The sequence below is a fragment of the Triturus cristatus genome, chromosome 4_2, assembly GCF_964204655.1.
Source record: "Triturus cristatus chromosome 4_2, aTriCri1.1, whole genome shotgun sequence".
Lineage (NCBI taxonomy): Eukaryota > Metazoa > Chordata > Amphibia > Caudata > Salamandridae > Triturus > Triturus cristatus.
This window is the reverse complement of record NC_140586.1, coordinates 957,946,496-958,523,211: the sequence shown is the minus strand read 5'-3', so window position 1 is coordinate 958,523,211 and position 576,716 is coordinate 957,946,496. Positions and strand designations below refer to the sequence as shown.

The 576,716-nt window shown below is 47.0% G+C and overlaps 2 protein-coding genes, 1 non-coding gene and 1 pseudogene across 5 annotated transcripts; 3 read left to right on the top strand and 1 right to left on the bottom strand.

Annotated features, from left to right (window-relative positions):
* Positions 1-8,506: 8,506 nt before the first annotated feature.
* LOC146839115 (uncharacterized) lies at positions 8,507-125,622 on the top strand (annotated as a pseudogene). Its single transcript, XR_014960778.1, has 2 exons — positions 8,507-8,607; positions 121,358-125,622. The product of XR_014960778.1 is annotated as an uncharacterized LOC146839115 (transcript).
* On the top strand, positions 62,257-62,381 carry LOC146839116 (U6atac minor spliceosomal RNA). Its single transcript, XR_014960869.1, has one exon. It is a non-coding gene; the product is annotated as a U6atac minor spliceosomal RNA (small nuclear RNA).
* Positions 125,623-308,028: 182,406 nt separating the features above from the next.
* On the bottom strand, positions 308,029-339,941 carry LOC146839114 (uncharacterized). Its single transcript, XM_085603103.1, has 2 exons — positions 339,796-339,941; positions 308,029-313,130 (listed from the first exon to the last, which is right to left on the bottom strand). Exon 2 carries the CDS (start codon positions 312,456-312,458, stop codon positions 310,590-310,592), a length of 1,869 nt encoding a protein of 622 aa, XP_085459229.1. The 5' UTR covers positions 312,459-313,130; positions 339,796-339,941; the 3' UTR covers positions 308,029-310,589.
* Positions 339,942-340,529: 588 nt separating this feature from the next.
* On the top strand, positions 340,530-557,900 carry LOC146839113 (uncharacterized). 2 transcript variants are annotated; one of them, XM_085603105.1, is made up of 8 exons: positions 340,530-340,701; positions 356,600-356,726; positions 370,826-370,936; positions 392,723-392,830; positions 404,669-404,740; positions 479,254-479,349; positions 530,636-530,740; positions 551,008-557,900. In XM_085603105.1, the coding sequence occupies exons 1-8, from the start codon at positions 340,696-340,698 to the stop codon at positions 551,952-551,954; spliced, it is 1,572 nt and encodes a 523-aa protein (XP_085459231.1). In that variant the 5' UTR covers positions 340,530-340,695; the 3' UTR covers positions 551,955-557,900. The 2 variants fall into 2 exon arrangements, with proteins under 2 accessions (XP_085459231.1, XP_085459230.1); XM_085603104.1 differs by lacking the exon at positions 551,008-557,900 and having other exon boundaries at positions 530,636-537,721.
* The last annotated feature ends 18,816 nt before the right edge of the window (positions 557,901-576,716 follow it).

The following is a 576,716-nucleotide window of genomic DNA, read 5'->3' as shown; positions in this document are numbered from 1 at the left end:
CGCAATTGAGTTAATTTCTCTCCAGTTCCCTGGGAAAGGCTTGGGGGGGCAGGGTGATCTATGACGAGTCTGTACTCATTACGGTTTATGGTATGCATTTTGAGAAACATATGGTATAGTTTAGTTTAGCTTTTGGCCAATGGTAGTTTTCGTCAGCCAGATTTGGAATAGCTGGTATTGCAGGACACTAGAGGCGGTTGTGTGTATGTCCAAGTTGGGGAATGGCATGCTTTGCCGAGTAATTGATTAAATGAATAAAGTCGCATGTTCTAGCTCGAACAGAGCTACTGTTACTAATCGCAATGACATGGGTTGCAACAGGAAAAGGGAAGGTATATATGTAGATATATGTTCCCTGGCAGCAGATGTACAAATATGTCAAGGTTCAGCCTAAACCCAGTCTCAACCATGATGCAATGGTCAGCTTGTGGAAAGGTGTAACACAGAAATTGAGCGACCAATGTTATTATTGTAAGTTCAACGCTTGAGTCAAGAGATGCTGCTGTCTCTCATCTTTGCCTTGCTATTAGAAAACAGCTGGGGTAAGGTTTCTCTCAAACTAGTCATAGTGGCAGCTTAGTGTATATAGAAAAGTCAGCAGCCTGTGCTGTGTTGAGGCAAGTTGTAGGCCGGGGTTTGTGTGTCATACATAACATCTTGAAGGTATTTTGTGAGTTCCACGGTTAGGTCAAGAGATGCGGCTGCCTTTCATCTTTAGCCTTGCTATTTGGAAACAGCTGGTGTGATATTTCTGCAACTCAGTCATAGTGGCAGCTTAGTCTATACAGGAAAGGCAGCAGCATGAGCTGTTTTGAGACGGGCGGAAGGCCTGGGTTTGTCTATCATACTTAACATCTTTGCGGTTATTCTCCCTGTCCCACAGGGAGGCCAGGGACAGCACAGAGTGACATGGTTTACAGAGACTTAGCCTGGCTTGCCGCTTCTGCGACCTGTGAGGTTTGTTTATGTATTGTATGAAGGTGACAGAGGCTGTCACTGTTGTTTGATAGGCACCAGGGCCAGATGACATTTGAGTGCATTGTGTGCTGGAAACTAAGGAGCGCGTCCATTTAGTAAGCACAAGGAGCACGGGGGGCGTTCCTATCTCTAAAAGGAAAGTTGAGACAACCAAGTTAAGTTCCTGTGCAAGGCTACGTTTGGTGGGGCAATTCCAGGCGTAAAGCATTAAGCCAGACAGCCCTGGGAATTAGGCAGGCATACGATTAGCTAAGATTTTGTTCAAAATGAGGGAGAGCATATCGACCACAAACAAATGTGGAACCAGAAAAAGCTTTACAAAGCAATGCTGTAGGTTTCCGGTAGAATGCTGTATGGATAGGCTTCAGGGATAAGGCCAGGACCTTTCTGGAAGGGGCATTCTTCTTCGACCTGTGTCGAACTGGGAAAGGAAGTAAGGCGGGCTGGATAACTCTTTATTCTACCTGCGTTGGCACATCTTGCCAGGAGTGATTGTCAAAGGTTTTGCCTTCAGCCAGCCTAGGTTAACGCCCATTTATTTATTATTTATTTATGAAGCTTGTAGAGCGCACAGCTACCTCCGGCGGAGGTGTCCCGGCGCTAAGATTACAGAATTGTCCCCAAGATGAGTAACCAGAGTCATATCCCACAGAGGGACTAGGAAAATGCAATAATCTGACAATGCCAAGCCCTAACGCTTAGAGAACAGCCATGTCTTAAGTTTGCGTCGGAAAGCAAGCTCAGATTCGCAAAACCTGAGATCAAGGGGAAGGCTGTTCCAGAGCTTTGCGGCAGTGACGGTGAAGGATCTGCCACCACTCCGAGTAAGCTTGAATCTAGGTACCATCAGAAGACGAAGGTTGTTGGATCTTAGATGCCTAACTGAAACAGAGATTTTGAGACGCTTTCTGAAATAAAGCGGGCCAATTCCATGAATAGCCCGAAAAGTCAGGGTCAGGATTTTGTAATCGATGCGACGTGAAATGGGAAGCCAGTGAAGGTCTTCTCGGTAGGCTCTGACTGAAGTACGGGCTGGGATATTACCAATGAGCCGGGCTGCCGCGTTTTGAACTATTTGCAGGCGGTCAATAAGGTATAGAGGGGCACCTGCATAAAGACTATTAGCATAGTCCAAATGGGTGGTGATAAGGGCCTGGACCACAGTTTTGCGTGAGGATTGAGGAAGGAAGGGGAAGATTTTCCTGATCATGCGTAATTTGGAGAAACAGGCCCCTACCACTTTGTTGACTTGTACACTTCCAGACAAAGAGTTGTCAAAAGTGAACCCAAGGTTACGAGCTGCCTGAACGGGAGTAGGAGGAGGATTCAAGATGGTAGGCCACCAAAGGAAAGCAGGGGGGGGGGATTTCTTGCTGAAAAAAAGAACCTCCGTTTTGTCGGTGTTGAGGGCAAGATGATTAGCTGACATCCAGGTGCAAATGTTGTCAAGGCAGTTTCTGAAGTTGGAAAAGAGGGAGTCAGAATGGTCTCGAAAGGAGAAAATAAGCTGAGTATCGTCAGCATAGGAGACCACCCTGACACCCCAGGACTCAACTACCTTGGCCAGGGGAGCCACGTAAGCATTGAAGAGTAGAGGGCTCAAAGCGGAGCCCTGGGGCACTCCGCACAAGAGAGGTTTGTCCTCGGATTCAAAAGGATGCATCAAAACCCTTTGAGAACGAGTAGACAAAAAAGAAGTGATCCAGGCCAGCACTGTCCCACCCAACCCTAGCTGTTGTAAGCGGGTGGTGAGTATTTTATGGGAAACAGTATCGAAAGCAGCGGATAGGTCGAGGAGGACCAGCATGGCACCCTCGCCCCTATCCACTGATTCCCTGATGATTTCTGAGACTTCAAGCAGCGCTGTCTCAGTGCTATAGCCGGTTCTAAAGCCGGACTGAGAGTCGTGTAGTAGCTGGTTTGTCTCCAGGTACAGTGCCAACTGCTTCTGTACCACCTTCTCCAGAATCTTGGTAGGTTTAGGCAGAAGCGAAATGGGTCGATAGTTGCTAAAAAGAGAAGGATCGGCACCGGGTTTTTTCAGTATGGGGACGATCCTGGCCTGTTTCCAAACTAAGGGAAATTGGCCACGCGACAGAGAGGCATTCCAGATGGAAAGAAACGGGTTCACTAGGATGGGGGCGAGAGTGCTCATAACTTTGGGCGGGACTGGGTCTAGGGGAGAACCAGACTTGACGTTGTGTAGCAAGGTTAACGCAAAATCTGGAGTTAGCTCGCAAAAAGAATTGAAGGAACAAAAAAGGGGGCAAGAGCGATCTTCAGAGTGGTCAGAAGTTGTCGCTGCAAAGGAGGAGGAAAGTTTGACTATCTTCTCTTGAAAGAAATCAGACAATCCATTGCAGAGATCTTGAGTAGGGGTACAGAGGGATTTTGAAGCAGGGGGGTTTACGAAATCTTTCACAATGGAGAAGAGGGTTTTAGAAGAATTCTGTGCCTGTTGAATAAGATTGGAAAAGTAAGCTCTCATAGAAGAGCGTTTAAGTTTGTGGAAATGATTGAGGGCAGATTTGTAAGCCAATTTGGCTAAAGGATCATAATTTACTCTCCATTTGCGTTCCAGCTGCTTACACTTACTCTTTTCCACACGCAGCAGAGGGGAGAACCAAGGGGCGGAAGGGCGAGATCTGAAGGAAGTGAGAGGAGCAAGAGGGGAAACAGAGTCAAGCGCACCGGAGAGAGACGAATTAAATCTCAGAGTTTCAGAATCGAGGTCTTTTAAATGGTTAAAGCGAAAATGGAGATGAGCATCCACAGAGTCACAAGTAACTTTGGCCCATTTACGTCCTTTAACTCGATTAAGGGGGATAGGGGGAGGAGGGGTGGGCGCCAAGAACGAAAAAGGAATGAGAAAGTGGTCGGTCCAAATCAAAGGAGTGGGGGGGAGGGTGGAGAGGGAAGGATGATTGGAAAAAATGAGGTCAAGTGTGTGGCCAGCTATATGAGTCGGGACTGTCACAAATTGGGACAAGGTGAGTCCTTGTAGAGTTTCTAACAAAGAGGAGGCTAGAGTACAGAAAGGATTATCAATATGTAAATTAAAATCTCCTAAAACAGTGAAATGGGAGTGTTTAAGAGAAAAATCAGCGATAGAATGCATCAAGGTAGTAAGAGAGGATGAGGTAACGGCAGGGGGGTTATAGACCAAAATGCCAGCACAGATGGTCCTGGCCGTGTCCAAGATTGTAAAGTAAGCGGCTTCAATGAGACCTAAATTGGGGATTTTTGTGAGGTTTAATTTGAAATGGGATTTAGCAATAATCGCAAGACCCCCTCCGGTCTTAGAATTGTCTCGATTAATGCCAGTAAAACAATAACCAGGGGGAGTAGCTAGAGTGATATCCGGTTTAGAAGAGTCTTTTATCCAAGTTTCAGTAAGAAACAATAGATCCCATTTATGGGTATCAAGAGATAACCAGATATCATGGGCGTGGGCTGGGAGAGATCTGCAATTAACTAATGCAGCTTTGATGGTGGTGGAAGGCTGGACATTAACAATTGGGGAGAGTAGCGGCGCTTTAGATACCATAGGAAGAGAGAAGTTGCAGTGAGTGCAGGAATATGCAGAAGATTCCAGGCTGCAAGTATTACAGCCGTGAGCGGGGGCGCAAGTGGCCGGACGGAGGTGGAGCAGTTGCTCTGAGGACCAGCGGATTTTAGAGGCGAGTGGAACAGGGGTACTGGCGCTAGGCGCGGGTCCGGCGCGGACGGGCGCAGACGGGCTTGCCTTAGGCGCGCCTTCGGCGCGCCATCGGCGCGCCCGCTGCGCCCGCCCGCTGCGCGGACGAGAAAGCCCTTTCCTTTTATCCATACCTTACTGAGGGGTGGGAGGAGGGTGGGAGGCGTCCAGGAGCTGTAGCGCTACCCTGCCTCCCCCCAAGATGGCGGTTCCGTTTTACCCAGCCGGCGAGAGCGCTGTGCTCGGCTGCACCGGAAGAGGAAAGAAGATCGGGACCCCTGTGACGACTAGATCGCGTCAAAGCATGCAGGCGGTCAGTGACTGATATTTAAAATACAGCAATTAAAATATATACAGTTGATAAGAATGCCGGTAAGCGTAACTTTCCGAGGTCGTCAATCACCACACAAAGTCACTCCAAGCTAATTGTTCATGGTAGTATTGGGCCGCATTTACACAGCCCAGTATTTGGCCCCTGGGGTTGTCAGTGTCGTGAATTACTAAATTTCACTGAACTGGAGGTGTGGCCCGGTTTTACACTAGCAGAAGTTTGGGAGTGCAAGCCTCCACCTATGGGGTGGCGGGCTGAATCTGATGAACTACTTCAAACGGTTCACAGCACTGCACGTGGGAGAGTGTCAATGACCTGTGCATACTTCAACCGGACACCCCAGAATGAGTGTAAATTACCTGTGCATACTTCAACCAGACACCCGTGTATGGCATGCCCTCATCTACATGGTAATAATTGAGAGAGCAGAGAGCGACCATACCTCTTGAATTTTGCACTTAAACTTTCTAGTAAGGGAAAGGGCTTAACACCTTCTGAAATGAGCATGACCAGAGATGTGCTGCTCTCCACAGACATTTGACAGGTTAATGGGCAAGGCTAGCGTAAAGCCAGATGTAATGTCGTCATTTAAGGCGAACGTGACCCAGGTATTGGCAAGATAGAGACACTGTCAACTATGAAGATATGAACGAAATCATAACTGGGGCTCACAACTAATCATTTGATAAAATAAGACGTTTCATTTTCAAGCCACTATGGCGGTGCAACGAATTACCTATAGCACAGCAACACCGGTATAACAAGGACTGTAGCGAAACCTATTGACCTTTCCAGCAGCAATAAAGTCCGAAAGCTAGCTTTTATTCAACAAGCGAGGCAATTGGATACGCTGTCCCAGTGGAGAGCAGGAAAAGATTGGGATGGACAGCGGGACTAGTATAAGACTCTATCGTCCAATTTAATGTAGCTTAATTTGCAAGTAGAGAGGCAAAAACGAGGAGATGTTGCTAAGATATGGGTCAGTTTGCAGTAAACAATAGGATAATACACTGTGACAGGAAGCAAATTTATATACCCGTGATGTCAGCTTGTGTTTATATACGTAGGTAAAGTGGCTGACTCACACGCTACCTTCACCCTGCTTGTTGTGCTGTAGCTGTTGGGAACACAATTACAAGCCAGGAAGGCACTTAATTTTGCCAATTGAAAAATCTTAATAAGATTGCAGGTCCATAAGTGCCTAATTCACCGATGCCTTGTTACCAATGCCATATTTCCCAGCGTGAGAAACAGATTTAGGTGTTGCTCTCTCGCTCAGCCTTTCTTGGAGCCAGGGAGTTGGGAAACATTCACAAATTTGGGTCCCCGAGCTGAGAGATGTACTCTTCGGCAGCTCAGTCAGTCATATTGGGAGTCATGATAAAGGCGTCCGATTAGCAGTTGCATTAAAAAGGTTTTGCCCAGCCGAGAAATCATGCAATCCTCGCAGTAGCCGCAACAACTCAGGAACCATGACGCTATCTATACATCACATTTGTAGATAGAGTGGAAATTAAAACCTTCGTGCTAGGATATGAAGGGAATGGATGGATTGAAGAATTCAGCTATGGTTCATTTCTGGCTCCATATGCAGGTGCTAGATCTTCCCAAATTACGTTAGGATGATCTGCTGTGGCATCGTTTAGAAGGTTAGGAACACCAGTCACGTCTAAGCTTACGGCAGTGGGGCCAACAGACATCCTTTGTTCGTCTGCCCTGGGCTTCTGAGGAATGTTGCAAATTAATGCCGTCTTTTACGGGTTAAAGAACAGGACCCCTAATTTAGCCCATGATAAGCTGGCTCGCAGGGGCAGGGCACATATAACAGCAAAGGGAGGAAGGGGGGGCTCTGGCAGCGACGGTAGCCTCCCCAGAGCTGTGGCGGAGTTACAGGGCGATCTGGAGGCAGACGGGTACAGTAAGGGTACCTCTGCGACAGGCGGTACAGTAAGGGTACCCCTGTCCGGCACAGTAAGGGTGCCCGAGCCAAGGTCCACGAGCCGAAGGGGGTTCTGGGAAGACCGCGACGGCGCCCCGTTAGTCCTTCGGGCGGTTGGGGGGCCTGACCAACCGGGGGTGTGCCACAACACGCTCCGCCCCTGTCAGAAGGGGCGGGAGTAGGAAACAGATCACGTGACCCAGTGGATGATCTGAAAATAAATATGTGCCGCACTGCCGGGCATCGACCCACCGTGCGTGCCGGCTCACCAGGCGGGCGGAGCAGCGAGGGGCTGCTTGCCCTGGATCGCCTGTAAGATAACCCATTTATCGTCATACTTATGTTGTATGAAATAAACCTGCAGCAGTTCTTCACCCACAATGAAATTGTCAGTGTAATTCTTGGGTGACGTCTGTGCATGCGTGTTGTATGAAGCGGATGACGGTGTGGTCACTATGTGCTCCACACATTTTCTTATACAAGTACGTGTTAAACGTTGCCCTCAAGGTGTCACACGTGAGAGTGCAATGACACTCGTAGGCACACCCTAACAGAGGAAAGTCACACACATGCATGCTTGAAACCTGGCAGCTATGGGATCACTGCACATAACAGACAGGGGACCTTCCTTTTCTGCCTTAGGCTATACACAGAGGGAGAAGCCGGAAGTGATGTGGCGGGTGCTGTCTCTGACCCGGAAAAGGAAACTCCGCACACAAGATTAAATTGGTATATAGGTTCCTATTGTTAGGGATCCAAGATGACTTGGACAAGGTCGAAGCCGCTTGGGTATTGAAATTGGGAAATCCAGAAGTTGATGTGGACAAAGCACTCCAGTTAGCTATGACGCTGTTTCGCTCAACGAACCTGAGAGCCCAACAGTATAAAACCCTTTTTAATCTATATTTTACGCCAGCCAAATTGTTTGACTGGGGTAAAAGGGAGGACAATAGATGCCCTAGGTGTCTGGAAGGGCCCGCTAATCTATTACATATGTTCCAGCAATGTGTGAAATTAAATATAATCCGAGGGGAAATCGAGCAGTTTTTGGAGACGCTGCTAGGTGTTAAGATCAACCTATATTATTAGTTTAGTAATAATGATAGAGAGCGGAGGATGGGTGTGATTATACAATGCCTGTTGAAATAAGCTGCTTTGGTAAAGCGATTTAAGTGTATTATTATCCCGGGGTAATGTAATATTAATTCTTCTAAGGTGAAGTTCTATCCCTATGTATATTTTGTATCACTGTATCTGTACATTTGATGTGTTTTCTAACAATAATGCAATGCAATGCAGAGTTTATATAGTGATGCCTGTACCCGGTTAATAAAAATAAAAAAAAAAAAGGAAACTCCGCACACAAGGAGCGGTCGGCCGAAGTGACAGTGACAAATAACCTCCCCCCGCACATGCGCAAACTGCATATGTCACCAGCAGTGGTTAGACACCGCTCCCCTGCACATGTGCAGACTAGCCCTGTGACCAGAAGTGGTCGGACAGAGCTTCCCCCGCACATGCGCAGACTTCCTCTATCGCCATAAGTGTCAGATACCGATCCCCCGCACATGCGCAGACTGCCCGGTCACAGGAGGACGAGAAGGAGCAGAGTCTTTGGTTGAACTTCACATAAACGAGGCCGAAACTCGCAGGAATTTAAAGGTAACAAGACTTTCTCAACAGGAGTGCTGTTATTTCACCAGAGACCCCCACCCTGCACTTCGTGTGAGAGACAAACACAAGTCATCGCTCCCCTCCCCCCCCCTTAAAACCCTCCCTGCTTCAGGCCCAGACTGCCAGAAGTGAGGGTGCCTCCGGGGGGTGATGCAACCAGTGCCCCCAAAAGAGAAGAGACGGAAAACTAAAGAAAGATACAGACACAGAGCGAAAAGCATGAATATAACATCGATTAATTATACAAAGTACAGAATCTGGAGGACAGACTTCGGGCCCAAAACCAAGGAGCCGGAACATCCCCAGAGGAAATCAGTGCCTTTCACCCTGAACTGACACTGACTCACTCCCTTCCTGCACTGCAACTCTCTTCCTGCACTGCCACTGACTTACTCCCTGCACTGCCCCTCACTCAGTCCCTACACTGCCATTCATGCCCTCCTTGCAAGATTACTCACTCTTTTCCTGCACTGTGACTCACTCCCTTCCTCCACTGCCACATTCCCTGCACTGCCACTGACTTATTCCCTTCACTGCCACTCACTCCCTTCCTGCAGGTTACTGACTCCCTTCTTGCATTGCCACTGACTTACTGCCTCTGACTCCCTGCACTGCCCCTGACTCACTCAGTGTATTGTTGCTCACTCCATGCACTGCCTCTTATCCACTCCCTACACTACTATTGACCCTTCCTGTACTGCCTCTCAGTCACTCACTAACTGCTACTCACTCCTTCCTGCATTGCCACTAGCATACTCCCTGCAGTGCCATTGACTCTCTTTACTGTCACTCAATCCCTTCCTAGACTCTGACTCCCTTCCTGTACTGCCTCCCACTTCTTCCTGCACTGTCATTCACCCCTACCTCTTAACCCCTTCCTGCACTGTCACTCACTCCCTTGCTGCGCTGTTACTCACTCCCTGCCACTTGACTCCTTCCTGCTCTGCCACTCACTCCCTTCATGCACGCTCACTGACTCCATTCCTGCACTCTCACTGACTCCCTTCCTGAACTGATACTCCCTTTCTGCACTGCCACTCACTGACTCCCTCCCTGCCCTCTCACTGACTCCCTCCTACACTCTCACTAACTCCCTTCCTGCGCTCTCACTGTCTCCCTTCCTGCAACCAATCAATCAATCAATCAATCAGTCATTTGTTAAGCACACTACATACCCGCGAGGGTCTCAAGACGCTGGGGGGGGAGGTGGGGCCACTACTGACCGAACAGCCAGGTCTTCAGTATCCTCCTGAAGGTCAGCAGGTCTTGGGTCTGCCATAGGCTCAGTGGGAGGGTGTTCCATGTCTTGGCAGCGAGGTGGGAGAAGGATCTCCCGCCGGTGGATGTTTTTTGGACGCGCGGGACGGTGGCGAGTGAGAGGTCGGCAGAGCGTAGCTGGCGGTTGGTGGTGTAGAAGGAGAGCCGTCTGTTGAGGTAGGCTGGGCCGGTCTTGTGGAGTGCCTTGTGTGCGTGGATGAGGATCTTGAAGGATATCCTCTTGTTGACGGGGAGCCAGTGCAGGTTTCCCAGGTGGGGGTGATGTGGCTGTGTCGTAGTACATCGAGGATCAGTCGTGCCGAGGCGTTCTGGATGCGTTGTAGTCGATTGATGAGCTTGGTCGGGGCTACCGCGTAGAGGGCGTTTCTGTAGTCGAGTCTGCTGCTGACGAGGGCCTGGGTGACTCTCTTTCTTGTATCTGTCGGGATCCATCGGTAGATCTTGCGGCGCATGCGGAGGGTGTTGAAGCAGGAGGAGGAGACGGCATTGACTTGCTTGGTCATTGAGAGCGTTGAGTCGAGGAAGATTCCCAGGTTGCGTTCGTGGTCGGTGGGGGTCGTGGCTGCCCCCAGTGCCGTTGGCCACCAGGAGTCGTCCCAGGCTGACGGGTTGGAGCCGAGGATGAGGACCTCCGTCTTGTCCGAGTTCAGCTTCAGTCGGCTGATCCTCATCCAGTCGGCGACTGCGTTCATTACTTCGTGGAGGTTGGCTTTGGCGGTGATGGGGTCCTTGGTGAGGGAGAAGATCAATTGTGTGTCGTCGGCATAGGAGATTATGTTGAGGTCGTGCTGTCGGGCGACGTGTGCGAGCGGGGCCATGTTAATGTTGAACCGTGTTAGGCTGTGGGAGGATCCCTGGGGTACGCCGCAGATGATCTCGGAGGCTTTGGAACGGAACGGAGGGAGGCGGACGCTCTGGGTCCTGCCGGAGAGGAAGGAGGTGGTCCATTCCAGAGCCTTGTCTCGGATCCCTGCGGTGTGGAGGCGTGCGCGTAGTGTGCGGTGGCTGACGGTGTCGAAGGCGGAGGAGAGGTCTAGGAGGATGAGTGCTGCGGTCGCTGTCTAGCAGGCTCCTGATGTCGTTGGTGGCGGTGATGAGGGCGGTCTCGGTGCTGTAGTTGCTGCGTAACCCAGACTGGGAAGGTTCCAGGATTCTGTTCTCTTCGAGGTATCGGGTTAGCTGTCTGTTGACGATTTTCTCGATGACCTTGGCCAGGAAGGGGAGCAGAGAGATGGGCCGGAAGTTCTTGAGGTCTCTTGGGTCTGCCTTGGGTTTTTTGAGTAGGGCGTTGATCTCGGCGTGTTTCTAGCTCTCTGGGAAGGTCGCGGTCTCGAGGGAGAGATTGAAGACGTTGCGCAGGTGGGGTGCGATGGAGCTGCTTGCTTTGTTGAAGATGTGGTGCGGGAATGGTCTGACGGAGATCCGGAGTGGATTGTGCTCATGGTCTTGATGGTGTCATCAACGCTCACGCTGGTCCAGGCTAGCAAGGGGACGTGGTCGATGGTGTGTGGAGAGTCTATTGTGTTGCTGTCTGTTGGGGCTGTCTGGGTGTTGAAGCTGTCGTGGATGTCTGCTATCTTGCGGTGGAAGAAGGTGGCGAGGGAGTCGCATAGGGCTTGCGACAGCGGGATGTCGTTGGTGTTGGAGCTGGGGTTGGAGAGTTCTTTCACAATGTTGAAGAGCTCCTTGCTGTCGTGTGCGTTGTTGTCGAGGCAGTCTTTGAAGGAGGTCTTCTCGGCAGCCCTGATGAGGTGGTGGTGGTGGTTGCGGACGGCATCCTTGTGTGCTGTGTGGCTGTCCGGAGTTTGTTCACTGTGCCATTTCTTCTCTAGTTTCCGGCAGGCTTGCTTGGAGGCTAGGAGTTCTGGGGTGAACCAGCTGGCCCTCTTGCTGGTGTCTCTGTGGGGGGGGGTTTTCTTCAGCGGAGCGAGGGTGTTGGCGCAGTTCTCGATCCAGCGTCTGAGGTTGTGGGCAGTGTCGTCGGTGTTGGAGGGTTCGGTGGGTGGGCAGAGAGCGAGATTTGTATGTAGTGGGTCTTCGGTGATTTTGCTCCAGCGGCGGTGGGGGATCTGTTGGGTGCGGTGGTGTGTGGTGGGTTTCTGGAAGGTGAAGTGGATGCAGCGGTGGTCGGTCCAGAGTAGTTCGGTGGTGTGGCTGACGGAGACGTGCGGGCTTGAGGAGAAGACTGGGTTGAGCCTGTAGCCGGTGGAGTGGGTGGGCGTTGTGATGAGTTGTCTCAGTCCGAGATTGGCGAGGTTATCGATCAGGGTTGTGGAGTTGTTGTTGTTCTCAAGATGAAAGTTCAGGTCTCCGAGGAGGATGTAGTCGATGGAGGTCAGGGCGTGCGTGCTGATGAAGACGGCGATGGAGTCGCTGAACTGGGGGCGGGATCCGGGGGGTCGGTAGATGAGGGTGCCTCTGAGGGTGGAGTTGGGGTCTGTGTGGATCTGGAAATGCATGTGTTCGGCGGTGCTGAGCGCGTCGTCGGTGCTGGTCGAGACCCTGATGCTGTTCTTGTGGACGATGGCGATTCCTCCTCCGACTGCGTTGGTGCGGTCTCTGTGGGTGATCTTGTAGCCGCCTGGGATGGCTATGGCGATGGGTGCGGAGGAGTTGTTCAACCAGGTCTCTGTCAGGAAGGCGACATCTGGGGAGGTTGTGTTGAGCTGGTCCCAGAGCTCGACGGCGTGTTTGCGTGCGGAGCGGGTGTTCAGTAGTATGCATCGGAGGTGGTTGAGGTCTTTGTTGGCGGGTGGTTCGTCTGCTCTGTGGCTGGTGTAGCTGCAGTTCCGGCAGGTGAAGGGACTGTGTGTGCGTTTCGGGGCGGCCTTGAAGCAGGCGTGGGTCTGTCCGAGGTTGAGAGCGTGCAGAGTGCTGGCGTCGTAGTAGCCGGTTCGGGGGCCAGGGGTTCTGGCACTGGTCGCGGTCCAGGCGCGGATGGACGCAGACGGCCTTCCTCCCACTGAGCGCGTCCGCTGCGCGGCCGGCATATATGGGGAGGTGGGAGGGAGGAGCAGCTGGGAGGCGGGGGCAGTGAATGGGCAGTCAGGGGAGCTGGGCCCCGGGGGACACAGCTTCAGGGGCGGTGAGGGGCGATGAAGGAAACAGAAGGCAAAAGGGCACAACAATTGAGGGGGAAACGAGTGGCACAGAAGGCAAAAAGGTCACAAGAAAGGGCAAAAAGGTCACAAAAATCGGGGGGAAACGAGTGGCACAGAAGGCAAAAAGGTCACAAGAAAGGGCAAAAAGGTCACAAAAATCAGGGGGAAACGAGTGGCACAGAAGGCAAAAAAGTCACAAAAATCGGGGGAAACGAGTGGCGCAGAAGGCAAAAAGGTCACAAAAATCGGGGGGGAAACGAGTGGCACAGAAGGCAAAAAAGTCACAGAAATGCAGGGGCAGCTAAGCAACAGAAGGCAAAAACGGGCAGAGAGACACGGGGGCAGCGAGGGGAACAGAGGGAGAGAACAGGCACAGACCACGTACAGGCAGCGGGGGAGACAGACAACAGCAGTCACAGACACAACAATGAAAATGCAGGCACTACGAGAGCAATGAAAAAATACAGGCAGTACATCGAGAGCAATGAGAAATGCAGGCAATACAATGGAAGATGAGCAAACCTACGGCCTACCGCTGGCCACCAGGGATGAGGCGCAGGTGGTAGCCTGCGGGTGGAGGAGGGCCTCGAACTTCCTCAGCAGCAGCAGCTGGGGCAGGGACACACAGGTGGTGCTGTGCGGAGGGGGAGTAACCTACCTGGAAGGCTGCACTCTCACTGTCTCCCTTCCTGCACTCTCAATGACTCCCTTCCTGCACTGCCACTCACCCACACCCTTCCTGCTTTCTCACTGACTCCCTTCCTGAACTGATACTCCCTTTCTGCACTGCCACTCACTGACTCCCTCCCTGCCCTTTCACTGACTCCCCTCCTACACTCTCACTAACTCTCTTCCTGCACTCTCACTGACTCCCTTCCTGCACTGCCACTCACTCCCTTCCTCCACTCTCACTTTCTCACTCCATGCACTGCCTCTCATCCACTCCCTACACTACTACTGACTCCCTTCCTGTACTGCCTCCCTGTCGATCCCTGCGCTGCCACTCACTAACTGCCACCCACTCCCTTCTTGCATTGCCACTGGTTTACTCCCTGCAGTGCCACGTATTCCCTGTACTGCCACTCAATCCCTTCCTGCACTCTGACTCCCTTCCTGTACTGCCTCCCACTTCCTTCCTGCACTGTCATTCACCCCTGCCTCGTAACCCCTCCCTGCACTATCACTCACTCCCCGCCTCTTGACCCCTTCCTGCTCTGCCACTCACTCCTTCCTGCAATCTCACTGTCCCCCACCCGCACTCTCACTGTCTCTCTTCCCGCACTCTCATGGACTCCCTTCCTGTACTCTCACTGACTCCCTTCCTGCACTCTCACTGACTCCCTTCCTGCACTCTCACTGACTCCCTTCCTACATTGTCACTGACTCCCTTCCTGCACTCTTACTGTCTCCCTTCCTGCACTCTTACTGTCTCCCTTCCTGCACTCTCACTGTCTCCCTTCCTGCACTCTCACTGTCTCCCTTCCTGCACTCTCACTGACTTCCTTCCTGCACTCTCACGGACTTCTTTCCTGCACTCTCACTGACTTCCTTCCTGCACTCTCACTGACTCCCTTCCTGCACTCTCACAGACTCGCTTTATCCACTGATACTCCCTTCCTGCACTGCCACTCACTCCCTTCCTGCAGGTCACTGACTCCATTCCTGCAGGTCACACACTCCCTTCCTGCACTCTCTCTCCCTTCCTGCACTCTCACTCACTCTATTCCTGCAACTCCCTTCCTGTACTGCCTCCCACTTCCTTCCTGTACTGCCTCCCACTTCCTTCCTACACTGCCTGTACTGCCTTCCACTCCCTGCACTGTCACACCCTGCACTGTCCCTCCCTCTAATTTTCACACCTGCTTGTTGGTGCCATCGCTCACCATTACAAAGCTTCACGATCCCAACCACCTCTCAGTGCTTTATTCTCTTTCTCAGTCTGTGGCACCTCCTTTGTGCACCTCAATGCTTCCCACAGATATCCATTCATCACCTTTTGACCTTGTTCTTCTTTGGACATATCTGCGTTATTTCCTTCACGACCTTCTCTTCCTTAACTAGGCAGCTATGGACTCCCACCTTACCCAACACAGGCACTTCAAAGACATAAAGAGAGGGTTCCTCTGACCCAAACCCAACGACCCAACTTCTATCACCTCTTACCCTAGGCTCGGCTCCTGCTATGACTTGTGGGTTATCAGTATGAGTCCACTGGGCGCCCCCCCTCCCCCCCACACACTCCTACCAGGGCAGGCTGGAAGTCGATGATCACGTCCAAGGCATGACCTATCCAGCTTTTTCAGTGGAATTTCTTTTAACAGTAACAGAGGGCAGCAGATCGTTTTGTGTTTTGTAAAACTACTGTAGGTGTTCTCCCACCTTGTTAATTTTTATTATCGAGCTGCAATAATACTGTGCACAGATTATCAAATGTCAGCAGATAGTCAAAGTATACAAAAATTAGTATAGATTAACTTCTTAACTCTACATTTATGCACATTGGCAATACATATAACAAAATATGATTTGTTTTGTGCCAAGGCAGTGAAAATAAATGTGGCCCAATAACACGTTATCTAGAGCGTGCATACTAATGAAAGCATGTGCATAAATGTATTACTACAGGACAAAGGGCATATGTAGGCTTATTAGCACAGCATAGCAAAATGAACAGGAGAAAACATTTTCCACTGCCTCACAGATTGCTTGGATCAATACTTTACACAGGAAGACAATTCTACTATTCATGTTTTCTCTTTAATGTGGTTTTACCTGGCTGCACTTACATGCTTGTTTTGATTAAATGCCCTTTGTTAAAACCAACAAGAGTGTAATATATCTATTTCTCTTAATTCATGTTGAGTATATATTTATTTATGCATATATATTTATATGTTTTCTATACGTGTACATGCATGGAAGGCAACATATACTGGAAGACAACATATATACTGAAAAAAAAACAAAGGTTAAAAGGTTGTTACAGTGTGGTGAAAATGTCAGTGAATACATACTCTTTTAAATTGACAAAAGCACAGAAATTCACAAGCTATAGTTATATCAGGTAACTAAACTCATGCTCTAAAGTAACTATAACTCGCGTCTCCCCTCAGGCACAGCGTTATTATCTTGTATGGGGATGTTATCAATGCCGTCACTGAACATGTTGTAAGTGATGTAATACGCAAGAGTAAATCACGACTGACAGCAAATAGCGGCAGAAGTGGGCAACCCTGGCAGGTGCCTCTGGCTACTTTATACTTTGCAGATATAATACGTCCCATTCTAACTCTCATATTTGGCCTAGCATATAGGAGCATATCCCCTTCAATGAGCCATCGCCCTATGCCGAATATTTCTCAATCACTGACTGCGTATTTCAAATTGAACATATCAAAGAACTGTTCAAGGTTGAGTGCAAGACAGCCGGATCGAGGCCAGTATTGTACGGCCCAGTATTTGGTAAAATCTACCTGTGTTTAGGGAGGTGCTTTGCTGGCTGATAAACCCATTTTGATCCTCATGTATCAGTTTAATTGTACTTGCCATCAGTCTCTGCTAGTATTTTAACCAGTATTTTATAGTTTTTACTCAATATTGACACTTAACAGTAAGAATACATTTTATTTATTGAGTGTTATATTGCGCGGACTAGACCCGAGGGCATCAGAGCGCCTCACAGAGATTCATACAAGCAGCAAATACCTGAGTAGATACATATACAAAGTGACAGAAAGTGACGCAGCATACATACATTGCATAAGAAGAAATACATGCGTAAGGGATAATTTTTGGGCGTCAGTAGTGAGACTGTTAGTGCCTCACTCATCGATAGGGGAAGACAACCCAGATTCCTGGAAGATTCGTATAATTTATTTAATTGTGGGATCAACTGTGCTTCATAATCTGCACAAAATTAATTTGGCATGCCATCTGTCCATGGCATTTTACCGCTTGTTAAAGTGCAAATAGCACATCTTACCTCCTGATCCATGATAGGTTTTTTTATTTTTTCAATGTGCGCCTAGGGCGTCTGTGAGAAGTCCACACCATTTTGGAATTCATCCATAGCCACATCATTAGAACCAGTTGAAGCGGGATATAATGTTTCATTATATTCTTTGAATGCTGCATTCCTCTCGCCCTGTGTTCACACTCATTTGCCAGACCTATTTCTGAAAAACAGGAGTGGGGTGCCCAATCTAGTAGGTTTTATTTGCCACAGCAGTAATTTCGCTGCCCTATCACATGTGGCATGGGTTCAAGTCAAATAGGATGTCATGGTATGCATCGTAATTGCTAAAGTAATTCAGCAATGTTTATTTCTAGCGTCCTTGAGTTCCCATCTGCAGCCTGCAGTTATAACCATCCCTCTCTCTAATTCTTGCAAGAAGTCTTAAACTTGTTTGAGTTCACACTTAATCGTTTCACATACACCTATCTTAGTCCTTATACATATGCCTCTAACCACAACTTTAAACACCTCCCACTCCAGCAGGGGAGATCAGGCAGTATTCTCATTTTCATTAAAGTAATTAGTGAGTGTGTCTCTTAAATGTAGCCAGGAGTGTTGTAGCTCCTTGGTGGATTTGGGAGTGGGCATTCTTCCCAGGGGTATGTGTAATTCAATAGGGTTCTGGTCTGATAGCATCTTGCCTCAGTAGGGCACATCATGTACATACAGGAATAAGATAGTGGGACAAACAAAGAGGACGTAGAGATCATGGGAAACCAAATAAGAATTCTTCCTCAACCCCTACTTCTTATTCTTCCATACATCCGTTTATGCTCATTCCCTCAGCCATACACCTAGGGCCCTTGCCTCATGGCTTACAGCAGAGGTGGGTAGGAGGGGGTGTGAGCGGTCGAGAACTGTACTGGAAGGGGTTCTGTAAGCTCTGTTCTTATTTAGAGGTATTTTTACGTCACACCTCACGTGTGAAGTCTCGTCACATGGAATGTCTCCCTGCTTAGGTTTCTAAGTGTGGTATGCACTTCTTGGCTCAAGTTCTACCCATGTGGTCCACTATCTTAAGGGTATTGATTCCCTTAAGACAGCATCTGAGGAAGGGATCCCAAGCGGTGTAACTCTCCTGGTGTCCTAGAAGCAAAGTCATCAACAGCCTGCCAAGCACCATGAGGCGCTCTTGCAAGACCTTTCGCTCCCTGAAGTCAGCACGAGCGGCTGTCTGAGAAGGTTAAGCGGAGCGACAAGGGAGAGACACTGGACCTCACCATAGCAAAAACGAGCATCATCTCATTAGAATCCATCACTCCTTGCGACTGGACTGACCATCACAGCATCTTCTTCTCCATCAATATTGAGGTAATTCCAAAAAGGAGTCAACCATCAAAAACAAAACAATGGAAAAGGAACTTACAGAATATCAACCCCATCACCCTGGTAAACCGATGCAACTCTGCCCTGACCCCCACAACTGACATGCAGGATGTCCATGACCTCACAACCTTTTACAATTCCACGATGCTTGAAACCTTGGACTCTACAGCACAACTCCAAGCAAAAAAATGTTTCCTCCAAAATTTCCAAACCTTGGTTCAATGACTCCCTGAACTCGGAGCGACCAAGCTAAGAGCTGCTGAACGATTATGGAAATCAGCACCCACCGATGCTCACCTACATCACCTTAGAACGTTAAGGAACTCATACAACAGGAAGATTCTAAAGGCCAAGGCAGACTTATTCAGAACGCAGATGAACCAAGCAATCAACCATCCCAAAAGACTTTTCGAAATCGTCAAGCAACAAGCTCGCAACACGGCTAACTCTACGGATCTAAACGACCTGGCTACACCTTCCTGCGATGAGCTTGCCAACTTCTTCCGTGAAAAGACTAAGACCATCGAGCTCGACATCCAATCCAAGAAGGCCCTCCCACAACCTGTGGCCCAGGATGCTAAATGTTACTCACAACTCAAGGTCCTTTTCAGTTCTCCAGGGGAGGTCACAAAAAACAATGCCTCCTGGAACACCTTCGTGCCAATCTCTGAACAAAAAATCTATAACCCTCTTCTAGCAATCAATACCTCCAATCACTTCTCTGACCCCCTTCCTCCTGCCCTGTTCAAAATGATAAAAACATCCATCCTACCATTATGGGCAAAAATTGTAAACGCCTTTTTTGAGACAAGGCTCCATACCAGACTGTCTTAAAATAGGGCAGGTTACACCTATACTAAAGAAATCCGACACCATCCCACCAGATCTCAACAATTACCGCCCTATATCCAACATCCCCACTTTGGCGAAACTGCTGGAGAAATGTGTACAAATACAATTGTGCAATCATATTGAGAATTACAACCTCCTAGACAATCACCAATCTGGTTTCCGTCAAGGTCACAGCACAGAATCTGCACTCACCCACATATTGGATGACATACTAAAAATGCTTGACCGCAATAAATCATGCCTAATGATACTTCTTGACATATCCTCCACCTTCGACACGGTTAAACATGACAACCTACTGTCCCTATTGGAAGGAAGGATGGGCCTCTCGGGCACAGTGTTACAATGGTTCTCCTCCTTCCTTAATAACAGAACGTAAATAATCAAGATGAAGAATTCTCTCAGCCCTCTGTGGTCAACATAGGCGTTCCCCAGGGCTCCCCCTATCACCTATTCTTTTCATCCTACTAATGGAACCCCTGGCGAACCCATTGAAATCAGTAAATATCCTATATCACTTGTATGCGGACGACACACAACTGTATTTGAAAATCTCCACTCCAGAAGACTTCATATCCCTCAACGCTATTCTACAGAACACGCAAAGTTGTCCCACTAACAACCCCCTCATGCTTAATACAAAATAACCAGAATTCATTCTCATCTCCCCACCCAATCACACACCAAAGATAGAGCAATGGTTGAAACACATAACCTCCATTAACTGTGCTCCCCGCATCATTGACTCTGCAAAATCCCTGGGAGTCACTATAGACAAACACCTGAATATGCAGTCACACATCACTAATGCCACGAAGGGAGCCAATCACCAGATGAGTTTACTAAGGAAACTTAAACCCTCACACCGACTTAAAAATGGCAGTGCAAGCCTTAGTGCTACCAAGATTAGACTATGGAAGCAGCACTCTATGCAGTCTCCCCAAATACAAGCTGGCTCCGCTGAGGGCTTCACTTAACGCTGCGGCAAGATTGGTATCAGGATCTAAAAGAAATAGCCACATTTCTCCGACCTTGAAAGCGATGAACTGGCTGCCCTATGAGGCAAGAATACAACCACAGGTTGCCTGCATGACGCATAAAGTAAAACCAAAGGGGATGATGGACAGAGTGTTGAACATTGCATGCACTCACCCCCAGTCAACTGATCTGGGTTTAATCCATCATCATTCTTTAGCTCACTCCTCCACCCCAGTTCAGACATGGCCATATGCAAATCAGCATGACGCATAAAGCACTACATAACAACACACCCAGTTACCTAGCTCTAAAGCTAGAACGATCCGGAGGATACAGACAACTACGAAGCGCGAGTTCTTTACTTCTGAAACAACAATCCTTTCATAAAAAGAGAACTGGTTGCAGAGCTTTTTCAGGGATCGCTCCAAAGATTTGGAACTCCTTACCTCCAGTGGTATGGGGAATCTCTTCCTTTACCGCCTTCAAAAAAAGAGTTAAAAATATCCCTAATGAACAAATTCACATCCTAAGACTTGATTCTATGCTGACATCGAGTCACCGATATGATCCTCATATCACTGGCTACCTCTTGTGGATGGAAAGTGAACATTATATGTTTGTTTATTACCACAATACTGACCTAAGGCTCAATAACTGTATATAATGTAATGTTCTGTTGCCCTCTGGGATCATCATGTGTTGTCCACTGGTCACCTATGTTATCTTATACTATTTACCCTTTTTTGTAAGTAATGACGAATATCAAATGTGTGTATACTACCTCATTTCTTATGTCTTTATACCTATATACGTAAAGCGCTCTGATACCCTCGTGGGTCACGTTCGCGCTATATAAAACCTTATTAATAAATAAGTAAATAAACCCTCCTGCAGCAGAAACCTTTATGTAAAGATCTGTTTGATATTCGAGGAGGGAGATCTTAGCCACTGGTCTCCAGGCAATGACCCATCCAGATCAGAATACTCATCACGGATCAGGGTTCTAGAGAGGTGCAAGTACCAATCTCGTCAGTACTTGCTTAGTGTATCTTCTAGTTGCCACATCAAAATGGGCAGGAGCAAAGTAGGGCGAGGCTCTTCTGCTTAAATTCTAGGCTCTCCGTTGTGGTATCTATACAAGGGAGGGGGGTCTTAAGTGTACCAAGACGTGTTAACTTGAGAGCTGTAAACCTCATTTGAAAAGATCATCTCTGTTTCTCAAGTCACTCCTCGTATAGTTATGCATGTCACCAGGAAGAGGCACTAGTCCCTTTGCACAGTCCCCCATATGGGGCAGTTATTTCTCTGCCCACATCTATACGTTAAGTGCTGTCTCATAGGGGGATTATTTGGAGGGGTGCCTCTACATGCAGTTCTCAGTAATGGCCGCCCCCTCACTGAATCTTTCCTCACCTGGAGTCCCGATGCAGATCTTCTTATTTGGTGTGACCTAATGGGAGGGAGGGAGCTCTCTGTGAAGAGCTCTGCACAAGGCGGTGGCTGTGTTTACTAGAGACTTGACCAGTTCATGGGACTTGGGTGTCTGGAGAGAGGGAGCACTCTCTGAAGAGCTTTGCGCGAGGCGGTGGCTATGCTTGCTAGGGGTTTGACCAGCTCATGGGACTTGGGTGTCTGGAGGGAGGGAGCTCTCTGAGTAGAGCTTTGCACAAGATAGTGGCTGTGTTTACTAGGGGCTTGACCAGCTCATGGGACTTGGGTGTCTGGAGGGAGGGAGCTCTCTGTGAAGAGCTTTGCACGAGGCGGTGGCTATGCTTGCTAGGGGTTTTACCAGCTCATGGGACATGGGTGTCTGGAGGAAGGGAGCTCTCTCTGAAGAGCTTTGCACAAGGCGGTGGCTGTGTTTACTAGGGACTTGACCAGCTCATGGGATTTGGGTGTCTGGATGGAGGGAGCACTCTGTGAAGATCTTTGCAAAAGGCAGAGCCTGTGTTTACTAGGGGCTTGACCAGCTCATGGGACTTGGGTGTCTCAAGGGAGGGAGCTCCCTGTAAAGAGCTTTGCACAAGGCAATGGCTAAGCTTACTAGGGGCTTGACCAGCTCATGGGACTTGGATGTCTGGAGGGAGGGAGCTCTCTGTGAAGAGCTTCGCACAAGGCAATGGCTGTGTTTGCTAGGGGCTTGACCAGCTCATGGGACTTGGGTGTCTTGAGGGAGGGAGCTCTCTGTGAAGAGCTTTGAAGAAGGCGGTGGCTATGCTTGCTAGGGGTTTGACCAGCTCATGGGACTTGGGTGTGTGGAGGGAGGGAGCTACCTGTGAAGAGCTTTGCACAAGGCGTTGGCTGTGTTTACTAGGGGCTTGACTACCTCATGGGACTTGGGTGTCTGGAGGGAGGGAGCTCTCTGTGAAGAGCTTTGCAAGAGGCAATGACGGAGTTTACTAGGGGCTTGACCATTCATGGGACCTGGGTGTCTGGAGGGAGGGAACTCTCTTTGAAGAGCTTTGCACGAGGCAATGGCTGTGTTTACTAGGGGCTTGGCCAGCTCACGGGACTTGGCTGTCTCCAGGGAGGGAGCTCTCTGTGATGAGCTTTGCACTAGGCAATGGCTATGTTTAGTAGGGGCTTCACCAGCTCATGGGACTTGGGTGTCTGGAGGGAGGCAGCTCTCCGTAAAGAGCTTTGTACAAGGCAGTTGCTATACTTACTTGGGTTTTCACCAGGTCATGGGACTTGGGTGTCTGGAGTTAGTGGATTTTCTGTGAAAATGTGTGCACATTGAGAAGGATTTGCGTATCGGATTTGGCCACCTAATGGGTCTTGTGTGTCCAGAGGCAGTCTAATTTATGTTTATATAATTTATGCTTGACATGATTCTGTGCCATTTAGTACTTATTTACATATTTTTAAACGGCTGTACTGGTTTGAAGAGTAAATTGAACAGCAGTATGGTGGATGGCGTCATTAATGATGTCATTTGAGATGTCTTCAGTGATATCATCAGTGTTGTCATTGAACATGTCATGGGTAATGTAATATGTGAGGTCATAATGAGTGCATGACAAGGGCACACATTATAATTAGCTCGGTAAACTAACTGGAGAATTTCAGTGTTTTTTTTGTTTTGTTTAAAATTGTATGTTTTAACAGACATTTTCACCTAACTATAATCTCACTTTATCCTTTGGATTTTTCAATGAATTTCAAATGTTTTTTTTAAACCTAAAGTAAGATGTTATTACCAGACTTAATTATAATACTCCTAACTATAACAGACAGAAATCATTCAGCCACCATTCCAGAACACAGGACTCCATCCCTATGTCATGAAGCTCAGAAAACCACATAAGGGGCGGGATAGGGATTTCTGAAAGGGACCCACAGGGGCCCTTAGGGAACCATGGGGATACGCCTGGTCTCAGCACTGCAAAAGGTACCACTGTTCCCCCCAAAAACTTGAAAAACCATAAATGAATGCAACAAATGTGGGTGGGGTCTGCAGGGGCCGCCCACAGTGGGTTTGCAGCCCTGCGGCCATCCCCACATCATGCATGGCCTGAAGTTGTGCATGGTGGGAAGTTGTGTGCCCTCAAGGGACTGGGTGCAGGGCCCTGCTACAGTCCAGACCTGCTGCCAACCCCTCGCAGTGCACAGCTGAACATGACGGGGGTTGTCTATCTGTGGGGTTGGGTGCTGGGCCTCGCTGCAGTCCAAAGCATGGCAGAGGGTTATACGCCCCTGGGGGTTTGGGGTCAGGTCCTGGTTAGAGATCATGCACCATAGCCAACCAACTGCGGTGCACAACCAAAAGCTGCGCCTGGCGGGGGTTTGAGTGAATATGATAAAAAAGTCCCAGAAATTCATTGTAAAAAAACAAAGACTAGAGTTCCCTTATATTTAGGTATGTTAACAAAAATGTAGCTTACGTTAAATCCACCCTAGAAATTCACTGAAATCAAAAGAGATTAAAGCTATTCACTTTAAGTGACGTTTTACTTAGGTTTAGAAATAATACATAAACTAATGTTTAATAAAAACCCAAAAAAATAAACACTGAAATTCACCCTTTATAGTTTACAGAGGCAACTATAACTTGTGCCCGTTGTGTACTCCTTATTACCTCATATTACATTACTCATGACATGGTAAATTATAACATTAATAACATCACTGTCCACATCACTGATGACAGCATCCACTGAATAAAAGAGTTTGCCATATTGGGAGGTACTCCGCAACGTACAGGTGTTGTGCATAACCACACCCTACGGACAACTCTCTGTAGTATGTAAAAGTACACTACACATATTCCTGAAATGAGCAGAATGGCGTACGCTGTTTTAACAATGCTTACATTCCTACTGTGACGTAAACCATCTGTGAGATGCCCATAGACTATACATCCGGTAACAATGTATAATACCTCAGAATTTATGTAAATATATCCCTGCACTTGATAAATCTCCTGTTTATATGGGCATTGGTGATAGGCTACCTGAGGACTCTTTCACATTACTATGTGCACATAAATTCAGAGGTGAATAATAATAGAATACAGCAGTAACAAAGCGGATGCTTTTCCTACAACCCATGACAGAGGAGGTGCTAATTGCAGATTAGGATCCCCTGATGACCCTTTTCCACCTCATATCCTGAATGCTATTGCAGACTGTATGCCCCCACTTACCAGGAGCTATTCTCTGTTTCACTCCATTCAGGTATTATACTAGACTCCTGGAAGAGGGCAAACATTATCACCATTCTCAAAAAGTGAAATATGGACCCTGACGCTTGCAAACTTCAGACCAGTCTCACTACTACCAGTGGCCGCCAAGATTCTGGAAAAAATGGTGAAAACGCCAGCTCGCCACTTTTGTGGCAGAAAATAAGCTATTGCACCCATCCCAAACCGGCATCAGAGCATGACACAGCAAGGAGAACCCTCTCCCAGGATGATCAGAAGCCTATCCTCTCTGCCCCTTGCCCCCCTCACTCCCACCCACCCTCCCCCGGTGTTGATTCATAACTCTGCTAGTACCCAGGTTTTGACAGTAGTAAAACCATGCATTTGGATTCTGCAAATGCTCAGGAAATTCTTGAACTTTCTTCCTCATGACTCTCAGGTCAAAGTGGTCAGGGCGCTGATCTAATCTATGCTGGACTACGTCAATGTTCTGTACCTAGGTCTACCAGATTACTTAGTTCAGTGTCTGCAAGTGGTACAGAACATCACGGCCTGCCTGCTCTACAAGTTACCCAAACAGTCTTTAGTATCTCACTTCTGGGAGAATCTACATTGTCTTCCAGTAATATTTAAAACCCTGACACTGATCCAAGTCCTCCATAACAAGGGTCCCTCCTGCTTGAATGAGAGTATCAAGGAGTACAGACCAGGGAGGTCGCTGTGCTCTAGTAATGCTGACCTGTTAACAATCCCCCATTTTAAAAAACAACGGAGAGGGGGATCCTCCTTCACGGTCAGGGCAGCAAGCATGTGGAGTCAGATGCCTGACCATCTGAGATCAATTACTGATGAAGCAACTTTAAAAAACGCACTGAAGATTGACTTGTTCAAACTTTAGGGTGTAGTGTAGTTCCTTTCTCCCTGATCGGCTCTGCACATTGGAATAATATACACTATAGTTTTGACATAGGACTGAGGTCAGTATGTCTCTATCGGGTACATTAAACTTAATTACTTGTGTGTGCCAGCTAGCTCAGAGGTCACTAGAAACTTCTCGAATATATAGGATGGGATTAGTTTCTGACAACCGCATAAACATGACAACTTTGTTTCCCTTAGAGTCGGAACATCCTCAGAACCGTGGAAACAATAGATAACAGTTTCACTCAGTCAATCGTGCATGCTTCGTTTCTACAGAGTTGCACAGAAATAGAGAGACAGGCGTATCAATAAAAAGGGTTTATTGAACAGTCTTATTTCTCATGCAAGAGATATGAACTGCTACAATCGTGAGACAGGATGCGAAGTACAATACGTACAGGGTTAGCAGTAAGATAAAATAATACTGCAATAGCATGGTTTGTAGCTATGACATATATTCATAAAATACATACATAAATAACACAGGCTAAAATGTGAATACTCATCTGATGCTTCTAAATAGTTCTACCCCAGTGTACCTAACCTAAGTGTAGTACAAGGTAAGAAGTAGGTGCTGTTTTCTAAAGTATAGCTAGCTATAGTTTTAGTTTTGCCAAGAGTTGCCAAAAGTTTCTCTAAGTTCTAGTCTGTTCCATACCTTAGAATGTGTGATGTTGGAATCTCTTTCCGGGACTCGATATCTAACACCCCGCAAGGGGAGTCAGAAACACTGGAGCTGGATTCTCTGCGAGCAGGATGATAGCGTCTGGTCAGTGCATCAGGCGGGAACTCGATCTCCTTCCGAACTTGCCGTGGCGAACCGCAAGTAGGCAGTCAAACTGGACCGTACCGGAACCGTGGTTTGCCATGGCAAGTGCAGGTATATTTATACCTTGAAGGTGTTTAGGAATGCCTGTATTGACGTAAAAGTCGGGCATCGGAACATCAAGAATGAACCCCTAAGGAATAGATGTTCATGCATAATAAATGAGTTCTTGGAAAAATCAATATCCAATCAAGGAAAATTCCTGAAGGCTTAAGAGTCTGGTTTTCCAAGAACTTGTTGTGACGTGGATTGACGGATGTAGGAGACCATGCATGTATTTGGTTAGCATGGACAATGCCTAAATAAGGGCTGGATTTTCTATGCCTTAATAATGGCAATATGAATTGTACCTATATAAGGGCATAAATCGGGAAACCTATATACGGAATCTAAATCAACACACAGCAAGGGATTGGGGCTACCTGACAAAGGCTGCCACCTTTTCACCTGTCCTTGATGCCTCCTGCCGGGAAACTCATCGAGTAGCTGAGGAGTATATAAAAGCCATTCATTTATTCAATAAAATGTTGTAAGGAAAAGATTAAGCTTTTCACCATGTTTTGGCAACTGTCCTTTGAATTAGCCCATGGCCTATTTGAAACTAACATCTTCAACTCACACTAGTTGCACTCAGTCTCTACCTTGTATAAGTGAAGTACTGCTTGCACTTAGGACTTTACTGGTATCTAAAGTGTGCACCATTTAACTTATACCATACTTGATCAAATTTGTTTCCAGTACAACACTGTTTCTATTTAATACATCTACTTAAGTACATAAAGTCCATCTATGTTGCATACTTTTATGAGGGCGTTTTTCTACCTACTTTTTAAAAATTAAATTATCAAGTGGTTTATGAACCTAAATTTACAGCAGGGGCATATTCATGTAGACCGCCAACAAATGCTCCCTCAGTACGTGCCTTTCCGTGGCCATGGAAATGCAGTATCAACATTTCATACACAGAAAGAATTGCGAGGAGCAAAAAGAAAAAAAAGATCTTAATAAATGTATTGCCCAAGCACAGATTGGCCACCACGTGTTTATGATAAAAATCGCTACATCAGAGCCTGTGTAACAGTTCCAATAGTCCAGTAAATCACTAAAAAACACATTGGAAAAAATGTATCACTAATCAAACATTTGCAAAATAAATACATTGATGGATAGTTCTAAAAAGTAAAAGAGATTAAAAACAGGTTTCACTTCCTCAACAATATATAACTATTACTTCAAAGTACCCATCTAAAACTTAAACTGTGCAACACATAGAGAGACAGCACAAGAGAGCTGATCAATTCAACAAGCTGCTAAAAAGACTAAACACAAAGGGCTAGATTCCGATGTCGTTCGGAAGAGCTCCGAATTAGATTTGGGTTTGGCAAATCTGATGCGGAGCCCTTGTTGTCGACCAACTCATTCCCAGTTCCCAACGGCCAAGTACGATGCCTGGAAACTGCTGACCGAATCAGTTCCAGAAGGCATTAGGACAGGATGATCCTTCAGGATCCGATTCGTGCAGCTCTATGGACTTGGTTTTCTGAACAAGCAAGTACGATGAACGATTCGGACAGCCTTTCCTTTTCAGTTTGACTGGAACAAATCGGCTGCCGGAATCGGTCTTTGGGGGCCCTTAGCAGGTCCCCCTTCACCCGTGGCCCTCCGAATTGTGCTCATGGAGGTACCCATGGGTCCTGTCTCTCCACCCATGCACAGTGTGCCATGCACCATAGGGTGCCCGCCACAGGGTGCATGCTATTCCCCAACCACCACTTTTTTCAATGGGAGCCTGTGTTCGCGTTCAGAACCCAGGATCCCATTGAAGTCAATGGGAGCCCGACCGAATTGTATCCGGATGCATCATACTTGCTCATTCGGGCTCCTCCGATCCGAGTCATGATCCGGAAAGCATTCCGGAACCGATTCGGTCGCAATGCTTTCCGAACAAGATTGGAATCGGGCCAATAGTTAGAAAACAAACAGGCCTCTCCTATCCAAACACATATATGTTGGATGTTCCTTCCATTAATTACATTTACTTCCATCTGGTACATAGTACAAAATGTCAATTTTTCATATTTTGAATACATTTCATTCATATCTATAAAATATCACAGTATAAGTCAAAGTCCAATATAAAGTAACAAAAAGCGCATCAGCATATACCTATTACACCAGTATACTCCCTCTAAAGAGATGTGTGGATACACACATGCCATGAATAAGAATCATATTACAGCAAATGTAACATTCTGCCTTTCATCAAATATCCCTCAAACACACCGCAATGTAAGATAGAATAATCACTTCAATTTGCATTTTCAAAGAAGGTTTTCTTGATAGCAGTGATGTACTCAAGTTTCAAATGAAGGGCAGTTCTTGGATATAAGAAAAATGAAACATAAAAGAAATAGTAAGCATACCAAGTCTTAGTGCTGACTGGAAGGAATTTACATACCTGAAACTACACCTTTCCTCAATGAGCCTGCTGCACTTTTTTTTAATGTTGAGGGCTGCAGGGAGAGCCCCAAGGTCCCCGGGACGTTTCTGGCTTCCCAGTCACCACCGTGGTGGGAGGTGGCATTTGTTTCTCCAAAAGTGGGTGCCTGGGTACCCACCTGGGATGCCCACATGTTCTTTTTCGTTGGGAGGGTGCAGGGAGAACCCCAGAGTCTCCACAGACCCAGGCGGCTCCCCTGCCACTACTATGGCAGTGTGGCAGGCGACACTTATTACATTATTGGTGGGTGCCACGGTGCCCACTTGGGTCACCTACGTTTCCAGTTCATTGGAGGCTGCAAGTAGAGTCCCAAAGCCCCTCTGGCTGCAGGGACTCTACTTGCTGGATACTACTAGCACCTATACTGGTGCTAGTAGGATCCGGCTCAGTAAATTTGCTCCCGCCCAAGAGAGAGCAGCATTTTTCTCTGCTCTTGCCTGTATTTGAGCAAAGTTGAGTTTTCTTCCTGGAAGAGTGTGGTCAGGGTATGCCTGCATTCTCCTGGGCAAAAAAACAGCAGGTTCCCAGGGATGGAGTCCCCAGGCACTACTTAGATCAGGCGCTGGGGGATGGGGTCCCCAAGGCCGATCTAGTCTCTGTGAGTGGGGCCTTGTACCCCTCCCTAATAATATTAACACCTTAGGGCATGGGTACTCACAAACATTTTCCCAGGGGCCGCAAAGTTTGGTCTATGATGCAACCGAGGGCTGCACTGATGCAGAGCATGTATCTAGTGGCTTTCTTTAAAAACAAAGGTGTTCCTGAAGTTAAGATCCTAGTTACTTCCTTTCCCTAACTGCACTTAACCTTTAAATAAGTGCTTTCTGTATATGTAACTTTTTTTAATGTTAGTGCTGAGTCAAGTAAACAGCTGCCCAGTGCTGCTGCTGCCCTGGGGGCCGCATTTAAAGGTCAGGAGGGCCACAAGCGGCCTCTGGGCCGTACTTTGAGTATCACTGCCTTAGGGATATGGTCCCTGGGGCCTCATAGAGGCATGGGAATGGGGCTACATGCCCCCTCCCATTATTATCCAAACAGCCTGAAGGTGGGTCCTCCAGGCCTCAGAGAGGCTTGGGGAAAAGGGCCATGGGGCTGCACCCCTTATTATCAAGAGGCCCTGGGGATAGAGTATCAGAGAGGGTGGCCACACGCCTCCTCCTCCCCACAATGAGACTATGTGATGACGCTGGCCCACTTGGGTATAAAAAACAAAAAGAGTGCTTTTTTATGTTGTAGTACCTCAGATTTGTGAATACTCAATGAATGCGTTGTCTGGAAGAGATATGTTGTGTTATATCTGTGGGCTGCAGCCCACCCACAGGTTTCCCATTTAATCACTCATTCATCTGTCTCATATTCTTTGTCACTATTTGTCCCTGGCATGCACGGTCATGCCTCTTCTTGTGTTTAGCGCTCCCCACAGAGCATGGACCAGGTACTTGTAAACATTTGCTGTTTCAATTTTTTCCACCATTTTAGGACCTACTTTTTTCTTTCTTTTTCAACACTCTGCTTTTACCAGCTCTGTCTCCTCCCACCCGCCCTCGTTCCCCTTCCACAGATCACCCCTCCCTCGTCACTGCTTTTCCTATTGTTGCTGCTTTTTGTTTCCCCCACCTCCTCCCGTCTGTTGCTGTTTGCTCCCTCACACCTCCCGGGGCTTGCCCCGTCCACAAATCACCCCCACCCCATCACTGCTTTACCCTTTGTTGCAGCTTTCTGTTTCCCCAACCTCATCCCTTATGTCTCTGCTTGCTCCCTTGCACCTTCTGGTGCTTGGCCTGTCCACAAATCAGCCCCCCCAACCCCGTCACTGCTTTAAACCCCGATTCTATACGGTTTCATTTTAGTGAGTGATGGTGTTCTGCCTTTTGATGTCCTGTTACTGTATAGCTGACATGCTGATTGGAGCATGTGTGAATGGCTGCTATTACTTGGCACACATGTAGTCTCTTTTTATTTTCTGTGCGAGAGGGTACGGAGGTGTGTGCTTGTTTACACTATACCTGGAAAATCAGACATCCAGTAAATCCGATATGCATAATCACAGGCCATTTCAGAGAGTACTCGTGTCTTCATCTGTAATTGCTTAGCCAAGTTTCTATTGTGCGAAATGATTGAACTTTTTGTGACTCACCTTGTTGCTTCTCAATTCAATTCAATTAATGTTTATTCGTTCGGGTGTACGGCCATAAAAGCTCATAAGATAAAACATTTAATATACAACAGTGTAAAAATAAAAAGACATAAAAAATATGATTTAAATATCCGATAAGATACCAACCATGCAGCATAACATCGGCAATTTCAATTCATGTTGCTTACCTTTCTCTCAGACTCAAGGCCTAAAAAGCAAAATTTAAGACCGCAGAACAAATCACTGGAGATTCAAGGCGCTGCATGAAAATCAGGCCCTCATAGTGCAAAATAAAAAATCTTCCTCTAAGAATTGTCTGTAAAACTCAGGATCTGTAGACTGCATACAGTGGGCAAGATAATATAAAGTGCTTAGTAGTTTGGCTGGAGGTCCCGTCAAAGGGGCGAACCACGATCCTGTAACCGGGAAAGCCCCTAAATAATGGATCATATTAGCGCAGAACCGTGAAAGGTAAAATTTATGTTGAGAAGTTTTCATCCACAAAAGATAGGGCACCATTGAAACAGCTATGTAATGTTGGACTGATATCTTAACAATGGCTTTTTCCAATATTCATTTTTCTTTACGTTCTAAACTTCAACTTAATCTGCTCCTTGGAAAATTGCTAATTTTATCTGTATTTGCCCACAGGTCTACCAACCCCAGATCTTGCAAGGAAGATTTACCCGCGGAATAGCCGGCGCATTGCTTTGTTTCAGACAATATTCAACAATATTGCACGTAAATTTCAAATCCTGAGACAGCCACATTTTAACCCATAGCATAATAGGAGCTATCCCCGGGAAACCTAGCCCCGTTTCACTATGACTAAACACGCTCGTAGTGGATCTCGGAAACCCTAAGAGTCTAGACAAAAATGTGTTCTCTTCTGTCTGTAAAGATGTCACCGGGGTGTAGCTGCACACTCCCCCTCCTTATGTTGCCACTGACAGACACTTACTTTTACATAGCATCACTATTTCTTTCGGGGGTTTGTGGCCCAATTATATCACAGATCTATAGAGCGCTTCACATGCTGCCTCAGTGAGTTGTGACCTCTGGTTAACCAGTCTATTCCAGGTCAAAGTCACCGGAAATAAAATCGCCAAATAACTAAAAGTCACTATTTTTATTATTGGTATGTGGGCTTCCTAGAACAGGTATTTTTGGGACCGCTAGTCGGAACAATTTCATGTGGTTAAGCCCGAGCTTCAAATCGCCTTTAAAGAATAAAACTCTTCCAACAAAATTTGCAAACCGTTTGCTGCAAGAAGCTGGCTTAGTATATGGTGCGCACGTATGTAAGTGTAGCACCCTGCACTAATCCAGACAACCCTTATGATGATTTTAGTGGTCTTAGAAAACCTTCAAAATCTCTAAGTGGTAGCTGTGGAGATCAGCCTTCAGGCTTAGTCCAGAAGGAGTGTAAAGGTAAAATGTTTTACCAGAACATAGTCTTATTGGTATAGATTGAGTAAAACAAAAACACAGTGTATTTATAAAAATATGTATTTATTATAAGATACTCACTAACACATACGTTAATCGTAATAAAACTTTATTTCGATCAATTTGATCATAAAAGCATTTGGACAACATCTGATATTTCATTTTAGATAAAACAGGGTAAAGAAAATAAATGTACAATCATCTTATGGTATTATACAATAAATACTTAATACACTCTTGTAGAATCTATATTGCACTCAGTCTTATATCTACAATCTGCATTTCGGTATGTATGGAATGCATTGGTAAATTTTTTATATTAATGCGGTTTTTCCTGGTTTATGTTATGTCTCTCAGATCAGCCAATCAGCAAAGATGTCTACTTGTATAAAGTGCTTGCGCCAATCAGAATAAGAAGTATTAGCGATGTCATAGTCTTCAATAAAGTGCTTGTGCAGTATATAACAAACATTTTACATGTCTTATTTCAAAGATATAAGGTCTATATGCTACAAATTAGCTTTAATCATAGGGAAGGCTAAAAACATTAATGTCAGCCCTTATACGGTATTTCTACTTCTTAGAGGTCCTGCCCACTACAATAGTGTATAACAATATACAAATACATTATTAAAAACACATACAAGTTTTTAAATAAATGTATGGAAGTTTAATCACCTTTGGGGGGTATTTTTTAGGAAAGCTCTATGAGTACACCACATAGAAAATAGGAAGCCTGCCACCGAAAAAGCTATGGGGAGACTAGCATCATATTTCAATAGCCTGAAAGCCTCTGAGCATTGCCTAGTTCCCAGATTTTTGCATAACCGCACAGCCATCGTTTTCTTGCTTTCTTGTAGCCAGTGCAGAAAAAAAACACGTGATATTCAGATTCTTCTGCGTTATGACAGGCCGGGCAACCCAATATTTGTGCGCCCGCCCATTTATTAGTAAAGGCGTGAAGAGGCAATAACCCATGTCTAAATTGTAAATAAAGTTTCCTTGCAGCTGCCGATTTGATGTCATTAAGTACCGGCTCCAGTACATACTGCTCTTTGGTTTCCAGGAAGGCTTCAAAGCGCTGTCCTATTGAAATACTCCCCTGTAGTTGAGCCAGTTTGAATTCCATATAGCAAGATTTTAGCTCATTCTTTGAGACTGTGGGACATGTCACTTCTGGGTTTTCCCACAAGTTACCCCGTCCCATGAGTGTAAAGGTGTTCCTAACATGAGTGAGCCATGGTACTCTCCCTGCCCCAGGTATTCTCAATACCTCTCTTAGTTCTTCTCTATATTCAAGCAGTTCAGAAGTAGCTTATAAGCGTCTCCAGAATAAAAGGGGTCTCAAGGAAACTTCTTCCTCGATTGGCCTGACCCCAAGATCAAGTTGTTGCGGTATGAGGGGTGTACTATGGGGGAGACCAAACAATTGTCTGACAATTGCATGTTCTACTCGTGTTAGGCCATCGAAGCCCTTGTGGCCCCACATTTCAGCTCCATATAGGGCAGCGCCTCTAGCTTGGACCTTGTATATTTCTAAAGCTGGGCCCACCGCCTTATGGATAGAGTTTCAAAATACCTTGGTCAGGCCCCCTGTTGTTTGAACTAGCTTCAGGCTGGTTTTATATTTTTATGCCCTCCAGTCCATTTTTTCTGTGATTGTAATGCCAAGATAATCAAAGACAGATACCCTCTCTAGAGGTCTTGCATCTAAACATGGGTTTGGTCGGGTACTTTTGGCTGAGTTAAACACCATAAATGTTGTTTTGTGCAGGTTAATTTCAAGCCCCCTTTCCTTGCAGAAGGACTCAAATTTGTTTGGGGCCCTTTGTATACCCATCCGAGATTTTGATAAAAGCAAAGTATCATCGGCAAACATCATGGCCGGGATAGGACGTGCTGCCAGCTTAGGTGCATCTAAGTCCTTCTGTATGTTTAAAAAATCTACTAACCCATTTATAAAAAGGCTAAAAAGAGTCGGGGCAAGGACGCGACCCTGGCGTACACCTCTAAATACAGGGATAGGTGTAGTGAGTTCCCCTTGTTTGCCAAATATTATTTGCGCGTAATTTCCCTCATGTAACCTCCTCATGGTTTGACACAGATATAACGGGACCCCCATCTCCAGCAGGACTGCCCACAATTTATCTCTAGGGACCAGATCGAATGCAGATTTCAGGTCTACAAGAATTAGATAGAGGCTGCCACCCTCTATACACATGATCTTCCATGTAATAGTTGTACCCTGAAGATCTGGTCCAGTGTGGACATTTTTTCTCTAAACCCTTCTTGAAGCGGGCGGAGAGCTTTATCCAGCTCTGTAGGAGGTATAACAACACGTGTGCAAAGATTTTTTGGCTAATGTCAACAAGGCTTATGGGCCTATAATTTGTAGGTGACATCGGGGATCCCTTTTTGTAGACTGGGGTTATTTCAGGCCCAGCCCAACTAGCGGGAATTGCCATGCCTTGCGTGACAGCATTAAGCAAAACCCCAAAATATGGAGCCCAAATGGTCGGTTCACTATGAAACAGGTCCCCGGGGATCTTATCTAATTCTGGTGCCTTACCGGGCGCAATTTGAATTAAAGCACCGGTAACCTCTGTAAGTGTTATCATCAGGATATTACCCTCCACTCTAGGGGTGTTCATAGAAGCATTGGAGCAAACAACCTGTGGAGAATGACAAACATTGTCCACAGTATTGACATCTGGTGCTATATTCGAGTAGAGGGACTCAAAATGCTCCTTCCACACATTGGTTCCGAGATTCGGTTCTGTTGCCAGCTTTCCTTCATTGCTACCCGTGTTTACCACATTCCAGAATGTCTTCATGTCATGGGTGCCCAGGGAGCTTCTAAGGGTTTCCCATTTGTCACTTTCCCACCCTTTTTTTGCCTCCTCAATACTAATACGATAGGCCGCTCTATTGGATGTAATCAAAGACCTATCGCTGACCTTAATGGCAGAAATCAGAGCTCTTTTGGCCTTTCTACAATTCTTGTTGTCCCAAGGATGGCGGGTACCCTGTTGCTTCTAGCCTTTTTGATTGGAAAGAAATGATCAATCAAAATGGACGTTAACCTAGTGCGGTTTAGGGTAACCTTAGATATTTCAATTTGGGTCAGACGAGGCAGATTGGATAGAATCCGTAAGAATTGGAATGACCCAACGGACTCTCTTTCTACAGTTGGTGAGAGTCAATATACCGTCAGCTGGTGCTGCCAAATCTGTGGTATTCCCAGGGCTTTGAGAGTACAACTCTAAAACGAGGGCATTGTGATCGCTGTCATGACACAGCGGTACAAAAGGGGGTGGTGATGGACGGAGCATCAGAACCAATCAAACACTCACACCCAGTCAACAGATCTGGATTTGATCCATCACCGTTCTTTAGCCCACTCTGCCACCCCAGTTCAGACATGGCCATATGCAAATCAGTCTCACCCTGTGCCTCATGGGACCAGTCCAGCCGAACTGCCAAGCCATGCCTTCCCTGGACCGGAAACAAGCCTCCTAGGACCGGTTTCTGGCTTTTCAGCCGTCTTCAGCCAGGCTTGCTTGAATCCAGTGGCAAAGTGAGCAAGGGACTCACGTCTGAGCATACCCTACCAACTTATGGCGAACAAAGCGGTACAAAAGGGGGGGTGATGGACGGAGCATCAGAACCAATCAAACACTCACACCCAGTCATGACACAGCATGATCTTAAAGTCTACAGCCCTTTGCCATGATGTTATATCAACCAAAATACAGTCGATTAAAGAGCCTTGGCCAATTCTATTAACAGTATATTTACCAGGGGTATCAGACTTCGTCCTGCCATTAAATGCCCTCAATGAATGCTTTAACACAAGAGAATTCATCTGAATTACCAGAGGAGTCCAGACTCTTGCTGGTGGACAGGTGGTTTCTGGTACGCCCCAGTGTAAATCTTCATCACAAAGGTTATCATTGGTCATACCATCTAAGGGCTCATACTGGCAATTGAGTCCCTTCCTACAATCAGCTGGTAGTTATCCAGGATAGTGGCAAGTAATGTCATTAACTCATCAAGTGTTTTTGATTCTTGACTACAGATAACTGGTCTAGAATAGACATTTATTAAAGCAACTGCGGCTCTAGGGGGAAAATTAAGGAGGACACACATTTTTTCGTTTGAAGATGTATCTAGTTGCTTAGCCATGCAACCCAAATGTATCCCTATCCTAGTGCAAAGTCCCCCTGACGGCCTCCCCTTTCCCCTCATTGTCACAGCTATACTGTACATGGCGTAGCCTGATTTGGGTGTAACTCCCCTTGACCATGTTTCTTGGAGCATACAGATTTCATATTGCTCAATAAAACTCCCCCAATCAGGGTTATCCATCTTAGTGGCAAGGCCGGCTATGTTCCAGGATAAAACTCGTAGCCGTAAATCTTGCAGACTATCTGCGCCAGTAGATATTGGGGGCGGGGGGGTGCAAAGTCCCACCGATGCACAGGTCTAGATTCGGGGAGCACTTGCTAGACTGCATATTGGCTGTAGTTCATAACCTTTTTGGGTTCTTCCATATTGTCCCTTAGTACCCCTCTCGTCCTCCCAGTGGTCTTACCCTCTTCCGATGTCATATATTGCTCTCGGGATTCCCCTCTTAGGTGATTGTACTCCCTCATCCCATTCCCCTTAGATTCAAGTCAATCCGCCCCTTCTAGGGCATCAAATCTGTTCGTTGTGGGAATACTAAAGAGTGGTTGCCTAGGCCATGGGTAATCTAAATTGTCGTTTTGGTGGTTTTGATTTAGAAACCTCCCATCCCATCCGTTTGCCTTCTACTCGGTTGGGGTCGCCCTGGAGGGTAGAAATAGCTTAGCGGAAGGGCTCTTATAGTCCCCTCCTGTCTCCAGTCATCCCTGCTTAGGATTGCTCAGGCAACTAATGGGTTTCTGAAATTTATCACTACACAATCACCTTGTGTTACCTTGGTTCTCCAACCAACCCAGCCAACTCGGCGAGTTGTTAGGATTTCTCCTGCATCCTCATAAGGAAATTGCTTGTTGTTGGCTAACCAGAACGTACATTTGTTTTTTTAATCCTGGTGTGATTCCTTTTGCCCCCTCCCAAGCTCGGGAATACTTGATAATACAACAACATGAGGGGTTGAGGCTGGTGGTAAGTTAATACATGGCGGGGGTGGTTATCTTTATTGTTTTTGATAATTATATTAAGTCCTAACCCTTCTAGCTGCTGGCTTTCTTGGCGTTTTCTGCTGCTATGTGGATGAGCAGATGTTAAATTTGCCCTGTTAGTACTTGCTGGGCACTTTCTTGCTTGATCTATAATGGTAGTGGGTTGGGAGCTACTATAATCTACAGGAGGGGCAACCTTGTTGGTACTAGGTGCAGCCTGGGCTTCTTGGCCACTGCCAATCCCATCTCTTCTATTTGTTAACCCTACCCTGGTCTCGAGTAACATAGACAGCTTATCCATTCTATCAACTAGCAGTTTAAGTTTGTCCTTTACAATAGCCGTAACTTGAAATTGTAAGTCCACTACTAGATTTGTGACCCATGCAGGTTGATCCTTTACCCTATCGGTACTACTGGATGGACATTCTTCCCCGGTCTCAATAGCGTCCATGGTTTCTTCAGTTACCTTCTTCTTTTTCACCCCTGTTCTCACTGGTGCTTTAGGTTTTCCTTTCTTCACTTGGCGTAAAGGTACTGCCTCCGTATGGAGTTCAGTATAGGGTACTTCTTCACTGGTTATCTTGGTCCTGGAGATGTCACTAGTCAAAGGACCCGAAACTTGTGATGTAGCCAAGTCTATCAAGGGATGGTCCAGGTTTGGGGTGAGTGATAAACGTCTCTCAGTCCGTTCTATTTCAGTTGCCACCACATCGATGGCTCTCTCTAACATCCTATCAATTGATGTGTTTTGAGCTTTAGGTTGTGGTTTAGGAAGAGCCGTCAGCTTCTTATTGGCACAAACTTGTTTGCCCATTTTGCCTTCTTCCTTTCAACTTTACTCTTGTTGGTATCGATGTTTGGGATGTTTAAGATCTCTACTTGTGTTTAGAGAACCAATGAGGCACCTGCTCTTGTCAGGGCCGTATTCCAATTGGGCCCAGAGAGGAACCAAGTTCAACCCGGGATAGCCAGAGTGCCCACCGGAGCAATGAAATGGATAAAAAGTTATTGAGGCACTGACCTTAGGCAAGTAGTGTCCGTGGACCAAGTCCGCTTGCTTCCTGAGGAGAAGAAAACCAAAGGAGGTGGCCCAGCCCAGCCTCGATAGGCCGCGGACGGGCGCAGACAGGCCCGCCGTTGGCCCGGGGGCGGCCAAGGCACGCCCGCATGCGACCCGCGCTGCAGGAGCCCTGGGGTCAATTTGAGCGCCTCCTGGAGCGCTTGCAGAGTGTGGGCGGCGAACGCGCCGCTAGAGCCACTGGAATATGCAGTCCGCAACTCCCGCTCGACTCAGCCTCCCCACAGGATGGAACTACGGGTCTGCTGAAGGCAAGGGCGGCCAGTCTGTGGCAGTGTAGGGTGAGTTGTTTCTCCTTCCCCACATATACATACACATACAAATATCTCCTGCCCGTAGATATACACAATGCACACAATACTTTGTCAAAATATCAGGTAAGTAGCATGGATACACAGTGGTCACTAGGGGGAGACTAAACCATTTACTAAAATAGTGGTATGCGAACCACGACTCAAGTCAAGACTATACCCAGAAGACATAGAAGTGCCAGGGACCGAAGGAAACGCCCAATGTAAGTAACCAGGAACCCCACGGCGACCATGTGCAGAGTGGGAACACGACTGCGGGCTCAATACAAGTCAATGGGTAAGTCGCGGTTGCAGTTTTAAAGAAGAAGGACCCTTCCCAGTGGACCCTAAAGGAACCCCGTGAAAGACAGAAGGTTGGAGAGACACCCCACCCTTGGATACCCGAGGAACCAGGAAAGCCGGGTGCATAGGTGCGAAGTGGCATCGGAAACCGCCATCAAATTCACTGAGGACTTCAGGAAGATGCAGCTGGCGAAGAAGTGGAAAGTGTCCGGTGGAATCAAAAGATGGATTCAAGTTGAGAGGTACCCGACCAGGGGGCACCCAAGTCGAATGCCCACCAATGTGAGGTGTTGCAGGAGAGTTGACGGTGACCTTGGAGCTGCAGCTGTGTGGATCAGGCGACACTGTGGAAGGCCAGGAGCCGTTCACGAGCTGTCCCACGTTGGATGTCGAGAGTTGAGGGGTCGGTGTCCTGTCGGGAGCACCAACAAGCCTTGGCAACTGTAAACAACGTGGAAAGCAAAGAAGGTGCAGTGTTGGGACCAGCAAGGTCCAGGTGACTCACCACACGCAGGGGATTCAGAGCAGGCCCGAGCAATCAGGGGGACACACTGAAATTAAAGAAGACCCTCGAGAGGACCCATAGGCCGGAGGCACCAGAGTCACAAAAGGCCCTCAAGCAGCTCACCAAAGATGTAAGCCCACGGTGCAAGCAATGCGGTGAGGATGAAGATCATGGCCACAGGAGATGCTTGAGGTTGGGGCTACTTGGAACCTGAAGATCTTGGAGGAAGGAACCCAACAAGCCTTTGCAACGGCAAGTCGAAACAGTGCACAGGGGTTTGATTCCTGCGGCTCCGACGAGGGATACTGGCCTCAAACTTGGTGAGAGGACAGGGCAGAACTCAAGGGATGTGAAGAAACACTACCTGTGTTGTTGAACCTTTTGGAGTCCGTGGGAGCCTAGGATCAGCAGACCAGTCAGCTTTGTTGCGGTACCTGCAGATGCAGGGAAGTGACTCCTTCACTTTCAATGGAGATTCCTTCAGGTGTCTTGGATGCCCACAGGCCTTAGAAAGTTCCTGTATGGAGCACAGGTATGGACGCTGCAGCAGACGAGCAGGGAGACGAGACCAGGAGCAGCAGGAGTCTTCCCAGTTGCAGTCTCGATACCCAGAGTGAAGTCCAGCGAAGTCCAGAGTGCCCAGACAGTCGAAGAACAAGTGGTGTCTCTATATGAATCTTGTCCCACGATGAATCCAGGGACCCACCTGCAGGTAAGCCCTTAAGTACCCTAAGGAAAGGGTTGAGATGATTCAGGGTTCCCTCCCAGGGAAGGGGTCAGACAGGGCGGAGGATACTTCCATGTCCTATGTCCAGTTTTGCGCCAGAGCGGGAGCCAGCGGCTCCCTCAGCTGGTTTGAACTGGACTATGCAAGGAGGGCTTCAAATGTGCCCCTCAAGCAGACTGAGTGGCGCTGGCAAGCGCTCCCACCCAGCCCAAATACACTAAACCCTGTCTGGGTGGTGGTCACACCTCCCTGTGATAGAATACCTATTGTTCTGCCTTCCCTTGCTCGAGCTTGGCCCAGCAGCGGGAGGGCAGAATCGTGTCTGTGGTTGGCAGCGGCCATGTTGTGCTGTCCGGGTCTAGAAGACTGGTACCGGGAGCACTTAGGTCCTCCCAGAGCAGCTTTACAGTGCATGGAATCATACCCCCAAACCGTTTACGGTATGGGGATATGATTCCAACATGTTTGATACCAAACATGGCAGGGTTCGTTAATGCCATTTTAGAGATGGTCATCGCTTATTGACGCGTGGCCACTCTATGAATCTTGAAGGCTGATGCACTTATAACCCAGGAGAATGGACTCCGAAGGTTGTACGGGTGTCCCGCTCATGCAGGGGCACCTTCACTCTTAGAACCGAGCACCCTGCCTTCAGGATTGCAAAGGCCTGCTATAGGGGTGACTTACAAGGTTTTAAGTGCAGTGACCCTAGGTATAGGAAACCTATATATTTAGTTAGTGGTGCTAGCACCAGCTTACACAGGCTACAATAGCAGGCCCGTAGTCACAATTTGAGTGGTCTCTCATGGGTGGCATAATACATGCACAGTCCATGGGAGACCCCTGGTGTACCTATGCCCTGGGTTCCTCAGTACCATATACTAGGGATGTATAATGGTACCAATTTGGGATGTACCAAAGTACTCACCACAGTCATTTTAAGGGAGAAAGCACAGAGAATGGGGTCCTGGTTAGCAAGATCCCAGTCAGACTAGTCAGAAACAGCACAGTACCAGGCAAGAAGTGGGTGTGCAATAATAGCACCGCGTCATCCATGTAAAGAACTATAGGGACCAAACTGTTACCAACTTTGGCAATGTCGATGGTTAACGACCTTGAAGAAGCATCTAATGCATGAATAAAATAGAAATAAAGGGGGGGCTAAAATACAGCCTTTTCTGACCCCGAGTAACTTGTATGGGTGACGTAAAATCCCCTTCCTGTGTAAAATGGACCCTCATGGTAAAATCTTGGTGTAGCCTTCTCAAAACCATTAACCTCAGCTCGGCCCAGAATATCCCAGAGTTTATCTCTGTCCGCTAGATCGAAGGTCAAGGAGAGGTCTATAAAGGCCATATGCATGGCACTTCTTCTGGCCTTGACATATTTACCTAAAATAAGGGACATATTGAGTACTTGTTCTGAGAGCAGGTCCCCGGGAAAGCCCCCCCCCGCTTTTGCAGTATGAGCTCCCACTCAAGCCTGTCCGCCGCGTTTATTTTTGTTATTGCTTGTCAAACGTGGCCGCATGCCTTTATTTTAATATTTATTGTTTTTTTTTAATTGGCGGCAACCGCGATTTAGCTTTAAACTTCTTAAGCGAAAGCGTGGGTGTCGTGATTGCTTCAAAAGTAAAGAAAGAGAAAAAAGTATTTTCTATTTCTTTACTTTTGAAGCTATGGCAGCACTTGAGTTTTAGCTTACGATGTTGAAAGCTAAAGCTTTGTGCCACAAAGGTCTCACATCTGCGAGAGTTTGAGCTATTGGCATTGTAAATGGCAATGCCTTGTATATACATCTTTACAAAACCTGCAAGCAGTGTTTACGCACCACTTGCAGGTTTTTTAAACACATAATTAAAAGGCATTATCATTTACAATGCCAAAAACTCAAACTCTCGCAAATGCGAGACCTATTGCATTGCAAATGCTTGTTTACATTTCTGCCAGCAACCATGCCTGATGCACTAAGGTGATTGCCGGTAGCAATTTTGCATATGATAATATAATATTATCTGATGTGGACACTGGTACAATACTAATAATATTAGTAGCTTTCGATGAGTCACAACTCCTTCAGATTCAGTATTTTATTTCAATAACCTTATCAAAAACCCAGGTTTCTAGGCAACAAATGACATCAAAGGGATCTATAAAAGACAACCAATCAGAATTACATGTCTTAGAACGTAGCCACGCCATATTCCAGGAAGTAAAGGCTAGAGCGTCATTACTTTTTGCGCCAGCAAAGATTCATCTTATCAACACGTCACTTTGGGTCGTACCAAGTGACTCAATTCTTGGAGGGTCGACACCAGGATTCCAAGCCAAAGGATTAAAGACGACGTCATTCTGTCCAGAACCATCACTGTGAGCCTCATTACAAGCCAACTGGCCCTCGACATATGTAGAGTGCTTTCAAGCACCCCAAGATCGTAACTAGGGGGCAGAGGGGAGGAGAGTAATGATAGGCTGATCCTTTACGCCAGGGCCTGTGGCGCCCGAGACCCGAGCTAAATCATCTGGTACTGAAAAGACAGTTGTGTCTTTGGGGGAGGTTGGGGAGGTTGGGGGGGGGGGTAGAGATTGAAATAGTTGCAGTTGGAGCTGCCAGAATATCTCCCTGAGCCTGAGCCGGGCGCTGATGATCTGGGCAGTATCCAAGACAATCATTTGCATCCAAATCAGAAGGTGGCTGACATCTGTTGGTAGTTGGAATTGTACACAGACCCCCTCCTGCAACCCGAGGCGGGAGGGAGGGCCCATGCCTTGTCGCCCTGGTGTTACTGGCTCTAGGACAGTGAGAGAATCCCAATGGTACAATAGAAAGGGTCGCAGGCAAATTGTTTGGACCTTGCCTGCAGTCAGAGTCTATGAATCAGCATGCCAGTTCCAGATTTCTGCAAGCGGGCGCTATGCAATGCCCCTCTTGCGTCTTTCTCGATGGGCCCACTCAGCCTGTCCTCCTCAACATAAGGATTTCTTCATATTCCTTGATGGAAAATGCTGAGTTTTTGTCAGCCATTAGCAAGCGTTTAAAAAAAAAAATCTATAAAATTCTCTTCCCTATCCTCTGGAAAAGGTGGTACCCCAACTATTACTGCCACATACGGGCAGCTACTGGCGGAAGATTTTGAACCTGCTGGGAATGTCATACTCCATTCGCAACTGGGACACTCAATGGACTTGCAGAATTCGAAGGGGTCTATCTTTGATTCCTCTGTATTTGCATCTGAGATCTTTCAAATGGGGCGGGAATGTTTGAATCCATCACTGAGGAAGAGGGAAGGGGATACCGGTTGTCCTGTTAGAGCTCTGATATAAAATGCCCTAGCCTTTGGCATTACTCCGGGCTGTACCTTGTGAAGAAGGATGAGAGCGCGACATTGGGATCAATGGATTCATCGCTAGCTGAGATTTTAACACATTTCCTATAGCCAGTATTGTATTTTTCTAGGGCACCAATTCTATCCAAAATGGGCGTTATGGCAGTAGTAAACATTATTTTTATCTGGCCCAAGACACATTCACTGGGGGATTTAAGTCCTTGTGAGTCATAGCAGTACTAACGAGGTGAGCCACACGCTGTGAGTTCTCGGTCCCCACTGAAGATAAGGTCAGTTTGTTGTGTGTAATTTTGTAATTGATTGAATTGGGGCCTGGTTTCCCCTTTTTTTTCATCACAGGATCGCTGCTAATAATATTATATGAAAGATCAGAGACCACTGTGATCAGACCAGGACTGGCCCCCTCCTCCTCTTGAATCTGAGCAAAAGGGACGGTCACCTGTGAAATAGATTCACTCGCCCCTAACGCCGAGGAGGCACCAATAGTGTCACAATATAAGGTATTAAGTTGCCAGGTGACAAAACTCAAATTTTTCCCAAAATCCAATGATAGCTGTCTCTCAACCAGCTCTGTCTCCTTTGAGCCCACGCCAACAGCTCGATTAAGAAAAGCAACCAGAGTAGCGCCTGCTTGCGGCTGGCCGGAGCCAGGCTCTTCATCCTTCCCTCACCGTATATAGCTTTTTATCCTTTTACCAGGCTGAAAATAACTAAGTTATAAAATATGACTCGCCACATGAGTTAAAGTGTCTCGGAGGCAAACCAAAGGGGGGGTGGGCCCAGCCTCTTCCAGCTGATGACAGGCGAAGACGAGCCCACCCTTGGCCCGGGCTTTGCCCTGGCGTGGTCCGCACGCTTCCGCGTTGACCAATGCGCTCTATAGCTCCAAGTCCTGGTCAGGAGTGGGAGTTTGCCCAGACCGCTTCCTGGGTCCCTGGTGCTTCTAAATCTTGTAGTCCCACAAGTACAGCTGCCACGCATCCCACACAGTGGAGCACACCGACGCGCTTTATAGCGCCAAGTCCTGGTCAGGTGTGGAAGTTTGCCGGGACCGCCTCCTGGGACTACAGGTGCTCCTGGATGTTGTAATCCCACAAGTACAGCTGCTTCTCATTTCATAGGATGGGACTCTATTTTTTTCAAATTTCTGCCGTTTGGACAATTACTTTTCCCACATTCACTGGTGAAGTGTTTCCGTGCCCCATTGTTGCTTAACTTGAATTCTCTCCAAAGGCTGTGTCATCAAGGTCTGCCTCCCCCTCGGCATCCATGGTAAAAGTAATGCCGATGCAATGCATTTCCTCATGTTCACTTCTGTAAGCCACCCTATCTGTCACTGTGATTCTTTCTGGGTGTTTTGTGCAGTTGTATTTAGTGTCAACACCACCCAAAGGTAGTGGAGCGCGTTACTTCAGCATCAGTTACTTTTTTGTGAAGTTTTATAGAGCATCATGCTTGAGTTACTGTCTGATTTAGACATAGTTTCTAATTTGAATATTGTTAGTTGTTTAAAACCCAAATCCACGTTTGTGCCCACATGATCTATGTGTACTTGAGGACGAATCCCACAGAAAACGAAAAGTTCCCAGGATAATTTAACTAAAGATGATAAACTCTCCAAAATACCTGACGTTGCTATCAAGGAGGCTGACAAGGGGGTAATATAGTGTTGATGTGTGACAAAGACTGCACTAGTTAAATTGACAGGCAATTCGTTGATGAACAGGCATACACTAAGCTATCGGACACTCCATTACTTGAGATTACTAGACTCATTGGAAAGAGGCTGATCTAGTGGCGTGAGAAAACACTCATAACAGATGTAGAGTATAAATACATGTTTAACCCGTCACCAAAGAACCCTGTATTTACACAGTACCCAAGATTCACAAGAGTAGAGACCCTCCCCCAAGCAGACCCATCATCTTGGGTATAGGTTCCCCCACAGAACACATCTCTGATTATATCAATGTGTTCTTACAACCCATAGTTCCTTGCCTTCCTACATACGAGATACGAAAGATCTGCTTAACAAACTAGAAGACCCAGAGTGGGCAGATGTTTTTAAGCTTGTTACTTTGGCTGTCAGCTCGCTGTATACTTGCATTCCTCTTGACAAGGGAATGCATGCTCTCGCATCTTCCCTCTCCAATAGAGACACCACCCTGTATGAACATACGCAAATGATTTTGGACTTGACATGTCTTTTACTTAAAATCTATTTTTTTTTTACAAAATGGCAATCGGTTTCTACAAGCATTGGGAGTTGCCATGGGTTCCAAATGTTCCCCCTCGTATGCTAATACGTACAGGGGCGATTTTGTAAAACATGTCTGGACTGCCTGCCCTCCTGATATTACACAACACATTGTATTCTGGGGACGATACATAGACTAAATGTTTGCGATTTGGACCAGAATGCTACACAGCTGGATCAATTTCCCCCTCACTTGAATGAGAATATATACAGCATATGGTTCACACACCACATGAGTGACAAGAAGATTGAATTCCTAGACCTAGTCATCTGTACTGATGGCAAACAAATCGCTTCATGGCTGTATCGGAAACCAACAGCATGTAACTCTATCTTACATGCTACCAGCGCACACCCGAGTACCCAGATAAATGCTATCCCCTTGGGCGAAATGATGCACCTAAGACGTCACTGGATTGATGACAAAATGTTCTTACAAGAGCTAAACTCGCTTGAGGCTCGTTTTGTAATAAGAGGGTACTCCGATAAGACTTTAGCCCAGGTTAGGAACAAGATTAGTACTAAACAACGTCAGTCCCTCTTGGTGGACATAAGGAAGAGGAAACGCACCGATCATAAACTGCCACTTATTACCAGATATAACACTCAAAGTCAAGATCTGTACAACATTTTGAGCAAACATTAGCACATTCTGACTCTAGACCAGCCATTGGCTAAATACATTGCGCATAAACCCAGAATCACATATAGCAGGGGCACCACTTTGAGGAACAATTTGTGTTCTAGCTACACTTCACCTAAGTTACAACATCAGGGGAGAATATGGTAACCAGACAAACCCAAAGGTTTCTTTTTTTAAATGTACGCAATGCAACATATGACTGAGTGCTGCCAATAAAACCACAAGCTTTTGATACAATACACCGTACGAATATTCAATAACGCAGTTTATTAACTGCTACACCAAATTTGTGATCTACTGTATTGTGTGCCACTGTGGTCTTATATACATAGGCAGCACCATCAAACCACTAAAGGAACACATCCAAGAGCTTATAAGAGTCATTAAGAACAGAAATCCCAATTATCCACTTGCCTTGCACTTTCATTCCGTCCATTCTACTTCAGAAGTGATTCACATTAAGTTCCACGGCATAGCCCAGGCTGAATGCAACCCTCGAGGAGGAGATAGGACACTGGTACTTAGAAGGATGGAAACCAAATGGATAACTACATTTCAGGCAGTAGCCATGGGTGTGAACATAGATAGGGAATTACATGAATTTATCACTAATTGAAAATGTCGCTCAATATTTTATTGCTTGCTAGGCGATACCCTTGCTTTATTTGCATCTTTATTTGCATTTACCTGCTGCAATAGTTCAATCCACTCTTGGTATTAAGATATGACGGTCTAGGAATTATCCACTGTTTGTATTTTTGTCTCTTCTAAGAGCTCTCATTATTATTTGCATTGTAATTTGATGTAACCCGATGTCTGGTGAATGTTAATATGCTAACGTGTTGTAAAGTGTTTTATTTACTATAACTAAAAGCTTGTGAACCTTTAATGATATACACAGCTATCCCAACGTACATTGTTTCTTACCTATAATAGCACCTCTTTTCTTTCTACTGAGCTGTATGTGACACTCTCTATTTCAGCATGACCCTGGTCTTGAGAGTGACCTCTGACACATACCACACTTGTGATCCATATTGATACATTTCTTAGAATTCTTCCTATATGTAATCATGAATATTCAGACCTTATTATAGGTTGCTAACATCTTTGGAGTTACTCCATCATGGCCGCGATGGTCTAGAGGCTGTTGTTGGGACTGTCAGTCTCTTTAGTCCTTTTTAGTTTTTAGTTTCCTTAGGACTAACATTTGTGATCTATGTATATTTGTCCTTTGTGTTGCAGGATGCGTATGCAGCATACTTAAGTGTTGCATTTATAACAGCTCCCCCTGAACCCTGGCTTTAGATACTTCATTTATTTCTGATATCTTATACATAGGTCAGTGGGACTTATTCCATTATGGCCACTATATCACAGGCAAATCTAGTTGGGCCGACAATCCAGTTTTCCTTCTTCAGCTCCTACTTCCTTCGCGTCCCAGCCCATTTAGGACACTCGTGCCTGTACCGACCTTTCTCTCAGACATCGATGAGGACTAATCAGGTAAGCACGGAGACTCTGTGCTATCCGCTTTACTGGCATTGATATCTAGTGGTTTCATGTTTTTACGGTATATATAAGTGCACTATCTATGCAATTCAACTGCGCTATTTCTATACTGTGTGGCACTGTCTGGAAGATGTTTACGTTTCAGTATTGGATTATACTATTGGCTTCACTCGCAGTTTGATAACGGGGTCATATATATCTTTTCTTTGATTATAAATTTCATCTCGTGGGGCTGCACTGTTTTGGTATACTTGGTACGTCATTACCATACTAGTAGACTTTTTATTGAGCTAAATGTCCGTTTTCTAAGTGCATATTTTCTATCATAGATATGTGTACTTTATTCCTTACTTTAGGCTAGAGCTTATTATGGTCTCCTTGGCTAATTAGAATACTTTGTTTCTTTACACCAGACCTTTCTTCTTTTCGGTAAGACATTGTACCTCGTGCTTTGTGAGTCTTGGTGATCTGTGTCTATTGATATATAGCACCAACACCACCCGAAAGTATTGGAGCGCTTTACATTAGTACCAGTTCCTTTACACAAGGACATATTCATTTTCATAGGCATGGGGAGATTAAGTGATTCGTCCACAATCGAGGATGTAAAGCCGATGCCAAAACTCGAACCTGGGTTCCAAGCTCCATAGTTGACAGCTGTGGTCCTCATACCACATTCTCTGCCAAGTAGACGCCACATCGTCTACTTAGCCTTGGCCTATGTTCTACTTTTTGTGATTATGGCCAAATCACCTCGTGGCAGCCCACATTTGCTGTTGCCCGTCCACATCTCGCCTGTCGCTACTAGCGCCCGCTGAACTCTGTTACACAGATCCCCTCCTCCACTGACTCGGCTTTTCAATTTGTTTTTGTTCAACACCACTCAAAGTTATTGGAGCACTTTACATAAGCACCAGTTAAATTTTTATGTGCCGTTTTATATAGGGCCAACACCACCTGAAGGTATTCAAGCGCTTTACATTAGCACCAGTTACTTTTTTTGTGTGCAGTGTTTTATAGCTATCCTCATTGGAACCCCTAAAGCCCACCTAGCCCCCCTTAGAGCTGTGCTCAACTTGATGGCCAGGCTCATTACTGACTGTAAACGATTCAATCGCATCACGCCTGCCCTCAAATCCCTAAACTGGCTGCCCATCAAAGGGAGATGCTTTTATAAGACTGCCTGCATCACGCAGAAAGCGCTCCACCAACAATCCCCTTCATACCTAACAAACAAACTCAAAAAAGCAGGCTGCTCCAGACGGATGAGAAGCTCCACTGCGCTCCTCCTCGTCCCCCCGTTACTAAAAAAGAATTCCACCCAATCTCGGTTCTTTTCTGGGAATGCTCCGAACATCTGGAATGCCCTCCCAAGGGACATGCACTGCAACCCCTCCTACCTTAGCGTTAAAAAAGACCTAAAGTATCACCTTCTCAACAAACATTGTAGTCTTGAATTGCCCGGCTGTCCTGGCTTCGCGTTTCCCCCGCATTGGTTATCTTTCCACCTCCCTGGCTCTCTTTGCCCTCTCCTGTTCACTCTTCTTTTTATGTATCCTGACCTTAGCCCGCCCTGGTTCGCAGCTCTCATACCAGCTCCATTCATCTACTCTGTTTAGCAGTTTGTGGGCACTCTCCCCTGTCTCCACCCTCCTACCTTACCCCTGCCCCCTACCTCTTTATTTTGTTCTTCCCAGTTGATACTCTTTTTTGTGCTCTGAGTTGTTTTCCTCCATTTCATTTTTCAGATGTTTTTAACCTACGAATCACCCAGAACGCTGCCGCCCTTGACCTATGGATTGTTGTGCTTCCCTTGATTATTATTTTTTGCTTTGAACTACTGCTTTTTTGGTTTTGCTCCTGCACATGTAAAGTGCTCTGATGCCTCTGGGTCTAGCCAGCGCTATATAAAACCTTACAAGTAAATAAATAAATATAGCGCCAACACCACCCGAAGGTATTGGAGCACTTTACATTAGCACCAGTTACTTTACACAAGGACAAATTCATTATTTTTGGCATCGCGAGAGTACGTGATTTGCTCAAAATCAAGGATGTTAAGCCAACGCCGAAACTCGAACCCGGTTTACCAGCTCCATAGTCGGCAGCTCTGGCCTTTCTGGCACATACTGTCCCGAAAGGTAGGTCGCCATATCATCTCCCTAGCCTTGCCCTCAGGTCCACATTTTGTGATTACGGCAAAATCACCTAATCACCGTGTTTCTAAATAGAACAAGCATTGGAAATCTATTGTTTTTAGGTCTCGGCTAGACAGCGAATACACTGCTCGGCTAGAGAGAGCATACGCTGTCTCGAAGAGATGTGTTGTGTTCTATCTGTGGGCTTACTGGACGCCCATCTCCTACCATTGGTAAACTTCAGTGTCGCTCTCATTGTCTACAATGCCATTTGTCACGGCATGCAAGCGTCATGCCCTCTTCTTGTGCTTGGCTTTTCCATAGTGCATGGAGCAAGTACATGGTTTCTTACACTGCTTCCAGTTGTGCAGCTATTTTTTCTTTGTTTTCAAGCACTCCATAGGCATACTTGTGATTTCAGGCCGTCTCCCTTGTACACATATACACATACCACTGAAATGCATGCATGTGTACATAAACAAATACACTTCTTAAAAACTTATTACAACAGGAACATCACTAGTTTTTTGCATGATTCAATGCTATTGGAGCACTCGCTCCGTCTTGCCATAGCACATTTCACAATGACAGATGCATTTTTTTAGCTGATCCTGCTTCAATTAACATTTGTTTTACACCCTCATTGCTTCTTACCACCCTCTCCCATTGTTGCTTGCTCATCTCCTCAACCCCTCCTGCCTCCCTGTTTGACCCATCCCCCACTACCTCCCTCGTCGCTTCTGCTTTTATTTTTTAGTTTCTGCACGATCTGATGGTATTGAAGGACTCGTTCCTTCTTGCCATAATCTCCCTTGTTCACATCCACACATACCACTAAAATGCATGTGCATAAACTAATGCATTTCTTAAAATGTCGTTAAAACATGAAGAGCACTTGTTAATTTGTTTGCACGATCCAATGGTATTGAAGCACTTGCTCTGTCCTCCGTCTTGCTATAGCGAGCCCATGGTACTGGAGCGCTTTAAGGGCTCACCAGTTCCATCCTTTGTTATTCGTACAATTCATTGCTAAACTCAATAATGTTCTTAGTAAGACACCATTGAATCATCTTTAACAGCGTACATGTATGTTGATAAAACGTTATCAGTGTAGCCCTGTGAACATGTTTCACTGCTCTGAGGCCATCTTCATGATATATATTGGTTTATAAGGATGGCACAATTGAGGGTAAATCCCTAGGCATCACAGGTCACAGACAATCAACGACCCATATCAAAAACTGTCATGATAAATTGAACTCAGTGTAGACTAAAAATTGGTCATTTAAAAAATATCATTTCTTTAATCCAAAATAGGTAAAAGATATTTCTGAACAATAATATCTGTAACTGATTCAGAACCTGTTTAACATAAAGTTTGTACACGATGATCGATCTGTTCAGAGTCAACACATATATCAATAAACAAAGTGAACCAATCAGGTTAATGTGGATAACAGAATTAAACAGTCACAAAATAATACAATGCTTAATACAGTAAAGACAAAGACATAATCAAAAAATGTAGTGGCTGTGTGATGGATCTTCTACGCGTGTTTCGACGCAACTCTGTGCCTTCATCAGGGAAGCCAAAAGATATTCTGTATTTTCTGCAGGAGATGATGTATTGACAGGCAATGCTATAAGTCAGCTACCAAATTGTAGGAAAGATGTATCCAAATCCTAATAGAGGAAATATGAGTGCGTATGCCTCTAACATTGAACACTGTCAATAGATGATCTGTGTGCGTGTAATGCACCGATCTATAATGCATATGATGGATGTATATCACTTCAAGAAATTCAATCCAATGAAATGAGAACGATCACAGTTCTGAGTCACATGAGTACCCCTGCTCTGGTACTGATAATGTGTTTCATACAGCTGAATCACGGTAAGACCGTGTTAGCGTATCATGACTTCACGGTTGTGAGATGCGTCCATTAGCCTGCTGTATGTTCGATGGTCACAGAACATATCAATCACACTCAGGAGCCAGAAGGTGTATATAAGGATGACACACCCCAGGTCATCAAGAGCATGTCACTCTCCCAGCTGATGTAAAAAAACAGCAACTCAGAGGTGTCCTTTATGCAGACGGCTCGCTACCAATGGGCTAAGAAAGCTATTTACATATTTAAATGTGCTCTCAAATAGGCCTTCCTCTGCCACTATCATGGGTCTCCTTGGGGGCAACCTGCTGTCCTTGTGAACATTGGGGATAATTTGTCTTCAGGAATCTGAATTCCTCATAGCTAATCTGTCCTTGAACTCTCTATTCCACTAAACGATAAGTCTAGTCTTCTTTTTCCCTCAGATAATATGCCATCTCAACTCTTTTATAACACTCAGTATCTGAAAGTTGACTATATTCTTCCTGCATATACAGCTCAATCGGCCGTAGCACTGCATTGCCTCCTTTATTGGTACTCCTTATGACGCAATTTTTGTTCTCTCTCAATTTAGTGATGGTCTGTCTATAAATATTCACTACACTGTTGACGCATGGCTAGTCTCTTCTGCCTCGTTTTGATTTGCAAATTGTGAAGTTCTGTAATTACTGTTTCTGGAAACACATCTGTGCTATGATGTGAAATAATGCGTACAAATCATGATGAGGGTCTACATGTGATACTCCCTTTTTCTTTAACATATATATTCTCACTCTGAAGAATTATTTCCTCACTAATACTTCCAGCATCACCTGCACTTTTGTTCTCCAATTCCCCAAATTATTTTAGTAAGTCTAAGGGCCCGATTGCGAAGCCATATGAAACGGCTCCGACCCTCGGTCAGAGCCATTCCTACGGCATCGTAATCAGCTGTTCGGAAACCTTTTCGACCAACCCATTTTGATGAGGTCGGTGGGAAAGGAATCCGAACCGGATTTCCGCATGGCCTCCGACAGGCTCGGAGAGCCCGTCTGCCATTCAGAAAGCCTCCAGTAATCCCTTGGGCGGCTCTTTCCGCCCAAGGGATTACGATAGAAGATTCCCACAGCCATTCTGTGCCAGCCTTTCCGACACAGAATGGCTGTGGGAATCTGACTTTGGTGCAACCCTTTTGATCCCTGCACCCGGTGGAAGGCACCTTGTGGGGGGTGCAGGGATGAACTGTACCTCAGCTCTTTACAATGAGAGCAGGCATTCCAGTCGGAATGCCTGCTCCCATTGTAAGGAATAGGATTGCGACCGAACGCATCCTACTTGCTGGGTTGGGACCGACAATAGCGGTCGTTCAGTCCCAGTTCCCAAACGATGTCGGACAAACTGAGGTCCGTCCGACATTGTTTTTTGGTCTCGCCTAGCGTTGTTGTGCACATGTGCAGCTCGCTCGGCGAGATTTATTGTTGATGATTCGTTTTAAAAGAGATCTTTAAGCCCCACCCCTTATTTCCATTGGCTGGCATCACCGTTTATGCTAAACTATGGCCTGCCATTGGAAATTAGGGTTTTTGGTGGACACCCTTTGGCCTCCGAGCTGGACCCGGTGACCTGCTTTGCGTCTGTCGCAAAGCAGTTTCTTATCTTTATGGGGCCATGTGTTAGAAACACATGGCCCCATAAAGACAAGAGATCCCTGTGCTCCGGCTGCAGCACGGTCCTCGCTTGTTATTCTTTACAGCTGGTCTTCGCCCCCTCTCAGGCTGCCTCCTCCTCCCTCCTGCTTCTCGGGCTCTTTCTCCCCTGCAGCCTGCATGGCGTTCCTCTCCCCTGGTTTAGAAGCAAACAATTACAGCTTCTACTCCCCTTCATCAACATTCCTACACAGACCAGCAACTGGCACCTGCTGCCCCAGGCCTTCAAACTGCACATCCATCTTACCTCTGGTCTAAAAATGAAAATGAATGTGTTTTTTTCTTTTCACATTGTTGTTATTCCATGGTTTTGTTGAATTGTTTTTATTTTTATCCGTGTCTCAGAGGATAGATAATTCGACCACAAAAAGACATGCTGCTCTCGGATACTACGACAACACATTTTACCTCAAAAATTCTTTCCACAGACCCCCACCGTCACTGATGCTTTGTGTCCTAAAATGTAGCGTGAGGTAAACAAGCCCTTGCACAACTTCCACAGAGGAGGTCGGTCGAGAGGCTGCTACGGGGTTTGGCATGCTTCATGCACGAAATGCCATGTATAGGGTCGGTTTGAAGGGGAAAACACTGCCTTATAGCCACTAACGAGCTGTAAGAGCAGCATATCGCATGCTCAGATTCTTGGCTTTTTCAGTGTTAAGCTCAGGTACGTATTAGTGCAGCCATTATAGACAGTCTATGTCAACAGCCAATGGTAAAGTGGTGATAATTCACCTCACTGGACTCTGAGGCGGATGTTTGCAGACGTCAGCTGATTATCCAGAACTACAGCCCCCATGCACTCGAGAATGCTGAGGGTTTGGCCTGTTGAGGCTTGATCACCTGTAGTTTAACATCACACCCAATACGATCGAAGGTGCGGACTATCATTGTGTCACTTCCTGGCTCCATGTCCAATCAAACTCAACAACCACACAGTACTTTCCCTTGACAAGGGGGGCAGGTGTGGCACCAACTATTGAGAGGGCCCCCTGCCCTTCAGTGGGCCCATGCCGGCCAATGCATATATGCGTTGAACCGGGAGACGCGAGGGACCCTCGTCACATTCTGCTGGTACCCCATCATTAAGCTTTACGTCACTGGCCTGGACTTCCTGTTGTTTAAAAAGGTATATGTCACCTTTTCTACCTCTCTTTGCACTCCTGTCACGGTGGGACGACATTCAGTGGACCCTGATAAGTCAGTCCTAACATCCTTCAACTTCCTCCTTAAACGTCATGAATTAAGAAAAACTGTGCAAACATGTATCCTCCAAGTTATCTTCGCACCCCCATGCTTGTGCACTGAGCTATTCTGCATGTTCAGTGCACCCTCAAAATCTCATGCACGCCAATGCATCAATCAATCAAATAATTTGTAAAGCGCACTACTTACCCGCAAGGGTTTCAAGGCGCTGAGGGTGGGGACTAGGGGGGGGCTGTTGCTACTGGTCGAACAGCCAGGTCTTGAGTCGTCTCCTGAAGGTTAGAAGGTCTTCGGTTTGTATTAGGTTGAGGGGGAGGGTGTTCCAGGTCTTGGCGGCGCGGTGGGAGAAGGATCTGCCTCCGGCTGTGGTTCTACGGATGCGTGGGACGGTAGCCAGCGAGAGGTCTGCGGAGCGGAGTTTCCTGTTGGGTACGTAGAAGGAGAGTCGACTGTTGAGATAGGCTGGGCCGGTCTTGTGGAGTGCCTTGTGTGCGTGGATCAGGAGCCTGAAGGAGATTATTTTGTCGACGGGAAGCCAGTGCAGGTTGGGGGTGATGTGGTCACGGCGCGGGACGTCGAGGATCAGGCGTGCAGAGGCATTCTGGATTCTTTGCAGTCTGTTGATGAGCTTGGTCGGGGCTCCGGCGTAGAGGGCGTTTCCGTAGTCGAGTCTGCTGCTGACTAGGGCCTGGGTGACTGTTTTCCTTGTGTCTGTCGGGATCCATCTGTAGATCTTGCGGAGCATACGGAGAGTGTTAAAGCAGGTGGAGGAGACAGCGTTGACTTGTTTGGTCATGATGAGTTTCGTGTCGAGGATGACTCCCAGGTTGCGTGTGTGGTTGGTGGGTGCGGGGGGGTGTCCCTAGCGATGCGGGCCACCAGGAGTCGTCCCATGCTGAGGGGTTGGGCCCGAGGATGAGGCTCTCCGTCTTGTCTGTGTTCAGCTTAAGGCGGCTATCCTCCATCCAGTCGGCGACGGCCTTCATTCCCTGGTTGAGGTTGGATTTGGCGATGAGGAGGTCCTTGGTGAGGGAGAGGATCAGTTGCGTGTCGTGATTATGTTGAGGTCGTGATGTTGGGCGATGTGTGCGAGAGGCGCCATGTAGACGTTGAACAGCGTCGGGCTGAGGGAGGATCCCTGCGGGACGCCGCAGATGATCTCTGAGGCATCGGATCGGAACGGGGGGAGGCGGACTCTCTCGGTTCTGCCGGAGAGGAAGGAGGAGGTCCAGTCCAGGGCCTTGTCTCGGATCCCTGCGTCGTGGAGTCGTGTGCGTAGTGTGCGGTGGCAGACGGTGTCGAAGGCGGCGGAGAGGTCCAGAAGGATGAGGGCCGCCATCTCGCCGTTGTCCAGTAGGATCCTGATGTCGTCTGTGGCGGCGATGAGGGCGGTCTCGTGCTGTGGTTGCTGCGGAATCCTGACTGGGAGGGGTCGAGGATGCTGTTGTCTTCGAGGTAGCGGGTGAGCTGGATGTTGACTATCTTCTCGATGACCTTAGCTGCGAACGGAAGCAGGGAGATGGGCCAGAGGTTTTTGAGTTCGCTCTGGTCCGCCTTGGGTTTCTTCAGTAGGGCGTTGATCTCGGCGTGTTTCCAGCTCTCAGGGAAAGTCGCGGTCTCGAAGGAAGGTTGATGATGTTGCGCAGGTGGGTGCGATTGAATTGCCGGCTTTGTTGAAGATGTGGTGAGGAAAAGGGTCAGACGGCGAGCCAGAGTGGATTGTGCCCATGGTCTTGATTGTGTCTTCGATGCTCACGTTGGCCCAGGTTGTCAGGGGGTCGTGGTCGGTGGGTCCGGCGTGTTGTTACCTGTTAGGGTCGTCCGGGCGTTGAAGCTGTCGCGGATGTCGGCGATCTTGCGGTGGAAGAAGGTGGCAAGGGAGTCGCACAGGGCTTGCGACGGCGGGATGTCATTGGCGTTGGAGCTGGGGTTGGAGAGTTCCTTCACGACGTTGAAGAGCTCCTTGCTGTTGTGTGTGTTGTTGCTTATCGTGCTGGTCCCCAGGACGCTGACATACGGACACTGATCTGAATCTTTTCCAATGCGGCTAATACCGACATCTAATAGAATCACCAGCATATATACTTACCGACCTTTGCTCCACTTTGAGCGACATCATTGTGCATTAGATTTTGTTTTCAGCTGTCATCTGACTAACACGTCAGAAGATACGCTGTGCATTTACATTGTTCTTGCCCTGAAGAAGCCCATGTCTGGGCGAAATGCGTTGGCTGGCTGTCTTTAAATGAAATACAACAGAAAATAAAAAGAAAGAAAGAAATACACTAATATGTGAAATATTTTTTGTTGACATATTACTATATAACTAGATTACACTTGCTTTTATATTGCCTCTCATTCAAACCATTAGTTCCTTCACGATGTTGAAGAGCTATTTGCTATTGTGTGCGTTGTTGTCGAGGCGGTCTTTGAAGGAGGTCCTCTTGGCGGTCCTGATGAGGTGGTGGTGGTTGCGGATGGCGTATTTGTGGGCTGCGTGGCTGCCTGGCGACTTCTCGCTGTGCCATATGTTCTCCAACTTCCGCCAGGTGTGCTTTGACGCTAGAAGTTCCGGGGTGAACAAGTTGGCTCTCTTGCTGGTGTCTTTGAGGGTTTGGTTTTTCAGCGGGGCTAAGGTGTTGGCGCAGTCATCCATCCATCGTCTGAGGGTGCGCGCACCATCGTCGGGGTTGGTCGGTGGGTTGAGTGCGAGGTTTGTCTGTAGTTGTACTTCAGTGATTTTGCCCCAGCAGCGACAGGGGATCTGTAGGGTGCGGTGATGTGTGACGGGTTTCCGGAAGGTGAAATGGATGCAGTGGTGGTCGGTCCAGGTGGGTTCGGAGACGTGGCTGAAGGAGACGTGGGGGCTTGAGGAGAAGATGGCATCGAGCGTGTGTCCGGCGATGTGGGTCGGCGTCGTGACGAGCTGTTCCAGTCCGAGGTTGGCAAGGTTGTCTATCGATGCAGGAGAAGCTGCAGTTCTGGCAGGCGAAGGGACCGTGGGTGCGCTTCGGACGGCCCTGCAGCAGGTGAGGGTCCGTCCTGAGTTGAGAGCATTGAGGGTGCTGGCGTCGTATCGGAGGCGGTCTTCATGGCTGGTGCGAGGGCCAGGGGTTCTGGCGCTGGGCGCGGTCCAGGCGCGGATGGGCGCAGACGGGCTTGCCTCAGGCGGGCCTTCGGCGCGCCAGTGGCACGGCCGCACAGCGGCCGCCATTTAAGGGGAGGTGGGAGGGAGGAGCAGCTGGGAGTCGGGTGGCAGGGGGCAGCGAATGGGCACGGAGGGGTGCAGGACCACAGGGGATGCAGCGGCGGGAACGGGAGCAGCGAGGGGGGCGAGCAGGCACTACAGGGGGCACGGGGTACAGAAGGCAAACACATGCAGCGGGGCACAGAAGGAGCAAAAGGGCACACAAGGGCACGGGGAACAGAAGGCAAAAATGGGCAGCGGGGCACAGAAGAAGCAAAAGGGCACACGAGCACGGGGAACAGAAGGCAAAAATGGGCAGCGGGGCACAGAGGAGCAAAAGGGCACACAAGGGCACGGGGAACAGAAGGCAAAAATGGGCAGCGGGGCACAGAAGGAGCAAAAGGGCACACAGGGGCACGGGGAACAGAAGGCAAAAATGGCCAGCGGGGCACAGAAGGAGCAAAAGGGCACACAAGAGCACGAGGAACAGAAGGCAAAATGGGCAGCGGGGCACAGAAGGAACAAAAGGGCACACAGAGCAGAAGAAACTGCAATGGGGCAACAAGGGCACTCAGAGAAACATACAAACCTAAGGCCACCACTGGCCACCAGGTATGAGGTGCAGGTGGTAGCCTGCGGGTGGAGAAGGGCCTCGACTTCGGCGGTGACAGCAGGAACGCAGGTGGAGCTGCAGCCGGGGGGGGGGGGAGGGGAGCGACCTACCTGGCAAGGTCAATGCATGACAGCCCCCAGGCCAAGTACACAGCAAATCAAACCTGAGCGAGCCATCCCGGGCTACCTCTAATCAGAGAAAATCCCAGCGCTGCAAAGTCACGGTAGTGGTAAAAGCGCTCTAAAGGCGACAGCAAAAACATGGACACAAATTAATATTTACCGCCAGTACGGGTGGCATGAATACACACACGACAATGTGAACACTTAAGAAAATGTGCCCACATGGTCAGCAATCCGACACAAAACAGTCAAGTTTTGAGGAATAACATGCAATGTTGGTGCTGCTGGCTTTGTCCGCAGCCTTTGACACGGTTTCCCATAGGATCCTCTTGAATAGATTACACCATTTAGGAGTAACAGGGACTGTCTTGCGATGGTTTCACTCATTTCTTGAAGGACGGTCGCAACAAGTATTTCTGCACCCCTATGTCTCTAGCTCTGGCCCTATGCCTTATGGGGTTCCTCAGGGTTCTGCTTTAAGCCCTACACTTTTTAATGTCTATTTGACTCCCCTTGCGACAATTGTAGGAAAATGGGGGGTGAAGGTTGTCTCATACGCAGATGACACTCAACTTGTGTTCTCTTTTAAAGAACAATGCGAGACAGCCTTCGCCAATTTTAGACAGTGTCTCTTAAATATTTCATCATGGATGACGGACAGCTGCATAAAGTTGAACACTGATAAGACGGAGGTCTTATTTTTCAATCGACCAATTCTTCCATGCACTGAGCTATGGTCCCCCGCTGAGTTAAACCCGCCCCCGCTGCCTGTGTTCTCGGCGAGGAACTTGGGTTTCAGGTTTGATTCCCAACTCACAGGCAAGGCACAAATAACACATGTCTACTCCCTGTGCGTTTGAAAACTCAAGGCTCTGTGTAGATTTCTTCACTTCCTGCCAATGGATTGCAGGAGGTCAGTGGTGTATGCCCATATCACCTCCCAACTCGACTATGCTAATAGCCTATATATTAGTCTCCCAGAGTATCTGATGAGGAGACGACAGCGTATTCAAAGTGCAGCAGCCAGGGTGATCAGAAACGTGCCACTGCGACATCATATCACCCCCCGTCTACGCAGCCTACACTGTCTTCCAGTGAGGAGAAGAGTTCAGTTTAAAGCTCTTGTATTGGCACATAGAGCAATCAGAGGGACGGGTCCTCATTATCTGAAGCGGAGACTTCAGAAATACCACCAAGTGAGGGCACTCAGATCCAACAGTTGTAACCTCTTGGTCACTCCTCGCTTTAAGAAGGCAATGACGGGCGGCCGTGCGTTCTCGGTCAAAACTGCTACATTATGGAATACTATGCCCAACGATCTCAGAAATATAGAGGCGGAAATGCCTTTTAGGAAAGCTCTTAAGACTTGGCTTTTTGGTTTGCCCTAGATACAGTGACCCTCCCAGGTCTTTCCTCCTTTAGATAGGATGCCAGCACTGGGACACTTCCGTTGGAAGTGTAAGGCTGCCCGGGGTGGGGGTTGCGCAGCGGCCCGCCCCCTTGAGGGCGGCCGCCTTAGTGCCACAGGAAGGCACAGGGGTGGGAGGTCTTGTCCCTGGGCTTGACCTAGGGAGACCCCAGTCAGGTAGCTGCTTCCGGCGGGGAGGAGCCTTGAGGGGGGGTACATATTCGGTCCCCGCCCCCTCCTCGCCCTCTTGTCCGTTCGTTTTGCCTTAGCTGCTGGTTCCGCGTCGGTCGTGTTCTCTGGGAGAGATAGAGTCACACTTCGATCGATCGCTCGCCTGGTACGATCGTCTGCGGCCCAGAACGTCCGCTTGTCGCGGTGAGTCTGCTTGAGGTGGGCGATATAAAAAATGTGTACGTTGAAAGCCGGCAGTTAGACGTGTCCCGGTCGGCGGCTTCCCTTAGCCTTGGTTATTTGCCCTGGAAGGGGCTCTCATTGGGCCTGAAGGCCCTGGGGACGGGATGTGGTCCGGCGGCAAGACTGCAGACCTTGGGTTCGAGCCTCGTGGTCGCGTCCACAGCCTGTGATCTGGGCAAATCACTTAATCACTTAATGGCCGAGTTCGCGCTATATAATTATGCAACACCGGGGTGGTAGCGTTACTGGGTTAGCCCGGATCAGGTCTCAGTTATCCCGGTAAGTGTTGGTGATTGATTGGAAGCGAGAGTCTCGGTGGAGCGGCGGGTGATCTTGGTGCCATAGCGTGGCCGGGAGGGCCCGGATCGGTGCTTTTATTAAGGCATTCGTGGCTGCGGGGCTGTAGCTCAAGGTTAGAGCGCATGCGGTGCATGCCTGTGGCCCCAGGTTCGATTCTCCGGTATCTCCGCTTCTGTCACAGTGCTGCCGACCTCGGAGCAGGGGACCAGGGTGCGAGAGTCGGAATTGTCTTTTTGAGAGCACGGGTGTCATTATGCCAGGGGGTGTAGCCCAGTGGTAGAGCGCAGGGATTGCGTGGAGGAGGCCCCGGAAGGGCTGGATTTAGGACGGTGCGACCGTGGTGCCATCTTCTTGTGGGCGCCGGGTTTGGATGTTTATTAGGCTTTTGAAGCACCGGATGCTGCGTTTCTTTCAGATCTCACGTGTGGGTCAAGTTACTCGTGTGATTAATTTCCTCCTGGAGAGATCAGCATTTTGTAGAGTTGAGGCTTAGACTAACGGGAAGTTAGTGCAGAGGGTAGGTGTTCCTGCTGCTAAGAACGTGTGCCAAGTAGATTACAGAGGGCGTTTGATGTAAATAGGTCAGCAGGTTACTGTTTTCAAAGGAGGCACACCTTTTTACTCACAAGTTACAACTTAAGGTACGTTATTCAATAACTGCATGCACACCGCCAAGCATACATTAAGAGAACATTGTTTACTTTGCAAAAAGGGCTAATTTTGGGAGGCGGGAGCTAGCATGGCGCGCGTTTGACCAGAATCGGGCAGCATAGCGCTTTCTTGCACCAGTTGCCTCACATGCTGGCATGTACGGATAGCGTTGGATGAAAGGAGAGAAGGTTAGCACTTCCCTTGACAAGGATGGAAGGGGTGTCCTAGTGGCCTTTACAACACATGCACGGTTAAGGCACCGTTACTTACTTACTGGCGTCTAAACCATGTCAGGCATGATGCGCGTTTTAGTAATACAGTGCAGCAACGCATGATTAAGAAGGGAAGTTAGCGCAATTGGTTTGTCGAGGAGAGGATGTGGACCGTCGGCTACGCTGCGGCGAGGTCGCGTACACGTGAGAAGTCCCTGGGTGTGGAATGCGGGTGGCTTTGATCTGGGGAGTCCAGGTTCGGGCCTCAGCGTGGGCATTGTAGGGAGAGGCGGTGTGGCCTCAGGCACGCGCGCGCTGTCGCAGGCGGGTCTTTGTTTTCCCCGCGCGTGAATGTGGATGTAAGGCGGTGCCATGTGGGGCCCCCCCTTTACCGTGGGGCCAAGTTCTCGCTATATATATATATAATGTGCACACCGGAGCAGAGTATCAGCCATGGGAGGTGAGGGGCATTTATCTGATAGTGCTATGTGGGCACGGTGTCATGTATGGCAGAGTATGCACTATGTAGGCTTGCGTCATTTTGGTGTGTCCCCTTGCGGCGGAGCGGGTGCTATGTGTAGCGCGCGGATGCCGATTGGACTTGGGCGGGCTAGCGCGATGTCATAATAACCTCAAGGGAAGAAGGCCAAGAGTGTGGGTGCTCTTTGCCTGGTTAGTTATAGCTCAAGTTCGTGCTGTATAGGCCCCGGATTGGGATATTGCAGTTTTGGGTGTTTCTGGGATCGCTTGATTGGACCCCGGCAGAGCCTCCTTGTTGGGTTTTAGTATGTAGTTACGGGCCCGTGTTCAGCGCTCCAGTGCCTTCGGGTCGAGCCTCGCTTTTGTCTGTATCTCCCGTGCCTGAATGTGCAATGGAAACACGGTGCTCGTGTAAGCGCTCCTTTTCCGGCAGGTAGAGTCGCACTATAATTTTTATCTCCTCAGTAGTGGCGACACGGAGAGGTATGCATGCGCACGGGGGGCACGTGGGCTATGCTCTGGCATCTGCAGGTTACGGGCTTGAATCCATTGTGCGGCCCCCAGCTTTCCATCCGGCAGCCGTGGCTAAAAAGAACAGTACTGCTCAGTGGGCGCATGTTTCGCATGTATGAGGCCCCAGGCTGGCAATGGCACCAGGTTTTTGAGCCTCGGGGTCGCGTACGCACAATTGGATTGCGTGCATGTCGCTTACACTCCCGTCCCTGAAGGTGGAGACGCGCTATATTGTGTTTAAGTAGTTTTACACAATGAGAGGTGGTGATTGCTCGGAGATATGCTTTTGTGACATATCACATTCCTTGGGTGACATATATGATTTTGGGAGTTGCAGGCTGGGCCTGGCCTGACTACGTGTTGGTGTTTTTCTGCTGCATTACATCCTGTGGAGAAGTCAATCCCGGTAGGCATGCATCCTCACTCCCTAGTCATTGCCTCAGCTAGTTAGGGAGCCCTGCAGACCAGTTGTTTTTACTTTTATTCCATACTTGAAGCTGGCGCAGGGCGCACCTGGCTCTGTTGGTGTCTTTCATGGAGAATTGGCGTTTTACTGGTGTGGAGGGACAGCCCAGCTGTCGTATTCGCAGGCAGGCTGACATGAGGGTAGAATAGCTCTCGGTGGGCCTTGCAATTGAGCTAGGAGGGGTACTTATTTCACTATATGCAATCATAAGCACTGAGCAGCCAATAGATGGGCTTGGTGTTAGTAGTGCTCCCCGCTTTGTATATATAGAGATGCGAGGATATGTGCGCAGTATGTCAGGTTCCGGGAAATCAGGTTTATCGTGTCATCGCCTTTGCGCTCACATACACAGACATTTGTATGTTTTAAATGTATTTTGTCGTAGTGTTTGGTGACCCTGCCTCACCATGCCTGAACCGAGGCATTTTCCAAATGATATGCCTGCTTGCCGCAATTATGACTCATTGATCTTATGCAACACAGAGGCATGGCCAAGCCAGTACTATTAGCTTTGGTATGTTCAGCGTCACAGGAGTACAGATCGGGCCGCCAAGATGGAGAGCTGGGGAGATGAGTTACCCTGTCGGCTAGGGCGCTGGGCCTTGGACATGGGGAACTGGGTGGGCGTCTCGGCAATGACGCTTTAACATCCTGTGATTCTGGGCAAATCGCTTAATCTCCCTTGTGTGTGGGCACAGCTGGGATCTGCGTAGGTCAACCATAGTGGGGTATGTCGCAGGTCCTCTCCTGCCCAGGTCTCATAGAAGGGCAAGTTACTTGGGCATGCTCCTTGCTGTAGTTCAGCACACGAATCTATGCATGTGTAGGTAAGGGCAGGTTTTATCCAAAGGAGGGCAAATTACATACATCCTCCAGTATTCTTAGATATAGGCAGGCCCAGTTCCACCTCTTCCTGTGGGAGGCTAGCAGCTCCGGGGGATACTAAGCATACCGGGGCATAGTTTGTTCAGCACCAAGGGCCACTGTAGGTCAGCAGGTAAGGTACTTGGGATAGGACTCAGCAAGTAAGTAGGATGGGCGGGGTAGGGGTCAACCCACTGGGGGTACAGTGACTGCAATTTTGGCCACATCACGATCCTTCCATCAATACTTCTTGCCTCAGGCATGAGTTTTTCATATCAGCCTGGAATCACAGCAGTTATTTTGCAGGCAAACTCTGAGGCGGTAGCACGCATTATGGTCATGTTAGGTAGCCGGTCTACGGGGATTTATTTACAGGTCTCAGGTATGAAACTGGCTCATTTCTTAGGTGCACTTGCACTTGGCAGGGAGATCGCGGTGTAATCCTCAGCTCAAGGATCCTTTCCAAACAAGATAGCCCAACAGGGGATGTGCCTGCTGTTAACCCCATGTATAATGGGCAGTGCATCAGTAGCTAGCTCTGCCTCTCACTCCTGGAGTGTGATAAAAGTAGTAACAGTTACACATTGCAATTCACAGCTTTATTAAATAGCAAGTAATTTTACGATTGTCTGAGGGTGCGATGCACAGTTATCAGTGTAAGGTTTCCACTACCCCGGCACAACGTCACATAGATTGGGCATCTAGGACACATGCTAGATGCTCTGCCGCCACCCTAATGGGAGGTTAACCCACATTGCCAGCTGGTTGACAAGGGTTGCAATGGGTAGTGCCGCCATGCGGCAATGAGTTGAAGGGTAGATAGTACTGGCAGGTCCGGCTCGCCACTTTCAACAGGGAGCTCATAGGAGGGGCCAAGCTAAAGAATCTGGAACGCTCACCGGCTGGCAAATTAGGCCGAGTGGACTTGGAACGCCTAGTGTTGAGTGAGTGTTATTGTTTCCTGGTCGTTCTTGGTCTCCTGAGGGTAGGAAGACCTAGCGGCAAGGAACAGCTAGGGTTGTTTTCGTGTGCTTCAGTCATAAAAAAAAAAAAAAAAAAAAAAAAAAAAAAAGAGGGGGCCCTGGCTCACACGGCAGTGGGCAAAGATCACTCACGCCACAGGTGCTGAGGCCTGGCGTTGGGCTCCCAGGTTACTTCGGAGGGGCTAGGCCTTCAGATGCTGAAAGGATGTCCGTTGTTATTTACTCGATTGATTGATCGGTGGGTTATTTCCTGGGTCTTCCAGGGGTGTAGAGCATTAGGCGCTTGTCTTTTCATCGGGTCGGTTTGATGCGGGATAGTGGTTTTGGGGCAGGTCACAGGCTGCCTCCTCTCGCTGTGTTTGTATTTCTAGGTGTGGTCAGGTCAAGTGACGGAGGAGAGCAATCATCGCGTGGTACAGCTGGGCATGAAGGAAGGCCAGGCAAGATGGTAGCGTAGGCAGATAGTGGTACTGATCGGGGACTGGTGTGGGTCTCAATGGCAGGCCGCCATGCAAGGGGACCATGTACCTAGGGCACGTACATCAGGCAGTGACATGTGAACTGGGACCATGTGTACTAGAATATGCAGGAGTGGTTCCCACCACGGTCGGTCAGATGGGAAGTTGTCATCTTGATTCTCACTGGATACCCTCACTCCACCACGCCTATGGTAAGCTGAGGACGCCTGTTGACGCTGTTAGACCTGCTTTAGTTAGTACCGCATTGCTGTGCCTTGGCCCGGTTTGTCTCGCATCAGGGCCAGTTTGGGGGTACCGGCGAGTTGTTTGCTCCTCGGCTGAAGCGGGCGCTGCTAGAACAGGGCATGATTGATGAGGCCATGCAGCATGACAAAGGTCTTTTCGGCACTGGCAGAATGGTGCAGGCGGCGAAGTAGTGCCATTACAGAACATGGATTTGTCAACATTCAGCCAGGAAATGATTAGCAGCAGGAAGGTATTAAACCAGGGTGAGCAATTGGTTTTGGTTTCGTGCTCAACAGGAGCAAGGGCATTGCATTCTGTCCCATCGGGGTACGGGGACCGTCTATAGCACCAGATACTGTAATGCTGCCATCTTCGCCCTGGGCTGGGGGGTCAATGTCTTCCAACTTTACAGCCAGACTCTGAGCAGGCAAAGGCATACTTGCGATGGTGCAATGGGCACTCAGCAGTAGAGTTAGATGGGTCATCATACCCCGGTATGACGCAGTGATGAAACATAGGTTATGGCCTCACACGACCAGGCACTCGAGGGCAGCTGTGGCGGGGGTGTGCCAGTGCCAAGAGGGTGCGGGTTGCCTGTTAGGGCTGCTGGCTTGGAGGGAGCACTACTCTGATCGCCACAAGGGCACGTTTGTTTCATAGAAGGCTGAACTGTTACTTTTATGGCATGGTGCCAGTTGCTGTAGTTATGCGCATGTTTCTTGGCAGTGTCAGAAACATTCAGAACGCAATGCTGGTGGTTAGCCTGTTGTCAGGCTGTTCAGAGGTATTTTAGCTCAGGCATGGCCAAGCATGGGTTATAGGCCGGTGGTCTGCCCTGGGATTCGTGTTAACAGGCAGGTGAAGCAGCAGAACTTGGAGGGGCTTGGGTTTGACCTCTGGGTACTAGGGCAGAGTCTGGTTGCTCACTGAGTAGCACGCCCGTGAGTTTGGCGAAACAGGTACCTTTGCGAGCATCAGTACCGGGTAACTTCGCCCGCCCTACAGCACTGGCTGGCAGCTATGCAGGTTGTGGAAGTGGCCTTCCAACAGGGGCCTACGGTCCATATGATTAAGGGAAGCACCGGGGGAACACTTTAAGCTATAAATCTGTTGGAGACCAACTGGCTTTTCCAGTATTCAAATAGAGAAGCATTTTACACGTTGTTCTCCTCTGGGGTCACTCTGACCTGTCTCTCCCTGGTATACTAGCAGAATTTTGGGAGGGCAAGGCTTTACATTTGGTGGTGACTGATGGAATACGATGGGCATACTCCAACGGAGTGAAAGAGGAAGGAAGGCAGGCTGGGCACTGCCAGGCAGGAGTGTCTTGGCAAAGGGATTGTTATTTAGCCATGCAAAGGCAACTTTGGACCATCGCCTATTTAGGTTTAAGGTCATTTCAGTCTAATCCACGGAGGAGTTTAGAAAGGTTGGGGGAACCTGTCCATATGGTGCACGCTGGCCGCCGGCCCGGTTGGGCGTAGACTTGTTTTGACTGGACCTGGGAGAAGCCCGGTATCAGTATGCTGTAGGTATGATGGCCTACCAGGAGCCATGCGCAGTTGCGCAGAGCAAAGAGGTCTTGGCTTCATCAGGCATGGTCTTATACACGCCAAGTCCACAGGGTGCCGGGAGGGAGATGGGGTGCACCTCCCTAGTTTAGGCACGGTTCTTTTCCACTGGACCTAGGGGAAGCTTTGGCTGCAGCAGGCTGTTAGTAATAGGCTACCTTGGCAAGGAGCCCGCTCAGGAGAAGCCATTGAGGTGTCAAGGAGAAAAGTTAATAGCGCCATGTGCAAGTTCACTGAGCTAAGAGGCTTTGGCTTCGTCAGGCATGGCCTTTTACACGCCAAATCAACAGGGTGTCTGGAGGGTGATGGGGTGCACCTCTCCACCCTAGGCATGAATTTAATTTTACTTGACCTTGGTGAAGACTTGGCAGCTGCGGGTTGCGAATAGACTGGACCTACTGGGCCTAGGGGAAGCTTTGGCTGCAGCAGTTTGTAAGGAAATAGGTCTACCTTGGTGGGGGGCCCTGGTAGTGACGGTGGCCACTCCCAAGGCTGTGGAGGAGTTACAGGGCGATCCAGGGTCTGCACATACCAAGGGGTATAGCATGCAGCAGCACCGTGTGGTGCTAAGCCAGGATACCCAGGGATCTTTTAGCGTGTCCACTGGAAGACCTACGGCGCCCCGCTACCGACAGGCGGTTGTGGGTCTGAGCAACCGGGGGCTGCCATGTATGCTCCGCCCACCCATCACGGGGGGGCGTGGTGAAGCATGTGGACTGGAGGTTCACGGATGGGAGGGGTGGACCCTCCCAACATTTGGTGGTCACCAATTGGCGCTGCCATGGTGACCCTAGGCTTATCAGACGGGCAGGCGCCATGGGGCTGGCCTGCCCTGGGATCGCCCGTAAGATAACCCACCGTGTTTGCATATTTATTATGCTAATAAACCTGCAGCAATATTTCTCCACTTACATTCAGTGTCGTGTGTTTTATTATGATTATGTACTGATGTATTATATGATAACGGTTGCCGATATTGGCACTATGTAAGGCTGCCCGGGGTGGGGGTTGCGCAGCGGCCCGCCCCCTTGAGGGCGGCCGCCTTAGTGCCACAGGAAGGCACAGGGGTGGGAGGTCTTGTCCCTGGGCTTGACCTAGGGAGACCCCAGTCAGGTAGCTGCTTCCGGCGGGGAGGAGCCTTGAGGGGGGGTACATATTCGGTCCCCGCCCCCTCCTCGCCCTCTTGTCCGTTCGTTTTGCCTTACCCGCCCATCCGCTTACCCGGCATCAGGAGGGACAAGAAGGGGGGGGAAGGTTTTTCTAACAACTTTCACTTTTGTGTTGCAGGAGGAGTTACAGGGCGATCCAGGGTCTGCACATACCAAGGGGTATAGCATGCAGCAGCACCGTGTGGTGCTAAGCCAGGATACCCAGGGATCTTTTAGCGTGTCCACTGGAAGACCTACGGCGCCCCGCTACCGACAGGCGGTTGTGGGTCTGAGCAACCGGGGGCTGCCATGTATGCTCCGCCCACCCATCACGGGGGGGCGTGGTGAAGCATGTGGACTGGAGGTTCACGGATGGGAGGGGTGGACCCTCCCAACATTTGGTGGTCACCAATTGGCGCTGCCATGGTGACCCTAGGCTTATCAGACGGGCAGGCGCCATGGGGCTGGCCTGCCCTGGGATCGCCCGTAAGATAACCCACCGTGTTTGCATATTTATTATGCTAATAAACCTGCAGCAATATTTCTCCACTTACATTCAGTGTCGTGTGTTTTATTATGATTATGTACTGATGTATTATATGATAACGGTTGCCGATATTGGCACTATAGCCGTGCGCTCTATAAGTGTTATAAATAATAACACACACTGCATGGTAAACCCAAAGGATGTGTGCAAACTTATGAGGAGTAAACCGAGAACTTCTTAGCTCAGCCTAAAGTAAGGGCACATTTTTTTTCTATATACAGAACTTCTTTTCTGGTGGAGTAAGCAGGGTCATTTCTTTCCACTTGAGTGCAAATGCCGTAAATCTTTTGAAGGGAATGCGCTCTGGAGCTGATCTCAAGAGGGGGAGAGAGGCCCGGGAGCTCGCGTTACAGACGGAGGAATGCAGCGCCCCGCGAGAACTGGGGAGACTAAGGGCCACCGGCCCGGAGCTCATTACCTGCTCCAGGCTTCCTACGGAATGCAAACACTGACAGCGTTTCAAGTGTCGAAAACAGGACAAATGACCCCACTGCCCAGCGTTGCTCTCCACTCACACTAAGTTATGTTTGGTATGCTCGTCTGTGTGTGACAAATGTGCACCGCCCATCCCCCGTCCCCACAGGCCCGCCTTCCTTAGATTTCACTCAACGCTCGATGAGAATTGAACAATCATTCATTGCATAGCAACATACAAGGCCTAGGAGTTAGGAAGAGTAGAACATACACGTCACAAAAATCGACACTAACTTTTTAGGGATTATATTTAACCCAGAATAAATGCGCATGAAACAGGCTAATATTTGCAAAGAATCGACAGGCAAGCTTGGAATGCTGCCAAGTAGCGGTAGTGCCACCTTTAGCTCGACTTTGTAAAACTAAGCATTCATCAAAGATACTGAGCAAGTATTGCCTGTCATTCCTCAACCTTAAGCAATGTACTGACCTCTGCGGGGTCGCGAGGTGGTTTCGAGTGCCGCACTCGGCGCAGCCATCCTTATGCCTAGGTGTGGCAGGGAGGATGTTAGAGACAAAGATTTTGCTTGTTGGGCCCAAGGCGATGGTGCTGAAGGTGTGTAAGTCTGCAGTGTGCTTCAATCAAGGCAAGTGGTGGTCAGGGATCGTGATTGCAACGTGTATATGTATATGGGATTCTATAGTCCAACCTAGACCATTGGCAGGTGACCATTAGTTCCTACAGGGAAAGGAATACCAAAATGTGTTCACTAGTCGAATAAACGCTTGAATGTTCTAAGTCTCCTCAATGCCTTTTATATTATATGTGTGTCCTATGTGAGTGAGCTGCCCAATGCCCCCTCCCCCACCGGGCAGCACTTTCTTGGAGGCGAGCCCAAGGTGCATTTTCTTTTTTATAATTTTGTCCCTCGTCGTCGTCGTCGTCTGTCGCCCCCGCTCCTACCTGCCCTGGCTGTCACTGGCCGGGAAACTCAGGGACCGCCCCCGGCAGCAAAAGCTCTAGCTAGACCACTGGCGGCTCCGGTTTTTGTGTCTAGATGTGGCATGGGGTGTAAAGTGAGGCATGTTGTGTCTTGTCTTAATGGCGTTTCAAGTGATCAGCGCCTGGAGGCTCGGCTCTATGTGTAAGGTAATGGCGCAGGCGCGAGACTGCGGGCATTCTGTTTGAGGATGGTTGTTGACAGGCTGGGGGATGCTTGGAGGTCCCAGAACTGTGGGTCGAAATAAGGATATTCTTGGACAATATAAATTGTCTGAAGACTTGCTTAGCGGTCATGACTCTGAGGGCCTGCTTTGGTTCGTGTGGCACATTAGTGCGAGGTCATCTAATTCAGCCTGGGCTCTGTAAAGGCCTTATCTAGAGCTCTGTAAATGGATCCTTTTGGTAACATACGATAAAATGTATTTCCATTAGGATGATACCATTTCTTTAAATACTGGCAACACTTTATTTCACACTTTGTAACTATGCTTCCTACTACTAGCAGCACTTAAGGTCATGTTCCCTGCTAGAACTCATCAGATTGTATCCCATGAAGTCGCCCTCAGTAATCTATGCGGCGTGCTTACGTCAGCTGCATATTTCATACGTTTTATTTTCTGCAAGAGTGGCGCGCGAGAGCGGGCGCCATGTGCGCACCGGAAGCCTGACATGCGGCTCATTAGACGCCCAGGGAGCCGGACGGAATTACAGATCTCTCGGTCATTTAACCCCTTCGCTGCCAGGCCTTTTCCCCTCCTGTGCCACGTCCTTTTTTGGCTATTTGGGGTAGTGCGCGCTTAGACCCCTGTAACTTTTTGACCACATAAGGTAACCAGGGCAAATTTGCGTCCTTTTCTTCCAACATCATGGGGATTCTAAAGGTACTCAGGGTTTGTGGATTCTCCTAGAGGGGTCACAGAAATGAGCCAAAATACAGCAACATTTTGGGGGTTTTCGGAAAAATTGGAAAAACGGGCTGTAAATGAAAGCATCTGGGTTTTTCCCTGCAAATGTTATCAAAAAAGGGTTTGTGGGGTTGAAATCACCATTTTCCCAGCTTTTCGGGGAAACCAGACTTTTGTCAGAAACCCAACATTTTTTACACAGTTTTGGCATTTTTCTGGGACATAGCCTAATTTTGCTATTTTTTGTGCTTTTGACCTCCTTCCAGTTAACGGCAGAAATGGTTACAAAAGCAATAATGGATCCTGGAAAGCTATACATTTTCGAGAAGAAGACAAAATTCTGAATTCAGCAAGGGGTCATTTGTGTAGATCCATCAAGGTGTTTTTTATAGAAACTAACAGTTAAATATAGCATAAATTGAAAATTAGTTGAAAAAAAAAAAAGCCTTTTGTGTCAACGTTTTCACCTGTAACTTCTTCTAATTATGACAGCTCTTTGAAAGCAATATACCATTACATCCGCTGGACATTACTGGTTGTGGGGATATATAGGACTTGTAGGTTCACCAAGAACCCGACGAACCCAGAGCCAAAAACTGAGCAGCAACTTGCAATGGTTTTTTATTATGTACCGGGTATATAGTAATTATTCTGTAAAAATGTGTACATGGAAAAATCGGTATGAAAGACACCTATGTATTTCTGAAATGGGAACAAAATATAGAGTTTAGAAACAGTAGATATTTGCACATTTCTGAAATTGGGAATACTCATACTAGCATGAGAATTCTTTTTTACACAATATCTTTCATTTGGAAGGCAGAAATGCATCGAAAGTCAATAGATAATAACAGTTCCTTTACAAAACTGAATTACCCTAAGTCTCCCGATAAAAATGGTACCTCACTTGTGTGGGTAGGCATAGTGCCCGTGACAGGAAACGGCGCAAAACGCAACATGGTCACAACTCAATATCGCAGTGAAAATTTACCCTTTTTTGGCAAAGTGCCTAGCTCTAGTTTTTGAACACTAGCTCTGCGGGCACCTTGGGAAACCTAGCAAACATATACATTTTTGAAAACTGGACACCCAGGGGAATCCAGGATGGGGAGACTTGACTGCCTCCCACCAGGGTCTGTTACCCAGAATCCCTTGCAAACCAAAAAAATTGTCAAAAAAACCACATTTTCCCCACATTTCTGTGGTGGAAAGTTCCGGAATCTGCGTGGATCCACAAATTTCCACCCACCTTGCGTTCCCCAAAGTCTTACGAGAAAAACGGTACCTCACTTGTGTGGGTAGGCATAGTGCCCGCGACAGGAAACGGCGCAAAACGCAACGTGGTCACAACTCAATATCGCAGTGAAAATTTACCCTTTTTTGGCAAAGTGCCTAGCTCTAGTTTTTTAACCCTAGCTCTGCGGGCACCTTGGGAAACCTAGCAAACCTATACATTTTTTTAAACTAGACACCCAGGGGAATCCAGGATGGGGTGACTTGACTGCCTCCCACCAGGGTCTGTTACCCAGAATCCCTTGCAAACCTAAAAAATTGACAAAAAAAGCACATTTTCCCCACATTTCTGTGGTGGAAAGTTCCGGAATCTGCGTGGATCCACAAATTTCCACCCACCCCGCGTTCCCCAAAGTCTTACGAGAAAAACGGTACCTCACTTGTGTGGGTCGGCCTAGTGCCCGCGACAGGAAACGGCGCAAAACGCAACATGGTCACACCTCAATTTCGCAGTGAAAAATGACCCTTTTTTGGCAAAATGTCTAGCTGTAGTTTTTGAACCCTAGCTCTGCGGGCACCTTGGGAAACCTAGCAAACCTATACATTTTTGAAAACTAGACAGCCGTGTGCTTCCAGGGAGGCATGGCTTGCGTGGATCCCCCAACGTTTCCTTACCCAGAATCCCCTGCAGACGTCAATTTTAGCTGAAAAAATCACATTTTTCACATATTTTTGTGTGGGAAAGTTGAGGCATCACCGGGCTGACACAAATTTCCTACCACTCAGCGTTCCCCCGGGTCTCCCGATAAAAATGGCGCCTCACTGGTGTGGGAGGCCCAAGTACCCGTGACAGGCAAGGCCCCAAAACGTATTGAGGCGACATGAAAATTGCCTACCTCAAAACGACCTGGTTTTGCAAGGGGGGTCACCTGGGTTTTTGGCCCGGTGCTCAGTGGCCACCTAGGGGAACCTACCAAACCCACACATTTCTGAAAACTAAACACCCGGGGGATTCCAGGGAGGTATGGCTTGCGTGGATCCCCCAACGTTTCCTTACCCAGAATGCCCTGCAAACCTCAAATTTAGCTGAAAAAATCACCTTTTTCACACATTTTTGTGTGGGAAAGTTGAGGCATCACCGGGCTGACACAAATTTTCTACCACCCAGCGTTCCCCCGGGTCTCCCGATAAAAACGGTGCCTCACTCGTGTGGGAGGCCCAAGTACCCGCGACAGGCAAGGCCCCAAAACGTATTGAGGCGACATGAAAATTGCCTACCTCAAAACGACCTGGTTTTGCAAGGGGGGGTCACCTGGGTTTTTGGCCCGGTGCTCAGCGGCCACCTAGGGGAACCTACCAAACCCACACATTTCTGAAAACTAGACACCCGGGGGATTCCAGGGAGGTATGGCTTGCGTGGATCCCCCAACGTTTCCTTACCCTGAATGCCCTGCAAACCTCAAATTTAGCTGAAAACATCACCTTTTTCACACATTTTTGTGTGGGAAAGTTGAGGCATCACCGGGCTGACACAAATTTCCTACCACCCAGTGTTCCCCCGGGTCTCCCGATAAAAACGGTGCCTCACTCGTGTGGGAGGCCCAAAATCGGGCAGCCCCCACCCCCCCGCATTAAAAGAGCCTGCATATTTGCTGGCGCCTACTGGGCTTTCTGCCCCCCCCCAGGGGGCAGATCAGGGGCCACTGCCACCATCTGCCCTCCCGGGGGGTCAGAAAGACTGGAATTTCTCTGGGGGTGGGATGGGGTATTGTCATGCCCATTTTGGGGAGCCCCTACCCCTACACTGATAAAACAAAAAAATCCATGGTTTCTAGTGGACATTCTGAGCCCCCAGGGGGGGCCAGATTGGGGGCTACAGCTCCCATCTGCCTCCTGGGGGGCAGAAAGACTGACATTTTTGGGGGAGGGGAGTGGGGGCATTGACGTGCCCGTTTCGGACATCCCACACCCTAACAACAATTGCGCAAAAAAAATCCCTGGTGTTTAGTGGGCTTTCTGCCCCCCCCCCGAAGGGGCAGATTAGGGGCCACTGCCCCATCTGCCCCCCGAGGGGGGGCAGAAAGACTGTAATAATTGGGGGTGGGGTGGGGGTATGGGCCCCCAATCTGCCCCCCCCGGGGGGGCCCATTGGGGGCTGATGCCCCATCTGCCCCCCGGGGGGGGCAGAAAGGCTGTAATGGTGGCGGGTGGGTGGGGGCATTGGCGTGCCCGTTGCGGGCAGCCCCCACCCTAAAAATAAAACTAAAAACTAATCCCTGGTGTTTAGTGGGCTTTCTGCCCCCCCCGAAGGGGCAGATTAGGGGCCAATGCCCCATCTGCCCCCCGGGGGGGCAGAAAGACTGTAGTAATTGGGTAGGGGGTGGGGGCATGGGCCTGCCCGTTTTGGGCAGCCCCCACCCCTATTTTTATTTTTTTTTTACAATTCCCTGGTGTCTAGTGGGCTTTTTGCCCCCCCGGGGGGGGCAGATTGGGGGCCGATGCCCCATCTGCCCCCCAGGGGGGGGCAGAAAGGCTGTAAGGGTGGTGGGTGGGGGCATTGGCGTGCCCGTTGCGGGCAGCCCCCACCCTAAAAATAAAACTAGAAACTAATCCCTGGTTTTTAGTTGGCTTTCTGCCCCCCCGGAGGGGCAGATTAGGTGCCAATGCAGAAAGACTGTAGTAATTTGGGGGGGGGGGCATGGGCCTGCCCGTTTTGGGCTGCCCCACCCCTATTTTATTTTTCACAAAACTTCCCTGGTGTCTAGTGGGCTTTTTGGGGGCCAAAAAGACTAAAATTGCCAAAAATACACAGGGGGGAGCAAAGGCCCTTGCCCAAGGGGCCGCTCCCCCCTCCCTGGTGTCTAGTGGGTGGATCCCTGCTTGGGGATCGCCCTCCTGTGGCGATCCCCAAGCAGGGATCCACTGGGGGTACCATTGGAAAGGGGAGATTCTCCCCTTTCCAACGATACCTCTCCCGTCTTTCTACGTGCTCAGGGGGCTGAGATAGCCCCCTGAGCACGTACAAAGTGAAACCTGAAATGAGCCTCTTGGCTCATTTCAGTTTCACTTTCGCTGTAATGACGTCGGCGCGACGTGCGCGCCGATCGTCATTACAGTGAAAGGGGGGGGGGGGGGCCTCGGGTGCTGGGGAAGCTCTTCCCCAGCTCCCGAGGCTATTTTTGCAGAAAGGGAATCCCTCTGGTGCCCGCACCAGAGGGATTCCCTAGGGTATGCCTCATGACGAGCTGGACTCGTCATGGGCACAGCGCGACGGTGCTCCATGACGAGTCCAGCTCGTCATGAGCATACAAGGGGTTAATCTGCCACCGACTGCTCGGCTGGGTAACTGGTCAACAATGCACGGCGGCACTGAGGCAGCCCCGGGGCCAGGTGCGAACACCCTACAGGCAGGCAGGGCCAGGCCAGCCACAGGCAGCCATTGCGGGCACAGCAAACATGCTGGCAGGCAAGGCCAGCGCGGGAGACACACTAGCAGGCGCACAGACAGTTCACTATCATCTTCAGTATAGCGCATGGCTGCCACTGGTGCGTCTTTGTAGCGCTGTTGTATTGTACGAATTATTGCAGGCAGGCAGGGCCGGGGACAGCCACAGCAGGCACTCCGGGCACAGCAAACAGACCCGGCAAGCAACGCCAGTGCGGGGGACACACCAGTAGAGGCGGCTTCGGAGCGCTGTTGTCTTGTACGTATGATTGCAGGCAGGCGGGGCTGGGGCTAGCCACAGGCAGACACTGAAGGCACACCACCAGGCTGGCAGGCAAGGCCAGTGCAGGGGAACACACCAGAAGGAACAGCGCAATGTTCAGTACAGCCATGATTGCACTGGCGCGACTTTCTAGCGCTGTTGTCTTGTTCGAATGATTGCAGACACATGACCAGGTCTGAGAGACCAGAGTGAACCGAGGCACTACAGAATCATCCTCCTCGTATAGTCGTATAGCGCATGCCTGCACTGGTGCAGTTTCGTAGCACTGTTACCTTGTGCAGTAAGCACTCGTGCTTACAGCCGATCCTCGTCCCGTCCAACCCCTCTCTCCTGATGATAGGCTTCCCTGCAAATACATGTGCTAAGATACACTTACTTCAGAGCCGAGGACACTACCATCTGTCTGCTCCCTGGAACTGAGGGTGGAACATCAGCTCTATCCAGCCACAGCTTCCCTATCGTAGCAACATGTGTAAATGCAATGGGGACAACTGCAACCAGATGTAAAACGCCAGGGTAAGTGACCCTCCCCATACGAGAGCTGTGTTTTTTACAAACCGCTTCACTTAAAATAATGCTTCATTCACAAGGCATGTTTATTAACTTTCTGCAAAGTTTCTGCAGTCCCTAATTCAGCCCTGCCATTGCTGCTTCGTCGCTTGTGTTGGTTCCCTTCCTCCGCCACCCCGGCCTCCCAGCTGTTTCTAATTGCTTTCCCACCCCCTACCACACAACTCCGCCCACTGTCCTGCTTTAATTTCCTCAACAGATCTCCCTCGTGTTGGTTGTTTACTTTTTTTCTCTAGGACGGTAGAAAATCAGTGCCTGTTCGGCCTCACACATAAAGGGAGTTTATAAATTAAAAATCAGCGTTCTTCTCTTTCTCTTTACCTTCTTTTTATGCCCAATTAAAACAATAAGTGACAATCACACTCGTAGCCCAGTTTAAGAAAGCGAATGTCAGTAATCCAGTGTTGCTGCCCATCACCAGCCCCCACTTTAACACCTCCATGCTCGGCTCCCGGTGTCTTCAGAGAGCCACTTTCTCTGCCTTTAGCTGTTTATGTGTTTTCTACATGTTCTGTGCATCTGGAATGCTATCATAAAAATAATTTTCGTCATAAAAGTTTACACTTATCCACTCCACACCTCACAATTCCACCAGTAACAATACCAATTCAACCCACAAAATTCTACTCCACTCCTAGCTAAAACACATAGGTAAAATACATTGTCATTTACAACGCAAATAGCTCTTACTCTTACAAATGCGAGACCTATTGCTTTGCAAATGCTTGTTATGAACAGTCATTAGCTTGAGTTCCTAAAATATCTATACAGATCATTTTGAGTCTGAATATAATCAAATTCGGACTTTTCTCAAAATGATAGTCCCAGAGTTAGTACTTTTATTTCAGACTCTCTTAAGTTCACCTTCGATTAAATTAATTCCTCTTTGAAATCACTGGATATTTCTTGTTCCTCATAGTTATCCCAGTTTGCCTGCTCTTTCCTTCTTCTGCCTTGGACCCCTCTTCTTTGTTTCTTTTTCCCTCTTGCGGTTTGGAGCGAGGTAACTAAGATGAGGAAAAAAACAAGACTTCTTGGCAAGGTAAAAGTAGGTTTACTTTCGCGGCAGGGAGAGCAGTTACCTACACAAGTAAATAGCCGGTCTCGATTTGCTGCACACAGGCAGCCTCTTCAATAGCAACATGAACAATGCTTCTTGCAAAAGGTCAAATAGTAGGTTACTTTGCAGACACATATTTATTACAGAAAACATCACGTCCCCTATTTCCTACACATTATTTTTTGCAGTACTAACATTACTTAACAACTTTTGAATGCATGTGTACTTGCGTGTGTGTATTATCATTCTGCTTCCAAGACTTCTTATCCGATTCTGTGTATTCTTGGTTAATTCAGTCTCCTGCTCGTATTCCTCAAGCCACTTTCTTAATTTACCAGGACAACAGAAGATGTGCTTTTGTGCTGTGGCCATAAAATCCCTCAGGCTTACAAACATGGGTTTTCCTTTAACTCAGGCCTTGCTGATCATGCACTCTGTTGCATAGGCAACTCTTCATCTGTCTTGCATCGGCACTTTAGGCTTGAACTGCTCTTTTACCACATATAATTCTATATTGCTCTCTGCTGATGTCTGCTGCAATGTAACTTCTTCAAATCTCATTTCTAATCCAACAGGTTTGTGCGCCTGCCGAGTCACAAAAAAATTTAATTCGTCCAGTTTTGTGGCATGGCCGTGGACTTTTTCCTTGTGACATCATTCTGGTCAGTGTCTTTGCTCAAATCCGTACTGGTCTCACTCGCAGTGGCATCCTGTTTGGCTCCATTTTGTTCCTCTACTCTTTCTCTTCATGTAATATGAAATCATTTGTCAATGTAAGGTGGATTTGTTGAGCACTGCTTGTCACCTCTGAGGGTATTCAGGTGACTGTAGGCTGAGTACAGGCAGACTCAATGGTCCTGCTAGAAGACTAATTGAAAAGCCAGATCTTCAGCTTCTTGTGGAATTTAAGAAGTGAGAAAGAGGCCTTGATGTGTTAGGGGAAGTCGTTCCAGGATTTGGCAGCTTGCTAGAAGAATGATGGTCCTCCTGTTCTGCTTCTGTCGATGCGGGGTGTGTGCTAGTGAGTGATGGTGAGCGATGTTGTCTGGTGGGTTTGTGGAAGTGAAGCCGGTGATTGAGGTACTCAGGTCCCACGTTGTTTAGTGACTTGAATGCGTGTGTTAGAAGTTTGAATAGGCAGCGCTTCTGGATTGGGTGCCATTGGAGCTCTTTGAGAAATTATGTGGGTTCTGCATGGGAGGTTGAGGACGACTGTGGCTGCGACATTTCTTATGATTTTAAGCCTGCGAAGATGGGTTAGTATGCTGGCGTAGAGTTCCTTGCCATAATTCAATCTGTTTGTGATTAGGGCCTGCGTGATGGAATGTCTGTTGTCCAATAGGAGCCACTTGAAGATTTTACGTAACTTGCGGAGAATGCAACAACTTTGACCGGGGACTTCATGGTGAGATTGGTGTCCAGGATGAGACCTAGTTTCCTAGCTTAGTCGGTTGGGGTCTCTGTGGGTCCAAGTTCGGTGGGCTACCATGTGGAGTCCCAAGGTGAGCTTTTATTTCTGAAGGTCAGCACTTCAGTGTTGTCACTGTTACACTTGAGGCAGTTTCGTTTCATTCAGTTGCTCATATTGATCATGCATTGTTTGAAGTTTGTCTTGGTGGTAATGGTGTCATCTGAGAGGGAAAGAATTACCTGGGTGTTGTCAGCGTATGAGATGATGTTGATTCCATGGGATCTGATGATGTTAGTCAGAGGAGTCATGTAATGTTGAAAAGTGTGGGGCTGAGTGATGATCCCTGTGAGACTCTGCAGATGAGGTCCTTGGATGCTGATGTGAATGGCGTGAGCCTGGCTCATTGAGTTCTTGCGGAGAAGAAGGAGGCTTTCTATTTGAGGGTTGGTCCTTGTATTCCCACTGTGTGTAGTCTGGCAATGAGTGTGTGGTGGGAGAAGGTATCGAAGATGGTGGAGGGGTCGAGGAGGATGAGGACTGCGGTCTGTCTACGGTCGAGGATGGTGCGTATGTTGTCTGTGGCAGTGATGAGGACTGTCTCAGTGCTGTGGTTGTTTCATAATCCTGATTGAGAGTTTGTGGCGTTCTAGCTGGTCAGAGAGTTGTCTGTTGATGGTCTTCTCGATGAATGGCTGGGAAAGGGAACAGCGAGATGGGTTGGTAGTTGCTTAGTACTTTGAGGCCGGATGAGGGTTTTTTGAGGAGAGCAGTGACGTTGGTGTGTTTCCAGCTATCTGGGAAGGTGGCTGTCTTGAGGGAGGTGTTGATGATAGAAGTGAGTGCAGCACTGATCGTGGTTCTTTCCAGGTAGTAGATATAGTCGGGGCAGGGTTTTTAGCAGGCTGGAAACGTCGATGGGGGTCGGCTGGGGTTCAAAGTTGCTGTAGATCTTGGTGATTGTTCGTGGAAGAAGTTGGAGAGGTTTTTGCAGAGTTCTTGTGTAAGGGAAATATTATTGGGTTGCTGCTGTTGGGTTGGTGAATTTCTTGATGATGGCGAAAATTCCTTGCAATTTTTGGAGCTAGATTAGATTATCGCGGTCAGGGCCATTTCTTGGTCTCTTTCACTTGATGGTAATAGTGTCTAAGTATGGCCTTGTAGGTGTTTCATGTGGTGGTTCCTCAGATCGTTCTCCATTTCCCTTTGAGTTGTTTGCAAGCTCTTTTGGATTCTCTGAGGTCAGCATTGTACCGGCTGGCTTCTTTGTAGGATCTTTTGAGTTTGCGTTTTTCTGGGGCACCAGAGTATAGGTGCAGGGGGTGATCCAGTGGTTGAAGTTGTTTGTGCTGTTGGTGGGGTCTGGGTAGGTAACTTGGAGAGTGTCGAGCCATTCTGTTTCATTAAATTTCTTCCAGCAGCGGCTTGGGGTATTGCTAGACTCTTTAGTGGGGGTTGATGGCCTGTTATGTGGACAGTGGAGTGGTCCGTCCATGTGAGTGGAGTGATATGGCTAACTTTAACCTTGTCACTGGAGGAGAAGATGGGCTCTAGGGTATATCAGATGATGTGGGTAGGACCTTGTACGAGCCAGGTCATGTTATGTTATGTTATGTTAGGGGCATTTGTATTGCGCACAGCTGCCCCAGCTAAGGGGCGTCCTGGCGCATGACAAGGTAAACATAGCCGCACCTAACAACAACAGAAAGAAAAAACAGGGAGCACTAAAGGGGAGAAATTAGAATAATACGGTTTTTAAAGCTTTACGAAATGCCAGAAGGTCGTCCATCAGGCGAATCTCCAACGGGAGAGAATTCCACAGCACTGCTGCTTTCACCCGAAAGGACCGACCTCCCATACGACTAAGCTTAAACCTCGGGACCACCACAAGTGCTTGGCCCACTGATCTCAGAGAGCGAGTTGGTACATAAAAAGACAAAAGATTCTGAAGAATCCGTGGGGCTAAGCCCTTCAGGATCTTAAAGGCCAGGCATAGAACTTTAAAATTAATTCTAGTTTTCACCGGCAGCCAATGCAAGGATCGGAGAGTCCTGGAAACAGAGCAAGACCTGGGCAAGCCAACTATGGCTCTGGCTGCTGCGTTTTGGACGCGTTGGAGGCGGCTAATTTCCGCCTGATTTGCCCCTACCAGGAGGGAGCTGGCATAGTCCAAGCGAGAGATTACAGTCGCCTGAACCACCAGCTGCCTCGTTGGAGGGTCGAAAAACTTCAAGACGGATCTCAGGCCACGAAGAACCCCAAAACAGCAGGCCGCGGTTTTCTTAGAATGCCCCACAAAATTGAGAGCGGGCTCCAGCCATACTCCCAAGTTTCTCAACTCCATGACCGGAGTTGGAACCGGCCCAAGCTCCGGTGGCCACCATCTATCTCCCCAAAGCTCCCGCCCCTTCCCGACGACCATAACCTCAGTCTTTTTAGCGTTGAGCTGGAGACAGTTTACATTCATCCAACTCGCCACCGCCCTCAGTCCACTCTGGAACCTGAGGGCATCATGCTCAGCTTCCCCGCTGATAGTGACCGCTAGCTGAGTGTCGCCGGCATAAGAGACCATCGTCATGCCCCACTGCTTGACGTCATCAGCCAGCGGTCTCACATAAAGATTGAAAAGCGTAGGACTCAGCGAGGAACCTTGCGGCACCCCCAAGCCCAGAGGATGGAATTTGGACTGGTAAGGTGGTATAGCAACGCAAAAGGAACGGTCGTCAAGAAAGGAACGGAACCACTGTAAGGCGGACCCACCAATGCCTATCTCCTCCAGGCGACGTAGAAGGATGTGGTGTGAGACAGTGTCGAAGGCGGCGCTCAGATCTAATAATACTAGCGCCGCCGTCTGTCCCCCATCCAACACCCTACGCAGATGTTCCACCATGGCGAGAAGGGCTGTCTCCGTACTATGCCCAGCACGAAACCCATGCTGAGTATCATCCAGGATATTGGCTCGAATGAGATGGTCAGAAAGAGCCTGGTTAACATGGGCCTCCATAACTTTTGCCGGCCAGGGGAGTAAAGAAATTGGCCGGTAATTCTCCGGTTTCGAAGGGTCCAATGAAGGTGAAGGCTTCTTCAAAATAGGAGAGACCACTGCCCGCTTCCATTTAGCTGGGACCATGCCCGTCGCCAGCGAGCTGTTAATAAGAGAACGCACTATAGGGCGTCCCACAAAGGACTGATCTCTGAAGGAGACCGGTCTTAATGGATCCAGAGGTGATCCAGACTTGATTTTTTGGGTTACTCCATCAAATTCCTCCGGTGGAAGCAGAGGAAGAGACTCCAAGGTGGGGAGACCCGGGATAGCCACCAGAGTCCCCAATGGTGGCCCCGTAAGAGAAAACGCCCGGTAAATAGTTTGCACTTTCTCCAAAAAGAAGGATGCCAAAGCCTCGCAATGAGAGGTAGAAGCCAATACCGGAGAAGAAGTTCTTTTAGCCAAAAGATCTTTGAGGGCCTTGAATATTGATTTAGATGGATTAGAGCTGTTGCGGAATTCTTCCGAGTAGAACGCCGCGCGGGCTCTACATATGGCACGATGGTAAACCTTGACGGAGGTCAGATACACCGCTTTCTTAGCCGCGTCATAGTGCCTCCGCCACTCTCTCTCAGCCCGCCTACAAGTACCCTTTAAAGCACGTAGGGTGCTGTCGTACCAGGGGCTCGAATCTCTAGTGCGAGATTTACTAGCCATAATGGGAATCAATAAGTCAAGCGCCCTAGTGATCTACTGACAGAACTGGTCATAACCCAGTTCAACATTCTCCAGGGGTCCCAGCGGATCTGCTGCCAAGACCTCGTGTAAATCCTCTAATCTAAGTTTATTCCAATGCCTTCTAAGGACTAATCTGGGAGGAAGGATAGAAGGAGTCTCAGGCAAAGGAGCTCGAATGGCCACTAGAAAATGGTCTGTCCACCCCAAGGGTGTTATGGAGGAGATTGAAGCTTCCGAAAGATTAGTAAAGAAGGGATCTAGCATGTGCCCTCCTACATGGGTGGGTTGAGCTACCTTTTGATCCAATTGGAGGGCCTCAAGGTCAGCTAAGATATTATTGACTGCCGGTATGCTCTTATTGTCAAAGTGGAGGTTAAGGTCTCCCAAAATAGAAAAATTGGCACAGCCAATTGCCAAAGAGCTAACGGCATCAGGGAAGGCTTCTCTAAATGCAACATCACTGCCTGGGGGTCGATAAACCACCATCCCCGAGATCGTAAACTGGGGGCTGATCGAGATCTTGAAAAAGGCACTTTCACATCCATCAATATTTAAGACCTTCCAACTACAGGAGAAACTAGATTTAACAGCCAAGGCGATACCCCCGCCTCTAGTTGACCGATTTAGTGTAAAGATGGAATACTCCGGGGGGAAAGCCAAGTTAATAATGGCTGCATCGTGTTCCTGCAACCACGTTTCCGTGATCGCAAATATATCAGGAGACTCCTCCTGTATGAGGTCATAAAAGGCTATATGATGTTGAACCAGAGACCTAACATTTAAACTAAATATTCGAAGTGTAGGCGTTACGCCCTTACCTCGAGGAGCGGTAGAGGAGATCCACTTACGGATGCAAACAGGAGAGCCAAGTGCCCATCTTTTGCAGGCGAACCGATAGGAGCCACTTAGCGGATGAATCTGAAGCTGATCACACTTCGGAATAGAGTGACCAATAGATCGCAAAGTGAGATTTGAATAGGTAATCATCCTGACACTTAACACGCATGAGCCTCAGAAAAACCCGTTGCGCCCAGTGCGTCCTCAGCGCGGACGGGCGCAGACGGGCAGGACTCTGGCACGACACCGGCTAAGCGACGGCGTCCCACTGCGCGACCCCGCTGCGCGGGGGGGGACGTCTTTAAATAGGTGTCCCACGAGGCTGTCCAGGTGCAGTAGCGCTCCAAATGGTGCCCGCCGGGGGAAAGAGAAACCAGCCCAACCAAAGATGGCGCCCAAACAGGACTATGGACCCACCCGTGACCCGGACCCACCAAACGGCGGTGCTTGTACAGATTAAATGCGGTAAGAGGGAGGGGAGCCCCTACCTGATCCCAGAGTAAAACCAAGGGTAATAAAATAAATGAAATTAAATACAAAAAACAGGAGAGTTAAAAATGCACAACGATCACCGCAGCGCGAAGCGCAACTATACCATTACCTTGTCTGGGTTACCGGTGAAAAGAGGACCGCCTTAAATAGGTGTCCCACGAGGCTGTCCAGGTGCAGTAGCGCTCCAAATGGCGCCCGCCGGGGGAAAGAGAAACCAGCCCAACCAAAGATGGCGCCCAACTATACCATTACCTTGTCTGGCGAGGCTGATTCTGTAGGCTTTCGAGCAAGTCCATGTAGTTGGAGTCCGTGGGGTCATAGAGATGAAAGTTGAGATCACTTAGGAGTATGAAATTATTGGTGCCCATGGCGAGGGGTGCGGTGAGGCCAGTGAGGAGGTTGCTGAAGGGGACTCGAGGTCCTTGGGGTGACAGGCAAGGGTGCCTTTGAGGTTGAGGAGCATGCATGCGAGTGAGTGTTTTTGTGCGGAGTAGCTGTGTGGTGCTGTGTGAGTGTCGGTCTTGCGTTCTGACTTTGTGAGGGGTGCAGTGTGCATGGGGGAGCGGGTTTGCTGCGGTACATGAAGTGGCAGTGCGAGCAGGCAAAGGGGCCAACTGTGGGCTAAGGTGCGGCTCGGCTGCAACACTTGTGGCGGCATCCAAGGTCGAGCAGGTGGGGTTAATCAGCAGTGTAGCTGCAGGAGGCATTTGGATCAGTGTTCGTGGTACTGGGCGTGGTCCAGGTGTGAACGAGCACAGACAGTTTTGCCTTTTGGAGCGCCTTTGAGCAGTTGTCACTGTTTTAGTTATAGTTTCCACAAGATTCGCTAATAACTTTGGAGCAATCTGGAGAATCGTCTCATATTTTTTTTTAAAACAACGCCCCGCAGCCCAACTCCTTCCTGGGATGTTTCAGTGAGGGCCAAGATAAAAAAGGTGGCCCAAAAGCCCAAAACACTGATTTCCCATGTTAAACGTAAGCAGAAATGCCTTAAAAGTGGCTTCTGGGTCAGTGTAGGAGGTCCACTTGATGGTGTCACTGTGGATCATGGTGAGTCCTCTTTCTGGTTTAGGAGGTCGGTCCTGGTGCAGAATTTTATAACCAGTAGGGATGGATGTGGCAATGTCCGGTGCTAAGGTTGAGCCAGGTTGCGGTGACGAAGAGGACTGGTGCGTTGGAGTGGATAAAGTCCAAATCTTGATGGTGTGCTTGCCGAGTGAGTGTGTGTTGAGGAGCATGCATGAGAGTGAGTGTTGTTGTGTGGAGTAGCCGTGTGGTGCTGTGTGGGTGCGAGACTTGAATTCTGACTTGTTTAGGGGTGCAGTGTGCATGGGTAAGCGGGTGTGTGGAGGCTTGTGAATCGGCAGTGCAAGCCAGCAAAGGGCCCCACTGCGGACTGAGGTACGGCTCAGGTGAAGTTATCAGTGGTGTAGGTGCAGCAGGCATTTGGATCAGTGTTCTTGGCGCTGGGCGCAGTGCAGGCACAAACAGGCACAGATAGGATTGCCTTTGGGGCGCCTTTGAGCAGTTGCCCTGTTTAGTTTTATTTTTGTTATGTTATGTTAAATGATTTTATAGAGCACTCAACTCACCCTGGGGCATCTCCGCGCTAACTAGGAAGATGTGCCGAGGATAAAAAGATCCGAGAAAGCAAACGAGGATGTCAAATTAAAACAAGAAGGCTTTCAGCTGTTTCCTAAAAATGCTTAGCGTTGGAATTTTACGCAAAGCTGGAGGGAGCTTATTCCAATATCTTGGCGCCAGGTATGAGAAGGCTCTACCTCCAGTGCGGATGAGGCGAATTCTGGGTACCTGAAGGAGGTCCAGAGTACTGGATCTAAGTTTCCTACAGGGGGAATATTTTAATAGTTTTTTACGCAAATAGAGAGGGCCTCTTTCGTTCAATGCATTATGTGTAAGACAGCAGATCTTAAAGAAGGATCTCTTCTTTATTGTTAGCCAGTGCAATTCCCTCAGCAAAGGGGCCGAAGCCGATCCTGCCGGGCGATTCAAGATCAGTCGCGCTGCGGTGTTCTGAATTACTTGGAGTTTGGCCAATTGGGTCTGTCCCACTTCTGCCAGCAGGGTATTGCCGTAGTCCAGACGACTGATGACCATTGCCTCGACTAAAGTTCTGCGGTGGAAAGTAGGCAGATAGGGAAAAATGTTCCTAAGAAGCCTTAAACCATAGTAAAATGAACTTGCTGTTGCCACGATATGGTCCTTCATGGTCAAGGCCTGGTCCAATTTTAGACCTAGGTTTTTTACTGACTGTTTGGGGGAGGGGGCAGGGCCCAATTCGACAGGCCACCAATCATCTGACCATCTGTCAGTGGCTTTACCCATCAACATAACCTCCGTCTTTTCCGGCTTAAGCTGGAGACAATTTCTTGTCATCCAGTCGAAAATGGCAAGCATTCCGGAAGCAAAACGGATTTTATCGAGCTCTGGGTTTGGTCCGATGGTAAACATAAGCTGAGTATCCTCAGCATATGAAATGATCTCAAAACCCAGCTGCTCGACAATCCGTGCCAGCGGAGCCATGTATATATTAAAGAGGGTGGGACTTAAACAAGAGCCCTGAGGAACTCCCCTGTCAAGAAGCATTTTACCTGAGGAGTAGGGTCCCAGCATGACAGTTTGGGTTCTTTCGGACAGAAAATGTTCAAGCCATTTCAGAGTTGTCCCATTTATACCACAAGCCAGGAATCTCTCCGTCAGCTTAGAGTGTGAAATAGTATCAAAAGCTGCGGAGAGATCTAGGAGGATCAGAATTACTGATCCTCCCGCATCGACAGTTAGTCTAAGGGAGTCGGTTACCGCCAAAACGGCGGTTTCCGTACTGAAACCTGGCCGGAAACCAGATTGCGAGGGATCCAAAATATGATTATCTACCAGATAGGAACTTAAGTGTCCATTAATAATACTTTCCAGTGTTTTTCCCAGCTATGGTAGCAGAGAAATGGGGCGGTAGTTACCAAGAATTAAGGGGTCCGCCGTAGTTTTTTTTAGTATAGGGCGAACTGTCGCCTCCTTCCAGGTAGCTGGAATGGTACCAGTAAGGATAGAGTGATTAAATATGTCTCGGATTACCGGGGCACAGCTAGAGGCTAAAAACGCCATGATTTTAGGTGGGCATATATCTAATGGTGACCCAGATTTAGCCCCAACAAGGCCTGTTATGACCTCCTCCATTGTGGCTTGTTCAAAGCTGTTTAGGGAGCTAGCTACTATCTTATTCTGCTCCTCAGGTTTGAACGAAGATGCCAATTCAAGAGTGGTAGGCGAAGGGAAATTCGCGTACATTTTTAATATCTTCTCACGAAAATAAGTTGCCAAGGAATTACACAACTCCTGCGATTCCAATGGCATCTGTCTACAGACTTTAGGGGAAACAAAATCCCGTACTATGCCAAACAGTATTTTCGGGGAATTACTTGCATTATCAATATGATTAATGATAAACCGCCGTCTGTCAGCTTTTAAATTCAAATGATATTTAGACAGGGACTGCCTATAGAGCACTCTGTTTTTATCAGTCTTACTAGTGCGCCACCTTCTTTCCAGTCGCCTACAACTGGCCTTTTCCGTTTTCAGTTCCAACGAATACCAGGGAGGGGAAGATCGTCGTTGTAGGGAGATCAGTTGTTTTTTTGGTATGACCGTATTGAAGGCCGATTCTAAGGCAGTGTTGAAGGTCTCCAGTTGTTTGGACACTTCCATAGTATTAGTTGTCTGATCAGGGGAGAAGACCTCATTAAATGCCACTAAAGAGAGGTTACGCCAGATCCTCCGCTGTTCAGGATTTTGTCTAATAGGTCGTCTATTTTGGCATGTCTGCTGGTCTGTCCAGAGAAGGGGATCTGGAGGATCACATCGTATCTGGTCTGTGTTGGAAAAGACCAGATCTAATAGATGGCCTGCACTATGGGTGGCGCCTTCGACTCTTTGGGTAAGTCCCATGAGTTCAAGGGAGGAAAATAGTTTGTTTACATCAGGATCAGCAACATTTTCCCAATGAAAATTGTAGTCTCCGAGCAACAGAAATGTATTTGCAGCAAGTACATGTAATGCGAGATGTTCTACCAAGAGATCTGCAAATTTCGCTCTAGGTCATGGAGGCTGATATACTAGAGCACCGTACCAAGTGTCGGAAGGGGACAAAAAAACTTTAAAAATACCTAATTCTAGGCAATCATTACTAACCGTAAAGACCCATTTCACATCCAAATTGTTTTTAAAAGCAATGGCAATACCTCCTCCTATTTTATTTTCCCTATCCAAATGAATACGTTTATAATTCTCTGGTATGGCCTGAGTGATCATGGCGTGGTTTGTAGGGGGTAGCCATGTTTCAGTAAAAAAGCACAAAGCAGGATCATGTGAGACCATCATGTCCCATATTTCAAATGGATGTTTAGCAAGGGATCTAACATTACAGAAGATATTTTTGTGAGACATGGCGACTGGCTCTACCATTCTGCCCCGGGATGAAGATGCTCCTGCAGATATTGCCATTTGAAATTGACAATGATTGCAGGTAGCCAGCCCTTCCAAGATGAGCGGGAGTTTCTGAGTGCAATTCAAATAAGAGCAATTATTTACTTGAGCACACATTTTAATTTGAGTCAGAGAATCAGCAGAATAGTGTATGGAGGGTAAATGATGCATATTTACCTTGGTGGTGGCAGCGTTTCTGGGCTCGTTTGGGCGCGGACGGGCGCAGACGGACTTGCCTTTGGCGCACCTTCGGCGCGCCGCCGGCGCGTACGCGTTTGCATCCTCTCTGTTAGGGCCAGAGGAGCAAAACACTAGCGCGCTGATGTGAATGTTCCCCCAAGATGTCCGCCTGCTTCATGGAGCAAGTGTGTGCCTTCCCTCCCGAAACCCAGCACCTGATCGGCTCAGTGACAGGCAGTGAACCAAGGGTCCGAGGTCAGAGTTTCCACAGGATTTGCAAATAAATTTGGTGCTATCTGGTGAATCATCACAAACAATTTGAAAAATAACGTTCCGCTACCCAAGCTCCTTCCTGGGAAGTTTCAGGGTGATTTATTAATTGGGGGCCAAGATAAAAAATGATGGCGCAAAACACTGATTTCCTATGTAAAACGTTAATGAAAATTCTGTTGCAGCTACAGAAAAGTGGCTTAAATAAATTACATCAGATTTTTCAGAAAGGTAGAACTTTACTCAGGAAGTGTGCTTTTTGTTATTTGGGGTAAATCCATTCAGCTGTTTATGAGAAATCTGCAGGTCTTTGGGGTGCTCATTAAAGGGCTAAAAATAGGTATATCCGGACAGATGGTCCCACGTGTGTTCTGTGGTACCAAAAATGTCAAAGAATAGGGCTTTCTGATTGGCTGTGAGAGCTCTTTCTTCCGTCCGGGGAAATCTGACTGACTGACCGTAATGAGAAAAATGCGCAGTTGAAATTGCGCAGATGTGAGGCACGATGGATCATGCGTATGAAGGCTGTAGAATTTGGTCTTAATTATGATCAGGAATTACAGTATTTTTTAGGGGATTGATAATTGTATCATCCCCTGTTTAATCAGATACTTTGGCCATCTGTATACACCACACATGGGTATAATTTTCCTATAATACGAATTTGGTTTAATATTGGATTTGCATATGGAGTTTCATGATCCTTAAACTACTGTTTAAGTTTGATCGCAATGTATTCTTAATGATTGGTAAGTTCGGCTTTGACATTTCTGTATCTATCATTATACTTACTAACTCACACACGGGCAAGTTATCCATCTTTCTATATTTAACAATTTTAAATAGATCACAATAAATGTGACACGGATATTTAGTTTGAACTATTTGGATATAGATCGATAAGCCAGGCGCCTAGCGAGCCGACTAATACGAGACTATTGTTGCGCGAGTTAATCTATTCAGATTTACGCTGCTAAACTACTAGTTCTTCTTACTCGATGGGACTAGGAATATTTAACGGAGGGATAATGATACTCTATTGACCAAACCAACTAACATGTAGCTATACTTATACTTTTGCTAATACTGCGTGGGCCTTAGTGCCGATCTGATGGTCATGAGACCACTTAACTATGGCGCCCAAAGTTTTTTACTTGGATTTCACTATCTGTTTCAATATGGCACCTAGTTTTCGAATCGGTTGCTAGTCACCTTTTCTATTACTACCTTTCCTTTATTATTACGGAAGTAGTCGGCAGCAGCGCCTGGTTCCTGTACTCGGGATCACAGAAGCCGCTTTTTTCAGGTGAGCAGACTGGACGTTTGGCGCGAGTATCTAATTTAGTATTTATACAGCAATAGATTAGATTGGTGTTAATTTATGATTTCTTATCTTTAGGTCACTTATTGATTTGACGACTTTTATAAAGGACTTGTTGGCAATCGGATACTTTGTAACAAATATTGTGGATGTAAATTAGGGTAAGTCCGAGGTACTTTTTTGTAGCTTTTGATTAGGTGCGTTTGCTTTATTTTAGTGTTACAAAATTGTATATATTGTTGTTTCAGGTGCTCTTTACTTAGGCCTTTGACGCTTGGATGGCCATTCTATGATTTTGCTGCATTCGTTTGTGATATTGGGACTTGTGATTATTATCAAGTCTTAACAGGTATTTACTCGACCTTATGAGTACCTTGATTTATTGTGCCTCATGTGTGACGCAATGATTAATATTGGGTTATTCGTACCATTATAGGTTTGCAGTTCTTCGAGAAATTAAGGTACAGATATTTCTTTTCAAATTATATACAGCATGAGACTCACATGGGTTGGTGAGTAGAGTTTTTAGAGGTATATTTTTGCAGACACCACCGCTGAATTGTGTTCCTCATAATTATTATTATGTTTTAGGATTTATATCTTATATTGACGTTTCAACATTATTTAATCATTGATATTTTCACATTTGCCTGTCACTGAACCGTTTATCCTTTTGTTCTGAGTTTTAAGAAACTGTGGGATGTATTTTTTGTTTGTTATTTTTTGCCGCCATTACTCTATACATTTGTTATTTGTGTTACTTCCAGCCCTGAGGAAGTCGTATGGGTTAATCCCCTCCAAACGACGAAACGCGTTGGGGAGTGGAAGAATCTTGCCAATAAACAAAGAAGAACTGAAGCTTTTGCTGGATTTGATTTACTGAAATATTTACTTATTTTATGGCGTGTGCATCAATTTTATCTCTTACTATGCACAGCTTTCACCCTGTACCGAACATTTTGCAAACAGCCAACCTCTTGTGGGCAATCAAGCACACATGAGTGGGCAACTATCTGTTGCGCACAATCTTCACCCCATGCAGAACGTCTCATGCAGAGCCCATTCCCTCCAGACACTAAAGGCTTCTTAGAAGAGTAAGCACCCAACACATACAACTTTCCCCCTGTATTAAAGCTTTTACAGATAGCTGAGCTGTTGTGGGCAATCAATGAGACGGGAGTCGGCAAGTTTTTGTCCGCGCTGTTTTGCCTGTGCACAACCATTCAGGGAGAGCTTACTTCCTTCATACACCCAAAACCCATTAGGAGGGTTAGCTTGTTGCAGAAGCTTACACCCATTAGCTGTTAAGAGCCTACAGAAAATTAGGTATAGATGTATCTTGCTGAGTACCTTCCAGTATGTTAAACATCTACTAAACGGTCACAATCTGTGGATGATGTCACCAGTGATGTCATCAATGATGTAATCTGAGATGCAATCAGTGATGTCATCAATGGTGTTATAAAAAATGACATGACTGAAATAATATGTGATGTGCATGGCATGGGCGCAAGTTGTAGTTAGGTTAGTCAAATATTACTGGTGAATTTGTGGGATTTAAAACATGATGCTACGACTGACATTATAACCTAGCTAGAACGTCACTTTAAATTAGTTTATTTTCGATTAATTTCTAGGGTTGTCTTTCAACGTTAAAGGTGATATTATCTTATCTACCTATAATTTCCTTTTTAACTTGATATAAAGAAATTGAGGAAGAGAGAGTGTTTGAAATGGGGTTAAGAGAAGTAGAACATACTACTGTAAATAGCAGATGGGTGACCTCACTTCAATAGATCTATATTTATTTATGTAGAGTAATTTTCATAAATTCAATATAAAGTGTGTCTTGTGTACCAAAGAGACCGGCCACCAGGCGCAGAAGAGCTCAGGACAAAGCACACATGCTGTTGTGGGGGCAGCCGAGGCCTGTTGATGCACTGGTGCCCCTCTGCGAATGGGGAGAACCCTTTGATTTTAGAAAAGTTGAGGTTTCAGATTGTATAATGTGTAGTTGCTCTTGTGATGGTAAGTGGACTGATAAAGTGGAACATGCTGGGTTTTGTAATTTTTTCTATCTGAAAGAGGCTATTAGTTATAGATTTCTTACCTTACCTTAGAACAGAGGTCTTCAAACTTTTGGATGCCGAGACCCCCCTGTCAACATTTTGAGGCGTAAGGACCCCCTCCTGACAAAAATGTCTAAACCTGTTGACTAAATTGCGTGGGATGAAAATGTAAATGAGGTTATGTGATGCCGCGTATTTTGGGATAGCATTGCTTCATTATTTTGATATTTGTTACACACAGTAACGCTGAGGAAAGATTTCACCCAATCAGTACCCATTTATAACCAAAATACAGCAATTATCATCAGAAAGATTTCAAGTCATCCTTTGTGAGAGGCCTTCCACTCTGCAGCAATACGTGCTGCCACATTAGAAGCTCACCTGGCCCTGACCGGAAGAAGCAGGGGTCCCTTAAAACCCTGGCGGTTTTGTGTAGAGTTAAGCCGTTTACCCATGCAGCTTTCCTCTCACCCCCTCCCTTCCATCCCTCTCTCCTCTTCTAACCCCGGATCCCTCTCTCACTTTGCAGGTCATTTTCTTTCACCCCTTTTTACAACTTCTGAACTCTCCCCATTCAACCTCTCACTTCACCTTTAATCACCTCTTGCCATTCTGTCCTTTCACTGCCCTCATCTCTAACAGTCTCTCACATTTATCTCATGGCCTCTCTGGCCCTGTCACCTCCCGTGCCCCTCAGCACTTCTCATTCACCTCGTCTCTTCATTCAAATTTTTGTCTATTTGTATCTTACACCTCTCCAGTCCCCCCATTCCTCTTTCACATCTCCCCTTTGTTCTAACAGGAGCCCTCACCTTTGGATCACACTCACTTCTTGCGTGTCCACACTTCTCTTCGGCAATTCACATTTCTCCTCATCCCTGATCTCACTCCCTTGCTGTCCTCTCTCATTTTGGGTGCGGATGCAAGTTCAGAATGGGATGAATGAATGTATGATTACTGATGGGCTTGTTTGAGTGAGTTGCATATTGAGTAGTGAGGGGGACAGGTGAGTGAAGTGTCACATGAGTGCAGGATGAGTAGTGTACTCGTGTGACTGCAGGTTGAGGTATAGTGTGAGCAGGACAAGTGCATTTTGAGTGCAGAGTGATCACTGTGAGTGCAAGGTGAGCGGGTGAATGGTGCAAGTGCATGGTGATCAGTGTGAGTGCATTGTGATCACTGTGAGTGCAAGGTGAGCGTGACAATAAAGGGCGAGAATGAGGAATGAGTTGTCTGAATGCAGGGTGCATTCCCAGACCCATGAAGTAACTCAGCATGTTATTGCCGGGGCGTAGACTTTAAGATCTAAGTTAAACTATTGCGGCATTAATCGGGGATCGAGGGTTAAGGAAATGAATAATGTGCTGATCCTGCAACAAACTTCCAGTCCTATGGTTAGGGTAACCAGCAGATTATTTTGATGGCCCAGTCGGTACAAAAAAAAGCAGTCACCTAAAGCGTATTTTCAGCGCTTATCTGTGCATACTTCCCAGGGCCGGCTTTAGTGCTGGTGGTGCCCTGTGCGACAATGTTTGTTGGTGCCCCCCCAATGACCACCCCCACCACGGATTCTCTCACTAGCACCCTTTAACAGTGACCAAGTCTCCATAACCCCACACTCTCAGATGCATTGAATTAGTTATATAGTGCCACTCATACCAGTGTGGGGTGTCCGAGCACTTTGCATCACACACACATTACACAGAGACAATCAATCATAAGTGTGTAAATCAGTGTATAGGAAATGTTACATAAGCCAAAGGACTAAAAGTGTAGGAGTCACATGTCATCCATACTGGTAGGCAGTATAGTTCAAGAGTGCTTGGTGTGGAGAGGCACAAACTCAGAGTCGAAAAAGAAACAGCATAGTTGGGAGTTTCCTTTAATAATAAGAATTGATTTCTAGCCAAATTAAACCTTTTTGCAACATTAATCAATGGTCTAATAAGGTATTCTTTGTAGTGTGCATGCAGTTCTAGGATGAAAGTTAATAGCTCACTATTCTATAATAGTACTTTAAGTTATAAATTGCAAGTAACAAAAGGATGTCTCTTTTGAAAGCAGTAACCTGCTGATCTCTTCACATCATACGCACTCTGTAATCAACTTGGTACACGTTCTTTGCAGCAGGAATATTAACCCTCTGCACTAACTTCACCGAAGTCAAAACCTCAACTATACAAAATGCTGATCTCTCTCCAGGAAGATAATTAATCACACGAGTTATCTTGACATTTATGTGAGGCCTGGCAATTGCCGGGGAAAGAAACGCTGCAGCAGGTGCTTCAAAAGCACAATAAACTTTCACACGCGCCCCCAGGAAGCCAACTTTGTATTCCTTTCCATGAAATGCATTCTCACACTACGGCAGTGAATGTAAAATCCAAATGTAAGGAATAGGCACAGTGGGGACCCAGGGGGTACTGGAACCAGCAAAAAAACCTAAGCCTCTGTAACCAGTTTACAAAGGCATGTTAAAATGCAAATGGTCTTTAAAGACCTGTGAAAACACACGGGGGTGCCAGAGATAGGAATCCAGACACTGCCCAGCTGAGCCCCCAGCAGCTCAAGTTTCACTGCAGCAGCCCGGGCTGAGACACAGGACCGGGGAAGTGTGGGGGGGGGGGGGGGGGCTGAAGCCCTTGGGCCTGGGCAGAAGTGTGACTGGGAAGGCGCGACCCCCTTTGCATCACTCCACGGCCCCCCTGGGGGTCGCGCCCCACAGTTTGAAGACCCCTGCCTTAGAATAACCCCCAGGTGTCAGACTGGATCTGGAGAAATCTTTACGCGTCGATACGTGGTGGCGGTCAACTCATCGTTCGTCGTTGTGGTAGCCGGGATGACGTCGCGGTATCTAGTTAGATGCTGCCCTCGAGCGCTGACATCAGTTCTTTTTTTTCCGTGCCAGCAAGCGCAGATCCGGCGAGAGCGATACATCCAGTCAATTTTTGACTGCTATTTTTCGACTTTTGTCGACTTCTTTTTTGAGTCGTGTTGACTCCTGGTGCACAAAGGGATGCCATGTCAGACCGGCTTCAAGGCTTGTGACTCCTGTCACAAACTGATGTTACGGACCCGCAGCTCATGTGCCTCCGGTGTCTGGAGCGTGACCACGACCCGAAGTCATGCTCTGACTGTCGGGCCATGAACCCGAAATCTTTGTGGGAGCGGTCACGAAAGCTTCTTGAGGCCCGTCAGTCTGCTCCATGCCGCTCGAGGTCAAGAGGGAGGTCGCGGGACCATTCGCGGAGCCACCACCACCACCACTCTTCGTCGAAGTCTTCGTCTTCGGGTAAGTCGAAGCACAAGAAGAAGGTGAAGAAGCATCGTCGCTCTTCGCATTCTCCCTGTCCGTCAGCCGAAGCGACACAGGATGCGGATGGTGCTCGTCCTGCAACTCTGCCTGTGGAGCCTGCTGGGTCGGCTCCAAGTTTCCCTCCCTTCCCAGGAGCCGGAGCGACCCCTGCCTAACCTCGTAGTTTTTACGAAGCCCTTCACTCCATCTTTGGGCAGCCCGACTCCGCTGGCGTGCCTTCGGGCCCCACAGACTTGGTTAGGGGCTCTAGGCCTTTGATCCAGCTGGCTCTGGCCCCGGTGCCGAGGGGCCAGCAAGGATCCAGGCCTGGATCCGGATCGGCACCGGTCAACCTTACGATACCTCCTCCAGCACCGAATCCGATTTCGACACCTCCTCCACCACCGACGCCGGTTGTGTCCCCAGCCGGTGTCGACAGCAGCCTCCACCTCGACATTGACACGGAGCCGGACCGATGCCGGTTCTGGTGCCGACCGGTCCTTTTGTACCCTTGTTCTATCCTGGTGTTCCTTATTGCCCTGAGTGGCAACCAGATGAGGGTGAGGAGGACTGGGAGGGGTCTGTGGACCCTCTTGCAGACCAGTTGAATGAACCGGACTGGAGAGAGGAGATGGGTGATGCCAGTTGTCTGGACACCTCACCAGACCTCGGTATGCTTTCTCCCCCTACCGTGGCTACGGAGGAGGTTACGTCATACTCAGTGGTGTTGATTAGGGGGCTGAGGCCTTGAACCTCGAGCTTCCTACAGTGGCAGTCAGGACAAACCTCCTGACCGAGGTGCTTCAACCTGCAGCGGCCTCTTCAGAGCCACAACTGCCGTTCAATGAGTCCCTCACTGACATCCTTTGGGCACCTGGTGCAAGCCCAGCACAGGGGCTTCTGTGGATAGGATGATTGCCCGACGCCACTGCCCGGCCCCGGGCGACCCCGTTTTCTTCTCCCAACACCCTACCCCTGAGTGCTTGGTGGCCCAAGCCTCTACATCTAAGGGATCATTCCCTACTGCTCCCCAGATAGGGAATCCAAAAAGCTGGATCATCTTGGGAAGATGTATTCTTCTGCCAGCTTGGGACTGCGGTCGGTGAACACCGCATGTCTGTTGGGTCATTACACCCACTCCGTGTGGGACATAGTTGCACAGGTGCTGCTACAGTGCCCGGAGGAGGCCCGGGCCACTCTCTCCCGTGCCGTTGTTGAGGGTAGAGATGCAGCCAAGTTCCCCATTCGGTGTGGGCTGGACTCCGCCGCCTCGCTAGGCAGGACGATTTCAACGTCAGTAGCCCTGAGACGCTACGCCTGGCTGAGGTCCACTGGCTTTTTGGGCGATGTCCAAAAAACCCTTTTGGACATGCCCTTCGGCCGTCGCTTGTTTGGCGACAAAGCGGACAGCGAGCTCAAGCGATTTAAGGATTCTAGGGCTACGGCTAGATCCTTAGGCCTCGCTACTGCCTCTCGCCCTGCGCAGTCTGCTTTTCGCCCCTTTCTTGGCTACGGAAGGGATGCCCCGCCACATTCCTCCCAGGGCCACAGGTCTGCGCAAACTGTTCAGCCTCTGCGCGGCCGGGACGTGGGACCCAGCATTGTGGATCAGGGTGCCAGCGGGCAGGCCAGTCCACCAGTGCCCCCTCGGCAGCAGCCTCCAAACCTTCCAAGTCCGACCCCCCCAGGGCCACCAGTTTCCAGTGGGCACCAGGATTCACCATCACCTCCCCCACTGGCAGAACATCACTTTGGACCGGTGGGTTTTGCAGAAAGTCCAAAAGGGCTACTCCCTCCCCTTCGAGACTACCCCTCCATCCATGCCACCAACACTCCATCGCATGTCGGAGGATCACTTGGCCCTTCTCCGCCAGGAAGTTGCGGCTCTCTTGGCCAAGGGAGCCATCAAACGTGTCCCTGTGCTAGAAGTAGGTTGTGGTTGCTACTCCCACTACTTTCTGGTACCCAGGAAGGACAAAGGCCTGCGTCCTATCTTAGACCTCAGGGACGTCAACCGCTTCCTCCGGAAGGAGAAGTTCAAGATGTTGACATTGGCTCAGGTTCTGTCTGCCCTCGACCCTGGAGACTGGATGGTAGCGTTGGATTTGCAGGACGCCTATTTCCACATCCCTGTCCTGCCGGCCCATAGGCGTTTCCTACGGTTCACGGTAGGCCACAAGCATTTTCAGTTTACCGTGCTACCCTTTGGGGCCTTACCAGCGCCCCTTGGGTGTTCATGAAAGTGATGGCGGTGGTTGCAGCTCATCTGCGCAGATTAGGGGTTCCAGTCTTCCCCTATCTCGACGACTGGCTGTTGAAGGCGGGCTCGCCCCAGGCTGTCGTCTCCCACCTCCAGACTACTGCGGACCTCCTGCAATCGCTGGGGTTCACTATCAACGTGCCAAAAGTCACACCTGATTCGCTCTCAGAAGCTCCTCTTCTTCAGAGCAGTTCTGGACACTACGCAATTTCGGCCTTATCCTCCCGAGCAGCGAGTCCGGGATATTCGGGCTATGATTCCGATCTTTCAGTCTCTAGCCCGGGTTTTGGTCAGAATAACCCTGCGGCTGCTGGTGAATCATGGCAGGTGGCATATGCGGGCTCTGCAGTGGGACCTGAAGTTCCAGTGGGCACAGCATCAGGGGAATCTTTCTTATTGCGTCCAGATCTCGGAGGACACTGCATGCCTATTGCAGTGGTGGCTAACGAACCAGGATTGGGTCAACGGCAGATCCCTCTACCTTCCCCAACCAGACGTCACAGTGGTGACAGATGCATCACTTCTGGGGTGGGCGGCCACATGGGAGTGGCTGAGAGGCCTCTGGTCCCCGCAGGAGTCCGGCTCCACATCAACCTTCTGTAGCTCCGGGAGATTCATCTTGCATTCCTTCCCATTGTCCGGAGAAGAGTAGTGCAGGTGTTCACGGACAACACCACCGCCATGTGGTACTGCAACAGGGCGGGTAGTGTTGTGGACCCTATGTCAAGAGGCTCTTCGGCTCTGGACATGGCTGGACCATCAGGGCATATCCCTGGTGGTTCAACACCTGGCAGGTTCACTGCACGCGAGGGCGGACAAACTCAGCCTCAGGTGCATGATGGATCACGAATGGCATCTTCTTCAGGTGGTGCAAGGTCTCTTTCAGCGGTGGGGGGAGCCTTGGTTAGATCTATTCGCCACCGAAGAGAACGTGCAATGTAAGCAGTTCTGCGCGTTGGAATTTCCAAGGCGGCACTCGCTCGGCAACGCTTTTCATCAAGAGTGGAGTTGCGGTCTTCTATACACCTTTCCGCCTCTACCACTTCTGTCCAGAGTGCTGAAGAAGATCGAGCGCAACCGGGTCCAAGTCATTCTTATGGCTCCGGATTGGACACGAAGAGTCTGGTATCCCGAGCTATTACACATGGCCATCGATCCTCCGATCTGACTGCCTCTTCGGGAGGATCTTCTGTCGCAGCAGCAGGGGATGGTGTCAGGTGGCGAGAACCGGTAGTACACCGCTCGCATCCCCGCGACGCGGGGGAACTACGTTTCCCAGGACGCCCGGCAGAACACGCCCCACGTGTTCGGCGCCGAGCGCGACAGCGGTTAAAACCGCCAACAGACACCAAGCGGTGCCGATGATTCCAGCCAGTCCTGTTCGCACTCTTGTTTCGGAAACAACGTTCCAGCCTTGCGTCCTCGGCCTTACCCTCGTCCTTGTATCCAGACTCTCCGTCTCCAGCAGTGTTACCTCGCCGCCTTCCCTGAAGCAAGGAAGACCGCGGGGAGCTCCCAAGCTTCAACGTTCCAGACTCCAGGGAAACCCCATCAGCGCTCCTCTGCCCAAGGACTACCGGGTCCAGAGTGGTAGCGCCATAGTGAAAACCTCGCCGGTGAGCCCCGACGCGGGTACGCGTCGGAACAACTTTCCACGTTCCTGTTTTCGTCCCTCATCCATTCCACGCGCTCCTCTGCCCACGGAGTTCCGGGTACAGAGTAGTAGAGCGGACTGGTGCGCTCCTCTGCCCACAGAGAACCGGGTCCAGAGTAGAAGCGCGAACTAGGGCGCTCCTCAGCCCATGGAGTTCCGGGTTTAGAGTAGCAGCGCCCGTTCCTTTTTTCAGCACTGCACAACTGTGAGTACTGTTCTTTCCTTTAGCCTTCTGGGAGGCGATTTCCTCGTTCTTTTGGAAGTGACCCTGATCCAGGACGCGCTCTGGGGGGCATCAAGCACTGCCGTTCAAGTGCTGGCTTTTGCTCCCAGGGGGCAGCGTCCCTCTGCCCGTCCGGTACGATCCCAAGGGTTCGCCCGGGCTCTGCGGTGATACGTCAGTGCTAACCTCAACTGAGCGTCACGCAGGCCAGGCCAGAGAACCCTCAAAACCCCGGGTTGGAAGGTGACAGGTGAGGAACCACTGCAAAGTGGGAGAGGGGAGGCAACAAGTGGGTCACTACTGACGGGTGTCTGACGGTGTGCTTGTTTCGTTCCAGATCCCTTTCCCAGCTGCTCCTTCCCTTCCTTCCCTCGCCCACCTGTCTCCATAGTCCGTGTGTGTTACACGTTCTCCGGACTGGGGACGGATGGGAGGTGGACCCCATTAACTTCAGCGTCATCCTGAGGAGAGAATTCCCCGGCCATCGTGACAGATGGTCCTCCACCCGAACCTGTCCAGCCTCCACCTCCTTGCGTGGAGATTGAGCGGCGACAGTTGACAGCCTTTGACCTTCCTCCCGAAGTCTGTAATGTTATCTTGGCAGCCAGGCGTCTCTCCACTAAGACGGTATACGCCTGTAGACGGAACAAATTTGTGGCATGGTGCACAGCAAAGGCTGGGGATCCCCTTTCTGCCCCTCTTTCTGAGTTCTTTTGTTCCTCCTTTCTTTGGCCCAGCAGGGCTCTGCTCAGGGCACCCTTAAGGGCTATCTCTCAGCCATTTCAGCCTTTCTTCGGCTGCCTGATCAGCATTCTCTTTTCAAGTCCCCTATTGTAAATATATTTCTTAAGGGCATTAATCATCTTTTACTCATATTCCTTTTGTAATGCCTCAGTGGGACTTGAACTTGGTCTTAACATACCTTATGTGCACTCCTTTCGAGCTGCTACATAACTGTCCCTTCAGACGTTTAATCATAAAAACTGCCTTTCTAGTTGCAACCACCTCTGCTCGCAGGGTGAGTGAGCTTCAGGCTCTGTCTTCCAAGCCTTCCTTTTCAAGCTGTTCATCCGGGCAAGGTTGTCCTAAAAACCAGACCTTCTTTTCTTCGCAAAGTGGTTACTTCTTTCCACACTGGACAGACCATCACTTTGCCCACCTTCTTTCCGCCTCCACATCCTTCGACAGAGGAAGAGAGGCTCCACCGTCTGGATCCAAAATGTGCATTATCTTTCTATCTGGATCACACAAGACAATTCCGGGTGGATGACCAACTCTTTGTTGGCTATATGGGTCGTTCTTTGCATCAAAATTTGCTACTATTTGGCAAAGAAGGAACCTCCAGTAGGGCTACGTGCCCATTCCACATGGGCGACGGTGCCCACTGCTGCTTTGGGACATGGAGTTTCCCTGCATGATATCTGCCAGGCAGCTATGTGAGCATCACAGGAACACGTTCACCAAACACTTTTGCCTGGATTCTCAAGTCTGGAGAGACTGCTTTTTGGCCGTTCAGTTCTCTAAGACTTTCTGGTGTGAACTTAGTTTGCGGACCCACTTCCAGGGTTGGTATTGCTGGGGTATCTATTCTAAGGTAAGGAATCTATAACTAATAGTCTCTTTCAGATGAACGAATTACTTACCTTCGGTAATGATATATATCTGTAAGAGACATATATTAGTTATAGATTCTTACCGCCCCACCCATCCTCCTCGTTCTGCGAAACTGACTTCTAGGGTTAAGGATTCCCTTTCAGGGCCCTAGTTTTGTGCACCAGTGGTCAGTGTCTTGCATGGCTCTGCGCCTCTGGCGTGGAATGTCGTGTAAGGAACTGACGTCAGCGCGCGAGGGCCGCGTCTTAGTAGATACCGCAACATCATCCTGGCGACCATGACCCCGACGCCGAACGCAGAGTGACCGACACCACCTATCGACACGCAGGGGTACTGCTATGAAACGATTTCTCAGGATCCAGTCTGACGCCTGGGGGTAAATCTAAGGTAAGGAATCTATAACCAATATATTTCTCTTACAGATATATCATTACCAAAGGTAAGTAAATTGTTCTTTAAGTTACTGTGCTTAACCCTTTCGGTGCTCATGATGGCCTGGAGCCGCCATGATGCGCAGTGGGCGTGTGCTCATGACGGCTACAGGCCGTCATGGCACCCACCAACGGGGGAAGCGCTGGCGCTCCCCCCACGGGTGTCCGATTTCGCCCCCACAAAGGGGGATGGCAGCGGAAGAGTTTCCGCTGCCACCTTGACCCCCCCGACGTCATCAGGAAGTCCCAGACGCTCTGGAAGCCATTTGCTTCCAGGCGTCGGAGAGAACAAGGTAGGTTTCCTTGTTCCTGGGGGGGTTTGCGCAATGCATCGAGGCATCTGGGGAGAGGAAAGAGATTTTCTTCTCCCCTGATGTCTCTTTGCAGGGCATTTCCGCTTCACGATCGGGTACGGCGTCGCGATCATGCAGCGGAAATGCCCCCACTAGCACCTGGGATTTATTTTATTTCAATGGAAGCGACCCCTTGGGCAAAGGTCGCTTCCAAAGCGGAGCATTTTTTTGGTGATGTTTTTCTGCCCACTGTTAGAAGGGCCAGCCTCAGGGAAGGACAGAATATGTACCTGACCGCCCTGCGACCCACCTTTCCCGGGAGATGTAGCGAGCACTGGCGGGAGAACCCCTCAGGGCTGGGTCTCGTATCTAGGATCGTACACGCTGATTTAGCACCACGCAACACAGAGACACCACACCGTAGATTCTGAAGCACGGATTCTTTATCTAGAAATATCAGGACCTTTATGATCCGCAGAGTCGTCTGTACAAGTAGAGCAAGGGCTCACAGAGTCTCGGTTGGGGTAGGGGTAGCGGGACAGTCTTAGGATCAGGGTCAATGCAGGTGCGTATTCGGCGCACGGCTCTCAATCCTCGAGCCGGGGGATATGATACGATCTTTGGGGTCCAGCCGGACCAGAATGGCTCTTGAGTTGTGACCAAGTCTGCAGGGCTCGAGTAAGGATGTTGGAGGCCGGACAATCTTCAAGTAGCCGCGAGTCGATCAGCAGGGCTCAGAGTTCTCAAGGTTGCGAGGGGAGCCGCGACCGCGTCAGCAGGGCTCGGATGATTTAGGCAGAAGTCCGTCTCTGCCAGGTGGAGCCGCGACGCTGTCTGCAGGGCTCACCGAGGTTCCAAGAGTTCCGTCGGACCTTGGGAGGATGTTCTTTCAGCCGCGACCACGTCAGCAGGGCTCTCTTCGTTCCAGGATTCAATCTGCTGATGGTCCCAGAGCGCCCCTTGTTATAGGTCGACTCCTTTTTGATGTCCGGAGTCCTCACGGGCAGGGGTCTTAGCGCCTGGGGGTCGTTTGTTGGGGGTTCCTGCCACGCGGCCCTTTGATCCTTTCAAGGCGGGGTCGGGAGGGAACCCAGACACGCAACAGGCGTGGAGCCAGCCCTCACGGTGGCCGGAGGGGCGATCGAAACTATCTCTTGAGAGGAGGCCAGAGGTGTGAGTGAAACTACTCCTCCCTCTCCTGCTCACCGGGAGCTCTCTCCCCCCTCAGCCGGCATGGCGCGACTAGGCCTGGGTTGCGCTTGGGTCGAGGGCGGCCATCCGGGGTGCGGGGCCTGGTCACTGGAGGCCGCGAGGCCGATGGAGTTGGGAGGGTGTCTGGTGTCGGGAAGATGGAGGGAAGGACGGGGGTAGCCCCGGGTTCTGTGGGGGATCAGGTGTGGACTGGGTCGGGTAGGCTGCGTTAATCAGGGCCGGGTGGGGTGTAGGGGTCAGTATGGTGTCTCTACGGGTCGGGATGGGCCACGCCACGAGGCCGGGTCCAACATGCGTCCCCCCCAGCTGAAGGCCGAAGAGAACTACCCATCCTCTTGGGGGTTCTCTTCGCTGAGGTGGAAGAATCTGGAGAGGCCGTCAGCGTTGGCGTGGTCGGTGCCAGGGCGATGCTCTACTGTGAAGTCCATCCCCTGAAGGGAGATTGACCATCCTAGCAGTTTGGGGTTCTCTCCCCTCATCTGCATGAGCCACCGTAAAGGTCGATGATCTGTCTGGACTCGGAAGTGGGTTCCGAAGAGGTAGGGCCGCAGTTTCTTTAGAGCCCAGACTACGGCGAACGCCTCGCGTTCAATGGTGCTCCATCGTTGCTCTCGGGGCAGTAACCTTTGGCTAATGAAGGCCACGGGCTGATCCAGACCCTTCTCATTGAGCTGGGATAGGACGGCTCCAATGCCATGCTCGGAAGCATCCGTTTGCACCACAAACTCTTTGTAGTAATCGGGGGCTTGGAGCACAGGGGCTGTACACATGGCGAGTTTCAGTGCATCAAACGCCTCCTGGCAGGCAGGGGTCCACTGCACCTTCTTAGGCTGTCTTTTGGACGTGAGCTCAGTGAGGGGTCCTACGAGGCTGCCGTAACTTTGGATGAACCTCCGGTAGTAACCAGTGAGGCCCAGAAAGGCGCGGACCTCGGTTTGGGTGGTTGGTGGTTCCCAGGCCAGGATGGCGTCAATCTTAGGTTGGAGGGGGCGACCTGCCCGCTTCCGACCTGGTGCCCCAGGTAGACCACCGATCCTTGCCCAATCAGGCATTTGCTGGCTTTCACTGTGACGCCGGCTTGGCGCAGGGCCCTCAAGACCCTCTGGAGGTGCCGGAGGTGCTCACCCCATTCAGAACTGAATACCGCAATATCGTCCAGATAGGCGGCGCTGAACTCTTCCAGCCCGGCCAGGACTCTATTCACCAGTCTCTGAAAGGTGGCCGGGGCATTTTTCATCCCGAAGGGCATCACTCTGAAGCGATAGTGCCCAGAGTGATGAGAGTGGAGAAGGCGGACCGCTCTTTGGCTCCTTCTGTGAGCGCAATTTGCCAGTATCCGCAGGTCAAATCGAAGGTGCTGAGAAAATGAGCAGACCCAAGGCGGTCAATGAGCTCATTTGCGCGGGGTATAGGGTGAGCGTCGGCTCGGGTGACCACATTGAGCCCCCGGTAGTCCACGCAGAACCGTAGTTCGGGGGCAACACCGCGGGCAGCTGCTTTCGGGACTAGTACCACCGGGCTGGCCCAGGGACTGTCTGTGGGCTCGATCACCCCTAGAGAGAACATATTCGAGACCTCAGCCTGGATGCAGGCCCGGACTCGGTCGGGGACGCGGTAGGCTCGGTGCCGTACCGGTGGGCTGTCTCCGGTGTCCACGTCGTGGACACACCAGTCGGTGACCTTGGGGACGAGAGAGAACAGGTCGGAAAACTGCCCCAAGAGCTGGCGGCAGTCCTTGTGTTGTTGGGGTGTGAGGGAGGGGGAGAGGATCGCCCCCTCCACGGAGCCATCCTTGTCTTTGGTCCGCAGGAGGTCAGGGAGAGGCTCCGTTTCCTCTTCCGCCCCGTCGTCTGTGGCCAGGAGTAAACTCAACTCCGTCCGCACGAAGTGAGGCTTGAGGCGGTTCACGTGGAGGACCCGAAGGGGGTTCCGAGGGGACTGGACGTCCCCCACGTATGTAACCTGACTTTTTCGTTCTACTACTTTGAAGGGCCCGGTCCATTTGTCTTGGAGGGTGCACGGCTTCACTGGGGCCATCACCCAGACCTGCTGGCCTGGCTGGAACTCGACCAGAGTGGCATTCTGGTCGTACCAGCGCTTCATTTCTTCCTGGCTCGCCTCGAGGTTGGCCTCGGCCAGCTCTCGGAACTTCCGAGTCTGGTTTCGGAGAGTCAACAGGTACCGGAACACATCCTGAGGTGGGTCCCGGGGTGCCGTCTCCCATCCCTCTTTGACCAAGCTCAGGGGACCTCTGACTGGGTGCCCATACAGTAATTCGAACAGGAGGCAGGGGAGAAGGACGTCCCACTTAAGCCGCAGGGGCTCCTCGAGACCCATGATTATCCCCTTCAGAGTCCAGTTAAACCGTTCCACTAGGCCATTGCCTTGGGGATGGTAAGGGGTAGTGAATTTATATGATACTCCACATTGTTGCCACAGGGATCTCATATATTTTGAGATAAAATTGGTGCCTCGGTCGCTCACGACCTCTCAGGGGAACCCTACCCGGGAGAAGATCCCCATTAATGCCCGGCCCACCACGGGGGCCGTGACGGTGCGGAGGGGGATGGCCTCCGGGTATCGTGTGGCATGGTCCACTAGGACGAGGATAAAGCGGTGACCCTGGGCGGTCTTGGGGTCCAGGGGCCCCACGATGTCAATTCCAACCCGCTCGAAGGGAGTACTGACGACTGGGAAGGGTTGGAGGGGAGCCTTGCGCTTCCCTCCACTTTTACCACTGGCCTGGCACGTGGGGCAGGACTTGCAGTGGGCCTCTACGTGGGCTCACATTTTTGGCTCATAAAAGTGCATTACTAAGTGGTGGTAGGTCTTGTCCTGGCCCAAGTGGCCGGCCAGGGGTACATCATGGGCCAAGCCCAGGAGGAAGTCCCGAAAGCGTAGGGGTACCACCAGCACCCGGGCTGACCCTAGCTCGGCAGACCGCTGTTCGCTGTACAGGAGGTCATTCTCCTAATATAGTAAGTGGGTTCCCGATTGGCCGCACGCGGCTTGGGCTTCGGCCTGCTGCTGGGGTCCGACCAGAGAAGGACAGGTCACTTGTTCTTGGCAGAACTCCTCTCGGGAGGGGCCCCCTTCGTGGCGCCACTGGGCCAACTCGGGCAGATCACCTAACTCCGCGATCTGCGCGGGGTCGGGATGGACGGGTCCGTCGTCGGCGAGGGGCTCTCCTCCTGGGGATAGGTCGTGGGGTTTAACGGGGTCGTCTCTGGCTTTGTCAACGGAGGTGGTGCTGGGGGCTTCGTCCTCGACTCCCCCGCGGAGGGGTAGTCGGGCCGCCATGGATCGGGTGGTTGCGCACACCCATTCTGGTAGACCCATCATCCCGAGGTGGGTCTTGCGCTCGACCTGTCTCCAGGGGGAACTTTCCAGGTTGTTTCCCAGGAGGCAGTCTACAGGTTGTGCGGTTCAGACAGCCACCCGCAATGTTCCGGTTACTCCCCCCCATTCAAATGGTACCAAGGCCACCGTACACAAACTCTCAGTGTTGTCGGAAGCTATCACAGGGCAAAAGACATTGGGGATGATCTGGTCCGCCTGGACTAAGTGGATGAGGACACCCGTGATGCTCGCCCCGGTGTCACGAAGGGCCTCCACCGGGTGGCCGTTAACAGTTACGAGCTGGCGGTACTTCTTGGTGTTTGCGGGTAGGGGTGCTCCGGGAATCATATCTTGATCTCCTAGAGAGACTAGGGCCATGGCTGCAGGTTCCCATCCCTCGGGGTCCTCAAACTCCTCCCCTAGGTTTACGGTGGCCATGTGTCGGGCTGGGGGAGCTGTCGTGGGGGGTTTCTGGGCCATGGGGCACTGAGAGTCACTGGCATAATGCCGGAGCCGTTGACAGCGGAAACATGTGATATTCACCCGGGGCCCTTGTCTACCTGGGGGGCCGGTACTGCCTGGCGGAGGAGCTGTGAAGCCCGGGGGTGGGTTTCTCGGGGGGCTACGCGGGGTCCCGGATGGGAACTCCCTCTGTTTCCCTTGATTCCACCCCCCTCTCTGACGGGGAGGTCCTTGATGGCTGCGGGGGTAGTCTCCTACGGGGCTCCGGGGGACCCGGGTGTTAACCCAGCGATCTGCTTCGACGGCCAGCTTCCTCGGGTCTGCGAGCTTGCTGTCGAGCAGGTGCTGGCGCAGTTCTACAAAACAGTTTGTGGAGAAGTGTTCTCAGGCAATGAGGTCGGTCAGTTCTTCGAAGGTGGTTACCTTGCTGTCCTTGATCCACCCTTCCAGCGCTCGGCTGTAAAAGTTTACGTATTCCACCCAGGTGGTGCCTGGGATCTTTCTGCAGTCCCGGAACCGCTGCCGATACATTTCGGGGGTGAGGCCGTATTTCGTGAGGAGGGCCTCCTTCATGTGGCTGTAGGAGGTTTGCACATAGGCCGGTAGGTCGAGGAGGGTGTCCCGTCCTTCGCTCAGGAATCGACCCCACATCCCGGCCCCCCAGTCCTTCTGTGGGACGCGGTGGGAGGTCATGGCTACCTTGTAGGCTTTGAACCACTGCTGGTTGTCATAATTTCGATAGTACTCTTTGACCACATCCTTGGGGATGTGGACTTTCGGCTCTCCCAGGGGGGCTGGTTCTTGGCCCCCCGGGGGTCGAGCTCCTTCGCTCCTTGCTCGGAGTTCTATTTCTGACAAGCTGCGCTCGTGCTCCAGCTGAAGTTTTTTTTCCTCGTGCTCCCGTTGCAGCTTCTTTTCTTCTAGCTCTCCTTGTACTCGGAGTTGTTCCACCGCTAGCTTCTTTTCGGCTAGCCTTATCTCGCCTTCTATTTTCAGTTTGGCCATTTCTAGTTCATGACTTCGGTCCCTTTCCCTGTCTGTGACGTCTTCCGGGGACCGGCCCCCATCCGCTGCGTTGCTTTGTGCCTGGGGGTTATTGCTTGTTCTCGGGAAGTTCCTGAGCTCGTCTGGCTGCTCTGTCTCTTCACCGACTTCGTCCAGTCGGTGAAGGAAGGCTCCGGACTCCACCCAGGCTTCCAGGGCTTGTTGCATGTCTTCCTTGGTGTTCAGACCAGTGGTAGCGATCTTCCGTTGTCTGCAAAACTGTTTCAGCTCCTTCTGTGTGTATTCTCCTAACCGCTTTACACAAAACGTAGCACTCGCATCGGTTTCAGTGGTGCTCATGGTGGTTTCTTCTGCCGTCTTTGTTCGGTAGTGCGTCAGCCGTTCACTGTACGATCTCTAGATTGCGGGCTCGGATCGCGTCGCCTGCCACCAATGTTAGAAGGGCCAGCCTCAGGGAAGGACAAAATATGTACCTGACCGCCCTGCGACCCACCTTTCCCGGGAGATGTAGCCGAGCACTGGCGGGAGACCCCCTGTTCTGCTTGGGTTTTCGGATCAGATAGAACCCGCTCAACAGAGCCTCTCTAACCCAGCCAGAACGTTACCCCCTCCCTAGGGCCTATTCACACCTAAGAAACCACATATATACATACCACCTAAGGACAGGGAATTCCTACTCATATATATATATATATATATATATATATATATATATATATATATATATATATATATATATATATCAAGACCTCTTATAATACAAGTGGCGGCCTCGCGGTCCCAAATGGACCCAGGACTTCCTACCCAGACGGCAGCCTCAGCCTCGCGGTCCCAAACGGACCCAGAACTTCCTGCCCAGACGGCAGCCTTAGCCTCGCGGTCCCAAACGGACCCAGGACTTCCTACCCAGACGGCAGCCTTAGCCTCGCGGTCCCAAACGGACCCAGGACTTCCTACCCAGACGGCAGCCTCAGCCTCGCGGTCCCAAACGGACCCAGGACTTCCTGCCCAGACGGCAGCCTTAGCCTCGCGGTCCCAAACGGCAGCCTTAGCCTCGCGGTCCCAAACGGACCCAGGACTTCCTGCCCAGACGGCAGCCTCAGCCTCGCGGTCCCAAACGGACCCAGGACTTCCTACCCAGACGGCAGCCTTAGCCTCGCGGTCCCAAACGGACCCAGGACTTCCTACCCAGACGGCAGCCTTAGCCTCGCGGTCCCAAACGGACCCAGGACTTCCTGCCCAGACGGCAGCCTCAGCCTCGCGGTCCCAAACGGACCCAGGACTTCCTACCCAGACGGCAGCCTTAGCACAAGTTCATCCTATAATTACCACGACATACAACAAGGGAACCAGTGTTACTATGTATCAGATCACACAAAGACTACTAGTTGAGCACAACCTGTTCCCCAGTTCGAGGGGCTCCTTTCTCCCTTATTCAGCTACCACTTACCTGATCAGGATTAACATCTGTTCATATCAAGTCACAGCTGACTAGAAGAATAGGCTACCCTCTTATACAAGAACACGCAGCACATGTTGATTCACTACAAACTGGATACTTTATTTAGTCACTACATACACGCTCACAGAACATAATACATATCACATATGACCTGCAAAGAAAAGTGATAGATTAAGTTGTACACTCTAATAATAAAGGGGTTGACATCACCTTGGTCGTATGTAGCCTGCACTCAATGGTCATCTAGGTTCCCTTCTCGTCTGTGCCTCGGCTTCGCCTGGAAGTCACACCTCCGCAGTCACGGATCTACTCCCTTCTCCTTCTCCGAGTCACTGGGACCTCTTCCTCATCGGCTACTCTCTTTTCTTTGGCTATTCTGTTAGAAGAATATCTATCTCTCGGTTTTTCTCCACCTTCAGGTTTGTCATCTGTCTTCCCTGGAATAAGTAGTAGCTTTACTGCTTAACGGCCAGGTGCCGCCTACGGACTAAAAAGCAAGTGCAAGTATCTGCCTCAGACTTTCACTAATATAGAGGTGCATTTTCTCATGGAAAATTCCAGCCCGTAACCTGCCGCCCACCAAATTCTTGTACCTCCCCGTACCAAGGACACGTTCCCAGCCGTCCGGCCTGATGTAGTGTCTTCGGCATGAAGAAAAATACAATCCTTCGATAAGGGCCGGCCTGAACCGGTTCTCTCCAAGCGAATAACACCTCGTAACTAAAACATCACCCTCGACCTAGAAACTTTCCAAGCTGCCGGAGAGGAAAGAAAGATGGAGTCTCTCCCGTTTAAGGCCTACCAGGCCTGGATTCAGCACGACTCCATGAAATACCCTCACTGTAGAACAGATTACCCCTAATACTAACGGATCTATCCTCTAGGATATATGTGCAAACCCTAATCTATGGGGAAGAACACAGGATCATGTCGAAGTGCCTAATAAATAGGCTCTATACACTACTCTAACCCTTAGACTTGGATGGAAAGAGACTGAAGTCACATTAGTCCCCTTAATCACAAGAGAGCCGGGAAAATCGAGCAGTACACCCCCTCAGGGCTGGGTCTTGTATCTAGGATCGTACACGCTGATTTAGCACCACGCAACACAGAGACACCACACCGTAGATTCTGAAGCACGTATTCTTTATCTGGAAATATCAGGACCTTTATGATCCGCAGAGTCGTCTGTACAAGTAGAGCAAGAGCTCACAGAGTCTCGGTTGGGGTAGGGGTAGCGGGACAGTCTTAGGATCAACGTCAATGCAGGTGCGTATCCGGCGCACGGCTCTCAATCCTCGAGCCGGGGGATATGATACGATCTTTGGGGTCCAGCCGGACCAGAATGGCTCTTGAGTTGTGACCAAGTCTGCAGGGCTCGAGTAAGGATGTTGGAGGCCGGACAATCTTCAAGGAGCCGCGAGTCGGTCAGCAGGGCTCAGAGTTCTCAAGGTTGCGAGGGGAGCCGCGACCGCGTCAGCAGGGCTCGGATGATTTAGGCAGAAGTCCGTCTCTGCCAGGTGGAGCCGCGACGCTGTCTGCAGGGCTCACCAAGGTTCCAAGAGTTCCGTCGGACCTTGGGAGGATGTTCTTTCAGCCGCGACCACGTCAGCAGGGCTCTCTTTGTTCCAGGATTCAATCTGCTGATGGTCCCAGAGCGCCCCTTGTTATAGGTCGACTGCTCTTTGATGTCCGGAGTCCTCACGGGCAGGGGTCTTTGCGCCTGGGGGTCGTTTGTTGGGGGTTCCTGCCACGCGGCCCTTTGATCCTTTCAAGGCGGGGTCGGGAGGGATCCCAGACACGCAGCAGGCATGGAGCCAGCCCTCAGGGTGGCCGGAGGGGCGATCAAAACTATCTCTTGAGAGGAGGCCAGAGGTGTGAGTGAAACTACTCCTCCCTCTCCTGCTCACCGGGAGCTCTTCCCCCCCCCCCCCAGCCGGCATGGCGCGACTAGGCCTGTTTTGCGCTTGGGTCGAGGGCGGCCATCTGGGGTGCGGGGCCTGGTCACTGGAGGCCGCGAGGCCGATGGAGTTGGGAGGGTGCCTGGTGTCAGGAAGATGGAGGGAAAGACGGGGGTAGCCCCGGGTTCTGTGGGGGATCAGGTGTGGACTGGGTCGGGTAGGCTGCATTAATCAGGGCCGGGTGGGGTGTAGGGGTCAGTATGGTGTCGCTACGGGTCGGGATGGGCCACGCCACGAGGCCGGGTCCATCACCCACCCTAGGGGCAAATCGGCCTGTTTTTTCGTCCGTTTGCCCCCGGGGGGGCAGAAAACCCCACTAGCCACCAGGGTTGTGGTTTGGGGGCATTTAAATTTAGATGGAAGCGACCCCTTGGGGGAGGGTCACTTCCAAAGGGGAGCATTTTTGTCTTGATGTTCTACTGCCCCCCGGAGGCAAATCAGCCTGTTTTTTCGGCTGTTTTACCCGCAGGGGGGGCAGAAAACACCACTAGCCACCAGGGTTTGTTTTTGGGGGCATTAAATTTAGATGGAAGCGACCCCTTGGCCAAGGTTCGCTTCCAAAGGTGGTTATAATTTGTGGATGTTTTTTTCTGCCCGCCCCCCCGGTGGCAGTCGGTCCTTTTTTTGGCCTTACTGCCCCTGGGTATGGGCGGGGAGCAGAAAACCCCAGTCGACACCAGGAATTTTCTTTTATAGGTAATGGAAGCGACCCCTTGGCCAAGGGTCGCTCCCAAGGGGGTTAAAATATGTTTGTGTATTTTCTGCCCTCGACAGATCTGCCCTTTTTTTTGGTCTTTCTGCCCTAGGTGGGAGGGGAAGTCAGAAAACCCTACTAGGCACCAGGGATCTATTTTTTTTTCCAGGGGCGGCAAATATCTGTCTGTTTTCTGCCCCACCTGGGAGACAGAGTGGCTTGGTAAAAAACCCCACCTAATCCCCATTTTTCTCAGCCCTGTTTGAAGGCCAATCTGGCAAATTGACCATTTGGGTAGTGACATTGTGTATTATAATTTTAATTGTATTATTGTTTGTGAAATGTAATAGTATTTTTTTTATTTCTCTGTTTCATTCTAGTTCAAGGCTTTTGCTCTTTAGACTGTTCCAGTTTGCGGTTTTGTTACTGCTGTTTCTGCAGCTTGTGTAGTGCATGTGCTTGGTAAGAGAATTTTTTTGTACTATTTACTCTAAATTAGTTTAATTTCCCTACATGAATGTGTTTTTGCAAATTGTGTAATAGTAGCAGTATGTTTGGCTTCTGTGTTTTGAGTGTCAAAATCTTTTTGCATTAGTGCTCGATGTGTATTTTGTTGTCTTATGAGTAATTGGTTTTGTTTTTTCTTTCTAGTGGGATATCGTTGCTTTTTGCTGTGTCTCTGCAGAGTAGGCGCTGGTGAGTGTAGTTATCTTTGGCAAGAGAGTTATATATGGTTTTTGAGTATATAGATCTTTGTGCTAAAGTCACACTTTGTTTTTTACTTATTTTGCACAGTGTTGGTTGTTGTTGACTTGTTTGTGCAGGCTCCTTTCTTAGTAAGGATAATGGCTAGCCGCAGGATTACTGCTCAGCAGGTTGTTGGTATGCTTTTTGAGTCTTCCTCTGACCTTGGTTCAGAGACTGACTCTGATTCTGAGGCAGAGGTGGGAAGGGAAGATTCAGGCAGTGAGTTTTCTCTCCAAATGGAATCATCAGATGATGAAGCTACTCTCAGTGCGGATGAAGCTACTCTTAGTGCGGATGAAGCTACTCTTAGTGCGGATGAAGTGCCTGTGTTAGAGGAGGACATTGATGTGCCTATAGTGCGGCAAGAGGCATCTGGGCTGCAGCCTGGGGCTGCAAGGCTTCCCGTTGGTGTAGTGCGGCAAGAGGCTTCTGGGCTGCAGCCTGCGGCTGCAAGGCTTCCCGTTGGTGTATTTCGGCAAGAGGCATCTGGGCTGCAGCCTGGTGCTGCAAGGCTTCCCGTTGAAAGTGCTGACCTCTGAGTTGCCCCAGGCATGGTGCAGCCGGCATTGCCAGACTTTACTGGCGTTCCAGGGTGTAGAGTGAAAACTGAAAAATGTTGACCAATACATTTTTTTCAGTTGTTTATGGACGATGTATTTTTGGCAGAGATTGTTGAGCTGACTCATTTGTATGCCGAACAGTTTTTGAGGGACAACAGTGCCAGCCTTAAGCCCCACTCTAGAGCTACCCGGTGGACTCCAACAAATCTGGAAGAGATGAAGAAGTTCTTGGGTTTAACTTTTTTGATGGGCTTGCTAAGGAAGCCATCAATGTCTTCATATTGGTCTACTAGTCCCTTGATGCCAACTGCTATATTTCCGGCAGTCATAAGTCGTGATAGGTATTTGCTTCTGCTTCGGATGCTGCATTTTGTTGATAATGGTTTAGCGGGGGCACGAGATCACCCTGATTGTGACCGTCTTTTTAAGATTCGGCCTGTGCTTGATCACTTTGTTGTTCGATTTTCTGAGATCTATGCTCCAGGAAAAGAAATAGCAGTGGATGAGTCTTTGGTGTTGTTCAAGGGACGCTTGGTTTTTAAGCAATACATTCCTAGTGAGAGGGCACGCTATGGAATTAAGCTGTATATGCTGTGTGACAGGAAGACTGGATATGTCTCTAATTTCAGGGTGTACACCGGTAAGGAATCCAGGATTAACCCCCCAGGTAGTCCGTCCACTTTTGGAGTGACTGAGAAAATTGTGTGGGAACTTGGTAGAGGACTTTTTAACAAAGGCCACCATTTATATGTAGATAACTTCTACACTGGTGTGCGGTTGTTCAGGGAATTGGCCAAAGTGGACACTGTTGCTTGTGGCATAATCTGCTCTAACCGTAAAGGTTTCCCAAAATAACTTGTTTGTCAAAAGCTTGTGCAGGGACAGTGCAGTGCGTTGCGTTGCGAGGAACTACTAGCTGTGAAGTTTTCAGACAGGAGAGATGTCTACATGCTGACTACCATCCATGATGAAAGCACTTCACCTGTGACTGTTTGGAGTCAGGTTGCTGAAGCTCGCAAACCTGTGTACATTTTAGACTATAATAGGCACATGGGTGGTGTTGACAGAGTAGATCAGAGGTTGGAACCTTACGATGCTCTTCGTAAGGCTTACATTTGGTATAAGAAGTTGGCTATCCATCTTTTCCACTTGACAACCTTTAATGCTTTTGTTGTGTTGAAGGATTCTTGTCCCGAGTCAAAGATGACTTTTGCTAAGTTTCAGGAGTCTGTAATAGGCAGCCTTGTTCTAGTGGAACAGGCAAGTGTTCCTAGAGTTGGAGTGGTGGAGGATGTGGATAGATTGAAAGATCGCCACTTTCCTGATCACATTCCTCCCACACCCTCAAAAGACTTTGCCACTAGGAGATGTAGAGTCTGTTGGCGAAGAGGTATGCGGAAGGAGACCCGTATGTACTACCCCGAGTGTCCTTCTAACCCTGGGCTGTGTGTGCCTGCTTGTTTTAGAACGTACCACACGCATCAGAATTTTTGGGAGCATCCATGAGTGGTAAAGTGAACTGCCTGGTCTGTATTGTTTAAAAAATGTTGTTCTGCTTTAAGGTTGGCATTACTGCAATGTATTTAGTTTCAGATTTTGTGTTAGTAGATTTGTATCTATTTGCAACTTGTTTGTGTTTTCTTTTTTGTATAAAGAAATCCTAAATGTGATGGCGGTGTGTGTAGGCTGGCGCTGGGCTTTTGGTGTGCATGGCCTGGTGCATGGCTGGCGGCGTGCGTGGACTGGTGCTTGGCTGGCGGTGTGTGTGGACTGGTGCTTGGCTGGCGGTGTGCGTGGACTGGCGCTTGGCTGGCGGTGTGCGTGGACTGGTGCTTGGCTGGCGGTGTGCGTGGACTGGCACTTGGCTGGCGGTGTGCGTGGACTGGCACTTGGATGGCGGTGTGCGTGGACTGGCGGTGTGTGAGTAGTGACTTGCTGCTGGTCACTACACACACTGCTAGCCGAACGCCACTCCACGCAATCCATCAGCTTGTGTGGTTGCTGTGTCAGGAATGTGGGCGTGTGAAAGTGATGGGCCCTTAAATGGTGCTGTCTGCTGGTGTGAGTGTTGTAATGTGATGGGCCCGCGGCTGGCTGTGTGAATGGTTTTGTATGTGTCACACGTATGAAAGGTGTATGAATGGCCTGTAAAGAGGTTGGTGCCTTGTTGTGGCTTTACAGCTCACGAGCTGTGAGTCAATGGTTCAGATTCTCGTCCTTTCAATTATTAACAGTGCATTTCATTTTTGTGAAATCACTTGTTAATAACATTTTATACACTGAACCATCACTCGCCCTCGTGCCAAATCCAACCAGTGTGTGTGTGTGCTTGAGGATTAGATGGCTGTGCAGTAATATTTGTCTTTTTTGTCTTTCTCAAGCAGGGTGTACCTTGTCCCTTTTTGTGAATGTTTTAATGTGTTGGTTTCGTGCCTGGTGGTGTGAATGGTCTTGTGTGTATCACGTATGAAAGGTGTGTAAATGGCCTGTAAAGCGGTTGGGGCCTTGACGTGGCTTTACACCTCACGAGCTGCGAGTCACTGGTTCAGTTTTTTTGTCCTTTCAATTATTGACAGTGCATTTCATTTTTGTGGAATCTCTTGTTAATACAATTTTATATACTGAACCATCACTCGCCCTCGTGCCAAATATGTGAAAAAGTGATTTTTTCAGCTAAATTTGAGGTTTGCAGGGGATTCTGGGTAAGAAACCGTTGGGGTATCCACGCAAGCCACACCTCCCTGTAATCCCCAATGTGTGGGTTTCCCTTTCTGGCCGCCGAGCACGGGGCCAAAAACCAAGGTGACACCTCCCCCCCCCCCCCCCCTCCTTTCAAAACCAGGTTTTTTGGTGATAGGCAATTTTTATGTTGCCTCAATACGTTTTGGGCCATTGCCTGTCACGGGTACATAGGCCTCCCACACGAGTGAGGCACCATTTTTATCGGGAGACCCGGGGAACGCTGGGTGGTAGGAAATTTGTGTCAGCCCGGTGATGCCACAAGTTTCCCACACAAAAATGTGTGGTAAAAGTGATTTTTTACAGCTAAAAATGAGGTTTGCAGGGGATTCTGGGTAAGGAAACGTTGTGGGATCCACGCAAGCCATACCTCCCTGGAATCCCCCGGGTGTCTAGTTTTCAGAAATGTGCGGGTTTGCTAGGTTTCCCTAGGTGCCGGCAGAGCTAGGGTTCAAAAACTACAGCTAGGCACTTTTCCAAAAAAGGGTCATTTTTCACTGCGAAATTGAGGTGTGTCCATGTTGCGTTTTGCGCCGTTTCCTGTTGCGGGCATTAGGCCGACCCACACAAGTGAGGTACCATTTTTCTCGGAAGTCTTTGGGGAACGCGGGGTGGGTGGAAATTTGTGGATCCACGCAGATTCCAGAACTTTCCACCACAGAGATATGTGGAAAATGTGGGTTTTTTTGGGTCAAGTTTTTAGGTTTGCAAGGGATTCTGGGTTACAGAACCTGGTGAGAGGCAGTCAAGTCACCCCATCCTGGATTCCCATGGGTGTCTAGTTTTAAAAAATGTATAGGTTTGCTAGGCTTCCCTAGGTGCCGGCAGAGGTAGGGTTCAAAAACTACAGCTAGGCACTTTGCCAAAAAAGGGTCATTTTTCACAGTGAAATTGAGGTGTGTCCACGTTGCGTTTTGTGCTGTTTCCTGTCGCGGGCACTAGGCCTACCCACACAAGTGAGGTACCATTTTTCTCAGAAGACTTTGGGGAATGCGGGGTGTGTTGAAATTTGTGGGTCCACGCAAATTCCAGAACTTTCCACCACAGAAATGGGAGGAAAATGTGGGTTTTTTGACAATTTTTAGGTTTGCAAGAAATTCTGGGTAACAGAACCTGGTGAGAGCCAGTCAAGTCACCCCATCCTGGATTCCCGTGGGTGTCTAGTTTTCAAATATCCATAGGTTTGCTAGGTTTCCCTAGGTGCCAGCAGAGCTAGTGTTCAAAAACTACAGCTAGGCACTTTGCCAAAAAAGGGTCATTTTTCACTGTGAAATTGGGGTGTGTCCACATTGCGTTTTGCTCCGTTTCCTGTTGCGGGCACTAGGCCGACCCACACAAGTGAGGTACCATTTTTCTCGGAAGACTTTGGGGAACACGGGGTGGGTTGAAATTTGTGGGTCCACGCAAATTCCAGAACTTTCCACCACAGAAATGGGAGGAAAATGTGGGTTTTTTGACAATGTTTTAGGTTTGCAAGGGATTCTGGGTAACAGAACCTGGTGAGAGCCAGTCAAGTCACCCCATTCTGGATTTCCCTGGATGTCTAGTTTTTAAGAATGTATAGGTTTGCTAGGTTTCCCTAGGTGCCGGCAGAGGTAGGGTTAAAAAACTACAGCTAGGCACTTTGCATAAAAAAGGGTAATTTTTCAATGTGAAAATGTGGTGTGTTCACGTTGCGTTTTGAGACGTTTCCTGTCGTGGGCACTATGCCTACCCACACAAGTGAGGTACCATTTTTATCAGGAGACTTAGGGTAATTCAGATATGCAAAGCAACTGTTATTAACTATTGACTTTCAATGCATTTCCGCCTTCCAAATGAAAGACAAATGTGTAAAAAAGAAGTCATTTTGAAAAATGACCGATAATTCTCATGCTAGTATGAGTGTTCCCAATTTCGGAAATGTGCAAATATCTACTGTTTCTAAACTCTATATTTTGTTCCCATTTCAGAAATACATAGGTGTCTTTCATACCATTTTTTCCATGTATACATTTTCCCAGAATAATTGCTATATACCCGTAACATAATAATAAAACCATTGCAAGTCGCTGCTCAGTTTTTGGCTCTGGGTTCGTCGGTCTCTTAGTGAACCTACAAGTCCTATATATCCCCACAACCAGTAAGGTCCCACGGATGTAACGGTATATTGCTTTCAAAGAGCTGTCATAATTAGAAGAAGTTACAGGTGAAAACGGTGACACAAAAGGCTGTTTTTTTCAACTAATTTTCAATTTTTCCTATATTTAACTGTTAGTTTCTATTAAGGAACCTTGAAGGATCTACACAAATGACCCCTTGCTGTATTCTGAATTTTGTCTACTTTTCAAAAATGTATAGCTTTCCAGGATCCATTAATGCTTTCATAACCATTTCTACCATTAACTGGAAGGAGGTTGAAAGCACACAAAAATAGCAAAAATCGGCTATGTCCAAGAAAAATGCCAAAACTGTGTAAAACATTTTGGTTTTCTGACCAAAGTCTGTAATTCCCTAAAAGCTGGGAAAATGGTGATTTCAGCCCCACAAACCCTTTTTTGATACCATTTGCAGGGAAAACCCCAGACGCTTTCATTTGCAGCACTTTTTTCCCATTTTTGCCCCAAAAAACTAAATTTTGCTGTATTTTGGCTAATTTCTTGGACCCCTCCAGGGCGAATCCACAAACCCTGGATACCTTTAGAATCCCCATGATGTTGGAAGAAAAGGACGCAAATTTGGCGTGGATACCTTATGTGGTCAAAAGGTTACAGGGGCCTAAGCGGAAACTACCCCAAATAGCCAAAAAAACGCTTAGCACAGGGGGGGGGGAAAGGCCTAGCAGCGAAGGGGTTAAAATGCTTCATTCATACAACGGTTTACTTGAATGAGGCTATTTTCGAGACTTGTGGTTAACTTTTCAACTAATTTGTGCAGTTTTTTCCAGCCACTTTTAGTTTTTATCAGTATTTATAACTTATTTTGGATTTGTAACACCATCTAGTCTATTTTGTTATGGCCATCCGTGGTCCCCAGTATGTGTAAACATTGTTTCTTTCTAGGTCAGTCTAGTAGTAAGCACCCGTTTGGAATCATGATTGAGTTTTTCATTATTTCATCTTTACCTCCAGTGCGTGACTGCTCATTGTTGAACTCCTTCCCTCACATTGTACATACATCTCTTTCTTAATGTAACTGTTTTGCAATTCTCTACTCACCAGCTGTAGACCAACAAAACCTAGAATGTTCTTCTGTTTTACAAATGTGTCTTCAAATGGTGATAATTAATCTTATGCACATACATGCCTGATATCACCATTATTAGTTACTACCAAACGAGCTTTCCAGAGGATTAGTGACTGCATGCCTCAGTCCTCTTTGTCTTTCCCAAAAGAATACTGCAAAACAATCCAGCAGTAGCTGCAAAGTCCTTTTGCCACTTTATGCTTATTGTTCACTTTAAGGATGTTCAGCAAGCTCTCTGCCTAAACCTTGTTCATTCAAACGTTTTTCAACAAGCACTCTGGCTACAATTTACAAAAACCTCATGCATCAGGCAAGTGGTTTGAGAGGAGTTTCACACCACTGATATCAGCCAGAGGAGGTACGACTTCAGCACCAACTTCAATAGAGGTTTGCTGTGTGGCGCGTGGCCTTCACAGGTGGCTCATTGACTGTGTGATTATCCACCGAGATAGTAGGGTTGCTTTGCAGAGAGAACAATAAGGACTTATTGTTTGTCTGATTTGGGTTGGCATATTGACTGGATCTTTAGTGCCAGGGTGTCAGAAAACCAAATCATGCGACCCCAGGAAGCCATAGATAACGTATCAAAGTGCCACAGCAAACAACAACAAAAAAAGGACGTGATGGAAGTTTTTTTCCTCATTCAGCCTTTTTTTTTATAAATAAAATCTTTTTATTGCTAGTATCATAAGGATTTTCTTTAGTACTGTGGTGGACGTCAACACTTTGTCCACCACAGTAAAAAAGCTAAACCATAAAAGAAATACAAATTCTACTTGGAATGCCTGACTTCTCAAAACATGATACTGTTTAACATTAGAGAGGCTCTTAAATGGTGTTTTATTGTACCAGTTTACATTTAGTAATATCACTGTTTTTAATCTTACAGGTGAATGAACCCTTGGCAAACAAGAAAACCAGTTATTTAACAATACGTATCGCAATAAAAACGTTTTTTGAAGAAGTTACAATGCCCCAGAGCTCCAAGAATGAAATGCTGCCTAGATCTTAGAAGTTTTTGAGCTAGAACAGCGTTTACCATGCAAAGGATATACACATGCCGATTGAAGCCCAAAGTACATACTAATTGAAAGAATATTTCAAGTTATAGTTTACATCTTATGATTTACACACCAATGCAAATTGCAGATAAGCAGCACCCAGAGCAGCATAAAATCCGACATATGAGAATCACCAAACCTCTATTATAAATTCAGTTTTGTGGTAAATATGGAATGCCACAGAGACGTAATGCTGAGAAAAACAATTGCAGTGCATAAACTGTGAAATCTTTTTCACAAAGACGATCTACTTCAACATGAGAAAACACGTTTTATTCGTATGTCTCATCTGAGCCACGATCAGCGAACACACACAATACAAAGGAAAGTGATGGTTAAAGATCTTTCTTTGATCTTAGGAAAGCAAAGATACTGAAGCATCATATGCAGTGTGAAACGATCCTCACCACCATCTCTATCCTTGAAAATTATCCAGGTTATTGTAACTGGGCAGAACCTTCAGATTCAATGATATCCCTGCTGTGTGCAGTGTGCAAATGGGAAAATAAAAGTAACCCGTCCTCTGCTACTAACGGTGCATAATATTATCCTAACATGGACTACCTTCCTGCCAGTCCATGCATGTAAAAATATATCTGACTTGTAATCACTCACTCCCAGGCAAAGAACATATCAGTGCTGTATAAAGTCATATATAATAAAAGCTTCAATCACAAAACCAAATCTCATAGGTAAAAGGAACATTCCAAGAAGGTTTATAGGATGACTTAGCAAGGCAGCCTGCAGACGTGACAACTTGTGAACTCCAGACAGAAGCGATCATGGTTCAATACAAGTTTTTAGAAGAATACTTGTGGTGCCTTATAGAGGTTAATGATGAACATTATGTAAACATGTCCTAACTGTGGAATTCAGTTCAGCCATACCATGGGAAGTATCCAGGATAAACCCCAGTTTGGAGACATTAAATCCAGAAATACATGTTTTAAGTGCACTCAATGTGAAGAAAATGTTAGTTATCAGTCGTATCTCATGCAACATGAGAGAACACACTCTAGGGAATCATTCTATCAGTGCTCTGAGTGCCCGAAAAGCTTCAGTCATAAATGCAATCTTACTCAACATGAAAGAACACACACTGGGGAAAAACCTTATCAGTGCCCTGAATGTGAGAAAAGCTTCAGTCATAAATCCAATCTTTCTCTACATAAGAGAACCCACACTCAGCAAAAGCCCTATCAATGTTACGTATGCCAGAAAAGCTTCAGTTGCAAAAATACTCTCCTTAAACATGATAGGACACACACTGGGGAAAAACCATATAAGTGCTCTGAATGCCAGAAAAGCTTCAGTCAGAATTCAAGTCTCACTCAACATGAGAGAACACACACCGGGCAGAAACCTTATCAGTGTTCGGAATGTCAAAAGAGCTTCAGTCAGAAAAGCAGTCTCACTCAACATGAGAGAACACACACCGGGCAGAAACCTTATCAGTGCTCTGAATGCCAGAAAAGCTTTAGTCAGAAAGGCAGTCTTAAACTACATGAAAGAGCCCATACTGGGCAAAAACCTTATCAGTGTTCTGAATGCCAGAAAACATTCTGTAGTAAATCTATTCTCACTTTACACGAGCGAACCCACACTGGGGAAAAACCTTATCAATGCTCTGAATGTCAGAAAATATTCAGTCAGAAAACTGGTCTCATTCATCATGAGAGAACCCACACTGGTGAAAAACCTTATCAGTGCTCTGAATGCCATAAAGGCTTCTCTCTTAAATTCACACTCACTCAACATGAAAGATCACACACTGGGCATAAACCTTATCAGTGCTCGAAATGCCAGAAAAGCTTCAGTCAAAAAAGCAATCTCAAATTGCATGAAAGAGCCCACACTGGGCAAAAACCTTATCAATGCTCAGAATGCCAGAAAAGCTTCAGTCGGAAAGACAATCTCAAACTACATGAAAGAGCCCACACTGGGCAAAAACCTTATCAGTGCTCTGAATGCCAGAAAACATTCTGTCATAAGTTCAACCTCAATTTACATGCAAGAACCCACACTGGAGAAAAACCTTATCAGTGCTCTGAATGCCACAAAACCTTTCGGCACAAAAACAATTTTATTCAACATCACAAAATACACACTGGACAGAAACCTTATTCATGCTCGGAATGTAAGAAAAGCTTCAGATGCAACAGTAATCTTACTCAACATAAACGAACCCACACTGGAGAAAAACCTTATCCATGTCCTGTATGCCAGAAAAGCTTCAGTTGCAAAAGTAATCTCACTATACATGAGAGAACCCACACTGGACAAAAGCCTTATCAATGCTCTGAGTGTCATAAAAGCTTCCGTTGCAAAAGTAATCTGACTGTACATGAAAGAACTCACACTGGACAAAAACCTTATCACTGCTCTGAATGCCAAAAAAGCTTTAGTCAGAAAGGCAGTCTTAAACTACACGAGAGAGCTCACACTGGTCAAAAACCTTATCAGTGCTCCGAATGCCAAAAAACATTCCGCAATAAATCCAGTCTCACTTTACATGAGAGAACCCACACTGGGGAAAAACCGTATCAGTGCTCTGAATGTCAGAAAATCTTTAGTCAGAAAATTGGTCTCATTCATCATGAGAGAACCCACACTGGTGAAAAACCTCATCAGTGCTCTCAATGCCATAAAGGGTTCACTCATAAAATCAAGCTCACCCAACATGAAAGAACACACACTGGGCTTAAACCATATCAGTGCTCGGAATGCCAGAAAAGCTTTAGTGAGAAAGGAAATCTCAAATTACATGAGAGAGCCCACACTGGACAAAAACCTTATCAATGCTCGGAATGCCAGAAAAGCTTTAGTCAAAAACGCTATCTCAAACTACATGAAAGAGCCCACACTGGGCAAAAACCTTATCAGTGCCCTGAATGCCAGAAAACATTCTGTCATAAGTCCAATCTCAATTTACACATGAGGACCCACACTGGAGAAAAACCTTATGAGTGCTTTGAATGCCACAAAACCTTCCGGCACAAAAATAGTTTTATTCAACATCATAAAATACACACTGGTCAAAAACCTTATTCGTGCTCAGAATGTAACAAAAGCTTCAGATGCAAAAGTAATCTTATTCAACATGAACGAACCCACACTGGAGAAAAACCTTATCCATGTCTTGAATGCCAAAAAAGCTTCAGTTGCAAAAGTCATCTCACTGTGCATGAGAGAACCCACACTGGACAAAAACCTTATCAATGCTCTGAGTGTCAGAAAAGCTTCAGTTGCAAAAGTCATCTCACTGCTCATGAAAGAACTCACACTAGTCAAATGCCTTATCAGCGCTCAGTGTCCGAAAAGCTTCCGTTGCAAAAGTCATCTCACTGCACATGAGAGAACTCACACTAGTCAACTGCCTTATCAGTGCCCTGAGTGTCAGAAAAGCTTCCGTTGCAAAAGTCATCTCACTGCACATGAAAGAACCCACACTGGGGAAAAACCTTATGGATGCTCGGATTGTCAGAAAAGCTTTAGCCTGAAATTCTTTCTCAGACTTCATGAGAGAATCCACACTTGGAAAAAAACCTTATCAGTGCTCTGAATGCCGAAGAACTTCAATTAGAAAGTCAATCTCAAAAGACATTGGGCTAAAACGTTGTTAATGCTTTGAATGCCACAAATCCTTCCAGCACAAAAATTGTCTTAATTAACATCACAAAATACACTCTTGACAAAAACCTTATTCATGCTTTGAATGTGAGAACAGCTCCAGATGCAACAGTAATCGTACTCAACATGAGAGAACCCACAATGGAGAAAAAAACATATCCATGTCCTGAATGCCAGATAAGCTTCAGTTGCAAAAGTACTCTCACTGTACATGAAAGAACCCAGACTGGGGATAAAGCCTTTATCTGTGCTCAAAATGTCAGACATGTTTCAGTCATAAATCCAGTATCACTGCACATGAGATAACTCATCCAAAGGAAAATATTATCATTGTTTTGAATGGCAGACGAACATCAGGTTTAAAATTAATCTCAATCAACATGGGAGGATTAAAGTTATGCTCTGAACATGCCAAATAAATGTTTCAAAATGTGTCAATAAAATTACAGTGATGATCGTGGAATTCATGTTTCGATTTTCCTGCCTGAAGGGTTTTGATTTTCAATTGTGTCAACCTCTGCCGGAGCCTCTTTCTGAAATTGTCACAGCTTGAAAGAAAGAATGAGGCTACTATCATGTATGATGTTGGATAATATAAAGTATGTTATGTTCCAAGATTCCGTTAGTAATGCATACATCTCACCATCTATCTCGCCATCTGTTTGTAGCTTCTTGCTAGGAAAAAAGGCATGCAGCTTCCACTGCCTTCCTACACTTAGAACTCAGTGTCCTTTCCTCTTTGTACTCCCTGTTCCTCGCTTGGTGTGCTCAGTAGTCATGTTTTTCCCAATGTTTCACTTTGGCTTCAAAACTCGGTTCTTAGTGCTTTGCCCACTGATAATTACCTCTGTGGAACCATGCAGATGTGGACTCGAACTCTGTTTTAAAGGGTTTTTACTTCTATCTCTCACTTTCATTCTCCTCCTCCATTCTGCTCCACTCCTCTGACTCTCACCTCCTTTCTCTTTCCTGCTGCAATCCTTCTCATCTCCTCTTTACTCTTCTGCTCTGCTGTTTCTAACCTTTTCTACTCACTGTCACTTGTTCTCCACTTTGCTCTATACTGCCACCCTCCTTCTCCTCCCTGTTCTAGTTTTTTCTTCCACACTCCTCCTCTTCCCCTCAGTGTTGTCTTCCTCTGTGACTGTCTGAATCTCAGCTACTTCCATCACCCCTGGAGAATGAAGACCAACGTGATTAATTAGTGGACATGAGATCAGAAGTGCCAGAATGTGTGAGAAAAGCAACAGAAATAGTCAGAATTATTGTAGCTGGAAAGGCACTGCACAATGACCTCTTATAAGGCAACCTTGAGCTGCCTATAATAGCTGCCTATAGTAGTGATACCTCTACAGCCCACAGAGAAACTTACTCTGGCACAACGTAAATAACAAGGCAAGCATTTGTGACTGTGACATGTTTATGAGAGATTCTCATTCCCTAAATGTTCTCTGACTTGTTTTCTCTCTAGCTATAACAGGTATGCAAAACAAATCCCAGTGTATTACAAATATCTACCCACATGGGACATAAATAAAGAGTCAATAAAGGAGACCCTCACGGTCATTCAAAGAGTACAAATAGAACTGGATCCCTAACCAAGAACCAGCCCGGACCTACAGCGTGAGGTCAGGGAACAAGACCTTACAGACAGGAGAGCAAAAGGAGGTATGAACATGGGACAGCAGTTGGAAGGCAGAGTCGGAATGGCCTTTAGTCAATCTGAAAAATATATCAAAATAATGGAAGGAATGTGTGACCACATCTAAACTACTGACAATTACTCTGGCTGCATCCCAGTTAGTATTTGTTTTGCCCACCGTGTCACATCAGACAGGACACAGCCCCATGTAGTTCAGCCTTGGTCCTGCCTGAACTGTCAGGCCTGGTCCCCTAAAACAGAATATAAGCAACCCCAAAACAGTTTCAACCACTTCGGTGTCTTCGGAGAAGTAAGGTTTGGTTCCAGTGGCACGTGACATTGGGCCCCACGTCTGGGCATATCCGTTGTGCTTTGGTGGTTTAACTGAGGAATGCAAAAAACGTTTGGGCTGGGACTGTTCCTCTTTATGTAGGGCGAAATAAAACATTGATCTTTGTACGTTTACTGATTATGTCGCTTTGCTTCTTTAAGAAAAACTCCACTATATAAAGCTGTCTCTTGATGCTGTCATTGATAAACTGTTCAATACTGATATCACTTGTTATTCGCACAGGACTTCTTTAGGCTTGTTGAAGACCATGGGGTTTGGCTCAGACAGATTGATTTATAAACAATCTATAAATGCGTATGCTTTTAGATTGGTATCTCATATTATCCCATGTTACATATCAATAGGTTGGCAAGATATTTTGAACCATGAAAATATGATTTGCCTCTTAAAGGTGCTAACCTCAATGTATGAAGTTAAATTCAAGGATATTGAAACATTAGAATTTTGCTGTTTCTCTGATAACAGAAAATCTACTCGAGTTACATTGGCAGATTAAATGCCATTATTCTCAAAGAACTGTAGACCATTCTGCAAAGGTGGATTGATATTGAATTTCTGACTAGCACTGATTTTCCTACCATTTTCCTCAAATCTGATCATTTTTTAATTTTCATGTCAGATTGAAATGGAAACCTTCTCTCTGGTAAGAAATGTTAAGAGCACTAGCTCCATTACTGTTGAGCAATTAGATGCCTTAAAAATATGCTGTACAACAGATCCAAAGACAACTCGCTCAATATTTGAGAATTAAAAGTCTGAAGGTTTTTTAGTTGAATCTAATCTTAAAAACTGGAACAGGGTTCCCATTGCATTAGCAAGGTATACTGAGCAAAGGGTCTAGCCTCTTCCCCCTTAATGTCGCCTTAGGTCATTCCTTATGAAGATTTCACTGCCCTCTTGAAATATTGCTTGTTTTAAAAACATATTTGATGTGAAAGATGTTAAGTTGGTTCAAATTCATTGAATTGTTTGTATTCAGGATACATGGGGTATATCTGGTACAGCTTATTACATTGTTATATTTGAATGAAAGGCTTCATCAAGTCACTGTAGCAGGGCAAGGGGAAACATTGCAACTAGTGAGTACTAGTGTAACAGCATCCACTGTAGAGGTAAAAAGTGTGCAAACGTGATAGTTCCTGTTCTTATCTAGGGTCTCTTTGAATGCGCTATAGAACTAACCATTTACTAATTTAAATCATTTACTTATCTTCTGTGTCCATTTAAAGTAGGGAAATCTCTATTGAGTTTATGATTGAGCTTAAATTATGGTTATATAGGTAGTATCACAAAATAATACCGGTGACTTAAGGCTAAAGCTATTTCATGATAATTTCTCTTTAAGCTATAATAAAGAACAATTTTCTTTGTGGCATATCAGAATGAAGGTTTAAGCTAAAAATAACACTTCATAAAAGATGCTGCCTACATCAGCTCTTATATACCTGTCAATTGTATGTAGTTTTTTTTTGTTTATTTCAGTCCAACACAGAAAGAAGACATCATGTTACAGATATGCATACGATCTGTTACATTACATGTCCGGTTAATCATGATTTCACGCAATTATGCAGTTATCCATAATATCCAAAATATTACAGGTTCACTTTATACATAGAATGAGAGGGTCAACATAAGATAACAGGTACCAAGTATGCAAAAGAATCTTCCACGTGCCTTGTTTAGCAAATAGTCAACTTCTCCCCCCCTCGTCCCACCATCTTACTGAGGTACAAACAAGATACAGTACACTGCAATAACACTCCTTTGTCAGGTCCAGCATCAATCATCGGTCTGCGTAGCATCTAAAAATTGTACTAGTGGTTCCCAAAAATCCCTCGGCCGAGAAGCCTGTGGTAACTCTTCTGCATATGTTTCCAGCTGTGTCTTGCAGTATATCATATCTACTATCCAATCTTTGTATTTCGGTGCAGCCTTGCTGCCCCATTTCATTGCTATACGTATCTTTGCTAGCAACAATGATATTGCTAGGAAATTGCGTCTACGGGCTAACTTGATCTTCTACATGCCTAGTAGACATATCTGGGGCGTATTGGGTATCAGTTCTGCCAATATGGTAGTAAGTGTGTTGGTTACCTCTGCCCAGTAGGAACGGAATTGCGGGCATGACCAGGCCACATGCAAAAAATCCGCTGTGGGAGCCCCGCATCTGCGGCATTTGTCATCATCTCTCAAACCATATTTATGTAGCTGTGCGGGTGTGTAATACACTTGATGTAGAAACTTGAAGTGTATTATTTTCAAGTTGCAATTGGAAGTCTGTATCTGCAGTTACATGCAGCTGTAATCCCAGTAGTCAGTGGTGATGTTTTCACCTAGTGTGTCTTCCCATCTTGTTTTAGGTCTATTTTGATCGTGGAATTGTTCCCGTTGGGCAGTATTATATAATTTCCTAACTAGGCCCTGTCGCGTCGGGGACACCAGCAGGGTCTGCAGCGTATTGTGTGTCAGCGGTTCGTTTGGGAATGTGGGGTATAAAGCTTTGAGTGCTGGGCGCAGTCTCATATATGTAAAGATTTTCAATGGAGAATGATGTATGCACAGGGTAACATCGTTGTGCGATTTAAATGTCCCATGTGGAAAAACATCTCTCATTTTACGAAACCCCATCTCATTTAGTAAGTGTAGCATTGTGGGTTCTTGCGTCACTGTGAGTTGTGGATAGTGTGTCAGCGGGAGCGCTGGTGCATACGTTAGGAGTTAATGCGCTCTTTTTGCCTATGGATGCCATGCTTTAGAACTGCAAGTCGCTGGGTATATCCCCATAGATGGAGTATTTCGTTGGGGAGATGAGACACGTGCAATTAGTGAGGTGGGAAGCATATTTTCATGTTCTACAGCTAAATGTGGTATATGTCCATGTGGATGTAGCCAGTAGGGGGCATATTGTGCCGGTGCACAATAATAGTAGAGTTGAAGGTCTGGGGCCCCAAAACCTCCTTGCGTGTATGGTCTAGTAAGTTCCTTCTAGCCTACTCGTGCATGCTTTCTCGCCCATGTCAGTCTAAGTAGAGCTGTACAGAGTCTAGCAAATACCACTTGTGGAATCCATATAGGTATATTCATGAATAAATAAAGAAACCGTGACAGCACCACCATTTTTTGTACGACTATTCTATCGGCGAGTGATAGGGGAAGGTGGATCCATCTGTCAACCTGTTCTTCCAGTCTAGTTATCGCTTTCCCATAATTCTCTCTCGGAACCAAGTCTGGATCTCGGTGTATCCATACCCCCAAGTATTTAATTGGTTCTGTTTGCCATTGTAGCGGATAGTCAATTGTTGGTTTAGTTGTCACCGGGGTAAGCGGGATCACCACTGATTTGTCCCAGTTTATAATAAGGCCAGAGAAGTATTTGAAACCGATATATTCTCGGATTAGTTTATTTAAATTTCTGTCCGGGTGTCTCGTCTAGAGGACCTTGTCATCTGCATACAGTGATATTGTTATGGGTCGCAGGTGAAATCGCAGGGCTGTATCGGCATGTTTTTGACAAATCTTACACGCGAGGAGCTCTAGCGCCAGTGTGAATAAAAGTGGGGATAATGGGCAGCCCTGACGCATGCCACAAAATATATTAAAAGGATCAGACGTGCTACCATTTATACCTATTCGAGCACTGGGTTGTGTATACAGTAGGGTTATCCATTTCAGAAATGGTCTGGGAATCCCATTTGTCTCAAAACCTGAAACATAAAAGGCCATTCCACAGAATCAAATGCCTTAGCGGCATCAAATAGGGTCGCAGAAGCCGGTAGTTCCGGGTGTAGGTGATGGAACATGGCAAATATAGTCCGTATATTTTGTGTAGTTGATCGCGTTGGAATAAATCCAGCTTGATCTGGAAGGACTAGCTTTTGCATCAACGGCTGGAGCCTAAGGGCAATGATTTTGGCCAGTATTTTAGCATCCATGTTAATTAATGATAGCGGGTGGTAGGAGTCGCATCTAGCCGGATCTTTGTCAGGTTTGAGGAGTGTGATTAGGAGTGACTCATGTAGCGAGGGGGGCAATATGCCCTCTTCATAAGCTTCCTCATACATTGCTGCTAAGTGAGGGAGTAATATATCTTTATATTCTTCGTAGAACTCTCCAGGTAGGCCATCTATACCCGGTGCCTTGTTAGTTGGCAGTGAATTTATAGCTTCCCTCATCTCATCCTCCGTTATGTGGTGACTAAAGTATTCCCGATGAGCATCAGAAAGCCACGCCAGAGCAATATCGTCTAGGTATTTGTTTATCTCAGTTCGAGTGGCTTTCATCCTGGCAGTGTACAGGTGAGTGTAGTGGTCCGCGAAACAATGTGTGATAGAGGGGGTGTCATACTTAAGTGTTTCTTGGCTATCTATAATTTGAGTTATGTACGACGCAGTGTGTGCGGGCCGTAACTTACTGGAGAGTGTTCTACCTGGCCTACCACCTTCTCCATAGGCGCTGCCCGTGTACTTGCGCGAAAGGTATTTAATTTCGTCATCTGCAAACTTGTGATACCTATCTATTTGTTTTAGAATTTCAGCCAATAACTTAGGATCTAATGTGGTCATATATGTAGTTTCTAGGTTCGTAATTTCTTCTTCAATTTTGGACAATTGTCTCTGGATGTCTTTGAGTATATCAGCATGTTTACCGATACAGAATCCCCTAATTGTTACCTTAAAAGCCTCCCAGAGAACTTTAGCACTATCCACTGAATCTACGTTATGTATAAAATATTCAGTAATAGACTGCCGCAATTCTACTCTAAATACTTGGTTTTGTAGTGCACTGGGATTTAGGCGCCATGTATATTGATGCGGTGTGTGGGTGGGTATGGTTAGTTCTAATCTAACTGGCGCGTGATCTGAAAGCGTTTTGGGCATATGCAGGATTGCAGTCGTCCAAGCGTTTATATCTGCTGTGGCTAACCAGAAGTCGATTTGCGACCAGATATTATGTGTAGTGATATGCAAGTGCCCTCTCTACGAGTAGGGTGGCGCATCCTCCATATATCTAACATAGCATAGTTTTCCATACCTTCTTTGAGTACCTTGGTGGATTGTTTACCATATCGATCATTACAGGTAGACCTATCCATAGTTGGGTCAATGCACGTATTAAAATCTCCGCCCCAAACTATTGCAGATGGCGGGAGTGTGTGTATTTTGGCCCATATGCCCATGAAGAAAGAGTGGTCATCCACATTCGGCCCATATACATTGACTATTGTCATGACGGTTCCTCCAAAATTACCTTGTACAATAACATATCTCCCCCGATCATCTTGAATTGATTGGAGCAGAGTAAAGGGAACATTTCTTTTAATGAGTAGTAAGACTCCTCTAACATAAGTAGAGTAGGATGATGCAAACCTGTATGCGGCCTATCTAGCCCCCACTCTGCACTCCGTTGTGTTAGTAAGGTGCGTCTCTTGCAAACAGGCGACATCCACCTTGTGACGATCTAAATATGCAAAGACCTTTCGTGTTTTCTGTGGATTGTTTAGGCCTCTCACATTCCACGTCATAAATGTTAGTGTTCTTGTGGTTATCAACCTGCTATTCATTTCTGTCTACGGTGATTACATGAACAGGATATCCTCGTCTAGCTCTGCATATCATAAGATAAGAAGTAACAGTTGTCCCTGTGTTGACCATTTTTTTGGTTTACCCGCCCTTCCCTCCCCCCTCCCACTTCACCATCCCAATTATGGCAAAGACAAACCCCTGAAACTGATGAATATACTCATTCCCCTTAAACATTACTTATTAAAACGAAAAAACAAAATTGTGGTGTACACAACGGTGGCGGGAGTAGCCAGCCCGAATCCCTGATGAACAAGTCATACGAGGGCCATGTAACAATTATTAAGTATTATATTTCTACACAACTCAATATCAGCAAGTAGAAATAAACCTAATGTGATCCACAGGAGGCAATGACATATATAGTCCAGACAGTGACGCATTAGGCTAAATCGGTACTACGCACTCCTGTGAATAGGATATTGCACAATCAAACAAATACAACTGTTACTTATCTGAGTCCACAGTATATCAGTAGAGAAGGCCTCCTATGGATTCCTCTTTAGAAAAGTTCAAGAAGATCTTGGTTAGTGTATACAACATTATTCAACATCTGATGTAGTCCCTGATTCATCTTGTGCGCCTTTAGGTGATCTCCGACGTGGCTGCTGTGATGATTTTGTTTTCAAGTATTTAAGGACTTCTGTAGGCGTGTTGTAGACTCTACTTTTACCGTCATCTGTAATTCTCAGACGCGCCGGGTAGATCATTACATAAGGGATGTTCTTTTCTCATAGTTTCCTTTTTACATCTAAGAATTTTTTCCGAGCTTCTTGGACCTGTGTAGTGAAATCTGGATAAATAGCGATAGTCATTCCTTCATGATTCAAAGTGCCCAATTTGCGAGCTTTACGGAGCGCCGCATCCCTATCCCTATAATTGAGGATTTTGGCTATGATGGGGCGCGGTCTCGCCCCCAACGTCGGCGGAGGTGTCAACGATCTGTGTGCCCGCTGCACAATAAAGACGTCCGAGAAGGTTTCCCTGCCCAGTAGTGTGGTTAGGAGAGATTCAATATAGTGTTCCATGTTGCCTGTGTTTGTTGTCTCCGCAATGCCCATGAAGCTCAGGTTATTGCGGCGCGACCTCGCCGCTAAATTTTCGGTCTTTGCCAGTAATGCTGTTAGGGTCTTGTCTGTTGTTGTTTGTCTCGTTTCCAGTTGGTGTTGAGCATCATCCGCATCTGAGATGTGGCGCTCTGCCATATCGATTCTTTCTGTATGCCTATCCAGCCGCTCTGATATGCGATCAACGCGGTATGTTAAGGAGTCTATTTTCAGATCAATGTTTGTCATTGTGGATTGGATCGTCGTGAACATAGTGAACATTCCATCGCTGGGTCGGCAGTACCTGTTGGTGTAGGTGTCTGGCTCCCGGTTGCTTCAGCGGTTGAGCTCTCAGTTATTTTTTTGGACTGTTCAAAGTGCAGTTTGGGTTGGTTGTTTTTGTCTGGTTTACCCATGTTTGATGTGGTTGACCGTGTCTCCGCAGTACATGGCACTTTCGTGTGCCCCAGCCACACTTGAGGCATCTCACCACTCACCTCTAGGATAACAGAACACCAGGTCTCAGGGCAGCCCGGGGCTGGAGGTCACTGCATATAACTAAGGCTTCAAGACTGCAGATCTGCCACTTCATGCATCCATGGATTTTCGCCATCTCACACACGCACACCACCGGCCGCCTGTGCCTGCACCCTACATGCACCGGCAGCACGCCCTATAGTATGGGGGTGTACGTGGGGGGCAAAATTAACTTTCCCTCAGTAGCTTGGTGTCCATGAGGGGGTTATCTCCAGTGCGCAGCAGGAGATATTAAAAGGCGCCAATTTCATGTTTATATGACATGCACCGCGCCATAAAGCCTCGCTGTTTTTTCTGCGCTACGCGCAGCAGCATCCAATGCAGCGTAGGTGCAATCTAGCCGTCCCGGCCTCGGGGCCACATGTGGGGTATTTTCACAGCGGTACGCACTAAGTGAGCAGCGTTGGGTCTGTGTTCATCCGCTTCACTAACCTCGGTCTCAGTGATACCCCCACCGTCTCTCTGCTTCTGACGACTGTCCGGGGCATCCGCGCAGGCACCAGACACCGGGAGGCAGTTCACCTGGCCACGCCGGCCCGATTCACTCGTCCAGGATGTGGCCTAGCACGTGGCAGCCGGACGTTTCCACCACTGGGGCTCATGCAGTAAGCACGCCGAGCGTGCGCGCCCACACAGCGCAGGCCTCACTCCGGTCTGAATCCCCCGGCAGGTATGAGGGCTTTTGGTGCCATCTTCAGCGGCGATCTCAGGCACAGCTGTTCTTACCGCTATCCGGAAGCAGAATCAGGTGTTTCTGTGGCGATTTTTGCGTTGTGCTTTAAGGATTTATGCAGGATAGGAACATGACCGGAGGAGCTTGCTCACATTGCAGCCATTTCCAGGCGTGGCTAGCTCCGCCCCTTCCAATTGTATGTAGTTAACAGGCATTCAAAGAGCGATTGCCCATCAGCTTATACACCCCACTCATGGAGGAGATCGGCTGCATGAAATTAGTGTTTTGTTAGTGAACCCATTTTCACCTCTTTGAAGGGTTCTGTTGTATTCTATCTATTGCATATTTCTATGTTTGCTTTTACCCACTCAATGCCCTTCTAGTGGAATGCTTCTGCACTATGATGTACTTCGGAATGTTGGGTGCTGGTTGAAGATAAACCACAGTTGTGATGGGGCTGAGCTGCCTGCTGGCTGCTCCTGGTGGGGCTTATTCCAGGATACTTAACATCTTACAATAAATCCTCTTGAAATACCTCAACCTGTCTGGACTACATTACCACATCTTTTTGGCGACGAGTTGATCTTACCTACGTTGGCAACTAATGGAATTCAAGTTTCAAGAAGGCAACTAAAGAAGTCAAGTTTCAAGAAGGCAAGAGATTCAAACCTCATCAAATATCAAGCAAAGACTCTGGCTTCAGAGCCCCACCAGTGACCATCACACCGGTCGCCCCAACCTGCGCATGCCAGATTCTTTTTCAATATTTCATCAACAACTTCAACTTCAAAGAATATTTTCACTTTTTCAACTATCCAACTATTTCAAGAGGGAAGTTAAAGCAGAGATTTATTTCTACAATCTATGCTGTATCTTCAAACTGCTGTGGATGTGCCAGATCCCACTTCACAAGCTTGGTTCCAGCGCAAAACGAATTATCAAATTATAAATAACTGTGTTTCACCAACTCCAAGAAATACAGCCGAGCGTTTGCCAAGATATTACAGACTAATGAAAGCTGTCCACAGTAACGTGCTAATTAATTCAAGACAGAAAAACCATTCAATTAATGCTTGTGAGAATAGATGTATATAATTAACCAAGCTGCTGTCACGAACGTATGAAACTCCAAGAAATTATTCAAGAAAATCGGAAGCACTCCAGAAACAAGTAACTCACTGCCCAGCTGATGCCATCCTGTGTTGTTACGAAGAAAATCGGAATTTAGAGTTTTTGTACTCTAATTCATCTATTTACAGTGAGTCAATTGCTGATCTGCCTCTATCTGTATGTGCGTGGCCTCACTCACCGTTTGTCAGTTGGGCGATCCTTTTGTCAGCTGGGTGATCCTTCTTCGACGCTGTCGTTTTTAGACTGATGACGTCGTCGAATCTCAAAGTGTACTTCCTACGAGCCTGTCATCGATCTTCTGTGACGATTGCTTCTCCTGGGTGCTCTGAATGTTTTGGTGCATGATAGTGCCTCCAGCCATCCGGCACGACGTCAGTATGCGTGCCGCCATCTCTTGTTTTGAGCTGTATCATCAGTTCTTTCCATGTATTTTCCAATCTTTTCAAACCCACCTAAGGAGACATCGCATCGAGGTCAGGGAAGATTACGGTAAAAAAAAAATTTTGGAGTCCGGAGACATCCTATGGAGGTCTGAGAACACTCGCATAAAGGTTGGGAAACGTTTTTTTTTTTAGGTTGTCTCTGTATGGGTGTATCTCCTGATCGAGGTTTATGCTGTGGTTTTGCCCATCATTCTTGTTAATGCCCGTCTCAATTTGGCGTCATCTTTCAAAACTTACAGGGAAACGAGCGCATGCTCAACTAAGCATAACTCTGTGTTTTATAATTTTGGTAGCCAACACTACCTATTTTTGAATCTGTGCACGGAACATGTTTTTTTTTTTTTTTTTTCAATGGTATTATCTGTGAACACAGAGACTTATCGATTTCAGGAATCTACATGAAAACAGAAACGAGCACAAACGAGTCGAGTTAGGTTTTTTCTTTCTTCACAATACTGCCATCTTGTGGTTGTTTTTTGTATGCCTTGTGTCAATACTTATGGAGTTGTATGAGATTGTCAGTTTGACCATCTAGTGCATCACGAAGCTGCAAGTTTTGTTTGTTCAATATGCTTAATTTCAATTGTTTTCTTTTTGTTGCTTCCAATAAGACAGCTCCAGCTCTATCTCAACTAAGGAGCGTGTTGTTGTATTTCAATGTCTTTTGGGTGCATATTTAAGCTATTGATCACAGGTCTAGATTCAGATTTCTATTTTAGTTAATGGGGTGTTTTTTTTTTTTTTTTATGACCCTAGTGTTATGCTCTCAACAAATCGATTTTTCAATATTTTTCAAATGTATCAATCTGCTTGCAGGTTCACTGTGATATGTAAACGCACTGTGTTACATTCCATTTACAGTTTGCAGGTTTGCAGGTTATCAAAATTTCAATTTCTCAATTTTTCTCTAGTTTTCAATTTTGTGCATGGAAAGTTCCTTGTACAGAGTTTGCATAGTAAACGTTAACATGCGTGCAGCATTTTCTGTAGGAATTGCACATATCAATTTATGTACTCAATTTTCAAGGTATATGCATGCGTCCAGTATTTCTTGGTAAGAAATGTGTGTCTCTATCGATTTATCAATTTGCATGTATTCTAGTTGTAAAGGGTCAATATTTCAATGTTTTTCAATTTGTGACCTTTTGAGGTTGTCAATTTGGGTTATTTCTTTGCAACTATTCAATGTTTTTAAATGTTTTCGAGGTTGTCGATTTGGGGTTTATCCCTCTCAAGGTTTCAGTGGAATTTCTATCGAGCCGCGCTTTTTCAATGTGTAGCCATATTACGAGGTTGTCTCTGTATGGGTTATATCTCTTTCAAATGTTCAATAATATTCAATCTAATTTTTTAATGCTGTTTCACAGGGCGGTGTGAAGGATCTTTTGTTTTTTCTTCTGCCTCTCTGTTTTATATCTTTCTACTCTCTTTCTCGTTGAATGAAGAAGGGAATAAGAGTACTTATTTGTGTTTGTACCTTTAGGTGGTTTTCTCTAAGTCTTTCTTTCTTCCTGTTCCTTTTGTGTTCGTTGGAGAAGGGAAGAAGAGTACCTATCCTCCCAGTCTAACTATTCTTTTTGTTCCTTTTATGTGTTGGTTTGATGATGGACTAATAGTGCCTTATTTTTGTGTTTGTACTTTTTCGGTTTCACTTCTCATGTTTTATTGTTCTATTTTCTGCATTCTGTATTGCATTGTGTTCTCAGAGAAGGAATGTGTCTGATTTTATTCTATCATTTCTTTTCTGTGTTTTTCTGCATGCTGTGCATTGGCTTCTGTCGCATCTGTCTGGCCAGTGGGTGTGATAGAGGCTAATGATTGGTACGCTTTCTCCTTCAGGTGTTTCTATGTTTCTATGTTTAGTTTTCTGTTGTGGAAGGAAAGGAGGTATGTTGTATTCTATCTATTGCATATTTCTATGTTTGCTTTTACCCACTCAATGCCCTTCTAGTGGAATGCTTCTGCACTATGATGTACTTCGGAATGTTGGGTGCTGGTTGAAGATAAACCACAGTTGTGATGGGGCTGAGCTGCCTGCTGGCTGCTCCTGGTGGGGCTTATTCCAGGATACTTAACATTTTACAATAAATCCTCTTGAAATACCTCAACCTGTCTGGACTACATTACTACAGGTTCATAATTAGTGCCTGGCTTGAAAGGGAACACTTTCTAAAGTCCTATTCTATGGCTCTGTTATTCTATGTTTTAAACCAATTAATGGTAGGAAGAATGCTATAGTATCTAATAAAAAACTGAAGTGGTCTAAGAAATAGTTAACCTGGTTTGATCTGTGGGTATCACAGTTACCCTTTTTTCTAATTTGTAAAAAAAAAATAATTGATGCTATAAGGACATCACTTCTTGGAAGTCATTAGGCACCAAATGGAAAGAATGGAAATGGCTGGACCGCTTCATCGTTATATAGCAAAAGAAACCATAAATAGTTTTGGGAGACTATAAATTCCAGGGATCGAATTAATATGTTTCAAAAACAATCTTTTCACTTCATGACTTATTCTAGATTTCTGGTGTGATGCTATGACACACCGATATTTAAAAAGGGATATAAAGAGGTGCAAAATGATAGCCTTGTAGCCCTTCTTGGTATCGATGCTTAAATCTTTACTAAACTTTAATGACCCTCACGAATGGTTGAAGTCACTAGGATTTCACCCCTTTTCACAATGACATACCACACCACTGACAATATATTGACTTGTGCAGTGCTGCGATGTAAATATATTAAACTTGTTAACGATGACAAACCTTATCCTTGCTTCGAAGACCATATGGCTGTATCCACTGAGGTGCTTGAGTTAGGCTTTGGCAGAAAATACACAGCTGAGGTATTTCTCATTCATTGTTACATTTTCTTACAGATCATCATATTGACAACTGGATATGGGTACGAGTAAGGCCCAATAATCAACTTGCCAAACATATGAACTCTACGTGTGGCGCAAAACAGGGACGTTTCCTTGCTACCTTTTTTTGGGCTTTATTCTTTAACATTGTGGTGTTTGGTTCAAGAGGTTTTTGCAAACATCAGCTTTCATACCTGCCACCCCTGATACTTACCCAGCAGTGCAGTTATTCTTGTCCTTAACATGGTCTCTTAATATCTCAACAATACTTTGGTCAAATTATATTTTAAAAAAACAGACATGCCCCACTATAAAATGTGCCCTGGTAAATTAAATCTGATTATTTTGTACTAATCCATTGCAACTAGAGCACGTCTTAGTACTAGATATGACGGTGTGTTCTGCAAGCACTTTTTCTGGTGATAAACCACAGTCAAGGCCTAGTTCCAACACATGGATGTAATATGTTTCTTCTACCACTGCCAGATATGGTTTAGGGGATGTTAACATTCTACTAATCACTCAGACCCCATTTAAAATGTAGCTACAGCATGCGGTGATCATAAACTCATTCGGTCTGAACCTAGGCTGGCTGCATAATGCAGAATTTGTCCTTTTGACCTTATGTGAACGTCAGCAAGTTATTTGAACTTTGCAGTTTCTTAGCAGTCCTGAGACCGTGAGTAGCTGCGGTTTCTCTCTGTGTTCACAGGGCCGCTCTCTTTTTATGGTTCATGCATTTTCTGTCTAATAAGCTGATGACCTACAGGTTTCTAATAGACATTTCTATTTTATGATCCACTAGTTATCCTGACCTGGAGTTTGTCTTTATTCTAATAATGTTAATGAATCAAACAATAAAATATTTTATTATCATTAATTCTGCTACACGGTGATGCCTTTGTTGCTCTGACTCTATGTTGCACAAAGCACTTTAATGTTATTTAGGCTGCTACGACTGTGATTACATTTCACACTTTGCACTTTGTTTTTTGCTGTGGCACGCAAATTCTACATTAGGGGGCATTTTTAAAAACTGTGAGCTGGTCGGCTATGACTAAATGCAAACTACTGCAACTACACCCCACCCCTCCCTAAGCCTGTGGGGAATCCCTAAATCTGAGTAACAGGGACTCTCACTGTGGCTACTCGGGCTTCTCAACACCCACAGCACTGACCGCCAGAACTAGCCCTGTGTCAAGATCCCACCATTCTTTCAAAGTCATCTTCCTAAGCTGCAGCTCACTGGCTAAGCACAGAATCGGAATACATGATTCTTTTGAAGAACATAGGACAAATGCTTTCTTCTTGACTGAGACTTGGCTTAACGAGGAGTCCTCCCCCAATATACTGCAGGCCATCCCGCAAGGTTTCTCCATCGCCAGGCAGGACAGGGATTCACAAAGAGGGCTGGGATTGCGATCATTCGTAAGAAACATCTTCAATGCTCCTTTTCTGGACTCTCCATCAAGGGCTGCGAAGCTTTCTTCTTCTCCCTTGCCCTTTCTAAAAATCTTGTTGCATCATAAGCTCTTATCTACCGACCCCCAGGAACACTGCTGAATTTCTCCACCCTATTGGCTGATCAGTTGTCCCCTCTAGCCTTGCGCTATTCTACGTTTTTGGTGCTAGGCGACTTTAATGCCCACTTTGATTACTCCAATTGCCTAGCAGTGAAAAACTCCAGTCGAGGACATGCTGAGCCTTCAACTCCACCAACTTGTTCTCGTCCCCACACATAGATGACGGCATACACTTGATCGAGTGTGCACCAACATGGCTTTTGCAGAAACTCTAACCCCAATTTCACTGGTGTGGTCTGATCATATGGCCATCCCCATAAGCATATTACATGCTAAGACACCAATGAATCATGCTCCTGCCCCTTTGTGGGTGCAACTGTGGTCTAAAGTGACTCCCCAAGAGGCTCAGTCATGCCCTTGATAAAAGTCGTCCGACTCTTGACTGCTGTGTCAACAAAGCAAGCAGTCAACTTGTTGGTTGACTCCGAGGAGCACTTGATCAGATTGCCCCCAGCACAGAACAAGCCGCACTTAGAAATAAACCTTCAGCAGAATGGTTCAATAATGAACTATCAGCCCTTAAAAAGAATTGCAAGAGGCTTGAGCGCCTCTGTCGCTGAGCCTACAATCCAGGCTGCAGATGAGTACAAGATAGCTGTGAAAGCTTATCACCTGCGCATCAATATTATTCCATGAGAATCTCCAGCTCCAGTAACTCCTCTCGCAACATTTCCTTGTTTGTTAAATCTCTCACCTCCTTTTTTTCTGCCTCACCCACCTCCCTTCCCACTGAAGAGAGTTGAAATGCCCTCGCCTCCTTTTTCTCTGAAAAAGTGGAAAATATCTATGCCTCCTTTTCAGTGGAAGCCAGAAACCAACCTCTGGTATAGACATGGTTTGACCCCTCAGGTGACAGTGTTAAACTCCAGCATTTCTGCCCTATCCAAATCAAGGAACTTATGTCCCTTTGCGCCATCGTCAAATCCGGATCCCAGATTATTCTTATTTCCTCCTCCATCCTGGATCAGGGTTATGAAAATATACAACACCTCCTGACTCTCCTGACATCCGATCAGCATTGCTTTCTTGTAATATCACTACTTTATTAGCTCCTGGCTAGCCTGAAAGGTTTTCTTTGCCTGACCCCTGTATTATGTCCCAAATGTTTTAGGCCAATTATATAGTCTGCCGCATCATTTTGTAGGGACTTGAAATTTCCTTCCACCCTTCACTGATCAAGCTGAGTGGGCCAGGCAATTGGTGCCCACATAGAAGTAACTGAAATCCATGGCCTTGTTTGGAATCTCTTAGCGAATACAAGACATGGCAGGAGAAGACCCCACTTCTTTCGGAGGTTCTCAGATAAAGTTCCCATTGTACCTTTCAGGGTCGACTTAAACCTCTCCACTAAACAATTGATTTGCAGATGGTATGTAGTGGAAAAATGATATGTCACACCAGATTGCTAGAATATCTCCCTCATAGGAGAGGATATGAAATTGGTTTCCTGGGCGAAAACCAGTCTTAGGAAATGAACTCTAGAAAAGATGTCTAGGAGAGCCCTAACTAGCACCTATGCTCTTCAAAGGTACCACCTCTTGATACTTTATGCCATGATCCACTGCAAGCAAAATGTACTGATGTTGGGGGAAGGCCATATAGAGCCTCTACCCCCAGCTGCTGGGTAGTCCGTCAGAGGGCAGAGATCTGAGGGCGACAGACCTGTGTCATCATTAGTTGAGTGCAGTGAAGATCCATCTAGACAGTCACCCTGAGGTTTGTCTTAAGCTTTCGAGAGTGATCATAGGACTTTGCTCTTGCTGGTCCCCATATCTCAGGGCAGAATGTGTGTATGCTCTAGACCGATCCGGAGTAGTAGCGGTCAAGCAGGTATTGCTCCATTTCCAGATGCATCTTCAGTTGTGCCCCATCCCCATTGGTCGGCATGGAGAATAGGTTTAACAAATCTTCCTCCCTCGTATCCTCAAACTCTTTCTTTTGCTGATCAGTGGTTTGTGGGAATAGCTAGGAAGGCTGTACTATAGTTACTATGCAAATCCTAACCCTGTCCCAACAGTGGCTAATTTGATATGCAAGCGTTTCGTGAGTGTTTTTCATACTCCGGACATTAGGTTTCAATCAATCAATCAATCACATAATTTGTAAAGCGCACTTCATACCCGTGAGGGTTTCAAGGCGCTGGGGGGGAGTGGGAGGAGCTGTTAATGGTCGAAGAGCCAGGTCTTGAGTTGTCTCCTGAAGGTCAGCAGGTCTTCGGTTTGTCGCAGGTAGAGGGGGAGGGTGTTCCAGGTTTTGGCGGCACGATGGGGGTAGGATCTGCCTCCGTAAGTAGTTCTCCGGATGCGTGGGACCGTGGCCAGGGCGTGGTCAGCGGAGCGGAGTTTCCTGTTGGGTACGTAGAAGGAGAGTCGACTGTTGAGATAGGCTGGGACGGTTTTGTGGAGTGCCTTGTGTGCGTGGATCAGGAGCTTGAAGGTGATTCTTTTGTCGATGGGGAGCCAGTGCAGGTTCCTCAGGTGGGGGGTGATGGGGTCACAGCGCAGGACGTCGAGGATCAGGCATGCAGAGGCATTCTGGATTCTCTGTAGTCTGTTGATAAGCTTGGACGAGGCTCCGGCGTAGAGGGCGTTTCCGTAGTCGAGTCTGCTGCTGACTAGGGCCTGGGTGACTGTTTTCCTCGTGTTTGTCGGGATCCATCTGTAGATCTTGCGGAGCATGCGGAGGGTGTTGAAACAGGTGGAGGAGACTGCGTTAACTTGTTTGGTCATGGAGAGTTTCGAGTCGAGGATGACTCACAGGTTGCGCGCGTGGTCGGTGGGGGACCCCAGAGATGTGGACCACCAAGAGTCGTCCCATGCGGAGGGGTTGGACCCGAGAATGAGGATTTCCGTCTTGTCTGTGTTCAGTTTGAGGCGGCTGTCCTCCATCCAGTCGGCCTCGGCCTTCATTCCCTGGTGGAGGTTGGATTTGGCGGTGAAGGGGGTCCTTGGTGAGGGAGAGGATCAGCTGGGTGTCATCGGCGTAGGAGATTATGTTGAGGTCGTGCTGTCTGGTGATGCGTGCTAGTGGTGCCATGTAGACGTTGAACAGCGTCGGGCTGAGGGAGGATCCTTGAAGGATGCTGCAGATGATCTCGGAGGCCTCGGAGCGGAATGGGGGAGGCGGACTCTCTGAGTTCTGCCGGAGAGGAAGGAGGTGGTCCAGTCCAGGGCCTTGTCTCGGATCCCTGCGTCGTGGAGGCGCGTGCGTAGTGTGCGGTGGCAGACGGTGTCGAAGGCGGCAGAGAGGTCCAGGAGGATGAGGGCCGCCGTCTCGCCGTTGTCTAGCAGGATCCTGATGTCGTCTGTGGCGGCGATGAGGGCGGTCTCAGTGCTGTGGTTGCTGCGGAATCCTGATTGGGACGGGTCTAGGATGTTGTTGTCTTCGAGGTGCCGGGTGAGCTGGGTGTTTACTATCTTCTCGATGACCTTTGCTGGGAACGGAAGCAAGGAGATGGGCCGAAAGTTCTTGAGGTCGCTCGGGTCCGCCTTGGGTTTCTTCAGTAGGGCGTTGATCTCTGCGTGCTTCCAGTTCTCAGGGAAGGTCAGGGTCTCGAAGCAGAGGTTGATGATTTTGTGCAGGTTGGGTGCGATGGACTTGCTGGCTTTGTTGAAGATGTGGTGCGGGAGTGGGTCGGATGAGGAACCGGAGTGGATTGTTCCCATGGTCTTGATTGTGTCCTCGATGCTTACATCGGCCCAGGTTGTCAGGGTGGTCGTGGGCGGTGGGTTGCGGTGGGTTCGGTGCGGTGTGGTTGGCAGGAGTTGTCCGGGGTCCGAAGCTGTCATGGATGTTGGTGATTTTCCGGTGAAAGAAGGTGGCGAGGGAGTCGCACAGGGCTTGTGATGGTGGGATGTCGTTGGCGTTGGAGCTGGGGTTGGATAGTTCCTTCACGATGGTGAAGAGCTCCTTGCTGTTGTGTGCGTTGTTGTCAAGGCGGTTTGTGAAGGAGGTTCTTTTGGCGGTCCTGATGAGGTGGTGGTGGTTGCGGATGGCGTCTTTGTGGGCAATGCGGCTGTCTGGCGTCTTGTCGCTGTGCCATATGTTTCCGGCAGGTGCTTTTTGAGTCGAGGAGTTCCGGGATGAACCAGCTGACTCTTCTGCTAGTGTCTCTGTTGGTGGGGGTTTTCAGCGGAGCGACGGTGTTGGCGCAGTCGTTCATCCAGCGTTCGAGGGTGAGTGCACCTTCATCCGGGTTTGGTGGGGTTTTTCCGAGGGTTGAGTGCGAGGCTTGTCTGTAGTTGTTCTCCTCCTCATGCCACTGGATGTGGCCCGATTAGGCTTCTATTTTATTCTTGGGTCTTTGAGTCGCTTCTATAGATTGGCTAATCTCTCATTAGGATTCCCACCCACTCCTTTAAGTATTGGCACAAGTGTTTACCAGGAGAAACAGCCACTAAACGTGGCTGTTACCACGCATGCATCAGTATGGATCTCTTTCAGAGTTCCAAAAGTCCCTGAACATCCTGGCTAGTCGACTAATCCTCTGGACTCTGCCAGCACCTGGATACCCTCAAGGGTGACGAGAAACATTCTAAAATCTACTGATTAATTATAGCATCTTCTACCTTTACTATTGCACCAGCACTCTTTCTTACTATTGTCAGCCTTATTAGAAAGGATCTTGGATTTCTCTCCAAAGGCTGTGTTTGATTGTGTGGTTGTGTATCAATGATAGATATTGATAAAGAGTTGGGTTTCAAATTAATGATGTCAGTGATGGCCATGTGAATCACATATCCCTAAATATAATGGGGCTTATTTACAAGTGCCTTGCGCCACTTTTGCGTCATTTTTAATATGGGAAAAGTGACGCAATATTGGCGCAAGGGCCTTGTAAATAAACCCCAATGTGTCTAGTTTACGAAATGGTTCGTGATAACGTGAACGTAAATGACGTTTTTTATGCTGGCACAGACCTCAGTAGTGTGTTATGTTTAAGAATGGGTGTGCTGAAGAGCAGTCCTCTTGGGTGGGTGGTAGTAATGGTAGTCTGGAGAAGGGAGAACTTACCGGACTCGGCACGTTGCTAAAATTAATTCAGTGGAATGCATTTATTTCTACTGTCTTTGGATACTGTGTTCCTTTTTGTATTGGTGATCTCCTTCCTCCATACAAGGCTGAGCTATGAGAACACAGTATTTGGGGTTTCCAGCAACATACAAGTTATTTTCAGATGATTCACAAACACAAGGAGAGTTGGCAGGGTCAAGACTGACTTGCATATGGCTGGGTCTGAACTGGGGTGGTGAAGTGAGCTAAGGAAGGATGCTGGATTCAACCCAGATCTGTGACTCGCAGTGAGTGTCCGAAAAGTTTCAACCCTCCATTCATCTCCTTGTGTTTGCTTTGTTTGCCCTAAGTTGGCAGGGTATGCCCAGACATGGGTCCTTTGCTCACTTTGCCACTGGATTCTAGCTACCCTGGCAGATGAGTGGTGTTACCCCGAAACTGGTCCCAAGATGCTTGTTTCCGGTCCAGGGAAGACCTGGCTTGGCAGTTTGAGCTGGACTGTTCCCATGAGCAACAGGGTCAAGACTGATTTGTATATGGCTGGGTCTGAACTGGGGTGGCAAAGTGAGCTAAAGAACGATGATGGATTCAACCCAGATCTGTGACTGGGGGTGAGTGTCTGAAAAGTTTCAGTGCTCCGTCCATCATCTCCTTGTGTTTGCTACATCCACACATAGACATATGAATACATGAAATCAAATGCAAAAGAAACAAAGAAGGCACTTGTCTTCAGTCTTCCAGACGTTTAAGGCAAGTGCGGCTCTCTCCTAAATTCAATAGACAGTCCGTATTGAGAGATAGTCCTTAAAGCAGACAACACAATGAGGGCAAACTTTTTGTCACTTTCTTTCATGTGCCTCCATAAAATGACTTTCCAGAGTTCTAACTTAGAGGACTCCTCCAACAGTAGGTGTCGACACGTTTTTGCCCTTTTGATTTTGGAACTCTTCAGAAAAGTGGAAGACCAGAAGTACCTAATGAAGCAACATACACACATTCATTCCGGGCGCATTCATAGCTATAGTGCACCCCGTGGGTTAAGAAAGCAGGTGCAGGTAACTAAGAAATTAGGACATGCAAAACCAGAAAGTGAACTGGATAGGCATGGACTGTGACAGGGCCTTAGGATGCTTGTACTGTAGAAACAAAGCTGTATGCATTTGGCCAGAGAAAGAGAAAAAATAAAAAATGTAAATATTGAAAAATTAAACCACGTATCGCCAAAATGGAAAGGGACTCTCTAGACACCCATGTTAAGTAGAAAGTTCACAGCAGGAGCGTGCAAGATGCAAGTCTGTGGGAAGGAAAAGAGATGAAAACTCCAGCAAGCAGGAGGGGTTTGACAGTTCTCGCTTGCTGGGATCGGAGTGTTTGTTTTTGCGTGGCGGGGGCTGTCACTGTTCCCGCCAAGCAAATCAACAGCTATGTCCTGGGGGTGGCCATCCCAGGACATAGCAGGAGCCAGCGCTTGGAGGGGGGGGGGCAATAGTGTGGGAAACCACGCTTTTAAAAAAAAATTCAAGACGATATTCTAGAATTTCACTAGGAATTTTTAAAACATTTGCTTTTTTTGCCACGCTGGGGTCTCTCTAGGACCCCAGGCCGATGGCTTGTTGGGTAGGGTGTTCATATCCTGCCAACTTTTCTTTATTTTTTGCGGGATTTTTTTGAGAACTCAGCTGACACCGAGTCCCAAGATGGTTGCTAACACTTTCTGGTTGACGTGTTGGCAGCCAATCAGAGCTCTGCAGATCTCTGCACGAGCTCATCATTATTGCGAAGGCTTTGCGACCCTACATATACAAATTTCAATTTCCTTTAATTTCTCACAAATTATTGAACGGATTTATACCAAATAACAAAATGCGTAATCTGCAAACCAAAAGCTACCTTTCTGCCAAATTCGGTGTAATTACATCCAATGGAGAATTAACATGGGAAACGCACTTTTTTTTTTTACCCACCCCTTTTTTCTCAGCCCCCGCTTGACAGATCACCCCAAAAATTTCCATGCACAACTAGAATCGCTGGGGCACTTCTTTGGAAAATTTAGTGAAGATTCGTCAAACAGCGCCTAAGATATATGAAAGGCAAAAAACACTTTTCCTGTGCATAACTACCTAATGGCAACTGCCAGTAGGATATATATTCACTGAGAAAAAAAACAAAGGTTACAGGGATGGAGGGAGCTGCACGTTTAACAGCTCCCTTGTTGCAGCAGCAATGCCGGCTCCTGCAGGAGGCGGGGAGCAGGTGGGGACCGCGGGGGGCTTGAGGCTCCCCACTGCACATTGGAAGCCCTAGGAGCACCCAGGAGAGATGGCTGAGCGCCGGGGGATGGGGTCCCCAAGGCCAAAATTGGCCCAGGAAGGGGGGCACATGGTCCCCCACCCCTTTTGGAAAAAGGCAGGGCCCCCGGAGATGGAGTCCCCAGAGCTGAAAACAGCCTGGGTAGGGGGCTGCATAGCACCCCTCCCATGACACTCTGACACCCTCTCACAGAGACACACACACTCACTCAGACACCCACTTAGACACTCACTCAGACTCTCACACATCTACTCACAGATCCACTCAGAGACTTCCAGTACAAACATGAATCTTCTCTGGGGCCCCAGGTTCTCCATAGGACCAATTATGTCCATGGCCAATTTGTTCCATGGTACAATAGGTACTTCTACAGGAGATAAAGGTGCCCAGTGTAAAACTTTTGTTTTATCGCTTTTAGCACAGCTAATACACTCCTTGACTTTATGTTCCACCATTGAATCCATGTTAGGGAACCAAAAACAATTTCTTACTTAGTTTTTTGTGATACTCCTACCCAAGTGCCCTTCATGAGCCAAGTCTATAATGTTGTGGCTAGTCATACTACTTTCCTAGTCATGTACTTCTGTATCCATGGATTGTCCACTGTCTATATTATGCGCTGTCTGCATACTGTCTGTGTCACTGTTGAAGTAACATTTCATAATTACAATAAAAAAAATTAAAAAAAAGTCTATAATGTTGTCTCTGAGACCAACCGGTGGCATTACCTTTTCATTACGATAAATTCTATCATTAATTATAGTTAATTCAATTATCACTTCCCAATAGCATTTCAAAATATTGACCACATCCTTACGCTTATCAGGCCAACCATTCCCAATCAAATCTTTGAGCATGTTCATGCTGGTATCTTTGCTCATACACTCCTCCCATTCTACACTAGTTAAAGCAGGTAAACGAACAGCAAAGATGGATACATCTAGCAGCTTGATCCAAAGGCGCCCTTGAGAGATAATCAGCCACTTTATTTTCTTCTCCCGGTAAATATTCCACTTTGAAACAAAAAGATTCCAGACCTAGAACCCATTTGGATATGCGAGGAGAACCACAATGTGTCTTCTTGGCCAAGAGCATGTATGTTAAGGGTTTATGGTCGGTAAGAATGGTGAATTTAAAACCCCATAGATAAAACTTGAAGTGATTAACAGCCCAGAAACAGGCTAGGGCTTCCCATTCAATTACATAGTAGTTACATTCTGCTGAACTTGACACAAATGAAATGCTATAATAGTGTCACCACCCTCACCCTTCTGAGATAATGTGGCACCCAGACCCTTGTTAGATGCATCAGTCGTTAAGATGGTTTTTAGGTCTCGCCTGACCCAGCGCATGCGCTGTGAGGTAATTTAGTTTTGACTCCATTTTGTAATCCGTCGCCATTTTGTGTTGCCCTCACTGTTTCTGCCCTTTGTACTGCTACGTGTCAAATAACGGGGGGTTCCTTGTTGTGAAGCCAATTCCAGGAACTAGCCAGACTGACTAATCCTTGTCTAGACTGACTAATCCTTGTCCCAACTATCTGTTGGCCATCGGTATTCTTTCTCTGCATTATCTCATTTTGCAAGTCGTCCTTTGAAGAACACAAAAACGTCCTGCCATTACTGATTGACCTATAGGTGCTGTCATTGACTGACTTATGGGGTTGGGCAAGAACACGACTCAAGGGGGATGTTCTGGTTACATGGTGCCTTGTTTTTAATGTTTTCCTATTGGCTAATATTTGGTGCATGGGGAGTGTTTTTCTTTGGGTGTATAAGGTTATAAAAGACTGTGATCAAGAAAATAAACAAGGGCCCCCTGTACAATAGTTATGTAATTCCTAGGGCAGGGTACTTTCAAGTGAGGTATAAATCCCTAGGCAAATCAAGTTAAGCTATCTGTAGTTTGTTGGTAAATATATGCCCAATTAGTGCATTTGATTTTTTTGAAATATTGGAGTGCAATTCATATAAGGCAACTAACACTAACTAAATTTAAAAACATTCATTTAATGGCATATTAAAAACAATTCATCATACAACATAAAATGCAATTATTAAAATAATTAAAAATGTTACACTTTTTATCTCATCACGTAATAATTACACAATACACATTATTTAGTGGCTGGCGAGTAGGTTCTTTCTCGACGCGCGTTTCGACGCAAACTGCGTCTTCATCAGGAGAAGCCACACGTTAACCTATAACATAATGTAATAGTTACACTCCAATATATGATACTTCACAAGTCAATTTATTTTTAGACCTTCACCGACACCTCTGTGACATAGTAGGTATATTTTTAACTTTCTAATTTGTGCTTTTCATTCTTTTCATCAACAGGCGAAATTGCATTAATCGTCGTATCGTTTAGCTACCTTATTACTTTTTAATCTAGGCAAATTATTCGCCATCCTCTTTTTAAGTGATTAATTCAGAAGTGATGCATGCTTACGTTGTTGGTATTATAGATACGTTTCTCACACTCTGGTAGCTATGCTTCCTTTACTTCGTTACTGGTTTTAGGTACTGGAAGGCAATGATATTTATTTAAGTCAAATATAAACCTTCACCTATGGTTTGTAGGAATAAATTCTTTTAATGACAACTTACAGTGGTTTGTTCTCTGAATACGATAATCTCTTCTTTCTTTTAAAATTGTACGGTAACCGATAGAATTCTAGGTATACTGAAAACGAAGAGACAAATAATTTGTACATATCCATATTTTTCTGGGTCAAATATACTCATTTCCTGTTGTTAGGTCTCAATAATTTACCTATTTGGGCGTTTTAACGTCGTAAATGATGGCAACGATGGTTTATTTTTGATAAAAAGGCGAATGTCGTCATCAAGGTAAAGCTAAAAGAATAATAAATAAAATGTGTAGTGATTTCCAACAGATTTTGTTATGTTTATCTAAATTTGCGAGACATAGTGATTTTATTTTGCATCCAAGTAGGGTTTCTTAGGGGATGTGTCTGACTCTCTTCAAAATCTACGTTATATATTATGGATTATTCTTATTGACAGTTCATTGACGTCAGAGGCATACTCTTATTCTAAGTTTATCGATATTGTTCTAATCGTGACTTGTTATCTACTCCGGACTCCTTTCACTCTTAAGTGTCGGACAACTCCTCTCGTGTTTAGTGATTGCGTATAGCTAGTAAGACACCTATTTAGTTGAAAATAACAAGAGGATCGCAGTCATGGGTTTCTTACCTTAAAATGGTTTTAACAATCAAGGAACCGGCGGCGTCTCGGCGTCCTACTCGGTCTGTTGTCATGTGTTCTATGTTCTCTTTTTCCTCTGTGTTATTTAAACGTATTCGAGCGCGAGTTATCCGACATTTCATTGGTGGATACTATGTCTAAAGGCCTAAATCTCTATCGGGATTTCCGGTTGGGTAACAAGTAGGATGCTATTATCCTATTGGTTACTAGGATCCAATCTCATTCTCTTGGTGGATACTTATGTCAATAGTCCTTAATCTCTATCTGGATTTCCGGTTGGGTAACAAGTAGGACACTGTTATCCTATTGGTTACTGTGATCCAATCATATTCTTTTACATAGACTTGTAACGATTGGCCTCATGGATAGGTGGAGATTGTCGCTCTAATTTCTATAGAGTGATTTAATTGGGTATCGAGGGTACTAGGATAAATTTAAGTCAGGGAATTGATTTCTTATTGGCTACTTGAGTGTAGATTCTTTATGTTTACTTCCCACATTAGCCAATAGGAGATACAATGGGACAAGAGTCTGCCATGTTTTTTCTTTTTTCAAATGAAAAAACTTTATTGACAAATTATATAAAATCGAAATAAGGAAAAGTAATCACTGTCCAAAGGTAAATAATTACATGTACAGGTATATTTATTAGTTGTACAGGAAATTCTACTGTTTTGAATTTATTAATTTTATACTATCTATTTAATTAGATTGCATTTTCCCAGGGTAGCTCATTATTAAGCCCATTTGTTGCTGTGTTCAAAGAAAAAATCCAAAAGACTTCTCTCAACTTTCTGATTCTGTTATTTTCATTTTCTGTTACACATTTAATTTTTTCTAGTATTCTCCATTGCATTTCTTCCGGTTTATGCTGTAAGTCAATGTAGTGTTTTACTAGAGGGGCAGAAAGTTTAGCATTTCTAATGGCTGAACGGTGTTCAGTGAGCCTTGTCTGGATTGCTCTAGAGGTCTCACCTACATAACCTAGTTTACACGGGCATATGATAAGGTAAACCACATTTTGTGTCTTACAATTCCACATCTCTGATGCATGAATTGTATAGTTGTTAAAGATCAGATTTTCTCCTTCAAGGACAGAGTCACAAGATTTGCAAGAAAGACATTTGTGGGTTCCCTTCACAGGGTGATCTCCATCAATTGTTTTCTGTGTAAAAGTGTTGGCTTTCGTGAATCTTGAATGTACTACCATATCTTTAATATTCTTATTGCGTTTATAAGCAAATAAGGGTTTCGGTATGGTGTACTCTTGTGCAGGGTCACTGTTTAAGATATGCCAGTTGGAGTTTATGATTTGTTTTACCTTAGCATTGAGTGTCGAATGTTTAGTGACACATACAAGTTGTGTAGTTCTTTTTTTAGAGGTTCCTTTTAAAAGGTGATCTCTGTCGTAGTACCTAGCTCTTTTATATGATTCCCTCACCAATCGGTGTGGGTATCCTCTAGCTATGAATTTTTGTTTCATAGAAACAGCCTGATTGTCAAAGTCTGTTAGTCTTGTGCAGTTCCGTCTAACTCTTAAAAACTGCGAAAATGGTATACTCTGTTTTTGTGTTCTTGGATGGTAGCTGTCGAAGTGGAGTCAAGTCAAGTCAAGTCACAAAACTTATATAGCGCACTACATACCCATAGGGTTTCAAGGCGCTTAGGAAGGGGAGGAGGATTACCTTTCAAATATCCAGGTTTTAAGTTGCTTTCTGAATGCTAGGTGGTTCTGGGTGAGGCGAAGGTATGCGGGGAGAGAGTTCCATGTTTTAGCAGCCAGGTAAGAAAAGGATCTGCCTCCCATGGTGGTCTTGTTGATGCGAGGGATAGTGGCGAGGGCTTGGCTGGAAGAGCGTAGTTGGCGGGAGGGGGTGTAAAAGGACAGACGTGAGTTGAGGCATTCTGGTCCGATGTCGTAGAGTGATTTGTGTGCGTGGGTAAGCAGTCTGAAAGTGATCCTCTTATTGACGGGTAGCCAGTGGAGGTCTTTGAGGTGACCAGAGATGTGTTCGTTGCGTGGGATGTCTAATATGATTCTGGCTGAGGCGTTTTGGATTCGTTGGAGTTTCTTCTGGAGTTTTGCGGTAGTACCTGCGTAGAGGGTGTTTCCGTAGTCCAGTCGGCTCGTGACCAGAGCGTGGGTGACAGTTTTCCTTGTTTCGGTGGGGATCCAGCGAAATGTTTTTCTGAGCATGCGAAGAATGTTGAAGCAGGAAGAGGATACGGCGCTGACTTGTCTGTTCATTGAGAGTGAGGAATCCAGGATGACGCCTAGGTTCCGTGCGTGGTCCGTCGGGATGGGTGCTTTTCCGAGGGCTTCCGGCCACCAGGAGTCGTCCCATGAAGAGGGGGACGTACCTAGAATGAGTACTTCAGTTTTGTCTGAGTTCAGTTTCAGACGGCTGTGTTTCATCCATTCGGCAACTTCTTTCATTCCTTCGTGTAGGTTAGTTTTGGCGGTGCTGGGGTCATTGGTGAGAGAAAGGATAAGTTGGGTGTCATCCGCGTAAGAGATGATGTTGAGGTTGTGATGGCGTGCGATGGCCGCGAGGGGGCTCATGTATACGTTGAAGAGGGTGGGACTGAGTGAGGATCCTTGTGGTACGCCGCAGATGACTTCATAGGCCTCGGACTTGAATGGTGGAAGGCGGACTCTCTGGGTTCTTCCGGTGAGGAACGAGGTGATCCAATCAAGTGCTTTTCCTTGGATCCCGATGTTTCTGAGGCGCTGTAAAAGGGTGCTGTGGCAGACTGTGTCGAATGCTGCAGAGAGGTCAAGGAGGATGAGGGCGACTGTGTCTCCATTGTCCAGTAGAGTTCGAATGTCGTCTGTTGCTGCGATGAGGGCGGTCTCAGTGCTGTGTTTTGCTCGGAAGCCAGATTGTGAGGGGTCGAGGGATTTGTTGGCTTCGAGGAAGGCGGCGAGCTGGTTGTTGACAGCTTTCTCGATGACTTTGGCCGGAAATGGAAGAAGCGAGATGGGGCGGTAATTTTTGAGTTCGGTGAGGTCTGCTGTGGGTTTTTTCAGAAGGGCAGTGAGTTCAGCGTGTTTCCAGTCTTCTGGGAAGGTAGCGGAGTTGAAGGAGCAGTTGATGACGTCTCGGAGGTGCGGTGCTATGACGGAGTCTGCTTTGTTGAAGACGTGGTGAGGGCATGGGTCTGTGGGGGATCCTGAGTGGATGGAATTCATCAGGCGGATGGTGTCCTCAGTGGAGATTGGGTTCCAGGCGTTAAGGGTGTTCACGGGGGGAAGGTGTACAGCAGATGGTGGGGTGGGTTGGTTTCCGGGTTGGTTGTCAAAGCTGTTGTGGATGTCTGCAATCTTGTTGTGGAAAAATGAGGCTAGGGAGTCGCAGAGGGTTTGAGAGGGGGTGATGTCGTTGGAGTTGGCCGAGGGATTGGAGAATTCCTTGACGATGTTGAAAAGTTCCTTGCTGTTGTGGGCGTTGTTGTCAAGTCGATCCTTGAATGCTGTTTTCTTGGCTTTTCGGATTAGTTGGTGGTGAGTACGGGTGGCGTTTTTGAAGGCGTCCTTGGTGCTGGTGGTAGGGTCTTTTTTCCAGGCCTTTTCGAGGGAGCGGCAGAGTTTCTTGGATTTCTTAAGCTCATCGTTGAACCATGAGGCCTTCTTGTTGCCGGGTTTGTTTTGACGTTTTTTCAGTGGAGCTAAGGTATCAGCGGTGTTGGATAGCCATAGGGTGAGGTTGGCGGCGGCTTCGTTAACGTTAGAAGAGAGGGCTGGGGTGTTTTGAAGGAGTAATGCGGAGATTTGGTCCGTGGTGATTTTGTTCCAGTTTCTTTGCAGAGTTGGTTGGAGGTGGTTGGTGGGTTTGGGCTTGTTGTAGGTGAAGTGGACGCAGCTGTGGTCAGTCCAGATGAGATCCGTAGTGTGGCTGAAGGAGACATGATTGCTGGATGTGAAGATGGGGTCGAGTGTGTGACCTGCGATGTGGGTGGGGGAAGTGACCAGTTGTTTAAGTCCGAGGTTGGCGAGGTTGTCCACGAGGGTGGCGGTGTTGTGGTCGTTGATCTTTTCGAGGTGAAAGTTTAGGTCTCCCAGAAGGATGTATTCTTTGGAGGGGAGCGCGTGTGGGGTGATGAAGTCCGTGATGTCTTCACTGAATTTTGCGCGGGGTCCTGGTGGCCTGTAGAGGAGTGTGCCTCTGAGTGTGGTCTTGGGGTCGGTGTGGATCTGGAAGTGAAGGTGTTCGGAGTTGGCGAGGTTGGCGTCGGAGCTGGTTGAGATGCGGATGGATTTCTTATGGACGATGGCGATTCCTCCTCCTGTGTGGCTGGTACGGTCTTTGCGAGTGATCTTATAGTCTTCAGGGATGGCAATGGTGATGTCTGGTGCGGAGGAAGCGTTCATCCATGTTTCCGTAAGGAAGGCGATGTCCGGAGAAGTGGTGTCTAGTAGATTCCATAGGTCGATGGCGTGCCTGTGGACCGATCGGGTGTTGAGCAAGATGCATTGTAGGTGGTTGGGGTCGGGTATCTGTGGTGTGGTCGTAGTGGAGATGTTGTTGGTGCCGCTGAATTTGCAGGAGAAGCAGGAGAAAGGACCGTGAGTTTGTCCAGGGGCGGCTTGGACGCAGTTGGGGGCGCGACCGGGGTTAAGGGCTAGGAGGGAGGCGGCATCGTAGGTAATGCGGGGGGGCTGGGCAGCGCGAGGGGCAGGGGGTCTGGCGCTGGGCGCGGTCCAGGCGCGGACGGGCGTAGACGGGCTTACCTTTGGCGCACCTTCGGCGCGGGTTGGGCGCGGGCGCTGCGCGTGAACGCTGCGCGCGGGAACAACTGTCATATATGGATAGTGGAGGGGGAGGGGCGAGGGCGGCTCAGCTGGGAGGCGTGGCGGGCTCAAGGGAACAACAACAACAGTAACAGAGCCAAAATGGAGGGGAGGGCAGAGCAGGGCGCCGATAGCACACGATGTCAATTACACAATGCAGGAAAGTAATGGAGCGACCAAGCAAGCATCCGGTGAAGCAGTGACCAGGCGGTGGGAAATGATAATGATTCCTGGCGCTGTTTAAATAAATAATTAAATGCTCACACGCTCTAAAATCTGTTCGCTATGCAAATATAAAGTACCGCAACTCTGAAACGCTGAAACGCTATGGCGCTATTACAATCAATGAATCACTCAGCTTTGTAGCACAATACCGCCTTTCAGCAGCAAGCAGGCAGGGGAGCGACCACTCGAGGCAGGAGCAAGGAGTGGATCACGGAGCACAAAGGTCAGAGGGCGCTCTATATTGTTAGTGGGAGGGCGGCTCAGCTGGGAGGCGTGGCGGGCTCAAGGGAACAACAACAACAGTAACAGAGCCAAAATGGAGGGGAGGGCAGAGCAGGGCGCCGATAGCACACGATGTCAATTACACAATGCAGGAAAGTAATGGAGCGACCAAGCAAGCATCCGGTGAAGCAGTGACCAGGCGGTGGGAAATGATAATGATTCCTGGCGCTGTTTAAATAAATAATTAAATGCTCACACGCTCTAAAATCTTTTCGCTATGCAAATATAAAGTACCGCAACTCTGAAACGCTGAAACGCTATGGCGCTATTACAATCAATGAATCACTCAGCTTTGTAGCACAATACCGCCTTTCAGCAGCAAGCAGGCAGGGGAGCGACCACTCGAGGCAGGAGCAAGGAGTGGAGAAGTGTATTTCTCGAAGTAGGTTTGACAAATAAGTCTACTTCTAAGGTGCCATTGTTATGTTTTATGAAGATGTCCAGAAATTCTACTTTTTGTGTACTTGAATGTGCCGTGAATTTCAGATTTGGATCAGTGAGGTTTAACCATGCCAAAAAGTCGTCTAGTTCATGCTCATCATCGGTCCATATAAAGAAGATGTCGTCTATATATCTAGACCAATGAGTGATCGACTCAAAATAGGGGGCAATTTCATTAAATATGTTCTTAGTTTCAAACAGCGCCATATAGATGTTGGCTACAGAAGGCGCTACCGAGGCTCCCATACTTACGCCTTTCGTTTGTTTATAAAGGCTATTTCCAAATTCGAAGTTGTTTTCATTTAAGACGATGTCAAGACAATCAAGTATGAATTTTGTAGGGCCTTGGATTTCATACTGGTTTATAAACCACTTGACGGCATCTAAAGCTTCCTTTTGTGGAATATTAGAGTATAATGATTCTATGTCAAGGGTCACTAATGTACTCCTATTTGGATTGAATTCAAGACCTTCTACTTTGTTGATTATATCTCCAGTGTCTTTAATGTAAGATTGTATCTTAAGAGTGAAAGGAGTCCGGAGTAGATAACAAGTCACGATTAGAACAATATCGATAAACTTAGAATAAGAGTATGCCTCTGACGTCAATGAACTGTCAATAAGAATAATCCATAATATATAACGTAGATTTTGAAGAGAGTCAGACACATCCCCTAAGAAACCCTACTTGGATGCAAAATAAAATCACTATGTCTCGCAAATTTAGATAAACATAACAAAATCTGTTGGAAATCACTACACATTTTATTTATTATTCTTTTAGCTTTACCTTGATGACGACATTCGCCTTTTTATCAAAAATAAACCATCGTTGCCATCATTTACGACGTTAAAACGCCCAAATAGGTAAATTATTGAGACCTAACAACAGGAAATGAGTATATTTGACCCAGAAAAATATGGATATGTACAAATTATTTGTCTCTTCGTTTTCAGTATACCTAGAATTCTATCGGTTACCGTACAATTTTAAAAGAAAGAAGAGATTATCGTATTCAGAGAACAAACCACTGTAAGTTGTCATTAAAAGAATTTATTCCTACAAACCATAGGTGAAGGTTTATATTTGACTTAAATAAATATCATTGCCTTCCAGTACCTAAAACCAGTAACGAAGTAAAGGAAGCATAGCTACCAGAGTGTGAGAAACGTATCTATAATACCAACAACGTAAGCATGCATCACTTCTGAATTAATCACTTAAAAAGAGGATGGCGAATAATTTGCCTAGATTAAAAAGTAATAAGGTAGCTAAACGATACGACGATTAATGCAATTTCGCCTGTTGATGAAAAGAATGAAAAGCACAAATTAGAAAGTTAAAAATATACCTACTATGTCACAGAGGTGTCGGTGAAGGTCTAAAAATAAATTGACTTGTGAAGTATCATATATTGGAGTGTAACTATTACATTATGTTATAGGTTAACGTGTGGCTTCTCCTGATGAAGACGCAGTTTGCGTCGAAACGCGCGTCGAGAAAGAACCTACTCGCCAGCCACTAAATAATGTGTATTGTGTAATTATTACGTGATGAGATAAAAAGTGTAACATTTTTAATTATTTTAATAATTGCATTTTATGTTGTATGATGAATTGTTTTTAATATGCCATTAAATGAATGTTTTTAAATTTAGTTAGTGTTAGTTGCCTTATATGAATTGCACTCCAATATTTCAAAAAAATCAAATGCACTAATTGGGCATATATTTACCAACAAACTACAGATAGCTTAACTTGATTTGCCTAGGGATTTATACCTCACTTGAAAGTACCCTGCCCTAGGAATTACATAACTATTGTACAGGGGGCCCTTGTTTATTTTCTTGATCATTACCCACAGCCTGTCTGTTTGGGGCTTCATTGTTTCTTACTAGCTGTTCAAATATCATTTGTTGACCTTGAAGAATGTACACCAAAGCCGAGTGACATATACCTTGTGTGTATTAAGAATTTGTGTGATTATCAGTTGTATTGAACAATTATCTGTGATTTATATCAAAGCTACTATTACTCTACGTTTCTACTGTTGATTCGACAAGTATATTGTACCCCTCTATACTGTTACAGGAATCATTAGGTTCTGTCTATATTCTGACGTAAAGCCCACCTCTATTATTTAGTTAATCATCTTTCCAATATGGAACAATTGAAAACATTCGGCTTTACGGATGAAGACTTTGCTACTTTAGTAGGAACTAGCAATTCCTTTAGTAATATTTCGAACACCAATATTCGTAATAATGAAGATATTAACGAATTAATAGATTTGAAGAAAAAAGTGAAACGCATGGAAGCCCATGGAGCCTTTATGCTCGAATATCTTAAAGTTGGAATAATACCACAAGGATTACGCATTCGTAATATTCCGGGGCTTTTTGTCGAATATAGACAATTCCTAGAGAAATGGAGCATGATTGCCAACAGATGCTCCAGAGATTTCATGATTTTAATCATAGAAACTGCAAAAGAATTAGTTAACAAATTGAAATTAGAGATAACAGAACTAGAAGAAAAAATTAGGAAATCCAATGAGTTTGAGGAAGCAAAAAAGAAACTAGAAAACTCTGAGAGAGAACTTTCATCCTTCTCAGACTATTTAACAAAACGGAAAACAGAGAAGTTAAGTAAAGACAAACGTTATCACTCTCTAGAAAGAACGTACCCCTATTTAGGAGAGAATTTTTATAAACAAAATCAATATGTGAACGATAACATCCCTAGACAGCAGAAAGTTAAAACTTTCTCAGACACTACAGACTCGGAGGGTGAAGATAATTCTAATTATTATGAACCCCAAAATTTGCAAAGACCATACCAATCTAACCAACAAGGACGTCGTCCTTTTTTAGCCCAGCGAGGGGGACGACGAGGGAGACAAAGAGTGAGCTTCCAACTACCAGCAAGGGAAGAGTATCAGAATCACCAATACCAACCAGAAACATCCCATGTCTTAGAGACACGCAAGAGACAATATTGGAGATAAGGAAGGAAATACCAATTTTTAACCTTTCCACAGAATCACTTAATACAAGTAGCCTATCTTTACTATCTAAAGGTTTATCCTATGTTCCCCACACAGTGACTAACAAATTTGAATTACACAGAGATATCATCTCATTTTTTCGTAAGATTAGACTTAAAAAATTCTTCGGAGATAATGATAATTGCATAGAAACTTATGATCACAATGAATTACATGTGAAATCTCACTTCACACCTTCACTTGAACAAATTGGTCCAGAAGTAGGCGTGTTTGAACACACGGTTTTAAAACGTCTAAATCAAATATGTAAGTTCATCCCCAAACCTATATACAACTTGAGTAGAGAAGAATATCTCACCCTGAAAGAGTTACGAGATAACTCTACATTGACTATAAAAAACTGTGATAAAGGTGGAGGCATTGCAGTGATTGATACTGTAGCATATGAACAGAAAATGACCACCATGCTTAATGATCAAAGATTTTATTCAAAAATTAAATCTAATCCTACTAAGAAAATTATCAACAAAATTAAAAATTTGACAGATAATGCCTATAACAAAGGAGAAATTAGCAATAAGGAACATGAATATCTCAACAGTTCACTTGAGAAAATGCCATGTATATACGGAATCCCCAAAGTACATAAAAATGAACTAGACCCTCCTTATCGCCCTATAGTCTCTACTATTGGTTCAGTTACGGAACCCTTGTCGAAATACGTTGATTGTAAACTGAGACCTTATATTCCTAAGATACAATCTTACATTAAAGACACTGGAGATATAATCAACAAAGTAGAAGGTCTTGAATTCAATCCAAATAGGAGTACATTAGTGACCCTTGACATAGAATCATTATACTCTAATATTCCACAAAAGGAAGCTTTAGATGCCGTCAAGTGGTTTATAAACCAGTATGAAATCCAAGGCCCTACAAAATTCATACTTGATTGTCTTGACATCGTCTTAAATGAAAACAACTTCGAATTTGGAAATAGCCTTTATAAACAAACGAAAGGCGTAAGTATGGGAGCCTCGGTAGCGCCTTCTGTAGCCAACATCTATATGGCGCTGTTTGAAACTAAGAACATATTTAATGAAATTGCCCCCTATTTTGAGTCGATCACTCATTGGTCTAGATATATAGACGACATCTTCTTTATATGGACCGATGATGAGCATGAACTAGACGACTTTTTGGCATGGTTAAACCTCACTGATCCAAATCTGAAATTCACGGCACATTCAAGTACACAAAAAGTAGAATTTCTGGACATCTTCATAAAACATAACAATGGCACCTTAGAAGTAGACTTATTTGTCAAACCTACTTCGAGAAATACACTTCTCCACTTCGACAGCTACCATCCAAGAACACAAAAACAGAGTATACCATTTTCGCAGTTTTTAAGAGTTGGACGGAACTGCACAAGACTAACAGACTTTGACAATCAGGCTGTTTCTATGAAACAAAAATTCATAGCTAGAGGATACCCACACCGATTGGTGAGGGAATCATATAAAAGAGCTAGGTACTACGACAGAGATCACCTTTTAAAAGGAACCTCTAAAAAAAGAACTACACAACTTGTATGTGTCACTAAACATTCGACACTCAATGCTAAGGTAAAACAAATCATAAACTCCAACTGGCATATCTTAAACAGTGACCCTGCACAAGAGTACACCATACCGAAACCCTTATTTGCTTATAAACGCAATAAGAATATTAAAGATATGGTAGTACATTCAAGATTCACGAAAGCCAACACTTTTACACAGAAAACAATTGATGGAGATCACCCTGTGAAGGGAACCCACAAATGTCTTTCTTGCAAATCTTGTGACTCTGTCCTTGAAGGAGAAAATCTGATCTTTAACAACTATACAATTCATGCATCAGAGATGTGGAATTGTAAGACACAAAATGTGGTTTACCTTATCATATGCCCGTGTAAACTAGGTTATGTAGGTGAGACCTCTAGAGCAATCCAGACAAGGCTCACTGAACACCGTTCAGCCATTAGAAATGCTAAACTTTCTGCCCCTCTAGTAAAACACTACATTGACTTACAGCATAAACCGGAAGAAATGCAATGGAGAATACTAGAAAAAATTAAATGTGTAACAGAAAATGAAAATAACAGAATCAGAAAGTTGAGAGAAGTCTTTTGGATTTTTTCTTTGAACACAGCAACAAATGGGCTTAATAATGAGCTACCCTGGGAAAATGCAATCTAATTAAATAGATAGTATAAAATTAATAAATTCAAAACAGTAGAATTTCCTGTACAACTAATAAATATACCTGTACATGTAATTATTTACCTTTGGACAGTGATTACTTTTCCTTATTTCGATTTTATATAATTTGTCAATAAAGTTTTTTCATTTGAAAAAAGAAAAAACATGGCAGACTCTTGTCCCATTGTATCTCCTATTGGCTAATGTGGGAAGTAAACATAAAGAATCTACACTCAAGTAGCCAATAAGAAATCAATTCCCTGACTTAAATTTATCCTAGTACCCTCGATACCCAATTAAATCACTCTATAGAAATTAGAGCGACAATCTCCACCTATCCATGAGGCCAATCGTTACAAGTCTATGTAAAAGAATATGATTGGATCACAGTAACCAATAGGATAACAGTGTCCTACTTGTTACCCAACCGGAAATCCAGATAGAGATTAAGGACTATTGACATAAGTATCCACCAAGAGAATGAGATTGGACCCTAGTAACCAATAGGATAATAGCATCCTACTTGTTACCCAACCGGAAATCCCGATAGAGATTTAGGCCTTTAGACATAGTATCCACCAATGAAATGTCGGATAACTCGCGCTCGAATACGTTTAAATAACACAGAGGAAAAAGAGAACATAGAACACATGACAACAGACCGAGTAGGACGCCGAGACGCCGCCGGTTCCTTGATTGTTAAAACCATTTTAAGGTAAGAAACCCATGACTGCGATCCTCTTGTTATTTTCAACTAAATAGGTGTCTTACTAGCTATACGCAATCACTAAACACGAGAGGAGTTGTCCGACACTTAAGAGCGAAAGGAGTCCGGAGTAGATAACAAGTCACGATTAGAACAATATCGATAAACTTAGAATAAGAGTATGCCTCTGACGTCAATGAACTGTCAATAAGAATAATCCATAATATATAACGTAGATTTTGAAGAGAGTCAGACACATCCCCTAAGAAACCCTACTTGGATGCAAAATAAAATCACTATGTCTCGCAAATTTAGATAAACATAACAAAATCTGTTGGAAATCACTACACATTTTATTTATTATTCTTTTAGCTTTACCTTGATGACGACATTCGCCTTTTTATCAAAAATAAACCATCGTTGCCATCATTTACGACGTTAAAACGCCCAAATAGGTAAATTATTGAGACCTAACAACAGGAAATGAGTATATTTGACCCAGAAAAATATGGATATGTACAAATTATTTGTCTCTTCGTTTTCAGTATACCTAGAATTCTATCGGTTACCGTACAATTTTAAAAGAAAGAAGAGATTATCGTATTCAGAGAACAAACCACTGTAAGTTGTCATTAAAAGAATTTATTCCTACAAACCATAGGTGAAGGTTTATATTTGACTTAAATAAATATCATTGCCTTCCAGTACCTAAAACCAGTAACGAAGTAAAGGAAGCATAGCTACCAGAGTGTGAGAAACGTATCTATAATACCAACAACGTAAGCATGCATCACTTCTGAATTAATCACTTAAAAAGAGGATGGCGAATAATTTGCCTAGATTAAAAAGTAATAAGGTAGCTAAACGATACGACGATTAATGCAATTTCGCCTGTTGATGAAAAGAATGAAAAGCACAAATTAGAAAGTTAAAAATATACCTACTATGTCACAGAGGTGTCGGTGAAGGTCTAAAAATAAATTGACTTGTGAAGTATCATATATTGGAGTGTAACTATTACATTATGTTATAGGTTAACGTGTGGCTTCTCCTGATGAAGACGCAGTTTGCGTCGAAACGCGCGTCGAGAAAGAACCTACTCGCCAGCCACTAAATAATGTGTATTGTGTAATTATTACGTGATGAGATAAAAAGTGTAACATTTTTAATTATTTTAATAATTGCATTTTATGTTGTATGATGAATTGTTTTTAATATGCCATTAAATGAATGTTTTTAAATTTAGTTAGTGTTAGTTGCCTTATATGAATTGCACTCCAATATTTCAAAAAAATCAAATGCACTAATTGGGCATATATTTACCAACAAACTACAGATAGCTTAACTTGATTTGCCTAGGGATTTATACCTCACTATAAAAGACTGTGAGCCACGGAGTAAAGTGGCAGTCTCCTGAGAACCTACCACTGGTGTACTTCTAGGATAACTGTGCGTAGCTGCAGCTAATAAATTTGGTTTTCTACGCTAACAGAGTATTCTGTGTCTCTGTACAACAAGGCAGGTGAACTCGGAGATTTCAGACGAGCCCTGCGCCGCCAGGCCCTTAAAGGTCCTGTTCTTCAATTGGTGCCCTCTGTGAGGCAGCTTCAGAGGTAGCGGTCGAGCCCGAGGGTCGTGAGGAGCCCCGCAAGGAAATTCCAGAGGAAGCGCACCACGTGAGCGACCCCTGCATGTCGCAAGTGGACCGAAGGTCTTTGCAGCGCGGCTTCTCCTTTCCAACGGCTGCTTGTGACTGCTGCCCTGACTGCCGCCCTGCCTTGGCCCCCCTTTGGTGATGACTGGTATTGCGAGACGTTAGACGGACCTCTGTTGGCGTGAGAGAACATTTGGTTAAGTAATAGTGGGTAGATCCCACTTCTTTGTTTTTGATTTTTTGATTCGGCTCTTGCAAAAGCCGAAGCCGAGAGGTGAGTACATTTGTGCTGTGTTGGTTAATTAACCCCTTGATGTTTGTAAAGAGGCCAGTGAAATAATGATGCCTGGTTTCAGTAAGTTTAGAAGGTGGTGGTGTTGTTGTTGTAATAGGGATTCCCGACTGGAGGACACTTGTCCAATTCCTCCGGCTGGAACTCCCACCTATGAGCTCTATTCTAAACATGGTGTGGGACCCATCACCTTTAATGAAGTGTGGGTCCGCTATACGAGAAAAGATGGCGTTTTGCAGTGGCCAAAAAATGGTAGTTTTGAGCCTGATATATTAGATAATTTGGAAGCTACATTGTTTAAAAGAAAAGCCCGGCCGGCTATGTTTGACTCTTTTTGCCTTTGGCGCAAGGAAGCCAAACAGAAAGAAATAAAACAAGCAAAAAGAGATAGGAAGGAAAAGAGCATGACTGTTATACAGGCTGCCCAGCAGTTTAAAGATTATGAGAATGATTATACAATTGAGGTTTTAGATAGACAACATCGTATGGCAGTAGATAAGTGTTATCCGGTGTTGCCCACTTCCCCTCCAGACAAGGATGTTGACCCCGAAAAGGATCCTTTAATGTCCCACCTGTTGAAATTACCCCCGCCCTATGCACAGGGTGCCAATGCACCCCTACTATTGCCACCCGCTCAACTACCTGTTGTTCCCCAACAGGTCCTTGCACCTCAACCACAGCCCCTTCTGGTAATGCCAATCCCGCCACCTCCTTTGCCTCAGACTCCTTTGCATTCGACCCCCTTTATACCTGTCACCCCCTCTTCTGCCCCCTCTTCTGCCCCGCCTAATACCTTGTCCCCTGTCCTTATGTCGAATCCCCCCTCAGTTCGTAAGCGGCTGGTTGACACTGTTTCTGGCCTTTTGTCCCCTTTCTTTGGGTCATTAAACATGACTCCTGTTCTTCCTCGTAGGCAGACCCGTAGTCAGCTCCCAGGTCCCCAAGAACGTGATGCGTTAGACTTCCTCGCCCGTAAGTGGATCATGAATGACCCCCAGTATGGTATACAAGATATCATGGACACTTTTCAGCAGTGGGATGCGCCCACACAAAGACATGTTTTTGATACCATGTGTGTCATTCTTGGTCAAGAGTGGGAGGATATGAGTTTAGGATCAGCCCCCCAGGGTCTGCTAGATGTTCAGGCTGACTTTAACAAAGGGATAATTGTGGGTGCTGAGGTTGAGGATGCTGTAAGGACACTTGTCACCTTTAGAACAATGTTCACTTACGGGTCTCTGCCTGAACTAGATCCTTCTGTTAAAAGGAAACTAAAACACTATCCTATGAGAGAAGTTTCTCCGGTGTGGAGAGAAGCGGTTGCACCCCAGGGCGCTAATCCTGGTATACCCGCTCACTTTCAACGTGTATGGGTACATGTTCCTTGGAAAAGATCTGAGGTTCTGACCCTTAAACAATCATTACCAGACCCCCGTAAAAATCCTGCTGGTTATTACAAAGAACTGTCCCAGACTGTTGATGCATGCATTATGAATTTAGCCGATGGGAAATGTGGTCCCACAACCATTGTGGGCTAGAATTCGGAAAGAGGACCATGCCCAAGAATTGGGGGGTGATTGCGCTGCTTTACTTGCCGCAGATAGACTCCAAGTGGGTGGTGCTAAACCTGATGCCTTAATTGCAGACCTTCCCGCTAGGATTATTACCTTGATGAAAACTATGATGCCCGCTCTGCGAGTTAATTGGGACAAGTTAGCTGCCTGTAAGCAAAAGAAAGATGAAAGTGTTTCCGACTTTTTTACTCGATTTGAGGAGATGTTTCTTGATCACAGTGGTCAGGATATGAGAACGGAAGGTGGCCAACGATTATTTGTAGATAAATTTGTGTTTAATTTGCTCCCTGAACTTTCCAATAAACTGAAGGATTCCGAAAGTGCGTGGGCCGTTTCCTCTTCTGCACAGATATTGGCTACTGCTCAGTATTATGAAAATAGGGATAAAGAGGAAAAGGACAAACTTGATAAAAAGACTAAGGAATTAAAAAACGAAAGTTCTTTTGCAACAGGCTTATCCCCCTCGCCCTGCTCAGCGTCAGTTCCAGCCGCTTCCCCAATTCCAGAAGCTGTTGCAAAAACCTGAGCCCATTGTTCCCCGGCCCCCACTGGGTCCAAATCAATGCGCTTATTGTAAGGAGGAAGGTCACTTCAAAAATAGTTGCCCGGTTTTGTTGCAGCGTGCTGGTGGCATGCCTGGGCCGCGAGGCCGAGGTGGCTACCAGTCAACACCCAGGGGTAGGGGGCGAGGCACATCATCTCAAGACCAGCGTTCCTTTTCCCCTCAAAACTCCATGAATTATTTTGATCAGCATAATGCTAAGTCTGCCCATTATTACAATGATGATTATTATACCGAGGATGAGAGTTAGGGTTTTCATACTAGCTAGGACAGCCATAGACAAAGTGAGGGAGTCATATCAGTTCCAGTGGACCAAAATGGGCCTTATATTAAAGTCGTTGCACTAGGTGTTTCAGAGCCATTTCTATTGGACACTGGTGCAACGAAGAGTTCTATCATCCACTCTAAACTCCCTGGGGCACCTTTGTCTGGCTTAACAAATATTTCTGTAGGATTTTCTGGCGCCCCAGTTCATAACCCAGTTTCTTGTCCTCTGCCCATCTCAATAGGTCCTTATGATTTGGAGGCTCCGCTTATTTTGACAACTGGTTGTGGTGAAAATTTGTTAGGTTTGGACTTGTTAAAAAGACTGTACGCGACATTGCATTGTTCCCCCTCTGGTGTACACCTCACTTTAGGTAAGAAATTGATTTCCCCGGCGTATTTGTCTAAAGAACAACTCCCCCCTGAATTGCGCTCCCTTCCTACAACCCTCTGGGCTACAGGTCCCAATGGTGTTGGTCTTCTGCGGATTCCGCCCTACATCGTCACCCTCAAATCCAATGTAAAGTTACCCCGCATTCCACAGTACAAGATTTCCAGTGATGGTGAAAAAGCTCTATTGGCTATTACTTATGATTTGGTTCAGAAAGGCGTGATTGAAGAGACAAGGGGAAATGTATGCAATAGTCCTGTTTTACCTGTTCTTAAACGCACTGACTCTTCCCAGCCACCCGTTTATCGTTTTGTGATTGACCTCCGGGAGGTCAGTTTAGTTTAGTTTAATACATTTATAGAGCGCATGGTTACACCGCAACGGTGTGTCCCCGCGCTATGACACATAGGAGAGAAAGGGTTGCAATACAGAGAGGGGCTAGTTCTGAGTCTGCGAGAGTTTTGTCTTGCTGTATAGCCATGTTTTTAGCTGTTTTCGGAAGAGTCTTTCGGAGGTCTCTGTTCTCAGGGTTAGTGGCAGAGTATTCCAAGTCTTGGCAGCTAGATATCTGAAGGAGCGGGCTCCCAGTCTGGCTTTCTGTATCCTAGGTATTTTAACCAAAGCCATACCCGAGGATCGCAGGGTCCGACCAGGTATGTATTCAGTTAGGAGAGAGTGAAGGTATTTAGGGCCGGACTTCATAAGGATGCGATGTCCGTAGCACAGAGCCTTAAAAATGACCCTCTTGTCTACTGGTAACCAGTGGAGTTTCTCCAGGGCCTTCTCTGAATTTGCTCTTCTTGAAAGGCCAAGTACTAGTCGGGCAGCGGCGTTTTGTACCCTCTGTAATTTAGCTATTCCTCCTTTCGTAGTTCCAAGATAAAGAATGTTGCCATAGTCTAGCTGCGATGTTATTATCGCATGGACAATGGGATTCCTGGTGCTTGGAGGTAGGAGATCGAGAATTTTTCTCAAGGTTCTGATAGCTCCATAACATTTGCCCGCAACCCTGTGTATCTGGTTAATGAAGCTCAATTTAGAGTCAAAGTGAAAACCTAGATTTTTAACTTCAGTCTTGGGGTTAGGCAATTGGCCTAGAGAGACTGACCACCAAGCAGATGACCATATGGTTGGTGTTTTACCCACAATCATTACCTCCGTTTTGTTCCCATTCAGTTTGAGGCAGTGATCGGACATCCAGGTTGCCACCTCTGATAGGCATTGTGAGAAACGAGTGGCTGCTTGTTCATCCGTTTGTGATAGTAGGACAATTAGTTGTGTATCGTCAGCATATGAGACAATTGACACATTATGTTTTTCCACATGTTCAGCCAGGGGGCCCACATATAGGTTAAAGAGGGTTAGGCTTCATATAGAACCTTGTGGGACTCCCTGCTCCAGAGACATGCTCTTAGATAGATAAGGTTTCTGAGCCACTCTGAAACTACGTTCAGAGAGGAAAGATCTCAACCAGCGCAGGGCCTTGTTCCTGATGCCACACGCTTCTAGTCTTAGTAGAAGCAGCTGATGAGATACAGTGTCAAATGCTGCACTGAGATCCAGAAGGATCAAGGCAGCGGTTTCTCCTTCATCGGCGTGTTTCCTCAATGCTTCAGTGGCATAGAGTAGTGCTGACTCAGTCGAGTGTGCGCTTCTAAAACCTGATTGTGAAGGGTGTACTAGGTTGTATTTATCTATATGATCGGTTAATTGATTGTTTGTAATTTTCTCCGCAATCTTTGCTACAAAAGGCAGTAAGGATATTGGGCGTAGGTTTTCAAGTACAGTGTGTTTGATAAGGGGGTTCTTTTTCAGTGGTTTCACAATAGCTTGTTTCCACTTATCGGGGACAAGCCCTTCCTGGAAGGAGCGTGAGATGATATCTAGAATATGTGGCATAATAGGGTTGGCTCCTTCCATGATTATATCCGGTCTAGCAGCATCAAGGGGGGAGCCAGATTTTATTTCTCTTGCTATGTCTGTGAGTTTAGCCAGACTCTGTATGGTAAATTCATCAAGCGTTTCTCCTGTGTCCGATTCTACACTAGGGTTTGTAGTTCTGGTTCCTGATCTAGCCTCTATAGGGAAAGTGTCATAGATGTTCTTGACTTTGGTGGCAAAGAACTCTGCAATCTTATCACAATTCTCCCTTGAGGTGGGATAATCATCCAGCTCTTTGTGAGTTTTAAGCGATTTTAATATGGTGAATAATTCTTTAGGGGCATTTTTAGATCTGTTACTTTTTTCCGTATAGTTTGCGCCTCTGATTTTCTTAATTTGTGCGTGATATTGTTTAAGCTCCTGTTTATAGTCTTCTCTAGCCCTATTGCAGTAGTTGATCCTCCAAGTTCGTTCCATCTTTTTACATTTCTTTTTGGTTTTGGCCAGTTCATTGTTGAACCACGGTGCAGTAGCACCCGTTCTTTTCGGGATTCTAGTGCTCCATGGTGCTATTTCATTTAGTGTCTCAGAGATCCATAGATCCAGTTGGTCATTGGCTCGGTTCGTGTCCTTGTCCAATCTGCGTTCCCTTTCTGTTAATGCCTGGGAAAATGAAGTGGTATTACATTTGTTCCAGTTCCTAGTAGTTATTTTCTGCTTGGGCTGTTTCGGGATTTTCCTGTGTGAGGGGGTGAAGAAAGGAACTAGGTAATGGTCTGACCACGGAATGGGACATGGAGGTCCGACCGTTAAGTCTTCACAATTAGTGAAGATTGGGTCAAGTATGTGACCTTTTTGGTGGGTATGCTTTGTGACCATTTGAGCCAGATTAAGTGTTAGCAGGTCCTTACATAACTGGTTTATTTCCTCGTCTTGCTTATTATCAAAGTGGATGTTTAAGTCACCAAGCACTATGAAATTGTTGTGTCTGAGGGCTGGCTGCACTACTGTGTCTACCAGACTTGTAATGATTTTAGTCGATGGGCCTGGAGGTCTATAGATTAGAAAACCGGCTAATGTGGTGCCTTCTATAGTTGATAGAGTAAATGAGAGAGCTTCGCAATTATCTATGTCAACTTTTATGACCACGCATGTCATAGTAGTTTTATGTATTATGGCTATACCTCCTCCAATTCGACCTATACGGTCCTGCCTCATCATCCTGTAATTATCATTTCAGGTGTCTAGAACATCTGGAGTGGAGCTCTCATTAAGCCAAGTTTCTGTCAGGAATAAGGCGTCTAACCTTTGTTCGTCGAGCAGGTCTTTGATTTCATATTTATGTTTAGCTAACGATCTGCAGTTAAGCAGAGCCAAGCGTGATGTAGAGTCATTTATGATTTTGCTTTCTGACCTGAAATTGGTTTTGCAATGCCAACATTTGAGAGTGTTGTTATCTACATTCAGCCTGTGTTTGCATGTAGAATTAAGTGGTTTAGATAATGTAAGTAGCTCCCTTCTGGTGTATACAATCTTGTTTCTTGGGGGGTTGTGGGCAAGGGGCCTGGCCCCTGGGCCTGGACTGGCGCGGACCGGCCTAGACCGGCTTGCCGTTGGCGCGCCCGCTGCGCGCGTCCGCTGCGCGGTCGTTTACACATGGATTTTAAATAGAGGAGTCAGGTTAGCTCCTCCCCTTCTCCCTCCCGGAAATGCGTCAGTCTGCCCGGCCGCGCCCTCCACACAATCGGCACACGCCGTGATGGACTGGGGCGGGCGGGGCAGCAGCGCTCAGGTAGGTGAGAGTCAGAAAGTATTTCAGCACAGTGCAGTAACAAGACAATACTATTAAAAACGCGCTAGATTTAGGAAAACGCCGAGTCTCTCCGCGCAGATTAACAAAGTCTATTTACAGTCTGTGATTAAAAGATTAAAAGATTAAAAAGCGTGGCGCAGACAAAGATTTCAAAGCACATACTGGTTGCATATACCTTCGCTCTTGGTGTCAGTGCGCGGTCGCTTACACATGGATTTTTAACAATTTCCTGTCGTCCCAGATATCACTGCCCTATTGACAATGATACCTGCTTCGGCTGCTTGGTTTTCTGTTATCGACCTTAAGAATGCTTTCTTCAGCATTCCTATTGCTGAGGAAAGTAGGGATATTTTGGGCTTCTCTTTAGGAGGCCGAAGTTTCCGGTTCAAGCGTGCTCCTCAAGGCTATTGCAAGAGTCCCTCCATTTACAGTCAAGCTTTGAAAACGGAGCTTGATGCTTTCTCTTTGCCCCCAGGTGCCACCCTTATTCAATACGTAGATGACCTGTTGGTTGCTGCTGATTCTGAGGACACTTGTAAACAGGTTACTATTTCACTGTTACGTCACTTGTCTGACCTTCATCACAAGGTTTCACCCTCTAAATTGCAATATTGTCGCCAAGAGGTTACCTATCTAGGTCATCTCTTGTCGAACATGGGACGGCGATTGACCCCAGAACGTATCCAAGCAATTTCTCAAATGTCTGTACCATGTACACAAAGGGTGGTGCGTGTCTTTTTGGGCATTACCTCTTATTGTAGACAGTGGATTCCAAATTTTTCTTTGCTAGCGAAACCTCTGTTGGCACTCACTCTCAAAGATACACCCCAACCTCTCCCTTGGACTGCGGAATGTCAGAAAAGTTTTACTGATTTACGTACTTCCTGGTGCTCTGCTCCTGTGTTAGGTACTCCTGATTACAGTAAGCCTTTCACACTCTACGTTCATGAGAGAGAAGGTTGCGCATTGTCAGTTTTAACGCAACCATTTGGAGACAAGCAGCGCCCATGTGCCTATTTTTCGGCCACACTAGACCCAGTGGCCAAGGCGTTACCCAGTTGTCTGAAAGCCACAGCAGCAGCAGCAGTTTCCATTCGCCAGTCTGCTGTATTGGTACTGGATAATACTCTTATTGTCATGGTGCCGCATGCAGTAGATACTCTCCTAAATAGAACAAAGACTCAGCACCTTACGAGCGCCCGCTTGTCAGGGTACGAGCTGACGCTCTTGGCCAGTCATGTACATATTAAACGATGCAATACCCTAAACCCAGCCACACTGTTACCGATCCCAGTAGAAACAGGTACTCAGGAGCAGCATGATTGTTTCCTCCGCACAGAGGAGGAGACAAAAGGTAGAGTGGATCTAAAGGACACTCCACTCCTGGATCCGGATGGGATCCTATGGGTGGATGGTTCTTGTTTCAAGCTCCCCAATGGTGAGACGACTTCGGCCTATGCAGTCACTACTTTGTACACAATTGCGGAAACAGCACGCATTAGGCACAATTCAGCCCAGGCAGCTGAATTGATAGCTCTGACTAGAGCTTGTGTGTTGGCTGAAGGAAAGAGAGTGAATGTGTTCACTGATAGCCAGTATGCGTTTGGAGTGGCCCACAGTTTTGGTCGCCTGTGGAGGGAAAGAGGATTTCTCACCTCCCACGGCACTAAGATACAGCATGGTCAGTTGATAAATGACCTTCTCGAATCACTCACCTTGCCCACTCAGATAGCAATTGTCAAATGTAGTGCGCATAAGAAAATCACGGATGATGTGGGTCGAGGAAATGCTTTTGCAGACCAGACAGCGAAAGAAACAGCCAGAGACGTCACAAGCCGCATGTATGTTGCGGGCCCTGCTACATGGGTCAGACAAGGAGGGATGTGTGAGGACACAATAGAAAGTGTAAAAATGATCCAGGTAGAGGCTACAGAGAAAGAACTGAGTAAGTGGAGAGAGGGTACAGGAATGTTGGACGCGACAGGGTGTTGGACAGAATTGTCGGAACATCAGCGCTGGCTGTTACCAGACGCCTATGTACTTCCAGTAGTTACCATGGCACATGGTCCAGCCCACATTAGTGCTAAAGGGATATGCAAACTTCTGGCCCCTGTATGGCAGAATGTGGGGATCCCTAAATGCGCAGATAATCTGGTTAAGCACTGTATTGTTTGCTTGATGCACAATCCAGGAAAGGGAACACCAACCCCAGCAGGCCATTTTGCCCCTCCAACGTACCCTTTTGAAGTGTTGCAAATAGATTACATTCACATGGAAAGATGTATTAATCTGAAGTATGTCCTTGTGGTGGTGTGTGCCTTTTTGAGATGGATAGAGGCCTACCCCCTAAAGGATAATACTGCTCTGTCTACGGCTAAAGTCCTTTTGAAGGAGTTTTTTCCGAGGTTCGGCTTGCCTCGAATTGTCTGGAGTGACAATGGAGGTGAATTCGTGGGTCAGATAATGCAGAAAGTGTGTGCAGGTCTTGGTATCAGACAAAAATTCCATGCGGCAAACCACTCTCAGTCAGCAGGTTTGGTGGAATGCTATAATGGTACTCTTAAGCTCAAGCTCGCGAAGATACAGGCCAGCACGGGTCTTGCCTGGCCCGATGCTTTACCCTTGGCTCTTTTGTCTACTCGAACAACTGTTCATTCCCGTATGGGACTCAGTCCCTACGAGGTTGTGTTTGGACGCCCAGCAAATGTCTGGGGAGTCCCAAGGCCAAAGAAGTATTCCGAGATAGAGCATCCAATATTGATTGATTATTTGCATGACCTCACCACTAAATTACGTGTCCTTCATCAACAGGTACAAGACGCTTTGCCTCAGGCTTCTACTGATCCTGGTCATACCATACAACCCGGCGATTGGGTGCGTGTGAAGAATTTTCAAAGATCGAAGAACTTGGAACCTCGCTGGAAAGAGCCTCGTCAAGTATTATTGCCAACACGCACAGCTGTGAAGGTGGTCGGAAAGAAAAATTGGATCCACGGTGTGCATTGTAAGAAGGTACCCTTGCCTTTGCCTTATGACCAGTGGGTCCGTGAAGGTATTGGCGATATTGAAGGTGAAAGGGTCCCCCGATTCGTACCTTTTAGCAATGCACACCTAGATTGGACTCGATCTGAGAAAGAGGATGATGACGTTCTGCAGGACGCTGTACCACCACATCTCAGGTTAAACACGACTAATCCGGAGACACTTTTTCAGGACCAGACTAAAACGAGATACAATTTGAGGCCTAGAGTGGCTAGAGACAATTGAGAATTTTTCTTTTGATTACGCTTTTCAGTGATACTGACCATCCAATTAGGTTGCAGGGTCGTGGTAAGAGTCTTAGTTTGTGACCTGAGTAGTGGCAATAGGCCTGCAGGACTTGCAGTGTCATAGGACGGCTGATAATCACAGCTGAGTGAAGAAGGAAGACTGCCACGAGCAACATTTAGAGGATGGATTCTATTATATTAAGGAAAAATGATAAGAAGGATAAAATGAAGAAGAAATATTGCAAATTATTGTATAATAGATGTGGTATAACGTTGTGTATTTTAATCTTTTTATGTATTATATTAGCTTGTGTGGGTTGGGTTACTTATATTATGCAGCAGACACCTACACCTACCTCCCATCCCGTGTCTTTTCACACCACTGCCTCTCCGCACCAGTTACATACACTACCAGAACATGAGCAAAGTAGGCCCGTTACGTTACTAGCCTTACAGATAGGGCCAGACGAAAGAGATCCCCGCCCATATGGACTGTACCCCACCAAGGCCACCTGTGTCTCCAAGGAAATGGTCAGAATGCTAAGGCCCAATTGGGAACGAGCTCTTGTGCACATACATATACCTATGCATCTAAGACTTCTCCACCGTTAGTGCCATCTCAGGGAACATATTTCGTTTGCCATGACAGGGCCTATACATGGTTACCAACTAATTTCTCAGGATCATGTTACGTGTCTTTTCTCCTTCCTCCGACATATACCGCCCCTTCGGGACATCACAGAAATAGGTACAGTAGGGGCGTCATTAATTCAGAAGATACAGCAGGACAAGAGGGAGGCGACTTTTTCAAAGGATTCCTCCCATTTTGGGGCCCTATGGCCATTAGCAGAAACATAAGGCACCTCACTCGAGTTGTTGAGGCAATGATAGATGAAACTGTAGGGGCACTGAGTAACCTCACAGCCGAGCTTCAGGCGGACCGCCTTATGACATTACAGAACAGGATGGTTTTAGATATCATTCTTGCAGACCGTGGTGGAGTATGTAAATTGATTGGATCCAGCTGTTACATTTACATACCTGACAACGCCCCTACAGTATACCAGGCCATCTCTAAATTGCATCTGTTCGCTGAGTCCATTCACCAGGACGAAGGAGATTGGTCTTTGACAGAATGGTTTTGGGGATTACTGTCCACATGGGGATGGAAAGTATTGACTTTCATTGGAATGATTTTGGCCATTATCTTCTCGTGTTGCCTCTGTCTACAATGTGGTCCTGCTATCTGCGGCCTTTGTGCCACCATGTGTGTTCCAAGGCCTGTCTCACAGAAAGCAGAAAGCAGAAAATATGAAAATGATGTTACAGCAATAGCTTGACGACCTCATGGCTATTGACATTGACTCAGATTAACATGAGTCTATGTGTTTTGCCTGCGTAATGGCAAAAGGAGGGTCTGAGGTAATTTAGTTTCGACTCCATTTTGTATTCCGTCGCCATTTTGTGTTACCCTCACTCAGGCAGCTCGGCGAACGAAGTGTTTCTGCCCTTTGTACTGCTACGTGTCCAATAACCCCTCTTCCTTGTTGTGAATCATACCCTCTAACACATATTATAATGTCCCAATCACAAATAGGTTTGATGTTTTTTACGAGCAAAATGGTCTAGAGGGGGTTGATTGACTGTATGCTGCACCAGCAATGCCTACGCTTGCTGATTCCCCATTAAGTGATTTTAATTGCGATGCTTCCATCTGTCATCCAAACAAAGAATTAGACTGCATAAATTTTGTGGAACCAGATATAGACTGTTTGTTATCCAGGCCTGTATCCTTTGATTGTGAATACTCTAATATACTGCATCATCAATCTGACGCACTTAACGTTGACCTATCAATTGTAGAACTAAAATCCACTGCGGTAGAAACTTTGGGATCCACTGTCAATGAACAACAAAACCAGTTATCAGAACTTACTAGTACCGAGGCTCCCATGAACACAGAGAATGATGATGGTTGTAAAATGAGTCTAGTCTCTTGGAACATTGCAGGCTTGGCAGACAAGATATGCGACCCTGCCTGGCTTGCTTTTGTTAAAAAATATGCGATTATATGTCTCCAAGAAACATGGTTAGAAGAAAATACCGCCTTTATTGAAGGGTATCAAAGCTTCCTTAGGCCAGCATCCCCCTCTACTAGTGGCAGAGCAAAAGGGGGCCTGGCCATTTTTATAAACTTGGCCCTGTCTTGCGATATAACTATTCATCAATGTGTAAATAGTAACCTTCAAGCGCTTATATTGAAGAGAGGCAAGAATGCTTTGACTTTAGTCAATTTTTATAACGCCACATCTAGTCAAGGGGAATGTAACATACTATTACTGAATGAAATGTTGAAAGAAGGAATAGACATATTACCTTGTAAAGTATTGATTGTAGGTGACTTTAATGCACATCCGTGCGGTAACCCAAGAGATACCCCAATGGGATCCCTCGGATGTAACAGCATGGATGGCTTTCACTTTAATCATACTAGACGCGGTTCCCTTCTTAATGATTTACTCAATGAATATAATTTGTCTGTAGCCATGTCTCTGGTGTCAGAATCTAAAGTCTTTGATGTACCGACGTTTAAAGGGTCACGTTATGGGTCTTTTATTGACCATATATTATTATCTGTTGACCTTGTAAACCAGATCTCCTGCTTTACTATCCACATGAATATTTACAGTGATCACAACCCCATTTCTATCAACTTGAATGGTGGTATATTTGAATTACGTAAACAATGTAAAGACAGGGGAATTCTACAATGTACAAATGGTAAACGTCGTTTGAAATGGCATAGGGTAAATCAAGAAAACTTTTACAATGATGTTAATAAGTTATGTGGTGAGGAATTAGCGACCTGTGCCTCAACATCTGTGTCTCCAAAGCAAACTTTAGCCACCTTTGAAAGTGTAGCGCTAACAGTAAGCTCTATGCTACTGGTTCCAGCAAAAGGGCAAGTTGATAGTCACCCTAAATGGTTTGATCATGCATGTTCTGTTGTAAACAGAAATTTAAGGATGGCGTTAAAAAATAAACCTAGAGATCTAGGCGAAATCAGGATCCTCCGCTATGTCTATAAAAAAACATTAGACAAGCGGAAAAAGGAAATTAAGGCCAGTACTTGGGAGTCCCTGCTTGACCCAGCTGTCCTGGGAAATAGCAGCAAATTCTGGGAGATTGTCAACAAACCTTTGTTTGACAACCCAAGTGATACTGCAATAGGCACAAATATCCCAGAGGCAGATTGGGTGTCCCATTTTAGTGCAATTTTTAAAAGTCATGATCAATTTTCAGATCATGAATTTTTAACTCTAGAGGAGAAGCCTCCCTGTTTCTCAATCAGCGAAGTAGAAAAGGCAATCCAAGGTTTAACTAGCAATAAGGCACCTGGTCCGGACGGCCTTCCTCCGGATCTTTTTAAATCCAGTATCCAGTTATGGGCTCCTATCCTTGCAAATGTAATAAATGCAGCTGCAATATCTGGGTGCCCAAAATCCTGGGGACAATCAACTATTGTCCCCGTGTTTAAAAAGGGTGATCGTGGCAGCCCGACATGCTACAGACCAATATCCTTAATTAACTCTGTAGCAAAAGTGGTAGGGGGTGTGCTTTTGAACAGACTTACAACATGGGCAAATGAGAAAAATATTCTATCTTCAATACAATACGGCTTCAGACCAGGCCACTCAACAGTGACCCAGTGTCTGAACCTGTACTTAATTGTAAGCAAATACACTCTAGCCCGCCAGGGAACCATACACATGGCCTTTATGGACCTATCGTCCGCATTTGACTGTGTGGATAGAGGTAAATTATGGGACATTATGTTAAAAATGGGCATTGATCGGAACTTAGTGTATGTTCTGATCGATTTGCACTCAGATACAAGAGCCAACGTCCGCTACTCACAAGATTTGAAGGTGTCAGGGGATATCAGAATTAATAGGGGCGTCCGTCAAGGATGTATTTTAGCACCATTTCTCTTCAATTTGTACATAAATGAGCTGGAGGACTGTTTGTTGAGAACAGGTGCAGATTACCCCTATGTAGGCAAAAAAGGTATCCCAGTCTTACTGTATGCGGATGATGCTGTCCTTATTTCAAGGACCGCAATTGGTCTCCAGAAACTTCTAAATTCTTTTTATGAATTTATGGAGTCCAGAGGCTTAAGTATCAATAATTCAAAGTCCTACACTATGAAAATAGGCCAGGGGTCGCGTAAACCCAACTCTTTTCACACAAATGGGGAAAGAATTCCAAATTCCAAAACCTTCTCATACCTCGGGGTCCTCCTCGACGACCATCTAGAGTGGGGCCCAGCTATTGCCAAAAAAAAGGGCGAAGTAATACGTGTCAATGCAGCAATACTTGGCTTTGCTAGAAAAATGGGCAACAGTCCGGTGGCCGCCTTGCTCAAACTATATCAAGCCAAAAGTGTCGCCATCGCCTGCTATGGCAGTGAGATATGGGGCTACTGCCAGACACAAGCCCTGGAGGTTACAGAAAATAACTTCTTAAAGAAGGTATTGAGGCTGCCAAGGGGCACCGGAAATTTCTCGGTACATGAGGAATTAGGTGTACCATTCCTGAGTGACAGAATAGCAGCAAATCCCCTGTTATGTTGGTTGAACTCCTGGCTAAATGATGATATACCTCTCACTCATGCTATACTAGAAGAAGCTTTAACCTGGGACGGTAGGTTTAAGGTTCCGTGGCTGAGGTACATTAACGACCGCCTCACTGAAATGGGACGGCCGGATTTGTTCTCATCCCCAAATTGTATAACTAAAGCTGATGTAATTTTTGTGAAAAAGACATTTATGTCTACTAGGTATCTTGCCCGGGAGGAGGGCGAGTTGACGAAAGATAGTGTAAGGAAGCACGCCCTACTTAAAACATGTTCACATATGGAACCATACCTATCCTGGCCTATGTCAGGGTATGAACGCTATCTCTTGACAAGGTTCCGTTTTGATTTATTTCATCTCCTGTTGGCAACACCAAAAGGAGCACACCGAGGCCAAGTGTTACCTGCTTGCGGCTGCGACGGGAAGTCTCCGCAAGATTTGGCACACTTTTTATTTGTTTGTCCATATTATCTAGTACCTCGGAAGTTGTATTTGAAGCCTTGTTTAAAGGATTTACAATTTACCCAAATCAAACCAGCACTTTATTACCTCCAACTCCTGAAATGTGACTATACTCTGTTTATATGCAGCTTTTTGAAACTTGCTATCACCTTCAGGAAAAGTATGGAAGGTTAATTATGCTGCTACTATCGTTGTATTTTTATCTCTTTTTAGCTTTGTATAATTATTTATATTTTTAACTTGTTGCATTTTATGTGTTATCCTGGTTTCACAAAACTATTGCACATCATTTTGTGTCTTATTGTTGAAATGGATGATTTTTCTTTATAGGAAAGGAATATGTTATGTCTGTATGTTTTAAAATGTACTTTTATGGATGTATTGTATTACATTCGAATAAAGATATTTGAATTGAATTGAATTGAATTGAATCCAATTCCAGGAACTAGCCAGACTGACTAATCCTTGTCTAGACTGACTAATCCTTGTCCCAACTATCTGTTGCCCATCGGTATTCTTTCTCTGCATTATCTTATTTTGCAAGTCGTCTTTGAAGCACACAAACACGTCCTGCCATTACTGATTGACCTATAGGTGCCGTCATTGATTGTCTTATGGGGTTGGGCAAGAACACGACTCAAGGGGGATGTTCTGGTTACATGGTGCCTTGTTTTGAATGTTTTCCTATTGGCTAATATTTGGTGCATGGGGAGTGTTTTTCTTTGGGTGTATAAGGTTATAAAAGACTGTGAGCCACGGAGTAAAGTGGCAGTCTCTTGAGAAACTACCACTGATGTACTTCTAGGATAACTGTGCGTAGCTGCAGCTAATAAATTTGGTTTTCTACGCTAACAGAGTATTCCGTGTCTCTGTACAACAAGGCAGGTGAACTCGGAGATTTCAGGCGTGCCCTGCGCCGCCAGGCCCTTAAAGGTCCTGTTCTTCAGCTGGTCTGGCGAGACATTTAGTAGGTGGGTTTTGAAAGTGCTACCCACATTTTTGTGCTGGCTACAAGCTTGAGTGCACAATGGCGTGCACGCTCACAGCTGCTCCCCGCATTCCCCCCTAGCCATCTGCCTTTCCTGCACCAGCCTTCAGCACCATCTCCGCCCCTCCCCCGCTGCTGCGCGCGCATCCCTAGCGTGCTTCTTACCCTTCAAAAACTCTCCTTAAACCTCCCCATCACTTCTCTGACCAGCATCGTCCTCCCCTCCGATCGCTGCTGTGTTCTTGTAACTATCATCCTTTCCTCCCATCCCATCTCAACATCCACTTTGCATCCACCCTGGCCAACGCCATAGCCAATGTATTTCCCCATCCGTCCCCAACTGCTCCGCCCACTCACCAGGGTTCCGTACACGTCTGGTGGCCGCTGGTAGTACACAGTGTTCAGCACCTCCTCCAGGCGCACTGGGACTCCGTTTGCTCGGTAGAACTCGGCTGCCCATTGTTTAAGCTCATAAAACTCCTGTGCTTCGCGGGATACGCGGCAAGCCGCCGACAGGCCACCCCCGTAACTCATATCGCCTTCCTGAGTTTAACTTTCCCCAGCTGGTGTTCGTGCTCTAGTCTGGGGATGCAGCCTGGGAAGGACACGCTAGAAGTTGCTATGCAACTAGAAGCCTGCATGGAAGACAAACCTCGCGAGATCTGGTGTTCCCGGAAGCTGCTAGCGACCATGCCTTTTTTTCCACGGCAGTTATATTTTATGCTAACAGTGCTTGTTTTAGCCCTATATTATATTTAATGTGCACACAATAAACAACGTGGCATCCGTTCGTAGCATAGAAGTTAACTAAGCTATCACTTTGGCGCGTCCGCCTCTCGGTAAGCATAGCTGCCAAGGTTTCAGATTGCTATGTGTGACATTTTCATGATTACAGTGTAAATATGAGTAACATTTCAACCACTATGAGTGACACTTTTTGGCGAGCAACATCAAGCAATAAAGACGAGGGAAACATAAATAAAAGCAATTACACCCATCTCAGCAATGAGAAACTCCAAGAAGATTTACATCATATGCCACATGATATATTATTCCAAACGAAAATAAGCTCATCAAACAAATTAGCTGACCGAGCGGTCCGCCTCGTTCCAGCGCGCTGCCCACCTGCTGAGCCCTGCGGGGGCAGTCACCATCAAACCAGCCGCAACCTTTTCCTACAGGCTCTACTGACTTCGTTCGGGATGCTAAGAAGTTATGGTAGTTGATAGGTACCACAGTGGCTGACACATTAACCCGACCCCAAAAGAGTTAGTGGACGAGACTACTAACATAGCCTAAAACTGTCAGTGAGCAGTTCCCCATTGTAAGGGCAAGCAGGCGGCAGCTCAGAAGAGGATCGAGACTGTCACCGTGCTTGCTGCTGAAGCACATTTTTATACCATGATTAATAACACCGCCTCATCATGTTAAACAGGTATGACCTAGTGTGTAGTAATTGTATAGCTCATCAATCTCTGGTGACACAGCACCCAGGATAATGTACACTTATAAGATCCCAAAAGCGAGACCTATTGGCTATGCCAATGCTTGTTTTCCTAGGGTCAAAAGACCATAATGTAGGCGAGTGAATTAGCTCTTTCTTACTTGGTCAACAACTCTGCTATGACCCTCCTCCCCAAATAATCCTTTTACTCTCACTTTAAAATGTTTTTATGAAATTTGGCCATATATTCAATTAGGCTCCGGTTTTCGCCATCTTAAGACCAGGATTTTCCTGGTCTTAATTTTGGCGCTGTGTCCTATGTACGCCATCCTTGTACATAGAGGGCAGCATCAAATACAATGGGTGTTGCGGTGGAACACCCACTACAACACCCACTGCACGCCCCTTTCACGCTAACATGCCGTGAAAGGGTTCCTTATGTACAAGGCAGTGTTAAGCCATGTTAAGTGGCTTAAAGCTGCCTTGTATATAAGGCGCAGCCCCTATTGCCACAGGAACGTCACAGTTAGGGGCTTGTACATATGCCCCTTAGTTTCTCCCAAAGTGGTCAGCTGTGGATTGGCAGCCAGGACATGGGAGTGGCCGAGGCCCTGAACGTGTACTGCGGACTGAGGTCGCCTGGCAGCGGGCTTCGGGCTCTCCCCACTTGCCCTTTCTCCTATTGTAAAAGCACAAATTTGTAAGTATGAACAAGAAGAGCACGCACAAAGGCTTCAAAAAATGGCTTTATTGCCAATGAACTGCAGTTGAGACAATTTGCAAGTAGGACTGCAAAGAGATCTGATTACAGAAAGGAAAACCAGTCCTTATATACAATTTTCAGAACCTTCAGACATGTTAATCATTAATACCAAGACCATGGTGTGATCATTTCCCAAATTTGTCCACGTGTCCATTACTTTATACGTGACGTACATGATCGTGCTAATATTTAGCCAACTCTTAACGTTACTGCCTTCTATGCACTATTTCCATATATACGATATTTGCCATGAACAAACACTTTACCCAAGCAAGAGCAGAGCGGGTTGACATGCTCTAGTTCAGAGGGCCATTTCTAAGAATGAACTCGCTGATCTGGCTTCTGTACATAGTTGAAGGCTAGTGGGACATTTCTAGAACTTTGGACAAGGGCCTGCAAGTGACACGTATGTGCACAAAGTACAGTTGCAATCCATTTGGTTCTTGCTGAATTTCAGACCGTTTAGTATATCTTTTCACTAAAAGGGGCTAATTAATTTTTCGTCTTTTGCAGATGACCCTTTGAACCTTAGTTTAAATAATTTAATTATGAAGCATATCAATATTCAATAATTATATTGTCCATTCCTATCATTGTCAGAGATGTCTATCTTCATCTATTCAGTTGTTACTGTTTGCATCAGTATTCGATCTTTTTCTTTTGATACCATCACTGGGCATTTTGTCAGCTGACCTAATAGGTGACAGCATATTAGCAGGCAATGTATTAATAGACAACAGCCTATTATTAATAGGAATATTGTTATGAACACCATTCCTATTCTCCAACCCCATGCACTCAACCAACCTCACAGTGATCCTCCTATATCCCATGTGCCGAACTCACTATGTGCTTCTATACCTATATTATGCAGTCTTTTTATTGCTATTGCAGGTAGTACAAAATCCAGGTGACAACAACCACTCCAATTTGTTGGAAGCCATGTATAAGCTTTTTCTCCACAAATGACATAAATACAGTCCCCTATATAAAGTGGAATGCCATTGTTTTCAGCCGTCATTTCGAATGTCATATTACAATTCGTACTATGGCCCACTTGAAAGGTACCATTATGTTTAATATAGATACTCCCTATTGCGTTGTTTTTTTATTTTTAACTTCAAAAATGGTAAATCCTTGTTTACCTCTTTTGATGGGCCTGCTATCTTGGTACTTATTTTGTTGTATGGAAAAAGTACAGTGAAGATGTCGGACAGGGGAAATGTTGCATTCTGTTCTACTACGTATGTGCAGTTCCCCAATGTCAGAATATCTGCCATATATTTGGTATATAATGCTCCTGCAGGCTGAGCTGTAGGTGTCCCTCCGCCAGCAGTACTTTTCTTTAAATTCTGCAAAACAGCTATTATCTCTATCTTTACTATTGTCATGTGTATAGCATAACCGGATGCTTCAAAAGGCAAAGGAACTTGAACAAGGGGCATGCTTTGGTCTACAGAAGCTGGGCATTGCAAACATATCCAGCAATCTCCCCTTGCTAATACCTTATTGGTTCGATGCAACAAAGTCACAAAAGAACTGTGATGCATGTCCTCCCTGTGGGCAATTTCCTCAGGTGACAAAGTGTATGCAGGTATGGTGTTGGTGTTGGTACTAGCTGTTCCAGAGAATTGACTACATCCAATAGATCAAGCAAGGGACGTCCATCTGGGGGTCTCCATATATGGGTTAGTACTTCCCTGAACTGGTCAATTTCAGCCCATAATTGCATTTCACACGACATCTTGCATTTAACAGTAGGTGGAGCTCCTAATAGACCCACATTGGATCTTTTTAATATCTATGTTAGGGGCTCTAAGGGTGCCCTGGGCTCCGCAACTATTTCAGCTCTGGAAAGTATGCTTTCTGGCATCCCCCGACTTCTTACATCATCATTGGGGGAGACCTAAATTGCACTTTCGAACCGCTTGGTGAGGAGGACTTTCTTGGCACCGCTGAAGAAGATGCTAAATGGAATATTCCCGCCATTGCATCACCCCCCATTAGGAAGTGGTCACAGAGGGTCATCCAATTAAATGCCCTCTTACAGGAATTTAATCTCAGAGCAGTAAATGGGAGATCAACCTCTGATATATATGGGGCTCCTCGTTTAAAAGGATTAGCTCTCCGTCCAGGATCGATTACATCCTTATGGATGTCAGGCTATGGCGCGATCTGCTAGACATGGAAGTTAAACCTTCCACAGATAGCGACCACAATCCCTTATGTTTAGAATTAAACAATGTTTGCCAGGCATCTGGCGCTGAGGCAAGTACTCGATTGATTTTGTCCACCAGAGAAGTAATCCCCACCAATTGTTGTAGACGCCTTAAATGGTCGAAAGTTGTCATTCAGGATCACAAATTGGAAAGCATCAAGGGCATTTAGATGCTGAGATTAGCAAATTTACAAATCTCCCCAAATCAGCCCCGGTTCAATTTAATTTTCACACGACCTTCCAAGAATTTATCACTAAACTGAGTGCCTTTTTTACTGCTGTAGGTAATGCTGGCACCAGAGGCGCACAGGCAAAGGCTGGCAACCCCTGGTATTCTTTCAAATGTAAGGAAAAAAGGGCGGCCCTTATACTGGAAGTCAGGAAAAAAGATCCCCTGGCAGCCTCCAAAGCCAGAAGGAATACTCCGGGGCTCAGAGGGAGGCTAAGAAAATCTGGGACGAGAATCATTGGGATGACCTAAAACAAGCATCCAATGAGAAAGACTCGAAAGGCTTTTGGGATCTTATCAACAAGAGGGTTAGGAGTACCTCCCCTCCAATCTCTAACCATGTAACTGCTAATCAATGGCTGCTTCATTTTTCCAAGTTGTATTCTGCTGACGTTAATCTGCCCCTTTCCCCCGATACTGTTTGCTTTCCCTCCACTGGCACTCCTGCCCATCATCTAGACTCCTTTGAATTGGGTGAGGTGGTGACAGCAATAAAAAGTATAGCTCCAGGCAAGGCGGCGGGCCCAGACGGACTCCCTGGAGATTTGCTCTTGCATTACCCTGAGACATGGGCAGTCTTCATCCTATTGACCCTGAACTTAATAGCGAGAGGATCACCTGTGCCTGACTCCTGGAAAGGCGCCGAGGTGGTCCCCATTTTCAAAAAGGGGAATAGGGAGGACCCTGCCAACTACCGTCCGATTAGTTTAATCGATGTGATACAGAAAGTGGTTGGCAGGGTCCTACTAGCCAGGATGGGAACTTGGATAGAAGATAACACCATTCTGTCCCACTCCAAGCTGGCTTTAGGAATAAGGTGGGAACAATCGATCAGGTGTTCAGATTCTTCATGATCTATTGGAAGATAGTACTTCTGGGGAAGGGCAGCTTGTATCTGGCTTTCATAGATCTGAAGACCGCTTTCGATCTAGTACCGGTACTATTTTTTATGCGGTAAAGTCTAGTAAGAATAACTCAGTAAATATAAGAGGCAGAATCCGTGGTATTAGAGGTTCTAAAAGGCTTTATTCCTATACAAAGGAATACAATTCGAATTGCAGGCTTCTATTCCATCACCACGAAAGTTCAGGAAGGAAGGGCATACATTATTGACAGATAATCAGTTTTATAGGAAAATGTATTACAGTGAAACAGATGCAGGAGGCGTAACAGTTGATAATACAGATAAAATGTGCATACGTAACTAATAGAGGCGGACATATGGGTGTAATTTAATAAACGTCATCATACATGATGTCACAAGTGGGTGGATCCATAAGAGAATCCTGCAATGTCAGCAGAAATATTTGGCAGAGATGCGCGCGCAGCCGCATGACGTGTGATTGACGTGCAACTAGAGGGTGAAGGGGACTTGACATTTAGCTCTACATGTGGAGACAGAAGTCTGGGGGTCATGTCAACCTAATCCCAAATCATATCTAATATCCTATGTTTAAAGAACTGTGTTATCCAAAAGGAGAGGTTTCTAGGATAGAATCTATTCTATACTGACTGTTAGTGCGTGTACAAGCGTCTAAGTGTCTACATGAGATGCGAGGGGGTAGGAATATTCCATGGTAACGGGGCTATGAATTACTTGCATGAGGACAGCGAGGCCTGGCCCTTTGCACGGTAGCTGGAGGAATGTTTACCTAAACTACTAGACAGGAATGCATTGAATGAGGAGCGAAGCAGATAATCTTGAAGGTGAAATACAGTTTTTGGCAGGCAACAGGCTGGATCAGGCACCGTTAGCCGCGCAGGGAGTAGGACAAAGTTCATGGATACAGATGCAGGCTCAGACTGGAGCTTTCAGGGGCAGAAGGCAGGAAAAGGTTTGATGACAGAATTCTGGGCCTACTCGCCTGAATCTGTAAAATGTGGAAAGTGAACCACATAAAGTCGGTGGCCTTTCATACTTAGGAATGGAATATCTGACCCATTCATGGCGGATCTGAAAGAGGACATGTTGACGGTGGACGCACATATATTTGCGTCTTCAAAACTGGAACTGGAGGGAACATACATGTACTTATAGCATGCACATGGAGCCGTTGGGGTCTACGATAGGGGACATAACTGATCACAAAATTCATATTTCCTCATTCCCTCCTTGTCCCCTACGGACCCTTAGGAGATATCGATCTTCATCAATCCATCGATCTGTTCATATAGCATCATTTGTTCTTCTTTCTTCTTCCGGGATCTCGAACGGAAACTTGGATGTGGGATACACGATGTGGCACACAGACCACAAATCGCTGGCCCACATTGTAGACATAAGCAGCAACTGAATAGTATGAGAAAGCCAATACCTAGGAAGGATAGGATTCTCCATCCCCAGGCTGACAACACGCTCCAAAACCAACCGGACCAAGTCCAGGTGCCTGGACTCTGGTGTATCTGGCTCACAATCTTATGAAGGCGAGTTATGGCTTTATATACTGACGGCGAATTTTCTGGTATGAAAATGCAGCAACTTGATCCGATGACCCTACAAGCTCCGCCCCTATCGGCCAGGATGACGTCAAGGACAAGACGATTTTGAAGCACAACAATCCGCATAGCAGACTGCTCTTCTGTTAAATTGCCTAAGGCGGAAATAGTTTCGTTCACTACTGCTTCAAGGGTTCTAGTTAATCTACGTATCAGCTTACTATTAGTGACTGTACCTATATAGGGAAAGAAACCTTTATTGAAATCTGTGTATTGTTCCCATGCTGTTTCAGTGTAATCGACAATTGGGAGATCTCTCTGCTGTCTATTGTGTACTAAATGGGTATTTCTATGATAATCAGGAGGAGCTAGGAAAACAGGTGGCAGAAGGAATGCTATGTACCAGGTACCATCCCAGTCTAGAGGTAGACGTATATATGCGGTCTGGCCACATATGAAGTAGGAATGACGGGAAGCTCTAAATGTAGACTTGCCTTGATCACTGAATTTTATTACAGTGGTGCATTTACTATGGCCCATGTGTATGGAACCATTCTTTCTTACACATAATTCCCCTTTTACTGGGAATACTGACATGGCGGGCAAGATTGGTGTAGCTTCAGATTCAACGTTCAGGATCATGAGGTTAAGTGTAAAATTACCTAATCCATATACTTCATTTTCTAGATCGGTTCCTGTTCTTTTGGGAAGTCCCTCCTTGTTAGGGTAGCAGACTTTAAGCAAAACTAGGTTCAGGTTTCCCCATACCCAGTTGTCTTGATAAACTGCGGAATTTGAATCTAGGGAATTAATCAAACTAAACCATGCTCCACAGGAGCCATTGAGTGTGAACGGATAGGGAAAGAGGGGCAAAACTCCCTTATAGTTCTGATAGGGAGGGAGTCGGCCACATATCCAACAATTTGTGGCATTGTTGGTCTGATGGGAATGATGTAACATACTAATGAATGGGTTATTGCGCAGCGCAAATCTATAGGACAATTCATGCGGAGGTAATTCGCTAAAAGAATGTTCTGCAGTTACATTGTAAGCACGCTTAAGAATAGGGTAATACATGTGCAATAGTATGCTGACAATGATGATCAGAAGACTTAGAAAAAACAAAATTAATAATGTTACTGTGCAGTGACTACGAAGTGATTTACAATACGCATGCTTTTTAAGCTGCATCTGTTGATTTCTTTCTCTATTCCGGTCTAGAGGATACATGTCAGAGACAAATTCAACCGATTCACCTTGGAGAGGACTTAAACAATCAAATTGTCTGACTTGCTAGACCTTAACTTCAGTTTATAAAGTTCAGAGTTTGTTAATTCAGCCAAGGGGAGCTTTGAGTCTGTCTGTGAGGGAATGCAGGGCTGAGCGTTCACACTAGATGGTAGTCCATAAAATTTCTTGATATGACTCGAGTGCAACCACCCTTTACGTCCCTCAATCTTCACGGCTGTCCTTGTAGTTAGTAGAACCAATTTTGGCGATGTCCATCTAGGCTCCAGTTGGGTCTTTCGGTCACCAGGAACCACGTCATGGGGCTTCACCTCAGTATTATCGGGAAAAGCTGCGGCTACCTGTGAACGACAAGATTGTAGTGCAGACATCAAGGAAGCCAGGTAATCTGTCAGCATATTACAGTCAACATCAGTGATTTTGCGAGGTATAGGCGTCCCCCACATATTTGGTGGTCTACCGAAGATCACCTCGTACGGGGATAGCCCTGTTCGAGAATGTGCTACCATTCTCATGTAAAAGAGCGCAACTGGTAAGGCTACTATCCAATCGACACCTTTTTCCCTACATATTTTGGACAATCTAATTTTCAGAGTTTGATTATGGCGTTCCACAAGACCTGCTGCCTCGGGATGTCGGACACAGTGGAATTTCCATTGGTAGCCTAACAGAAGGGAAACGTGTTTCATTAGTTCGGATGAGAACGGCTGGCCGTTATCTGAGTAGACAACACGTGGTAAACCGTACCGTGGGAAGAATTCTCGAACTAACTGTTTGGCAGTAGTCGGGGCAGTGTAATCTGAAACCGGGTAGGCTTCTGTCCAACGGGAAAGAGCACAGACAACTACGAGAACATATTTGAATCCTCGACATCGTTCCATCTGGATATAATCCATCTGGAGGACTTCAAAAGCATGATCGGGAGATTGAAATCCACCCTGCTCTACGGGGATGCTTTTACCTGGATTAAACTGACAACATATCATACAGGTACGAACTTTTTGTTTAGCTGCTGCTCGCAAGTGTTTGTTGAACCAAATGTGTTGAATGCTGTCTAGCATAGCTTTTTCTCCTAGGTGCGCTGGACTATGTATAGTGTTAATGATGACTTGAACCATGGAGTCGGGAAGAAACCATATAGATTTTTCCTTCGTCATCCATCCTTGATCTGTTTGGATCCCTCCTAATTCAGTCCATTTCTTTATTTCTTCTGGTGTAGCATGTGTCTGTATGTCAATTACATCAAGGGCGGGATCCTTAACTGTCATGCAATGTGTTGGTGTCGGAACTATTGTCTTCGTCGCGTCAGTTGTATGAGTCTGATTCTGAGCAGTCTGTTTAGCTGTTTTGTCAGCTAGGTCATTACCTTGAGAAATGATATCGGTAACTTTTGTATGGGCTTTGCATTTCATAATCGATATTGTAGTAGGCAGATGAATCGCGTCTAATAGGGCTTGAATGAGGGGTCCGTGTTGGATGTGGGCACCGTGTGAAGTTAAATAACCTCTCTCTCGCCACAGTACGCCGAAGTCATGGACGACTCCGAATGCATAACGTGAATCTGTGTATATGTTGACTTTCTTGTTTTTGGCTTGAATACAGGCTTGTGTCAGAGCGATGAGCTCTGCTGCTTGAGCTGACAGAGTGTTAATACAATTTGTTTCAATGACGTCCGTGTCTGTTGTAACTGCGTAAGCGGCCACTAACTCTCCTGTACTTGTTCTCATACATGACCCATCTACATACAATGTCAAGTCTGGATCTGACAAAGGGATATCTGTCAAGTCTTGTCTAGGTTTCGTCGTGATAGTAATGACTTCGACACAATCATGTGCCAATGGATCTGTTCCGCCCACTGGTAACAGTGTGGCAGGATTTAACGTATTACAACGTCTGATTTCTATGTGTGGCTGAAACAATGTTAATTCGTAATCCGTGAGTCTCGCTATAGTCAAGTGTTGTGTTTGTGTGCGGTTCAAGAGAACCTCTACTGCATGTGGTACTTGTACTGTCAATTGATGTCCTAACACTATGGCATCGCTTTGTCTGATTGCTAAAGCTGTTGCTGCCACCGATTTCAGGCACGCAGGAAGAGCCTGAGCTACTGGATCTAATGTACTAGAGAAATAAGCACATGGTTTGTGTGATCCTGCTTGTTCCTGAGTGAGTACTGACAAGGCAGTACCTTCGCGTTCTGTAACAAAGAGTGTAAACTGTTTACTGTAACATGGTGTTGCTAAAACAGGTGCTTGGCATAAAGCTTTCTTTAAGCTTTCAAAGGCATGTGTATGTTCTGGAGTCCAAGGGAGGACAGTCGATGTGGCTGCCTCCTGTGTTGTCAACTGGATGAGTGATTTTGCTAGAAATGCATATTGAGGGATCCACTGCCTACAGTATGAAGTGAGGCCTATAAAAGCCCGCACCTCCTTTTGTGTCTTGGGTGATGACATGTTAGCAATTAACTGGATGCGATCAGGTGTAAGCTGCCTTCCCTCCTTGGACAGCGAGTGCCCAAGGTAAACAACTCGCTGGACACAGAATTGCAGCTTAGAAGGGGAAACCTTGTGCCCCTTGTCGGCCAGGAATTTCAAAACCCTCAGTGACGCTGTTTCACATTCAGGTTCGCTTCGGGCGGTGATCAGCAGATCATCGACATATTGAAGCAAGGCAGTGTTAACGGGCATGTGGATACTGTCAAGTTCTCGTTTCAGGGCTTGGCTATAGATGCTGGGGCTTTCTGTAAATCCTTGAGGTGCGCGTGTGAATTTAAAACTTCGTCCATTTAAACTGAATCCGAACAGATATTGACTTTCCGGATCTATTGGGACGCTAAAGAAAGCATTCTTGAGATCAATTACAGTGAAAAACGTTGCTTCTGAGTCAATAGCGGTGAGTAATGAAGAGATATCTGGGACCACAGGGTATTGTGGTACAATGCATTTATTTAATTCGCGCAGATCAATAACTAATCGATATACTGGTGGTGCCTTTGGATCCGTTCTTTTAAGAATCGGAATTATCGGGGAATTACATACATTGGAGTCGGTTTCGACAACCACTCCTTGTGCAATGAGCTCGTCAATGATTTGCAGTAAAGCCACAACAGCATCTGGTGGTAACTTGTATTGTCGCATTCGTGGTAGTACTATTCCTGTTTTTAGTGTGACACGATATGGTGTAATATTCATGCAACCAACATCAGTGGGGCCTTGTGCCCATAAATGTGTAGGTAAATTCTGTAACCGGTGATCCATGTCTCTAGACACGTAGTGACCTTTAAAGTCACGTAAAAATAGTCGTACTCCTTCCGGAGAACAACATATTATGGCTCCTAGAGCTTTCAATGTTTTTATACCTAACAAGTTTTCTGGACATGATTTAGTAAGCAATAAATCTGTAGTACGTGTCAATGGACCGACCGTAAGTGGAAGAGGTTGTGTTACGTCATTAATAATAGGTTTTCCTGAGAATCCAAGGGAAATATTTTGTGAGCCTGAGAGGGGTGCCCCTGGAACTTCACTGCGTCTTATAGTTGTTCTGCTTGCCCCTGTATCAAGTAAAAACTTTCTGTCTTCCCCTAATAGTTCACTATGTACATAAGGTCCCTCTTGGTCTACCGGAACCTCGATAAGGGGTAAGCCAACTTCCCTCTCTAGGCTATTTCATGTATATCGCTGATAATCGGGATAATCTGCTTGTGCATACTGATACATCTGTTGTGTCGTTGCTTGTGTTGCAGCAATCGGCTGCGTTTGTGGTGGTGCTACGATCTGTTGTGGAGCTGCCTGTTGCGGAGCTAATTGTTGCGGAGCTAACCTAGGTTGTGCATGCTGAGGGATTTGTTGTTGATTCTGATCTTGTCTAGGTGGACGTGGTCTCTCCTGGGTTCTACCTGTGGCAATATTATGTTTCAGGACTGGACAATCGTGTATATAATGACCTTGTTGTTTACAATAGTTGCATGTCCCTTTCGTTGGACCTGCGGAATCACCCTTTTGATGACCATCGGCTGGAACTGACTGGGCAACAAGCATTTTCATTTTTGTATCTTTCATACGCCTTTGTTCATGTTCTTGTTCTTCTCTAATTCTATTGTGGTGATATTGTAACATCTGTAACATCTGTGATGGGGTATTACCTTGCCAGGTACTTTCGAATTTCAATACTCTATTCTTGACTTGCAGCAGAGAATTTTCAACTAATTTTGTCACAAACAGATGTGGATATGACTCACTACTGGCTTTTATGCCACTATTTATACCAAAACATTTTTCAAATCGGGAATAGAAATCACTAGTGTCTTCATCTGGCTTCTGTTTACAGGCTGAGATTGCACCCCAGTCTTCTTTTTTCGTAGTTAATAAACGTGGCAGTACCTGCACTAGTAGCCCTGGTAGTGCTGTAGTCTTTTCCCCAAGCCCTGCTCCTGCAGCTCGGGCCCTTTCTTCGTTTTCTAATGCTGTCCACTCTATCTTTTGGTCTCCCACCTCCCATTCCTTTTCTTTGAGTTTCTCATAAACACCGGCGGGTAATAGGACTTTTAATATTTTCATAATGTCGGGGTAGGTATACTCTCCCATGAGTAACATGTCTTTTATCTCACGGTGGAAACCTGCTGGATCCTTGTCATGGCTGGGTACTACTTTCTTCATTTCTAATAATTCCAATTTAGTTATAGGCGTGTACACAAACAGGCGTGTAAAGTTATTACCATCACCTCTGATTGGGTGTACTTCGCGTAACGGGTTCTGTCTATCTATGTGATACATTTTTCTTCCCATGATGGGAACTGGAACGTGTTCTGGGCATACGAAAGTTAAATATTGGTTTCGAAATTCTAGAATTTCTTTAATCAAATCAGTACCTGACCCTCTCCATATATTCGTGAGTAGTTCTGTCAAGATGTCAGGTAAGGGTCCTGGATCAGAGTGTTGGCTTTTATATAATATAAGGAGGTGTTGAATCATGTATATACTAGCTAAACGCTGTTCGTATGGGTCAAGATTCAGAAACGTGTGTGCAAGTACATCATCATTGTATTCGCTGGGACTGTCAGCCCATTGTACTGCTGACCTGGCTAATTCTTGTTCGTCCATGGAATCGAGCATGTGGTACCCCCTTCGATCTCGGAGTAGTTTATCAGCGGCTTGGAATAGGTGTTCAGGGGATCTTGTATTTAACATAGGGGTTTGAAAATGTCTATTATATTCTGGACGTATCGGACGTATCGGATCATTAAAGCCTCTAGTATTATTATGGGGTCTTCCTCTACCTACATAAGCTATCGTTTCTAATTGTTCTGATTCTTGCTCCTCGTCTTCTTCTGATTCTACTCTGTCTGTTTCTCGTCTTTCTTTATGTATTCGTTCTACTTCCTTGCGGATCTTTCGACACATGGCGATTATACACGCCTGTCTATCATGTTTCTCTTCTGATATGTTCTGACCCCATTTGGCAAGTCTTTGCATGGTATCGTGATCTGCCCCAGGCCTGTCTTGATTCCTAATTACGCAATTTATGAAAAAACGTAGTAGTTGTCTTTGGACATCCACTTTCTGATATTCCATAGCTTCGTTAATACTTTCTGGACCTCGCCCTGTTTGGACAAAGCGATATATTTCGTCTAGGTGTTCACCCATTCCTGGTATCGTCATTAAATATAATGTAGCTCGTCGTATACGTAGTGATGATATGAGCAATTTGTCCTGTCTACCTGGTACTGGGTCGTATCTACAATCCACAAGCTGTTCTTTAAACATGTCGGATGTTGCTAATTGAGGTGTACGTTGGAGTGCTAAATCTCTAAGGGTCTGTTTATTTCGCGGCGGGGTGGCAAACATGTCTGTCGTACCTCCTGTAGCACCATCTGAGGTGCTAGGCACGAAAGGATTCGTTGGACGTAGGATAGAGATTGTAGATGTGGGAAAAACTGTAGAAACGGACGGACCTGTGGGAACTTGTGTAGGAGTTTGTAGTTGCGGGGATACAGACGGATGCTCTTGGTGTTGAACACCATCGGCAAGCGGTGTGTGTGGTATGGCATTAGCATACTCGGGAGCTACGTCATCTAAATAGGAGGAAAGGAAAACGTCCTTTGCTGTTTTGGGATGTGTTTTGGGATGTGCTTTTATCGGGAGCAATGGAGGAGTTAAGTCTTTTGGTATTTCCGGGGTAGCCTTAGGTAACCCTTCGGCCAGAAGAGGATACATACCATTCATAAGAGTGTTTCTTTGTCTATCTACTTGTTCTGAGTTTACTCGGGTACCTTCCTCAAGTAATAGATTTTCTCGAGTTTTATTTGAATTCTCTCTACCTTTCTCTTCCTGTCTGAGCGCTTTTTCTGTACGTCTATATGATTCTTTACGCCATAATTCAATGGCATCTTTTTGTGACTGTCTGGCTTTCTTTTTCCATAATTCTTCTTCTACTCTCATGATGCAATCTGCATCCCAGGTCCCCGCTGCGGGCCATCTCTGACTCTCTGGTAATTCTTTGGTGTGGTCCACCCATAAATCAAGAAATAATACGGCATCTAGGCCATGCTTATGATACATAAAGTACCCTGGAGTGTCCCTAGGTGGGATGGGAACAGCTTCTTCGAGTACACCTTTTCTAGTTTTGATCTGTCTTAGTTTCGAAAAGAGCGGCATTTTTAGACCTTATTACTAGAACACACTTTATACAAAGAACACAATAATGAACAGTCATTCACACCACAATATATAGAACGTATTAAAACATTTAACACTTAACAGTTTTAACGCACGATGATAACTAATAGAAAACTAGTTACTGACATAATACTGACATTAGATAATACTTATTTATATGCAAGACATACTAGATATACTGCTAAACAGTACAGATACACTGCTGAAACAGTGCAGACCGGATTTGTGTACCCAAACCCGTCTTGACCGGCACAGACTATGTGCACGTTAAATGCCTCCCCGGTAATGGTACTCACCGGGTAGCTCGGAACGGAAGGCCTCGGAAACGGAACTGAAACTGGACCGTACTGGACTCGACTCGACTGGACTCGGAACTTCGGAACCTGGCGGGCCTCTGTATACCTCGGATCTTGCTCTCTCAGCTAGGCTCTGGTCGGGATACTTCGCACTTCTCACCGCCTCGTCCGGGTGTTGATCGCAGCCTCAGTCGCCTCCGCTTGGCCGGAGGGAGATACAGGAAATCCTGCAGGTACGCGTTTTTGTCCGTTCAGCTGTGGCAGGAGACCGGGCCTGCAACGCACCGCCGGCGCGTGAGATGAGAAAGTGTCCCTATTCGGGCGCCAATTTATGTGGTAAATATTTCATTACCGGTACTATTTTTTATGCGGTAAAGTCTAGTAAGAATAACTCAGTAAATATAAGAGGCAGAATCCGTGGTATTAGAGGTTCTAAAAGGCTTTATTCCTATACAAAGGAATACAATTCGAATTACAGGCTTCTATTCCATCACCACGAAAGTTCAGGAAGGAAGGGCATACATTATTGACAGATAATCAGTTTTATAGGAAAATGTATTACAGTGAAACAGATGCAGGAGGCGTAACAGTTGATAATACAGATAAAATGTGCATACGTAACTAATAGAGGCGGACATATGGGTGTAATTTAATAAACGTCATCATACATGATGTCACAAGTGGGTGGATCCATAAGAGAATCCTGCAATGTCAGCAGAAATATTTGGCAGAGATGCGCGCGCAGCCGCATGACGTGTGATTGACGTGCAACTAGAGGGTGAAGGGGACTTGACATTTAGCTCTACATGTGGAGACAGAAGTCTGGGGGTCATGTCAACCTAATCCCAAATCATATCTAATATCCTATGTTTAAAGAACTGTGTTATCCAAAAGGAGAGGTTTCTAGGATAGAATCTATTCTATACTGACTGTTAGTGCGTGTACAAGCGTCTAAGTGTCTACATGAGATGCGAGGGGGTAGGAATATTCCATGGTAACGGGGCTATGAATTACTTGCATGAGGACAGCGAGGCCTGGCCCTTTGCACGGTAGCTGGAGGAATGTTTACCTAAACTACTAGACAGGAATGCATCGAATGAGGAGCGAAGCAGATAATCTTGAAGGTGAAATACAGTTTTTGGCAGGCAACAGGCTGGATCAGGCACCGTTAGCCGCGCAGGGAGTAGGACAAAGTTCATGGATACAGATGCAGGCTCAGACTGGAGCTTTCAGGGGCAGAAGGCAGGAAAAGGTTTGATGACAGAATTCTGGGCCTACTCGCCTGAATCTGTAAAATGTGGAAAGTGAACCACATAAAGTCGGTGGCCTTTCATACTTAGGAATGGAATATCTGACCCATTCATGGCGGATCTGAAAGAGGACATGTTGACGGTGGACGCACATATATTTGCGTCTTCAAAACTGGAACTGGAGGGAACATACATGTACTTATAGCATGCACATGGAGCCGTTGGGGTCTACAATAGGGGACATAACTGATCACAAAATTCATATTTCCTCAACGGGGGAAACTTTGGCATACCTTACAACAACTAGGCATCCCCCCCTGGTCCTTGACATCACCCAGCGCTTGCACAATGGCAATTATGCTAAAATAAGATGGGGGTCCCAAGGGCAACTGACCGAGAGAATTGCTGTGAACAGGGGTGTCCGCCAGGGATGCGTGCTGGCACCCACCCTGTTCTCCCTTTACATCAATGGGGTGGTTGATTTCCTGCGACAGGAGCCGGCCGACGCTCCATTCCTGGCCGGGGAGAAGATTCCGACCCTCCTGTTCGCAGATGATACTCTCTTGATCTCAAAATCACCGGGGGGTCTCCAGAGGCTTTTGAACAGGTTTGGCACTTTTTGTGACTCGCATGGGCTGACAGTCAACACCACTAAAACCAAGACTATGAGTATTAACCCGTCCAAACGTTTTAAAAACCACTTTACCCTGGATGCTGTCCCGCTGGATAATGTGGAGGGTTTTGACTACCTGGGGATTCGTATTGCAAAGGACATGAAATGGGGTCCCCATCTCGCCAAGAGGCTTTTAAATCACAAGAGGACTTCTGGCGCTATCTTGAGAGAACAGCGTCTTGCTGGGTGCAGGCCTGTGGCCCCTGTGCTTGCGGTCTATGCTGGCAAAGCGCTCTCGTCGGCCCTGTACGGTTCTGAGCTCTGGGGCTTTCAGAATGTTGGTGAACTTGTCACATTTGAAAATAAGTTCATGAGAGACATGCTTTCCCTACCTATCTCGACGCCTTTGAAGCCTCTATTCTTTGACCTAGGTAGGCACTCATTCCAAGATATAGCACGTCTGCGCCCTCTTCTTTTCTGAGCCCATATCAAAAGGACTGCCGAACTGACCAATTACGCGGCAGCTCTTGATGAATTGGTAGCAGCCGACTCTGGGAGTAAGATCAAATGGCTAACGGATCTTCGGAAACTCCTATCCGCCATTGGACTAAATGAGGCATGGTGTAGCCAGACCTAACCTACAAAGCAGGTTTTAAAAAAAATGTACTGGGAATGGGTGCAGATCCAGGTCACTCAAAATCCCAGCCTGGGGAAATTGGCGGAGGGATTCTTCCAGCATAAAACCACCTGCACATTGGAACCTTATTTGGATTTTATCCAGATCCCCAGAGATAGGTCACTATATATGAAGATGAGATTCGGGACTCTCCCTACCAACAGCTTAGTTGCATGTTGGAAAGGGCCAAACACGACCCCTATACCCTGTCCGGGTTGTGATTATCACAATGAGTCTATTGCACATCTCTTGTTCGCCTGTCCGGCGTATAGGCTCACCAGAAAGAGGTGGCTAAAGCCGGTTTGCCAATTACTGGGTCCAATGAGTCATCGTAACGCTCTCCGCATCTTATGTACAGATACCTCCTCACTTACTTTGATATGCGGGGTGGCCAAATTCTTGGGCTCTGCCTGGTTAACAAGAAGCAAGATTTTGGCTAGGAAGCCTAATTGCTTAATTAGTGCAGACACTAATTGTGATTAGCGTCCACCTATCTAGGGTTACAGAACTGGGTCTCCCTTTTTTACATAGGGCTTCAGTTTATACTTTTAGTTTTAGACTTTCTATGGTTTTTATAAACAAATCATGAACAAAATATGTATTGGAAATTGTATCCGTATAAGCTGTTTTTAGGCGATGGTTTAATTGTTTTTTAAAATTAATTTTGTAAATATGTTTCTCTTTTTATTCGAAAATGCACTGCTTTTATGATATTTTAATATCGAATAAAGCTTATACTACTACTACTACTACTACTACTACAATAGATACATGGTAATTAATGCTAGCCATAATAGACAGAATGTTACCCCAGGTATGCACATTTTAGCACTATTAATGACGATATGTTGTGAATTATCACTGTAAATCTTTACCAATAATATAAACTAAACATACTAAAAGCATATACACATATAAGGTGAGGCTATAGTACACAATATACTGAGAACAGTTATTCCTTAATATTTCAGAGGGCCTTTGAGAACCCCTTGGCACTTCCCGCCTCCCAAAGATATGCATGCAATTTTTGTAATGTGCGACCCTTTGGTCATGTATAGCGACCGTTGGGGCAGCCACACCTTTACAGGAGTGTCTACTGTACCTCACCCCAAAGGTAGCTTTTTTAAAGTTGTCTCGAAGACCTGGTAAAAGTTCTTTGCTGGATGCTGCAGCAGCTTGGGTGCTCGCAATGACAGGAGGACTCGCAAATACCTCCTGGATCAGTTCATCTCCTTCTTTGTGAACCTCAAATTGTACCTCTTTTCCTCTTTGATTAGTTCTGGTGTTGGCATGTGTTGCTGACCTGGATCTTGGCTGGATGCATTCTCAGGGGGTGCCCTCCCGGCAAACACTCACAGCTCACTCGAAAGTCTAAGTTTTAAAGGCAGTGCACCAGTGTCTCTCTTCTGCTGCAGGCACTACAGATATCCTGCTCTTAACATAAACTGAAATCCATCACTTTCTATTTCCTTCTGGTGCTCTTCGTTGGTTGTGGGCGCCGATTATATCGTGCAGAGCCAGCTACTGTTTGAACAGGAAAGAGCAATGGAGTTTCATGTTCAGCAACACTCTCAGGCTCCAACACTCGTTATTCAGTGTCAGATGACGCTCGGGCTGGCCCTTTTATTTTTTATTTTTTTCTTCAACATGGGCAGCACAAATGTAGTGCCTTTTGCCAATCTCAGATCCTCCGGTGCACTGGCCTTCCGTTGGAGCAAAGAAAAAGGGGTGGCCAAAACTTAGGCCAAGGGGCTCAAGGGACTGTGCGCTATCAGAAGTTACCAGCACATGACAGGTAGAAAACTAAAGCCTCAAACCAGCCCTGCCGTCAACAACAGGTATCCTGCTCTTGCGCTCTTTTGCACTGAAACTCTGGTTCTGTGGCAAACAGGGAAGCAGTTCCTCGTTCTTCTCTTCTTTCCAACGCCATCAGATGGAGCAAACACGATGCTTTGGAGATGCCATCGATGCCGCGCTGGCCGTCGCTGTCCAGCCTTGATGCTTTCCTGGAGCTGGCACTGTAGCTGTTGTTCTCACATGTCATGATCTTTTAATCATCGTTCTGCAGGTCAAAATGCCAAACGTCCTTCCTCTTCTTGTTTTTGTGGCAGAACCTGAACCTGCAGAACCTGGCGGTATAGGAAAGGTAACATTTCGTTAATTTTCTACAAGTAGCACAAAAACAAATCGCCTGTTGCTTGACACTGGAGCAGTGAGTAGGTGGCCTGCAATTTTCAGAAGGGCCAAAAGCCATGGGACAACTGATCTAAAATACGCTGTCGCCCTCATACTATATAGAACCAAGGGCAATACTTCTAGTCTCCTCAATTGGGTACTCTCCATTATCCTCACTAGCTTCAATGTGATAGTACTATCCTCTACCATCTAAGGGTATATTGCTACATGGCAATTCTATCTGAATGTATGTCTGCACACACATAGCGGAATTGTCTAGTGGGGTAAACATCTTTTTAATTACTACATATGTGTGTTCCTACATTCCTTATCTGAAAAACCCAAAAGAGGGGAAACGCATGATACAAATTATTAGGGGCATGCAAATACCCCTTTAGTAATTGTGCATCAGGTGCACTATGCAATGGACAAAGTAAATAATGTCTCCTCATGATCACTCAGAATACCAGTCACACTAGTCTAACAATTCTTAGGTCTCTGGTGTCTGATCCAAAAACATTATCCTCTCCCACATCACCTGTCCGGGGGGGGGGGCACTATACCTACTTAGGGATCACAGTCCTGCTAGTCAGGATAACTAATAAGAAACTCTTGGTGTCTCTTGTGACTACGTGTAGAAATTCAATATGAGAAAGTTTAGTGGTCACCTTTAGCAAGAGTCTCAGATCTATAGTTCCCTTCAGCGTCCAATCAGGGAACATCAATCTAGGCTGCTCATCCCTTTGGCGCTATGCCAATTCAATCAAAAGGGAGGGGCAGTAACATGACTTCAATACCATTATGGCCAAATAGACATGCACTGGTGAAGTGTTGTCTGTCATGTTCACAGCATGAAATATCATATCTGTGAAATTTAGTATCCAGAACAAGTCCAACCAACTGTTGTGTAGCAATGGGCATCGTCATGACCATCCCCTCACAACACAGGGGAGCTTGTAATAGTATCAAAAACAAAACCAAAAAAAACGCAAAAAACAAAAAACATGCTTAAAACAAGACACACATGCCAAGCCATCATGTATACTTGCTGTATACTAAGCACAGAAAGCATAGACAATTACAATATCATGTTTAAATGATCGATGACGCACAACACTGTGTCGTGCACTTTATGCACAGTGAACCTGCAGCCCAAAAACTAAAATTCGGGCCTGCTTAATTTGTCAGCCTTAAAAAATATTCTATTTCCTTACTTTCCTCTCCCTACTTTTGACAGTAGGTGACCTAAGTGGTGACCTACTGTCACCACTGTGCACAAAAATGAACAAAAATGCACAAAAATGAAAAACACACAAACATTTCTTTACAAAGAACTTATTTAAAAACACATATACTTCAACACACAGCTGACATCACCCTCCTTTTTGCAATTCGCACATTTATTAGGTCCCACAGGTACATATGGAACACTCGTTCCACCACCTCGTGGTATGGACCATCGCTGCTGCGTTTACTGTGTGTTTGCTGCCGACCCCTTCTTTACCACTACTTCCCTGCACCTACTGTAACATTCTCAGTTCGTTCTTGTCTTCTCTCACCCTAATTTCCTACCTATAGCCATTCAGGGCACTCATTTCACCAATATCCCTTCTTTTAAGGGGGGGACTTAGTTTAAAGCTCTTTATATAAAACTGCGCAGACCCTTGTGCACATCTAGGACGTCTGTTTCAAACCAACTCACGTGTCCAATTGTAGTCTTGTCAGCCCTAGAACCCTGCAGAACACTTCATGAAAGAGCTGTGGATAGAAGTAAAAATATACCGAACACAAAAGAAAAACACTTCAACTTAACCCACAAAATAATTAAAAACACAAATCACAACTGACACTACTTAGCTTCAAAGTCCCTTTTAGGCCTGTCATGTCTAGAACATGCGAGCAGGCAGCTACCTCAATTTTGTCTTCTATTTTCTTTGCGCCACTATTTAGCCATGTAACATAAGTCCTTATTTTCGTACTTATTATTTTTTTTTCCACTAATGTAGCCCACTATATTCTAAGAAAGACCTTCTAATTACTTTGTCTTCAGAATTAGTGTAATGTATTTTTTTTTTAAATAAGGCAATAACGTGAGCTTATTTATTTTCTTGTGAACCTAAGGCACAGTATTTTTCTTTTGTTGCAAACAAAGACAGCTCTGTAACTTTCAACTCTGTCAAACATGACCCTGGTCCTATCTTATCAGTACACTAAAAATAGTCACTCAGCGCGGAACTTTCTGGGCTGCTAGCCAGCCACTGTGAGCACTCCCGGCCCCCACCTTCTCCTCACTCTCAAGCTGTCAAAGGCAAAAGGCCTTCATAATTCTTTCTGACCTTCAATAATTAACCCTATTTAAAGTAATACATTTTAACATGTACTGTCTCCTTTTAGGTGCTACAGTTTCTTTCTGCTTTCAAACTATTAAACCACACACACTATCAGACCAGGAGTCTGTTTTTCGCTCTGTTCAAGTGCACCCCTTCAAAATGCACATTTGCTCAGCATAAATTTACACTAGCTTGAATCAGTCACAAAACATGTGTATTTTTTAAACACACATTCCCTGCTTTAAATATCTTGGTGTTAAATAACAGATATTTGTTGCTACCCAACTTGATGATACTTACTTTTATCAACCTCAGAAGGATGAAATGGCTCAGTAGGCCCTGCCTGAATTTAAACTTGTGATCATCATATCAAACACTAACTCTTGCAGAAGGCGCGTTAGCCCACTAAACCACCAAAACCCTACCAAGAACCACCTCTAACTTAAACACACATTTCTTTTCTAACAGCGGTCTTCAATGCTGTCAATCAGAAACCTGTTCAAATTAACTTTGATCTTCACCGTGCACTCTTAATTTGAATGCACATTTCTCTTACCTTATTATTTCTTTCATGTTACACCTGTTATTTTTAATACACTGCACATTTTTATTCTTGCCACCATGTAGTTATTTACAGAAACATCCATAGAAGAAAAAGTAGGCATAACATAGGTACCCTTGAAAATGAATATCCTACAACAAAGAAACTAATATCTTTCAACCCAGGCATTTGTAAAGATGAGCACAAACCCAGAAGGTGCCCATTCTAAAACTGGCACACCAAAAGGACCCATTTATTTATTTTTTCTTCACTTTTTGCACTGTTGTACAACCTATTTCTGCATATGCATGTACTTTTTAGACGTCATTCAGAGCTGAACGCATAGTCATGCTCTGTCTTGAGGCAACCACCCACGGTTCCTCCTGAGGCAACCACCCACGGCTCCTCTTCTGTCCTTGAGACCCGAGTGGCCTTTCACAGACTGGACAGCCCTCCTCAGGCACCTATCTTAAAGGTGCCCTCAGACCTCCCCTAGGGATCCCTAATGAATCCCAGTGCATACCCTTTGAGATATTTGAAAAACAACATACAATTATTGAATTGGGCTCAGTGCATTACGCACTGCCTACCTGATTATCTGACCAGTAACGCCATTGTGTGCGTCTGTCTGTTGTGTGGCAAAAATTAACCTTATGGCTCGAAGAGAGCTGTTGGTGTCTGATGTCACAGGCTGGTCAACGGGAGGCCCTGTCGCCTGGGTTCTGCAGGAAACAAAGTCCAATCAGCAGCTGCTCATACAACGAGGCTGGAAGGCCCCCGAAGAGTCCTTGGACCGCAGTACATTAACTCTTGCAGAGACCAAAAGTCCCCCACAAGTCACGGCACCATCTGTAAAAGCACAAATTTGTAAGTATGAACAAGAAGAGCACACACAAAGGCTTCAAAAAATGGCTTTATTGCCAATGAACTGCAGTTGAGACAATTTGCAAGTAGGACTGCAAAGAGATCTGATTACAGAAAGGAAAACCAGTCCTTATATACAATTTTCAGAACCTTCAGACATGTTAATCATTAATACCAAGACCATGGTGTGATCATTTCCCAAATATGTCCACGTGTCCATTACTTTATACGTGACGTACATGATCGTGCTAATATTTAGCCAACTCTTAACGTTACTTCCTTCTATGCACTATTTCCATATATACGATATTTGCCATGAACAAACACTTTACCCAAGCAAGAGCAGAGCAGGTTGACATGCTCTAGTTCAGAGGGCCATTTCTAAGAATGAACTCGCTGATCTGGCTTCTGTACATAGTTGAAGGCTAGTGGGACATTTCTAGAACTTTGGACAAGGGCCTGCAAGTTACACGTATGTGCATAAAGTACAGTTGCAATCCATTTGGTTCTTGCTGAATTTCAGACAGTTTAGTTTAAACATTTGTGTACCACCAAACTGTATCTGATGAGTGAGCACATATTATTTACAAGTTGGTGAAACACAGAAATTAATGTCCAACTATGGTTCACTCTAATATATCTTTTCACTAAAAGGGGCTAATTAATTTTTCGTCTTTTACACTATCTGCTGGAGTCCTGGTGGGGCCGCGACTGCGGTGCAGGCGTGCCGGATGCACCGGGCCTCGATTCTGGGTCCTGGGCCGGGGCCAACCACGTAGCGACAGACGGAGGCAGAGGGTTGATCTCCTCAAACTGGAGTCGCTAGACAGTAAAGGCAGTGCGGCATCGCGGTCGGTGAAGGGGTCTGAGGAATCCTGCAGTTCGGGCCCCCTGGTGGCTTCGGTGGAGTCGGCAGAGCTGGGGGAGGCGGGACTCAGCTGAGCGGCGCTGCTGCTGCGGAGGTGAGGCTTGGGCATGTGGGGCTCCCTGCAGCACACGAGGCGAGAGAGCTTTGTTTTACCACTCTGACCGGGACGGAGTGAAAGTGCTGATGGCCTGACGGGAAGTCTCTACATCGAGCTGCACGGAATCGAGAAAAGTGTGTAGGTGGGGCATGAGGGAGGATGTGGGGATTACTCCCTTGTATAAATGCATTCGTTTCGAACATCGATTTCCGTTATAAGTGGGCATACGTCATTGATACCCTACAGGCTTAGCGTTGCCCTATCTCGTCGAGCTCGTATTGACAATTGGATATCTCTCTAAAAGTAGATCCAACATTGCCACTGAAACATAGCCTGGGGTAATAAATGTAAACTTGTGCAGCACTACAACCTGTGATGTGCAAGCTGTCAAATGTGTAAAGTCATGTATATGCTTCCCTCAGCCTTGAATCCTGCCATGCAAGCTCGCAATCCCGTGCACAGGGAAATACAGGCATATATTTCGGCATACCCTGCTGCATGGTCCATTTAACTTTAGTATTGCAGCTAACTCTACGGCTGTACATCAGCTTACTTACTACACATCTGGAATAGTTGAATAAAGGGTTTTTAAATTTTTTGCATTCACCGTGTATTCTTACCTGGGCCTGAATGTAAAATCAATCAATCAATCAATCAATCAATCAATCAATCAAGGAATTTGTAAAGCGCACTTCTTACCCGTGAGGGTCTCAAGGCGCTGAAGGGAGGGGGGAAATCAGTGACGGGTGGAACGCAAAGTGGCTGGAGCCAAAGTCAGCCTAAGTCATGGTGCGCCAGATCCAGGAGCTGGACCGCTTCAGTGCAGCAGAGGAATCCCGAGGCCTCACACTGAAGTGAGATGGCGGCTGGTCGAAGAGAGCGTTTTAATTTTTTTTGCATTCACTGTGTAATTTTAAACGATCCTGAATGATTTTAATCAGTGACGGTTGGAAAGCAAAGCAGCTGCGCTGTGTAATCTTACCCGAACACTAAAGCGAGATGGTGACTGGACGCAGCAATAGCAACAATTACCCCCCAAAAAACAAGGTTTTCCCAAACAACAGATGAAGAATACAGGCATAAGCAAACCCTACTTGGCCACTACTCCTCTGTGAAAAACTTTAGTGATGCATCACTGCCTGAACCATTTATGAGGCAGTAAAGAGCAACATTGGACTGAACAAATGGTAAGCAGCAGGCGGGAGCAAAGTCCTTTACTGAGTACAGCAGGTCTTGTAGAGAGCACGTACGTGCAGCCTAGGCTCGACCTAAAAAAGAGGGCCCAGTGCGCCTGTGTGAGTGCAGGGTAACCAGGGAAAGAGAAGGGTGAGCTGTGGTAGTGACTCGTGTTGTGTCTTCAGTGTATGTTATTATTGTAATTGTTTATGTTCAAACTTTAAAAAAAAGAATCTTCATCTTAATAATATGTTGAAAGATAAAAATTAACTGAAAGAAATCAAAATAAAAATATTTTCAGACCAGACTGTTTAGGTCTTCTGGCTCTCGGTATGAATGTTTGTCTTGAATGAGAATCAGTATTGGCACTTGTTGTGGTTTTCCCTTGTATATTGGTCTGGCCTTACTGATTAAGGGCCAAACCCTTTCCTGTTATTACTGTTTAAAATTGGGTGAGTAGAGTGTCATCTGAATGCAGGTTGAGCAGTGTACTCATGTAAGTGCAGGGTACGAGAAGGGTGAGTGGCATGAGTGCAGAGTTGACTGCACGAGTGCATGGTAAGAGCAGTACGTACAGTGTGATTGCTGTGAGTGCAGGGTGGGGGTGGTCGGTGAGATTGTAGGGGAAGCAGTGAGAGTGATAGATGAGTGGAGTGTCAGGTGTGCTCGTGTGAGTGAAGGGTAAGAGAATGGTGAGTGGCATGAGTGCAGAGTGGACTGCATGAGTGCATGGTAAGAGCAGTACGTACAGTGTGATTGCTGTGAGTGCAGGGTGGGGGTGGTCGGTGAGATTATAGGGGAAGCAGTGAGAGTGATAGATGAGTGGAGTGTCAGGTGTGCTCGTGTGAGTGCAGGGTAAGAGAAGGGTGAGTGGCATGAGTGCAGAGTGGACTGCACGAGTGCATGGTAAGAGCAGTACGTACAGTGTGATTGCTGTGAGTGCAGGGTGGGGGTGGTCGGTGAGATTGTAGGGGAAGCAGTGAGAGTGATAGATGAGTGGAGTGTCAGGTGTGCTCGTGTGAGTGCAGGGTAAGAGAAGGATGAGTGGCATGAGTGCAGAGTGAACTGCACGAGTGCATGGTAAGAGCAGTACGTGCAGTGTGATTGCTGTGAGTGCAGGGTGGGGGTGGTCGGTGAGATTGTATAGGAAGCAGTGAGCGTGATAGATGAGTGGAGTGTCAGGTGTGCTTGTGTGAGTGCAGGGTAACAGAAGGGGGAATGGCATGAGTGCAGAGTAGACTGCGCAAGTGCATGGTAAGAGGAGTATGTACAGTGTGATTGCTGTGAGTGCAGGTGGTTGGTCGGTGAGATTGTAGTGGAAGCAGTGAGAGTGATAGTTGAGTTGAGTGTCAGGTGTGCTCGTGTGAGTGCAGGGTAAAAGAGGGTGAACATCATGAGTGCAGAGTGGACTGTGCAAGTGCATGGTAAGAGGAGTATGTACAGTGTGATTGCTGTGAGTGTAGGGGGTAGTCGGTGAGATTGTAGGGGAAGCAGTGAGAGTGATAGATGAGTGGAGTGTCAGGTGTGCTCGTGTGAGTGCAGGGTAAGAGAAGGGTGAATGGCATGAGTGCAGAGTGGACTGCACAAGTGCATGGTAAGAGCAGTACGTACAGTGTGATTGCTGTGAGTGCAGGGTGGGGTGGTCGGTGAGATTGTAGGGGAAGCAGTGAGCATGATAGATGAGTGGAGTGTCAGGTGTGCTCGTGTGAGTGCAGGGTAAGAGAAGGGGGAACGGCATGAGTGCAGAATGGACTGCGCGAGTGCATGGTAAGAGGAGTATGAACAGTGTGATTGCTGTGACTGCAGGGTGGGGGTGGTCAGTGAGATTGTAGGGGAAGCAGTGAGAGTGATAGATGAGTGGGGTGTCAGGTGTGCTCGTGTGAGTGCAGGGTAAGAGAAGGGTGAGTGGCATGAGTGCAGAGTGGACTGCACGAGTGCATGGTAAGAGCAGTACGTACAGTGTGATTGCTGTGAGTGCAGGGTGAGGGTGGTCGGTGAGATTGTAGGGGAAGCAGTGAGCGTGATAGATGAGTGGAGTGTCAGGTGTGCTCGTGTGAGTGCAGGGTAAGAGAAGGGGGAATGGCATGAGTGCAGAGTGGACTGCGCGAGTGCATGGTAAGAGGAGTATGTACAGTGTGATTGCTGTGAGTGCAGGGGGGTGGTCGGTGAGATTGTAGGGGAAGCAGTGAGAGTGATAGATGAGTGGAGTGTCAGGTGTGCTCGTGTGAGTGCAGGGTAAAAGAGGGTGAACATCATGAGTGCAGAGTGGACTGTGCAAGTGCATGGTAAGAGGAGTATGTACAGTGTGATTGCAGTGAGTGCAGGGGGGTGGTCGGTGAGATTGTAGGGGAAGCAGTGAGAGTGATAGATGAGTGGAGAGTCAGGTGTGCTCGTGTGAGTGCAGGGTAAGAAAAGGGTGAATAGCATGAGTGCAGAGTGGACTGCGTGAGTGCATGGTAAGAGGAGTACGTACAGTGTGATTGCTGTGAGTGCAGGGTGGGGGTGGTCGGTGAGATTGTAGGGGAAGCAGTGAGAGTGATAGATGAGTGGAGTGAGCGGTGTGCTCGTGTGAGTGCAGGGTAAAAGAGGGTGAACATCATGAGTGCAGAGTGGACTGTGCGAGTGCATGGTAAGAGGAGTATGTACAGTGTGATTGCTGTGAGTGGAGGGGGGTGGTTGGTGAGATTGTAGGCGAAGCAGTGAGAGTGATAGATGAGTGGAGTGAGTGGTGTGCTCGTGTGAGTGCAGGGTAAGAGAAGGGTGAGTGGCATGAGTGCAGAGTGGACTGTGCGAGTGCATGGTAAGAAGAGTATGTACAGTGTGATTGCTATGAGTGGAGGGGGTGGTCGGTGAGATTGTAGGGGAAGCAGTGAGAGTGATAGATGATTGGAGTGAGTGGTGTGCTCGTGTGAGTGCAGGGTAAGGGAAGGGTTAGTGGCATGAGTGCAAAGTGGACTGTGCGGGTGCATGGTAAGAGGAGTATGTACAGTGTGATGGCTGTGAGTGCAGGGGGGTGGTCGGTGAGATTGTAGGGGAAGCAGTGAGAGTGATAGATGAGTGGAGTGAGCGGTGTGCTCGTGTGAGTGCAGGGTAAAAGAGGGTGAACATCATGAGTGCAGAGTGGACTGTGCGAGTGCATGGTAAGAGGAGTATGTACAGTGTGATTGCTGTGAGTGCAGGGGGGTGGTCGGTGAGATTGTAGGGGAAGCAGTGAGAGTGATAGATGAGTGGAGTGAGCGGTGTGCTCGTGTGAGTGCAGGGTAAAAGAGGGCGAACATCATGAGTGCAGAGTGGACTGCACAAGTGTATGGTGAGAAATATAAGTACAGTGTGATGGAACTGCATGGCGAGCGGTGAGAGTGACAAGTGAGTGGAATGCCATCTAAGTGGAGGGTGAGCGGTGTGATTGTGTGAGTTTCGATGAAGAGGAGGGTGAATGGCATGAGTGCATGGTGAGCAGTGTAAGTGCTGTGTGATCACTGAGCATGGAAGCTAAGGATTAACGTGAGAATGATGAGCGAGTTGTCTGACTGCAGGATGCATTCCCAGATACGCTGGGTAACTCAACATCTTATCCATGGTTGTGCACATGCATTTAAAGGCATGGAGAGATAACGGGATTTACCCCGAATCACAGGATGTTAAACCAACGTTGAGACTCGAAGCTGGTTCCCCACTTCCACAGTCAGCCACTCTAACTATAACGCCACATCTTGGGTCGAGAAAGGCAGGCAGAACTCACATGAAAGGTGGGCTCAGTAATGGCTCGAGGTTCCAACAGGCTTGTGAGCAGAGCCAGGCTTCAGGCTCAAGTGTGGCCTCCTTCCTGCATATGTGAGTAGAGTGGTCCTCACCTTGCAAAAAGGCCACTGCGGAGATAGTGAGGTTCTGATATTGTACCCGAGGCTGTTGTATCACCACACTGATTCATGAGTGTGCAACCTGGTGAGCACTGAGGCTTCTAAGTGACACCACATATGCTACTGCTTGACACCGTGACACACCAGTATTTGAGCCTGGGTAGCCAAACAAACAGGAACTGTGGGCAGCGCCATGCCCCAGGAATGCCAAATAGCAAATATGTGTACGATTGAGACACCGAAGGAGGCTGGAGGAGGTGAATTACCCCTAAACATCTGCATCGATCAGACCCATGACGATTGTTGAGCACTCTGCACAGAAGAGGCCGCGACGGAAAGCCGGACAGGAATCCCAACCCCCGATGCCTGCATGCTTCTACTACTTTTATGTTTTACATCACAAAACCTTGATTTTAAAACTAACCATATCAAATAGTTATGGGGAAATTAATGTACCTGTCATTACTTCAAACTGAAAATATGCAGGACTTAAATGAGCGAATGGTGCTTCTGAATAGGTTCGAGGGGGCCTGATCCGGCATACCTCTGCTGATCAGTGAGGCGGATTGAGTACAGATAAACAGGTTCAGCACTGACACCCTTCAGCTGTGAGGGTCAGTCCCCCCCTTAAGCAATGAGTGACCAAGAGGATCACTTAGCCCCCCCCTCCCACTCCTCAATGAGGAAGCCACCAGACATACAATTCAAGCATTTTCTGTTCATAAATAGGAAAATTACACAAGAGGTGACAGGATATGAACAAATGAATCACTCCAGGTTTACTTTGGAATTCATGTATATTCCATTAAACGGATACATCGATAGGACAGAAGAATAAATGAATGGCTGAAAGGATTAAACATTAAAAGATACACAGACTGATTAAAAGGATTGACTAGATGAGCACATCAATAGTTAAATGAAATCTGCAGAAATATGTACCAGTAGCATCCTTCATTCGGTGCGACATGACCTGTTGGGCAAATGAAGTCACTCTTTGACCTAAAACTCACTCACATAGACAATTCATGCCTAGTTTACAGTTTGTCTCATAGTTTCGGAGAGCAGCAACTCTCCAAATTAAATGGAAAGAGAATCTGAATTTCATTACAGACACAGAGGCTAACATTATGCATTATTCCTTTAATGCCACTCCACGCAGCAGTCATACATCACAAAGAAACTATCCCAGAACAGAGCTTTCATGGCATACAATGAACTCACGCACTTGACAGTCTGTCTCTTTGAAATGCGAAGGAAACTCTCCCTTCGTGGACGGACAAAGACATTAATTCCACTGGCAGCTCAAGAACAACAGGACAACAAAGCTTCATAGCTGAACAAAGACAAAGAATCCTCTAGCAGCGTCAAACTCCAGAAAGATGACACTCCATACAGGAAGTGAACTACTGGAAAAGATCTGAAATTAAAGAGAACTGTTAATGCGCCACCTCAAGATTGCTTCCAACATCGTTAAGAACAATAAATCAGACATAATCAGTGATCACTTAAATATATAACATTTTCTTTCAGTATGTTTTCCTTTTTTTTTTTTTTTTTACTTCTATCACTTTTCAAACAATGATTCCTTTTTTTTCCTTCCAAATCTTCACTTGGGATAGGAGGGTGGGGTGATGCTAGCCTCTGTGTCTTTAATCAAATTCAGATTCTCTTGGCATTTAATTTGGAGACCCTCCAATTTACGACCAGAGGCTACCATTATGCATGTTGGTAGCCCTACAAGAGCACATCAGACATGTGCTCAATCGGCTTGCAGTAATGTTTTGCAAAGGTAGCAGAATTTGACCAATCATCAGCCCTCAGAATGTCCTCCAGTCTGCCACCTTGGCAAAAAGACAGACTAGCCATAGCTCCCATCATAGAATGAGTTTGAAACTTCTGAAGGTCTTCCCGATGACCTCCAGTGCCTTGAGACCCCTAGGGGTGAGTAGTTTGTGCTTTACAAATATCGGATTTAGATTTTAGATTTTGGATTTAAGGTCAACACCAGCTAATTGCATTGTCCATTTAACCTGACTTGTAATCGTAGCAGAGGTTACCACTCTAAAGGGTTTCACAAAGGAAATCAGAAGTTGGTCAGTACCATCAGGACGAAGATCGGTCATCCTGGAGTAATATTCTTTCATGCAACATACAACTATTTGCAGGAAACAATTTTGGGATAAAATATAGTGTCAGAAATAGTTTTTGTTCTCCTAACAATCTCAAAATGTACCCCAAAGGCATCATAAACTCTATTACTTACCTCTAAAGCTTTAATGTCCGACACCTGTCGACAGGATAATAAACAGAGCAAGGAAGCCGGCTTCAAATAGAGTCTTCTCAGATGTAAATAGCTATTACTCGATCATGATGAGAACATTTCTAGGACAATATTTACGTCTCATAGGGTCTCGTACTTCGGTCTAGGAGGTCCTGATACTCTTAAGAACCCTACAGACCACAACATTTTTCCTAACGCTTCTGCCATTCACAACAGCATGTCCAGCCCAAACTGCAGATCTATAGCAGTTAAGTGTTCTGTAACTAAGGCCCCTATCAAACTGCTCCACCTAAAGAAATCACTACATCGACAAAAGGAGCCTTCACGGTATCCAGGTCCCTTTCCAAGCACCAAAGTACCCATGTTTTCCATATTCCTTTGTACCTACTGCGAGTTCCTGGAACCCAGGACTCTTTGAGGAGTTCCTCAGCTCTGTCGGAAAGCCCTGACATCTCTCTAGAGCTCCTGATATTCTTCAGCCAAGAACACTCAGAGTCCCTGTCAGAACCAGAGGATGCTTCCGTCTATCTGCATCTCTGAAGAGACCCTCCTTGGCAGGTAGAAAAAATTTGACACAAGACAGCACATAAATACCTACAACGCAATAATTGGACAAAAAAACAATAAAAACAACATATATATAAACAAGTTTGACTCATCTTACCAAAAACTGTTAAAGGGTGTATACATAAATAAATGACATCACTAAATCTATTTACACAAATATGACAATTTAAAACAGCCCACAATACATGTGACTCATTAACATGTATATATTACACAAAAATTAACGTTTAAAATTTAAAAAACAAAATGCTAAATGTGCAGACTTCTGAGTACAAACAAATGAGTAAGATAGAAAAAGAGAAGTCAAAGGCAGACTTCAAGGGTAAGAGACATGAAAAAGAAAAAAAGAAAAAAGAAAAAGAAAAAAGAATACAAGTTAGTTGAACTGAAAATAGAGGGAGAGAAGGTAAGGATGCACAGGTAGAATACAGAGTTAAGACTGGGGGTCATAAAGCAGAGTACATCATCTCACCTAGATATAATAGATGGAATTGTCCAAGAATTCTCTAGGTCAAACACTGAATATCTCAATAAGAATACAAGAAGGAGCCCCACAATAAGGATTCAATTAGGTCACATCCAGCCACGAAAATCTGCAAAATAGCATCATATTGTCCAATCTTAGTGATATGATATATATTTGAATGTCAGCAACAACAAAGCACGTACATCTTCCAAGGTAGTAACATATAAATACCAAGGAAATCACACTAATGAGCTGTCACCCTGCCATAATTCAAAATAGGCAACCCTTAACTATAAAAAACGAGAACGTAGGGCGGGAGCTACAACAGTAGGATCACTACTCACATGTTCAGTTAAAACACCCCCATAATAATGGAAGGCGCTTAGTACAATGAACATAATATAGTCTCAGGAATGGATAGAAAACGTCCCAACAAAGTTGTGCCCGAATCCACATTATGGTGTAAATAAACCAATAATGCGGATAAAGGACAAGTAAAACCAATATGAATGAAAATGAAAAAATAACAAGCGACGCAGTGATACTATGCCCCCAACTGCGTCTGGTAACTCTCCTGCAGTGAAATAAAGTTATGCGCCATATGAAGTACGCTGGCGTGCTGAGTTAAGAATGCAAGGGACGCCAAGCATCGCAACCGATAACTCATAATACTCACTAACTAAATAACAGAGAGACACGGTAACAGGTGAGCAGTCTAAATATCGAGTTTTAAATTTCGACCTACAAGTATATCGAGTTGTAAATATCGTAGGTAAAGAATATCGAAGTCAAGAATATCGATGGACAGAATATCGACCCCAAGGTAAGTATTATCGAAGTTAATAATATCGAAGTCATTAATATAGATGTAAGTAATATCGTAATCAAAAATTTCGATGTCAAGGATATCGATATTTTATTAGTGTAATGTATTTTAATATGTATTTTATTTGTATGTTAAAGATTATTGTAATGTATTTTAATACATTTAAAAATAAATGTTTAGAGATTAATAATTATTTAAAATATAATTTAGCGTTTTAGTATCAGAGCGGGTTGTGGGTTTATAGGGGAATAGGGTGGGAAGTAATTTAATTATAATTAATTAATATGTATTGTTTAATTGGTATTTATGATGAATTAATTGTTAATTAATTACTAATTGTTAATTAAATATATTAATTGATTAATTAATTGGTAATTAATTATTAATTGTAAATTAATTTTATTGATTGGTTAATTATATAAGTTATAATTAGTTTAATATTAATATTTATTTATTGGTATTGTTAATTAATTAATTGTTAGTTACTAATTAATTGGTGATTTAATTTTATTAAGTGATTAATTGATGATTAAATTAATTATGTGAATTTTTATGTGTAGTGGGTTGTGGGTTTATAGGGGAATAGGGTGGGATGTAATTAAATTCAAATAATTACTGATAATTTTTATTTATTTGTAATTAATAATAATTAATTGTCAATTAATTATTAATTGGTAATTAATTGTTATTAGTACGTTAAATATAGTAAATATAAATAATTTATTATTTCATGTTATTTGTTGTTATTGCTAATTAATGTATTGTTAATTAATAATTAATTTGTGAATAATTGTAATTTGGTAGTTAATATGTATAAATTTGTAAATAATAAGTATATTAATTATAAAGAATGTATTATTAATTGTAAATAATAGATAAACTGATATTTAAATGTATTGTGTATTTTGTATGTGTAGTGTGTTGTGTGTTAAAGGGGGAATAGTGTGGGATGTAATTTAAAGTTATTTATATAAATATTTATTTTAAATAATTGGTATTTAATAATACATATTTTGTAAATTAATTATTAATATGCTATTTTTTTATAACTAATTATTTAATTGGTTATTATGTTTATAGAATCCCTATGCTATCCAGTGCTTTCCCAACTGTTTTACTATCTGGAGTTGGAATAGTAATTTTTAACCCTACGCTATCCAGCGCTTTCCCTACTGTTTCACTTACTGGAGTGGGAATAGTAATTTGTACCCCTACGCTATCCAGCGTTTTCACTACTGTTGCACTCTCTGGAGGGGGAATAGTAATTTTTACTCCTACGCTATACAACGTTTTCCCTTCTGTTGGACTCACTGGAGTGGGAATAGTAATTTTTACTCTTACGCTATCCAACGCTTTCCCTACTATTGCACTCTCTGGAGTTGGAATAGTAATTTTTACCCCTACGCTATCCAACGCTTTCCCTACTGTTGCACTCTTTGGAGTTGGAATAGTAATTTTTACCCCTATGCTATCCAGCGCTTTCCCTACTGTTTCACTTACTGGAGTGGGAATAGTAATTTGTACCCCTACGCTATCCAACGCTTTCCCTACTGTTGCACTCTCTGGAGTTGGAATAGTAATTTTTACCCCTACGCTATCCAGCGCTTTTACTACTGTTGCACTCTCTGGAGTTGGAATAGTAATTTTTACCCCTACGCTATCCAGCGCTTTCCCTACTGTTTCACTTACTGGAGTGGGAATAGTAATTTTTACCCCTACGCTATCCAGCGCTTTTCCTACTGTTTCACTTACTGGAGTGGGAATAGTAATTTGTACCCCTACGCTATCCAGCGTTTTCACTACTGTTGCACTCTCTGGAGTGGGAATAGTAATTTTTACCCCTACGCTATCCAACGCTTTCCCTACTGTTGGACTCACTGGAGTGGGAATAGTAATTTTTACTCCTACGCTATCCAACGTTTTCCCTACTATTGCACTCTCTGGAGTTGGAATAGTAATTCTTTTCCCTACGCTATCCAACACTTTCCCTACTGTTGCACTCTCTGGAGTGGGAATAGTAATTTTTACCCCTATGCTATCCAACACTTTCCCTACTGTTGCACTCTCTGGAGTTAGAATGGTAATTTTTACCCCTACGCAATCCAACACTTTCCCTGCTGTTGCACTCTTTGGAGTTGGAATAGTAATTTTTACCCCTACGCTATCCAACACTTTCCCTGCTGTTGCACTCTCTGGAGTTGGAATAGTAATTTTTACCCTACGCTATCCAACACTTTCCCTACTGTTGCTCTCTCTGGAGTTGGAATAGTAATTTTTACCCCTACGCTATCCAACACTTTCCCTACTGTTGCACTCTCTGGAGTTGGAATAGTAATTTTTACCCCTACGCTATCCAACACTTTCCCTACTGTTCCACTCTCTGGAGTGGGAATAGTAATTTTTACCCTTACGCTATCCAACACTTTCCTTTCTGTTGTTTTCTTTTGGAGCTGGAGTAGTAGTTTTATTGTCTCTGCTATTTAATATTTTTCTTATTATTTTAGCTAATGTAGTATATAATTAATTTTAACAATATTAAAATTAAATGTAATTTTTTAAATTTGTTATACATAATTATTTAATTTTTATTTATGTTATTGTTTTATGTGTGTAATGTTTTTGCAATTGTTAACATTTTTAAATAATTTATAATTTATTAAAATAATTATTAAAACATTATTAAGTAAGTATATATTATATATTATATGTCTATGTTTAATTAATTTTTTATTAAATTATATTTATTAATTATTAATTTTTAACACTGTGAAATATATTTAATTATGTTTATTTTATTTATAAGAATTATTATGTTTATTTTACATATTTTTTATCACTAAAAAAAAAACGATATTCTTAAAAACGATATTTTTGACATCTATATTTTATTTTCGATATTTTTGCACTTACCATGTTGTAGATAGGATGTCGATATTCTTGACATCGATATTAGTGTTGCGATATTTTTGTAGGTCGAATTTCTGACCTTCGAAATTTTGTCAGAGAACCACGGTAACAGTCCCCCAACGTGTTTAAAGTAGACTTGCCTGGAAATTCTCCTTCTAGCAGATGGCAGGTACGCCCGGTAATAGTGTAAGCCAAGCGCCATGTCACACCCTCTATTTAGAGTGCCACAGCCTTAGTGCGTCCCAACCTGATGACGTCAGGCCAATCATTACAATATCCCTAACGTGTCTGTCCTCAGAGCGCCATTTTTCTGCATTCTACCCATTGAGGATCAGACAATTCGCAGGAGACACCTTCCAATGGACACAATGAGCTTATTTTTTTAAGGGAATGAGAAATGTCCCAGTTAGCACGAAGGAAAGTTTCAATTCTAATAAGGAGGCGGAGGCGAGGATTATGCATTTCTTTCCTCACATTTTATTAGACAGTACGTTCAAAGAAACAGAAAAACATGACATAGAACTACGACTCCCATGGACCTCGGGAGTAACCATGGCCACCAACAGTCCAATCATAAGAGGTAATGAAGTCCATATACAGTTGCTGCAATCGTAGTCCCTCCTCTTTCTCTGCTGCAGGAAGTTAAGCCCTGTGGGTCCTATTCCGCCTTGAAGTCAGAACCTAGGAGGATATTGAGAAGATATTGAGGACTGATTATGAAACCTCAACACAGACCAAAACCAAACCAGAATGCTTAAGGTAATAAGACAATTCTATAATCCAGTAAGATCAATAAGCTGCAAAGCATACAATTTCACGATAATGAAATAACATGATCTAGAAACCAAGCCTAGACAAATATATACATAGCAATGCAAGACTAAGAAGTTACTTCCCTTGTACGATAAACTCTGAGCTCAACCCATTCTTAGAGATACTGTGAAAGCTTCCCTAGGGCGGGAGGCATATGTGTAACTTGCCCAGGGGGGATAATCCTCGCCTCCGAGGCGAGGATTATGCGTTTTTAAAGCTTACTTACCATCAATGCGGCTGCCTCGTGGATTGGTTTAAAGTAGAACTTTTTAAAAGTTGAATCTGAAGACCAATCCGCCGCATTCATACTGTCCTCCAATCTACCCCCTACCTGAATAGCCTTGGAAGCCATTGCCCCCCTGGTAGAGTGTGCGCCAAATTCGCTAGTGTCAATACCAGCCTCTGTCATTATCCATCTGACCCATCTTGCAATCATTGGTGAAGATACCGCCTTGAACGGTTTCTTAATGGCAATCAGGAGTTGCCGCTCACCCGGACGTACCTCCAATGTCTTATCCTCATAGGCCTTCAGGCATCTGACAACGCACAACTTCGGGGAATCAGGGAAAGCAGGATAAGTTACTGACCTCGTACTCGTTTTCGTTCTCCTCGATATGTTGAAGGTAACCCCTTCCGGGGTAAAAATTCTTGCGGTAAGATCTAGGGCTCTTACATCCAACGCCCTCTTACATGAAATGAGGCATAACAGCATCGCCAGTTTCGCAGAGATTTCCTTCCTTGACAGATACTGATTGTCCTGCCAGGATACCAGTAAACGTAGGACCAGTTTGACATCCCAGAGGCCCGCATAACGAGGCTCAGGGGGTCGAGAAATCCTAATGCCCTTAAGGAGCTTACTCACCCAGGGGTGTTCCCCCACCGGGGTGTTGTTGACCGGAACATGGCCTGCCGAAATGGCCGATCTGAAGGAGTTAATGGTGCAATAAGCCAGTCCTTCTCGAAAAAGCTCCGTTAAGAAGTTGACTACATCCAAAACATTGGAGCCCACGGCATCCAGGTGTTTCTCCATACACCAACTTACCCATCGCCTCCAGGCTGATTTGTATCTCTTGATGGTTCCCGGGGCCCATGCCTGCTGGATGAGGAATTCAGCATCCTGCGAAACTGAGCCGTCCGACCAACGTCGCCTGAAATCCTCCACGCCATAAGATGAAGATGGCCCTGGAGAACCAAGAGATGAGTATGGCCAAGGGGGGCCAATAGGACTTCGTCGAACAATGGCAGACAAATCGGAAAATCCCAAATCAGCTCTAGGAGAGAAGGGAACCACGCTTGAGAACGCTAAATCGGGGTTATCAGGATTATGGAGGCCTTCTGCCGATGAACTTGTGCTGCCACCCGCTGAATGAACAAGAATGGAGGGAAGGTGTAAGCCAGCATCGACGACCAGTCCAGGAGGAAAGCATCCACCGCCTCCGCCACAGGATCCAGTCTCCAGCTGAAGTATCTGGGGAGCTGGGCGTTCCATCTTGGCAGGGGCCCCAATTGGCCATCAGTGTTCGGAAGACTGCTACATCCAGCCTCCAATCGCTGGCATCCCGGAAATGCCTGGAGTTCCAGTCCGCAACCGAGTTCTGTGTTCCAGGGAGGTATTCGGCCGTCACCAAAATCTGACGTTGAAGGCAGTAATGCCAGAAGTCCTTGGCTAGTTCCGCCAGAGCCCTGGACCGCATTCCGCCCAAGCGGTTGATGTATTGCACCGCCGTCGTGTTGTCCATCCGGAGGTGCACACAGCAAGACACCTTGTCCCTCGTGAAGGACCGAATAGCAAAGGAACCCGCCAGGAGCTCCAGACAGTTGATATGAAGGGAAAGTTCCTCCTCCGTCCACCTGCCCCCCACGGAGGTCGAGCCGCATCTGGCTCCCCAACCCAGGCGACTGGCGTCCGACTCTATCACAAGATCCAGCTGCGACCCAAAGATCGCTCTGCCATTCCACGCCTCCATGTGCTTGATCCACCACTGGAGTTCCGTCCTGGCCTCCTGAGTCAGAGAGACTAACTGAGAGTAGGTAAGGCCCCTCCGCAGATGGGACGCTTTCAGCCTCTGAAGTGCACGGTAGTGCAGGGGTCCCGGAAAGATGGCCTGAATCGAGGAAGATAACAAGCCAACTATCCTGGCCAGTTGCCGCAAGGAGATCCTGTCCCTCCTGAGGACCTTCCTCAACTCTTTCTTGATTTTGAGAATCTTCTGCTCCGGGAGATTCAGGGTCGCCGCTCTGGAATCTATCCTGAAGCCCAAAAAGGTCATGCTCTGCTGTGGGACTAAGTCCGACTTCTGTCGATTGATGGTAAACCCCAAGTTCTGAAGGAGGGAGATTGTGATCTCTAAGTGGGTGAGCCGTTGCGTTCTGGATTGATCCATTAGCAGAATGTCGTCCAGATAAATGATCAACCGAATGCCCATAGTGCGGAGGTGCTCCACCACCGGCTTGAGGAGCTTCATAAAGCACCACGGGCCGAGGAGAGGCCAAAAGGCAGAGTCCGAAACTCGAAAACCTGTGCTCTCCACTGAAACTGGAGGAACCTGCAGTGGGGGGAAGAAATGGGAACCGAGAGGTAGGCGTCCTTGAGGTCCCGACGCGCCAATCAATCGTCCTGCAAAAGAAGATCCCTGAGGAGATGGATCCCCTCCATTTTGAAGTGTCGATAAACTAGCCACTCGTTGAAGGCCCTGAGGTTGATAACTGGCCGATAGCCTTTTTCCTTCTTTTCCACCAAGAAGATGTTGCTTAAGAAACCCGTGGGATGAAGCTCTGTAAGGCAAATTGCCCCTTTGGACAAAAGATCGTGAACCTCTTGGTCTATAAGAGACTCGTCCTGCGAAGAAAACACCATCAGCCGGGGTCTGACACTTTGTACTGGCGTTCCGTAGAACTTTATGTGAAACCCTCTGACAGTTTCCAGCACCCAAGGGTCTGAGGTGATCTCTGACCACTTGTGAGAGAACAGGGAGATTCTCCCCCCCAACCGAACCAGGGCTAACAAAGCAATGCTTACCGCTGTATCCACCGGAGTTGTTGTGGAAGACCTCCCCGGCCTCGGCTGTTCTTCCCTCTGCCACCCCGGGAGGGGTAGAAGGTCCCTTGGCGACCGTCCTGCCATCCGTTGTTTCGCTTGGCTTGGGCTCTGTTAGGGCCTTGACTCGATTGACGGCCGGAGGAGCGACCCCTGCTTCTTCCGGCCCCACCGAAAACCTTCCCCGGAAAAATCTTCTTCATAGAAGCCTGCGCCTTGTCTAGGGCTGAAAAAGTAGCCACAAACTTCCCTAACTCTTTGACGAACGGATCGCCAAAGAGGGAGCCTTGAGCTAGCGGACCCGCATCCGAGGAAAAGAGCTCCCCCAGCTTGGGGTTGATCTTTGGCAACAGGGAACGGCGGTGCTCGGCCGCGAGAGAGCAGTTTACGTTGCCAAGACGGCACATCGCTAGCTGCGCCCATCCCGGCTCCTCGTCTGCGGGAAGGGGCTCACCAGAATCTCGGGACCTCTCAGCTAACTCGATAACCTTGGTCAACGGCCCCACCACATCTAAGAGCTTGTCCTGGCAAGCTCGCCACGATCTATCTATCCCCTTCTTGGGGTCCTTCATATATTTGGAGAAAAAAGTACACAACTTTGGGTCAATCTCGGGGGTCAGAGTGACTCTGTTGGGAAGGGACGCCTGGGGCATTCCGACCGAAGTCGGGCCCTAACCTCCTTATTGAGAGGTTGCCTGATCTTATCAGCTACATAATCGGCTACCTTCTTGTCCGGGACCCATTCCGTGGACCAGGGCCTGTAAATGCATAGGGGGTTAAATATATCAGACGAGGGACCCTCCCCTTGCACCACGGATGAGGTAGAAGTCTGACGGCGCCAAGACCTGTCGGGCTCCTGGTACCCGTCTGATGAATCCCCATCATCTTCACATTCCACCTCCCCCATCTCGGGAAACCCCTCCTCGGGGTCGAAATCCAGGGAGGACCTGGCTTAGCAGTTTGGGCTGGACTGTTCCCATGAGGCACAGGGTCAAGACTGATTTACATATGGCCATGTCTAAACTGGGGTGGCATGGTGAGCAAAAGAATGATGGAATTAACCCAGATCTCTTGACTGGGGGTGAATGTTTTGATTTGTTCTGCATTCCGTCCATCAATTATGTGTCTTTTGTTTATGATTGAGAGCAGAGTGGATGGTGAGACTGCAGGGTGAGCAGTGAGATGTCATGTGAGTGTCATGTGAATGCATGGTGAGCGATGTGCCCCTGTGAGAGTAGGGTGAGAGGAGTAAGTCGAGGGTGAGTGAGGTTAGTACAAGGGTGAGTGATGTGCCCATATAAGTTTGGGTACAGGTGAAAGTGCGATGTGGGAAGAATCAAGGCATGGTATGTGATTTGCTTGTTTGAGAATGAGTGCAGGGTGAATGGTAAGACTGCAGGGTGAGCAGTGAGATGTCATGTCAATGCACGGTGAGCGGTGTGTTCGTGTGAGTGCAGGGTAAGAGAAGGGTTAACGCCGTGAGTCACGTGGAGGACCCGAAGGGGGTTCCGAGGGGACTGGACGTCCACCACGTATGTCACCTGACTTTTTCGTTCGACCACTTTGAAGGGCCCGGTCCATTTGTCTTGGAGGGCGCACGGCTTCACTGGGGCCATCACCCAGACCTGCTGGCCGGGCTGAAACTCGACCAGCGTGGCATTCTCGTCGTACCAGCGCTTCATTTCTACCTGGCTCGCCTCGAGGTTGGCCTCGGCCAGCTCTCGGAACTTCCGAGTCTGGTTCCTGAGAGTCAACAGGTACCGGAACACATCCCGCGGGGGGTTCCGGGGTGCCGTCTCCCATCTCTCTTTGACCAGGCTCAGGGGAGCTCTAACTGAGTGCACATACAGTAATTCAAACGGGCTGAACCCCAAGGACTTCTGGGGGACTTCCCTGTAGGTGAACAGGAGGCAGGGGAGAAGGACGTCCCACTTACACCGCAGGGGCTCCTCAAGAACCAAGATCATTCCCTTCAGAGTCCTGTTAAACCGCTCCACTAGGCCATTGCCTTGGGGATGGTAAGGGGTAGTGAATTTATAAGATACTCCACATTGTTGCCACAGGGATCTCATATATTTTGAGATAAAATTGGTGCCTCGGTCGCTCACGACCTCTCGGGGGAACCCTACCCGGGAGAAGATCCCCATTAAGGCCCGGCCCACCACGGGGGCCGTGACGGTGCGGAGGGGGATGGCCTCCGGGTATCATGTGGCACGGTCCACTAGAACAAGGATAAAGCGGTGACCCTGGGCGGTCTTGGGATCCAGGGGCCCCACGATGTCAATTCCGACCCGCTCGAAGGGGGTACTTACGACTGGGAAGGGTTGGAGGGGAGCCTTGCGCTTCCCTCCACTTTTACCACTGGCCTGGCACGTGGGGCAGGACTTGCAGTGGGCCTCTACGTGGGCTCGCATTTTTGGCCAATAAACGTGCGTTACTAGGCGGTGATAGGTCTTGTCCTGGCCCAAGTGGCCGGCCTGGGGTACATCATGGGCCAAGCCCAGGAGGAAGTCTCTGCCAGGTGGAGCCACGACGCTGTCTGCAGGGCTCACCGAGGTTCCAAGAGTTCCGTCGGATTTTGGGAGGATGTTCTTCAGCCGCGACCACGTCAGCAGGGCTCGTTTCATTCCAGGATTCAACTGCCGAGAGTCCCAGAGCGCCCCTTGTTATAGGGTGACTCCTCTTTGATGTCCGGAGCCCTCACGGGCAGGGATCTTAGCGCCTGGGGGTCGTTTGTTGGGGGTTCCTGTCACGCAGCCCTTTGATCCTTTCAAAGCGGGGTCGGGAGGGATCCCAGACACGCAGCAGGCGTGGAGCCAGCCCTCAGGGTGGCCGGAGGGGCGATCAAAACTATCTCTTGGGAGGAGACCAGGTGTGAATGAAACTACTCCTCCCTCTCCTGCTCACCAGGAGCTCTCTCTCCCCACGCCGGCATGGCGCGAAAAGGCCGGGGTTGCGCTTGGGTCGACGGCGGCCATCTGGGGTGCTGGGCCGGGACACTGGAGGCCGCGAGGCCGATGGAAGGGGAAGGGTGCCCGGTGTCGGGAAGATGGAGGGGAGGACGTGGGTAGCCCTGGGTTCGGGGTCGGGTAGGCTACGTTAGTCAGGGTCGTGTGGGATGTAGAGGTTAGTCTGGTGTCGCTACGGGTCTGGATGGGCCACGCGGCCAGGTCCAACAGTGTGCTGCTTCTGTCTTTTGGGGTGCGTGTGTGTGGATGTCTGGGTGTGCTTGGGACAGGCATGGGTGTTGGACTTGTGGATGGGCCAGGGGTAGGGGGTGGAGGCAGCGCTGCAGGTGACTCGCTACTGCCGTCAGTGACGAGTCCAGGGACCTCAGCAACATCCGTTGGTCAGACATCGCTGATGACATGCCCTCCATGTACGACACCATCTGGGTCAGCAGTCTGGTGTGGCCATGGAGGACAGTCAGGATCGATGTCTGCCCAACTTGCAACTGCCACTGAATGTCCACAGACTCAGCAGTGAGGGCAGCAGGGGGGACAGGGGCAGGGGGTGCGGTGCCTGGCACAAAGGAGACACGGTGTGGCCTAGCACGGACAGAAGGGACCCGAGCAAGTGGGAGGGCGGTGATGGGAATGGAGGGGGCGGCCAGAGATGTACTGCTGCTTTCAGCTCTGGGAGCAGCCTCCGCCCCCTCTGGGAGCTCAGCCTCGGACCCGTCTGCCTCGTAGACTGTGTTGGTACTGGGCAGGTCCTCTGCCTCACTCCCCTCGCCCTCCGTGCCACTAGATTCCACCGACTCCACAGCAGTGGTGGCACCACTGCTCGATCCCTCCTCCACGTCCGTGCCGGTGTCTCCCTCGGTGTCCTCCGATGATGCTGTGGGCAAGGTGAAGAGACAGGAAAAAATCAGTCACCTGTATACATCTGACACATGAGTCCAAACAAAATAGGCAACAGTGCATATCAGGAAAGGCATCATGAGTAACATCTAGGATACTCCCCACATATGTAAGCCCTGCACTCCCCAGTTGGTTGACGCACCATGCCACTTGCAAACAATGAAAATTAGGACACAACAGCAAATAACTTGAATTCACAAGATCATGAGAAGCTTGTGTCTGGGATCAGTTGAGCACAGTAAGACTATGAAGGCATGCCACCTCTTGTCCACTGGGAAACAAACAGTATTGTCGCACACAAGGCCAAATACCACATGCCAATGCAGAAGGTGTCCCCACACTCAGAGACCTGTGAGTACTTTTGACACCCCAAAGAAATACATTGTGACTCCTGGAGAATCACAACCCTTTACAAAATGGACATGTCTAGCATGTGTGAATGTGGCACTCTATGAACACAACACAGGTGTCTGTATAGCAGAAGTCACACAAGGAGGTGCACACCAAACTACATGTACACAGTCATTGTCTGAGCTGCCAGACTCATTCAAATCAGCCACTGTTAGGCAGAAATGGCGTAGCAGTAAGTACATATACATGGCACCAGGGTGGCTGGATGACTTGACACTCGTAATTTGGTATCAGCAACATCCAAGGACTAACCCAAATGCTAGCACACTGTGGGAACATGTATATGTATGAACTCCAAACAAGTGTTGTCCAAACTGTGCATTACTTTAAAATGTGCCAGCGTGTCCCTGGAAAGTGTAAAGGTGGTGTCTTGTGCACTTCCCTGGGAGACATCTGTCATGCAGGCACATCATTGTCCTTCACAACCAAACAACAAGGTCAAGCATATGAAACATTGAAACATGTTGACAGGTGTAGTGAGTGCCAATGGACATTTTCCCAGAGTAACAACTTGAATAATGTCATTTGTCACATGGCTATCCGTCACCTGATCACACAGTTGGCTACACATATGACCTACTGACTGTCATCTGGAGTGGCACACATGTCCACACCCAGGACAATGCATAAGCTAATGGGCCTGCAATTGTTTAGCAAAAAAGCCTAGCTGTACTGTGGGTTCCCCCTCATGGCAAGCCAGAATGTACCCACAGATGTCAGCACACAAAGTCACAACTGTGTAGCATCTGAACCACACACAGGTGCCAAAAATGTCCAAGCAGGATACATGATTGCCAAGAACTGACACAGGCAATGAAGCACCAACAGCAAGCACTGGCCAACATCACGGGGGCACTGCACGATGACTTTCTGTACTGCGAATCATCACACACAAGTCAGAACTGGCAATGAAACATCAGGGTTGAACATGTACGCCCCTCCCGCGCACACCCACCCATACCTGAGTCAATGTGACTGATACCAATCAAGAAGTGAGAGCTCTTATTCAGGGTTACAATAACTGTGCTTGAAAACTAGCTTCATTAACACAACATCACCTTGTAGGGCTGGCAAAACATATTGGTCACAAACAAACATCACCAGATTGTTGTGAATAGCCACACAGGCACTGCCCAGTGTGAGTATGCACAAGCAAACTGCTGTATCCCTGTCCAGTGGGCAAATGTATCACACATGTGAAAACTACTACCTAGGCCAGGGAACAATGCCACAGAGGCAGAGCCATTATGAACCCACAGTGAATGTGCACAGTGTTGGATGACACACATGAGTAGGAGGGCAGGCTGTGACAGGGGACTGTAGTGTGCACACTGCTCCATGGTCCTGGAATGAGCTGACTGTTACAGGAGCAACCGTCCCGGCACTGTGCATATATCCCACTCATGCACATCATGTCTGAGGCCACAACATCGGTAATGCATGCAGCAAGTCTGTTCATTTGAAACCTCACACTCCTATGTTGGGACTCAGCATCAGTGGCAACAAATATGCACCCCCTAATGACTGTACAGGACAGGGCACATGCAGACCGCCCCCACACATGATGCTGAAAGCAGTGTGCACCTTGATAAACTGGCAGCCTAGATGACCATGTGCAATAGTGATCACACACAGACCAGGTAACACATGTCAAGGAGGGGAAGGGAGGAAGAACAGCACAGGTTGACTTGGGGGAACAGGATATGCACTGCACATATATACCCTGGCAGTGTCTCCAGGCGACTGAGCAGCAACAAAAGCTGGCAACACAACAAACACACATGTACCTACCCCTTTCCTGCTGCTGTAACTCCTGGATCCGCTTATCCAGGTCAGGGAAGACCACCGCCAGGACACGCCGCATCTGGTGGGTCAGGCGCCGGCACCCGCCATGCTTGCGAGGAGCCTCCTCCTTCAGCATGACCCGGGCGATCCTCCGTGTCCAGCACCGGATGTCCTGCCATCTCTTCCTCACTTGTGGCAGGCGCCGACTGCGACCCTCCGCCGATTGCACGGCCTTGACGGCATCCTTCCAGATCTTCCCCTTGTGGTAGGGGTATACCTGTGTGGATGACAAAGTGGGACAACATCACTACACCTGCACCATGTCACAGAGACACACAGTTGAACATCTTAGATTTGTAGAACAGGGCATAGTATGCTGGCAAGTAATAGCACCTTAGTCATAGGGACTTTTTCCACTGGGGACGCAGCAATGCACTACATGGCATAGTAAGTACACAGGTGGCATGAGGGGTGCGAACCAAGCCCGGATCATGGCACACACTGTGCATCCCAAGCAACACAAGGCTGATGGACAGCAAAGCAAAGCAGTCACATGCGCCAGGCCACTGACGAAACATCAGCAGAGTACACAGACACACACAGGCACACATCAATCACCTGCCATTGGCAACAGCGGATGCAAACCTCACTCTGCACATGTGCCACTTGCCAGGGGGGGTCACAGGTGTGGGGCTAGCTCAGCAAGTCAGACACACAGCACGGCTTACTTCACACATCAGATGGATTGAGCAGTTGCCTCCTCCATGCAGCTGTGGTGCAACACTCCACATAGACACTCATCCACATGACAAGAAACATTCATACACATCAATGTCCAGGGGCGTACACATCATTTGGACACCCTCACCACTCTCACCACAGCTCCACTCAACTCTCACACACATCTGTGGGTGCAGTCACCTGTCACACCGGGGTGACCGCTAAATCACAGCAGGATAATAGAACAAGAATTCCCAAGAGGATTTAACTGGCGGAATGTGCCATGCACTATGCAGTGAATGTCACAGTAAGCACAATGCAAGTGAGGAGTGCACACATGAACTACATCAAGCCCTGCATGAGAGACATAAGCCATCCCCTCCCCCCCTGGGACCCACTCCACCCAACATTGCATGTCTGTTACACCTGGCCACAATTCCAGAAGTGACAGACACAATAAAGGTGCACAGGCAAAGGTACTGGAGTCAGCACTCACCTGCTCCCCTGGTCGACCATACAGCATGGGGTACTGCGGGAGGATCACATCCAGCAGGGCCTCGTTCTCCTCCTGGGTGAAAGGCTGGGCCCTCTCCACAGTCCTTGACATGGTGCCAGAGGGAGACAATACAGCAGCAGTGGTATCGACTGACATGTTGTGCAGGCAAGTGCCCTCTCATGGGTTCTGCCTGCCTTATATCTGCCTTGCTGGCCTATTTCATTTACAGGAGTACAGAGTGATTGGTCAGACTCATTTGCATCCTACGTTTCCTCCAATCCCTTTAAACATACACCAGTGACAGCCTTTGCATCTTTCGATTTTGCAGCATCATGTCAAGTCAACAACCACTTTGCAACATTGTTAAATGTGGCAAACTGATTTTTCCAGATCACATGATGTAAAATTTTGAACTTGAAACTCGGTATCCATGACAACCAGCATGCATTCAGGCCCTAATACTTGTCCCTCATGTGTCCCCATTGTAAATCTTAAATCCCCACACAGGTACGGCGCTTTTCACACGTACCCCTAGGGCACCATCACTACAGTGATACGGGCCGTACTCACGCTTGTACGGGCCATACACGCGTGAGTATGTGCCGTATCACTAGGGCCTACGGTACCCCCAACGAAAGTGATAGGCACGTACTCACGTGTGTACGGGCCGTACACGCGTGAGTACGTGCCTATCACTATCGTTGGGGGTACCGTAGGGCCTAGTGATACGGCACGTACTCACGCGTGTACGGGCAGTACACGCGTGAGTACGTGCCTATCACTATCGTTGGTGGTACCGTAGGGCCTAGTGATACGGCACGTACTCACGTGTGTACGGACCATACACACGTGAGTACGTGCCTATCACTATCGTTGGGGGTACCGTAGGGCCTAGTGATACGGCACGTACTCACGAGTGTACGGCCCGTACACGCGTGAGTACGGGCCCTACACACGCCCTCAGAGCGTGTGTATTGCGTTTCACTGCTTACACTGGTGATAGGAGGCACACACGAAAGGAATGGAGGTGTCAGACTCGCACAAGGCTGTACATCAAGTCATTGTCAGTGCAGTCCTTCATGTGCAGGGCCTAGGTGTGTCAGGCAGTGATGTGGCACATGTCTCCTCATGTTGTGGCACAATAGATGTGTGATGAGCTGCTTACACATGTCATGTGTGATGGGGCACTACATGGCACACTTCCCCTTCACACTTTGCACATGTGTGCATGTGCGACACACGTGTCAAGCACTGCATCACTGGTATGGCACAGTCAGCAACACCCGCAACTGTCCCCTGATGGCAGGTACACGGATAATTACACCTCACATGTGACTCCCAGTGTGCCACGATATGACTATGTCATGTGTGTGTCATGTGTTCCCATGAGCTTTCCGTTGGTGTTCCGTCAACTCCATCTGCTGTTGCAGCATCTAACATGTGTATGTGTGCATTTGTGCATGACACACATATACGCACACCATGCCACATGTGGACTCACACGTTACATGTGTCATGATGGTTCGAAGATGACTTCCTGACATGAGGCAATGTCTGCGTTGTCTCAATGTCTGTGACATCAGTTTTTGACATGGACCCCTTAATGGAAATGTGTGTCATCTGTCCATTTCCAGATCACATGTGACCTGTGCGTCTAGACTCCCGCCAGCTGTCTGTATGAGATGACATCCTTCTAATGCTGATATGTGGATGTCTGTCACTCATGTAATGTGTCTGGCTTGTCACTTACACTGGCCAACAGCTATTGCATGGCATGTCACGTCAACATTGCCATGCAACTATTGTGGCTGGCTCTTCGTAGGAGTATTTACTGGCTGGCCCACGTGTCCTGGATGTATTGCACAGCACAGACTCTGTATTGAGCAGATGTGTATTAGCTGTTGAACATGTGCTCACCTCAGTGACATTGGTGTGGTAAAGTACTCACTCTTCGTTATTCCTTCCAAATCTCTGCAGGGCACTGCCTCTCCCCAGACGAATGCCAGACCTGGATGCCATGCGTGAACATGACTGCATACGCAGATACCGCTTTTCGCAAGAGTTGATAGAGGACTTGACCCGCCGGCTTGCACCACACCTCCAACCACAACACAGGTATCCTACAGCTCTGACCCCCAAGGTGAAGGTGATGGCAGCCCTACATTTTTTTGCCACCGGCACGTTTCAATTGACCATAGCTGATGTCGGTGGCATGTCCCAGACTATGTTCAGCCGTGTCCTGCATGATGTTATAGAAGCCATGTTGTTGCACCTGGATGAATTCATCCATTTTCCCACTCGTGAGTAGTTGACAGGTGTCAAGGGTGAGTTCTATGCCCTGAGAGGGATGCCTCATGTAATTGGGACCATTGATGGGTCACATGTGGCTTTGGTACCACCACAGGCACAGGAGGTAGACTTCCGTAACCGTAAACATTACCACTCCATTAATGCCCTTTTGGTGTGTCTTGCTAACATGCTGATTTCCCATGTCTGTGCACGTTTTCCAGGGTCCGCACACGATGCCTACATCATGAGGCGTAGCAGGGTGCCAGAAATGATGCTGCAGCTGCACGCGGAACGAGCATGTCTTGTTGATGGGTATACTCTGTTAGTCCTGTGTTCAGCGCTATCTTTGTATCTTACGGCATCTCCTGACCCACTTCTTCACATGATGTTTCCATGTAGGGGACTCTGGCTATCCCAACATGCCATGGCTGATGACGCCTCTCCGCAACCCCAGAACAGCCGCAGAACACCGGTACAACGACACCCATGGGCAGACGAGGCGCGTGATTGAGAGGACGTTTGAACTCCTGAAGAGCAGATTCCGGTGCCTCCACAAGACCGGCGGCGCACTCCCATATGTCCCGGTGAAGGTCTGCAAAATCTTCATTGTGTGCTGCATGCTGCACAACATGGCAGTGGAGAAGGCCGTGCCACTCATCCTTGATCCGGATGAGCTGGATCATCCACCCGTGGAGGATGAAGGGATCGGGCACGGGGCAAGTGAGGATGAGGATGAGGATGAGGACATCCGGAGTCAGCTTATCCGCAACTTCTTCTCATGATGGTGAGTCCCTGTGTCTGAGTGTGCACGCTTTGAGCCTTGTGTGGCATGTGTTGCAATGTGTGTGTCGAGCTGACTGTGTGCTAAGTGACTTGGAGGTGGGTTCTGATGTGTCATTCAAGTGATGATGTCATTCCACACATATTAGCTGGGACACTAAATTTGTTAAGGGCATGGTGACAACATCATTCCTGTAGAGTACATGTACATGTCTGCGGATTACTAGCTCTTCGCTGACTTGTTGTGTGTCTGTCCTCCCCAGGTTCTTGCGGCTGTCGTCTGCTCATGTCATCATTGCCCTCCTGCTATTCCTCATAAGTATTGCAACGTGTGCTGGATCAGAGTTACATGCACAGACATGGTGAAAAGTCATTTGGGGTAAGGAGTGCAGCAAGGCATTTTGTGGGTGGTACGTGTTTGTGATATGTGGGGACTGCTCCTGTGCATGTTGTGTTACCATGCATACATGTCGACTCACCATGGGCCACATGACGTGTTGCATGGCTCCCATGAATTGATGGTCACCCTTCCTGACAGTCATCTGTAATGGTGTGTGGATTCTGATGAAGGCATCAATGTGTGTATAACGGCTCCAAGGAACATGCGGGATGCTAATGGTGGACATAGTGTGGGACATCCCCATATGAGGCTCAATGGGGCATTGTAGACTTCCGTGTGCAACAAGGGGTGTTAAGCTCAACCCATTCACTTGTGTGCCAGCTCAGTAGGATTTACACATGTGTGTTGAAGGGGGTGTCCAGTGTAGGTCACACATGGTCAGCCTAATGACCTGTGAGTCTGTTCCAATTGATGCATTTCCCTTAGTGTGCGGCTGAGTAATAAAGGTGTTTGTCACACTCCAAGGATCCTCATCTCTGTCAATGCAGGTCTCTTGCCACTTTGCATGCAGCATATCTGGCATAGTTGTGGAAGATTATGCATAGGAGTCCATGTGTAGTTTAACAACATGCATGCAGTTGCTCATGGGTTAGGCTCCCTATTGGGCATGAAGTACATGGTCGTGTATGTTTTTTGGCATGTTGGTCCGCACAATGGGCCACCAACAGCTGCTGAGGGTGTGTCTCCTGTGCGCAGGTCGGCCTTCAGTTTCCTGCTCCGGTGTCATGCTTCTTTGGTGATTGTGCATGCATTGTCTCTGGGTGTGCCATGTGACACTGGACACTTCTTACTTTACACACGCGCCTGTTGCAGTTGTCCTTCTGACATCCTGGTCTATGTGTGCAAATTCTGTCATTTTGCGATGAGATGCCGCCTGCTGCTGCGGCCCCTGCAGCAAGGGCCAACAGAGTATCCAGATTTGGCAACACACACGCCTCCAGGATGCTCATCACTTCCTCCCTCCACCCATTCATTTTGCTGTCCTCAGCTTGTCTATGCCACTGTTGCCGCCACGCGGTGCCAAAGGCTGGACCATCAGCACATGCAAGGTGCACATTGCACCACCATCCTGTCCTTGCATGACCCACATCACACTACAGTCTGATGTATCAGCCACACTCCGAGCTATGTCCATCCGCACATCTAACGCCTGCTGTCAGACATACCCTGGGCACACACACGACACCTTTGCATGCTGAGTGTGCAACTCCAACTGCCTACACTGCGCTGCCCCACCTTCCAGGCCCTGTCACAACAACCAGGTCACGTCCCTAATACTCCCCACCGGCTCTGTAGCCCAGCAAGGGCATGGGAGTGGGACTCAAGGCTTCAACATGTAGTATGGTGTCATCGTCTGGGACATGGCACAGGTATCATCTCTCAGCATGTCAATCTACAGAGTGTCCAGGACCCCCCTCTCCACCATCACATGCGCACAGCACCTCATCATCAGCTCGTATGCCATTGACAGCCAGGTGCTCCTCACCCTCAACAAAGACACAGACATTGGCAGTTCCATCATTCAAGTATGCATGAGATCTATTGATGGATGGCTGCACACGAGCCACCTGAGGCTGGACTTGTACAGGACTGAGGTGAACATCTGAGGATTGTCCCCTTCCAGCTGGATCAATTGCCTGTGTCCCACCCGCAAGAGCCCCGCACAAGCACCCAGTACCACACACACAAGATGGTGTGCATCATGTTTGGCTCGCTCACATATGCCATGCTAGTCCACAGCATCTGTACCTCATGCTGCAACGCCCTCTGCATTATGCACATGATCCACAGATAGATCCACTCCAAGAAAAGACAGACCATCCCCCAGGTCCATAACAACATCCGTGTCAAATACTGCCCTGCCCTCTACGGAGCAAGTACATCCAAACTCCCAGGAAACTGGTCCACTTCCAGGGGGCATCTGCACACCTCAGATTCAACAGCCTGCGCCCCAGCCACCTCACCGTCCACCATGTATAGCTGCAATGGATCACTGTCTGCTGCAGGGTGATCTCCACACTCCCCACCCACACTCAGGAGGCAGTCCACAACCCCGACCCCAACCAACCTTGTACGTCTGTCATCCTAGATCCCGTTGGGCCATCTCCATGCATCCAACCTTGCCCTGGCCACCGTTCTTCACCTCCACCGTACTCCAGCATAGAGGACATTGTTCTCCCACCTGGCCACACATACCTGGGACTCCCTCCCCGGGAACCTCCACATGAGCCATGACCTCTACGCCTTGATGATGATCTCCCAAATAGGTCTCTCCGCACAGTTTAGCAAGCCCCCCCTCAGCAGCCAGAGGCCATCACAGGTGAGTGTTGTGCTCCATGCCTACATAGAATGATACCTTGTGACCCATGTGTGTCCTGTACCAGACTCTGATCCCAGGGTATGGATGGCTGGAGTTGGTTCAACACTCAGCCATAGTTTGACATTTCCACACACATATGTCGTTGAATGATGCAAAATGACAGGAACGTCTCATGTCCAAAGTGAAATATTTATTTACGGTGGGGTAAGTGGTTTGGTAGATGCAATTGGGTGCTGTACCGGGGGAATAGAATCCAAAGTTCACAGGGGGAGATGGTATCCTTGGCATTGGAAGTAATCAGAGTCCAGACCACAGTGTTGGTCATCATTGGTCAGACTGTGACCAGCAAGTCCATGTGGCAGAGAATGTCATTGGATGAGGTGCTGCTGTTGCGCCAGAGGGCCAGGTGCCAGGCCAGGTGACCTGGGAGATGGGGATGGTCCGCTGACTCTCACGGTCTTTTCCGTGGACGACCCACCTTCCTCCGGGGACCCTCAGATGCAGGCCTTGACGATGCTGGGGACGCTCCGTCAGATGAATCCTCCTCCTCCTCCGTCCCTGTGTCTGGTGCTGGTCTGTGTCTGGTGGCACAGGGAGGGTTTGCCAGGCTTTGGGCGATCTGACGGAGTGATTGGCTCACATCCCTGTGCACCGCCAGGAGCTCAGCCAGTCTTGCCTCCATCCGTCCTTGGTGTTGTTGATGACTGGCATGATGCTCGACCTGCAGGTTCTTAATGTCATCGAGGGTCCCCTGCATCTCGGAGAGTCTTGACACAACCTGGTTGATGCCTCTGGTGTCACGCCGGTATGAGTCCAGGATGTTGCGTATGTGTGACATACCGGGGTCCTGAGCTGGCTGGTCAGGTTCGCGCCTCTGCCTGCCTCCACTCCCACCACCCCTGCCCACTTGAGCCTGGCCTGCCCTTGTGGGCACATCAGGTCTACGGGACCCCTGAGGGATGGCATTTGCAGGGTTGCCTGCCTCCTCCTGGGTGCCCGGAGAACCTTGTCCCTCCTGGTCAGACTGACTCTGTTGTTCAGTGTGAGCAGGGCTCCTGGGTGTGTCCTGGGATGTGGCAGGAATGGGGGTGGTGGTTGGCACAGATGTACCTGACGCAGGTGCTGCAGGGGCTTGGGCACCAGAGGGTCCAGGTTGGTCGGGGTCATCCACGGAGTGGTGAGAGTCGTCGCTGGCGGTGGGATCGTCTTCACGCGGTGGCTTGGACTGTGATTCTTCCCCCCCAGTGTTGGGGGGAGATCGACGACATTGCCCTGTGTGTGAGTGAGAGACAATGTTAATGGTGTTTCATGTGACATCTATGTTTCATACATATTCAAGTTGACACATTTCCTCCAGGTAGTTGGATGTGCCTAGCATTCCTCTCAATGTCCACTTGGGGATGGGTATGTTGCGGGGGGACAGATTGGGATGTTCTCCTGAGTGTTTGACCTGTAGATTGTTTGCTCTGATGCTTATTTGGCTGTGGATCGGTCTTGTTGTGTCACATGTCCATTGTGGGAGTGTGTAAATCCGTTGCCTGCTTGTGTGTGTGCTTGTGTTAGGGAGGGGGGTTGTAACCGGGCCTGCTGTTGTGTGTAGTGTAAGTTGTCATTGGGTCTCCCAGGTGATGTGTCTGTCCCCTCATGGTGCATGCTGGCATGACAGTGAGTGTGAGTTCCTGTGCTAGATACCTGTGCTTGAGGAGTTGATGTTTGAGTCCCAGGAGGGCCTTGTGCTGCATACAGCAGGGCCAAGTGTCATCTACCTTGTCAGTACTTTGCCAGTCCCTGTGCATTGTGCATGGTTATGTACCTATGCCATATGGGCTGAGGGCATTGGTGTCTGCGTCTCATTTTCACAATGTGTTGTGTGGGGCCCACCCTCCCAGCCTCCCGGACATCCAGTCTTGTGTTTGTGGTTGTTGTAGCCTTGGACATGGCCTTGCCTTTATTTGTGAAGGGTGCATGGTGACGTTAGTGGCATGGGCGTGGTTTTTGTGTGTGGTTGTTTGCGGTGAGTGCTTGGGGGAAGTTGAGTGCATGTGGTGTATATGTGGTGTGGACGCCATTGCCCCCATGTTACGTAAGTTGTTTGTGTACTCACCAGGCTCTGCGACTCCTTCGACTCCGTGTACTCCCACCGGCGGTAGCAGGGCCATCACCTTCTCCTCCCAGGGATGGTAGTGTACGGGTCTGCGGGGCGGCCCACCTCCAGTGATGTTAGTCTGGGCATATTCTTAATTCATTTTCCTCTTGACCGCCCTGCGCAGATCGTACCACCTGGCTTGGCATTCATGCCTGGTCCTTCGGATGGGCGCAACAGCATTCACCTTGTCGACAATCCTCTGCCACATGGCAGATTTTGCAGATATGCTGGTCTGTCTGACCAATGTTCCAAACAGCTGTGGCTCGACTCTGATGACTTCGTTGACAAGGAGGTCCAGCTCCACCGTTGTGAACTTTGGATTCTTGTCTGTGGGCATGGTGTGGGGTGTGGGTGTGGGTGTGGATGGTTGTGGGTGTGTGGGTGTGAATGTGACGGTGTGTGTGTGAATGTGAAGAGGGGGATGTTTGTGGAGGAGGTTGTGTGAAGGTGTGTGAGTGAAGGTGTAGTGGAGGTATGAGTGATGTGGAGTAGTTTCTCAGTGGAGTTGTTTGTCAGTGGGGTCTGGCAGCAGTGGGTCTGTTGCAAAGGCTCATGGGTTGTGTGTGTGGGCCCTTTTTATTGGTCCATTTTTGGGTGTGGCTGTGTTTGAATTTTGGTGGGTGTGTTATAAGTGGTGGTTGTGATTTGGGGCCTCTGTTTGCCTGTTTGGATGTGCCAGGTCAGTCATTGAGATGTATTTTGTCATGTAGACATGTTTTGTAGTGTTGTGCGAGTCGAATTGACCCTCCTTGTGCTGTTTTACAGTGTTCTGGTTCTGTAAGAGTCATTTTCGCGTAGGTACGATCCGTACATATGCGATGCTTGGTGAGGGTGCTGGGGTACGGTGTTGGAGTGCGGCGCGTACATGCGGTGGGGGTTCGTTGTGTACAGGTGCAGCCCTGGGGTACGGCGCGTACATGCGGAGGTACGGCACGTACATGGGGGGAACGCGCGTACATGGGGGAAGGGGGCGCGTACATGGGGGGGCACGTACATGCGGTGGGGGTACGGTGCGTACAGGTGCTGCCCTGGGGTACGGCGCGTACATGCGGGGGTGCGGTGCATACATGGGGGGTAAGGCGCGTACATGCGGTAGGGGTACGGTGCGTACACGTGCGGCCCTGCGGTACGGCGCGTACATGCTGAGGTACGGCGCGTACATGGGGGGGGTAAGGCGCATACATGCGGTGGGGGTACGGTGCGTACACGTGCGGCCCTGGGGTACGGCACGTACATGCGGAGGTACGGCGCGTACATGGGGGGGTAAGGTGCGTACATGCGGTGGGGGTACGGTGCATACACGTGCGGCACTGGGGTACGGTGCGTACATGCGGAGGTACGGCGCGTACATGCTGGGGTGATGCGCCTACGGGGGGTATGGTGCGTACATGGGGGTACGGTGCGTACAGGTGCGGGGCTGGGGTACAGTGCGGACAGGGGGGTAAGGCGCGTACATGGGGGGTACGGCACGTACATGGGGGTACGGCGCGTACAGTTGCGGGGCTGGGGTACAGTGCGGACAGGGTGGTGTACGGTGCTGACATATTTGGGGGTGGGGGGCTGTACGGCTCATACACGGGCATGAGTTTACCCGTGTACATGTGTGCTCCTGCGTTGGCTCCGTACGGGCCTTTTTACGTGCGATTGTGTATTCGGACGGACGGTCGGGATCGTACTTGCGTGCTCGGACTTGTGTTTTACGATTTGCACGTAAAAATTTCCGGATCACTTTCGTACACTTTTCCCGACAATATTCGGACATGAACACTTTCCGACGCACTCTCGTAGACTTTTCCCGACGCTATTCGTAGTTATTTTTCACGGACGAATCGTACTTGGCAGTTTGTACGGTACTTGTACGACTCGTACGTAAAAAAATACGGATACAGTCGTACGCAAATTATTTTTACCGGATCGGAATCGGCACCTATATTGTTGTTTTAACTCCTTCTGCTTAGTTTTGACACTGTTAAGATGTGTAAAAATTAAGCAGAAGAATGGTACACCACTCTCATACAAAGCAACTCTAAAATGGCAAGCTCTTCAACTTTCCACTCTATCAACATGAGAAAATCAGCAAATGAAAACATGTCTTTCATTTTAGACTGCTGAATCTCCATTTGTTAATGGTTAGCATCTATTAACGCTTTCCCTCTCTGTCAAAACGTGGTTCCTGTTGGCACATTTTCGTGATGTATTCTCGATCATCGCAGAGTAATCGTGAAACAAAACGGGAGTTCAAACCTATATCTAGCTTCATTTTTACTGAAATTTAAATACTACACAACAGTTTATTACATATTCCTGAGTTGGAAATTAAAACTTGCCATTACTTACATTGTGTCATCACTTCTCAACTTTAAAAAAAAAATTCTGTCTCTTCAACACACTCCCCCCCCATACAGTCTTTGCTCAGTGTACCTAGAAACCCAGTGGAACCAGTAGGTCACAAGTTCACAGGACATTCTAGAAGGGACATGCTGCTTCCAAATAAGATACAGCAGGCGTGCTTTACTCCACAGATTAAAAAACATATCCATGTCTGTATTTCATTTATTTTCTTAAACAACAGCCAATAATAAGACTTCTTGCTAAGGCATCCAACACACTACCCAATTTTATTCACTTTCATGCTGACAGCTTCCAATGAAATATATATAATTTTTAAAAACTCCTCCATTTTAACTGCTTTTCCTTTGGAAAACTACCTCATTCAGCTCCAGCCTTCTCCTGACCACTATTTCTCCTTCACTTCAAAGTGCTTCGAGTATGGCTTGTGGTTCACAGCTATATCTATTGGGCTGAAGAGACTGAAAAAAAGAGAGGTATTGACATGGACTTGGGTTTGCCAAATGTGCAGATTACTTGGTTTGGCCACAGAAGGTTAAAGATTCATCCGTTGGTGGCTTTTGTTAAATCCATTGTGGATTCCCAAGCTCCTCACCTCATGATTGTACACTGTGGTGGCAACGACCTAGGCACATTGACTGGGGTAAGGCTGGTAATCCTAATGAAAGAAAGCTTTGCAGAACTGTCGCTTTTCCCTCACACTGTCTTTGTGTACTCTAATATATGCCAAAGACAGAAATGGAAGTGGTCAAATCAATTCTGTCCACAGATTGACAAAGCCAGGAAACATGTTAATAAAGCGGTTTCTGCATTCCTCAGAGACCATAACATGAGCTCTATCTATAACAACAATCTGCGTTTTGACATCACGTGAAGCTGAGTGTTTCAAAGCGATTCTTTCACCAGTAACGGATGTGTCTCCTCATTTCCAAATATTAAGTTGTAATGAATGCGGTTGTTGCATATCTTGGTACCTTGTCAAGTTCGCATTTTGTAACAAATTCTTTGCCAAAATGTCTCTGTTGTTAATGGAACATTTGTATGCAAACATTTTTTCAGCGAACAAATTACCAAAATCCTTCTCAGTTTGAAGTATTTTCCATCTTCTTTTGATTATTCACCTAATCGTGGCACTTACAGTTGTAAACTTTCACACACAGGTCAACCTTGTTGAAACTTTTCTCGGAGGGTTGTTCAAAAGTTCATGCCTGCAATTGGAGGGGGTCGCCACATGGGATATTTTATTTTATTTATTTTGAAGGTTTTATATAGCGTGAACAAGGCTCTTGCGAGTATCAGAGCGCTTTACAGGTTTAAAGAAGGCAAAGTATAGTATACACAGACAACAGTCAATACAAAAAATACGAGTAGACATAGAGTTCAAGTGAATTTAGCCATGAGGATAGCTTTGGTATCTTCCAAATGGGAGGCTCTTTGGCAGGCTCGGCCATATGGTCATTTCAGGAGCTAAAGGATCAATTTTCTCTGTCCAACACTAAATTTCACAAATATCTTCTGCTGCACCACGGGCTGTCTGCGCACACCGGAGTGCTGCAGGACACCTCCGAGTTCAGCCCTTTGGGAGCTGAGCTCCTTATGGGTCATTTGTGAAAGAGTGCTGCTCTCACAAATATATAAGACAATGGTCCACAATACCCCTGATAGATAATCCGTTGTTAGGACCACATGGGAAACCTGGGTGAGACCCTTGGACAAGGCAGATTGGAGGTTTGCGGGTATGATGCTGAGGACTCTGGCCATTTCGAGAAGACTCTGACTGATACAGCTCAACTACCTACAAACCACATACTACATGCCACTTCATAAGGCCAAGGTACTGCTGGCCTCGAGTTGTTTTCTATGTGGGGAGCTAGGAGTGGATTTCTATCATATGGTGTGGTCCTGTCCACGTATCACCACTTACTGGCAGGAGATAGGGCAGGAATTGCCTAAGGTACTCAGAATTACCCTGGATGTGACTCCTGGGATGGCTTTGTTGGGTACACTAGAAGAGGCAGAACGGACACTCATTGGACTGGCCATGCTTTTGGCCAAGAGTAACATTGCACATTGCTGGAATCATCCCAATCAATACAAGCTTGGCGACGAGTGATGGACTGGTGTGCCAATCTGGAAGAGCCAATTTACAGGGCACGGAGATGGCCCCAGAAACATCAGAAGATTTTGAGGGCTTGGAGGAACATTCAGGTCTGGTTGCGGTGATTGATGCTGTGTAGGAGCTGGGTTGGTTGGGATGGGTGATGAGTGGAACCCCAGTGAGGGGGCGCAGGAGGAGTCTTGGACAGGGTCTTTGTTAATGGCTTGTCAATGTTTTGTATTTACTGTAAAATACAAAAAAATTGGCTATCAAAAAAAAGTTCCTGTCTGGTGACATTATCCAAACGTGATTCTGCTGCTGTTAATATTGTTTCAGGGTAACCTCACATGTGGAACCTTTGCTTTTGATCCTATAAAGCAATTGTGTAAGATTCATTATCTGAAGCAATTCTGTTTAATCTCATGAACTGTGAATAAGCTAAATGCTGCTTAAGGCTGTTTGGATGATAAACTCCAGTAAGGAAGGCCATAGTTCCTATTATTCGGTTTTCTATATATCTAGGTGAAAATTGACTAACAAAGTGATTTGAAAACCGTTCAACATGGTGTGTGAATTAAACGTGTTGATTCTAGGCATTAATATACCTGATGTTATTGTGTAACTTGTCGACAGAATTGTTCTGCAAGATTAAAATGTCATCGATGTAGCGCAGATGCAATTGCAATCCTTCCTTCTATACATTGTTGTTTAAAATGTAATTGTTACATTGAGGAAAGTACTCTTGCAGGTCATGTAATCCAGGAGCCATAGGTGTAGTTAAGTAGGTTTATTCATAGTAAGTGAGATGGTAAAGCAGGCCCCACCGGGAGCAGCATCCAGCTGCTCAGCCCATCTCACTCAACTGCCCACACTTCAAACCATGCATCCACGAACATCCCGATGACATCACACACACAGGCTGAGCAGCAGGAAGAAGAAGAAGACCAGAATACAACACATCTCCTTTCTTTAAACAATGAAAACAAAAGAATACAAAAGAAAATAACACAGTAAACCCTGATGATGACAAAGTCAGGAATTGAAATAAGCTATAACCAGAATATATGAATAATTATACATAAAATTTCAAAATAACAATTCAGCACAAAATAAGAACTAAAACCACAGTGAATAATTTTAAACGGTATGATTAATTGAATCACACCACATAACCTAAACAGCACTACCACTGAATTCAAAAGGAAGATGAGACGACACCTCTCACAACCAATTCAAAAGAAAGATAGGACAACACATTTCGCACTTAACATGAAAAGAAACACAATTTCACCTAGCACAACCCAATTAAAACAATACACAACCTACAAACCAACCATCACTGCAAAAACCTCACATGACAACACATGCGACAATAACCATATGTAAAAACATCACATGACACTACCATTCAACCATTCAAACTGACACACAAGACATTACCTAACCACCATCCCTCTTCCAAACCAAAAATACCCAAAATATCACAAGTCATGCCAGTTGGCCAGACCAGCACAAAAAGCGATAAACAGGTAACTAATGGCGCCTCTCAAATTAACCAGGACTGTAATGTATCATTCCAAACTAAACACACACAGCATGGAGAATAAGATTCCTCACAACACTGACTATTATACATATGCTATAGCATAACACAACTTTATGGTTAAAACTTTAAAAGGGTGCATGACCACCTGCGCTCAGGGTTCGCGACTCCCTGAAATGCACACTAAGGCAACACACACTTTAAGGGGTACATGACTCCCCTACGTTCACAGGACACTGACTCCTGGAACGCACACCTAGACAACACTTTACACACTTTAAAAAGGGTATTTGACCCTCAAAACCAATGCCTAGGCCACACCACTTTAAAGGGGTACATGACTCCCCAGCACTCAGCGGATACATGACTTCCTGAACGCACACCTAGACAACACTTAATACACTTTAAAGGGTATTAGATCCCTGAAACACACACCTAGGCAAACCACTTTAAAGGGGTACATGACTCCCCAGCGTACCAGGATACATGACACCCTGAACGCACACCTAAGCAAAACTAAATACACTTTAAAGGGTATTAGACCCCTGAAACACACACCTAGGCAAACCACTTTAAAGGGGTACATGACTCCCCAGCGTACCAGGATACATGACACCCTGGAACGCACGCCTAGACTAAACCACCACTAACTTTAAAGATTCAAAATGCATGCAGACCAATTTAATAAACCCTTGAATTCAATGGCACAAAATAAATGTGAAAAGATCATAACGTTTAAATGCCCATAACAATAAGTAATTTACGATATAAAATGCATGTAAAAACAAGCATACTGACTCACTTACAGGTCACTAATTAACGGGTCCATAATCTATTTCACAAATTAATAACACTGGATTAAAATATATAGAATGGAGACAAATGACGAATATGCTGTAGGACTCAGACATGGCAATATAATAAATTAACATAATAAATGTAGTCACCGTTGTCGTCACTTGAAAAAACAAGCATTTGCAATGCAATAGGTCTCGCATTTGTGAGAGTTTAAGCTATTAGCATTGCAAATGACTATGCCTTTTATTTGTTTTAAGAAACCAAAACATAAATAAAAGACATTGTCATTTACAATGCAAATAGCTCCAACTTGCTTAAATGCGAGACCAATTGCATTGCAAATGCTTGTTTTTTTTTGGTAGGCACTGAGTCATTGAGAGTGAGTCAATTAGTGACAGTGAGTTAGTGAGAGTGAGTCAATAAGTGAGTGTGTCAGTGAGAGTGTGTCAGTGAGAGTGAGTCAATTAGTGAGAGAGTGAGTCAGTGAGAGTGAGTCTATGAGGGAGTCTGTGAGAGAGAGGCAATTAGTGATAGAGTGAGTCAATTAGTGAGAGAGTGACTCAGTGAGTGACTGAGTCAATTAGTGAGTGAGTGACTCAGTGAGAGTGAGTCAAATTATTGATAGAGAGAGTCAGAGTGAGTCGAATAGTGAGAGAGAGTGAGTGAGAGTGAGTCAATTTGTGAGTCATTGAGAGTGAGTCAATTAGTGAGTGTGTCAGTGAGAGTGAGTCAATTAGTGAGAGTGTGCCAGTGAGAGTGTCAGTGAGAGTGAGTCAATTAGTGAGAGAGAGAGAGTGAGGCAGTGAGAGTGAGTCAATTTGTGAGTGTGTCGGTGAGAGTGAGTCAATTAGTGAGAGTGTGTCAGTGAGAGTGTGTCAGTGACAGTGAGTCAATTAGTGAGTCCTTGAGAGTACGTCAGTGAGACTGAGCCAGTGAGAGTGAGTCAATTAGTGAGAGAGTGAGTGAGTCAGTGAGAGTGAGTCTATGAGGGAGTCTGAGAGAGGCAATTAGTGTGAGAGTGAGTCAATTAGTGAGAGAGTGACTCTGAGTCAATTAGTGAGTGAGTGACTCAGTGAGAGTGAGTTAATTGGTGAGAGAGAGTCAGAGTGAGTAGAATAGTGAGAGAGTCAGTGAGAGTGAGTGAATTTGTGAGTCATTGAGAGTGAGTCAATTAGTGAGTGTGTCAGTGAGAGTGAGGCAATTAGTGAGAGTGTCAGTGAGAGTGTGTCAGTGAGAGTGAGTCAATGAGTGAGTCCGTGAGAGTAAGTGAGTGAGACTGATCCAGTGAGAGTGAGTCAATTAGTGAGTCAGTGAGAGTGAGTCAATTAGTGAGAGTGAGTCAGTGAGAGTGAGGCATGAGAGAGAGAGTGAGTCAGTGAGAGTGAGTCAATTAGTGAGTCATTGAGAGTGAGTCAATTAGTGACTGAGTGAGTTAGTGAGAGTGAGTCAACGAGTGAGATTGAGTCAGTGAGAGTGAGTCATGAGAGAGTGAGTCAGTGAGAGTGAGTCAATTAGTGAGAGAGTGACTCAGTGACTGAGTCAATCAGCGAGTGAGTCATTGAGAGTGAGTCAATTAGTGACAGTGAGTTATTGAGAGTGAGTAATGAGAGAGAGAGTGTCAGTGAGAGTAAGTCAATTAGTGAGAGTGACTCAGTGCGAGCGAGTAAATTTGTGAGCAAGTGAGCCAGTGAGAGTGAGTCAATTATTAAGGGAGAGTCAGTGAGAGTGAGTCAATTAGTGAGTCATTGAGAGTGAGTCAAATAGTGAGTGAGTCAGTGAGAGTGAGCCAGTGTGAGTGAGTCAAATAGTGAGAGAGTGAGTGAGTTTGTGAGAGTGAGTCTGTGAGAGAGAGGCAATTAGTGAGAGTGAGTCAATTAGTGAGATAGTGACTCACTGAGTGAGTTAATTAGTGATAGAGTGACTCAGTGAGAGTGAGTTAATTGCGCATGCCTCGCGGTTAAAGTGTTAGAAAATAAGGAAAAAAATACAAGCCCGGCGGAGCATGGGGCGCGCGCTTGGGGGCGGGTGGGCATATTCCAGGCGGGGGAGCGGACCCTTTGCAGTCCTCCCCATAAGGCGGATTGTATCCGCAGAAAGTGATGCGTGTCACTTTGCAACCCTTTGGTTCATTCTGATGTGATTTATATGGTGCATGTGAAGCCAGGGGTGTCATGGAGCACTCTGATGTTATTGGTAAGGTGCATGTAAAAGTCTGTGAATGTATGTAAGTGAGTATGTCAAAGTATGTGTTATGTTATCTGTTTGACTGCAGCAGCGACATGAGCAATATATGAAACGCTATATACAGAAAAAAGCAGCGTAGGTAACAGAGAGAAATCAGTGGAATGAAAGTGAATTTAGTGTTTTGAAAGCAAAGCAGATAAAGGGGTGAGAGAGAAAGAAAGGCTCCAAAATAGTATTAGATTAAAGTTATGTCAGCATACTGAGAATTAGAGAAGGAAGAGTGAGAGAAGGGAAGAGACAATAAGGTAGTGGAGTGTGTGCTGTTGTAAGTGAGTGACGGGATGAAGCTGCAAAATGGAAATGACAGTCCTTATAGAAACATTCTGTGCAATGGGCTGTGTTCCCGATCCTAACTTAAAATGTGTGAAATGCGACAAATAATCAAACACCTTTAGGATAAAATATGTTTTATGTTAACAATACTGTGCAAGATAGAATCCGTTAAAAAAGTACAGGTTTTTGGTGGATCAGAAAAATGTGAGTTTGGCGTAAATTAAGTCCCTTAGAGGGGAAACATCAATTAAGGCGGATGTCTGTGTGTTGCTTTTGCTCTCTGTGTTTGTTTTCTTTTAAATACGTCTAAATCCTAAATCATTCGTCAATCAGGATGGCTTTGTCTATGTTGCGCCCCAGTGGCGCCTGCTGTCTGTTTCCAGCAGAGAGGCTGGAGTCCTGGAGAAGCAGGATGCAAGCGCTGTTATCGGAGAAAGGAGGGGTTACTCAAAGAGGATGGCTCTGTCGGCCTAGTGCCACAGTGGCGCCTGTTGTCTGTTCCCAGCTAACACTTGCTAATTGAGCATTGTAGCTGTGGAAATGAAAGACTGACACAGAGATGTGCATTATAAGAGCGTACATAGAATGTAGAGGGTGGTAGATGGTGACACAGTGGAGAAATGCAAAGCGTCCAAGCTGCAAGCAAAACATAGCGGAAGAGTCTACACCAGGCGACCGATGAACTCCTCAACCTGGCAGCAGGGGTGGGAGGAGAGTTCCATAGGCAGCCTGTGTTTGGTGGTGGGAGGGAGGGCTGCCTACGGGGAGATGGAGCTTAAAAGTTGAAAGCACGGCGCTTAGAAAATAGGCGCCACGCTGAATAATAGTGTGAAGTTAAACAAGTAATCAGTGTTGCTGTAGGTGTTAAAGTGCATTCTTCTTAACCTAATTCATAGTATAGAAAGTTTCAGTTCGTATCGTAGGAAAATATTTGGGAAAAGGGAAAAAATATATTATGAGCCAATGTCCAATTGGAAGGCTTCCCACTAAACAGCAGCTGAGCAAAATGTACTGCAGGAACAATATATCCCTTATATTCTGCAATTAGTCCTAGTGGAATGGCCACCACATATGCACCGCTGCCAAGCTAATGTACAGGTGAGAAGTCAATCAAACAGCTAAAAGAGGGGTAAAAGAAACAGAGAATCACTCTCTCAAGAAAAAACAGATGTAAGTGAATGTGTGAACATTAGTCGAAACAACAGCAAACAACACTGCGGAAAATACAAGCATGGAAAATGTGGAATCCATTGCACAGAGACTCTGAGCCGATCCTGGGGGGAGGCCAGTTAGAAACACCGATGACAATGAATTGCGGACATCAAAGGGTGGTTTTAACAGTAGTGACGGGGGAGGGACTGGGAGTGATTTGTGGACGGAGCAGGCATAGACGGGAGGGAGGAGGTGGGTAAAACTTTTAAACGTGCACACAAGCTAACTTGCCCTTTTCCGACGTAAATAAGTATTTAACTATAAAGGAGAAGCACAATGTTTTTTAGCAGCCACAAAATCATAAGGGGAAACACGCTGCTGTTCAAATGCGACAAAAGCACGAGTGCTAAAGTGTAAAAATGATAAGCGCGCACTGAAGTTTACGAGGAGGGAGTGGGGGCGGGCACAGTGCAAATGGTGTGCACTTTGATGTCCTCCGTGGCCGCGCGGCTCACTGAGGACATCAAAGGAAGTGATCAGGCAGTGCTTTTCAGGCTGCCAAATGGTGCGCGTGCCCGGAGCACATGCACTGTAGTTGGCGGCCTGAAAAGCACTGTTTGCACTTCCAAAACTCGCTTACTATAAGTCTCGCCAGAGCAGCGCTAAAGCGCTGTCTCAGGCGAGACCTAAAAACTGCTGGAATAAATTGTCACCAGAAAACAAGTTGCAACCAAACACATAAGGGTGCATGAAAATCCACAAGGTGGCAGTGTTGTTTTAAAAAAATACGACATTGCATCAAATCCCCTTGCAGCAAAACCTTGAGGCTGAGGTACAAAGGATCGTTCAGCACGTTCAGGTGGTGCTGACCATGTCAACTTACCCTCGATGAAGTTCTAGTTACTAGTTTTCATAACGTGCAGTTTTCCTATTCAATTAAAATATAAATGAACTACTTGACACATTTAATGCAGCACTACTTGATCCTTGACGATGCTCAGAGTGGCAATTACGCAGCGATTTGATGCATAACTTCACAAGATGGCATTACGCCGAACTGACGCCCGCCGGGTGGCTTACAGCACAAACAAGCATGCACTGTCTCTGCATCACAATGTTAACGCGAGAACACTGGACGTCACAGGGAGACAGGTGACGATGGTGGTAATCCGGAAGGAAAAAAAATAGAGAACACCAAGACAAAGATCCTCGCGACAAGTTAAGACCTCGCGCTTTAACCTCGTGTGCTGTCCCATTCAAAATAAAAATAACGGTTGAACTGCCAGAAGGCAGCTTGCAGAACCAACATTTATCTGTATCACGAATATAAGCAAGACATTGCCGGCAGTACAAAGTCGAAAGGCATCACTAACAAACGGCATCAAAATGAGATGTTATCTGCCACAAGGTCTTCCGCGATGTAACTCTGAGCAACACTCTGTGCTAAATCATGTCACTCCAAAGCTAGAAACTTGCCCGTGATCACGAGTCACGATTTCACTGGTCTCTGCATAGCTCACAGTCTCTTAATTTCCCCTTTGATCTTGTGCCTTGCAACACGTGCCGCTCCTGTGCACTTTGCTTTCACATCAGACTCGGCCATCATAAGAACAGCAGGGTTTTTTTTAACACTGAAAAGAATATCGAACCAGAATACAACGAGGAGCTGTTAAAGTCGCATTGGTCCCAGACACACTTTCACAAGTCGCGTATATTTCCCAGATCACTGCACACCGGGGCTCGATACTTGCCCCCGAACATAGCGTTTATTTGAATATATAATCTGGAACAATCCCTCAATAATTTAAAAGTAGATTGCCCAAGGGTTGGGACTCGTAATATCCCAGTGCTGCTGTATGCAGACGACGCGGTCCTGTTGGCACGGACCCCCAAGAGTCTGCAGATCCTTATTGATGGGTTCGTTAAATTCATGGAGACAATTGACCTGTCTGTCAATCTAAAAAAATCATATGTTATGACAGCAGGCCATAGGCCATTGACCGGCTTCACCTATAGGATTGGTACCCATACTCTTGAAAGGGTGCAAACATTCTCTTATTTAGGGGTGCTATTTGACGAATCCTTAAAATTCACATCCCTTGCACAAGAAAGAAGTGGAAAACTGGTTGCATCCTTTGGTGCAATCTCCGGTTATGGGAGAAAAGTTGGCCGTTGGAGCCCAGAACAAACAACAAATTTGTATGGTTCAATGTGTTCCCCAAAAACTATGTATGGTTCAGAAGTATGGGGTTTTATAAACTTGGATGGTATACAAAGGGAAGAAAACAAAATATTTCGTTCAATATTGAACGCTCCCAATTGTACGCCAGCTGTTATTGCACATAAAGAACTTGGAAGACCCCACATAGAGGATTTGATCAAGTTCAGACCAATTTTGGCCTGGCTTAAATTATGGACGAATCCTGAAGCAGCACTGAGTAGGATGATCATGCAAGATTGCTGGGGAAGAGACAAATATTTGAAAATCCCATGGATCAGCTATATCAAGAACACTTTGGAAAATATGGGTTATCCAGAGATGTTTCTTAACCCTTTATCGATCACAGCACAGGATAAGTTAAAATTAAAGAGAAGTTTCCTGGAACTTAGAGCAGTGGATAGGAGCACACTAGAAGGGATTAAACCCTCGGTGAGCGCCCATAGCTTGCTTGTAACGACTAGTGGGTTGGAACCATACCTGTGTGTCCTTTATAATGCCCAAGAGAGGTTTTTAATGGCACGTTTTAGGCTCAATTTTTTACCTTATTTATTGGCTGAACCAGCTGGTTTTAACAGGTCTATTGAGCAGAAGGGTCCCTGCGGCTGCGACAATAGGTCTCCGCAGGACACCCTTCATTTTGTACTTTTATGTGCTATGTATAGCCTCCCTAGACGTAGATTTTTGATAGGCATTTTGAAAAAGGAAAGATTCACTCGGGCAAAGGAGGCCTTGACTTTTCTACAAAGGGCTAGTGATCCATTGACTTTATGTGCAGTGATAAGTTTCTTAAAATTTGCATTTAGACTTAGAGTCTCTAGAGGGTAGCTCCATTCAGGTAGCCTGTAGAATTGGCAATGTGTTAGTTTTACGCAACCCACTTCTGAGATTTGTATGTGACCAATGATTTATTTGTACATATATAGTATCATTCAATGTTCTATGAATTGATTTAATATTGTCTTAAATGTATAATTGTGTAATCTTTTATGATGATTTTTAACCATCGAATAAAGAACTATTGAATTGAATTGAATTGAATATATAACTCAAAACAGGAGGCAGGTGGCAGCAAGCATCATTCCACAGAGTATTTTGGCATTTAGAAACACTGCAGTAGTACGCAGCCAAAAAGTTGGAAGAGTCCAATGTTTGCGAGTTTCAGGCTTCAAGGCACACTCTGTCAAACTTCCACAAAATCCTTTTTTTTTTTTTAATTGAAGATGTCCATAGTCAAACCCTTGCTCACGAATATGGTGTTGGTAAAGAACTATCAACGGTTTCCACAGACAGTTGAAGAAAGAAATTTCACAGCTGCGCTCTTCCCACAGTATTTCCAAAAGAACAGGTTACCATTAAATTGAGCCACACAACTTCCAACGCCTAAACATACCGCTGTGAGCTGTCTGTTATAAAAGACACCGGTGGGGCATCCAAGGCGTGGATTAGTTTAGTCTCCAGGCTCAGCTTGCTTCAGTTACATCAGTTGCATCAGTTTCATCAGTTCCTTCAGTTTCTTCAATTCCTTAGGCTTTTTGCGTGGTTCTTTGCTTCCAATCGTCGCCACTGTTACATTGAGGAAAGTACTCTTGCAGGTGATGTAATCCAGGAGCCATAGGTGTAGTTAAGTAGGTTTATTCATAGTAAGTTAGATGGTAAAGAAGGCCCCACCGGGAGCAGCATCCAGCTGCTCAGCCCATCTCACTCAACTGCCCACACTTCAAACCATGCATCCACGAACATTCCGATGACATCACACACACAGGCTGAGCAGCAGGAAGAAGAAGAAGACCAGAATACAACAGTAATCTTGTTCAAACTTAGCCATGAATATATAAGCATAGCTGGGGGCTCCCAATGAAACCTATCGACGTACCGTTCTGTTGTAAATACAATTGATTGTTCCACTGAAAATAGCTGTGGTGAAGTGCTAAATATAGTAGTTACAGCAAAAAAATATTTTGTTGTGTGTGTGCAAGTGGCCAATGGGCTACTAGCCCCAGTGGCTAATCCGCCCCTGAGGTGACCACATCCAGGGTGTGTGTCACCTTTTCTACCCTGAACCCTCTATTCCACCACTTTTAGAAATGCCAATCAAGCGATCAATCAGGATTTATAAAGCGCAGCAAATCACCAGTGAGGGTCTCAAGGCGCTGGCAGAAACCTCCCTTACCCACAGATCAGGTAGCCCACTTTAGAGGTGTGGTAGCATTTGGGGGGTGTACAACTCCTGACTACGTCATTTTCCCACCTGCACAGGTGCAAATATACCTGGGGGCGGGTGATGGTGGTTTCCTCCTTTGGAAGGCAGCCTGAAACTCATCACCTTGTTGTGCCACTTCACTGGCCAGCTTGTCAGGAAGCTGTGACCTCCTTCCCATCCAGGCCATTGTCTCTGACTCCCAGGAGAGTTTAAACCACCTGACAGGGGGTCAGATTCCTGTCTTGGTGACCGCCACAGCACAGGAAATGCTGGGGCAACCAGGTTGGCACCCTCTAAGGGAGCCACCTGGTTACATGCCACATTGACTGTGATGAACCTCCGGTAAGCTACAACTCTCTGGAGAACACTGTTAGCTTTTACTGGCTTTTACTGATCATGGTGTATAATTATTGACTGGCATCATGCAGGTGCCTGCTACTGTGTTTCATTGTCTGCCGATATGTCTACTTTCTGCCAATATGTCTCATTACAACCACAATGTGCCCCTCAAACTGCGCATTCCTATTGTGCTAAGGCGCTAATGTCTTTCTGCTCGAGTCTTTCCTTTCAGCTCGAGTCACAATCACTAAAGGAGCGCACTCGCAATACGCGTGCTCGCGGACACCACAGGAGCGTTGAGCGTCGTTAAAAGGAGCCACGCTCATCGGCCGGATGCGGATTATTCCAGGTCCCATTCCAGTAAGGAGTGCTGGCGGCTTCGTTCCTCTACGCGCTGAAGTCATTGTTGCGCCTGCAAGTATAGAGACGAAAAACATTGTTGAAACGAAGAGCAGGTAAGGTGCTCTTTCTTTGGATCAGTTTAGTTGACTCATTTTTGCTGAGACTGACATTTCCCGGTTTACTCGGCAACGCAAGGATGTTCAAAGGTCTAACACAGTGGAGGAAACCTCAGAGTTTGTTTGTCTTTGATCGTACGAACATTATTTATTATTTATGTACATTACGTCAGGGGATGTTTTAAACTGTCATTAGATAGACCCAAGGAACGTGTAGGTTTGGCAGGCAACGTGATTATAGTATGAGATGATCTCTGGTGACAATTAACCCTACAAGTTATGACTGAAGACATACTGAGTTTCACGAAGCGCAGTTCATAAGAAACAGTGCATTTGTACTATTGTTAAGAAGTAAATTCAATGCTGTGATTGGGATTACGTTTTAAATGATAACAGTTATTTCAAGCCATCTGTTTCCAAGATAATTTAAAGGAATTCAAAGAGAGTGGGTCAAAAGAAGGACTCTCCAAGACAACGTTTGTTTTATTTACAGGTAAATCTGAGAGTCATTAACCATGCAAGTTATATAAAAGTAACAGTATGTACATGTGTTAAGAGAAGCTTTCTTGTTCTAAGTATCAGTTGTGTTTCTACAGGTCTCCCTCCCCGCAGTACCCTCCCTAAATTCCCTTCCCCTCATCTGGCGATTCTGAACCTCTGTTGTTATACAAATCAGAGTCGGAGCTGCCAGAAGGTGGGCCTCTTGAGGGTACTGCTCCCGAGGAACCTAAGGGACTCTTGACATTGACCATGGCACAAGAATCATGTCTGGGGTGATGAAGCAAGTGTTTTAATAGCAAACACGACATATTTCAGCAGTACTATAATAGAGCTGGCAACCTTTGGGGTGACTGGGTGCAAGCTCATGTTATCATATGGACCGCTAATCACTTTTAGTTGCCCTTAATGCGAAAGGGTACTGTAGGGAAATATTAGCTTGCACTCATATGCCTCAGGATCTGCAGGCCTTTTTTAGGGGTGACTGACATATATTAAAAATAGTGCATTGACCTTGACACACATGGTGAGGGCAAAGTCAAGTTCGAGCACTTTGCACTGCTCCTGCAGCCTGCAATGGCAGAACTGCTGTCATCGGTTTGCCTGGGTCACTCAGGATGGCACAAACAGTGCTTCAAGCCCTAGTGACCCCTTTAACACCTATGCCCTGGGTACCACTGGTATCATATACTGGGGACTTATAAGGGGGTTAAAGTTCTTATCAATTGGGGTTGAAAATGCACATTTATCAGGTTTGGGAAGAGAGCACTGGCACTAGGGCCTGGTTGGCAGGCTTCAATGCACTGTCAGAGTTGAAAACCAGCATCTAGTAGTCGCATTGTGGGCAAAATTGGGAGGGACACATGCAAAAAGGTCTGCTCTCTTTCACTACCTACCAGTCTGCTACAGGTGCTTCTAGAGAGAGTTTAGAATAGGCTGGGTTTGTGATAGTGTCTGCTGTTCACACACCAGCCGTTTGCAGGTGCTGCTAAGGATGGTGTAAAATAGGTTTGGCTTGCGATAATGTCTCCTGTTCACCCATCAGTCTTCTACAGGCCCTGCTGGGGAGGGTGTAGTGGGGTCATACAGGACTTGGCATTAACCCCCCATTGTTAATACTTACATGATTGTCTAACCTTTATTCTTTACACAGTGAAATCTTGATTTTCAAATGTGTGCTGAAGTCAGTCGGCTAGCAGTCCATCTGAACATGGGAGGAAGACCGTTCAAATGATACGCTCTAGTGTTACTAAGGGAGCTAAGGGAGAAAATCATATGATCCTTCACTCCAGAACAGTTTAGAATTAAAATGGCGGCCCAAACCAATCCAAACAGACATTGTAGGGCAGTCAGTGGAAGCTATGGGCGGTGTCAGACCCTTGACAAAGTAAATGCCGGGGGACACACGGGTGATATAGAGTATAAACACCCCCCCACTCCTTCCCCATTTTGATGCCAAACAGGCAGCAAGAGACTGGGGGTTAAGAATGTGCCAGGAATGTGCTGGGAAACCTAGCACAGCACAACACTGAGAAGTAAATGGGGATTAAACAACTAGTATGCAAAGAGGATGTGTAGTAGAGGCACCGAGGGCACAGAGACAACCCTGGTGGCTACACACAAAATATAGATCAATTAAGATAACCAACCTGGATTTGACACACACCAGGTTCAGAAAAGGATTATTAGTTACACCGTAGAATTTGTGCAGAGAAATGTAAGGGCAAGCCCAGTTCACAGAAGGAGCTTGGGACGGGGTAATTTTTACATAAGGGGAGAGACGTACAAGCATGTGGGCTTATATTTTCTTGCACCCATGCAGTGTGTGACCACTGGGCGATGCTCTTACTCCTACGCTGGTTTTGGAATGACCATAGTGAAACTCGGGTAAGAGACCCATGAAGTTAAGAGACCCATGAGGTTTTCTTTTATTATGGTGTGTGTGTTCAATTGTGCCCACTTCTGAGTTTTTGCGCACAGTGGGTGTTTAAGGTGAATCACAGGATTAATGTGTTGCATGGACAGTTGATATATGGACAGCAGCAGATGCCTACCCTAAAGGGGCATTTCACTTAATTTGAGATAATTACTCTTTCAGGTATTTCCTGAGCGTATTCCCAGGATTGGCAAGTATGGCCGTTTATGGATTCCCTATCTCCACAAAGTCATTGACAGGGAGAAGAATTTTGAGCAAAACAAGAGAAGGGCTCTATATCCTGATGAAGGCCAAAGACTTACAGTGGCGGTAGTAAGGCTGAAACATGTTGATAATGGTAGATAGGGTACAGGGAAATGACTACACAGGTATACCCTGAATCACAGTTTTAACTCTGCCAAGAGGGGCTAAGAACAAAGTGAGGAGGAAACCCTCTTAGGTAGTTTTAAGGTCATTCTGCATAGTGGATCCCTTGTACAGGTGGGGCATTTACTCCAAAATTATATATTTTGCTCTACTCTGAGAGTGTTGTAGCATACCCTATGATAAAGCATGCCACTATCTAGTGGATGAGGGCAATTTTAAAACCACTGAGGGTTTCCCAGAGAGGGTTTGACATTACTTTAGATTTATTTTCCTCTTTCCCTTATTTATGTGTTAGGTTGCTTGTGAGGGAGCTCAAGGGAAGAGTGGCACTTCTCGCCCCTTTGTTATTGTGTGTTGAGAACCTAATCCAGTACACTTATTATGATCAGAGAGGAGAAGTAAGTGGCCGTCAATACACTGAGATCCTCTGGTTGTGAGTGTCTGTGGCTTCTGTGAGAAGGTGGCTTGGTATATGCTGTCCACTAATTAAAGTGGGTACCCTGTACCAATCCACACGACCCTTAGGATGTATGAGGTCAAAGATAACCTTATTGAAAGCTATCCTAGTGGTAGCTATGGAGAGCAGCCTTCAGGCTTAATCTTGAAGGAATGTAAAGCAGCTTGTTTTACCAGAATATCACCTCCTGAATGACTAAATGAAGAACCACAAAGTAGTTATATAAAAATATGTATTTAATAATATAACACTCTCTACTATCCTCTATGTGAGGATAGAACACAAAGCATACAATACTGGATCAATAGAACAGTTGTAAGTAGCACAATACACAGCGGGTTCAAGGGGGAGACCGAACCATATACTAAAATAGTGGTATAACAATCACGACTTGACTAGACAAAGTGCCTAGTGCACGTAGAATCGCTGGGACCCTAAGGAACCACCCAAGGTGATGACACAGGAGACCCACGGAGGACGGGTGCAGTGAGGAAACACGACCGCGTGCTCCGTACAACTCTATGGGAAAGTTGCGTTGCAAAGTTAAAGTTTAAGGACCCTTCTAGGAGGACTTCGAGCAAACCCTTCGGAACTTAAGAGTTTAAAGAGCCACCCCACCCGTGGGGGATACCATAGTATCAGAGTTACCTATCCCAGGGAAGCCGGGTGCATACGTCTGAATTGGCATCGGAAACTCATGTCGTTCTCTATGGAAGAAAGTGAAGAAGTACTGCTGCCGTGAAGGTGAAAAGGGTCCGGTGGAATCCAAGACTGGATTCTGGATGGAAGGAACCTGAAAGCAGAGGGGACAGAGTCTGGGTCACTTCAGAGTGACCAGGGGCTCGGTAGACGAATGCCCACCGATGTTGGGTGCTTCAGGTGAGAAGAAAGGATGCTTGACTCTGCAGCCACGAGGTCCTGGAGGTGTCGAGGATGACCAGGAGCCGGAGTTAGCTGTCCCACGAAGGATGTCGAGTGCTGAGGGGTCGGTGTCCGGCAGGAGCACCAACAAGCCTTGGCAATAGCAACCCACGCAGGAAGGACAAACAGGCGGTGTGTACCAGCAAGGTCCAGGGGACTCACCAAGTAATGATGAGCCAGGGCACGTCTGGACCAGGAAAGCCCAAGAACAATCAAGATGACCCTCAGGGGACCCACAGGCCGAAGGACCAGGAGTCGCGAGGGGACCTCGAGCAAGATTGCAAAGCACCAGCCCACGGAGCATTCGGGGCTAGGAGGCCAGAGTTCTTTGGTGCAAATACTGCTCAGGGTCAGGACTACAAGGCGTCCAATGCACAAGCTCAGGAATCATCAACAAGCATATGCACTTGCAAATGGACGCGGTGCACAGGGTTTTGGGTTACGCAGCGCCACAAAGGATACTGGCCTCAAACTCGGTGAGAGGGCAGACCGACCTTAGGGACCTTCAGGAACCCACCTCCTGTGTTGCTGAAATCTTCGGAGTCCGCAGGAGCTCAGGAGCAGCTACCGATCAGTTGCGCTTTAGCTGCCTGCAAAGCAGGGGAGTGACTCCTTCACTCCAAGGGAGATTCTTCTGTTGTCTTAAGTGCTCCACAGGTCCTGCACGGAGTCTGTATGGAGTCACGGCACCAACTCGCCTTTGGACGTAAAGGGGGATGAAGTCAAGCCCAGTCGAGGTCCAGTGAAGTTCAAGGTGTCCAGATGGTCAAAGGTCAGTGGCTTCTTTTTGTAGAATCTTATCCACGTATATTATGCGGAACTTTATGAAAGTAAACTACAGGGCATGACTGATGGGTTGAATGAGTTTGTAGCTGAAGTACGATTACCACGCCTTGAGGAAGACCAGGGGGTTCAGCTGGGGCAGGAGATCACGGAAGGAGAAATACGCAGCGCAATAAAGCATATGGCGCGCAAAAAAACTACGGGGTCAGACGGATTGCCCATAGAATTTTACTCGGCATATGTTGATGCGCTGACCCCCAAACTCCAGGCGGTATATCGCAAAGCCAAGGAAATCGGGAAATTACCGGGCTCTGCTCGAGAGGCTATTATCATCCCGCTGTTAAAACCAGGGAGAGACTCTCTATCTCTGTCGGCATATCGCCCGCTATCAATGTTGACGACGGTCTATAAGATTTTAATTAGGATCCTTGCATCCCGGCTGCTTCCTTATATGACATACCTGGTCCATGGTGACCAGGCGGGCTTTATCCCGAAGAGAACCACTGCAACCAACGTGCGGCGATTGCTACGAATCCTGGGAGAGCGTCACGCTAATACACCAGACGCGGCGGTTCTCTCGGTAGATATTGAAAAGGCGTTTGACAGTTTAGAATGGCCGTATTTGTCCCGAGTCCTTCATGCATATGGTCTTGGAAAATCCTTTATAGAATGGACCGAACTGCTATATAGGTCGGCGATGGTGCGCGTATGCACAGGCCTAACGATCTCTTCGGCTTGCCCGATTGGACGGGGCACGCGACAGGGATGTCCGCTCTCCCCATTATTATTTGCTCTGGCCATCGAGCCTCTAGCGTCCCATGCCCGATTGGGGAACTACTATGCTGGTTTGTATTTGCGGGGGGACATACAGTTTATCTCCCTATATGCGGATGACTTATTGTTGTTCCTAGGGAATATGATGACGGACTTAGAGGGCGCGAGACACTTACTTCGTGTGTTTGGCCGCTATTCGGGGTTGAGGATGAATTGGGCAAAGACTTGTTTATTTCCAGTGGCCCCGACTGTGACCGAACCTCCCCAGCTGATGGAGGCCCGTTGGGAGCCTAGATGTCTGTCTTATCTCTGTACCAATATTTACCACGCCCCCGACGATTTACTGGAGGGCAACGTTGGTCGGGCCATGCGTTGCCTCGGGGGTAGCATGGCATTTTGGAGTGCGCTGCCGATTTCGGTAGCGGGGCGGGTAGCGCTCCTGAAGATGATAGCGCTATCGCGTTTATTATACTATTTTCAGACTTTGCCGATTTAGATCCCGGGCTCTGTGTTTAGGCAGGTCCGCTCTATGACTAGCGGGTTCCTCTGGGGGACAGGTAGGAGACGAGTAGCAATGGCCACGATGATAAGGCCAAGAGCGGATGGGGGCATGGCGGTCCCGGATTTTGAATGGTATTATTTAGCAGCCCAGCTGCAGTGGCTTACACAGGCTGTGGCAAGGGAGTTCCGAGGTCCGGACGGCCCGGAGGGTCGTTGGGTCCCCCGCTATATCTTGTCCTTCATAGAGCTACAACAGAAGATGCAACTTGAACCGCTTACGACCGAGGAACGGACGATGAGGCTGTGCTGTAACTGGAGTCAGCGTAGGGCTGGGTTTGCTCGCCCGTATGCCCCAGAGATACCGCTGGGTATGTGCACAACATTCCCGCATGGAGGGGACTGGACAGCGCTGGCAAATTGGGAGGACCTGGGGATACAGGTATTGGGGGACTTGTACGAGAACGAGATCTTGTTGTCTTTCCAAGACTTGCGACATAGGTACGATCTCCCGCGGGGTACTACATGTTGCATTCAGCGCTTATTACCGCAATCCAACGCTATTGGAAGACGGGTTTGTCGGAACCTCGAACCTCAATGGCATGCCAATATGTAGTAATGGCCGTGGGGACATTTAAGGCCATAACGTGCCTTTACCGGCGAATGCTGACAGGGAATCTAGACCCGTTGCGAACACTGCAGGGGAAATGGGAAGTGGATCTTGGTAAGGAAATCCCTCAGAAGACGTGGGCTCAACTGATTAAGAGGGCATGGAAGAGTACGAGAAATGCCCGGTTTCAATTGATACAGTTGTATGTCCTGCATAAAGCATATCTAACTCCTGCAAAGCTTAATCAGTATTTCGTGGAGGCGGCGGCTCAGTGTCCGAGATGTGCTCTGCAGGGAGCGGACTTCCTGCATATGCTGTGGGGATGTGTGAGAAGTTGGCCTGGCATATGCCGTCCACTAGTTATAGGGGACACCTTGCACCAGTCCAATTCGACTCTTAAGGTTAAAAGACAACCTTTAAAGAAACCTATCCTAGTGGTAGCTGTGGAGAGCAGCCTTCAGGCTAAGTCTTGAAGGAGTGTTAAGCTTATTGTTTTACCATGGATAACCGATTGAATGACCAAATGAAAGAGTAGTCCACACAGGTATATATTCAAAATATATGTATTTATTCTAAGAACAAATCCCACTAGTCTCTTGTGAGGCTGGAGGTTAAGATACAATTCAATAAAGCATTTATAACAACAATAAATAGCACTGGAATCACAGGGCCCCAGGGGGGGACCAAACCATATATTAAAAAAGTGGTATAAGAACCACAACAGTTCTGCAGACAGTGCCTAGGGCACTTAGGATCGCTGGCCCCTTACGAACCCACCCAAGGTAGTGAGAAAGGGGACCCACGGGAAGCGTGTGCAGTGTGTAAACTACAGTCGGGATCCCAATTAAACCCTATATGAAATGTCGCGGTTGGAAATTGCAAGAATCTGGACACTTCTAGCAGAAGTTCAAGTTCAGGAGTTTAGAGTTAAGCTCTTGGAGGGCCCACACCCACGATAGTACAGAGGTACCACTGTTACCTGCCCCAGGGAAGCCGGGTGCATAGGTCGTTTTCGGTGTCGGGTCGGTGTCTCGTTTTCAATGGAAAAATGTGAAGAACTGCTGCTGGCGTGAAGCGTCGGCGATGTCGTGCAGATTGAAGATGTAGATCTTGAAGGTAAGGACCTGAAAGCAGAGGGGACAGAGTCTGGGTCACTAGCCAGTGACCAGGGGCCTTTGGAGAAAGAGCCCTTCAATGTCGGGTGTTTTCAGGTGGAAGACAGGTAGCTTGGATCAGCAGCCACGGGGTCCAGGAGGCTTCAAGGAAGGCCAGCTTCTGGAGGGCGCCTGTCCCACAAAGGATGAAGGCCGCTGTGGTATTAGTGTCCGGATTGGATCCACTAAGCCTTGGCAACCGCAACCCATGCAAGAATCAGAAAACAGCTACGGTGCAGACCCACGAGGTCTGAGCGAGGTCTCCAGCGAGGAGACTGTAGAGCAGGCCTGGAGCAACCAGGGGAGCCCTTTAAAGTAAAGTTGCACCTCTGCTAGGGCCCACCAGTCGAGAGACAAGGGACTGCAGGAGGCAGCAATTTGGAGTGCATAAAGATGAGCCCACGGGTCGCCGGAGTGGGCTGGAGTGTTGTCCTTTGGCACAAGTGATGCTGAGAGGTTGGCTCAATGATGGGCCAAAGCACAACTTCCCCACTGGTAGGGTTCGAGTGCTATGCAAGAGGTAGCCGGTGTCCTGGGGTATTGGGTATCTCAGCACCCATTGGGTCCATGGTGCTAAGCTTTGCTGTGCACACTCACTGACCTCTGGGAAGCTTGGGAACCCACCTCAGGGTAGGCAGAAGTCTTCGTTGTCCGTAGGAGCAGCGGAGTTCCAACCAGGTCACTTGCAGTGTTTCAGGTGCCTGCCAAGCAGGGGGGTAACTCCTTTACCCCAAGGGAGATTTCTTCATTCAGCTGAGCGGCAGCTCGTCAAAGGTTCAAGTCTTTGAAGCAAAGTTCTCGTCCAAGATTAATCTGAGGCTCTGGGGACCCTGCACCCACCTTTATCCAGGGATTAGGGGAGTGTCTAAATCAGAGCCCACCAATGGGAGTTCAGGCGGGAAAGGGTGGCTACACCCTCTCCCCTTTGTGTGTTTCCCGCCTGGGCAGGGGACAGGATGCCCCAGAACCGGTTTGAGGCGGTGTATGCAGAAGTAGGCACTGGAGAAGCCTACGTGCAAGTTTGAAAGACATCCTAAGGTGCACCCACCCAGTTCCAATCCACATAGTCTGTCTGGGGAGGTGGGGACACCTCCCTGCAACAAGATCCCTATTGTCCAGCTGCCGTGGCTGGAGTTCTGCCCAGCAACAGGCAGCCAGAATCGTGTGGGTGGCGGGTAGCATCCATTTTGTACTACGTGTGCTCTTTTAAATTGGTGTCTAAAATCTGCCGCTTTTACCATATTACCCCTCTAGCAGGGGGGAATCATGCCCTCATTCCCATGGCTGGATTGGGGGTATGATTCCACGATGTTTGACACCAAACATGACATGGTTCTGTGCAGCCACTCTCAAGTTATCGCGCTATTGCGATTACTTATAATGTGGTTAAGAGTATATGGTATGGCTGCACTACAAACAACCCCGCAATAGTTTTAACGAAGGTTGCAGAGGGGCCCTACTCAGGTAGGGGTTCCCCCTCACACATATCTCAGCACCCTGCCTTGTAGGATTAGCAAGGCCTGCCTTAGGGGTCACATATGAGGATATATGTGTTGTATTTAAGTGGGATACAGGATACCTATATCCCTGTAAGGGGTGCAAGCACCACCTTACCCAGACTACAGTAGTGGTCTGGTGGTGTCAGTTTGTATGGCTGTCCCTGGGGTGGCACAATAAGTGCTGCAGCCCCTGGTAGGCCTCTGAGGGACCCATGCCCTGGGTTCCTAGGGTACCATCTACAAGGGCTCACATGGTGTCCTCAGTATCCAATTGGTATGTACCTAAAGTACTCACATCAGTTTAGAGAGGAAGCAGATAGGCTGGGTTCCTAAATAGCAGGGCCACAGCCTGGCTAGAGTCAAAAAACAGTCAAAACATCAGCAAAAAGTTGGGGGCAACTATGCAGTCGATGCCACTCTCCTACAGGATGCACAGCCTTGGGAACCTATTGGGAGGAGGTGTTGGACGTTTTGAATATGGTTACTGATAGGACAGTGGCACTGGAACCGGGCACTTGTCTACTGCACTGGTTCCCGCATACTGTCAGAACGAAAGTGACTAGCAAATTCATAAATTTGGGGCTTGTATTGGCAAAACGAGAGATTACAATGCATTAGAAAGCACGACAGGGGCCTAAGGTGGGGAGATGGCGGGCAGAATTGATTAAATGGGCGCGGAGTGAGGGAATTCTTCGATTGCAACAAGCCTCATGTATGAATAACGACAAAGCGTATGAGACAGCGAGGGAATGGGAGGCCTTAGTTGCAGCACTTCAGACACCGGACGTAGATTCAGAGGAGGGCTCACTTGAAGAAGAGCGAGGGGTCCCTGCTCCCACACTTGCATAGATTGACCAACTAGCTACAGGCCAATAGCGGCAGGTAATGTGTATGATATCAATGCCTCCGGTACTGTACTGCCCCTGTTCATTGATGTTGCTGAGCTACTCCGAGGGAGTTGTGTAATCGTTTATACTGTATATACTTTAAGGCGCACCGGTGAATGGGGTAGGCGGGAGGGGGGTGGGGATATGAGGAGACGCAGCAGGCATCATATTATGCTGAGTACATTGCTATGTTATTAATGCTGCATACACTGTTCATATTGGAAAACTAATAAAAAAAATATATTTTTTTTTAAATAGAATCTTATCCATGTAAAATCTAATGCTCTGTAGCCAAGTAACCCATTTTATACCCACGGGAGAGGGTTGGACAGATTCAGGGGACCGTCCTAGGGTAGGGGCAGGATGGAGGGGTGGCTACACCCATGTCATTTGTCCAGTTTCACGCCAGAGCAGGAGCCAACGGCACCCAGAACTGGTTTGAGCTGGACTATGCACAGGGACACCAAATGTGCCCCCAGTGCAGACTTTCTCTCAGAGAGCACCCACCCGGCCCTATACACTAAACTCTGTCTAAGAGGTGGTCACACCTCCCCGTGACAGGATACCTATTGTGATGCCTTCCTCTGCTCGAGCTTGGCTCAGCAAAAGGAGGGCAGAAATGTGTCTCTGGCTGGCAGCATCCATTTTGTGCTGTCTGGGTCAAAAAGGCTGGCACCAGGTAGACTGGTGACCCCACAAAGCTCACTTCGGAAGGGTGGAATCGTACCTCCCACACCAGTTACTGGTGGGGAGGTATGATTCCAAGGTGTTTGATGCCAAACACGATATGTTTCTATGAAGCAGTTTTCGAGATAGCATTTACAGTGAGGTTATAATGCACCTCTACCTATATGTCCGGCTGAGTCACAGACAACCTGGGAGAATGGTCTCAGAAGGCTGCAGAGAGGCTCTGCTCATGCAGGAGCACCCTCTCACATAAAACCCAGCACCCTGCCTTCAGGATTGATAAGGCCTGCCATAGGGGTAGCTACAGTTTTAAGTGTTGTGACCATTAGATATAGTGAACCTATATCTAAAGTAAGTGGTGCAAGCATCATCTTACATAGGCTGCAGAGTTCCATTTTGCATGGTCTCCCAGAGGTGGCATAATACAAGCTCCAGCCCATGGGAGACCTCTGGGGTACCTATGCCCTGGGTACATGGTATACCATATACTAGGGTCTGATAAGGGTACCCCACTATCCAATCTGGAGTGTACCAAAGTACATGTATGTCAATTTAGGGGAGAAAGCAGATAGGCTGGGGTCCTGATTAGCAGGATTCCAGCCAGACTAGTCAAAAACAGTGAGACATCAAGCAAAAAGTGGGGTAACCATAAGATGCAGATCCTACTCTCCTACAGCTTCCAACAGACGTTTTGATTGGCCAACAGTGTTACGTTCGGCCCCTCACTCCTCCCTGAGGAGGAAGGCCCTAGACATACATTTCAAGCATTCTCTATTCATAAATAAGGAAATCACAAAGAGCTGATAGAATGTGAGTGAATGACTCGCCCAAGATTTACAGTACAGAAGAATACATCAATGTCAAAAATGGATTTTAACATTAACTAATTAATTCATAAACACTAATAGGGAACCAATGAACTGTTGCATCAAAAGCATAATGTACATCCCACGTCTAACAGTCATTATTTGTTTAAGCATTCAAAGATACACAGGCTAATTAAAAGGATTCCATAGTTTTTCACTCAAATAGTTAAATAAAACCTGCCAAAATATGTACCACCAGCATCCATCACCCTATGTGTGACTGGAATTAGTAGGTTAATTAAGTCATTTATCTGAGCTAAAACTCACAAACTTAGACAATTCCTCTCTGGTTTCAGTCTGCTTCTTACTTTTGGCCAATTAGTACAAAACATTTGGATCATCAGATGTTAAGAGGAAATTTATTACATATGAATAGCTTCTCTATCTTTTTAAAATAAATGTCATTTTAATTGTAAGGGCACAAATACATTGACGAACGTAGCTGAACACATGGCTGCTAAAAATTGTTACTCGTTTTTCCTGATATATGTTGCCTCTGCTTCACAGTGACTATGTGAACGTCTTTATTCTGTACATCTGCAGTGAAATCTAGGGACAGATATTGTCTCAATTAACCAACAATTTAAATTAGTCGAACATCCCCAGTGTCGTCAGCCTTTTGGAACAGGTCAATTCTCAGTAAACCCCACCATTTTTATGCTGGACTGGACAGGTGGTCTTTCCTTGGTCATGGGCTGAGACTCTCGACTGTCATTGTCTCACAACTCTTCAACACCAACCATGCCAAGATGGACAGACCTCTGGCTCCATGGATGTACCGTGCTCATTCCGGTGTTTAACAACAAGTAACAGTTTCAATTAGAAGTTCTGAAAGTGACCTCGTTGCAGACTACCGGGCATAGAGCTAGCATCATGACTGCTGTATCTGCATCTCACACCAGCTTTATAAACATATCGGCTAGCAGCTACTGTCGAAATGACGAAGGGCAGAAAAAGAAAAAAGGTTCTCTGATTTACCCATTTAAAAAAGCAAACATATTAATTTTTTTATTAGATGCCTATTATTGGTGCCAAAATGTTTGGTTCACTAAATTATCAGTAAGACCTCCGACCCTCGGTCTAGGTCCACTCTCTCCCCGCAGCTCTGCTGTGCCGTCTCTTGCCTCCAGACCCCGACCTCCACCTTGGTAGGTTCGAGGCTGCTGCCCGCTCCAACTGGGACTAGACTGCCTGCAACCACTCTAACCTTTCTCAGTCGTTTTTTTCTTAATTTTCTCCCTGTTGTACCACTGTCATTGTGCCCTTCTGTGTCTTGCTCTAATTCCACCACTGTTTTTATTTTCTCGTGCCTGCCTGTTCCTTTCGCCTTTCATTGCTGCTGCCCGTGCGGCACCTCCCCCCCCCCCCGGAATTCCCCCGCTCCCGCCTTCCAGCCTCTCCTCCCTGCCACCTGCCATACTTAATGTCGGCTGCTGCGCGGTCGCCCGGCAGATGCGCACAGTGGGCGCACCACCGTCAAGCCCGTCTGTACCCGTCCGAGACCTGACCGCGGCCAGCACCAGGAACCCTGGACCTCCCACTACCCATCGCTACGACACCACTACCCTCCTCGCACTCAACCCTGGAAGACTTAGAGAATGCCAACAGGCCTCGCCGAACACGATCCACGGCCAGTTCTCCTGCCTCCACTGCCACCAGACCCTCACCGCCACCCCGGCCTCCAACACCGCCGACGTCAGCACCGGCAACACCCTAAAATGCATCCTCCTCAACGTACGCTCCGTACACAAACACGCCATGGAAATCGGGAACCTACTCGACTCTCTCTAGCCCAACATAGCCTGCTTTACAGAGACCTGGACCAACGCATCCTCCACCCCGACATCAGCATCGCCATCCCAGACGGATACAAGATCCAGAGGAAAGACCACCCCAACCACGCAGGAGGGGGCCTCGCCATCGCCCACAAGAGCACCCTTTGCCTCACCCCCTCCAGCGAAACATTCCCCTCTGCCGAACACCTGCACTTCCAGATCCAGACCACCCCCAAACCCACACTCCGAGGAACCCTCGTCTATGGACCCCCGGCCTCCGAACACCCTTCGCCATCATCATCACGACTTCATCGCACCCCACGCCATTGCCTCAACAAACTACATACTCATTGAAGACCTGAACTTCCACCTCGACAACGCCAGCGAACCCAACTCCACTATCCTTCGTGACAACCTCGCCAGCATCAGACTTAAACAACAAGTCAACACACTGACCCACAGAGCAAGACACACCCTCAACCCGATCTTCGCGGCAGGAAACAGTGTCCAATTCAGCCACATAACGCAATCGCCATGGACCGACCACCACTGTGTACACTTCACCATCAACAAACCCAAGGCACCCAAACCAGCCCCATGCCCCATGCCCACCACGAAGGAACTGGAGAAAGTTTACCGATGAGCAACTTAACTCCATCCTCACCCGAGACAACCACACCTGGGCACCCGACGCAAACGACGCAGCCAGAGAACTCCACACCTGGATCTACAACTGCACCGACGAGCTCGCCCCGCTACGCAACCCTGACAGACAACGCCCCAGGAAAGCCGCCTGGTTCACCACCACTCTCCAAGAAGCCAGATGCACCAGCAGACAACTGGAGAAGAAATGGAGAAACACCAAAACAACCGAAACCCACACCACTTACAAGGATGGCATGACAGACTACCACAACCAGATCAGAGCCACCAAGAGGAACTTCATCCACAACAAAATCTTGGCCAACTCCAGTGTCATTCAAGAACTCACCAACCCACGCAGTGAAGCCACAGACATAACCCCATCCCAAGACCTCTGCGACAAGCTTGGAACCTATTTCCACCTCAAGATCAAAAACCTCTATGACAACTTCATCGACCATCCACCAGGCCCAACAGATGGCCCCTCCACCACCCCAGAAACACGAGCCAGCCCACCATCTCCAACTGAACACCGATCAGGGCCGAAGACACCGCCTCGACCATGAAAAGCATACACTCGGGGACCCCACCGACCCCTGCCCCCCTCACATCTACCACAGTGTCACGGCCGCCATCGCACCCGATCTACAACGCACCATCAACACCACCTTTAAAACAGGCACCTTCCCAGACGACTGGAAGCGCGCAGAAGTCAGACCCCTGCTCAAGAAGCCCACAGCTGACCCCACCGACCTCAAGAACTATCGCCCCATCTCGCTCCTCCCCTTTGCAGCCAAAGTTGCAGAGAAAACAGTCAACAGATGACTGACACAATTCATTGAAGAGAACGCCGTCCTCAACCCGTCCCAATCCAGATTCCGAAGCAACGACAGCACAGAGACCGCCCTACTCGCCGTCACAGACGACATCCGCACCCTCCTGGACCAAGGCCACTCTGCAGCCCTCATCCTACTCGACCTGTCAGTGGCCTTCGACACTGTCTCCCATCGCACACTAGTCGCCAGACTACACAACGCAGGCATACAAGGAACAGCCCTGGGCTGGATCCAATCATTCCTCACCGGAAGAAGCCACAGGATCAGACTCCCACCCTTCCTCTCCGACCCCACGAAAATCACTTGCGGAGTCCCACAGGGTTCATCACTGAGCCTCACCCTCTTCAACATCTACATAGCTCCCCTCGCAGCCATCGTACGACAACACGGTCTCAACATCGTATCCTACGTCGATGACAGCCAGCTCATCCTCTCCCTCACCACTGCCAAACTCGACTTCCAGAAAGGAATGCGAGACATCGCAGTCTGGATGATGAACAGCTGCCTGAAGCTCAACGCAGAGAAGATAGAAGTCCTCGTCCTCGGTACCACCCCTTCTGCATGGGACAGCACCTGGTGGCCGACCGCCCTCAGAAGCCCATCTACCTCCTCAGACCACGCCAAGAACCTGGGCATCGCACTCAACTCATCACTCACCATGAACCGACAGGTCAACGCCGTCACCTCCAGCTGCTTCAACACCCTCCGCATCATCCGCAAGACTTTCAAGTGGATCCCCCCTGAGTCAAGGAAGACAGTCACCCACCCACTCATCACCAGTAGACTGGACTATGGGAACGCACTCTACGCCGGCATCAACAAGTCCCTACTCCGCAAACTCCAGACTATACAGAACACCGCCGCCAGACTCGTCCTCTGCATTCCCCGACACGAACACATCAGCCAACACCGGTGGAGACTCCACTGGCTCCCCATGGAGAAGAGTCACCTTCAAGATCCTCACTCATGCCGCCTACAAATGCCTACACAACAACGGACTCAAATACCTCAACAACAGAATCAACTTCCATGTACCCAAAAGAAACCTCCGATCTTCTAACCTCGCACTGGCCGAAACCTCGCACATCCACAGAGCCAGAGCAGGCGGAAGATCCTTCTCTCACATTGCAGCCAAGACCTGTCACAAGCTACCAGCAGGCATCAGATGTACCCCCTCCCTGAACACCTTCAGGAAGACCCTCAAGACCTGGCTCTTCGGCTAAACAGATTTGCGGACCCCCCCTCAGCACCTTGAGACCCTCATGGGTGAGTAGCGCACTTACAATTCCTTGATTGATTTATTGATTGATTAGGGAAACTGCTCTCCCCTCTCGCAGCTCTGTCGTTGAGGCACTTTACCCCCAGCACTTTTTTGATTCCAGGTAGGTGTTCGAGGCCCTCTTCCACCCGCAGGCTCCTGCCTGAGCCTCATCCCTGGTGGTCCAGTGAGAGAGCCTGTACTTCTGCTGGTCCGCTCTGCTAGCCTCTTTCTGTCTTTTTCTGTCTGCGCTCTTTTAAATTTTCTTTTCTGTCTTTGCCTTTTGCCCATTTTGCCTTTTTCTCTATTTTGCCTTGTTTTTTCCCAGGTTTTCACCGTTTTCCTCTATTTCCTGCCGCTGCTGCCACCGCAGCCACCCGTGTGTTCCCGCTCCTGCCTCCCAGCTGCTCTCCCGCAACCGACACCATACTTAATGGCAGCCGCTGTGCGGCCACGCTGCTGGCGTGCCAAAGGCACGCCTAAGGCAAGCCCTTCTGCGCCTGTCTGCGAGCCGACCACTACCAGTGCCAGGGATCCTGGTCCTCCGACCCCCCGCCGCTATGACTCCAGCACTCTCAATGCACTCAACCCTGGACCCAAAAACTGCCAGCTCTTGACACCGAGCAACTCCCAAGACCCGTTCTACCTCCGATACTGCCACCGCACCTTCACCCACCTCCGGACCCAGACAGCTAACACCAACCAACCGGACGCCAGCACACCCAAACCCCTGAGCTGCATTCTCATCAACGTACGCTCCCTGCACAGACACACAGTAGAAGTTTGCAACCTCCTCAACACACTCCGCTCCCGACATCGCAACCACCATCCCCGACAGGTACAAGATCGTAAGGAAAAACCGCCCTAGATGAGGCCTTGCCATCGTCCACAAAAGCTCCCTCTGGTCTGACAACCTCCATCTCGAACGACGCCTCGCCCCCCATGGAACACATCCATTTTCAGATCCAGCCTAACCCCATAATGACACTCTGCGGAGCACTTGCCTACAGACCTCCCAGACCCCGCTCCCCTTTCACCAACACCATCGCAGACTACATCGTGCCCCAAGTCCTCGCCTCCACAGACTATGTACTGCTCGGAGACCTGAATTTCCACCTTGACAACCTCAGCGACCCCAACTCCACCGTCCTCCTACAGAACCTCGCCAACAATGGACTGAAAGAACTCGTCTGCACCCCACCCACATGGCGGGACACACTCTCGACCCCATCTTAACCGAAGGAGACCACATTCGCTTCAGTCAAACCCCAGAACCTCTCTGGATGGACCACCACTGTGTCCACTTCTCCTACTTGAAACCCACTGCACACAAGCCCACGCCACGCCTCCCATATAGAAACTGGAGCAACATAACTGAAGAGTACCTCACCTCTGCCCTCAGCCACACCGCTTCCCCTACAACGGCAGACACCAACACTGCAGCCAATGACCTCCACAAATGGATTGCCAACTGCACCAACATGCTTGCCCCCCTCCCGAATACCGACAGACGACACAACACGGAAGCCACCTGGTTCACCATGGACCTCCAAGAATCCAAGCGCTTGTGCTGACAACTAGAGAAAGCATGGAGAAACAGCGAAACCCCGGAAGCACGCACCGCCTACAGAGCCACCAACATGGCACACCACCAACTCAACAGATCTACGAAGAGAAACTTAATGCAGGAACTAATCCTCTCCAAATCCCACAACTCCAAGGAACTCTTCACCATTCTACAAGAATTCACCAGACACCACAGCAAAACCACCAACGTCCCTCCCTCCCAGGACCTCTGCAACAAACTCAGCTCCTTTTTCCACCACAAGATCTGGACACACTACGACAACTTTGACGACCAAGACCAAGGCACCGACCCCACACCTTCCACCTGTAACGACATCCAGCCGACCCTCCTCACCTGGACTCCTGCCACCACAGAAAACACCTCAAAGACTATGAAGAGCATTCCCCCCGGAGCACCCACTGACCCATGCCCGCTGCACATCTTCCACAGGACTGCCTCCCCCATCTCACCAGAACTACAACAGACAATAAACTGCGCCCTCAAAACAGGGACGTTCCCCGAAGACTGGAAACGTGCCGAAGTCAAACCACTCCTCAAGAAGCCCTCTGCAGACCCGACAGACCTCAAGAACTACAGGCCCATCTCTCTCCTACCCTTCACCGCCAAGGGCATCGAGAAAATCGTCAACACCCAGCTGACACACTTCATAGAAACCAACAACATCCTCGACTCATCTCAATCCGGATTCTGCAGCAACACATCACCAAGACCGCCCTGCTAGCCGCCACAGGCAACATCCGCACCCTTCTCGATCAAGGCCACACTGCAGCCCTCATTCTACTAGACCTGTTAGCAGCTTTCGACACCGTCTCCCACCATACACTAGCTGCTAGACTCCCCGATGCCGGCATACAGGGAACTGCCTTACACTGGATTCGCTCTTTCCTCTCTGGCAGAACACAAAGAATAAGAGACCTGCCCTACCTCTCCGACCCCACAGAGATCAGATGCGGTGTACCTCAGGGATTCTCCCTCAGCCCTACGATCTTCAACATATACATGGACCTCTTGCAACCATCGTCAGAAAACATGGACTCAGCATAGCATCCTACACCGACAACACCCAGCACATCCTCTCCCTCACCAAGGAACCCAACATCACAAGGCAGTTTCCAGGAAGGAATGAAGGACATTGCATCCTGGATGAGCAGCAGCTGCCTGAAGCTCAACTCTGAGAAAACAGAAGTCCTCATCCTCGGATCCACCCCACCACGTGGGAAAATACCTGGTTGCCCCCTGCCCTCGGAAACCCTCCAACCCCCCCGTACCAAGCCCAAAAACTCAGCATCATACTCGACTCCTCACTCACAATGAATCGACAGATCAACGTTGTGTCCTCCACATGCTTCAAACCCTCCACATACTCAGTAAGACCTTTTGTTTTTGCAGAGTTTTATATAGCGCAAACTTGACCCGAATCCAATCAGGTATCAGAGCACTTTACATAGCACCAGTTACGTTACATGAGGACACACATTCATTTTTTTTTGTTAGGCACGGGGAGATTAAGTGATTTGCCCAGAATCACAGGATGTTCAGCGTCATTACCGAGACTCGAAACCAGTTCCCCAGGTCCGAGGTCGAGCACCCTAGCTGTTAGGCCAACTCCAGGAAGACTCCAGGAAGACCGTCACCCACACACTAATCACCAGCAGGCTGGACTACGGAAACGCTCTCTACACTGGAATCAACAAATCACGACTTCACAAACTCCAGACCACGCAGAATGCCGCAGCCAGACTCGTACTCAGCATTCCACGTCACAACCACATCACTCAGCACCTCTGCGACCTCCACTGGCTCCCCATCAAAAAGAGAGTTACCTTCAAACTGCTTACATACGCCTACAAATCCCTCCACAACACCGGACCCCAATACCTCAATGAAAAAATCTCCTTGTACACCCCCAAGAGAAACCTCCGCTGCGCCGACTAGCCCATGCCGAAATCCCCCACATCCACAGAGCGAGAGCGGTGGCAGATCCTTCTCCTACATTGCGGCCAAGACCAGTAACAAACTCCCCCTCAAGCATCAGACGATGCCCTCCACTGCAAGCCTTCAGAAAGGACCTCAAGACCTTCCTCTTCGGATGACCTCGGAGCTGCACCCTTTTCCCCCAGCGCCTTGAGACCCTTACGGGTGAGTAGTGCGCTCTATAAATCTCTAAATTGATAGATTGATCAAATGACTCAGCCTTACTCTCGTAATGCTATTCAATCATATTCCTTTTTAGACAGGGTTCCCTCCCTTGACAAGTACTGGAGACCAAAAACATACATTTCTTATTAAGATGTAAATTCTAGTCACTGTTCTGTACCTTTTATAGCATCGGGATTGGTTCAACCTGAATCATATTTTAATGGGATAATGTTTTTTTCTAATTTCCTATACTGAACAATCATTTCAAAATATGAATCAATTATCCCTCTGCCCTCTAAAAAACTCTCTGAAAGATGAAAATGATTTTGTTTGCTTTGTGCTCGGCCTGGCTACCACAGCTGCAGCTCTGTGACTTTCATTAATGATCCCTTGCTCTTCTGAAGAGAGGCCATGTGCTTAGCCTCGCCATCTTACATTGTGCAGCTTCATGAATTTAAGGACTTACTGTTCTACCTGTGTGAGATCCAAATAAACCTTGATTTTGCTTTTGTGTCTATGTGAAAGCAACCACATTATATGGGAGAAAGGTTTAGACAACATACTAGGATACTATTATTGATGATATGTCACCATCATCATAAAACTTTATTTTAGCCTCTATGGCCATAAAAGCACAGATAAAAATACAATGCGTGACATTCAGTTCATAAAAAGTAACCAATATGAGGCACCAAGTAACACATTGTTGATATAGGAATACGAACATATTACTTAACTTGATCGTCTCACCTCTCGGCTACCTCAATAAGCCGAAGATTAACCATAGGTATGTAAGCCATAAAGTACTTGGGCAGTATCCGGGCAGTAAAAGACCTTTGCGTTAGTCAAGCGATCAGGTGCGTGTGCATGGGCAAAAAAATGGCCTTTGCAAGGAACCGACATTGCACAACTATAAATAGATTACAATATGATGATATTCAACAAAATTAATATTTAATCAAGAACTTTAGCTGCTGACTCTGTAAACTAGAGACCTCTAACAGCAATCGTGATAATTAACCATGTCAAATTATTATGGGCAAACTGATTTACCTCCATGTGCCTCAAACTGTGAATATACTTAATGTAAATGTATGAAATGTTATAAAACTATTTAAAAAGTGATGTTAAAATACATCTGCACGGTATGCTCTCTAATATTGTCCCAACTATTGAACACTTTGCATTGATCGTCTGCCTTGGCTCAGCAGGCATCACCCGGGCTGCTCGGGATTGCTCCTGCCTCTTCCCGGATGGCCGATCGCAGACATTTTCCCTCCCGATCCGGTTGCACGGCTTTCAGTGTTATGCACATACTGATGGCACCCACACCCTGCTCAATTTGGATTTGTTATATGCTATCAGCATCTGTCTAGCACCTGCTACCGCTACTATTGCATCAAAACTCTTTCTTCATAATGTCACATTTCCATGAACGTCTGCCAGTAATGACATTCTAAAGCTGCACTTCATACAGTGTACTGAGGATTCATCTTTTCACACATCTTTTATACCCAGCCATTGTATCAGATTTTAAGCACGTGTGCATCTTGTGATAAACATTTTATAAGATAAAAGGGGTGCTTCTTTTATTACATGCAAGTAATCTGAATTGACGCTTCCCCCCAGAAGTGATTTTTTATTCTAGCGTTTAGAGAACATTGTTATTACTCTCTACTGCAAGGTAGGCTTTAAAGAAATATGAACTGGCGGAACGCCAGAAACAGCTCGGTATGATTGACTTAGCCTTTCTTCCATTTATGTTGGGTAAAATGAATGCCATTACATTTGGTGGTAAAATAACTCTTCATTAAAGAGACAAATTAGTGAATGTATAATTTAGTGTAGAGAGCAAGTATGCTCATATCTAGCTTTTGTCCTAGGATATTGTTTGACAAAAGTTGTTAGTAGCCTGCCTATTTTCCATTTTGTGTGTCAGCCTGTGTTGGGTTTTCTTGTGCTTGTCACTCCCCTCGGGTAAAGCCTCTTCGCCATACTTCTGATTGAATGAATTGTATAATTTCACTGCTCACTATTAGGAACTACCTTTGCCTTTTGGTTGAGCATTCCATGGGAGAAACTGTGATTTGGGTTTATGAGTTTGATTCACCAATCCCTAAATCTAGCTGAAAATACCCTTGTTAGTCCACGCATTGTTCATAGTGCTGTTTTTTACCGGTAGTATGATCAGGTGTGAATGGATGTTTTTCTTTATAACTCTGTTTTAGTGAATAAGAACCAAAAATTTTTCTTTTTTTTTTTATTCCACATTATGCGCGTCTCCCAATATGTTTCCTGGTACTTCATGTGTCATCCTACCTGTAGAGAAATGAACAATCGCAGAGAATAGACACTTTCATAATTCTACAAATATTCATGTTTTTCTTCTTTCCTGCTAGCCGGGTCTTCTATTGTCTACTTTTCTTTATATGGTATTTGACTGTTCCACATAATTATAATGCTATCATTTTCTGTAATTCATTCAACTCACAATAACTGCACATATTTGATTCTGTGTGTGTCCACAGATGGTTTAGAATTATTGTTGATGTACTAAGTTCTTACTAAATTTGCTGCATCTCGAGGATTATTTCCATGTGTGTTCAATGAAGGTGTGTTTTTTCTTACAGTGGTGTAGAATTGATTATCGACTAAAGGCCTTCATGCATCAGTGCACTTGTATGGCTTTTCCCCTGTGTGCATTCTCTGATGCATCCTTAGGTTTGAGGAGTTACTAAAACTACTTCCACATTCACTGCAATGGTAAGGTTTTTTCCCCGAGTGTGTTTGATAATGTCTTTGGAGCTCTGGTGATTAACAAAAACTTTTTCCACACTCACTACAATGGTGTGGTTTTATTCCCCTGTGCGTATTCACTGATGGCTTCCTAGGTTTGATAATTGACTAAAGCGCTTCACACATTTACTGCAATAGTATGTTTTTTTAACTGTGTGTGTTCGTTGATGATTTCTTAATGTGGAAGAGTAACTAAAACTACTCCCACATTCACTGCAATGGTATGGTTTTTCCCCTGTGTGTGTTCGCTGATGTCTTTGGAGGGCTGATAATTGACTAAAGCTCTTCCCACACTCATGTATGGTGTTTCCCGGTGTGTGTTTGCTGATGAATACTTAATGTTGAAGAGTATTTAAAATTACTCCCACATTCGCAGCAATGCTGCGGTTTTCCTCTTTGTGGATTTGTTGTTTACATTGTAGGTTACATAACCAACTAATGCTCTTCACAATTCAGTGCAATTAAATTGTGTTTCACCTGTGTGTGTTTGCTGAGGGTGCTTTAGATCAGCTGAAAAACTAAAGCTCTCTCTGCATGTGTATGATTCTTCTTTCTTGGATGGCTTCTATGGGTCGGGTATGTATTTGTCTACATCCCATGACTGTGCTTCCTGAAGGGCCAACATGGCGGATAAAATACTTTTTTATTCCCACAGAACCTCTATGTATGTGATATTTTGCAGGTTTGCTTTCTGATTACAATAAAGTGCAACAGTCACAAAATACCTGTCACAATGATAATGTGTATAAGGCTTCTTTGTGGGCAATAGTGTCTTTAGACTGCATAATGATTTTCACAGTTGTGGGTAAAGATTCAAATTGGGACAGCAGTTTCTATTTTAGACAGCAGACCTCCTATTTCCTTTACCCTTCAATTGTCTGCCTCCACTCTGTTGTTCTTTTATCTTGTTCCTGTGATTTGGCCTGAAAGAGTTTACAATACACCTAGAGCACTTAATAGTGGTCATCATTTTAGGAAGTAAAGCACTGCTATAAACACATCATACCGATACCATGATCAAAGCTGTTATTAGACACTCGTTGACACATCATGTGGTTTGTTGATGTTGCCTTAAGTTTCTAGAGTCCTTTTCTTAGTCTCATGACGTGGAGGTGCAGAGCTCTGACTGCTACATTCACTGAATTGCCTTTGACTGCTTCTTCCAGGATCTGTCAGTTTATGTTCGGGTTCCTCTGTCTCTGACTGCGCTGAGGTTTTCCTGAACACTGGAGCTTAATATTTCTGGAGCAGGATATGCAGATAGCTGCTGATACTTACGTTTCAGGAAGTGTATAACAAAGGTAACTCTTCAGGAAGTACATAGCAAAACATTTACAAAGCACTATATAATTGATTTAATTGAATACAAGCCACAGGAAGATTTGCCAATAATAAATCTATCCAACAAAATGAAATACTGATGGTCTCATCCACCAATTAAAGAACTAAATATTATTCTCTGCACAACATTTCACTGCTATATATATCTCTCTTATGTACTCGGCTTTTTATGTGTGGGAGGTTTTGAATGAATGTTGATGCAAAAGTAGTATATGTGCATTGTAATCGTTTTTGGTTTTATGAGGTATATATTGTCTTAAAAGTTTCTTTGTTAGTATTCTTGCTATATTGATTAATGAGAAAATAAATGTTAAATTATAATAAAATATTTGTTATTCTACACCCTGTATATATATATTTTTTTGCCCTCTTGTACCTTTTTCTTTATCAATAATAGATTGTAATTTAGCTGCTTTAATTTTCTGAACACCCTTGTCTGCTGTTATAACACACAGGACCCCACATGTATTCCCACACTTTACAGATTTCTCATTAAACCACCCACCCCACCCTTACCTCCAGGCTAACAACCCTGGGAAGAAGAACTGGGACACCTGTGGTACGTTAAAGATTGGGAATGCCTCTAGGACTGTTACGGTACGACTCGTGGGTACGTTGTCAGGCTCGATCGGCGACGTTACGATGAGCAGAACTACATTGCCCAGAGGTCTGTGTGGCGCATTCAGCACGTGCTGACACAATGTCCTGCACGCAACACTGTTTCCGGCATCGCGCGCTGGTGAAGAAGGGAGCAAAGGCGCAAGGCTGGTGCCGGATATTCCTAATGGTTCCTGTTATGCTGCAGGGCGGAGAGAGAGGCGGTAGGCTGTCGTGGTCGGGTAAGGGTGCACAAGCACCGTGGGGTTTGCTCTGGGGAAAACGAGTTTGTGGAGTATTGATACGGGGAGATCCCTAAACTTCTTGTTCGTGCATATACTCGATGCGGAGGTAACAAATTGGTCACACACCAGGTTGAGTGCGAGTAGGGGTTACGGAATCTACTTGTTTGGAGCGAGTGAGTGAGAGAGAGAGCCACGCCGTGAAGTAAACGGCTTTTGTCATAAAAGACGATTGTATAAAAAACCCTTTATGCTCAGATAAAGAAAGAGCTTGAATTTGGAAAGAACATTGTTACATGGTGGAGCACTGAGGGCCGAAGCCGGGGTTTGATCCGGCAACTATAGTGCATATTCATCCTTGGGCGAAGCCGTGTTGAGAACGGTGGAGGTCATGGGATGAGAGGTTGTGCATAAAGAAAAGCATGCAATTAATTCTTTTGGTGAATTCACTACTGGTTCTTTGTGGGGTATGAAGACTATGGGTACAAACTAGCCTGAAACCAACCCCTGAACCGCTGTACTGTTCATGACATTCTAATGAAATCTATGGTTATTTTCTTTTACAGGTACTAAGAGCATCCACCAGGTAGTTCCCCTGTTAAATGTGCACTGTATAGAATGCGCATAGATACAGTGTATAATAGTGTGCTTCTATTTTTGCAGGTCTCCCTCCCCGCTGTCCCCATCCTTTCCTTCCCTCACTTGATCCGATCTATCTCTTGTGCTATTATAGCAATCAGAGAGGAAACGATCAAGGGGTGGAACCCTTTGTGCAACGAACCAATTCTGAAGTGGTCAACGGATTCAACTCGAAGCTATCGGAGCTGACAGAATATCCGGCCCCCCTTTTAAAAAGCTGGTTCACTTCCCGGTTGGTTCGGGGCACAATGGCCACCCTAGAAGACGTTATAGCCGCCTTACAAATAGTACAAACCGAGGTAGCGGCCTCCAGAGCAGAGACAGCTGCGTTACAGGAGCGCGTAGAACGATTGCAGCGTAATCCTATTGATGCAGTGGGGAGCAGAACCTTTAGTGGAGGTGCTTGAGGAGGGGGCCCGTCGTTAACACAGCCCACTCCTGTTACGGTGGAAATCCCCACACCCATTCCCTTAGCCGCACCAGAAAGATTCCATGGGGACGAAAGAAAGGTACAGGTATTTTTGACGCAAATTATGCTTCATTTCACGTGCCGTCCCAAGGTGTTTAGTACCAACCAGGCTAGAGTAGCCTTTCTGATCTCATATTTGGCGGGGGACACAGCACAATGGGCGGTTCCCTTAGTACGGAAGCATGATCCCTTATTATATGATTGGGACGGGTTTCGGGAGGAGTTTGAAGGCGTCTTTGACCACCGAACCCAGTCATATTCAGTGGATAGGGAGTTGTTAGAGTTAAAACAAGGGAATAGTAAATTATTGGTATATGTGATCGCGTTTCAGCGATTAGTGGCAGAAACGCAGTGGCCCGAGGAAAAAAAAGCAGCCGTCTTTCACCATGGTCTCAGGGATGAGTTGAAAGATGTAATAGCCCAAATAGACCCCCAACCCCGGTCCTGCGCAGATCTAATCAACCTAGCTAGACGCTTGGATCATCGTCTCTCAGAACGAAGGGGGGACAGAAAGAAATATGACCGTCCTTTTTTGAGGAGCGATAAACCACGCTCACCGGGGGTGTTATCTGGTCCAGCAGCGGAACCTATGGAAATAGGCTCAGTGAGAGCGGCCCTTACACAGGAAGAAAGGGAACTGAGGAGAAAGCAAGGCTTATGTATGTATTGTGGGAAGAAAGGGCACTATGTAAAGGACTGTTTGGCAAAACCCAAGGCTAGAGAAGGCGGATATGCGCGGGCTACTCCGCTGATAGTACCGAAGGCGGAAAACTAATAGGCCCGGGGATTTGGGGAGGAAATGCCAAGGGCCAGTATGAAATTCCTTCTGTGATAGGCGAGAAAAAACATTTTTTTGTGTGTCTTCATTTACATCTAAAAGGGAAAAAGGTAGAAGTAACTGCCCTTTTGGATTCGGGTGCAACAGGCATCTTTATGGATGAAGACGTTGTGCAGGACTTAGAGATACCAAAGGTAGCTAAAGAACATTTGGAAAACGTTCTAACTGTAGACGGGAGGAATCTGGTTTCAGGACCCATAGGATTTAGTACCCCCTCCCTTGAAGTCAGTTGTGGGGAAACCCATAGAGAATGGTTGGCCTTCAATATAATCAAGACACCCTTGTATGGGGTGATCCTGGGATTACCGTAGCTGATGAAACATAACCCTACAGTAAATTGGGCTGAGCACAGCATAGTCTTTGATTCCCCATTCTATAACCAAAACTGTTTTACGGAAAGGAAACCTAGAGAAAAACCCCGGGCAACGGGGTATACGATAGCTACAGCGGCAGAAAAGGACATAGTATTACCCGAAATGTACAGAGACTACAAAGATGTCTTTAACGAAAGGCAGGCCGACCTACTTCCTCCTCATCGCCCGTATGATTGTCAGATAGATATGGTTCCGGGGGCGGTGGTGCCATGTGGGAGGATCTATGCTCTGTCAGAAAAAGAAAATGAGCATTTGCGAGACTATCTGGAGAAATACCAAAAAAATGGGTTTATTAGGCCATCCAAATCCCCAGCAGCGTCACCCCTTTTTTTCATTCCGAAGGCTAACGGAGAGTTAAGAACGTGTATTGACTTTCGCGCCTTAAATAAGGTAACCATCAAGAATAGCTACCCGCTTCCATTGATATCGGTTCTGTTGGACCAAGTGAAAAAGGCAGTAGTATACACCAAACTTGATCTCCGGGGTGCTTACCACCTTGTTCGGATGAGAAGGGGAGACGAATGGAAGACGGCTTTTCGCACCAGATACGGCTTATTCGAGTATCAAGTAATGCCGTTCGGACTTTGCAACGCGCCTGCCGCATTTCAGTTCTTTCTGAATGAAGTGTTGCGAGAGTATTTAGACAGGTTTGTAATAGTTTACATAGATGACATTCTAATATACTCAGAAGATGTCCACCAGCACAAGCAACATGTAGGAAGGGTGTTAGAGGCATTGAGAGCAAACGATTTGTACTGTAAACTCAGTAAATGTGAGTTTCACGTAGACCAGGTTGAATTTCTGGGGGTAATGTTGTCTGCACAAGGACAAACCATGGCAGAAAGAAAGATCAAGGCGGTGCAGAATTGGCCTACCCCTGCAAATGTAAAGGATGTACAATCCTTTCTAGGATTTGCCAACTTCTTTAGACGGTTCATTTCCCAATTTTCTGATATTGTGGCCCCGATCACTCAACTACTCCGTAAGAAGGTCAAATTCACCTGGACTCCAGAGGCCCAACAGGCGTTTGTACAGCTTAGAGAAGATTTTACAACGGCCCCCGTCCTGGCACACCCAGATCCTGAAAGGCCTTACTTGGTAGAAGCCGATGCCTCCGAAGTTGCAATTGGTGCCGTGTTATCTCAGAGAGATCCCCAGAACGGCCTTTTGCATCCCATTGCTTTCATGTCCAGAAAACTAAGTGGATCAGAGATCAATTACACCATAGCTGAAAAAGAGCTGCTCTCCATACGAGACGCCTTCAAAGAATGGCGACACTATTTAATGGGGGCCAAACATACTACCACAGTATATTCCGATCATCGGAATTTGCAATATATGACCTCAGGTCGCCTCCTCTCCCCCGACAACTAAGGTGGATGCTGTTCTTCGAGGAATTTCGGTTTGTGCTCACCTACAGACCTGGCAGTGCGAACAAAAAGGCAGATGCCCTCTCGAGACAAGAAAGTACACCCGAACCCACTGAACCGATAGCATGATCCATCATCCATCCAGATCAAGCGATCTGCGTGGTGAAATCCGAGCAATTCCTCACTAAAGTAATAACAGAGATGAAAAAACCAAGATGGCAGAAATGGTTGTTGGACCACCCGGATTGGAAAGTCCGAGAAGGCCTCCCCATGAAAGGGAAACAGTTATTCGTACCTACTCCGAGTTTACGACAAGAAGCACTACAATGGTGTCATGCTTCTCCCACCGCAGGACACAACGGAAGAGAAAAGACACAAGAAAGACTTCTACGACAATTCTGGTGGCCAACGATGACCAGCGATGTGAAAACGCTGATACAGACATGCCAAGTCTGTATGCAAACCAAACCTGATCGCGGTAAACCCTATGGGTTGCTTCGACCGCTACCAACCCCTGACACGCCGTGGGAACACATATCGTTGGATTTCATAGTAGGATTGCCTAAAGATCAAGGCTGTACCACAATCCTGGTGGTGAGCGATAGTTTAACAAAGATGGGCCACTTTATTGCATGCTCTCGTCTACCCACTGCAGGACAGGTGGCCCAACTGTTGCTAACGCACGTGGTACGACTGCATGGCCTTCCAAAGACGATTGTCACAGACAGAGGCACCCAATTCACGTCACAGTTCTGGAGAGTGTGGTGTTCCGCATTACGGATTGATTCAAACATGTCTACATGTTCTCCAGGCATGTCTCGTCCTTAGTGACTCCACACGGGGTCTAGATTTTAACCAGCGTCACTTCCTTCTCTCACTTTTTTATCACAAAACCTGTGGCCACCGATTATCAGAATATGGCACCGGGTGGTAGAGGTGTACCACCCATACATTACACCATCACCATTCGGCGTCACAATGTAAATCTATGATGCAGCGTAGTTCACTCTGTGCACCTCCGTCACAGCTGCACTTTGTAGGTACTGCCGCTCGCCGTTACCCAGGTAGAACCCACTCCACAGTATTTTCTTTTTACAATGCATGTTACATCGAAGACGCACTGACGCTTCACTAGTTTCATGCATCTGGCACTTGAGCACAACCCGTGCACTTGTGACTTCGAGCTCACTTTCTACAGGAACATATGTAATTAATATGTCACTGGGCTCTGAATACCCTTTTTTCTTTTTTCTCTTTTTTTCCCCCCCCCCACTCCTTTTGTCTCCTTTTAGGCTGTGAACTAGGACATTAGTATAAGAACGGGTCCTTATAATTAATATCGTTACATACCTTAACCAGGTTTTTCTAGGGATACAGTGTGTCTTTTCCTGATCCCTGGTTTCTTTCTCCAACTGGTCCTGATGAAGCGCTTAAGGATCCTTTAGGGACCAATCTGTAGCGCGAAACATGTCGACCCCCTTTTAAAACCGCACCTTATCACACAACACTCGGGTTGAGAGAAGTGGGAACTTATTTGGTTCTGTTTCCCCTCTCGCAACGGCACAAATGTGCATCTCCATCCCCGTTGACTTTTATTTTGGAGCAGGGGTCCTACGAATAAAATTTACAGGGCCTTCTGTTCCATTTTAACTCACACTCACTGACACTTCCTTCCCACATACCCGCACTCACCACTGTGGCAAACTCCTAAAAGATCTCCGCCAGAGAGCCCCTTGGGGCCCGTGAGGGACTGCAGCGCCACCCCCACGAGGAGCAACCTTGCCCAATGATGATGCTATACACTCGAAAGGGTGTGTGAGGGCACTACGTACCAAACTAAGGAGTACCTTCTTCTTTCTTTGCACACTCACCTATCCCAGGAGACTACCCCTCTTCTCTATAACACCACGTAATTAGTGGCTGTGTTCCCCTTAACCCATAGGAACTGAAACCATCCATTGTAATTATAAGTAATAATTTTGGGAGCATTGGTTCAGGACCTTCTCTGAATAGCTCCTAGTCCCCCCTCTCCATTTTTTGACTTACTAGCTTTCACCCCCAGACTGATGGACAGACGGAGAGGCTAAACCAAACCCTGAAACAATATTTGAGATCCTACGTACAAGGCTCTACCGAGGCTTGGGTAGAGTGGTTATGGCTCGCCGAAATAGCCAACAACAGTGCTCAACATAGCACCACTAAATTCGCCCCGTTTTTTGTCACATACGGCTTTCACCCCAGGTTCCTACCCTTTATACTGCCCAGAGAAGCAAAAAAGTACCAGAAGTACAAACAAGGATCAAAAGGATCCAAAGAATCCTGAAAGACACCCAAAGCAACGTACAGAACGCGAAGACCGCGTACAAGAGACAAGCCGATAAACATCGGAGGCCCGAACCATTGTATAAAGAAGGTGAGGTGGTATGGTTATCAACCAGGAATATACGCTTTCGGCGCTATAGCATCTTCAACCCTCGCTACATTGGTCCTTTCAGGATCCTCCAAATCATCAACCCGGTAGCGGTAAAACTAGCGTTACCTAATCACATGCGTATTCATCCCGTTTTCCACGTCTCTTTATTGAAGCCAGCCCACACACCCGCACCCCGACAACCTAAGCCCATCTTGATAGACAACGAACCGGAATATGAAGTACGAGCAGTGGTGGACTCCAAGAAAAGAGGGAGGAAGGTGTGGTACTTGATATCCTGGAAAGGATATGGCCCTGAGGAAGACTCCTGGGAACCCGCGGAAGCAGTTCACGCTCCGCGACTCGTACGAAAATTTCATTCACTGAATCCAGATAAACCAAAACCCTGACAACGTCCCTCGGGGGAGGGATGTACTGTTACGGTACGACTCGTGGGTACGTTGTCAGGCCCGATCGGCGACGTTCCGATGAGCAGAACTACATTGCCCAGAGGTCTGTGCGGCGCATTCAGGACGTGCTGATGCAATGTCCTGCACGCAACACTGTTTCCGGCGTCGCGCGCTGGTGAAGAAGGGAGCAAACGCGCAAGGCTGGTGCCGGATATTCCTAATGGTTCTGTTATGCTGCAGGGCGGAGAGAGAGGTGGTAGGCTGTCGTGGTCGGGTAAGGGTGCACAAGCACCGTGGGGTTTTGCTCTGGGGAAAACGAGTTTGTGGAGTATTGATACGGGGAGATCCCTAAACTTCTTGTTCGTGCATATACTCGATACACGCGTTCTGATACGTTACGGAGGTAACAAATTGGTCACACACCAGGTTGAGTGCGAGTAGGGGTTACAGAATCTACTTGTTTGGAGCGAGTGAGTGAGAGAGAGAGCAACGCCGTGAAGTAAACGGCTTTTGTCATAAAAGACGATCGTATAAAAAACCCTTTATGCTCAGATAAAGAAAGAGCTTGAATTTAGAAAGAACATCGTTACATGGTGGAGCACTGCGGGCCGAAGCCGGGGTTCGAACCGGCAACTATAGTGCATATTCATCCTTGGGCGAAGCCGTGTTGAGAAACGGTGGAGGTCATGGGATGAGAGGTTGTGCATAAAGAAAAGCATGCAATTAATTCTTTTGGTGAATTCACTACTGGTTCTTTGTGGGGTATGAAGACTATGGGTACAAACTAGCCTGAAACCAACCCCTGAACCGCTCTACTGTTCATGACATTCTAATGAGATCCATGTTTTTTTTCTTTTACAGGTACTAAGAGCATCCACCAGGTAGTTCCCATGTTAAATGTGTACTGTATAGAATGCGCATAGATACAGTGTATAATAGTGTGCTTCTATTTTTGCAGGTCTCCCTCCCCGCTGTCCCCATCCTTTCCTTCCCTCACTTGATCCGATCTATCTCTTGTGCTATTATAGCAATCAGAGAGGAAACGATCAAGGGGTGGAACCCTTTGTGCAACGAACCAATTCTGAAGTGGTCAACGGATTCAACTCGAAGCTATCGGAGCTGACAATGACAGAGCGTGTACGTTTGCTACAGATGTGCATCTCCATGAAACTCAATACAAGCTCCTGGTACAGGACTCCTTTGAACATTATTAAATGGGATTCTAATATATCCAGCTGCTGCTGTACGGGTTGTGGCGAGACTGAACCTCTTCTCCATCTCCTATGTCACTGCCCTAAGCTGGTAAGATTTTAGGAGGCAGTCCTAGATGATCTGGTCAGAGCTTTTGAAATACACATTTCCCTAGAACCCTGCTGTGGTCCTGTTGAGCCAGCGACATTAATGCAAGATCCCATTAGGACCAACTTGCTCCAAGAAACTGGCAATTGCCCTGGTGGCCGCGACTCAGGTCCTCTTGACCATTTGAGGCAAAACAACATACAAAAGTGCCGGACGTATCGGCGTAGTACAGAAGACTCTGGGACATCCTTGCAATGCAAAATAATCACTCTACAGATTAATAACACGCTCAGAGCTTCATTTGGCAGTTCACTGACGAATTCCGTGAGCTGTCATGTGGCAGATAACTCCGCCTGATACTGGAGGATACCGGCTCAAAGAACGTGATACTGCCCGGCTCACCCTCTGACACCTTCCCAAGGGGGGTGGAGGCACTGGGGCTTTCCGCCTGATACTGGAAGAGTTCTCCAAGTTACTACCGGCCCAACGAGCGTGATCTCGCCCGGTTACTCTGTAGTGTAGTTCCTATATCCCTGATAGGCTCTGTGCATTGTAATAATATACACTATGGTCTTGACATAGGACTGGGGTCAGTATGTCTCTATCGTGTACATTAAACTTAATTACTTGTGTGTGCCAGCTAACTCAGAGGTCACTAGAAACTTCTTGAATATACAAGAAGGGAATTGTTTCTGACAACTGCATAAACATTACAACTTTGTTCCCCTTAGAGTCGGAACAATCTCAGAACCGTGGAAACAATAGATAACAGTTTCACTCAGTCAATCGTGCATGCTTTGTTTCTACAGAGTTGCACAGAAATAGAGAGACGGGCGTTTCAATAAAAAGGGGGTTTATTGAACAGTCGTATTTCTCATGCAAGAGATATGAACTGCTACAATCGTAAGACAGGATGTGAAGTACAATACGTACAGAGTTAGCAGCAAGATAAAATAATACTGCAATAGCATGGTTTGTAGCTATGACATATATTCATAAAATACATACATAAATAACACAGGCTAAAATGTGAATACTCATCTGATGCTTCTAAATAGTTCTACCCCAGTGTACCTAACCTAAATGTAGTACGAGGTAAGAAGTAGGTGCTGTTTTCTAAAGTATAGCTAGCTATAGTTTTAGTTTTGCCAAGAGTTGCCAAAAGTTTCTCTAAGTTCTAGTCTGCTCCATACCTTAGAATGTGTGAGGTTGGAATCTCTTTCCGGGACTCGATATCTAACACCCCGCAAGGGGATTCAGAAACACTGGAGCTGGATTCTCTGCGAGGAGGATGACAGCGTCTGGTCAGTGCATCAGGCGGGAACTCGAGCTCCTTCCGAACTTGCTGTGGCGAACCGCAAGTAGGCAGTCGAACTGAACCGTACCGGAACCATGGTTTGCCAGGGCAAGTGCAGGTATATTTATACCTTGAAGGTGTTTAGGAATGCCTGTATTGACGTAAAAGTCGGGCATCGGAACGTCATGAATGAACCCCTAAGGAATAGATGTTAATACATACTAAATGAGTTCTTGGAGAAATCAATATCCAAGCAAGGACAATTCCTAAAGGCTTAAGAGTCTGGTTTTCCAAGAACTCGTTGTGACGTGGATTGACAGATGTAGAAGACCATGTCTGTATTTGGTTAGCATGGACAATGCCTAAATAAGGGCTGGATTTTCTATGCCGAAATAAGGGCAATATGAATTGTACTTATATAAGGGCATAAATCGGGAAACCTATATACGGAATCTAAATCGACACACAACACCCACTCCAGTTTCATATGAACGACATTACTAAATCCCACACATACTAAACATATCTAAAAGAGAGTATCGCATGATTAGCTAAAACATGCTGAAACATATCTAAAAACATATGTCCTAAAAATGCATTACAAAACCATTGCTATGCATAAGGTGCTGAACATATTAAAAGCACAATTTCATTCTAAGCATATGTGTGCATTGGAAAAAAAAGGGTTGAAACCATTTCATATCCGGTTAACACAAATCAATTGTTGATGTGACAAGGTGGCATAATGTCCCTGGAAGATTTTCAAAGAATTCCGTTCTCTGTGAATAGTTCTACTATAAGCAGATTACTGTGCCAAAAAATGAAAAAAAAATACAAATTTGGAGAAAAAAAATTAATCATAGGAAAAAAGTTACAAAGTTAGTTCCTTGTCTGAAAAGAATGAAGGCCAAATTCAGAGTCTCATCGGAACACTGTGTGCCGGAATCAAAAGTCAATGTGTGGGCCTGGAGAAAACATGAAATCTTCTAATCCTGTAGACAAAAAGTTGTCTACCGTGTAGGTGAAAGTTAGAATACCTCGTTTAGAAGATTAACTGCACATAGATGTAAACTATCGCCTTCAGCATTGGTTGCATCAGCAATGTTCGAATCGGATGTTACCCGAGTGCCTGATGTTTCTTCTCGTACCTCAGCAGTAGCAATTTGCGTCTTTGAGATCTCAATGAATGCCATCATCAGGATTGGTAGCCGCTGGGGACAACAGAGAGCATTTGCCGTTACCGGGTCCAGCAGAGTATTGATATCCGTAGGCATGACTGATGGGAGTGTTAGACAGATGTTTAGCACGCATTCTTCACCGCAGAGCAGGCAGTGTAGAATAGGTAAGATGCAATCTTGCCAGATTGGTCTGAATGACAGAAACCATGTGGGGTTTAATTCTCGTAGACGAGGTAAACCCAAAATTTGGACGATGCGCTCACGGCACTTCATCTCCAATAGCGCTCTCTCTATGGTGCCTGGAGTGATGCTGGTGATTTGGCTTGCCATATCGTAGCAGTAGGAGCAAAAATAGGATCCCTGCAATGAGTGCTAAAAGGAGCGGCAGTCCGCTAAACACAGAGTGCACGAAGTTTGCAAATATGCTGAGGACTGCTTGAAAAGGTGCTAACATTCCTGCACATACATTCTTTAATATATGTATAATACCGCTGGTATCAGACATGTTTAAGATACGACTTAACATTTCTGAGAAATGTACAGGGCAGTTTGCATACAAAAGGGTATGTATCTCGGCAGAAGTCCTTGCAACTTGGAGATCATAGGTTTCTCTGGCCGAGGTCTGTGGCACTGTTTTCTGTAAAGGAATGGCTTTCATTCTGCTTAGAGTATCAATTTGTATAGAAGAGATGTTCAGTGAAGGCCATAAAGGCGACTCCCTGACTGTGTCTATTTGTAGAAAGAAGACTTACATACAGCAAGTGACCCTGGATATAACCATAACTAGATATGGAATACCTGGCAATATGCCACAGCAGCTGTGATCATTCAACATAATGTAACTCCCATTAGAAAGCTGGCCAAAAATTGGATTAATCACTGCAGCCGGTGATCCTTGCAGGTGACAGGATAAGTTTGTAGTAGAACCATCACAGGCCCCGTGTAAGTTAATACCCTGACAAAGGAGAGAACCGCTTAGTGCGTGTTCACAGTTTTCACTGCTAAGAGACACTTCACATTCCCCACTACAACATCTATGTGTGTAAGGTAAATCCCAGGATGTCTTGATGTATTCTTTACCCAACCTTTCACATTTGCCTACTGGTATATGTTTTAGGCAATACTGAAAATGGAAAGTTGTAACAGGCAGAGTAATTTTACCATGTATGATCCACTCAGTAGCTGGTTTTTCTGCCACTGTGAATGGTAATTTTTCCAGTTTTTCAATGCTCAGCATAGTGTAGTCTGCTCCCTTTTGTGCCAGTCTGATCTGTTTATCAGTGAGATTGAATTCTGAAAACAGTGACGTAGTGTTGATTAAACGCCAAGGCACATAGCCTGCACGCAAGTTTTGTAGCGTCCAGCCCAATAGTATGATAGAACGTAGCTGAGACTGACCATGTTGCAACATGACCAAGTCCTGTTCCATGATGTCTATGACAGAAGACACAATGCTGTCCAATGAATATATTCTGGACGACAGATTCGTTAACCCATTGTCTACTACAGAGAGAGTTTTCTCTAAATTAATAAAATCAATTTCTCGTATTCGTTCTGCAGTCTCTGCTTGGGTAACCTTCCATGCTTCATTATAAGCAGCGGAGAAACCGGCATATATGAAACGTTTTTGACTCGGTTTTCTTGGTCCTAGCAAGAATTACCTAAGGTCTGCGCCTTCTTGAAGTAAAGTTAAGAGTTGTTTTACATCCTTTTGTGTAGCTTTCTGTAGCCAATCAAGGCAAAGTTTCCCTGCACTGTATGTTGTTACTACCCCTGGAAGCTGTCTTTGAACATAGCGTGGGTCTGGCCTATTGACAGTGAAACCCTGTGTTTTGTTCAGGAATCGATCTTGACAGTTATTTGTGTCTGTGGGCCAGAGCAACCATTGTTTCTATTCAGGATCTGATCTGTTGTGATGCAAAATATTATGTATGTCGACCTCCCTCGTGTAGTGCTATTACTTGCAGGCATAGGTATGGTCGGTGTGTTCATGTCTTTGATCTTGGCTAATCCAAAGCAAGAGGTTTGTTGGACAGTGTCATTCAAAAACATAATTTGCTCAGGGATGATACAGGCTCTAAACAAAGCTCCTACGCCCTGCACTTGCCAATCTTTTGTACCCCAGACAGATTTTGTCTCAATGTTGTCTTTCCAAAAGTAGAAACCCTGTCTAGACAGTTGGGCAATAAAGGCTGCAGAATAAATCTTTAACATATTTTTTGTTCCTGTCTTGTTCACATTTTTTTTTTTAAAAGATTTTATTGTGCATAAAAAGGGTTACAAACACGGGCCTACAACCACTAGGGCCGGCCGCTAGTAGTCGAGGTGTTCCAGCATATCAGAAAACAATGACTGGCCCACAGGGGCTCCGCACTATCACAGTAGATCAGACTGCACATAAGGGAGATCAGAATACACACTTTTAGTATAAATAACAAAAAAAAAAGAAAAATACAAAAATACAACAAACAAGGCGAAACGACTTATGAAGGGCGGCGAACACCAGCCGGGGGAGTCAACACCCAACCACCCGAGGGTGGTCAATGAAAGAAGACCTGAGAGGGAGGGGGGGGCCACGAGAGAACCAAATCTGTACTCCAAAGTACGAGATACACAAGGAACCCTCAAGGATCAGGGGGACGAGGCAACCCCGGACGTATCCACCAAAGGGGGAGCACAGATAGACCCACGATACGCGTTCCACTGCCCCCAAATTCTACCCCAAGCCCCCGGTTTACCACGAGCCACATACACCGTTTTCTCCCTGAACATGCACCAGTCCATGTTCTCCTTCCAGACGGACACGGTGGGAGGCCGCTGGGAACCCCATAGCTGTGCAATATCTCTCTTTGCAATCATGTTCCCCAAGGCCGCCCACCGAGCCTGAGCCGCATTGCAGTCATTGGGCTCCCATACATTCAGCACACAACGACGCACCTCCGGCAGGAGAGCGACCCCGGTGACTCGTCTCATAATATCATGCACCCGGCGCCAGTATTCCGCCACCTCGCGGCATTCCCATAGGATATGGAGAAAGGTAGCACTGAGCCCGCAGCCACGCTTACAGAGTCCGTCATCTGAAAACCCCATCGAGACCAGGCGGGGGCCCGTCACATATACACGATGGAGAATCTTAAGCTGGACCAGGCGGAGACGGGCCGGGATGGCCACCTCCTTAGGGGATGACAGTGCAGTCTGCCGGTCCTCATCGTCCAGCTCCACCCCATGTCCCGTCCATGCCTCCCGAAGACGCACCAAGAGGTCAGCCCGATTGTTTATCAGTTTTTTGTAAATCAGGGAGATAGTACTGTCGGGGACGTGACCATCGAGTATGCGGTCCTCGAGAGGCGAAGAAGAAGGGACCGTGGTCCCCTCCCCAACGACCGAAAGCAGGGCGTGCCGAACCTGTGCATAACGGAAGAACTCTCTGTCACTAAGCTCATACTCGCGCTGAAGCGCCGCGAAGGATTTAACCGCACCTTTAACCCACAGGTCCCCCACTCTGCTGATGCCGATCGTATCCCAGCGCTCAAAGCCTTTCGTTGTCCAGAGGCTTCCCAAGCGGTCTGAGTCGAATAGAGGAGTGGCGCACGTTAAACGCTCACTCCAGCCCATCGCTACGTTAGCCGCCTTCCATACACGGACCGCAATCCTGGTAGGGCCCGTAAGGGCCCTACCAGCAGACCGCGAGTAAAGCGCTCTGTTATAGTTACCGCCGGGGAGCAGGAATTTATCCATCTCATATGCCGGGTTCGAACCAGGAGCGTACGTAGCATGATTAATGGCAGACAGCTGGGAGGCCCAATAGTACCGTCGAATATCAGGAAGCGCGATGCCCCGTCATACCAGGAAAGAGTCAGCTTGGCCAAAGCGATACGCGATCGCCCGTCCCAAACCAGTCTCCTCTGCAAACTCTCCACCTCCCTAAAGTAGGCCGCAGGAATGACATCGAAGGAGTTCTGGAGTGCATAAAGGAATCTGGGAAGGGACATCATTTTAAACAGCGCCGCGCGACCAAGCGGAGACAAGGGCAGCTTACACCACCGAGCCGTATCTGCCCTCAAATGCCGGAGTGGAGACAGGAGATTCTGCTCATAGCGGACCGCCGGATCCAACGAAACGTACACCCCCAGGTATTTAAAGCCGGACTGAGATATTTGGAGCGGAAGCCGAGGCGGCAAGAGAGGAAGACCACCAGAGATAGGATACACACAAGATTTGGACCAGTTGATTATCAGACCCGAGTTTTTCCCGAAGGAAGTAAGGACATCAAAGAGAACATTGAGCGACTTCCGCGGTGAGGTGAGATACAAGAGAATATCATCCGCGTACAATGAAACCCGATCCTCGAAGCCCGGGGCCCACCGGAGCCCTCTAATCGAGGGCTCCCAACGGAGCCAGGCAGCGAGCGGTTCCAGGGCGAGAGCAAAGAGCAGCGGGGACAACGGGCACCCCTGCCTAGTTCCCCTCCCGAGAGCGAAAGGCCAAGAAACCCGCCCATTGACAACCACCTGAGCCATTGGTCCAGCACAAAGGAGCTTCACCCAGCTAAGGAACCCCTCCCCAAAACCAAACTTCGCCAAGACGGCCCAAAGAAATGGCCATTCAATGGTATCAAAGGCCATCGTGGCGTCTAGGGAAACCAATATGGCCGGTTCAGCGAAGTACTCAGCCCTAGCGAGGACGCCGTGCAGACGTCGTAAGTTGAGAGCGGTATTACGATGTGGGATGAAGCCACATTGATCCGGATGTATCAAGTCACATATAACGCTCAGCAGGCGATTGGCGAGGACCTTAGCAAGGATTTTGGGTTCGGCATTTAGCAGGGAAATAGGCCTATAGGAGGCACAGCGGTCACGTGGCTTACACTCCTTGGGAATCACCACTATAGTAGCCAGACGCTGGTCGTCAGGAAGGGAACCCCTCTCGAGCGATTCCTGAAACATATGACGGAGGAAAGGCGCGATTTTATCCGGGCGCAACTTATATAGTTCAATCGGCAGACCGTTGGGGCCCATAGCCTTGCCCGAGCGGAGGGAGCGAATCGCAGTAGCTATCTCTTCGACAGACAAAGGGGCATCCATCAGCTCGCGGTCCTCGACAGATAAGCCGGGCAGGGCAATATCCCGAAGCAGAAGACGAGAGTCGTCCTCATCTCTATCAGACACCGGGGAGTACACTGCACGGAGGTGGTCAGCAAAACACTCAACAATCTCACCAGGCTCAGTCACACACACTCCATCCGACACCCGAAGCTCCGGGACAGCACGATTCACTCTTTCCTTCTTGTCCAACCAGGCAATCAACTTACCCGCCTTGTCTCCGGCGTCATACAACCTACCCTGCTGCTCCCTATACATAGTCTTGGCAGCATCAGTGACGAGAGACTTATATTCAAACTGCTTCAGGCTGAGGGCATGCAGCCCATCCGGGGTGACACCCGCCTCCAAGGCCGCCTCCAGCCCCGATATTTCAGTCTCCAGCGTCACAACCGCCTCTCTCTTAACCCTCTTGGCCTCCACTATCTGGGACAGGGCATGCCCGCGGAGCACTGCTTTGAAAGCTTCCCACAGGGACACCGAGGACAACACCGACCCCTCATTCTCAGAAAAATATTGATCAATCGACTTAATCAGGCTATCACGGATCTTGGGGTCTCGCAGGTACCAAGGGTTAATAGGAGCGATCCGCCCAGTGGACCGCGACCCGGTGTCAAAAAGCAACCACAGTGGGGAATGATCAGAAATACCCCTGGCCAGGTGTTTGACCTCTCGAATCCGAGTAGCCTGGGCCGCGGGCATAAGGAAATAATCCAGTCTGGAGAGACTCCCATGGGCCCCAGAGTGAAAGGTGTACTGACACTGTGTCGGATGCATTAACCTCCAACAGTCCACCAGACCGAAGGTCTCCAGGAGCCCGCCCAGCCACGCCTGGGCAGCAGGGAGGGCCCTGGGCGGATGACGGTCCAGGTCACCCGAGACAACCGAATTAAAGTCCCCACCCATAAGCAAAAGACTGTCAGGAAGCCCAAGCAACATACGACCCAAGTCTGAGAAGGTGGAGTTCTGGAGGCCCGGGGGAACATAGACCGAGATCAAGGAAAGGGACTGCCCCTCCCACCTCCCAGTCAGAGCCACATAGCGCCCTCTATCGTCTGGGACCACCCTGGTGATCTCCAACGGAAGTGAAGCTCGCAAGAGAATGCCCACCCCTCTCGAACCAGTGGTGAAACCAGAGTGGGCCACAAGTCGATATCCCCCCCTGTTCATAGCCCGACAAACATTGCCAACCAGATGCGTCTCCTGTAGGAACACCACATCAGGAGTCAGACGACGCAGATATTGCAGCACAACACCCTGTTTGATACGGTCCCCCAATCCATTGACGTTCCAAGACATCAGTCTCAACCCGTCCCCCCCCATCCCCTCCAGTAGATCAAGGGCCCCCTAGCAAAGCGCTCAACACCCAAGGATGAACCATAGCCAATACTTCGCCTTGAAAACAAAAAACACAAATCCAAACAACCCCACCCACCCACCAACCCCCCCCCCCAACTCCAACACCCCCCACCCTGCACCCCTGCGGTCCAAAAAACCACCCCAACTTGCAGTGTGCCTGTCGCCCTACCAACCCCATTCTACGAAAAGACCCCAGAGGAGGTAAGGGACCCGTCCCCGCCCGCTTCCCACACACAACATAGTGAAACAAAATGCACAAAAGAAGTAGAACCCAGCCGAACAGTACAACATGGCAGAGTCCGGGACCATAAGTCACTCCAAAGGAGACCCGCCACCCTCGGTACCGGCAGAGGGCCCAGTCCGGTCACCCCGGTCCGGCAGCGAATCCAGCCAGTCACTCACAGTCGCAGGAGAGTCAAAAAAGGTAGTCCGATCTTCATGTTCCACTCGAAGCCTTGCAGGATAAAGCATAGAGTACTTGAGACCGAGGTCCCGGAGACGCCGCTTCACCCCCTGGAAGCCCATCCGCTGTTTCTGGACAAGTTGGGTGAAGTCCGGGAAAAAGTTAATGGACGAGTTCTCATGTCGGACCGGGCCATGGACCCGTGAGGCCTGCAGAATCGCGTCTCGGTCTCTGTAATGGAAAAGTCTCGCAACGATAGGCCTCGGGGGGGGCACCCGGTCGCGGCCGGCCACCTGGGACTCGATGGGCCCGCTCCACAGCGAAAAACTTACTCAGGCCAGCGGGAGCAAGATGTTCGAGGATGAGCTCCTCGACCAGGAGGTCAACCGGGCGGTTATTGGAGGTCTCCGGAACGCCTATGACGCGGATGTTATTGCGGCGGGCCCGTCCCTCGAAGTCTTCCAGCCGCCGGGCCATCAGATCATTGGCCGATTTGAGATCGCCGAGAGTGGCCTGCAGGTCCGACACGTCCGCACCAAGGGAGGACGTCCGCACATCCAGCGATCGAACCCTCTCGTTGGTCTTAGAGAGATCCGCCCGGATTAGCGTAATGTCAATGGCCACCGTGTCGATTTTACGGGCCAAGGCCTCGTTCTGCGTAGCGATGGTCTCTCTGATGCCCTCAATGGCGCCCATGATGTCCTGCAGGGACAGATCCGGAGAAACGGACGGGCCACCACTGGTGTCTTCCGGGGGGACATTGGCCGTCCCGGGGGATCCTTTACCCTGAGTGTAGCGGTCCATGTTGTTCGTCTGGACCGGTCCCCCACGTAGGGATGTTTTGGTCTTACGCCTCTCGGGGTCTCCCTTGCCTCCCATGAGAACCTCGATCGCCGAAGGGGACCACCGAGGAAGCGTCGAGGTGGCACAGGCCAGGCAGACACGTGTCGCACCACAGGCCGCAATATGGCGGAGCGAAGGGACCACCGTCAATGAGCACACTGGCAGCAGACGAAGCCACCGGCATCAAGCGAAGGCAAAATGAAAGCCCAGTCGCACCAAGCAAGTCCACAGTCCAGCCCCTCAAAGACCAAAAGTGAAACCGAAAGTGATGTGACGGCCACTGGCACAGCCCCGCTGCCGTTGTTGTTCAACTACGCCCCGGCTCCACAGATCACCCTCGCATCGGGCACAGCCGTCGGGTGGGCCTCAAAAGTTCAAACCACCATAACTCCGGATTGCCAGGTCCGATTTGATTTCCGAAAGGAGTTTAATGTTCAGCCAGCATTCGTCTCCCAGATTCCATCAACCAAGTCAGGATAGAGTCAGGATAAATTCCGAGGAGCAGCGAGGGTCCGGGGAGCCCTGTGCTCACGCGACCATCTTGGATGCGCGCTAGGCTCCTCCTCCTTGTTCACATTTTTAAAGTAAAACGTTTCTGGATTAGACAAATTGAAGCCTGAAAAATATGGAAATTCCATTGCAAAGGTTTTCCAGCTGGAGGTGTAGGACAATGTTCCCATTGGTTAAACATAAATACATTTCTAGGTGTTGCAGATTTATGCAAGAAATGATGACCATAGTGGCTATAACAATACATTAGTTCACAGTCTGATGAACCTTCTAAATATTCATGATTTGTGAATACTGTAGACATCTCTAGATCAGACATCATGTTATTAACAGTCTCGAAATCCTAATCATCAGAAATGTTACTAGAGGTAATAAAGTCACTTAATGAAATCTTAAATAAATGTGGAATCTTCAAAAGCTGCGACGGGCCAAAAATGTCATATTCAGTTCTGTTCCAAACTATACAATCTGGTATAGGAATGTCTGTGATGTTCACTTCTGACAAGTCTCTTGCTTTACGATTGGATGATTTGTGTAGCTGGAGAAGTACGTTCACTCGTTTACTTGCTGTGTCCATTTGAATATATCTTCCACTTATCAGCATACCCACAGTTATTACCAGAGCTAGCCAAAGTAGAAAGAAGAATATTCCAAAACCAATCCATAGTTCAATCCATGGTGAAACCAGATAATTCTTTTTCAGGAGATGAAAAAAGTCTGTTGCTTGTTCTTTGAAAGTTCTTTGTGCTGGCATCGTTTCAGGTTCGCTGGGATCCTCAGAAAACGTATCAAAGTTCATGAAATAGCCAGAGGCAGTTCTGTCAATGGTTGGAATTGCATCAGGATTTGTTGAATTCGCTGGAACCAGTTGATCACTTGTTACTTCGTTGTAGACAGGTGTATCAGGACGAACTGGTATTTGGGTTTCAAGAGGGACGAGTTCCATAGCTTTGTTGCTTAGTCCCTTCATTTCTCATTGTAGAATCTTCAAAGGTGATGAGTCTCTCAGTTTGAACCTCTTGGATTGTAGCTAGAGGAGTGCGTCTGCTACATTGGCGGAGTCCACTTGGCCTACTGCTTAGTATCGGCCACATAGTGTGGTTTGATCAGGTCGATGGACACAAATCTTTTCTCCTTTTTACCAGCAAGGGATAGCAAAAGTATTGTTCTTGATCCGTGGTTTGCTAGGACAGGTACTGGTTGTCTGTAAGAAGGTTTCAAAAAGGAGGAGGAACCAAGAGCTTTTTAATGAGGTCCTGCACCGTGCTCCGAGGAATATAGAACAAAACCAAGGGATGCAGTTCCTCTAGGGTAGCAAGGGAGTGGGAGGGGGGAGAGCGATTAGTCTCTATAGAATGCCCTCACACACCTAGCAAGGTGTCATGCTTCATCATAGGGCTGTGCTCCTCGTCGGGCCGGCGCTGCAATGCCCGACGGGCTCCCGCGAAGGGGCTCTTTTTCGGAGATCTTTTTTAGAGACAGCCGTATGGGTGCGTGGGGGTCAGTGCAACAAGTGTAGTGAGTGGCGGTGTAGTGAGTTAAAATAGGTATGGTATTGCCAGACAATGAACCATTTTATTCTGATGGTATACCAGCCTAAGTAAAAATAGGTGATCCCAAGGGATTATAATGATCCCTAGGGAGATCAGACGGTCGACATGTTTCTTGCTCTATGCCCAAGCGGGTCGGTGGCAATTCATCAGGACCATGTGAGAGAGTGCTCAAAAAATGTGTATCAACTCTACTACATAATTTAGTGATGCAGAAATTGTCAATACATCACCATGCAATCCAATTGGGTCCCTAAGAGTAGTGGACCCGTTGTTGCGGTACCTGGAAGAGAAAGGGGACAAGGGAGGACAACACAGACATATAAAACAGAATTAGAGAATTAGGTGCTATTGGGCTCCTGAAGGGAACCGTGCGTATGGTGTGGCTGCCTTTTGAAAGTGCTCACACAGTGACCCAAAACAGAGTCATATCTGATCCATATAAGTGTTAGCCAAATAAGTAATAGGTACAGGCGCTTGGCGGATGCTAAGATATGGAAAACATTGTGAACAGCTGGCACAGAGAATTAACAGGCGTGGGGCATGCCTTAACGTAACTTGATACGTGCGACTAGGTGCACACCAAAATGAAAATATGCCACAATTATAACCTGTGCGCTAGACATGCTCTGAGGTGGATGAATAAAGGGTGAGACTACGTTCTGGTGAACGGCCCTTCGAAATAGTGATGCGAATTCGAAATAACTATAATAGTGAAGACGCTATTTCAATGGATACTACTGAGCCCTGCTCGATGGCCGGGATCGAAATGTAAATTGTAGGTCCCGTGCCGGGCAAACTCACCCCCATTTGGGACAGAACTTGAAGTACGGGTTCGCCTGGCGGCCAGGGAGCGCCTGTCCTAAAACATTACGAACATGGGTTGGTTATAGTGCCTGGCGAGTAAAAGTACATATGACGGAACCCAGGGGAGGAGGATTACTTACGGAGTGTCGGCGCATTCACGGCCGGAGACCTACTGCGGCTCAGGCTTCCGTAACACACCGCTGGGAGTGTGTTCCTGATAAAGGAAGTGAGCGGGCATGGCACAGGCGAGAGACTAGACCGCAAATCATGGCCGCCATCATTGAAGTATCAAACAACTTTATTGTTCATCGAGAGAGAGGGGATGAACAGTCGGCCCGTTTTTACGTGCAAAACACGAGCGTGATATGGAAGCATTGCGTGTGAGAGATATATAGGTAATTGGAAGGGATAACATGTGGTTTAATATCCCCTAGACAGATATAGGTGTAAATTCTGTCATGAAGATAAAAATAAATATAAAAATAATAATAATAGTAAAAAAATAATAATAAAAATAAAAATAAAAATAATAATAAAAGTTTTTTTGTATTGACTGGATGTCCGACTGACAGGCCAAAATAAGAGGACTTTATGTTATGACTGAATGTCGGACTAACTAGCCCATGGGTCTTGCCCAGGGTTATCCCTGATAGTCGCTGTCGGTCTTAGCAAATGTTGGCAAAACCAAGTCAGAGACCTGAGTGGATATGCCCGTCATAGATATGTAACGGCCATCTCATATCGCCAGACGTTTGGCGATATGAGATGGCCGTTACATATCTATGACGGGCATATCCACTCAGGTCTCTGACTTGGTTTTGCCAACATTTGCTAAGACCGACAGCGACTATCAGGGATAACCCTGGGCAAGACCCATGGGCTAGTTAGTCCGACATTCAGTCATAACATAAAGTCCTCTTATTTTGGCCTGTCAGTCGGACATCCAGTCAATACAAAAAAACTTTTATTATTATTTTTATTTTTATTATTATTTTTTTACTATTATTATTATTTTTATATTTATTTTTATCTTCATGACAGAATTTACACCTATATCTGTCTAGGGGATATTAAACCACATGTTATCCCTTCCAATTACCTATATATCTCTCACACGCAATGCTTCCATATCACGCTCGTGTTTTGCACGTAAAAACGGGCCGACTGTTCATCCCCTCTCTCTCGATGAACAATAAAGTTGTTTGATACTTCAATGATGGCGGCCATGATTTGCGGTCTAGTCTCTCGCCTGTGCCACGCCCGCTCACTTCCTTTATCAGGAACACACTCCCAGCGGTGTGTTACGGAAGCCTGAGCCGCAGTAGGTCTCCGGCCGTGAATGCGCCGACACTCCGTAAGTAATCCTCCTCCCCTGGGTTCCGTCATATGTACTTTTACTCGCCAGGCACTATAACCAACCCATGTTCGTAATGTTTTAGGACAGGCGCTCCCTGGCCGCCAGGCGAACCCGTACTTCAAGTTCTGTCCCAAATGGGGGTGAGTTTGCCCGGCACGGGACCTACAATTTACATTTCGATCCCGGCCATCGAGCAGGGCTCAGTAGTATCCATTGAAATAGCGTCTTCACTATTATAGTTATTTCGAATTCGCATCACTATTTCGAAGGGCCGTTCACCAGAACGTAGTCTCACCCTTTATTCATCCACCTCAGAGCATGTCTAGCGCACAGGTTATAATTGTGGCATATTTTCATTTTGGTGTGCACCTAGTCGCACGTATCAAGTTACGTTAAGGCATGCCCCACGCCTGTTAATTCTCTGTGCCAGCTGTTCACAATGTTTTCCATATCTTAGCATCCGCCAAGCGCCTGTACCTATTACTTATTTGGCTAACACTTATATGGATCAGATATGACTCTGTTTTGGGTCACTGTGTGAGCACTTTCAAAAGGCAGCCACACCATACGCACGGTTCCCTTCAGGAGCCCAATAGCACCTAATTCTCTAATTCTGTTTTATATGTCTGTGTTGTCCTCCCTTGTCCCCTTTCTCTTCCAGGTACCGCAACAACGGGTCCACTACTCTTAGGGACCCAATTGGATTGCATGGTGATGTATTGACAATTTCTGCATCACTAAATTATGTAGTAGAGTTGATACACATTTTTTGAGCACTCTCTCACATGGTCCTGATGAATTGCCACCGACCCGCTTGGGCATAGAGCAAGAAACATGTCGACCGTCTGATCTCCCTAGGGATCATTATAATCCCTTGGGATCACCTATTTTTACTTAGGCTGGTATACCATCAGAATAAAATGGTTCATTGTCTGGCAATACCATACCTATTTTAACTCACTACACCGCCACTCACTACACTTGTTGCACTGACCCCCACGCACCCATACGGCTGTCTCTAAAAAAGATCTCCGAAAAAGAGCCCCTTCGCGGGAGCCCGTCGGGCATTGCAGCGCCGGCCCGACGAGGAGCACAGCCCTATGATGAAGCATGACACCTTGCTAGGTGTGTGAGGGCATTCTATAGAGACTAATCGCTCTCCCCCCTCCCACTCCCTTGCTACCCTAGAGGAACTGCATCCCTTGGTTTTGTTCTTGTCTGTAAGAAGGCCCAAATTTCTTCTTGTCCGCGATCTTTTCTCTGACTAGATCACCAAGCTTTGGGATCCAGACAGGCCTTGCTGGGACGGCCGGTTTTTCCCCTGTGATGGTTGGCTTCAGGAGCACGTTGCTTTCTTTCGTTCTTAGTTCATTTAAGTCCTGTAAAATAGCCAAACGATCTTTGATATCAAACTTCTTATTTTCCATCACTGTGCCTTGCATATCAAGGTCCAGTACCAACATTCTAGTTCCAAATAGAACTTAGTGACACCCCCTAGAGAACTTCTTGTCAAGTTGTTAAGTGCGCGCTGGACCCCATAAAGGTGTTTGACCCACCCATCACCCGAACCTAATACCCTAGCAGTTATAGACTGCTTTATGTCCCGGTTTTTTCTTTCCACAACAGAATTTCCCTCAGGATGGAATGAAGAAGAATACCGCAATGCTACGCCCAAACTGGCCATGGCTTCTTTGTAAGCTTGAGAGCTAAACGCAGGACCCTGGTCAGAATGTAGTGTGCCAATTGCGTATGTGCCGATAAAGACTCGCAAATCTTTTATAACAGTTCGAGCATCAGCCGAGCGCTGAGGCCACATCCATAGGAACCTGGTATACAAATCCACTGCGACCATGATATATTTATAGTTACCATCCCTTTGTAAGGGACCGCAGTGGTCCAGGTAAACACATGCTAATGGTTTATCTGAAATTAACAGGGGCATTTGCGCAGGACGTTTCACAGTAGAGACTTTCATCTTCTGGCATATTTCACATTCCAAAACATAATGCCTGGTCTGTTTTCTAATGCCTGACCACCAGTATCTCTGTTTTAATAACGATACTGTGGCGGAAACACCTGCATGGGCAGAGGCGATCCCTTCATGTGCTGCTTGGATTAGTCCTAATCTATATTCCATGTTTGGTATTACCCTATCCCGCACTCCAGGGATTCGAGCAAACTGAACATTGTTCGCATCAATTATATATGAGTGGAAACTTTTTAGGTAACGCTGCACTGCTGCCTTTGCTTGAAGCATTGACAGCCAGCATTATTTCACTGTCTATTTTCATTTTTGAACGAGTGATTGCATCTACGGAAGCCGTTTGCACAGCCCCATTCACGGCTTCATCAGCCAATGAATTCCCTTCAACGTGAATTCATCACGTTGATGACTCAGCGTGTGTATCACATGAGCATTTCGCAACTGAACTACTTGTTCCCAAAGTGTTTTATGCTTGATTGTGCCACCTTTTGCATCTTTGAAACCATTTTGAAGCCAATTCTGTAAATATTCATTGTATGATTGAACAAAATAAAAAGAAACCCACACTATGAGTGTGGGGAATTTGCGATCCGGGTTTTCAAGTGTCATTTTAAATGCTTGTAGTTCAGCTCGCTGAGCTGTACAATCTCCTAGAGATTGCGTTTTTGTGACCATTGGTCTGAATTCGCCATCGCGCATACGACCTTTAACGATCGCGCATGCTGCACTGTAAGCTTGTTTACTCTCCGTAGCGGGTTGTGCAGATCCGTCAGTATAAATTATAAATTCGTACTGATCAAGAGGGAGAATTTCAGTAGGCAGAGGACATTTGTGTTCGTATTGCAGGAAAGCTTGTATTTTCAAATAAGGATCAAAAACATATTCAACATCAGTTGCAAGAGAATTAACCCATTGTATCCATCTTGGATGTAAAGCTTTTGCATTCGGAATGCTAGCTTTAGTAACTGCCTCTAAGGCTGGTACAGGGGTTACGACCACAATGCGTTTTCCCTGTGCAAGGGCTCTTTCTTTTGCTACAGCGGTTTGAACTGCTGTCAGAATCTTTTCTGTTGATGTAAATTTCATTTCTGCTTGCGTATACAAATGTGATTTGTATGCAATTGGTACTTCTTCACCTTCATTAAAAGTTAAGTAGGTGTATCCGCATTGACCCGGAATGATTCGGATCACTAAGTTGCGTACGTTTATGCGTGTTTGTAGGTGTTTTGTTGCTAACATGTCTGTTTGAAGTGAACGCAGAATTTCTGTGTGTTCTTGTGTCCAAGTTGTGTCTTTGAAATCAGGTTTGATTAATTTGTAGAGAGGTTTAACCCTCTCTGCGTAGGTTAGAATGTAGCTTCTTCCAAAATTCAGGAACCCTAGAATCGACTGTAAGTTTTTCAGGTTGGAGCAGCGCACACTTTTCTAAAAAGTTGGCTGCCAGGCTTTTTCCTTCACTTGATAGTTCATATCCAAAGAAAAGGACATTGAGATGGGCAATTCTGGACTTTTTAAAGTTGAATTTGTAACCCTCAGAGGCGAAGCCCAATATAATGGTGTTCACCCTGTTCAAGTGTCTGTCCAGGTCATCGTCTATCAGATATATATCATCGACATATGACAATGCCTCGTCATCATAAATTTGTAGTAACTCTGTTACTCTTGCTGAGAATAACCCCGAGCTGTTTTTGAACCCCTGTGGGAGTCGTCAAAATTGACGCTTAGTCCCCATTATTGAGAAAGCTGTCAAATATCTACTTTCAGGTGCAATATTTTGACAAAAGAAACCATTTGAAATGTCTAATGTGGTTTTGTACTTTTTACGCACAATGTTATTCATTAATGCTGTACTGTGTGCATTTTGCACTGCAAATGTTTTACAACAAGAGTTTAGGTGTCTGTAATCCAAAACTACATGATATGTATTGTCTGGTTTGGAGACAGGAAACGAAGGATTGTTCATTGATGAGGTGCATGTTTCGATCACCCCCTGGTATTCAAGTTGAACTAAGATCTCCCTGACTTGTTTTTTAGATTCTTGCTTAACCGGGTACTGCCTTTGTGCAGTTGGTTGTTTTTTTAACTGGATTTTGTGGTGAGGTGAGTCCTCATCCCATCCTACATGATTCTTATATAATTCTGGGGCCTGGGCCACTGCCCATTTTCTGGCATAAGTATATTTTAAGTGCACTGGAACATCGTTGGAGAAGGCTGGCATAACGATGTCTTCATCGACTGCATTACTATATACTGTGGCACATACAAGCCCACTACCTTATTGCTTCAAGTCTCACTCTTTTAGTTTGGCGTTCTAATATACATGATTGTCTGGGGCATTAATATAAATGATATAACCCCCTTTTTTGATTCATGATAAGACATGTCATTGTTGATAGCTATTTCGCTACCGTTTCTTCCAGAGCGGTGCCCCTTTCCTGAGCGGTTGCCAGGTAGAGGTGTGGTGACTTACCCAGTAGTTACGGGTGAGTTATTATTATTTTTCTTGTTGTTTGTGAATGTGAAACTTTATTAGTCTTTGTAGCACTTAGGAACACTACATAGATGTTGGTTTTCTAACTTTGATTGTAGGCTATTCACTTTAAGAAACAGGCGCATCAAGAAAATCCTTTGTTCCTGTATCCTTTTCTGTTACATCACTAATTTCATTCTCTAGCAGTAGCATTATAATGTCCTGATGAAAGCCTGGCCCACTGTTTGGCACTATGGCTGAAACATGTTGACAGATTGATTTTTTTCATCATAGCGGTTTATAATTCCGACCGCTGATGCTCTGTATTTTTTAATCCTGGCAAAGAACGTCTTACAATAAAGTTTTCTCTTGACGTCAGTTTTAAACTTCACTTTCCTCACAGTTTTGGTTTTGTTTTGTGCTGCGTCCTCATTCATACTATCAGCTCTTCATTTGTGGATTTATAACATCCAATTTAACTTACTAAAACATCCCTGAGCTCCTCCCTCTTAGTAGAGGGGGTTGTAGCCCCCAGAGGAACTAGGTTTTTCCTCTGGGAGGAGAATCCCAAATGATGAAGCGTGTCACCATTGGTGAGTGAAGGATTTCGTCCTATAAAGGGATATGCCCTAAAATAACTCTGTACAGCTTAATTACTAGTTCAGTTTCACTCTTTTCTTCCTTTTTTTCATAACTGATTAGTAGTGGTTTTTCCACACTTGTTTATAACGTTTTTGTAGACCTCGGGATTTCTTACTGTTAATTGCACTGTTGTTGGGGATTAAATCCTGTGTGGTCTTTAAACTTCCCTGGGACCCTCCGGCTTTGAACAGTATTTTATTTCAATAACGATGTCTTCGCCATGTGGGCACTCCCTGAAAAATTCTGGTGGCCAGTCTTGTTCTGCTAGAAGTATATCATAACCCTTTGAAAGTCACTCCCAAAAGAGTGCTTTCACTTTTCTTGGTATGTCTCCCTCCCTCCGGAGTGTTATTTCATATAACCTATGCAGAGAACTAACCCTGGTATCTGCAGTTTCAACTTGAATGTCCTCATTCAAGTCCACTGTTTCCAGAAGCCCCTTCAGGTTCTGGCGAGTTACTTTAACTTCTGCTGCATTGTCCAACATTGTCTGAGCCCATTCTCCGTTCTTGAGTTGTGTTCTCAGAATCCATGGCATGTCTGATCTTCAGACCTGGTACCTTCTTTTTGGAGAATTTAGGTTTTGGTTTGTTTTTCTTTACGTGTTGATCGTCTTTGGACATCACGCATTCTTCTTTGTTCTCTGACCGCCCTCTTCTTTCGGATGTCTGTGATGATATCTGAAAGGTACAAGAGGAACATGTATCAGTATCTTGATACCTGTCAGGTTTTCTCAAATTATCCCTATTCCTGAAGTTATACCTCCTTTCAGAGGGCTCCTTTTGAGGAGACCTACCTTGGGATTGAGAATCTTTCTCTTTTGAATGTTGTATGTTATTATCCCACTTCTTTTTAGAAGAGGTAGGATTGTTTTTAGTAAAGGCCTTTTCAGGACTTTAAGACAGTTGTGGTTTAACTGGTTTCCCTCCCAAACTGTCTGTGTCTCTGCCTAATTCTTCATAGGATTTTTCAATTATTCTGGCTATTTCTTGTGGTTGTTCTGTTACATCAAATTCCCTTAATTTCTGGCTGATTGCCACTGATGCTGCTCCTCCTTTAATATTAGATAATATTATCGTTGAGACCTGGTCGAAATGTTTAAGTAACTTCATACCTAAATTCAGAGCAGGCTCTGCCCCGTATTCGTTTTGAATCTGTTTCAGGACATCAGGTATTGACCGCCATAGACGGAACACCATGTGTTGTTGTGTAGATTGCAGCAAAGACTGTGCCCCAAGTGGTGCAGTCTTCCAGATATGGTGTGATCCCCATTGGTAAACAGATTGTTAGAATTCTGTGTTTCTCATAAGGGCTGGTATTAGGAAATACTGCTTTGATTTGAGTAATTTTTTTAGCTATCCAGAATGGAATTTGTTCACGTTTTGTGGGCATTTTACCCATGACTGTGTGTAAAGTCTGTGGAGTGATTTTTAGCGCATTCCCTGGTGAGAGGTTTGTCTTGGAATTGCTATTGTTGGTTGGACTGTGAAAGTCCTCATGACATATTGAACCAATTGTCTATAAATTTTGATCAACTCTTTGAGTTGAGCAAGTAATTCTACATCTGTCATTTCTTCAATATCAGGATGAGGTGTGTAGCCGGCTAAAATCGGCCATGTTGCTCCTGGTCTACCTAGTGGACCGAGCCTGGTGATGTGATTGTAATGTTTCAGGGCGCCTTCAAACCAGAGATCATGCTCCTGGTATGTGAATGGAATTTCAATATCCTCGAAAGGAATATATTCCTCATGTGGTTCATCTTCTTTGTAGAAGTGAAACGTTTTAGTTACTGGTGAGATTCATGTGCCTCTATCACAAAAACTGCTCTACTACCTCTTGGTGTTAGGCCATGTTTTATAAGTTTTAGAGTGATGGCTCTCCTTAAATTTGGAGCGATGATTTTCGCATTTTCATCGGTTTCATCAAAACCTGTCAAATCAAAAGCTGTTGCGGTACAGCTCCACCAGTATCGGTGTTTGTGCCGTTTTTGGTCATTGTTTAATGAAAGTTTCAGAACAAGTTTCAAGGGAACAAAGATAAGGAGCACAATATTTTGAAACACTGTATCCTTCAACGTTGAACAAACCAAACAGCTAATATATAGGATTTTTGTCCTACTCAGCTATGACGGATATTATCCCTACCCACTCCAGACGTTTTATGGAGTATTATGAGTAGGGATCACTGAGAAAAGCACGACTGACATACTTCAGTATCTAGCGTTAAATTAGTGCCTTACCAAACGGTTAGGCGCCTGTAGTGTAGTTCCTACACCCCTGATAGGCTCTGGGCATTGGAATAATATACACTATAGTTTTGACATAGGACTGAGGTCAGTATGTGTCTATCGAGTACATCAAACTTAATTACTTGTGTGTGCCACATAACTCAGAGGTCACTAGAAACTTCTTGAATATACAAGAAGGGATTAGTTTCTGACAACTGCATAAACATGACAACTTTGTTTCCCTTAGAGTCGGAACAATCTCAGAACCGTGGAAACAATAGATAACAGTTTCACTCAGTCAATCGTGCATGCTTTGTTTCTACAGAGTTGCACAGAAATAGAGAGACGGGCGTTTCAATAAAAAGGGGGTTTATTGAACAGTCTTATTTCTCATGCAAGAGATATGAACTGCTACAATCGTAAGACAGGATGTGAAGTACAATACGTACAGAGTTAGCAGTAAGATAAAATAATACTGCAATAGCATGGTTTGTAGCTATGACATATATTCATAAAATACATACATAAATAACACAGGCTAAAATGTGAATACTCATCTGATGCTTCTAAATAGTTCTACCCCAGTGTACCTAACCTAAATGTAGTATGAGGTAAGAAGTAGGTGCTGTTTTCTAAAGTATAGCTAGCTATAGTTTTAGTTTTGCCAAGAGTTGCCAAAAGTTTCTCTAAGTTCTAGTCTGCTCCATACCTTAGAATGTGTGAGGTTGGAATCTCTTTCCGGGACTCGATATCTAACACCCCGCAAGGGGATTCAGAAACACTGGAGCTGGATTCTCTGCGAGGAGGATGACAGCGTCTGGTCAGTGCATCAGGCGGGAACTCGATCTCCTTCCAATCTTGCTGTGGCGAAACGCAAGTAGGCAGTTGAACTGGACCGTACCGGAACCGTGGTTTGCCAGGGCAAGTGCAGGTATATTTATACCTTGAAGGTGTTTAGGAATGCATGTATTTACATAAAAGTCAGGCATCGGAACATCATGAATGAACCCCTAAGGAATAGATGTTCATGCATACTAAATGAGTTCTTGGAGAAATCAATATCCAAGCAATGGAAATTCCTAAAGGTTTAAGAGTCTGGTTTTCCAAGAACTCGTTGTGACATGGATTGACAGATGTAGGAGACCATGCCTGTATTTGGTTAGCATGGACAATGCCTAAATAAGGGCTGGATTTTCTATGCCCAAATAAGGGCAATATGAATTGTACCTATATAAGGGCATAAATTGGGAAACCTATATACGGAATCTAAATCGACACACAACACCTCCTCAACACATTCCCAGGACGTGGGGGCACTGGGACCATGTTGCAAAGCACTTATTTCACCACATCATCTTACTAGAGCAACAGGGTTTAGATGGGTGAGGGAGGGGGTAATCCATGGTTATTACAGTTGTAATTAACTATGCTCTTTACTTGCTCTACAGCAGTCGGACGGCTGTAGACAATATGTGTAAAATACTGCATAAAAACAGTTAGCACTAAAAAAGTGTCAGAAGTATTTTTCGAGCAGCTACCAATCCAAATTTAGCAAGTACCAATGAAGCCCAATGATTGCCTATGGCAGCAGCCAGCTTTGCAACAGTAAAAATCATTTTTGGGGACATTTCATTGTAAGGCCATGTTCAATATTAATTTCTACATGCACTACTTTTAAATATCTGCACCCTGCCTAATGAGGCCTACAAAGCGATGACTTACACTAATTTAAAAACAAGGTTTAGGCCTGTCAGAGGGGGTCAAATGTGCAGTTTAAAAACCAGGTGATCCAAAGCAAAAGATCATGTCGTAATAAATGGGTGTAACCCGTATACAACACAAGCAATTCAAACACTCTAAGTGCATACAGAAGAGTTCACAGAATGTGAGTGAATGAATCAACCACGATTTATTTTAGAATTAATGTATATTCCATGAAATGTATAAATTAATAGTGCAGAAGAATACGTCATGACAAAAATGCATTTTAACATTAACTTAAACAAGGAACTTCTGCGTCAAAAGTATAAGATGCATTGTAAGTCTAAAAATGATAATATGATTTATTAAACATTTAAAGATACACAGACTAACTTAAAGGAGTCCATCATTTTTCACACCAATAATTAAACAAAACCTGCAGAAATATGTACCAGCAGCATCCTCCACCCTAAGTGTTACATGAATTAATAGGCTAATGAAGTCATTTTTTGATTTAAAACTCACAAACCTAGACAATTCCTCTCAAGTTTGTTTGTTTCAAACTTTTGTTCAATTACTACAGAACATTTTTTTCATCTGATGTTAGGAGGAACAATATTAAATATTTATAACTTCTAACATTAGCTTTTTTTAATATATATTTTTATTTTTAGATAAAGGCACCAATACATAGGCAAATGCAGCTCAGCGCATGACTGGTGACAAATTGCAATCTTATATGTTGCCTTGGTATCACAGCAACTGGTTATCACAGCGACTGTGTGTACCTCCTTTTTCTGTACATCTGAAGTGAAAGCAAGGGACATGTGTCTTATCACTCAACCAACAACTCTCATAGGACCACTGCCATGTCATGCAGGACAGGTAGCCAAGTGGCTAGGAAGTTGTCTTTGTTGAGTCATGTGCTGGGACTCTTGACTGTCATTGTTACATAAACCCTTTGATAACAAACATGCCATGATGGACAGAACTCTGGCTTCCTAGAAGTGAAGTGCTTATTCTGCCACTTAACAGCAAGTAAATGTTTCATTTACAAGTTATGAAAGTGACCTCGTCCCAGTACTTCTTGACATAGACATGGTGCGGTGACTGCTGCATCTGTATCTCACACCAGCTTGATAAACATATCAGCTAGCACCTGTTTTACAGAGAACCAGGGACAAATACTAAAACGTTTTAAGGTTCTTTGGTTTACCTAATAGCAAATACATTCATTTTATATCCCAATTTTTCATCTAAAATGTTTTGGTCCACTAAAAATATTAAATGCTTAGATTACTTTCTTTATAACTTCATTTACTGAATGAAAACCAACAATGTTTCTTTTAGGCCACATTGTGCCAATGTCCCAATATGTTTCCGGGTAAATCATTTAATTTTTCTTATGTGTAGAGAAATTAGCTGAGAATAGATACTTTTATGATTTAACAAACCTCTGTGTTTTTCTTATTTCTTGCTAATCAGGTCTTATGTCATTTGCTTTATAATATCTGTTATTTGTATGTCCCACATAATTGTAACTTTATTATCTTTAATCCGCTGATGGCTTTGTAGATTTGATAATCAACAAAAGCTCTTCACACATTAAGTGCAATTGAATGGCCTTTCCCCTTTGTGTGATTGCTGATGTCTTTGGAGGTGTGATAACTGACTGAAGCTCTTCACACATTCACTACAATCGTATGGTTTTTCTCCAGTGTGTGATCGCTGATGTCTTTGGAGGTGTGATAACTGACTGAAGTTCTTCATACAATTATTGCAATTGTAAGGATTTTCCCCAGTGTGTGTCCGCTGATGTCTTTGGAGGTTTGATAAACAATTGAAGCTCTTCACACATTCATTGCAATGGTAAGGTTTTTCTCCAGTGTGTGTCCGATAATGTCTTTGGAGATTTGATAAACAACTGAAGCTCTTCACACATTCATTGCAATGGTATGGTTTCTCCTCTGAGTGTGTTTGCTGATGTCTTCGTAGAATTGATAACCGACTGAAGCTCTTCACACATTCATTGCAATGGTATGGTTTTTCCCCTGTGTGTGTTCGTTGATGTAACCTTAATCCTGAAGAGTCACTAAAACGACTTCCACATGCATTGCAATGGTATGGCTTTTCCCTTGTGTGTGTCCGGTGATGTATTTGGAGGTGTGATAACTGACTGAAGCTCTTAACACATTCACTGCAATGGTATGGCTTTTCACCTGTGTGTGTTCGCTGATGTACTTGGAGGTGTGATAACCGACTGAAGCTCTTCATACATTCATTGCAATTGTATGGTTTTTCCTGTGTGTGTATCCGCTGATGTATTTGTAGGTTTGATAACCAACTAAAGCTCTTCACACATTCACTGCAATGGTACGGTTTATCCCAAGCATGTGTTAGTTGATGTCTTTTGAGATGTGTTAACTGACTAAATCTCTTATCACATTCATTGCAATGGTATGGTTTTTCCGGTATGTGTGTCCGCTGATGATATTTTAGTTGCGGTGAGAAACTAATGCTCTTGCCGCATGTGTCTGATACTTCTCTCTTGGTTAGTGTCTCTGGGTCGGGTATATATTTGTCTACTTCCCATGACTGTGTTTCCTGATGGGCCAACCTAGATGAAGAAGTACTTGTTTTATTCTCATACTCCCCTTTGTGTGTTCGCTGATGATTTCTTAATGTTGAAGAGTCACTAAAACTACTTCCACATTCACTGCAATGGTATGGTTTTTCCCCAGTGTGTGTTTGCTGATGTCTTTGGAGGTGTGATAACTGACTGAAGCTCTTCGTACATTCACTGCAATCGTATGGTTTTTCCCCAGTGTGTGTTCGCTGATGTTTTTGGAGGTGTGATAACTGACTGAAGCTTTTCACACATTCATTGCAATGGTATGGTTTTTCCCCAGTGTGTGTTCGCTGATGTCTTTGTAGATGTGTTAACAGACTAAAGCTCTTTATGCATTCACTGCAATGGTGTGGTTTTTCCCCTGTGTGTGTTCGCTGATGTGTTTGGAAATCTGATAACCGACTAAAGCTCTTGACACAATCACTGCACTTGAATGTTTTTTCCAGTGTGTGTGTTCGCTGATGTCTTTGGAGATATGATGACAGACTAAAGCTCTTGACACATTCATTGCAATGGAATGGTTTTTCCCCTGTGTGTGTTCGCTGATGTGTTTGGAGGTGTGAAAGACGACTAAAGCTCATCACACACTCAGTGCAATGGTATGGTTTTTCTCTCGTGTGTGTTCGCTGATGCTCTTTTAGGAGTGCTAACTGACTAAAGTTCTTTACACATTCAGGGTAATTGCACGTTTTTTCTCCTGTGTGCATTTGCTGATGGCATTTTAGCGGTGATGGCAAACTAAGGCTTTCACTGCAGGTGTTGGATTCCTCTTTCTTGGTCAGGGTCTCTGCATCAGGTATACTTTTGCCTACATCCCATGACTGCATTTCCTGAAGGGCTATCATGCTTGATAAACAACGTGTGTTATTTTCACATTCCCTTGATGTGTGTGGTATGTTGGACTCTTGCTTTCCGATTTAACAATAAAATACAATACTCACTAAATAAATGCAACATTCATAATATAATTAAGGCTTCTTTGTGGGAGATTGCATCTTTAGATTGGATAATGGTTCTGCACACATGCGGGAAAAAAATTGTCTTCCTTCTGGTCGGTGTAAATTGGGACAGTCTGTCATATTGTAGATAGTAGAACTCCTCTTTCTTTTACCCGTCAGTTGTCTGGCTCCACTCTGTTGTGCTTTTCTCTGGTTGCTGTGGTTTGGCCAGAAAGAGGTTACAATACAGCTAAAGCATTAGCCATATCATACCAGCCTCATAATCAAAGCTGGTGTTGGACACATTTACACTTGAGGTTGTTTGTTAGAGTTGTTAGCTTCATTTTCTAGAGGTTATTTCTCGGTTTTGTGGCGCAGAGGTGCACAGCTCGGACTTTTACACTCACTGAATTGCTCTTGACTGCTTTCCCCTGAATCTGTCAGTTTATGTTCAGGGTCCTCAGTTTTAGATTGCGCTGATGTTTTCTTGAATTTTGGAGCTCATTATTTCTTGTTTTTGTAGATTTATAGTATTATTGTCGTTATTGATAAACATATTGTACATTCAAGGCTTGTTTCCTGTTGGAAGCAAAGAGATTTAAAATCACTAAATGGACACATAACAGAATGTGATTACATAATATTTAACTGGTTGTAAAAGACATTTCGTCTTTTTATCTTTGAAAATTACCAAGGGATGCACATCATACATAGATATTTAACCATAAAGTTATGATGAACACATCATATCTTATTTACTTCAGAAAAGGAGGTGATTTACCAGTGTTCAAAGAGTAACCTAGTAAAGAAAGGGTGTTCAGGAAGTACCCACATACTACAGTTACAGCTTTAGGAAGAGTTACATAGAAAAGACTTCATTTAGACAAGAACAGATAGTGGAAAAAGGGATGCATCAGGATGTGCTGTATTTTTTAGTTTCATGAAGTATATAACAAAGGAACCTCTTCAAGAAGTATATAATAAAGGTAACTAAATTCGCACTCTTCTTCACATTACTTTTCTGTTCACACTGGATTAACTGAAGTGCCAACTCCTGTCTTTACCTTGCTCTTTGTTAAGTTATCTTTGTCACTTCCCACAATATTCCTAGGGTTTGGTTTAAGCATTTTGGGGGACGACTGGAGCATTATCGTGGGTTGTGGTGAATTTTCTCTTGCCATAATATCCATAACCCTGACACTAGTGTAGGTTCCAGGGTCTGGTTCTTACTTAAATAAGAGACTTCTTCCTTCTTCCTAAAGTAGATAAAGTGCGGATCCGGTTGCATTTCAAGCTGTACCTCCTAACAGGGCGTTTTTGTAAAACAGAAAGAAGGATTCATTATAATGGCCTGTTTTTACATTGTGCACGCTGATAAGGCAAATAAACATTGATTCAAATAATGTAATATTCAACGACATCAGTCATTTAGTCCTTATTATAGCGAATCCATTACAACTAATAATTTACTTGACATATCCCAGTAACAAGCACAGATATGTGCATAATCCTTATGTGTTTTGCTTGTTCTCCCTCACAACGGTGTTTGCCTTAATGTTGGCCATTTGGTGCCAGGATACTACTTGTGTCTGAATGAGTCATTGGTAGAGAAACTGGTTCATTTCCATCAGTCCACTCTCTCAAACTCAGATGTCTTTTCCAGTACCTCTGGGACTACAGCTGCTTCTAGGCCCCCTTCCTGTAATGGTGGTTCTCTCTCCTTCTTAAACGCTGGTTGCACACTTGAGGCCTTATATGGAGTTTGGCAGACTGGTTATTGCATCACAAATGTGACAGATATCCACAGCTACCTTACTACAAATGCCACAGGATATAATGCACTTTCATTAAGTTGGACACGATACCTGTCACATTGTGATGGAGTAAGCCGTCCGCCAAAACCTGAATGAGACCCTTGGTGTACAGTGTGCTCAACATGTTTTTAGAATCAGAAACTTTGTTTCATTAAAGGCTTAGTATTATCCTACAGTTGCTGTGACTTGGAGTCATAATGCCTCCCATGCTGTATTTCTGTTCTTTTTTCAGCTCCTGTCACGACTGGCCATTAACTGCCAAAAGTCTATTTTCTTATTGGTTCACTAGAATGTTTCTTATTATTGATACTTTTTAATTTACTGATTTTTCTCCATTTTGTTTCCAATGTGCATCGTCAGAAAACAGTGCTGGCTGCAAGCATGGGAGGATTACATGAGGTCTAGAGAGCCATAAAACTGCACCCGGTTTAGAAAATTTTTAAATAAGGTTTTACATAGCGCAAACATGAGCCAAGAGGGTATCAGAGCGCTTTAGAAACAGTCTTGAACAAATAAGAAGGAGACGAGTGAGGCCAAACAAACAACATGGCTGTGATAGATACAGGCAGTCACCTGCGAGCTGGTGGAGGACGACCAGTCTAACGTAAAGCCAAAAGGTCTATACACAAGAGCATAGACAAGCAATAAAACATGGGTATTGAATACAACAAAATGTTCAGGAACGATACAGGATGTAGCAACGCCAAGCTGGGAGAGGAAGTCTGTACAGAACCTGGCTCACAGGACAATAGGCAATGGCTAATTTCCAGTTCAGAAAAGCATTCATCAGTGAAGTTTGCCCTTCTTTTTTGAAAGACACTGTTGAGGGATTCAGTCTGGTTTCATGAGGCAGGGAGTCCCAGATTCTCAGGGCAGTACCAGAGAAGGCACAGTTAAACGTTTTCTTTCTTTGAAGCTTTTTGGGTTTCAGCAGCAAGGTGCTGGAGCTCCTAAAGGATCTGAAACCGACAGATAGTGCTAGTTTTTGAGCGAGGTACAGATGCTTTGAAGTGAAGGGCTTTATGGGTCATGCAGGCAATTTTTAGCTGTATCCTGGCCTCACGTGGGAGCCACTTGAGGGATTTCAAATCCATTGAGATGTGGCTGCTTTTTGGATCCTGTGATGAGCCATGTAGCCGAGTTCAGAGAGGCCCTCAGAGGAGCCAACCTGTAGCTAGGTAGACCGCAAAGGGTTGAGAGCCATTAGATGTTTCATATAGTCTTCAATGATGGAAGAGTGCTTGGGTAAGGAGATTAGGAGGAATTCTTTTTTGAGGGAGTTAAGTTTGAGATGGTTGGAGGTCAGCCAGTTTTGAGTTTTGTTGCATGACCTAATATCATCAGCGGAAGCAATTTTCAGGTTTAATTGGGTGCTATCAGCATACACGTGATTATGAATGTTAGATGCTTTGAAGATTTCCGTTAGAGGCTCAAGTTGAAGGGTGTGGGTGAGATTGAGGACCCCTGAGGGACCCCTAGTGTGAATGGAGTGGATTTGGAAAAGTAACTGATTGATTTTCATTCTTTGTGTTCTGTTGTGGAGTAACAAGCAAACCAGTTTAAGACTGATCCTGATAGCTCCATCCTGTGTTCCAGTAGGTCCAGGAGATTGTCATATTTGACAGGATCAAAAGCTGACGAGAGGTCGAGGATAAGAAGGAAGGATTTGTTCTGATCAAGCATTGTAAGCGAGTCATCGACTATGTGAACGAGGGCCTTGACCCTGACGGAAGCCATATTGGAATTGATCTAGTAGCTGGAATTTATCTATGTGGTTACATAGTTGGACATGTACACATTTCTCAAGGAGCTTCGACAGAGTTAAAATGTTAGTGAATGGCCAAATGTTATTAAGGTCCTCAGGATCTGCAGTACTTTTTTATAAGAATGGGCATAATTCCAATGGGTTGTAGGAATTGCTGTCCTTTTATTACTATGTTTACGAAGGCAATGCAATTCTAGTCTTTCTGTATTAATAAAGTTGAGACTTTCCGACACTTTACACCTTGGAAAATCTAAACTCTGAGCATCCATACAACATATGTCATAGGAAGCGCATACTGGGTCAAGAACATAATCATACAGCAGAAAAAAAAGCAGGTGGAGAAAAGGGTGGACCAGTGGAAAAGAAACCCAGCTTCAAAAAACGGATAAAATCTAGAACTGAATTGGGCTGAATTGTGGCAACACAAAGGGGGCCCTTCCGAAAGAGAATGGAGGTGGCCTGCTGAAAGAGAATGGTAGGTGGTGGCCTCTACCGACTATTGCTGGGGACCAAAGAGACTTATTTTGGTGGCGGCAAGGAGTACAGGGCATTTGAGTCACCTAGGTGAGGCCTATCCCTCGCAATTAGTACTAAAATGAATTGGGGATTAAAACATGGAGAGTGAGCCAAGCGCTGTGAAACATCAGTGAGAGTCAATTATAATATCTAGATTTGTGAATGAGGGAGCTCCCCATAACCATAGTTTCTACTACTCACCCGTCCATATTTGATAATACAAATGATACATGGGCGTGGCAGGTCTCCAAGGACCAGACTTACAAACATTAGGAATCGCAATTAGGAAACCACTTTCATTGAGTTTAATTTAGGGATGGCTTGTAGGTCGCAAATCGACCTACCTCATAAATACTGCAACCCAGTATATCATAGCAATCACAGGGATGGTGGTGTGCTAAGGTCAGCAGACCACCATATCTGTGACTGCTCTTAATAACGCAAATTTTTTTTTAGTCAATTAATTTTCCTTAAAAATTGAAACCACTGCCTGCTCTTAAAAATTTCTACATTTACATTCTCAAAGGGAAAGGGGTCGCAAAACAGTAATACATACCATACCAATTCGGTATTTGGAAGGGACGCCCTAAACACGCCCCTTCCAAATACCAAATCGCAAATGCAAAATGTGATTGGGTAACAAGTTACCGAATCGCATTTTGTACATTTGAAAAGGCATTTATCCGGTTGCAAACAACCCGATTCTGTTAATCGGGCTGTTTGAGACCGCAAAAACGCTTTATACAGATGCCCACAAGTTACCTGTGTTGCATAAACTCTGTCCTGATTTCACTTTACCCCCACCTCTAGATACGCCATGCATTGCACACTTTCTTTACATGTGCAAACAAAAAGGGATATGAAAGCCAAGGAACAACATCCCCTCTTATACCTTAACCCTGACACCTGGCCTAATGTCAACACTCGCATCAACAAAGTGGGATCAAATTACAACAACTTCGGACCACCCGGGAAGGTTGGAATCACGTACAGAGACAAGCACCCCACCAGATATACTAGATAGGATTCTAGCAGAAATTTCAGAGTCCAGAGAAGCCTTTGAGCCCAAATTTGATTCCTTCACTAATGATCTGGCAATTCTCTGGGAAAATCAACAAAAACTCTCAGACAGAATTAACACAAAAACTCTGGCTATTGAAGACTTTCAACCATCCACCTGCAACATGGCAAACAGACTCAAACGATTGTGGAGCAATTGCGCATTGCTGAAAGCAAATTAGATGAAGGACGCTCCTGCTGCAACCACATCTGTATTATAGGCTTACGAAAGGAAGTGGAGAAAACAACCTTGTGGCCTTATTGGAACGCTGGATGAAACAGGATCTTGCACCTGAGGCCCTCTCTCCACATTTTGTGATAGAATGAGCACATAGAGTCCCGGCCACACGCCCACCTCCACCAGACCCATGGTGATGAAACTACTTAACTATCGCGACCGATATGCAATACTATCTGCGGCTTGTGAGAAGGGAACCATCAGGAACAATACAGCAAAAGTGATGTATTGGCAGTCCAACAGCAAAGAGCCTTGTTTATCTAAGTCAAAAAGAAATTATGTGACTTTTTCACAGAGCCGGAGGCTGCATGGGACTGGGTGGAAACCTCTGACAAAAGAGTGCTGAATCGCTCCCCATCCCCATCTCCTACTGCTACCCGAATAATCCAGGTCACAGCTACTGTCCAGAGACTGCTCAATGGGGACCGAGGTGCAGACCTCTCACACTTGCCCAGAGTTGGAAGGATCAACAAGAGGCACTGGCTATGACGATGATCAGATGTCTGATGGTCCTGGCTCTGATTCACTGACACCACCGGTTTTTACAGCACAATCTACCGAAGATCTGGGATAACATCGTTTCTACCTGGAACACAGCTGTTGGAGAACCCCCCAAATTACTATCTTATTTCCCTGGCTACATGAAAATGCAGTGGAAGAGTGGATAGTGCACACCTACTATATGTCAAGTAAATCGAAATAGTTCAATGTATCAAACTTTATAGCGTGCTACGTTTGACCAATGTCTGCCTGACATGTACTGCATGAAGCCTCCACTGACACTGTTTTATTATGCCGCTCGGCCTCTTCCTCTGCACGTCACAGCACCCCCCGAATCCCGTGGTTCCTTGATTCCCTATATTATTTTCCTGTATGGGTTGGCCCAACTCCACGAGCTATACTGGTTCAACAACTGGATTGGAATCCTCTCTTCGAAATGGCTGCACCCATATAACTATTCCCTTAACGCATATGTTTGGGGGACTGAAATGGTTTCGTTGTGCTTCCCCTTTCCCAAGTTGGTGTTTATATATTTTTGGTGTTTATAGGACAGCTATTTTGTGATCTGTCCTATAAATGCTATTAGCATCTACTTAGTTTACTGCCACTGGTTGCCCCCCCATGCACCACATCTGATCCTACACTCTGCTCACCATAGTACTCAGCACATACTCCCTACACCTGAAGCCCCCCACAGTACACAGCACATACTCCCTACATCCAAAGCCCCCACCACAGTACACAGCACAAACTCAATACACCCGAAGCCCCCCACAGTACACAGCACATACTCCCTACACCCGAAGCCCCCACCACAGTACACAGCACAAACTCAATCCACCCGAAGCCCGCACCACAGTACACAGCACATACTCGCTACACCCAAAGCCCGCACCACAGTACACAGCACATACTCGCTACACCCGAAGCCCCCACCACAGTACACAGCACATACTCGCTACACCCAAAGCCCCCACCACAGTACACAGCACATACTCGCTACACTCGAAGCCCCCACCACAGTGCAAAATAACATAATCGCTAAATCCAAAGCCCCCACCACAGTACACAGCACATACTCGCTACACCTGAAGCACCACCACAGTACACAGCACATACTCGCTACACCCGAAGCCCCCACCACAGTACACAGCACATACTCGCTACACCCGAAGCCCCCACCACATTACACAGTACATAATCCCTACACCCGAAGCCCCCACCACAGCGAACAGCACATATGCGCTACACCCAAAGCCCTCACCACAGAAGAGCACATACTCCCTACACTTGAATCCCCCACCACAGTGACCAGCACATATGCGCTACACCCAAAGCCCCCACCACAGTACACAGCACATACTCCCTACACCTGAAACCCTCACCACAGTACACAGCACATACTCGCTACACCCGAAGCCCCACCACAGTACACAGCACATACTTGCTACACCCTGAAGCCGCACATACTCGTTACACCCGAAGCCCCTGCCACAGTATACAGCACATACTCCCTACCCCCGAAGCCCCACCACAGTACACAGCACATACTCGCTATACCCGAAGCCCCCACCACAGTACACAGCACATACTCCCTACACTTGAAGCCCCCCCACAGTATACATACTCCCTACACCCGAAGCCCTCACCACAGTACACAGCACATACTCACTACACCCGAAGCCCCCGCCACAGTACACAGCACATACTCGTTACACCCGAAGCCCCCACCACAGTACACAACACATACTCGCCACATCCGAAGCCTCCACCACAGTACACTGCACATTCTCACTACACCTGAAGCCCCCACCACAGTATACAGCACCTACACCCGAAGGCCCCACCACAGTACACAGCACATACTTGCTACACCCAAAGCCCCCACCACAGTACACAGCACATATTCCCTACACCTAAAGCCCCCACCACAATACACATACTCGCTACACCCGGAGCCCTCAACACAGTTCACAGCACATACTTCTTATACCCGAAGCCCCCACCACAGTACACAGCAAAAACTCAATACACCCCAAGCCCCCACCACAGTACACAGCACATACTCGCTACACCTGAAGCACCACCATAGTGCACAGCACATTCTCGCTACACCTGAATGATGTCGCTGGAGAGTCTCTGCACTCGAGGCAGAATCTACACAATGAGAATTCACACAGTGCCTCCGTACTCGTTGCAGAGGCCCCGCAGTCGTGGGAGAGTCTCTGCCCTCAAGGCGGAATCTATGCAATGAGAATTCACATAGTACCTCCGTATGCGTGGCAGAGGCCCAGCAATCGTGGGAGAGTTTCCGCACTCGAAGCGGAATCTCCGCAATGAGATTCCCACACTGCCTCTGTATTCGTTGCAGAGGCCCCTCAGTCATGGGAGAGTCTCTGCACGAGATGAGGAATCTCCGCAATACGAATTCAAACAGTGCCTCTGTACTCTTGGCAGAGGCCCCACAGTCTTGGGAGAGTCTCTGCACTTGGGTGAAATCTACGCAATGAGAAGCCACAAAGTGCCTCTGTGGCTCTGTACTCATGGCAGAAGCCCTGCAGTCGTGGGAGAGTCTCTGCACTCGAGGTGGAATTTCCACAATGAGAATTCACAAAGTGCCACCGTACTTGTGCCAGAGGCTCTAAGGTCGTGGGGGGTGTCTCTGCATTCAGCCGAAGAAACGAATCGCATTTACGCATTTATTCAAGACACAGACCCTGCAGCAACCAGCACAGCTTCAACTCAAAGCATGTTAAAACAATTACTTTACATTTCCAAAAGAGAAATAAACCAACGACTGCACGCTAGTACATTACTGAGATACCATAGAGCACAGAGAATTCCACGAGGGCTTAGAATCTCATTAAAGTCAACACTTTGCAAAACAAGCATTTACAATGCAATGGTCTCGGCATTGTTAAAGTTAGAGCTATTGGCATTGCTCACGACATTATTTTTGTTTATTACAATGTCAATAGCTTAATCTCTCTCAAATGCGAGACCTATTGCATTTGCACCCACACACAGCCACACACACACAAAGCCACCCACACACACAGAGCCACCCACACATAGCCACCTACACAGAGCTATTCACATAGAGCAACCCACACACAAATAGAGCCACCTACACACACAGAGTTACCCACACACAGACAGAGCCACCCACGCATAGAGCCAACTACAAAAAAAGCCACCCACACAGAGCCACACACATAGAGGCACACACATACACACACACACATAGAGCCTCCCACACACACACAGAGCCACCCACACACACACAGAGCCACACACACAAAGCCACACATACTTACACAGAGCCACATACACACACAGCCACACACACATACAGAACCAGACTTTAATGAAAAGATCCAGGCTATACCTTAAAAAGAAGTACCTGCCTGGGAGGGAAGCTGGAGAATTTGCATGAGGAGCTCTGCACCTGATGTGTGTGGGGTGGGACACCCTGCAGTTGCTGCTCTGTCTGGAGGAGATGAAGGACTGGGGACTGAGTTCAGTCCGAGGCGCTGGTGTGTAAAAGCGGTGGTACATGCACGTGTTAAAAAGCAATTCATTATACTTGCCTGGGGATATTGAAAACAAAATGTGCATACCGTACTGTTCACTCTTTCTGAAGCGTGTGAATCACGTGCATTTTATTTTTAAATATTGCACAAAATACAAATGGGTTGTATGCATGTCTGTTAGTGAAACCGTTAGATTGTGCATTCTTTAACACTGGTCGACGGTGGCAAAAGCAGTAACGGGCTAGGTAGGGGTGACTCCTAACTCTGGTAGCCCAGGGCGGCGCATTCGCCCCTCAGGGGGGAAGCAGGAGAGGGGCAGTAGAACATCAGCATCTCTCAAATCCTGGGGACCACTTAAGACAGGAACACTAGACACACCCTTCAGGCGCACACTGTGGCAGCCCGGTGTGGGACTGTGCTGAAGCCTCACCTTCTGAGAGTCCATGGCGACGGACACCGTGCTCTGCAGGATCCTCCAGTGACTTGGGTAAGTGACTTCAGCTGGGTGAGGACTGAGGAGCGGCGGCCGAGGGCCTGTCACTGCGCCCCGCCCTCTGCTGCTGTCACCCGTCCCTCCGCCCTCAGGGCCGGGAGCCAGAAACAGGAAAGAAGGACTACAGAGGCAGGCAGGCAGGCTGAGCGGGGGGCCGGGGGAGGCTCGATTCAGTGAAAGAAGGCGGCCATTGCGCAAATGTTTTTTCTCAGTATAATCTGCCAACTTGAGGCAGCAAATCGGTAAAATATTGAGTTTGTCCCACGTAACTACTATTACCGTTTCAGTTGCTAACTACTGATAAATATAGGTGGTCATCACATTGATATGTATTGATGTCATAAAAACAGAGTTATACTCACACTTGTTCAACTATGCGAACAAAGATTTATTTACCAGTTCTTACTTAAATCTAACGATCGTCCCTGTTTACAGATCCAAAAGGAACGCGTGTATGTATATAGAAACAGAAACTAAGCTCAAAGGGCGGTCCAAGAACTTAAATGACAGGAGTATTCCATAGTGTTCAAGTCTTCAGCTTGCCTTCACCAGGGGCCCACACTCAGTGGGAGTCAAGTTCAGAGATGAAGTGATTTCCAGCTCATCGGTGTTACAGAATTCACGGTGCCTGAGAGGGAGGGCCAGCCACCATGCAGCTGGTAGAGCACAGTCCGCGTAGCTGCCGCCTCTGGTGCAGGAAACCACGGTTCGAGCCTCGAGGTCGCGTCCACATCCTGTGATTCTGGACGAATCACTTAATCTCCCCGTGCCTGAATGTGTAATGTACATACTGTGCTCGTGTAAAGCGCTCCAATACCTTCGGGTCAAGTTCGCGCTATATAAATATGCAACCCAAAAAAAATCTCGCGCTGTGAGTGCCGCGATACAACCCTCCCCAAGAGTGCGGCCCCGCCCCCTATTTGCCAACGGATGAGCAGCAGCAATAAGCAGGAGAGATGGCGCGCATGGTCGCAGTCTGCAGGGACAGCGAGGAGAAGTTCCCGCTGTTCATCGAGGACACCCTGACGGTGAGTGAGGGCGAGGGCAAGAGTGGGTGACCCGTGGTGCAAAGGTAGCTCGCTGACTTTGTAACCATGTTTCTCCGAGGTCAAGCAGAAATGCCTCGGAGAAACAGCGCGTCATTTTCGGATTGGGGGGCGTGGTTTTTTTCTCTCCTCTTGCCATTTGCTGGAATGTTTACATTCCAGAGGAGAGAAAGAAAGTAAAAAACATGCCCCCGAATCCGAAAAAAACAGGGCTTGTTTGGAGAGAAAAAGCTCTTCTCCAATGGCTGACCAGCATTTAAGAGGCCAGCCAATGGAGAAGAGGGAAGAAGAGGGGCGGGTTCAAGCCCCACTTCTGAAATCATTAAATCTCGCGAGCGAGACTGCGCAAGCGCAGCCTTTGCTAGCCGAGACCTAAACAACCCTAAATTCACTGAAAAATGGTATGCTATCCTCAATAAATGTTCTTTGGACCTCATTCTACTCATTGTTGATGAACTCGCAAAAATTCTTGAGGATTTGGACAAAGAAATACTACAACTGAAGAAGGATTTAAATTCACGATTATCCTCTGATGAACTTGAGAGCATGCTCATTAACGTCAATTCTCAACTAGATAAATACACTTGTGAGATCAACGAGAGAAAAATTCGGAAATACAAACGTGATACCATAGACTACAAGTTGGGAGAAGTATATAACTGGGTTGAAATTTACGCACAACGTAGACAACAACGCCCTTTTACCAATAGATCTTCCGATGGAGATAGCTCTACATTCACTGATTCGACGGATAGGCCCAGGAAGGACCTACACCCGACCAATAAAGCCAGTCAACCACAAAGAGGTTCCCAAGAAACTCCTACAACCCGTTCCCAAGCAGGACAACCTTTTTTAGGGACAGGCCAAGATCTCCCTGTAGAACCAGGAGGAGCAAGCGCAAGAACACAAGAGCAACCTGTGGTGAAATCAACAAGGAGTCATCGTTGATCATCAACATATCCCACACTACACTCTCCAATTCTCAAATTAACTGGCTACAAAAAGGCACTTCCTTCATACCAACTTACCACTCCAACGAATTAGCAGGGCTCTAAAAATCATAAAAAATGCACTAGACCTGCAGGTCTAGTAACCTACAAAATCTCCTCGACCCAACTGAAATGCACTTGACCTCTAATCTGAAAGCTGAGCAAATGTGACATGTTAACAAGATTTAAAAGCATTTTTATTGCTCATTTACTTTGTGAGTAATAAAGATGCCTTTAAATCTTGCTATCTTGTCACATTTCCCCTGTTTTCAGAGGCAGAGGTCAAGTGTCAGTTTGTATTCCTACTCACCAGTAAGGGCGAGTAGGACCTAAAAATAGCTCGTCCTGAATTAATCTGACTCGCAAATGCGAGCGGTCGAGTGAATTTTTCGAGCCCTGATTAGATACAGAAATCTCTCTATTCAAATTCATGAGGAATCTCCGTTTGAATTATTTTTTTAACAACATCATCCCTCAACAACCTTTAGTTTCCCAGGATACCACCACCGGTTTGAAACACCCAAGTACATTCGTGGCACCCTCCAGCCATAAAATTTTAGATTCATTCGAAACCATTGTACTAAAAGAACTCAAATCCATACATCAGAAGCCCAACCAAAAACTCACGAACTTGACAACCAAAGATAGACAAACCATCTTGAATCTTGCAAATAACAAGGACATCATTTTTTGTAAAGCTCACAAAGGAGGCGCCCTAGTGGTGATGGACACTTCTTTTTACAACCAGAAAGTTTCTGAACACGTATCAGATCAACCCACGTATATGAAACTCCCTCAGGACCCTACCGTGGAATTTTTAAAAATTCTTACCACCATTGTTGACAAAGCGCGATCTTTGGGTACCATCACAGATAAAGACAAGAAGTATCTACTACCTATGAACCCTGGTAGTCCAACGCTGTATATGCTTCCCAAAGTCCACAAACACCTGCACAACCCACCATTTCGACCAATTGTATCTACTATCAACACCATACATGAGTCTACTGGTAAATACATTGACAAATATTTACAACCCATCGTTCAAAACATGTCGACTTATCTTCGTGATACCACTGATTTTCTCAATAAAATCGATTCTATTGAATTTAAAGATGAAGATTCCATTATCTTATGCACAATTGATGTATGTGCATTATACACATCCATTCCGCATCTAAATAGTATTGAAGCAGTTGAATCTTTCCTCATCGAACAACCCCTTGAGTTCAACCTTAAGGTCTTTATCTTAGAATTGCTTCAATTTTCACTACATCATAGCTATTTCAGATGGAATAACAAATTTTTTCAGCAACTATCGGGTACTTCAATGGGCAATTGTGCAGCTCCATGCTATGCGAATCTCTACATGCACAAATTTGAATGTGACCATATTTTATTCAATCCTGAGTGGCGCGATAAGATTCTACAATTATGGAGATATATAGATGACTTCTTTTTGATATGGCATGGCGATTCTCCTGATTTGCACTGTTTTCTCAGATTCTTGAGCACCATTGATGATAGAATCCAGTTCACCTTTAACATGAATCTCCATCAAGTACCGTTTTTGGACGTATTGGTCATGAGAAAAGGTAAAAAATTGATGACCGACGTATACAGGAAAGACACTGACAGAAATAACACTCTCCATTTCAACAGTTGCCATCAGTTTTCCCTGAAAAGACACCTACCGTACTCTCAAACGTTAAGGATTAAACGCATTTCATCTACCACGGAAATTTTTGAAAAAAAAACCAAAGAACTTCTTATTTCCAAATTCATAGAAAGAAAATATCCTGACAACGTTATTACTCAAGCTATTGATAGAGCAAAATCGGTTGGACGATTGCAATTACTTAACAAATCTACGAAACCAGATACAACTAACAGACCGGTATTTGTTTCAAAATTTTCCACCAAGAGTCAACAAATCAAAAGAGTGATTTTGAAATACTGGCCTATGATTCGTAATGAAAGCGATTTTAACGGGATATTCAATTCTCAACCACTTTTCGTATATCAACGTACAACGTACAAGTAACCTGAAAGAATTGCTATCTCATCCAACAAAATCTACAGCCGGCACGTGCAGAGGTACAATTCATTGTCTGAATTGCGGGCATTGTAACAATGTCATTAAAGGCACACAGATTTTGCATCCTATCAAAGGCACACCAATCCAGTTACACACGACTGCTACATGCGACTCCAAAAACTTGATTTACTTACTTGAATGTCCCTCTGGCTTACCCTATGTTGGAAAGACTGAGAGAAAAATTAAAGTCAGACTAACCGAACATAAAAGTAACATCAGAACCAAGTTATCCGGATCATGGCGCCGAAGGGACCTAAACAGCTCAAAGAGGATCTAACTCATAAGGACCGTCCGGACGCTGATGCCGGCAAAGATCCTATGCAACGTGGAGCGCAGGCACGGAGAGCTCCGAGGAAACCAGACGACCCGCGGCATGATGTTGGTGTTGGAAGCGTCGGAGCTGTCACAGCGGGAGGAGGGAAAGACGCTGGTGCCCGCAAATCAGTCCCAGCAGCGAAGACAGGACTCGACGGAGGCAAAAGCAAATCAACCAAGGATCCCAGGCAGCCTTCGGTACACGAGTCATTCAAGGCTAAAGCACTGGAAACTGACGAGTTACAAGGCGGAGGCGTTCTCAAGGAAACAGACGAGGCGTCGTCAGTTCCACTACCCGACGAGGCTGCTGGTGCTAGGCAACCGGATACAACGGTGCAGGTACTCTCTTCGAGTCGGGGGGGAAAGTCGATCTCGAGCTCAGTGACTGATGAGTCACTGTTGAGTAAGCCTGGCGAGCAAACGGCCGGAGAAAAGACCTTGTCTGATAGTATGGCAGGAAAAAGCGGGGATTTTGTTCAGAATATACCAATAGGTCTGACAGAGTCCTCAATGAGTCATGAGCAGTCAGGTCTTAAAGGGGCACCCGCAGGGGCAACCGCACAGGCTCAGGCTCATTGCTCGGCTTATAATCAGTCCCAGCTATTGCTACCTAGGCGAGGAGTCCCTGGAACCCCAGATGGTGAATGTTTTTTTTCCTTAAATGACGATTCAGACTCTTTCTTGTCTAGTGAGGGGAGCGAGAATACCAGCTCTGATTCTGATCTGGACTCTGCTGTGAGCTCATCGGTACAGAAGGCGCCTATTACACATAAGGTGTCACATAGGAAAAAGACAAAATCTAAATTAAAACATACGCCGAGCCCTCCTGAAGCAGGGGGGAGCAGGAAGCTTTGTTGGGATTATTCAGCAACGTCCCAGCTACATCAGGAGGGACCTGTGTCTAACTCTCAGGCAGTTCAGGATGGCATTGGTAATGAGCCCCAGGCTATGTCATTGGATCTCCTCTTTACCACTCTGAAGCAGATGCAGGGGGAGGCAAGACTTGAGAGTCGGAGAGCCAAACAGTCGGCAAAAAAAATTCAGGGCTCTTTGAGAAAAATGAATAAGTTATATGAGGAGATGGCGGATAGGGTCGCTCATGTAGAGGAGAGAACGAGTCAATTGGAAGATGATGTGAGCAAGTGGCATTCGTTTAAAGAGGCACAGGAGAAACTCTCTGAAGACATACAATGGAAACTCGAGGATTTTGAGAATCGCCAGAGGCGTAACAACATAAGACTTTTGGGGGTGGCTGAAGGGGTCGAGGGGCAGGATACAAGGGCATTTGTAATTAAATTGTTTAAGGGTGCATTTCCTGAGATGGGGACTTGGGACTGGGGGGGTGAGGTGCAAAGAGCTCATCGCTTCCCAGTCTTTCGGAAAAAAAACCATAGTTCATTATCGCAGGCAGAAAGACCCCGGGCGATCCTGGTCTACGTCGGGAACTTCCTCTTGAGGCAGGAAATCATGGAGAAGGCTAAACCTGACGTTAGACGTTCATTTGATGGAGTTACTTTCTTTGCCCGGCCGGATTTCTGCCATGTTACTGTCGAAAGAAGGTGGAAGATGAGGCAGCTCATTGGTCCTCTTCAGAGCCTTGGGCATGAGGCCTATCTGATGTATCCGGCGAGGCTCAAGGTTATCTTTAAGGGCCAGGTTAAGTTTTTTACATCTGAGATTAAGGCTCAGCAATACTTGGCGGAAATGAAAGAGCAGAAGGGAGGGTAAAGACTTGCTCCACATCTCAATTTTCGAGAGGTATAAGAGATTGATTGGCTCCCTGGGCGAGGTATACGGAACATAGGGGGTCCAGGAGTGAGGGGGGGGTGGCTGCCGCATTCATAGCTGCCACACATGGGTCAGGATTGACCCATTTGCCTGTAAACCGGGAGGGTACTGGGGGAGGGATCTTGGGGTGGGGGAGGGGTCTGTGGGGGGCTGGGCACGGGAATGGGGGTGTGGAATGATTTGCACAGCATCAGATTTGAGAAGTTATGCACGGAAAAGGGAGGTTAAGTTGCAACTTGAGCAGGAGATGAGGAATGTAATCGGAGCATATATTTACGGTCAGTTTCTAGGGAGGGCCTACAATTATGCTGTATCTTAATGAGCATAAGGATTGTCTCAATTAACGTGTGTGGGCTGAATGATCCGCTGAAAAGACAACATGTTGCGGCCGCCCTAAGATTAATGCGACTGGATTTTGTATGTCTACAGGAGACACATGTAGAAGCCGCAAAGAGTTACCTAATGGAACAGCTCGGGTTCTCATTGTTGGCTTATTCAAGACAGGGGGTTAGAACTAGGGGGGTGGCTATTTTGTCCAAAAGAAGTGATGTTAAGGTCATCAGAAAGAAGGAGGATCAATGGGGGAGATGGGTCTTGATAGAGAGTTTAATTAATAACCAAATAGTTACCATTGGATCAGTCTATGGTTCCACCGAAGATGATCCGGGTGTTATTCAATATTTGGACTCCGAATTGGCCTTATGGCCGGAACCTGTTATTTTGGCGGGGGATTTTAATATAAATGGGATCGGTGGATTAGGTATCGACGAGGGACAGCAATATCGGGGACGGAAGAAAAAGGTATCCAGAGCAATCATTAATATGGCACACCATAATTCTTTAATTGATGCATGGGGGCGTCTGAATCCTTTGGATGATGGTATAACTTATTATTCTGCCCCCCATAGGGTCTGTGTTAGGCTGGATTATTTTTTTATTTCAAATTCTCTATTATCTAAGTGTAAGATTGAAAAACTCCCTCGGCTGGTCTCGGATCATAATCCACTGGTTTTAACAGTAAAATTACAAGGAGGAGAAAGGTCTCGGTCCTGGACATTTGAGAGGAGGCTACTTAAGGATGACGATTATATCAAACATATGAATAGATGGATAAAAACCTTTTGGGAAATAAATAGAGGTAGTACCTCCGCGGGGATGATTTGGGACGCTTTTAAGGCTGGGGTACGGGGAGAGACGTTAAGTTATAGTCTCCATAAGCAAAAGCTAGAGCAGGCCAGAGTCAATAAATTGGTTAGTGCTCTTGCAGAGGCGGAACACGAGCTGGCCCTTCTGGTTCGAGCCGGTGGTTCCCAGACTTCGGTATTACTTAATATAGCTCGTATCAAGGCAGATCTTATCGAGGGGCTCGCTATAAAGACAGCTGCGACTTTTCTCTCAAAAAAAGAACAATGTTATGAGTTGAGTGAGCGGGTCGGTCGTATACTTGCTATTCGTACTAGACAGAGAACAACGTCAGGACGGATTAATGAGATCTCTGACGGTAAAGGAGGTAAAGTCACAGATACCGACGAAATTAAAGAGGTTTTTAGACAGTTCTATGGCAAATTATATAGTAAAGATCAGCTAGGAGCTCCTTCAGACATCCAGCAGTATCTGTCGGATTTAACTCCTCCACACCTGTCTGATCCGGACAGGGAGGCACTTGATGCACCTTTTAAAGTCGAGGAAATATTAGTGGCTCTTAATAGTCTCCCCTCTGGCAAGGCTGCGGGGCCTGATTTAATTCCCACTGAGTTTTATAGAATATTCCAAAATATACTAATTCCTGATTTGGTGGATACTATCCTGCAGGCTCAGTCTGGATATTCTGTCCCAGAATCATGGGCCGGGGCAGATATGGTGGTGATTTTAAAAAAGGGCAAGCCTTCTCTGGAACCAGGCTCATATAGGCCTATCACCCTTATGAATGCGGACGCCAAAATATTCTCAAAGGCGATGGCTATTAGACTCTCCAAGATAATAGCACAGTTGGTCAGTCCTACACAGCATGGGTTTATACCAGGGAGGGGGACGGCGCACCATGTTCGTAAAATAATTACCTTACTGGACGCAACGGAAGTCTCAGGAGACCCTATGTCGGTTATCCTTCTAGATGCAGAGAAGGCATTCGATCGGGTCTCCTGGGACTACCTCTGGGCCGCATTAGCTTGGTGGGGTATTGGGGTAGGCTTCATTAAATCAATACAGGCACTTTATCGGTCACCTATAGTTCAGCTTAGAATTAATGGAGAACATACACTGCCTCTCCAGATTAACAGAGGCACCCGACAGGGGTGTCCATGCTCGCCTTTGCTATTTGCAGTTTATATTGATCCGCTGATCCGCAGGTTTGAATTAAATGAACAAATCGCTCCGATTGATATTCAAGGTCAGCTCTGTAAAACTCTGGTATATGCAGACGACGTGGCGATAGTCTCTCCCTCCCCAATTAGAACAATGTTGGAAGTAGAAATGGAGGCTGAGGTCTTTGGACGGATTTCTGGATACGCTCTAAACAGCTCTAAGACACAGATAATAAAGAATAGGCAGACGACCTGTAATGATGGGAGAGTAGTGGATTCAGCGATCTATTTAGGTATTAACATTTCGGCAGATGTAGGAAAGATCGTGAAGCAAAATATCGAGCCAATAATGGTAAAATGTAAGAAAGATCTGGACAGGATCCACAATCTTCATCTTTCCTTGGTGGGTCGATCAAATGTGATTAAAATGCTTATTTTGCCCAAATTTCTTTATTTATTTAGGACAATTCCTTTGTTATTCGAAGGTAAATGGTTTCTTGCAATCGAACACTTGATTAATAAATTTATTTGGGCACAAGGGAAAACCAGGAGGGCATTACGGTTTCTATCTCTATCCAGGGATAGGGGGGGCTGGGCAGTACCGGACTTTAAGTTGTATTACTGGGCATCAGCCATACAATATATGAGGGGGCTGATGGGAGGAGACAATTCAGATATTCAGATTAAATCAGACTCAACTGATATTTATGCATTGCTTATAGGGGAAGATGCTGGCAACTGTTTTTTGAAATATACAGACCCTGGGTATTATAAACGAACAAAATTTAAGACACTACTAGCAGGATTTAAAATTTGGGCAGCATTGAGTAAAAAACTTGGGTTGGGAAGATTCAATGCTTACACTAGGATCGAGGGGAATTCATCTCTTCCAGTAGAGATATTTGCAGACAGGATTATGAGTGATTGGGGACGGCGGGGGATCTGTAAATTTGGGGATTTTACGGGAGATCAAGGTTTCTTGGAGTTCTCGGAGCTTCAAGGGAAGTATGGTTTTCCTAGGAATAATTTCTTTAAGTTTCTACAAGTTCGGAGTTATCTGCAGAATAAGAAGGGTGGGTTAGCTGGGTTCAGTAAAAATAGGATTCTCGACATGATTGAGTCTGGAGCAGACTGTTCCATAAAGAAAATTTATGCTGAGTTGTCTTTATTAAAAGGTGATGATTTGGAAAAATTTGGAAAGAAATGGGGTGATAAGCTTCAGATTGATCAGGACTGCTTCCAGGACTCTCTCGAATTAGGGCGGACTATACTTTGCTCGGCAGCCCTACAGTCTCAGCATTACAAGACGATTTATTCATTATACCATACTCCCGATAGGATTTTTAAATGGGGGGGCACGACGGGAATTACTTGCCCCCGATGCAATAGTAGTGAGGCTGATATTGTTCATATTTTTGCAGTGTGTCCCCATCTCAATCTTCTGATTAAGGCTATTGAATCTTTTTTAGATATAAGTTTAGGAATTAATGTTGTCCTTACACCAGTATGGATCCTTTTGGGAGTAGGAGGGGCAGAGGAGGAATCTGCCTCATCTCTCTTTCTGTTTGTGGCTATGTCCGTTTATAGAATATGTATTGCATCCGCCTGGTTGGATAAGACAGCTCCAACATTCCATCAATGGCTGGCCAGATTATTAGCAGCGTATAATTTGGAAAAAGGGATATATGATAGAAAGGGGAAAAAGGGTAGAGCCTTAGGTAAGCGTATATGGGAACCTGTGAGCAGATGGAAGGAGACTCCCTGAACATAGGGAGATTGTTTTAGGGAATGTAAATTCTTGGGTCTTGGCTTCTTTTTTTTTTCTATCAATGTTCCTCCCTAGTATTGTTTAATGATATGTGCAAATTATTATGTTGTAATGTGGACGGAAAAAAACCAATAAAAATTTAAATATATAAAAAAAAAAAAAAAAAAAGAACCAAGTCTGAAAAATCGCTTGTCGCCATACACTTCAATAAAGAGAGACATAACATCAGTCAACTGAGATTTCTGGTGCTAGAAGTCGTGAACACCCCACACGGCACCGATAATACCAAAAGACTTTTACGAAAATAACTAATTTGGATAAAAAGACTTGATTCCTGTCACCCTAACGGGCTGAATGACCGTCTGGAATATAGTTGCTTCCTGTGATCTATGTATCTCATTGTACAGTATACCTTTATCCATCCATGACTGTTTATTATGTAATTGTTTATTTTATTCATTTTCCATCGTCTATTACAGTTTTCAGGTTACACTTGGCAAATCCACTGTTCTTATTCTGTACACCCCCAGGTGAATTCTGAACTCTTCACACACCCACATACACTCTCCAATCCCTCTCCGTTTGTCTTGGTTTTCCATAAAAAACAATTTTCGTTTCCTGATTCATTCCGCGCTACGCGTTAACTTGTTTTTTTTCATACACCCTTCATATAAGTTTCTTAGTCTTTCTGACCCTTCTTAAATCTTCCTCGTTTTACACAGTTATTTTTACTCTATACGAACAGATCGCCGTTTATACATGGCGCCCAATTCGTCCTTATTCCTCCTTTAGTTCTATCTCTATGTTTCACTCCCATTACGTATTTTTACTTGGCTATTCTTAGTCCTTTGATACTTTCTACACTTTATGGTGCATCGGAAGACTGCATCACACTCGGTAAGAGATACTCCTGTGTGTTTTTTTCCTCCGTTTCTTTATCCTTCATTTAGAAACTTTCCGTATTAGTCCTTACCCCATTCTATCTTATGTTCTCACCCCGATAGACTCGATTATTTAGAAAACCGTGTACGGTTGTGAATTTCTTCGTTTTGACTCAAGGTAATTTGTCCTCTTTCTTTTGCCTCAAATTTCCTAAGCCTTTCGCAACTCTTACGTTCACGATCTCTTCCTACATGCATGACCACCACTTTCTATTTTCGACACATCGTGTGTTATTTACTTCCTCGGATTCCCGCCCTTGGTATCTGCCAATTTTATTTCCCTTTAACGGTCACTTTTATTTCCAGTATCGCACCCTCCGTTGTTCCGGTTCTCACTGTGTTTCAATGCACTTGGAATACCCTTTGTGTACTCAGTCTTTACCCGCTGTGCACTCCAGTCTTTAACCTTCAAATCACTGGTTTGGTATAACTTTCTGTGATTCACGACATTAACGGATCACCTCACTTTACTTTTTCTTGACACGCTTCGCTTGGGTTTGCACAATCACCACATTAACCAGTTTTAGTACACAACACACCATTTGTGCAATATTTATGTCTAGTGTCTTGATATTGATGCTTACATTTACATTTACTTTTAGGACATCTATCCCCTGACGAAGAGTCATTACGACTCGAAATGCATCGGGATTACCATGTTATCTTAAACAACTGATACATCGTTTATCTTTTTACAAAGGATGGAATTCATTTCAAAGTCATAATGAATAAAAGATTCTCGCTACTTACAACAACATACTGTGGAGTTTATATTTTTAAGGACCCCCCAAACTCACCCAAGACGACCTTTTGACCCCTAAGCGGACCTACTCTGAGTGCATTTGAGGGACGCCAGGCAATTCTATCCTGACGCTTCATTATCATATAGCCTCAATCCCTTTCGGACAGCGGGACATACCTCAGTTGCACCTTAAACTTATATTACCATTGGTGACACCATTGCATTTAACCTTCCAACTACCTGTGTGCCTCACTCCTTAAAATTAATACTACACCTAAAGCCCCCACCAAAATACACATACTCGCTACACCCGGAGCCCTCAACACAGTTCACAACACATACTCCCTATACCCGAAGCCCCCACCACAGTACACAGCAAAAACTCAATACACCCCAAGCCCCCACCACAGTACACAGCACATTCTCGCTACACCCGAATGATGTCGCTGGAGAGTCTCTGCACTCGAGGTAGAATCTACGCAATGAGAATTCACACAGTGCCTCCGTACTCGTTGCAGAGGCCCTGCAGTCGAGGGAGAGTCTCTGCCCTCAAGGCGGAATCTATGCAATGAGAATTCACATAGTACCTCTGTATGCGTGGCAGAGGCCCAGCAATCGTGGGAGAGTTTCCGCACTCGAAGCGGAATCTCCGCAATGAGAATTCCCACACTGCCTCTGTATTCGTGGCAGAGGCCCCTCAGTCATGGGAGAGTCTCTGCACTAGATGAGGAATCTCCGCAATACGAATTCACACAGTGCCTCTGTACTCTTGGCAGAAGCCCCACAGTCTTGGGAGAGTCTCTGCACTTGGGCGAAATCTACGCAATGAGAAGCCACAAAGTGCCTCTGTACTCATGGCAGAGGCCCTGCAGTCGTGGGAGAGTCTTTGAACTAGAGGTTGAATCTCCACGGTGAGAATTCACAAAGTGCTACCGTACTTGTGGCAGAGGCTCTAAGGTCGTGGGGGGTGTCTCCGCATTCGAGGGGGAATCTACGCAATAAAAATTCATACAGTGCCTCAGTACTCGTGGCAGAGAGACCGCAATCGCGTGAGAGTCTCTGCACACGAAGAAGAATCTACGCAATGAGAATTCACACAGTGCCTGCGTACTCGTGGCAGAGACCCCGCAGTCGTGGGGGAGTCTCTGCATTCGAGGAGGAGTCTCCACAATGAGAATTCACACAGTGCCCCCATTCTTGTTGCAGAGGCCCCGCAGTCATGGGAGAGTCTATGCACTCGAGGCGGAATCTCCACTATGAGAATTCACACAGTGCCTGCATACTCGTGGCAGAGGCCCCGCAGTCGTAGGAGAGTCTCTGCACACGCAGCAGAATCTACACAATGAGAATTCACGCTGTGCCTGCATACTCGTGGCAGAGGCCCCGCAGTCATGGGAGAACCTCTGCACCCCAAACGGAATCCATGCAATGAGAATTCTCCTTTTAGAAAGATGATCTGTTTGTTTCCACACAAACCGTGTCAGATTCAGCATTCTGTGTACAAGGTTACAACGTGGGTTTTTCTTGCATTGCCACCCTAACAGATTCAGAGACTCAAAAGGTGAATCGATAAAGGATGAACAGCTTTGGGGAACGATGGGCGCCCTCCATGACAAGCTTCCTTTTTTCCACGTGCAGCATACCATCGCCCACAAAAGTGAATAAATTCACATTAAAGGGAACTTTGTGGTGACTTAGCTGCGAAGACAGTGGATCAAACCATCAAGGTTGCTGCTGTAACTGGATCACAAACTAAAATAGATGCAGACCACATGATGGCAACTGAGTCAATATTAACAAGCATTGGCAAAGCCAATCAGTCTCACCTTTCACATAGCTTCAGTACCTTAATTCATTACATGAGGTCCTTCTCGAGTCAGGAGAAAAGGTGTGGTGTCTTTAACAAGGCTGCAGCCCTTCAGAACTTTACTAGATGTCCTTCTCAAGTCAGAAGCAACTGCTTAACACGTCTGTCAAAAAGCTGCAATAACTCACACTGTATCTAAGACGTCCTTAACAAAGTTGAGGGGGTGTGGCTTCAGTATAAAAATGTACAGAGCCACTTTTGCTACTCCAGTAAATTGTGCTTGATTTCAATAGGATAAGTGGCTATATCAATGCTTGTGTATGCTGATCAATCAATATCGCAACTTTGATTAGTGTCTGGATGACTATGGAACACTTGTGAAGACGTCGTAATATATATTGTTACTAGCAGTCACTGGTTAAATCAAGTGCCTCAACCATATTGATGGGAAAGTTTTTTGAGTGGCGCTATATTCATGTCCTAGTAACACGGGCACTGTGGCAGAAGGGAGCAGCGCATGCGCACAATGCAGCGCTTGCGCTTCCATTGGTAGGCTGTGCTGAGCTCCTTGAACTGTAGTAAACCTGCCTCCCGGTGTCTCCCGAGTCAAATGCAGAAGCATTAGGATTCCTACTTGAAGTTGCAGTTCCACGAGTCATCACTAGGAGACCCTAGGCGAGGCCTCCCTGATCTGGAGCTCGATTATATTGCATCACAACTACGGAGTGTTGTGACGGTGGGATTTATATCCGGTGATGCGTTTTTTAACTTTTGATGAGGCCATGAAACCTTTGGGGTCAACGCAGGCAATTCGTACAATTTACCAAGTTGGCACACACAGCTAGAGAGGTGTGGACTAGCTTCCCATCCACGCTAAAGATTTCCACCTCGATGGAGGTGCTGCTAGAGGGTGGAAAGGGAAGGGGACTTGTCTCAACATTTCTAAAACACTGAAGGAAGACACCGGTAGTGCTGAAGGCAAGGCAGGCATGGAACAGATATAGGTTGCAGGTGGGTGAGGGCCTGAGAACAGGGGTAGGACATTGCAAGCAATGCAAGATTTAAGATGATACATTTTAATGTCCTCCACTGTATGGTATGTGGCAACCACTAGACGACAAGGAATATATCCTCGCAGAACCTCTACCTGCCCAAATGGCAAAATGAGAGACCACATTCCTAGATAGGACCTTTACGTGTAGATTACTGTTGGTGTGTTTGGAAGAGATGGTAATACAGCTTAGTTGAGAGATGAATATCTGTCTTGAGTTGTCGATATAACTCTGCCTACAGAATGTTGTACCCAAACAGGGGAAAATGCATTACAAATTCTCAACATTCGGCCTGTTTCTGGCAAATGCCTCATAGCAATACACTAGTTATCTGACAGGGGGCCCATCATGTTGAAATGGGCCAACGATATGATGGAGTGGACCATGGCAGAAATATCTTTAAAATGATCAGATCAGATGATCTGTTGACCGATAATCTTGTCGCCGATGAGAGAGGCACATGGTGCCTTGAAGACGGTGAAAGGGACAGGGGTGTAGACCTCCTTCCCTGCCACTGCAATCTGACAGCACATGAGATGGGGAGAAGCCGGGATGAGAGACTCATTTAGCCGAAGAGGAATCAACTGTAAATATGGCAATGAACATGGAGGAAGGTGGTGCAAATGCAGACTGTTTAAAACGATCTGGAAATATAATCTACCAAGGAGCATGAGCACATTGTTGAATTATTTGTTAGTGTCCTGTCAGACGGCTGGAAATATAAATAAAGAAGATAAATAAAAAATAAAATGCTCCTGGCCTACTTTGAACATGTGCTTGGACCCTCTTTGTACTTCTCCCTTCGACTCCTGTTCTGCTTCTTCCTTCTACTCTTGCTCTGCTTCCTCCTCTCCAGTGGTATGTGCTTGGGCTCTCTTATACTTCTTCCTTTACTCCTGCTCTGCTTCCTCCTCTCCAGTGGTATGTGCTCGGGCTGTCTCATACTTCTTCCTTCTACTCCTGCTCTGCTTCCTCCTCTCCACCAGCTAGACTCGGCCCCTGAGAGCCGCTACATAACCACATTCTCAAAGCATGTGGGACTCCGAAGGTACACCATACTTAGCTTTGGGGTGTCATCATCTGCAGAGGTCTTCCAGGAAGCCATCAGGGAAACCCTCTCAGGCCTCGTCGGGGTGATCAACCTCAGCGACAATATTTTAATCTACTCGCAAAGCTTGGAGGAGCACCATGCCAGACTCAGAACCACTCTACAGGGACTGTCCGACTGCGGACTCACCCTCCACAAGAAGAAGTGCGAGTTCTACCAAGGGTCGATAGTCTTCTTCGGCTATGTGTTCTCGAGGGGTGGCCTTACCGTAGACACACACAAGGCTGAAGCCATCAGAAGTGCTCCCTTTACCGCAGAATCCCACAGAGGTCAGAAGTTTCCTGGGTATAGCCACATACTGTGGAAGATTTCTCCCTAACCTGGCGACGCGGTCAGAACCACTCAGGCAGTTGACCAAGACTGGGACGCCGTGGGAATGGACACCTTTGGAGGAGTCAGCATTTCAAGGAATCAAGAAAGCGCTTTTGGACCTAACAACGATGGCCTACTTTCACCCCAAACGGAAGACAGAGCTTGTGGCTGATGCCAGCCCGGTGGGACTGGGAGCGGTCCGCCTCCAGGAAAACTCAAAAGGAACCTGTGCACCTCTGGTGTACGCTAGTCGGGCATTGACTGCAACGGAGACGAGGTACGCACAGTTTGAACGTGAGGCTCTCGCCATACGATGGGCTTGTCAGCATTTCCATTTGTATTTGTGCGGCCACCCCTTCCGGGTCATCACAGATCACAAACCCCTACTGCCGCTCTTCAATGGGTCCACCAGATTAGCACCACCGTGGATCCGGTGCTGAAAATTGTAGCCGCATATCACCCCTCGTGACCGGGCGCGGTCCGAGGGTATAAATAAATGGGCCAAGACCGCACGTGGTCTTCCGGCTGACAGTAGAGCAGTGTGCGGTGTCCCATTATTGTATGCCCCTAGGCCGTGGCCCCCAGTACGTGTTTCACAAGACCAGCCCCTCTATAGAGGCTAGCTCAGCCCGGCTCCTGGCAGAGATTTCCTCCAGGATTATTCAGTCTATTTCTACATACATAGCAGAAGGTGCTGACAATCTCCTACCTTAGCAGAAACCTGCACAGATTCCTCACAGTGCAGTAAGATGCAGTGCACAGATTCCTCACAGTGCAGTAAGATGCAGTGCACAGATCCCTCACAGTGCAGTAAGATGCAGTGCACAGATCCCTCACAGTGTAGTAAAGCACACAGACCCCTTCATTAACACAAATGATGCCCACAAACACCCCCAGGGCCGGAAGGAAAGGCCCCAGAGGCCCCCAGATAGAGGAGCCCAGCTCAGCCCCAGGGCCCCCAGATAGAAGAGCCCAGCCCGGCTCCTGCAGAGATTGCCTCCAGGATTATTCAGTCCATTTCTACAAACACAGCAGAAGGTGTTGACAAACTCCTACCTGAGCAGAGACCTGTGCAGACATGTCCAGGGTCTCTCCTCCTCCTGGAGGGCTAGGGCAGCTCTGGGGTCTGGGGGGTCTGAAGATAAGGATAACTGCACAGACAGACAAGAGGTCCTGTCTCCTCTGCAGAGGCCGGAAGTGATGTCACCACCGCTGCTGGTGCTGTCTCTGCTGCCACTGACCCGGAAGAGGAAACCCTTCTCCTTCCATTCAATTGCGGCTCAGAGGGTTTCCTCAGCAGGCGAGGCGCGCCCTCTCAATGAGATAGGGAGCAAATGTTTTGTAACACATGCAACAGAGATCTCCTGCCCATGCGCAGAAACACACGACGAGTCCTAACCCCGGGGTATGCGCAGTACGCTTGCAAAACCCTCAGGATAAATCTTAGGGGTTTCTCCTGCGCATGCGGAGTAAAACACGACGGCAGCTCTTTATCTATCTATCTCTCTCTCGCTCTCTCTCTCGGGGATGCGCAGTAGGGCACAGCGACACTCTTAGAAACTCCCGCGCATGCGCAGCAGAGCAGAACGTAACTTCTTTCTAGCGCACTCGTAGTAGGACACGACAGCCCTACTCTCTCGCGTATATGCAGTAATACAAGACGCATTCCTCTTTCGCGCATGCGCAATAGGACATTATTGAAGCGCTCTTTCGCGCATAGGCAGTAGGGCACGACGTCACCTCTCTTGCGCAGTAGGGATGTGACCTATTCCCTGCGCGTGCGCAGTAGGGAACGGGAACCTCTCCCCCGCGCGTGCGCAGTGGGACGCCGGAGCAGCAGGCCCCGCACCGCTCAGCTGGGAGGGGGTTCCTGCTTTCTCGGGGCATCTCGTCGCCGTGACCGCCCTCCTGCCTCTGTCCAGCCGGAGCCCCGGGGGGAGCCGTCCTCCGAGGCCCATGGAGGTGAGTCCTGAGGGCGGGGCCCGGAGGCGCTGCTGGGTGTTCAGTATCCGGGGCTCCTGCTGCATTCGGCCCCCTGACTGCTCCCCTCTGTGCCCCCCCTGTCACTCCAGGTAGGGTTAATACCCCCTCCCCCCAACCAGGTAGGGTTAACACCCCCCCCCCACCTTTGTCACTCCAGGTAGGGATAACACACCCCCCACCGGGTCACTGCGGGTAGGGTTAACACCCCCTCCCCCCCAACCGGGTCACTTGTTAAGTACTCGCACACCAGGAAGTTTAAGTATTGAGTACTTTATTCGGAAATCCGCCAACACAGGCTCCGGGAACACCGGAGCAGAAAAGACGTGTGAACAGCAACGTGATCAACTGTCAGCGGACAGATGCCAGCTGATGACATCACAGCTGATGACATCACAGCTGGTACGGAACCCCAGCTGGGCAGAACAAGGAAGCATACTATGGTGTCCGCGCAGGGACACAACACTGGAAAACACAACACATCTTCCCCCTTAAAGGACTAGAGGAAAAAGAGGGGAATAAAGGTGGAGGAGGGGGGTGGGGGGGGGGGGGGGGGAAGAATAAGAGGAGGGAGTAAGAAAAGGAGACTATTCACAATTGTAATCTTTAAACTTTGCAGGTGGGCCAAGAAGCCTACCAGCCCTGCTAGTAGTTATTGGTTCAACAATGTCCTGCGCCGGTGGAGTAGGAAGCTTCCGTCTGACTCTTCCTGTGGTGACCTGAGAGGGTTGTCCATCATACTGTCCTGATGGAGCACACATCCCCTGGTTGCTCGTGTGAGTTGGTTCCGTGGGAAACTCATAATCTGAGTCATAGTCTGATACACATGGTTGACCAGGTTTGTTCCATCGACCCTGCGTGGTATTTCTGGCTGGTTCAGAGGTCGTGGTGTTGTTGTAGGTGTGTTTGCTAGGATGTCTGAAGAAAGACAGGTTAGAGAAATGCCACACTCTTCCATCACTAAGGAGTGCGTAGTTGCAATAAACCTCACGTACCAACAATGGAGGTGTAAACTTATCTTGGCCCTTAGCAATGTGACCACTTTTCTTCACTTTGACTACACCACCTTCTTTGAGGACTACTGGTTTACTTCCATATTTTTTATCATAATATTCCTTGACTTTAGACTAGGATTCATGCAATTTCTTCTGTACATGCTCAGTAGAACAGTCTACCCTCTTTGCAGCCTTTATCCAGCCCACATTGTCCTTAGATAATGGAGTTCTTCCTCTCATAAGTTCAAAAGGACTGTGACCAGTAGTCTCACAGGGGGTAATCCTGTACGCCCAGACAGTTTTGAGTGTCTCTAATTTAGGTTGTTGCTATAAGCAATCTGAATTATTCCTTTTACAACTCTGTTAAATCTTTCTACTGCTCCATTTCCAGCAGGATGATAAACAGACGTAGTTTTGTGAACAATGTTATTCTTCCTGACATAATTACTGAAAATGTCAGAAGTGAATTGAGTCCCGTTATCACTTACTATTTGCTTGGGTAATCCTTTACGACTGAAAACATCATCCATGAATTTTACGATGTTGATGGCTTCAGGATTTTTTGTGAAATTCACTTCAGGCCATTAAGTGAAGTGGTCAATTAAAACGATTACATACCATTTTTCTTCACCATCTGATACTGGTCCCATTACATCGATTCCGATTTTCTCCCAAGGCATACTGGGACTAGGCATGGGTCTGAGGGGCGGTCTGAGAGTTACTTGTGCTTTGTCAGAGTTCATGCAGAGTGCACACTCCCTTACAGTCCAATCTATCTCCAAGTTGATTCCTGGCCACCAATACATGATCTTAACTCTACATTTGGTTTTTACTATGCCCAAATGTCCTTCATGACACAGTTTAATTATGTTATCTCTTATACTGTGAGGAGGCACAAATCTCCCACTTCTGAGAAGGAAACCGTCTTCAAATGATAAATCATTTCTCACTTCCCAATAGGCCTTATATTGTTCATCATGTTTGTGCTTACCTTCCCAACCATCCTTCAAAAACGTTATGACTTGCTTAATAATGGTGTCATGCTTCTGCTCCATGAACCATTCCTCTTTAGAAATACCAATATTTTGTTCTAGAACAATAGCAATAGCACCCTCTTCTGATTCAATACAATCTTTCTCACTTGCTTTACATACTGGCATCCTACTCAAAAAGTCAGCAACCACATTTTTTATACCTGGAACATATTCTATTTAATACATGAAGTCGAACAACCGTACAGATAATCTCGCTAATCTGGGTGAGGCGGTGTACAAACCCTTGGTGGTAAAAACTTTGGTAAGCGGCTTGTGATCTGTACATAGGGTGACCTTCCTTCCCCATACAAAATATTTAAAATGGTCCAGTGCCCATACGCATGCCAGTGCTTCACGCTCAATGACTGAAAAATTCTCCTCGGAAGGTGAGAGAGAGCGTGAAGCAAAGGCTATGGTATATTCTTTACCTTTGGAGTCTTTTTGGGTGAGTACTACACCTAACCCCTTGTAACTTGCATCTGTTGTTACGAATTTTTTTAGGGATGTATCGAACCCTTGTAGAGGTAGTGCGGTGCACATATCCCTTTTTATGTCTCTAAAGGCCCTATCACAGTCATCTGTCCACACAAATGTATTCTTTATCTTCAGGAGTATTCTCAGTTCGTAAGTTTTGTGTGAATTTTTTTTATAAACCTAGAGTAAAACTCCACCATTCTCAAAAAAGATCGTAATTCATCTTTGTTGGTGGGAATTGGTGAATCCTTTATTGCTGTCATGAGTTCTTTTTTAGGGCTTATACCCTCTCCTGTTATTTGATGACCAAGGTAATTAACTGATTTACTAGCAAATTTGCATTTACGATGCTCTGCTGTTAATCCCTTCTCACTTAAGATTCCAAGGACTTGTCTGAGCCTTTTGTCATGCTCTTCCCTGGTTCTACCCATGACAAGGATGTCGTCCTGGAAAATTAAAATGTCGGGGATACCATCAAACATGTTATGCATTAGTCTCTGAAACATAGCCGCAGCTGATGCGAGACCAAATGGAACACGTGTAAATCTGAAACACCCAAATGGTGTTATGAATGTCGTAAGTTTTTGCTGTCCCAATGTAGTGGCACCTGATGATACGCCGACTTTAAATCAATTGTGGAGAACCACTTGATACCCTTTGTAGGGGCTAGCATTTCGTTGATTTTTGGGAGTGGGTACTGTTCTACAACTATGTTTTTATTTAAGTCGCGCAGGTCCACACATAGTCTCAAATTGCCATCTGGCTGTTTTGCGACTACTAATGGTGCAACCCACTCTGATGCCTCTACCTTTTCAATTATACCACCTTCAAGAAGTTTGTCTAGCTGAACTTTGACGTCTTTTTTTATTGCGAAGGGAATGTGTCTTACTTTATGTACTACAGGGGTTGTTATTGGCTTGAGCTTGATCTTATGTTGATACCCCTTCATTGCACCAACTTCCCCGCTAAAAACACATGGAAATTCCTCAAGCAAACACTTTGCGTATCCCCATGTTCCGTTACACTCAGTACAGGATTCATTTTTCTCGGATCTAAGATTATTCCTAGGTTTCCTTGGTCCATCCAACCCAGGACAGATGGGCCAACCTTAGACACATATAGTTTTCCTGGGGATTCTCTGTCTTTGTACGCAAAATTGAGTTCTCTGTAGCCGCATACATCAATCTTTTCACCAGTGAAAGATTTAATTACTATGTCTGGTTTTTTTAGTTGTCCACCGATCTTCTCTTTGAACTTCTCAGACCATACCCTTTCATTAACAATAGTATATGGCGAGCCAGAGTCAGCCACTATACTTATCTGAATTCCACCTATGGTCATGTTGCAAACAGGCTTTTTGGTTTTAGTTAGGTTCCTATCCGCAGGAGATTCAACTGGTTCATCGTCGATATTGAGAACAAACGTATTCAAATCGTCATCTTCTGAGAAGTCTTGTTTGTACTCATCTGGTTCATCTACTATTTTCACTTGTCTTGGTTTTCTTTTGTTGCACACTTTGAAAAAGTGGCCTTTTACCCCACAATTTGAATATATTACCTCGCGTGCTGGACATTTTACATCATTTGCTAAATGAGGCGCGCTTCTGCATCTGTAACGACGTCCTCAGTTCTTTCTCTCATATTGCTTTCCAGTTTTGCTTAGTTTTGTTTTTTTGATCACTTACTCTGCTTACATTTTCACTGTCTTTCTTTTCTTTATCTTCAGTTAGAACTGCTTTAGCACGTCCAGTCAATTCCACTTTGCTTTCTATGTCAATTACATTTTGCAGCGGGTATTCCCCTTTTGCCCAAAGGTTGTCTTGTATATTTTCATTAGATCCCTGCATCACAATCTGATCTCTAATGAATTCATTGTGAAGTGCTCCAAAACGACAATTTATTGCGAGATTTTTTAAAGCTGAGACATAGTCATCTATAGATTCGTCTTTACCTTGTTTACGATGAAAAAATGTATAACGATCAACACCGACGCAAACTGTCGGTTTATAATAGCAGTACAAGTCCTCAATGGCATTCTCAAATAAATCGCCTTCATTTTCAGCCCTTACCTTTTTATTGATAGAGTTATAAACTTTTATACCTCTCGCACCTAAACAGTGCATTAACATTTTGTATTTCTTTTCTGCTTTTAATTCATCATCCTCCTCCAGTGTTGAAATATAATTCAGAACATACTCCCGCCATTCTTCCCATTTAAGTGTCGGTTCCCCACCACCACGTAAGAATGTTTCTGGTGGGGACAAGTTCCAAAGGCAGCCTGATGCCATATTATTGTTGAGAAGGTGAAAGATTAGTGGTGGGAGGGTAAGTAAATATTAAACACAGAAGAGTTCTTTTACTGGGTAGATTGTTGAAAGGACGGGACAAGGAGCTATGTATCCTTTGTTAAAATGTTAATAATTGCTTATTTATTATATATATTCTTTTTTTTTTTTACGTAGCTGTACAGTGAAAAAGATGCAGGCCACTATCCTTCTGTTATAGGTATACTATTATTTTATCTTTTCAGCCTATCATGGTGATTATATAACTCTTTGAAGAATACCGTTTCCACTCGTGCTGAGTATATTATTTTCGTTGTGTACATAAAGCGTACATAAAGTTTATAATTCCGCTTATAAATTATCCTTTCTTGCCTCAAATGAACAAATGTTTATTACCTGAGCGTCGATGTTTTTGGAATAAGGAAGTATCTTGAAGCGGATCTCAATCGATTTAGGCATTCATACTACAGAGCGGCGCTTTATTGTTTCTCCGTAATGGCGCCGACGTGATGTGCGCTTAAGCTGGAATGGCTTGCAAAGTACTTTCAAAATGGCCACTTACGTACGAACACAGCGTCACGTCGTATACGTCATCTCACCCGCAATGCTGACATGTGCTTCAGCTGATCGTTGAAACCGTTGGAATTCCACTCCTCGTACAATTTACTTCACGTTGCTCCCACATGTATTTTTTGATATGACATTAATTCTCGACGCTACATGCTGTACGAAAATTTTTAATAAAATTCCTTTAGAAAGTTAACTTCCAGAATTGAATTTAAACGATAGGAAATCAATGTTACAAATTTTTTAGATTTTTATCCTGCGTGTGAATTTCAGAAAAATGCTAAGTCCGCTGCTTCGGCTTATCCGCAATTGCTTCCTTGGTTAATCACACACAGTCTATAAATTCTTATTCAGTACTGCAGAAGATTTAAGTTCTTTAGTGAGCTAATTCCTTTTAATCTTCGTATTAAATAGACTGACCTTCAGTTCTTGAGTAAGTATGTAAATTTCAGCGTCTCCAGACCTTATATTCTTTAAATGCCATAAATTGACGTCTTCATTTGGAAGTTCTTGCTTCATGAATTTTTCCTTCATATATAAATTCAAATAGTTTTTCCTGTGTGGGTTCCGTGTTGGCGCTCGTTGCCACTTTAAGTACTCGCACACCAGGAAGTTTAAATATAGAGTACTTCATCCGGAAATACGCCAATACAGGCTCCGGGAACACCGGAGCAGAAAAGACGTGTGGACGGCAATGTGATCAGCTGTCAACTGTCAACGGACACATGACAGCTGATGACATCACAGCCGCAGGGACACAACACTGGCAAACGTAACATCACTGCAGGCAGGGTTAACACCCCCCCCCCCCACCGGGTCACTGCAGGTAGGGTTAACACCCCCCCGCCCCCCCACCGGGTCGCTGCAGGTAGGGTTAACACCCCCCACTGGGTCACTCCAGGTAGGGTTAACACCCCCACCGGGTAACTCCAGGTAGGGTTAACACTCCCCACCGGGTCACTCCCGTTAGGGTTTGCCCCCCCATCCTATATTACGCCATCTAGAGTTACCCCCCCCCCCCCGACCTGTGTCGTGTCACTTCAGGAAGGGTTAACCCGCTCCCCCTCGTCCTGTGTCACTCGAGGTAGGGTTCACCCCCCTTCTAATACTCATAATATAAAGATTCCTGACACTCTGCCCAGCCCCCTGCCCCTCCTGTGATTCCATTTCCTCACCTGTGTTCCCAACACACTCATCACTTCCTACATGTTGTATTCTTCAACCGATTTAGTAATAACTCCTGCTATAATCCACACATTCTACTTTTTTAACTCCAGGAAGACACACAACAGCACCATGTCTCTCCACCCCCGCAGAATGTGCCTGGAGCACCGGTGCACCTGCACTGCACTCTCTGTCGTACTTTGGAAGCATGTTTGTGACACGAACGCAGGCAGTATCCTCCTCTAACACCCTCCGGATATGGCGGCCCTGAGAGTTGTCGGAGTGCACTGACCTGGCACACAGCCTTCTTGTTTCCTACGACTTCCATTGGAAGCCTCACAGTATCCTCCTCACACCTCTGAAGATGTCCCTGAGAGTTGGCGAAGTGCACTGACTTGGCTCAGAGCGTTCTTGTTACCTAGGACTTCCATTGGAAACCTCACAGTATCCTCCTCGCATCTCTGAAGATGTCCCTGAGAGTTGGCAGAGTGCACGGACCTGGCTCAGAGCCTTCTTGTTACCTAGTACAATTGGAAACCTCACAGTATCCTCCTCGCACCTCTGTAGATGGCCCTGAGAGTTGGCGAAGTGCATTGACCTGGCTCAGAGCCTTCTTGTTACCTAGGACTTCCATTGGAAGCCTCACAGTATCCTCCTCTGACACCCCCCCAGATATGGCCCTGAGAGTTGGCGGAGTGCACTGACCTGGCTCTGAGCCTTCTTGTTACCTAGGACTTCCATTGGAAACTTCACAGTATCCTCCTCGCACCTCTGTAGATGGCCCTGAGAGTTGGCAAAGTGCACTGACCTGGCTCAGAGCCTTCTTGTTACCTAGGACTTCCATTGGAAGCCTCACAGTATCCTCCTCACACCTCTGAAGATGCCCCTGAGAGTTGGCGGAGTGCACTGACCTGGCTCACAGCCTTCTTGTTACCTAGGACTTCCATTGGAAGCCTCACAGTATCCTCCTCTGACACCCCCCGGATATGGCCCTGAAAGTTGGCGGAGTGCACTGACCTGGCTCACAGCCTTCTGGTTACCTAGGACGTCCATTGGAAGCCTCACAGTATCCTCCTCTGACACCCCCCCAGATATGGCCCTGAGAGTTGGCGGAGTGCACTGACTTGGCTCAGAGCCTTCTTGTTACCTAGGACTTCCATTGGAAGCCTCACAGTATCCTCATCACACCTCTGAAGATGTCCCTGAGAGTTGGCGAAGTGCACTGACCTGGCTCAGAGCCTTCTTGTTACCTAGGACTTCCATTGGAAGCCTCACAGTATCCTCATCACACCTCTGAAGATGTCCCTGAGAGTTGGCGAAGTGCACTGACTTGGCTCAGAGCGTTCTTGTTACCTAGGACTTCCATTGGAAACCTCACAGTATCCTCCTCGCATCTCTGAAGATGTCCCTGAGAGTTGGCAGAGTGCACGGACCTGGCTCAGAGCCTTCTTGTTACCTAGTACAATTGGAAACCTCACAGTATCCTCCTCGCACCTCTGTAGATGGCCCTGAGAGTTGGCGGAGTGCACTGACCTGGCTCAGAGCCTTCTTGTTACCTAGGACTTCCATTGGAAGCCTCACAGTATCCTCCTCGCACCTCTGTAGATGTCTCTGAGAGTTGGCGAGGTGCACTGACCTGGCTCAGAGCCTTCTTGTTACCTAGTACAATTGGAAACCTCACAGTATCCTCCTCGCACCTCGGTGGATGTCGCTGAGAGTTGGCGGAGTGCACTTACCTGACACCGAGTCTTTTAGTTACCTTGGACTTCCATTGGAAGCCTCACAGTATCCTCCTCACACCTCCGAAGATGTCCCTGAGAGTTGGTGGAGTGCACCGACCTGGCACACATATGCCCTCACTTTAGGCTCCTTACACTTACATTCAAGGCACTACACAACTTTGGGCCAGCTTACCTGAACAGAAGAATCACCTTCTGCCAACCACACAGACACCTCTGCTAGCAACTAGCCTCAGGGGTAGAAATGGTAGGATGGTGGACATTTTTAATGTTTGTGCCCGCGGGACCAAGGCAGGCACATCCTCACCAACCCTTCATGTATTAGAAAACACCCTTGAAGAGAGGGAGATATCAATATCCCTGATAGTTGCAGGAGATTTCAAATGTACGTATGAACCATTATGTACAATAGATGTATCCAACAGCGGCCAGGTAGAGGCATATTGGCACGTTCCCCCCCCTGCCCCCTCCTTGACTTACCACCAATCAAAAAATGGACTCAAACTGCCCTGCAGCTTCAGGCCATATCCCTTGGTTATGGACTTAGGGCAGCAAATGGCCGTACAAACTCGGATAAGATGGGAGCCAATACCTTTAATAGGATATCTAATATGAGTTGCATTGATTATGTTTGGATAGATATGAGGTTATGGCCAGAAGTACTGGACATGGCGGTTGGAGAAACAATTGACAATGACCATAATCCCCTTGAGCTTTCCATGACCTCCTTTTTGAGTAAAACCAGTGTTATCGCAGAGATAATGCTCTTGTGTAAGGATTTACACCCTACAAATGATAACAGACGATTAAAATGGGCGCGGGTAGCATTGGATACTGACAAGATTGAAGCTATAAATGCAACCTTACAAGAAAATACTGATAGGCTTTACAATTGAGCCGACCAGCAGGATGAGCTTAAAACGGTTACAGATATACACTTGTCATTTTTTTCACAGTTAGCTTCCCATTTTATATGTACGAGATCTCATCGTAAGAAGGCGCCTGCTAACTGTCATTATTCCTGGTTTAATAAAAAGTGTAAGGAGGCACGGTCACTTCTGACAGCTGAGATTAAAGCCAAAAACAAAATTAATATAAGTACAGCTAGAAGAGCATAAAGAAAGTACAGAGGGAAGCCAAAAGGGAACATGTGGAGGATCGCTGGCAACATATAAATGACGCTTGTAAACTGAAAGACCAAAAGCAATTTTGGCTTCTTGTAACAAGGGGAGACGCTGAGAGACCGAGTTCACCCACTAAAAATATTACAGCGGCAGCCTGGTTTGACCACTTTTCCGGAATTTATTTTGGAACAGGAATGTCCACTCCTGGAGATACTTCTTTAGACTTAACCAACTTACAGGCTATGGTAATGTTTTCTCTGTAGCAGATATTACTGAAAGTATTAGCTCTATACTGAAAAATAAAGCATCAGGCCCAGATGGAATACCTGGTGATGTATTTCTAGCCGATATTGCTAAATGGTCTAGCTATATGTGGCTACTAGCCAATGGTATAGCTGCTGGGGCCCCTATACCCCCTTCTTGGCATGGAGCGGAGGTCATCCCGGTCTACAAGAAGGGGGATCGGTCGCTGCCCTCAAACTACAGACCGATTAGTCTGATAAATGGGGCGCAGAAAGTTTTTTCTCGTGCCCTGCTCACTAAAATTACAGATTGGATGGAAGGGAATGGCATATTATCCCCCTTCCAAGCAGGGTTCAGGAAAAAGGTTAGTACTATCGATCAGGTTTTTCATTTTACCCTTTTGGCCTGGAATTCTGTGACATTGGAACAGGGCAGTTTTTACACTGCTTTTATTGACTTGAGGTCAGCTTTTGATCTTATTCCAAGGGTTACACTTTGGCTAGTACTTCATGATCGGGGGCTCCCTTACAACATTCTGGCACTTCTAATTCACCTTCATGAAGGGAATTATGCTAAGGTACGATGGGGAGACCAAACGCACTGACAGACACAATAAAGGTTGTAAGAGGGGAGAGGCAGGGCTGCGTTCTAGCCTCCACCTTATTTTCACTTTTTCGTAAATGGGGTGGTGAATTATTTAGCGGAAGCCCATGTAGATGCCCCTTCACAGAGGAGTGTGAAAATAAGCACATTGCTTTTTGCGGACGACACGCTATTAGTTTCTAAAACCCCAAGTGGCCTTCAACTCCTATTAGATCGCTTCATGTCTTTCTGTGAGAGGAGACGTTTAGAAGTAAATACCTCAAAGACAAAACTTTTGCTAATGAACCCCCATAAATCGTTTAAAGGGAAACTTTTACTGTGGGGGATTCCGCTGGAAAGGATGGATTCCATTGTATATCTTGGTATAACCCTCACCGAAAAAATAGAATGGAAACAACATATCTCGAAGCGAATTCTACAGCAGAGGAAGACTTCTGGGGCTATAATCTTAGAACATAGGTCATCACAATCTTGACCGATTGCAGCACCACTACAGATTTATGATCAGAAGGTGGTTGGCTCGGCTCTCTATGGGGCCGAAATCTGGGGATTCGATAATTTGGAGGGCCTGCTTCTTACAGAGAACAAATTCTTAAGATCACTCTGCTCACTTCCCCAGAGTACCCTGCTCACTCCTCTACGACTAGATTTGGGCAGAACTACAATAATTGGTAAAGCGAGGCTTCGACCTCTTCTCTTTTGGCTCCGCATTAAAAAAACACCTGAGCTTGTCCACTATGCGATTGCTACTGAGGAGGTTCTTAAGCTGGATCGTTTTTAAAAAATGCTTGGTTCTGTAACCTCAAAACATTGCTGTTTGAAATAGGCCTGGGAAACCTTTGGGAAGAAAAGGACTCTAGCTTACTGCCCAGTAGAGAGTGGGTCAAGTCCTACTATTGGAAATGGGTGGCAGAGAGAACAGTCGCACAAGTGAAACGAGGTCGACTCGCGATCAAGTTCATGGAGTTTAAGATGGTTGGTGTGTACAAGCCCTACATGGACTTCATCACTGTCCCGCAAGAGAGGAAGCTATTTATCTAATTTAGATTTTGATGTCTCCCCTTAAACTCCTTTACCGCATCATGGAATAGGGGTTCCCAGGCTAAACCAAACAATTGCCCATGTTGCCCCAAGACAGAGGAGACAACTAAGCACATTCTCTTTGCATGCCCTTTATGTAAAAACCCAAGAACTAAATGGTTAGCCCCTGTTCGCAGACAACTAGGAACCCGCAGTCATTTAGCGGCACTACGTATCCTCAGGACAGGTACAATACCACAAATAGTATGTGCAATGACCAAATTCCTGGGGAGGTTTTGGTTCATTAGGAGGCAGAAGCTAAAATTAATTGAGCATATCATTAGATAAAGTATCATTCCTTACAAAGTATCCAGTCCGCACTCGATGTCTTATGATCATGGCATTTTATGACTCATGTTTAAATTACAGAGAACTGAGCTGCACTGTATTTCTGCCAATTTTGCACTAGCACTTTATGTACCTTTTATGTGTTTTTAGCTTGTATGGTTTTAACATCTTAGAAGCTAGTCCTTTTAACTCGTTTTTAAATTTTTAATGGCTCGGGTTTTAATATGTTTTGTTCCTGTATAAATAATGTCATCTATTTTGGCTTACAATTTCTATTATGAAAATGTAGTTTTAATTACCATACTTTTGTACGCCAATGCACTTTGATGGTCTTAACGACCGAAAGTTAATGATTGTGAGAAGGTGGCCTGATATATGCTGTCCACTAGTTCTAGGGGGCACCTTGTATCAGTCCAAACAACTCCTTATGGTGAATGGTTAAAGACAACCTATATTGAAAGCTATCCTAGTGGTAGCTATGGAGAGCAGCCTTCAGGCTAAGTCTTGAAGGAATGTAAAGCAGCTTGTTTTACCAGTCTATAATCTCCTGAATGATCAAATGAAAACACAACCACACCAGGTATATATTCAAAATATATGTATTTAGGTTAAAACGCACCCCTCTAGTCTCTTTATGAGACTGGAGTTCGAAGTACTTAAATTACAAGTTAGCAATCAACAGTAATAGCACAAATACACGTTTAGGCCCTATTGGCGTACCAAACCATATACCAAAAAAGTGGTATAAGAACCACGACTGGGATAGGCACAAGGACTAGAGCCTGTAGAATCGCTGGGACCCCAAGGAACCACCCAAGGTAGTGACACAGGGGACCCACGGCACTGTATGCAGTGTGTGAACACAACCGCGGGTTCCCGTTAGCTTCTATGGGCAATATCGCGGTTGGGATTTTAAAGGTTAGGGACACTTAGAATCGAGTCAGGACCAAACCCTTTTGGACTTAAAAAGTTGTAGGGTTAGCACCCACGGAAGCACCGGAGTACTCGAGTTACCTCACCCAGGGAAGCCTGGTGCATAGGTATCTTTTGGTGCCGGGTCGCGTCGTCGATTGCAATGGAAGCCTGCAAAGAACTGCTGCTGCCGTGAAGAGGAGAAGTGTCCGAAGGGATCCAAGCCTGGATCTAGGATGGAAGGAACCTGAAAGCAGAGGGGACAGAGTCCGGGTCACTAGCCAGTGACAAAGGGCAGGATGGACCAATGCCCACAGATGTCGGGTGCTTCGGGTGAGTGGAGGGGTGTCTTGACTCTTCAGCCACGAGGTCCAGGAGGCGTCGACGAAGTCCATGAGCCGGATTCGTGCTGTCCCACGAAGTCTGTCGAGTGCTGCGGTGTCGGCGACCAGAATCGCCCCAACAAGCCTTGGCAACGGCAAGTCACAGGAATTCAGAGAAAGGACTGCGGTGCAGACCAGCAAGGTATGAGGGACTCACCCAGCGAGGGTAAGTCAGGGCACGTCTGGAGCAACCAGGAATGCCCACGTAGGAGAGGAGTTGCCTTCGTGGGGACCTGCTAGCCAACAGGCTAGTGATCGCGAAGGAGCCTCGAGCGGTCGCACTTGAAACTGGCCCACGGGTCACTCGTGGAGTGGAGGCCAACAATCTTCGGTGCAGGGGGTGCTCAAGGCTGGGGCTACTCGGAGCCCAAAGTACAACTTCGAGGAGGACCAGGAAGAGAGTGTTTTGCTGCCAAAGTTCACGGTGTCCAAGGGTCACGGTTCCATGTCACCCACGATAGCCACAGGCCTCAGCTTTGCTGTGGTCTCAGGGTAATCTCAGGGAAGTCTGGAAGTCCACCTCTTGTGATGCAAAGACTTCCGCGTCCGGCAGGAGCTTCAGCGATGCAGACCGGTCAGTTGCTTCTTTGGTGCCTGCCAAGCAGGGGAGTCACTCCTTGACCCCAAGATTTCTTCCATCTTCTAGTCGTGATAGAAAGTCAAAGGTCCAGGATATATGTTGCAGAGTTTCGTCCAAGGTAATCTAAAGTCGTAAGGACTGGGTTCCCTTACTTATACTAAGTTTGGGGGTTGGGCATACTCTAGGGACCCACCTATGGGAGGGTTTGGAAAGAGGGGTGATTACACCCATTTCCTTTGTCCAGTTTCGCGCCAGAGTAGGGGCAGGTATCCCATGCAACCGGTTTGAACTGGACTATGCACAGGGACACCAAGTGTGCCCCCAGTGCAGGACTTCAAAGCACCAAAGAGTGCTCCCGCCCATCCCCAATACACATATGCCTGTGTGGGGAGGTGGTTACACCTCCCTTCGACAGGAAACCTATTGTCCAGGCCTCCCCTGCCGGAGTTTCGGTCAGCAGCAGGAGGCCAAACCCGTGTCTGTGGCAGAGGCATCTATTTTGTGATGCCAGGGCTGTAGAAAGTCCTACCGGGTTAGACCAGTGTGAACATGTGTCTCCCTCTAGATGGGTGGAATGCTACCCCCGACGCCAGAACTGGTGGAGGGGGTAGTATTCCAAGATGTGTGACATCAAACACGACATGTTTTGATGCAGCCATTCCAAAGTTAGCATTTACCACGCGGTTATAATGCACGTAAGAGTATATGGTATGGCTGTATCACAGAACAGCCATAAGGAAGTATTTCCGAAAGCTGCAGAAGGACTCAGCTTATGCTTCGGCACCCTCTCACACAAAACCAAGCACTCTGCCTTCAGGATTGTCAAGGCCTGCCATAGGAGTGACTTATAGGTTTTTATGTGTCTGTATATATAGGTAGATATAGGTAGCCTATACCACTGTAAGGGGTGCAAGCAAACCCTTACCCAGGTTGCAGTAGCAGGCCTGTGGTGCCATTTTGGAGTGCTTCCCAGGGGTGGCATAATACATGCTTCAGCCCCTGGTAGGCTTCTGAGGTACCTATGCCCTAGGTACATAGTATACCATATACTAGGGGCTTATAAGGCACTCCAGAATCCAATTAGATATGTACCTAATGTACTTGGAAACCATTTTAGAGAGGAAGCTGCTAGGCCGTGGTCCTGATTAGCAGGGCCACAGCCAGACTAAGGTCGAAAAACAGTGAAACACCAGCAAAAAGTGGGGGTACCCATGTGAAGCAGATCCTACTCTCCTACAATGATGATGATGATGATGACACCTCTGCTCTGTCCGACTCCTACTTGCACATATCCCACGCATACACAGAAACAATGCCAAGGGTTGGACGTTCTCGCTCATTGCTTCTAAAGCTCGGAATGACTTGCCTCCTCCTCCCTTCTTGAGTTCCATAATAGGCTGAAGACTTGTCTCTTCAAGTAACCCTCACTATAGACAGATTTGGCTCCAGCACCTGCATAGCGCTACGATACCCTCACGGATACAAATACTTGTAACATAACATGACCATATCAGTCTCATCCTGGTGGAATTACATTGGCTCCACTTGCTGGCAGCAAGATCTTCAAACCGGATGCATCATTTACAAAGCCATCAAGAATAACACCCCTGCATATTTTGCAGACAAGGTCACCATCTCTGATGTCTCTTGGCACACCAGCAGCCTGAAGACTAAGGAAGTCTAAAAAAGCAAAACCAAGGAAGCATGCCTTTGCCATCTCTGCCCCAAGAATATTTAACAACATTCATGTATCCATCAGGACCGACCAAAGGTTGCTCCAATTTAGGAAAGCGTTGAATACAAAGCTTTTTAAAGAGCCCTACATCACATTATAGTAATAAGTTACAAACTAGCTCCGGTCTTATCACTCGTTGACCTTATGCTCGCCATTGACCTTGTCCAGCACTCCGCTGCCGTTTGGTGCAATTCAAATACGACATACGTGCAAACTTGTGCACATACAATAACGTACAGATAAGTAGAAAGCCATTTTCTGTATTAATTTCTTGCAGATTTCATCTGCAAAATGTAATGGCGCAAAATGTTATCACACCCTGTGATTACTGCATGCAATAAACATTTCACTGGTTATAGCTGCAATCCCTGTGCAAACAGGTGCTTGAGAGGGGATTGACCCTTATCGACCCACTTGTAATAATGCACTGAGTCTTAAATTGTATTATTTAATCTATTTCTTCATGTTTAAAGTGGTCTTCGCCTGTCCCTGTCAGCTTACTCATTACACCTTTTACTTTCAGAAACAGATTTAAGTGTACCCATCTCTGCTTTCATTCAAAGAGAAGATGACAGAATGTGGTGGAAAGTTAACATTAAGTTCAATGTATTTAAGGTGAATGCTGGGCCACCGAGTGCAGCGACCAAGAAAGCAACATATCATTTTTTGTTCCAGACACAGGCTCCCTTCCGCGATGCTTCTGGCTGTTTCTCTGAAGATGATTGGAATCTTTTACAAGAATGGCAGAAGGAGCTTTGTGGGAACTTGATGAAAGAAATTCACAGAGCGCTGATCTCGCTGGGTAAAGTTGCACTATTGATCATTATCGGGAATTGATGCTGTCTTCCGCATGCTGCATGTATGTATTATTGCAGGATTGTGAGAGTGGATTTTGTTGGGATGTTCTATCTTTGTTTTTTCGCTTTCATTCTTCCAGGAGAAAGGATCTGGTTATGTTCAGGTGCAGTGGGTGAGTACTCCTGAATAAGAGGTAGTAGTGGTTATAATGGATGCTTAAATGTTGAAAATGCTAATAATGGAAAGACAGCCACTCTACAGGGACAGTGGTAAATTACGGCAAACTTAAAACACAAAGGCTGAGTGGGGAGTGTGGGGTTGGCTCCCTGGGAAGAGAAGGTGCATCCGACCACATACTGCGAACAACCAAAGGCCAAAGTGCGGCAGGGATTGGCCGCCCACGTAGGATTTGGCGCAGGGCTTTACTGTCTATTAGCCAATGAGATGTGGTTTCCATGTTATTTGACTGCAGGTAAGTTGCTCCTCTGCAATTGCCCACTCTATTAAGTCTGCTTTCCAGGCTTTTACTTCGAGTCCTTAGATGCCACCCAATGTATTGCAATACGCCTCCTCGCCAACATCATACTGAGCACCATCATTCGAGTTTTCATTATGAAGTTTTTGCTTTTTGGCATCACTCAAGAGGAACTTTTTGATAGACAAAGAAGCTTCCATCTGCTGGACTGCTGGGGTATTTCCTTAGTCAATTTGTTTAGCCTTTCTGTAGGTTCTGTGTAAATAGTGAACCGTTTCCGCTTAACTTTTGCCTTGGGGGACACCTGCTTGACTTGTTCACATGCTCTCATCCATTCTGACACAGTCAATTCATCTGAACAGTGAGCACTCCACCAGTCTTTAGCTCAGTCTGTCCTGCCACCTTTATCTGGCACTAAGGCTGCATATTGATGTGTTATTAAACGTCTAACCTCCAGTCCTTGTATCTGTTGTACGGCTGCATGTCCCCTCTTGTTTATGTGGAAATGAAGTCCAAATCCCCGGGCAGTGTATGCTAATATGTTCTGATGCAGGTGAGACTAAATAGAGTTTCACTCATAAATTGGGAGCATCTATGCCAGAGCACGAACCAGACACAGGTTTTTGAGTCCCTGGCACCGCTGTTGTCCCACGACATGCAGATTGCAATGGCGCTAGGAGAGGATTATATTCGTGTGGAAAATGTGACCCTGACTAGGCCACTTTGTTTAGAATTTGCAGCTGGTCTTTCTTTTGGATTTACACCCGTGTCCTATGCCGATGACACACAAATAGTTGCGACTGTGTCATTGGACGTTGAGGAAACCGCAAGCAAGTTCAAAAACTGTCTCAAAAATATCGCCATCTGGATGCAGGAAAATTGTTTGAAATTGAATTCAGATAAGACAGAGGTTATCACCTTTGGTGCTGATATCTCTTTTTAGAACAGGTCCTGGTGGCCTAACAACCTCGGGCCGCTTCCTTGCCCTGTGTAGAAAGCACATAACTTTGGAGTTTGATTTGATAAGCAATTGTTGTTTTCAGATTAGGTCAATCAGGTTACCTCTGTAGGAGAGTAGGATCTGCTTCTTATGGTTACCCCCACTTTTTGCTGATGTTTCACTGTTTTTCGACTTTAGTCTGGCTGGGGCCCTGCTATTCAGGACCCCAGCCTAGCTTCTTCCTCTCTAAATTGATTCTATGTGCCTTAGGTACACCACAGATTGGATTCTGGGGTACCCTTATAAGTCCCTAGTATATGGTATACTATGTACCCAGGGCATAGGTACCCCAGAGGCCAACCAGGGGCTGCAGCGTGTATTATGCCACCCCTGGGAAGTCCTCCAAAATAACACCACAGGCCTGCTACTGCAGCCTGGGTAAGATAGTGCATGCACCCCTTACTGAGATATAGGTTTACTATATCTCACCCTATCACTGCACATATAAACCTATCAGTCACCACTATGGAAGGCCTTATCAATCCTGAAGGCAGGGTGCTTGGTTTTATGTGAGAGGGTGCCCATTCATGACCAGAGCCCTTCTTCATCCTTCGGAATCTATTCTACGGGGTTGTCTGTGATGCAGCCTGACCATATACTCTTAAGTGCATTATAACCTCGCGGTAAATGCTAACTTTGGGATGGCTGCACAGAAACATGTCGTGTTTGGTGTCAAACACCTTAGAATCATACCCCCTCACCAGTAACTGGTGTGGGAGTATGATCCCACCCTTCTAGAGGGAGAGACATGACAGCACAGGTATACCTGGTACCAACTAACAGAGCCCTGGCATCACAAAATGGATGCTGCCAGCCACAGACAGATGTCTGGCCTCCTGCTGCTGACCGAAACTCTGTCAGGGGAGGCCTGGACAATAGGTTTCCTGTCACAGGGAGGTGTTCTCACCTCCCAAACAGGCCTTAGTGGATTAGGGCTGGGTGGGTGCACTCCAAGAGTGCTTTGAAGTTCGGCACTGGGGGCACATTTGGTGTCCCTGTGCATAGTCCAGTTCAAGCCGGTTGCTGGGGCTACTAGCCCCTGCTCTGGCACGAAACTGGACAAAGGAAATGGGTGTAGCCACCCCTCTTTCCTGACCCTCCCAAAGGTGGGTCCCCAGAGTATGTCCAACCCCTTCCTTGGGTATAAGAAAGGAACCCCTGGCTACAGGACTTTAGATTACACCTGGATGAAACTCTGATACAGAAATCCCGGAACTTCGACGATCTACATGACTAGATGACTGAAGAAACTCCCTTGGAGTAAAGGAGTTACTCCCCTGCAAGGCAGGCACCAAAGACGCATCTGACCGGTTTGCATCCCCGAAGCTCCCGCCGGACTTCGAAGTATTTGCAACACAAGAGGTGGGTTTCCAGACTTCCCACAGGCCGACCCTAGTCCCCAGCAAAGCTGAGACCCGTAGCCCTCATGGGTACCGTGGAACCGGAACCCTTGGACACCGTGCACATTTGCAAGTGCATTAGCTTCTCGATGTCCCTTGAGGCTGTGCCTTGGGTTACTTGTAACCCAGACCCCGAGCACCTTTTCCACCGAAGATTGCTGGCCTGCACTCCACAAGTGTTCCGTGAGCTGGCCCTTTGTGTTCTCGCTCGCGGTACCTTCGCGATCCCTGGTCCGTTGACTGGTGGGTCCCTGTGAAGGCAACTTTAACTTTAATTGGGCTTCCCTGGTTGCTCCAGACGGGCCCGACTCTCCATCGCTTGGGGAGTCCCCAGGATCTTGCTGGTCCGCACCGAAGCATCTTTCCTCTTCCTGCGTGGGTTGCTGTTGCCAAGGCTTTTTGTGTCCAATCCGGGCACCGACGCTGCAGCACTCGACATCCTTCGTGGGACAGGTCGAATCCAGCTCCTGGTCATCCTCGATGCCTCCTGGTCCTCGTGCTGAAGAGTCAAGCTTCCCCTCTTCGCACCTGAAGCACCCGACATCGGTGGGTATTCGTCTATCGTGCCCCTGGTCACTGGGAAGTGACCCAGACTTGGGGCCCCTCTGCTTTCAGGTTCTTCACATCTTCGATCCAGGCTTGGATCTCTTCGGACACTTCTCCTCTTCCCGGCAGCAGCACTTTTCAGCATCCTGCCATTGAAAACGACGACGCGACCCGACACCATTTGACACCTATGCACCCGGCTTCCCTGGGTGAGGTAACACGAGTACTCCGGTGCTCCCGTGGGTGTTGGCCCTAGAACCATCTAAGTCCAAAAGGGTTTGTTCCTAGTCCACTCCTAAGTGTCCTTAAACTTTAAAAATCCAACCGCGACTTTCCCCATAGAAGCTAACGGAGCTCGCGGCTGTGTTCTCACACTGCACACGTCCCCTGTGGGACCCCTGTGTCACTACCATGGGTGGTTCCTTGGGGTCCCAGCGATTCTACAGGCTCTAGGCCTTGTGTCTAGTCAAGTCGTGGTTATTATACCACTTTCTTAATATATGGTTTGGTTCGCCCCTAGGGCCTATCGTATATTGTGCTAATTTACTGTGATATCTTAAGTGTAACATATGTGCTTTGACCTCTAGCCTCATAAAGAGACTAGTAGGGTGTGTTACATACATATATTTTATATATATACCTGGTGTGGTTCTCCTTTCATTTGGTCATTCAAGATATTATAGACTGGTAAACCAAGCTGTTTTACATTCCTTCAACACTTAGCCTGAAGGCTGCTCTCGATAGCTACCACTAGGATAGCTTTCAAATAAGGTTGTCTTTAACATATAATCTCTAAGGGGTTATTTGGACTGGTGCAAGGTGCCCACTATAACTAGTGGACAGCATATACCAGGCCAACTTCTCACAACCTCGTCCTGTTTTTTCCTTTTGAGGGTACTTCTGAAACTATTTCCTTTTATCCCTACTGAAATGCAGAAGATGGTGATGGTAGTGTTAGTATTATCGCGCATAGATTATTGTAATGCACAGAAAAATTAGCTTTTGAAGCTTCAGTCGTTGCAGAACCTAGCAGAGCGTCTCTTTCTGGGTATCCCAAAATTTGCTTCTATCTACAAAGGAATTAGGAACCTGCATTGGCTGGTAAATACCAGAATTAAATTTAAGGTCTTGCATTGCTCGTAAATCCGTGCACAGTAGTGGCCCGGACTACTTTAAAAAGCTCTTTGAATGGTATGTCCAGGGAAGGAATTTGAGATCTGGCGCAGCAAGATGCATTACATTGAAAATAATCAGGAAAATGAGAAGGGGGCGATACGTTTCTCCTTCCTAGCTGGCAAGCTTTGGAATTCTATGTCATTGGAACTTCGATCACAATCTAATCTATCTTTGTTTAGAAAGCAGCTTAAAAACTGCCTAGTTTTTAGTCCTTCTATTAGAGTCTTTCTCTATTACGGAACCAAGATGCTCTGGCATACGTGTGCACTATAAGGTGTTTACTTACTTTCTTACTTAACTTCTCTCTCTCATTGACTCCCTAGTAGCGAAATTAACTCTAGACTGAGCCATATTTTGTGAGTCTGTAACCTATTAGGAAGGGGCGTGCCAAAGGCAGGGTATGTACGATTGTTTTGCGACAGGACTGCAGGCGCAAAACAATCTCAGTTTACCGCCTACTTCAAGTAGGTGGTAAGCCAGTTGCAACTGGCAGGGGTCCCCAGGGGACCTCTTCTTTGTGACTGGCAGTGAAAACATTTTTTAAAAGCAGGCAGTGGTCCCACGGACCACTGCCCACTCTTAAGAAATAAAAACAAAACCTTTCATTTTCCGTTTTGAAACGTATCCTTTTTCCTTTAATAAAAACAGGCTGCGTTAAAAAAAATGTTTTATTTAAAAGCAACCACAGACATGGTGGTCTGCTGTCCCCAGCAGGCCGCCAACCCTGTGTTATTGCCCATTCCAATCGGTCGCAAATTGCGACCTGCCTCATGAATATTGATAACACAGGTCCATTGCGACCCTATTGGGAATCGTTAATGTGTCTGAGACACATTAATACATTTCATTTTTCATGTCTCTAATTGCGAGTTGCAATAAAACCTAATTAGAGATTCTCAAAATGAAATGGTCCTTCATGTGGCCCTATGTGACGTTCTGTTCTGTTAGTGCGAGATGCACAAGTTCTTCATTCAACATTATCAGGACCTGAATGACGAGCAGCCCCCATACCAGAGGAGAAAATAGACACATTTCTGAGTTGGGCAACATTTGCATAGGTAGCGGTTTAGGATTGTGAGGCATTAGGTGGGCAAGTAACGGAGTCTGAAATTAAAGAAGCCATTAAGAAATTTGTGAGTGGTTAAATGCTTTGTAAAGGTGGGCTACTGGTGGAATTCTATCAAACATGTATGGCTCACTCTGCGCCCCAGTTGGCTGCCACGTATGCTGGGTCACAGGAATGTGGTTCCTAGCCAGACACCACTAGAAAGGCTCTGTTTGTCTTTATCCCCAAGCCCCAGAGTAATGCATTGGAGGTAGCCTCATCCTGACCTCTCCATGATAAACCTGGATTACAACATCCTCAGCAAATTATTGGGCAAGCGTCTCCAGCCAGTGATTAAGAATGTATCACACTAACACAGATAGAAGGAAACTTAGGTCATGCTCTGCGAGCACTGAAGGGACGTGTGGCTTTCTGGCATTCTTTGAAGCTACCTGTAATGGCCAGGATTGCATTACCGAAAATGGTGATCCTGCCGCAAATGTAATACTATTTTACAAGTCTTCCAGTTTGGATCTGTCAGAGCTGCTTTAAAGTGCTAAACCCCCTGCTTCAGGGAGTGATTTGGAATGGAGTACGACACTGATAATACTAATGCGGCCAACACGAGCCAGAGGCCCAGGAGTCTCAAACTATGAATTGTATTTTCTGTCAGCCCAACTTCAGTAGCTGGCCAGGTGTTTCTCCGGACAACATTTGAAGGAGGTGGGGGAAGTAGGGGATTTTCATTGTAGAGGAGGAGTGTAGGAAGCTGGGTTTCTGTTGCAGTAACCCCCCCACACTTTTTGCCAGACTACTGATGCACTTTGACTTGATGTGCCCTGGGTCCCTGCTAATCACGTTCCCAGGGCATGTGTTCTTTCAAAAACTGTACCTTGAACCCCCAATTGGCACCTCTCCGGCCACATGTCAGTCCCTTGTAAAAGGTACCATGGGTACCAAGGGCACTGTGGCAAGGGAAGGCCTCTAAGGGCTGCAGCACTTATTGTGCTACCCTTAGAGGCCCTGTACCTTTACACACACACGCACACTGCCATTGCAGACTGTGTGTTTTGGTGCAGAATAATGTGAAGAGTCGACATGGCCTACATCCCTGTGTGCCATGCCTACAACCCACTGCCCTGGCATAGGTCAGCGACCCCTCTAGCTGGGTGCATTATACCAGTGGCGAGGGTACAGGTACATGAGCCCTGTACCCCTACAGTGTTTTGACCAATTCTTAGACATTGTAAGTGCAGTAATACTGTTAAGAGTATTTATTGTTGGGCAGTTTGTCACTTTTTCTTTTTAATTAAATTTTATTAATCATTCCACAGCCGTGTACAATATTTCACTTGCATTGAGAATATAGCAATCAGAGTAAAAATATACCAAACAGAAGGTGTTACAGCATTACCTTCAGCTAGGGATCAAAGTATCCATTTACACATCTTGCGGCACAGTCCGACAGTCAGGTCTTACCCATACACTTTAACTTTACTGAATTGACACTGTATTCCAAGGCAACCCATCATATCCGGCCTATACCTGGAAGCCACATCTCGATGTCGTTACATTAATCATTGCACGACTCGCCCATACCTCAAACCGCTATATATTGTTTATAAAAATTCCAAAAACTTTTCGGGCGGCTCTGTGGGGGCATTAGGTCACTATATGTTTCAGACTGCTTATTACAGAATATCATATCTTTTTCCCATTCAGATTTTGAGGGAGGGGGGCCTCGCGACCAACACATCGCCACTTTGCGCTTCGTAAGGAGCAAACCTATACCTATAAGTTTCCTTACATCTTTTTCTAGGGGTTACGTGTATCCCAATAGTGCAGTCAGGGGATCAGGAGAGAGTGGTGTATATATTATTTCCCCCATTTCATGGAATATTGGCTTCCAGAAGGCGGCTGTCGGAGGGCAAGACCAGGCAACTTGGAGAAAATCTGCACCGCTTAGGCCACAGCGCTCACAATGGTCCAACTCTCTTAAACCGTATCTGTGCAGACGCTCCAGGGTATAATATACCCTGTTAAGGTACTTGAAGTGTATTAACCTGTGTTTGCCGTTTAGTGACACCTTCTGTGTGACCTCACAGCAGTACCCTCATTTATTGTCATCTAGTGGTATACCTTAGTCCGCCTGCCATTGTATTGTGTGCGTCTGAACTCTTGTGACATATCATATATGTTGGACACCAATTTATTCGGAGACTTTGCGCCTGGGAGATACGTGAAGGAGGGGAGAGCGGGGGGCTCCTGATGCTCTTCGCCCCTCAATGCCTGCATGGCATGTCGGATCCTGAAATAGTGAAATTGAGTGAGTGGAGACGCACGCTGCTCATCGGTAGTGGCTTTCTGTGAAGTGCAAACCTTTCCTTCGAAGAGGAAGTCACCCATAGTACCAATACGGATACTCTTAAGTGACTGGACAACTGCACTCTCTACACTCATTGGGAGCCACTGACACCAGTCCACTGGTAGCAGTGGGGAATATAATAGTGTACCTTACTTGTATTTTTAATAGATCGTGCCAAGAATGCACTGTCGAGTTTATGGAGTCTAGCACTCCGCAGTGTTTATTAGGAGGTTGAGTGATCCGCCAAGGGAGCAGAGAGGCGGCAACCGCTATTTTCTCAATGTGGAGATGAGGAAGAGTGTGTGGGCCATGACACCTGGAATAGGCATGTGAACATTGTGATGCTCTGTAATGTAGTTCAGATCTGGGGCTCCCAGCCCACCCATAGAGTATGGAAGTGTGAGTGTATCCATCTTGACACGGGGGGACTTCCTTGCCCATGCCAATCGAACCAGCCAAGCACTCAACCTCTTGAACATATATTTTGGAATTACCATTGGGATATTATTAAAGAGAAATAAAAATCTAGACAGTACAATCTTTTTCATCAGGGAAATACGGCCAACTAGCTGTGTCAATGTCTTCCCGCATAACTATCTCCGAGTTAGTGTGAACTTGTACACCCAGATATCTCACTGAGTCAGTAGACCACTGCAGTGGAAAGTTCAAGTCAAAAGGGACCATGGCTAGAGTTAATGGGAAAATTATGGGCTTATTCCAATTAATCTTTAGCCCAGAGACACCCCCGAATCTTATCACCTCTCAGATCAAAGGAGCAAGGTTGGATGCTGGATCCCTTGTGTACAGCAGAATATCGTCTGCTTAAGTCGACAATATAATGTTATATTAGGGAAGTCGAATCCCCCGGTGCCCATAGTACTCTCTGAGGGAGCACGCCAGGGGTTCTGCCAAAATTGCGTACAATAGCGGGGACAGAGGGCAACCTTGTCTAGTGCCCGAGATATCTTGAAGGGGGATGTAACATAATTTCCTGACCTTACTCTGGCTATCGGGTGATTATACAGAACTGAGACTAGTCTGAGAAAAATCTCTCCGACACCCAGTCTTTGTAATACTGCCATCATCAATGACCAAGTCGAACGCCTTCTCCGCATCCAGGAATACTGCTGCGGCTTTGACACCAGGCCTAACATGTTGTTTAGCCCCAAACATTGTCCTGAGATTTTGGGTTAACGAACGTCCCAGCACAAACCCTGCCTGTTCTGGTCCCACAAGAGTCGAGAAAAGGGTAGCAAGTCTATTGGCTAAAAGTTTGGCAAATATTTTCATATCCACATTGAGGAGTGATAGCGGCCTGTAGGATGAACAGGCCTGAGGCGATTTGCCTGGCTTAAGCAGAGTAACAATAAGAGCCTCCCTCGTTGTTTGCGGCATTATGCCTGTGTTGCCGATTTCCTCAAATAGCCTACTTAGGTGGGGGACCAGTAGGTTCTTGTAGTCCTTGTAGAAAGAGAGAGTGAGCCCATTTTGACCTGGGGTGCTACCCTCCCCATAGAATTCAAGGCAACCTGGATCTCAGTGGAGTCCAGCGGTCTCATTAGGTATTCCCTGTGCCCATTTGACAGCCAGGGTAGCTGTACATGTTCTAAATAATCTAAAATGGCTTTTTCATCAACTGCTATCTTCGACCTGTACAGATCCTCATAATACTTGCTGAATGCATGCGCTATATCAGAAGGGTCACTAAGTATACTGCCATCCTCCTCAATCAGCTCAGATACCCCACCTGAATCTCTTTGACGACGAGCTAGTGCCGAAAGCACTGGACCTGGCCTGTCCCCCTCACCATAAGATTTAGTTACTGCATACTTCCCCATGCATATCACTTCAATGTCCTCTTCCTCACTATATTCTTCCAGTGTTTTTTCAAAATGTCAGCGACCTGTGGGACACTACCCTCTTGCTCTAGCCTACCCAGTTGACTTTCAAGAGTCGATAGAGTCTGCCCCTTATAGAGCGGTGAACGTTCGCGTGTTTACTAATGGCCACACCTCTAATGTACACTTGAAATCCTCCCAGACTGTGGAAAAGTGTTCAACCGAGCAGATGTTAATGTAAAAAAGTCAGAGATTGCTGTGGCAAGCTCAGCCTTAAACACAGAGTCTAGTAGTGAACGGGAGACTACCCCGCGCAGGGGAATTTTAACCTCTAAAATAATTGGAGATTGATCTGAAAATGTGCGAGGCATCACTGTGCACCCACGGACATGCGGTAGTGGTGAGCCTGACATAAGCATGTAATCAATTCTAGTGTGTATGTCATGAGGGGCGAAATAGTGCATAAACCCGCCTGCCTCTGAATCCTTAGCCCTCCAGATATCGATCAGACCCAACTGCACTGCAATGTCACAGATGGTTTTTGCAGCTGCCGAGGGGCGCCCGGCCGGACCACTGGACCTATCCAAAAGTGGGTTTAAAACACAATTTAGATCGCCTCCCCATAATTGCGGTGACATCGAGTGGTCAGTGTAAGAAACTGGCTCTATATATACTGCACGAAAGTGAGGTACTGGGTGTACAGAGTCCAAGGGTATCCAGAGGTTTGGCAGAGGTTAAAGTTAGATAGAACCTCACTCTCTAAAGTGGTAGCTTGGTTGAGCAGTAAGGCAGTATCAGAGGACAGTGTTAAGCATTTGATGTACACACTCAGTCAGCAAATGAATTCACACACTCAAAGAACTGAACTCTAGGCCAATTGTTTTTGTATAAAAAATATACTGTTGTTTTATTTCTAGAACCAAGCAGGCCTGGTACAGGTAAGCATGTAAATACTTTCAGCTACAAGATGCTGTTTTTAAATACTTTCAAAATACAGTAGGACTTTGTACCAATTAGAGTTTACAGGGGTTGCAATGTAATGCACAAACTTAGTAGACTCAGTACATAGGAATCAATAGGCTTTTTCAGTAAAATGCAAATAAATTATTTCTCGGATTACTTTTACTAACACAGTGCTGGATCCTAGATTTAGCACCGGGACATTTCCTGAAAACAGTTGAGTAAATGTGTTTTAGTTAGTTGTACGATTTTTAAAGAATATTATTGTATATCAAAAGTTGACACTTAGAAACCTTTTCACATAGAATCACCAATGTTATCCTATGGGAGGAAATCCACTTAGCAGGTAAGTTACTTTAACAATACTTTTCTTACTCAGTGCTGGATACCTAGATTCAGCACTGGGACATTTCCTGAGAACAGTTGAGAAAATGCGTTTTGGTTATTTGTGTGATTTTTAAGGAATATTCTTAGTTTTCAAAAGTTGACACTTAGAAACTTTTTGGGAGAAAAAGTGTCAATGTTATTCTGTGAGGAAAAACAGGTTATCGGTTTCGAGGTAAGTAATCGGTCTTTTGAGTTAGGGTTCTGGGGTTAGACTCGGGGTCTCCCAGGGTCAGTGATGCACTGTTGTTGCACCCTCAGCGGCACTCGGGCGGCCGGGTGCAGAGTGTTGAGGCCCAATGTTATCCTATGGAGGATAGGGGGACTACGGTTGGTGGCTGCTGGCAAGCAGGCCATGGGGCTGTGGGAGCAAACATGTCGTGTTTGGTGTCAAACACCTCGGAATCATACCTCCCCGCCAGTAACTGGCGGGGGAGGTATGATTCCACCCTTCCAGAGGGACTTGTGTGAAACACCGGTACACCTGGTACCAGCTTTCTCGACCTGGGCATCACAAAATGGATGCTGCCAGCCACAGACACAACACTGCCTTCCTACTGCTGAGCCGTGCTCGAGCAGAGGAAGGCCTGCCAATAGGTTTCCTGTCACAGGGAGGTGTGACCACCTCCCAGACAGGCTCTAGTGTATTGGGGTTGGGTGGGTGCACTCTTAGAGTGCCAGAAAGTCTGCACTCAGGGGGCTCTGATCTGGTAAAACAAGCTGCTTTACATTCCTTCGAGACTTAGCCTGAAGGCTGCTCTCCATAGCTACCAATAGGATAGCTTTCATAAAGGTTATCTTTAACCTAATCATCAATAAGGGTCGTTTGGGCTGGTGCAAGGTGCCCACTTTAACTAGTGGACAGTATATACCAGGCCAATTTCTTACATTGATGTGTTAAAATCTCACTCTGGTACAGGTTGGTTCTTTATTCCACGTTACAATCGCACCCTGGTACAGGTAGGTTCTTAATTCCATGTTATAATCACACTCTGGTAGAGGTCGGTTCTTTAATCCATATCACAATCACACTTTGGTACAAATAGGTTCTGTATTGCATGTTACAATCACACTCTGGCAGAGGTAGGTGCTTTGTTCCATCTTACAATCACACTCTGGTACAGGTACCTTCTTTATTCCACGTTACAATCATACTCTGTTACAGGTCCGTTCTTTATTCCATGCTGCAATCACACTCTGGTAGAGGTAGGTTCTTTATTCCATGTAAAAACAACAGTTGATGGACAGAATGCAGAACAATGTCATACATTCACCCCAGTACAAAGATCTGGGTTTAAATCCATCGTTTTTTTGCTCACCATGCCATTCCAGTTTGAACCCAGCCATATGCAAATCAGTCTTGACCCTGTGCCTCATGGGAACAGTCCAGCCCGAACTGCCAAGCCAGGTCCTCCCTGGACTGGAAACAAGCATCCTAGGACCGGTTTCGGGGTTTCACCCCTCATCAGCCAGGATAGCTTGATTCCAGTGGCATGGAGAGCACGGGACTCACGTCTGAGCATACCCGTCCCACTCGGGGTGACAAATGCAAAAACAACAGTTGATGGACAGAATGCAGAATAATGTTATACATTCACACCAGTACAGAGATATGGGCCTAAATCCATCGTTTTTTTGCTCACCATGCCATTCCAGTTTGAACCCAGCCATATGCAAATCAGTCTTGACCCTGTGCCTCATGGGAACAGTCCAGCCCGAACTGCCAAGCCAGGTCCTTCCTGCGCCAGGTATGCCCAGACGTGGGTCCTGGGCTCACTGTGCCACTGGAATCAAGCTATCCTGGCTGAAGAGGGGTGAAACCCCGAAACCGGTCCTAGGATGCTTGTTTCCGGTCCAGGGACGGCATGGCTTGGCAGTTCGGGCTGCACTGTTCCCATGAGGCACAGGGTCAAGACTGATTTGCATATAGCTGTGTCTGAACTGGGGTGGCATGGTGAGCAAAAGAAGGATGGATTTAACCCAGATCTCTTGACTGGAGGTGAATGTTTTGATTTGTTCTGCATTCCGTCCATCAATTGTGTCTTTTGCTCTTTATTCCATGTTACAATCACACTCTAGTACAGGTCGGGTCTTTATTCAATGTTACAATCACGCTCTGGTAGAGTTTGGTTCTTTATTCCATGTCATAATCACACTATGGGACAGGTCGTTTCTTTATTCCATGTTACAATCGCACTCTGGTACAGGATGGTACGTTATTCCATGTTACATTTGCACTCTGGTACAGGACGGTACGTTATTCCATGTTACAATCGCACTCTGGTACAGGACGGTACGTTATTCCATGTTACAATCGCACTCTGGTAACTTCTCCCAGGTGTCTGTCCTCCCATCAGTGGTCCTTAACCTGCCCATCCAGAATCGGCATAAGCACCCTGACATTCCTGATATAATTCCACTCTCGAGGCCACACTAACCATTCCTGCATCAGTTCACCTAATAGGTAAAGGAAGCCTGCAAGACACAGCACACTCCTCTCACAGCGTGTCTCCTGAGGGGGCATGGCTCACATTCTCTCACCTCAGAGTTTACGCCAAATCTCTCACGGATTCTCTTGTTGATGGAGGGCGTCTCTCAAATTGTCTCTTTTGAAGGATGATGACATCTCCCACACTGTCTCTCTTGAAGCACATGTCTCACTCTGACTCTCCTGAAGGGAAGTACATCTCTCACATTGTGTTTTGTGAGGGAAGCGAGGACTTCTCTCACATTGTCTCTCTTGAAGGGTGTGCACATGTGTCACTTTGTCTTGGAATTTCTGGACTGAGCCTAATGTGCGGTGCTCGATATCAGCACCATCAATAAACACGTGTGAGACAAACATCAGATACTGCTCAGTATTGGATATTGCCCTCTTGTATTATTATTAATTTGTGATTTCTTTCTTTAACAGGCCCTCTAATTGCCAGTACTGTCTTTTCATTGAGAACAAAAGGAACACAACTGCTCCACCCTCTGGACAACACTGAGTCTGAGAAAAGAGGCGGTGTAACTATTTCCCCAGGTAAGCAAGCCGGGCTTTAGCCTTGATGTGAAAGTTATGGCTTCATGCATATTGGATATGTGCTTACTATACAAGGCACTGCTTACCCATCATAGTAGTGACCACGCACTCACGTAGGCTTGTACAAGGTGTATATCCTCACTAGACACGGCACTGCTTACCAATCACAGAAGTGTCCACACACTCGTGGAGGCACACACAAGGTGTATGTCCTCACAAGACAAGGCACTACTTACCCTTCACAGCAGTGACCACACACTCACGGAGGCACACATAAGGCATATGTCCTCACTAGACAAATTAGTGCTTATTGATTGCAGCATTGAGCACACACTCACGGAGGCACGCATAAGGTGTCTGCCTTCACTGGACAATGTACTGCTTATTGACTGCAGCATTGAGCACTCACTCACGGGAGGCACGCTTAAGGTGTCTGTCTTCACTGGACAATGTACTGCTTATTGACTGCAGCACTCAGCACACACTCATGGAGGCACGCATAAGGTGTCTGTCTTCACTGGACAATGTACTGCTTATTGACTGCAGCACTGAGCACACACTCACAAGAGGCACGCTTAAGGTGTCTGTCTTCACTGGACAATGTACTGCTTATTGACTGCAGCACTGAGCACACACTCACAAGAGGCACGCTTAAGGTGTCTGTCTTCACTGGACAATGTACTGCTTATTGACTGCAGCATTGAGCACACACTCACGGAGGCACGCATAAGGTGTCTGTCTTCACTGGACAATGTACTGCTTATTGACTGCAGCACTGAGCACACACTCACGGGAGGCACGCTTAAGGTGTCTGTCTTCACTGGACAATGTACTGCTTATTGACTGCAGCATTGAGCACACACTCACGGAGGCACGCATAAGGTGTCTGTCTTCACTGGACAATGTACTGCTTCTTGACTGCAGCACTGAGCACACACTCACAAGAGGCACGCTTAAGGTGTCTGTCTTCACTGGACAATGTACTGCTTATTGACTGCAGCACTGAGCACACACTCATGGAGGCACGCATAAGGTGTCTGTCTTCATCGGACAATGTACTGCTTATTGACTGCAGTATTGAGTACACACTCATGGAGGCACGCATAAGGTGTCTGTCTTCACTGGACAATGTACTGCTTATTGACTGCAGCACTGAGCACACACTCATGGAGGCACGCATAAGGTGTCTGTCTTCACCGGACAATGTACTGCTTATTGACTGCAGCATTGAGCACTCACTCACGGGAGGCACGCTTAAGGTGTCTGTCTTCACCGGATAATGTATTGCTTATTGACTGCAGCACTGAGCACACACTCACGGGAGGCACGCTTAAGGTGTCTGTCTTCACTGGACAATGTGCTGCTTATTGACTGCAGCACTGAGCACACACTCACAAGAGGCACGCTTAAGGTGTCTGTCTTCACTGGTCAATGTACTGCTTATTGACTGCAGTATTGAGTACACACTCATGGAGGCACGCATAAGGTGTGTCTTCACTGGACAATGTACTGCTTATTGACTGCAGCACTGAGCACACTCTCACAGAGGCATGCATAAGGTGTCTGTCTTCACCGGACAATGTACTGCTTATTGACTGCAGCATTGAGCACTCACTCACGGGAGGCACGCTTAAGGTGTCTGTCTTCACTGTACAATGTACTGCTTATTGACTGCAGCACTGTGCACACACTCATGGAGGCACGCATAAGGTGTCTGTCTTCACCGGACAATGTATTGCTTATTGACTGCAGCACTGAGCACACACTCACGAGAGGCACGCTTAAGGTGTCTGTCTTCACTGGACAATGTATTGCTTATTGACTGCAGCATTGAGTACACACTCATGGAGGCACGCATAAGGTGTCTGTCTTCACTGGACAATGTACTGCTTATTGACTGCAGCACTGAGCACACACTCATGGAGGCACGCACAAAGTGTATGTCTTCACCGGACAATGTATTGCTTATTGACTGCAGCACTGAGCACACACTCACGGGAGGCACGCTTAAGGTGTCTGTCTTCAATGGACAATGTACTGCTTATTGACTGCAGCACTGAGCACACACTCACAAGAGGCACGCTTAAGGTGTCTGTCTTCACTGGACAATGTACTGCTTATTGACTGCAGTATTGAGTACACACTCATGGAGGCACGCATAAGGTGTCTGTCTTCACTGGACAATGTACTGCTTATTGACTGCAGCATTAAGCACACACTCACAGAGGCACACATAAGGCTTGTCTTCTTTATAGGAAACCAGTGCATACTCGCAGACTAAAGCAGTGAAACCACTCCCAAATCAACACACAGGGCACAGGTTTTTACCTGCTGCATTTAATGTACCACTTGGAGCTGAGCATTGAGTACGTAATCACATGGGCAAACAGGGCATGTGTGCCAATACAGAGTAGATAAGGCAGTGGTCACAGACCACAGTAGTCGGCGCCTACACACAGGGCACACACATTAACCAGCAGTAGAAAAGGCACTGTTACAGACAGGCTGTACAATAGAGCACACTCTCACATACGCACACACAGGACATATTGTTGTGGCACATGTGCTCTCTCAAGCGGATGAGACACCACATCCACATATGGACTTAATACGTAATCACAAAAGTATACACATAGGGCACATGTTAAACAAGGTATTAAAAGAAGTTATCAGGGGATATAGACACAGTGATAAAGAGTGAAATGCAATAAGAGAATGTCATTGGCGATGGTGCACTGGAGAGACAAAATAAGCACATTTCTGACACAATAGCATGAGAGTAATCACCCTTACAGGCTATGTGATTTGTGCATTTTATTTTCATTCCAAGAAACTGTTCAAGAATAACTCAAATTCAACTTAAATTGGTACAATAGGTGCTCCTATCTAGTGATGGAGCATTGCAAGTGAATAAAGTGCACCAGTGTTACTTACAAGACAATATATACATGTAACTGAAAGAGATAATGAGATGTTTTTAACAACACACATAATACGAATGTCGAAAATCCAGGAGGCACCATTGAGATTACGACAAGAGTCCTTTACTGTAAAATGATTCTAGAGCTGTAAGTGCATCATCCGGTTTGCTCAAATTGAAAGGGCATGCCTAATTAAACCTTCAGGATAAGAGGTAGACCTTCTACAATCCTAAGGAAGGTCTGAGTTTAGAAATGCATCATCCAACTTGCTGCAAAAAGACTGCAAGCACCGTTTAAATGGCTACAGCATGCAAAGTATGATATGTTGGTGGAAATCACAAATGAAAAAATCACCACGCCAGTGTCGTGAGAACCAAAAGTCTCCCAGACAACTTGGTGTACACCGGGTTATCAATTGACCCCTTGACCTTATAACATCCATCCAAGGATCGATGTAATCCAACAGTGGTGCGCGCCTGCCAGAGCAAATCCAAGGCTGGAAGTGCTGAGCCGAGAGTGCCACTAAAGAAGAGTGCACTTAGCAGGATACATACAGATGCACTTACAGCGTCAGACATACCCTGCAAGCAAGTTCAGAGGGGAAGCACGACCTTGACTTGAATAAATTAAGATACACCGCAGACAGGTAGATCCACTAGTGGTGACAAGAACTACACGTCATGAAAAGTGATATGGAATGATAATGAGAGATACACAGAGAAGAAACGAGGTGAAACACCTGCCGGTAGAGATTAGAGAGATACAGATGTATACCTAGAAGACCATAGAAGAAAGAAGCATTCCAAGCGGGCAGAAGGAAGCACAAACAATAAGGGAGATTTGGGCTTCTGGAAAAATGGAGGAGGGGGAAGAAAATGAAGGGAAGGAAAGATGAAAAGAATATAGGTATTTAAAAGAAATATATACTGACACCAGAAGAAACAAGAGATTGGATATAATAGAAGGCAGAAGACCGAGACCTTTTAGGGAGAGAACAAAGATTGCCTCACAGTGAACAATGATACACACAGTGGTAAAAGAAAACATCCATGAATTAATGGAAAAAGATGCTTATGTTTTAAAAGCGTGACTGGAAATTATAAGAAGAGGCGAGAGGGGACAACAAGAGAAACAGACATGAAGTAAAGGCAGAAAGAAATACTATAAGAAAAAGAAAGGAAGACAGGAACTGATAGAGATGACAGGAGAGATAAGGAGACAAACCGGAGTAATGCTAGACAATACTAAGGGGGTAAAAAGAGGGACATTTATTGACAAATGGAGAGATATTTAGGGTACAAAAGAGACCATGACAAAAAGGCAGGGGCGAGTGAAAGATAGGCAAGAATTAATTACAGAAAATAATAATAGAGTACAGAGAAAGATACAGGTGGACCATAATGACAGAGAGAGTAAAAAAAACAGCAAGGTCAGAGTGTGAAAGAGAAAGACTGTAAGAAAGATAAAGAGAGCAGGTAATCTACCAACATTTTGATGGGACAAAATCTTTACATAATAACAAAATTATCATTCTATGAACACTTCTCCATTTCTCAGTTTATCTCCAATTATGTTTCTAGTTAAGTGCATTTTGCTTTGATCCTGTTCATGTTCTGAGAAATGTATTTTCTTGTAATTCTTAGGTGTGTTTATTTCCTTTTCTTTAAGGGTTAGTTTCACACAAGTGACGGGATTAGTTTTGGAGTTGGCCCCAGTGTTTGACTCTGTGCCCCATGTAAGGAGATCAACACAGGTGTGGAATAGAGAAAACTTCAAGGCTGTCATATTGAATGCCCCAGTGTCTCCTGCTTGGAGTGTTTGTATGGCCTTCTTGGAGGGGTTGTATGGCCTTCTTGGAGGGGGTTGTATGGCCTTCTTGGAGGGGTTGTATGGCACACTATCAACTCACGCTAATATTCTACAAAGAAGTCTGACTGCAAAAAAATCTCCATTGTTTTTCTGTAGTAGGGGATCTCTGTGTATAGTCCTAGTCATGTGAATAGTCCCGCCAATGTGCGTGGACCCCGTAGCACTTCATTAGATATATTCTCTTAAGTTGTTCTCTTCTGCATTCCTGCATAGACACTTAAGAGATAAAGGAAGACAATAATGCAGCCTAAAAACAACTAGGCTACGCTGGCCATTACTTCATCCTGAAGTGAAAAAGATAGCCAGGTAAAGTTAAATTTAACTATTTTACTGAGTTTCACCCATAGAGAAACTCCCCTTCACAAAGATCCTTTTTTTTCATGATAGAGGTGAAGGGTTGGACAGACAAGCCACATAGGCTGCCATTATGTGTCTGTAAATGGATACTGTGCCTTTAAGAATCCTTCCAGAGACCGTCGGTATCCCATGATGCACAGCCAAAGGCTAATTACATTCAGTTCTTTTTTCCGGCTTCTGCTAGCAGGACCCTGGAGCATTGAGCTCTACCATGAGTGGTATATTTTTCAATAATTAAGCTTACAAAAGTTAGTTTGAGTGTTTTACTCGACGTCTTTGGCCTTTTCCTTCCTTCTGCTGTCTTTTTTGGGCAGTTAGCCCACATTTTTCTTGTCAAAATGCCATCTTTATTCGACAAGTGCCCTTAATGTGGCAGGAAGAAGGCCAATTCGGACGCCCACAGAGTTTGTGTTCCTTAATCCTGCGTCATCTATAAATCCTTCTCCAGGAGGACCCTGCGTGACAGGGAGAAGATTCGTCTTCAAGGCCTGGAGCAGAGAAGACAACAGGCTGCAGGTGGGACATCTGGGCAAGGAGAGAGCAAGTCCTCCTCCAAGACCCATTCGTCGGCCTCTGTGGGGGGTCCCCAGTCGAAAGAAGGCTCAAAAACGACGCCAGTCCCGGTCGACGTCGAAGGCAACAACATCGACGTCGAGACCAGGTATGACGACGATATGCTCCCCATCGACTCAGGGCTCTGGGTCGAAGCGACGTCGAAGATCAACGTCGAGGGGACGGACGTCGAGGCCTCGGGTGAGGTCGACACCGAGGACATCCCGGTCAACGTCGACACACCATTGCCGTTGATCTGGGTCAAGAAGATATCGGCGCTCGCCGTCGAGGCGACACCGCCCTCACCATCGACGTCGACGAGACGTTCGACGTCGAGAAGAAGGTCGACGTTGAGGAGGTATCATCGTAGTTTGACGTCGAGAGACAAGTCTCCCTCTGTGGTCAGCCTTTCAACGTCAACAGCAAGTTTTAGGTCACAATGACGTTGGCGCTCGCCGTCGAGGGCACTACATCCAGGGCTCCCTCTTCAAGGTCAGCCCGCAAACCGATAAGGGTGGTATCAACCTCGGACTCGGAGTAGTCCTGGACCTATTCTCCAACTAGGACACTGGAACCTGCTCCTGGTCAGCCTGTGGCTCCTAGTCAGTCACCGCCTCCACGGCCCAGGACTCCTACTCCTCCTCCTAAAACTCCTCCTCCTCCTTCTCCTCCGTCTCAGCTACCTGCAGAACCTAGAAGGGCAAGGTCACGGTCACGGCCAAGACATCGCTCTCACAGCCGGCACCATTCTTCTACAAGGTCTCACCGGCGCCGTCGTCACAAGAGATCTCGTTCTCGATATACTGGGGACACAGCATCCACTAGTGAGGGAAGATACTCTCCCACATTATCGGATTCGCCACCTCTGAGAGTGTCACCTGTTGATGACATTGCCACATTCCAGGAGATTCTTGTGAGGGTAGCGGCAAAACTGGGCATTGCGTTGTCTGTGCCTACTCGCACTACGTCGGTGATTTTTGAGACGCTGCAGCAGAGGCAAGCCTCTCGCCCTCTGCTTCCCTTGGTACCCGGATTGGAGGAACCGGCGATGGAGTTATTCCTTACACCTTCCTTGGAAAAATCTGCGCCTTTGAGGCTCCAAAAGAAATACCGTCCCCCAGACTCTGACCCTGCATTTCTTCGGGCCGACCCCCCCCCCCCCCCCCCCGGATTCAGTGATCGTGGTGGCAGCAAAGGAGCAGCATGCTATGGCCCCCTCGTCCACATTCCCTCCGGACAAGGAAAGCCGTAAGCTTGACTCTCGGGGGAGAAAAGTCTGCAGCAGCATCAATGAAGGCGGCCAGCTCTACTGGCCTGCTGGGCCGTTACGACCGTTCCTTGTGGCAGTCTCTTCACCAGTTCCTAGACTTCCTACCTAGGGACAAACGGGAGGATTTCCAGGAGGTACTCAACGAGGGGCTGATGGTCTCAAATCAGATTATCAGCGCGGCAGCGGACACCTCTCTCCTTGCAGCCCACGAGTATTGCCATGGCGTTACTCTCCTGGTTGCGTCTCACCTCTTTAAAACCAGATGCTTAACAGCGTATCGCGAACCTTCCATTCTCGGGTACCACCCTCTTTGATTCCCATGCGGACGAGGAGATGGAGACCCTCAAAGCTGTTGGCTTGGAGAAGCCTAAGGAGCAGCGTAGGAATTTCCGCCCTTTCCAACGGTGTTATACCTCTCAGCGATTCCAGCGTGGGCAGGGCCTTCAGTCTGGACAGCAACAACAGTGCAAACCTGATTTTACTTACCTTTTCTCTAGGAAATGTCCCAGTGTAATATCTAGGCATATCACACTGAGTAGAAAACGTTACTTAAAAAGTAACTGAAAAGTATTCTGAACAGTAATTATACAAACAACATTGGTCTAAGTTCAGTCTTTGAGTTTGTGACATCATTTGCTCATTTAGTTTGTACAACAAATGGTTATCCTCTGATAAAGCCTTACTGCTCGCCCACACTACCACAAATAGAGAGTAAGGTGCTAGCTACTTTTACCTCTGCCTACCTGTGGGATTCCATTGGACTCTGTGCACACTATACCTCACTTTGGTATAGTATATACAGAGCAAACTTCCTACATTGGTGACTGCGGGGGGATATCCAACTTTGCATTGTTGGACTAACTTGGTTACCACCTGATCACACGACAGAACTCTTAAATTGCTTATGATTTATGATTTTTTTATTTTACAAAATGTTTCCAAATTGCTAAAAGTCTTGTTAGGGTCTTGTTTAAGTCCCTTTAAAATTTTAGAAAAATAAAAGATCACTTTAGTTAGGAATAAGAGGGGTTAGAAGTTTTTTTTTTTTTTAGCAATGTCTCTTAAGAAGAACCCAGCTGTTAGTGAAGAAAACCACAATGGCATAGAGGACCAGGTTGAGGAGCTGGACCTCACCCCTCATCTCCACTTAGATGTTAGGGAGTTAAGGTCTCTATGCAAGCTTAAAAATATAATTACGGGAACCCTTCCCTCCAAACAAAAGCTCCAGGAGCTGATGGCAGGGCATGCTAAGGACCATCCCTCTGAGAATGGTGAAGACCTCTCAGAGGGAGAAAAAGATGCAGTGGATGGGGGTACCTTCCAACCCCCTTCCTTCCACCACTTCTTAGGGAGAGAAGGCCCAAGTGCCCCTCAATCCAAGAATACAACTCACAGTACCCAGAGCCCACACAGGTGGGTCAGGTACTTCTGAGGACATTGCGGACAGCCTCAATGAGGAGGACAACCTTTTAGTAAGGTTGACCAAGAGATTGGATCTAGAAACTAGACTCCTGGCTCTAGAGAAAGAGAGAGCAGAGATGGGCTTAGCATCCATCAATGGTAGCAGCAATTTACTAAATAAGGTTAAAGGGCAATCTTATGATCCTAAAATCCCTAAAGGGATTGTCCCTAAATATGAAGAGGGTGATGATATCAGTTTATCACCCAGGAAACAGGTCGTCCTTGAACTTAACGAAGCGTCTTTCTGTGCCAGTCTCCCTGCTACTCTCTCTTGAGGAACTTGATGGGGTCGGTACCTCTTGAGCTCATCTCATGGCATCCGATCCTCATCACCAGTTTTAAGACCACACAGGCATGTGGTTAAATAGATTTATTTGACGAAAAGAAGGTACATACAACCGATCCCAGGCAGACCAGCTTAAAGTCTCTACCTTGGAATTCCAAGTTTCCAAGGCAACTCAGAATATAATGACAAGCCTAGAATGACTGTATTCACTGAGATGTTATCAGTCACTTAGCTTTGCATTACAACAATAACAATGTCCTAAACCACTTCGAATTCAAAGCAGCAACACCGCTGGAAAAATATGAACACTCCAACGAAAACTAAAAAAACCTTAAATAACTAACAAACTAAAAATCTTTGTCTTTCTATTATTTATACTAATCAGTCTAAATTATAATATTTAAGACAAACCCTAGTTATACTGCTAAGTAAAAATAAAATGAATAGACATATAATAGAAGCTAACGTACGGCACAAAATAATAAATAAAAACCAACATTTAATTAGTCATAAATAAAATGCAAAGCAATTGATTAAACACAACAAAATAAAACACTGTCCATCAAGCAAATATTTCTCACCGAATAAAAATATAAGTTACAGTTTTGAAGTTGATGTCCACGATCTTCCTTAACTGAATACAAAATTCGACAAAAAATATAAATAAAATCAAACAGGTAAAACATCATGTCAATAGAATAAACCATAGTCAAAGCCATCAAAAAATTGCAATTAAAGGAAAGCTCCTTTTGTTGGAAAATGATGTAAGTTCAATTCGGACTGCTCTAAGACAAGAAATGTTTGTCGCTTGAACGGGAAAAGCGTTGTTTTTAGAAATTATGAGAAAGCCTTGGAGTTATTTGAAATTGAGCGTAGTGGTACATGTTCTCACCCAAAGTCTGCATTGAAAACTCTAATCTAAAAAATGATTAACAAAGTCAGTCACAAGAGAGATATATTTCTGTGTTCAGGGCACTCCAGAAATGACATAATAGTGGGGTGCTGTATGTATACAAAACCCCAATCGTATGTTGTATGGAACCTCCCCCATGGAGTGCGTAGAACTATTTTGGTGTTAGGGATGAACCTGCTGCTCCCTTTGCGAATTATAACATGGGCCTGGGGAGGGGGGGGGGTTACTTACTTGGAATAGACTGTGATCTATGTGGAGATTAGGTGCAAGATCTAAATCCTGTATCATGTGTTTGTCCCGCGCTGCAAGCACTGCGACTGTGTTTATTAAAACCTGTATCTTCAAAGTATAACTTCATCACCGCAGAGGAGGCCCAAAGTTGTCTATTAGCCCCTCCCTCTGATTTAGTATGTTTTAAAGTTCTTTGCTTTATGAAACAATTTTCAAAGATTTTTTTTTTGAGACATGTATAACGCTGTGCTTAGTACTGGTAGGCCAAACACGGTCCGTAATGGGTAGTACATTTTCCACGTTTTAAACTGGAACCTAGGGCAAGATGTAAAATCAAGTGCTATCTGTCTGCCCCCAACAATATGTTTAGTTCTGATAGGCCAAACATGGTCCCTGTTGTGTAGCATATTTTCCGCATCATATATCGATACCTAGGGTACTTAAATTGTATAAAGGAGGATGTTGGAATTTTAATTAAGGGACAAAGTATTAATGCAGTTTAGCACAATTACACAATCGGTTGTGTAAAGGTTACTATATATGTGCACTTGCACTTTCATCATTAGGTTGCATGATTATTTGAAGTCATTTTTTGCATTTTTCATATATATTGTCTTTTCACCTTTAATTGTATAGAGAAATTGCAATTGCTATGTCCACAACGGTATTTTATTCTGCTATTTTGAACAGTATGATGTGATACACTGTAAATGTTCTTCTTTTTGTAACTTTTTTTGTGGAACTCATTTGAGTTCCGAATCATAAATAAATTACATTGAAATTGAAAACAGCTTTAAAACTGAAAAATAAAAGGAAATAAAAAAATGACTCTTGGAAAAAATATAACCTAGTTCAAATCAAATCAAAAAACAACTTTATTCGGTTTTTCAATAAAAACCATAAAAGTTACGACCTGTCCACACCTCATTAAAACTGATTCTTAAAGATTTTGCGAATTATGACAAGAGATAACAAGCATTGGCATAGCCAATAGGTCTCGCCCTTGGGACCTTAAAAGTGTTTAGCCATGCAACAGTTGCATAACTAAATACTTATAAGGTCCCAAAAGCGAGACCTATTGGCTATGCAAAGCGGCCGTGGGGCCGCGAAAGTTAAAGTGATCGCGATCGGTATCACAATCAAACATCAAAGCGGCCCTGCGGCCGCGAAAGTGAAAGTAATTGCGGTAAAGCGCGGCGCGCGCACTCGCGCACATGCACTGTAGCTCTAGGCTGGCCTGGTAGCACTTTTTGGAGCCCTCTCAATAAGTCTCGCCAGACCAGCGCATGCGCTGGGTCAGGCGAGACCTAAAAACAGGTGGTTACATATAGTTAAAAAGAGAGATTTACAATTCATATCAATAAATAATGTACAATACAAAACACATAGACCGTAATTTGTAACAAGGGATACCTTCTCCCTCTAATGTGACTAAAATTCAAAACACGCCCTTGTTCTCACTGCTGATTTCAAATATCCCACAATAAAAAAAATAGTCTGGTTCAAGCATCTGCAAACACATAAGAGCTGGGCGGACCAGGTTAAAATTCAGCCTCTTTAAAAGGGGAACAAAAAGTGTCTCCGTGGTATATTATAAAATTTGCAGAGGAACAAAAAATGCAGCAAGTCCTGTGGAGACACTCGGTCGCAGCCACAGGGTGCTAACACCTGTCCTCTGCTACACCCTTTTGGAACGGCAAGTAACAAATGGAGAGATCAAAGCGGAACCTAGACAATAAAAACCACTCATAAGTAGTCAATGTTCCCAAAAGATATGGCTCGGTTGATGGATTAGTTTTAAGGGCCAGAAATTTGCGAACACTGGGTTTTCGTAGTTCCAGCTCATCTCTTTCTAGCTTCCTGATACAGCTGAAAGGTTTCTTGACCAGTTCCACATCCTTTTTTACAATAACAGAAGGTTTTAAAAAGAGGTCAGGGCGGCCCAGCGCAAAAAAACAACTACCAATGTATTTCAACCATGGGTTACGAGACATATGGTCAAGGCTCATGCAGTCAGTTATGATCTGCTGGGTAAGCTCCAGTTCCTTATTTAACCAACACTTAAGCCAGAACACCAGGGGATGCAGTGCCAGAGTGTCCCCCAGTTCCTCATGAACTCCCAGATTTGATAGACTTTTTGGCACACCCAGCAAGCGTTTTAAGCAGTTGTTCTCAACTATCTGCAGTGCATCAATGGTGGTGTATCCCCAGATCTCGCTGCCATAACAGGCAGTTGCTACACCTTTGGCTGATAGATTTTCAACATGGCTGCAATTGGGCACCTGCCCATCTTGGCAGCAAAGTTGAAAATAGTGGTGGTTATTTGTGTAAACTCCCCTTTTTTCTTCTGGATAAGGGGCCCCCCACTTTATGCGGTCATCCAGCAAGACCCCCAGGTATTGAAACACTCTCGTAGGGGGGAACCTTCTCAGGGCCCACCGTGAAAGAATACTTTTTCGAGGGCCGAGCCCCTACCTGCATGATGTAAGATTTGGCGTTGTTGATTGCCAGATCGCGGGACCCCATGAAGGACAGAAAAGAGTCCGGTAAGGATTGGAGTCCCCTGGCTGTTCTGGCTATAAGGACCGCATCGTCCGCATATAGTAGGACCGGGAGATCCCGTCGCCCTATATGCGGATAATCAGCCCCTGTTGCAACCAAGGCTCCCTCGAGCTCGTTAATGTAAAGATTGAACAGGAAGGGGGCCAGAATGCAATCTTGGCGTACCCCCCCTTCCGATTTTAAAATCCCTAGAAACCCGAAGATCTTGGGCAAATCTAACGTTCGCCTTTGTTTCTCTATGCAGATCCATTAGGAAGTCCACGATATTGGCCTCCACCCCCATGGCCCTCATGGACTGCCACAGTTTGACCCGGTTAACACAGTCAAACGCGGACGAAAGGTCCATGAAGGCCATGTAGATCGTACCTGGGCGGGCCATCGTATACTTGCCAAGGATCAGGTAGAGGTTCAAACATTGGGCCACTGTCGACCGTCCCGGGCGAAACCCGAATTGGATATCAGAGATGATGTTATGCTCCACAGCCCAGTAGGATAATCTTTGCAATAATACACCTCCCACCACCTTTACTATTGAGTCGATGAGGGAGATCGGTTGATAGCAAAACGAGATGTTGCGATCCCCCTTTTTGAACACTGGCACAATGGTAGAAATAGCCCAAGATTCAGAGCAGCCATCCCTGGCTGCCGCATTGAGTACGGCCGTAAGGATTGGTGCCCAAAAATGTAGGTCTGATTTATCGAGGTCCGGCGGGATTCCATCCAGGCCCGGAGTCTTATTATATGTTAAACCGGCGATCCACGCCTCCACCTCTGTCTGCTCGAAGACCAAACTATCAGTTTTGGTTTCCCACGGTGGCTGTTCAGGGAGGGCCGTGGACCCCTTAAACATAGACTGAAAATGGGCCACCCATTCTTCCGTTGTAATATGGGAGGCTATATCACTGCCTGTATCTAAAGCAAACAAGGGTCTGCTGATGATGCCCCAGAATTTTTAAATGTTCCTTAGAGTGCTAGACTCTAACAGCTCCTTCCATGCCCTCTCCTTAAGAGCTCCCTTGCGGGTAGCTAAAACCTGTTTGTATACTAGGCGACAAGAGCGTATGAGTTGTTGATTTCTCCGGATAGCTTTCAAGGCCTCTTTCAGCCTTCGTGCTGCCTGGGTGCAGGAAGAGTCAAACCATCTTGGGGTTGAATTGGGTACTGTACGTGCTGGTGCACTTAAGAGTTCCCCTACCCTAAGAAAAATAACTTAGAAGGCGCTAAGGACATCCCTTGGTAAACTATCCGGCAGGGCACAGAGAGCAAGTTCAGCGGCGCAAGAATCTCTCACTTCCCTGTAAAAAACATCTGAGACCTCCCCCTACGTTTTCTAGAAAATAGTGGACCGCTCAGGTACACACATAGGGGATTATGGTCACTGTAAGCTCTGTCCCTAATAGTGAACCCTTGAAATGCGGACTGGATGGTAGAAGAAATTAAAATATAGTCGATAAAAGACGCTCCGCCTCTCCCTTTAAAAGTGGGAATCAAAGCTTTACTATTAGGAGCCACGAGTGATATTAATGTCAATAGGTCCAATTCATTAATTAGTTTATTCAATTCGTCCCCCTGGTTGGAATGCTCAACATGGAACCCCCCCATTCTGTGGCAATCCAGCTCAGACATTATTGTAAGCTTTGGGTCGCCACATGGATGAGTGTTAAAGTCACCATTAATGAGTGCAATGTGTTTCCACAGAACTTCCTTAGGTAGTGGCCCAACTGGGTAATCTTACATTCCCCCTGCCCGTAATATTGTTCCCCTTCTTGAGGGTAATAGCTTGGCTGAAAAAAGGGTGAATCCGTACATGGCAAGGAGATATAAGTAACCAATCCGCCCTTTGCTCTGCCGCTAAGTGATGGAGAGGCAGGGACAAAAAAAGCTTTAAAGCCCTCCAAAGCGAGAGGTAAGCCTGGGACATGGGTGAAAGTATGGGGCCCCTGGAACGCCTACCGCGGGGGAATCTGTGCTCCGCCGTTATTGCCCGATCAGTCGCCGGCCCCATCCCCTTAGCCGACCCATCTTCCTTGTTCCGGGCATTGAGTTTACCCAGCCCTAGTCCTGATCTCTTCCCCTTCTTGATACTCCTATGGACTGGTAGGGTCCCCCTCTCAGGGGAGCACATGCTGCTATTTCTGATTGTGGATTGCCTTGTGGGTTTGTTTTTCTGGTTGTTCTTTCAGTTTAAAATGAAACCGTACAGTGGTGTGGCTATCAACGCTGCTAACTCCTGTGCATCTTCCTCAGCCGCAATACACGCTCTACAATGTGTATCATATGCTCCTTTTGTCTGCTAGCGGCCGGCCGGAAGGTTGTAGGCCCATCTTTGTATATTTTTTGAGTTTTGTAATAAACGGTTTCAAAAAAAAAAAAAGCCCTCCAAAAACTGGTTACATTCCACCAGCCATGTTTCCTGGAAGCAAATGACAGAGAATTGCCTGACAAACTGCTGCCATGTGGGGTCATGAAACTTATCGGCCAGTCCTGCTATATTCCATGATATAGCATTACTATCCGGTATATAGAGTATCACCTCATTCTGTATAAGTGGGCATGTGAGAAGAATGAATATTGTACTGCGTGGGGATGGGCCTCCCTCCATAGGTCCACCAAGCCCATTTCCTGTAACCATTTCTTCCCTTCCTTCGATAACTCCCCCTTCTGATTGAAGCTAGCCTTAGACCTGTCCTTGTCCGTATCTATAACCAAATTCAGGTCCCCACCAACCAACGTCATACGATTTTTGTGTAACCATGATCTCCGCTATTGCCGCTCTCAGGAAACCTTCCTGCCCTGTGTTGTGGGCATATATAGAGCCTAGGACCATGATTTGGTTGCCTAATTGGATTGTGTACGCCAAAAGCCTCCCTTTTATCTCAGCCACTTTATCTTTCACATCTCCTTGCAATGTTTGGCAATCAGGATGGCAACTCCCGCTTTCTTTTCTACGGTTGAGGAGAAGAACTGCTGGGGGAACGCCCTAGAGCGCAGTCAATGCCAATCTTTAGGAAATAAGTGCATCTCCTGTAGGAGGCGCACGTCGGCCGCTGAGTTTTCTAAGTAGGAGAGAATCGCTCTTCTTTTAATGGGATTATTGAGCCCCTTTACATTAAGTGTGAGGAGTTTCACTACCTCACTTGACATTTCAGGTGTTTGCCTTCAATGCTCATCTGGGCCCCAAGTCGTAACCCATTGCCCCCCTCTTCTTGCTCGCTCCCTCTGCCATCTTGTTCTGTAACCTCATGCATGAATACCGCTAGGCTCTAAGTCCCTCAATACCGGTTTCCCCCCTCACCTTCCCTAACCCCAACTAGAACAAAAGTCAATATACCCCAAAATAGTCCAGGATCCGCAGAGCTAGTCCGCGTACCCTTGGTAATCCAGTTTGTAGGGTGCATATTGTGGCCAACAAATTCCCCCCTGCTCCCTGGAGTTCTGCTCGCCGCCCACCCGGCACAGCATTGCTCACCTATCTGACCCCTGCATCAGTTCAAACGCCTACTTTGGAGCAGGCCTCGTTGGACAGGGAATCCAGGATGGCCTGTCTCTTCTGTGTGATTGTCTCCGAGTCAGGTTTCAACGTAATTTCTGAAAGTCTGCCTCCCCGGGCTTGCCTCCATCGCTGTTTTTGTGATTTTTTTTTTTGTCCCCTCTCTACAAGTCTTCCCGTTGGGGGTTCTCGATCCCAAGGATGCGACATGCTCCTTGTAAAGACCGGATTTGATGCAACTTGTCATCCCACCTGAAGATAAGTCGAAAGGAGTGACCCCATAAATACGTGAAGCCTTGATTACGGAGATCAGTCGTAACTGTCCGGAAATCTCGCAGTTTCTGTAGTGTAATTGTGGCTAGGTCTTGGTAAGGGCAATGGTATGGCCCTGGTACGTCAGTGGTTGAGCGTCTCGTGCTTTCTTTAGTATCCGTTCTTTTAACTGAACATCTGGTAGGTATGCCAAGATATTGGGGGAAGGTGCTGGTGCTTTCCTTTGCAGAAACCGGTCCTAGGAAGCTTGTTTCCGGTCCAGGGAAGACATGGCTTGGCAGTTCGGGCTGGACTGTTCCCATGAGGCACAGGGTCAGACTGATTTGCATATGGCCATGTCTGAACTGGGGTGGCAGAGTGGGCTAAAGAACGGTGATGGATTAAACCCAGATCAGTTGACTGGGGGTGAGTGCATGCAATGTTCAACACTCCGTCCATCATTTCCTTTGGTTTTTGCTTTCCTTTGCAGGCCTACCCTGTGTGCTCTGTCTATTTTAATTTCAAAATCCTGAGGCTCTTGCAGGATGTGTCTGAAAAGGCCTTGGAGGTACCGAGGATTATCCGTTCCCTCTTCTTTAGAAGGCACGTCCTTGACTCATATGTTATTTCTTCGGGAACGATTCTCCAAATCTTCTGCATGGGCTTGGATATCTATCTGCTGGGCCCGGAGGCGAAGTACCTCTTGCTGCAACTGTTCCACTTCTTCATCCCGGGCCCACTCATGATCCTCCATGGTAGCGACTCTTTCCCCCACTGCGTCCAGGTCTTGTCACACTTCTTTAATCTCTTATGAAAAGTCATCTCTGAGGGCCTGTAGATCTTCTCGGAGGGTGGTGAACAGATATTCCAAGAAGGTGCGCGTGACCGGTTCCTCTGCGTTTTCCATTTCTTTCCCTCCTGTCGCGGTTGGCGATTCTCTCCCATCTCCTCCGCATGCCCTGGTCATCTTGGTAAACATGTCTTTCACGTTTCTATCCTTTTTGCCACGTGTTGTAGACATTGTTGATCTAAGATCAGTGTGGCTAGATCGACGGTTCGGTAGTGGAATACACTTCCGGTGAATGAGTGTAGGGTCTTTGCTTCTAGCTTGTCCATTCCCGCAAAGTGCCCCACCAGTCACCTTCTCTCTGCTCGTCCTCTAATACTTTATTGCCTCGGGATTACCGCCTCTGCTCACAAATCTCCCCGCAGTCAAAGTGGGCATCCATACAGACTGTGGAACCAGGTTCTCCTTGCCCCTCCTCCTTCTCCGCAGGATAGCTCAGCTTCTCTAGTCTCTGGATCTATGGGCTTAGTGGATGATCTTCGGTGTAGGGCAGTGGAGCTATGTGGGCGTCCAGGTTCCCTGCTAATACGCGCTGTCACGACCCAATCACTAACCTCTGTGGTATCCTTCGCTAGGGGCCTACGTTATGCAGCCGCCAAAATCTTGCACATTCCACGCTGTCACATGTGGCATTGAACATGTAGCCGGCCTGCTTCTCTGGTGCCCGTGCGATGTGTGCTTTCATTGCATACTCCCCTGCAGCAGTCTTGGGGCCCCTCTCTTCCACTGTCCTGGTCCGACCTCCTCTTGGGCTATCTCCACACTTGGCTGAGGGAAGCGGATCCCAAGCAGGGCGTTTCCCCACTCTGTTGTGCTCCACGGCGATCGGGCCCCCTCGTCACGTTGTGCTTCTGCCGTCTGTCACCAGGCGAAAAATCTCTCTCCTTTGCTCCTCACATGCGGCTGCCCGAGCGCCGTCGCCTCCTACCTTCGTTCTCTGGTGAGGCGCGGTGCAGCTCAGTCTGTCTGTGCGGTCACGCGCTGCGACTTCCCTACGTCTGCACCGCTGAAGCCTCATCTGACGCGCGACCCACCGGCATGTGTACCTTCGCCAGGATGCGTCCTCAACTCAACTCAGCTCACTCTGTTTTGGAGTTAGGCTTCGGGGCTCCACAGCGCTGCCCGCTCCAGGCTCGACCCTGCCTCCGAACACTCCCCTTTGCTCAGTCGGGGTCCGTGCCGCCATTTTGGGCCACTCCACTCGGCGACTATCGAGGTATTTTCCGGTGGTTCCCGCAGCGCCACTGGTTCCGCAGCTCGTCTGTGTGCTAACGCTATTTCCCCCTGACGATCAGGGTTCCTTGGCAAAACAGGAACGCAGGGTGCCGCTCGGCGGGCGGACGGGAGCGGGGAGACGAACGGGACATGTCTTACCCGCTCGCCATCTTGGCCACGCCCCCCAAACTGCTTTATTTAAAAGCAGTCCCAGATATGATGGTCTGCTGACACCAGCAAACCATCATCCCTGGGAGTGCTACCCATTCCCAATGGTGTCCCAAATTGCGACAGCCTCATTAATATTCACGAGGCATGCAATTTGCGACCACATTGGGAATTGCATACAGTGTCTCAGACACTGTTGTACATTGGATTTTGCAACTCGCAATTTGCGACTTGCAAATTCCAATGGTCGTACGTCTGGCCCTAGTACAATAATGTATTTGTTATAAATAAATATTTAAAAAACTATTAAACAATTTTCCAAAATGGATATAACATGTACAAAATTGTTTAAAAATGTATATGTAGTAAAAGTACAAATCTATTGTTAATACTACTAGTTATTAGGATATATATTATATACATGCTTACTAAATGTTTATTGAATGTTCAACATATTTGTTCAAAAATATTATTTCAACATATGAAAAATATATTACAATATTAAATGTACATATAAAATGTTATTTGAAGAATTACCAGGAAACATGTTAAATATTGAAATATATATATTAAATGGAAAGCAATAAAAAGTGCACTTACAACCTGTGTACAAAATAATCACAATATAGCTATGTGTAAAATTGTCATGCATATGTATTAAAATCTGTTAAAAAATGTCTATATATATATATATATATATATATATATATATATATATTACCTACTGGCGGTCGCCAGTAGGTAGTTATAGTTAGGACCACGTTTCCATAGGAAATCCGCAACATTCTATTTTGAATAACTTTTGCGCCGGTCGACGAATCCTCGCGAATTTTTCAAAATAGGTGGGGCGCTACGCTCCGCTCCTACCCTGAAAGTCTCGGGGGGATTCGTCAAGCGGGGGCTGTGATAAAAGGGGGGTCCCAAAACGCGTTTTACCCATGCATTTTTCCATAGGACCTTTAGACACAGCTACAGCCCGAACGGCTGAACAGAATTACTTGAAATTTGGCAGAGAGGTAGTCCTCAGGTCAAGGAAGTGCCTTTTGTAGGTTTGGTGTAAATCTGTTCAGTAGATTCTGAGAAAATAGCCTTTAAATCAATATATATATCTGAGCCAGCTTACGGTGCGCTTACGGTGCGCTTACCGTACGCGTACGGTGACGTGCGCGAGCGCGATTCTGATTGGCTCTTAGATCTTAGTACACATTCGAATCGGCCGAAACCAGGAAGCGGCGGCCGCCATTTTCTCTCTCGCACTCTGAGTGGGGCAGCATAAATGAAGCCCAAAAATGTGTAAAGGGGCAGTATATTGAGATAATAATCACCCAGCAGTGATATACGAGCCCCCAAACAACCCCCAAGGCCAAAAATTTTTTTATTTTTTTTTCGAAAAATCGCCGATTACGCTTACCGTACGCGTACGGTAAAAATTTGTTTTAAAAAAAATAATTATCCACACTCTCCCCACCCCATGTGCAAATGGTGCCCGAATTGCACCATTTGTGCATGGCATATTAAACAAATGAAAATAATAAACAAAACATTTCACAACGATGCGCATAATATGTCCCCCATGTGCGCACGGTGCGCGAAGCGCATCGTGCGTACATGGCCCATCCCGCATAATGTGGGCACGCGGTGCGTGCATGGCACTAACTGCGTAAAGTGGCACGGAACGAACTGCGTTAACTGGGCGCGCACGCCACGAAAGTAAGTTAGCATTTAAAAAACCGTACAAATTCACTGAAAAAACCATAGGTTTCACACACGTTATAGTTAGGAATTAGCATTTAAAAAACCTTGCAAATTCACTGAAAAAACCATGGGTTTCACACATGTTATAGTTAGCTGTACATTTTACTGATAAAAAACCAATGAAATTCCCCCGTTATAGTTACTGTAGGCAACTATAACTCACGCGACCGTAATCCTCTGCTGATGACATATGTGTCTTTATGAAAAAAAAATATTTGTAATATATGTATAGCTAAAATTTAATGGAAGAAGACATGGGCAAATAAGTGTCTAAATACAGTATTAGCATCAGCAGAGGATTACGGTCGCGTGAGTTATAGTTGCCTACAGTAACTATAACGGGGGAATTTCATTGGTTTTTTATCAGTAAAATGTACAGCTAACTATAACATGTGTGAAACCCATGGTTTTTTCAGTGAATTTGCAAGGTTTTTTAAATGCTAATTCCTAACTATAACGTGTGTGAAACCTATGGTTTTTTCAGTGAATATATATATATATATATATATATATATATATATATATATATATATATATATGACAATAATTTTAACAGTGATATTAAAAACAAACACTAAAAAAAGATATTCTTATCTAAGATACTCCTGTCGACTATATTTTTGATATCACATATTCTTGTAACATTATTCTGGTAAGACAAACTCAATATGTGGTTAAAACTCTTGGAGGTGTACAAAGGGACGAGTTCCTATTGAATGTCCTTATTTCTTCTGATTTTAAATGTATACAGAGGAGGGTGCCTATTACATGTATGAATGCCTTCTGTGATCATGAGGCTGCAACAGAGGAATCTTCATGATTGTCTTATTGTATGTCTGAATGCCTTTGGTTACCAAAGGTCTACTGAGGTGATTTATCACCAACTCAAGATCACTTAATTGTATAGAAGTGGTGTGAAACTAAAGATACCACTTTAAAGAAGTAGAGTGAGTAAAGGCATAGGGTCTTATTTCGAAGTTGGATGGACTCCTTTGCGGATATGGGCCTGGCCAACCTCCGATCAGCTGTCCCTACTGCTGAATTTTGATGCGACCGCACATGGTGCGATTGCAAACTCCCTTTTCTGTATGGAAGCTTGAGCTGCGGTCGGAAACTGGCCACAGTACAAGCTCACATACAGAAAAGGGAGTTTGTGTTCATCCCTGCACTGCCTGGCAGGCACCTCAAGGTGGCTGCCATGCGGTGCAGGGATGAACGGGGGGCACTGGCCCCCAACCGGACCCGCAGCTGAAGGGGGCCCTGCTAGTGGCCCCCAAAGTCGCTTTCCGACAGGGTTTCCATGTCAGAAAACCCAGCAGGGCAACCCTGGGGAAACTGACATCTTAATCCGGACGGTGTAAAATGCCGTCCATGGAGATTACATGCCGGTTCCAACTGGCAGACAGGCTCCTTGAGCCCGTCAGCAGCCAGCCGGAAAGTCCAGCCAGTTTCAAAACCGACAACCTCCATTGTAATGAGGCTGTCGGTTTTAAAACCACTATGAGGTACAGATAGCCTCCGATTGCAGTTAGGATGCTTTCCGAGCCTCATCGAAATGAGGCCCATAGTGTAAGGGTATCAAAGAAGAAATGACATTGTTTCCAGAAAATTTAAATCATATTATATTTATACACTAGGTGATTCCAGTACCAGGCATTGTGAATTATTCACCATAAAAAGAGAAAGAAATGTACAACTGAGCAGTGACCAGGAAACAGAGAAAAGAAAAGAAGGTCTTTGCAGAGGTAAGAATATTGGAAATATTAAAATACCTCTGTCTTTCTGAATCCTTTTAATGGGAAATTACCCACTGTAAGCCACTCTAATTTCTAAAGCAAAATTACAGAAATAATGTGAAATAGTGCACATCACCAGTAATGTTATAGTGCCACAGACGTCTGACTTTCAAGAAGAAGACTAAGGTCATTGTTCATAAAACTCTGCGATACTAGAGCTGGCTATCTGAGAGAGAGGATTTGTGACTATATCCCTTCCAGAAACCTACAGCCATCCTTCGATCGGTTGGCTAGAGTTCCCAAAATCTGCTGGGCTAAAACCGGTGGTAGGCCCTTTTCCTATCTTGGGCCAATCACCTAGAATAAACTTCTGGCTCTATGTACCATAGCTGAGCAATCCATATAAAAAATTAAAAACATGGCTTTTTCCACAAGCACAACAGGACAATCTGTGTTTTGTAGATAGCCTTGAATCCCGTGCCGGGCATTCGTTGGAGGATCTGTGCACTGTATAAATCTCATTATATCATCATCAAGAAGGCTTTGTTCTATTCAAAATTGTTGTGCCTCTGCAGGAAACTGGATTGTCAGACTATCGGGCCTTCAGCCTTGATGTAAGCAGAATACTAAGCTTACTTTTTGTAGCCTGAGTCAAGCAATTGCATTCCTCAAAGAAGAGTGCATTTGGCATAAGTAGTGTTGCACCAAAACAACATTAAAGTTAGTAAATAAGGAGGAGGAGCCTAGCGCGCAACCAAGATGGCCGCGTAGGTGCGAGGCTCCCGAGGACCTCCGCGACCTCCTGAATAAATCCTGGAAATATCCTGTCCTTGTTAAGGGGACTGTGTCGGGGAACCCGAGCTGAGGCATTACCCGTTTTTTGGGCTCGAATCGGACCCGGAACACCGGTGGGAACATCGACTGAAGGTTGCGGCCTTCTCCTCGCCGGCCCCCCGGATTGGAGTAGTGGCGCGATCCGGGGACAAGGTGAATAACAGCGGCGAGCGGGGCTGGGCGACTCGCGTGCCCCGCACTTTCACTTTCGCTTTTGCGCCCTCCTTGCTCTCTGGCGAGGTCGGGCTGCGGAGCGGGGTGCGGTGGTGTGGCCTTGTCCTGGTGCCCAGCTGACCCGCCGACGGTGGGTCGACCCGCAGCTTTGTGGTCGCCCCCTTGACACCCGTGATCTGGTGTGACGGCCCGTTTGGAGATCTTGGCACGACGGTGGAAGGGCCAGCATGGCCACCAAACAAGATGGCGACCGGGCGAAGGTGAAGACGACCCGCCGTGGTACGGCGCACCAGGCCAATAGTATGGACCGCTATACGCTCCAAAAGGGTTCTCCGGAGACAGCGCGGTCATCCCCGGTGGGCCCGACGGAGGCACCCGCCCATCCAGTGGATCTAACCCTCCGGGACGTCATGGGCGCCATCGCTGAACTGAAGGCCTCAGTGGACCAGCGTTTTGACACCTTGTCGCAAAAAATTGACTCGGTCCTGGTGGATGTGGGACTTGTGAGGGCGGACTTGTCAAAAACGAACGACCGAGTCGACTCCCTGACCCACACCACAACGAGCCTCACGACTGACGTGGTGGCCCTCCAGAAGGAGGTGCGCCGGCTTGGCCAGGCGAGCGCCCTGATGGACCGGCGACTGGAGGATTCCGAGGGTCGCGCCCGGAGGAATAATATCCGCATTATTGGTGTGCCGGAGGGACGTGAGGCGGAGGCGGCGGACCTCTTCGTGGAAGACTTGATCCTGACCCACCTCCAGCCCCGGGGGCTGAGTAAGTTTTTTGCGGTGGAACGTGCCCACCGGGTCCCCGGGGGCCGCCCTAAGACCGGTGCCCCGCCACGGCCCCTTATTGCCCGAATCTTTAATTTTCGGGACCGAGATGCCATCCTCCAGACCTCCAGGCAACAGGGACCGGTCAGGTTGGACAACATGGACGTAAACTTCTACCCAGACTTTACCCCGGCGGTCCAGAAGCAACGGCAGAGCTTTATTGGCGTCAAACGTCGCTTAAGGGACCTAAATCTTAAGTACTCAATGCTCTTCCCGGCAAAGCTGCGGGTGGAGGTGGATGGTCGCACGCACTTCTTCGACCGGCCCGAGGCGGCTGGGGACTGGTTGGACACCTTGCCTGGGGATCGGGGCCGGGGGGGTGGGGGGAGCGCGGCTGGCGAGGAGGGCCCGCTGGATCAGAATTGAGGGATGACTGTATTGCCTTGCTCGGGACATTGTTCCTTCACCACATACTGCCCCTGTAGGTTCCCCTCCCATGGAGGTCATGTGGGGCCTGCTGGGGGCTTCCCTCCTCCTCTGGGGGACTAGTTAGTATTTAGCTATGGGGCGACAGGCACACTGCACTTTGGGGGGGCTGTCTGGGCTCATGCAGGGGTGCAGGGAGGGGGGAGTTTTGTTGGGACCGGGGGGTGGGGGGGGTGTGTTGTTTGTTTGTACCGCAAGGCAATCCTGCAGCTGTTTTGTTGTCTTTAGACTGCTCGGTGGGGGACGACCGATTGTTTCGACGTATGATGGGGGGTAGGGACTTGACGGTGTTGTCATGGAATGTTAACGGTCTGGGGGATAGGATTAAGCGTGGTGTGGTCCTGCAGTATTTAAAACGTATTTCACCAGATGTTGTCTTTCTGCAAGAGACGCACCTTATAGGTAACACCTTTCATGCAATGAATCGGAGGGGATATCGTTTGGCGGCCCACTCTGGCTTCACCTCGGGCTCGCGGGGGGTGGGTATTATGGTTAGGAACTCGCTCCCGCTGGAGATTGATGAGGTGCACCACGATGAGAGGGGACGTTACACAGCTCTGGCGGGACGTATGGAGGGTAGAGTGTTCAGTTTTGTGTCGGTGTACGTCCCGCCTGGGCTACAGGCCACTACATTTGCGGACCTGGGGCGCCTCCTTCTGGAACTTCCGAGTGGCCTCTTGGTGGTGGGAGGGGACTTTAATGCGGTTGTTTCTGGATCTATGGATCGCCATCCCCCTAGGGACCTCCCCCGGGCACAGGCGTGGCTGCCTGGCCTTTTAGACACACTGGGCCTGGTGGATTGTTGGCGCCTAAAGCATCCCGTATTGCAACAATACACCTTCCACTCGGGGGCCCATGGTAGTCTCTCGCGGCTTGATTACATCCTTGTCCCAGCAGCCCATGCGGGGAGGGTGGGAGAGGTGCGCCATCTGGCACGGGGTATTTCAGACCACTCCCCATTGTTGTTGCATTTCGATGTCATCCCGAGGGGGGATGGCAGGGTGGCCCCGATTAACGCCTGGTATCTGCGCGACCCCACCATTCGTGCCGACTTGATCACATCCTTGCAGCGCTATTTTGAGGAGAATGTGGGGTCGGTCCCATCTGCCCTCTCCCTATGGGAGGCTTTCAAAGTGGTTCTTAGAGGGGAGGCCCTCTCCTTTATTGCCAACGCCCGGCGGCGCGAGCGGGAGGAGGTGACCCGGGTGGAGGCCGAGATTGCGGAATTGGAGGGTGACCTGGGGAACGGGGTAACGGACGCCAAGTTACATGTTCTGCAGTTAAAGCAGGCGGCCTACCGGGCCCTCGTCACGGAGGCGGCCAGGGGCCTTGGTAGAGAGCAGCAGGGGCGCTTGTACGATGTGGGTGATAAGGCCGGTAAATTGATTGCGTGGTTGGATAAGAGAGAGAGAGCGAGCCGCGTGGTGCCTTTGATTGAGAGCGTGGATGGTGCGTGTGCCACGGAGCCGGAAGCCATTGTCTCCTGTTTCGCGGATTATTTCCGCGGAGTCTACTCCCCTGTTTCTCCCTGTTCGGAGGCGGACTCCTGTGCCCTGCTTCGGGATATTGCACTCCCCTCCCTTACGGCGGAAGACAGAGACTCGCTGGACGTTCCTCCCACCTCGGACGAAATTGCCTCAGCTATTCGCTCGATTTCATCTGGCAAGGCCATGGGCCCCAATGGCATTCCCATTGAGCTATATAAGCTACGCCCGGATGTGCTGGCGCCCCACCTGCGTGCGATGTTCCTCGCGGCTCACTCGCAGGGCTCCCTCCCGCCGGACCAGCGTCTGGCTACAATTGTGGTAATCCATAAGGAGGGAAAGCCCCGTGAACGGGTCACATCCTATCGGCCGATTTCGCTTTTGAACGCGGAGCCCAAAATCCTCGCCAAGGTGTTGGCTAACCGGTTGGTTGGCGTGGTGGGCGATTTGGTCCACCAAGACCAATCGGGCTTTATCCCGCACCGCAACACGGCGCTTAATCTACGGCGCTTGCACGGCGTGCTTGCGCGTGTTCCATTTGTGCGGGAGCCAGCCATCTTGGCGTCCTTGGACGCCACCATGGCGTTTGATACGCTCGAATGGCCATATCTCTGGGCGATGCTCGCGAAGTTTGGGTTCGGCCCGGGTTTCATCAGCTGGGTCAAATTACTATATTCGGGCCCAATGGCGCAGGTGGTGGTGAACGGGCGTGTGTCGACCCCGTTCGCGCTGGGACGGGGCACGCGACAGGGTTGTCCCCTGTCGCCTCTTCTGTTCGCCCTGGCCCTGGAGCCCCTGGCGGAGTGGCTGCGGTGGCACCCTTCCATCCGTGGTCTCCGCTGGACCTCCGAGCACGAGGACCGTGTGTCCCTCTACGCGGACGATATCCTTTTGTATCTCGCCTCCCCGCGCAAGTCCCTGATCGTCCTAGTTGATGTGTTGCGCTCCTTCGGTCGCAACTCAGGCCTAGTCATTAACTGGGCGAAATCCTGTGTCTACGTACTTTCCGGGGAGGCTCCGGTCCTGCCGCGGGACTGCCCGATCCAGATTGCCTCCCAGGGTTTCCGGTACTTGGGTATATATATCACTCTTGACCCGGAGGCCCGCTATGAGCGGAATCTGCTGCCCCCTCTCCAGCGTTTGAAGGAGGATGTGGTGCGCTGGCGGCGTCTCCCGCTCTCGCCGCTCGGTCGAGCGGCCTTGTTTAAAATGATGTCCTTGCCGCGCTTCCTCTATGCCCTCCAGAACACTATGGACATGGTCCCGGCAAGCTACTTTCGTGAGGTGGAGGGCCTTCAGCGGCGCCTGTTCTGGGACGGGAGGCCGCGTATTGCTCTTGCTAAACTGACGCTCCCGTGGTACGATGGAGGGGTCGCCCTCCCGGACATTAAACGGTATTACTGGGCCTCCCAGCTAGCTGCAATTAATCATGGCCTTTACGGGCCCGCCCTGAACCCGGCATTCGAGATGGACAAGATGCTCCTTCCCGGTGGCGATTACAATCGAGCACTGTACTCTGGCGCGCCCGACTCCCGTCTGACGGGACCGACGCGTGTCATGGTGCGGGTTTGGCACGCGGCTAATGCAGCTATGGGGTGGAAGGACCGTTTGACCCGGGCGTCTCCACTGTATGCCTCCGAGAGGCTGGGCTCCCTGTGGACATCAAAGGGCTTCGAGAAGTGGGACACGATCGGAATCAGCACAGTGGGGGATCTCTGGACGAGGGGGGGATTCAAAACTTTTGAGACGCTGCAGGCGGAGTTCCAGCTGCAGGGCAGTGAGTACTTTCGGTACCTACAGGTCCGCCATGCGCTGGGCTCCGTCTTCCCGGATGTTGCATCCATTCCGGAGTCTTCCCCCCTGGAGGACAGAGTGCTGGATGGCCATGTCCCGGACAGCACGATCTCCCTCATATATAAGAAGCTGATTAATGATAGATCGTGCCTGTTAACTAGTTTACGCGAGGCTTGGGTGGCCGACGGGCTGGAGCTGGACGACGAGGATTGGATGTCCGCGGTGGCCTCTCCAAAAGAGGTGGCCATCCCGGCTCGCCTTCGTTTCGTCCAGCTCAAGATCCTTCACCGGGTCTACGTGACGGGGCCACGGCTTCTACGTATGGGTTTTGCCGTGGCCGGACTGTGTAAGCGTGGCTGTGGTGCGTTGGCGACTTTTATGCATATACTGTGGGAGTGCCCGAAGGTGGAGCGATTCTGGCGTGGTGTGCATGAGGTCCTGCGTGTGGTCACGCGTGTAGCGCTGCTGCCTGAAGCGAGGAGGTGCTTGTTGAATGTATGGGAACCGAATGACTATTCGGCTCCGCAGACGCGGTGGGTGACTCTGGGATACATGATAGCGAAACGTGATATTGCTCAATTGTGGGGATCCCAGAGGCCCCCTGCGGTGTCGGCCTGGAAAGAGCACATGGATTGGTGTATGTTCCGTGAAAAGGTGGTGTATGTGGCGAGGGGTAAGCCTGGGGCGTGGGTGAAAATCTGGGGCCCCTGGAACGCCTACCGTGGGGGCATTTGTGAGCCGCCACAGCTGCCGGCTGCCTCGCCTGCTCCGTCTCCCTAGCTGGACCCCCTTGCTTGGCCGCGGGCACGCGGCCCCCCAGTCCTTGATCTCCTCCCATCCCCCTCTCCAGATCTTTCCTGCCAATCTGGATCCCCCACTATGGAGCAAGTGTTGTCACCTTGAATCTTGGGTTGCCTTGCGGTTGTGGTTTTTGTTGTCGTTGTTAGTCTTTAAAATGAAACCGTACTCTGTGGCAGGACGCCGTGAGGCCTGCACCGTTGATTACTCCTGTGTTTCTACTGTGCACCGCTGAGAGACTTTTACTGTCTGTATGTACTATATTTGTGATGCTCTAGCGGCCGGCCGTGCGGTTGTAGGCCCATAACTGTAACCTTTTTATGGATGTAATAAACGGTTTCAAAAAAAAAAAAAAAAAAAAAAAAAAAGTTAGTAAATAAGCCCAAATTGATATCAAATTTGGTTCAACAGAAAACAATTTAATGGCTAAAATGTCAGAAGTAAATCTGATGTAGAGATCAGGCAATATTTAAAAAAAAAACATGGGTGTTTTGTATTCACTCTTAGTAGGTGTTAATTTAAACTCAATAAGTCAGCTGTGATTTTCAAAACTGCCGCTAGGAGACATGGCATTGAACTACAGTAATGCTCCCCACAGAAGAGGTGTTAGGAGATGATAGAGTTTCTGAGCATGATGTCCTTCCTCCCTTAGTTTCACTCACTCACAGCAATCTCCATGTTTACAAAGTAAACAATAAATGTAAATATCATGATCTTTTGAACTTGTAAAAAGTTTGTAACTTATGTGTTCGTTTTCCAAATGCTTCAAGAGAATACATTGTCTGCAACACTAGGCCAAACATACTTTTCCCCACTGCCCTTCAGGAGCACAGCTAAATGTCCAGTTTCAATTGGTCTTGCTCTGTCTCCTCCTACCTTTGTAACTGGGTGCTCCACCCACGTTTTCCCAGAAAGTAGATCCATAGCAGACACCCCCGTCAATCTCAGTCTTCTGATTCTGACACAGAGTAGGTTTTGAGAGTCAAAGATTCATTGAGAAGTACTTCTTGGTCCTTCTCCAAGTAAACGTGGATCAGACAGCTTTCTGAAGTCTTCTCAGCTCCAAGCACCACTTCGATTTAAGATAGGTGTGTAGCACTGGATGTAAAGCGAACCCAGCAGGGATGGGTAGAATTCCTAGTGTGAGTCAAGTCATACTTCCTGCACATTCCCCTTCTCTAATTTGCATTCCTGTGGTGCAGTCCGTGGTTCCCAAGCCTGCTTTTATAGCCACACTAATGCCAGAATGCTTTGATCCCCAGCTCGGCAAGGTGGAAGAACAAACCCTTGTCTAAGTCTCTCCCTCTCCCTTTCTCTCCCTCTCTCTTTCTCGCTCTCCTCCACCCCCCAACCCCTTCTGGTTCCTCTTAGTTAAAATCTACAAAACCACCTCTTATTGATCCCTGAATTCCATCTGCTGTGGTATCGGGCTGTCTGCAGTCTGTGTGAGCTGTGAACTTCAAAGGAGGCCAGGACTGTAACTTCTTTTTGTCCCATAGTTGCAAACATAAATGCAATGACAAGCAAGATGCTCTTTGGGACATCTGAGGTATCATCAGACTGAATTTCCTTTGACTGGTTTCTTGACTCAGAAAGCAATGGCCAGCTGGCATGCCTGTGTCTCAACAGAACTCGTATTAGCCCTAAGTGAGGTAGAGGTCAAGATACTTTGTGAAAGTCTCCACTCTACCAGGCTGTGATTGTACGTGGAATATAGCAACCACCAACATACAAAATAAAAATCCATATTGTTGGTTTAAAGTTTGATTCACCATTCAGTCACAGACCTTTGTGTACAGAGGAAAACAATAAAAGCAGCACATTTTAAAAATAAAGACAGAAAATACAGCTACAGTAGAGGTAAATAGGAATGAAGAAACCTTTCTTTAGGTGTGATTTGGGGGAGCCGGGCAGTGGATACATTCATTGATTCAGGTTACAAGTGCTTTCATGTTGATGCAAACATCATTTTGTTTTTATAACACATTTTACTAGATTTAATACTGACCTAGACATTGGCAGTGGAATCCACCATTGTACAAACATATCTGTCGCTGAAGTCCCTTGTTCTCCCCGCCTCGAGCCACTGGTAGGTATAGGCACTCAAGCATTAATAACTCTGGTCCCCTCCACCCAACTAGTGTGGTTTCCTCATCCCCAGATATCCTGACTTCTTCAATGAAAGGGGATCCTGCCCAGGTTGCCCACTTGCCAACATCTTCACGTCTGAAGACCCAAAGAAGAGCCTCTGGCTTCTTTTTTAGAAAGACTAGCAGGTTGCTGACCCTGCACTATCTGACGCTTCTATCAAATTACAATCCCCACTTGTCCAGATTTGCCCTGATTATATTCTGTAAGACTGAGCCCGGACATGAGTGTGGCCCACATTCTTTCTTCACCAGAACAGACTTTCACAGGTCACAGGGATGTCCTGTCGGAATGTTCTAGAGTCATATGCTAGAGATCGCAACATCCTGTCTCTGATTGGGGGCATAGAATGAGTGAACACAGCTGGTGGAGTTTCACACATTTTACCATCTGCCTGTCATGGTACTGACATGTTCAGCATTCCTTCTTGTTGCCTTTTCTGTTGGCCAAATTGTCTGTGAGAACTGTGGACTTGTTCTGCCGTCAGCCACCTCTGTACATACGCTCCTTGAGTAACTTTGTTAACTTTGGTACAAGCTAGAGCAGTGAGGCGCAGTTAGGCGGGACCGATATGGAAGGGGTTGGGTGAACCAGTAGACCTTCCTTCCATGTTCATTCTTGTAGCGCTTGGAGGGAGTGCCCTTTACTTGGGAGGGTGAGTGACACCTGTTCTCTACAGACATTGATTGGGTTAACTTGATATATGAGGCCCTTGTGTTTTTGACAGCAGTTTAGCAGGGGTTGGAGGACTAGCAGGGGTTGGACTACCCATGTTCTTGATTCTGACAATCAGAGGATTCTGCAGGTAAACGCACAGTTAGTATGTGTGCTTCAAACTGGTGTGTGGGTACCCATGACCATTTCTGCTAAATCCACCAGCCAATGCTTCCCCTACAGAAAATCCATATTGACTATTGATTCTTATAATTTTTTTCTAAATAGTTCAACACTGTGGAAAAGTTTCCCTGCCTTTTTCCAACCCCAAATTATTGTATTAAACAGGATTTTGACTCAATGTAGGTTTAATAAAGTGTACAATAATGCAGCCTATCTTGTAACATTTCACTGCACAAACTACCATTGTTTTAAATAAAAGTGTACTAGAACGTATGTTTTTAATGAAAACGCAACACATGTAGGCCTCACTTTTACCAGGCAAGCTACAGACTTATTTATGTAAGGTTTGATGTACTACTTTAATGTCAAAGAACACTTTACATTTCAGTGCTGAGGCCGTGGCTGCTTCTCAGCTCATGTGATAGATTTTGCTGCAGTTAAGGGTGGCGAAAGCTTTCACTAGAGGCTGTCTGTACAGACTCAGACAGCTAATTTTATAAAATGTCCATATGCCTTAGTGGTTACCTCTGCCTAGGTAAAGGCACATGCAGGGAGGATCTATTGTGCAGTTCCTTGCAGCCCAATTATTCCAAAACACAAGCTACCAACATGCATAAAACAAAGCTGTTAAAAAATTAATTTCCCACACGCGATCCATCGCTGAAAACAGATCAAATTGAACCACCCTCCATGTCATTTTCTTTGCTATGATAATCCAGATCATGGGCACTTCATTGAATCAGGACTGGCATTTGTCTGTTCCATGCTTAATTGGGCGCCTAGCACCATGACTTCATGTGTTAGCAGTTTTCATCGGTTCCTGTGGCCGATCCCAAGTCGATGTGGACACAATCCCTCTTCTGTCACACTCTAGAGTGGGTGGTGCTGTGTCCTGCTCCCTTCTGTCCTGTCTCTGGAGGATGGGTGCGGGGTCCTGCTCCCTTTTGTCCTGTCTATACAGGGTGGGGTGCTGTGTCCTGCTCCCTTCTGTTCTCTCTCAGCAGAGCGAGCAGGCCGCCGGGACCTGCTCATAAACCTGCCACAGTCCACAAACTCGATAACCCCTCTCGTACCATGTTCTTCATTGTGCTTTTAGAAGCATGATTGTGTAGATTCCGCAGGTTATCTCTTGCCTCCAGGAGCTACACGGAGGGACTCTACATTCTGTTGCTGCATTCATCCATCAGTAAACATCGTTTACCATGAAAACCTTTCCCAGCAGGGAATTACAATGCGGTCGTTACAGTGAACGCGTTGTAACCACGCTTTACATTATTCCGCAAGTCGGAACAACGACTTGCGGAGGGGGCAGAAGGTGTTGGCTTTAAAATCCAACACCTTCCCCACTGTTGCACATACTGGGATTGGAATAGTAAATTATACTATTCCAACATCCAGCGTCCCCCCCCCCCCCTTCTGCATGTCGTTGATTCGAATTGCAGGGTAATGGTATAAGTGGTAACAACTTGGTCGTTGTAACAACCGCATTGTAATTCCCTGCGGGGAAAAAGCATGCGTTAAAAAGCTGTATATTCCCATCCATGCATTATGCCCTTGTCTCCCAGAGCCATTAAGGATCTGGAGTCTTTTAAACGTCAGTTGAAGACTTGGCTTTATAATGAAGTGTTTTAACTCTCCCTTGTAGATCTTGTCGCCTTATCGACCCGTAGCACTGGGACACTCCATCGAGAATCTGTGCACTTAATGGTTTTTGATTTGATTTGATACAGAGGAGATACTGATAACCTGTCGGCATCTTTGGTTTCTGCATGACTCTCCTTTAACATCAGCATGTCCTAATGTTCCTGGGGCCAGATGAACGACTCGCAAAAGCCAATGTATAACCGTGTCAGAGACACTGTTGGCGATTCCCAATGGGGTTGCAAAATGCGAGGCTCATGAATATTAATGAGCCACTCGCAATTTGCGACCCCATTGGGAATGGCTGGCCCTCTCAGTGATGTTGGCCTGCTGGGCTCAGCAGACCTCCATGTCTTGGACTACTTTTCAATAAAGCAGTTTTTTTTAAATGCAGCCCGTTTTCCTTAAAGGAAAATGGGCTGCATATATAAAAAAAAATAAAGAATAGTTATCGTTTCATTATTTAAGGGTTGGTAGTGGTCCCTGGGACCATTGCCTGCCCCTCAAAAATGTTTTTCCCTTCATTCGCAAAGGGGAAGATGTCCCCTGGGGAGCCCTTCCCATTTGCGACTGCAATACCACCCTCTTGAAGAGGGCAGTAAATTACAAGTATCATACATGGCTTGTGGGTCTCTATTAGGAAGGGAACACCCCTTCCTAATAGCGTGTTGCAGAACACTATTTTGCCAATCGCAATTTTTTGCTACTGGCAAAAACTGGTCGTACATCTCGCCCTTGATCTCTTAGAAAGAATAGTATTGGTGTAAAATTGTATGTTTGTAATTCTTGAAACACAGTTTGTATAAACCTGTATCTGTCGATAACATGTTCTACCTGATTTTCTTTTCGTAATACTGCTATTTGATTGAGGAAATTAGAAGAGCCAGCACCAACTTTTATTGATCATCTTGGTGCGGAAATAGAAGAAAGCAGAGCCGGCCCTGACATGGGTAAGTCCTAATTTGTTGTATGTCTTGTGTTGGACAATGTGCAGTTCTTTCAAAGTGACCCCCTTTTGGGTGGTCACCCTCAGTTTTAAATTTTTGGGAGACTCACTCGCTGGTAACCTTGAACTCTAACCCTGGGACACCACCATCCAGTACATTCTGAGGCCTAGGTTACCTCAACATTGGCTTAAAACCTGATTTGCACTTTTTTTTAAAAACAGATTTTATTTGACAAAATATCACATATGACGCAGATCTCTGTACTCCAGAGACAACTGCCGCATGTAAAATACAAAAATTGAATTTGACATTTTTTTAAATAAAAATGCAGGAGAATATGAAAGGCAATACAAGTAAAATCAAACCCTCAGAACACCCAACCCCCCCACCCCCTTGCGCACTGTCCTCCTTATTCTAGAACAACTTTTCACTGACTCGAACTGACATTGATCAACATAAGAATCCATCCTCAACGAAACAATTTCCTGCCTAGGAATTTCAGGCAGATCACAGGTAGATACAAAGAACAGGGGAAACTAGCAGTAGGGGATATGGAAATCACACTGGGTCTCGGCTCCGGGCCCCCCGTGGCGGCTCAAGCTCCAGGCCTTGGTAGTCCGCCCAGCGCCTCCAGATCTTGTAGTGCTTCCGGGGACACCCCCTGGCCTCAAATATCGCGCTCTCCAAGCCCATACAAACAGCCATGCCGTTTTTCCAGGCCGAGACCGAGGGGGCAGCTGCCGCCTTCCAGGCTCTAGCTATGTCCCTCTTCGCCAGAGTGAAACCCGGGAGCATGAGATGACACTTATAAACATTGCCCCCGATCCCTTCCATCACATGTAGGAGGACTAGCTTCGGCGAATTAGGGAGCTCCCACCCCAGCACTTCAGAGAGACAGGCCAGCACCCCCCTCCAGAATCTTGCTAGTGCAGTGCAATGCCATACAGTGTGCAGCAGGGTCCCATCCCCCTGCTCGCATTGGAGACACACCGGGGAAGCCACCAAGCCCGCCCTCCACAGCCTGACCCTGGTATAATAAACTCGATGGAGGTATTTAAATTGAATAAGCCACAGGCTCATTGCAATAGCCGCCCCTCGCGGAGAAGCCAGAGCCTCTGTCCAGTCCTCCTCTTCCATCTGACCCACATCACCCTCCCAGGCCTCCCTTAAACCCTGCAGCGAAGGGGAACAGTGTGTAACTACGGATTGGTCGATTTTTTTTAAAACTTATGGTCAAGGAGGTCCCCCATAAATACCTTGGCTTCCACCGGGCTGAACTCCGGCAGCAAGTCCAGACCCTCCAGACTGGGGGAGATAGCATGCCTGAATTGTAAGTATTTAAACAATTGGGCCTTCAGCATCTGAAATTCCTTCTGGATATCTTGAAAGGAGTTTAATACCGGACCCCGCATGACGTCACCCAAGGTGGAGATCCCAATACTGTCCCAGTCGCGGAAACCAAATAGAGTCGCCAATTGTGGAAATCGGCCATTATGGCACAGTGGGGACTCCCGAGATAATCTGTTCCACCAGCCCATCCTCCGTAGCGCCTGCCTCCAGATCTGAAATACTATCCGCGTGGCAGACGGTAGGGAGCGTCTCAATGGGGCAGAATAAAGAATAGTGTGTAGAGTGTGGTCGCCCATGCAGCGCCGCTCCACGGCATAAGCCGGTTCTGCCCTGTCCCCATACCACCACTCATTTAAAACAAGCAGATGGGATGCAACATAGTAAGACCAAATGTCAGAAGTTGCCAGCCCCCCACAGTACATGGATAGAAAGCAAGTCCGGATCGCCACCCTAACCGCCCCACCATCCCAGAGGAACTGACCCAAGGCAGAGTTCACTTGACGAAACCACCACGGGGGAATCGGTTAGGGATTATTCTGCAGTTGATACAGTAGGCGCGGGAGCGACACCATCTTAAAAATAGCTGACCGGCCGTAAATGGACAGGGGCATCTGGGACCAGGTCTTAATATCCTCACGCACTCAATCCCATACCGGTGCGAGGTTTCGCTCCCAAGCCGTGGTGGGAGAATCGAACAGATACACCCCCAAATATCTCAAACCCCATGCACCACCTGCACCGACGAAGCGCAGGAGCCGAGCACGCCCCCCGCCTCCCAAGACCCACAGGGTGGATTTCCGAGGGTTCATATATAGACCCGAGGTTTCCCTAAAGAACTGCATAATATGCAACAGCCGGGGGCCCGTACTATCTAGACTGGTAAGGAAGAACAGCACATCGTCGGCGTAACTCATGTGAATGGGATCCTGGCGGATCATCTGGATAAAGCGAATATTTTGGATCCCACGCAAAATGGTTTCCGGAAAGCTCATAGCACGGAGACTGCTCTATTGTATATGGTTGAACATCTGCGCTCCGTGCTGGACACCGGTCATACTGCGGCACTCCTTTTGTTAGACCTGAGTGCCGCCTTTGACACGGTGTCCCATGACATTTTGCTGCGGCGGCTAGAGGAAGCTGGGGTTAGGGGTTTGGCATTAGGATGGTTCCGCTCCTTTCTCCTTTCTCTCTAACAGATCCTTCCGGGTAGCAATACCACCCGGTAAGTCCACCTCTCATCAGCTCACGACGGGGGTCCCTCAGGGCTCATCTCTGAGCCCCACTCTTTTTAATCTGTATGTGAGGCCGCTGGCTGCTATTGTCAAAAGCTGGGGCCTGACAATGGTGTCTTACGCGGATGACACGCAGCTAGCGGTCACACTAAGTGGGGACTCAGTTATGGCTGCCCGTAACTTCTGTGAGGGGCTGCGTTCGGTGGCCAATTGGATGAATCAGAACTGTCTCCAATTAAACACCAAGAAGACTGAGGTGATGGTGTTTGGTACGCGCCCCGGTTGTTGGAAGGAAAGTTGGTGGCCTTCTGAGCTAGGTGGGATCCCCTCTCCGGTAGTGGAGTTAAAGAACCTTGGGGTATGGCTTGACCCGGCACTTAGTTTCACCTGCCATACGAAGAAGGTTGCTGCCTCTTGTTTTGGCATCATTAGGAGCATTAGGCCGGTGCTCAAATTTTTTGGCGCCAGTACGAGACAGCTGGTGGTCCAGGCCTCGGTTCTATCTAGAATAGATTATGCTAGTGCATTGCTCGCAGGCACGAACAAGGCTGAACATGCGCGGTTACAAAGAGTTCAGAACGCCGCTGCTAGAGCAATATTTGGGTTGCCCAAACGCTGCTCAGTGTCCGGAGCATTATATACTCTTCACTGGCTACCTGTTGTGCGGCGTATTGAGTTTAAGGTGTTGTGCCTGGCCTTCAAAATTTTGAAGGGCTTGGCCCCTCCTATCCTTATGAATCTCCTTACTCCGTACACTCCTTCGCGCTTGTTGAGATCTTTGGGCCAGAACTTGGCGGTTGTTCCTCGCTTTAGGTTGACCAGGGCGGGTGGCCGCTCCTTCCGAGTGGTAGCTGCCCAGCTCTGGAATACTCTTCCTGCTGAAATCCGTGCTGTGGATAATCTAACCAGGTTTAGAGGGGCTATTAAAACGTTTCTTTTTAATAAATTAAAGTAATCCCACTGCATACTGTGTTGTTGTGTTCACCTTTGGCGCCAGGACGCCCCTTTGCTGGGGCAGCTGTGCGCGGTATAAAACTTAGTAACATAACATAACATAACATAACATAACATAAAGTGATACGATCAGACAATCCGTGCGCCCATTCAAAACCGGACACCTGAGCATCCATCCGCACCCAAGCGGCCAGGGGCTCCATTGCTAAAGCAAGGAGATAGGGGGATAATGGACACCCCTTCCTGGCACCTCGCCCTATAGAGAATGTAGAGGAGACGGAGCCCGCGATCCGCACCGACGCCATTAAGTCTGTATATAACGGGGTTAAATATGACATTGAACCGAGGTCCGAAGTTCAGCCTCCGTAGGAGTGCAAATAAGTACACCCAACTCAAAGAATCGAACGCCCTGTCCATATCTGCCAGCAGGAGCGAAGCTCGTTCCCCCAGTCCCTGGACTGTCGTGACTGCTACATGCGCCCGTCGAATATTGTGGTGGGTTGCGCGTTGGGGCATGAACCCGGCCTGGTCCGGATGCACGAGCGAAGCTATATGGGGTCGGAGACGATTTGCCAATATCTTGGCCTCCACATTCAGGATGGAGATAGGGCGATAGGAGGCGTGGTCCTCGGGTGGTCTACCGGGCTTGTGAAATACTACCACTTCTGCATGTCTCCAATCGCTGGGCAACCTCCCCTGGTCCCTGGCCTCCTCCACTACCCCGCGATAGTGGGGCATCAACTGTAGAAAGTATTTTTTGAAAAATTCGCACGGAAAGCCACTCGGGCCGGGAGCCTTGCCAGGATTCAGATCCCCCAAGGCCGCCCCCAGTTCTTCCCCTGTAAGTGGGCACTCCAGCTCTTCCCGTGCCTCATCGGAGAACGCCTTAGGCGGGAGGGGGTCTAAAAAACGACCGATAACTTCCGCTGATAGGCATTCCGTGGGGGCGTACAATTGAGGATATTACTCCGCAAAACTACTAGCGATGTCCGACGCATCTGACAAGGGTTACTCATCCGGCCCGCAACACCTGGAAGAGCCTGGGGGCGAAGTGAACCCTGACATAATCTATGAAGTATCTTACCGGATTTGTCGCCCCTCTGATAGATCCTGCTACGGGTAGCCAACCATGCCTGGCGAGCCTCATCTAAAAGTAGATGAGAATATTCCTGCTGTGCCAGCAGCAATTGGTGACGAGCCTGCCTCCCCCCCTCATCCCAACTTCGCGCTTCCAGCCAAAAGATAGCAGCCTCCGCACGAACCAGGGACTCTCTATGCAATTTTCGGGATGCTACACAAAAAGAGAGATCCACCCCCTAAATAGTGGGTTTCATAGCCTCCCAAAGAGTCCCAGCCCCCCGAACTGAACCCACGTTAATGGCCAGATATTGATCAATGGCATCCTCCATCCTTCTGGAGGTTACAGGCCGATAGGCGCCACCGGAATGGCCCATGGGCCCCCCGGCCCGTATAGTAAGGGCCACTGGTGAGGGATAGGAGAGTCCCCGTGGGAGAATGTCCGCCGCCACTACCCTGCTATCTAAGACCCGTGGAATAAATAAGTAATCAAGGCGGGAGAAGGAGTCATGAACAGCCGAAAGCTAGGTGTAGCCCTGTGTAGTACCATGCAACCTGCACCAGGGGTCGACCGAATTTAGGCTTGCCGCTAAGGAATACAATTTAGTAGGGTGTCGGACCTCCAGTTGACCCCCCGACCTCCATCGATCCCTGGCCATCTCCATCACATCGTTCCAGTCGCCTCCTACAATCGCTAGGCCCTCGGGTATATCTGCCCACAGGGTCATAATTGTCTCCGCCAGCCCCCAGGAAAGAGGCAGAAGAGCATAGACGCTCCCCAAGGCTTTCTCCACCCACCGTGCCCTGCACGAACAGGTATCTGCCCTGCATGTCCCCCCAAGTCTTGACGTGTGTATGCAACTCTGTGATGAAATAGGACAGTGACCCTCCGGGATCCCCTCACAAACCCGGAGTGAAAGACATGAGTAAATCCGAAGCGCTGGAAACATAACGCCTTAGTCCCTATGAGGTGTGTCTCCTGCAACAACAATACGTCTGCGTGGGCGCGCTTGGCCGACTTCAGAATAGCCCCCCGTTTGATCTTGTCTAGTGCCCCCCTAACATTCCAGCTGAGGACCCGGAGGAGACCAGAGGCCTCCCGTGTGCTGTCAGGCATTCCTAACCTGTGCATGTCCCATCTAGTTAAATGGCATTATCAAAAATCCTCCGTACATTTTGTGACAGACTCCAGAACACTAGTAGACAGTGCAGCAACCCAACAAAACCCCCCCAACACAACCCAATAATCCCCCCCCCCCCCACCCTGTACCTCAAGAACGGTGAAGTACCTGTCGCGGTAGGCAGAGCAGGCTGACCCCAATAGGAGGTCCCACCCCTCACCTGCCAATGGATCTCCAGTTCACAGCCCATTGTCTGCTGGCCCTCTCTCCTTCTGTAGAGCCCCACGGAGAGACTGGTCTACGTATGTGCTTCTCCGGTCGATGCAAGTAGTTCAAATCTAAGAGATTATTGGTCATCCTGTACTTAGTCTGCCGATGCATGCTGTCAGGATGTGGACCCCTCACGTGCTGAGGCACCAGCAGACTGAGAATGACGCCTGGACTTGGAGCTCCTGCCACCCCTCCCCACTTGGCTTGAGTTGATTCCGGAGAGTCCCGCTCGAGGAGGAGTCGGACTCCCTTCCTGGTGGCGAGTGAGGACGCAGCCACACCGTCTCATCGGTCTATAGGAACACCTCCTCCGGTGAATCAAAGAAGTGGGTGCGGGACCGATATACCACCCGCAGCCTGACTGGATAAAGCAAGGCGTAGGGGAGCTTGAGCTCGCGGAGGCGGGCCTTGCGGGCCAGAAAAGACTGCCGCCGTTGCTGTACTTGTTTTGTGTAATCCTGGAAGATCAAGATGTGCGAATTGTCGAACAGCAACGGCTCCTTAGCCCGGACCTGCTTCAGGATAGCGTCCCTATTATGGTAATTAAGAAGCTTGGCGATAACTGGCTTCGGGCGGGCTCCCGGAGGGGGCTTCTGCATCAAGGCCCTATGTGCACGCTCCACCACAAAGCATTTTGATAGCTCCCCAAGGGTGAGCCAGCCTTCAAGCCAGTCTGTAAGGAACCTCTCCATGTTCCCATTCTCGCAGCCAACGAAACGTAGGTTGTTGCGCCGCGCTCTCCCTTAAGCATCCTCCACCCTCGATGCTAGGCCCCGTTGTGTAGTCTCAAGGGACGATACCCTTTGCTGCAACTGCATGCGACTGCATTCCTCAGGTCCGAACGTAGGAGCATTACATCGGAGCCGACCACCCCGATCTTGGCTTTTAGAGCGTCCCTGGATTAAGTTATAGCGGCCAGGAGGGCTGCATTATCTGGCACAGCGTTCTGAGATCCCCGGGCGCCGCCACTGGGGTTCCTTGACCCGTGAATTTATCAATTGTGCTCTGTTTGGTCGAGCCGCTGATGGCTCACTCACCGCCGCCAACCCCGGCCGAGAGGTCACCTCAATGGATGGGCGCACCACTATCTTGGAGGAGGCCGGAGTCTCACACCCGACTACACCCAGACGGAGGCAGGCCGCCCCTCAGGCTTTCCCCCCTTCCTGCCAGCCTCACGGGACTCCCGGAGGCACCTCTGATGCATGGTCCCCCTTGCGGCCCGACAAGACTGCCGAACCTCCGAAAGACACACTCCTGAAGAGAAGGGGGTGGGGGAGTGAGACGCCGGGGCCCCAGAGATGGATTTGGGGGCGCTGACCTCAATCAGGCCGCACACTCAGGCGGCGCAACCCCACTGCACCGCCCGATTCGGCTGCCAAACCCCTCGGCACTCCTCGCCAACAGCCCCGATACCAGGAGGCTGCCCGCCCCTGCAGGGACCTCTGTGGTGTCCGGCCGGCCGAAGTAGCCCGATAGCTGGTGGGGGTCTGGGGGAGAAAGCACAACGATCAGTTCCAGCCTCGTTAACATGCTGGTGAGCCGCCACTCAAGGTCTCCCCCCTCCTGCTGCAGGCCACACTGGACCCCTGGATTGCGGCTATATTGCAGGCTCCTCTCCCTGTGGCCCGACAAGACTGCCAAACCCCCAACAGGCCCAAACTCAGAGGGGGAGGGAAATGAGAGGTGCAGGCCACAGTTAGGCTACGCTCCCGGACAGCGCGGCAGTACTCACATGCCCCCGCCGGCCACCGAGAAAGGAGGGGCTCCGGGAATCCCGGAGGGCCCCCCTCACTCCCAGGATCCATCTGTCTTGCTGCCGAGGCGAGGATGTAGCGCCTAGATGGCGGCCAGCCGGCCGCACCCCGCCCCCCCGGAAGCTCCTCACCACTGCAACTAGATCTGGCTGCCGAGCTACTCCGCACCCCTGCCGGATATCATGAGGCCAGAGGGCCGCCAAGTCTCAGGGTAGGAGCCTCGTTCCGCAGGCACTGGCCGGGACCCCCGCAGTTGCGAGCACGCGGCTCACCCCTTCTGCAGCCGCCGCCGCGTCCATCAACTTAGCCAGGGAATCAGGCAACACCCTGGCTCAGCACGAGGCCGCGCCACCAGTAGGCCGCGTCCCCCTCTGACCGCCGCACTGCCGTCTGTGGACCTCCCGCAACATCAAGGCTGGCCCAGGGGTAAGTCGTCAGTGTTTGATTGCGGCGGGGCAGCTCAGGAACATAATTTAAAGCCAGAGAAGCAGGATAATGTGAGGATAAATGTGAGGCTGGACGGAGCGCTCTCAGCCCACATCCGCCATGATGGCTTACCAACCCACGCCCCCCTGATTTGCACTTTTAACTTTCCTGAAAGGTCATAGAAATACACCTTAATGGCATGGGAAGGTAAATGTCACTTCTGAACTGTAGCACGTGTTGTGCCATCCACTACAGTGGCAGTGAAGACATAGCGTTAGGCCTACCCTGTGCAGCTTGACCGCCGCAGCCTGAACTCTTTTCCACAGACCTGTCAAGATTACTGTTTTGACCTTTAGGAAAACCTGATTTTAAATGTTAAATAAGTCACCTCTGAGGGCATCTTGCTGCTTCTAATGTAGGGTGCTTCATATTTAAGAGTTGAACATGAGTGACATTAGAATTGGCATGTCCCCTGGTGACTGGGCCCAACACCACATTATCGCTGATCAGGCTATGACTGGTACGTAGGAAAAGTCAAAGTGTAACATACATACTTTCATTTATAACTTTTCACCTGTACCAGCTACAGACGCCATTGAAGCCCCCATTTTATATTTTATAACAATAAAATCTAGTGTGAAAGTCAGATTTTTTTTATTAAATATATTGGAAAAGTAATTTTAGGAACTTGCCACTGGTCAGCGTCAACCTTTCAAGAAAAGATCTCTTGCTGCCTGTTGTGTCCCTGTAGCCTCATAGGAGAGTAGCCAACTGACCCTTGAAATCCAACTCTTCAGGGCTCCTCTCTGGTAACAGATATCAGGTCCAGTCCTTTCCTCTAAAACTCCAGAGCCCCAGTAGGACCAACCTGCTTCAAGTATCTGGTCTTCGGTTTCACATCCGGTGGCTTCAATTTCAGCAGCAGCCCACTCAAGGAGGACTTTACTTCCCAAAAAGTGACAAAGTCTCTTTCTTTGTTAAAACCTAGAAAACTTTTCGAACTTCTGAACTTCCAGACTTTTACCAGGACCAGCCTGCTTGTTATATCTGGCCATCGCGGTCAGCCTCAAATTGTGTTCCCCTGTGTTGGACAGTTAGTCATTGCCCCAAAGGCTGAGAGAGGGTTCAGCTCCACCCTTGTGCTGGGCAGTGTCCTTACACCTCAGGCTCAGAGGGTTCAGCTCTATCCTTGTGTTGGACAGTGTGTCGTTGCACCTCAAGGTGAGAGAGGGTTCAGCTCTACCCTTGTGTTGGACAGCGTGTCGTTGCACCTCAGGCTCAGGGAGGGTTCAGGTCCATCCTTGTGTTGGACAGTGTGTTGTTGCACCTCAGGCTGAGAGTGGGTTCAGGTCCATCCTTGTGTTGGACAGTGTGTCGTTACACCTCCGGCTCAGAGAGGGTTCAGCTCTACCCTTGTGTTGGACAGTGTGTCGTTGCATCTCAGGGAGGGTTCAGGTCCACCCTTGTGTTGGACAGCGTGTCGTTGCACCTCAGGCTCAGGGAGGGTTCAAGTCCACCCTTGTGTTGGACAGCGTGTCGTTGCACCTCAGGCTCAGGGAGGGTTCAGGTCCACCCTTGTGTTGGACAGCGTGTCGTTGCACCTCAGCCTCAGGGAGGGTTCAGGTCCACCCTTGTGTTGGACACTGTGTCATGGCACCTCAGGGTCATAGAGGGTTCAGGTCCATCCTTGTGTTGGACATTGTGTCGTTACACCTCAGGCTCAGAGAGGGTTCAGCTCTACCCTTGTGTTGGACAGTGCATCGTTGCACCTCAGCCTCAGGGAGGGTTCAGGTCCATCCGTGTGTTGGACAGTGTGTGGTTGCACCTCAGTCTCCGAGGGGGTTCAGGTCCATCCTTGTGGTGGACAGTGCATTGTTGCACCTCAGTCTTCGAGGGGGTTCAGGTCCATCCTTGTGTTGGACAGTGTGTTGTTGCACCTCAGGCTGAGAGTGGGTTCAGGTCCATCCTTGTGTTGGACAGTGTGTCGTTACACCTCGGGCTCAGCTCCACCCTTGTGCTGGACATTGTGTTGTTGCTCCTCAGGCTCAGAGAGGGTTCAGGTCCACCCTTGTGTTGGACAGCGTGTCGTTGTACCTCAGCCTCAGGGAGGGTTCAGGTCCACCCTTGTGTTGGGCAGCGTGTCTTTGCACCTCAGGCTCAGAGAGGGTTCAGGTCCATCCTTGTGTTGGACAGTGCATCGTTGCACCTCAGTCTCCGAGGGGGTTCAGGTCCACCCTTGTGTTGGACAGTGCATGGTTGCACCTCAGCCTCAGAGGGGATTCAGGTCTATCCTTGTGTTGGACCGTGTGTGGTTACACCTCAGTCTCTGAGGGGGTTCAGGTCCATCCTTGTGTTGGACAGTGCATCGTTGCACCTCAGTCTCCGAGGGGGTTCAGGTTCATCCTTGTGTTGGACAGTGTGTTATTGCATCTCAGCGAGGGTTCAGGTCCACCCTTGTGTTGGACAGTGTGTCGTTGCACCTCAGCCTCAGAGAGGGTTCAGCTCTCCCCTTGTGTTGGACAGTGTGTCGTTGGCCCTCCGAGAGGGTTCAGCTCTACCCTTGTGCTGGACAGCGTGTTGTTGAACATCAGCCTCCGAGGGGGTTCAGGTCCATCCTTGTGTTGGACAGTGTGTCATTACACCTCGGGCTCAGAGGGCTCAGCTCCACCCTTGTGCTGGACATTGTGTTGTTGCACCTCAGCCTCAGGGAGGGTTCAAGTCCATCTTGTGTTGGACAGTGCATCGTTGCACCTCAGTCTCCGAGGAGGTTCAGGTCCATCCTTGTGTTGGACAGCGCGTCGTTGCACCTCAGGCTCAGAGAGGGTTCAGGTCCATCCTTGTGTTGTACAGTGCATCGTTGCACCTCAGTCTCCGAGGGGGTTCAAGTCCACCCTTGTGTTGGACAGTGCATCGTTGCACCTCAGTCTCCGAGGCGGTTCAGGTCCACCCTTGTGTTGGACAGTGTGTCGTTGCACCTCAGGCTCAGAGAGGGTTCAGGTCCACCCTTGTGTTGGACAGTGTGTCGTTGCACCTCAGCCTCAGAGAGGGTTCAGCTCTCCCCTTGTGTTGGACAGTGTGTCGTTGGCCCTCAGAGAGGGTTCAGCTCTACCCTTGTGCTGGACAGCGTGTTGTTGAACATCAGTGTTGGACAGGCCACACGAAGGGCTTGCTCCCTCCCCGCATGACAGGGCCCAAGCCCCGGCCCGCCAGGCGTGACCCACGAGAATCACCCGCACCCCGTCTCCCGACGGAACTCCTGCCCTCGGACCTCCATGTATCACGGGCCCAAGCCACCACCGGCCCCCTCGGCCGGGTCAAGCCGCCATCTTGGGCCCTGCGCCACGAGGCCGCGTGGCCTCCACCCGACCCTAACCCTGGGCCTGGCCGGCCCCGACATCCCGGCACCACCATCCACCCAGGAGGTGAGCGGACCACTTGGCAGGTCAATGGGAGAACGAAGCGCCAAGGACTCTCCCCCGCCAGGTGCCGATCGCCTCCAGTTCCCCCAGGCACCGGCTCCACCCCCCCGCTGGGTGTCTGGACACCTTCATCCCGGAACCTCCGACCTCCAAGTGCGAGGGTCCGGACATCAAAGGGCGCCTGCCCTATAACTGGAGCAGCTCCGGAGCAGGAAGGCAGTTGTATCCTGGAGTCGAGAGACACCGAGAGAACTCAGCCTTGACGGACTACTGGCGCTGCCGTAGCCCTATCTTGTGAACTATCGTCCTGCCTGCTGGCGCTGCCGCGGCCTTCTGCAACATCCATCCTCGTCGGGACCTGCTGGCGCTGCCGCGGCCCGTTGTAACGACCATCTTCACCGGGACCTGCTGGCGCTGCCGCGGACCGTACATCGACCATCTTCACTGGGACCTGCTGGCGCTGCCGCGGACCGTGTATCGACCATCTTCACCGGGACCTGCTGGCGCTGCCGCGGCCCGTACCAACTAGACCACCAAGCTCGAGGATTGTGAGCTACCCACCATACCATCTCAACTACCAGACTGGTAACCAGACTGTCCCGCTACCCCCTTTTCCCATCTTGAGAGACTTGAATCGAGGGGACCCCTGAGTCCAGACCTCCTTGTACCTTTTCATCGTACCTTAAGAAGTGCTTATAAAGAACGCTAACTCATCTCCTTGTGTGGTATCTGTCTGTGGGGGGGAAGTTATTTGTCTGTACGATCGCTGGAGACGGCTCTCCCCGGAGACCTCTCCCCTTGTCCTCGGCCGACCCTCCCGGTCCGTCTAACATTGGTGGCCAGCGGCGCGATCCGAATCAACGCGTAATCGTACAGAGAGTAGCTCACCCCACGACAAAACCACGATGTCAGCCAAAGATAGCGGTTCCACTGAAAAGTTCCAAATGGATAAAGTGGAAGAATATAGCCACCGCGAACTTAAACAATTCTGCATGGAACTAGGCATTGCTACCACCGGCCTGAGTACCAAAGATGATTTGAAGCGCGCCCTTGAGTCGTGGGCAGAAACTGGGATCACCGGATCCTCCGACCAAAACAGTGTCGCACCAGAGGGGAACGCCGCGACTCCCGAGGAGCGGGGAACGGGCCTCTCGCAGGAGGAGATCCAGGAAAGAGAAAGGACCAGATTACACGAGTTGGAAATGGCACGACTCAAGATGGACGGTGAACTAAAGTTAGCCGAGCAGAAACTAAATCTAGAGCATCTGCGGCTCCGAGAGGAACGAGAAGAAAAACAGAGACAGAGAGAGCTTGAGGAAAAAAGAATAACACTCGAACACGAGCGCAAACTGGCGGAAATAGAACTTCGGAAACAGAATAAAGAACAGGGGGTGCCTGAGCGACCGCACACCCCAGGGGCAACCGAGAAAAAAGTCCACATCCCCAAGGATGTTGTCCGAGAGTATGTCCGAGAAGACGACATACAGCAGTGGTTCAAAGCCTACGAGATCGCCATGACCTCCCACCGGATCGACCGGAGTGATTGGGGAGCCGCACTATGGGGGAGGTTCGTCAACGAAGGTCGCGATGCCCTGTTGCAGCTCCCAGATCACCAAATGTCGTCCTACGACCACATGAAGGCTGCCCTCCTCACCCGCTACGGCCTCACACCCGAGATGTACCGCCAGAGGTTCAGAGATTGCACCCGGATCCCGTGTACAACTTGGGTGGAGTACGTAAACTATTTCAGCCGAGCCTCCGAGGGTTGGATCAAGGGGAGCCATGTAACGACCTACAAACAACTCTTTAACCTTATGGTATGGGAACACCTGTCGAACAACTGTTTCGTCGAGCTCAGGCAGCACCTCCTCGACAGTAAATTGACTGACCCCCGGCAGCTCGCCGCTGAAGCTGACCGATGGGAAAGCACCCGAGTGGGCCGGAGAGGACCACACGAGCAGAACCGAAGCAACCAAGGCCAGCACCGTCCTCGGGGAGGAGGAGGAGGCCAGGGGCGAGGGAGAGACACCCTCCCGGCAACACCCGTGACCAGCACCCCGGCCCCGGCCGGCCGGGGAAACCTCCCGATGCGTCCAGGGTTCCGAGCCAATGTCACGTGCCACCGATGCCAGCGAGTCGGCCATTACGCCAATGACCCGAGCTGCCCGCAGAACCAAACGCCCAAGCCCCGCCAGGTAGCTGCCGCCGCCCTGGGGGAAGAACGACTATCAGAGGAACAGGAAGAGTATGAGCCGGCCCAGCAAGAGTGGGAACCGGCCGCCATGGTTCTAGCGTGCCTAGGGGGAAAAGACATAGTCCCGCGGGCTCCCCTACCCGCCAACACCAGGAAATACGGTCAGTGGGTGACCATTAATGGGCATCGGGCCGAGGCCTTACGTGACACAGGCGCCAGTGTGACGGCCGTCCGCTGTCACCTGGTGAAACCCGAGCAGATCCTGCCGAACATTCTCTGCCCCGTCCGCTCAGCCGACAATTCCGAAAGTCTGTGTCAAATGGCCTGCGTCCCCTTCGAGTGGGGAGGGGTCTCCGGCCTGTTGAAAGTGACGGTCCGGGATGATGCCCCCGTGGACTGCCTCCTGGGGAATGACCTTGAGAGTTCCCCGTGGGCCACCGTCGAGAGAAGAGAGCACCTGGGGATGCTGGGCCTCCCGGACTGGGCCTGCGTAACCACCCGGTCCATGGCCGCCCGTGCCGTCCCCCGACCAGAAGAACCGGAATGGCCAGCACCTCCGCCCCCGGTCGCCCCAGTAGAAGACAACGACGAGGCCAACCCCCCGGAACCAACGACCGAAAGGGACGCGCAACCCCAGGACCTCCCCGGCCTGGCTCAGTGGCGTCAAGAAGGGGGGCCCACCCAAGAACAGTTCCGCCAGGAGCAAAAGACCTGCCCCTCCCTCGAGGGACTCCGCCAACAAGCCAGCGCCCAGAGCGCAGGGGACTCCACCGGAACTCACTGGGTCTACTGGGAGAACGACCTGCTATACAGCGAACAGAGAATCGCAGAGCTAGGGGCCGGTCGAGTACTGGTGGTACCTCTCCGCTTCAGAGACTTCCTGCTCAACCTGGCCCACGATGTCCCCCTGGCTGGACACCTGGGCCAAGACAAAACTTACAGTCGCCTAGTGACCCACTTTTTCTGGCCGAAGATGCGGAACGACGTCCCGAACCACTGCCGGTCCTGCCCCACGTGCCAGGCCAGCGGGAAGAGTGGCCGTAAGCTGAAAGCCCCTCTACAACCCTTCCCAGTGGTCACCACCCCGTTCGAGAGGGTAGGAATAGACATTGTGGGGCCCCTGGACCCCCGCACGGCACAAGGACATAGGTTCATCCTGGTACTGGTGGATCACGCCACCCGCTACCCCGAGGCGGTGCCTCTACGAACTGTAACAGCTCCGGTGGTTGGCCGGGCCCTAATGGGGATCTTCTCCCGGGTGGGCTTCCCCCGAGAAGTCGTCAGCGACCGAGGCACGAACTTCATCTCCAAATACATGAAGTCCCTCTGGCAACAGTGCGGGGTCACCTACCGATTCACGACCCCCTATCACCCCCAAGGGAACGGACTAGTGGAGCGATTCAACCGCACTCTCAAGGGGATGATTGGGGGATTGGAAGAGCCCCTCCGTCGCCAGTGGGATGTACTACTCCCGTGCCTCCTCTTCGCCTACCGAGAAGTTCCCCAGAAGTCCCTCGGTTTTAGCCCTTTCGAACTCCTGTACGGGCACCCTGTGCGAGGGCCCCTCAGCCTAGTCAAAGAAGGTTGGGAGATGGCCCCCCTAAAGACCCCTCCAGACGTCTTCAAGTACCTCCTGGCCCTACGCAATCAGACCCGGCGCTTCAGGGAGATGGCCAAGGCGAACCTCGAGGCCAGCCAGGAAGACATGAAGAGATGGTATGATCACAATGCCTCCTCCGTCGAGTTCGAACCTGGTCAACGAGTGTGGGTGATGTCCCCCACCGAACCATGTGCCTTGCAAGATAAGTGGACGGGGCCCTTCAAGGTGGTCGAGCGCAAAAGCCCCGTCACTTACCTCATCGACATGGGGACCCCCCGGAACCCCCTTCGGGTCCTCCACACCAACAGACTCAAACCACACTTTGTGCGCTCAGAACTCAGCCTCCTGATGGCTACGGACAGTGGGGCAGAGGAGGACTCCGAACCCCTCCCGGATCTCCTGAAGACTCAGGAGAACGACGGTTCCGTGGACGGGGTCCGGCTCTCCGATGCCCTCACCCCAGAGCAACGCCAGGGCTGCCGGGACCTCCTGCTGCGGTTCGCTTCACTGTTCTCCCTCACTCCCGGGGTCACCCCTTGGTGCCTGCACGACGTGGACACCGGGGACAGTCCCCCTATCCGACACCGGGCCTACCGCGTACCAGATCGGGTACGGGCCTGCATACAAGAGGAAGTGGCCAAAATGCTCACGATCGGGGTCATCGAGCCCTCGGACAGTCCCTGGGCCAGCCCGGTTGTATTGGTCCCCAAAGCCGCTGCCCCCGGCACCACACCTGAACTGAGATTCTGCGTCGACTACCGGGGCTTGAACGCTGTCACCCGAACCGACGCTCATCCTATCCCCCGAGCGGATGAATTGATCGACCGGCTGGGGGCCGCCCGCTACCTCAGTATCTTCGACCTAACAGCGGGCTACTGGCAGATCGGTCTCACACCCCGGGCTCAAGAACGGTCCGCCTTCTCTACCCCCGATGGCCACTACCACTTCAAGGTCATGCCCTTCGGCATGAAGAACGCCCCCGCTACATTTCAACGTCTTGTGAACCAGGTCTTGGCGGGGCTCGAAGAGTTCAGCGCTGCCTACCTGGACGATATCGCTGTATACAGCCGCCACTGGTCCGACCACCTCCTCCACCTCCAGGAGGTCCTACAGGCCCTCCAGCGGGCCGGCCTCACGATTAAGGCCGGCAAATGCCAAATTGGTCAAGGGTCCGTGACCTACCTGGGGCACCAGGTGGGAAGCGGGCTGGTGGCCCCACTGCAACTTAAAATTGCTGCCATCCCGTCCTGGCAGCCCCCCGTCACCCAGACCGAAGTCCGAGCCTTCTTGGGGCTCACCGGCTACTACCGGCGGTTCGTGAGGGACTACGGCAGCATTGTGGGGCCCCTCACGGGTCTCACGTCCAAGAACCAACCGAAGCGGATTAACTGGACCCCCGATTGTCAAGCGGCCTTCGAAAAGCTGAAGGCCGCCCTGTGCACCGCCCCTGTGCTCCAGGCCCCCGATTACAGTCGGGAATTCGTGGTACAGACAGACGCCTCCGACCACGGCATCGGAGCGGTTCTTTCCCAAGTGAACCCCGAGGGTCATGACCAGCCGGTGGCCTTCATCAGCCGACGTCTCCTGGCCCGAGAACAGCGCTGGAGCACAATCGAGAGGGAGGCCTTCGCCGTGGTGTGGGCCCTCAAAAAGCTCCGGCCCTATCTCTTCGGTACCCACTTCCGGGTACAAACCGACCATAGACCCCTGCAGTGGCTGATGCAGATGCGGGGGGAGAACCCAAAACTATTGCGCTGGTCCATCTCCCTGCAGGGAATGGACTTCACCGTGGAGCACCGACCGGGCCAAGACCACGCCAACGCAGATGGCCTGTCACGCTTCTTCCGCCTCGACGAGGAGAGTCCCCAAGAAGATGGGTGACTCTCCCCACCTTCAGCTGGGGGGGACGCATGTTGGACAGGCCACACGAAGGGCTTGCTCCCTCCCCGCATGACAGGGCCCAAGCCCCGGCCCGCCAGGCGTGACCCACGAGAATCACCCGCACCCCGTCTCCCGACGGAACTCCTGCCCTCGGACCTCCATGTATCACGGGCCCAAGCCACCACCGGCCCCCTCGGCCGGGTCAAGCCGCTATCTTGGGCCCTGCGCCACGAGGCCGCGTGGCCTCCACCCGACCCTAACCCTGGGCCTGGCCGGCCCCGACATCCCGGCACCACCATCCACCCAGGAGGTGAGCGGACCACTTGGCAGGTCAATGGGAGAACGAAGCGCCAAGGACTCTCCCCCGCCAGGTGCCGATCGCCTCCAGTTCCCCCAGGCACCGGCTCCACCCCCCCGCTGGGTGTCTGGACACCTTCATCCCGGAACCTCCGACCTCCAAGTGCGAGGGTCCGGACATCAAAGGGCGCCTGCCCTATAACTGGAGCAGCTCCGGAGCAGGAAGGCAGTTGTATCCTGGAGTCGAGAGACACCGAGAGAACTCAGCCTTGACGGACTACTGGCGCTGCCGTAGCCCTATCTTGTGAACTATCGTCCTGCCTGCTGGCGCTGCCGCGGCCTTCTGCAACATCCATCCTCGTCGGGACCTGCTGGCGCTGCCGCGGCCCGTTGTAACGACCATCTTCACCGGGACCTGCTGGCGCTGCCGCGGACCGTACATCGACCATCTTCACTGGGACCTGCTGGCGCTGCCGCGGACCGTGTATCGACCATCTTCACCGGGACCTGCTGGCGCTGCCGCGGCCCGTACCAACTAGACCACCAAGCTCGAGGATTGTGAGCTACCCACCATACCATCTCAACTACCAGACTGGTAACCAGACTGTCCCGCTACCCCCTTTTCCCATCTTGAGAGACTTGAATCGAGGGGACCCCTGAGTCCAGACCTCCTTGTACCTTTTCATCGTACCTTAAGAAGTGCTTATAAAGAACGCTAACTCATCTCCTTGTGTGGTATCTGTCTGTGGGGGGGAAGTTATTTGTCTGTACGATCGCTGGAGACGGCTCTCCCCGGAGACCTCTCCCCTTGTCCTCGGCCGACCCTCCCGGTCCGTCTAACAATCAGTCTCCGAGGGGGTTCAGGTCCATCCTTGTGTTGGACAGTGTGTCATTACACCTCGGGCTCAGAGGGCTCAGCTCCACCCTTGTGCTGGACATTGTGTTGTTGCACCTCAGCCTCAGGGAGGGTTCAGGTCCACCCTTGTGTTGGGCAGCGTGTCTTTGCACCTCAGGCTCAGAGAGGGTTCAGGTCCATCCTTGTGTTGGACAGTGCATCGTTGCACCTCAGTCTCCGAGAGGGTTCAGGTCCATCCTTGTGTTGGACAGTGCATCGTTGCACCTCAGTCTCCGAGGGGGTTCAGGTCCACCCTTGTGTTGGACCGTGTGTGGTTGCACCTCAGTCTCTGAGGGGGTTCAGGTCCATCCTTGTGTTGGACAGTGCATCGTTGCACCTCAGTCTCCGAGGAGGTTCAGGTTCATCCTTGTGTTGGACAGTGTGTTATTGCATCTCAGCGAGGGTTCAGGTCCACCCTTGTGTTGGACAGTGTGTCGTTGCACCTCAGCCTCAGAGAGGGTTCAGCTCTCCCCTTGTGTTGGACAGTGTGTCGTTGACCCTCAGAGAGGGTTCAGGTCCACCCTTGTGTTGGACAGCGTGTCGTTGCACCGCAGGCACAGAGAGGGTTCAGGTCCATCCTTGTGTTGTACAGTGCATCGTTGCACCTCAGTCTCCGAGGGGGTTCAGGTCCACCCTTGTGTTGGACAGTGCATTGTTGCACCTCAGCCTCAGAGGGGATTCAGGTCTATCCTTGTGTTGGACCGTGTGTGGTTGCCCCTCAGTCTCCGAGGGGGTACAGGTCCATCCTTGTGTTGGACAGTGTGTCGTTGCACCTCAGGCTCAGAGAGGGTTCTGGTCCACCTTTGTGTTGGACAGCGTGTTGTTGAACATCAGTCTCCGAGGGGGTTCAGGTCCATCCTTGTGTTGGACAGCGTGTCGTTACACCTCAGCCTCAGAGAGGGTTCAGCTCTACCCTTGTGCTGGGCAGTGTCATTGCACCTCGGGCTCAGAGAGGGTTCAGGTCCACCCTTGTGTTGGACAGTGCATGGTTGCACCTCCTTCTCCGAGGGTGTTCAGGTCCACCCTTGTGTTGGACAGTGTGTTGTTGCACCTCAGGCTCAGACAGGGTTCAGGTCCATCCTTGTGTTGGACAGTGGATGGTTGCACCTCCGTCTCCGAGGGGGTTCAGGTCCACCCTTGTGTTGGACAGTAGTGCATTGTTGCACCTCAGTCTCCGAGGGGGTTCAGGTCCACCCTTGTGTTAGACACTGCATTGTTGCACCTCCGTCTCCGAGGGGGTTCAGGTCCACCCTTGTGTTGGACAGTGCATCGTTGCACCTCAGCCTCCGAGGGGATTCAGGTCTATCCTTGTGTTGGACCGTGTGTGGTTGCACCTCAGGCTCAGAGAGGGTTCAGGTCCACCCTTGTGTTAGACAGTGCATCGTTGCACCTCAGTCTCCGAGGGGGTTCAGGTCCATCCTTGTGTTGGACAGTGTGTCGTTGCACATCTGCAGGTCTACTCTAATTAATGCAAACACAAATCCTACTGAATTCAAGGTTGGAGGTTACAGTTTTGTCACTGTGATTATCGTACAAGCACAACATCTTTTAACCCTCTAATTTCTTTAGTCATTTAAAAAACTGTTTCCCAGATGTTGTACTTCACTTGTACAAAAAGATTGGAAGATGAAAGCCACATCCTTTTCACGATGAGAAGTCACCGTAAAAATGAAATAATTTTAAACTGGCATCAGTAACAGCGAGTGAGTCCTCCTTAAGCCCTTAACTGCTGGGCCTTCCCCCCCCCCCCCCCCCCCCCCACCCCAGTTCTAAGCCCTTTTTCGGCTATTTGGGGTAGTTTGCGGTTAGGTCCCTGTAACATTTTGACCACATAAGGTATCCATGCCAAATGTGCATCCTTTTCTTCCAACATCACGGGGATTCTAAAGGTACCCAGGGTTTGTGGATTTTTGTGAAAAATTGGGAAAAAAGAGCTAAAGATGAAAGCTTCTGTTTTTTTTTCCTGGAAATGGTATCAATAAAGGGGTTATGGTGCTGAAATTACATAGTTTGGGCATTTTTCTGGGACACAGCCTATTTTCGCTATTTTTTGTGCTTTCATCCTCCTTCCAGTTAATGGTACAAATGGCTATGAAAGCAATAATGGTTCCTGGGAAGCTCTACATTTCTGAAACGTAGACAAAGTTTTGAATTCACCAAGGGGTCATTTGTTCAGATCCTTCAAGGTTTTTTGCTTAGAAACTAACTGTTGAAAATAGAAAAGAATTAGTTAAAAAAATCAACTATTTGTGCCAACGTTTTGAACTGTGACTTCTACTAAGTATGACAGATGTTTGAAAGCAATATACCGTTACATCCACTGGACTCTTCTGGTTGTGGGGATATATAGGACTTGTAGGTTCACCAAGAACCCGACGAACCCAGAGCCAATAACTGAGCAGCGTCTTGCAATGGTTTTTTATTATGTACCGGGTATATAGCAATTTTTGGGGGAAAATGTATACATGGAAAAATCAGTATGAAAGACACCTATGTATTTCTGAAATGGTAACAAAATATAGAGTTTAGAAACAGTAGCTATTTGCACATCTCCTAAATTGTCGGTACCCATACTAGCGTGATTTCTAGGACATTTTTCAAAGTGACTTCTTTTTTATACATTGTCTTACATTTGGAAGGCAGAAATGCATTGAAAGTCAATCGGTAATAAAAGTTGGTCTACAATTTTGTGTTCCCCTACGTCTCCGATAAAAATGGTACCTCACTTGTGTGGGTCGGTCTAGAGCCCGCGACAGGAAACGGCCCAAAACGCAAGGTGGACACACCACATTTTCACAGTGAAAACAGACCCTTTTTTTGCAGTGCCTAGCTGTAGATTTTGAACTCTAGATCTGCCGGCACGTAGGGAAACCTAGCAAACCTATACATTTTTTAAATCTAGACACCCAGGGGAATCCAGGATGGGGTGACTTATCTGGCTCTCACCAGGTTCTGTTACCCAGAATCCCTTGCAAACATCAAACTTTGTCCAAAAAAACACATTTTCCTCACATTTCTGTGGTGGAAAGTTATGTAATCTGTGTGGGTCCACAAAATTCCACCCACTTCACATTTCCCAAAGTCTTCTGAGAACAATAGTACCTAACTTGTGTGGGCAGGCCTAGGGCAGGCCTAGAGCCCACGAAAGGAAGCGTCCCAAAACGCAACGTGGACACACCACATTTTCACAGTGAAAACGGACCCTTTTTTTGCAAAGTGCCTAGCTGTAGATTTTGACCATAGCTCTGCCGGCACCTAGGGAAACCTAGCAAACCTATACATTTAGAAAGCTAGACACCCAGGGGAATCCAGGGGAATCCAGGATGGAGTGACTTGTCTGGCTCTCACCAGGTTCTGTTACCCAGAATCCCTTGCAAACCTCAAAAAACACACATTTTCCTCACATTACTGTGGTGGAAAGTTCTGGAATCTGCGTGGATCCACAAAATTCCACCCACCCCGCATTCCCCAAAGTCTTCTGAGAAAAATGGTACCTCACTTGTGTGGGTGGGTCAAGTACCCGCAACAGGCAAGGGCCCAAAACGTATTGAGGAGACATCAAAATTGCCTATCACAAAACGACCTGGTTTCACAAGGGTAGTCACCTGTGTTTTTGGCCCCGTGCTGAGCGGCCATCTTGGGAAACCTACCAAAACCACACATTTCTGAAAACTAGGCACCCAGGAGATGCCAGGGAGGTATGGCTTGCGTGGATCCCCCAACGTTTTCGTACCCTGAATCCCCTGCAAACCTCCAATTTCGCTGAAAAAATAACTTTTTTCACACTTCTTTGTAAGAGAAAGTTGTGCGATCACCGGGCTGACACAAATTATTTTTGGCCATGTCTGAACTGGGGTGGCGTGGTGAGCAAAATAACGATGGATTAAACCCAGATCTGTGACTGGGGGTGAATGTTTTGCCATTGTGCAACATTCCGTCCATCATCTTGTGTGTTTTACAAATTTTCTACTGCCCAGCGTTTCCCCAGGTCTCACAATAACAAGCATTTGCAATGCAATGGTCTCGGCAATATTATAGGTAGAGCAATTGGTATTGCTCATTATTTTTTTATCATTTTTGTATCCCTAAATAAATGGCATTGTCATTTCTATTGGCATTAGCTTTTTTTTTGCATATGTGATACCTATTGCATTAGCAGAGAGAGAGTGAGGTAGTGAGATAGAGAGAGAGAGTGAGGTATTGAAATAGAGTGAGGTAGTGAGAGAGAGTGAGGTAGATAGAGAGTGAGGTAGTGAGATAGAGAGTGAGGTAGATAGAGAGTGAGGTAGTGAGATAGAGAGAGTGAGGTAGTGAGGTAGTGAAAGAGTGAGGTAGTGAAAGAGTGAGGTAGTGAGGGAGAGGGATGTTGTGAGGTAGTGATATATAAGCATAGAGTGATGTAGTGAGATAGAGAGAGAGGTAATGAAAGAGAGAGTGAAAGTGAGTTAGTGAGATAGAAAGAGTGAGGTAGTGAGATAGAGTGATTGAGGTAGTGAGTGAGAGAGAGTGAAGTTGTGAGGTTGTGAGCTAGAGAGTGAGGTAGTGATGTTTTGAGAGAGAAGTTGTGAGATAGTGAGGTAGTGAGATAGAGTGGAGTAGTGAGGTAGAGAGAGTTATGTAGTGAGAAAGAGTGAGGTAGTGAAACAGTGATGTAGTGAGGGAGAGGGATGTTGTGAGGTAGTGAGATGTAAGCAGAGTGGTGTTGTAATGTAGTGAGATAGAGAGAGGTAGTGAAAGAGACAGTGAAAGTGAGTTAGTGAGATAGAAAGAGTGAGGTAGAGAGATAGAAAGTGAGTGATGTAGTGAGTTAGAGAGAGAGTGAAGTTGTGATATAGAGAGTGAGGTAGTGAGAGAGTGAGGTAGTGATCTTTTTAGAGAGAGAAGTAGTGAGATAGTGAGGTAGTGATATAGATAGAGGGGAGTAGTGATGTATAGAGTTATGTAGTGAGAGAGAGTGAAGTAGATAGACAGTGAGGTAGTGAAAGAGTGAGTTAGTGAGTGACAATGCCCTTTTCAACTGACAGAAACACAGTGACCATTTATTTATCTGGGATGCTTGGTCTGAAACTGCGGAATCTTTTGAACTCCTAACTGAGGATCTGACCAAAATACCTCATCCTTAGATCTGCAAAGACAGCGGAGTCAGCTGCAAATGGAATTTTTCTTTTTATTCATATGCCATTTCTTTTTTCTTCTGCAGCCCTCTCTTGTTATTTTTTTTTAACTTTTTCTTCTAATCATTTAACAGTTTCCAAAATGTGTGTATGTTGTACATTATGGATGTACAAAAGCCAGTTGGCTAATGCAAATACAAACTAAACTAGGGCTGTGGTCGCCCTCGCCCGCTGCTGGCTTGACACGTGGACATCTGTGCACCATATTGTTTTGACCTCTGGCCTTTTGTATATCTCGGCGCATCAGTTATTGTAAGAAACCAGCAGGTGTCGTGGCCCTGGTGCCCAGGGGCGAGAGAGGGCTTTTGCACCTCAACGAGGGAGGTCTTTTACTATCAAACAAGATGCATAGGCACATTTTTCTTTCTTTCTTGGAATAGAGACCAAGTCATGGTTGCCACGCCTTTGGTTCATTCGTGTTTTGCCATGCGCAGCCTCCATCTTTAGAGTTAGGACATGGGTTTGCAGGGCTGCAGTGAATTGGATTTCCTGTCTTCAATACAAAATACAACCCTTGAAAAGAAGCTCACACCGCAACTTAGTGCTGTGACTCCCTAAGGAATCAATATCTTAAACTGGGCCAGGGAGCTCGCGAAAATGTGAAATTGGTGGCACGCCCTCCTTTCAGACTGGGTGCTGCTGTTAATCTTTCTGCTTATTCCCCCCCCCCGTGTGAATCTTTAAAAATAGATAAACGTTGCTCAGTCCTGGGCAGACACCTAAAAGGTGAACTGTTAGAGAAGAGAGAACGAAACGCACGGGTTGAAGCTTCGCACAGAGAAGATGTGTTGTTAATAAAAGCTTCCTTCCTGTGCCCTGACTCCCCTAGACCCACGTGTTTTTATAAGCATTTTTTGTCTCCCACGAGAGGTGCCTTTTGGAACGCTTGCCGCCCCCTCTGCTTCCTCCGTACCTTCCTTCCTGGCCTTCAAATGAGCTTAACGTTTTTGCATCTTGCACCAACCTAAGGCGTTGTGTTTTTTGTTCACATGTGTTGAAGTAACAGCTGGCATGTCGCAAGCCCAGGCCTCTTTGTCTGCCTCGGTGCGGAGTGCGGGTCCTCGACGCACAACAGCAAGAAGATCCTCGCGGCCAGACGATAGCAAACAAATGGCGGATAGAAGCTTCTAAACTTTTTCGGATTCGGGGGCGTGTTCCTGCTGTTCTAAAAAGGGCGTGGCTAAAAAGTGGAAAGAACAGCACGGAACACGCCCCCGAATCTGAAAAAGACGGAGCTTATTTGGAGGGACGGCTCTCTCCTCCAATGGCTGGCCTCCGTTTGGGAAGCCAGCCAATGGAGGAGAGGCAAAAAGAGAGGCGGGCTAAATAACCACTCTCAGAAACATCAGATCTCCGGACTTCCGGTTCTGCCTTCGGCAGACTGGTAGTCCTCGACCTAAAAAGACGAGGATCCCCTGGCGAACTTGATTATGCTAACTGCCTTTTAGTTTGTTTACCAAAGGTCAGATCGGTCACCTTCAATTTGTTCAAAACATAGGTTCCTTAAGCTATGAATATTCAACAATACTATGGGAGGCCTAGATTAGCCTCATTGCCGCGCCGTGTCCATGTCCAAATCTATTACATTTAATTCAACCTACTTAATGTAGCAGTGTCTCAGCGGCAGAAAAGAAAGCAACTTTAAGCTGCTTTTGTCTGCGCCTGACCCCCAGTATGCTTTCAAAGCAGTAGCAAAGGCAATGACATGCAGCACTAACGTCAAATCTATTGACTTTGCCAGTGCTTGTTAGGACAGGCAGCGAAATGCCTCTCCCTTTCCTGTCTTGATTGAAAGAGTTGAGTCTGTGGCTTCAAGGATTTATTTTGAGCCGTGGCATCATCGCAATTTCTGAGTTTTAGATTCCCGTTGATAACCCTGAACAAAAAAAATGTTAACATCATTGGATTTGAAATCCGATGTGATATCCCTCCGAGGCATTCTATTTCAGGCCCGGGCTTGTGTTCGCTGTCAGGACGTCACGCTATCTAGATAAGATCATCCAGCGTGGCCGGTGTTTCACAAGCAGCTTCCTCCCTGGGCCCTGCCTACCCAAGAGGCTGCCAGGGCTGGGGGGCTGCTCTCAGCTGTGCCTGCGCCCCACATCAGACTCAAATCCCGGTCCATGTTCGTTTTCCATCTCTCCCTTGTTTATAGCAATCTCAGAGGCACGCCCAGGACATAGGGCATTAGACCCGACCATCAGGCCATGCCCCTAAACTTCATGTAGCCAATAGCAAACATCCATGAGGCACACACAGGCCCCATTAAACTAATACGTTAGGATGTCATTAGCTCCATTGTATGTTTTCATCCTCCTGTGCATATTAGTTGTTTCCCCCGACTTCGATTTTTCTCCTTGAAGTTCCTCTTTCTGTTGTCTTTTTTTAAAAATCTATCCACACCTTATAACTCCCATCTAATTCATTTTTGTAAAGCCACAGACCAACTGATCGTCACTAGCCCCACACAAGAACACCAGACCTTCTTGACTCAGGTCAGTGTCGACCCCAGGTTTTCACTGGGGCTTGCAGACTCCAAAAGCGTTACAGGACGATGACCTGGGAGAAGCGTGCTACACAGATGCTGGTAACAGGACATGGTGGCCACAGGCTGACTCGCAAAGCCCCATAGAGCGAACCAGTGTTTTTCCCGTTCCCTGATCCGGCTGCGCTTTGCTGAAGTTGATTCCCTTTGTAGAGCTGTAAGACAATCTTAATAGTAATTATTCCATTTTGTAAAGTGCGGACATATCTCTGGGGGCCGTCGGGGAGTTTAAGTGAGCTGTAGCCCACAGTCACATGATGCTGAGCTGCAGCAGGGGATCGAACCGTGAACCCCGCGCCCTGGAGTCAGCCGCTCTGGCTGCTGCGCCACTCCTCTCATGTTGTTTTGCCATGCGCAGCCTCCATCTTTAGAGTTAGGACATGGGTTTGCAGGGCTGCAGTGAATTGGATTTCCTGTCTGCAATACAAAATACAACCCTTGAAAAGAAGCTCACACCGCAACTTAGTGCTGTGACTCCCTAAGGAATCAATATCTTAAACTGGGCCAGGGAGCTCGCGAAAATGTGAAATTGGTGGCACGCGCTCCTTTCAGACTGGGTGCTGCTGTTAATCTTTCTGCTTATTCCCCCCCCCCCCCGTGTGAATCTTTAAAAATAGATAAACGTTGCTCAGTCCTGGGCAGACACCTAAAAGGTGAACTGTTAGAGAAGAGAGAACGAAACGCACGGGTTGAAGCTTCGCACAGAGAAGATGTGTTGTTAATAAAAGCTTCCTTTTCTGCCGCGCCTGTGCCCTGACTCCCCAAGACCCACGTGTTTTGATAAGCATTTTTTGTCTCCCACGAGAGGTGCCTTTTGGAACGCTTGCCGCCCCCTCTGCTTCCTCCGTACCTTCCTTCCTGGCCTTCAAATGAGCTTAACGATTTTGCATCTTGCACCAACCTAAGGCGTTGTGTTTTTTGTTCACGTGTTGAAGTAACAGCTGGCATGTCGCAAGCCCAGGCCTCTTTGTCTGCCTCGGTGTGGAGTGCGGGTCCTCGACGCACAACAGCAAAGAAGATCCTCGCGGCCAGAGGACAGCAAAACAATGGCGGATGGAAGCTCCGAAACTTTTTCGGATTCGGGGGCGTGTTCCTGCTGTTCTAAAAGGGCGTGGCTAAAAAGTGGAAAGAACAGCAAGGAACACGCCCCCGAATCTGAAAAAGACGGAGCCTATTTGGAGGGACGGCTCTCTCCTCCAATGGCGGGCCTCCGTTTAGGAAGCCAGCCAATGGAGGAGAGGCAAAAAGAGAGGCGGGCTAAGGAGCCACTCTAGGAAACATTAAATCTCGACTTCCGGTTCTGCCTTCGGCAGACCGGTAGTCCTCGACCTAAAAATGGTACCCCACTTGTGTGGGTAGGAAAAGTGGCTGCAACAGGAAATGGCCCAAATCGCACTGTGGAGACTTCAAAATTACCTATCACAAAACAACCTGGTTTAGCGGGTCACCTGGTTTTTTGGCCGCAGGCTCGCGGCCATCTAGGGAAACCTACTAAACCCACACATTTCTGAAAACTAGACACCCTGGGGAGTCCGATAAGGTGTGGCTTGCTTGGATCCCCCAACGTTTTCAAACCCAGAATCCCCTGCAAACCTCAAAATTAGCTGAAAAAAACACAATTTCCACATATTTTTGTGTGGAATCACCGTGCCAGCACAAATGTCCTACCCTACATCGTTCCCCTCAGTCTTCCGAGTAAAATGATACCTCATTTGTGTGGGTGTCCAATGCAAAATTGGATAAAAACATATATTTTTTTTAATGTAGCACTTAGAATTCTCAGTGCTATACCCTTAATCCCTATGTTTTGGGCTCTTCCCAGTCACAGGCCCTTGCCCCACCCACACAAGTGAGGTATCATTTTACTCGGGAGAAGAAGGAGAACACTGGGTGGTAGGACATTTGTGCCGACACGGCGATCCCACGCAAACATATGTGGAAAAAGTGATTTCTTTCAACAAAATTTGAGGTTTGAAGGGGATTCTGGGTAAGAAAACATTGTGGGATCCATGCAAGCCATACCTCCCTCGAATCCCCCGGGTGTCTAGTTTTCAGAAATGTGTGGGCTTGGTAGGTTTCCCTAGATGGCCGCCGAGCACGGGGCCAAAAACACAGGTGACCCCCCCTTGCAAATCCAGGTAGTTTTCTGTTAGGCAATTTTGATGTCTCCTCAATACGTTTTGGGCCTTTGCCTGTCGCTGGTACTTGACCCACCCACACAAGTGAGGTACAATTTTTATCGGGAGACCTGGGGGAATGCTGGGTGGTAGGAAAATTATGTCAGCCCGGTGATCCCACAACTTTCCCACACAAAAATGTGTGGTAAAATGATTTTTTCAGCGACATGTGAGATTTGTGGGGGATGTTGGGTAAAGAAACAGTGAGAGCCACGCAAGTCATTCACCTCTGTACTTCCCTCCTTGTCTACTACTCAAAAATGGGAAGGTTTGCCTAGGTGACGATTGAGCTAGGGCACAAAGTCCCCTGGTACCCATATTGACAAAAAAAAAGTCTTACAAAATGCCATTAAACCGCCTCAAATATAAATCTAACACTAATTTGATAAAGTTAATCCACCACTTACACTGGTTGGTTTTAGCACCTCCAGAAATGCTGGCTTCAAAGCACAAATACTTATCAAAGTATATAAATATTGATGAGAAACTAGAGCCAGTGTTATGTAGGTAGTTAAGAAATGGCGCCTCCACCTGATGTACGCTAATCACCTTCTATCTTATCTTGGACGGTGCAACAGGGAGGGGTTGACCCAGAACCCCCTGAATTACAGACCAAAGGCCTGGTACAATTGAGAAAGAGCCTGTGCACACGTCTGAACTCTGTAGTTGAGTAAGTACTTTGTAGCAATCCAAAACACATATATACGTCATGCAAATACTTCAAGAAGCAATAAACATTTCAGAAGTTCTTTTATGTTCTTCTTTAATCTTGCAAGGTTGCCCAGCCAACACGTGTTTCGTCTGGGAAGTTGACCCAAGACTTCAACAGGGCCCTTCCAGTTTAATTTTTTTTTTTTTTTTTAAATGCGCAGTGTAAGAAAGTCGCTCTGTATATACTGTTCCCAAATAGGTACAGTGTGCACAGAGTCCACAGTCCCCAGAGGTTTGGCAGAGGCTAAAGTTAGATATAACCTTACTCTCTAAAGTGGTAGCTTGGTCGAGCAGTAAGGCATTATCAGAAGACAGTGTAAAGCATTTGTTGTACACACTCAGTCAGCAAATGGTCTCACACACTCAAGAACTGAACTCTAGGCCAATGGTTTGTATATAAAAATATATAGTAGTTTTATTTTAGAACCAACAATAGGTATCAAAATATACTTTCTCAGAATGAGATGCTTTAGTTAAATACTTTTCAATAGGCAATAGACTTTTGAATGCAATAGTTACAGTTGTTGCAATAGGCAACACAATTTCAAACACAATAATACATTGAGCTCAATGGGAATTTCTAGTTAAATGCAATTAATTACTTTTTGGATTACTTTTCTTACCACAGGACTGGATCCTAGATTCAGTCCTGGGACATCTCCTGTAAACAGTTGAGTAAAAACTTTTTGGTTACAGTTGTGATTTTTAAGGAATATTATTGTATTTTAAAAGTTGACAAAAACTTTTTCACACAGAATCCCCAATGTTATCCTATGGGAAGAAATTCACTTAGCAGGTAAGTGGGGTTATCGTTACTTTTTCTAACTCAGTGTTGGATCCTGGATCCAGCACTGGTGCATCTCCTGTAAACAGTTGTAAGAATGCGTTTTTGTTGTACAGGCGATTTTTAGCAAATATTTGTAAGTTACAAAAATCGACACAAAATAATTTCTGGCAAAAACCAGGCAATGTTATCCTATGGAGGAAAATCAAGTTAGAGGTAAGTACGGTTGTAATTACTTTTCAGGGTCAGTGCTGGGCATCAAGATCCAGCACTGGGATCTCTCCTGATAACAGGTGAGTAAATTCGTTTTCGTAATTCGGCTGATTTTAGATGAATATTTTAAAGTTTCAAAACTCGACACTTAGAAGAATTTCCAAGTATAACCAGTCAATGTTACCCTATGGAAGAAAAGTGAGTTATCGGCTTTTGCGTAAGTACTCGACTGGCAGAGTTAAGGTTCTGGGCATAGACTCAGGGGTCTCCCAGGGTCAGGTAAGTACAGTTGTTACACCCTCAGCGGCACAGGGGCAGCCGGATGCAGAGAGAGTTAGGCCCAATGTTATCCTATGGCAGGCAGAGGGCCTTTGGTTGGTGGTTGCTGGCTAGCAGGCCACGCGGCTGTGGGAGCTGGGCTCCTAGTCACTTGCTCAGGGCAAATGGGGAAGTAGATTAGGTCAGAGGTTGCACTCCCAGGGGCACTCGGGTGGCTGGGTGCAGGGTGCGTTTGAGCCGTTGGGCGATCAATGGATTCCTATGGAGAAGCTACAAAACGAACAAAGGCTGCAAGCTAGGGGACGAAGATTCTTCAGGTGCGACCACCACTTCGAGAGGTAAGTTGGGTAGTTGGAGGATAGGTAGGCACCCAGGAGTTGGGCACAGGGGGCCGCGGGGCGCCGGGTGCAGGGGTGCTTTTTGGCATCGGGAAATCTTACCCTCTGCTGGTCGTGGTTGGAGGGGTCCCTGGTTCTGAGGCTGCAGGCATCATCAGGAGCATCGAGGTGGGTCCTTGGGTGCTGGATTGTGGGTCACAGTCGCCGGGGGACGTCCTCGAGGTGATTGTCCACTCAGGCCAGGCTTGGAGGGTGCAGAGTATGCAGGGTTTGCGGTTCCTGGCTGGTGCCAGGGGTTGTTGCTTGTTGTTGAGCAGGACCACTGCTCGTGGGAGTCCCAGTTTCTTTACAGTCACAAGGCAGTCAGGTCCTCCGGAGTTTTTGAGGTTGCTGACCTCTGGAGACGCCGGAGTTTAGCAGGAGTAGGTTCGAGGGTCAACAGGCCTGTAGAGCTGGGTCCAAATCAGTTGGTGTCTTCCTCTTGTTAGCAGCGGCACAGAAAGGTCTTCTTGTTTCTTGATCTTCTTTCTTGTTTTGGATTCGGGATCTGAGGAAGGAAGGTTTAGGGCGCCCCTAAATACTAAATTTAGGAGCGTTACAGGTAGGTAAAGGGCAGGGACCAATGGGTCCCTTTCCTGGGGTGGGTACACCCCCCTATCCTGCCACTGTCCTGTGGGAGGGGGGCAGTAGCCTAGTCCTGATTGGGCAGGGCTTCCCATCTTCAAGATGGCGAGAGCCCGTAGATGTGCTTCACCTCGCCTCCCCCACCTGAGGGGTAGGGTTGGCAGAGGCTGGCACACCCCCTTTCCGTCCTCGGGGTTCCCGCCAGTTTCCCACCAGGGTGAGGGTCAGAACCGATGAGGTCCAGTTGCTGAGTACAGCAAGTGGCCTGGAGAAGCTTACAAAGGCAGCATGCCTTTGAAGCTCCCCCTGCCCATCCTGGGGGAGGAGACCTAGCACCTCGCCAAGGATGTGCATTGTTGTTGTCCAGCAACATGTTTGCTGTGAGGCAGCCTAGGCAGCCCCTCATACCAGACGTGGATTGTAGGTTAGGTTCAGGGGGCATCTCTAAGATGCCCTCTGTCGTGCATTGTACATTAAATCCTACACTGGCATCAGTTTGGATTTAATGTGCTGAGAAGTTTGATACCAAACTTCTCAGTCTTCAGTGTTGCCATCATGGTACTGTGGAGTTCGTGTTGACGACCTCCCAGCACTATATACTCTTAATGGCAGCTCTGCACTTACAGTGCCCAGGAATGGACCTTGGTACTGTAGGGACACAGGGCTCGTGCACCTGTGCCCACACCACTGGCATAGGGCACCCAGCTAGAGGGGTGACTGAGGTATGCCTGGGCAGTGTGTGTTGTGGGCATGGCACACAGGGATGTGTGCCATGTCGACTCTGTTTTGTTCTACACCAAGACACTCAGCCTGCAAAGGTAGTGTGTGTGTGTGTGTCAGCGTACAGGGCCTCTAAGGGTGGCACAATAAGTGCTGCAGTCCTTAGGGGCCTTCTCTGGTCACAGTGCCCTGGGTACCTATGGTACCATATACCAGGGGCTGACCTGTGGCCAGAGATGCCAATTGGGTTTAGGCTGTCATGCAGTTTTAGGGAAGGAACACAGGCCCTGGGTACCTGATTGGCAGGAGCCCAGGGCACACTCAGTCACAGTACATCAGCAATTCAGCAAAAAGTGGGGGCATACCATGCAAGAAAGATGGCACTTTCTCACACGCAGGCCCTGGAGGATGTGGTCCCCAGGGCCCAAAACGTATTGAAAGAAGGGGGGCCACACAGCCCCCCTTCAAAGAATTTTTTTTTTTTAAAAGCCGGCATCTCGCCGGAGGCCCCGCCCCCTCCCTGCACCACTCCGCAAACGCGCCTCCTAGCACGTTTTAATTTTGGGAATTAAGTCCCCTTGAATACTGAGGGTCCTTGGGGGGCCAACTAGCCCACCAGGTACCTCCAGTAAGCGCCACACTGCTGGATTGCTGATAGGTGGTCTGAGATCACGCCCCTTTTTACACCACTCTGCAAACACGCCTCTTGGCGCACTGCTGGTGCGGCAATGAGGTCCTCTTGTGTCCTGAGGACCTTCGGACTAAAGTGGACTTCATCCCCCAAATGGCAGTGCGCCAGGAGTCGTGTTTGCAGAGTGGTGCAAAAAGGGGGCATGGCCTAGGACCACGTTCAGTAATCCGGCTGTGTGGGACTTACTGGAGGTACCTGGTGGGCTAGCTGGCCCCCAGGAACCCTCAGTATTCACGGGGAAGAAATCCCCCAACTTAGAATGCACCAGGAGGGGTGTTTGCCGCGTGGTGGAGAAAGGGGGCATGGCCTGTGTCCAGCTTTCAGCACTATCTGGGACCTACTGGAGGTATCAGGTCGACTAGTAGGCCCCCTAAGGACCCCAGCAGCGAAGGGGACTTTAATCCCCATCCAAGAGCATGCCAGGAAGTGCGTTTGCAGAGTGGTGGGGAAAGGGGGCATGGCCTGCTATGACAACTTAGCAATCCTGCTGTGTGGGGCTTACTGGAGGTAATAGGAGGAGTAGTTGGCCCCCAAGGATGTCCTTGGGGGCCAACTACCCCTCTTGTTACTTCCAGTAAGTCCCACCCAGTGGGATTGCTGACGTCTTTGGAGGCCATGCCCCACTTTCTCCACCCCTTTGCAAACGTGCCTCCTTGCAGAGTACGGGATGAGGATGAAGTCCAATTTACTCCTGGGGGACAAGAAGCATCCTGGTACTTCCTGTAAGTCCTACGCAGCGAAATTCTTAAGCTCTGGTCGGAGGCCCAGCACCCTTTCTCCACCACTCTGCAAACACGACTAGTAGTTAAAGAAGTGTTTGAAATGTAATATTTTTCGCATTTGCGAGAGTTAGAGCTATTGGCAATGTAAATGTAAAAGTTTTAATAATGGTTTTCGGAGTGGAGTGTATGTACGTTGTGCGTAGTGGAATTATGTGGTAAGTTGTGCAGTGAAATTATGTGGATAGAAAGTATGTGGTATTTATTTTATAGGAATTATGTAGAGTGGGATTATGTGTTATGGAGAGTAATTATGTGGTATGGTAGTCTGTGTTGTGGAGTGGTAACTTCAGGTTTAGTCTTCCTCATTTCCATAGAAGCTAAACTATTAACTCAGTGAGACAAAAAAAAGAAGGAATCACTGAGGAGCACTTCTGGACCTAGTCAGAGGTATGAGCAGTGCCACTGGAATTATGCGACTGTTTGGCTGCACCAACTTTTTCACAATTATACATTTTCCGCATTAGCCACATAATTCATCATCTGCTGCCTAATCTGAAGATTTGAACAAAAAAAGCCTTGTTTCTAGCTCAAACGGAACAAACGTTACCAAAAATGCGGCGACAGCATGGTGGAAGGTCCTGTGTAAACCTAGACTGGTCACCTGTTACTTATTGCTAAATGTGGGTGTTAAATTGGTACTAATGGTGTGCAAGCCACTTTTGCTTCTTTCGACACCTCTCTTGCCTCTTTCCGCATTTCTGGTGCTTCTTTCTGCACCTTTCTTTCTTTTTCTGCACTGCTCTTGCCTCTTTCTGCACATCTCTTCTACTTTCTGCGCCCCTCTTGCCTCTTTTTCCACCCCTCTTCCCCCCCTTCTGCATGTCTGTTGCTTTTTTCTGCACTTCTCTTGCCTCGTTCTCTACCCCTCTTCCCTCTTTCTGCATCTCTGTTGCTTTTTTCTGCACGTATCTTTTGTCTTTCTGTACCTCTCTTGCTTCTTTCTGCACCCCTCTTCTCTTTCTGCACTCCTCTTGCCTCTTTCTGCACATCTGTTCCTTCTTTCTGCACATCTTTTGTTACTTTCTGTACCTTTCTTGCTTCTTTCTGCACCCCTTTTGTCTCTTTCTCCACCTCTCTTCCCTCATTCTGCACCTCTGTTGCTTCTTTCTTCACCTTTCTTGCTTCTTTCTGCACCTCTCTTCCTTCTTTCTGCACCCTTTGTGCCTCTTTCTGAACCACTATTCCCTCTTTTTGCACCCCTCTTGCCTTTCTGAACACCATTTCCCTCTTTCTGCACCCCTGCTGCCTCTTTCTGCACCTCTGTTCCTTCTTTCTGCACCTCTTTTGTTTTTTTTCTGTATCCCTCTTGCCTCTTTCTCCACCCCACTACCCCCTTGCTGCATCTCTGTTGCTTCTTTAGTCACTTCACTTGCTTCTTTCTGTACCTCTCTTGCTTTTTGCACCCTTCGTGCCTCTTTCTGCACCCCTCTTCCCTCTTTCTGCACTCCTCTTCCCTCATTCTGCATCCCTCTTTCTGCACTCCTCTTGCCTCTTTCCACACCTCTGTTGCTTCTTTCTGTACCTCTGTTGCTTCTTTCTGCACTTCTCTAGCTTCTTTCTGCAACTCTGTTGCCTCTTTCTGAACCTCACCTGCTTCTTTGTGTACCCCTCTTGCTTCTTTCTGCTCCCCTCTTACCCTTTGTGCCTCTTTCTGCACGCCTCTTCTCTCTTTCTGCACTCCTCTTGCATCTTTCTGCACATCTGTTCCTTGTTTCTGCACTTCTTTTGTTTCTTTCTGTACCTCTCTTGCTTTTCTCTGCTTCCCTCTTGCCCCTTTCTCCACCCCTCTTCCCGCATCTGTTGCTTCTTTCTGCACTTCTCGTGTCTCTTTTTCCACCCCTCATCCCTCTTTCTGTACCTCTGTTGCTTCTGTCTGCACTTCTCTTGCTTCTTTCTGCACCCCTCTCGCCTCTTTCTCCACCCCTCCTCCCCCTTTCTGCATCTCTGTTGCTTTTTCTGCACTTTTCTTGCCTCTTTCTGCACCTCTGTCCCTTCTTTCTGCAACACTTGTGCCTCTTTCTGCACTCCTCTTCCCTCTTTCTGCTCTCCTCTTGTCTCTTTCTGCACCTCTGTTGCTTCTTTCTACACCTCTGTTGTTTCTTTCTGCAATTTTCTTGACTCTTAGTGCTCTTTTTGCACCCCTCTTGCATCTTTCTGCACACCTGTTCCCTCTTTCTGCACCCTCGTGCCTCTTGCTGCATCCCCTGTGCCTCTCTTTCTGCACACCTCTTCTCTCTTTCTGCACCCCCTTGCCTCTCTCTGCACCCCTCTTCCTTCTTTGTGCAACTCTTTGTTCTTTCTGCACCTCTCTTCCTTCTTTCTGTACCCCCTCTTGCCTCTTTCTGTACCTCTGTTGCTTCTTTCTGCACTCCTCTTGCTTCTTTCTGCACCCGTCGTGCCTCTTTCAGTACCTCTATTGGTTCTTTCTGCACTGCTCTTGCTTCTATCTGCTACTCTCTTGCACATTTCTGCGCCTCTCTTGCCTCTTTCTGCGCCTCTCTTGCCTCTTTCTGCACCTCTCTTGCCTCTTTCTGCACCTCACTTGCCTCTTTCTGCATTTCTCTTGCTTCTTTCCAGACCTTTGTTGCTTCTTTCAGCAACTCTCTTGCCTCTTTCTGCACTTCTCTTGCTTGTTTCTGCACCTCTCTTGCGTCTTTCAGCACCTCAGTTGCCTCTTTCTGTACCTCACTTGCTTCTTTCTGCACCTCTCTTGCCTCTTTCTGCACCCCTCTGTTCTCTTTCTGCACCTCTCTTGCCTCTTTCTGTACCCCTGTTCCCTCTTTTTGTACCTTTCCTGCCTGTTTCTGCACCTCTCTTGCCTCTTTCTGTACCTCTGTTGCTTCTTTCTGTACTTCTCTTCCTTCTTTCTGCACCCCTCCTGTCTTTGTGTACCTCTCTTGCCTCTTTGTGTACCTCTCCTACCTCTTTCTGCACCCCCTCTTGCCTCTTTTTGCACCTCTGTTGGTTCATTCTGCACTGCTCTTGCCTCTTTCTCCACCTCACTTGCCTTTTTCTGCACTTCTCTTGCTTCGTTCTACACCTCTGTTGCTTCTTTCAGCAATTGTCTTGCCTCTTTCTCCACCTCTCTTGCTTCTTTCTGCACTTCTCTCGCTTCTTTCTGCACTGCTTTTACTTCTTTCTGTACCTCTCTTGCAAATTTCTGTATCCCTCTTGCCTCTTTCTGCACCCCTGTTCCCTCTTTCTGCACCTTTTTTTCCTGTTTCTGCACCTCCCTTGCCTCTTTCGGCACCTCTGTTGCTTCTTTCTGTACTTCTCTTGCCTCTTTCTGCACCTCTGACTTAGAGGTAGTTTTAATCCCCCTGCCCTATTATGTACTAGGGCCTTACAGGGGAGGTCATGCCAATCACAGGGGTACCCCAACCCATAGTCTACCCTAGTGTATGTAGGTGTTTTCACTGTATTCCAAATGTCTTCCAGGATAGCACTGGCTCTGGGCCTGGTTAGTCAGAGTAAGTTACCACCAGTACCAGTCAGCAAAAAGTTGTGGGCCCAGGATGACTTTGCAACAAGGCCTCTTTCTGCACCTATGTTGGTTCTTTCTGCATATCTCTTGCTTCTTTCTGCACCTTTCATTGTCTTTCTGGACTTCTGTTGCCCCTTTTTACATTTCTTTTGCTTCTTTCTGCGCTTTTCTTTCTCTTTCTGCACATGTCCTACCTCTATAGGAATAGTTAGAAATTAGCATTTAAAAAACCTTTGAAATTCACTGAAAAAAACATAGGTTTCAGGGATATTATAGTTAGAAATTATCATTTAAAAACTTTGAAATTCACAGAGAAACCCATAGGTTTCAGGCACGTTATAGTTAGAAATTATCATTTAAAAACCTTAGATATTCACTGAAAAAAACATAGGCTTCAGGGACGTTATAGTTAGAAATTCTAGGAGAGTAGGATCTGCTTCACATGGGTACCCCCACTTTTTGCTGGTGTTTCACTGTTTTTCGACCTTAGTCTGGCTGAGGCCCTGCTAATCAGGACCCCAGCCTAGCTGCTTCCTCTCTAAAATGGTTGTACATTAGGTACATTTCTAATTGGATTCTGGAGTGCCTTATAAGCCCCTAGTATATGGTGTACTATGTACCTAGGGCATAGGTACCTCAGAGGCCTACCAGGGGCTGAAGCATGTATTATGCCACCCCTGGGAAGCATTCCAAAATGACACCACAGGTCTGCTACTGCAGCCTGGGTAAGGTTGGGCTTGCACCCCTTACAGTGGTATAGGCTACCTATATCACTACCATTGCACACACATATAAAATGTATACGTCACTCCGATGGCAGGCCTTAACAATCCTGATGGCAGAGTGCTTGGTTTTTATGTGAGAGGGTGCCCCTCAGGGTTGTGGAATTCATAATGCCCGACGCCCTTAGACATGCTGTCTTTTGACACGGAATAGGAGATTTAATGTCTGTTTTGTCCACTGGACAACTAGACATTAATTTGCGGTAAATTGGTGCAGAAATACGTCACTCTGGTGCTCACAGCCAATAAGGATGACTGTAAAAAAATCCCATACATACTGGACACGTGTTTAGGTCTGTGAATAGCTAAATCCCCTTGACTGTACTCTAGCCTGTGATTGGCTGGGGAGCCGTGAGCTAATCCCAGCCAAAATGTTACTTCCTACTTGGGAGTATAGTTGGGGTGGGCTCAGAGGCAAACATTGTTATCCTATTGGCTTCTGAAGGCTGGTTGCAGAACACTGCACAGACCTGCTCTTCCCCGAGCGCCTTGAGAAGCTACATAGGACACGCGACAACTATGCAGCTCCAGCTTCTAGTGCGCACCACCAGCACTCTCTGGTAAGAAGCTGGAGCCTAGGTTCTGTAGGAGACATCCAATTTGGGTTCCTAGGATGTCGGCCGTAATCTTTCGCTCTCCCACTTTCCCTTTCTTTTCCCTTTCCAAGACCTTGCATGACTTTCTCTCGTGCTCCGTGCCTATGCTTCTGCTTTCTCTACTTGCCTCTTGTGCGCTGATCCTGGGCCTCTGGTGCCTGTCCTTGGTGCCCCTCCCGTTCCTCTTTGATCCCCTGTGCTCTCACAACTGTTCTTGTTTTTTTAGCCTGCTCGATAGCATTTGTGCACCCCTCCCTCAAAGGTTTCCAAAGTCTGGCTTTGTGTCGTCTCGTGGCTCTTTTGCAGAGTGCTGGTCTGCTCAATAATCTGTCCAGCCCTTGCCTTTTTGCTTCCACTACATGACTTCAAATTATGTTGGCCAGGAGTGCCCCGTATCGTTTATTTAGTCCGATTTGCAACGTGAAGTGCCTGAGGCCTTCATATGCTTAGGAGGTGGTTGCGGCTAGAGGGAGTCATTAAAGCAAAAAAGATACTTTGTACAAAACACCATTGAAAGCATAACTAAGAAAAATATTTTTTGAGTGATCGCTTTCTGTCATTATTTGTAGATTAAAATAAATGCTTTATTTATTCATATATTTTATTGAGTGCAAAAATGATAACCTTGCTTACTTCAGACTTGCGGTACCTGAAGATGAAAGCAGACTGCCAACATGCTATGGCTGTTAGCACTGTTTAAAGTTTGCCCGAGTGATTTATGACCATTTCCTGTAATCCACTTGTTTTCGCTGCGAGTTTTACTCTGTCGTCTTTGTTTTTCTTTGTCTATCCCCTGCACGTAGCCTGTTGGAGTTTCTAATAATTTCCAACAATTAACCAAACTAAACAGGTTCGAGGCATGTGGGCTGCTGAATTCATATCTGTGCATAGATCGCCGCCTAGTGTTGGGTCCGGATGTTTGCACGTTGTTGTCCTGGAAGAGTCTTCGAAGTATCCTGAGATAGGTGACTCCTCCCCTGGACCACAGTGCGCATGGGCATCCTCTCCATCCTCAGATTGTTTTTTTCCGCCATTGGGTTCGGATGTGCTTATCTTGACTCAAGTTAGGAAAATTTAGTTTAAGGCCAAAAGGCCTTTAGTTTTCGTCGGTACTGTTCCCGCTCGGTATCGACAGCTTACTTGCTAGTTTAGCAAACTTATCAAGTTTTTTCGGATCCGTTTAATCCAACTATCGACCTTACATCGACGATGGAATCGAGGACCCCATTCAAACGGTGTCCTGTTTGCCACGCCAAATATCCACATATCGACGTCCACCCGGTGTGCAACAAATGCCTCTCGCCGGATCACGACGAATCGAAATGTATGGCCTGTGCCCGATTCCGATCCAAGAAGACTCTTCGGAATCGACAGGCAGCGAGATTAGAAGCGCAGCAATCGGCACCGGCCCCGACCAACATCTTCAGCACCGAGGACGAAGATATTGAAAGCGTGGAAGACATAAACTCCAGCCCCGCTTCCGAACACGATTCCCGATCGGAAGACGCCGATGAAGCGCTTTTTCACAGGGAAGAAGCCGACGATGAGGTAGGAGACTACGATGAGGCCTTTGGGGCCGAAGAAGATAGCTCTGGTGAAGAGCAGGGCCTACCCGTCCACACGGAGGCTATCAAAGTGCGTCAGTCTACGGCTCCGGTCGAGGGATCGCCTTCGGGCCTTACCCGAGATCAATCCCACAGTTCTTCGGCCCCGCCTTCTGGCCCGGCCTCGAACATCCAGCGAGAGCCATTATTACCGAAAAAGACTGGTTTCCCTTCAACGAAACCGAAACCAATCATCGCACCGGTTCAACAGAAACCGAAAGTGAAACTGGCAGTGGTCGGCTCGAAGACCTCCACTCCTTCGACGCCAGCCAAAACCATCGGCTCCGAACGCACAAAAAGGGATTTCGGCGCCGAACTCGCTGCAGCGGATGTCGGCACAGACCCGAAAAGGAAGGCCATCGGTACCGCCAAAGCGCCTCGGCCCCCGGCACCGAAGCAATCGGCCCCAACCACCAAGGTTAAAATGGCCGCTCCATCGGAGTCCACTTCCAAGGCAGCGACTAGGGTCCAGTTATCGACGCCGTCGACCGCTACTGCCTCTCCTCGACTCGATGACCCTGTGGCTCCGAAGAAGTCCACGCCTACCCCTACAGAACCACTCGGCACCAAAGAACCTTCAGCGTTCTCGGTGCGACAAGTTGCAGCGTCATTGCAACGCATCAGAGAACAGGCAGCCCTCCAGTCCACGTCGGGCTCCAACCCGAAAAAGGCTCCAAAGGCACCTTCGGCACCAACCAACATCACTTTTGGTTTGCCGCCGTCCACAGCGCCAAAAATGTTCGAGATCCGAACACGTGTCACCCAGACAAGGTCCCCATCTACTGGACACTCTCCTACTGGGCCTTCACCGTCCCAATTCATCGACGCCGACACCGGCAGACTCATGCTCCGAAAACGGAAGGTCACGCCAGACCAGGCTTTGGACTCTTACAGAATCCCTCTAAAGCAGAAACTGCCAGCAGAATCTGAACCGGTTCTATATGAACGCCTGCACACCTCCTATCCAGATCCCCAGTCCTTTTCTCCGACGCCCTCCGACACGGACGCAATGGAGGATTACATGGGTGATGATACCACCTACCCCAGGGATATAGATCCTGAGGAGCAGCAGGACCCAGATCAAGCTTGGGATGACCATGCAGACCCGGGTGCCACAACAGATACCCAGGACACGCAGCTTTACGGCGCAAAAACATCTCCCACAGAGGACACTGCTGCCTTCAATGCCCTCATAGAACGTGCTGCAGCCAATCATGGAGTGCAACTCCACTCTGACACAGTTGAGGACGACTTCTTGGTGGACACTTTCACCTCCTCAGAGAGGACTGTCAAGACTCTGCCCATGTTAAAAGGTGTTCTCAAGCCAGCAAAGGACATTTTCAAGGAAACAACCAGGGCACGGGTGATAAACCCCAGGATTGAGAAAAAATACAAACCTGCGCCCGGGGACCCTATGTACATTAGAGGTCAGTTACCTCTGGACTCCATGGTGGTTGCTAACGCTCGCAAACGAGCGCACTCGCAAACAACTGGTGATGCTCCTCCCCCGGACAAAGAGTCCAAGGTGCTGGAGACCTCCGGCAAAAGGATTGCAGCCCAAGCAGCAAACATCTGGCGCATTGCCAATACACAGGCACTCCTGGCTCGCTACGATCGTTCACACTATGACACGCTAGAGTCACTACTCCAACATCTACCAGACGAGTACAAAGAGGCAGCGGAGCTCCTCATCAGAGAGGGACAACTTCTACAAACGCATCCATTAAGTGTGCACTAGATGCTGCCGACACAGCTGCGAGGGCGATAAACACCAGCGTCATGTTACGCCGACACGCTTGGTTAAGAATCTCCGGATTCAATCCTGAGATTCAAAATAACATCCTAAATCAGCCTGTCAACCCCGACTACTTATTCGGACCAGAAGTTGACACCACCTTAGAGAAGATCAAAAAGGACACTGACACTGCAAAGTCAATGGGGGCTCTGCAAACGCAGACATTTCGTAGTGGCTCCTTTCGTCGCCCCGGAAATAGGGGAGCGGCTAGAGGACAGGGGTCACAGCAAACATACAATAAAGGGGGCACACAGAGTACCTACGATAAAAATAACAGAGGTGGATATCGTGGCTCCAGCACCAAGGGCAGAGGACGCGGTTACGGCAACACCAGGTCCTCACCCAAGAACAAACAGTGACGCCCTCTCCCTTCCCCCCGACCACATAACACCTGTCGGGGGGAGACTCCAGCGGTTCCTGTCCGCGTGGAATACCATCACCACGGACAGGTGGGTCAGGGATGTTATCCAGCACGGTTACTATCTCGAATTAACCTCCACTCCACCCACAATACCGCCAAAGCACCGTCCTATGTCCTCAGAGCACTTAGCATTATTGCAGCAGGAAGTGCTAAGTATGCTGCAAAACGTACAACAGTACCTAGGTGCGACCATAGACACTCTGGCAGCCACAGCTCAGCCAAATTTAGTGAGGATCAACAGCATGCAGATGCTGATTTCAAAGTTCAAACCTCAACACTCCCTTCCTGCGCGAGTGTTCATGCAGTTGATAGGCATGATGGCCTCCTGCATTTTCATAGTCCCACACGCGAGACTACATATGCGCCCGCTTCAGGAGTGCTTGGCACGTCAATGGAATCAGGCTCACGGGCAATTAAAAGACCTAGTGTTGGTGAGCGGTCGGGCATACAACTCTCTGCATTGGTGGAATCCACAAAACCTTTGCAAGGGCCGACCGTTCCAAGAGCCTGTTCCGCAAATAATACTGACGGCGGACGCGTCTCTCCCGGGATGGGGAGCTCATGTACTCAATTACACAGTGCAGGGACTATGGACAATACAACAAAAGAAGATGCACATCAACCTTCTAGAACTGATGGCAATCTTCCTGGCAATGAAGGCATTCAAGGTACACTTGTGCAACAAAGTCGTGTTGATCCGGACGGACAACATGACTGCCATGTACTACATACAGAAGCAGGGAGGAACACACTCTCCACAGTTGTCTCATCTGGCTCAGAGCATGTGGAAGTGGGCCATTCAGAGGAACATATTCCTAATGGCGGAACACCTCCCCGGCAAGGACAACCAGATGGCGGATCTGCTCAGCAGACACAGCCACCAGATGCACGAGTGGGAGCTACATCCGTCAGTACTCCCACCGTACTTCCAACAGTGGGGTCATCCAGAGATAGACACACACAAAAACGCAAAATGCCAAAGCTTTGCCGCCAGGTTCCCACATCCACAGTCGCAGGGCAATGCGATATGGATGAACTGGTCCGGCAGATTTGCGTACGCTTTTCCCCCAGCGCCATTGATACCGCTTGTGGCACGCAAACTGCGACAGCACTCACTGACACTCATCCTAGTTGCTCCCACATGGGCGCGCCAGCCATGGTACACCACCTTTCTTGAACTTTCCGTGGTGCCGCATCAAAGGCTGCGGATCAAACCTGCACTCTTAACGCAGAACCATGGCGAAATTCAGCACCCAGATCCGCAACAGCTGAACCTGGCAATCTGGCTCCTGAAGTCTTAGAGTTTGGCTACCTAAACCTGCCACCTGACTGTATGGAGATCATTAAGGAGGCCAGGAGACCCACTACCAGAGCCTGCTATGCAGCTAAATGCAAGAGGTTTGTCATCTACTGCAACAACAATGACATTAACCCGCTAGACGCATCCATTCAAAATATAATCTGTTACCTCTTACACCTATACCGATGCAATCTGGCATACACCTCAATACGTATCCATTTGACCGCAATAGCAGCCTATCTCCAGAACAGGCAGCACCTCTCCTTGTTCAGAGTGCCTGCCATCAAAGCTTTCTTGGAGGGACTTAAACGAGTAATTCCCCCAAGACACCCACCAGCACCGGTGTGGAACCTCAACTTGGTCCTCACACGACTAATGGGTCCACCCTTCGAACCTCTCCACTCATGTGAGATTCAATTCCTCACCTGGAAAGTAGCTTTCCTAGTGGCAATCACTTCGTTAAGAAGAGTTAGTGAACTCCAGGCACTAACCATTCAAGAGCCATTCATACAGGTTCACGCAAACAGGGTCGTACTTCGTACCAACCCCAAATTCATGCCTAAAGTAATATCACAGTTCCACATGAATCAAACTATAGAACTGCCTGTTTTCTTTCAAAATCCACAAAATGTAGCAGAGAGAATGCTCCATACACTAGATGTAAAAAGAGCCCTCATGTACTATATAGACAGAACTAAAGTCTTTAGGAAGACAAAACAACTTTTCGTTGCCTTTTCTCCACAACACAAGGGCAACGCCATTTCCAAAGCAGGTATAGCCAGATGGATCGTTAAATGTATTCAAATTTGCTATCAAAAGGCTAAACTCACATTAACGATTCCCCCACGAGCCCATTCAACACGTAAGTTAGGGGCGTCCATGGCTTTCCTGGGAAACATTCCTTTACAGGAAATATGTAGAGCAGCCACATGGTCCACTATACATACATTTACCAAACACTACTGTGTAGATGTACACTCAAAACAGCAGGCAGCTGTAGGACAGGCTGTTCTCAAAACTCTTTTTCAGACCACTGCAGCTGGAACTGGTGGCCGCCGCTAATAGGAGGTACTGCTATGTATTCTATGCACAGATATGAATTCAGCAGCCCACATGCCTCGAACTGAATATGCTACTTACCAGTATGCATCTGTTCTTGGCATGTAGGGCTGCTGACATTCATATCGCCCACCCTCCTCCCCGGCGCCTGTAGCAGCTGCAGCTCTCAGAATTACTGTATAGCATGGTCATCACTTTCTGTATCTACTCCATCACTGCCACAATGGCGAAAAACAATCTGAGGATGGAGAGGATGCCCATGCTCACTGTGGTCCAGGGGAGGAGTCCCCTATCTCAGGATACTTCGAAGACTCTTCCAGGACAACAACGTGCAAACATCCGGACCCAACACTAGGCGGCGATCTATGCACAGATATGAATGTCAGCAGCCCTACATGCCAAGAACAGATGCATACTGGTAAGTAGCATATTCATTATTATCTTATTGGCATTTCATTACCACTAATATTTCCAGCAATCCACTCCATCTGATATGAGGAGTAGCTGCAGAGAGAAATTTAAACGCTAAACGCAAGCATCAGAATACTTGGCCTCACCGAACACCATTGGACGCATTAAAAGCCTTGTAATTAATGATTGTAATAACCGTGACTCCCTAAAACTGTAACGGCAAATTCGAGAGTATTAAGCATGCCTTAAATGCCTTAAATGCATTGACCTAGCAAATTGTTATCTTTCCCTAAACTCTCACGAGCTTTGCTGGAAAGAGACTAAGGCAATTAAAACTTGTCTCTGACATTTCTGGTATATGTAGTTCAAAAGGTTGAATCTTACCCCAAAGCCTTCTATAAAGAAAATGTTCATTTGCTTCCTAAACGAACGGTTACGTGGGAAGGTACTGCTAGAAATGATGAAATAGTGCTTTAAACCTGTGCTTTCTACTCATGTGCCCTGGTGCTGCACATATTTATGATCTAAGTCGCTACTGGGTAACTTCATTTGCTACTCTGTCTTTGAAAGAGTGCACAGAACGAGATGCGTGTTTCTGGAAGAGCACCCCCAAAAACATTTTGCCAGCTAAGAGATCAAACACACCCTGAGCTCGATGCTGCGTGAGCATCTTTGATCCCCAGTGTCATACAGCATTCCAGAATAGCAAAACTCTAATCTTTCATTACTTTAATTAGATATTGCTTTTTAGGTGGGTATTTGTCGAAATGCAAAGTTGTTGACAGCAGAGAAAACGTGCTACTCTCTAGCCCTCAGTATTTGCCAAAACCCTACCTATACTGAGCTGGTGTTGTGAATTGACAATGCGAGGCAGCTGCCTATGATACCCACAACACAGACTGTATTTGCAACTTGCTGCTAGAAGTACCAGTCACCACCATGCCCCAATTGCCAGGCTAAAAATATGTCACATTCCTAAGTATGCCATACATTCTTGCATAGTTAACAACAGGTGAGACTTTTCATGACTGAGGTAGTCTGTGCAATTTAGGCTTTGTATGATATGTGACCGCCTATGCCCATGCTGCGGCTCTTTGGTAACAGCCTGTGAGTAAGGCTTGGGAATTCTCTATAATCTGAGCCATTTCACAGTGCTGTGCAAAACGGCCCATGGCTGGATAAGATGTGGGCAAACACTGTTTACAGATTAAATGAGATTGGGGAACTGCAGCACAAGTGGCCTGCACAAAACAACTTGAGAAACAAGTTTTCTTACCTCAGATGCTAATGAGGAGGTCTAAGGACATAGTGGAGCATCTCTCCTCAAGCAGCGATGGCCCCAAAGCCTTTAATTCAGCTTGGCCCATGGCAATAGCCTGTCAATGGCAGCGAGGTTGGGACCCCTGCTTTCTTTCTCGTATCTTCATCATGTAGACACCCTATATTCATCAGCACACTTTGTGCAATAGCATAATGTAATTCCCTGGTCCTGGGGATCACCTGAAAGGTGGGATTAGTTAGCGGAGTAGGCGGCTGGAGCTATATGGGTTTGTTGCACAAAGTGTGCAGAAGGTGTGTCTGCAGGGTATGTGTGTCTTTACAGGCTCTGCAAAGAAAGAAATATTTAAGATATCTGAGATGAGAGCTTGCAAAACATTAATGTTTCTGTGTCACCATATATAAATGATGTAAAGAGTAGGTGGGACAAGTGGAATTTTTAACAGGACATGTAGATTTCTGCACTATTTTGTCCGTTGGACTAGAAGATTATTAAACAAATTCCACACCCCTGCCCCTGCATGAGCAGAGCCCCTCTGCAGCGTTCGGAGTACCTCCTCTGATGCTTTTGTGGTGCAGCCTGACCATATATTCTTAAGTGCATTATAACCTTGCGGTAAATGCTAACTTTGGGATGGCTGCACAGAAACATGTCGTGTTTGGTGTCAAACGCTTTGGAATACTACCCCCCCCCGCCAGTTCTGCCGGCAGAGGTAGCATTCCACCCTTCTAGAGGGAGAGACATGTTCACACTGGTCTAACCCGGTAGGACTTTCTACAGCCCTGGCATCACAAAATGGATGCCTCTGCCACAGACACGGGTCTGGCCTCCTGCTGCTGACCGAAACTCTGGCAGGGGAGGCCTGGACAATAGGTTTCCTGTCCCAGGGAGGTGTTACCACCTCCCCAGACAGACAGATGTGTATTGGGGCTGGGCGGGAGCACTCTCTGGTGCTTTGAAGTCCTGCACTGGGGGCACACTTGGTGTCCCTGTGCATAGTCCAGTTCAAACCGGTTGCAGGGGCTACCTGCCCCTGCTCTGGCGCGAAACTGGACAAAGGAAATGGGTGTAACCAACCCTCTTTCCAAACCCTCCCATAGGTGGGTCCCTAGAGTATGTCCAACCCCCAAACTTAGTATAAGTATGGAACCCAGTCCTTGCGACTTTAGATTACCCTGGACGAAACTCTGCAACATATATCCTGGACCTTCGACGTTCTACTTTGCTTAGAAGATTGAAGAAATCTCCCTTGGGGTCAAGAAGTGACTCCCCTGATTGGCAGGCACCAAAGAAGCAACTGACCGGTCTGCATCGCAGAAGCTCCCGCCGGACGCCAAAGTCTTTGCATCACCAGAGGTGGATTTCCAGACTTCCTCGAGGCTACCCTGAGTCCACAGCAAAGCTGAGGCCCGTGGCTATCGTGGGTGACGTGGAACCGTGATCCCTGGACACCGTGATCTTTTGCAGCTCCATCATCTTCCTGGTTTTCCTCGAAGTTGTGCTTTGGGCTCCGAGTAGCCCCAGCCTTGAGCATCTTCTGCGCCGAAGACTTCTGGCCTCCACTCCACGAGTGACCCGTGAGCCAGTTTCCAGTGCGACCGCACGAGGCTCCTTCGCGATCGCTAGCCCGTTGGCTAGTAGGTCCCCATGAAGGCAACTTCTCTTGTGATTGGGCTTTCCTGGTTGCTCCAGACATGCCCTGACTTACCCTCGCTGGGTGAGTCCCCCAGACCTTTCTCTGATTCCAAGTGACTTGCCATTGCCAAGGCTTGTTGGGTCCAATCTGGTCGCCGACACCGCAGCACTCGACAAACTTCGTGGGACAGCTCGAATCCAGCTCCTGGTCGTCATCGGCGCCTCCTGGACCTCGTGGCTGAAGAGTCAAGACACCCGTCAACTCACCTGAAGCACCCGACATCTGTGGGCATTGGTCAATCGTGCCCTTGGTCACTGGTAAGTGACCCAGACTCTGTCCCCTCTGCTTTCAGGTTCCTTCCATCCTAGATCCAGGTTTGGATCGCTTCAGACACTTCTCCTCTTCACGGCAGCAGCACTTCTTCGCCAGCTTCCATTGAAATCGACGACGCGACCCGACCCGACACCAAAAGACACCTATGCACCCGGCTTCCCTGGGTGAGGTAACACGAGTACTCCGGTGCTCCCGTGGGTGCTAGCCCTAGAACTTCCTAAGTCCAAAAGGGTTTGGTCCTGACTCATTTCTAAGTGTCCCTAATCTTTAAATTTCCAACCGCAACATTGCCCATAGAAGCTAATGGGAACCCGTGGCTGTGTTCACACACTGCACACGGCCCCTGTGGGTCCCCTTTGTCACTTCCTTGGGTGTTTCTTTGGGGTCCCAGCAATTCTTCAGGCTCTAGGCCTTGTGTCTAGTTCAGTCGTGGTTCTTATACCACTTTATTGATACATGGTTTGGTACACCCCTAGGGCCCAAGCGTGTATTTGTGCTATTACTGTTGATTGCTCACTTGTAACTTAAGTACTTTGAACTCCAGTCTCATAAAGAGACTAGAGGTGTGTGTTTTATCTTAAATACATATATTTTTAATATATACCTGGTGTGGTTGTCCTTTCATTTGATCATTCAAGAGATTATAGACTGGTAAAACAATCTGCTTTACATTCCTTCAAGACTTAGCCTGAAGGCTGCTCTCAATAGCTACCACTAGGATAGCTTTCAATAAAGGTTGTCTTTAACCTATCACCATAAGGGGTTGCTTGGACTGATACAAGATGCCCATTATAATTAGTGGACAGCATATATCAGGCCAACTTCTCACGTTGGTGTGCAGCGTGTGGGATTCCAGTTTGCTATTTTACCAGATAATCTCAATTGAATTGATCAACTAAAAACCACTAAAGGTACCTTAGGTACATATAACATCAAGTTTAGTATACAGTAAGTTCTACTGAACTTAGAGTTGTGTGTTAAGGGATAGCACACCCTTTCTACAACTCAAGAGAGTTTAGTAGGCCACACTAGTGTAGGTAGTGCAATACACCACACCACATTAGTAATGTCTAATCAGCCAGGAACCAGTGGGTCCCTGCCAGAAGCCAGTGAGCTTCTCCCCTATAGATGTGAGGATCTCTCCTTTGCACAGCTTAGGGCCTTATGTTCCATTAGGAAGCCGAAGACAGGCAAAAGCCCAACCACCCAGCATCTCATAAAGATACTCAATCTGGATGAGTTCCCAGGGCTTAGTGGGCTTGGGGGGTAGGCAGAGTGGGTGGGGCAGCAGCTGAGGGTGGGCCTAAGGGTAGAAACTCCCCTGACCCCACCTCTAATGCTGACCAGACTGATGACAATGATCAGGATCTGGTGAACCCAGCTCCCCTGGATGAGGATGAGGAGGATGACAACAACGCTCCCCTCTTTGTTCCGCCAGGAAGAGTTGAAAGTAGGGCTAGAAGGGATAGATCTCTCTCAAGGGGATCTGTCCAGTCTACCTCATCTGTAGGGACCTCTGTTTCTTCTCACAGAGGGAGGGAACCCTCCCAGGAGAGGAGAGAGAGACTGCTGAAGTATGAGCAAGATAAATTCAATCTCAGAAAGCAGCAGATGGCCCTAGATAGGGAAGCCCTAGAGCTCTACAGAGCTAGTAAAAAGTAGAGACTAGAGTCCCTTGGTGGCAGCAATTTCCCTAGAGATAGGGAGAGGTCTTATGACCATAGAAACCTAAGTAAGATTGTCCCTCCCTACCAGAGTGGGGATGACATCCACAAATGGATATCTGCCTTGGAGAGGGCCTGTGAAGTACAGAAGGTCCCTCAAGGTCAGTGGGCAGCAATCTTATGGCTCTCCTTTGCAGACAAAGGTAGAGACAAGCTCCTTACTGTGAGGGAAGAGAATGCTGATGATTACCAGGTCTTGAAAAGTGCACTAATAGATGGGTTTGGCCTAACCACTAAGCAATACAGGTTAAAGTTCAGAGACACCCAAAAAGCACAAGATCAAGACTGGGTTGACTTTGTTGACTGTCTGCTAAGGCTCTGGAAGGTTTGTTATTGGGCAGTAAAGTGTGTGACTTTATAGGATTGTACAATCTGATAATGAGGGAGCAGATTCTTAATAACTGTCAAAATCAGCTGTTGCACCAGTACCTGGTAGACTCTGATCTGACCTCTCCCCAATAATTGGGAAAGAAGGCAGACAAATGGGTCAGAACCAGGGTGAGGCAGAAAGTACAGAACCAAGGTGGTGACCCAAAGAAGCAGGATTCTAAGAACTCTGACAAGGGTAAAGTCCAGAAGTCTTCTCAAGGGCCCCAAAAATCTTCTTTCAATGGGGAGTCACAGTTTAACAAGGGAAAAGGCCAAAAGATACCTTGGTGCAAAATCTGTAAACAGAAAACTCACTGGACCAGTGACTGCACCAAGTCCAAAGAATATACTCCAGCCACCACTGCCCCTAAGGCAACTGTTCCCCGAGTACAGCTACAATAGGTGGTGGCAATGTTCAGAATAAGGATGTATTAGGGCTGACCCTGGGTTCTGAGATGGACTCTGGCCTAGTCAGAGTTCCAACTCAGGCTGTTCTGGTCTGTGATGGGTGCATGGATATGTCCCCCTTTGTGGGTCCCAGTAATCTGGGCAAATACAGACAACAGCCTTTAATAAATGGAGTAGAGGCTTGGGCATTCAGGGACACAGGAGCAAGTGTCACAATGGTGACAAAAGATCTTGTGGATCCTGGGCAGATTATACTTTGTGAAATGTACCAAGTGACCAATGCTAGCAATGTCAGGAAGGCCCTTCTCTGGCAGTTGTTAACTTCTCCTGGGGAGGGGTAACTGGCCTTAAGAAGGTTGTGGTAAGTGCAGACCTACCAGTACAGTGCTTGCTTGGCAATGATCTAGAGACTTCAGCTTGGGCTGAAGTGGAGCTCAGGACACATGCAGAAATGTTAGCGATCCCTGCTCATGCCTTTGCTGTGACTAGGTCACAGGCCGAAATGTCCAAAGCTGGACAGGCCCTGGATTCTGGAATAATGGACCAGGTGCCTCACAAGAGGAGGAGCAGTAGGGTTAAGGCAGAGCCTTCCCACCTGACTCAGAATGCTGATCAGTCTCCTCAGGGAGATGATCTTGAGCCTGAAGAAGGAACTGTCCCAGAGGAGCTTGAACCTGACCAGGTTGAGTTCTTGGGGACAGAGGGCCCTTCCAGGTCTGATCTGAGCCAGGAGCAGAAAACCTGCCCCTCTCTTGAACCCCCTCAGAAAGCAAGCTGCTGATAAGGCTGCTGGGAATGCTAGTGGCACCCATAACGTTTATTGGGATGATGGACTCCTTTACTCAGAGACTATAGACCCCAAGCCTGGTGCATCCAGTAGGTTGGTTATACCTCTTAAGTTTAGGGGCTTCCTATTGACACTAGCCCATGATATTCCCCTAGCAGGACACCTGGGCCAGAACAAGACTTGGGCCAGAATTGTCCCTCACTTTCACTGGCCCCACATGTCTGAAGACATTAAGGAGTTTTGTCGCTCCTGTGTGACCTGCCAAGCCAGTGGCAAAGCAGGTGGCACTTCAAAGGCCCCCCAGATACCACTACCTGTGGTGGGGGTGCCATTTGAAATGGTAGGGATTGACATTGTTGGTCCCATGGATCCCCTAACAGCATCTGGGCACAGATTTATACTGGTGGTGGTGGATCATGCCACCAGGTACCCAGAGGCAATTCCCCTAAGGACCACTACAGCACCTGTGGTGGCAAGAGCTCTCTTGAGTGTGTTCTCAAGAGTAGACTTTCCTAAGGAGGTAGTATCTGACAGGGGTGCAAACTTCATGTCTAGTTACTTGACTGCTATGTGGAAGGAGTGTGGAGTGAACTAGAAGTTCACCACACCCTATCACCCACAATGCAATGGTTTAGTTGAAAGGTTCAACAAAACCTTAAAGGGCATGATTAAAGGTCTCCCAGAGAAGCTTAGGCGAAGATGTGACATACTCTTGCCCTGCCTTTTATTTGCATACAGGGATGTGCCTCAAAAGGGGGTTGGCTACAGCCCTTTTGAACTTTTGTTTGGTCACCCTGTCAGGGGTCCATTGTGTCTGGTTAAGGAAGGATGGGAGTTACCTCTCAAGCCCCCCAAACAGGACATAGTGGACTATGTACTTGTTCTCCGCTCCAGGATGGCTGAATATATGAAAAAGGCAACTAAAAACCTTGAGGCTAGCCAGGAACTGCAAAAAGCCTGGCATGACCAAAAGGCTGTACTGATTGTCTACCAGCCAGGACAGATAGTGTGGGTGTTGGAGCCTGTGGCCCCAGCAGCCCTCCAGGACAAATGGAGTGGCCCCCATACCATTATTGAGCAGAAAGGGGAGGTTACCTACTTGTTAGACCTTGGAACCCCTAGGGGTCCCCATAGGGTACTTCATGTGAACAGACTTAAACCATATGTTGACAGGGCAGACATGGGCTTGCTCATGGCTACTGATGAAGGACAGGAGGAAGAGAGTGACCCACTCCCTGACCTGCTTTCTCAGAACCCTGATGATGGGTCAGTTGATGGTGTAGCCTTGGCAGGCAGCCTCACTGCCCAGCAGCAAACTGACTGCAGAAACCTTCTCAGCCAGTACAGACATATGTTTTCTCTGACTCCAAGTCAGACAACCTGGTGCATTTATGAAGTGGACACTGGAGACAGTCTGCCTGTGAAGAATTAGATCTACAGGCAACCTGACCATGTCAGGGACTGTATAAGGACAGAAGTCCAAAAGATGTTGGATTTGGGAGTGATTGAACCCTCAGTTAGCCCTTGGGCTAGTCCAGTAGTCCTGGTACCTAACCCTCACACCACAGATGGCAAGACAGAAATGAGGTTTTGTGTAGACTACAGGGGTCTCAATGCAGTCACTAGGACTGATGCCCATCCCATCCCCGGGGCAGATGAGCTAATAGATACTTTGGCATCAGATAAGTTTCTAAGCACATTTGACCTGACAGCTGGCTACTGGCAGATCAGACTAGCTGATTATGCAAAGCCAAATACAGTATTTTCTACCCCTAGTGGGCACTATCAATTTGTGGTAATGCCCTTTGGTTTGAAGAATGCACCTGACACTTTCCAGAGGTTGGTGAATCAGGTCCTTACAGGCCTGGACGACTATAGTGCAGCATATCTAGATGATATTGCTGTCTTTAGCTCCACCTGGGAGGATCACCTGGTCCACCTGAGGAATGTTTTGGAGGCCCTGCAAAAGGCAAGCCTAACTATCAAGGCTACTAAGTGCCAGATAGGGCAGAGTCAGGTTGTGTACCTTGACCACCTTGTAGGTGGAGGCCAGGTTCAACCACTACAGAGCAAAATCCAGACCTTCATGGACTGGGTTGCTCCAACTACCCAGACTCGGGTGAGAGCCTTCTTAGGCCTGACTGGGTACTATAGGAGATTTGTCAAGGGGTATGGATCAATAGTGACACCCCTGAATGACTTAACTTCTAAAAAGATGCCCAAAAAGGTTCAGTGGGCAGCTGGCTGTCAAAAGGCATTTGATGACCTGAAGCAGGCCATGTGCACTGCTCCCATTCTGCAGAGTCCTGACTACTCCAAGAAGTTCATTGTCCAAGCAGATGTATCTGAATTGGGGGTAGGGGCTGGCTGTACTGTCACAATTGAATGATGAAGGTCAGGATCAGCCAGTAGTTTTCATAAGCAGAAGGCTGACCCCTAGAGAGAAACGTGGGTCAGCCATTGAGAGGGAGACCTTTGCTGTGGTTTGGGCTCTGAAGAAGTTGAGGCCATACTTGTTTGGTACTCACTTCCTTGTTCAGACAGACCATAAGCCCCTCTTAAGGCTAAAACAAATGAAGGGTGAAAACCCCAAACTGCTTAGGTGGTCCATTTCCCTACAGGGGATGGACTTTACAGTGAAACATAGACCTGGGAGTAACCATGCCAATGCAGATGGACTCCCTAGGTATTTCCACTTAGAACATGAAGACTCAACTGGTCAAAGTTAGTTTAATGTCCCTGCGTTTGAGGGGGGTAGTGTAGGAGAGTAGGATCTGCTTCACATGGGTACCCCTACTTTTTGTTGGTGTTTCACTGCTTTTCAACCTTAGTCTGGCTGAGGCCCTGCTAATCAGGACCCCAGCCTAGCTGCTTCCTCTCTAAAATGGTTTCCATGTACATTAGGAACATTTCTAATTGGATTCTGGAGTGCCTTATAAGCCCCTAGTATATGGTATACTATGTACCTAGGGCATCGGTACCACAGAGGCCTACCAGGGGCTGAAGCATGTATTATGCCACCCCTGGGAAGCACTCCAAAATGACACCACAGGTCTGCTACTGCTACCTATATCACTACCATTGCACACACATATAAAACCTATAAGTCACTCCTATGGCATGCCTTAACAATCCTGAAGGCAGAGTGCTTGGTTTTTATGTGAGAGGGTGCCCCTGCATGAGCAGAGCCCCTCTACAGCGTTCAGAGTACCTCCTCTGATGCTGTTTGTGGTGCAGCCTGACCATATACTCTTAAGTGCATTATAACCTCGCAGTAAATGCTAACTTTGGGATGGCTGCACCGAAACAGGTTGTGTTTGGTGTCAAACGCTTTGGAATACTATCTCCCCCCCCACCCCCACCAGTTCTGGCAGCAGGGGTAGCATTCCACCCTTCTAGAGGGAGAGACATGTTCGCACTGGTCTAACCCGGTAGTACTTTCTACAGCCTTGACATCACAAAATGGATGCCTCTGCCACAGACACGGGTCTGGCCTCCTGCTCCGGACCGAAACTCTGGCAGTGGAGGCCTGGACAATAGGTTTCCTGACCCAGGGAGGTGTAACCACCTCCCCAGACAGGCAGATGTGTATTGGGGCTGGGCGGGAGCACTCTCTGGTGCTTTGAAGTCCTGCACTGGGGCACACTTGGTGTCCCTGTGCGTAGTCCAGTTCAAACCGGTTGCAGGGGCTACCTGCCCCTGCTCTGGCACGAAACTGGACAAAGGAAATGGGTGTAACCACCCCTCTTTCCAAACCCTCCCATAGGTGGGTCCCTAGAGTATGTTCAACCCCCAAACTTAGCATAAGTATGGGAACCCAGTCCTTGCGACTTTAGATTACCCTGGCCGAAACTCTGCAAAATATATCCTGGACCTTCGACGTTCTACTTTGCTTAGAAGACTGAAGAAATCTCCCTTGGGGTCAAGGAGTGACTCCCCTGTTTGGCAGGCACCAAAGAAGCAACTGACCGGTCTGTATCACTGAAGCTCCCGCAGAACGCCTAAGTCTTTGCATTACCAGAGGTGGATTTCCAGACTTCCCCGAGGCTACCCTGAGTTCACAGCAAAGCTACGGCCCGTGGCTATCGTGGGTGACGTGGAACCATGTCCCCTGGACACCGTGATCTTTTGCAGCTCCATCATCTTCCTGGTCTTCCTCGAAGTTGTGCTTTGGGCTCCGAGTAGCCCCAGCCTTGAGCATCTCCTGCACCGAAGATTTCTGGCCTCCACTCCACGAGTGACCCATGGGCCAGTTTCCAGTGCGACCGCTCGAGGCTCCTTCGCGATTGCTAGCCCGTTGGCTAGTAGGTCCCCACGAAGGCAACTCCTCTTCTGATTGGGCTTTCTGGTTGCTCCAGACGTGCCCTGACTTATCCTCGCTGGGTGAGTCCCCCAGACCTTGCTGGTCTGCACCGCCGTCCTTTCTCTGATTCCAAGTGACTTGCCATTGCCAAGGCTTGTTGGGTCCAATCTGGTCGCCGACACCGCAGCACTCGACAAACTTCGTGGGACAGCTCGAATCCAGCTCCTGGTCGTCATCGGCGCCTCCTGGAACTCGTGGCTGAAGAGTCAAAACACCCGTCAACTCACCTGAAGCACCCGACATCTGTGGGCATTGGTCAATCGTGCCCTTGGTCACTGGTAAGTGACCCAGACTCTGTCCCCTCTGCTTTCAGGTTTCCTCCATCCTAGATCCAGGCTTGGATCGCTTCGGACACTTCTCTTCACGGCAGCAGCACTTCTTCGCCAGCCTCCATTGAAATCGACGACGCAACCCAACACCAAAAGACTCCTATGCACCCGGCTTTCCTGGGTGAGGTAACACGAGTACTCCGGTGCTCCCTGGGTGCTAGCCCTAGAACTTCCTAAGTCCAAAAGGGTTTGGTCCTGACTCATTTCTAAGTGTCCCTATTCTTTAAATTTAACCGCGACATTGCCCATAGAAGCTAATGGAAACCCGTGGCTGTGTTCACACACTGCACACGGCCCCTGTGTCACTACCGTGGGTGGTTCCTTGGGGTCCCAGCGATTCTACAGGCTCTAGGCCTTGTGTCTTGTTCAGTCGTGGTTCTTATACCACTTTATTGGTATATGGTTTGGTACGCCCCTAGGGCCCAAACGTGTATTTGTGCTATTACTGTTGATTGCTAACTTGTAACTTAAGTACTTCGAACTCCAGTCTCATAAAGAGACTAGAGGGGTGTGTTTTATCTTAAATACATATATTTTAAATATATACCTGGTGTGGTTGTCCTTTCATTTGATCATTCAAGAGAATATAGACTGGTAAAACAAGCTGCTTTACATTCCTTCAAGATGTAGCCTGAAGGCTGCTCTCCATAGCTACCACTAGGATAGCTTTCAATAAAGGTTGTCTTTAACCTATTCACCATAAGGGGTTGTTTGGACTGATACAAGGTGCCCACTATAATTAGTGGACAGCATATATCAGGCCAACCTCTCACAGAAATTAGCATTTAAAAAAAACCTTAGAAATTCACTGAAAAAACCACAGGTTTCAGGGACGTTATAGTTAGTTAGACAGTTCACTCGTACAAAACCAGAGAAATTCGGCCGTTATAGTTAGGTAAGCTAACTATAACTCACGCCCCCGCAATGCACTGCTGATGGTATCTCAAATGACATCACTGATTACATCATCCAGTGACTGTGCTTCTGTAAAGTTTAAATATGTTGTGTGTGTGTGTGTATATATATATGCTCGCTGAGTGGGCAGAATCCAACCTCGAGTCATCCAGCAGGCTTATGAAGATCTTAATTAAATATGCGGAGAGTGATCGCGCCAAACTGCAAACACAAATAGAGCTTTTGGAGGGGGAAATCAGCAAAATGGAGAGTACTGAACAGATGAAAAAACTGAGGGACGATATGTTGGTACGTCTTAAGAAGGATGAAGAGGTTATAAAAAGGAGAAAAACATTTAAATTTGAAAGGGATCGGATTGATTATGTTAATGGCCAAATTTTTACCTATGCTCGTAAATACGATGCAGTAAAAGCAAGAGCCAATAAACCGCCACAAGGGAAGTTGAGTGAAGCAGCAGCCTTGTCGACATCAACTTCGGAATTGAGCTCAGCTGCAGAAAGTGACCCGGAAGGGGAAAGCACTAGAACACAGCAATTGGGGTTTACGAAGCTATCCCTAGCACAGGAGGTCGACTGCCTGTGCCAAGACAGACGCGACACTCTGAGGCCACGAGTGTTACCTGGAGCAACAAACAAAAGCTCAACTATAAGCGAAACCAGAGACGAAAATGCCGCAAAAGGAAACAGAAATGCGGGCAAAAGGACAACGAGGGGAAGATGGAACAGATTCCAGAGCAGGGATCAGAAGCCAACACAAGTTCCAAATCAGTAATTAACCTCACTACCATGCCCTTAACACCAGCGGAAATGACAGTCCTGGGATTAGGCTTATCATACTGCCCCCCTTGCAATTTTAATTATGCTGACACAAGAATGGACACATTCAGATTTGTACGGAAACTGAAACTAAGCAAATTTCATATCCTACATCCCAATAGGAAAAATAATTTGCAAACATCAGAAATTCTGGAAAGTCCACCGTTAGTAACAGCTGGTGATGTGGATCTTTTTCAAACAGCATGGGATCTGCAGAACGACCAGGGAGGGGCAGCTAACATCAGGGGCTTTTCACAGCATAACACGAACAGAGCATTTGAAACACCATTTAAGCCTAAATCCACCTTTCAACCAATCATGCTTCGTGACAATTTGGATGTTTATCATGAACTTGTTGCGCAAGACTTGAAGAAACTATACAGTGCTACCAACAAAGTCCGCCACAGTATAAACAAACAGAATCTATGTTACCATCAACTCATGAAGAAATTCGAGGAAAACACCGACATAATTGTGCGGCAAGCGGACAAAGGTGGCAACGTAGTCTTATGGCCACGGCAGCTTTACATGGAGGAAGCTGAACTACAATTGTCTGATATAGCATGCTATAAAAAGAGTAACATCCATTCTGTCAAAGCGGCGTGGGAAGAACACTATCGCAAACTCTTGGCTTGGAGAAGTGGGGGCCTGTTGACCAACGAGGAATATCGTTTTCTGAAGAAGGAACATCCTGTTATCCCCACATTCTACCTGATCCCCAAGGTGCATAAGAACATTGCCAAACCACCAGGCAGGCCAATTATTTCGGCTATTAATAGTGCCTTAGAAAACACTTCCAAATATGTGGATTTTTTTCTTCAAGAGTGGGTGAGGGGGCTCAACTCGTATGTACAAGACACATCTGATTTTTTGCGCAAAGTTGAACATATACTATGGGAGGCAGACATGTTATTTATGACTCTTGATGTAACCTCCCTGTATACGTCAATAAGACATTGTGATGGCCTGAAGGCGGTGGAACATTTTTTAAACTTGAGACCAATGAGCTGTGTGTCCCATAACAAAATGCTGCTACATATGATAACTGCATGCCTTGAGCAGAATTTTTTCCTTTTCAATAACCAGGTTTATCAACAAATCCGGGGCGTGGCCATGGGGGCCTGCTTCTCCCCCAGTTACTCATGCTTACACATGGGACTGTGGGAGGAGCAGGTTCTGATGGGCGAGTTCAAGGATATTGTGGTTAATCATGTTGTATTATACCTGAGATTTATTGATGATTTGTTTTTTATTTGGAAAGGATCTATACAGAGTGCAGAGGCGTTTGTGGATAAATTGAATATGAATTGCCTGAATTTACAATTCACATCAGCCATAAGTGGGAATTCTGCATTTTTTCTGGATGTGGAGCTTTATGTACAGGACAGTAAATTGGTGACCAAGCATTTTAGAAAGCCCACTGCGGGCAACACAATTCTTCATGCCTCTAGCCATCCTCCCCAGCATTTAATACGTAGCATCCCGTATGGCGAGATGCTGCGTATACGACGGATTTGCAGCTCGGACACGGACTGCATCCGTGCCCAAAATGCCAGTAAACTACGTTTCTTGGAAAGGGGTTATTCAGGCAAAATCATTGATAGCGCAATCAGGAAAACAAGAGCTATATCTAGATGTGATGCTTTGGTCCCCAAACAGAAACAAGTTAATGCTAGTGAGGATACTTCTAGTGTGCAATCCAGGATCATTCTAACTTTTAGTCGACAACATCAGGAATTAAGGAAAATCTATTCCCGCAATTGGAACTTGGTACAGGGGGATCCCGTCATTGGCGAATTAGTAGCCAAAAAACCAGTTCTAACCTTTAGGAGATCAGTTTCAATGAGTAATAAGTTGGTTAGCAACTGTCCTGAACTGAGTACTCCGACTACCTGGATGGCACAAATCAAGGGTTTTAAAAAGTGTTCCACTTGCAAAGCCTGCAAATATGGACAGAATAAAACCCATTACACTAGCCCTTTTAAGTCTGAACCCATCCAGATAAAGAAAAGAACCACATGCAAGACAGAATATGCTGTGTATGTGCTGGAGTGTCCCTGTGGACTGAAATATGTGGGTAGCACTAGGTTACCGGTCCACAAAAGGATACTCCAGCACATCAGAGCAATTACGGGAAAGGATCAGGCATATCCTGTCGCTAGGCATTTTGAGCTATTACACGAGTGTAACCCCAAGTTTCTTCATTACTATGTTATTGACATGGTTCCACCAATGAAGCGTGGGGGCAACCGAGAGGGCAAATTACGCCTCTTGGAGACACGCTACATCTTAGAGCTCAACACAAAAAATCCGGCCGGATTAAATGCCAGTGAGGACTTTTTTACCTGCCTGTAGGACCAGTAAATTACTTAATTAAGGGGTATTTTCATGACATGTTTGTGGGGAGTGACAACTTCAAATCATTAACAGTTCATAGATAAGGGATATCTGAAATTTGAGGAAATGAAAATGAAACACCTATTACCGGGAGTTGGTAATATTATATATGAATTTAGATCCCATACATCTTCTTAACTGTTTTTTAATAAAAAAGGAAAGTAACTGGTTTTTGAACTTACATCTTTTTTAGAAGAAGGATTTTATCCTTTTTGCACTATTTTTGCACTATTTTGCACAAACTCTTTGAGTGGGTTATTTAAATTGTGGTTGTAACAAAGGAGTCATTGGCTATAACAACAACGGCCCACTTGGGCGGTACTAAACTAATCTATTCATCCAATTTACTGAATGGAAAAGGATAGCCGGTCACTGAGGGGAATGGCAGCTATATATTGACCAAGAATTTTAGGATAGCAATACAAACAACTCAGGGAGGTGTATTTGACACCCAAAGTAAATGTCGCAAAAAAAAGGATTTTTTGTGAATATTGTAAATAATCCTAATAACAAGTACACAGTAACATAGGAAAATCTGTTTTTAGATATATTCAGGTTTTAAAGATTTATATATTTTTGTATGTATTTATTCATTGTATTTATATAATGTTTGATTTTACTGTGTATATAAGTCGACATGTTGTAGTATTTCTTCTATGTCAAACAGGCTGCAATGACACCTGAAACTCATTTCCTGTTTACTACTTTAAATACCACTCGCACCGTCAGCAATGTGTCATGTGATCAAGACCCGAGTGGGGGTCGAAACGCGTTATGGCGGACAGGCTGGGCAACCAATAAAGCACTTTTGATTGGCACTAACCGTTTGGGTCCGCTTCTCGTCTCTGTGTTCGAGTGAAGCACTGGCAGTGGCGTTTTTTCATTCATATATATATATATATGAAATGCCAAGATGTATTGAAGAATGAGTGGGTGTATGAGTGACTGAATGGATAATTTAGTAGGTGCGTGACTGACTGCCGGCTATAAATCATCAAACAAAGCTTCCCCCGTTTGAAGATGCACTCGAAGAACAGATGAATTTAAAGGAAACTGGCATTTTCATTCAGATGCATTTATTCGCCTTACGCGTTTCAAAGCACTCAGCTTCTTGATCACAGGCATGATGATACTGCACAGAAATGGTGAAAAGGCACTCCCCTCTGCATGTCCATTTAATTAGCCCTCAGTGGGCCTCACAGGTGAAATCAACTAAGTGTTGGATGCTGGAATCAATAGTGCACTTTCAAAATTCCTTTACCTTTAGTAGGTTTCTTTTTCTGTGTCAGTGTTCATTTCACCTGTGAGGCCCCACTGGGCGGTAACACAAAGAAGCTAATCACGTGGCACTGCAAAGTTGAATCCCAGCCTGTGACCAAGGACCAGGAGGTCTGTAACGCGTAAGGCTTGACAAATTAAGCTGTGTGACTATGCCGGTTTTGCCATTACATTATGATCTGCTGCAGAGTGTGTCTTAATGCTTTGGGCATCTTTGGTTGAATATAAATGACACAGCCGTCCTGCTGTGAAGACAGTACCATCCCATTAATATGTGATGAGCCGCAGAGGTATGGAACTTTCCGAGCCTCTTTGTTGGAGCTGCAGATGGGCAGGAAATGATTTGAGACTGGCGGTGACATGCAGAGGCCCACTGGAGGGCTAAGAACAATAAATTACACTTTGGGAGCAACAGCGCAGAACAGAGTAAGGCTTCAATATAAAGGGGAAATACTACATGTCCCACAATGCAATACTAATTGTACTCCCCTTAGAGGCCCCACTGGGAGGTAACAAAAAGAAGCTAATCACGTGGCACTGCAAAGTTGAATCCCAGCCTGTGACCAAGGACCAGGAGATCTGAAACGCGTAAGGCTTGACAAATTAAGCTGTGTGACTATGTCCGGTTTGCCATTAAATTATGACCTGCTGCAGAGTGCTTCTTAATGCTGTGGGCATCTTTGGTTGGTTGGTTTGGTTGCTGTTATATTTGATTGGATTTGATGCCACATGTCACTGGAATAAAGCACATCACTTGTTGAAATGTACACTGTGGTCCGTACCTGATTATCACCAAGACGTTGGTGTTTCAGGATTGTGGTGTGTTTGTGTGTGTGTAGATATCCATATATATATTTATATTTTTCGCTTCGGTGCTCGTCTGTTTCCCCGCTCCCGACACAGCGGGTGCCGCAGCCGCAAGGACAAAACTCGCGTATTCACGCCAAACACAGTTCAAGGATGCTGCGCACTCTGGCCATTATTCAAGTTAATTTATTTTGTAAATTTCTGCAAACGCGATCAGCTGACAAACGCATTTCAGCCTCCTGGCTTTCGTCAATGTCAGTTATTCCCTGCATAGAAACTCCATGTTCGAGGCATATGAGCTGCAGATTACACACTGTGCATAGATCGCCATCTGGTGTTGGGCCCGGATGTTTGCAGTTGTTTTTCCTCTTGGAAAGTCTTTGGAAGTCACGAGGTATGTGACTCCTCCTTTGGATCATATTGCGCATGAGCTTCAGCTCCATCCTCAGATTGTTTTATTCTGCCATTGGGCTCAGATGTGTTCTTCGCGCTCCGGTTCCGAATCGTTTCATTTCTTCTGATCGGCGCGCAATCCTTTCCCTTTCCGCGGTATTGTTTCGATCGCGATCTCCACACTCTACGCGACTCTCATCATTCGAAGTCTTCGATTCCGGTCGTCGACGAAGGCCTTCGGGCCTACCTGGCCTCCTGTCCTGGCTGATGGAAAGGACGCCATTCAAAAAATGTCCTCAATGTAGGTCGAAGTTTCCCCACACCGATCTACATGAGGTGTGCAACCTCTGCCTCTCCCCAGAACACGAGGCAAGAGACTGTCCGGCTTGCAAATCCTTCTGTTCGAAGAAGACTATTCGGGAGCGAGGAGAACAATGGCTCACTCTTCGACTTCGATCCCCGACGACATCTTCGGAGAAGGCATCGATGTTCCAGAAGAGCAGCACACCGAAGAGGGCCTCGTCCGCGCCTCCGATGCTGACGACTCCGATGTCGAGGACATCACTCCGGCACAGAGGGGCGTGAGTATTAACATCGACCCCCACCCTCGACATCGAAAAAGGCTTTGGTCACGCCTTCGCCCTCGGGCCTAGGCACGACCAAAGACTCTGCTTCCCATACCTCGCCTTCGGACCGGGTTAAGAAGCCCATCAAGCCTTCCGGCGGCTCGGGCTTGAGCCAGCCTGCCGTCGGTGCCGAGAAACACTCCTCGGCACCAGCACCGAAAAAGAAGACGGCCTCCTCCTCCTCCGTGCCGAGCTCCACACCGAAGCACTCAGCGCCGAAGACTGGCACTAGCTCCTCGGTACAGACACCATCCCCGGAGCTGAGCAAAAAGCCAAAGGCCCTCGAAACCCACACCTCGAAGCCGAAAGTCATCTCGGAACCGAGGAAACAAACAGACATTTCAAAGGCCACGATTCAAAACAATGAACCGATGACGAGCCGAAGCCTAAGAAACCTATGGCTCCGACACCTTTGGCACCGAAGGATCGTGAAGGACCCTAAAACCGGACATTTGATGCTCTGCATCAAAAAGAGACCGCTGGACAAGCCTGCCCCAGCTCCACCTCCAAAGAGAAGAGACTTTGCTACCTCCCCTTTGAGACTGCCTTCACCCCCTCCTCCACCTCCTCCTCCACCTCCACCTCCTCCTCCGCCTCCCCCACCTCACCATTCTCCCACACCCTCTCCTGATGCGGATGGAGACGACGTCTACGACAACACAGGGGTCGGGCCGGATAACCAGCCCACAGGGGACCCCCTCCTACAGGCTCCCCAGACCAATGGGACGACTACAACATCCCAAACGTCCCGCAGGACGACCTTTACCCTTCAAGACTGTCCCCCCCCCTGAAGGGGTTTAACCAACTGCTCCATAGGGCTGCACACTACCACAGATTGATCTCCATACAGACCCTGTGGAGGAGGACTTCCTCCTAGATACCTTTGACACTACACAGAGGGCCACTTCCATTCTCCCCATGCTTAAAGGGGTTATTAAGCACGCACCGGAGGTCTTTAAAGACCCGGTCAGGGCCAGGGTCATCAACCCTCGCATTGAGAAAAAATATAAGGCCGCCCCTACAGACCCCACCTACATCAGATGCCCGCCCCACTAGACTCCCTAGTAGTCTCCAATGCGGGGAAGCGTGCAAACTCCCAGGCATCAGGCGAGGCTCCACCACCCGATAAGGAGTCCAAACTCCTGGATGCCTCTGGCAAGCGAACTGCATCACAGGTTGCCAACATATGGCGCATTGCAAACACCCAAGCGCTTTTAGCAAGATATGACAGGGCACATTATGATGAACTGGAAGCCATAATGCAACACCTCCCTGACAAATACAAGAATAGGGCCAATGAGCTAATCCAGGAGGGCAAAATCATCACCAACACCTCCATTCGTTGCGCCCTCGATGTAGCGGACACCGCCTCTAGGGCAATTAACACCAGCGTCCTCCTGCGTAGGCATGCCTGGCTACGAATTTCAGGTTTCAAACCCGAGGTGCAGAGTTCCATCCTCAACCACCCCTTTGAATAGCAACAACTGTTTGGCCCCAACGTCGATGTTGCCCTTGAAAAAATGAAAAAGGACACCGACACGGCAAAATCTATGGGAGCCTTGCAGTCGCAAGCTCCCAGGCGCTCCTTTCGCCGCTCTTCCTTTAGAAGCAATTCCAGAGGCTACTCCTCCGACAGCACCTCCACTTCCTATAAGGCCCCTACCCAATCCACCTTCACTGGCGATTACCAGAGAGGCGGCTACAGGGGTAACAACAATAAAGGCAGAGGCAAAACTAACACCTCCTGCTCTGCCTCCTCCCCCTCCCAATGACTTCCCTCCACTACCCCCAGACCATCCCACTCCAGTCGGGGGCAGACTCCACAATTTCCTTCCTGTCTGGACTACCATCACCTCAGACAAATGGGTGACACAGATAATTCGGTCAGGCTACTGCCTCGAACTAACATCTACCCCCCCCAAACATACCACCCAAACAGCGCCCAATGTCACAGGCACATTTGTCACTACTAAAGCAGGAGGTCATCTCCCTCCTACAAAAGAGTGCAATACAACCAGTTCCTGCCCACCAACAAAACATGGGAGTTTACTCCCTATATTTTCTCATACCAAAAAGGGACGACACTCTAAGGCCCAGCCTAGACCTCAGACCCCTAAACCACTACATACACTCAGACCATTTCCACATGGTCACACTCCAGCAGGTACTTCCCCAACTCTCCCAGAACAACTTCCTTGCCACCCTAGACCTCAAGGACGCCTATTTCCACATTCCCGTTCACCCCGCTCACAGGAAGTTTCTCAGATTTGTAGTCGACGGTCAACACTATCAATTCAAAGTACTCCCATTCGGAGTCACCACAGCACCACGGGTGTTTACCAGGTGCCTAGCGGTAGTGGCAGCACACCTGCGAAGACAACACATCCACGTCTTCCCATACCTAGACGACTGGTTCATAAAAGCCAGCTCATACAACCAGTGTGTACAACACACTCACACCACTATCCAACTACTTCACGAACTGGGCTTCACAGTAAACCACGCAAAGTCCCATCTGCAACCGTCCCACGTTAAACAATACCTCGGTGCCACCATAGACACCTCAAAAGCGCTAGCCTATCCCAGTCCTGCCAGGATAGCAAGCATTCAGGCTCTACGTGCCAAATTTTAACCGGAACACTCTCTTCCAGCTCGAGTGTTCATGCAACTTATAGGAATGATGGCCTCTTGCATATTCATATTACCTCACGCAAGACTCCAGATGCGTCCTCTCCAAGAGTGCATAGCACGCCAATGGAACCAGGTCGTGCCCATCGCTGTCTGCAGTGGTGGACTACCAAAAACCTTTCCAAAGGGCGACCGTTCCTGGAGCCGATTCCTCAGATAGTACTGACAGCGGACGCATTGCTCTCCGGCTGGGGAGATCACCTACTACATCACACCATGCAGGGCAGGTGGACACCTCAACAAAAGTTACTCCACATCAACCATCTGGAGTTACTAGCCATATTCTTAGCCATAAATGCCTTTCAAACACATGTTTCAGGCAAGGCCGTCCTAGTCCACACAGACAACATGACAGCCATGTACTATATACAGAAACAAGGCAGCACACACTCTCCACAGCTCTCTCAGCTAGCACAGAGCATATGGAGATGGGCCATACCCCAAAACATCTTTCTCCTAGCCCAACATGTCCCAGGAGTCCAAAACACTATGGCCGATCTGCTGAGCAGACAAACACAACAGATCCACGAGTGGGAACTCCATCCACAAGTTCTTCACCCCTACTTTCAAATGTGGGGGCATCCACAGATGGACCTCTTCGCCACCCACGAAAACGCCAAATGCCCAAGCTTCGCCGCCAGGTATCCACACCCATTGTCCAAAGGCAATGCGATATGGATGAACTGGTCAGGCAGATTTGCGTATGCCTTTCTGCCTCTCCCACTCATTCCATTAGTGGTGCGCAAACTACAGCAACACTCCCTCACTCTCATTCCAGTAGCTCCAACTTGGGCCAGAAAACCGTGGTACACCACACTGCTGGACCTATCTGTAGTACCGCACCAAAAGTTACACCTCTCTCCACGCCTCTTAACCCAGAACCATAGAGAGATCAGGCACCCGGACCCAGCTCAGCTCAACCTTGCGATCTGGCTCCTGAAATCCTAGAATTCGGTTATCTTAATCTTCCCCCTCACTGTATGAACGTCATTAAAGAAGCTAGACGGCCTACCACTAGAGCTTGCTACGCAGCCAAGTGGAAACGTTTCGTGATCTATTGTCACAACAATAACTTCAATCCCCTAGATGTGTCCATTCAACACATCATAGGCTATTTACTACACCTACAAAGATGCAACCTAGCCTACTCGTCTATTAGACTGCAACTTGCGGCCATAGCAGCTTATCTACAAAACAGGCAACATCTATCACTCTTTAGAGTACCTGCCATAAAAGCATTCATGGAAGGCCTCAAAAGAATAATTCCCCCCAGAGTGCCACCCTCACCTGTGTGGAACCTAAACATCGTTCTCACGAGACTAATGGGGCCTCCGTTTGAACCTCTACACAAATGTGAACTTCAATTCCTAACATGGAAAACTGCTTTTCTTGTAGCCATTACTTCCCTCAGAAGGGTCAGTGAGATACAAGCACTCACCATTCAAGAACCTTTTCTGCAAATGCACCATAACAAGGTTATTCTCCGCACGAATCCAAAATTCCTCTCTAAAGTCATTTCTCCCTTTCACCTGAACCAATATGTGGAACTGCCCGTATTCTTCTCGCAGCCACAGACCATTGCAGAAAGAGCTCTCCACACACTAGATTCAAACGAGCCTTACTCTACTACATCGAGAGAACACAACCCTTTCGGAAGACCAAACAACTGTTCGTGTCTTTCTCACCACCACACAAAGGCAACCCCATCTCCAAATCTGGGATAGCGAGGTGGATTGTCAAATGCATACAGATTTGATACCACAAAGCCAAACGTATGCTCACTATTCCCCCTAAAGCCCACTCTACACGCAAGATAGGGGCTTCCATGGCATTTTTAGGGAACATTCTCTTAGATGATATCTGCAGAGCAGCTACATGGTCTACACCGCACACTTTCACTAAACACTATTGTGTAGATGTGCAAACTAAGCAACAAGCTAGTGTGGGCCAGGCTGTACTCAAAACATTGTTTCAAACGACTGCAACAGATACTGGTGGTCACCGCTAGGGATGGGTACTGCTATATAATCTATGCACAGTGTGTAATCTGCAGCTCATATGCCTCGAACGGGAAATGCTACTTACCAGTATGCATCTGTTCTTGGCATGTAGAGCTGCAGATCTACACACGCCCACCCGCCTCCCCGGATACCTTTATCTGTTCCAGTTTTTATCTTATTTAGATACAGCACACATGGGCATCTTCACTGCTTATTACTACGCTCCATCATTTCCCCGCTGGCGAAAAACAATCTGAGGATGGAGCCGAAGCCCATGCGCAATATGATCCAAAGGAGGAGTCACATACCTCGTGACTTCCAAAGACTTTCCAAGATGAAAAACAACTGCAAACATCCGGGCCCAACACCAGATGGCAATCTATGCACAGTGTGTAGATCTGCAGCTCTACATGCCAAGAACAGATGAATACTGGTAAGTAGCATTTCCCTTAAGCATCAATCTTCTCATTGGTTAACAGCAGGGACTAAAAACATTCACATAAAAAAGGGACTTGTGTATTCAGTCATTCGTTTAGAAAGGGTGTCGGCCATTTTAACACTATACAGTTGTAATTCAAGGGGGCTCCATTCCTGGCTTATTTACATTTTCCAACATTGGATCAATATATCCGTTAATCAAAGTCAAGGCAGATTAATCCACATATGTAACTGCTGTATAGTCTATGCACATGTATACGATCTACAGCTCATATGCCTCAAACAGAAAATGCTACTTACCAGTATGCATCTGATCTTGGCATGTAGCGCAGTAGATTTGTATACGAACACCCGCCTCGCCGGATACCTCTATCTGTTCCAGTACTATCTTACTTAGATACATTACACATGGACATCGCTTTCTATTTTTTACTAACTCCATCATAACCCTTCATGGCGAAAACAATCTGGAGATGGAGTCGATGCCCGTGCGCACTATCGTCCTGAGGAGGAGTCACCTACCTCGTGACCACAAAGACTTCTTCCAAGACAAAAACAAAGTGCCCAACACCAGATGGCGATCTATGCACAAGTATACGAATCTACTTGCCAAGAACAGATGCATACTGGTAAGTAGCATTTTTTCCATATATATATATGTGATCAAGGCCCACCGGAGCTGAAACACGTCATGGCTGACCTGTAATCTGTGGAAAATAAAGCAACTCTAAATGCTGATTTAGTGGTCTGTGCTCCATTTTTTTTCCGAAAACTACGAAAATTGCCAGCGGCTGGTGGAGAGTTTTGTGTATATATATATTCACTTAAAAAACCATAGGTTTCACACATGTTATAGTTAGCTGGGCATTTCACTCGTGAAAAACCAATGAAATTCCCCCGTTATAGTTAGTTCAGATAACTATAACTCGCGCGACCGTCACTCTATCAAAAGGATGATGTCATCAGTGATGTCATGAGTGATGCCACTGACCATGTCATGAGTGATGTAATATGTGACGTCATAAGCAGTGGATTGCGGGCGCGCGAGTTATAGTTATCTGAACTAACTATAACGGGGGAATTTCATTGGTTTTTCACGAGTGAAATGCCCAGCTAACTATAACATGTGTGAAACCTATGGTTTTTGAAGTGAATTTGCAAGGTTTTTTAAATGCTAATTCCTAACTATAACGTGTGTGAAACCTATGGTTTTTTCAGTGAATTTGTACGGTTTTTTAAATGCTAAGTTATGTATTTATTTATTTATTTATTTTAAGGTTTTTCACCGTGCGCGTACCGTGCACGCGCTGTGGGCGCTCGGTGTGCTTAGCGCACCGAGCGCCCACGTTACGTAGTTCGCGGAATTTTTCCGTTTCTACCGTGCGCGTACGCTACGCGCACTCCGCGATTTTTCATAAAAAATGTAAAATACATTTTTGCCCTTGGGGGTCCTTCTGGGACCCCCTGACCAAGGCTAGGGGGTCAGGAACTCTCCAGCCTGCCCCCTTTACACGTTATCCACATTTGTTTTTCACACACACAGACGCGGAGAGAAAAAATGGCGGCCGACACTTCCTGGTTTCGACCGATTCGAATGTTTACTAAGATCTAACAACCAATCAGAATCGCGCACGGCAGCGTGCGCGTACGGAAAGCTTACGGTACGCGCTCGGAGCGCGCCTATAGATATATATATTGATTTAAATGCTATTTTCTCAGGAAATACTGAACAGATTTACACGAGACCTTCAAAAGGCACATCCCTGACCTGAGGGCTACCTCTCTGCCAAATTTCAAGTAATTCTGTTCAGCCGTTCGGGCTGTAGCTCGGACTAAAGGTCCTATGGAAAAATGCATGGGGAAAACGGGTTTTGGGACCCCCCCTTTTTCTCAGGCCCCGCTTGACGATTCCCCTGGAGACTTTCAGGGAAGGAGCGGAGCGGAGCGCCCCACCTATTTTGAGAATTGTGCGAGGATTCGTCAATCGGCGCCAAAGTTATTCAAAATAGAATGTTGCGGATTTCCTATGGAAACACGGTCCTAACTATAACTATCTACTGGCGACCGCCAGTAGATAAAATATATATATATATATATATATATATATATCACGCTCCTTGTCTCCACTTTCACCTCTGAGCGGAGCACTCGTGGACGGGTGCAGTTTGCGGTAGTGGACACTGCTAAATGTCAAAGCTCCAATTTCCCTTGTTTGTCAAGAAATAACGCACTCCAGGGGGGGATCGTCACAGTTATTATTTAATTAACGGTAACTGCAAGCAAAACAAACAAACGCGTTTCGGCGTCAGCCTTCTTCTGTGTTCATTACACATTGGTGACGGCATGTTTAAAAAGGTTTGCTTAGTGCTCCTAACATAAAGAAAGGACAAACATTTTATACGCAAATGTCGGTGCCATATTGTAATGGTTAAAATCCTTGTTATTCCGCCGTTTATCGGCTTTTAACCCAATGTAATTCAAATTATCATTACATTATACAAAGTAAATACCTCATCAATAATACTTTCAACCATACCGTGGCATAAGCGTCAATGATTTTGCCGTGTATCGGCGTACACCCTTCCTTGAAGCACTCTTCTCAACAAACTATTAAGTTGACTCATCATGTGTAAATTCACAGTTTAGCCGTGAATCGGCTATAACTTTGATATCAGCACACCTTATTATGTTACTTTCTACACAATAACAAAGCGTAAATCCAAATTCAAAACTAGGAGAGAGGTGAGTCTACATAAGACACTTAATCAAATGGCTATGGGGAAAACAGTAAGACACATTGAAACCCAAATCAAAGATGTTAGCTTATCAGCCTGTTGACGAAACCTCAAAATAGGTGGGGCGCTCCGCTCCGCTCCTACCCTGAAAGTCTCGGGGGGATTCGTCAAGCGGGGGCTGAGAAAAAAGGGGGGTCCCAAAACGCGTTTTCCCCATGCAATTTTCCATAGGGACCTTTAGTCCAAGGTACAGCCCGAACGGCTGAACAGAATTACTTGAAATTTGGCAAAGAGGTAGTCCTCAGGTCAGGCATGTGCCTTTTGCATATATGGTGTCAATCTGTTCAGTAGTTCCTGAGAAAATCAAAAATAAAATCACATACATATTCTGGGCGGAGCCTAACCACACATCTCATCGTGAGATCTGATTGGCTGTCAGTACTTCATCAAAGAAGTGTTGGCATATATATATATATTCACTGAAAAAACCATAGGTTTCACACACGTTATAGTTAGGAATTAGCATTTAAAAAACCTTGCAAATTCACTGAAAAAACCATAGGTTTCACACATGTTATAGTTAGCTGGACATTTTACTGATAAAAAACCAATGAAATTCCCCCGTTATAGTTAGTGCAGGCAACTATAACTCACGTGACCGCAATCCTCTGCTGATGACATATGTGTCTTTATGAAAAAAAAATATTTGTAATATATGTATAGCTAAAATTTAATGGAAGAAGACATGGGCAAATAAGTGTCTAAATACAGTATTAGCATCAGCAGAGGATTGCGGTCACGTGAGTTGTAGTTGCCTGCACTAACTATAACGGGGGAATTTATTGGTTTTTTATCAGTAAAATGTCCAGCTAACTATAACATGTGTGAAACCTATGGTTTTTTCAGTGAATTTGCAAGGGTTTTTAAATGCTAATTCCTAACTATAACGTGTGTGAAACCTATGTTTTTTTCAGTGAATTTGTACGGTTTTTTAAATGCTAAGTTACTTTACGCCATTCGTGGCGTGCGCGCCCACTTAACGCAGTTCATTCCGTGCGCGCACGGTGCGCTTCGCGCACCGTGCGCACACAGTGAGCACGCGGTGCGCTTCGCGCACCGCGCGCCCACTTTACGCAGTTAGTGCCGTGCACGCAGGGTGGGCACGCGGTGCGCACCGTGCGCACATGGAGGACATATTATGCGCTTCGTTGTGAAAAGGTAATGTTTGATTTTTTGAAGTGCAGGTCTTATATATATGCCATGCACAAATGGTGCCCTTCGGGCACCATTTGCTGACGGGGTGTGGAGAATGTGGATAATTGTTTTTTTTTACAATTTTTTTACCGTACGCGTACGGTAAGCATAATCGGCGATTTTTCGAAAAAAAATAAAATTGAATTTTTGGCCTTGGGGGTTCTTTGAGAACACCTTCATCAAGGCTAGGTGGTTGGGAGCAGTCTAAACATCCCCTTTATATGTTTTTTGTCTTTGTTTTTCTTCCACCCCCTCAGAGTGCGAGATAGAAAATGGCAGACACCGCTTCCTGGTTTCGACCGATTCGAATGTTTACTAATATCTAACAGCCAATCAGAATCGCGCTCGCGCACGTCACCGTACGCGTACGGTAAGCGCACGGTAAGCGCACCGTAAGCTGGCTCAGATATATATATTGATTTAAAGGCTATTTTCTCAGAATCTACTGAACAGATTTACACCAAACCTACAAAAGGCACTTCCTTGACCTGTAGACTACCTCTCTGCCAAATTTCAAGGAACTCTGTTCAGCCGTTCGGGCTGTAGCTGTGTCTAAAGGTCCTATGGAAAAATGCATGGGAAAAACGTGTTTTGGGACCCCCCTTTTATCTCAGCCCCCGCTTGACGAATCCCCCCGAGACTTTCAGGGTAGGAGCGGAGCGTAGCGCCCCATTAGTTTTGAAAATTTCGCGAGGATTCGTCGACCGGCGCCAAAGTTATTCAAAATAGAATGTTGCGGTTTTCCTATGGAAACAGGGTCCTAACTATAACTACCTACTGGCGACCGCCAGTAGGTAATATATTTATATTTATTATATAAAGAAAGAGAGATCTCTCTTTCTCTATCTTTTTTTATAGTAATGGCTTCCCTGGGGACCGATTGTGGCCCCCACGGAAAGCACATGGCTATAAAAAAAAAATGCCCCCACAGGGGGTCTGCCACTGACCATTTGGACCGACCCCCTGCCAATTTTGCTGCAATTTTTTTGGGGGGAATATATATATATATTTTTCTACTTTTAGAGGGGGGGGGGGTCGTGCCCCCCCAGGAAAAGCCAAAGTTATTTTAAAAAGAAAAATATGCCCAGGGGGTGGGGGGGCAGGGTCGACCATTTTCACAAGGGCCTAACCCCCCCCCCACCCCCCCCCCCCCCCAGACATCCCTGGTGTCTATTGGGGTTTCCTGCCCATGGATCGCAGCGCTGCCGCAATCCACAGGCAGGAAGCCCTTTCAGGAAGGCCTTGTTTGAAAGAGGAGACTCTCCCCTTTCAAAAAAAGGCCTCCCTGAAAGCTGGGGGCCGTTTTCGGCCCGATTTCCCCACCAGAGTCGAGTGCGGCCTTACCTGCGGCTGTCCTCGGCTCTGGTGAGGAAATCAGTGACGTCAGACCGCCTCGCGGTGGCTGACGTCACAGATGGGCGGGAGGGGGGTGGGGGGAGACGCGGAAATTTAAAAAAACATCTCCGGTGCTCTGCACCGGAGGTTTAAAGGGGGCCCCCTAGTGAAGGCCAATGGACGTGCACCACACCAGGGAGGAAGTTCAGGTTCTCCTAATGTTTTTTCTACTCCATTCAGGTTCTTCCTTTTTCCCCTGGCCTAAATGTCACATAACCAATGACTCGCCTCTAAAAAAGTGCTTCATAGATCAATTTTTCCGAAATGAAGTTTAATATAATAGTTTTCTGTTAACTGCTTTTTGCAGATTTTTGTATGCTCCTAAGAAACTGCTACCTCTCTGTTGTGTCTGCCATGGCCACCGGTGATGTAGTTGCAGTTTAGTTGTGCTCACAGAGTTTGGGATTTATTATTTTCTGCTATGTACATTGTGACGTCACTCACCTATGTTTTCCATTTTACAGCTCATGTTTAAAGGCCCCAGTCAGATAGTTGCTTTTTAGTTACACTTCACAGATTTCTCAACTGATTGTGTTTCTTTTGTCATTCTATAATGCAGTTATATATGGTGTGTCTCCTCTTTTCAGGGGTTCCACGTATAACAGCAGTGTTTTCACTGTGCCCAAGACCAAAGGAGGAATCGTGTGTTCAGGCAACAACAGCACCTGAGGAGCGGACTCCAGGTGAGCATGGGAACATGTGGTTAGTTACAAGATATTGGACAATGTAACAAGTTTTGTGTATCTGAGAAATAATACCTGCTTGTACGTGTCCTTGCGAACTGTTGGGGGTGGTTTAAGGAAGCATTGTTACCACAGTTATTATAGCAGAATTTTGGCAAATTTGACATCAGTTTCAATGGAGGAAAATGAAAATATACATACATGTAGCTATAGATGTTTATAGATATATAAGATATTATATATATTTTTTCCAGTGAAAAAATAAAGGTTAAAGAGACGTTACAGTTAGGTGAATATGTCAGTTAAGAGACCGTTTGAAATAAAGAAAACCACTGAAATATACAAGTAACTCTAACTCGTGCTCTAAAGTAACCATAACTCGCGTTCCGCCATGCAGAGTTGCCATCAATGATGTCATAGAACATGTCATGAGGGATGGAATACTGGAAGTAATTAGTGATGCATGGCGAGTGCACAGGTTAAAGGTATGTTAGGGCACAAGGTCGGCGAATTGCCTAGCTCAAGTAAACCGAGAGGAGATGAGTGGGATGACTATCGTCTGCTGGTGGCAGTTGCACCAACACCTCCTCCGATTGATTCAACACTGGACAACATTAGTAACTCTCATACCCTGATTGATAGTGCTGTAAACAGATGTGAGCGCCCTATGGCACTCATGCAAAATGGCTGTGTCTGTATGACTTTAAAGAGCTTGCAAAGAGACAAGTAAACCCTGTTTCTCTAGTGGATCACATCTGGTAGGAGGAAGAGAAGCTGATGAGAACCCCAACCACACTTACAGCAGTGGTTTCTAGACTGGTCAAGAAATAGAAGGTGCCGGACAATTCACCAGCTTGTCTTCTGGGTCACCCATAAAAGGCCTAAAGACATTTCTGTTTTATTTTCATCATATTCACGGACTCCCCTGCTGAACACAGCTGCTGCAGCCAACCCCATTGGTGCCAAGTTCCCTGTTGCGCACATTCTTCGGGTGTGTGTCGGCGTGGTATTGGCTGTAAGGCCTGGTCTGTGGCAAGGTCCTGTTCCCTCTCCTCCACGGATTCCCAAACTCCCCATGAACCCCTGTCAAAATCACTGTTTAGACCTGTAGGAAAACCTTTTTTTTTTCTTCATACTCAAAATTTATTGGGTTTCAACAGACACAAATTAGACACGACAGTTCATGTTGATAGGTCGCCTTGGCTTAACACGGACCACGTTGGATATGTCGGGCTACCCGCCCATACTTCACTTATTGATTCACATTTACAGTCAAACAGAGAATCAGGATTTGTAACTCCTCAGGACCCTGCCTCGCCTAATCATTCCATCAGTCCAAACCATTTGCCCCACACTCGTTTGTATTTAGCTGGACATCCCAAACCATATGTACTGGTTGTTGCTGCGTGGCGCACCAATCTAAGCCTGTCCTCCATTGGGTGATTGTGGGGGGATAGGGCTCTTCCATTTGATCACTTTGTCCCTTTTGGCCACCACAGAAGCAGTACCCAGAAATGCTTTGTCTGCCCTGGAACCCCATATACCCTCCCATGATCCCCAGGAGCAGGACTTGGACATGAGTGGAACTCCCATCCTATTAATCCACTCAGTTCACGACCAATTCCGCCCAGTATTTTGATACGAGGGCACAGGACCAGTCATGTGATAAAAGTCTGCGGGCTCCTCTTACATCGTGGGCATCTCGGGGGTGGTAGACGTCCTGCTCGGTATAGCCTGGCTAGGGTGAGGTATGCACAATGGAGGTAGTAGAGTTGGATCATTCTCAGTCTGGCTGAGATGGTGGGCACCCGGGGGGCCACAAGGAATTCCCTCCAGTCTTCGTCTTCCATAAGTCCGAGCCATCGTTCCCATCGGGTCCCCAAGTGAGCTAACGGGGTGGGGGAGTTATTGATGAGGGATTTATAGATCTGGGAAACCCCTCCCTTTCCCAATTCCCCCATAAGTACTTTCGCTTCTAAGGGACTAAACTCTGGAATTGTGGAGCCCCTGGCTATTTGTATCGAAGCTGCAGGTATTTGTGAAATTGAATGATGTTGATGGAGTATGTGTGTTGTAGGTCTTAAAACGTTCGGAGTTGGCCTCCCCACCAGACATTTCTGATTTGGGAGATACCGATTGTTAGAAAAGGTAGATGGACCGGGAGGGTCGGCCGGGGTCAGGAGGAGAGGTCTCCGGGGAGAGCCGTCTCCAGCGATCGTACAGACAAGTAACTTCCCCCCCACAGACAGATATCACACACGGATAAGGTTCAGTGATCTTTATAGGCACTTGTTTAAGGTACGGTAAAATGGTACAAGGAGGTCTGGACTCAGGGGTCCCCTCGATTAGAGTCTCGTAAGGTAGGGAAGGGGGTAGCGGGACAGTCTATTTACCAATCAGGTAATTCGGATGAGATGGTGATGAGCTCACAATCCTCGAGCTTGGTGGTTAGGTGGTATGGGCCGCGGCAGCGCCAGCAGGTCCCGGTGTGGATGGTCGATACAACGGGCCGCGGCAGCGCCAGCAGGTCCCTGGAAGATGAACGGTCCGCGGCAGCGCCAGCAGGTCCCGGTGAGGATGGTCGTTACAACGGGCCGCGGCAGCGCCAGCAGGTCCCAGGAAGATGAAGGTTGCAGAGGGCCGCGGCAGCGCCAGCAGGTCCCGGTGAGGATGGTCGGTACAACGGGCCGCGGCAGCGCCAGCAGGTCCCAGGAAGATGAAGGTTGCAGAAGGCCGCGGCAGCGCCAGCAGGCAGGACGATGGTTCACAAGAGCGGGCTACGGCAGCGCCAGTAGACCGTCAGGGTTGAGTTCACTCGGTGTCTCTCGACTCCAGGATACAACTGCCTTCCTGCTCCGGAGCTGCCTCAGTTATAGGGCTGGTGCCCTTTGATGTCCGGACCCTCGCACTTGGAGGTCGGAGGGTCCGGGATGAAGGTGTCCAGACACCCAGCAGGGGGTGGAGCCAGTGCCCGGGGGAGCTGGGAGCGATCGGCACCTGGCGGGGGAGAGCCCTTGACACTTCGGTCTCCCATTGACCTGCCAAGTGGTCCGCTCACCTCCTGGGTGGATAGTGGTGCCGGGATGTCGGGGCCGGCCAGGCCCGGGGTTAGGGTCGAGGGGAGGCCAGGCGGCCGCGTGGTACAGGGTCCAAGATGGCGGCTTGACCCGGCCGGGAAAGCCGGTGGGGCTGGACCCCGTGATGAGTAGGGGTCCGAGGGCAGAGGGTCCGTCGGGGGACAGGGTACAGGTGCTGGTCGCGGGGTTATGCCAGGTGGCCCGGAGTCCTGGCCTTGTCGAGCGGGGAGGGCGCGAGCCGTCTGTGAGGCCTGTCCAACATGCGTCCCCCCCAGCTGAAGGCGGGGAGAGTCACCCATCCCCTTGGGGACTCTCTTCGTCGAGGCGGAAAAAGCGGGACAGGCCATCCGCGTTGGCGTGGTCTCGGCCCGGTCGGTGCTCCACAGTGAAGTCCATTCCCTGCAGGGAAATGGACCAGCGCAAGAGTTTTGGGTTCTCCCCCCGCATCTGCATCAGCCATTGCAGGGGTCGATGGTCGGTCTGTACCCGGAAGTGGGTACCGAAGAGATAGGGCCGGAGCTTTTTGAGGGCCCACACCACTGCGAAGGCTTCCCTCTCGATGGTGCTCCAACGCTGTTCTCGGGCCAGGAGACGTCGACTGATGAAGGCCACCGGCTGGTCCTGACCTTCGAGGTTCAACTGAGAGAGGACGGCTCCGATGCCGTGGTCGGAGGCGTCGGTCTGCACCACAAACTCCCGACTGTAATCGGGGGCCTGGAGCACCGGGGCGGTGCACAGGGCGGCCTTCAGCTCCTCGAAGGCCGCTTGACAGTCAGGAGTCCAATTGACCCGCTTTGGCTGGTTCTTGGATGTGAGACCCGTGAGGGGCCCCACGATGCTGCCGTATTCCTTCACGAACCGCCGGTAGTAGCCGGTGAGCCCCAAGAAGGCTCGGACCTCGGTCTGGGTGACGGGGGGCTGCCAGGACTGGATGGCAGCAATCTTAAGTTGTAGGGGGGCCACCAGCCCGCTCCCCACTTGGTGCCCAAGGTAGGTCACAGACCCTTGGCCAATCTGGCACTTGCCGGCCTTAATGGTGAGGCCGGCCCGCTGGAGGGCTTGTAGGACCTCTTGGAGGTGACGGAGGTGGTCGGACCAGTGGCGGCTGTACACAGCGATATCGTCCAGGTAGGCAGCGCTGAAGTCTTCAAGCCCCGCCAAGACCTGGTTCACAAGGCGTTGGAACGTGGCGGGGGCATTCTTCATGCCAAAGGGCATGACCTTAAATTGATAGTGGCCATCGGGGGTGGAGAAGGCCGACCGTTCCTGAGCCCTGGGTGTGAGGCCGATTTGCCAGTAGCCCGCCGTTAGGTCGAAGATACTAAGGTAGCGGGCGGCCCCCAGCCGGTCGATCAGCTCGTCTGCTCGGGGGATGGGATGGGCGTCGGTCCGGGTGACAGCGTTCAAGCCCCGGTAGTCGACGCAGAATCTCAGTTCAGGTGCGGTGCCGGGGGCAGCGGCTTTGGGGACTAGTACGACCGGGCTGGCCCAGGGACTGTCCGAGGGCTCGATGACCCCGATCGTGAGCATCTTGGCCACTTCCTCCTGTATGCAGGCCCGTACCCGATCTGGTACGCGGTAGGCCCGGTGCCGGACAGGGGGACTGTCCCCGGTGTCTACGTCGTGCAAACACCAGGGGGTGACCCCGGGGGTGAGGGAGAACAGGGCAGCGTACTGCAGCAGGAGGTCCCGGCAGTCCTGTCGTTGCTCCGTAGTGAGGGCGTCAGAGAGCCGGACCCCATCCACGGACCCGTCCTTCTCTTGAGTCTTCAGGAGATCCGGGAGGGGCTCGGAGTCTTCTTCTGTGCCACTGTCCGTAGCCATCAAGAGGCTTAGTTCGGAGCGCACAAAGTGCGGTTTGAGCCGGTTGGTGTGGAGGACCCGAAGGGGGTTCCGGGAGGTCCCCAGGTCGATGAGATAAGTGACGGGGCTTTTGCGCTCGACCACTTTGAAGGGCCCCGTCCACTTATCTTGCAGGGCACACGGTTCGGTGGGGGACATTACCCATACTTGCTGCCCCGGCTCGAATTCCACGGAGGAGGCATTGTGGTCATACCACCTCCTCATGTCTTCCTGGCTGGCCTCGAGGTTCGCCTTGGCAATCTCCCTGAAGCGCCGGGTCTGGTTTCGTAAGGCCAGGAGGTATTTGAAGACGTCTGGAGGGGTCGTTAGGGGGGCCAACTCCCAGCCCTCCTTCACGAGGCTGAGGGGCCCTCGCACAGGGTGTCCGTATAGGAGTTCAAAGGGGCTAAAGCCGAGGGACTTCTGGGGTACTTCTCGGTAGGCGAAGAGGAGGCACGGGAGCAGTACATCCCACTGGCGACGGAGAGGCTCTTCCAATCCCCCAATCATCCCTTTGAGAGTGCGGTTGAACCGCTCCACTAGTCCGTTTCCTTGGGGGTGATAGGGGGTCGTGAATCTGTATGTGACCCCGCATTGTTGCCAGAGGGACTTCATGTACTTCGATATGAAGTTCGTACCTCGGTCGCTGACGACTTCTCGGGGGAAGCCTACCCGGGAGAAGATCCCCATCAGGGCCCGGCCAACCACTGGAGCGGTCACGGTCCGTAGGGGCACCGCCTCGGGATAGCGGGTGGCATGGTCCACTAGTACCAAGATGAACCTGTGTCCTTGTGCCGTGCGAGGGTCCAGCGGCCCCACAATGTCTATCCCCACCCTCTCGAACGGGGTGGTGACCACCGGGAAGGGTTGTAGAGGAGCCTTAAGCTTCCGGCCACTCTTCCCGCTTGCTTGGCATGTGGGGCACGATCGGCAGTGGTTCAGGACGTCATTCCTCATTTTTGGCCAGAAAAAGTGGGTCACCAGTCGACTGTACGTTTTATCTTGGCCCAGGTGCCCAGCCAGGGGGACATCGTGGGCTAGGTTGAGTAGAAAGTCTCGGAAGCGGAGCGGTACCACCAGAACTCGACTGGCCCCCAGCTCGGCGATTCTTTGCTCGCTGTAGAGCAGGTCGTTATCCCAGTAGACCCAGTGGGTTCCGGTGGTGTCCCCGGCGGCTTGGGTGCTGGCTTGTTGGCGAAGTCCCTCGAGGGAGGGACAGGTCTTTTGCTCCTGGCGGAACTGTTCTTGGGTGGGCCCCCCTTCTTGCCGCCACTGAGCCAGATCCGGAAGGTCCTGGGGTTGCGCGTTTTCTTCGGGGGCCGGGTCTGGGAGGTCGGCCTCGCCGTTGTCCTCTACGGGGGCAACCGGGGGCGGAGGTGCCGGCCATTCGGTTTCTTCTGATCGGGGGGCGGCCCGGCCGGCCATGGATCGGGTGGTTATGCAGGCCCAGTCCGGGAGGCCCAGCATCCCCAAGTGCTCTCTTCTCTCGACGGTGGCCCACGGGGAACTCTCGAGGTCATTCCCCAGGAGGCAGTCCACGGGGGCATCGTCCCGGACCGTCACTTTCAGTAGGCCGGAGACCCCTCCCCATTCAAACGGGACGCAGGCCATCTTGCACATGCTTTCAGAGTTATCTGCCGAGCGGACGGGGCAGAGAATGTTCGGCAAGATCTGCTCGGGCTTCACCAGGTGACAGCGGACGGCCGTCACGCTGGCGCCGGTGTCGCGCAAGGCCTCAGCTCTCTGTCCATTAATGGTCACCCACTGACCGTATTTCCTGGTGTTGGCGGGTAGGGGAGCCCGCGGAACCATGTCTCTTCCCCCTAAGCATGCCAGGACCATGGCGGCCGGTTCCCACCCTTGCTGGTCCGGCTCACACTCCTCGGGACCCTCCAACGACTGCTCCTCCCCCAGGGCAGCGGCAGCTACCTGGCGGGGTTTGGGCGTTTGGTTCAGCGGGCAGTTCGGATCGTTGGCGTAGTGGCCTAGTCGCTGGCATCTGTGGCACGTGACGTTGGCTCGGTACCCAGGCCGCAACGGGGGGTTGCCCCGGCCGGCCGGCGGCGGGGTGCTGGCCACGGTTGTTGCTGGCAAGGCGTCTCTCCCCCGCCCCTGGCCTCCTCCTCCTCCCCGAGGACGGTGCTGGCCTTGGTTGCTTCTGTTCTGGTCGTGTGGCCCTTTCCGGCCCACTCGGGTGCTCTCCCACCGGTCAGCTTCGGCGGCGAGCTGCCGGGGGTCAGTCAGCTTACTGTCGAGTAGATGCTGCCGGAGCTCGACGAAGCAGTTGTTTGACAGGTGTTCCCATACCATGAGGTTGAAGAGCTGTTCGTAGGTGGTGACCTGACTTCCCTTGATCCAACCCTCGAAGGCCCGGCTGAAATAGTTCACGTATTCCACCCAAGTGGTACCTGGGATCCGGGTGCAATCCCTGAACCTCTGGCGGTACATCTCGGGCGTGAGGCCGTAGCGGGTGAGGAGGGCAGCCTTCATGTGGTCGTAGGACGACATTTGGTGATCGGGGAGCTGCAGCAGGGCATCGCGACCCTCGTTGATAAATCTCCCCCAAAGTCCGGCTCCCCAATCACTCCGGTCGATCCGGTGGGAGGTCATTGCGATCTCATAGGCCTTAAACCATTGTTGTATGTCGTCTTCTCGGACATACTCGCGGACCACATCCTTGGGGATGTGAACTTTTTTCTCAGTTGGTCCCGGGGTGTGTGGTCTTTCAGGCACCCCCAAGTCCTTATGCTGTTTGCGCAGTTCTATCTCTGCCAATTGGCGCTCGTGCTCGAGCGTTATCTTTTTCTCTTCCAGCTCTCTCTGTCTCTGTTTTTCTTCTCGCTCCTCTCGAATCCGCATATGCTCGAGGTTGAGTTTCTGTTCAGCTAACTTGAGCTCCCCATCCATCTTGAGTCGTGCCATCTCTAATTCGTGCAGTCTGACTCTGTCTCTTTCTCGTATCTCCTCCGGTGAGAGGCCCGTTCCCCGTTCCTCGGGAGTCGTGGCGTTCCCCTCTGGTGTAACGCTGTTTTGGTCTGGTGTGACGCTGCTTTGGTCGGAGGGTCTTGCGACCCCCGTTTCTGTCCACGACTCAAGGGCGTGCTTTAGGTCATCCTTGGTACTCAGGCCAGTGGTAGCAATGCCAAGTTCTATGCAAAATTGTCTCAGTTCGCGGTGGTTGTACTCCTCTAGTTTCTCCATTTGGAACTTCTCGGTGGAGCTGCTATCTTTGGTCGACATCGTGCTTTGTCGTGGGGTGAGCTACTCTCTGTACGATTACGCGTTGATTCGGATCGCGCCGCTGGCCACCAATGTTAGAAAAGGTAGATGGACCGGGAGGGTCGGCCGGGGTCAGGAGGAGAGGTCTCCGGGGAGAGCCGTCTCCAGCGATCGTACAGACAAGTAACTTCCCCCCCACAGACAGATATCACACACGGATAAGGTTCAGTGATCTTTATAGGCACTTGTTTAAGGTACGGTAAAATGGTACAAGGAGGTCTGGACTCAGGGGTCCCCTCGATTAGAGTCTCGTAAGGTAGGGAAGGGGGTAGCGGGACAGTCTATTTACCAATCAGGTAATTCGGATGAGATGGTGATGAGCTCACAATCCTCGAGCTTGGTGGTTAGGTGGTATGGGCCGCGGCAGCGCCAGCAGGTCCCGGTGTGGATGGTCGATACAACGGGCCGCGGCAGCGCCAGCAGGTCCCTGGAAGATGAACGGTCCGCGGCAGCGCCAGCAGGTCCCGGTGAGGATGGTCGTTACAACGGGCCGCGGCAGCGCCAGCAGGTCCCAGGAAGATGAAGGTTGCAGAGGGCCGCGGCAGCGCCAGCAGGTCCCGGTGAGGATGGTCGGTACAACGGGCCGCGGCAGCGCCAGCAGGTCCCAGGAAGATGAAGGTTGCAGAAGGCCGCGGCAGCGCCAGCAGGCAGGACGATGGTTCACAAGAGCGGGCTACGGCAGCGCCAGTAGACCGTCAGGGTTGAGTTCACTCGGTGTCTCTCGACTCCAGGATACAACTGCCTTCCTGCTCCGGAGCTGCCTCAGTTATAGGGCTGGTGCCCTTTGATGTCCGGACCCTCGCACTTGGAGGTCGGAGGGTCCGGGATGAAGGTGTCCAGACACCCAGCAGGGGGTGGAGCCAGTGCCCGGGGGAGCTGGGAGCGATCGGCACCTGGCGGGGGAGAGCCCTTGACACTTCGGTCTCCCATTGACCTGCCAAGTGGTCCGCTCACCTCCTGGGTGGATAGTGGTGCCGGGATGTCGGGGCCGGCCAGGCCCGGGGTTAGGGTCGAGGGGAGGCCAGGCGGCCGCGTGGTACAGGGTCCAAGATGGCGGCTTGACCCGGCCGGGAAAGCCGGTGGGGCTGGACCCCGTGATGAGTAGGGGTCCGAGGGCAGAGGGTCCGTCGGGGGACAGGGTACAGGTGCTGGTCGCGGGGTTATGCCAGGTGGCCCGGAGTCCTGGCCTTGTCGAGCGGGGAGGGCGCGAGCCGTCTGTGAGGCCTGTCCAACACCGATAATGTCCCACTTCTTGAATCCCTCCAACCACGCCACCTCTTCCACCCACGTACCCTGCCACAAGGGTGTTTGCAGTGCGACTTTAGCATCCCAGCGGGTATAACGGAGTGCGCAGCGCCAGGCTAGGATGACTGATTTGTTGACAGCAGGAATATGAGGAGGGATTGGCGAGCCTTGAAGCATCACTTGGATCTGCATTAATCCCATCTTCTCAAGCTCTGGTTGTTATGCCGGGTCTGCCCACACTCCTGAAAACCAGTCGTCGATCACCAATAGACGTGTGGCTATATAATAGAGGTAGAGATTAATCATTCCCCAATCATATGGAGCTATTTGGCAGTCGGCCAGCGCCATTCATGACCTTGAATTCCCCCAAAGGAACAAGATCAACGTTTTATCCAGGGCGCGGAACTACTGCCGTAGGATCTTTTAAGTAGTGGGGCCATGTTAAGGGATCAGGTAAGTTCCAAGTGTATTGGCACCCAGATCCCCAAGTAGCAAAAGCTCAGACATCTGACTGGAATGTTCGTTTGCCACTCCATGCAATCCCGGGAGATGTGGAGCGGAACCAGCATGGATTTGGCCCAGTTAATTTTCAGTCCTGAAGCTTCACCCTAGAATTTAAAGATTTGCATGCATCGGGAGCCTGTACGAGCGGGGTCTTCCATGAATAGGAGTACGTCGTCCGCATATAAGGCAATGCGTTCTTCGTGGGACGTGTTCCATCGCCATCCCTGGATTTGAGTATTGCATCTAATGAGTCGGGCCAAAGGTTCTATAGCTAACACAAAAAGTAAGGGGAATAGGGCACAGCCCTGCCTCGGTCCACAGCTTATGCAGGATTCTTCTGACAGTACCCCGGTGGTCAGGACCCGGGTCGATGGATCGGAATATAAAGCCTTCCAGAGTCCACTGAAGGATGGGCCGAAGCCTGCATGATAGTATGGCTTCGAGGTAGCACCAATCCACCGTATCAAAGGCCTTCTCAAAGTCTATCAACAAGAGGGCCAGGTATGGCGGGAGGAAATGGCGGTGAGCCAAAGCCACATGCAAACGTGTCAGGCAATGCCTCGTACTATGGCGGGGCATGAACCCGCATTGATCAGGATGTATTAGGATCGCAATTATTCTCTTAAAGCGGGACGCATGAATAGTGACATAATGTTTTACTTCGTTATTTATAAGAAAGATCGGGCGGTAGGCTGACACCAAGTGGAGAAGAGGGTCCTTTTTAAGGATGACCACGATTGTCGCCAATTCGATGTCTCGCCGGAAGCCTCCCTTCTCCGTTGCCTCCATATATAGCGCCTGAAGGTGTGGCGTCAGAAGCACTCTGAATGCCAAATAGTACTCCACTGGGTAGCCATCGGGGCCTGGAGTCTTGCCCGTGGCCAGAGTCGAGATGTCCTGGCTAATTTTCGCCCACGTGAGGTGCTGATCCAGCAATTGAGTATCCGTCTCAGACAGTCTCAGGAGTGAAACATCCTGCAGGAAGTCTGACCTAGAGTTTGTGCCCGTGTACCGCGCACCGGAATAGAGATGTTTGTTGTAGGATGCAAATGTCGGGGCAACCACCTCCGGCGCCTGTTGTGTGTTACCGTCTGCATCCACTATTTCGGGAATTATCCTATTAGCTAAGGGGCGGGATGCTAGCCACTAAAGGAGCTTACCATTTTTGTTTCCCCATTTGTAAAACCTTAGTTTAAATATTAAATAAGTCACCTCTAAGAGCACCTTGCTGCTCACAAGATAGTGTGTATAATATGTAATAGTTGAACATGTGTGACATTAGAAATGGAATGTTAACCTAGTAACTGGGCCCAAAACCACATTATCACTGATCAGCCTAGGACTGCTACATAAGAAAAGTCAAAGTACAACGTACATATAACTTGTGAGCTATACCAGCTGCAAACGCCATTCAAGCACCTATTTTATATTTAATAACAGTGAAATCTAAAGTCAGATTTTTTTAATTAAATATATTCAAAATATAATTTTAGGAAGTTTCCACTGGTCAGTGGGGTACTTTCAAGAAAAGGCCACTTGCTGCCTTTTGTGTCCCTGTAGCCACACAGGAGGTCGCCAAATGACCCTTGAAATCCCCCAACCCACATTTTCGGATTGATTAAATTTTTCTCACAGGACTCCAGCGTACCGCCGCACAAGCTACACTTGCATGGTACAGCGAGAGCATGCATGCTTCACTTCCTTAAATGTGCATGTTCCTGTTGTAACATGGGGCAGGAGTGCTAGGGGTTCAGGGTATCCCCATCCTGCCTTCTTATATGAACAGAAGCACCGTGTCTCTGAGTCCCGTAATAACCACTGCCATATTTCTGCTCAGTTTGCAAAGAAATAGACCATCACAGGAACTTGGGATTCTCTCCCTTCCTAGCATCAGCCATTTCAATACCTTATTATCTGTCTGCACCCCAAACTTAGTGCCAAACAGATAAGGGCGGAACTTACAGAAGGCCCACTCTACGGGAAAGCACTCCTTCTCAGTAGCGCCCAGTTCTGCTCTCTGGTTAGTAATCTCCTACTCATAAAGGCTGCTGGACACTCTCTACGTTTGTCATCCAGGTGAGCTAATACAGCTCCTTTGCCGGAGTCTTCCTTCTGTGCAATGAAAGGCTGACTGTGGTCAGGTGCTTTTAGCACTAGTGCAGTGCATAGTGCCTTCTTCAGCTCCTCAAATGCCCTGTGACGCTCTGAAGTCCATGTTACTTGTATGGGCTGCTCCCTAGAGATCAGAGCAGTCAATGGGACTACAATACTTCCTTAGTTAGCCACAAAGCTCCTGTCTTAACCGGTGAGTCAAAGAAAGGCCCTCACTTCAGTCTGGGTAGTGGTCACCTCCCACTCCATCACAGACTGAATCTTGGCATCCAGTGGGCAAATCTTCCCGTTCTCCACCTAATGCCCAAGGAAGACTACAGAGGACTGCCCCACTCGACACTTGTTTGCCTCTATGGTCAGTTTATCCTCTTGTATCCCAGCCATCAACTCTCCTTGGTGCTTCTGGTGGTCTTTCCATGAATTGCTAAACACTGCAATATCATCCAGGTAAGCCACACAGAACTCTTCCAACCCTGCGAGAACATGACCAGGTGCTGAAAAGTAGCAGGAGCATTCTTGAACCCAAAGGGCATCACGGTAAACTGATACAGCCCCTCTGGCGTAGAGAATACAGTCTTCTCCTTAGCATTTAGTGCAAAGCGATCTGCCAAAACCCACGGGTCAGATCCAAGGTGTTCAAGTACTTTACAGCACCCAACCGAGCTACAAGTTCATACATGTTCTAGGTTTAAGTCTGTAGGAAGCTGGCTCTTTATGTGATGTATCAAAACTCTGATATATCATGTAAAGAGTCCAGGAGTTCCCTTATGAGTGGCGAGGGGCTTGCTATGCAATCCCAAAGTGCTCTATTAGGGGGCAGTGTGGTCGAGCAGCCTTCGGCTTAACACAGAGGGGTGCAAGGCATTTGCAAAATACACACAATGATTAGTACATGACAACACGACTCAAGAAGGAGAGCCGCACCAGTTTATAAAAATAACAAGTATCTTTATATATGTTTAGGCATCAGAGTAAAATTGTTCAGTTAAGTATGTTTTTCAATATAAATTCTTTTCACTTAAAAAAGTGGACACAGTGCAATTTTAGAGCTCTGCAATGTTATCCTATGGAAGGAAGAGCAAGTTCTGCAAACAGGTATACAGTACATCGACTTTCAGGAGTTAAGGTGAGTGGTGGGCAAGGTCCAAGATAGCACCAGCAGTACACCATCAGCAGGACGGGGCGGCCGGGCACAAGTCGTGCTGCTGCCCATAGGGACCCTCTTTAGTACCTCAGGCCCTAGGTACCAGAGTACCACATACTAGGGACTTACAGTGGTAGCTAACGGTTTTGCCAAATGGGTGACCAATTGTGCATTTTAGGGAAAGAACTATGGTACTGAAGACCTGGTTAGCAGGAACCCAGCAAACTTCAGTCAAAGGTGCATCAAATATGAGGCAAAACATGTGTGGGGGGGAGGGGGTACTGCAACAAGTACCCAGCTTCCTACAAAGTCCCTATCCCTATAATTAAGAAACCTGGCATTCATTGCCCCAGCTTGTCCAGGTGGCAGGTGAGAGGGCTGGAGGAGTGGGGGTAGGGAGTGTAGTCTCTCTTTCCATTAAGAAACATCTTGACCGTCTCTTGGATTTCAAAATGTCCACAATCCACTCCTCCAGAAATCACTCCGGCAAAGATCCCCCCCCCCTCTCCAGGAAGCTCGCAAAGGATAGGTTATTTCTTTGTGACCTGCCGTCTACATCCTCAGCCTTGAGATCCCATTTGTCTGCTAGCTCTGGCAGTGACTTTATGTATTCTTCAATTAGTCCGCTCAGGCCTTAGCATGTGGCTCAGGCCTTGCGATGCTCAGGGACAAGGGGACACCTTTGGTCCTCTTCTCCAAGGCCCAGGGGCGATGGATGCAGGGGTGTCTTTAGGTGTGGGGTTTTCCTTATCAGAGCAGTCGCGGTTGAGGGGGCTGCATTCAGAGGCTGCAGACGTCTTCGGGGAGTCCAGGAGGAGTGAAATGATAAAGATTTCAAATATTTATTCAGAAAAGGAATTATTCCAGCGGGTTTCATGTAAGAAGAGAGGGTTTCAGTTCTGTAGGGTACGTGTTTTACAAGAAGAACAGAGGAACTGATTACTGATGCAAGATTTATTTTCCTAGTTACTTTGGTAGAATATGTGAATTATATGTTACTCAGCTACTCCAGAACTCCTTATTTAATTTTTTTTAAATGTAACTTTAGTGAAACTGCCATCACAGATAACACTCCATTTTTATGTCTTTGAAGCCTTATGCAACCTGTCCCGCATGGCCAAAACTTAGGCAGTTGAATATATCTCTCCTACTGGATCAGGGTCTGATAAATTACCTCACATTCTAGATCAGTTTGTTGTTCAAGATTAATAAACGTTCAGTTTCCTTTGATAATAATATCAGTTTTAACTTTGTTAGGTCTTTAGAGGGTGGAATGTTTGGGCATTACAATGAACAGAATGCCAACGGCTTACAGTATGAGATCAGTTTAGCCATAGAACTAAGGGTGGGCATAGTTGGCAGAGTACCACTACGCGGAAATATGAAGAGCTGAACAAAAACTCGGTTAAAACTCTGCTCCGTAATTACGTTCCGTCTCATCCCAATTAATAAAACAGAAACCTCACGTTCGAGGCATGTGGGCTGCTGAATTCATATCTATGCATAGATCGCCGCCTAGTGTTGGGTCCGGATGATTGCACATTGTTGTCCTGGAAGAGTCTTCGAAGTATCCTGAGATGGGTGACTCCTCCCCTGGACCACAGTGCGCATGGGCATCCTCTCCATCCCCAGATTGTTTTTTTCCGCCATTGGGTTCGGATGCAACTATCTTAGCTCAACTTCGGAATACTTAGTTTTAGGCCAAAAGGCCTATAGTTTTCGTCGGTACAGTTACCGTTCGGTGTCGACTACTAGTTCTAGTGCTCCACACCCTCTTCCAACTTTCGGACCGAATTGGTCCACACTTCGACGCGCGATCGACGATGGAATCGAGGACTCCGTTCAAGAGGTGTCCGTTGTGCCACGCCAAGTACCCTCATATCGACGTCCACCCAGTCTGTAATAAATGTCTCTCGCCGGATCACGACGAATCGAAATGCAAGGCCTGCTCGCGGTTCCGATCCAAGAAAACTCTGCGGAACCGACGGGCAGCGAGGCTCGAGGCGCAGCAGGCAGCGCCCGCACCCGCCAATATCTTCAGCACCGAGGACGCCGAGAGCGTGGAAGAAATAGTCTCTAGCCCCGCTTCAGAGCATGGTTCCCAATCGGACGACGATGACGAAGTGCTCTTTCGACGTGAAGAAGCCGTCGACGAGGTAGGGGACTTCGACGAAGCCTATGGGGCCGAAGAAGACAGCTCTCCCGAGAAGCTAGGCCAATCCGTCGAAACTGAGGCCGAAACTGTACATCGTCGTCAGGCTCCGGTCGAGGGATCGCCTTCGGGCCTTACCCAAGACCTAATACATGGTTCTTCGGCCCCGCCTTCCGTTCCGGCATCGAACACTCTGCAAGAGCCACTATTACCAAAGACGACCGGGCTGTTAAACCCAAACACATCCATCGCCCCAGTCCCTTCAAAATCGAAAGTGAAACTGGTGGTGGTCGGATCAAAGGCGTCGAAACAGTCCACTGCCCCGGCGCCGACGCCGAAAAAAGTCGTCGGCTCCGAACGAGTACAGAGAGACTTCGGCGCCGAGCTCACCGCAGCAGACGCGGTCGACGCACAGAAGAAGCGCGCCCTCGGGCACCATAAGGCACCGACACCTTCGGCGCCGACACCGAAGCCCGTAACCTCCGCAGTCAAGATGGCCGCCTCGGCTATGTCGACGCCTAAAGCACCAATGCCGAATAAGTCCTCCACTACGTCGACTATCGATGCATCCCTTCAGACCAGTGACCCCCTTCCGACAAAAAAGTCGGGGTCGGCCTCGACGCCTACTACCAAGATGCCCACCAAACCACCATCTCAGTTTGCTGTGCAGCAGGTCTCTGCATCTCTACAACGCATCCGTGACCGGGTAGCCCTCTGCTCTACCTCGGGTCCCGACACTACCTCACCCTGTAGAGTGCACTCGGAGCCCACCAACATTACATTTGGGCTGCCACCGCCATCGGCACCGAAACTATTTCAGATTTGGACACGTGTCCTACACACACAGTCCACCACCACTGGCCTAACAGAACAGGATTCTTCGGGCCACAATTTATCGACGCCGACAGTGGCAGGTTAATGCTCCACACGTGCAAAATAACGCCAGTCAGGGAAGAGGTGCCATACAAAATTCCTCTCAAACGCAAGCTACCGGCGGAGCAGGAACCAGTGCTACAAGAACACTTCCATCCCCTCCAATTAGATCCGCAGTCCTTTTCTCCTACCCCTTCTGAATCGGACCCGATGCAGGAATATGGTGGGGACGATACCATCTACCCCGGGGACGCAGATCCCGATGAACCACAAGACCCTGATCAGGCGTGGGATGACCCCACAGACCAAAGTATCGCGCCACATACTCAGGATGCGCAACTCTACAACATTAAAACGTCTCCCACAGAGGTCACGGCCGCATTTAATGCCCTTATCGAACGGGCTGCTGCTCATCATGGGGTGGAGCTACATTCTGACGCCATTGAGGAGGACTTCCTGCTTGACACTTTCGCATCTTCAGAAAGGACTGTCAAGACTCTGCCCATGCTTAAAGGGGTTCTGAAACCTGCCAAAGACATTTTCAAGGACACCACAAGAGCCCGTGTGTTAAACCCCAGGATTGAAAAGAAATATAAGCCTGCACCCGGTGACCCTAAATACATTAGGGGTCAGTTGCCGTTAGACTCTATGGTGGTTGCCAACGCTCGCAAAAGAGCCCACTCACAGACGACTGGTGATGCTCCTCCCCCAGACAAAGAGTCAAAAGTCCTTGAAACATCGGGCAAACGAATTGCAGCGCAAGCAGCGAATATCCTGCGCATTGCCAATACACAGGCACTCCTGGCACGTTATGACAGGTCACATTATGACACGCTGGAGTCACTGCTCCAACATCTACCAGAGGAGTATAAAGAGTCAGTGGAACTCCTCATTAGAGAAGGACAACTCCTCACTAATGCATCCATAAAATGCGCTCTAGACGCAGCTGACACAGCGGCCAGGGCAATAAACACAAGTGTCATGCTGCGACGCCATGCCTGGTTACGCATCTCAGGCTTCAAACCCGAGATCCAAAACAATATCCTGAACTTACCGGTTAACACGGAATTTTTATTTGGCCCAGACGTTGACACTACCCTAGAGAAAATAAAAAAAGACACAGACACTGCCAAATCTATGGGGGCGCTACAAACGCAACAATTTCGTAGTGGCTCCTTTCGTCGCACTGGAAATAGGGGAACGTCAAGGGGTCAGGGGTCACAACAACAGTATGCTAAAGGTGGCACACAAAGCACCTACGACAAAAACAACAGGGGTGGATATCGTGGATCCAGCACCAAGGGCAGGGGACGTGGATATGGCAACACCAGGTCCTCCCCAAAGAACAAACAGTGACGCCCTCTCCCTACCCCCCGACCACTTAACACCTGTCGGGGGACGACTCCAGCTGTTCCTGTCCGCCTGGAAGGACATCACCACGGACAGGTGGGTCAGGGACATCATCCAACATGGGTACTGTCTGGAACTAACTTCCACTCCACCCAACATAAGCACCGTCCTATGTCAGCCGAACACTTGGATTTACTCCAGCAAGAAGTGCTTGCTATGCTCGCAAAAGGGGCCATAGAAGTAGTGCCCATCGCCCAGCAGGGCACAGGGGTGTACTCTCTGTACTTCTTGATCCCAAAAAAGGACGGCTCGCTCAGACCTATCCTAGACCTGCGACCCCTAAACCTATATATACTATCGTAGCATTTCCATATGCTCACCCTCCAACAGGTTCTCCCACTACTCAGTCAGGGGAATTTCCTAGCTACGCTAGACCTGAAGGATACATACTTCCACATACCAATACACCCTTCACACAGGAAATACCTCAGATTCACTATTCAAGGGAATCACTATCAGTTCAAAGTTCTCCCCTTCGGAGTAACAACAGCACCCAGGGTCTATACCAAGTGCCTGGCGACAGTGGCCGCGCATCTGCGAAGACAAAATATTCACGTCTTCCCTTATTTGGACGACTGGCTAGTTCAGGCCAAGTCAGCACAACAATGTGCCACCCACATGTCCCACACCATTCACCTTCTTCACGATCTGGGATTCTCACTAAATTACCCAAAATCAAGTCTCCAACCTGCGCACGTACAACAGTACTTAGGCGCCACAATCAACACTCTGGCTGCCACAGCTCAGCCCACTTTAGTGAGAATCAACAGCATGCAACTGCTGATCTCAAAATTCAAACCTCAACACTCCCTTCCGGCGCGAGTCTTCATGCAGTTGATAGGCATGATGGCCTCCTGCATTTTCATAGTCCCACACGCTAGACTACATATGCGCCCGCTTCAGGAGTGCTTAGCACGTCAATGGAATCAGGCTCACGGGCAACTAAAAGACCTAGTGTTGGTGAGCGGTCGGGCATACAACTCTCTGCATTGGTGGAATCCACAAAACCTTTGCAAGGGCCGACCGTTCCAGGAGCCTGTTCCACAAATAATACTGACAGCGGACGCGTCTCTCCAGGGATGGGGAGTCCATGTACTCAATTACACAGTGCAGGGACTATGGACTACACAACAAAAGAAGATGCACATCAACCTTCTGGAACTGATGGCAATCTTCCTGGCAATGAAGGCATTCAAACTACACCTGTGCAACAAGGTCGTGTTGATCCGGACGGACAACATGACTGCCATGTACTACATACAGAAGCAGGGAGGAACACACTCTCCACAGTTGTCTCATCTGGCTCAGGGCATGTGGAAGTGGGCCATTCAGAGGAACATATTCCTCATGGCGGAACACCTCCCAGGCAAGGACAACCAGATGGCGGATCTGCTCAGCAGACACAGCTACCAGATGCACGAGTGGGAGTTACACCCATCAGTACTCCAACCGTACTTCCAGCAGTGGGGTCATCCACAGATAGACCTATTCGCCACAAGGGAAAACGCAAAATGCCAAAGCTTTGCCGCCAGGTTCCCACATCCACAGTCGCAGGGCAATGCGATATGGATGAACTGGTCCGGCAGATTTGCGTACGCTTTTCCCCCAGCGCCGTTGATACCGCTGGTGGCAAGCAAACTGCGGCAGCACTCACTGACACTCATCCTGGTTGCTCCAACATGGGCGCGCCAGCCATGGTACACCACCTTTCTGGAACTTTCCGTGGTGCCGCATCAAAGGCTGCGGATCAAACCCGCGCTTTTGACGCAGAACCATGGAGAAATTCAGCACCCAGATCCGCAACAGCTGAACCTGGCAATCTGGCTCCTGAAGTCCTAGAGTTTGGCTACCTAAACCTGCCACCTGACTGTATGGACATCATTAAGGAGGCTAGGAGACCCACTACCAGAGCTTGCTATGCAGCCAAATGGAAGAGGTTTCTCATTTATTGCAACAACAATGACATTAACCCGCTAGACGCATCTATTCAGAACATAATCTGCTATCTATTACACCTATACCGATGCAATCTGGCATACACCTCAATACGTGTCCATTTAACCGCAATAGCAGCCTATCTCCAAAACAGGCAGCACCTCTCTTTATTCAGAGTGCCTGCCATCAAAGCCTTCTTGGAAGGACTTAAATGGGTGATTCCCCCGAAGCACCCCCCAGCACCGGTGTGGAACCTCAACTTGGTCCTCACCAGACTAATGGGTCCGCCCTTTGAACCTCTCCATTCATGTGAGATTCAATTCCTCACCTGGAAAGTGGCTTTCCTGGTTGCCATCACTTCCTTAAGAAGAGTTAGTGAATTCCAGGCACTAACCATTCAGGAGCCATTTATACAGGTTCACGCAAACCGGGTCGTACTACGTACCAACCCCAAATTCATGCCTAAAATAATATCGCAGTTCCACATGAACCAAACCATTGAACTGCCTGTTTTCTTTCAAAACCCACAAAATGTCGCTGAGAGAATGCTCCACACACTAGATGTAAAGAGGGCCCTCATGTACTATATTGACAGAACTAAAAACTTTAGGAAGACTAAACAACTCTTCGTTGCCTTTTCTCCACAACACAAGGGCAACGCCATTTCCAAAGCAGGTATAGCCAGATGGATCGTTAAATGTATCCAAATTTGTTATCAAAAAGCTAAACGCACATTAACGATTCCCCCACGAGCCCACTCAACACGAAAGTTAGGGGCGTCCATGGCTTTCCTGGGAAACATTCCTTTACAGGAAATATGTAGAGCAGCCACATGGTCCACCATACATACATTTACCAAACACTACTGCGTAGATGTACACTCAAGACCGCAAGCAGCTGTAGGACAGGCTGTTCTCAAAACTCTTTTTCAGACCGCTGCAGCTGGCACGGGTAGCCGCCGCTAATAGGAGGTACTGCTGTGTATTCTATGCATAGATATGAATTCAGCAGCCCACATGCCTCGAACTGAATATGCTACTTACCAGTATGCATCTGTTCTTGGCATGTAGGGCTGCTGACATTCATATCGCCCACCCTCCTCCCCGGCGCCTGTAGCAGCTGCAGCTCTCAGAATTACTGTATAGCATGGTCATCACTTCCTGTATCTACTCCATCACTGCCACAATGGCGAAAAACAATCTGGGGATGGAGAGGATGCCCATGCGCACTGTGGTCCAGGGGAGGAGTCACCCATCTCAGGATACTTCGAAGACTCTTCCAGGACAACAATGTGCAATCATCCGGACCCAACACTAGGCGGCGATCTATGCATAGATATGAATGTCAGCAGCCCTACATGCCAAGAACAGATGCATACTGGTAAGTAGCATATTCAATACCTTTGGTAAAACAACAAATAACTCTATCTTTACATGCTAAAATGCATATAGTCCTCTCACAAAAGTGAAAATGAAAATATAGCAGGCAGTGAGAGAGGTGATAATTTTGGGGTCCTCCCTAACCTAGGGAGAGAACCAAGCAGATGCCTTGAACACAAAGAGCACATCATGCTGAACGATTCGGTGGTGGTCCCATCCTCCGAGGACCACCCCAAGCACAGTTATGGGCAAAAAATACAATCCCAACCAAAGGCCCTGCAAAGCATTATGGGGCGAGATTCTAGAGTGAAATGAATATTATAGTATCCAATATCAAAACATTCCTCGAGCGGCAGCAGCTCTCCCGGCTCAGCTGAGAGCTAATACTATGATATTCACTAAACTCTAGAATCTCCCCTGTGCTTGCTATGCTCTATGCACCAGTCAATGCACCTGCTCCTGATCTCTGCACACCCCATGTCAAACACTGCACTCCTCTGTTTCATGAATCTACCCAGCTGTGTTGGGCACCTTTAGTGAAAAATAGGTTGCTTCTAAGGGCCAGATCCCAGAGGGGTTACTACCTCTTTCAATTCCTTGTGGCTCAGTGTACTGGATGCAACTAAATCGGGCCCAATTTTACCAGGTCTCAGCATAGAGATTGGGTAGAGTCCCAAGCCCACCCCTCCTCACACATTTCTACAGCATGGGGAGTGAACACTCACCTGCTTGTGTCAAAAACCCTTCCCAAACTCCTCACCATGCTCCGCAACCCGCATTGGTACTCCTCTCAATTACCTCCAGAGCAGGTGATAAATGGGAATGGAAAAGTCTCCGGCATTGGGGATAACCATGTGGAAAAATACAAAGTAATTCTGACTTATGATTTCACTCTGCATCATGCAACTTGTAAGGTGCCGCTAAAAACACTGACTAGAGTTGTATTTTCAACTCCCGTGGAGTTTATTAGATATAAATTTAAGATTTCTGTTTCTTAGAGATACTCTTTTTCATGTCTTGCACAGAGCCTTTCAATCCTCTGTTTCATCCTGTAATGACCAGTTTTAGTTATAAGAAAGTCTGAGTTTGCATGTTCCTTCTTTTTATATTCTCTTATGCGACTTTGAAAATATAGCTTTAAAAGCAGTTTTTGTTTGACAGTACCATGTCTTAGCCTCCTCAGCTCATAAAAACGGCCCTGCAACCTATCATGTAAGCGTGGTTTGGAAAACCCTTTGCCCAAATATCTGTCACTATTCTGTTTCTCTGAAGCACTGTAAGAAATTGAGTTACTGGTTGAGGGTGGGTAAAACCCTACTCAAGCAGCAACCACAATCCTTGTCAGGATACAGTCACAAGCAAACTCCAAATAAACCTGTGCTCAACCATCTGGTTGCTTGGCTTAGAGCAGTCAGGTTAACTTAGAGGCAGTATGTAATGTATTCATGCTGCACTTCAAACAGTAGGAGAGTGAAAATACAACACAAGAAAAATCCTATTCTAAAACTAGCAAATATCCAATCAGTAGAACAGTGAGATATGCAATTTTAAAGATTTAAGTGGAAATACCTCCAAAAAGTGCCAACTGTGGATATCTGGTCACGGTAGCCCTGGACAAAGTCACAAGTTCAGGCCAATCGCGATGGAGGGCGGGCCGCCTACGTGGACCCTTTAAAGCCTGATGAACAAGAGTACCTTAAATCCTGGTTGCGATGATTTGTGGGGTTGTACATCGAGGATGCGCCACCCAGCCAAGGTGATGCGAGGTCTTAGTCAGAGTTGTCACCCAGCATCATTTCCAAGGAGCTGTCTGGCTACGATGCAAGGTCCTCCATTGTAGTCTGTTGCAGTGAGTCTGCTCTTAGAACAGAACTATGTAAATGTAAATTGATACTTGTGTAGCGCACTACTCACCCGCAAGGGTCTCAAGGCGCTTGTACGAATACCGCTGTGGAACCCATCCTGGCTTTCCGTGTGAGGCGTCCACTCCTGGGCACCCCCAAGGTGGAGGCCAGGCATCCTTAGCGTTGTGGAGATTAAGCAAGCTATTGCCCAGAGTTGCAGAGTGGGACTCCATGATTGGAATGGCACCGAGGCGAGAATTATCAGGTCCGTGGAATTTTTGAGCCCAAGACCCGCCGAGGCGGGGAATTGAACCCTGGTCCCGGGCTAGACCTCTGCATCAGGGTCTGCCGCTCTAATCATTGAGCCACACTTCTCCACAACTATGCTTAGAACCATAGAACATCAGTAGGTAGGGACAGAGTCACCATACCACATCAGTATCCATAAGTCCGAGACTGACTGGCTATAATGTCTCACTTGCTGTTTAAAACCTACCACAGAAGAAAGTGATTTGATCAGAACACAACACTCGCAGCCGTCTTTGGGATCGGTGTAACAGGACACATTCTTTCGCTCTCATTCGTGCTCATCCACAATAAGATAACCAGGAGACACGCACAAAGTTTTTAATATTTATTTAAACTATAGTGCTCTAAAATACAGTATACGTGCCACAATTAGAAAAAAAATGCTTACAAAAAATACTTTTAGCATGGTTAATCCATATATCATGAAAAACCTGTTGCAGGGATTCTGCCCAAACACAGAACTATGCATAGGATTATGTGACCTTATTGCATAGGGACTGAGTCATCCTACCACCTTAGTACTCATGAGCCCAGGACCGACTAGCTATAGTGTCTCACTTGCCCTCCTACTCACTCAGGGAGAAACAAGTGATTAGACACCCCAGAACACAACTCCCGAATCGCTCAGGAATCGGGGTTGCAAGACACACTCTTTCGCTCGCACTCTTGTACTTGTCCACCTGACAGAGACACGAACAAGTGTAAAATATTTATTTTAACTAACGTGCCCTAATATGCAGTACACGTGCCACAACAAGCAGAAAAATGCATAATACAAATACTGTCAGCATAGCAGTGAGACCATAAATCATGAAAGGTGAAGTCAGTATGAAATGGCAATATAGCCTAACCTCCCTCCCCCTGCATAGAAGCTCTGTTATTATATATGAGAAGATCTCTGGGCTTTGTCTGCAGACCCCATACCTTAGCCTATAGATGGTAGATCTGCATCAAAGGTGCTGTCTCGCTCTTCTCCCTGGAAAGGTCCCTCTCCAAGTGTGTGCTACCTATTTGTGAATTCCAGTAAGACCAAAGTACGTTGTCCCAAACAGCTGCATCAGTATGTTTTGTCTAGGTGCTAAGGCCTGACCAGAACAGAATAACAAGGGGCATTGTTGATCGACCTTGCTCACAATGTTCAGACTAAATCCCAGGAACCTGCAGAGAGTGAACACAGCGATGGGTTCTCATGTGAAAATGGCAATAGAGACAGTTGTAAAACAATAAAGTCTTGTAGTGACATGTGCAAAGCAGCGGGCAATCTGCAGCATGCTCATGCTAACTTAGAGAAAACGACAATGTCCCCATGGGCCATTTGACAAACCCTGTCATTTCATAGGACAGAGTAACCTAAACCCCCCTCCCTTGCTCATGAAGCTAAATGATTATATATCAAAGATCTCTGGGATTGCCGGCAGACCCCCATATCTCAGCATTCACGATGAATGCTCTACATCTCGGCCGTTGCAGTGCTCTTGTTTCAGAACTCTGCTTCCATGTGTGTTTTTGGTTCAAGCACTCATCTATATGATAGGACATGTGTGCACATAAACATCAGCTGCATTCTCGTGTTATATGTGGGTGCTAGTGCCTGGTCTGAAGAAATAACAAGGGACATTGTTGTTTGACCTGGTTTGTAGTGTTCAGACTAAATCCAAGGAAGAGAATAGAATGCGAAAACATATGCAGGTTCCATGTGAAAGTACAATGTGGCACAAAAGCCAAACTTGTTTATATAGCAACGTGTTCATAGGAAAAATTAGGCCTACAATGTGCACAGTTAGGCTAACAGGGAAAACTGCAATGGGCTATGTAGGAAACACACAACACGTGGAGGAGGCCATCGACAAAGGGGCTTGTGATGCGTGGTTCTCTGTTGGTGATGCACTGCGCAGGGCAGCAGTCAGTAGAGTGGCAGTCCTTACAGCAGCACAGCAATCCTTCCTGGTGGAGTCCAACGGACCAGAAGTGTACTGAAGAGTATGTGTTTAAGGTCTGATATTTATGGCTGGTGCCTTCTTTGAAGTAGGAGAAGCTTCAAGAGGATCCCCTCTGAAGTGCACAGGTTTCCTGTCTCACCAGCCCTGGCTCTAGACTAACAACAGGGGTTATGCAGTGTAAAGGCAAAAACAACAATTGATGGACAGAATGCAGAACAATGTCATACATTCACCCCAGTACAGAGATCTGGGCCTAAATCCATCGTTTTTTTGCTCACCATGCCATTCCAGTTTGAACCCAGCCATATGCAAATCAGTCTTGACCCTGTGCCTCAAGGGAACAGTCCAGCCCGAACTGCCAAGCCAGGTCCTCCCTGGACTGGAAACAAGCATCCTAGGACCGGTTTCGGGGTTTCACCCCTCTTCAGCCAGGATAGCTTAATTCCAGTGGCATGGAGAGCACGGGACTCACGTCTGAGCATACCCGTCCCACTCGGGGTGACAAAGGCAAAAATAACAATTGATGAACAGAATGCAGAACAAAGTCATACATTCACCCCAGTACAGAGATCTGGGCCTAAATCCATCGTTTTTTTGCTCACCATGCCATTCCAGTTTGAACCCAGCCATATGCAAATCAGTCTTCACCCTGTGCCTCAAGGGAACAGTCCAGCCCGAACTGCCAAGCCAGGTCCTCCCTGGACTGGAAACAAGCATCCTAGGACCGGTTTCGGGGTTTCACCCCTCTTCAGCCAGGATAGCTTAATTCCAGTGGCATGGAGAGCACGGGACTCATGTCTGAGCATACCCGTCCCACTCGGGGTGACAAAGGCAAAAACAACAATGCTCACTACGCCACTGGAGTCAAGCTATCCTGGCTGATGACGGCTGATAGCCAGAAACCGGTCCTAGGATGCTTGATTCCCGGTTCAGGGAAGACATGGCTTGGCAGTTCGGACTGGACTGTTCCCATGAGGCACAGGGTCAAGACTGATTTGCATATGGCCATGTCTGAACTGGGGTGGCGTAGTGGGCAAAAGAACGATGGATTTAACCCAGATCTCTTGACTGGGGGAGAATGTCTGCATTGTCAGCATTCCGTCCATCATTTGTTTGTTGTAACGCTTTTCGCCCTAAGTGGGATGGGTATGCCCAGACGTGGGTCCCGTGCTCACTACGCCACTGGAGTCAAGCTATCCTGGCTGATGACGGCTGATAGCCAGAAACCGGTCCTAGGATGCTTGATTCCGGTCCAGGGAAGACATGGCTTGGCAGTTCGGGCTGGACTGTTCCCATGAGGCACAGGGTCTAGACTGATTTGCATATGGCCATGTCTAAACTGGGGTGGTGTAGTGGGCAAAAGAACGATGGATTTAACCCAGATCTCTTGACTGGGGGAGAATGTCTGCATTGTCAGCATTCCGTCCATCATTTGTTTGTTGTAACGCTTTTCGCCCTAAGTGGGATGGGTATTCCCAGACGTGGGACCCGTGCTCACTACGCCACTGGAGTCAAGCTATCCTGGCTGATGACGGCTGATAGCCAGAAACCGGTCCTAGGATGCTTGATTTCGGTCCAGGGAAGACATGGCTTGGCAGTTCGGGCTGGACTGTTCCCATGAGGCACAGGGTCAAGACTGATTTGCATATGGCCATGTCTAAACTGGGGTGGTGTAGTGGGCAAAAGAACGATGGATTTAACCCAGATCTCTTGACTGGGGGAGAATGTCTGCATTGTCAGCATTCCGTCCATCATTTGTTTGTTGTAACGCTTTGTGTAAAGGCAGGACACAGCCTAGACGGGTATAAGTGGGATTGTAAACACAAAAGAAACTGGGTCTAGAAAGTTGGAAGAATGCTAATGGGGTGTCCCTTTTAAAGGACGGTTTCCCGCACCCACCCGAAGGTGGCATGCCTCATAATAGGGTCACCTCGTGGCACTATGAACCTAGTCATAGTACTGGCTACAACCCCCTCTCTGAGCGGGAGGAGCTCAGGGATGTTTCGTTTGTCTGAAAGAGGTATACTAAATACCTTAAATGAAATGGGTGTGGTGAGGGACGCAAAACTAATATAAATGTGAGTTAAAACTAGTTAAGAGGTACACAATAAGTTTTATTTGGACATCCTAGACCAGGATTAAAAACAGGCTATAATAGGAAGGAATTAGACCTGTCATAGGGTGCAATATAGGTCATAGTTTCACATATTTCAGCCTAGTTCCCTCATAGGAGGTGTGGCTGTCTTCTTCAGGACTTTGTGAGTGTTACTACAAGATGTGTGTAACCAAAATGTGATGCCAAACAAAAGAAAAATGTTAAATGCAGAACCTGCAGTTGGATTCATACACCACTCAATCAGGGATCCACTGGTCAGAATTGCCTGAAAGGCACAACATGTTTCAAATGTCAAGCATGTATCATGTAAGGTAAAACATAGCATTCATTTGGAATGGTTCTAGTTCACAGGAAAATCCTGGAGCCCATGATAATTAGTATTGCTTTCTGTGGACCAATACATAAAAAAGGAAGTGTAATCAATTGGGATGTTATAGCTTACCTGCAAAAGTCAGGATACCTACCCCAGCTTAACTTTGCCCAAAACTCAAGGTGGTATCAAGTCCTACAAATTTGAGGGTACAAGTGCAAATCAAATACTCGGGAGACAAAAGTCTCATTTGCAAACAATATACCATGTAGTTTGTTTCATATTTAGAAGCACAGAGTGTAGAGAGACACAGATACTCTGGGACAGTAGTAGAGCCTGAAATGATGCATGTTAACATGGCAAGCGATATCCTAAGTATCTAGGGGATAGCGGAATAGCTGCCAGTGGTGAGGAACCAAATATCATACGGAAGAACTATGCATCATATATTGTAAGTGTGGAATAGTGTTCGGTTGACTGTTGTGGCCTTTGACATATGATGATGTAACATTTATATCATAAGAGCAGTTAATCATATTTATCTCATGGGCTCGCAAACAAAAAGAAACAAGAAAGAAACGCGGTGTTTAGCGCCCCTAGCTTCTGACCATTCTTGGATGTACCAACATGTGAAAGGCGGCTGAGGCAGTCTACCTGGCTTCCGTGTTGTGGGGCATGGTGTACCCGACCGCGGTTCACAGATGCATGTTAAATTGCAGCCCTACGTGCTGGGATGCAACCATGAGTGTAGAGAAGGACTTAAGGACCCATGGTTCCTTCTCACCAAGTGTGACATGGGAGGACGGGTTATACGACCTCATGTTGTGTAGCCTGAGGGGTGCAGTACATCAGTAAGGCCCCCAGAAGCTCGCACATACATGATTCACTCAATGTCAAATGCACGGACTGTGCCGTGGAAGGTAGTGGATTGCGTCACGGAGTCAAACTGATTCTATAATTTGTGTTTCTGGTTCTTAATTGGGGAGACAACCCAACAATCTCGATTCAGTTGACTCTTGCTTACCTTTACATACCTACACCATGGCTTCCTTCACTGGACTTGCCTTCGATGACTCTATGGTTTAAGACAGTCTCACTACTTCCAGCCTGTTAGACACTACATAACCCAGAACTTGACACAGTCGGATGAGTGGACTAAACTGCTAACACTTAAAAGGATACACACGCGTACCTTAACTCACAGAGCTATGATGACAGAATATCTTCGGGCAATTGTTCCCCTACAGGGTTAATTGTCAGGAACGTCACGAATGCTCCAAGATTATTCCTTGAAGACAAAGCCTTCAGAAAAGACTGGTCCCTGATCGCCTGGCGCTGCTCTAGGGACTGGTTAATACTGATTATTAGCACGGCAAAACGAATTGTCAATGCTATATTGATTGACATCCTGGTCCTTGACAATCAGATCAAAATTGCTATTTCAGCCACTCTTTTAAGAAAACTGACTGAAGAGACTAACAAGACCAATAAGGATTACAAAGAAACGTTGCCGTCATCCAAAATCAAGAATTTTCAGAAAGACCTGGTGTAGGAGGCTGGCTCTGTATATACTATACCAAAATGAGGTATAGTGTGCACAGAGTCCAGTGGAACCCCAAAGGTAGGCAGAGGTAAAAGTAGATAGCACCTTACTTTCTATTTGTGGTTGTGTGGGCGAGCAGTAGGGCTTTATCACAGGGTAGTGTTAACCGTTTGTTGTACACACTCAGGCAGCAAATGATGTCACATACTCAAAGATTGAACTCCGACCAAATTTGTTTGTTTAAAAATAATATTTAGTTATATTTATTTTCGAGAACCAAGCAAGCCTGGTACAGGTAAGTATAAATGGTACTTTTCAAGCTTGGTTGAACAGTACAAGCAAGTCGAATGAAAATGTTACAGGTTTATAAATCTTTTCAATACAGTGTAAATTACTGTTAAATTACTATTAGATTACTTTTGATTACTTTCTGGATTTCTTTCTGGATTACTTTTTCTACTCAGTGTGACATGCCTAGATATCACACTGGGACATTTCCTAGAGAAAAGGCAAGTAAATCAGTTTTTAGTTATTTGCAGTTTTTCAAGTTCTCATACAAAACCAACTCCACGCAGAACAATTTTCAAGGAAAAACAGTCAGTGTATTCCTATGGAGAAAATGTGGTTATCGGTTAACAATTAAGTACTTGACTGTGTGAGTTGGTATTCTGCGGTAAGAACCAAGGTTCCCCAGGGTCAAGGAGGCACTCTCAAAGCACCCTCAGCGGCACTAGGGCGGTCGGGTGCAGAGTGCTGAGGCCCAGTGTTATCCACTGGGGGATAGAGTTGCTGCGGTTGGTGGCTGCTCACGAGCAGGCCACAAGGTTGTGAAAGCAAAGCTCCTGGTGTTAGGCTCAAGGCAAAGGGGTATCAGAGTTAGCACACAAGGTGTACCCACAGCGGCGCAGGGGCAGCTGGGTGCAGGGTGCTGTTTTGGCGTCGGGTGCACTGTTGTTTTCAATGGGGATTCTTTGTTTTGAGTTTTAGCGGCAGGCTCGGTCCAGGAAGACTTCTGGGAGGAACCAACAGCTGGGCAGGTAAGTTGGAGGACTCGGGGACTTAGGTGCACCTCAGGTTCTTTTCTCCAGGGCGCAGGGCAGATGGATGCAGGGCTGTCTTTTGAGGTGTGATTTCACCTTAGCTGGCCACTCGCGGTTGAGGGAGGGAGGGGTCTCTGTGCAGAGGCTGCAGGAGACGTCGAGGAGCCCTGGAGGGGTAAATTCACAGTGGACTCTGACTCTGGAGCGCTGGTGGACCACACTGGGACCGGTGGGCCACTCGAACTTGGGCAGTAGGTGACGGGTACTGTGGTGGTTCCAGGCATCTCGTTTCTTTGTCCTCAGCAGGCTCAGAGTCTGGTTAGAGAGTTTCTTTTGAACAGAGCTGCTGTTCACAGGAGACCCGGTCTTTGTTGAAGGCAGTCAGTCCTCCCAGGATTCAGGAGGTCACTGACTGCAGGACAAGGTAACTTTTGGCACAGGATCTCCGTAAACTGCAGACGGGCCGGTAGTGCTTGGCCAAGTCAGTTCTTCTCTGCAGTTTCCTCTGCTGGGTGTCTTCTTTCTTCTTCATAGGTTGTGGGAATCTGTCTTCTTGGTTCAGGACTGCCCCCTAAATTCTGTATTTAGGGGGGCGTTTTAGGGGTGTCGATGCCAATGGGCTACTGACCTTAGGGTGACTACACCCTTTGTGTGCTCAACCCACGTGGGAGAGTGGGCACAATCCCTTATCCTGATTGGAGAGTACCTGCCATCTACAAGATGGCGGGCACTGAAGAGAAGGCTTCACCTTGCCTCCCCCACCTGAGCAGTGGGGTTGGCAGAGGTGCGCACATCTTCTGGGCTGTGTTCCTGATAGCAGGAGAGGCTGGGAGTCGCATTACAAAGGCGGTAAGCCCTTTGATGTACCCTGCCCCAGATGGCTGTTCCTGGCCTGGGGGAGGTGTGACCACCTCTGCCCAGGAGAGGCTTTGTTTCTGGGCACGAAGGCTCCTACCCCAGGGTTCCAGAAACGTGTCTCGTGGTGACAGGCTGGTGTGTACCAGTCAAGGAACCCACCAGAGGCTGGTTGTTTTTCAGGGGGCATCTCTAAGATGCCCTCTGAGCACATATGTCATTAAATCCCACACTGGCATCAGTCTGGGTTTAATGTGCTGAGAAGTTTGATACCAAACTTCCCAGTTTTCAGTCAAGCCATTATGGTGCTGTGGAGTTCGTAATGACAAACTCCCAGCACCAAATACTCTTAATGGCATTACTGCACTTACAATGTACACCTGTACCCTCACCACTGGTATAGTGCACTCAGCTAGAGGGGTGGCTGACCTATGCCAGGGCAGTGGGTTGTAGGCATACACACAGGGATGTTTGCCATGTCTACTCTTCAATTTGTTCTGCACCAAAACATGCAGCCTGCAATGTCAGTATGTGTGTGTAAAGGTACAGGGCCTCAAAGGGTGGCACAATAAGTGCTGCAGCCCTTAGGGGCCTTCCCTAGCCAGTGCCCTTGGTACCCATGGTATCTTTTACAAGGGTCTGACAAGTGGCCAGAGAGGTGCCAATTGGGGGTACAAGGTACAGTTTTGGGAAAGAACACAGGCCCTGGGAACCTGATTGACAGCGCCCCAGGGCACATCAAGTCAAAGTGCATCAGTAGTCTGGCAAAAAGTGGGAGTGTTACTGCAACAGAAACCCAGCTTTCTACACCTGGCACGATTCTCCCTTGAAGATTTATCCATACGCCACTGATGACTACAAATCCCCTGAATTCAATCAGCAGGGACATGGATACGGATCAGGAAATTCCACTTCAGATTCAGACCAATGGTCTAGTTACTGCGATTCCAGCACCAGTAGATTACAACGTTCAGCATCCCGGAGGAGAGGATGAGGGAGATGGCGAAGCAAGAATTTCATACCACCGCAACAACAGTGGTAGCCGCCGGGACCGTGGAACTATCCAATGCCTCCTTTCCAGCAACCTATGCCACATTTTCAACTGCCTCCCCTCTTCTTAAACCCCACTTGTTTTAGAACAGGGCCAGGGCAGATCAAGAAGGAAGCAGCAAGCAAACCTTCATTGGAGCCCTCCGGTGTCTCCTAGACATACGCGGAGCATGATAAAAACAGATGCCCAACCGAGAACCAGCAGTGATACGACTTGATTGTGAACTTGAATAAAAGTATCCTGACGCCTTATGAGTCGAAGTTACTCAATAGAGGCTTAGGATTTGTTTCCAGTTGTCAAGACAACATCTTTCAAATCCACAAGGAATTGTCACAATTCTTCAGTAAGATTAATCTACAATTCTTCTTTGCCAATAAAGAAGAGCCCGTGACCATCGGTCAATCCACCAACACCAACCTGTTCAAGAGGTCAACGTTCAATCCTCCGCCACATCTGATACCTTTGGAGGTTATAACCTTCGAAAAAGCAGTTCTGAAGGCCCTCGAATCAAACATCACATCGAACAAACAAGCTTTCTGCAGTTTGTCCCATGATGGACAACAGGCCCTACAGACATTGCGCATGGATGTAACTATCAAACCAGCAGATAAAGGAGCCACCATTGTGCTTTTGGATATCACCTCCTACAGAGAAGAATGCCTGAGACAGTTGAGTGTAAGGAGCGCAGATTTCCCACTGACAATTGACCCTAATAGGAGACTCCTTGTAACAATCACATCTATGGTTGAGGATGCAAAGGATAATGGCTGGTTGACCTTAAAAGAAGTTGAGTTCCTGGTCAACAAGGACCTGGTTATCCCCTACTGATGTGTCCTTCCTAAGATTCACACACCCCAGAGGCCACCGCATGGTCATCCGATTATCTCTGGAATGGCTCCCCTTTGAAGCCACTGTCTCAGTTCAGTTTGACTCTTTATTCGACTATCAAAAAAAGTAGCCATAAAAGAACAATCATTTTAAATTTTAAAACAAGTTTAAGAAAAGGTACAGTCACAAATTTAAAATCAATTAATTTCTTGCGTTATATCAGTGTACATTCTCACGTTAATAGCATAGAGGAAGATCGTCGACAAGGTTATTAACCCCTTCGCCGTGGGGGGTAATTCCCCCGCGGCGCGGGTGGGGGGGCGGCGGCGGCTATGTGCTCGTGGCGAGCCCAGCTCGTCATGAAGCACAGTGGAGCTGTGCTCATGACGACTCCGCCCACTAATTGATTCTCCCGCACAGGCGGGGAATCAATCGCGCGTGGGCGGAGCGCGACCGTTATGACGAGCCCAGCTCGTCATGAGCACAGCTCCACTGTGCCTCATGACAAGCTGGGCTTGTCATAAGCACACAAGGGGTTAAAATCAATTCAATTTTTTTTACACTATAGCTGGATGCTTTTCCTCACATTGATCGATTTCAAGATGAACAGGGCAACATTATAGCATATCAGGGATCACCTAGTGTCACCAGGAATGTAATTGCTACTTTATGTGACCTAATGTTATAGGCGACAAACAATGGTTTAAGATAAAAGCACCTAAAATTATGATAAAAGTTACAGAACAACATAAAGTGCAATGTGTTTTGTTTACTTTTGTTATCGCAGGGACATAGTTCCATGACGGATGTATGAGTCCTCATTTTTGGAAATGCAACGAGGTAATGAACAATGCCACATCTCAATCTTAGTAGCACAAAACAGTGCTGGACATAAGTCACATATGGCAAGTAATTATTAGTACCCTCCTCTAAGCTATACAATTTGTACAGGGCGACAGTAGGTTTGTTCTGCTCAGCCTTTGATCTCAAGTCCAGCCTATGCTGTAAATTGGAGTCTCTAATCTCCTTCTTTGTATGGGACAATATTTTTGAGGTCTCTGACCATACTGATATCTTAAACAAATTTTCTAAAGAGGAATTAATATATAATAACCAGGGAATTTTTAGTGCATCGTGCAAATTGAGGCAATCTAAAATAATTGATTTGGTTAAACCCGTTTCTTCCCTTTTCCAAATTGAGGCCCGCAATAACAGTGGTCTGACCAATAAAAGATCTTCTAAAAAACTGTAGACCCACCTTGTGATGTACAATAGAGTTTGAAGCAGATGGCAGTAAATCTAATAAACGTTTCAGGAAACAATTTTCTTGTGTTTGCTGGACCATGCTCTTTATGTAGCCTCCAAAGACCTTCCCCGTAAAGAGCAATACTAGATCCTTTTGCTTTATATATAGCTACCATCTCGTTAATTGGCCTTTTCCCTAATTTTGAAGAACATTTTAAAATCCCTTGGATTGCCCTGCTCATTTTAGCTCTAGTATTTAAAATATGTTGGGACCAGGAGCCGTTGTCCAAAAATAAAATGCCAAGATAGCAAAAGGAATTAGCAGTATTAATTGGGGTACTGTCAATAAAAAATGTCTTGCGGGGTTTTGGGTTAGGCCCACAGACCATGGTAAATGTTTTTGATTTATTAATTACCATTTTCCTTTGTGTCAGAAATGTTGAGAAAGCATCCATCAGTCTCTGGAGGCCTACTGGGATTCTTGCTAAAAGTACAGCATCCTCCGCATATTATAAAACAGGTATCGGATGACCTGCCCCCCTTGGCGCATCGGCCTGTATTGTCTGTAGATAATTATCTACCCCATTAATAACAAGCATTGGCATAGCCAATAGGTCTCACCTTTGGGACCTTATAAGTGTTTAGTTATTCAGCACAATATCCTTGGTGCAACAACATCAACTGTTGCATGGCTAAACACTTATAAGGTCCCAAAGGCAAGACCTATTGGCTTTGCCAATGCGTGTTAAAATCTGGGTCAGTTCTGTGTCACGTCCCTTCCTCTTCCACCCTTAGCAGGCATCGTACCCCAGAACCCAATTAACAACCAACAGTACAATCACCAACACAATAAAGACTGTAAAGAACTTGACCGCCACTGACCTCAAGTCCCGGCCTGCGTTCCTGGCCCAGTGCAGCTGCAGAAGGGTGCACAAGCTGTCCACAACAGCAGGGCCAATTGCCCAAAATTAAAGACCAAACAGGGAAGGGGGAGAGTTACTATCCGGTAAAAAAAGGAGGCACCTCAAACGCAAACAGAATGAGGAATACCCAGAACCTCGATGCCATTCGGACAAAGGAGCCACTCGAAAGGAAAAAGAGACAGAGAGGGGCAGGAGCACTGGAAACAAAAGGGTCCGCTGCCGCTGGAGCGGCCAAAGAGGACAGTAAGCGCTTAAACAATTGTCCCGCCGAAGGCGCCAAAGCCTACGCCGGCTTAGGGTAAAAGGAGCAGTGAGGGGTGGGAGAACCAAGGATCAGCTGGGCGATTTGTTGCCGAAACCGCCAAAGTCACCGCCTCAGCTAAGTAATGTGTGCCGCTAAACCCAGAAAGCCATAAATCTCACGTCGCTTGTGCCACCGTTGCCGCTCTCGTTGCCGCGATGCCTCCAATGGTAAAGGAGGTTGCCAGGGCCAACACGCGCTAAATAGGTCGCCATGGCGGGAGCGGAAGTGACGCGTACACTGCGGTCATTCAGGTGCGTTGCCCCAACGTCTCCTCCACCCGGAAATAGTAACTGAAACCCCTTCCCACCGAGGGCGTGTAGCATAAAGCACACTCAGCACCCTGCCTTTTGCTTTTGCACTGTTTTGGGTATGAAATGAGTCAGATCACTGGCAGGTTACCCCACGCAGCTTCCACCGCACCATCACCCCTATCTCATTTCATTATGAAAGTTTGCAGACATCAGCGTGCTTTCCCGGGCACCTTTCTTGTGTCGGGCTTACTCTTCAACGATTTGATAAAAGGCCTACATGACGACATCATAGATTAGCATAACTTTTCAAATATATTTAACTTCAGTTGACTTTCACACACAAGCAGTGCATTTAAACTTCCGAGCAGCCTCCACAGTCAGTGACATAGAAAACAATCGCTCAAAGACAAGCGCGCCCCGCGGCTGCGAAACTGAAAGTCCACATCTACAGCATTTACTTTACAGGAGCCAGCAGTGGCGCCATCTGTTTCAAAAGCATGAGCGCGATAATTACAAACAGATGGCGCTGCTGCTTGCTCCCGCAAGGGAAACGCCAAACATGCACGAGTACCAATAGCAAACAGTGCAAAACATGCACAAGTTTGAAGAAAAGCCTGGAGCGATTCCAAGAGGTCCCCTCCTAAGCAGCGCTTGCGCGCTGCATAGGCAAGACCTAAAAAGGGAGAATAGAAATTGGTGTTAACACTCATCCTTGCCGAATCCCCCGCCCCACTTTAAATTTGGATGAACATTCCCCCTGAGGGCCAAAATAAACTTGGCTAGTTAGGTTCTCGTACAAACGAGAGAGAAACCCAATAATCGCCCTAGGTGCTTCCATAGAAATCAGGGTTGGCCAGAGTAAATTATGATCGACCAGATCGAATGCACTACTTAAATCAGCAAAGCATAGATATAGGGTACCTGCCTTTGCCCTAGTATACTTTCCAATAAGTTGCTCTAGATTATTGCATTGCTCTATGGTCCCAAGTCGTTTCCTGGATCCAAACTGCACCGGGGTTAAAACCGAGTACTCCAGTGCCAATTCCTCTAGTCTTGACAACAATACCCTGCTCATCACTTTCAAGGCAGTGTCTAAAAGTGAAATGGGGCGATAGTTTTTAGAATCTGTTCTATCCCCTTCTTTAAGTATGGGTATGATGATCGATTCTCCCCATGTCTGTGAAATTATATCAGTGACAGCTGAATTAAACCCTCTCGGTAGGATAGGTCCCCATAATGCAGGGGCATATTTAAACATATCAACTGGGACATCATCCGGGCTTGGGGCCCACCCACCGGCACTCGAATGAATTGCCTGGAGGACTTCATCATTAGTGATATTCAGAGGGAGAGGTCTCCCCTCTCCTGACTGCCACTCATCCCCTCCCGTCGAATCCCCATTATTGTTAAAAAATTCTGAAAAATGTGTCGCCCAGTTATCTGAAGAAACAAAAGAACAGAACTCTGGGATATTATCACTCTTCAGGAAGGGAGCATTTACTGTATCCCAGAATAGTTTGTTATTCCCGGTTTTTGCAGAGATAGCCACGTTTTTCCATGCCTTGGCCTTGAGTGTCTTTTTCCGGGAAGATATAGATATTTTGTACTAACTCTGTAGGGTTTTGATGGTTAATAAATCTCATGTTGATTTAGACAAGGCATGCTTTAAGACTTGTAATGCTTTGGTGCAGGTACCATCGGACCACCCCTTTTTTTTGTTACATGAGGGCCCAGGATACTTTGTTAAAAGTGATTTGATGGAATTTACGATGGAACAAAAATTCTCGGTCCCTAATATTGGGGTGATTTCATCCTGGAGACAGCATGTTATTTTCCTGTGATTAGAAACTACAATTTTTCTCATAATCGAGCATTGGTCCACACCTGTCCATTTAATTCTAACGCCATTTGTCCTAACAGGGTCAATATGGTTTGCTAAGTCAAATGCATCATTCCTTTTGCCCCAGAAGAAAAAAGTTATTTTAAGCAGGTTATGATCACTAAATAAGGAGGGAACAACACTGAGGTTCCACACATGCAAGTAGCAGAACCTAATACATGATCTATAATGGAGTATAGATTTCTTTCTATAAAAGTTGGGGCTAATTCTCCATTCGAACCACAGCCACCCCTAAGTAGTTAAAAATCATATTTAGTGATCATCTTATTTAATGCTTCCCCATAGTCGTTGTGTTAAAAATGTTTGTTTCCCTCTCCATCCTCATATATCTGACCACATACCTTGTTGTTAAGTGCTCCGCATGCCTGTATGTTAAAATCTCCTGCCCACAGTAAAACGTACTCCGTATTAATTGGAGATAAAAAAGTTTCTAGGCCATGATCAAGAGCTATTGCCACATTACTACGTGTAGAGTCAAAAATATTGTTATAAAAATTTACAATTATCTGTTCTTTCCACCCCTTTTTTGCTTAACCACAGCATTTGTGCATGGGGGCCCACAGATGCAACTTTTTTAACATTAATGGAGATTTTATTGAAAATAAGTGTCTGTAGCCCCCTTTTGCTCGTCCAGCTTGTGACCTTATAGCTGCTAGAAAGTGTGAGGAATATCCTTCCACATGTATCAGACTTATACACCAAGTTTCTTGAAGACGTATGATGTGATATATGGTATTAACCCAATCAATATTTGCAACCTTATTTGATAATCAGTTCACATTCCAGGTTGAAAACTCAAATTCCTCCGTATGGGGCTGTTCTCCCAGGTAAGTAGTTGATACACTTATAGGGGTACGAGTTATCATCACTGATAGTCTTATGGCACTTGGCTACTAACATCCCGCAGATTGCGGGTGCCTGCGTGGAGAGTGTACAGACTTTCGAGGATTGCTGCATTATCTGGTTGGCTACGGCATCTCTTGTAACATACCATCTCTGTTGATCCCTGGAGTCCCCAGCATGACTTGGATCAGAACTAAGTCATTAGTTGTCATCTAGTCTACTCAGCGCTTTATATCTGTTGGGCATTGCAAATTCCGCCCCATGGGGCGGGTACAAGCTTTGGGTAGCCCTCTGTATTTGGAAGTTTGATACACCACTGGGGCATTGGTCTGGGCCCCTCAGGTGACGGTAAAAAAAAATAATGGGAGTATGCTCACGTCTTGTGTCTCCATCAGTAATGCCCCTGTCGTTTTGTGGATACCACTAGCAGTTCTTGGGCTCTTAAAATTAATTATAACACAATCACTCCCAATGTTTTTTTCCAGAGGCCCAGTTCACCCACCCTCCTTGTGAGCAAGATTTCATGTGCTCTACTAGGGGAAAATAAATGTCTTATGTTAAACGATTAACAGCCTTATTCTTCAGACATTCTGTAGTTTCCCTAACCCCTGGTTTTAGAGGGGGGACATTAACTAGAATCGCCAGATATGGACAACTAGCAGGTGGCAAATTGATGGTAACTAAGTCTTGTGGGGGCACATCAATGTCAATATTAGGGCGCTGCTGATTAGGACCTCCTTTGTGTTGTACCATGATGTCAGTCCTACAAAATTTGCTGTTGGGCTCTGGTGCATTTTTGCTCAGAATCACATCGTCTGGGGCTTGCCACCTATGGCATTATTCAAGCCAGTGTCAGTTGGTGGGAGTCTCTCGGCCAGTTGCATTTCACTCCTCATGGTGGCCTTTTTCAATCCCTCCTCCACCCTACACAGCCTTTCTTTAAGTGGTTTTAATAAATTACTGATGACAGATGTTAATGTGTCCCAACATGGTGTTCTTATTTGGCTGTCCATAGAATTAGATCCATGTTCTCCCGATCTCTCCCCCCCCCCCCCCCCCCCCCCACCATTAAAAGAAGTTCATCAGGAGTTCTTAAATCAACAAGTGACTTTCTTTTTCGTTCTGCTGCATTTGGGGCATTAACATCTCTTGGTGTTGCTGGTTCTGAGGGGGTATAGGTTGATCCCTGCTCTAATTCGATTGGTGTTGAAGTCTGACAGATACATTCCCTTGTGCATCCAGCAGTCTGATCATCTTGATCATTGCCTAGGCCCATCTTTCCTTTGGTGGATATTACACTTTGGGTACCCCCAGTTCCTCCAAATCCCCCAGTTTGGCCAGATACAGTAAGAGACATGCGCTGCTCCGCTATGTCTATTTCTTTAGATAATGCCCAAACAGCACGGGCCAGGAACCTGTCAATAGTGGTACGCTTGGGAGTACTGGGCAACTCAGTTGTTCGCTTTGTACCCCCTACCTTTCTTCTGCCCATATTACTGGATATGTTTTCCACTGGTCAATATAACCAAAAAAAAGGGGAAGGTAGACTTACTCTGCTCCAGTCCTAGGTGTTACACAGCCTGAGTCCTTTTGCCGGCTATGGTGATCTACTTCGATCAACAAAGAATGTATCACTTGTACCTGTTTCCAGGGTTAGGTGGTTTTTTCGTTATTCGATAAAAAACCCTCATTCACGTTAAACAGTTCGAAGGACGGTATATCTTGGTTCTCCGCCTGAGTTTCAAAAACGTGACAGCATCATCATTGGGTTTTCTTTTTATGCTTCCTCCACCCGGAGGGAACCACTGGATGTTACAGTAGTGATCAGAGGTAAAAACAATTGTGGAGTGCTCGTGTTAGGTGAAAGGATGTTAAAATAGCGAATTCCCCATGCTGCCTGGACTTTGTTTTATTTTGTCTGGAGCAAGGGAAAAGAATAAAAAACGGTAGTGTGCTGAAGGGGCATGTAATGAGTCCACTGCACAATTAGTCCAAGTGATTAGTCGATTCAGCCCCTTAATTGCCCCGAAGGGTCGGGGGGCTTTCGTCAGGACCTAGAAAAGTTGGGGTGTGTGATGAAAATGGAAAATATCCAAAATCAAATAGGGAGTTCAGGTATCGTTCTGTGGAACTCCAAATAAGGTAATACCTATGGGGGAGAAAAAAGAAAGAAGAAAAGTGGACGTAGAGGACCTAATCGATTTGACAGGACATAGGTCAATTCCAATGATGGAGTGCTATATTTTCGGGTTCAAAAATAAAGCAAATAAAAATGGCAAATCTTTTGGATACAGCCTAATTCAAAAAATGCAGGTGGTGTTCGAACACACAGCTAGTGACAGGACGTAATTGTAGACAGAAGCAAGTATAAACATGGCAAGTCTTTAAAAACGATATCTATATCATAAGGATATGTTTATGGGAATCTAAATTGGCACTGAGTATGGTAATCTTAGAGCAGACTCATTGATACTCAATACAATGCGTGCGTGGAAAGGAAGGTACATATGAGGCAGATAGTGGCACAAAGATTACACACATGACTATAGCATACTTCATAAAGTACATTAACAGTGCTGTTAATATGGTCGCACAAAGCGCAAAATAGGCGGACATCTTAAGGCTAATGTTTAGACATTTACAAGATAACGACAACATCGGTGCCCAAAATTCAGTCACAGTCCCTTAACGGGTAGCGTTAGTAGCACTGTGGTAGCCGGGGATGAGGGGAAGAGGAGCGAATGCGTAGTGCGCGTACCTTAGAAGACTTGGATTCAAGGCTTCGGTGGAAAGGTAAGTTCGCGTATCTACTGCTGAAAAAAGGGGGGGGCCGAGAAGGGAAGAGAACAGGACAAAGTTTAAGGATTGGAAATAAGATAACGTTAAGTGTCTTCTGCGATGGCTGCCGTCCGTTGGTTGCTCATACCGGGATTCTGCAGGATGCACGACTTGTGCTGACGCTGTCTTCCTGTTCCTGGATAGGCCCGGATTGTCGGTGTTAAGAGGCGGAGTGTATGGATGGAAAACAGACTGTTCCCGCGCTAGTGCCGGCAATTAATGAAGAAAGACTGTTTTGTAGTTGGAAAAATGCTAATTTGGCAGATGAAGAGATTATTAAACATAAAATTAAAATAAAACGGAATTCTTCTGTTCTGAGATAGTGAATTGTGGGTCTTTACGTGAGCAATTTTGAGAGAACTTATATACAAAACAACAGGAACCCATTCTTCTCCAAAATTCGCTTCTGGAAAAGATACATAGATGATGTCATCATGCTCTGAGAAGGTTCAGAAGAAAGCCTGCAAAACTTTCATGATTGGATGAATACACAAGATCAGTGCCTCAAGTTCACCTACAATGCTAATAAGGAACATTTAGACTTCCTAGACCTGAACATCTATATGATCAACAATGTCATCAAGACTAAAACTTTTTTCAAACCTACTGCCAAAAACAGTCTTCTCTCATTCAATAGCTTTCACCCACGCCCTCTCAGAGAAAATCTGCCATACAGCCAATTTCAGCGCCTAAAAAGGAACTGCAGTGAACTCAGAGTACAAGAGACAAGCACAAGACCTCTGCACTAAACTTTCAAAAGGTGACTACCCTATCAAAACCATCAATAAGTGTCAGAAAAGAGCGAGAAACCAACCAAGAGAGAGCCTTCTAGACACAACACCCAAAACTCTGACACCCGACAGATTGACTTGTGTTACAACATACAACATAGCTAGCAACACAGTCAAGAAAATCATCAATAAGAACTGGCGCATACTGACATCAGGCAACCTGGACTGGCCAAAACCCCTGTTTGCGAATAAAAGAACAAGGAACTACAAAGACATGTTGGTTCATACGTGCCCCTTGGAACCAAAGACAAGTCCCAGAATGAACACTTAATGGGGCATGCCACTAGTGACAGGTCACTTTCCATGCGGACATTGCTCTGTGTGCCATCTTACAGAAACCACCAAACCTATAGAACTGACACCAAGTCTAAACTGGACGATGAGTCAACATACTAATTGCAATACGACCCATGCAATCTATATGATTCCCTGCCCCTGCAAGCTCAGATACATCGTCATGACTTGCCGTAAAGTCACACAACGAATCTGCAAACACAGAAGCAACGTAAAGTGCAAACGAGGAACCACTAAAATGAGTAGTCAGTATATTGACCATCAACACACTCCCAATGACCTCAAATGGATCACACTAGAGACTTTAACCTCAAAACCATCTAATGCTGAGAAATTACTCTTCGAAAAAGAACAGAGATGGGTGCACCGCCCGAAGACAGACCTCATCGGGATGAATGACGATATCCCTTGGCTCAATGATCTGTAAAAAACTTGACCAATACACAGTCTAAGGGCTCCATGTCTCCCCACAGGACACGAATCAGAACCCCAAACTCTACCAACTCGCTGTGCAAAAGGCCTTTTTTATACCACATGAAGTGCAGATTGTTATACTTCTCTACCCTCAAATACATCGTGAATTAGACCAACTAATATATTCAGCATGACTTCACACCACCTTCCCCCCTTTTTTATCATCCACAATTCACTATCTCAAAATAGAAGAATTCCGTTTTATTTTAATTTTATTTTTAATAATCTCTTCATCTGCCAAATTAGCATTTTTCCAACTACAAAACAGTCTTTCTTCATTAATTGCCGGCACTAGCATGGGAACAGTCTTTATCCATACACTCCGCCTCTTAACGCCGACAATCCGGGCCCATCCAGGAACAGGAAGACCGCGTCAGCACAAGTCGTGCATCCTGCAGAATCCCGGTATGAGCAACCAATGGATGACAGCCATCACAGAAGACACGTAACGTTATCCTATTTCCAATCCTTAAACTTTGTCCTGTTCTCTTCCCTTCTCGCCCCCCCCCTTTTTTTCAGCAATAGATACGCGTACTTACCTTTCCACCGAAGCCTTGAATCCAAGTCTTCTAAGGTACGTGCACTACGCATTCGCCCCTCTTCCCCTCAGCCCCCACTACCACAGCGCTACTAACGCTACCTGTTATGGGACTGTGACTGAATTTTGGGCACCGATGTTGTCTTTATCTTGTAAATGTCTAAACATTTGCATTAAGATGTCCGCCTATTTTGCGCTTTGTGCGACCATATTAACAGCACTGTTAATGTACTTTATGAAGTATGCTATAGGCATGTGTGTAATCTGTGTGCCACTACCTGCCTCATATGTACCTTCCTTTCCACGCACGCATTGTATTGAGTATCAATGAGTCTGCTCTAAGATTACCATACTCAGTGCCAATTTAGATTCCCATAAACATATCCTTATGATATAGATATCGTTTTTAAAGACTTGCCATGTTTATACTTGCTTCTGTCTACAATTACGTCCTGTCACTAGCTGTGTGTTCAAACACCACTTGCATTTTTTAAATTAGGCTGTATCCAAAAGATTTGCCATTTTTATTTGCTTTATTTTTGAACCCGAAAATATAGCACTCCTTCATCATTGGAATTGACCTATGTCCTGTCAAATTGATTAGGTCCTCTACATCCACTTTTCTTCTTCTTTCTTTTTTCTCCTCCATAGGTATTACCTTATTTGGAGTTCCACAGAACGATACCTGAACTCCCTATTTGATTTTGGATATTTTCCATTTTCATCACACACCACACCTTTTCTAGGTCCTGACGAAAGCCCCCCGACCCTTCGGGGCAATTAAGGGGCTGAAACATGTCGACCAATCACTCTGACTAATTGTGCAGTGGACTCATTACATGCCCCTTCAGCACACTACCGTTTTTTATTCTTTTCCCTTGCTCCAGACAAAATAAAACAAAGTCCAGGCAGCATGAGGAATTCGCTATTTTAACATCCTTTCACCTAACACGAGCACTCCACAATTGTTTTTACCTCTGATCACTACTGTAACATCCAGTGGTTCCCTCCGGGTGGAGGAAGCATAAAAAGAAAACCCAATGATGATGCTGTCACGTTTTTGAAACTCAGGCGGAGAACCAAGATATACCGCCCTTCGAACTGTTCAACGTGAATGAGGGTTTTTTATCGAATAACGAAAAAACCATCTAACCCTGGAAACAGGTACAAGTGATCCATTCTTTGTTGATTATTAACTACCAGTTGGAAGCCGAATGGACCGTAGCTTCTTCTATCTCCCTCAACATTGATTTAAATATGATCTACTTCGATCAGCAGGAGCTCAAACCAAGAGGGTGGGCCCAGCCCAGCCTCTTCCGGCCATGGCACATGGTGCGCGTCCTGGGCTGGCTCCGGGCGCAGCAGACACACGTTGGTTCCTCCTGGTGTGAAAACAACTGGGGAATGGAGTCCCCCGAGCTAAAGTGTGGCGTGCGTGTCAAGAACAGGACACTGTCTCAATTTGTGTTTTTTTTTCTTGAGACTTATAGTACGGGAAATGCCAACGTTCCTACAAGATACCATGGATGTGCTCTGCCTGGTACTGAATATCCAATTCAACATGGAATCTGATTTCCTTGTATCCTTTGATGTAGAATCTCTCTACACCTGCATCCTGCTGGACCAGACCTTATCAACCAAGGAATGCCTTTTGTAGATTTAGGGACCTGGATACCTTGACCCCAGTATCTTTTATAATGCAGTGTGCCACAGTAGCTATGAAAGTGAATTTCTTTCAATTTGAGAATGACCTGTACTTAGAAATCTCAGGGATTCAATGGGAAGTACCTTCTCCCAGAGTCTAGTGAACCTTTATATGCACTTTTTCTAGACCGTAGAGGTCCTGACACCAAATAACACTTACCAGTCAAACATCCTACAATGGAAGCGCTGTAATGATTACATTTTAGTAATTTGGCGAGGAGATGCCAATTCCATCGCCACTTTCACCGGTGGCTGAATTTGCGCAATCCTTTTTGGAAATTTACTTGTGAACACATGAAGGAGTGTCTTCCTTTTTAGACCTTTGCATATATTCCACCTCCACTGGAACTTTGCTAACGGAGCTATATAAAAAACCCATGACTTGGAATGCTTTACTTGCATACTCAAGTTACCATCCCAAGACCCTTAGGGACAATCTCCCATTTGGGCCGTTCCTAAGGGCACGGCAGAACTATTCAGACGTTCAGAGGTAAAAGACCCATGCACCCAGCTTATCCTCTCAGCTACTGGATTGTCAGTACCCTTCATCCCTGATCCGCAAATCAGACAAAAGGGCTAGAAACAATAATGGCGCAGCTCTGCTAGGGAGACAACCCCCTAAAGAACCTTCTGAACGTTTGGTCTGTGTCAACACCTTTTGTAGTGCATCGGGCCAAATTAAAAAATCCATTAATAGGAATTGGCATATCCTTAACAAAGGGACTGCAGCCCTACAACGACAACTCTGCTTTCAAGAAGAGTGCTAACCTGAAAGACAAATTTTCGGATACAAGACCTAGAACTATGAATGTTAACAAACAAAACACCATGTGGGGCCTACCACCTGTCAAAGGGCATTTCATATGTGGCTCATGCAGAGTAGGTACCCAGACATCTCATTCTACACCTATTAACATTGATAATACCAGACCATGGAAACAGTCACACCACACAGACTGTAATAGCGAACAGGTGATATACCTGATTTCATGCCCCTGTTCTTGTAAATATGTCAGTAGAACGACATTCAAGGTCAAGACCTTAATAATGGAACACGAAAGCACCATCAGGTGCGACAAACTAACTACGAAATTGACTGCACACTTCTTAAAGAAGGGTCATCAGGCCGGCGATCTAACATGGACTGTATTAGACAAGACCAACATTCCTCAGTCTATCCTGAATGTTACCCAGTACTTTTTTAGAAATGGGTTTTTAGATTAGATCCCTATAAAATATGTATATACACACTGTGAAGGGATACCTTTGTTCTAACATTTGGCTTGCATAGGTATGGTTGGACCTCAGCCCTAACTCAATGGGATCCTCTTCTTTCAAAACCCAAAAACTATTTTTCTTGCTATCGTACCCCTATGATTGTGAAAACTTTTGTTTCCCTCATGGATGGGTGTTCTATATATATCAATGTCCCTAATGTATATACGATGGGCCATTGTTTTTACAAAAACTACAACCCCCCATTATTTTGTAATTACTTTGTAGTTCTTTAGTGAGACAATCATGTGATGGGGGTTTCTTTAACATCAATGATTTAGAGTTTAATCAAGAACTATAATTCCCACCTATTTGTAGTTCTTTAGTGAGCCACACACTTGGCCCGGAAGAAAAGGGCGGGGCTTTTTACATGACATGCTTTACGCACCACTTCGTAAAACGATATAATCAGTTTAGCTCTGTGCCGCAATCCAGTACCATTCTGTGGCATTTCACATCGAGTTAATCTGGTATGCGGGAGCTAAGGTGCTTTACAGATGTATTGCACCCCGCGGGCTACACAACATGGGGTTGTGTAACCCGTCCTCCCTTGTCACACTTGTTGAGAAGGAAACATGGGTCATTAAGTCCTTGTCTATACTCATGGTTGCATCCCAGCATGTAGGGCTGTAATTTAACATGAATCAGCGAACCGCCTTCGGGTCCACTGGGCCCCACAACACAAAAGCCAGGTAGACTGCCTCAGCCGCCTATCACATTTTGGTACATCTAAGAACTGTCAGAAGCTAGGAGCACTATACACTGTGTTTCTTTCTTTGTTTGTGAGCCCATGAGATAAATATGATTAACCGCTCTTATGATATAAATGTAACATCATCATATGTCAAAGGCAACAACACTCAACAAAGCACTATTCCACACTTACAATATATTATGCATAGTTCTTCCACATGATATTTGGTTCCTCACCTCCGGCACCTATTCCGCTATCCCCTAGATACTTAGGATATTGCTTGCTATGTTAACATGCATCATTTCAGGCTCTACTACTGTCCCTGTGTCTGTCTCTCTACTCTTTGTGCTTCTAAACATGAAACAAACTACATGGTATATTGTTTGTAAATGAGTCTTTTGTCTCTCGAGTATTTGATTTGCACTTGTCCTCTTGAATTTGTAGGACTTGATGCCACCTTCAAGCTAGCCTGGCTGATGAGGGGTGTTACCCCGAAACCGGTCCCAGGATGCTTGTTTGCGGTCCAGAGAGGACCCGGCTTGGCAGTTCGGGCTGGACTGTTCCCATGAGGAACAGGGTAAAGACTGATTTGCTTATGGCTGGGTCCAAACTCGGGTGGCGTAGTGCTCAAAAGAATGATAGAATTAACCCAGTACTCTTGACTGTGAATGTTTGTTTCATTCAGCATTCCGTCCATCATTGGTTGCCACAGCAGGCACTAAATGACCAAGGCAGGAAAAAGCTAGCTTTCTAATAGTAGCATTTGCATAATTGTAATTCAAAGTCTGACTTTACCATTAAAGAAGGGTTTTAATTGCAATTCTTTAGACTCCAATCTTGATCTGTCTACCTGCTCTCAATTAGAAATTACAGCTTAATAAATGCAATAAGGTTACTCCAATGTTATCCTATGGGAGCGGTCCTTGAAGGAGTGAAAAACAAATGTAAGGGTTTTTCACTACCAATACATGTAAAATTTCAAAGTACTTGTCGTACATTTTTACATACACTGCACCCTACTCTATGGGTTGTTAAGGACCTACCCAATGGGTGACTTATATGTATTGAAAAGGAAAGTTGGGGCCGAGCAAAAGGTTTATCTTGCCAGGTCAAAATGGTGGTTTAAAACTTCACACACAAGCTACAGAGCCATGTTTAGAAGGCCTGTTTAAGTGGGTGGTCCGATCAGTGCTGCAGGCACACTAGTAGAATTTAATTTACATGCTCTGGGTACCTATGGTACCACACTTTTAGGGACTTACAAGTAAATTAAATGTGCCAAGTGGGTATAAGCCAATTCTGCGATGTTTTTGGGAGAGAGAACAAGCACTTTTGTACTGGTTAGCAGTATTAAGGTGTGCACAGTCCTAAGGCCAGCTAAAATTAGATCAGCTAAAATAGTAGGGGTGAGGGCAAAAGGTTTGGGGAAGGCCATCCCAAGGCTCGGTTTAACACATGCTCCCCCACCTCGCCAGCTGAGTGAAGGGGACTACCCTATCTCCTGAGAGTTCTCATCACTAAGGTGGAAAAACCTATAGATACCATCAGCATTGGCGTAGTTTGACCTGGGACGCTGTTTCACCTTAAAGTCCATTCCCTGTATGGAGATGGATCGCCTCAACAATTTTTTTTTGCCCCTCATACCATTGCTTAATCACCTCCTGGCTAGCTTGTAGGTTATCGGAAGCCTTCTTCCAGACCTTCTGCATTTCATTGCAGAAGGCTAGCATGTAGCTAACCACATACTGAGAGGGCTTCCTGGGAGCTTGCGTCCACCCCTCCTTCACTAAACTGAGAGGTCCCCTTAGCCATAGAGGAGTTCAAGAGGGCTGAATCCTGCTTTTTTCTGTGCTACCTCCATGTTTGCAAAGAGTAGGCATTGCAAGATGACGTCCCACTTCCGCTTTATGAACTCCAGTAGGCCCATAATAATGCCCTTGAAGGTCTTGTAAAATTTCTCAATAAGCCCATTAGTCTAGGGTTGTTAAGGTGTGGAAAACATATAGGTTACCCTACATTCCTTCCACATAGACTTCATGTACGTGGACATGAAATTAATGCCCCTGTCTGACACCACTACTGTGGGGAAACCCACTCTGATAAAAATCCCCATCAAGGACACAGCAGGTGCAGTTATGTTCCACAGAGGGATGGCCTCTGGGTAGCATGTAGCATGGTCCTCCAAACCTAGGGTAAACGTGTTTCCCAAGGAGGTTTTAGGACCCAAGGACCCCACACTATTTATGCCCACCCTTTCGACATCCAACACATCCTTTCCATTACTAATGCCCCATTGACTACCAAGGACAAGTTCCAAAGATGCATGAAAGAAGTGGCTGCCTGGATGAACAACAGCTGTTTCAAACTCAACACAGACAAGACAGAGGGGCTCATCTTCAGAAAGACAAGGAAACCCCCTGGAACCATGAATGGTGGCCACTTGAGCTGGGCCCAAACCCACCGAACATGCCCGCATCCTCAGCATCATGCTCTACCAGCTATCCATGAACAAGCAGATCAGCACCATCCCTTCTGTCTGCTTCCTCACCCTCTGAATGGTCAGGAATGTCTTTAGATGGCTCCCACCCAACACCAGGTGAACGATCACACAAGCTGTCATCACCAGCAGACTAGAATACGGCAACTCCCTCTATGTAGGAATTGCCACCCAACACTTGACGAAACTCTAGCCCATCCAGAACATAGCAGCCAGACTCATCCTGGAATTCCCCAGATGGACGCACATCATCCCTCCCCTTTGGAAGCTCCACTGGTTACCAGTTGCGAAGAGATGCCCGTTCAAGCTGCTCACCCACGTTTACAAGGCGCTACACACAATTAAGGACCAGCGTACCTCAACAATCAATTGAATTTCCACCAACCTACCATGAAACTCCACTCCGAATTCCTCTCCCTAGCAGCCACCTAACACATCCACCGGACGAACAGTGGAGGCCGCTCCTCCTCCCACCTGGCAGCCAAGACCTGGAACCTCAGAGCCTCACCATCGCTCCAGCAGTTCAGAAAGGACCTCAAGACCTGGATGTTCAACCAATAGAGTAACAGGCAGCGTGCTCTCGCAGCGCCTCTAGACCCTCATGGGTGATGCAGCCACATTATGCAGATCCTGGTTGATTGATTGATCAAAGGGAGTGCCTACAGGCGTGGCAGTCACAGGGGCTTTGCGCTTCTTACCTGTCTTCTCCCTGACTTGGCAGGTGAGACAAGTCCTACAGAAAGCATATGAAGCTTTGCTCATCTGGGACCAATGAAAGTGGGTGACAAGCTTGTCAAAGGAAGTCCTACCAGGGGTATCTTGTGAGCTAAACCCAGTTGGAAGGCCCTGTAACATTGGGGAACCACCAGCACACGTGCTGCCCAATGCACAGGCACCTTAAGCTCACCATAGAGGAGGCTGTTTTCCCAATAAATAAGGTGATCGCCAGAGGTGTCACCAGCTGCCTGGGCTTTGGACTGCTGCCTCAGGCCCTCTAGGGTTGGACACTCTCTCTTCACCTTGCAGAATTTCTCCTAGAAGGCCCACCATCAACATGCCATCCAGCAAGCTCAGGCAGGTGTCCTACAGAGGCAGGTGTCCTCCTCGGTTGGCTCTGGGGCTGCCGCGTCTGGTGCCAAATCTACCAGTAAATCCCTCTTACTCCTCTACTTTTCTGCAGGGTCTGACTGGTGGAGATGCAGACTGGTGATGTGGGAAGCAGATTCCTTATCGAGGAGATATACCCCTTTGCCAGTCACCACTAAAATGTGAATGTGCAAAGTGCTGTATGTTTATATTACATTTTCCACAAGCTATGGCTGAAGGTGACTGGTGCAAAGCAACCACCAACAACTGAAGGGTCTCAACTAAAGTATTGTATATTTTATTGATAACATGTTCTCACAAAGAGGACTAAAACTGTCTGTGGCCAAACTTAAAATGTACAGGTAATCCTGTAGGATACTTTTAAAACATTTAAAAGACTCCTGACTAACAGAACCTAGTAAATACAAAATGGTTTTCCCATGATAACAACCAGGCTGTCATCCACTCGGAAGAATCTGATGGATAAGATTGCCTGTTTTTTAGCTCTAGCCTCCTTAAAATCATGCCATTTTTACACCACTGGCCATTCGCCAGTCATTTCACGGACTGGTACATGTTTGTCATTCAAGGTTTCCAGCACTTGCTTCAGTTGGACTTTTTGACTTTTGCCAGTAATGGGGCAGATTAACTTTTTCATTCAGTGCACATACTGGCACCTGCCCGTTAGAGACCACTGTGACATCTTTCTGCTACTTGACTGTCATTGATTGCTTTTCCGTAATATGGACTGTCCCTCTTTCACAAGTGGCAAATGAGATATTGTTTTGCTTAATTTAGAAAACTTGATATTTCCTAATTTTTTTTTTTCATCCTACGTCAGGTATGTCAGACATGGGAAGTATACTTGTGAAAGAGTCCACTACGTGTAATGAAAGCAGGACCCAAATACTTCAAATTGATGAGAAGCGAACAGTCTTCATGGATGGTAAAAAAGCATTTAAAAGAATTGGGAATCGTCTTTACCATCAGAAATATAATATAGAAAAGAAGCGCTTTCCTTGTACCTATTGTGGAAAGAGTTTTACTCAGAAATCCTATCTTCTTCGGCACCACAAAACCCATACTGGTGAGAAGACATTTTCCTGCACAGAATGTCAGAAGAGTTTTACTAATATGTCAATTCTTCGGCTTCATTACAGAAGTCACACGGGTGAGAAACCCTTTCCCTGCAATGAATGTGGGAAAACCTTTGCTCAGCAGGGGGGGCTTAAACGTCACCTGAAAATACACACGGGTGAGGTTGCGAAACGCTTTCCCTGCTCTGAATGTGGAAAGTGCTTTGTGTATAAGTGTGATCTTCAGCGTCACAAGAACACCCATATTAATAAGAGCTTTATGTTTAAAATAGGCGTTCAACAAGACCAGACAATTCAAAATGACGAGAAGCGCATTCCCTGTACCGAATGTGATAAGAAGTTTACTAACCAATCGACACTCAAACGCCACCTTCAAGTCCACAGTGGTGTAAGCGAGAAACTCTTTCTCTGCAGCGAGTGTGGGAAGAGCTTTACTCAGCGAACGGGATTCAAACGCCACCTGAAAATCCACATGCGTGCAATTGAGAAACCCTTTCCCTGCAGCGAGTGTGGGAAGACCTTTGTTTACAGGTCAGATTTTCTGCGTCATCAAATAATCCATATTCGAAAGAGCTTTGTGTCTAAATCAGAAGATCAACAAGACCAGAGAGTTCAAAATTATTGGAAGCCCTTTCCGTGTACTGAATGTGGGAAGTGCTTTACTTCCCAAACAGGACTTAAACGCCACCTAAAAATACACAAGGGTGAAGTCGAGAAACCCTTTCTCTGCAGCGAGTGTGGAAGGAGATGTTTGTATAAGTCAGAATTGGAACGTCACCAGAGAATCCACACTGGTGAGAAGCCCTTTGATTGCACTGAGTGTGGAAAAAGCTTTAGTCAAAGGTCAGTTCTTCGATGTCATATGAGAACCCACAAAAAAGCCACTTTCCTGCAATCATTGGGAAAAGAGTTTTAATCAGCACACAAGTTTTAAACTTCACCAGATAGTCCACACAGGTGAGAAACCATTTGTTGTGCTTGAGATGTGTTAAGAGTAATGCATGAGAAAAACCTTCAACATCATCGAAGAGTTCACATGGATGAGAAGCCATTTTCGTGCCCTCAGTATATGAAGAGCTTGATGAATATGTGATAGTCACTGTCACCAGACGTTCCACATGAGGGAGAAGCCATTTGTATACACAGAATGCGGCAACAGGTTTGTTAAAAACAGCCTTCTATGGCACCATATTCTCAACATTGTGTTGGAACCCTAAATGTAAAAACTTAGTTTCACAAAAGACCTCTTCAACATCACAAGAGAATTCTCACGAGCACTGGGCTTTTTAACAGATCCTCAACTTCAAATGAGAATTCATATGGGTTGATCACTTAATCCCCACACTAATGATGGTAAAAAAGTTTTACATAAGGTTCATTTACAACATTGCTAGAGAATTCCCCAGGTTACTGCTCCCTCTGTACTGCACTGCAGTAAAGAGATTTCTAAAGCATGACGAATGCTCCATTAAAGTCATGCTAGATGGCCACTGGAAGGTCGGGCCTCTAAGAGGTTCCCGGCTGTGGACCACTCTCAGTATAAATCTCTGCAGAAGCCACACTCCTTTGCGCAACCACAACTGCAACAATTACACCTACCTTTCTGTATCATCCTGAACAGCCAGAGGTCCGTGTTGAGCCCATCTCCTCGCTCCCGGACTAATCTCCTTCATGACGCCTGTCCAGACCCCGAACCACGCAAAGCTCGATGTGAGAGCCCAAGGCGGATACCATTTTCTTTACAATTTCCATGAGTGATAGCCCAGCTGAGAGTGGGGTGGAATGCAAGTTCATAGGCACCACTTTACTCTACCGGAGGAATGATGGAGCCTGCCATATTGAAAATAAGTGGGTGAGGGGATCTGACCATTGCGCATCCGACACATGATTCTGCCTATTCGAACTGGCTCCAGTATTCACAATCTCATCAAAAGCCCTGCAGCGTCGACATCGCTACTCCGGTGGAGTCGCTGCTGCAACTCTCATTCTGCCCTCCTGCCAGCCTGAGCCATGGGCCGCCAGCTCTCTGAGTGAGAGAAGCCCTCCATTGCCTTAGGTTGCAACCATCTGCCTGTCAGACCAGATACTGTGTTCTCCGTCACTATTGTATGATGTTGAGGCTCCTATGTCCCCGTCCGCCTGAACTTTCCACCAGCCGTGGCCCCCAGTGTGCCCCCTGCCATTTTCTCAATCCGCTTAATCCAGAGGTGCCAACGGCTCCTACCGAGCCCATCCCGCCAGACACCAACATGACTGCACTATTATTTGCTTGCTGCTGGTTGCGCTGCCAAAAGTGCACGGAGGCTATTAGATAGTCCTTAGCCTATGGTGAGCTCCCCGGTTTGTCGTGTGTGCGATGATTGTCTTTATTTGTGGGACATTGTTACTGTTTTTCATTTTTGGTATGCCCTCACCCTTCTATGGTAAATGCATCTCGGGCCACCAATTTTCTTTACCCATACGGATCTTCCTGAGCACATGAAGCTCTCTCAAGCATAGATATTGAAATAGGACTACCCAGCCCACTATTCAATAGAAACTGAAATAGGACCTCATTCATCTCTCTGCTGAAGGGGCAGACATATTGGAATGAGCTCACTCCATTAGGGTCCTACACCTACTCTCCTTTCCACCCTAGTATCTCCTTGCCTAGTGACCTCATCATGAAACTATCACATACCAATGTAATGAACCCCCTACTCTCCCCTGCCAGACACAACTCATTCAAAATTATCTATCAACTAAATCTAACCAAAAACGCCTCGAAACATCTCATTAATATGTAAGCAAGCAGACTCTCTTCTCTGATCAAATGAATGACAGTAACAACACCACTCCTGATCTAGTATCTGACATTGTGATGCCACTCTCAACCTCGGCAAATCACGATTCCCCTCCTTCTCAGATATAACAAGTCCCCTCCACAACAGTGCTCTCCCCAGGCAGGATTTAAACAAGATTCACTGCACTTCTTCAAATCCCTAAACCCTCCTCCCGCATAACCCCCAAACCAGACAGCACTACAACCATGTCCGACTAAACACCCATCCTCTAGTTTCCCCCCTCACCCTCAAAACCCATCACACATATCCCCCTAATCAATTCAACAATACCTCCACTCTCTATTCAACGCTAACCAACCTAAAAACAGAATAACAGGTAAAGAGGGCTACATATAGAACCTACTGCATATTACTGCAAAAGTTCGAACATAAGGTACGATCCAAACAGTTGACTCCCCTGCAAACATCAGGACCCCTCCACTTAAATGGAGGTGTAAACCGAATCTAGACCTCACCTCTCGACCCAACAGAGCAACTAGTCACCTATCAAACAACGATATCCTCTCCCTTCTCGCCACTTTCATCCAAGCACCTATCAAGCATATGATGCCTGTGGAAAAGAGCCAGACAATTATCACACGCCCTCACAGGGTTCCTCGTCACAGTCCTAGACCCATTAATAAATCTAACCTCAAACTAGTCCCATATCTCATTCAGCTGTAGATGTAACTAAAACTAACCTAAAATGTGCCGGTCAACAGTGAAACATGCTCCTGCTATTGCTGACCTCATCCTCATTCTAGATCTGGACCTCCTACTACTTACTAAAACATAGTTTAATGTATCCTCATCCCCCATATTGAACATCCTATTCCCTCCCAGCCATGACATCATTCGTTTGGACCGCTCTGGCCTTCACAGTGTTGTCACTGCCTGTATCCATTGAATCAGTCTCTCAATAAAACAAACTCAAAATCAATCACTATCCTCCTGCAAATACCTTGAGATCAATATCTCAACTACAGACCGCACATTGCGTACACTGCAGATGATCTGCCACCCTCCTGGAGACAATCACCCATTCATCAAACAAATTATGGAGGTCATCTCTACCAACAACGGATCACACATCAGCCAGGTTTTTCTTGGCGATTTCAAAATCAACTGAACGACACACACAACCCTTTGGTGAATAGCTTCAAATCCTTTGTTCAAGACCTCAACTTGGTTCAAGGATGCAACAGCCCGACTCGTAACAAAGGAGATATATTAGACCTAATAACAGCAAAGGAGAACACCTTCCAAATTGAATCTACATTACCATGCGACAGGACAGACCACCATTGCATCATGTTGTCCATAGTAGGATGGACAGTTATCTCCAAAAGACAACAGGTGAAAGCCAAAAGCTGGGTAAGAGACACTAGAAATATTAACCATCTTACGTTGTCTGCTCTTAGCAACAACTTTTGATCTCCTTCCACTATCATCTCAGACACGCAAGATCTCACTGATCACTATATCAACTTCATGTCACACATGGATGCCCTTGCTCCCAAACAATTCGAAAAGAGTCCAGATCTAAAAGTCCAACCCTTGGTTCAGTTCCAGCCTCAAGAAGAACGTCGCTCCCTGAGATCAGCAGAAAGGTCATAGAGACTTGCAACCTCTCTGATCAACCTCAGTCTACTGAGACAAAGAAGGAAAATCCATAACAGGTTTATCAGAAGTTACAAAGCATCTTTCTTCAGACAACAACTCAGCAACACCACAAACCGTCCCAAACAATTGTTTGAAATGATCAAAATCAAGCAAAATAGGAACTTTGGTGAAACACTTAAGCAAAAATTCAAGTAAGCATTTCAAGTGAACTGCATTTACCATAATGCTAAGGGGTGGACTGTGCTGGGAGGTGAAGCAGTGTGCTGCCGTCCCCCTTCATTAGTAAATGTAATCCCCTTGTATCTAAAAAGTCAACTCTGTCCAGCAGTGATGTATTTGCCTCCTTCTTTATCGAGAACACAAACCTAATCAGCAGTTATCCCCATAACGCCAAGAAGCTCTTATCCCTCATATCCGCTCCACCTCACCCCCCCCCATGCCTGAGGGAAAACACCATGAAAGCCCCTCCCCCAAACAGTGCCTCTTGGTCCAACTTTAAGACTTTCAACAAATCCAACATTTTAAAAATATTATCTTCTCTGAAATATAACCATTTCATTCACTCCTTATCCTCCAAACTCCTCAACGAGATGAAACATGCCCTGCTCTCCTTATAGACCAAGATCATCAACACCTCTTTTACAGGGCTCCATACCTGATTTCTTAAAAAGTGGGCAAGTTACCCCATCATAAAAAAAATCAACCAGTCAGATCTTAACAACTACCACCCAAGCTTCTCAAAAAGGCATAGACCAACAACCATGCAATCATATTGAGCCATTCCAACTCCTCTACCATTACCGATCTGGTTTCAGGCCGGGTCACAGTACTGAAACTGCCATGGGTTACATTGTTGACGACGCCCTGAAACGTCTCCACCACAATGAATCCTGCTTATTAATCCTGCTTGACCTGGCAGCTGAGTTTGACATGCTTCAACTCGACAACCTCCTGAACCTCCTAGAATGCAGGATAAGTCTCTCTGGCGCTGTATTAAAATGGTTCTCTTCATTCCTACACTACCGATCTCAAAGAATTATGATGAACCACGTCCTATACATCGAAACACCTGTCACAATTGGTGTTCCTCAAGCCTCTTCCCTCTTCACCCACCCTGTTCAACCTGCTCATGGAACCCCTGACTGAAATCCTCAAACGGTCAAACATCTCATACCACATGTATGTGGAGGATACTTCACTTTATATGAAAATCACCGCTCCAGAAGAAATGAGCATCCTCAAGAACACCCAGGCAAAAGCTCAGCTCTGGTTAACTTGCCATCACCTAAAACTGAACAATCTCAAACTGAATCCCTCTTAATCTCACCACCCAACCACACTCCTAACATCAAAGAATGGCTCTCACATCTAACAGCCCTGAACTGCACCCCTCACATCATAACCTCAGCCAAATCGCTAGGAATAATCTTGGACTTTCACCTTTCCATGGATAATCACATCTGCATCGCCACCGGGGGGTCCACTACCAACTGCACACACTAAAGAAAATAAACTTCAAGACAGCGGTTCAAGCGCTAGTGATCTCCAAACTAGATTATGGTAGGGCTGCTCTCGTGAGAACATCCACAGAAAAACTGCCACCACTGAAGGCAATCTTATAGCGCTGAACTGGATACCTCATGAAGATTCATCTAAAAATTGCTTTCATGACTCATAAAGCCCCTCACCACAACACTCCAACCTACCTCGCCAAGAAACTCATCATATCAGGTGAGAACAGATCTTAATTGGAGCTTGCGTCCTCCTGAGACCAGATCCATTTGCCTAACTGCCATATTCAAACAAGAAGCAAAGTTTCTACTATTAAACAGATTCCTCCCCCAATGAAGATGCATCTTTCCCAGACTTTAGTTACTTTGAATATGTTTCTAGGCTTCTTTAGTTCTTTTCTGTTCCTCAACTTACGTATTACTCTTGTATGTTCTCCTTGTGTTTCCGCAATGTATAATGCTCTGATACCCAAAAGAACGCTATATAAAACTCTATAAAAAAAATAAAGTTTGTTTTTTCTGTACAATAGCTGTGAAAAACATTTTGTTCAAAGGATGTGCTCTAAAACGGAGGAAGGTTGCTCATAACACATATATTTCCATTCCATTTTTCTTTTGTTTTAGACCTATTTTGACCTATTTATCAGTTTTACATTCTCCTAAAGTGTTTGCTTGTTCTCACAGTGGATCAAAAGCTAAACATAACATGCAAATGTCTTTGTATAACACAAACATAGGCAAAAGGCAGCCAAAGGCTGTAAAGTGTAAAAGGCAAAGACATTGAGTGATTGGAGGAGCAGCAGGGTTCTGCGATCGGCAGTGGGCAGTTAAAGCATCATGATGTGTTCTATAAAGAGGCGTGTCTTCAGCTGTTTCCTAAATTGGACTAGGATTTGGGCACAAGCCTCGAGAAATCTACTCTCCCACTCACTGTAGTGAATCAGATTTTTTCAGGGCGGGCTATTTTTAGGGCCTACTGACCTGGTCTGGCGAGAGAGCTCCTGAAAAAGAACTGGTGTTCTGAAAGGAAATGAGCAATAAAGAAACAATTCAGTCTTGTTTTTTATCTTGTCATGTTTGTGATGTGTTGAAAGACAGGGGTCAAATGTCAGCTTATGTCTTTTTAAAAATTGCTGCTTATTTTATCCTGGAGATGAGTGTTTACAAAACCCTCTAGCTTTGCAATCCGGAACAGAAGAGTAAAGTGAGCCGTCTGACAGTCCGTCTGGCATACAAGCAGTGTAAAAAGAACCGCTGTAGGATGCAATTGTTTTCTAACTCACAACATTTAAATAGCTTGTAAATGAACTGTACCAATATTTCTAAATATATTTCAGTAGTTAGGAAAGTTTTTTATTTTTTATTTTGAAGTGTTGAGGGAAACAAAGATTTTAATAGGATCAAAACACATCAAAGCACTTCACATGGTGATGTGTAAATGATGAATATTTGCTGAAACCAGCTTTCCACACAGATGCTATATAGTTTTATCGGTAAAACTGCATGTCAGTTGGAAGGTTTGTGGCCTTTTAAATGGAAATGTGCTTGCTGCAAAGGGCAGTGCACTACCACATCATGCTTTAGTAATATATTAAAAGGGAGAGTTGAACTGAGAAACATTCCTGGCCCATCCTGATGACAATGCTATTAGTGAACTAAGTGGCAAGTCAGGGGGCTTATGTGGGCTAGATTTTTATTATATATAGAGCAAAAGTTCAGTCTTTTAAATCAAACAAAAGGTTTGTTGCACATCTGACACGCTAAACTCACATATTTGTAGGTGCTCTCATATGTGGTAGTTGAAGAATGTGGTGACTCTGTGAAAAAAAATATTTGCCTAGGATCACACAATGTGAGACCAGTTTATGGACCGACCGCATTACAGTTATGTCAAGTAGAATATTCAAGTCACTCTACCTGCAGGTCTAGTAATATTTTCTTGATTTTTTGAGGCCAGGGGCAGTCCTGATGAGTACGCAAATTTTGTTCCAGATCCTAGGTATATAAATGAAAATGGCTGTTTTTTTCTATTGCACTTCTTTGTCTCCGGTTTCATGTCTGTGGGTATGCCAAGAACCATCCCTCATAGTGAACATGTCTGGCATATAGTTGGGGGTGCCAGTTATGATGGTTTTATAGATGAAGCAGCTGGTTTTGTTAATGGTGTGGGCCAGCAAGGGAATCCAGTGGAGTTCTGTCTGGTGGGGTGATATGCTCACTCAACACTGGACCCCGTAAGTGGGGAGCCTAAAAGGCCCTGGAGCAGGACATTGCCTTCATCCACGTGTAGGAATAGGAGAGCTTGAACAGCAGTTACCTTTTGGGGATGAGCCGCTTCACTTTCTTTAGAAGAGAGAGCTGGAACTAACTGTGTTGCTTTTCCTAGCAATATGTTTGTTTTTTTGAAGAGTTTTATATAACGTGAACTTGACCCGAATCCAATCAGGTATCAGAGCGCTTTACATACCACCAGTTAAGTTACATAAGGACACACATTCATTTTTTGTTAGGCACGGGGAGATTAAGTGATTTGCCCAGAATCACAGGATGTTCAGCGTCCTTACCGAGACTCTAACCCAGTTCCCCAGGTCCGAGGTCGAGCGCCCTAGCCATCAGGCCAACTCCTCTCCCTAATTATGAAGTCCATATTCAGAGTGCATCTGAGTCACTGGGCACTAGTTGGGTTGCGGGTGTGTGGCTTGACTGTGCAAGATGCTAGTCCACCTTGGATGAGGCTCTGCTCCGGGAGAATCCATCCAATCCTGCAATAAAGGGGCACCTCCCTGACAATCACTCAGGGGAGGTGAGCACAGATTGCCGGGGCACCCACTGATGCCTTTTCTGCCTGCAGGGATTACAACCCGGCACAGTCAAGGAGGGCCCTGCTCGGCGGCTGGATGCCGCGCCTGACACCGGAAGCACCTGGGCACCCCAGGTGGCGAAGAAATGCAGTGCTTCACCCGTCGCAGTGCTCTGAGTGCCTGGGGCCCAGTCTGCACTGGAGGATGTGGGGGGAATCGACGCTGAGCCCGGCGGATGGCTGCACACACCCAGGGTGAGACCCCTTACACGCTTAAGAGGCACCCGATGGATAACCTGCCCAAAGACCGCTCCTTCCACCTTTGCAGGCGCCTGGCATCACAGCTCCCCTGAGGGCCCAGCCCATAACAGTAGCCAGGGGATGACACCCAAACCAGGCCCAGGACTCAACAGCAAGTAGCCCAGGTGAGCGTCCCTCCCCCATCCCCAAATCCAATGCTGCTATTAGATACTTGCCAGAGCAGCCTGCCCGGGACCTCTCCTTTAATCTCTGCGGCTCCCGCACCATGACAAGCAGCTCCCTTCCCCACACATGTTGCTGGCCTCCTGACTTCAGACTGCTGGTGGGGACCGGGCAGTCACCAGCGTAGGAGACTGCTGTCCAGGGGAAGTTGAGCTTGGCACTTCAAATGCTCTTAAGGGACTCGCAGCGCATAGGTGCGAATAGAGGCATGGGGAGCTCCTGAAATGGATGTCGAGGCCCTCCTAGGCCACACAACCCGGATACTACAAGGGACTGTGAGGAGTTCTAGTGCCAGGCCCAGAGGCAGGTGGTGCAGACTTCGGGGGTGCCCCCCCTCACTCTCCACCCTGCCTAAGGTCTTTGCCAGCACTGGGAGCTGAGTGGTCTGACACAAAGGGGGGCTGCCTTCCACTTTCTCACTGGGAGCTTTTGCCAACACACCCATTGTTGTTGCCCCCTGCCTACCGGTGCTCACTGGGCAGATACTGGCTAAAAAGAGACAGAAGTCAGCAGCTGTTGGACCTCATCGGCTGCTGTGAGCCAGCCCACAGTTGGTTAGAGAACACAGCCTGGACCCGGTGTTCAGGGTGGGCAGGCAACGATCACTCAGAGCCTGGCTCCGCACGGGGTGTTGAGTTTCACCCCTGCCTTACAACCAGGATCGACGAGGGAACCGGGTGGCGACTGGCTGGCGGAGGCCGGACCAAACTCCTCCTGTAGGCCATCAGCCAAGAGACATTCTCCTCCTTCACCCTGCGGACCCCCTTTTATTCTCCTGCTGGCTCTGGTTGGGGCACTGGTGAGCACAATACAACTGGGGTATCTAGCAGGTGAGACCCCACACAGAGAAAGGACGTGCCCTGCTGCCTCGTGCAGGCAGGGAGTCCCGGGCAGGCTCTCCAGGGACCACACTACTGGGGTGCAGTCCACCTGGGCACCCTTGCTGCCCCACTATGCGACACCTGGACTCCCCTGGTTCCCCACCTGCTGTCACTCAAAGGGTCCGGGCTGTGGGTGTGAGGGCCCAGACCAAGGGAGTCAAGCCTTATGCTGAAGGGACTCGCACCACCGGTTCACGGAGCACTGCCACAACCCATGAACAGATTCTAGTGTCACTATTGTCTTGCAGCCTGGTATTTAACTACAGCGACACCCGGCACAGACACTGTCCCGCCCTTAGCACGTTGGTATCGGGGCAACCCTGATCAGCGATGGGACGCCAGAGTCAAACAAGAAGACCCCCCACACCGCCATCTCCATCAGCAGACTCAATGAACCAGCAGGATCATGACCATCCGCAAATAACGCAGCATCTAGACGCTCAGGATAAGCTGGCCGTCATCCTGCAAGCCATCACCATGCACGAACATCCGTGGAGACGAAGATTGAGGAGTTGCATGCCGAACTTGGGCTGTTGCGCAATGATCAAATGAAGCTGGCCCCTATAGACCTCTGGGAAGCTCAAGGAAAGTGTACCCAAGATCTCTCCGAACACTTGAAGAAACTTGAAGAATTGTACTGAAGGCTGGGCGCTCCGCAACAACATGCGGGTGGTGGGATTCCTGGAGAGACTAGAGGACTCTTATGCCATGATACCCTACCTGGAGAACGGGATTAGATCCTTTCACCCCAGCCTCTGTACTATCCTCCTACTTTTCCTTTGCCACTTCAGTTCATTGTGAACTTTTCTGGTGGACTCAACTGATTGTCAACTTTGCTGGCTGATTTTGTGTCCCTTGTACTCTGCCATTTAAGTTTTTGTTTATTCATGTAGATTACATGGGGTCTTTGCGCAGTCCTATGTAACATAACATAACGTGTATTTGTAAAGCGCATGTTCACCTGGAGGTATCTTGGCGCTGAATAACAGACGTTTATTGTTACCGAACTCAATGGTACTCATTTTATCGACCACAGATGGATGAAAGGCTGAGTGGATTTGAACCTGTGACCATGAGGTCGAACACAGGTCCCTGCAATGGAGGTCCAAGGGTCCAATGCAGAGTTGGAGCTGGGCAAAAGGTTTATCTTGCCAGGTCGAAATGGTGGTTTAAAACTTCACACAGAAGCTGCAGAGCCATGTTTAGAAGGCCTGTTTGAGTGGGTGGTCCGATCAGTGCTGCAGGCACACTAGTAGAATTTAATTTACAGGCTCTGGGTACCTATGGTACCACACTTTTAGGGACTTACAAGTAAATTAAATGTGCCAAGTGGGTATAAGCCTATTCTGCGATGTTTTAGGGAGAGAGAATAAGCACTTTTGCACTGGCTAGCAGTATTAAGGTGTGCACAGTCTTAAGGCCAGCTAAAATTACATCATCTAAAATAGGAGGGGTGATGGCAAAAGGTTTGGGGAAGGCCATCCCAAGGCTTGGTCTAACACATGCTCCCCCACCTCGCCAGCTGAAAGTGGAGGGGACTACCCAATCGCCTGGGAGTTCTCTTCACTAAGGTGGAAAAACCTATAGATACCATCAGCATTGGCGTAGTCTGACCTGGGACGGTGTTCCACCTTAAAGTCCATTCCCTTTATGGAGATGAACTGCCTCAACAATTGTTATTTTTTTACCCCTCATACCATTGCTTAATCACCTCCTGGCTAGCTTGTAGGTTATCGGAAGCCTACTTCCAGACCTTCTGCATTTGGTTGCGGAACGCTAGCATGTAGCTAACCACATACTGAGAGGGCTTCTTGGGAGCTTGCTCCCACCCCTCCTTCACTAAACTGAGAGGTCCCCTTACAGGGTGACCTTAGAAGAGTTTAAGAGGGCTGAATCCTACTCCTTTCTGTGCTACCTCCCTGTATGCAAAGAATATGCAGGGCAAGAGGGCGTCCCGCTTCCGCTTCATGAACTCTGTGTGGCCCATAATGATGCCCATGAGGGTCTTGTTGAATCTCTCAATGAGCCTATTAGTCTGGAGGTGTTAAGATGTGGAGAACTTATAGGTTAGGCTAATGTGTAGCTAACCACATCCTAAGAGGGCTTCTTGGGAGCTTGCGTCCACCCCTCACTCACTAAACTGAGAGGTCTCCTTACAGGGTAACCATAGAGGAGTTCAAGAGGGCTGAATCCTGCTTTTTTCTGTGCTACCTCCATGTATGCAAAGAGTAGGCATGGCAAGAGGAAATCCCGCCTTCGCTTTATGGACTCCGGTAGGCCCATAATCATGCCCTTGAAGGTCTTGTTAAATCTCTCAATAAGCCCATTAGTCTACGGTTGTTAAGGTGTGGAGAACTTATAGGTTACCCTACATTCCTTCCACAAGACTTCATGTACGTGGACATGAAATTAATGCCCCTGTCTGACACCACTTCTTTGGGGAAAACCACTCTGGTAAAAATCCCCAACAAGGACACAGCAGGTGCAGTTATGTTCCACAGAGGGATGGCCTCTGGGTAGCATGTGGCATGGTCCTCCAAACCTAGGGTAAACCTGTTTCCCAAGGCGGTTTTGAGACCTAAGGACCCCACACTGTTGATGCCCACCCTTTCGATTCCCAACTCATCCTTTCCATGACCAACGACCCAGTGACCACCAAGGACAAGTTCCAAAAATGCATGAAAGACGTGGCTGCCTGGATGAACAACAACTGTTTCAAACTCAAAACCGACAAGACAGAAGTGCTCATCTTCAGAAAGACAAGGATACTCCCTGATCCATGAATGGTGGCCACCTGAGCTGGGCCCAAACCCACCGAACATGCCCGCATTCTCAGCATCATCCTCGACCAGCTATCCATGAAGAAGCAGGTCAGCACCATCACTTCCGTTTGCTTCCTCACCCTCTGAATTGTCAGAAATCTCTTCAGATGGCTCCCACCCAACACCAGGTGAACGATCACACAAACTCTCATCACCAGCAGACTAGACTACGGCAACTCCCTCTACGTAGGAATCGCCACCCAACACTTGACGAAACTCTAGCCGATCCAGAATATAGCAGCTAGACTCATCCTGAATCTCCCCAGATGGACACACATCATCTCTCCCCTCTGGAAGCTCCACTGGTTACCAGTTGCGAAGAGATGCCAGTTCAAGCTGCTCACCCACGTTTACAAGGCGCTACACACAATAAAGGACCAGCGTACCTCAACAATCAATTGAATTTCCACCAACCTACCATGAAACTCCACTCCGAATTCCTCTCCCTAGCAGCCACCTAACACATCCACCGGACGAACAGCGGACGCCGCTCCTTCTTCCACCTGGCAGCCAAGGCCTGGAACACCCTCTGCCTGCACCTCAGAGCCTCACCATCGCTCCAGCAGTTTAGAAAGGACCTCAAGACCTGGATGTTCAACCAATAGAGAAACAGGCAGCGTGCTCTCGCAGCGCCTCTAGACTCTCATGGGTGATGCAGCCACATTATGCAAATCTTGATTGACACACACAAACTGTGTCTTGGTGCAGAACAAAACAGAGAATCGACATGGCACACATCCCTTTGTGCGATGCCCACACCACACACTGCCCTGGCATACCTCAGTCACTCCTCTAGCTGGGTGCCCTATGCCAGTGGTGTGGGCACAGGTGCATGAGCCCTGTGCCCCTACAGCACCCAGGTCCATTCCTGGGCACTGTAAGTGCAGTGCTGCCATTAAGAGTATATGGTGCTAGGAGGTCATCACCACGAACTCCACAGCACCATAACGGCAGCACTGAAGACTGAGAAGTTTGGTATGAAACTTCTCAGTACATTAAACCCGCACTGATGCCAGTGTGGCATTTAATGTACAGTGCACGACAGAGGGCATCTTAGAGATGCCCCCTGAACCTAACCTACAATCCACGTCTTGTCTGAGGGGCTGCCATGGCTGCCACACAGCAGACATGTTGCTGGACCCCTGGGTAGAGAGCCATCCGCTCTCCTGGGCCTGCAACAATGCACATCCTGGGCGAGGTGCTAGGTCTCCTCCCACAGGATGGGCAGGGGGAGCTTCAAAGGCATGCCGCCTTTGTGAGATTCTCCAAGTCCAGGCCACTTGCTGTACTCAGCAACTGGCCCCCACCGGTTCTGATCCTCACTCTGGTGGGAAGACTGGCAGGAAACCCCAAGGGAGGAAAGGGGGTGTGCCAACCTCTGCCAACCCCACTCCTCAGGTGGGGGAGGCGAGGTGAAGCACATCTCCGGACTCTCGCCATCTTGAAGATGGGAAGCCCTGCCCAATCAGGACTAGGCTACTGCCCCCCTCCCACAGAAGAGTGGCAGGATAGGGGGTGTATCCACCCCAGCGAAGGGACCCATTGGTCCCTGCCCTTTACCTACCTGTAACGCCCCTAAATTTAGTATTTAGGGGCACCCTGAACCTTCCTTCCTCAGATCCAGATTCCAAAACAAGAAAGAAGATCAAGAAACAAGAAGACCTGCCGTGGAGCTGCTAACAAGAGGAATACACCAACTGATTTAGCCCCAGCCCTACATGCCTGTCGACCCTCGAACCTTCTCCTGCTAAACCCTGGCGTCTCCAGTGGTCAGCAACCTCAAAAATCCCAGAGGACCTGACTGCCTTGTGACTCTAACTACCTGGGACTCCCACGAGCAGTGGTACTGCTCAAAGCAAGTAACAAGCCCCTGGCAGCAGCCAGGAACCGCAAACCCTGCACACTCTGCACCCGCCAAGCCTGGCCTGTGCTGGAGTGACCAAAGACCACGAGGACTTCCCCCCAGCGACTGTGAACCCGAATCCAGCACCCAAGGACCCACCTCGACGCTCCTGACGACGCCTGCAGCCTCAGAACCAGGGACCCCTCCAACCACAGCCAGCAGAGGGTAAGATTTCCACGACGCCAAAAGGCACCCCTGCACCCGGCGCCCCGCGGCCCCCTGTGCCCAACTCCTGGGTGCCTACCTATCCTCCAACTACCCAACTTACCTCTCGAAGTGGTGGTCGCACCTGAAGAATCTTCGTCCCCGAGCTTGCAGCCTTTGTTTGTTCTTGAGCTTCTCCATTGAAATCCATTGAGCGCCCGACAGCTCAAAAGCACCCTGCACCCAGCCGCCTGAGTGCCCCTGGCAGTTCAACCTCTACTTCAATCTACTTCCCCATTTGCCCTGAGCAAGTGACCAGGAGCCCAGCTCCCACAGCCGCGTGGCCTGCTAGCCAGCAGCCACCAACCAAAGGCTCTCTGCCTGCCATAGGATAACATTGGGCCTAACTCTCTCTGCATCCGGCTGCCCCTGTGCCACTGAGGGTGTAACAACTGTACTTATCTGACCCTGGGAGACCCCCGAGTCTATGCCCAGAACCTTAACTCTGCCAGTCGAGTACTTACCCAAAAGCCGATAACTCACTTTTCTTCCATAGGGTAACATCGACTGGTTTCACTTGGAAATTCTTTTAAGTGTTGAGTTTTGAAACTTTAAAATATTCATCTAAAATCAGCCGAACAATGAAAACGAATTTACTCCCCTGCTAGCGGGAGAGATCCCAGTGCTGGATCTTGGTGCCCAGCACTGACCCTGCAAAGTAATTACAACCGTACTTACCGCTAACTTGATTTTCCTCCATAGGATAACATTGCCTGGTTTTGGCCCGAAATTCTTCCATGTGTCGATTTTGCAAACGTAGAAATATTCGTAAAAAATCGCCTGTATAACAAAAACGCATTCTTTCAACTGTTTACAGGAGATGCCCCAGTGCTGGATCCAGGTTCCAACACTGACTTAGAAAAAGTACCGACAACCTCACTTACCTGCTAAATGAATTTACTCCCATAGGATAACATTGGTGATTCTGTGTGAAAAAGTTTCTGTGTCAACTTCTAAAATACAATAATATTCCTTAAAAATCACAACTGTAACCAAAACGTTTTTACTCAACTGTTTACAGGAGATGTCCAAGGACTGAATCTAGGATCCAGTCCTGTGGTAAGAAAAATAATACAAAAAGTAATCAATTGCATTTAACTAAAAATTCCCATTGAGCTCAATGTTATATTGTGTTTGAAATTGTGTTGCCTATTGCAGCAACTGTAACTATTGCATTCAAAAGTCTACTGCCTATTGAAAAGTATTTAACTACAGCATCTCATTCTAAGAAAGTATATTTTGATACCTATTGTTGGTTCTAAAATAAAATTACTATATATTTATATATACAAACCATTGGCCTAGAGTTCAGTTCTTGAGTGTGTGAGACCATTTGCTGACTGAGTGTGTACAACAAATGCTTTACACTGTCCTCTGATACTGCCTTACTGCTCGACCAAGCTACCACTTTAGAGAGTAAGGTTATATCTAACTTTAGCCTCTACCAAACCACTGGGGACTGTGGACTCTGCACACTGTACCTATTTGGGAACAGTATATACAGAGCCACTTTCTTACACTTCTTCCCTGTCTTCCCACTGACTTGGCAGGCGAGACAAGTCCTACAGAAAGCATATGAAGCTTTGCTCATACGGGACCAATAAAAGTGGGTGACAAGCTTGTCAAAGGAAGTCCTGCCAGGGGTATCTTGTGAGCCAAACCCAGTTGGAAGGCCCTGTAACATTGGGGAACCACCAGCACACGTGCTGCCCAATGCACAGTCACCTTAAGCTCACCATAGAGGAAGCTGTTTTTCCCAAAAAATAAGGTGATCGCCAAAGGTGTCACCAGCTGCCTGGGCTTTGGACTGCTGCCTCAAGCCCTCTGGGCACTCTCTCTGCACCTTGCAGAATTCCTCCTTAGTAGGCCCACCGTCAACTTGCCATCCAGCAAGCTCTGGCAGGTGTCCTACAGAGGCAGGTGTCCTCCCCGGTTGGCTCTGGGGCTGCTGCCTCTGGCGCCAAATCCACCAGTAAATCCCTCTTACTCCTCTACTCTTCTGCAGGGCCTGACTGGTGGAGTTGCAGACTGGTGATGTGGGAAGCTGCTTCCTTATCTAGGAGATAGACCTCTTTGCCATTCACCACCGAAAAATGTGAATGTGCAAGTGCAAAGTGCTCATTGTTTATATTACATTTTCCACAAGCTATGGCTGAAGGGTCTAAACTAAAGTATTGTATACAAAGGTTGGGTGAAAGAAGAGTTTGTAGGGCGCTCATAAAAGATTACATAATGATATGTAAAATGACAATGTCCTGCTGTGCATTCAAGAGTGGGGGGGTAATCACCCAAACCCTCCCAAAATTCCCAAACAAAGTTGGATACAAAGTTTAACAATTTCTGAAGCACACGCAATCAAGATACAAATAATATTATAATCATATAAGTGAACAAAAATAGATTTCCATATTCTCGAACTTCTCCAATTCTTTAAGTCTTTCCACTCCCTACACCAACGCGTTTCGTCGCATGTGGGTAATAAACCCAAAGACTTCCTCAGGGCTGGAAGTAATGCAAATAATTGTATTGTAATGTTACAAAAAAAGGGGAAAATACAGTCCAACCACCTATACAACCAAAATCCCTTCCGTGCCTCAAGGGACTAAACAAGAGAATCCAAGTATTGTGCTTGCTTTGCATGCGAACATCAGATACCATCTAAACATTATTTATGCTTCTAACAGAACATCACTAAAATAAATATTTATTCTTAATATGTGATAGTGAAGTGAAAGTGAATCTGTAAAATGTTACCGTGATGGCCGAGGTGCAATTTAATCATTAATGCACCCTCTGTGAGCATACTGTGTGCGATTAACATTTAAGAGGGTCTGAGAGTCACAATACCTTCAAAATAGTATCCCACAGTCTATCTGTTAATTATGACCAGGAATTGCAATATTTCCTTGGAGATTGAAGGTTTCCAGTCCCTTGTGCTGATTCTTATTTCTACTGGTATCCCTTACCCTTACGTTATTTCTCTGGTGGTTTTAGTGATCTTTGGCTGTAGTGCTCGTGGTATGTAATTTTTGCTCCTATCTCACACCTAATAAATTCACAATATATACATATGCGATTGATGTATAATATATTGTGATATTATATATTAATGATAACAATAATAATTCATCACAGTGGCATACCTTAAAATATTAAAATCTGGTCCTTGTCATCATAGCTTATTGTTACGGGACCGTGTAGAATCTGCCATTTAAATATGGCGTGATTGCTTTAGTTTAATTCAGTTACCTGTGTTATATTTGCTTCCTTTTTTCTTACTCTGCGCTGACTGACAATAAAATGAGGGCAAATGAATTAAAGTCTACTGTGGCAGTATTGAATCATTATAATTAGTTGGAGTCTGGTCGATTCACATGATCGTCAAGTTATATTAATGTGCTGAAAGTACTATTCCAATATGGCGGGATCGTTTTTTAGGTGCTTCTAGTCACCTTCGCGCTTTTTACTTCTAACTATTTAAACCCACTTAGACACGGAAACGGGTTCCACCGTATCCGGTAGAAAGTGAGGAGATACACTCACTAAGGTAAGCCTTCTTTGTGGGAGAAATGCGGTAAGATCTAATTATTTACTGCCGTTAGGTGAAGTCAGTTACTTTATATATTTTCTCGTTTCCATATACAGATACCCCGTACTGCAGGGATCTTGTTGAATTAGAAGGGGTATTATCTGTTGAATGTCGGCGATTGAGCTATACTGATTATGACATCAGACAAGATAAAATCTGTGGACTTTTTGGGTGAGCGGAATTGTGGCTCATTTTATATTTTTTACTGTTATTATTATTTAGTGATATTAGTGCTGACTGGTAGCATAAATATTATTGCATTATGTTACAGGTTGATGTGTCGGATGTCAAATATCTATAACTTGGAGTGATCGTTTGGAATGAACTCTGATACTAAATATTAATGTAATTTGCGGTTATTGATTGCGGATAATTATCTCAAAGGCATATTTTCTCGGAATTTAAGAAATAATTGGAGGTAAGCGTCAACATATATAGTAGGTTTATGGTGTTCTTAACGGCTGATTGCAAAAAAAGCTGTTGCCTCATGCCACTGTTATCTTAATTCTAAGGGTGTCCATTTCCCTTTTTCTTTGTTTCTCTAATTTTAACAGATAGACTGTGGGATACTATTTTGAAGGTATTGTACTCTCAAACCCTCTTAAATGTTAATCACACACAGTATGCTCACAGAGGGTGCATTAATTATTAAATTGCACCTTGGCCATCACGGTGACATTTTACAGATTCACTTTCACTTCACTATCACATATTACGAATAAATATTTATTTTAGTGATGTTCTGTTAGACGCATAACTAATGTTTAGATGGTATTTAGAAGGGATTTTGGTTGTATAGGTGATTGGACTGTATTTTCCCCTTTTTTGTGACATTACAATACAATTATTTGTATTACTTCCAGCCCTGAGGAAGTCTTTGGGTTTATTACCCACATGCGACGAAACGCGTTGGTGTAAGGGAGTGGAAGGATTTTGAACGATTAAAGAATTGGAGAAGTTCAAGAATATGAAAATCTATTTTTGTTCACTTATATGATTATAATATTATTTGTATCTTGATTGCGTGTGCTTCAGAAATTGTTAAACTAAAGTATTGTATATTTTATTGATAATATGTTCTCAGGAAGAGGTATAAAACTGTCTGTGGCCAAACTTAAAATGTACAGGTAATCCCGTAGGATGTTTTTAAAACATTTGAAAGACTCCTAACTAAGAGAACATAGTAACTACAAAATGGTTTTCCCATTATAACAACCAGGCTGTCATCTACTCGAAAGAATCTGATGGACTTCTTGACTTTTGCCAGTAATGGGGCAGATTAACTTTTTCATTCAGTGCACATGCTGGCACATGCCTATCAGAGACCAATGTGACATCTTTCTGCTACTTGACTGTCATTGATTGCTTGTCCGTAATATGGACTGTCTCTCTTTCACAAGTGGCAAATGAGATATTGTTTTGCTTAATTTAGAAAACTATATATTTCCTAATATTTTTTTTGTTTCATTCTACGTCAGGTATGTCAGACATGGGAAGTATACTTGTGAAAGAGTCCACTACGTGTAATGAAAGCATGACCCAAATACTTCAAATTGATGACAAGCGAACTGTCTTCCTGGATGGTAAAAGGGCATTTAAAAGAATTGGGAATCGTCTTTACCATCAGAAATATAATATAGAAAAGAAGCGCATTCCTTGTACCTATTGTGGGAAGAGTTTTACTCAGAAATCCTATCTTCTTCGGCACCAGAAAACCCATACTGGTGAGAAGACATTTTCCTGCACTGAATGTCAGAAGAGTTTTACTCGTTTGTCAATTCTTCGGCTTCATTACAGAAGTCACACAGGTGAGAAACCCTTTCCCTGCAATGAATGTGGGAAAACCTATACTCAGCGGGGAGTGCTTAAACGTCACCTGAAAATACACACGGGTGAGGTTGTGAAACGTTTTCCCTGCTCCGAATGTGGGAAATGTTTTGTGTACAAGTCAGATCTTCAGCGTCACGAAAACATCCATTTTAATAAGAGCTTTGTGTTTAAAATAGGCACTCAACAAGACCAGACAATTCAAAATGATGAGAAGCGCTTTCCCTGTACTGAATGTGAGAAGAGCTTTACTAACCAATCGACACTCAAACGCCACCTGCAAGTCCACAGTGGTGTAAGCGAGAAACTCTTTCTCTGCAGTGAGTGTGGGAAGAGCTTTACTCACCAAACCGGATTCAAACGCCACCTGAAAATCCACATGGGTGCAATTGAGAAACCCTTTTCCTGCAGCGAGTGTGGGAAGACCTTTGTTTTCAGGTCAGATTTTCTGCGTCATCAAATCATCCATATTAGAAAGAGCTTTGTGTTTAAATTAGAAGATCAACAAGACCAGAGAGTTCAAAATTATGAAAAGCCCTTTCCGTGTACTGAAGTGGGAAGTGCTTTACTAACCAAACAGGACTCAAACGCCATCTAAAAATCCACAAGAGTGAAATCGAGAAACCCTTTCTCTGCAGCGAGTGTGGAAGGACTTTTCTGTATATGTTAGAGTTGGAACATCACCAGAGAATCCACACTGGTTAGACGCCCTTTGATTGCACTGAGTGTGGAAAAAGCTTTAGTCAAAGGGCAGTTCTTCGATGTCACATGAGCACCCACAAAGAAGCCACTTTCATGCAATCATTGGGAAAAGTTTTGATCAACACACAAGTTTTAAACTTCACCAGATAATCCACACAGGTGAGAAACCATTTTTTGTGCTTGAGAAGTGTTAAGAGTAATGCAAGAGAAAAATCTTCAACATCATCAAAGAGTTCACATGGATGAGAATCCATTTGCGTGCCCTCAGTATATGAAGAGCTTGATGAATATGTGATAGTCACTGTCACCAGATGTTCCACATGAGTGAGAAGCCATTTGTAAACACGGAATGCGGCGAGAGGTTTGATAAAAAGAGCCTTCTTTGATACCATATTGTCAACATTGTGTTGGAACCCTAAATGTAAAAACTTAATTTCACAAAAGACCTCTTCAACATCACAAGAGAATACTCACGAGGACTGGGCTTTTTAACAGATCCTCAACTTCAAATGAGAATTCATATGGGTTGACCACTTAATCCCCACACTAATGATGGTAAAAAAGTTTTACAAAAGATTCATTTACAACATTGCTAGAGAATTCCCCAGGTTACAGCTCTCTCAGAGCACTGCAGTAAAAAGAGATTTCTAGTCATGCTAGATGGCCGCTGGAAGGTCGGGCCTCTAAGAGGTTCCCGGCTGTGGACCACTATCAGTATAAATCCTTGCAGAAGCCACCCTCCTTTGCGCAACAACAACTACAACAATTACACCTACCTTTCTGTATCATCCTGAACAGCCAAAGGTCCGTGTTGAGCCCATCTCCTCGCTCCCGGACTAATCTTCTTCATGACGCCTGTCCAGACCCCGAACCACGCAAAGCTCGATGTGAGAATTCAAAGCGGATACCGCTTTCTTTACAATTTCCATGAGTGATAGCCCAGCTGAGAGTGGGGTGGAATGCAAGGTCACAGGCACCACTTTACTCTACCCTACGTGACCTCATGCCAGGTGCAAATCGCCCAGAGGAATGATGGAGCTTGCCAGATTAAAAATAAGTGGGTGAGGGATCTGACTATTGCGCACCCGACACATGATTCTGCCTATTTGACCTGGCTCCAGTATTCGCAATCTCATCAAAAGCCCTGCAGCGTCGACATCGCTACTCCGGTGGAGTCGCTGCTGCAACTCTTATTCTGCCCCCCAGCCAGCCTGAGCCATGGGCCGCCAGCTCTCTGAGTGAGAGAAGCCCTCCATTGCCTTAGGTTGCAACCATCTGCCTGTACGACCAGATACTGTGTTCTCCGTCACTATTGTATGACGTTGAGGCATCCATGTGCCTGTCCGCCTGAACATTCTCACCGGCTGTGACCCCTAATGTGCCCCCTGCCATTTTCTCAATCCGCTTAATCCTGAGGCGCCTACGGCTCCTACCGAGTCCATCCCGCCAGACACCAACATGACTGCACTATTATTTGCTTGCTGCTGGTTGCACTGCCAAACGCGCACAGAGGCTATTCGATAGTCCTTAGCTTATGCTGAGCTCCCCTATATGTCGTGTGTGCGATGATTGTCTTTATTTGTGGGACATTGTTACAGTTTTTCATTTTTGGTATGCCTTCACCCTGCTAGTGTGAATGCATCTCGGCCCACCAATTTTCTTTACCCATACGGATCTTCCTGAGCACATGAAGCTCTCTCAAGCATAGATATTGAAATAGGACTACCCAGCTCACTATTCACTAGAAACTGAAATAGGGCCTCATTCATCTCTCTGCTGAAGGGGCAGACATCTTGGAATGATCTCACTCCATTAGGGTCCTACACCTACTCTCCTTTCCACCCTAGTGCCTCCTTGCCTAGTGACCTCATCATGAATCTATCACATACCAATGTAATGAACCCCCTACTCTCCCCTGCCAGACACAACTCATTCAAAATCATCAATCCACTAAATCTACCCAAAAACATCTCGGAAAAAACTACGCAAATTGAACACAGAAATACTGTTCCTAGATTCCTCCTTCTGCTGCAATAAGAGTTTGATAACCAACAATCTGAAATTTTTTACCAGCCATCGAGCTCAATGGTGAAAAGCTATATCCTCCATACTCCAGGTCACCTCCACCAAGAAGATTCCTCACAGCTTCAAACTTACTATTGCCTCTCATCTGTGCCCAATGCTGAAACCGCCATAACCATTTATAATAACTGCAGTGTACTAATCCAATTTTTTTTATCTCAACCTAGAACACTTTGATAATCTCTTCTCCCATATTAAAGATAACATAGGTAAAGACTTATCCCCCACCCAATTATCGCCGCTACCATCTACCACCGGTCAGAACGATCACCAGCCTCCATCTACTCCTTCCTCCACCCCTCCACTCCACTCTCCTCTGCCATCTACCCACTCTCCTCCACATGGCGTCATTTCTTCCCAGCTTGCTCCTGCCCCTCTTGAGAGTGTGGACCCTAACCCAGGTCAGCACAGAATATTACCTCCTCACCCAAGAATGCCGACCCCCTTACAAACTACCAACTCTCTAGCAATTCCCCTCATCAATCTATAAGCAAGCCGACTCTCTTCTCTGATCTACTGAATGACAGTAACAACACCACTCCTGATCTAGTATCTGACATTATGATGCCACTCACAAACTCTGCAATTCACGATTCCCCTCCTCCTCAGATATTAACAAGTCCCCTCCATAACAGTGCTCACCCCAGTTATTATATAAACAAGATTCACTACACTTCTTCAAATCCCCAAATGCTCCTCCCACATAACCTCCAAACCATACAGCACTACAACCATGTCCGACTAAAAACCCATCCTCTAGTTTCCCCCTCACCCTCAAAACCCATCACACATATCCCCCTAATCAATTCAACAATACCTCCACTCTCCGTTCAACGCTAAACAACCTAAAAACAGAATAACAGGTAAAGAGGGCTAACATATAGAACCTACTATATATTACTGCAAAAGTTCGAACATAAGGTTTCATACCTCAAAAAGCCGCCCTGGACCAGCCTACTATCCGAACAGTTGACTCCCCTGCAAACATCAGGACCCCTCCACTTAAATGGAGGTGTAAGCCGAATCTAGACCTCACCTCTTGACTCAACAGAGCAACTAGTCACCTATCAGACAATGATATCCTCTCCTTTCTCGCCACTTTCAACCAAGCACCTATCAAGCATAGGATGCCTGTGGAAAAAAGCCAGACAATTAACACGCGCCCACACAGGAATCCTCATCACAGTCATAGACCCATTAATAAATCTAACCTCAAACTAGTCCCCATATCTCATTCACCTGTAGATGCAACTAAAACTAACCTAAAATGTGCCGGTCAACAGTGAAACATGCTGCTGCTATTGCTGACCTCATCCTCATTCTAGATCTGGACCTCCTACTACTCACTGAAACATGGCTTAATGGATCCTCACCCCCCATATTGAACATCCTATTCCCTCCCAGCCATGACATCATTCGTTTGGACCGCTCTGGCCTTCACAGTGTTGTCACTGCCTGTATCCATTGAATCAGTCTCTCAATAAAACAAACTCAAATTCAATCACTGTCCTCCTGCGAATACCTTGAGATCAATATCTCAACCACAGACCGCACATTACGTACACTGCAGATGATCTGCCACCCTCCTGGAGACAATCACCCATTCATCAAACAAATTATGGAGGTCATCTCTACCAACAATGGATCAAACAAGAGCCAGATTTTTCTTGGCGATTTCAAAATCAATTGAACGACATACACAACCCTTTGGTGAATAGGTTCAAATCCTTTATTCAAGACCTCAACTTGGTTGAAGCATGCAGCAGCCCGACTCATAACAAAGGGGCTACATTAGACCTGATAACAGCAAAGGAGAACACCTTCCACATTGAATCTACATTGCCATGCGACTGGACAGACCACCATTGCATCATGTTGTCCATAGTAAGAAGGACAGTTATCTCCAAAGGACAACAGGTGAAATCTAAAAGCTGGGTAAGAGACACTAGAAATATTAACCTTACGTTGTCTGTTCTTAGCAACAACATTTGATCTCCATCCACTAACATCTCAGACACGCAAGATCTCACTGATCACTATATCAACTTCATGTCACACATGGATGCCCTTGCTCCCAAACAATTCGAAGAGTCCAGATCTAAAAGTCCAACCCTTGGTTCAGTTCCGCCTCAATGAAGAACGTCGCTCACTGAGATCAGCAGAAAGGTCATAGAGACTTTCAACCTCTACGATCATCCCCAATCTACCGATACAAAGAAGGAAAATCCATAACAGGTTTATCAGAATTTACAAAGAATCTTTCTTCAGACAACAACTCGACAAGTCCACAAACCATCCCAAACAATTGTTTGAAATTATCAAAATCAAGCAAATAGGAAATGTAAGATTCACAGCACTAACCTGCACCTACTTTGGTGAAACACTTCAGCAAAAAATCAAGTAAGCATTTCAAGTGAAGTGCATTTACCATAATGCTAAGGGGTGAACTGTGCTGGGGGTGAAGCAGTGTGCTGCCGTCCCCCTTCATTAGTAAATGTTATCCCCTTGTATCTAAAGTCAGCTCTGTCCAGCAGTGATGTATTTGCCTCCTTCTTCATCGAGAACACAAACCTAATCAGCAGTGATCCCCATAATGCCAAGAAGCTCTTATCCCTCATAACCGCTCCACCTCACCCCCCCCCATGCCTGAGGGTAAACACCATGAAAGCCCCTCCCCCAAACAGTGCCTCTTGGTCAATCTTTAAGACTTTCAACAAATCCAAAATTTTAAAAATATTATCTTCTCTGAAATATTATAACCATTTCATTCACTCCTTATCCTCCAAACTCCTCAACGAGATGAAACATGCCCTGCTCTCCTTATGCACCAAGATCATCAACACCTCTGTTACAGGGCTCCAGACCTGATTTCTAAAAAGTGAGCAAGTTACTCCATCTTAAACAAAATCACAAAAATCAACCAGTCAGATCTGAACAACTACCACCCAAGCTTCTCAAAAAGGCATAGACCAACAACCATGCAATCATATTGAGCCATTCCAACTCCTCTACCATTACCGATCTGGTTTCAGGCCGGGTCACAGTACTGAAACTGCCATGGGTTACATTGTTGACGACGCCCTGAAACGTCTCCACCACAATGAATCCTGCTTATTAATCCTGCTTGACCTGGCAGCTGAGTTTGACATGCTTCAACTCGACAACCTCCTGAACCTCCTAGAATGCAGGATAAGTCTCTCTGGCGCTGTATTAAAATGGTTCTCTTCATTCCTACACTACCGATCTCAAAGAATTATGATGAACCACGTCCTATACATCGAAACACCTGTCACAATTGGTGTTTCTCAAGCCTCTTCCCTCTTCACCCACCCTGTTCAACCTGCTCATGGAGAGAGAATATACTTTTATTTGATTTCATAAAAAACCATAAAAGGGTGGAAAAACCACCATAGATAAAACTTACAAGAATGTACATTGTGATAATTATTATAAAAAGTTAACATGTAAGCAGAACTTTCAAATGGTTTCAAAACCAGGTAATCTAATGCTGCGTAAGTTGGCTAACGGGTTCTGCGTTGTCCAAATCTCTTGCTGCATTTTAAAAAAAGTTGATGGCTCTGCAGGACAATGGAATGGATGAGCCAGTAAGACAGTGAATCACCGCTGCTCTACAAGTTCTTATTTATTTATTTCGCGATTTTTATTGCGCAAACAAATACCCGAAGGTGTCTCGGCGCATTTCTGCCAAGGCAGGGCAGATGCATAGTAGATGCAGTAAAGACTCATCCCAAGCTCCACACAGGCGACATTCCTTGGATTGCCATACGTGTTTCCATTTTGGGGTCAGGTCCTTTGAGGGATATGACCCTAGCCTTAGTAAAGTAAAAAAGTGTTTTTTTCTGGGCTGAAAAGTGATCCAGCAGGTAGGGTTGGGGTTGCAGCCTCTGGTATGACTGAATCACGGCCCAGGCATGTTTATTTTTTGCTAAGGCAATTTTATCTAATAATATGGAATGCCGTTTTATCGCTTTGTTGACCAATTGTTTAAAGCAAGAGTAGGTGGAGGCTGTAAGCCATGCCTCCTCTAACTTCAATGCTGAGAGAGAGGCCCTCAGAACTTTGAAAATTGAATTTGTGAAGCTAGCTTGCTTTTCAATTTCCGCCCAACAATGATGTGCGAGTGTATTTTCCTCTGCGTCCCGCATCCTCCAGTAATACTTGACTAGTATGCCTTGTTTGTCAGGGATCTGATTTTTTAAACCATATTCGAGACGAATTTGGGCTTGCGGGATGTGGCGGGGAATTGCAAACAGCTTCTTAAAAAGGATTGACTGATCCAAATTCAGGCTTATAGCATCCTTACCATTCAGGATTTCTGTGCCATATGAGATGGAAGGCAGGAATTTTGCTGCTATAACCTTTAATAGATGCCCAGTGGAGCCACCTGCGAGTTCGTTTTTTAAAGTTTTAAAGGCAAACTGCAGCTGTTTGGATTTCGTGTGACCTTGGGACATATGGTCTTAAAAGTGAGTCTGCGATCAATTTGGAAGCCGAGGTATTTGTATGAATCCACCTCGGTCAAAGGTCGTGTATCCAAAATCCAGGTAAATTTACGGTCAGCTTTATGGTGTTTGTTAAAGCTCATCACCTTAGTTTTTTGTGATTTATGGTCAGTTGGACCGAGGTGGTGTAGGTTCCGAGTTCAGTAATTAATCGTTGCAAACCAATTGGTGTTTGCGCCAGTAAAACGATGTCATCCGCATATTGGAGGCTGGATATGGATGTTGTGCCAAGTTTCGGAGGATCGCATTGGATTGACCGGAGATACTTGTCCAAATCTGCAGTGTAGATGTTAAAAAGGCACGGTGCCAACACGCTCCCTTGTTTTAACCCGTTTATTGTGTGGATCTTCTTGGTGATGCTAAGTCCGTCTCCTTTCCTAATCTGGACCCACGTTTCGGAGTACAGATTGATTATAGCCTCCAGCAACTTTGCTGGGACGCCCCAGTTGCACATTTTTGCCCATAGCCTGGCTCTTGAGACCTTGTCAAAGGCCTCTTTGAGATCGATGAAACATACATAAAGTGGCCTTGAATTACTGAGAGCTTGATTGGCCATGAGTGTTACTGCAGAAATATTCGTCAAGGTGCCCATCCCGGCCCTAAAACCGGTTTGTGTTGGGGGAATAAGGTTTATTCGCGCCACCCAGTCCTCTAGATCTACCAACAGGTTTGATGCGTAAATTTTGGCCTCCACATCAATTAACGCAATCAGTCTGTAGTTTGCAGGATCAGAACGAGAACCCGATTTGTATATTGGACTTAGAATGCTTCCCCTCCAGGAGTCAGGGATCATATTGAAGGTTAGAATGTCCGAAAAAAGAGGGGACAAATAATCTGCCCAGAATGGTGGATCGTGCCGAAACAAGGCATTCTGAAGGCCATTAGGCCCGGGGGCACCCTCAGATCTTAATTTTTTTTATTATTTACAGTTCTTGGCCTTTAAGAATCCGCAGGGGAAAATCTGAGTCGGGGGGGGGGAAGTCGTTTTTCGTTGAGTCTGTAATGGTAACTCTGTTGCTGAGTTGGTAGCCGCATTCAGCGGTGCCTGGGGAGAAGATTTCGTTGTATAATGATTCGATGTGGGCTCTCCATGTGTCTTCCATGATGTCCGAATTATAGTGGCGATGCCTGCCGTTAGTTAGCTGGTTGATGATTTCCCAGAAAAGCTTGGAGTCTCTTTGTTTGCAAGAGTAATGGAGTTTCGCCCAAAGATGTTCCTGGAATGCTTTCTTGGCCGCCTTGATATCTTTTTTAAGATCTTTTTTGGCTTTGGAAATTAAAAGCAATTGATCTTTAGTAGGAGGTAAGCCCTGTGTTCTTAGTTTACGTAGGTTTTTGTTCAGATGTTGTTTTTGAGTTCTCAGGCTTTTGGTGAACCATGCTGTCCCCAACGGTTTGCCTGCTTTTTTGCCAATAGCCAGTTTAGACCAATTTTGATTTAGTTCGGTGGTAAATGTCTCCCAGGCCCGGATGCTGAATGCTTCAAGATTGAGTTTCTCCAAAATGCTAATGCATGTTGCGATAAAGTCACTGATATTATCCTTTTTCCAGATAAGGCGTTTGAGGTTATAGCATTGGAGTTCTTGAGACTTTGCGTTAATGAGAGTTGGATTTGTATTATTACTTAAGAGTGTGAAAGATTGAGGTTGATGGTCACTCTCTGCTCTATCCAAGATTTGAAAGTTTTTGATCTGAGAAGCAAGATTATGATCTATAAAGGAATAGTCGATGATTGAAGCTGACTTTTGAGTGACCCTTGTATATGCCGCTGGGGTGTCAGATGGACAGTGCCCGTTAAGCATACGCAGAGAAAGTTCATACAAGTGAGCTGTGCATTGCTTGCCGAGGGTGTCATGTCGGGTTTTGGCCAGAGTGTGCCGCCTAATGACATTTGTTTCTTGCAATAAAGACATGTTAAAGTCCCCTGACAGAATGATATTAGCGTCGGGGTAAGCAAGTTTTAAAGTGGCAAGTGAGGCTAATAAGTGGTCGATGCTTGCCCGTTTTAGTTTAGACGCGGGATGAATGTAAGTATTTATGATCAGCAAGCTATTGAAAGGCAGAGTGTCAAGTTTGACACATAACAACCAGGGGGAATCAAGATCTATGGAAACGGCGAATCCAGAAATATCAGTTGAAATAAAGGTGGAGAGGCCCCCTTTTGCTCTCCCTCGATTGTTCCCCTTTGTGGCCAAATTCTGGAATTCCTTGTATCCTACTAGGGGAGTAGATTTTATTAACCAGGTTTCCTGGAAGAGGAGTATTTTGTATTGTATAAAAAACTCCATGAAGTCGGGGTCTTCTAATTTTGTCCCAAGGCCGAACATATTCCAGGAGCAGATTTGGTAGCCTTTAGGTGAATTTGTGGCGACTTGTGGATTTTTTCATGCCCTGGTTTGGAAAATTCCAGGCTTATTAAAGTGCCGGAGTCCAATGGGCTGACTGACTTCAGGGTGAACAAGGGTGATTGTAATTGTCCTAACCGTGGAGTCTATGCCTGGAGAAAGACTTTGGTTATCCGGGCCTTTGGCGCTTTTTAACAGGCCCGCTGGTTGTTTAGGCATGTGTAATGGACTGGGATAACGTGGGGGGTCAATCTTTTTTAACTCAATGCCCCATTTTCCAAATGTAGCCCTCTGCTGCCAGATTTGCTCAGTGACGAGGGAGTCAATGAACGTGGCGGTAGTTGATTCTTGGAGTTCCACTGAATGCTGATTCTGGTAGAACCCTATGCTTTTAATGTCCCTGGAGTTAATGTGGCTCAGAGTGGGTAAGGCCCTAAATAACTTCAACAGAACACTTCTATTAAGGAAGTCATGGTTGCCCCTTGAGACATAGTGGGGGATAGAGTCCAATTTTTTTATTATCTGAGAAAATCTCAGACTGCTGCGCACGTTCAGAGCTGTATTCCATTTTGGGTGCTCCCTCAGTAGGCCCAGGAAGCATCAAAGGCAGATGCGGGGAGGCATTAGTATTGTCTAATGTTGGGGTTTTATTGGCCTTTGTGTTTGTGATGACGTTGCGTCTCGGACTCGGCTTGTCCTTTTTTTTTCCAGTTTTTCCTGAGTTGCTACAGTCTTTCCGGTCGTTGTCTGCAAGCCTATTATCCACACTGGGGCTCATTGTGGTTGGGTGATACAGTTCAGTCCTGGGCAAAAATATAGAGTTGACTGTTAGTTTTGGCGAAGTATTAAGATGATGCTTCTCTTTCTTTGTTGGTGGTTTAAATAAACTGTATAAGTTATCTGGCAGCGTTTGTTTGATTTTAGTATAATTTGGGCTGCTTGGTGTGATGACAGAATCAAGTTGGGCGGTTGGAGAGTCCTTGTTGCATGTTGCTACCGAAGTATGTGGGACCTCATCGTTGGTTTTTTGTTTCCTTCCCTCTTCTGGTAGGACAGTAATTGCATTGATTAAGTGGTTTGATTGTTTGCTTTTTCTTGCTTTTCTAAGGCGTTTTTTTCCCGCTTAGTTGGTGGCTTGGTTGGTTTAATTGGCCTTCCAGGAGAATGATGGTGATTATCGGAAAATTGAGAGGCCGAGGTATTAGAATTATCATGAACAAGAGCGGCCAGAGGTACTGATGTGTTTTCTAAAATTGGCGACGAAAATTGGCCCGTACTGCCGATTAGTTGTCCTTCCATGGGCCTGAAAGGAGCCATATCCTTTACCAGCAGGTCCTCATCAACTTGCCCTGCCTTGGGAGAATTGTTCAAAAGGGCTTCCTTGGTGGTGCCCAAGAGGTCTGTTAGTAAGATTGGGACCGCTGCAAGTTTGTCGATAACCTGCTCATGGAACCCCTGACTGAAATCCTCAAACGGTCAAACATCTCATACCACATGTATGTGGAGGATACTTCACTTTATATGAAAATCACCGCTCCAGAAGAAATCAGCATCCTCAAGAACACCCAGGCAAAAGCTCAGCTCTGGATAACTTGCCATCACCTAAAACGAACAATCTCAAACTGAATCCCTCTTAATCTCACGACCCAACCACACTCCTAACATCAAAGAATGGCTCTCACATCTAACAGCCCTGAACTGCACCCCTCACATCATAACCTCAGCCAAATCGCTAGGAATAATCTTGGACTTTCACCTTTCCATGGATAATCACATCTGCATCGCCACCGGGGGGTCCACTACCAACTGCACACACTAAAGAAAATAAACTTCAAGACAGCGGTTCAAGCGCTAGTGATCTCCAAACTAGATTATGGTAGTGATGCTCTCGTGAGAACATCCACAGAAAAACTGCCACCACTGAAGGCAATCTTATAGCGCTGAACTGGCTACCTCATGAAGATTCATCTAAAAATTGCTTTCATGACTCATAAAGCCCCTCACCACAACACTCCAACCTACCTCGCCAAGAAACTCATCATATCAGGTGAGAACAGATCTTAATTGGAGCTTGCGTCCTCCGGAGACCAGACCCATTTGCCTAACTGCCATATTCAAACAAGAAGCAAAGTTTCTACTATTAAACAGATTCCTCCCCCAATGAAGATGCATCTTTCCCAGACTTTAGTTACTCTTTGAATATGTTTCTAGGCTTCTTTAGTTCTTTTCTGTTCCTCAACTTACGTATTACTCTTGTATGTTCTCCTTGTGTTTCCGCAATGTGTAATGCTCTGATACCCAAAAGAACGCTATATAAAACTCTATAAAAAAAATAAAGTTTGTTTTTTCTGTACAATAGCTGTGAAAAACATTTTGTTCAAAGGATGTGCTCTAAAACGGAGGAATTCCGACAGGAATGACACCCTTCTCCTGCGCTGTTAGTGCGAGAGCTAGACGGTTGCTCATAACACATATATTTCCATTCCATTTTTCTTTTGTTTTAGACCTATTTTGACCTATTTATCAGTTTTACATTCTCCTAAAGTGTTTGCTTGTTCTCACAATGGATCAAAAGCTAAACATAACATGCGAATGTCTTTGTATAACACAAACATAGGCAAAAGGCAGACAAAGGCTGTAAAGTGTAAAAGGCAAAGACATTGAGTGATTGGAGGAGCAGCAGGGTTCTGCGATCGGCGGTGGGCAGTTAAAGCATCATGATGTGTTCTATAAAGAGGCGTGTCTTCAGCTGTTTCCTAAATTGGACTAGGATTTGGGCACAAGCCTCGAGAAATCTACTCCCCCACTCACTGTAGTGAATCAGATTTTTTCAGGGCGGGCTATTTTTAGGGCCTACTGACCTGGTCTGGCGAGAGAGCTCCTGAAAAAGAACTGGTGTTCTGAAAGGAAATGAGCAATAAAGAAACTATTCAGTCTTGTTTTTTATCTTGTCATGTTTGTGATGTGTTGAAAGACAGGGGTCAAATGTCAGCTTATGTCTTTTTAAAAATTGCTGCTTATTTTATCCTGGAGATGAGTGTTTACAAAACCCTCTAGCTTTGCAATCCGGAACAGAAGAGTAAAGTGAGCCGTCTGACAGTCCGGCTGGCATACAAGCAGTGTAAAAAGAACCGCTGTAGGATGCAATTGTTTTCTAACTCACAACATTTAAATAGCTTGTAAATGAACTGTACCAATATTTCTAAATATATTTCAGTAGTTAGGAAAGTTTTTTATTTTTTATTTTGAAGTGTTGATGGAAACAAATATTTTAATAGGATCAAAACACATCAAAGCACTTCACATGGTGATGTGTAAATGATGAATATTTGCTGAAACCAGCTTTCCACACAGATGCTATATAGTTTTATCGGTAAAACTGCATGTCAGTTGGAAGGTTTGTGGCCTTTTAAATGGAAATGTGCTTGCTGCAAAGGGCAGTGCACTACCACATCATGCTTTAGTAATATATTAAAAGGGAGAGTTGAACTGAGAGACATTCCTGGCCCACCCTGATGACAATGCTATTAGTGAACTAAGTGGCAAGTCAGGGGGCTTATGTGGGCTAGATTTTTATTATATATAGAGCAAAAGTTCAGTCTTTTAAATCAAACAAAAGGTTTGTTGCACATCTGACACGCTAAACTCACATATTTGTAGGTGCTCTCATATGTGGTAGATGAAGAATGTGGTGACTCTGGGAAAAAAAATATTTGCCTAGGATCACACAATGTGAGACCAGTTTATAGACCGACCGCATTACAGTTATGTCAAGTAGAATATTCAAGTCACTCGACCTGCAGGTCCAGTAATATTTTTTTGATTTTTTGAGGCCTGGGGCAGTCCTGATGAGTATGCAAATTTTGTTCCAGATCTAGGTGTATAAATGAAAATGGCTGTTTTTTTCTATTGCACTTCTTTGTCTCCGGTTTCATGTCTGTGGGTATGCCAAGAACCATCCCTCATAGTGAACATGTCTGGCATATAGATAGGGGTGCCAGTTATGATGGTTTTATAGATGAAGCAGCTGGTTTTGTTAATGGTGTGGGCCAGCAAGGGAATCCAGTGGAGTTCTGTCTGGTGGGGTGATGTGCTCACTCAACACTGGACCCCGTAAGTGGGGAGCCTAAAAGGCCCTGGAGCAGGACATTGCCATCATCTACGTGTAGGAATAGGAGAGCTTGAACAGCAGTTACCTTTTGGGGATGAGCCGCTTCACTTTCTTTAGAAGAGAGAGCTGGAACTAACTGTGTTGCTTTTCCTAGCAATATGTTTGTTTTTTTTGAAGAGTTTTAAATAACGCGAACTTGACCCGAATCCAATCAGGTATCAGAGCGCTTTACATACCACCAGTTACGTTACATGAGGACACACATTCATTTTTTGTTAGGCACGGGGAGATTAAGTGATTTGCCCAGAATCACAGGATGTTCAGCGTCATTACCGACACTCTAACCCAGTTCCCCAGGTCCGAGGTCGAGCGCCCTAGCCATCAAGCCAACTCCTCTCCCCAATTATGAAGTCCATATTCAGAGTGCATCTGAGTCACTGGGCATTAGTTGGGTTGCGGGTGTGTGGCTTGACTGTGCAAGATGCTGGTCCACCTTGGATGAGGCTCTGCTCCGGGAGAATCCATCCAATCCTGCAATAAAGGCGCACCTCCCTGGCAATCACTCAGGGGAGGTGAGCACAGATTGCCGGGGCACCCACTGATGCCTTTTCTGCCTGCAGGGATTACAACCCGGCACATTCGAGGAGGGCCCTGCTCGGCGGCTGGATACCGCGCCTGACACCGGAAGCACCTGGGCACCCCAGGTGGCGAAGACATACAGTGCTTCACCCGTCGCAGTGCTCCGAGTGTCTGGGGCCCAGTCTGCACTGGAGGATGTGGGGGGAATCGACGCTGAGCCCGGCGGATGGCTGCACACACCCAGGGTGAGACCCCTTACACACTTAAGAGGCACCCGATGGATAACCTGCCCAAAGACCGCTCCTTCCAACTTTGCGGGCCCCTGGCATCACAGCTCCCCTGAGGGCCCAGCCCATAACAGTAGCCAGGGGATGACACCCAAAGCAGGCCCAGGACTCAACAGCAAGTAGCCCAGGTGAGCGTCCCTCCCCCCTCCCCGAATCCAATGCTGCTATTAGATACTTGCCAGAGCAACCTGCCCGGGACCTCTCCTTTAATCTCTGCGGCTCCCGCACCATGACAAGCAGCTCCCTTCCCCACACATGTTGCTGACTTCAGACTGCTGTTGGGGACCGGGCAGTCACCAGCGTAGGAGACTGCTGTCCAGGGGAAGTTGAGCTTGGCACTTCAAATGCTCTTAAGGGACTCGCAGTGCATAGGTGCGTATAGAGGCATGGGGAGCTCCTGAAATGGATGTCGAGGCCCTCCTAGGCCACACAACCTGGATACTACAAGGGACTGTGAGGAATCCTGGTGCCAGGCCCAGAGGCAGGTGGTGCAGACTTCGGGGGTGCCCCCCCTCACTCTCCACCCTGCCTAAGGTCTTTGCCAGCACTGGGAGCTGAGTGGTCTTACACAAAGGGGGGCTGCCTTCCGCTTTCTCACTGGGAGCTTTTGCCACACCACCCATTGTTGTCGCCCCCCTGCCTACCGGTGCTCACTGGGCAGATACTGGCTAAAAAGAGACAGAAGTCAGCAGCTGTTGGACCTCATCGGCTGCTGTGGGCCAGCCCACAGTTGGTTAGAGAACACAGCCTGGACCCGGCGGTCAGGGTGGGCAGGCAACGATCACTCAGAGCCTGGCTCCGCACGGGGTGTTGAGTTTCACCCCTACCTTACAACCAGGATCGACGAGGGAACCGGGTGGCGACTGGCTGGCGGAGGCCGGACCAAACTCCTCCTGTAGGCCATCAGCCAAGAGACATTCTCCTCCTTCACCCTGCGGAACCCCTTTTATTCTCCTGCTGGCTCTGGTTGGGGCACTGGTGAGCACAATACAACTGGGGTATCTAGCAGGTGAGACCCCCACACAGAGAAAGCACGTGCCCTGCGGCCTCGTGCAGGCAGGGAGTCCTGGGCAGGCTCTCCAAGGACCACACTACTGGGGTGCAGTCCACCTGGGCACCCTTGCTGCCCCACTATGAGACACCTGGACTCCCCTGGTTCCCCACCTGCTGTCACTCAAAGGGTCTGGGCTGTGGGTGTGAGGGCCCAGACCAAGGGAGTCAAACCTTATGCTGAAGGGACTCGCATCACCGGTGCACGGAGCACTGCCACAACCCATGAACAGATTCTAGTGTCACTGTTGTCTTGCAGCCTGGTATTTAACTACAGCGACACCCGGCACAGACACTGTCCCGCCCTTAGCACGTTGGCATCGGGGCAACCCTGATCAGCGATGGGACGCCAGAGTCAGACAAGAAGACCCCCCACGCCGCCATCCCCATCAGCAGACTCAATGAACCGGCAGGATCATGACCATCCGCAAATAACGCAGCATCTAGACGCTCAGGATAAGCTGCCCGTCATCCTGCAAGCCATCACCATGCACAAACATCCGTGGAGACGAAGATTGAGGAGTTGCATGCCGAACTTGGGCTGTTGCGCAATGATCAAATGAAGCTGGCCCCTAGAGACCTCTGGGAAGCTCAAGGAAAGTGTACCCAAGATCTCTCTGAACACTTGAAGAAACTTGAAGAATTGTGTTGAAGATGTGGAAGGCCGGGCGCTCCGCAACAACATGCGGGTGGTGGGATTCCTGGAGAGACTAGAGGAATCTTATGCCATGATACCCTACCTGGAGACGGGATTAGATCCTTTCACCCCAGCCTCTGAACTATCCTCCTACTTTTCCTTTGCCACTTCAGTTCATTGTGAACTTTTCTGGTGGACTCAACTGATTGTCAACTTTGCTGGCTGATTTTGTGTCCCCTGTACTCTGCCATTTAAGTTTTTGTTTATTCATGTAGATTACATGGGGTTTTTGCGCAGTCCTATGTAACATAACATAACGTGTATTTGTAAAGCGCATGTTCACCTGGAGGTATCTTGGCGCTGAATAACAGACGTTTATTGTTACCGAACTCAATGGTACTCATTTTATCGACCACAGATGGATGAAAGGCTGAGTGGATTTGAACCTGTGACCATGAGGTCGAACACAGGTCCCTGCAATGGAGGTCCAATGGTCCAATGCAGAGTTGGGGCCGGGCAAAAGGTTTATTTTGCCAGGTCGAAATGGTGGTTTAAAACTTCACACAGAAGCTGCAGAGCCATGTTTAGAAGGCCTGTTTGAGTGGGTGGTCCGATCAGTGCTGCAGGCACACTAGTAGAATTTCATTTACAGGCTCTGGGTACCTATGGTACCACACTTTTAGGGACTTACAAGTAAATTAAATGTGCCAAGTGGGTATAAGCTAATTCTGCGATGTTTTAGGGAGAGAGAATAAGCACTTTTGCACTGGCTAGCAGTATTAAGGTGTGCACAGTCTTAAGGCCAGCTAAAATTACATCATCCAAGATAGGAGGGGTGAGGGCAAAAGGTTTGGGGAAGGCCATCCCAAGGCTTGGTCTAACACATGCTCCCCCACCTCGCCAGCTGAAAGTGGAGGGGACTACCCAATCGCCTGGGAGTTCTCTTCACTAAGGTGGACAAACCTATAGATACCATCAGCATTGGCGTAGTCTGACCTGGGACGGTGTTCCACCTTAAAGTCCATTCCCTTTATGGAGATAGACTGCCTCAACAATTGTTATTTTTTTACCCCTCATACCATTGCTTAATCACCTCCTGGCTAGCTTGTAGGTTATCGGAAGCCTACTTCCAGACCTTCTGCATTTGGTTGCGGAACGCTAGCATGTAGCTAACCACATACTGAGAGGGCTTCTTGGGAGCTTGCTCCCACCCCTCCTTCACTAAACTGAGAGGTCCCCTTACAGGGTGACCTTAGAAGAGTTTAAGAGGGCTGAATCCTACTCCTTTCTGTGCTACCTCCCTGTATGCAAAGAATATGCAGGGCAAGAGGACGTCCCGCTTCCGCTTCATGAACTCTGTGTGGCCCATAATGATGCCCATGAGGGTCTTGTTGAATCTCTCAATGAGCCTATTAGCCTGGAGGTGTTAAGATGTTGAGAACTTATAGGTTAGGCTAATGTGTAGCTAACCACATCCTAAGAGGGCTTCTTGGGAGCTTGCGTCCACCCCTCCTGCACTAAACTGAGAGGTCTCCTTACAGGGTAACCATAGAGGAGTTCAAGAGGGCTCAATCCTGCTTTTTTCTGTGCTATCTCCATGTATGCAAAGAGTAGGCATGGCAAGAGGAAATCCCGCTTCCGCTTTATGGACTCCGGTAGGCTCATAATCATGCCCTTGAAGGTCTTGTTAAATCTCTCAATAAGCCCATTAGTCTACGGTTGTTAAGGTGTGGAGAACTTATAGGTTACCCTACATTCCTTCCACAAGACTTCATGTACGTGGACATGAAATTAATGCCCCTGTCTGACACCACTACTGTGGGGAAAACCACTCTGGTAAAAATCCCCAACAAGGACACAGCAGGTGCAATTATGTTCCACAGAGGGATGGCCTCTGGGTAGCATGTGGCATGGTCCTCCAAACCTAGGGCAAACCTGTTTCCCAAGGCGGTTTTGAGGCCGAAGGACCCCACACTGTTGATGCCCACCCTTTCGATTCCCAACTCATCCTTTCCATGACCAACGACCCAGTGACCACCAAGGACAAGTTCTAAAGATGCATGAAAGACGTGGCTGCCTGGATGAACAACAACTGTTTCAAACTCAAAACCGACAAGACAGAAGTGCTCATCTTCAGAAAGACAAGGATACTCCCTGATCCATGAATGGTGGCCCCTGAGCTGGGCCCAAACCCACCGAACATGCCCGCATTCTCAGCATCATCCTCGACCAGCTATCCATGAAGAAGCAGGTCAGCACCATCACTTCCGTTTGCTTCCTCACCCTCTGAATTGTCAGAAATCTCTTCAGATGGCTCCCACCCAACACCAGGTGAACGATCACACAAGCTCTCATCACCAGCAGACTAGACTACGGCAACTCCCTCTACGTAGGAATCGCCACCCAACACTTGACGAATCTCTAGCCGATCCAGAACATAGTAGCTAGACTCATCCTGAATCTCCCCAGATGGACACACATCATCTCTCCCCTCTGGAAGCTCCACTGGTTACCAGTTGCGAAGAGATGCCAGTTCAAGCTGCTCACCCACGTTTACAAGGCGCTACACACAATAAAGGACCAGCGTACCTCAACAATCAATTGAATTTCCACCAACCTACCATGAAACTCCACTCCGAATTCCTCTCCCTAGCAGCCACCTAACACATCCACCGGACGAACAGTGGAGGCCGCTCCTTCTTCCACCTGGCAGCCAAGGCCTGGAACACTCTCTGCCTGCACCTCAGAGCCTCACCATCGCTCCAGCAGTTCAGAAAGGACCTCAAGACCTGGATGTTCAACCAATAGAGGAACAGGCAGCGTGCTCTTGCAGCGCCTCTAGACTCTCATGGGTGATGCAGCCACATTGGTTGTTGAACCAAGGATATTGTGCTGCATAACTAAATAGTTATAAGGTCCCAAAGGTGAGACCTATTGGCTATGCCAATGCTTGTTAACTTTTCTCCTGTGAGAGTCTATTGGGATAACCCCATCCAATGAAGCCTCAATCCACGGAGCTATTCTGTCGTTAGCCTCGGTCAAATCAGACCCTAGGGAGGGCTTTCGGTTCTTCAGGACTTGTTTCCAAAAGGAGTTTGGACCAGGCTCGGTCTTTCGGGGAAACAAAAGTGGGCTTCAGTGTGGCTTAGTAGGGCCAAAAGGAAAGATGGTCAGACCAAATGACTGGTAATAAATAGAAAACCTTCGATGACTGATCCGAAGAGAAGACCAGGCCAAGTAGTGGGCCTTTTATCATGGGTGGGTCTTTCCACCCTTTGTGTCTTTCAAACCGCCTTCGTGTCCTGTAGCAGACCTGATACATGGGCGTTTGCGGAGTCCTCTAAATGCAGATTAAAATCTCCTAGTACAGCAAAATTAGCTCTTGTACTGGTCAGATATGCTGTTACTTCTGGCAGAGAGTGGAGGAAATACCCGCTCTTCCCAGGAGGTCTGTACAGCAAAATTCCAGAAAATGTGGTAGTGGGAGAGAGGTTCATAGCAAAAGTAATGCTTTCACAGTCAGCACCGGGGCATAACACAGGCCCCTGCATCCCCCACAGTGCAGGGGGCCCCCTCAGCACTGTACTCCCGCCGGAGAGCTTCGGATTAAATCCGGAGCGGGGGGCCCTCTGTGTACCTTGTAGGGGGGCCCCTTCAACTTTCGTTACGCCACTGAGTCAGCAATGTGTGCCAGTTCAATAAGACAATGCACAACCTTCTTTAGGATGATCGCTGGTCCTCAGCCCTTTTTATTTTACGGTCTTTCTTCACACTATAGTAACCAGGAGGCACAGCTGGAGCCAGATCGGGTCCTGGCTCCTCCTGGCCTCTCGCAGTTCAGGAAACTTCTTAAAACTCACCTCTTCTAGCCCTTGATTTGGCTGTTCAGGATTACCATCCAAGCGCAGAGATACCCCCTTGGGGTGATTCAGCGCTATATAAACCAATAAATTTCAACTTCAAACTTCATCGACCCAGGTTTCCATTAGGAAGACTGCCTCCGGTTTCTTATCTCCTATGAGGGTATCAAGTTCCTGCCCATGAGTAGGAAGTGATCGTCTATGAATGGCCAGCCTCAGCCAGCTATGAGTCTGGTGGCTCTCTTTGGTGACCAAACATGTTAATAGATGGCTCTCCACTGCCCTGGGGTGGCTAAATTAGTGATTCCACGTGTTCAGAAATCAACTCCAATACCCACTTTTTGGACCTGGTTGGACAACATGTACAATATGGTAAGTTTAGAGTGCATTATTTAAAGTTAAATGACAAATTGCAGATATTTGAAGAGGTCTGGGACTATTTTCCTAAAGATTGAAGTGCTGAATTCACCCATACATTCAAGGTGTCTACAGTGTACCTCAGCCTGCTTCATGTTCCATGTAGACCCCCATGTTCCGTTCCCAGGCACCTTCCTTTTAAGGTTCCCAGGACTTCGACCCTTAATGTTATTGTCTTTTGTTATAGAATGGGGATGGGAACAGAAGGTCATCTTATTTTTACTTCCTCTTGTGTGGGTGTGGATCCTCCCATCCTTCTTTCTCACTGCAGGTGCATGCTTCCTTCTTTCCCTTGCTCCCACAATGGTTACGTTCTTCTTTTCCCCTTCTTTAAATTATAAATTATTAACTGCTTTAATGGGGATCTGGCTTACAAATGGATTATGGGTTGCATTTTCCGTTGTTGACATTCTCACCCTGTGTGGCGATTGGTCTGTGTATTTCTAATATACCACTCTTGTTATAGTAATGAGAAAAAACCCAATAAACAAATGAAAAGCAGAATCTCAAGAACCCTTACACGCACACCCCGACAGATTTGGGGCCAGTGTAAGTACATCAAACAGTTCACCCCGTTTAGGGTAGGCGTTTTGTTCTACATTTGCATTTTGTGTTGTTATACTTTTTCTTTCAGTTCAAGATCACAAGGAAAAGCCTAGCTGTGCCAAACAGATAAAACAAAAAGAAAAGAAAAATGACTGCCAGTCCCTGGTAGAATACTCCGAGGATCTCATGGTCACTGTTTTTGTATTTAAAAAATCTCCTGCTTAGAGACAGACACAGACAGGTGGAGAACATGTTAAGTGCGCATGACGGTTTGGCCGACCCAAAAGGGACGGCCAAACCGCCATGCAGAATTAGGGAGTTCAAACCACTCCTCACTCTGCTGTGTCGAGCACAGCCCCACCCCGACCTGACTCCGAGTCCCGCACAGAAAGATAAATTGATAAAGTCTTGGTATTATCATTTTATTTTTTGCACTGCTCAAAGAGCAGTGGGGCGATCCTCCTCCTCCTTAGCGGAGGATCCGCCCCTGCCAGTTTGTGACCAAAACGTGGTCCTACATTTTCTTCCGCCAGGTAATGGGGTTGGATCATCCCTTGGGGGAATTCTTGGCTCTACATCTACACAGACTTAAGACACACACAGAGTAGGGTTTGCATAGCAGGAGTATGCCTGATTACTACCTTGTATTATATGCCTGCATATATACACTGTCTTTGCACCATGGTGGAACTGTAGCTGCTATTTACTCTTTTGGTGCTTGTAATCACTTTCATCTGCTTCTGTCTACTGATTATCGTAGCACATGTGTTCTCTACAAGAATAATGTTGGTTCAATAAATATATTAAAAACGTCCCACTGTCTATTCTCTGTATCTTTCTCTGAGATAAAAGAGCACGAGTGACTGAGCGGAAAGGTTCGGCTCTGTTACCATGGTTCCCGAGAGGTCAGGGTTGACATGTTCAGTAGTTACCAGACACCATTTGCTCCCTGCTGAGTGAGGGTGGCTTAGGGTGGCTCTGTGAGCTATCTGGTTTCTAGGCCAACATATCCTACAGGGGGTGCTTGGAATCAGTCTGGGCACCTCGCCCAAAGTGTATGTTGTCCAACAAACGATCCTACAAATTAGTGGGAACTACATGACAATGGAGCATGCACAGAAGGAGCTGCAATAAAAGACCGGAGCAAAGAGGGGTCATGTGTACAAAGCTACTCCCAGAAACAAACAGAAAACAGACCCAACTAGGAATCAAAGCTACCTCAGCACTATTGGAGCATTCACCGAAGGAGCTGGAATAACAGACCGAAGCAAAGAGTTATGTACAAAACTACTCCCAGAAAATAAACGGAGAACAAACACAACTAGCAATCAAAACTACCTTAGCAACAATAGAGCATGCATGGAAGGAGCTGTAATAACAGCTGGAGCAAAGAGGGGTCATATGTACAAAACCACTCCCAGACACAGAGAAAAGACGCCACCAGCAATCAAAACTACCTCAGCACCAATGGAGGATGTGTACAAAACTACTCCCAGAAGAAAAGAAAAAAACAGAGAACAGGCACAACTAGCAATCAAACCTACCTCAGCACCAATGGAGGATGTGTACAAAACTTCTCCCAGAAGAAAAGAAAAACAGAGAACAGGCACAACTAGCAACCAAAACTACCTCAGCACCAATGGAGGATGTGTACAAAACTACTCCCAGAAGAAAAGAAAAAAACAGAGAACAGACACAACTAGCAACCAAAACTACCTCGGCACCAAAAAAAGTGTGCGAAACAGAAACAGCATTCAACACCAATGGTACAAAAAAGTAAACATGAGACAAATGAATTATTACTTATAAAATCATATTTAGTTTTAAAGTGCATAATCAATCCAGCATGTACCACTCTCTACATGTGAATAGATGCTGTGAGATACAAAACTGTGAGATTAACAGTCATGAATTTACATGTTTTATTCTGTTATTGTTATAGTTCTTGTACATATCTTTATACTTTTCTACAGCACTACACTTTCCTCACCCACTTCTCCTTGCTGACATGCAGTCTAGAACCCAATCTCACTTCTTCATGGAAATTCAAAATATTGAAACTTTTCAAGTCAAATCTTGTGATCCGCTCGGTGCGGCCTATTCACAAACGGCATATTCAGGTACATTTAGTGGCACTACAATAGTACTACTAAATGGACTACAAAACACCAATCAAACCTAGGAGCAAAAGTCTCCACCTCTACCTTTGCTAACTTTTCTGGTGGGAGATCCTCACACATGTAGGTTTACTACTTAGGGGTTGATTACAATGGCGTAGTAAATGGCTCCGACCCTCAGTCGCAGCCATTCCAACGGCATCGTAAAAGTGGTTTGGATTAATTTCCGACCGACCCATTTGGATGGAGGCGGTCAGAAAGGAATCCAAACTGGATTTCCGAAATGGCTTCCGACGGGCTCGGAGAGCCCGGCTGCCATTCGGAAAGTCGATCGTAATCTGCCCGAGGGATTACAATGTTGGATTCCGACAGTCTTTCTGTGTCGGCCTTTCCGACACAGAAAGGCTGTCGGAAGTTGACTATGGGGGCCGCCAGGAGGGCCCCAATGGGTGCACGGCCTCTGGTTGGAGGCCGAGTGGGCACCTATGGTGTCCCACTGTTGATTCCTGCACCCCATGGCAGGCACCTCGAGGTGCCTGCCAAGGGGTGCAGGGATGAACTGCACCTCTTCTCTTTACAATGAGAGCAGGCATTCTGGCCAGAATGCATGCTCCCATTGTAAAGAATAGGAGTGCAACCGAACAGTGTTCGGTCACATCCTAATTGCTGGGTTGGGACTGCTGACAGGAGGTCGGTCGGTCCCAGTACTGAATCGATCTCAGACAGACTCAGGTCTGTCTGACATCGATCTCGGACTCTTCGTAGTAAATATGGGAGAGACCAGGGGTAATAGCTGGAAAAAGAGGCATACACAATATTAAATGAGAGGGGTTTTGGGAGGAGTAAGGAGGTGTTTAGAGAGAGGCATGTACCTACCCACAAAAGAGTAAGCCCATTGGTATTCACAAACTGCACTTCTAAAGTAACAGTGGTCAAAAAGAGATGATCGAAAATAGTAGTAAATGACTGCAGCTCAGAGCTGAAGTAAGTCCAGCACCACACATGGCCAGACACCGGTACTACAACTCCCTCCCATAGAATATAATGGAGGTAGAAAGTTAAAATGAAACCCCATAAGGAATAATGATCAATTAAATAAAAAATATTAAAAATAAGTAATAATATTCATACATCTAATTTATTGTTAAAATATATCTACAAATATTACTTTATTATTTAATTATAAAATGTAAGCTTTTCTGAATTTATAAATTAATGTTACTTTCGTTTTCTAATACTTATTAATGTATGATAAGAAAAATTTTGTGTTGGAGGCATATGAGCTGTAGATTGTATACTTTAGCATAGATCGCCATCTGGTGTTGGGCTCAGATGTTTGCACTTTGTTTTTGTCGAAGAAGTCTTTGTAATAACGGGATAGGTGACTCCTCCTTATGGTGACAGTGCGTATGGGCATCGACTCCATCTTCAGATTGTTTTTTTTCTGCCATCGGCTTCGGATGTAAACTGCTGCGCTCCGGGTCGGTGTCGTATTCAATACCCCTTCGACACGCAATCCTTCACCGTTTGGTATTATTTTTTCGATCGTGCCCGTCAACGTGCATCCAACAAATCTCTCAACATCTTCGATTCCAGTCGTCGACGCGGGCCGTTAGGCCTATCTGCGCCATCAGGCCCTACAGCTAATGGAAAGAACTCCATTAAAAAAATGTCCCCTGTGTGGTGCCAAATTCCCACACAATGATCTCCACGAGGTCTGTAACCTTTGCTCCTCTCCAGAACGCAAGGACAAATATTGCCCGGCCTGCACTTCCTTCCGATCGAAGAAAACTATACATGATCACCGGGCTCGATGTCACGTAATGTCTCGATCCACTAACTCGGTGCCGGACGACATCTTCGATGCAGGCCCCGATGTTCCCGAGGAACAAGAACCGGACAATGAAGACGTCAGCGTCTCTGAGGCCGATGAATCAGAGGCCGAAGATCAGACGGTTACTCCAGCTCAACGAATTGTGAGTACCGACATCGAAACCCCTACCCGTTCTCAAAAACATAAGGCTCCGGTAACACCTTCGCCTTCCGGCTCAGGTCGACACCGTGATAATCCTTCAGACGCCCCACCCTCGGGCCCGGCTCCGAA

Excerpts from the sequence above, each read along its gene's own strand:
- LOC146839114 (XM_085603103.1), bottom strand. The coding sequence starts at position 312,458 with ATGATAGCCCTTCAGGAAATGCAGTCATGGGATGTAGGCAAAAGTATA.
- LOC146839113 (XM_085603104.1), top strand. Across the intron at positions 370,937-392,722 it reads CGGTGTAACTATTTCCCCAG|GTGATTCCAGTACCAGGCAT; the intron begins GTAAGCAAGCCG and ends TTTATACACTAG. Across the intron at positions 479,350-530,635 it reads ACCTGAGGAGCGGACTCCAG|GTATGTCAGACATGGGAAGT; the intron begins GTGAGCATGGGA and ends ATCCTACGTCAG.